The 470,818-nt window shown below is 45.8% G+C and overlaps 2 protein-coding genes across 9 annotated transcripts; one reads left to right on the top strand and one right to left on the bottom strand.

Moving 5' to 3' along the window:
* The first annotated feature begins 16,072 nt into the window (after positions 1-16,072).
* On the top strand, positions 16,073-32,095 carry PPP1R17 (protein phosphatase 1 regulatory subunit 17). Its single transcript, XM_037126456.2, has 5 exons — positions 16,073-16,134; positions 21,324-21,441; positions 24,520-24,672; positions 25,974-26,126; positions 31,980-32,095. Exons 2-5 carry the CDS (start codon positions 21,360-21,362, stop codon positions 32,057-32,059), a joined length of 468 nt encoding a protein of 155 aa, XP_036982351.2. The 5' UTR covers positions 16,073-16,134; positions 21,324-21,359; the 3' UTR covers positions 32,060-32,095.
* Positions 32,096-48,149: 16,054 nt separating this feature from the next.
* PDE1C (phosphodiesterase 1C) lies at positions 48,150-430,162 on the bottom strand. Of its 8 annotated transcripts, XM_053661810.1 has the most exons (20): positions 419,562-420,196; positions 357,513-357,563; positions 348,222-348,393; positions 140,871-140,984; positions 138,245-138,427; positions 137,235-137,301; positions 131,100-131,216; positions 128,979-129,119; positions 119,959-120,059; positions 117,140-117,268; positions 115,869-115,970; positions 114,982-115,102; positions 109,369-109,450; positions 105,697-105,817; positions 105,018-105,193; positions 98,750-98,980; positions 92,035-92,112; positions 66,210-66,269; positions 61,380-61,440; positions 50,990-51,077 (listed from the first exon to the last, which is right to left on the bottom strand). In XM_053661810.1, the coding sequence occupies exons 1-19, from the start codon at positions 419,644-419,646 to the stop codon at positions 61,427-61,429; spliced, it is 2,145 nt and encodes a 714-aa protein (XP_053517785.1). In that variant the 5' UTR covers positions 419,647-420,196; the 3' UTR covers positions 50,990-51,077; positions 61,380-61,426. The 8 variants fall into 8 exon arrangements, with proteins under 8 accessions (XP_053517808.1, XP_036982402.2, XP_036982396.2 ...); XM_053661833.1 differs by lacking the exons at positions 61,380-61,440; positions 419,562-420,196 and adding an exon at positions 430,145-430,162 and having other exon boundaries at positions 48,150-51,077; XM_037126507.2 differs by lacking the exon at positions 61,380-61,440 and having other exon boundaries at positions 48,150-51,077; positions 419,562-420,197.
* Between the last annotated feature and the right edge of the window lie 40,656 nt (positions 430,163-470,818).

The raw sequence follows: 470,818 nt of genomic DNA, 5'->3' as shown, positions 1-470,818 counted from the left end.
ACAAAACGCCCCTTCTTTTCTCCAGCCCCTACCCTTTGGAGCGTGTCAGTTTATCTCATAGAGGAAGGAAGTTTGCTCAGCAAAGTCCTGTGTTCAGCCCGACTCTTATCTGGGACTCCTTCATCCCTCCTCCCATCCCGTGTCAGGTCCCAAGTGCTCTCTCCAGCTGACACAGATATTTCTATGTCAGGAGCCAATCAACCTTGAAAGCAGGAGTGATTTGACACCAGCTCCAAACACTCATATCCCGCATGCCCGCTTCCCCAGAAAATGGAGCCACACCCACGGGTGATGGTTGTGGCCCTTTGAGAGCCTGTTTAGGAGTTAATGCCTGCTCCTGCTTCGGGGTGGTTCTCTTCCAGGTTCTCTCCTTTGTGCTCCCACACACCCGTTCTCTCTCTAACTGGTAACCGTCGACCAATACAGCTTGGAAATCATGCTGTGCTTTACAGCAGGTCACAGGGAGCTCGAACTTCAGGCCCAAGACTGCTAAGGCTGCTGCTATGAGACTCCTCACCGCCTCTGTTACTAAGGCCACTGTGTCTCTCTGGTCCCTGGTTGCCTTGCCCCCTGGTGACAGCCTCACTGGTCACTGGCTCTCAACTGTCAACCACCTGCTGTGCATTTCCCACTCCACACCACACCCCACACCCCCAACCTGGGCACACTGGAGTGTCCGAGTCTCTTCAACATCGGCATGTGGGGAATTGGGGACCGTGTCTCAGACCCTCTCTCTGCCTACATCCGTCATGCTGGCATTTCCACTGTGCCTGACAGCCATGGACACAGAAACGTGCAGCTACGGGCCAGCCCAAGGGGGTCAACCAGAAGCTCAGACGGGAAGCAAGCTGTGAGTCCCTGAGCCTTGGGGGTCCCCAAACCTTTGTTGGGGAATCCCAGGGGTCTAACGAGGATCTAGCAGGACACCAGAAGAAAAACGCCCGCACTAACACCAAACCATTTCCCCCTCTTGTCTCCCTCCTCACTTCCCTGACTCCTGTCCCCACCAGAACATTTATACTTGTGAGGCCAGAGTGTTTGTCTCCTTTATTGCAACCTGTATTCTTTCATGCTCAAAAGACTGACTCTCGATTTGTGAAAACCCACTTTGGGAATTTTCTAGAAAGTATCTTTCTTTTCTAAATTCCTTTTTTGAATGATGTGTGTCTGGATAGGAACTTCCAAATGCTTCAAGCTGGACTGTGACTCCTTTGTTCTAAGTATCATCAGTTCTTCCCTCCTTCCCTGGGGAAAGAAGTCAGAGACTCCTGACCGAGTGTTAATGTTAGAGAAGAGAACTCTGCTTGGCCAAAGGGAGGGAAAACACACTATGTGATCTTTCAGAATGAAATGGTACGTGACCGCAGACACGAACGTGGGCTCACAGCTGTGCCGCAGCCTGTCACCAACTGGTCTTCAGCACTGCGGCCTCGCGGCGTGCATGCGCAGATGGTTCCTCCCGTCTCCTTCTTTATTCACAGTGAGAGCGATATCTTTGTGCCTAGGTCGGACGGGATTGGTAGATTAAATGAATAAAAGTGGAGTTTCAAGGTCGAGATGTGAACATTTGTAAAGCTTGACTGTGATACATGTTGGCAAAGTAACACGCATCTCAACACGCGCTCACCAGCGATGACCCTTGGTCCCTGTTACTCGTATAGGCCTTTCTGCTTCCGATAGGTGAGTTTGGTCTGCACTTCTCTGGGTGTCAGTGAGATCAAACGCAGGAGCACAGGCGCGTATTTTTGAGCCTGTCTCCTTTTGTGGTTTCTAATTGCCTGTCCACGTTTCCTGCGCGTGTGGGAGTGTGGAAATAAATGACGAGCACGCCGAGAGAGCAGGCAGAGACTGCTCATCTCAGGGCTCGCTGTGACGAGGGAGTCAGCCATCGTCACTTGTGTTTGGCAGTGACCCAGGGGCAGACGGGCAGTGCGACAGCTTTCCAGTGAGACAAAGGGAGGGTTTCAAGTGTGCTCCGGCCGGAAGTTGTTGCCTCCGGGAAGCTGGAAACGAGCTCACTGGAGGCAGGCCAGCCCCTGGGTTGTTTGGGGAGCAGAGCCGACTGCCTCTGGCAGGTCCTAAGCTGGAGCTAGGGAGAACGTGAGAGGAGGGGGTCATCACCAGGCCGGCCCTGCCCGTCTGGGCTGCAGAGGCTGTGGGTCAGAGCTGGGGTTTAGGGTGTGAGCGCGCACTCACATGTGGTCTAGCTGTTGTCGGTATCTTCAGTCTCTTAGGAGGCAAAGATGTCTTTTTCTTTAATGTGTAAGAGCTCTTTATGTGGTAACGAGGTTAGCTATGTAACATATATGTTGCAAATTGATCCTGAGTTTTGAGTTTGCTTCAATGTTTATATTGTAGCAGTTTTTCAATTTTGTGTAAACTATTAATCTTCATAGCCTCTGCTTTAGTTAACTTGAAAAGATTTTTCACATTCACAGATTATAAAATTTTCTCCTGTATTTTCTTCTAATATATATGGTACTTTTTAAAACTTTTAATATATTTGACATTTATGTGGTGTAAGGTGGTGGTAAAAGGCTAGTTTTCTTTTTATCCAAACTGAGATGCAGGTGCCTCAACATCACTGATTAACAAAGTAGGGACTTCTGCCAAGAAGGAGGTGTAGGTGGAAGCACTGTGCCTTTTCGCACAACCAGGTTTAAAAACAACAAAGTTTTAGCAACAAAAACATAGCCAAACCACAGAAAATTGAACTATACGAAAGTTTGACAACAACGAACCCTTCAGCCAAACTGGTAAGAGGGGCAGAGCCAGCAGCAGAGTGGGGTCGGGCAGGAAAGATCCACTGGACCTACCTGGGCACGCAACCCAGGCACAACGGCAGCTGTGGGCAGATCCCAGGTGTGGAGAAGCGGGTGGACCCACTGAGGGCACAAGGCAGTGGACCCACTGAGGGCTGACCATGGTCACACATTTGCGTGCAGATAAACCAGGGAAGGAGCAAGCAGTGAGACAGCTGTGCAGGCTCCAGTGGCGAGAAGCGGCAAAAGGGACTGCCATTGTCCCTCTCTGACCCCACCCCCACATACAGCTTCACAAACCAGCGACCTGGGTGGCCCTGCCCTGGTGAACACTTAAGGCTTCACCAGTCATATGTAACAGGTACAAACAGATCAAAACATGGCTCAAGAACAACTCAGAGCCCCAGAGCCCATAAATCTAAGCGATGAAGAAATAGCCAAACTTTCAGATGCACAGTTCAAAACACTGGTTATCAGGATGCTCACAGAACTGGTTGATTTTAGTCACAAATTAGAGGAACATATGAAGGCTAAACTAATTGAAATGAAGGGAAATACACAGGAAACCAATAGTAATGGAAAGGAAATTGGGACTCAGACCAAAGGAGTGGACTAGAAGGAGAAAAAAAATGACCAAACAGAAAAGGATGAAGAAAGAAGAATTCAAAAAAATGAGGAGAGGCTTAGGAACCTCCAGGACATCTTTAAACATTCCAACATCTGAATTATAGGGGTACCAGAAGGGGAAGAGGAACAGACATGAGTGGAAAACTTATTTGAACAAATAATAAAGGAGAACTTCCCCAATCTGGCAAAGGAAATAGACTTCCAGGAAGTACAGGAAGCTCAGAGAGTCCCAAAGAAGTTGGACCCAAGAAGGAACACACCAAGGCACATTATAATTGCATTAGCCAAGATTAAAATGAAGGAGAGAATTCTAGAAGCAGCAAGAGATAAGGGGACAGTCACCTACAAAGGAGTTCCAATCAGACTGTCAGCAGATTTCTCAAAAGAGACCTTACAGGCAAGAAGGGGCTGGAAAGAAGTATTTCAAGTCATGAAATCCAAAGACCTACATCCAAGATTGATCTGTCCAGCAAAGCTTTCATTTAGAATGGAAGAGCAGATAAAGTGCTTCTCAGATAAGATCAAATTCAAGGAGTTCATCATCATCAAGCCCTTATTATGTGAAATGTTAAAGGGACTTATCTAAGAAAAAGAAGATTAAAAAGATGACCAGTGAAAGGACAGCAAACTCACAGTTATTAAGAACCACGCCTAAAACAAAAGCAAACTAAGAGGACAGCTATATCAGGAGCAAAACCATAGAAATGAAGATCACATGGAGGGTTAGCAACAGGGGAGTGGGAAAAGGAGAAGGGAGGAGAAGGTACAGAAAATAAGTAGCATAGGCAGTAGGTAGAAAATAGATAGGGGGGCAAGATTAGTATGGGAAATATAGAATCTAAAGAACTTGAGACATGTGGTCATAAACTAAAGGGGGGAATAGTAGGGGTGGGGGTGCAGGGTGGAGGGGAATGAAGGGGGGAATAGAACAACTGTAATGGCATAATCAATGAAATATATTTAAAAAAATAAATAAAAACTAAAAAAAAAAACAAAGTCACCCATTGTCTATCAATATTTTCCTACAAGTAGTTTTAGCTTTAATGAGGTTTTAAGATCAACATGTGAATTTTTAATTAAACTCTGTGTGACGTGCCTCATAGAGCTTCCAATGGTAAGAGTCCAAGGTGGAGGAAGGACAGGAAGTAAACATTATTTGAGGCAGTTAAAAGAAGATCTACTGCTAATTGTTGGTGTAGGAGCAAGAATCTGATTCATAAGAGTTTATCATGTGTGTATGTTATTTTCCTTTAAATGTATAAGGAAATACACAAATCTTAAATATACCATTCAATGACTATTGACAATACCAGGATTCTAAAAAAACCACTAAGAAGAATATATTCTGCTGCTGCCACTTTGAAGAAGAGTCTGGAATTACCTAGAAAAGGTCAACATGGGGGCACTCTACCATGTAGACATTCCACCACCAGGAGTATTTATCTGAAAAAACCCTTCATGTATGAATAAAAAGATAAGAATATTTCTGAGTATGTCACTTCTATTGAGAAAAATCAGAAACAATCCAAATGTTCATCAGTAGTAGAACAGATAAATGAGCCATGGAATAGTCATTCAGTGGAATACTATACAGCGCTGAAAATGAATGAACCATAGCTAGTTTTTTCCCGAAACATTTAAACACTGGTCCCCATCTCCTTGGGTTTCCCCCAGAAGATATTAATGCCTTGTTAATACCGCGATGCTTTCAAGTTTGCACAGTGGTTGGAGTGGCTGATCAGGCTCCTGTGGGTACCCCCCAGGGCCAGGCCAGAGAAGCCCAGCAAAAAGCAAGGCACGCCCATGCCACTAAGCCAAGCATTGCCCTCTTCCTTTCCCATATTTCCTTATTCCAGATCCTAGGGGAGGAAGTTCAGGTTGTTACTAATCAGCATTTTGTTAGCAGTAGGTTATATCCTATATATTTTTTCACACTCGTGAAAATTCCTATCTTAATGAGAGATTTTGCCATGAATACAATTTGAATTTTATTAAATGCTATGTCTGCATCTAATGAGAGAATAACACACATTTGCTCTTTTATTCGGGTAATGTAGGAAATGACATTGACTGATTTTTGCATGTGAAACTTGAATTGCTGACATAAACTTTAGTTATGATATATCTTAACTTTTAAGTACTTCTGGATTTGATTTTTATATATTCTTCGGGGTTTTGTTTTGAATAGTTTTACATTCATGAGGGATATTGGTTGATAGTTTTCTTGTAATGTCCCTGCCTGCTTTGGGCATGAAAATTATGCTGGCTCTGTAAAATGTTTTGGGAAGTGTTCCCGTCTTTCCATTTTCTGAAAGGTTTTATGTAAACTTGGTATTGTTTCCGTCTTCAATGTTGGTAAATTTAGCAGTGAAGCCATCTGGACTGGCAGTTTTCTTTGTGTGAGATTTTAATTGTACATTAAATTTCCGTGTAGACGAAGGGCTCTTCAGGTTTTCTCTTTTTTCTTGCATTCACTTTGGTAATTCGTGTCCTGTAGGCATTTCTTTAATGACACCAAATTTGATATGCTGTATTTCTTACAGTCATTCAGTTCTAAGTAGTTATCCTTGATTTTTATTTCTAAAGCAATGGGAAGTTTTGAAGTGTGTCTTAATTATCAAATATTGGAGGATTCCCTCAAACATTTTATTTATTCCTAATTTTATTCCACTGTGGTCAGAAAATGTATTCTGTATTATTTCAATCTTTAGAAATTGAGGTGGTGTGTGCGTGTGTGTGTGTGTGTGTGTATCGTGTGTAATCCACACATTCTATATTAGTAGTGTTCTATATGCTCTTGAAAGGAACATAGTGTTCAGTGGAGTGTTCTAAAATGTCAGCTCATTTAATTCGGTAATTGTGTTATTCAGATCTTTTATATTGCTCTTGGTTGTTTTTCTACATGTGTTAAAATCTCTAACTAAAATTGTGAATTTCTCTATTTTTTCCTTTAGTCCTGTCAGTTATTGTTTCATTAAATCCTGTTATTAGGTACCTGCAGAGTTATGATTGATATGTATTCTTGATTAACTGACCCTTTAGTTATTGTGAACACCCCTCTTAATTTCTGGAATTGCTACTTGAGCTGATGTCTCGTTTGTCTGTTCTTAATATTCTACCTTGAGCTTTCTTACTTAAGCTTGCTGTTTGCTTATGGAATATGAGACAAGTCTTCCTGGGAACATTGGCAGAACCGAGGGCTGGTCAACTTATTTCCCCCACAGTGTGAACCTCAGTTTAACCCCAGATGAACGTATAATCTAGTCCTAACTGTGTGCTCGCTGTGCAAATACAGCTCAGAGGCAGACCCGCTGACCACCCCGTGCAGCCAGAGCGCAGCCCACAGCAGCTCCCAGGTGAGACTGCGCCACTGCGACTGGATGGGAGGAGAGGCCAGAGCTGCGCAGAGAGGCCGTTGCCGGACACTGGGCAAGAGAGCTTCCCACCGGGCTTTACGAGTGCAGCAATATGAGGCTGCATATCATTTCCTTGAAATCAAGTGCAGAAATTATAGCTGGTATTTTAAATGCACACTCGGTTTAAAATTTGCTTTCACATATTCCTAAATTGTGTGTCATTTTTCATGTAGTTGAAACCAAAGAGACAAAGTCCTAAAACTTTAAAAGATTTTGTTCCCACACCATAAAAATCTTGGTCAATACTTTTCCTTATGCTCATGCAGAGTTAATGAAGTTACTTACTAATATTTTTGCAGCACAATTTAAACATGAGAGCCCCTCATTTAACTGCCTCTGAGCAACAAAAGCTGTCGCCGACATTGCGTGTACTTTAAAGTTCTATGTGCCCTGTGGGAAAATAGAGGCGCTTGCCCCCTCTGTGTGTAGAAGCCCCATAAACAGTGTGCAGAGTCTGCTTGTGTTACCATCTGGTCACTGGTTACCAGCAGTCCCCTCACCGGCTTCCTCCAACAAGGCAGCTTTATATGATGTTTGCAGTAACATTCGACACGCTCTGGTGATGCAGAGGGGATTACACTCAGTTCCTTGATTGTCCTGCCTTTCTGGGGGAGATTTCTCAGAATCCAAGCAAGTCTCAGACTTAAACAATTGTAGTAGCTTAGCTAGAAGGAAGCAAGCATGGGAAAGAGCAGTGAATTCCATCTCCACAAGGCCTGTTTATTCTCATGTGCTGTGAGAGGCAACCAGTGACCAGGATGCATTCGGGTGCCCTTCCAGACGTAGAGCTGCCTGAGTCAGCATAATGTCGGCACGTTTCTCATCTTCACCACAACTGCTTCACTGATCATCAGAGAAGCCATGATAGAATTAATATGCAAGCAAAGCTTTGGATTAGTAACTGGATGAAAGCCACATGACTCCCTTGCTCTTCTGCTGAGGGGTGATCACAGTTTTATACAATAGCCAGGTGTCCAGCTCTGGAAGCACGTTATGCAAAAAGAATGAGCTGGGCTTGGTTTTCACAGGGGAGCAAATGACAGGTCGGATCTGTCCGTTTCATTGACGCTGGAGACTAGAAGAGCAGGATGCAGAGACCAGCAGCATGGAGACCAGCAGTGCAGCCAGGGGAGAGTCCCACTCACTACAGAGCAAAGCAGAGGGGAGAACACTGGTTCTGGAGAAGACAGACCTGAAGCTATGTTGCTCCCGTGCCCTTCAGTAGCTCTTTGGCAGTAACAAGTGACCAAGTTCTCCAAAAATCAGACTCTTAACATAACATAATATACACCTCATGGGGTTTTGATGAGAATTAATCAGAATATAGTTAAGCGATTTGAAGTGGGAACTTGGTAAAATTTGGTAGCCAGGTCAGAGTGACCATTGCCGTTTGGATCAGAATGGCACGCAAGGCCAGTAGGTGTAATTATGACCTGCTGGGGCAAAATGTCCTTCAAAGTCATTGGAACTGACTTTGGTCCGAATGCTGCTCAAGGACCTTCTCACTCCAGATCATCATTGGATAAAACAAACCACTATAGGCCAAGACCTGGAGAATAAATACAAATGCACCTCCATGGGGCAAGGCTTGAAACTGAATCAGTTCAAAAAATGAGAGACAATCACAGGTGGGATGAAAGATGGGCATGTGTGGAAAATGAGGATGTATCACAGACCAAACTCCCAGTCAAGCATCAGAAAGTTCTAGCGTCAGGTCCTGACAGGTAAGTAGTGTGTTCTCAGATGTATTGAAGCAGATCAACTGACATCTCAGAGTAGGAACCAGCCAAACCCAAGCCATTTAAAGGCAATTCACCCACATTTCTGGAAGGAAATATCATTGAGGCCAAAATATCACTTTACCTCACAACAGCAGAATTTTTATTTTGAGCAATCATAGAACATTCACCAACCATAGAACCTGTCTTGACCCATGAAACAAACCTCAGCAAAATTTTAAAAGTTAGAGTTAAACAAACTGAGTTCTCCAACCACAATAGAATCAAATGAGAAATCAATAACAGAAAAACAACAGAAAAATCTGCAAACGTGGAAATTAAACAACACACTTCTAAATCTGTAAGTCAAAAAAGGAAGTCTCAAAGGAAAATTTTAAATACCTAGAAATAAGGAAAAACAAAAAACAGCACATTAAAATATGTGCACTACAGACAAAGCAATGCTGAGATAGAAGCTTATATCATTAATGCTTACATTAGAAATGAATAAAAGTATCAAATCAATACCCTAAGTTCCTTCCTCAAGATACTAGTAAATGAAGGACATAATAAATTCAAAGCAAGCAGAGAAAAGAAAACAATATAAATAAGAGGCAGAAATCAATGAAACACAAAATGTGAAAACAATAGAGAAAAATCAGTGAAACAAAAATATGGTTATTTGGAAAAATATCAAAATTCATGTACCTCTAGCAAAACCAACAAAAATTACCAATGTCAAGAATAAATTAGGAGCCACCACTACCTAATCAGCAGCCATTGAAAAGATAATAATGGAATAACTTTGTGCTCATAAATGCAATAACTTAGAAGAAATGGACTAACCCTCCAAAACCATTAACTACCAAAATTTAACTAATGTTAAATAAGCCATCTGAAGAGCCCTAGAACCAATAAATTCCAGTCAGAATTTATATTTTGAAAACTCTCAAAAGAAATTTCTAAGCCCAGATGGTTTCAATGGAGAATCTACCAAACATTTAAACACTAGTTTACCATGGTTTCTTCCAGAAACTGAAAGAGAAAGGACTACTTCCCAACTCATTTTAGGAGGCCAGTATTAACTTGTCTATGTTCACTACCCCCCCAAAAAACCTTGTTACCACCCCCCCAAAAAAGAACAAAAAAATTACAGACCAATATCTCCCATGAATTTAGATGCAAAAAATCTCAATAAAATATTACCAAACAAAATTTAACAAAGTATAAAAAGACTTCTACACTATGATCAACTGGGATTTATTCCAAGTATGCAAGGCTGGCTCAACATTTGAAAGTCAAGCTATGTAACCCGCCTTAACAAGTTTGAGAAGTAAAATCATGTGATTATACCAAGTGATGCAGAAAAGCATTTGAAAAAATCCAATACCAATTTTTGACTTAAAAAATTCTCAGCAACTTAGAAATAGACAGCAATTATCTCAACTCAATAAGAAAAAGGATCTACAAAGAACCCACGGCTAACATCATACATGAGGTGAGAGAGTGAACACTTTCCCTCTAACATCTGGAACAAGGGTGGCTGCTCTCACTACTCAGCATGGTGCTGAGAGTTCTAGCCAACACAACAAGGCAAGAAAAATAAATAAAAGACATACATATTGAAAAAGAAATAAAATGACCTCTACTTGTATATGGCACAATTGTTTTTGTAGAAAATCCCCCCAAACTACAAAAACCTAGAACTAATTAATAAGCAAGTGTGATAAAGTCATAGGATAAAAGAACAACCCAAAGTCAATTACCTCTTTATATACTAAAACATACAGAACCCAAATTTTAAAACATGGTGTCATTTACAGTCTCTCCAAAGAAAATAAAGTGCTTATGTACTTATTTGATAAAGCATGAATAGAATCTCTACATGGAAAACTATGAAATGTTGATGGAGAAATGAAAGAATGCCTAAATAAGTAGAGATACATACCATGTTCATAGATGTAGGTTCTTCTTTAAAATAATGTATAGGCTTAAATGAAATTCTTATCTAAACCCAAGCAAGGTTTTTTATAAACATAAACAAGCTTATTCTAAAAGTCCTATGAAAAGGTACAGCTCCCAGATAAAACAATCTTATCAAAGATGGAATAAAGTGGAATTAGTCTACTGGATATTAAGGCTTACTCTGTAGCTGTGTAATTAATATTGTGGTATTGGCAGAGACATAGAAGCACACTCACAAATGGAGCTGAAGAGAAAACCCAGGGACAGATCCACACAATTATGCCCAACAGAGTTTCAGCAAAAAGCAAAGTAATTCAGTGGAGGAAGTTTAGCCTTTTAACAAATGGTGCTGAAAAAATATATAATTAACCTTGACCTAAACCTCAATCTTATGTAAAAATTAACTCAAAATGGATCACAGACTTAAATGTAAAATATAAAACTGTAAACTTTAAGAAAATAGGAGAAAATTTCAGGATCTAGGGCTAGGCAAAGAAGTCTTCCACTTGTCATCAAAAGCAAGACCCATAAAAGACAAAATTGATAAATCGGACCTAATCAAAATGTAAAACTTCTGCTCTGTGAGGCCCATATGAAGAGGATGAAAAAATAAGCCACAGATGAGGAAAATATCTTTTAAATTCACATATTTAACAAAAACTAGTATCTAGAATATATAAGTAACTTTCAATATTTAACACTAAAAATAAAACTGATTAGATGATGGGCAAAAGACATAAAGAGATATTTCATGGAAAAAATATGCCGATAGCAAATTAAGTACATGAAAATTGAAAATATGTTCAATAATCATTAGTTATCAGTGAAGTGCAAATTAAGACTTCAGTCAAATACCACTGCATACCTTTCAGAATGGAGAAAACAAGAAATAGTGACAACATCAAATGCTGGTGATGATGCAGATAAATTCATATATTACTGGTAGGAATATAGAATAATACAGCCACTCTAGAAAATAGTTGGGTGGTTATTAAACAATTAAACAACACATGGGCTCGTTCCCATATGCATTTGTCCTCTTAGTTATCACCATATCAAAATCTGTTTTGAGGGGTAATTGGAGTAAAAGTAAAAATAAATAAATATGCATACAGCTGCCATACAGGACAGTAATTGAACTCCTTGGTATTTATCCCAGAAAAATGAAAACTTACATTCATACCAAGCCTGTCCACAAACATACAGACAAACTCTATTTGTCACAGATGACAGCTGGAATCAACCCAAATGTTCCTCACAGGTAGATGGCTACACAAACTGTGGTATAGCCATATAATAGAGTTCTTCTCAACAATTAAAAAAAAAATTAACTCTTGATACAATGAACAACTTGGATGACTGTCCAGAGAATTCAGCTGAGTGAAACAAGCCAACAGCAAAGGTTATATGCTATATAATTTCATTTATATAACAGTAATTGCAGGAGTAGCGAAGAGATTTGCGGTTACAGGGGCAGAGAAAAGAGGCGTGGAAGGTGGGTGCACCTTTAAGAGAATAACGTGAGGCATCCCCATGGAGGTGGAGGAGATCAGTATCTGGACTGCGGTGGTGGGTACATGAACCTACACAGGGGCTAGAATTCAGTGGGACCAAATACACACACAACTGGATAGATTGGAAGAGGACAAGTGAATTGTGTCGAGGTCAATATCCGGATGCCATGTCTGACTGTTATTTTACAGACATCTTATCTCACTGGGGGAGACCGGGCATAAAATAGGAGGGACCTATCTCTGTGCCATTTCCTATCATTGTGTGTGAATCTACACTTACCTCAAATAAATGAGTAATATTACCTTTCATTTAAATAAGCACTTATTAAGTATTTGGCAATTGATTTCTGAAATATTAAATGTATTCTAGATTTTTGTTTCAATTGGATGAGAATAAATGACATCAGAATTTGATACTGATTAACTCAAAGTCTTCTGTCATGAAGAACTAAAACGTGGTTAAAACTGCCCAAAGCAGAGAGACAGACACTTGCTTCCCAAAAGTTACCAGTCTGAAGCCGTTACTTTCTAAGGGCTGAAGGAGACGGCCAGAGATCCAGCAAGGTGTCTGGGATTAAACCAACCTGCAAATGCTCAGTTTCTCTCTGTTCTTCCCCCCAACTTCTCTCTCTTTCTCCTCATGAACCCCTGGAAGCTGGAGCCCATCACCCATCAATACAGAAATGGCCCTGGACCAACCTCAGAAGGCAAATATTTGAATGTACATTTTATAGGCTACTGGCTAAAATAAATTGTCTGGACATGTATATCACTGTGATCATTCTACTTTATTAAGATTGAATATTTGAGATTAAAAGAAAAGCATATTCATTTAAAGCTAGTTACCATCAGGCATCCATCAGCAGTGAAGCCAGAAGCCATCAGCCGCCTATCTGAGGCTCCTGGACTTACCCACCCATCACGTTGTGGACACAGGGCTCCTTGCACTTACACCAGGAACACCATAGGCCAAGGGTCTGACTTCAACGCTGCGCATATGTGGCTGTTATTTAGAACTCTCCACGGTATAGATTTACATTACCATCTGCCATCTAGTTGCTGTTCACATCTGCCTTAAAAGGGAGGTTGGGCGTAATCAATTAAAGTGTGCATAGAAAGCCCTGGAAAAAACCATCCCCAACAACAGCCTGAACTTGGGAGATGCACACATGTCTATTCAAAGGGGGAGTAAGGAATTCATACTCTTCTCCCTCTGAAAACATTCCCTCTGAACTTGGGAAATTAAGTGACAAAAGAATGCTTTAAAATTTCTCACACAGTTCAGCTTCTCTGAGGAGCCTCGGAAGGAATCTCAACTTTATATCCTTTAAAATTAATTTAAGTAATAAGTGGGGTCGATAAAAATTTAAAACTCAAAATAAAAAATAAGTAAATAACCCCCCAAAAGAAAATTAAAACTTGCTCTATGAAAGACTCTTGTTAAGTTTGAAAGTACAAATGATAAACTAGAAGAAAACATTGGCAAAAATATATAACTGACAAAGGACTGGTATCTAGAATATACAAAGAATTTTCAAAAGTCAATAGTAAAACAAAAAAAGTCCACTTAGGAAATGGCTGAAAGGCATGAAGAGATAGTTCACCAAAGAAACAAGCAGATGGCAGACAAACACGTGAAAAGATGTCCAACATTGCTAGTCAGCAGAGGAAGGCAAATTAAAACCACCATGAGATGCCACAATGCACCTGTGAGAATGACTGACAAAATTGTAACAGCACAGAGTGCTGGCAAATGTGTGCAGAAACTGGATCACTCACCAAAAGCTGGTGGAAATCGGACTCATCCTGGACAAGTTTTTGGCAATTTCTTTTAAAATTCAATACACAATTGCCCTAAGGGCCAACAATGGCACTCTGGGGCAGTTATCCAGAGAAATGAATATTTATGTTTACACAAAAGCCTGTACATGAACTTTCATAAGAACTTTATTTGTAAATTGCTAAACACTAGGAATAAGCCAGGTGTCCTATAATCTGTAAATGGCTAAACTTTGGTACTTACTGTGGAATACTACTCAGCGATAAAAAGAAACAAATTGTTGGCACCTGAAAAAAATTGGATAAATCACCAGAAATAATGTGTGTGTGTGGGGGGGAGCCAAACCCAAAAGTATACATACCATATGCTTCTGTTCATAAACACTTTTGAAATGACAAAATGATGGAAATGGAAGACAGATTAGTGGCTGCTGGGGGTTCAGGAGTGGGGAGGGGCAGGAAAAGGAAGGACCAGAATGAACCAGAGGGGAGGGTAATGGCTGTGGCTATACAAGGGTGCCATGAGGAATCCTTATGGTAAGATAATGTTGTGTATCTTGACTGTATTCATATCAATATGCTGTCTGAGATACTGTGCTATAGTTTTGCAAGATGGCACCATTGGGGAAACTGCTTTAAGGGAACAGGAGAGTTCTCTGTATTTACAACCACATACAAATCTACAGTTATCTCACGAAAGGTTTAATTTAAGAAGAATGGAAGAGTTTAGGAAGAAAGTGTGATCTTCCCATGTAAGTTTGGTTATGAGGATGCTGGTAACCCACTGGCTGGCAAAGCTGTTGATAAGCAGTGAGAAGCAGGTGGTTTAGAACAGAGAGCTGATTGCAGGGGCTTCCCCTCAGAGTCCAGGGGTCTCTCCATCCAAGCCAGGAGCATTACCTTTGGGCAGCCTCCATCTCTAGTTAGGAGATTCCAGGAAGGACCCAGAAAAACTGGATCAAATGAGAAAGCCCCCTCCTATGGATTTGTTACCAGGGCCTCTGAAGAAATGGTAGCCCTGGGAGTCAGCCTCAGGATGAGTTTATTAGGGTTCCAGCCCTATTGTTTGGGATGCTGGCAAATGGAAAGGAGGCAGTGACAACTCAGTACCAGGGACCAGAGATAAATGGGTAGTTGAAGCCACAGAGGGTCCTCTCAGGCCCTGCCCTGCTTACAGCCTCAGGGAGGAAAGGAAATAATAATCACACCTGTTCTGTGAGAACCCATCTCTGGGGCATCGTTGGGGGTGGCCTCTTGTCTAAGCTCAGGTGTCTGAAGCCCTTCTATTCTGACCGCCCAGACTCACCTCCCTGTTCTTGACTCCCAGACCAGTGGCTCCAAGCTGCTACTCCTCCAATCAGCACAGGCCATTTGCTCCAGGGAGCTTACAGGGAAACACAGACCCTTCCTCTCCAGCCCCTCTCCCACCACAAGGGCAGGCCCCACCCCCACCCTCGCTTACACATCCATTGGTCCAAAACCTTTCCTGGAATGCAGGCGGATCCCTAATAGTGGGACTTTTGGTTTAATTCCTTTAAGGAAGCACATTATTCCTGGCCTCCTACTCCCACTAACCTTTATGGTGGCTGCTGCTGCCTTTGGTGTGATATTTCTCTCTGAAACGCTCTCTTTGGTGAGTAGTACTGCAAAGTGGTGAAGGGCATGGATTCTAGCACTGGATTGCCCAGGTCAGACCTTCCCATTTCCTAGTGGGGAGACCTCAGGCAGAGGATTGATCAGCTTCGTGGGGATGACAGCACCAGCTTATCTCACAGGGTGTCATAAGGATTAAATGTCAAGACTGCCTGGCAATGGGAAACTATAGAAATGTCAGCGATTGCTATCCTCCTCCTTCCGGTCTCTCAGAGGCGGCAGTGTGTGAGCGAAAGTACTTAAAATTTGAACTCAGTGGATATGAGGGTAAGACTTAGGGTACATTTTGGACAAGCCACTTAACTTCTCTGTGCCTTAATTTCCATATTTGCAAAGTGAGACCCCCAAAAAACCCTGTTGTCATGGGGATTAAAGGGTCTTGGCCACTGTGTCCCTGTTTCCCCAGCCTTGCCATGGAGGTGCTCAAAGCACATCTGTGGGTGTGGGGTCTCATAATGAGCAGTGATTGCAGTTGGGACTGGTAGCTGTGAAACCAGCCCTCTTTCCCGCTCCATCCCCCTTGCCCTGGCGCCTGAGAAGCAGAGCATCCCCATGGCAACAGCGCAGCTGGTCCCTTGATAAGAGGAGCTGGAGCTGGGCAGCAGCAGCTGCTGTAGCCAAAGAGGAGCCAGCCCAGCTTCAGGGAGGAAGCTCACCCTCCCCACCTCTGGACCTCTCACCCCAGCACCTGCTCGGACAGGTAAGTGCTTCGGATTTTTCACTCTGAGAACTTGGTGGGGAGAAAAACAAGTTTTCAATAAGTTTATGGTTGCTGAGCAAAGAAGGTTGCAGAAAGTGGCTGGGATGGGGAGAGGAGAACATGGTTTTCCGGAGCAAGGCTAAGTTGGGGCTGGGAGGGGAGCAGGAGAGGTCACCACTTCCCAGTCACTTTCCAAGGGAGGTGGAGTCCTGAGATGTGTAAGAACCGGGGTCCTTGCAAATTAAATTGGGAGTTTCAGGCAGAACACTGGTGTAGCTGCCTGTTCGCGGAGCAGTGAGAGGAGACTCAGCTGAAGGCTGGGGACAGTGTGCTTCTCAGAACACCTCTCCCTGCCCCATTCCAATGAAGAGTCAGTCACTCCTCCAGAAATACTGCACATTCAGGTCTTCTAAATGAGCAAGACTGATTTCAAAATGTGGTGCTCTTTGACCTGAATTCCATCCTCGGGTTAAGAAGAGATAGGAGAAAGGATATGAATTTTATGTAACCAGAGCGTCCTTTTACCAAGCACTACATTGGGCTGTGGACATAACCTTCTCACTTATTCTTCCACCAAGTAAATCCAGGCCTGATGGCTTTGGGGAAATTCTTTACAAGGCCGCCCGACTAAACTGAGTGTCAGCTCGCTCCTCCCTGAGAACCAGTGTTACCACGTCCCCAAGACCTTGCAGTTGGTCTGGACCTCGTATAGTTCCGACCTCAGCATTAGCTTCAGAAAAGCCAAAGACGGGAGGCAGAGAGGATTCCAGTGGTTCAGTTTGGACACAACTGGTGTAACCACGTGGGGGGACGACAGAGCCCAGAGGGCATCTCCCACTGCTTCGAGCTGGTGTGTGGCGGGGCCGGGGCTGGGAGCTCCATGCACTCTGTGCCGTTCACTCTTTCAGTGACCCTAGAAAGGGGCCAAGATCATCCCATTTTGCAGATGCGGAAACTCAGTTTCCAGGAGGACATATAACGCCCCCAAGGTCACCCAGCTAGGGAATGGCACAAGTAACCCAACATTTGTTGTTACCTCATATTGCCCCTCAACACCAAATGCTTGCAGTCAGTGAGGAATTTTCTGCCTGTGATTAAATTCCATATTCTAACATCCAGCTGAGAAATCTACTCAGTGTGATGAGAAAGGACAAAATGTCCAGACCAGCTTCGGACCTCAAATTGAACTGGGCAGTGTGTTTTTAGGGGCAGAAGTAGCACCACTGTCTTCCGGAAATAGTAACAGGCTCTGAGCCAGTGGAGGCAGGTTTCCCCAAAGGAGCTCCCAGCCTGTCCTTCTGCAACTTAGTGGGTGGGGTTCCCTCCCGGTACCCAGGGCCCTGGACCCTTCAGAACCTGATCTCAAAAGATCAAGTGACATGTGTCCTAGAACCCCTCTGCATGCCACATCACTTAATATAGCTCCTTCCTCAGTGGCATTTGCTTCACAGGTGTCTCTCTGGGCAGCGGAAGTGAGTTTTGGTTTTTTGGTGTTTTTTTTTTTGAAGTGTTAGAGTTAGCAAGAGGAAGTTAATTGTGAGAGTTTAGCATTGGGGGAAAATAACAACAAGAGGTTAGCATTGGGGTCCTGAAAACCTCCTCCAACCCCTGAAAAGATGTCGCTTGGTCTCTAGTATGTGCTACACCAGGATACCCACGTTTCTCTCAAATGGCAGCAATGGAAAAAGTAATACAGACCCAGAATGCTTTATTCTCTCATCAAGGAATCTGAAACACTCTGAAAACCAATGTTTTCTGTTGTTCTGTTCAACATAAGTGCATTTGGTAGCCAGTACGAATTTTTGCAGTCGTTAGTTATGTCCTTTGGTGCAAATATTTCCATGTGTGCTGAAGAGTAATGCACGGATTGTGGTGCTTCCAGCAGCCCCTCTGGAGTGTTCATGGTGCAGATTTCCCGATGCCCACAACATGCGGGCCCTGGCTCTGCAGGCCGATGTTGGCCATCACTGTGGCAGTCCAAGTCCTCACAGTGTGAGTGTTGACATTCAGAGACTGTGCTGAACCATTAAGTCACAAGAGAATGTAACAGGGTCACAAATCTTTGGACTAGAGAGCAGTTATGAAATACCCCCAATCCGAAGGGCCCAGGCCTTTGGTTGGAGCCTGAAGACCCAGGAGAGCAGGCACTCAGGTGCTCGGAATGTTCCCAAAGGGCAGACAGCTGCTGGGGGAGATGATGAAACCCTCTCAGGGCAGCAAGATGACAGCAGTGTCCCCTCCCTGAGGCTGGAAGTGGAGGCTGTTAAGAGAGGAGTCAGGGCAGATCAGGAGTAGGAACTAGAGACACTCCATTTCCTAAGGCAAGAATCAGAGCCGCCCTCCCCTCACAATGGCTCAGACCCACGGAGTCTGATAGACTCTAAGGGGGGAGTTGAGAGGGGGAGAGGTCATCTCAACTAACAATCTCCAGGCAGGTTAAATGACTAGTTATTTATAAGGCGATGCTGAACTCCAAGTATCTCTGCCCTCCCCTTGCTGGTTCTTTCCTTCCTGTGAAGAGTTTTTGTTTTTGTTTTTGTTTTTGTTACTGTTTTTGCCAAAATCATAATGACATCATCCATGATAAAAGTGTCTTCTAATCCCATGGGCAAAACATATCCCTGATCAGCACCGGGTATTTTTGCAATGGAAAATCCCAAATCAGGGCATCACCTCTCAGCCCCCCAGCCCTCAGAGGTGTGCCAGTTCACCACCATCGTCCTTGCAGTCACACTGATTTAAAAGAGGGTTGTCTCCCCACAGACGTCAGGTCTTACTGTGGCAGGAAGCAGGTGTCAGGTTTGGGACGAATCGCTGGACTTCTGGCACTCGTACAAGTCGTCTCCCGAGGGCAGGCTCCTCTGTCTCTCAAGCCCAGCACAGCGATAGTGGCTTCGCTCAAGTGAAGGAAGGCTGGCCGTCCCGTGGTTCGGCATCTAGATGAAAAGAGAAGATTCGATAAGTCTGTAGACATTTTCAGTCATACACCTGGTCTCCATTAACCAGCTGTTCAGTCGGGTATAGACAATGTTACTTAACAAAGGTCTCCTACAATATGCAAAGAGGGAAGCTATCCTATTTAATCTTCAGAGTAACTCTATAAGATAGGCACTGTCATCTCTATGTTACAGATTAGAGAACTGAGGGTAAGAGTGGGGTGGGGGCAGAAGAGGACATGTGTTCCTGGGTGCCAGTTGGCAGTCACAAAGGTGCCAGCCTTTGCAAATTCTACTGCAGCAGCCATAGCTTGTCAGGGGAGAGGCATGGGTCATGGCATTGCCCACGGACTCCATCCCCCTTGCTACATCGTTTCAGTTTAGCTACTTTACCAGAGTCTTGTGGCCTTTTAGTTAAAGATCTGAGGTTTAATCCAGATCTGTTTGACTTAAAAACTCAAGTTTGAATTAAATAGCCATCTACTGAGCACCTAGGAGCAGCCACGTGATCTGAGTACAAAGAACAGCTCAGCTCTGGGGGTGCAGGAGGAGAGGAGTGGTATTGTCGGACAGGACCTAGAGCAGAAGGCAGGGGTCCCGGCTTCCGGTGAGGACTCTGACTCCAAGTGCCCAACCAATGGGAGGTCGTTTGAACCCCTTTGGGCCTCCATTTCTCCTTCTGGACAATGAATCTTTTGACTGGGTTCTCTCCAAGAGGTCATTTTCAGCACAAAGTCTGAAGGGCTAATGTCATTTTGCCCAAAGAAGAGAAGGTTGTGTAAGTAGATGCCCAGGCCACATTTGAGGCTGTCACTTTCCCTCTAGGTCCCAGCACCAAGCCCACTCACCCAGAGAGGTGGCCCACAGCCCTCCTCGCCGCTCAAGCAGGTGGGGGTGGCACCCGAGTTAACAGCCTACTTCTTTATGGTCCCAGGGAGTTGGGAGTCTCTAACAAACACTAAAGGCAACGGTCTAAATTGATTTCTGCTGAGGTCACTCAGCATAATCAGTCTGCTCCAAGTGACACTAAAAGCCACTCAAGTAATCCCTGAATGGCTCCATCTGCTGTGCAATGATGTCAGCCTGCACGGCAGAGGCCCTCCAGGCCTCCCAGAGAAAATTGGCTTGTTCCTCCGAAGACAACTGAGTTGAACTAATTCTTTGAGCTCGATATGGTAACCACAGCTAGTCCCTGTGTTCGTCTGCATACCTAGGGATGTAGGAATCTCAAAAGAAGAGGACCTGAGGCCCATTTTAGTCTTACTCCTCCCCCACGTTCTCACTATGGTAGGACATGAGTAATACATTATCTGAAAGAAATTCAAGAGACAGCATCTAGGTGGACTAATGAAGGTTGCCTATACATCTCAACTAATGCGTTTCTCACTTAGACCTGACACATGTTCATTCTGGATTTCCACTTCTCCTGGGCAATATCGACAACTAATAGCTGGGGAAAGTTTGATGGATTTGTGGTCTGGGAAAGACGGGGGTAAGGAGGGGAGGGGAGCGGGCTCACTCTAATGTCAGGAATCTCTAGGGAGAAAATAATAAAAATCTATTTCAAAACTGGGGTTTTTTTCCTACCACTTCTCTACCACCATCATAGCAGGGACAGGGAGGAAGTCTCATTACTTTACACTTGAGGTTGTAAAGGTCGAAAACCAGAGCCCGGTTCAATTCGCTCAGAAAATTGGCTCTGTTTTTAAGAGACTGGAATGTCTAATGGAAATCTGCAGGAGTGGCTGTGGGTCCAAAAGTGGATATTTAATAGATATTTGATTAAACAAATTAACTAGGTGTTCTGAGCCTTAGTTTCCTCATCTGTGAAGTAGGCGTAATCTTACTTTGTAAAACTCAGCAGAGAAAATATAGGTAAAGTTTAATCAGTGTATTCTGTAACTCCCAGCTAACTCATTTCTAATTCAGACTTGATGAGAGTTCATTCTGACACTCCCACGGTGCATCCGAGAGAGGGCAAATATTGAATATTTGCTATATGACAATTACCCATAAATCTGTGTGCATGTGTCTAGGAGAGACTTACTTGTTTTGTTGATAGCTTAAATTTCACGTTAGAGCTTCTTCTAGTAGCTAAGCAGAAGGGGCAGAGGTGGAAAATGGGATTGAGTTGGGAACATAGTAAGTGCTCAATAAATACACCTGCTTAACAAGTGAATGGATGAACAGAAGCCGCACTAATGGGCTTGTATCTGACACATGCTAGTGGGCTTGTATCTGACACCTCTGTAGTGCTACGGAGGAAATACACAGAGCAGCCCTCCTTCGATGATGTCCACTGAGCAGATGCAGCCACTGGAGCTCTCAGAAGACAGACTGGACCAGCTCGACCCTCGCTGCAGCCACTTGGGTGAGTGCGGCAGCGGGAATGTCGGTGGCAGGAGTCAGAAAAGAGGGTCTCCGCCATTCAGTTTGCAGGCCAGCCAGAGGGAGGCCCCCTAAACCCCAACAGTGCGTGCCTTCTGGTGAGCGCCAAGGCCAGATGGACAAACAAATAGCCATGGGTTCGTGGGGTCTGCCACATAAATATTAGCTGAAGCATTGGGGAGACATTCATTAGAGAAGAAAGGCAGTGTTATCTTTAGGGGGGTCTGAGAGAGTTCCAGGCAGAGCATTTTTGAGGCAATAAATGGAATGTGGCAGCGAAGCGCATTTCCAGTGGTTCCCGGCACACTTACACCCTGCATGCAACGCCAATAAAATATTTCAAATATCTCTCTTTGCCTATCAAGACAGAATTTTAAATAGCCTTTTTCTGCTTTATTGCCAATCTGTTTCCTTTCCAGAACTGACTTTTTGCATAACCTTTGTAATGAAAATACCAGAAACATCTCCGCCTCTACCCATTTCTAAAAATGAGACACTCAGACTTTTGATGGATGGGCCTTTTGCATATTCATAGCCTTTGTTTATGCCTCGCCTGGTTATGCCTCCCCACCCCCCATTTGCCATCAGATATTTTATGTCAAGATTTCTCCAAAAGTGGGGAAATGTGTAATTGAAGTAAAAGTCAAAATTGAAGCAAATGCCTTGGTCTCTGTGCTGGGGACTGACTCACATCCTGGGGTGGAATGGTGACCCCTGGCTAGTCTCTATCCAGCCTGTGCCTCCAGAGACCCCACAGCTGGACAGCGCCGGCTCCAACAACATCCCTTCACACAGCAAATGCCCGTGGTGTGCGTAAAGTGGGGGAAGACCGACGGCGCTGTGTGGTGACGAATCTTGAAAACTGCATTTCAGCCAGGCATGCAGATTCTTAGTCCCAGGGGCCTGGATCTGATGCTGATGCCCTTACCCACCAGAAAGGTAACCCTCAGCCTGTCACCAGGCCTTCTGGTAAACCCAGGCATTGACGAATCAAAAAAGATGTTGGTCCATTGCACACACTAGAATCATTTGAAAGCACCTGCTACATGAATAGTGCTCAATAAAGTTCCCCTGTCATATAGTCTTGTGTCTTACACGGAGTACAATCTGGGTTAATGTCTGTTAAGTTGCAGTAACTGGAGTTGTTTTCTGGTAAAGGGAAACATCTATTACTATTAAATTGGCCGAAGAAAATGATGCTATTTGATTTCTTGGTTATGTATTGTGATCTTTTGATGATGCAGCTGTAGTGATGTAGTGGCTATTAAATATTTCTGATGGTAGGTTCTTCGTGTATATTGAGTTTTCTAAGACAAAGAATCATCGAGCTATAAAGCCCCACAGACCATAAGCAAGTTGAAATCAGGGACCATTTCTTACTTGTCATTTTAGCAGCACTACTTAGCTCAAGGCCTGGCTCAATCAACATTTGTTGAGTAAATAAATGAATAATGATACATGTCTAAATCCACAAAACTGAAGTGAAAAGGTTCGATATATTGAATCTTCAATGTGTGAAAGGAACTGACCTGAATATTTTCCAAAAATAGAAATAAAAAGAGAGAGGAAGGGAAGAAGGGAGAGACAGGGGTTGAAAAGACCCTATTAATCTGAATTTCCCTACATTCATTCCTAGTTGTAGATCTGGCCAGACTGTATCCAGGCAATGGTGAGTTTCCAGAGGAGACAAATAGGTGCATTGCCTTGTAGCTTCTTTGAATCCTAACAGAATAGGTTCTTATACATCGCATGTTTGAGGCCATTTGTTCAAGCATACATTCAACAAATATTTATTTGTTGTTGCTGAGGAGATAAAACACAAGATACCTATCATCAAAGAGGGCAAAGAAGGTGTCACATGAGCAAAGGCTGTGGGTATCCAGAAAATGAGAATGGACACCCGGGACTTGGGTCAGCGTGGAAGGACTTACGAACATCGGGAGTTTTCTCTGCACCTAGTGAAAAGTGTTAGGGGGGAGCAGTGGTCAGAGTGGACATTTTTTGAGCATCTGAAATATATCAAATGTATCAAGTGCCAAAATTGTCAACTTTAGTTCTGTCTCTCTCTCTCTCTCTCTCTCACACACACACATGCACATACCTACTGACAAAATTTTATTTATTTATTTATTTATTTATTTATTTATTTATTTATTTATTTATTTTTAGAGAGAAGGGGAGGGAGGGAGAAAGAGAGGGAGAGAAACGTCAATGTGTGGTTGCCTCTCGCATGCCCCCTACTAGAGGCCTGACCTGGCCTGCAACCCAGGCACATGCCCTGACTGGGAATCAAACCGGCGACCCTTTGGTTGGAAGGCCAGTGCTCAATCCACTGAACCACACCAACCAGGACTATTATCACCACTTAAAAGCTGAGAGAATATTAAAGTGTTTAGAAACTAAGGCCCAGTTCTCAGAACTGCCAAGTGCAGAGCAGGATTTAAACTGAGGTAGGTTCTACTCCACCTCCTTAGCATTCAACATGCATTTATTGGAAGGAGAAGTGATTAGGAATAAAATTTTTAAAAGGGTATAATCCTCAATCTCTAAGAAGACTCTTGGGCAAATAGGAGACTTGCAAAGCCAGGGCAGTGAAAAGACCAACCTGAAGCCCAAGTGCAAGTCAGCAGCGTGACCTGGCTGGCTGGAGAAGTCAAGGTGAGTAGCGTACTGAATACCCTTCTTCAAGACCCAGGAGAGCATAAGGCTCCTACTGGTCTTTGGGGGTCTCCAAAGAAAGCAAGGATTGAGGAAATGAAATCAAGAAGGAGCATTTAGCCCAGAGAACGTGTTCTCCCAAAGTTTCTCTTTGCCTTGATTATCAATCCCATTTCAGTCCATTCATTTGGGGTTTCATGGAATTCTACTGTTCCATTTCATTATATACATTCGTGCAAGGCCACTGAAGTGCTCTGTAGTATAGGCCACAGTAAAGAAATACTTCTTTTTTCAGACCAGTGGCTTCTGTTCCTTCCATCAGGTGGAACTGGAAACCAACCAGCTTTGACCAGGCCCTGATATATGTCGTGTTCATTTTCTCTTTGCCTCCTGTCAAAATCAGATGACCTCTCTGAGCAGTTCATTAAGGACTGTGAGCTCAAAAAGATGCCAAGAAATGGAAAAAATGTACAGGTCACTGTGAACATTGAGTCAGACCAAAAAAAGCCACGGAGGAAAGACACGCCGGCCCTGCACATCCCGCCTTTCATTCCAGGTGAGGACCAGGAGGTTGGTTTGCACGCCTGTGAAGGGGACCTGTTTGCTGCTACCTCAGTCTCCCATTTCTTCCTCAACCATGTGGGTGTTTCTTAATCATTGGTACCGTGTCCCCACCTGTCTTGGTTGTAACTAAGTAACACAGCCAGCTGCTCTAACAGATACATTCCGAAATATGAGTGCATGACGTGATGCAAGTTTATTTCTCACTCACCAACAGTGGAAGTTGGGAGTTGGGGGCAACTTCTGCTCCAACAGTCACTCAGGGACTCGGGCTGTTGGAGGTTGAGGCATCATCAGTGCATGTTCCAAAGTCACGGTGCACATCAGACACGGGGGGACAGAGTGGAACACGGACGGGCCTGCGGGGAGTCACATCGCTTCCTCTGTCACCGGCCTCACCTGACTACAAGGGAGGCTGGGAAATATAACCCAGCTATGTGTCCCAGAGCAAAGCAAAATGGTTTGGTGAGCAGCTATCATGTCCCAATAACAACCTTGCGCGTGACACGTGACATGCTGTTCCCCAATATTTTGTTTTATTTTCCTTTCTCCCTCACTCCAGTCTACTTATTTAAGGTCCTCTCTATTCACAACCCATTTGAAGGGATACAAAGCAAAAGAACATTTTGCTGAACACTCCCAGAGTGTTCTGGGAAGGACCAATGCTACCCCAATAAATTCAATTTTAACAGGCAAACGACAAAGGCACTGACATAGCGGCAATGAGCAGTAAGAAGTAGCGTCATACTGGACGTCCTTAGTTAAGGGCCTGGGAGCTCAGTCTGGGCGGTGGATTGTGGAAGGGTCATAGAGGAGGCTGTTTTCAGAGTGTTTATACCTGATGGAGGAAAACTGCCCGTAGAGAAGAAGAGGTGAGAAGGCAGGTTGGGGAGGCACAGAACTAATGAAGTCACTGAAGAGCTGAGCACGTGGCCTGCACAGCAGCAAACAACTGTCTCTCTGACGAGGAGGCAGCCGAGCGCGGGCTCGTTCCTGGCCTGGCACCTGCGAGCCGCATTCCTGGGGCACGTTCCCGTGCTTCACTCTCTTTCCACGTGTGATGGTGGGAATAATGTTACATGCACATCAGGCACGTACAGCCCTTCACATAGATATTTTCTAGTGTAGCCTCAATGCATACTAGTTCTTAGGAAGAAAACGCTGTTATTGGGATGAATGTGAGCAGAGACAGTGGCAGCCGTCACCAGGTGTAAGTGCAAGATGGGCGTGCAGACCGCAGCTGTGAGGAGGAATGTATTCAACCCTGTTTCTCCCTCCATTCCCCCAACTACACAGGTGTGCTTTCCGAGCATTTAATTCAAGGATACGAGGTCCAAGAGAGACATCCAAAGGGCAACGTGAGTCCAGCCCTTCACAACACTGACCTGGAACAGAAAAAGCCAAGGAGAAAAGACACACCTGCCCTGAACCCGGCCCCCTGGGCAGCAGGTAAAAAGTGCTGGTGCAGGCCATTTGCAGCGGGTGTGGGAACAGGTCAAGAGCCTTACCATCTGGAGGTGGCACGGCCACGGCCTTTGTCCTGCCCCGCAATCTGTATTGCTCAGAAGTGCTCCAGGGAGGGTCCTCATTTGTGGCCGCCTTTCGAGTTCCCCCTCCCTGGCAGCTCCCCTGGGGCTGACGTGGAGATGAGGGCAGGGTGGGAGTGTTGCTCATACTTCAGCAGAACTGGCTAAATTCACTGATCCAAGCAAACAGAAATGTCCGCGGGTCCTCGAGAAGAGTTAAAATGCCCCACCCCCCATCTTTTGTGGATCAAGCGTTCGATAGCCGAGGGCTGATTCTCCCAAGACACTTGGACACATTGACCAAATCCTCAAAATAGGAGGAAGAGAGAGGGAGAGGAAGAGAAAGACAGATGCAGAAGTAATAATAGCTATCTTTATATGTGTCAAATCAAGCCAAGAAATTGTGCTGAACGTTGTTCAAAACCCCAGGCTGGAGGGCAGCCAGTGTGTAAGCTACAGTCTTGTCCCTGACAGTTTTATGTGCGAATTGGGGGATAAGCCATGTGTACGCGTGGTTAGAGCATGACGGTGTGTATGTGTGTGTGTGTTCTATGTAAATAGTGGGGGCAGGGTAGTAGAGGATGCAGTTTTTTAATCAACTGAATAACACAATAAAGTAGCTATTATCTCCCTTTACAGATGAAGAAACTGGTAGATTATTTAAGTAACTTAGCCACTTCGAAGTCTTCTGTGGTTGAAGTTTTGGGAGGAATGGCTGATTTAATGATTGGGTTGATAACAGGATGATTAGATGATAGATGAAGGGATGAAATTATGCTCAGAAACCACACATGGAGGTCCTGACCCAGGGCCCTCCCACCGCGGGCAGGTTCTCAGTGCACCATGTTACTGAAGGCGTCTGAGCGAGCTCTGCTTTACACATGTGCGTGCAAAGATGAGACTGTAGCAGCACAGCAATCCACAGGGGCCACTTGGGGGAGGCAATGAGCTCCAGCTGTTACTGTAAAACCATGTTGCCCCATTATTTCACTTGACAAGGAAAATAAAGAAATATGGACAACACAGGAGAGGACACCATGGAAAGGCTGTCAGGAGCACACGCAAGGTCACTGGCTTCTGAGGAGCAGACCAGGCCAGGAGGCATGGGGCACGAGAGGCTCAGCTCCAGAGAAACGGACCAAGGACCAATGGGGAGGGTCCGAACCTGCCTTGGTTGTTCTCGTCATCAGCTACATGCATTCCTCCCTGCACTGACGTGTGCTCCTCCCTACACGGAGCCTCCAACCCCTCACATGTTGCCCCCTGAGCTCTGCCTCCATCCAGCTTCTAGTCCCCTTTCAAGTCTCAGCCAATGCAAAGTCTCTGCTAACAGACCCATCCAAGTCCACAATGACCCTTTCCTACTCTGCACTAGCTCTGAATCAGACGTAGGCAGGCAGACACCATGACTTTGTCATCTCTTTATTCTTATTGTTCTTGTGGCTATTATTTCAATTGACTTATATCAATGACTTGTGTAATGGGTTCATGAGAACTGGCTATGATTGCCCTTGGCTGCTGGCCTTGACCTGGGTGCCTGGTTCAGTCCCTTCTGCATAGCAATGCTCAATAAGTATTTGGGTTTTTAAAATATATTATCTTTGGAGGTCACAATTTTGCAGTTCCAGGTTCTCCATTAGGAGAATGATTATTTTCTACCCATTCTTGTATTTATGGTGATTGAAGCTCTTCTCGAGACACTAAGTGCAGGGCCCAGGCTTTGTAGTCGGGAAGGTCTCAGTTTGACCTCTGGTTCTGCTCCGTCCTAGCTTCGTGACCCTGGGCAACCGTCACAAACTCTAAGAGCCTCCTTTGCTTCGCCCACCTCAGGAAGGAGGGCCATTAAAACCTGTCTCCTTGGAGTGTTCACACAATTAAAGGAAGCAGAGAGAGCACTTAGCACAGCTCCTGGCTTAGCTGAAAGACCTCAGTAAATGCTAGCTTCCCTGCATTCTCTGCTTAACCTTATTTTCTTTGAGATAAGTCAGGCCATTTCCCAAAGTGAGAATTTTCTTAGCCACCAGGTTTCACCTCTCTGTATAAGTGTGTCATTCGAGGAACTTCCTAAAATGTTGAGCTCTGTTTATCTGGCGATGGAAGCAGCCTGCCTCCTAATAGCTGTATCATAAGACAGCAGCTTCTGATTAAATAAAAAATGTTTCTCAAACAGCGCAAAGTACACCAGGCTGGAGAGGGGGGTTGTATATCCAGGGACTCTGGACACATTAGGAAATTCCCTGACTCAGCAAATCTCTGTGTTGTATTTGCAATTATATATAGTGGTCTGTAATTCTAGCTTTTATTAGCGTATTTGCTGAAGCACTTTATTTTTGAAGAGGCTTTTAGTATCTAAAGATTTGGCAGTAATCGAAATGCTAGTTAAGCTGATAAGGATAGAGCCTTCAGCAGATGTTCAGAGAGACTCACACGGGTTCTGATAGTGTGGAGAGGAGCGAGCAGACAAGTGCACTCCTGAGACGTCTCCTCTCATTAGCCCTTGGCAAGTGAGGACTGGACAAGGGTTTGCTCTGTTCTAAATCTCCAGCTAACTACCTTCCTTCCCCTGGATAATGAGCTTATTTGATGGTTTCCAATTGCCAGACGAGTCCTCAGTGAGAAGTCATCTCGGGCTTCAGCACCAGCCTGAGGTTTTGCTCCCAGCTTGGCCCCTGGCCGCCAGGGTCTCCCCTCTTGCTGACTGTGTCAGGGGCGCCCCTCTGGCTGTGTGGCAGGGGGTATTGGGTTGTGGTTGGTGGAATCAAAGTAGCTGAGGTCTACTTAAGGAAAACTAAGTCTTTCATTCCAATCTCTGGCAAAAGAAACCCAGGAAAGTCAAGAATAATGGGTCCAGAGTCATTGAAAAAAAGCCTCCTGGAAAATTGGATCATGAGCTATGAGCCTTTGGAGATCGAAGCTCAATGCTGCACTTGTAGAAAGAAGACTGGCACACCCTTTGAAAGTGACACCTCTTCTGTCTTGCTGGGAACAGCCTTCTCTCCGGTGTGGCTTACCAGGGGAGGCAGTGTCTGGCCCTGGCTCCCATGAATCAGAGGCACACGTCTGGAACACAGGTGGCCAGCTCTAGAGGGGGCTCTGGGTGGGCTCATGGCCTAAGACAGCTTGCTGTAAGGCTAAGCAACCCTTAGAGACCTTGGACCGGTGGCTTTGGCCTTAAAAACACAGCCAGCTCTAACAAGCATCCAAGTCTCCTAAGCTTTCTAGCACGGAGACCAGAAGGGAGGGAAGTGACATTTTCTAAGTCCTTGCTATATGCCAAGTCCTGTGCTGGCTGCTGAAATACCTTGTGAGGACCTCCCCATCCAGTGGGGGAGGGGGACGTATTGTCCAGTGATTCCTCTGATGTTAAAAGTGCTGTAACAGAGCATCAGGTGAGGTATGGCTGATGCCTAAATCTGTCTGGCTGGTGGCAATACCCCCCACCCCCACTGTGTGAAATACAAACTCTTTCATGGCCAGTTTTACAGACGAAAAAGGCTCAGATCGGTTAAGTGACCTACTCAAAGTTGAATGACCACCGAAGGCAAAGCTTTCTGGCTGTAGGAAATTCCGTCAGTGACATACGTCTGCTTCCCACAGGACAGCACGAGGACTAGGCCTGGGTTAAGCCAGAAAGACAACAGTTGGCAAACCTTGTTCATTTTCAACTGACCAAAACCAACAACAGTAAGCATCGAGAATAAGAACGCAGTGCTTCCCTGCGTATGCTACTGACGGGAAAGCCTCTTTCTAAGCCATGATATTCATAAAAAATCAAGATTCTTATGAACTACCATGCATTTCCCACGATAAGATTAACGCTCAGCTCTACAAACACAAAAGCTAGTTCACTTTTCACTGCGGTTATCTCCCATGTCCCTGTGGAAGGCCTAGCTCACTCTGGCAAGGGCTGACTTTGATGGCTGACCTTGACTTAAACAGGGAGGAGCCTTCCTTGGAATCCAGAGAGGTTCATATGACCAGGAGTCAAAGATACTCAAAATGATCAGCAAGTTGACTGGGACCTGGGGATTTTAAGGCTCTTGACTTTTTTGAGTTAATTCCAGTTTTGACTCCATGTGAAGCGACATGAAGGAAGGTGAGACGGAAAGTTTGCGGGCTCCGCCCAGCCAATTCCGCACGCTCCTAGCAAGACAGCCTTCGTTCCAAATAAAAACCCGAACCTCTACACAGCTGGTGCAAGAGAAAAAGAGCTCCCACTGTGTTTCATAAGTGATTTACGCCAAAGACTTAGTTTCAGCTAGACTCTTGAAATTGTTTTCTTCTCCAATAAATATCAGCTAATTGGTAAAGAACCCACATGAACACACTCGGAACTGAATCAAATGAGAAGTCATTAAGATCAGCACATAGTTTTCATTAATTTGCTGCTGTTGAATGACTTCCAGGGCTTGTGGAAAGGCCTCTTGTGGTGCACCACTCTCCTCCCCGAAGGGTAGCTCTTTATGAAGCTCTTCACGAACAGGAAGGCCTCTAATTATGGGGGGTGGGGGCAATGCAGTGGTGGGCAAAGATGGGAAGTGGAACCGGCTGGCTGGGGACACGGCAGAGTTGGGGAGGGCCAGCCTTGAATCATGGCATCCTTTGTCTTTGTGTTAAAACGACCCCACTTCACAACTCACAGGACGGGCACAACCACCCAGACGTCCTCGGATGGTCTTTTCTGGGCTGATCGGTCCAAATGATTTTTTTCAGGTTTCAGAATTTCACAGATCAGTAAAATTTTCAAACAAAGAAGAAATCCCCCAAAGAAGAAAAAGAGTTAGCTTGAAATAAAGAGTAGCTTTTTTTTTTAACTTTATTTTTTTATTTTTAGAGGGGAAGGGAAGAAGAGAGGGAGAGAAACAATGTATGGTTGTCTTTTGTGTGTCCCCTACTGGGAACTGGCCTGCAGGGAACCGGCCTGCAACCCAGGCATGTGCCCTGACTGGGAATCGAACTGCGATCCTCTGGTTCACAGGTCCACGCTCAATCCACTGAGCTACACTAGCCAGGGCAAGAGTAGCTTTTTTATATACCACAGCCACAGAGCTGTGTGAAAACTCACTATCTGTTCCTTACTTTCTTATTTCACTCTGAACTCTCTAAACTTATTGACTAGCACCGGCATTTCGAAACGGCATGTTCAGACCCCAAACTCAGGATTTTACCCTGGTGTTAGTCAAATGTGTTCAAGTTTGACTCCATGAGGCTCACCGCCTCTTTACAAGAGGAAAATAAACTGGTCAACTGTGAAAGCAGAGGAAAAGCTGACTTGATGTTTAGTTGCTCCTGGGTGTGGCTCTGGGCTGAGCATTGTTACATACTTCTTAGTTAATTGTCACAAGGACCCTTTATAGAAGTGTCCCTGTCCTCATTCTCCACAACAGAAAGTCCAGACGTGAAGGCGTTAGCTGGCCCAACGCCAACCAAGTGGCAGAATGAGAATCCAAATCACCTGGACTCCCACATCCATGTGCTTCCCACCCCACGGTGCCACAAACAAAAACACAGAAGGTAGAGAAGAGGGGGAAGTGACCTCTGACCCCCAGGTCGAGCGTCCCCTCCTAACCAGACTGGTGTCCTCACTGAGCCACAGGTCCCCGGGGAGGCCAAATAAGGCCACCCAGCTCCCCCTCGCTCTCTGCTGCCACCCTTCATTGTGGGGACACAGGAAGCTTTTGGGGTTGCCGTGCTCCTCTGTGCTGTGTCTGTGCTGAATGGCCGTCTAGGGTTTTAATTAGAGGCACCTAATTGCAGATCTGTGCTTGTTTTGCAGGTGCGACTCTGCTCAGAGAGGAGGGACCCAAAGTGATCACGGAAGATGACGAAAAGGATGGTGACAAGCTAGCTATCTAAAGACACCTCCCCTGAGACCACTCGTAAATAGGTTAGATTGGCCCCCTAGGGTGACCTAGAAAAAAATAGACCTGTTTCTGCCCTCGATTTGTCAGTCTGCATTGAAGATCCAGTCGCCTTTCCCCAGGAGACACACCCTGTCAGATTGCCGGTCATCTCTTTGCCTCTCTCTCCTTTCCTGAGTCTGGTTTCTGTTCCCACCCCTTGAATGTTCACTTTCAAGTGCAGCGGAGAGGAAGCAGGTCCTCATCCTAAGTTACGAGATGACAGGGAAAGCTCTAGTGTTTAGCGCCTGCATCCTCCGGATCGAGTCCTGGCAAGAGCATAGAGAACATGGGCATCCTTGGTCTCCCAGCTCTGGCTGCTGGGTGGGACTTGACTGAGTGTCATCCAAAACCAGTTCAAGGAGGGGCTCCCTCCTGGTTGCCAGTTAGGGAGGTGAGAAGGTATGGCTTCTAACTCTCTGTGTGCTTTGGAAAACATGGTCTTTTATCTCTTTCATCCTTCCTCAAGAGTCCAAGTGTCTCTGGTGACATTCTTAAGATCCTTGAGACGGATACCCAAAGGTGACTTGGTGAGCGGGTTTGTCCACCCAGCCAACCCAAGCTTGTCCAAAATAACCGAAGAGAGAGAGTGGTGTCTGGGGAGCTTAGCAATACATCCCCTTCGTCTTTATTTTTAAAACCACCTCTTAACCGCGTCGTTCTGGAATCTGGGAGATGCGTCACAATGAACCGTTTACTAACGATAAGCGAAACTCCAATGCTTGTGATGCATTGCCTTTGAAAACACTAATTAAGTTCAGTGGGAGGCCACTCATATATTTTTAGAATTCTCACTTGTTTAGACCCCAGTGTGCTCTCTGGGACGGGAGGGGAAGGCCAGGTATTTGCTGTGTGGCCCCTGCCTTGACCTGCAGTGTGTGGGTGCCATGGGCAGCTTTGTGCAAGGGCCTCGCCCCCCCCCCCAGGGGAAGGACAGGGGAAAGGCCAAGTCTGTTCAAAGACAGAAAGGTGGGTATTTGGACAGATTCTGCTCAAGAGTGATCATTTGGAATCTGTATACACCCTGGCTCCATCGGTGTAGTAATCCCTTCTGTGTTTCTCACCATTGTGGAGAAGACGTGAGACCCTACTGGTAATAAAGATGCTTCTCCCCCATCTCCACGTTCTGGTACATTTCTGCTAAAAACATTCTACGCCCTTACAATTATAAAGAGAAGAGGTTGCAAAAGAGATTTGCAGAATTATTTTGTTTGTTTTTGACCCACAGAGGTTTAAACGTGTTTGAATAAGCCTTTAACATTTAACAACCTAATAAGGAGAATTTACATAAAATGCCAGATTTTCAGATTCTCCTGAAAAAACATCTCAAGCTCCGGCAACTTGGGGCCTGATGAGTGGGGCATGGCAGCCGTCAGCTGACCCGAGTGCTCTTTGGGAGGAACGGAGTTCTCCGACTCACCGTCTGCCCCACCTGGCACTCTCACCCATGACATCACCCTCCACCCTCATGCTGGAGCCTGGAGCCCTGGGGCAGACTCACCCACACTTTGTGTCCCCAGGGGCCCCTCACCAACCCGACCCCAGGGCTCCACTTCTCTGCGGGTGGCCCGAGTCACAGCTTTGGGAGGAAGGGAATAAGGCTGTGGCCAGGTTGAGGTGTAAGTGGTGAAACAAGCCACCATGACGTCTCTGAGAAGCTGAAAGCGATCACAGGCATGTGGACAATAGGGTTTGATCACCACCAGCAGCAGTTTTTACCCAGGGGCTTTCACTGAGAAAACAGACACCCCCCCCCCCCGGTCCTGGCAGGCTTGCTGGACAAGCACAGGGCACTCTGGCAGCACCCACCCCATTTCTCACTCCGTTGGGTGGGGTGGGAAGTAGACTGGCTGTGGCCAAGACGAAGGCCTTGGGTTCCAGCCCCACCTGTGCCACACTGAGCAAGTCCCTGGGACTCTCCGAGCCTGTCTGTCTGCATTGAAAATGAGGCTACCAATCCCTGCCTGGTCTTCTTCCTGGTTTGAGAATGAAGTGAGACAACATATGGCAAAGAGCTTTGTAAGCTGGGAAGCCTTGTCTATAACGTAGAACAATTTTAAGACACCTTCAGAGGTTGGACGGTACCTTTTCTAATGCCAGGGCCCCATTGCCTGCGTATTAAATGGGTAGATACCATGGGGACTTGAACAACAGCATCTGAGGAAGTAGTTCAGGTGAGGACATCCCACCCTGAAAGACCAGCCCTCCTCTTTCTGGGAAGATGGTCTCGTGTCAGTCCCAGCCTTGGAGGGTCGCTCACGGAGTGGCGAGGAACCCGGCCAGCCGGAACCTCTCCCTAACCCCAGACAACACCGGGGTTACTCAGGTGGCAGCCAGGTCGCCCTCGCTTCCCTTGACCCATGTGGCCCTGTTCCGGGCTGGTAAAGCAGAGGTTCCATCATGAGGATTACACTTAGACAAAAATAGGGCTCAATTCACTGTGAAGGACTTTTCTCCAGCCATATAATAGTCATATTAACAAAGCGAAAGTGCCCCGTGGTAGCCAATTCAGAAAGAAGACACGAATTCAAGGCGCTCCAACGGAACTAGCCAACCAGTAGGCCGTTTGTTCATCTGAAGCGTCTACCCCACCCCAGACCCCCTGAGACGAGCAGACAGTGGACGCTTCCGAAAGCCCCGCGCCGCACAGGATTGGTGCTTCCACTGCCGTCCAGACCCCGCCCCCCTGCCCTTAAAAGCCACTGCCCGAGGTCACGCCGCCGACTGCTGAGGTTGTTATGTCCGGGGGAAGCGGAGGCCGGTGCTGAGGGATCAGAGGAGGCCCTGAAGGACTCGAGCTGTGTTTCCCTTCAGATTCCGTTGAGTGGATTCTTCCCACCACCCGCCCGTGTTGTCCAGGCTGTTTTCTCAGAACACAGACTGAGATAGTGCACAGTTATGAAAATAAATTAGCCCAGTAATTATCTTGCCTAGCTGAGGATACGAGGCTAGTTACATGACGGATGGTGCAGAGTCTCCGTTGTCTGGAGGAAACCAGGCTCCCTTGGCACTTGTAATCTGCAAGTGTGGAGGTGTCACTCACAAACCCCACCTGAGGCAGTGTGCAAATGTACCCAGTGGCTGCACTGAGGACACCTGGTCCAGCTCCTGAACACAGACTGCCTTTGAACTGCTGGAAAACATCACCTGTACAGAGCTTTATGGACTGACTGTAATCTATGGCCACCAACATTAGGGCAAGAAACTCTGCACAGGTAAGTGCATGTAGCAGGGAAACAATATACTATTTGAACCGAGGTCTGCCCTGGAAAATGCAAGCTGTCAGCTGACCTTCCCCCAAGGAAAAGGATAGGTATTTCCTCCCCTTTAGCAGTGGGGCCTTCCTGCAAGGCGAGACTCCTCAAGTTTCAGGGACTTGCTGAGAAGGAGAAATGGAACGTGGAAAACAACCGTGACCATCCTGACCAATGTCATTGAATGGAAACCCGAGGCCAGATGCGAACTTTGAGGGTGAGTGGCAGCAGTAACCTGCAAGCCCTTGCGTTCTTACAGCCCAGCGTTGGAACCCCAGAGAAATAATACACACCTTACTATTTGCCCATTAGGCCACATACAAACTACATGTCACACTGACAACTTAATCATGATTTAAACAGCGCCCTTCCTGAAATACACAGGGTGCTCCGAGGCCTGGCGTTTGTTCGGTCTTTTCCTCCATCATCTCATTCAACCCTCAAGAGCAACTGTAAGGAGGCTGGAGAGCTGGGGAAACCGACTTGGAGAAGCCAAGACAGAAATTGTGTCCCTGGTTCCTAGCCCAGTGCTGTTTCTGTAGCGTGGGACTGTTCGGGAATGGGGGGCGGGGGCGGGGGGGGGCGGGGCGGGAGGGGGCGGGGCGGGAATCCCGTTTAAAGCAGGGTCCAGGGAGAGAGAAGGTTAACAAAGGAGATTGCTCCATGATCCAGAGAGGAGTGAATCCTGTAAGCAGTTCCTTTTAGGTATGGTCTTTGCTCTCTCGGTGGAAATTAACTTTCCAATAAGGATGGAGAAGTGTTCCCCGTCCCCGTGCCTGGAATTTGGTCATTGGCAGCCGACCCTGTGCTCCAGGAAGGCGTTAGGGTGGGCTCTGTGCTCCCGCCCCGCTCCATGCTGTCCCTGCTCAGCAGCTTCGCTGGCCTTTTTCAAGGCACAACTCTGACCATGTCGAACCGTTTCTTGATGTCTGTCTCCCCTGTGCTCCGCCGAGTTCCAGGACGCTGGCCTCCTGACAGTCCCCAGGGTGTGCAGTGTGCCCTCCCACCGCAGCTCCTCTCTCGTCCGCTCCATCTCGCCCCTGCTGGTGACACCAGCCCGTCCTGCTCACGCTGGGGCTCCGCAAAACGCCACCTCCTCCGGGGGCGCTCACCTCTCTGACCAGGCGGACCTTTCTGTTACTTGCACATTCTCTAACCACCAGGTTCTTTCATTTTTAGTTTAATCTCTTGTATTTTTCCCATCCCTCCACCCCCTCACCTCCCCCAACCCCCCGCTGTCATCCCAGGTTCTTTTCTCCACCGTCCTCATGTCTTTTCATGTCGCCCATTTGTGACACCGACTCACACCTGTCTCCTTGCTGTTGTGTGAGGCCCACAGACGCAGGGCTTGTGCCTGGTTTTGAACCCCACATGCCCTGTACCTGGCATAGAGTTTAGCATGATGTAAACGCTCAAGAAATACCAGTGAGGGAGGCAGGGAGGGCGCCCGGGCCCGAGTTGAGTGCGATGATCGTCTGCGATGATCGTCTGCATCGTGAGGGTGATGTATGGGTTTTAATATGCACGTGTGCGATCTCTGTCTCTCACACGCCCCGCGCGTTTCTGAACAGGAGCAGCGTCTCTGGTGATTCCCAGTCTGAGAAGCAGCCAAATCTGCAGTCACCCTCCTAGAGAGCAAAGCAAAAGCCGGCAATACAAAAACGCAATAGCAAGTCGACAGGGTGCAGTTCTTGAGCAAAGGCACATTCACAACATGTAACTGTGTGGTTATAAATCCCCTCCTAGAGCTTTGCTCTAACGACCCGGAACAGAGAGGAAGCTTTTGTTTTCTTTTTTTCTCCTTTTGGGTATTTGGTGAAGGAGCTGTGCCCATTTGCCAACGGCACAAATATTTCTGCTTTTTCATACATGGAAGTGTTACTTCAGAGGTAGTGAAGTTACAGAGAGTTGACGCCTGCTCTTACCGAACCCGCCTCTGCAGTAAAATTTCTACCAGCCACAGACACTCATTTTACAGGGAAAAAGAAAAAGTGTTTTAAATTGTCACAAGAGGTTTCAACACATGGACTCCATCACTGTATCCTCAGTTGCCTGCGTGTACGTGTCCATGAATATGTGCGTATAAATCTCCCCAGAAGGATCATTCCCGCCAACGTCGAGGACACGATGCTCGGCCAAAGGCGGTACACTCCAGCCTCCAGGTCTTTCATCACTGCCGAACCCTCATCGGGAGTAGTGGGCGTGGCTGTTGCTCCCCTACCAATCACAGCTTTAGATTGGACCCAGTCTCCTCCCCGTCTGGGTCAGGTTTATTCAGACACCCAAGGATAGAGTTCTCTTTACTGCCTGACAGCATCCAGTGTAGAGCAAAGCTCTACTTCTAGAAATCTCCCCACAGCATCTACCACAAGCCCAGGGCCTGTACGTCCTTCCTGCACCCCCTCCCAGAGACACCCCGAGTGGAACTGTTCCCCGTGGCCCCTTCAGCTCCACGAGCAACACAGCTCAGGTACTCTGCCACCGGCGTGGTTCTGGGGCCTGCTCCTCCAGGCCATGGATACATTGTGTTACATGCAGTCGACTGTGCTATCAAGTTTTTAGTTCTCCTTTTTAATACCTGCGTCTAGTTTATTCCCCCTAATGACGGATCCTTGGGGTTTTTTTTCCAGGTTCTCCATATTGTAAATAACACTGTGATGGACAGTTAGTTACCTGTATGTTTCTGCTTATTTCCTGGGGCAAGATGCCTGGAACAAAGCTGTGGCTAGTTTCACAGGCCGTGGTGCACTCCGTCCATCTTGTCATCCCCGGGGACAGGAAACTGGGGCACGGAGATGGAAGTGGCTTGTTTAAAATCAGTAAGCACCCACTATCAGATTCAAGTGCAGGCGTTAAAAAGCATTTTGAGAGATACGTGCCATTAGAGATACGTGCACGTCTGTCAGTCAAAGAAAAAGACCACGTTGTGTCCGTTCGGCTTGATTCACAATCGCTGACGTGGTAGGAACCCAGCCCAGGGACCGAGTCCATGGGCAGTCCTCAGTCACGCTGAGGTCCTCTGAATGGTCTCCTGCTTCTGGCTCTTGGGACATGGTTGGTAGGAACGTTTTCTAAGTGGTAGAGTTGCATCGGCCCTTCAGGCCCAATCCTGCAGTCAGTGGGCCCAGGGGAGCCTGGCTCTGCCGTCTGCCCTCTGGGAAAGCAGAGAAGCGGCGGGGGAAGCGGGGACAAGGAGGCCTCCTAAGGCGGGGGTGGAGGGTGCCGGGGGCCACCAGCCTGTTTCCCCCATTGGCTAATAAGGGTCATTCTCTGCCGACCAAATCCCCAAAGCACAAGCAAGCCAGCACTTGTCTTACGGGACTCTGTTTTTGACTGCATGATTTTGGAAGTTATTTCATGGTCTTTGAAGTCAATTTTCTGTCCTGAAGTTCTGGGATTTATAGAATTTCTTTCCTGTATCTATTCCCTTGGGTTTTTATAGATCGGCTGCTGTTTCTGAGCTCTGGGAATTCAGAGATGAAATAAGACAGTGTCCCAGTCTTCCCTGAGCTCACACTACCCGAGGAAGCAGCCAGCAAATACCGATGACCTACTATGTTCAGTGCTTAAAGAGTGTGAGTTTGGGACCCAGACAAGTGGGAGGGGCGGGACATAGGGAGGAATGAGGGGACATCTTAGAAGAATTCACAGAAGAGGAGAAATTTGAGCTTGCTTTGATAAAGAGAGGCTGGAGCCCTGCCAGGGCAGCTCGGTTGGTTGGAATGTGGCCCCATGCACCAAAAGGTTGCAGGTTTGATCCCTGGTCAGGGCACATACCTGGGCTGCAAGTCCCAAGGTTCCATCCCCTGCACAGGCAGGAAGTAGCTGATGGATGTTGCTGTCTCACATAGATGTTTCTCTCCCCTCTCACTCCTACCCTCTCTTTCAAATCAATAAATATATCTCAAGGTGAGGAGAAAAAAGAACACACACACGCACAGGCTGGCAGGGAGAGAGGGCATGTCAGACCTAAGGGCCTCTGAGCACCAGCACGTGTGGACACTGGTCCACCGGAGTCTGACAGGTACCGAGTAATGCTGTGTCTCCCTCAGAGATTCCAAATACCCCGCGGTGCCCCGGGGCTCCTCGCTGTGCAATTTGGGAGCTGCGGCTCTGCGTCCCTCTGACTGGTGTCCGTAAGTGACTGAGGCCCTCAAAACCCACTACAATTAGACATTTATCACCATTCGACGGGTATTGCCAAGTGAGAGCAAAGATTCGGGGCGGGGGGGCTTGCCCAGGTAAATGTCTCGGGAAGATGAAATACTAACGATCCTCCTCCAACACCCGTGTCTGGGCGCCCAGCCCCCGCCCCACGGCGGGAACACCTGAGTGGGTGTGGGAACAGCTGCGTGTGTGGGTGTGGGAACAGCTGCGTGAGTGCGTGCGCTCACAGTGAGGCAATCCATCTTCGGGACCCGGACCCTTTTCATGGACATTTGCTCCTCCGCCAGGGCCAGCCCCTTCTGAGCCGCGCCCCGCCTTCTCAGATTCAGGACTGCGGGAGGTGTAGAGCTCCGGGGAAATGCACGATGCCAGGAGTCACCGGAGAAAGGGAATGTCCTCCCTCCTCACCTCTCCCTGTCTCCCTGGGCAAGAATATGGACGACATCAACCCGATGGCAAGAGGTTAACTTGGCGGAAGGCTGGCACCATGTCTGGGGCATCGTGAAAAAGGTATTCCTGAGGATATTTTGCCTCTTTATTGAAAAGTGCCACCCCCACAACACACACACATGCACAAGCATCGTGCTTAGTTGTACAAGGAGGTGATTTCCAGCTGGTGATTGGTGAGTGCTCCCAAGAAGACCTAACCTAGCCTGCGGTGGATGCTCAGGCTCCTCCCCCTCCTTAGGGGTCCCGTGGGTTCCCGTGGGTTCCCGTGGGCTCCCCCTGCCTGCCTGCCTCAGAGACGGACTCCCCGCCTGCCGGGGAACACAGGCCACATGGAGTCATTCTGCTGCAGATGTGCTGGGAGCGTCCTGGGACCCCAGGATTCGAGACCCACTGCGGTTTCTTGGCTTTGAGCAGGAAAGAATTCAAATGCAAGCCAGCAGACTTTAAAGTGAAAGTGAGTTTGTTAGTGAAGCCATGAGACAGAGAGGGGGCCACTCCACAGACTGAGCTCTGCCCTCCCCTCCCCTGTAGTGAGCTTTGCTTCCTTTATTGAGGTTTACTTAATCAAGGCATTCAATAACAGGGAAGAATATTCAGAATCGTCCCTGGAAAGGAATGGAGAGCACTCGGAGGAGCTGTCAGTTACTTTGTGTCCTTATGTGGGCTTTTTGTTTCCCATCGTGGTCCCTTGAGGTGTGTTGCTTAGCAGGCTAATGTATTACCACGACCACATAATGAGGCTAGGAGTTACCGTTGAGGTGAAATCAGTCACCATGTTGGATTGAGCTTGTCTTTGCCAGGTCAAAGTCATAAATCTGGTAAGGGAGTGGTCTTCCTTTCTTCCTGACAGTTCTGAAGCCGTTTGCAGCTGCTGATCCGTGCGCCCTGTCTTAATGCCTTTCTGTAACTCCACCCAAAGCTGTCCCATCGATGGTACAGTGTGTGTCCTGTACCTGGCCTGCCCACCTGTGACCTGCTCACCTGCAATTTTCCAGTTTCTTTCCCCACTCATCTCCAGTCTGTCTGGTCCTTTGGTCTTCTGACCTAGCAGGTTATATGAGGTCTCCCTTCTTTGTCACTTTCTCCCTCCACAGTGTCACTTCCTTCTTTGCCCACCCTCATAGCCTGGTTCACCTGTCAGTTCCACCTGAAGCTTCTGCTTGTTGTGACCTAGCAACATAAGAAATGGAATTGGGATTCCTTTCACCCTACTGTCCTGAGGAAAAGCAACTGAGACCATGAGAAAGTCTGAGAACATCTGCAGATGAAAAGCCTTGCAGCTCAAAGTGTGCTTTCCCCCAACCAGCACCTTCAGTACCACCTGGGAGCTCATTAGAAATGCAGAATCTCCTGCCAAAGCTGAATCAGAATGTCCCTTTCTACCAGGGCCCCAGGTGATCCTTATTCACTTGACTCATTTGAAAAGCGCTCTATTTACATGTGGTAGGGCAGTAGAAGCAAACCCCAGGGGCTCATCAGACCACACAGAGAGTATTTGCAGAGTCCAAAATCAGACCCTGCCCCTGACACTTTCTAGCTGCAGAACTTGGGGGATGTTGTCAACACAGAGCCTCAGTTTCCTTACCTGTCAAGTGAGATGAGTGGCTGATACCGTCTCTTTGCTGTGGTAATAAAAGGTAAAGAGATAATGCTTAGGAAACAGAATGCCTGTTCCAGAGCAGTCGGTAGACTAACAATTGTTTCCTTTTGCTTCCTGTGGCTCGAGGGCAGGTAATTTGTTTCTTTTTCTGCATCTTGAAAAAGTCATATTGTAGGAGAAATCCAATTTTGTGGACCATCAATGGATTGATGACTTTGTCTGTTGCAGTAGCCAAGTAAATGCAAACTCACACTCTCCAGGTCTTGCAGACAGGCCCGAGAGCAGGAGAAGACTTGATACGGGTTTGTGTGTGTGGTAAAATAGAGATGACAGTGCATTTACCATCTTAACCATTGGTAAGTGTGCCGTGCAGTGGTATTAACACATCCACGGTGTTGTGCAGCCGTCACCGCCATCCGCCTCCTTAACTTTGTGTAACCTTGTGAAACTGAAACTCTGTGCCCCATAAACAGTAACTCCCTTCTCTCCAGCCCCTGGCAACTGAAGTTCTACTTTCTATGAGTTTAACTTCTTTAAGTACCTTGCACAAGTGGAATCAAACTACATTTGTCCCTTTGTGTCTTGCTTATTTTACTTAGCATAATGTCCTCAGGGTTCATCCATGTTATAGCATTTGTCAGGATTTTATTTTCTTTTGAGGCTGTATAAATAGCTTGATGCATGCATACACCACAATGTGCTTATCTGTCTGTTATGGACACCTGGATTCCTTCCACATTTTAGCTATGGTGCCTCAATACTGTTATGAGCATGGTGCACAAATACCTCTTTCAGGCTTTGCTTTCAGTGCTTTTAGATCTGTGCCCAGAATTGGAATTGTGGGATCATATCATAATTCTCTTTTTAATTTTTTGAGGAGCCATCATACTGTTTCCCACAGCAGTTGCACCATTTTACACCCACTGCGGTGCACAGGGTGTGAGGCTTATTTTCCAAGAGCAGCTTGAACGAATGACCCTGCCTGATAGATAAAAACACAGTCCCCACCACCGCCCCCCCCCCGCCCCTGCAACCCCCACCCCAGAAAACTGTGAGGTCCTCAAGCTTGGAAACCCGGCCTCGCTCCTACTGAACCCACTGCACACCTAGGGCGGTGCCTGGAGACAAAAGGGCTCAAGACACATTTGCTGACTTAATGGAAGGTCCCCAGCAAGCCTCCATTCGTTTCCATCCCAAGGACCATTGTCCTGGAGCTTAGCTTTTCTTCCTACACACCACTGCCACCTGCTGGAGACATGGGTACATTGCAGTTGCCAGATTAATGTCTTGCCTTTAACCTTGAGGTTTATTTTTGTTCAGTGAAGTGTTTTCCCAAACATAAACGTGGAATAGTGTTAAGATTATGGGCACACAAAATTTCTGCGTGTGTGTAAGAGAGAACCAGGGCGACGTTCCAAATTATGACAGTAGTTTATGGGGAAGGGGCTCTTCGCAGAAACAGGAGGCGGCAGCGTAGGGCACTGGCGTGAAAGGCTGCCCGGCCGGCCCTGGCCCAGGCCAGACCACGCCCAGGCCAGACCACGCCCAGGCCAGACCACGCCGGCGGGGCGCGGGGCGTTTGGAAGAGGCTGCTGAACGCGGTGTAGGTTGTAATTACAAACTACTCCTCTAACTCTAGCCATAGCTTCAGGGGGAAAAAAAGTCAATGAATGCTACCACCTACGAACCTAGTTTGGTCTTTTTGTCTTCGTAGACAATAAAACTGCTCCTTTGGAAGCCTGGAATTACAAATGTGGCTCCTCCGTCATTCAAACTGACCTCCCCGAAGCCGTAGTCTGAATTCAGTCTGTCACATAGGAACTGCTGTCCCCACTCCAGATACATCATGACATAGCACAGTAACTCTAAAACCCAAACCCTCATCTATTTTTTTCTGCAATAACCATTCGGACTGATCTGGGTTGTTATTAATAAGGAGAGGAATGAACAAATTTAAGCCTTGCTTTGCCTCAGAGGGCTGTTCTGTAGGTTAAATAAGAGAATGGAATGCCTGAAAAGCATGGTAGATGCTCAATAAAAATTTGTTGGCTTTCTCTTTGGGCTGGAGTTTCCTTCCCTGCTCCCCTCTGCACCTCACTGCCTCCCCGCCCCACCCCCAACGCCCTACCAGGTGCCATAGGCCCCAGGGGCTATCACTTCACACTTCCTTCCAGCTAAGCCAAGCCCGCCAAGAGGAGGACCTGCGTGCCTTGAGAAGGAAAAGCGGGAATGAAGGCAGTTTCATTTGAAACATTTGAAACAGGTGTGGTCTGAAAAGAACCAGCTGGGAGAGCAGGCGTTTCTGAGAGACCAGCCTTAGGGGGCGACTGGGAGAAAGGCCTTCAGGCGGGTGAAACCCACAGGCTCCGCCAGCGACGGGGAGCTGGCACAGAAGCCGGAGTCAGGCTGACCTGGGTTCAAGCGCGGGCACTGAGCCTCTGTTTTCTCATGTGTGGAACGAGGCGACCACTCCTACTCGCGGAGTCGGGGAGCTGTGGTGAAAGCCTGTCCCACCGAGACATCCTCACAGAGAGTGCTCCGCGGGAGCCGGCTCCCTTGGGCAGAGGCCCCCTCCTGCCCTCACTGTTCCACCCCCAGCGGTGTAAGTGCACCTCGTCCCACACCCCTGTAGATGCCCCTGCCTGCTGGCCCCATGCTGCAAACTCAGTGGCAAATTTCTGCTCAGGCCACACAGTGTCTGCTGAGGTAGCTCAGGATGCTTGAAGAGTTCCCGTTCTCTAAGACACCGTCGGCTGACGTCACTGATGACGCACACACATCACCAGCTTTCCTAGAGAACTTTTTAATAGTGGTCACACCTGTAACTGAATGGGCTGAGCACGGGTGTCAAACTCATTTTCACTGGGGGCCACACCAGCCTCAAGGTTGCCTTCAAAGAGCCAGATGTAACTTTAGAACTGTATGAATATAACTACCCTTAACAGTTAAGCAAGAGCTCGGCTTTGCGGCTGGGTAGAAACAAGGTGCCCAGGTGATGAAACAAGGTGGAGGCCCAAGGGCCTTGCGTTTGCCACCTATGGAAGCCTCACGGAGGCACCAGCAGGCTCAGGGAAATGTTTCAGATGGCAGTGGGTGAAAGAGCCTTCCTGGGCCCCCAAAATCAATGCCATGGGGGGGGGGGGGATCAGTGCTCCTCTTACTTTAAGAAGCACTCACTGGCCCTGGCTGGGTGGCTCAGATGGTGGGAGCATCGTCCTGTGCACCAAAAGGTTTGCAAGTTTGATTCCCAGTGAGGGCACATGCGTGAGTTGCAGTTTCAACCCCCACAAGGGGGCGCATTTGAGAGGCAAGCAATGGATGTTTATCTTGCTCTCTCTCTCTCTAAAATCAGTAAAGACATCCTCAGGTGAGGATATTTTTTAAATCCCCTGTGGGCTCAGTGGGATTACAACCACTTAATTGGCATCGACCCTGTTCTAGGCAGCGCTGCGAACTTTACGTGCATTTTATCATGTAGCATTCCCGCTACCCTCGTGTGCACTTAATCGGTAAGGAAGTAGTTTCTTGAAGGATTCCATCGCGTGTCCAAAGTCATGCCTCTGGTAAACCATGGAGCTGTGAAGTGGGTCTGCTGATGGTGGTGATGCTGAGAAGCCCAGGGCAGAGGCCGGAGTGCTCCTGGGGACCACCCAGGAGCACATGCCCAGGGCAGGGTGGCTGCTGAGCCCTCTGGCCTTCTCATCTCCCACTTCTCCACCAGCAGCATGGCTGGTCCTCTGGGATGGTGACCTTGAAAGATAGAGTCTGCAAATCTCTGCCCAGGCTGTGACATCCCAACCAACCAGCTCAGCCCACCCAGGACCATACCCCTGACGCTGCGCCTCAGCATTGGGTCCCTGCCCCACCCCCAGTCCTGGTTCAGGGGTGAACTCAGCTGAAGCAGAGCGAACAGGGCACGTGGAGGCTCTGAACTTCAGGACCGCTGGCATTTCCAGCAGCTGGAGCTCATGGAGCCCAGGTGGCGGGGTTGGGAGGCCGGAGGCGGGCAGGCATGGCTCGCAGGCCCTCAGCTTCCCTTGCGCAGAGGCCGTGTTCTGAAAGCCGCGGGAAGCCGCTAGCGTGTTTCAGCCAGGGGGAAGGGCCTCGATGGACGTTGTGATAAAAAGTATCACTCTGGGTAGTTTCCCTGGCTGTGGCTTTGAATTGACCCGTCAGTAGTTAAGTACCAAAAGGTCAGGTGAGGGAATGTGGCGGTTCGGTGATACTCCGGCCCTTTCCAGAATGTGGAGTTTCACTTTCCTGTGCGTTGTGACCCGAAACGGTCGCAGCTGCGGTACAGCCGGGCCGAGCCAGCACTCCAGGCAGGACGGACGGAAGAGGCAACTTTAGGTCTCGTGAGCCCAAACTGTGTCCCCTGGCCGCCCCTAAATCTCCGAACGCTGGGCAACTGAATGTTAACTTTTCCAGTCTCTCTGGAAGGGACAGGAGAAAGAGAAGGGGAAAGGGCTTAGAAGTGGAGGCTGTGCCAGCAGGTTAGCTACGAGGGATACTAAGTGAAAATGAATGATGCTGTAGTTACGTGATGATTAATATAATTAACTGCAGCTTAAATCATTATCTTTTCTCTATATAACATGTCACTGATCATTGACTTTCACTTAGAGTTTTTTATTGTATTTTCCGGGATTTCTATAGTTTGTCTCCCAGCTCATCCCCTGGTTGAATATTCTTTACAGGTATGCTTGATAATGGAATAAACCTGTACAGAAATGCAGCGGCACTATAATCACGAGAATGGTGTTCTCCGCAGCTGCCCCCTCTTTAGAATTCTAGGAAGAGTGCACTTTGATGCAGCCAAAAGCAATCAGCGCCAATGACGCCCTGGAACTCAGCAGAGTCCACACCCCGAAAGGACACCAGGGGGCAGTGCAGCCTGAGAAATGAGTGCGTTCTACCCGCGCTCAGCAGCTTGATTCCCTCAAATTAAACCAACACCAACACATTTTTAAGGGGGTGCCTTGCCCAAGTCCTTGCGCCGCCGGCTCATCCTGATTTCAACCTCGTTTCCGGAAATGAGCCAAGCAGCACGCATTTCATGTGGCTGATTAATATTCAAATTCTTTTCAGATGAGAGGCTGTGGACTGAAGACCCCACGTGTTCATTTCTAGCCCTATTCTAGGAAATGACGAGAACTCACCGGGTGTTTTGTTTTGTTCCCCAAATTCTGGGTCGTATGAAGCCTCCGCGGGTACACGTTCGTGGGTCGGAGTGACTTAGGTAAACGATGACCTTTGAAGGGCGGGGCTGCAAGGTGTAGAGCTGTATTTCCTGCGTTCATTAGTTGAGTCTTGTGTGTGCCCTGGTTGGGGATTGAACCCACAACCTTGGTGAATCCAGACGGCGCTCTAACCCCTGAGCCATCGGCAGGGCCAGCGCTGTATTTCTTTGTTCTCTAGGAATTTTGAGTCTACATTGGAAACAGAGTCACTTATAAACAACAAAGTCTTTTATTTTTCAAGACAAGTATAACGACACTTCAATCTTTACTCATATACTCTTTCTTCTGAGTCGACTGAGATTTTGACTCAGGAAAAGATGCCGAATCAGCAGAGAATTAGAAAGAGGGCGCAGCGAGGGATGCTGCATCGGTGGGACTTGGAATCGAACGTGGGAAACGGGGTGAAGCAGGACAGCGGGGAGGCGGCAGCTGCGGGGAGGCGGCCAGGGACCGGGCGGATGTGGACGCCAGAGCAAGAGCGGCCGAAACTGCTAAGAGAGGGCCCAAGACCTCCCGGGGAGAAGGGGGCATGGCCGGTGGGGCCCGGGGTTCCAGCCGAACGCGGCGCGTCTGCTGCAGATTACAGCCGGACCCCACAGCGCAGAGCTCCTGCGGGGACAGCCGGGAGGACTGATGATGAAGTATCCATGATTAAAGGATGATTACAGTATTAGCTTCTTTTCACTGAGGCTGAAGGATATTAACAACCTACCTGATTCACAGAACTAGTAAGGGGCTTGTGTGGCAAATGCAAAAGCCTTCTTTATTGATGTATATTGTATTTACTGTATTTATTTTTACTGTATTTTCCCCATATACTCCAAGAAATAATAGCTAATATTTGTTGAGTTCTCAGTGTAGGCTTAGCCCTTAGGGCTATGCTGAGTCAGGTCCCGCCATTGTCTCCGTTCGGAGAGATTACAAAACCTGCTTAAGATCACAAAGCAAACAGGAGACAGGAGTCAAGATTTAATTGCAGGGTTTTCTAACCCCACACTCCCGGTTCTTAACTACTAGCTGCACAACTTAACCTTGGAATGAAAACCTCAGCTGATAACATATGTGTTTTACCTTAGACTGGCTGCACTTGTGTTACTCATATTAACAAATTAATGCACCGGGTCTGTGCTGGAGAGGACTTCTCCTCCTCCCCCTCCCCTTCCTTCTTCTTTTTTAAAGCTACTGCCTGTACAATCAGGAAGCCAACTGAAAAGGGCCAGTTATACTACTCATCTGGACAAGCTATTCAGGACCAAGTAGGGCCAAAGGGGAAATCTCTTTTCAGATGCATCCCAGGATTCTGGAGAAGAGAAAAATGACTCACAGACAAGGAAGTCCTTTAAAAGCATCTTTTTATTTGCTGTAAGAATACATAATTTGGCATTTCTATAGAGCCCATCATGCGAATAACATGGTGGGCCTTTTACAAGCAGTGCAGGGTCTCTATTTCTGTGCACCTGATCAGTTAAAACGTTAGCAAGGGCTCAAACAACACGCCGGGACCGAGGAAAACAGAGGGAACCAATTTTCTTCCCCAGGACCACGGCTTCCAGCGCCAAGAAATAGCCAAGAAAGCGCGGCCACGTGAAGTCTCTACGCCCGAGAGGACGGAGCGTCCTGAGGGCGCATGCGCGCCTGGGTGATTCCCGCAGCTGTGAGTACTCTGGAAAATCTTTGCAGGATTGGATGTTCTCCCGTCAACATTGACTTTAAAGCACTTTTGATAAGAGCAGAGTAACATTTTTGTGAGTCAAACAGAGGGTAAGCCTGGAAGCAAGATCTCAACAGAGAAAAATGCTTCCCAGAGGATACTTTGCAGCTGCTTTCATGCGTTTGGGGTTACGGAGGGGACACAGGGAAGACGGCCTGGAGGCGGGTTACCGGGTGGTGAGCGAGGTGGTGGGCCCTCCTGAGGGGGGTCTGAAAAAGAGGCCTTTCAAAGGCGTGTTCACCTGGGTGCCCAGGAACAAGGGACAGCGCTTGCTTAAGGCAGAGATTGACGTTTTATTAAAGAAGTTACATCTCTCTGGCTGGTGTAGCTCAGTGGATTGAGCGCGGGCCTGCGAACCAAAATATCGCAGCTCGATTCCCAGTCAGGGCACAAGCTTGGGTTGCAGGCCAGTTCTCAGCAGGGGATGCGTGAGAGGCAACCACACATTGATATTTCTCTCCCTCGCTCCTTCCCTTCCCCTCTAAAGATAAATAAATAAAATCTTAAAAAAAAAAAAAGAAGAAGTTACATGCCTGGGGTGTGCCTGCCCCCAAGACCTGCCCAGTTACAGAGTTATGATCAGATCACCCTGTGAGTTTACTTATTTCCCTGGAATACCCTCAGAAAGCACATTGTGAATAAATTGCTCAAAAGCGTGATGGGCACTGAACTCTGGAGCTGGCTCAATTGCATAACCGGTTTCCTGGAAATGAACCTCAGAGAATGAAAGGAGAGGACAGGATACCCTTTACCATCAGACGCCAAAGGCCGTGGCATCAGGGCACGGCGCCTTCTCTGTGGGGGTGGGGACCATCCTGGAGAGGTTGCCCCGGAGATGAGTCTTCAGAGTTACCTCTGCTGCGTCTCTGTAACTGCCCAGGCTCGGCTCTAGAGATCGGTACCCACCTTAGCCTTCGTCTTCATCACAGAAGGCACCATGAGTGTGCCGAATCCCACTCATTCTTAAAGATTGTGCCATTAGACCGGGACCTACGACTAGTTATAGACGGGACAGGACTGGAGATCAGACCTGCCTGCCAATGAACCTGAACTTCTTCTCCCTGCCTCAGACCATTTCTGAAGGGATTCAAAGTTATTTCTGACCTTGAACCTTTCCTTGCAACGTCTGTGAATTTAGTCCCAAAGTAAAAACCCTAGGAGAGGCCCAGTGGGCCTACAAAGGCCTCAAGGAAGAGCATCGAGTTTTACACTCTTCACCAGCAGTGGGGGCAGGGCGCTCCCGAGGGCTCCGTGGTCTGTCAGGAAATGGGCTGACGTGTCACTTCAAGGAATCTTCAACCTCGTGGAGAAAAACCTGCAGTTCGGGCATTCTGGTCAGTCCAGCATTTAACGCCTTCCCACCCCAGGACCGAGAGACCAAATGGACATGTGCTGGAGTAAACGTCCAACCTGGTCCCCGGGACACGGGCATCTGACTCGTGGATTTCCGGCGTGGCGGGGAGGGTTAGCCTACATCAGGGTCCCACCTTGTGGTGTCTCTGGGCCACACTGGAAGAAAGAGGGTTTTCTTGGGCCACACATTAAATACAGCGCAACACATAATCACACACAAAACAATCTCATGTTTTAAGTAAATTTACGACTTTGGGTGGGGCTGTGTTCACAGCCATTCTGGGCTGTATGTGGCCCGTGGGCCGCAGGTTGGACACCCCTGGGGAGGAAAGCAGAACCCAGAGCTGCTTCTGCAAATGCTCTCAGCCTGGCGGGGATCTACAAGGCCAGAGGCATGCAGGAAAAACCAACACAAGGGGCCCTTACTTTGAATTTGGCCCTGCTTTGAGAAACCTGAGTCCAGAAGTATCTACGAACACAGTTTTAGTCTCTATTCCCTCTGAGATTGATTTCACTCAGAAGCACACCTTTTGTTTTGTACATTTACCTTGAAAGGTACATGCCTATTTGGATTTTAAATAATTGCATTAAAAATGGGAAAAGATGGCTTCAGAAGTGCATTTCTTGCATACAATGATTGTTAAACCCATAGTCTTATGAAAGCAAGTGAATGTCCGGGATCACAATGGTATCAAGGGGAGGGATTTCACTTTTTTTCTGAACAGGTCGTATTGTTTTAATATTGGTTCAATTTAGACTTTGAAAGATTTACAGCAATAAAAGCCACACGAGACAGGCATCTTACTGGTTTGAGGTTGGAGTCTGCACTGATCCCCAAGTCCAGAGACGGTGAGTCTATGACAGAACAGTAAAGGGGAATATTACTGTGTCCCAGTGACCTCAGCCATGGCTGCACCAGCCCCAGGGCCCCCACTTCGAGGGCTGTCAGGTGGCGGTGGGGGGGGGAACATCTCACTGTGCCTGGTGAGCGCTGATAGCCAGAGACTGGGCCCCTCTCTTCCGCTGGACCTATTTCCTGTTCCAGTTGTGTGAGATGTTCTGAATCTTTTTCATTCTGATCCTCTGATCCAGCATCTTGTACCTTGCAGGATGCTCCTCCGCTTTCTTTGGGGCCGAAGGTGCGTAGGAGCTAGATGCATAAGCAGGGCGTTTAAAGTGACGCAGAGGCGGCTTGATGACTGCAGGCCATGCAAAGAAGACAGACAGCCGTTAGCCCCGAAGTGACACAGCCCGACTACCTCACCCCCCCACCTGCTCGGTTCCTTCAAAACCGGGAAACACACAGAGTTAATCGCTCAAGGGAATCTTAGTGAGACACATGAACCAGAGATGAACAAGCACGTTAACCACTGTGGCCATGCACTTCAAATAAAGGCCAGTTCCTACAGGCAGACAGCGAGGACCCCAGAACGTAGAGGTTTTTCCTAAAGAATGGATGGGGGAAAGGAAGTGAGAGGGAGTGGGGTCGGGGGTCACTCTGGGGAAGAGCGAGGCAAACAGATGTGCACCGAGCCCTGCCCCCAACCGGCAGTTAGCACTGTGGGTAAGCCTTCAGGGTTGTGGAGCAGCACGTGGTCCCGAAGTGCTTCCAACAGAGGACGTCTCGGGGAAAGGTTTGCCCCCCCAAAACATATATATATATACATACAGTTGTCATACCCAAAATAAAAGATGCAAATCGATTCCTCACCAAAGAAGATACACACATGACAAGAAAAAGCATAGAAGAGATGCTCCACAATTTTGTTCACCAGGGATTTGCAGGTTAGAACGACAGCGCTGTGTACTACACACCGATCCGGGCGGGTAAAATAAAAACGGAAACAGCTGTGGCACCCATTGCGGCGAGGGGCTCGCGATCTTGCTGGTGGGAGTGCAAAGTGGATCAGCTGCTGTTTGGAAGACGGTTTGGCAGTTTCTTACGAAGCAGACATAGTCCCGCCGTGTGACCCAGCAGCGGTGCTCCTAGACATCTACCCAGCTGACGTGAGAGCTCACGTCCACAGGGAAGCCTGCATGTGGATGTTATAGAAGTTTATTAGCAATAGCCAAAGGCTGAAAGCAATGAAGATGTCCCTCAAGAGTTAACTGGAGAAACAAACTGCAGAACATTCGCACAGGGGAATGTTATTCAGCCACTGAAAGGAAAGAGAGGTCAAGTCGTGTAAAGACAAAGATACATTTTAAATGTGTCCAGTGCTAAGTGAGAGCAGCCGTCTGAGAAGCCACAGGCCGTGCGATTTCGTTTATATGATTCCCACTCCTTCGGGAAAGCCTGTAGCCAATGAGACGGTGTAAAGATGAATCAAGGTGAACCCAGGTTACTTAATCATCACAAAAAGGTGAGATGCAGTGATTAGGTGAATGGAGCAGGTGCTGAGTCACTGCCTGGAACTCCAGCTCTCTCTGCCTCCCCGAAGGGCGCCCAGAGGAGTGTGAGGCACAGGCCGCGTGCAGAGCTGGGACTGGGGGGCAGCGCTGTTAAACAGGAGGCCACCCCCGTGAAAAACCAGCTGTGCCAGTCCCTTCCAATAAGGGGAAAATGCATGCTGTTTATGATCAAGCCAAAGGCTAGGCACAACCTCAATGTGCAATCCCATGGAATAGGTTAAGTTCCGGTCATTCTTAACAATACACTCCTGTGATACTATGGAAACATAAATTCATGTCTATTGATGAAGACAGGTGTGTGTAATACTGTTAAATGAAAAAAGCAGTAATGATGCTCTAACCTTATACTATAAAAGCACATGACCACATGCACAGGAAACTCGGTAAGAACATACGTTTAAGCCATAGCTGTAATTACATCTCTGAGTGGTATAAACACAGCCATGTTCTTCAGGCTATTCACACTATCTAGTTTTTCTGTTATGATCAGGTTTTAGTGGCACAGCTTTTTGCAAAGAAACGAACTACTAACATGTTTTCTATGGAATCATAGGTCGGAGCCATTCTGTAAAATCACACACAACAGAGTTTGCTCCGGGCTTTCGTATGCGGCATCTCAGAAGGTGCATAGCTGAGCACAACCTATAATGTTCTTTCGTTGGCTCCTTCCAGCACCCACTGTGTCCTGGGGACACAGCCATGAACAAAACAGACAGCACTCCCTGCTTTCCAGGGGCTTCCGTTGTAGGGCCCCCCTCTGAAACTTGTGACTTGCCTACAGAAGAAAAAGTGTTCAGGCATAATGCGTGATACTATTAGTGCAAGCTCCGACTTTGCCTTTTGCGTGAAGATAACTTGTAGTAAAGACTTGCAGCAATTGGTCCTGCAGTGACATCATAATGCGGAAGCAGAAGAACAGCGATTGTAAAGATCTCAGAGTGCGTAAATCTGTTTCTGAGGGTAAAAAAAAGGATTGCGGCACCAGACACTCTGGGAATAAACGTAAAGACAGCCCCGTGACCCTGGAGAGTGGGGTAGAGACAGGAGACGGCTTCAGAGTCAAGGCCGATAGTTGCCAATGTCTGAGGCAGCTGATTTATTGCTCAAGTCGCAGTCCCTCCCGGCATTCATTCTATTTTTGCTACCCAGCGTGAACCCAGCCAAAGTATTATTGAATTTCCCACTTCTCAGCATGGAGAAACACTCACCATTTGCCGGGATTCTGATCGTCAGAACAAAAACTCTCCTTGCCACCGGAGTCACGGCAAATAGAGTTGAACCTGCTGAGAGACGGCAGCTCCCCACTGACACCGTGGAAATGCATATCCTGCCATTGCCCTCCCTCAAAATGTGAGGGGAAATCCAAAGAGGGCTGTTTTGTATGCATCCATTGCCTCTCCTCTGCAGGGACTGCGATTTGATCACAGGGCAAAAGAGCAGAGCCGGAGATGAGGGTGCCATCTTGAGTTTAATGGGGACTTCTCTTTTTGGGGTGCTGGTGTGGGTTCTTGAGGACTCCTTGATTCCAGAGATATTCCTGGGAGGGGGTCTGACCCTTCCACTTCAATGACCAGGCACTTCCCACAGCAGAACCCAAGCAGCACCGTTACAAGCCCATCCCCCCACCTTCTGTCTTCCCCTCTAAAAACCAAACTGGGAGCAGAACCCCTCCCCACCATAGGCTTTGTCTTCAGCAATCAGGACATTTTCTCAGGGAGACACCTTCATAAAGTCTGCTCTCATCTCTCAGAGCAATCTACTTGGAGAATAGGATCTACTCAGCTAATGAAGATTTGACAAAGTCACATGGCTCACACAGAACCTGCACTTGGCAAAGTCGTAATCTACAGGGTCCAGCAGAAGCAAGGCCTGCCTGAGTGCAATTGGTAGGGTGTGTGTGAGTGTCTCGCTCCAGATGGGCAGCAGTTTGAACATTTCACCTGAAATGTCATAGGGTGCGCTCGAGTGTGGTATTGTTATGCTACAGAATTGCATGCTTATGATTTTGTAATAAAACGGGGGTGTTATTTGTGCCCCGCCCTGTATATTACTTTAAAGTGTGCCTAGGAAAAAAAGTTCAAATCAAAAATTGACATATCATTCTTTTTGTTTTACAATTACAATGTTTACTTCTCATAAAAGTGATGTTCTTTTAGGAGTTTTAATCCTCATTTGGTTAAATCTCGCCTTTTTCATAAACACCACAACTCCTCCAAACTTGTCTACGACTTTCTCTCCTCAGCCACCACCAGCCCCCCTTTCTTTTCTCTGTGTCTCTCCCTCCGAGACCACATTGCTTGGTAGCTACTTCTTCTCTTTTTCTGGCATCAGAGACCATGAGATAGAATTATTCTTCTTCAGGCCATGCTTTCTCACACAACCAAGTTTAGAGACAACTAAATATTAGCAACAGAAAACACAGCCAGAACACAGAAAATTCAACTTTTCGGAAGTCTCATAACAACAAATCTTCAGCCTAACCGGTAAGAGGGGCGAAACCAGCAGCTGGCGGAGCGGGGTTGCACAGGAAAATTCGGTCGGACAGACTCAGGTGTGTGGAACCCAGGAGCAGGGTTGGACCTAGTGAGTGAAGGAGCGAGCAACTGCAGGGAAACAGCGAGGGAGCAGGGCCGAGATTTGACTGTGGTCGCGCATTCGTGCACAGATAGACAAGCCAGGGAGTGGGCGATTGGACTAGTCCCAGCAGGCCCCAGTGGCGAGCAGCAGTGGAGGGCGCTGCCATTTTCCCCACTCTGACCCCGCCTCCACTTACAGTGTCATAACCCAGCGACCTGAGTGGCCCCGCCCTGGGGAACCACCTAAGGCTCTGCTCCTCACCCAGCTGCGAGAAACAGCAGAGGGGACCGCCATTTCCCCGCTCTGACCACGCCCCCACATACAGCGTCACAACCCAGCGACCTGGGAATCCAAGGCTCTGCTACTCATACTTAACGGGCGAGAACAGACCAAAAATGGCTCAAGAAGATCTCAAAGCCCCAGAGCCTATAAATCTAAGCAATGAAGAAATAGCAAAACTCTCAGGCGCACAGTTTAAAACACTGGTGATCAGGATCCTCACAGATCTGGTTGATTATAGCCACAAATTAGAGAAACATATGAAGGCGAAACTAATTGAAATGAATGGAATTGCACAGGAAACCAATAGCGATGAAAAGGAAACTGGGACTCAAATCAAGGGAGTGGACCAGAAGAAAGAAAATAATGGCCAAACAGAAAAGAGTGAAGAAGCAAGAATTCGAAAAAATGAGGAGAGGTTTAGGAACCTCCAGGACATCTTTAAACTCTCCAACATCCGAATTATAGGGGTACCAGAAGGGGGAAAGGCACAGCCACCAGTGGAAAACTTATTTGAACAAATAATAAAGGAGAATTTCCCCAATCTGGCAAAGGAAATAGACTTCCAGGAAATCCAGGAAGCTCAGAGAGTACCAAAGAAGTTGGACCCAAGAAGGAACACACCAAGGCACATCATCATTACATTAGCCAAGATTAAAATGAAGGAGAGAATCCTAGAAGCAGCAAGAGATAAGGGGACAGTCACCTACAAAGGAGTTCCCATCAGACTGTCAGCGGACTTCTCAAAAGAGACCTTACAGGCAAGAAGGGGCTGGAAAGAGGTATTCCAAGTCATGAAATCCAAAGACCTACAACCAAGATTCTATCCAGCAAAACTTTCATTTAGAATGGAAGGACAGATAAAGTGCTTCTCAGATAAGATCAAATTCAAGGAGTTCATCATCACCAAGCCCTTATTATATGAAATGTTAAAGGGACTTATCTAAGAAAAAGAAGTTAAAAAAAAACATGAACAGTGAAAGGACAGCAAACTCACAGTTATTAACAACCACACCTAAAACAAAAGCAAACTAAGAGGACAGCTAGATCAGGAGCAGAACCATAGAAATGAAGATCTCATGGAGGGTTAGCAACAGGGGAGTGGGAGGAGGGGAAAGGGGGAGAAGGTACAGAAAATAAGTAGCATAGACAGTAGATAGAAAATAGATGGGGGGGCAAGAATAGTATGGGAAATATAGAATCTAAAGAACTTGAGACACATGGTCATAAACTAAAGGTGGGGATGGGGGATAGGGTGGAGGGGAATGAAGGGGGGAATAGAACAACTGTAACAGCATAATCAATAAAAAATAAATTAATTAAAAAAAAGAATTATTCTTCTTCAGAAAATAGGTAGGAATTTATTCAGATAACAAATCGATGGCTGATCCTTGGATTTGGGTGTTGAAATATGAACAGAGGTTTTAAAACTCCTTGTTTGAAAATGTGTGTAGTCTACTGTTCCTCAAAGCACCTTCAGCAAAGTGGTGAATGGAACAGGCGTCGCTGCCAGAGGGAGGGATTCCTACGTCAGATTAACTGAGTGCAAGTTCAATGAGTGTTCCCGGGACTGCTCCGAGACCTAAATGACGGAGACGTGTGTGATGAATCCCCAAGAGTATGCAAAAGGATGTCGTTTTCTCAGTTTTCTCAGGCTAAGGCACCCCTTGGTCATCAGTGTCTGACAGTGCTCAGCAGAAAACGCTTTCAGAAGGACTGATTGGGAGACTTTGTCACCATGTCGCATCAATGTCATTCACTCACCAGACCTGTTGCTCTGTGCCAAGTGATGGCAGGCTGCAGAGGACGGTCTCGCGTCCTTGTGTGACCTAGTCCGGCCTGATTCCGTGAGTCACACACCAACCCACACTAGCACCTCAGCGCCCCCAGACCCCTGCAGCAGCGGCATGGCCTGCTGAGTCACAGTGCCGCAGCCGTGGCACCTTCCCTCGGGAGTCTCCAAGCCCACTGCACAGCAGGCCCCCCAGGGCGACATGGCTCACGCTGAGCTTCTGAATTAATTCTGATATTGGCACCTTGTTGTTGTTGTTTTTTTAAAGAAGTGTTGGACACGTGTCTTGTTCTATTCCAAAGATAACCCCATAATACAACTTTTGCAAAAGACGTTTCCCACTCCAGCTAGTTTCTATCTGCATTTACACACACACACACACACACACACACACACACACACACACACACACACTCTAAACTAACAAGATACAAGCATCATTCAATGCCTCTCAAGGGCTGTTTTTCCTGAAGAATAAAATCCTCTGCCATGCACCCCACGTCTGCAATCAGTGCCTAATTGTAGTATGGGCCTGAAGTCTGAGGGAGAGTCCCTATAAAAATGCCCCCAAATCACCCATGAGTTTTGAATCACAAGGCACTGGGATGTTACCATCAGCTGCACTGAGGATGGAGAAATGAAACAACTGAGCCTGTGACTTTCATCTCAGGATCTGCCACAGTAAAAAAACATACACACACACAAACTGTGCCTGACACACACTGAATACGAAGCACAACACTGGAAACGCACGTTGGACCAGCCTCTTATCCTCACCACAACCCTAAGAGGCGAGCACTGTTATGCCCCCTTTTGTGGGGAGGAACCTGAGGCTTCAGGAGCTTAAGTAACTCGCCCCAGCTTACACAGCTAATTCACAGGAAGTCTGTCTTTCGGTTTTATTCAACATGCTCTGACGTCGCAGCCTTCCTCCTGTCTTTAAGAAAATAACCTTGGACCAAAGTTCAGAGGAAGTTTAAATAACTACCATAATGAGTTAAAAGCATCAAGGTAAAACCGTACCTTATTTATAGTGTCCATATTACAGTACATATTGATGGAATATACAGGATTCTTGAATAGCCTTGTTAGTAACCATACTCTTACTTCCCCCAAAGCAAAAGCAAACGGCCCTTCCTTAACACCATTCATGTGGCAATGGCTCGGAAAGTAATTACATAACAGCCCCAGCTGACGAGTCTCTAAAATAACTGCTCTTATCTCTTCCCTCACCTATGCAGGTTGGAATCTGAACAGGTATCCTGAAACACTAGGCCACTGGACACTGGCAGCCACACCCAGGGAGCTCCAGGACCTTGGGCGAAGTTTTAACTTGGAAATTTTTAGCCCCGACGGCACATGACAACCACCTGGCACCTCCATTTAAAAGACTCTGGCTCTGCAAGGACTTCAGCTCGAGCAGATAGTCTGCTGGTTCTGTGTTTGAAAGGCCCAAGGACGGGAAGCTGGTGACCTGAGGAGGCCTCCAGAAGGGGCAGAGTGGACACCACCTGAACGGAACCACGACCTGGTGTGGGAAGGTGCCCCGACCAGCACTGCCAGGCCCCCACAGGAACCCACGTCTGCGGGGAAAAGACAGACCGCACAGTTTCGCTGCCCTTCATCCACCTGATGCTGTTTGCTCTCACCGGCACTTCCCAATCTTGGATGCACATCCCATCACCTGGGGAGACTTAAAATTTCCTGATGCCCAAGCCCTGCCCCGAGAGTCTCTGGAATAACCATTGATTTTGAGGGGGAGCCCAAACATCAGTATGTTGGTAATGCCCAGTGATCCTGATGTGTAACTGGGTTCAGAACCACAGGCTGAGGTGTCAAGGTCGTTCTGAAACCCAGTCAGCCTACACTTAGTTTCTGAGGGGTGCCTGGGGCAGCCGATGGGGTCCGCTCCTCCTGCAGGGCAGCCACCAGCCCTTGGCCATGTGCTGAGATCTACGCCCCGAAATGAGCCCGTGAAACCTGCTTCTGAGGGAGGCGGCACGGTTTTCCGAGAGAAGTATGGGCAACACATAACGGGGTTCAGCTACGACTCCTGTGAGACCCTCAGGAGATCATCTGTCCTGGGCTTTTTTTTTTTTTTTTTCAGTGGGAAAAGTACGAACTGCATTGTTTGGTCATCGTGAGGATTTTCAAAGTGACATGAGTGACATGATGTTCACATGGTACCTTGCCACCTTGCACAGTGCCTGTATGTCGCAGGTACTTGGTGAGTGACTGCCATCATTACACAGCCCAGGAGACAAAAGGTCCTTCCCAGGGCCCTTCCTACAGCACCCTCCCTGGTGAGTTTCCTTCGATGGTGCAGAAAAGTCCCCTCACTCCCTGTATGACTGGATTTGACTCCATGCGCAGCCTCACCACAACAAAGAGATCACCTTAATGAATTTATCTGTGACTCCTCGGCAGAGGACATGCCATTCCAATGTATAAAATACTAATTATCCAGGATGTGCATTTGAGGAAAAAAAACGTTTTCCATTCAGCTACCCGAGGCAACCACTTTGTTGAAACCAAGCACCATTCTCAGCAAAGCCAAACCCTGCAGCCCACATTCTAAGCCATTTATACAATGTACAAATACAGGGGGTTATTGGACCTCTTTGGGCAATGCCTGTAACCACGAGTGCAAAAGAAGGGCTGGGAATCCAGGTGGGGAAGTGCGGCTTCGACAACCAGCAAGGCTGAAAGGAGTCTCGGTCCCCGAATTCTAATCATGATATGAGTAGGAAAACGACAAGGCCGCTTTTGATTCATAAGACTCCGTGCATTCTTATGCTGAGCCATAACAAGTCCTTGAGTCAGTGTCATTGGAAACCAGTGAAACCACTGATTCCCTGGTCCGTTGGATGCTTCTTCTTTGTGCTTTGCCCCAGAGATAATTCCTCTTGGCCCTAAACTCCGTGAGGTCAGGTACAGGGTGTTACGCATACTGGCATCCCAAGAACTTCATCACAATGCCGGTACTCCATCACGATGGCGCTGAGAAAAATGTAATGAATACGCTACCCTCCCTCCCACTCAGGAAGCTTCACACATCTCCCATTTACTGAGGAATAAACATACACACCAGCTGGCAAAGGTGGCCGACATCTGCAGAACCGAACTTTTCTCCCCTGGCTCAGCAACATCGTAGGACGTGAATGTGCTGCCCATGCTTGTTCAGGAAGAAGGACAGCAAGTTCCTTTCCTTGGAATTTCGAGTCTGAGGCCTGAGCCTCTTGTTCTGCACAAATGCCACAGTCTCAGCTCATTTCTGCAGGTCTTCCGATGTAGGGAGAAGAACTAAGGCCCAGTTGTCAGGCCTCCTCCCTGCCGTTCCTCCCCACCCCTACCTCCTGACCCCCCCAACCCCACCACAAAGAGGTGCAAGAGGAGGAGGGAGCAATTAAATAAGACTGGAAGCTCGACTCTTCTTATTCAAACAACGGCTGCCTGTTACATGCCCTGCTCCCGCATTAGTTCTAATGACTAATGATTTCATTTAATAAAATTGTTATTTTAATAATGGAAGAATAAGAAAGTCCTCCCTCAAGATGATCATCCTTGATGTGGTTCTTCGTTTTCATTTTCCTTGCTCTGACAAGCACAAAGGATACGAATCATGCTGGTTTGAAAGGGGAAAATATGTTGGAGATTTTACACAAGTGAAGGCCTTTCCTTGATTCTTCTCATCAGCATGGGCATTTTTTCCACGTTTGCACATGAAGATGGGAAGTGTGAGGCAAAATCGGTAGCTCTCTGTCCCTTGCACACACCAACAATGATCCACACCAGGAGAAGTCTGTAACGACACATTTCTTCAGGGGTCTCGGCCGCCGAAGAGCTAAGTAACCGACGAGCTTTGATCTGGTCCCTCAGAAGAATGACGGCTGCCACCCCGCAGAATGAACCCAACATAAAACACAATTGCAAAGACAGTGCCAGCTGGAATCTTTGCTTAAAAGACACGGCAGGGTCCTCCTCACCCCATAGCTGTGCTTGACATTGGTACACAGGTAACTGATCTAACCCCTCAGGCGGAGGACAAGTGTGAAAGAGAGGTGGGCACAGAACGGACAAACGGCTCTGACATCAGTCATTTGCTACTGGCCCTGAGCCTCGGAGCAGGAAGTGCTAAGTTTGGGCAGGCTGTTCATCTGATTGTGCCTCAGTTTCCTGATTCCTGGAATGTGGATCACGGTACCTTCCTTAAGAGTTGCTCTGATGATTGAATGAGATAAGACATGTTGAGAAATATGTTAAGCATTGCCCCTGAGAGCTGATAGATGTCGAAAACATATCAAAGTATTTATTATAAAAAACACCTGTATTAGGGAGATAAGGACTTATCATTTTTGACAATAATTACTCAATAACTTACAATGCACATAATATTTTGTTTTGGTCAAAGAAACATAAGTTTTCTAGAACATCTTCAGACCTCAAAGCTGGTCCCTTGTCTTTGGACGACTCCTCTGGATGGACGTCTTATCCGTAGTCCCCTGGAACAAGACACAGGACAATGTCATTGCCAGCCAGCCGGCATCACTCGCACACACGCTTCTACATCAGGCAGGGTGACTGGAAGCACTGCGCATCTACTGCCAACACTACGGTGCATGCCAGCCGCCGCGCGCACAGCAGGGCAAGGGGCGAGCTATCTGCACCCGCGGGTGACTGGGGTACTGTACCTTTCCATCTAAGCTTCACTGTAGGAGAGTGGCGTGACCCCGGCACCCTGGGGAATCGGCTCAGAAGTAAGCCACTGACTAGTGTCCGTCAATGGGCCGCTGCTCCATCGAGAGCCAGTGATACGTTCTCCATCATTTAAGGCCCGCCCCCGGAGCTTGATCAGGTTCACAGACCTCACAGGTCATAGGTGAAGCTGGCTCTAGAAAAAAACCAGCTGCCGGTGCCATGACTTTCCCACATCAGAGTCACTTTGCTTTTAAAGCTGTGCAAGGGCTTGAGGGGGTGTCCCCAGAATAGTTTTCTGGTGCTGGAGCTTCAGGAGGACCCCTTCCATCATGTCAGAAACCACACTGGCTGTTCTTTAGTGAAGGGCTCTCTGGATGGGCCAGGTTATCTGCAGAATGTCCTTTATATCTGAATTCTCAGCCCCCGTACCTCTCCAGAGGTGCACAAGGGGAAACATTAAATTACTCTGACATACATGTGAAATCATGTCTGCGGAGCCATAACACCAAACAGAGCTTGGCTTGGAATGCAGACATAGATTTTTCACTTAAAAAATTCAATAACTAATATTTTGAGCATGCAGAAAAGTATAAATAATAACATAACAAATACCCATGTATTCTCAATACAGTTTAATCAAATCTTAACATTTTTCATATTCAAAATTTTATTCAAAGAAATTAAATATCACAAATGTAGTTGAAGTACCTACTATATACCCTTCCATGATACTTCTGTCTACCTATCCTCAAAACATCAACCACAATTTGGTATTTATTATTCTTATGCATATATTCATTCAATTATTGCATTTGTGTGCATCCATAAAATATGTAATTTTTTGCTTGTTTTAAAAGATAATATAGTGTTAAATGCTGTGTGTGTGTGTGTGTGTGTGTGTGTAGTGGCAACTCACTTTTCTTCTTCAACATTATGTTAAGCTTTGTCTGTAACAGCCAAAAATAGAAAACAACCATCAATGATTAAATATCCTATCCTATGACTCATCTGTACAATACGCTGCTACACAGATGTTAAAATAGACAATGTTTTCCTAAGAACTAGCTTTATATTTTGTGTAGAATTTCTTTTGCCATATGTCAGCAAACTTTCTCTGTGTGTGTGTGTATGTGTGTGTGTGTTTTAAAGTGTGTCTCTGAAATGCAGGATAGGGCTGGATTTGGGGTTTTTTAATCTAATCACATCATATCTGTTCTTTAATACTGGAGTTTAAGCCCTTTGCAATTATTGTTATCACTGACATTTTGGAATTGATTCTATAATCTAATTTCGTTTTTGTTTTAGACTTGATTCTACTATCTAAATTTGTAATCATTCTTTATTCCTGGCTTCTTTTTCTTCCTTTCTGCCTGTGTTAATGCATTTCTCTGTTCACTTGCTGATTTAGATGCTCCAGGCTATATTTAAATGATTTTATTGATGATCCTTTGTGTAAAAAAGTTACAAAATTACAAGGTCTGTCCAAAGACAAAATAGATGTTCTCATTCTTCAACCCCTACAACAACTCTCCTTCCATCAGCAGCTTCTGTTTCCTGCTTTAACACAAAAACTGCACATTATTTTTATGGTGACCAGTTACTCAAATTTACCAACATGTTTGATTTACTTGCGTGTGCACCATTAACACTTAGAACTTACACCTTGCTTTGAAGTTCACTTTTCTCCTTGTGGAAGTGCGTCCCTGAGCACATGCAAGACTCACCCTCATGCCCCTCACATTTACTGTGACCAAAGCCAGGATTGCTGCCAGCCTGCCGCTCCCCTGCACGTAACCCACTGCGCAGAGCATGCAAGATTTTCTCTTTTCAACCTCGAGTTTTTCTCTTTTGAAATTCCAGCGGTTATACGTTTGTTGCTTAATGTGAGATGTTTCAACTGCTTGTTCGGCCTGTCTCTATTGTTTTCTTTCTGCACAATTTTACTGTGTTGTTTTCAAGGATTATCACTCCTCCTATTTGAGCACCCTGAAACCAGACATTTTTAATTGTTGGGCAGCCGGCACAAAGGGCATCAGGCGGAGGCACCTGAGTCAGAGGGAGGCAACGCGTTGTGGTCCCGGGGTAGGGGATGAAGGAGTGAGCTGGCCATTGTCACACATGAGGTGGAGGGGGTCTGCTAGACAAAGCATGGGCACTACCCACTCCACCTCTGCAGGCTTTGGAGTGGTCAGGACTCAGAACGTGAGACACCCAATCCGGGGCCAGGTTAGACCCCTGCCCACCTAAGGCCAAGGCCAAGGTGGCTGAGACTCTGACTCAGAGGCCTTGGAAACCCAGCAGGCCAACAACAGGCCTCCAGCACAGCAGACGGGAAGCAGGTCAGCTCTGCATATTCTTACGGATGTCCAGGATGACGTCAGAGACCCCGCCTGACCCTCCCTGGAAGGCTATGACCTTCCACAGCAGAGCAGACTCCATCGCTGCACACAGGAGCTGCTTGCTTTAGAGGTGTTTTCCTCCTAGTGTCTGTCATTGCAAGGGCACACGATCCGCAAGCAGGGACAAGATGAAAGGAGCCTCTGGAGACTACGGAGCAGGTGACTCGGTACTAAAAGCAAGTTAGTACAGTTGATGCAAACCCGAACTTCAAAAGGAGCCTTTTTCTGAGGACGACTGCTTTCTATCCGGAAGTAGACAGTGCCCGCTCCCACACCCTCGCGCCCGGCCTCAGCACCACCTGTGAGCACCCGGCGTGTGCTGGTCACCACGCAGGCATCGGGGCAAAAATAGAACAAGACAGTCCCCACCCTCGAAAAAGCCACCTCTCACGGGGTAAAAAGACTCATAAGCAAATTGTTATAAGTAAATATTAATTCTGCCTAGATGATTTGGAGGGGTTGCAAAAAGAAATTAGCCAGAGGGAAGAAAAGGGCAAGCAGTGTTACAGACAGAGTGGCCGCGGCCAGAGAGCTCCAGGCCTCCCCGGTGGACACTGAGTCCAGCTGTGGAACGAGGGTGAGGAAGCCACTGGAGTGGAGGGTGGAAAAGCAGATAGACATAGATTCTGTTTTGTCTAAGCTAAGAGGCCACTGATTATGAAGTCAACTATTATTTCATGTCCAACCAAGAAAAAATGCTAATTAAATTATAACACACCACTGGTTGCAAAAGAGCCCTCACTCCAGAAGCCACAATGCAAGGCACTGTCCCTCTCAGAATGAACCAAATATGGTACTTCCCCAAAAAAGAAATTTAAAAGATAAATTAACATCAGAAAATAAATTTTTAAAAAACCATCAAATCAATGCAAGCCAAATAATGATACAATATTTTTTCTCATCAAATTGGTAAGGTATTAGTGTCAGTGTTAGCAAGAGCAGGCTCAAGTGGCAAACTCATCACTGGAAGTCCAAATAACACACTACCTTCCTGGAAATTGCTATGACTCTAATGTGTTAAGAACCTAGATATATACATATCCCTTGAGTTAATAATCCTATTTAGGAACCTGTCCTCAATCCATTGAAATATTTGTGTACAAGAATGTGAGGTTATTCAAGCTTAATGGCCAGTTGTCAGTGAATGTACTGCTGACCCTCGAACACACCAGGGTCAGGGACACCAACCTAATAGTCAAAAATTCACACATGACTATAGTACAAATTAATCAAACAAAATGTTAGTGAAGCACTAATATATTTTTAAAAATAGTAACACCGGGTAAATCTCATAGTGCAATGGTAAACTTTAAAAGGGATGAAACAAATTTCAGACAGAGTATAATTTTACTCTAGGAACAAAATGTATCTAAGAAAGACCGGATGGGATGGTAACCTTGGTTACCTCTGAGTGGTAGCATGGGCACCATTTTTCCTTCCTATAATCTTTATTACTTTTTAATTTTTCTACCTTGTTTGTTTGCCTCTTAGATCCTCTCTCTCCACCCCCTGCCCAAACGAATGGGTTTTTGCAAGTTCTACCTATAAAAATCAAATCGTGGTAGAGATTGTAAACCTAGGCAGGGAGACAGCATGACCAACAGGAAGGAGCCTCTCACAATAAACGGTGATTCTATGGAATCATCACGAACACCTAGACCTTCCAGCTCAGTGTCAGACGGGACCAGCCCAGACCGTGCAGACATCCATTTCCCAATGGTAGAGACTCGCTGTGGGCGCCCGCTGTGAGTCAGAACTATGCGACACTGATTAGCAAGAAGCTGCGTCCATCTAGTGAGCTCGCACAACTTGAACATGGCAGAGCTGGGGTCTGAACCCAAGTCTCTTTTGCCAAAGGCTCATACTCATTCCCCTGCACCATCTGTCTCTCAGAGAAATACGTCCAAAACATGTCCAGATGAACATTGGGAAGAACAAGGTTCTACTCTTCCCGTCAGCGAGCAGGACAGACCACGAACCAAATTGGCTCTGTCAGGGCCGTTCCTGAAGGAACTTCACCCGTGGGTGACAGAGGCCCTCTAATAACGTGGGGCAGCCTGGATGAACAAGGGCCCAGAGCCTCGGTTTATCAACCGTGAAACTCAGCTCCCTGCGAGAGCGGTTCCCTCTGCTGTCTATGATCACTGACTTCACTGCGCAGCGCTGGTACCCACCTGGCAAGGTGAGGCGGCTGGTGCTCGGGGCGGGGGAGCCGTGAGAACGCTTCTTCGTGCCTGTAAAAGGGGAAAAACAGGGTAAGGAAAAGGATGGTGGACAGACTGCTCAGGCAGGTAAATGCTCATCTAAAATATTATCAAATGATGCAAAAGTTTGGGTCTGGAAACATCCGGAAGAAGGCTGGGTGCAGTGGTAACATGGCGCTTACTCCACGGTCCAGGAAAGCCGGGGGTGCAGCCTTGAGACCCGTGTGGGAGGTCGTTCTCGGGGTCCTGGTTGGCAGGTTGGAATGTCGGGACTACCACACGCCCTGGGCTGGTTGCACTTTGCAATCCCCAGGGAAACTTTCTAAACCTGCAGGAGCTCGAGGGCCTCCCCCAGAAATTCTGATTTCCTTGGACTAGGGTAGAGCAGTCCTGTTAAAGCCCACCCTCCCCCGGCCCCCTGCCTGGGCTGCCAATGTGTATCCTGGGGAAAGAGTCCTGCTGTGGAGGGGAAAGTTCTGGATTCAGGACTGAGGAATCAGGGGGTTGTCCCTGCTTTGTCCCTCCACTCACTATTGGACTTCCCATACATGAACTTGATGTCTTTGAAGCTCAGGTCTTCATCTGCATCATGAGGGGAGTAACAATTACATCAAAGTGTTCTGGGGAGGACTGAAGTGGCCAAGGTGTGTGAGATGCAGGGTCCTGGGGCTGCCCCGCCCACGAAGGAATTCCTACCAGGAAAGGAACACCTGGGTTTGTATGAGCGGTTGATGGGCCCCACGAGGCAGGACTGAAAAGGCAGCCCCCAGTGTGTGGGTCTGTTCTGTAAAAGAATAGTGTGTGTGTGTGTGTGTGTGTGTGTGTGTGAGACATATATATATATACATCTATATTCTATTTACATGTAAATATACACACACAGATATATATAGACACGTGTATGTTATACATATATTCTATATCTAATTACAAATATTACTTATTTGTTCATCCATTTCCCTACTAGGCCGTACAAAAGAGGCCCAGAGACCCGGATGCAGCAGCGTGGCCAATGCCTAGAGTCTGTGCTGGTGGAAATGCAGAGACAATCCCTTTTCTTTGCAGCTTTTTTTCTTAGTGTGTTTTTTTCTTCATTTTAATTTAATTTTGCAGAGATAATTTTTTTATTTTTATTTATTTATTTTTAGAGAGAGGAGAAAGAGAGAGAAACATTGATCGGTTGCCTCTCACACACGCCCTGACCAGGGACTGAACCCACAACCGAGGCCTGTGCCCCGACTGGGAATCGAATGGTGACCTTCTGCTCTGCAAGATGATGCCCAACCAACTGAGCCACACCGGTCAGGATTGCAGAGACCACTCTTGGGCAGAGGAGTTACAAGATTCCGTAGGAAGCGATTTCTGGTACAAGTCCCCAGAACTTAGCCAAACTTTTCGTAAAGTCTGCTTTACGTCCCGAGTGAAGGGAGGTTGTGTCCGTGGGGAAAACCCTGCCTGAGACCACACGGTGGGGGGCGGGGGTCACTAGATGATTCATCGCAGGAAGCGGAACGTGGAATTGGAGGTGAGTGGGTAAGCCCTCCCTCCCCCAGAACCCCTGTGAGATGCAGAGAAACACACTGGGGACGCTGTTTGAGCCTGGTTCATTGTAGACATAAAGAACAGGGTACCACCTCTGACATCACTTAGTTATTATTATTATTAGCAGCAGTAGTAGTACTGTTCATAGTATTAGTAGTAGTAGTAGTAGTAATAGCAAAAATTCAAATAAAATTAATCCAGATACCTCACACCTACAAAGACAGCTAATTTGCCTGAGGTGGGAGAAGCTGGGCGGGACTTGACGTGGCCTTCTTCCAGGTCTCAGAGTTGTTGCAGGTGTCAGAGTTGGCGGGGAGCTCAGAGGGTCCCCACTGGCTGCAGCTGAGTCAGAATCCCCGGGGTGATTCTGCGAATACGGCTTCCACTGCTGGTGCCTGACTCGGAATCTCAGAGGGAGGGAGCCAGAAGTTTACATGTCAACGAGTTCTCCAGGCGAGTCTGATGGTCACCAGTCAAGGGAGGTGTCCCAGACACCCTGAGGTAAAAGATTCACTGAAGTGATACTTTGGGTCAGGGCTTCGTTGCACAACTCCATGAAGGGCAGTGGACCTGAGTAGGTGACAAGTCGGCTCTGACCTTGTCTAGAGCCAGAAGTGCCTCTGTGTCCCACTGGACCCACCTCCACAGTGGGGACACCAACGACTCAAGATTGTTATCCCTCCAGTCACAAGACATTTCACCTGTCCCACTGTCCCTTTGGGGGAGGGTTCCCTCAGTGGTGCAGTGATATTTGGGCCACACAACTCTTCACGGTAAAGGCCATGCTGGGCATCACAGGAGTTTGAGCAGCGTCCCTAACTCTACCTACTAGGTGTCAGTAGCAGCCCCCCGGTCGTCATAAAAAAAACGTCCCCCAGACAATGAGTAGCAAATGTCTCCGGGAACAAAACTGCCCTCGGTTGAGAAGCCTTGCTTCGGCCTGAAGGCAGGGCTTAGCGTTTTGATTCCGAGTGGTGGTTCACAATTCAAGCACTCAGTCTCTGCCACGCACCCAGCAGTCACTGCGTTCCAGGACCCGCGGGCGCCGTGGATGATGACAAGCCCCTTGTTACCTAACGTGCTGATGATAAAGTGACTCCCGTGTTATGGAATTTGGAGACGAAGGCAGTTTATGTCATTTGCACAAAGTTACTGAATGCTGGGGCAAAATTTAAGCCATGATCCCTGAGTGCTCAAACACAGACACTTTCCTAATGGCTCTCCCCGATTCTTGATCAACCCATGACTCAGATTTTCATCAAGTGCTGTCATCCCAAATTTGTACATGGCTAAGAAGAACGTGGAACAACTATTTTAACAAGAAGAAAAACTGCAGCCAGATCCCTGAGCTGACTAAGTGCTGGGGAGCCAGCGATTCTGGGGGATGGGGGTGCAGGTGTGCCCCAGGTGTCCTGGGGGATCCTGACCTTCAGGCAGATTTGGAAGACCTTGTGGGGTCGACATTTCCTTCTTGTCTAACTGTTGGGAGATATGGCCGCCTGCTTCCCACTGGAACTCTCGTGAAGTTGTGATCAGATGCAGTGTTGCCTACGTAAGCACTTGGAGACCCGCAAAGCACTGAATGACAAGCTTTCGGGGTTGCCACCTGCAGGAACATCCACTATTGCAAGGTTATTTGATAGGAATTCTTGGCACATTTAAAAAAATATCACCCACTATAATCTTCCAAAAGTCTTCAGCTCGGTGGCTTTCCAATGGGATAGCTTTTTGTCCCCTTGGTACTTTCTTTGCAGACACTGAGTGAGATAGGAAACTCTGAGGGCGTGGAGTCTGTGGAAACGCAGACCTGCGGGCTCTCTGGAAATGCTGTTATCTTCACTGCACGCTTGACAACATGCCCACTGCATCAGCAGAGGGGAGAACCCATCAGCACCTCTCCTGATGGTGAGTCATGAGCAGGTAGCAGGCGGAGAAGCGCACAATACACCCGTGTGCAATTTCTGCAGACCTCCAGGCTCCCCGGTAATGGAGGTTGTGCTCCTGAAATCATTTTCCACTCCGCAGCCACCGAACTACTCCCCTGTCACTCAAAGTTCCACGTGTGGGGATCACACTCCGCTCTGTTGCAGCTTCTAAAACCCTTGCCCCCTCCTGGCTCCACTCCCTGGGAAAACACCAGCATCGGAGCTGGAGGATGCACATCCCGACCGGCTTCCGCCTGCTCTGCTACTCCAAGCCGGCACTGGCCTTGGGACACGCAGAGGTGGCCCCGGGATTTAGTGCACATCTCGCTCCCTGAGTGACTCCAGAATTCACTGTCGGGGCTTTCCAACCCTGGCCACACAGCGGGAGCTTCTGGGGAGTTGTGAAGAAAATATGCTGAGACCCAGGCCTACCCCCCCAGAGAGACTGTTTTCACTGGTCTGGGTGGGGCCCAAGCCTGGGCATTTTAAAGGTTCCCAGTTGAAAAGCACCACACTCAGAAAAACTGGTGAGTTTTCCTCATGGAATGGTGGGAATCCTGTAAATGGCTTTTCATTTTTACTTGGGTTTCCAAGAGACTCAGGTCTAGTGTGTGACTTAATGCTGGGGACTGGGAGGCCTGTCAGCCGGCACGGCTGCCGTCCCAACGTGGGCCCCAGTCTGCGCTGTCTACCCCACTCAGCTTGCTGCCTCGGGTTTTATTCTGCAACCTTAATGTAAAAAAATTGGGTACATGTTTGTGATTTTAATCTAAAACATGTTACAAATGAAGTTAGTAAAAGGAACACGAATAAACGACGACATGGGTATATCAGCTAACCCCTATTATCCTCCTCTATAAAGATGTAAAAGCATGAATTTCAGGATGTAATTGGGAGGATCAAGTGAGAGCCCACATGTGAAAACGTGTAGTAAACTGGGCAGCACAATGTAGTGTTTATTAGTTTACACTCAAAAGACAGGTGTGGGTGTGCGTGCGTGCGTGTGTGTGTGTGTGTGTGTGTGTGTGTGAAGCAGCTACTATTTCATCTTTGGGAGAAAAGTATTCTAAAGTCATGAATTACATTGTCCTTGACCCACAGCATTTAAATGTCCAAAGAGTAAACAACCTCATCAGTCAGCTCAGGGCCGAAATGCCATCATAGTGGATTGTGGGAATGCAAGTATCTTTTGACAAATGAATAGCTTTCAGATATTTGCAATTAATGTCCTTGGTTGGTCCAACTAAAGGGCAATAAATGCAACTAAACTCATCAGGGGTCTGGAAAAGAGGACAGTGACAGAGATGACAACCAGGCTGACAGCTTCGGGCCAATACACACAACTAACACTCAGGAGGTGGGGTTAGCACTAAATCCCAGTGATTTGCATGCAACTTGACCTCAGACAAATAATTTCCCTTCTGCCAAGTGGGGCTGCACCGCCAAGCCCAAGGCTGCTGGGAGAAGGTGACTTAAGAGCCTGTGGGGGCTTGTCCTCATTAGTAAGAGTCCAGCAATAGCAATGCTGCTGTAACAGGAACCAGTCCTGCAGGCAGAGGGGGCTGCTGAATGGCTGACCCAAGAAAAGTGTCCGTCAACCGACTGGGCATCTTCAGTCCCTCCCTCCTTTAGCATATTGTAACATCTGTCTGAGTGACATCCACCACCTTCAGTCACTATTGCTAAACACATCTACCAATATCTTCTCTGTGTTCTGTTTGGGGTGTGGCAGACGCCAACAAGCCATTACCTGGTGCCACAGAACATAACGCCATGTTTGCCCCTTCCCAGCCTTGATAAAACAGCATCAAGAGAAGTATGCGTTCTGCTTAGGGCTGTGGAACAGCTTAAGTGTAGAGCTTCAAGCCCCGCCTACTTCCCTAAGAGCTGTTTTCCATTAGTATGTAAATTAGAACGCCCAGTCAGAGTCTTTAGTAAAATTTTCTGCTGCAAGGCACCCACTGCCAGTCCCAGGCTTGCTTCTATGCAGTTCGATCTCTGTTCATCACACCGATCAAAACCACAAGAGTTATTCAGACATGCAACATTACATGGGGCTTAAATACGGCTTTTAATATTTAAATGAATTTGGAATTGGGCATGTGAATGAGGAGTTGGAAAACTATTCATAGCCTTTGACCCAGGAATTATATATCTAAGAATTTTTTCAATGGCGATAGAAGCCTTATGTATAAAGAGTGTCATTGCTATGTTAGTTACAACTGTCAAAAAATAAAAGCATGTAACTTAATTGTCCAACAGAAAGGTGGTTAAGTAAACTGTGCTGGAGTCACAAAACAAAATAGTATGTTGCTGTTAAAATTAATGGTTTTTTTTTTTTAATGGGACAATGCTAACAATCCAGTGTCATGTGGGGAAAAATCATAACATGAAATTAAATACACTGTACTCTATGGCATCCAAATGCAGAGCAAAAGACCACACAGAGACGCCGTAAAGCACTGACAGTGAATAATCACTGGATGGGGTGTTACAAGTGATTTTAATTTTATCACACTTCTCGATATTTTTCAAAATAAGTACTTTTTTAGGTAGAAAAATTTTAAAGAACTCATTTTAATGCATGGCAAACACAGCTGCTTTGGAGGAACATCACAGCCTCCTTTGTCAGAGTAAGTCCCATGGACAACAAACCAGGGATCCCCAGGGGAAAAGAAGGATGTTTGTGCAATACCCAACACCTCCATTAGGGGTGCTCTATTAGCGGAGGTCTGAAGGACGCAAGCCTGTGCCACCCAGTCGGCAAACCACTTGCACGCCCACAAACAGGGGAAAAGACCATTCCCTAGTCAGACTCCTAATGCTCACAGCTGGAGAGAAAGAAAATATTGCCAGATAGCCCTTTCGAGAGAAGGAGAAAGAAACAGTGTTTAGAATTCAAGAACTACCATTACAGGACTATAAAACCATAATATCACAGTACCAAGAAAACTGAACATATGGAACCTAGCCTAATTCCATACACGCCAACACTCCTTATATACTTCCAAGGAGCTTCTGATAAGCCCCCTCAAAGAAGATCACATGAGACAGTACATTGTGGCTATCTCCCCATGTACAAGCAAAAAAAGCACTTGATAGCTGGGAGTTATGTGGTGCTGGAAGGAATACAAAAGAGATGGAATGTTGAGTAAGGTTGGATGGCCTCAGGTCTGCGACAGAACAGAACAATGAAAACACTGAAAGAACAAACAGCCTTCTCATTTTTCAAATTCCAATCGAGAGGTTAAGTCATGGTTTTTATTTGGTAGTCAGAAGAACAAATAAGTACTGATTCACTACTGGTTGTGTGGCGGGGGGATTACACATGGAGGAGCTGTCAGCCTGGTCTGCGCAATAAAGATTGACAAGGAACACAAAATTTATGGAGAGCAGTTTGGCATACTCTGTTTTACGCAAATCCCTATGATTTATCTTTGCATTTGGAGATGTAACGCTATGGCATTTGAACACTTTATTTAGAACAAACTGGCACCATAGGGAACCAAAGAGCCGGCTTCAGAATGAACAGCCATTCTCTTGCCCTTTTCCACACAAATGCAAATTGCAACCTGCAGTTTATCTGCTTGAAATATATTTCGCATCACAGAAGTACATGCTGTCGCTGCCGTAAAATAGAGACAAATCCACTTCACCACCTTCCGTTTTAGAAGACCATTCTGAGGACATATCCAGAAATCCCTTCCTTATACTTCCAAAGAACCATTCACTTGGCATGACTGGAACTGAGGTTTGGAGTTTTGTTTCTGCTCACCTCCCTCTTTTGAATCTTGTTCAACATTTTGATATTCATCCAGACATCTGCAAATCCAGCTGGCCAACAGCCAAACCTAAGCCCGAGGACCTGAGCTGAGCCCTCCACTCATATGTGGCCGGAGCCCTTAGCAGGCGAGTGTTCACACCCCTGGTGAGGGCTCAGCGAACTAGGGAGAAAACCCTGTAACAGCAGAAACTGCGTTCTGCATGGAGGAAGAAAACAACAGCATTCATAGGAGCCTCGAAGTGACTCGCCTTGCTGTGAGTAATGAAGTTCCTGCGGGGACTCGGGCTTCCTTTCCCCAGTCTGCTCCCTCTTCCCTGTCCACTCCTACCCAACATTCCTGCATGCGCATCACACCAGGACAGGTGGGTTGGTCTCTCCATCACATTGTGTTTCCATGTGCTAAAACGATGCTGCAAGAAGAAAGGTTTGCCCAGACAGAGGCAAAAGGGGGAGTTTGCACAAGGTACAAAAATGAGAGGAAAAGAAGGGAAAAGTGAAAGAAAGGGTCTGAAAAAGAGAGAGGAGTCAACAGCCAGGTGAGGGGAGGAACCTGGCTATACAGTGGCCACCACAGCTGATAAAAACCTAACCAAGCTCGTAGCTAACATTAAAAAAAACATTTTACAGTATATAAAATTGTAGAAAAATATCATCAAAGCAAAAAAGAAAAGAAAATATATACTCTAAAGTTTTATCTCAAGAATCAGCTATTGGACCATGCCTATGGCCTCTACTATGAATCTGTGTGACTATATTTCTTACCATCACACCCACACCCAAAGACAAGGACACCAGTACACAAATCCCTCCCCCAAGACAGATCATGGCAGAGAAGGCAAGACTGCACAACAATGTGCCATTCTGAAGCTACTGGGTTGCAGTGGGCTTTGTCTAAATGAGCCATCCTGTGCCGTAACATAAATGGGAAAGGCTTCTGCAGGGTCAGAACTCAGCTCCCATGAAGATGCATGGGTGAGGTTCCAGAACCATGGCCAAAGCTGACAAAGCCAAGAGCCTCCCTGATGGCAGCAACTGGCCTGCAACAGCCAGCTTTTACCCACAGGGGTGGGGAGGTGTCCCCCAGGAAGACTAAGTCAGGCGCCCTGAGTGAGTGGAAATGGCCCACGTTCCACCCCTTGCTTCTCCTGGCTCAGTAGTGAGCAGTCTAGGCTGGGTCCAAGTTCATGTGCTAAAGCCAGCCATTGCCAGTGTTCACCCCATTCTCATGTGGGCACAGAAACCAGAATAAACATAAATTCATTTCAAATACATCTGCCAATATTTTAGAGAAAAGGGGTGGGGTGGGGGGCACTAGTTAAAACAATCAGAAATGAATAGTGTTTAAATTGACTTTGAGGAACCTCTCAATCCAGGTTTCCCACAGCCCCCCAGTCTTGTTTACTGTAAAACCAGACTGTTCATTTGATGAAATAGTTCTTGTTTATACAAGACTTTCCCAGAGGAGCATCCGATCTGTACAAATGTTCAGAAAGAACATCCAGAGGACCACTCCCCATTCTTCTAACCTCCCTGGACCCAATTCACTTATCAGAGGGGCTCTGTCTAATGTCCCAGATGGCTGTTTTCATCCTGATTCCAGGGCCGCCTCCGCGCCCATCTGGGTCTTTGGTGGGAGGAAACCGCAACGACTGAAATCTGAACTTGGCAGGTAATGTGTCTCTTGGTTCTCCTGGAATATGCCATAGAAATACTGTGTTGTTCATTACAATTTCTCCATTAAGTTCATTTTCTAAATGATAATGGGGCCTTTAATCATGAGTCAGTGTTGATGAATTACAAGTATTACTTTCCATTTATTCACATGTAAGATCCACTATAACATCGTTATTGCGACATTAGGTTCTTTAACGTACAGTTCTGCAGGGTTCATTGTTACGCCGATCATGATACTGGCAGAGCCACCCCAGGCAACAGCCCCTCACACCGCAGCCTCCTTTTTGTGGGGTTTTAAATGTTTCTACCTAAATCATAAATAAATCCACTGGTATTGCAGAAAGACTGGTGTCATCATGCATTTGGGAAGAACATTTTCAAATAAATCTTGTTTAGTTTTGTGCCTGTTGTTGTTTTTCTTAAATCCAAAGGCCATAGAGAAGTTTTTGTCCTCTCATATACTTGGCTCCGGCAATTCCCCATCCCTTGGGAAAAGCTACTGTGCCCGTGGGGTCCGCCCGCAGATACTTAGAACACGAGCCTTCAGCAACATGCGTGGCACGTGGAGGATGTTGAATAAGCTTCCAGAGGGATCTGGAGTCAATTTGCCCTCACAGGCAGACAGTGAAATTCAATTGGGCAATTCTGTGCGGAAGTCTGGGGCCATGTGCTGGGCCGAGCCCACCGTGGTTCCTGGTAGGATGTATATGATCATGGGATTAGAACCAAGTTTCCAATTGGAAAAAAGATGTTCTTTAGCTTCCCTAAATCTCCTTTATTTGGGGCGTAATACTACATACTCAGGCTTTAATCTCAGAATCTTCTCTATCTTCTAAGGAAAAGATTTTTGTGCTTTTTCTCTTGTTTTCCCCCATACCCCGTGGGGGGTGTGAGGAAGTACTTTCTATCATGTAAATCTGAAATAGAAGGTTAAGAATAGGAGAAAATAGATCCTATATTCTATCTATTTACCTCTCTATCTATCATCTATCTAGCTAAATAAAGGTGACCCATGACAGAAATGATACCAAAATACCAGTATCTTTACTCCCTGAATGTGGGTCACAAAATTAGTTTTTTGGGGTTTTTTTTGTTTGTTTGTAATAAAGATTTTATTTATTTATCTTTAGAGGGGAAGGGAAGGAGAGAGGGGGAGAAACATCAATGTATGGTTGCCTTTCGTGCGTCCCCTGCTGGGAACTGGCCTGCAGGGAATCTGCCTGCAACCCCAGTATGTGCCCTGTCTGGGAATCGAACCGTGCTTGTCTGGTTCACAGGCCCACGCTCAATCCACTGAGCTACACAGCCAGGGCTACTAAATTAGTCTTGATTCCCTTGTCCTGTCTCACACCCTGTAATAGCATTGTTCTTTATTTTTTCTTTCCAGATTTACTAATAAAACTATGGTTCCAGGTAGGGAATATAATACGATGGCTTTAATTCTGCAAATGAAGTGAACAGGTGCACTAGATTATTCTTTGGCTCTGAGATGTTTACATATCATTTTGCTGTTTAACTATACCAACTTCTTAATGGGATCCTGTTAGATGTTTTCAATCGTTTCTTAAAGCTCCAAGGATGAAATGGCAGTGGAAGAAAATCCGCTGGAACTCAGTGGGTTAGAAATGAGTCCCTTGGGTGCTGCCATATGCTATCTGGTAGGGCTCGTAACCCAAGAGAGGTTGGAGCGAGTGAAAGATGGAACGAAGGCCTGCCTAAGGTGGGTCACCACGCGACCAAAACACATCAACAGAACTTGAATGCAGAGCTGTTCAGCAAAATGGGGACCCAAACTCCACTTGTCACTTTCCATCCAGGGACACATATAACTTGGGTTTGTGGGAATGTCCCTACTGCTTTCACCTCAGCCCAGTCAGTTCTTCCAGTCTGGAAGCCCTAGCTTTCCATGTGACAGTGTCGCACTGAGTGAGGTGCCATAATCCAGGCCATGGGAGGGTGTGTGGCTTGTATCACAGCCAGGAAGGTATTTCAAGAGAAGAAAAAGACCATAAAAGTCAGCTCGAATTTTAGAAATACATTATTCCAGTCAACGTGAACTTGGAATCATATTTTAATGTTTTATCAGCTCCAGTATCAATTCACAGCATAATGACACAGCATTGTTTTTGTGCTTTTAGAAAATAGATCAATTTTCATTTTTATCCAATGTCCTTTCAAAACATCTTTTAAATAACATAAAAATAAAAGTTGCTTGGAGCTTTTCTTCTCCACACTGAGAATTCCAAGCAGAGTTCTTTCTATACTGAATGAAATTTTGTTCCCACTCTTTTTTTTTCACCTAATTAATGACTTAAAGCAAATAAAAACCTTTTCATCCCTATTTGTGCTAGAAAAAAAATGGCTATATTCCTGTGTGTATTTTTTACCAAATAGTGTTCAGTCTTACTTGTTAGAATATAAAAGGGAAGCTACAGGCTTTCTATTTTGACTGACTACAAAGCCCAAGGTACAAAAATACAGAACAGAAATGAGGGAAAGGGTTGGGTTCCAAGGTCAAGACATTGGCACATACCAGTTGTACTCTGCCTGCCCCTCCACAAAATCATGCCACCTCTAAGTTTGCCAACTGATGTCCCATGGCCATTGGCAAGTTTGCTTTGACCAGCACAGTGTTTACAAGTTTCTGAATTAGTTGCCAATACTTAGAAATTTGAAGAGGGTTTCAGCCAGATCTCCGATATTTATCTAGGACCCCTGTTCCTATGCAGCGCTGATCCTGGAGCTGACTAGCTGTTGTCCCCTTGGGATAGGACACTTGTTCCTCACTGTCCCTGCAGCTCCCTACTGCCTCACTGGTACCAGGGCCCCTTAAGAGCTGCCCTTTATCAAAATAATTCTGAGACCAGAGGCTTGCTTTACTCATTCCCAGGACCTGCTATGCCCCTGATTTGAATGTGTGGCTACCTTACCTACTGTGATCACTGTTAGGAAAGCAGGGGAAGCTTCCCCTTTCCAGGGGAAGCCTGGAAAAATGTGTGTGATTCCCAGGCTAACCAAAAAGCTGCCCAAAGACCCTCATTCCAAGATCAGTGCATGAGGGGCCTTTAACGGCAGAGTCCTTCTGCTGAGGGGTGTTTCAGCGAGGCAAAGGCATCACAGGTGACAGATACAGTTGCCACATTTCCATCTGAAGAACTACCAACATTCCGCTTTTGTAATGAAAGGATTTTTTAAATGTTTTTTTTTAGTGCTATTCTAAATGTAGAAATTAAATGTACAGTGGGGAACACCCTCGGGCTCTCTTATCTCTGAGCTCTCTTCCTACTGCGAATCCCGCTCCTTCCACATCCACGTGATTCCCCCTTGGAGGGACCCACATGTTCCTTTGTGAACCACAAGTGTGTTTTAAGAATCAGTTTCATCAAATCACACTATTTAGACCCATAAAATCACTTCATGAGCACTCCATGGGACCTCAGTTTTGATCTGGTCTCAAGGGGGCTATATCTTTATTCTCTTCCCAGCCTACATCCACTATTCTATTTTTGATTTGTGCTAAGAAAGTTCTCCTAGCAAGAATTTCTAAGGGCTCACTAAAGTCAAAAGAACTGCCTGGCACACCTCCCTGATACAATTGCCCTCAGCACTTCCCTGAACAGGAAGAAGAGGGATTAAGTCAAAGCACAGACAGCCAAAAGAGGGGGACCGGCCAGTGGCCAAAATTTCAATAACCACTTAGATATGGATGCTGCCCAGTGAAAACACCAGGCTTCCCACCTGAACAATATGGTCGTCGGCGGAAACATTCTGATTCACACGAATGAATGCACAGGTAAAGTAAGTATCACTTAAAGACTGCTAAAGAAAAAAATCTCCTTTTTTATAAAACAAAAAGAATGTCACATTACATAAATGAACAGAAAAACATTAGAACAATTTTATGTCTACAGGGAAGTGGGTGATAAAAGAATATGTATGACTCGGGAGAGGATCAACCAGGGACTGTGACGAAAGCCAGCACGCTGTCTCCACCATCGGCAGCACGTGCAAAAGTCACCACACTCAAAGAAACGCCACGGACAGTAATAACAGAGCAATTACTGTGCTCGCGGCTTTTTCAGGCCTTGCTCAGCACGTCCAGGATGTCCGCTCCCATCAGGCCAGACAGGTGCCTTGAAAGCCAGGGCATTAGCAAAGGATTTAGAGGAAGTCCCTTCGTGATTTGGTTCTGTTTGTGCAAAATCTCGAGTTGTTCTGTTTGCTCTGGGGCTGGGGTGGGGGTGGGGGGTTCCCCCCAAGTTCTAAGACCCCCAAAGCAGCTCCCAGCAAGTCATTTCCTGGGGGCAGGTGGCATGAGAGAAGGCCCAGAACAGGGGGGGGCTCGGTTTTGAAAGTTGCACACCACCCCCAGACATGGGTCTCTGTGCAAGGAGGAGGAGGAGGAAGATGAAGAAGCTCAGCTAAATGACGCAACACACTGGAAGCCTCTTTTACTGTCTGGGACGTGTTTTTTTACTCTTCTGAATCTGAAAAAAAGAAAAAGAAAAAGAAATGTGTCAATGCTGCCTTTCCCCCCTTCTCCACCCTCCAGGTCTGAGGGTGGGGGGGAATCTGAGGGGCAGAAAAAAGGGGGATCTATGACACATTGCAATACTAGTTCTGTCTGTCTCCTTTGGAACAACTGCTCGGTCCACAAGGGGAAAGTCTCAGGGGAGAATTTTACACACTGAGCACATTGGAAGCCTTGACAATTGCTTGAAACTAGATGACCAAACATTTGGCTCATGCAGTATGGATCGTAAGACCCCTTATTCTGTGACCAGGATGACCGTGACAACCAGATCTAGTCCCCTTGCTTCAGAGGTCAGAAATCAGATTCATCCAATCCCAACAATTTCAATACCAAAAACAAGGTTCCTCTATCAGATTCTCATCTCAGCCTCAGAAGAAAGATGGGTCCCCGCGGACTTCACTGCACAGGTGGGTAGACTGACTGAGTTCCCTACTGGACCCGGAGCGCGGTGCGGGAGACAGGGAGGTTCAGAAGAAACAGGACTAAGTGAACGGAGAAGGGTAACACTGGCTTTTCCTCACTGGCCTGCTCTAGCGCATGTAACCTCCGTGGGTCTGGACAGCAAACAAAACCCACTATGATGTTGCTTCCCTAAGCGTCACACGCTGGGCAAGTCACCATGTCTCAGAGTGAGGGTTCTCTCCAGTGCAGGGCTCAGGACCGCAGGGACTTTAAGAAGAATGACATCATCATCTATAGAGATGCTCAGAGTCCTTAGAGAACAAGGACAGTTTGACGTTCAACGTCCAGGAGTAGACACTCTCTTAAATGAGACTTCGTCGAAATTAAGCAGCAAACTAGTTGAGAATCAGTAAAGTCCTTTCTTTTTTAAAAAAAGATTTTATTTATTTTAAAGAAAAGGGAAGCGGGGGAGAAAAAGAGAGAGAGAAACATGGATGTGTAAGAGACCCAGCGATCAGTTGTCTCTCACACGCCCCCAACCGGGGGCCCCCCCGCCCACAACCCAGGCACGTGCCCCCGCTGAGAATGGAACCAGGGACCATTCAGTTCTCAGGCCGGCACTCAGTCCACTGCGCTACACAAGCCAGGGTGAAAAATGAGTTTATAGGTCATGATATTTATTCTTAGATCATAAGTTGAACATCTGCGAGGCAGCCCGCATAAGAATCTGGCACTGGGCTCAAAAATATCTGTAAATACTTTTTCATTTTTCTTCACTTTTTGTTTTGTTTTGTTCTACGGCCTAATTATCGAGCTCAAAGAAGTAAGCAGACTTGGCTGAGTCCCAGAAACTCTACCACGGCTGCCTCCCCCATGGTCAGCTTTCCAGAAAGAACAAAATGGAATGGTGAGCAACAGAAAGAGTGCTAAAAAGATAAATAGAAAAAAAAAAAAAAACCTAGGGAAGAATAAATGTAGTAAAGCCAAACCCAATTTTAGTCTGGTAGAATTTCTGTGGGGCTTACAGGTTTTGTTTTGTTTTTAAAATTGAGAAAATATTAAACACAAAAAAACCATATTATTTTAGGGATAGTTGGTAGGATTTATCCAAGTACAGATTTCACTGTTCTAGGTCATTGACCTAGAACTTCTATTTTAAATGGTTATCACCAAATACCCCAAAGTACGAATGTATGCTTTCCCCGTGCTGTAAGTGATAGAGGATGTGACTAAAGTAGGATTTTTCTAAATTAATTTCATTGCATGTAATACCAATGCAACAGCCCTACTAAGATAGATAGATAGATGGATGGATGGATGGATGGATGGATGGATGGATGGATTAGATAGATAGATAGATAGATAGATAGATAGATAGATAGATAGATAGATACAGATAGAGTAAATTTGTAGGAATATAACTTCCTGCAACCTGCCTATGCCACCTTCTCCTAAAATCTACCACGTGACCCACGCACACAGAATAAGGACAGGGCAAAGGACAGCAGTGCTGAGATTCAACCCTTGTGCTCTTTCTGCATCTTTCCCCTTGACCATAACACGTGTGCCATCCCTGATAATAATGATGATGTCAGACTTTTATTCTCTAATTTTTCTGCCTTCTCCTCCCTTTACATCGTATGGTCTTTCTTTCTAGACATAAAATATGTGAATACCCAGCAATTACATTTCTGGGTATTTTTCTGAAGAAAGCCAAAACACTAAGTCAGAAAGACATACATTCATTGCAGCATTATTTACAATAGCCAAGATATGGAAGCAGCCTAAGTGTCCATCACTTGATGAGTGGATTAAGAAGAAGCGTTGTGTACACACAAGGGAATACAACTCAGCCGTAACAAAGAATGAAATCTTGCATCTGCAATAACATGGATAGACCTAGAGGGTATTGTGCTGAGTAAAATAAGTCAGATAGAGAAAGACAAATGCCAGATGATTTCACTTATATGTGGAATCTGAAAAACAAAATAAACAAACAAGCAGAACAGAAACAGAGTCAGAAATACAGAGAACATTTTGACAGTTGCAAGATGGAAGGGGTTTGGAGGGATCGGCAAAAAAAGTAAAGGGATTAAGAAGTACAAGTTGATAGTTACAGAACAGTCTTAGGGACATAAAGTACAGCACAGGGAATACAGTCAATAATACTGTAATAACTATGCATGGTGTCAGATGGGTACTAGGCTTATTGGGGTGATTGTTTCATAAGTTATATAAATGTCTAATCACTGGGTTGTACACCTGAAGTTTATATAATATTATACGTCAACTGTAATTAAAAAATAAAAAAATATATCTTTAAATATGCAAATTAATTGTCTCTGTTCTTCTGTCCCGCATTGGCCAAGGTATTTCACTGAGACTGCTCTCGGCATTAAACACCTATCACTCTAATGACTGAGGAACCATTAAAACACTCAGCTCTCCAATTACCCCAGGCTGACCCACTCTTCAGAGCTCTGTGAGAGCCAGGCATCAACAGCTCCTGCCCTCCCTCTGGTTCAAGTGACAGTAGAGTTGCCTGCACACAGGAGTTTCGTTTCTGATCAGCCTTTGAATCTGCTCAGCTGGAGAGCCAACAAGAAGCCAGAGATCGTAAAGACTAGGGAAGTCCTTCAGAGAAAGCTAAGTGAAGCTGGAATTTTAGACCTGAGTCATTCTGGCTGTTCATGGTTTTCTCAATTCTCTTCATTCAAGCAAAGCAATAAACTATTTTAAATGAATGAAAATTTATTTTAAAAAACATGTTTTCTCCTGTTTTCCACTGTAGCTCTAGGATACAGAATAAGAAAAATAGATACTATAGAGGACTAATACTTATAAAATACAGATGTCATTACTTGGAGACCAGTCTGCCCTTGGGTGGAGAATGCTAAGAGTAAACACGGTGAGGAATCTTGGACACACGCTCGATACTGCATTTTTAACGGCTCTACTGCCGTGTGCGAGCCTGGGAGAGAAAATGCATGAACCACGGAGACACTGCTGGCTCTGGCTTTGGTGCACTTTTGTTTCAAGGACAGCTGTTATTTTTAAAGACTTTTTCATAACGTTAATAGAGTTTCTTTTGATGAATGTATTGTTACTTGTGTTTTTCCAATCCTTTGCATAGAATCTGACAAAAATATAATTTTTCCTCAGGGGAAAACAGATAAATATTTATTTCTGGAATACTAAGAAGTTATTTTTAATCCTGCATATCAGCATTAAGAAAAAAAATCATGTTTCTCCCCATAGTTCCAAAATTGTAAGCCCCTTCATCAAACCAGTTCCTTTACAAATATGATATTATGCTAAGAGTGTAACAAAATGTCTAGAAGATAGAGTGAAACAACAAAAGCTATCCACCAGTAATCGCAATGGAAAAGTTGTATAAAAAGATTAATTTTGTCATTAAGAAAGAGTACACAATATACTTTTATTTGACATATGTACTATGTAGTTATGGGCTAAGAGACTGGATTCTAAATAGCTCTGTAAAAAGCATTCATTGGCTTTAGAAGTTTTCTTTAGTATAACACAATTTAATTTTTAAAAACTCACCAATCTTATATTATATTATACATACAATTATATGTACTAATATATGTGTGTATGATATATATATATATATATATATATATATATATATCATACACACAATCTCAGCTGCTATTTTGATACCACAAACGTGAATCTCTGTAACACAAAAGTCTACAGGAGAACAACAGCAGTTGCATGTCATCTTGTTTCTTTATAACCCACCATGAGCATATCTATTGTATACCTTCTGTGCAAAGCACTGAGCCTAAAGCTACATGAAGATGCATTGGTTTGAAATAGATGTTTGCAAAAAAAAGGTATCTGCAACTGTTCTGACCCACTGCGACTCAGCAACACTAGAACCATGTGTGAGTAACAGGGTCTGCACTTCCTTGCTCTCGAGAGCATAAGTGCACAGCAAAAGTGAACAAGAAGATTTTTAAATATTTTTTCAAAGATTTCATTTATTTTTATTTTTAGAGAGATGGGGAAGGGAGGGAGAGAGGGAGTGAAACATCAATGTGTAGTTGCCTCTAGCACAGCCCATACTGGGGATATAGCCTGCAACCCAGGCACGTGCCCTGACTGGGGATCAAACCAGTGATGCTTTGGTTTGCAAGCCTGTGCTCAATCCACTGAGCTACACTAGCCAGGGCAAGGAGATTTTTTGAGTTCATCCTATTTGACCACCTACCACCCACATATCATGCATTGGTTAATAGCTTTCCCCCAAATCCACCCCTAAAATGCCACTATGTTGGATTTCAGCATGACTGCACTCAGAGTAACTCTTTTTGCTAGTCAACCAACAGCCCAGCTTCTAAAATTAGCTAGAACGTGACCCTGAAGTCTATCAATCAAAAATTTTAAGCAGCAAAACCTTTTAGAATCTAATGAGTGAGGTCTTATCCAAATGCACAAGAATAACAGACATTGAAAAGTAATACTGCAATTCTTCTCTTGGACAGGGGCATCGAAGTGGGGCATCATTAACATGTGAATTTGTGAAGTAAATGGGCCACAGGCGTGTTCATGGGCAAATGGCTAAGGGAAATGTGATGTCAATCACAGTATATGTGGTTGTGATCACTTATCTTAATGGGGACCCGGGGCACCCCAGATGTTTGGTCCCTGTGAACTCCTAGAAAATAGCCTAAAGGGATGCCAGAGTCTAATGTTGAGGGCAGTTCCTCCATTAAAGAAATAGGCCTACTTTTCGTCAATACACAGAAGGCTGTAATAAGGCATCTTCCCAGAACTAAGAAATAACATTATCCCCTGAGAGGGAAACAAGTCAAAAACCCAAGGCATGGGATTAGCTATTTGTAGAAACTACCCCAAGGCAACAGATGTTGACTTTCATGACAGGAAGAATGGAGAGGTGTACTGCAAATCAATCATTGCTAGAAACACTTAAGCACTGAAGTTTCACAGACTTAACTCTTAAAGTAAATTAGAAATAATTCAAGGTTATTTTTATAGTAGCTCTGTCTTGGGTGTGTGGGGAAAGAACAGGGTGACAGCTGGTGTCCCTGGTGTTCACCATCCTGGACTGTTTTATCCACCACAGTTCACAGTCTAGGCATACCTTCAGGGATGGGGGGTGGAGCTTATGAAAATTAGGTAGGCTATGGTGGGGGGCAGGCAGACAGAAATGAGAAAAGACACAATTTGAGATCATCTGCCTTAAAAACAGATAAGCTTCCTCGGGATTAAAAATCTAGAAATGTAATCAAAGATGACTAAAAGTATGACTAGTCTCATGAAGAATCAAATCACAGGTAATATCCTCTAAGAATGATAATCTGCTCCAAAATGTCAACATATCTGGTGGCTGAATATGTGGTCAAAAAGAGACCGAAGAAGAGGTACCACGAAGGAGCCTCTTAGACTCAGGATATAGGGTGTGCCCCATCCATCCTCCCTGGCAGGTCTACCCCAGTGGTGGAGAAAGACGTATCAGGCTATTCTACCTTGAAGCAACAATTCACCAACCAGCTCCCCTCACAGGCTCAGTTTGCGAAGCAGCCTTCTCATATGATTTGACTTCCCAGGTAGGTTTTCCTTCAGGAGAAAGAAACCCCTGACTGGCCAATTGATGGGAGCATTACTGGGTACATGGAGGATCTCCTTCACATTGTACATCAGTGAATGGGCAGCCCCGCCACACCCTGGTCATCAGGATTCATTTTCATGTCAACAAGTCTTCTGTCACACAACCAACTCTCCATTTACCATCAATATGGAATTCCTTCATCTGCCAACCTTCTTGGCAGGTGTAAAGACCTCCTTGCTAATCTGCAGGCCCCTCTTCCTGTTATCACATATGTTTTGAATGCTCTAGCTGAAGGAATTGCATCGTTTCCCAGATAAGACAGTTTTTACATACAGAATAAAATGAGGAACCACAAAGTGAATTTCACTTCAAAATTCCTGTGTCAAGAATTCTCAAAATTCCACAATCTCTTCTATCACTAAACTGTCTTATGTGTAACTTATACAACACAATTTGGAGTACAAGTATGAACAAAAATGGCAATTAACACCACTCTCCTCTATGACATGTGAACCCAATAGGTTTTGACTAAAATCATATTGGCAGTTGCTTACAAACAAATCAATATTCAAAAAATTGGGAAAAACATAAAAGGAATAAAGAATGCCCTGTAATATTCCTATGTCTGTATTGACTGATTCAAGTATGAGTGAGCTGAAGATGAATGGTTGTGTCCAAGCCTTTCCATGGCTCGGAGTGAACCAATATGCAGCCAACATCAGCTGCAAGTATAACAAGAAGCCCATGGGAAGACACAACATCGATTGGAACAATAAGATGAAAGGAGGCATTAACCATAGGCCAAGGTTTTGATGGGTTTGAAATAAGGCAGTTCTTTACTCTGCCTATATAAAGGCAGCCTAATGCCATTGTCCTGAGTCGTATGCGGAAGCGTAGTTGGAAGAAAGGAGGTGGGTACAATTCCCCGAGACAAGAATACTGGTACCCAGGTGCCCAAGTAGATCCAGATCCTGACAACGGCCTTGACAAACACATGTCTCCTGAGTAATGGTGAGTGCGTTTGTTGCTTCTCAAATCTCTAGACATGAACTTAAGTCTGGGACAGTCTCTACTGTAAGAGTCTCAGTCCTCCCTACACCCTACTTTTTCTCCCTGCACCCTACTTTTTGACTGTTTTCTCTGTATCTGCAGAGCAGGGCATGCCCCCAGGACTGCACAGGCCCATCAACTGCTTACCGCCAATTCCACTGCCAGAAGTCATGATGTTACTTTGGCAAATAAAAATTTTCAACTTTAGTTAAAAATAAGAATGTTATTTTTCACAAATTAGGTGTAGAGGTTCAGACCATATCCTGCCAATTGTTTTTTTAATGACTTGTTACATCACTCTATAGAATGAAAGACATCTAAAAAACTTCAAGTCATTCATTCCATTTACCTATGTACATTTCAAACTAACTTGGTGGGGATCTGCTGGAAGGAAAACAGGAAAAACATGTTCATTTCTTTAGGTGCCTCTGGTGAGCCCTGTGGCAAGTCCAGGTCATGCGATGCCAGTCTCATGAAGAATCAAATCACGGGTAATATCCTCTAATGTATGCAACGGACTTTTAAATCACAAGTAGTTGTTCTATACAAACTAATCAGAATGTTGGCTCTCCTGTCTCTTTCCTTTTTCCTGTACTGAGATTCTGAAGAGGGGAACATAAGCAACGGGAGGAATACTCAGAAGGACTGGACGTAAGGAACACCATTTCCTCACTGAAGAAACGAGCTGACCAAACTGCCCTGAGAGGTTGTTACAAATGCAAAACCCTCTCCCTCTAATGTAAGTTGTGTTTTGATTTCTTTCCACATGGGTTTTCAATTTGACTTTCAATTTGCATTTCCCTAATGATTCCAATGATCTCTTAAGGTGCTTATTCGTTAGCTGAATATCATCTTTGGTGAAATGTTTGTTTAAATCTCTTGCATGTTTTTACTTGAGTTACTTGTTTTTGTATTATTGGATATTGAGATTGACTTATATCCTAAACATAAAAAGAAATATAATATTCTTTTGAAATTATTCTCCTTCCATCTGTGGATTATCTTTTTATTCTCCTAAAGATGGTTTTGATGTTGCAGAGGTTTGTAATTTTTATAAAGTATAATCTATCAGTTTGTTCTTATATGGCTTATACTTTTCTTGTCATACACAGAAAATCTTGGCCTAACCTGAGACCACAAAGAGTTTCTCCTGTATTCTTAACCAGAAGTTTCGTATTTTAAATTTATGTTTATGGTCCTTTTTATGATCATTTTCAGTTAATAATCTGTTTCATGATCTATTTTAATTTAATGTTTGTATCTAATGTGAAGTATAGACAGTTCGTCACTTTGCATATGGATTTTCAGTTGTTCTGTCACCATTTGTTGATGTCTGTCCTTTCCCCACAGAAAGTCCTTTGTCAAAAATGACATGTCCATATGTTATACACACAGATCGAGTTCTGGACTCGCCATCGATCCAGCTGTCTGTCTTGATGCTTGATTACTACAGCTTTGTATGTCTTGAAACCAGGCCCACTTTTCCCTTTTTTTGGCAACTTGCTTTGTCTATTGTGAGTGCTTTGCATTTCCGTATACATTTTAAAATTAGCTTATTAATTTCTACCAAAAAAAGCCTATGAGAATTCCAATTGAGATTACATGGACTCTAGAGATCAATTTAAAGAGAATTTAATCAATCTTTTAGGAGACACAAACAGCGGTTAGTTCATATCTTGGTTAATGCAGTCAGGTAAAGTTAGGAGCAAGTCCTTATTTCAGGGCAACTATAAAAATTAGAATAGGTTCAGGAAGCTAGGGTGTTTCAAGTGTAGCTACAAAAAGAGCCCCCAAAATGATTCATTCATGTGGCACCCCACAGGTCTCTCAATGACACTGTAAAAATTTAGACCCTGTGAGAATCTTGGCTCAGAAGCCCAGATCTTTGTGTGTGAGTGTATTTCTTCCTAAGAGTAAGCAAGGTATTTTCAAAGGATGCTTATCATTTTTAGTTGAATTTATTGGGGTGAGACTGGTTGATAAAACCATAGTGGAATCAAGTGTACAACTCTGTAAAACATTAGCTTCACAGGGATGTTCAACACCTAAGCGAAGTCTCCCATCACCATGTGTTGCTCTTTCGTCCTTTTTCCTGTCTCCCTTCCCTCTTTTCCACCTGGCATTCACCATACTGTTACCTGCATCTGCTTTGTTCTTTTGCTTAATCCCTTCATTTTTTAACCTAGTCCCCTAACCCCTCTTCCTTCTGACAGCTGTCAGTCTGTTCTCTGTATCTGTGCGTCTGTTCTCTATGTTGTTTGTTAATTTATTCTGTTCATTAGATTCCACATATAAGTGAAATCATATGGTTTTTTTTCTTTCTCTAACTGGTTTATTTCACTTAGCATAATACTTTCCAGTTCCATCCAATGCTGTCACAAAGCATGGAGTTCCTTCTTTTTATGGCTGTGTAGTATTCCATTGTGTAAATATACCACAACGTTGTTATCCACTCATTTAGTGCTGGACACTTGGGCAGCATCCAAATCTTGGCTACTGTAAATAATACTGCTATGAACATAGGGGTGCACATATTCTCTTGAATCAGTGTTTTGAGTTTCTCAGATATACTCCCAGAAGTGGAAGTCCTGAATCAAAAGGCAGATCCATTTTTAATTTTCTGCAGTATCTCCATACTGCTTTCCACAGTGGCCACACTAACTTGCATTCCCACCAAGAGTGCACAAGGGCTCCATTTCTCCACATCCTCGCCAGCACTTGTTGTTTGTTGATGTGTTGATGATGGCCATTCTGACAGGTATGAGGTGATATCGCATTATGGTTCTAATTTGCATCTCTCAGATGATTAGTGATGTTGACCATCTTTTCATATGTCTACAGGCCATGTGTCTGTCCTCTTTGGAGAAGTATCTATTCAGGTCTTTTGCCCATTTTTTAATTAAACAAATTCTTTGTTCTCTTGGTGTTGAGTTGTACAAATTCTTTATAGGTTTTGGAAATTAACCCCTTATTGGATGTTTCATTCATTCTTTGCAGTCAGTCAGACAGTTAGTGCTGCAGGCACCTGACAGAGGTGACACACACGTGCTCTGTGCGCACAAAGCCAGGGTGTCCTTTACCCTTCAGCACACGCTCCCCCCCACCCCGCCCCGAGGGCCTCCACTCAGTGGAGTTTGTGAATCACCAGCTCTTGTCCACTTCTACCGAATTTCTTTCTAAATGCATAGAATGTTGAACCTCTGAACCCCAGTGGGTTTGATCACCCTGCGCACTGAACTGTGCTTGGGTACATCCTCTCAAAAATTAGAGCTGGTCACCATCGTTTCCCAGGGGTTGGATCAGGGCTCAGGGCGTAGAGATAGTTAAATTGACCCCCACAGTCATCACATATAATAGGGTCTATTAAAAAGGAATATTCAAAATGTATCTAGTTGTTACTAGATAGGTTTTTTAAAAGTTAATACATATATTAACCTATATACCATTAAAAAAGTTCTGAAGTACTTTGCTTTGATGACCAAAGGGGAAGGGGTAGGTGAGACTGATCAGATTCTTTGCTAGTTCACGCCACCAAGAATTAGCTTTAGTGCTGGTAAAGATTCTGGGCTAAGACCACAGCAACTAAAGCTCAGTGATCCCAGTACTGATGGTAACAAAGCAGTGATAATGACTGATGTCACCTCAGTCCATCAATGAAATTAAAATACAAAGTTGTTCACACCCCAGTTTGGGCACAAACCTGAAAGTGCATGAATATACCAGACCCCATCTGAAGCAGTGGAAGGTTGCAGTTACAAAGGGATACGTGGACAGATGTTAGGAAATGTCTCTTCTTTACTTACTGCATCTGTTCACTGCCCCATGGAATCAAGAATCCAGCTCACTAAACAGTGAAGCCTTATACTTACTTGTATAATGGAACATAACATCAATTTCATCACCCCCACACACACAAAAAAACCTGTGTATTTTATATACTTAGGAGCAAATATTTGGGGTTTAAAAGGGTACAGGTAAAATAAAAGTGCTTAAGGAAGATAATAAAATTCAATCCCAATCCCCACATAACAACATTCTAATGGATATTTATAGCACAATACAAAAATGTAACAAAATTCAAGATTCCATATTAAAGATTTGGGACTTGGTCTGGTGTTTCGGCTTTGTACTGTAGGAATTCAGATGGGTCAAGGTGCTGGGTACAGGATGGGCGAGGTTTTCAGGTGACATGCTCAGAGCTAACACCATTCACTACCATGTACTTTCTGGTTTGTGTTAACCTTGCCTGGGAGCTAACGATATACAGCATAAAGTCTCTGGTACTTGAACAAACTTCACCCCTGACAGAGTCTGGTAAGACGATTCTATATATCTCCACATAATTCACAGCTTAGTACGGTCATGGAAGGATGGCATGTTTAGTAGGTAAGAGGTTTTCGTTCGCACAACTTGGCAAAAAATTACCCACGTCTGTGATAAGACACTGGACTGAATTATTTGAACGATCTTAGAAAACATTTTTGAGACTAATTTCCTGCCTATGAGTGTGAGTGACAAGCTGTGTTCGAATGTCTTCCTATCCCGCAACCTGACTACCAGCACCGGTTCCTCTGTGGCATTATCACCAAACTGGGCAAAGAGGAGGGTGTAGTATTTCCTGCAGGGTCTCCAGGGAGGGAAGATTCAGCAAGTCTGGGTGACAGTTCAAAGTCTGGAGGGTAATATCCTTTGAACTCTCAGGGCTGAGACAGAGTGGGATGTTGGTCAAGTAGCGCATGAAGCCCATCACAAGGCCGGTTCTGACTGGTTCTGGTTCTAACTGGTTTGGGGGCACTGCCCTGTGTTCTATAGCTCTGCCCTTCTTCAGTGTGCGCCCCCCTCACATAAGGAAAACACTGCACACACTCCTACGCTTGTTTCCACCAACAATCATAACTCACTGAAGGTTTAAAAAAATGAAGAAACTGAAAACATGGCACATTGCTCATTTGTATTGCACAATTTACAATCAGCCACTCATGTGCCATTCCATTATAGTGAGCAAGTCCAGAATCAACTTTTCATAAAGTTTGCAGTAAACAGTGGCAGTGGGAAAAGGCAATATGAATGCATTTGTGATGGAGAAAGTGTGGTGGAGGGAAGAGATGCAACAATAATTTGTAAGTTATTGAAAAAGGAATAACAGTGCTCCTTAAATATAGTGTTTTTGCAAGGTATAATATAAGAACATATTAATAACCAGGACTTCAATTTCAGGTACAATTCTAACAAGCTGGCATTAAATGGCACATTTATAGAAAACGAAATGAGAATTATGCCCTTACCATCTGTTTTCTTTGACTCATTCCCGACGTTGGACTGATCCTTCTTGTCTGCCTTATTTTTACCATTTTTCAAGTCACCTGAAAGTAAAAGATGACAAAAACAGAATATGTAGACCCCTAAGGAGGAAGTCATAAACATCCTTAAACCTGTGAAGATAAAAACAAATGGGAAAAAGTACAGCATCGTTTTGGTCACTAGGGGGCACATGTCTGAGTATAAATATCCTCCAAACCACAGACTAGGTCCTGGAAATGAAGGTTGAAAGTTCCTGTTAAACAAGGTTGTAGTTAAGTCAGTGGTGTTTATCCTCAATGAGGCTGGTGTAGAGCGAGGAGAAGCCTGGGTTAAGTGTAAGTTATGGCGGTTAACAGCTTTTTAACTTTCATGTGTCTCACTCTCCACATCTGCAGAAGGGGATGTTAGTGTCTACTTTGGAGGCATAAAGACATACGGAGAAATGCATTTTAAGTGTCGAGCGTGGCATCTGACATCACTCGATGACAGTTGTTATTGTTCTAAACCAGTTATAAATGCCATTCTAATCAAGGAGTTCATTGAAATATAACTTGTAAAAGTTAAAAAAAAACAATGTGTACAAAAACCAAATGAAAATGGCAAAAAAACCACATTTAAATTTATGAGAGAATGAGTCAAATAGTAAGGAGGGTTCCAGAAGTATTTAAGAAACGGAGTACTTATAGGTATTTTAGAATTACATTAAATAAGATTGCTAGCTTAGAGACAAACCTGGTTATATACTATAAGTCAATAAAACCATAACCTTTGAGGTTATCTCCTCTACCAGCCAAAAGTCTATAAGTTAGCATATAGCTTCACCGTACCTGGGCTTGAATCAAATAGTAGTGACAAAGTGAAACAAAGTCACATTGTCCTAGAATAGGGGTCAGCAAATTATGGGCCCCGAGCATATCTGGCCTGCTATCTGTCTTTGGAAATAGAGTTTTATTGGAACATGGCCACACCGATTCACTTATGTATTGCCTACGGCTGCTTTCACACCGCAGTGGCAGAGCTGAACAGCTGCAAAGGAGACACACAAACCCTCGATAAACACTCCCCAAGTGGGTCTGCTCATCAGTATGCCAGTGTGGCACAGAAAAACATGGCACCCCGCTCCCCAGGTTATTCTTTCCAATTTTGGGTGTTTTTCTTACCAAGTACTAATAGCTTTCTTTTTAGCCTAAATAAAACCAAGGCTACATTACCACTAAAATACTTGTACTTATTGAAGCAAAAAGAGCCTAATAATAATTGCAACCAGAAAGGAGCAAGCAGGGCCCAAGATATATCGATCTGTTTTGTTTTCTCTGTGCCAGGCAGTGTGCTGAATGCTTCGCAGACATCACTCCATTAAATCTTGTAACAAGCCCATTATGAAGGTGCTGTTATTGCAAGGAGGCAAAATCATTAATGTTTAATTCACTAAATGATCAGTCTGCTGAATAACAAACTCATCAAATGATGGAGGATGTTTTCCAAGCTGGAGTTTTCCTCCACCGCGGCCACCCTGTCACACACGGGTCAGTCCACGTGCTGAGGGCAGTGACTGCCCGCCTGCCTGTGCTTCACACACTGCCCCGCCTCTGCCCCTGGTCTTGCATGTGGGTCTCCCCCGGCAGTGACGCTGCTCCTCTTGTCTACCGTAGACCTGACATCTGTCTGACACTTTTGGACAAATGGCCAATTCATCTTTCCACAAAGTGATTTTGCTTAAATCAACTTGTAAAGAATTGATGTGCAATTAAAACTACAATGAGATACCACTTCACACCAGTCAGAATGGCCATCATAAACAAATCAACAAACAAGTGTTGGCAAGGATGTAGAGAAAAGGGAACCCTAGTGCACTGTTGGTGGGAATGCAGATTGGTGCAGCCACTGTAGAACAGTATGGAATTTCCTCAGAAAACTAAAAGTTGACCTGCCTTTTGACCCAGCAATTCCACTGCTGGGATTATATCCTAAGAACCCTGAAACACCAATACAAAAGAACCTATGCACCCTAATGTTCAGAGCAGCACAATTTATAATCGCCAAGTGCTAGAAGCAATCTAAGTGCTCATCAGTAACTCAGTGGATAAAAAAAACTATGGTTCATTTACACAATGGAATTCTACGCAGCAGAGAGAAAGAAGGAGCTCCTACCCTTTGCAACAACATGGATGGAACTGGAGAGCATTATGCTGAGTGAAATAAGCCAGGCGGTGAGGGACAAATACCATATGATCTCACCTTTAAATGGAACCTAATCAACAAAAGAAAAAAGCAAGCAAAATATAACACTGAAATTAAGAACAATCTGACAGTAACCAGAGGGGTAGTAGGAGGGGATAATGGGAGGAAGGGTTTTTAGGAACTACTATAAAGGACACATGGACAAAACAAGAGGGGTGGTGGGTGGAATCAAAGGAGGGAGGTGAGTTTGGCTGGGGTACAGGGGAGTAGGGTGCGGGGAAAATGCAAACAATTGTAATTGAACGACAATAAAATAATAATAATAAAAAGTACTGATGTGAAACTCCTATCATCTCCACTTTATGGTGCTGGAAGCCACAGCATAAACAGAGCAATTCACCACAACAGACCCAGATGTGTCTGATTCTAGAGGCCAGGCTCCCAACGGCTATATTCTGCAACTTCCCGATGAAGCTCGAGATTTAGATTTCAAGCTTCTGTTGATGTTGCCATTTCTAAATGCCTTTGGCCTTCAGATTTATAAATGGTTACCTAAGGCAAATTCCAGACCAGTTTGACTGAGGTGTATTCTACAAAATAAGTACTTTTAATGAAATGTGAAAAATCCTAAACTAAGTTAGAGGCCAATAAACCCTCTACTTCCTCTTATTCTTAATTCTGAAATAGGAGGTACTGGCTGGAGGCATGGAGGGGAAGGGCAGGGCACAAGCAGGGGGAGTTTAGGGAAAGGGGGTGGTCATTACCTTCTACCACCACCAGTGATCAGAAGAGATGAATTTCCCCTGAGGTACAATGACATAGGCTTGTCTTGCCTGTGTCTTGTCTGTATACTTGCTTGTCTCTGTTATAAGGGAGGAGGGATGGACGCGAGGATCTTGAGCCTTGTAATCAAACTAAATTCCCTGCAGGAAAATGACCTTTCTGGACGAAATGAGCCTTCAGACCCCTGATGCACCCTGCCTTAAGCCTTCCAGTTGCCCTGGACTGCAGCTTTACCCACAGCTGCGGCAAGGTCAGGATGTCTTCCCGAAGCCAGCAGGAGTGGGTCAACCTGCCAGATGCTAGCCAGCAGCCTGCAGCAGCCTGCCTTCCCCTGGGTCAGGGCTGGGGGGGGGGCTGAGGTGGGGATGGGCCCTGAGGGAGACCAAAGTTTAGAAAATCCCATAATTGCTGCTATAGGACCAAACCCCTAGAACCTCACTCAACCAGTGTCCCTCAGCTCTAACCTGGCAATATCTTGGACAGCCACAAAGAAGGGTGCCAGGAAAGCGACAGACACTTATTTGATAACGTTTCTCGAATGAAACCCATTAGGTAGTTCCCAAAGGGTTGTATATGGAATAATGGCCTATGTGAGCTGCTACCCAATAAGCAGGGCAAACAAAACAGCCTTCCTGTGCCGTTATAAATCATCTTAATTAGGCTGCTGCAACACAGTCCTGCACCACCATCAGCCTTTCTGATTATTGCTCTAAATTGATTGCTTTCCCCACCTCTCATTTTATACTTAATTTTTAAGGGAAATGGTGGACTTTCACTCACTTTGGAACTATACACAGTTGTGAAATTCACCTGGCCCCTGATTTGTCTCTTTCAGGCCCCTCCCCAACCATCTTCAGAATAAATCACTGCCCCCTCTGTCCCTCTGGGTATTTGTTTGTCCCCACCTCATGGAGTCCAGGGCCCTCTTTGTGACCAGGAGGTTCATGTTTACTGGCTTCTCTCCCTGCCTGGACCAGGATTGGCAAACCTTGGCCCGTGGGCCAAACTTGGCCCAGTTTCATGTGGCCCACAAACTAAGAATGGTTTTTACCCTTTTTAAAAGTGCTTATGGGAAAGAAAGAAGAATATGTCACAACATGTGCAAATTATATAGAATTCAAACCTCGATTTCCATAAAGTTTTATGGGAACATTAACTGTTTGTGTATTACTTGTGGCTGCTTTCGCCTGGGGACAGAAGCACTGAGCAGCTGCCATGGAGACCGTGTGGCCTGCGAAGCCTGAAATATTCACCGTTGGTCCTGTGCAGGAAGAGTGCGCTGACCCCTGGAACAGACGGATGAGGAGGCTCCTGGGGACAGCTGCTGAGCCCCGAGAGCTCCCCTGTTTCTCGCTCGCCTCAGCGACACCAAGACATGCAGCTGCAGAGACAGGCTGACTGTGGAATTCAGGCCTGGGGCTCCCACAGACCTGAACTGGACCCGAACGCCCTTCTTACTGGTTGCGTGACCTTATACAAGTGATCTAACCTCTCTGAATCTCAGTTTCCTTGCCTGAAAAAAATAAAAAATAAAAAACCAACTATGGGAAAGACTGTATGTACTGCACAGCGTGGGCAGGATTTTTAAATGATTTACTGCACATGAAATATCCTGAACAATGTCTGGCATGTGGTAAGTATTCACTAAATGGGAGCAATATTATACTGCCTGATTTTACTACAGAAAAGACATATTTAACCCATGCTCCTAAAATAAACAAAGTCAAGAAGGAACACGTCTTGCCTCTCTCACCAGCCTCTCTCTGCTCCTCCTTTGTGAAGGACAGATGCGCCCAGAAGCAGGAGCTGCCTACTCAGCTCAGCCGCGTCACCCATTTGCCCAGCTCCCGGCCCCTTCAAGGTGTGTTTTCCACGAGAGATGCACCATTTCTGCCACTCCAGAAGCAGCCTGCTGGGTGCTGGTGCTGGGTGCTGGGTGAGAGTGGCATGAGGGGCGTGTCCTGAGCTCGCCTGCCCCGCCAAGGTCTGGTTGGCTGAGCCCAGTTCAGGGAGGATGTCGAAGAAGCCTGTATGCTCCACAGACCAAGACCACATTTTCCAATTCAGCTCCAGTTCTAGCGGAACTAATACTGTGAGCACTAGCTTTCTGAGTCTGGTGCTTCTGTCGGCTGGTTCTGACCCTGGGAGGGGAAGAAGAATTCTGCAGAGCTCCCTAAAACTCCAACAGGGGTATCATAAATTCTTATTAAACTGAGCATATTTTCTGGACTATGATGCACCTGAGTACAAAGCAAAGTAGCTACAAGCAGTTTCTGAAACCAGGCTGCCTTCCCTGACACCTGCAGGGGTCATGGGAGCTGCCTGAGGCAATTTATGCAACATCCTTGAACTTGACATGGGATATTATCAGTAATATAGGCATTAAAATACTGTTTTCTGATTTCACATTTATATATATTAATTGGAAAAATAATTGGAGAGAGTTGTGCTAAGCACTTCTACATACTATTGTTTACTCAAGCTGCACTGAACAATAGCTAGAGCACCTGGCCCTAGCAGGCAGGTCAGAGAATGACTATGTAAGGAGAGAACTTAAAACCGCCCCTGGTGTAGAGTTAATGCTATTTATTCTATTGCATTGTTTTGGCTGTCATTGTTATTGAAAGTTGACAAGTGGCCCATGCACAACTTGCAGACAGAGTGGAAGGTGAAGGGGCCCAGCAGAAGCCACCAAGCAGTGAGAGGCACAGCTAGGACTTGAATCCAGGCACGTTTGTTTTCCTGCCAAACTCTGTTGCTGCAACCTGACACCTGAAAGCTTCGGAGACTGAACTTCCTGCCCTTCCCTAGACAAGGTAACCCCTTCACAGTGGGGCTCCCTGTGCCTCATTTGACCAGAAAACTTCAGGACTTCAAAATGCAGCTCAGACATCACCTTCTCTTGAAGCCTTCCCTGACATTCACCCCAATCCCGCAATCCTCTAATCCAACAGCACCACGTCTCTTTGTATGTGTCCCTTGGGCACTCATCAGCGATGCCACCACTGCTCCTGGCTCGCATTGTCCTAGAATTAACCTCTAAGAATGTCTACCTCCCCCTATGAAATCATGGACTTCAGGTGGCTTTTCCATTTCTAAATCCCTAGTGCCAAGCACAGTGGCTGGTGCAGTTGTTACTCAATAAACACTTGTTGCATTAAATAAAAGAACCCAGCAACTGTTTGCACATCCCAGTTTGCCCTCGACTGTTCCAGTTTTAAAACTGAAAGCCCTGCATCCCAGGAAACCCCTCAGTCTCAGGAGAAGTGGGCTGGCTGGTTAGCCCAGTGCGTATCCTAATTCAGCTGCAGATACAGGGACTTTGGTTCCAGGAACTATCGGCAGACTGAGGCCCAGCCCTGCTAGGGGAGGGTGGACATGGGACACTGACCTCCCAGCCACCCTCTTTTGGCTGCAAGCACTCAGGATTGGGCTGGGACCGTTAGTAGTCATTTCCCCAGTGGGCACATAGGCACTGGTCAGTCTCCAGAACAACAGGAAGGGCCTCCCAAAAATAAATCTCCCCCAGCAAGAACGGCCCAGGCTGCTCCTGACCGGGTGATGATGATGGATCCACAGTCCAGGGAGGCGGGGCCAGCAGCAGCTAGACCTGGGGAAGCCCCACCCTGTGAGCTGTCCTCCTTGGCAGGCACAGTGGTCCTCCGGTCTCCACTCACCATTCACCGTGTCATTAACACCCGGAAGAGAGCCCGTCCCCGGGGCAGTGCCACTCACCATTCCGTTGCTTTTCTCCCGACGATTTCTCAGCTTTGGAGTTTTTCCCAGGAGAGCTGTTGCTTTTGTTGGGGCGCGTCCCATTGACCTGACTCGGAGCTGCCCTGGACATCTTCTTCTCCGCCCCGCCAGCTGCACCGTCCTCTGCCTGGTTCCCGGCTTCCGTTTCCTTTTGCTTCTCCTCGGCCGCCAGGCGGGCCTTTTCCTCAGCTTCCTTCTTGGCCTTCTCCTCTGTGTCCAGGCAAGACAGGGACGGCGTGGAGAAGATAAAGACAGGTCACACCATTAGGAGAATTGCGTCTTTGCCCCAAACCTACTATTAGCATTGGCAATAATACACTAAAATGACCTAAGTTGCTACTGGGGTGTTTTGGGTTTATTTTTCACAATGGCATTTATATTCAAGAAAAAAATAAAGTTGGGTCATAGTTATGTTATTTCTGGAATCAGTGGGTTGGAAGAGAAGATGGGGGGAAGTAATAATCCTGATAAGCAATAAAACAATATTGCACCTCTCCTGCCCTTACCTGGGCCTGGCTCAGATGTGCTCCTAATACAGTATGGGATTTTCATTCATCCTGTCCTTCACTCATCCATCCATCCACCCAAACCGATACCCTGGCCTCACCCCAGGCAAAACAAATCAGATTCTGGAGGGAGGAGAGCAAAGCTAGGATATTGTAAATGTTCTCCAGATGATTCCAACACACACACAGGGTCAACAAGCACTGATTTGAATTTAAATGATTGCCATGGGATATTGTGTGACATTCTACTTTCCCAACAGGATGCATTTTTAATTTACAACAAAAAGGTAAAGAAAGATGTCTTTCCCAAATAACATAATTATGTGCATATGTCGTATACTATGTCTTCTGATGTCTACAGAAGGTACAACTAAAGAGTAAGACAATGACTTGCAGGAGAAGGTGGTGAGCTGGCATGCTCTGCAGACTGCCGGCCACAGAAGGCCTGCTAGAACGTTCATCCAGACTTCCTCTTGTCTTTCTGTAGTGCCCCAAGGACAAAGGTCAAATGTCACCTCCACCCTGAATTCCCAGGGCTTGGTATGGCAGCTGACACACAGCGGATGCTCCTGGAGCATTTGTTGACTCCATGAAAGGTACACAGTGGGGATTCACCGTCTCTGCCAAAGAGCCTGTCTTGTACATATTCTAGCGTCGGCCCTCCAGAAGGGTGTAAAGAACAGAGCATACAAACATTAAGTCCTATGCTGACAGGGTTTATCCATCGGATGAACGTTGGTTTCCTTAACCACTCACGTGGTGAGGAAACAAATGACTGTGCTTACTCTGCAGAGAGGGAAACTGAGGCTGGGGGAAGAGAATTTATTCATAAGAGAAAATAATTTATAACCCCCTCACAGAACCTCCACTGAAACTGTGGCAAACTTTCAGCATTCAAAACATCCCCAAGTTAAACATAATTGTGGTTAAAAACTGAAGATGTTAAAGTCTGGTTTGCAGCAAAAGAGCATCAGATATTATCTGAGCAAGAAAAATTCACTTGACAACTGAGTCAGACCAATTTTCTACGGGAAATCTAGCAAAAACATGAAAACTGGGCAGGGGGCACATTTCAGAAACAAATCTGTTCCTGCTCAACGACAGCTGACAGCAGGCAATTAATATTTAAATTAACGAGTGGTAGCTCTCATGACATCATAATCAACTACGTGATTCCCTTCCCTGCAGCAGTCACGCTCCACGAGGGCAGCTCTGCATCACCCTTCACTTTCTCTACCTCCTCCTCTTCCTCTTATTTCTCAAATGTCTAATATTAGTGTGATCAACCATCAGCACTCAAAGTGATATCACTCAAAACAAGTAGACAGAAACAAGTATACACCTCAGTAAGAAAAAAGAAATTAAATCAACAGGAGACGGGTCTGTTCCACCATAATCAGATTCCCTTATATTTCCAGGGTGAAATTATTAATATACATAAATTTTCTCCAATGAGAAAAAGTCAGCGATAGCACAATTTCAACATGCGAACAGATTTCTGCAATGGCATAGGCGCAGAGACTTAAATTTTCAGGTCTTGGATTTGACGTCCTTGGCACCCCCAGGCTTCTAGGCTAGCAGAAAGCAAACGCGTAGGTCAATCCCATTTCAGACTGTCTGGGAGGTGACTCCTTATGAAATGGCCAGACGCAACCAGCTAGTTAACGTGGAACAGAGCCCTCCTCATCCATAAATTACAGTCCCCCGAGTACCACTTCCACGCCACACTGAACGCCTGCACAGTTCGGAGAAATACATTGATTTCTTCATTTAATTTGCCTTTCCGGATAATGATACTATAGGTGCTTGGTTAAAACAGTAGTGGGATAGTCGTTCCTTGGTATAATTTTCTAAAATGACTATTTAAACTATTTACAAACAGAGAGAGAAAGAAAGAGAGAGAAACTACTAACTGAAAAAATAACCAAAATACTATATTGATTTTGAACTCTCAATTACGTACAATGACAACAGAAGGGTACTTCCAGATATCTAAGGACGTGGGAGGTGTCCCCGGCCACCTTCTAAAAGTAGTAGCCAAAGACATGCTCCAGATGACAGAAAAATTCAATATTAAAAACTTAAGAATGAGGAAAATACACTGTTCAATAAAACTAGTAAATCTTAGTGTTTAAAAATAATAGTGGCCCAGCTAGAAATAAAACTTGATGCACATATTAATAACAATATTAAATCACAAGTTAATTATAAGATAACAGTTTACTTACAATCACCTAGATTGAAAATCTCATGCTATTTCAACAAAAATTAGTGGGTATGAAGAAAGTAAGTGAAAATTTACTAAACTTCTCAGCATTTGAAAGGAGTATCACTACACACTATTTGGTATTTACATTGACTGAAACATAATTCCATACAAAATATAATGGTAATATCCAGTAAAATAGAAATAGACTGTATTTAAAAAAACCAGAAACAAAGTTAAAAGGCAGATGGCAAATGGGCAGGCCACAGATTACAAGGCATTTCGTCACCTGAGGAATTACCATCCTTAACATGTAAAGAGCTATTATGGATCAATAATAAAGACATTAAAATCTCAACAGGAAATATGAAGGGGGAAATAGGTATTCTCACTACACTACTCCTGGGAGGGAACATAGGTTTAAAACAACTTTCTGAGAAAAACTTGTTAAGAGATATCAAGCTTAAAAATTTTTTTCATTTACTTGACAAAATAATTCCACATGTAGAAATTTATCCTAGACAAATAATCAGGGGTAGGCTCAGAGATTTTGAACTTGCATCTTCACAATATTAAAGAGCTGAAAACAAGACACGCAGTAGAGGAATGGTTCAGCTGTGGTGTGGAAATGCATGGTAAATCGAATGAAAAAAGAATCACATCAGCATTCCAGCAAGAGTTACATCTGGCTAGAGAGATTATGATTTTTATTTATGTCTCTCTATATTTTTTAATTTATACATCAGCATTATAACCTAAACAAAAATTATTCTTACACCAGAAAAAAAGGTTTACAAGTATTAAATAATGAATGAAAATTTGGCAACATTGATCAGACCTACAATGTTTGGGAATAATGATTTTTCAGCTCTAGGAGCTATAAAGAATACTAATTTAATCTTTCTTAATAACTATGCATTCTGGCCTACCTAGCTATGTAAATCACATTGATTAATAAAACCAAGACTTTAATCCAATCCCATTTTTGATCAGTTTAATAACCATGTGTGTTCAAGTGCTCCCCACAGGGAAGCTTTCCCGATGTCAGGGTTTTCTAAAAAAAAGAACAATGAGCAAAACGGCCTTGGATCAGCGAACCAAACTGATGACTAATGGGAAAACAGTTGTGAACGGGTGTTTCTTAACTCCAGTCACCGGTCGCCAGCATTGCTGGGAGGCTGAGATGTTCTACAGTGGCATTAGTTATACATTCGTATTTCACCACCGTCGTCTTAACTTTGCTTTCAGCCTTCCCTTCCACTCACAGGCACTAGCCATTCTTCACATACACATATGTTATTTCTGCTCTTTGCGTCAGCTTTGTGATGTATATAATCATTTCCCAAGTGGAATTTTCTAAGACTCTACCTGCATTTGCCAAAGAGCAGCAGGTGAGTGGGGACTAAATTCTCCCTTACCCCACTATCTGGAGTTTGCTTTGATAGCCAAAGGATCCTCCCACAAAATACATACAACCTGGGCTCTGCCTATCCACTTTCCCCCTGTTCCCCATTTCTAAACATTGCACACCACCTTCATCCAGGCTGCTGCAAATCCTGGCCACAGGATGCCTTCCTGAACACCCTAAACAGGATTACGGATGAGGCAAAACAGCTTAAGCATTATCTCTATCAGAGTACCTAATAGATTCAAAAAGTATTAGCTGTTGATGTGCCTGTCCTTTTTAAAGGGCCAGTTCTCCCCAGTAAAGACACTGTCTACTGCTCCCCCAGGTGATTAGTTGCAGGAGGTAATTTCAGTAAGCCAGATAATTGCAAACAAATGACTTTGAAGTATCTCTTTCAATTGCGTGTTGTCAGGAAATAGGTTTTCCGGTGTAATGAGTGTAATTGATGACAAGTGAGGGCTTCCTCTGAGTGGCTGCCATTGCCACTGAGCCTGGACTGTGAGATGGACTATGAGAGGCACCTTTGAAAATATGGAAGAGGAATCCGCTCCTCCAGAGTTCAAGGTACAACATTTGTCCTGAAAAAAGGGTCCAATGATGCCTTTAAAGCACCATGAACATAAACTCATTGTCCCACCTGAAAAGAGTGGCCACCCGGACAGGACTTTATGGAAAGTCCCAGTGACTGGCCTTTGAGTCACTCCAACTCCTGGGGGGGGGGGTCTGTTCTCTCCCACACTAGCAGCCGCCCCCGATGTCCAATGTCCGAGGGACTGAGACAGCCAGAACTGCTCTGCCAGCCCCTCCTCCCTTCCGCCCTGTTGTACAGACCCAGGGAGATAAAAGTATGGAACATCGTATTTGGGGACAAAACCCGCCTTGCCTGCAGTGGGTGTCTCAGTGGGTGCAGAGACAAGTGCAAAGCCTTGACTGAACTGCCATTCTTCCTTTGAAAGAGACTCTGTAGCAATGACCCCTCCCCCGCCAGGAGACTATGAGCGTTGATGACAAGGAAGTCTATTCCTCATTGCCTTCACTCTTGGCACTGAACCTGGCACGCAGTGGGCACTCAACAGATGTTAGCACAAGATGACTGCTGTTGCAGGAAATCCACGGGGGTCAGCCCCTTCACTGAGCACCAAGAGCCATCCGTGGCCCTGGAATTGGGCCTCCTGGCTTCATACACCTCATCTCGGGGCTGCATCCTCACCTAGACTACAGTGTGGGTATGCAGCATGTGCCGATCCTGTAGAACATGCTCCCCAAACACAAGCGCACATATGAACACATGATTCTGAGCTTCCAAGAAACACAGAGGACAATCATTGTTCTGAGCATTGTACCGAGAGTCACGACTTTTCTGATCTGAATTTTGATGATGCTTACTTCAGCTAATTACTGTTTACCTGCAAGCTACCTTCATCTCAGAAGATCAGTCTGAGTACTGAGAAGGGAGATTGTGAACATGAAAACAAGATCAAAATACACGTAAGGAAATTACAACTCCTGCTGTCCCAACACAGGGACTGAGGCGGCTACTGGACAGGCTTTGCTTAAATGAAAGGGGGAATAGAGGCCCCATAACTGTGCCGCACAATGTGGAATGAGAAAGACAGGACAGTCACGCCGAAACCAAGAAAGGTCTTCAGAATCTTCAGACCAGGAGGCGTTTAGTCACAGAACACAAAGGTCATGCATGTGGAGGTCTGCACTGTTCTCCGTGCACCGAGTTTTGGATGTACTGAAGCTCAAAAGAGGGTGGAAGCTTTTTCACAAATTGGTAGGTACAGAACAGTCACAGGGTTTTGAAGTTCAGCATAGGGAATATAGTCAATAATATTGTAATAACTATGTGTGGTACCAGGGGGGTACTAGACTTATCCGGGGGACTACTTGGTAAATTACATAATTGTCTAATTGCTATGCTATACCCCCGAAGCTAATATAAAACAATACTTAATGTCAACTGTCATTGAAAAGTAAAAATTTAAAAAGGGCAGATGCTACCAAGTCAGCAATCCGAATCCTGAGATCCCGCTTCATTTGCAGCACCTGTAAGTCAGGGTGGCACTGCTTGTGATATGAGTGGGTGCTCAGAGGTGTGGACAGGTCTACTGGAGAGGTTACCTTTGGGCACCTTGGCCCTCCATCGCTCCCGATTGACGTGCACGACCTCGGTCCAAGTGACTTTAAAGTTCTTACAGTCAACAGGGATGACAGCATTGTTGATCGGGGCGCTTCCTTCCGAGCCAGCACTCTTGACACCTGGCCGCTTTGCCTCTGCCGAGCTGATGCTGTTCAAACTGCAGGACAAGAGAAAAATCACACACACAGAATCAGCCTGGCGAGGTGGGCGGAAGGGGAGGGTTAGTGTTTGAAAAACGCGTGCCCGTGGTTAACACTCATGGAGTCATGGCCCTGAAATCCCCGGGTCCTGACGGCCCACATTTTCTCAGATGAAGAAACTGAGGCAACAAGCCTGAGACTGCAGAGCTAATAAGTAATGGGACTGGGATGTTTAAACCTGCCAGGAGCAGAGACATAATGAGTATGGGAGGGATGCTATCTATCCTAGGTACCTGCCAATCATAATTTAGACCACGGTTGCCCCCTTATGGACCAGCCCGGAGAGTAGCAATGGTATAATTTCAACTCCTCTGAGAAAAGGAAGAGGCAGGCACCTCCCTTATAAGAAGGAGGTAGAGCGAACCTCACTATGAAACACACCCCTGCCCCCTCCAAAAGAAGAATTCTATCTTCATGGTCAGGCCAAACTGCCCCTCAGCCCTCAACCTTCTCCACTGACCTTGAACGCCTCTGCCCTGTCCCACCAGCTTCAGAGGTTTCATCAATTAACGGGTTCACGATCTTTTCAGTCATGTCTGTGAGCACAGTGAAGGTGGGCTCCACGATGAAATCGATGAAGCCTGCAGAGAAATGACATTGCTCCAGAGAAACAACATAGTAACGTGTGCCTTTCTGCACGTCCCCAGGGAAGCTGAGGTGGCCTAGCTTTCACAGTTCCCCTGCACGGGAGCTCCCGATCCAAGCAGGAGAGGGCAAGCTGGTCGTAGTTATTTAATGCAGTCCTTCATCTGAATACCGTGACTCAGTTCCATTTTTCCTACAGAACTTTCCTGACTTTTTTAGTAGATAGCTCAATAAAGTGCTGAAAAATATGGATTCAACATCCTCTATGCAACAAATTGTTGCATACAGTTATATGTAGTTATACATATATAATAGTTATACATAGTTCTGATAGGCACTATGTATGATGTAACCTGCCTGCCCTCAGTTTATAGGAGAGATTAAATGAGTGCAAAAGTGGCCATGACGGTCTATATGGGAAGAAATGAAGGAGAAGCCCAAATAAAGGTCCCTAGAAAGGTAAGGGAGGGAGGGTATTTTCCCTCCTATTGAGAGGGCTGCAAACGGCTTTATGGAGGTTGTGATGTTTGAGCTGAGCACTAAGGCTGAGGGGAGGGGGTGGGACAAACAAAATGACAAGGACCAGAGAAACTGCAGGATGCGTCTGAGGCTTTGGGATCCTTTTGGAGTTGGGTAGGGAGAGCCTGGGAGGGCGGGTCCTGGTCCACTCAGCAGCGTCTGGCTAAGGGTTGGGACTTCAACGGGCAACAGAAGCCCCTTGAAGTGTTCGGGCAGCAGCACAATCAGGTTTTTAAAATGTTCTTTGGGACAATTAATCTGGCAAGACGAATGGGAAGAAAGAGGGCGGGAAGGTCTGAGGCTGGGAAATCATTTTCGAAGCTGCAACAGCTGAAAAGAAAGGTAAGTGGGTGGGATCCAGCCTCGTTGGAAGTGGAAATTCCAGACACACAGATACACGCACACAGCCCCCTGGGGGTGGGCACGGCCCCTGGGTGGGGTCTCCACCCCCAACTGCACAGCAGAGGGAACATGGAGGACCAGGGAATGGGGGGCTGGGGAGAAGGGCAGTGGGCTCGGTTTGAGCTCGGCTGACTTGGAGGTACAGGGGACACATCGGGACGGGAGGGGCAGGGAGAGTTGGAAGAACCAGAGCTGGGCGAGGGCTCAGATCTGGAGCCATACCTTTGGGCGATCACCAAGCCAGGGAGGCAGTTGAGTTGGGCTACCGTGACTGTCTAACAGCCCAAAGATATCCCTGATTCTGTGACACGTCAGGAGAAAATATACAGCCTGGCATTCCTGGTGGTAATTCCTAACGCAGCCACGCAAAATGTGGAAGGACGTGAAATGCCGATCAAAGGGATACAGTGTTTGGAAACATACAAATGCTTATTTGGTTTTCACAATGACGGAGATGGAGGCGATTCTGGCATTGAATGCCCAGCAGTGCAGAGTGCTAAAAGTCCTACAATGTAACTGGCAAAACAAGAATTGTTTCAATCAAATACCCATAGTATCCTGATAGGGAAACACTGGTAGTCAATTTTGAATTGTACTTAATTGCAGTATAATTTTTTACAAGATTTTTAAAATTTATTTTTAGAGAGAGGGGAAGGGAAGGAGAAAGAGAGAAACATCAATGTGTGGTTGCCTCTTGTGTGCCCCCTACTAAGGGCCTGGCCCACAACCCAGACATGTACCCTAACTGGGAATTGAACCTGCAACCGTTTGGTTCACGGGCCAGCACTCAATCCACCGAGCCACATCAGCCAGGGCTAATTGCAGTATAATTTGAAACTGAAACTGAGTATTTGATGACACAATTTCACCATTTTTTTCTTACAAGTTAAACTCCCTGTGTTCAAACCAGAAAGAACTTATCAGCTTTCCCTTCAGCCTTTATAAATGGTACGATGGTCCATCCACTTAATCTGACATGCTGCCTTTACCCTAGCTTTGCGTACAGCCGAACCCTACCTATCATGTCTGCCGCCGCTGTCCTGGAGAGCCCCTGTGCTACCTGAGTTCCAACTCTCCTCTCTTCTCGGTCACCCTACAGGAGGCACCCCACTGGGTTCCCTGACTCTTGTCTCACACAAACCCTCCAACTAATCCTCCACGCTACTGACAGAGAGATCTTTCTAAAAACAGGCAAACTTTCCCTTTAAAGGGCGAGGCAGTAAATATTTCAGGTTTTGTGGGCCATATCTACGATGACTCCTTCTCTCTTCCACTGTCTACAAAAGCAGCCATCAACAACATACAAATGAAAGAGCTTTAGCTGTGTTATAATAAAACTTTATTTACAAGGCGGAGCAGTGGGCCAGAGTGAGCCCATAAATTTATATAATTTATAGCCTTACTTAAAATGCTTTACATATGCCTTCACTTCCTGTGGGGAAGTATAAAGCATATGCTATTCTTCATGTAATCTGTAATCCGGGCCTGATTTTTTTCTTCAAATGTGCCCCTCACTTCATTCTACTCTGCCCACTATTCCAACCACAGGGAACTGTTTGTAATTCCCTGGCCGTAGGAGACTGTTTTAAATTTCCCTGCTTAGCATATGCCCTTGTCTGAAATGTCCTTGCAGCCGCCTAGCGCACTTCTCACGCACGCCTCCATCTGCCTAGTCACTGCCTACTTCTCTCTTGGGACTCAGCTCAAATATTACTCCCCTACAAGTCTTTCTGGGTCTCACAATTTGCACACTCTGTTTTGTACCCAGTTGTACGATGTACAAAACTCTACCCCACCACCAGAACACTCTAACAGCCTTAGTTTCCTAACATCCACACACCACCCAATAAGGGCTCCACGACTTTGAGAGCAGACACCATGTATAATTTGTCTTTGTTTTTAGAACATTTGTTACAGTGCCTAGCCATGCTCTGTAGCCAACAGGAATTCCATATGTTATTATGGAAAAAAATAAAGAAGTATCCAAAAGACAAGTACAAAAAAAAATCAAATCCTTGTTGAATTTTTGAATGATTCCAGACCCCTCTAAGGTGTCACTGGGGCACTCTGTCATACCTGAGGGTTTTTATAATGTACATCTATTATAGTTATTAGCAGTGCAAAAGTTATCCTCACACACAAAAAAAAGGGTGCTGAAAAGTTTTTAAAGGAGGGAAAAAAGGAGGAAGGAAGGGAGGGAAAGAGGAGACATTGAAAAAGAGCTACTCCTGGAAGTGGGGTCCTTCAGGAAATGGGGTTGCCCTGGAAAGGTCAGGGGGCAGCGTCCCTGAGAAGTACACGGAGACTTCCAACACTGCATGGAAAATGAGCTTCCTGCCTCTGATTCTTGCCATTGCCTTGGCAAGTTGAGGCCTCCTTCAATCTTGGCAGAAAATGATGGAGATAGCCATGCCCCTGTCTAGTCTTCCATGAACCAGCCACATTCCAGGGGGAAGGACGGGGAGAGCAGCTCCGGCAACCCCCACCCCCGCCAAGCCAAACTGGGAGCACGGCACAGCAGAACAGAGCTAGGTCCCCAGCCAGAGGACCCCAGGGGAGCCTCTGGCCTTGTGCCTGGATGCCCTCTCTGCTTTCTCCTTCTATCCAAAGCCTGGCAAACACGTACCTACTTGCGATTGAGCAACCATGGTGGACTTCCGGTCACACAGAGGAGAAAAAGGCAGCCCCAACTCTGCTTCTCTGTCACCCTAGAAAAACAGGGGACCACAGTCAAGTAAGAATGGTAGGCTGACCCACCCAGATTTTATATAGCAACTCCAGGTGCCACGAAGGCCAGTGGCCTTTACTTTAATTAGTACAATTACACTCTGTAGTAAGTCCTTATGGGTCCAGCTTCTCTGCACAAAAGACACCAAGAGGCTGAGGACCTCCAGAGAGTGGTCATTCCATCCCACTGCAGAGGCACATGCTGAGGTGCAAAACCCTCACCAGGCAGTGACAGGTGCCCCAAGGAAGGGAACAAAAGCAATGCATTCTGTGGTCTTGAGTCACCAGGCAATCGGAATTGCGGGGTGTTTCCCAGTTGTCTTGTGCTGACACCCATGGCCTTTCTGGAGCAAGTGACTTCCTCCCAGCTGCAGGCAGGGTTCAAGACACAAATTCAAACGGCCTCGTTGAATTTCTTCTCCCTGTGCTTTCTAAAACCAGACACAGCAGGGCAGGTGCTCCTGGGCTCTTACCCACAGGGCTCAGACCACAGTGAAACATGCACCAAAAGAGCAGAGTGGTGAATAATTGCCTGTGTTTATCCCATTAGACAACAATAAAATGTGATCCGCAATCTCACCAGAAAGCATCACTGTAATAAGCAAGGGCTACGGAAAGTCTACATAATGACGGAGATGGTTTTTAAAAATCTTAACCTGAAGCTCAACATTTTGGTCCCACACTGTGAGGAAAAGGCACCTATGTCACTCTTTAAAAGAAGTGGCATTGTGTTGATTCATTTTATTATGAGAGAATCTGCTTAGATTAATGGGTACTAACTTGGGCTGGAATCTGGCCCTCCCCCCACCAGCTGTGTGGTCAAAGGAAGTCGCCTTTCTCTCTCTACATTTCCGTTTTCTGATCTATAAAATGTGGGAGAATAATCCCCACCTCATCAGGTTACAGTGAGGATTAAATGAGGAAATGTATGCAAATAAACAAAAAGAGCTATGGTTATCTCCCAATGAGTATATCTAATGTGTAAGTCAAGACTGAGAAGCATTGAGTGAATTTGTCACGTCGAATACACTCTGATTATATCACCAATAAATTAATAGTAAATAAAGAGTATATTTATTTACAATTGGTTCAAAAACCAGGCCTAGTTGAAAAACAGTGCTGCTTCTTCCTCAGGCAGGTCACCAAAGAGAAAGAATGCCAGTTTACACAGACATCTATTGAAAGGAAGGAAAAGAAATGGGTGCCTGAGGCAGCTGCACAGTGGGGTCACAGTGGGTGCTGGAGACATCCAAGGGTCTTAACAACAGTCCTGAAGGGGCTTGGTTCCTTCTGCACACTCTCTATACAGGCACCCACGGGACACAGTGGTTCCTCTGTTTCCCAGCATGCCCTGCAGAAAGCTGTTCTCTCTCTCTCTCTCTCTCCCCCTGTCTCTGTCCAGTGATGTGAAAAAAATTATTTACTCCCGAGCTATTTCTGCTGCAGCAGTATGAACAGAAAGAAGAATATTTATATTGTGCACTGTGCTTGTGCAGTGGCATAGGTCAGCCCACACTTGCCCCCCACAGAGTGGGGGTGCGAGGTGTTTCCTGGGTGCATTTTCATGGGCAGGGGTGGTGAACACTAGCCACGTGACTATTAAGATATAAGCATTTTCTTAGTGTGAAAAGCTGTGTTCATTTTTTAGAAAAATGTATTGAATTTATCAGGGTGACACTGGTTAATAAAATTATATAGGTTTCAAGTAAACAATTCTATAATACATCATCTATAGATTGGTTGTGTGTTCACCACCCCAAGTCAAGTCTTGTTCCATCACTACTTATCCCCCCTTTACCCTCTTCTACTTTCCCTTCACCCCCTTTCCTTCTAGCATTCATTCGGACTTTATTACTGAAAGATTGCATGTTAAATAGCTTATCCCACAAACTTGCCCATACCCACATCTACCTAACACACACATCTGGGGATTTCATTAAGCCAAGTACATTTGACTATCAAAAGCCTGTTTTAAAGTAGTGGTTATTGGATTCCCTTTGGAGGACATATACATTTATGAATTAGAGAAAATGTGGAAAATAATATGAAAAAATGTATTTCTACAGGTAAATCCAACTTGATTGATACAATATTTTATGACCCTATAACTACCAGCCCTTGTGGAATTATTCATACACTTCCCTCTTTACTAAAGAGGTCAATATTTTTGACCCACGATCAACTTTTAAATGATATAGGAAATATCTAAATGACATAATTAATTAGGTAAATGCTCCTGGTGTTCCTTGAATTCTCTACTCCACAAACAAGAAATAAACCCACTTCTTAAGAGCTGCAAACATTCACAAAAATTGATTGCACAGTCAGTGACAAACCAATCTCATGGAAAAATCCAAACACTGAAAAATGCTATAATCAAATTTCAATAAGCCACAAAGTAACAATAACACTAGGAAACAAAAGAACCTACCACTGGAAAATTATATGAACAAACACCTCTATCAGAAGCAACTCTTGGGTTTAAAAAACCGAAGCCAAAATTAGAGAATATTTACAAGAGTAATTGTGAACATTCTGCATATCAAAATCTCTGAGATTCATGATAAGAAAGAGACAAACTCCTAGCCTTATATTTTCTAATATTAAATAGGTAGAATACAGATAAATGAACTGAGCACCCAGGACTTGGCAAAAGAACAAAATAAACTCAAGCAGAAGAAATGAATACAAATGAAAATATGAATTAAGGCATTATAAAATTTTACAATGATAAAATAATTAGCTAAATTCACAAAGAAAAAATACTAATATACAAAATGTAAAATAAGAGTGGGAAAATAACCACAGAGAAAAAGGAAATTCAAAGAATTATAGGAGATGTTTATATAACATAAAAACATCCAGCAATACAGTGGAAATGAGCCTCAAGACTTTTATAATATGTGTTTACCAAAAAGGCAAACTTGTACTTCTTCAAAGTCATTGAAAAGCACCCTGAGGCAGTGGCTTGGATTTTGTAAAATATGGTTATAAAATTAAAGATGTAACTTACTTTTTTAGTAAAGCCTGAAAGGTCTGGTATCAGCATTGAGGCTATGCCCTTATTTTGAAATATAAGCCAACTTCCAAATGTAATTTTTTCAAAGATTCTAAGGTCCCATTGAGATTTCCCACTTGAACTGTCCGATTTAAAATCTATTGTTAGGAGTGAGGCAACATTTCTCCTACATGGGTTACTTACAATGGCGTCTGACATCTGGGTTCAAATTGTAAGGCAATATAAATAATTTATAGACTCATAATTACTCAAAAATAGTTCCAGTCCAGTGAGCTAACATTCCAATCCCAACAGGCAAGAAACTGAACACAGTTCTTTACATGCTGCCTCTAGCACATTTTCACTCAATTCAAGCATCTGTGAGTACAAACAAGGTTTCCTCTATGGGAAAAAAAATGTTCAGGTATTGAAGAGATTTCTCATATTCACCCTCTCACAATTAAAAAAAAATTCCTTCAGTGCCAAAGAAAGCACGTGACCAGGGAAGCCAATGTTTGGATAAAATGTTCTCAGTAATATCACAAAAAAACTTCTGGAAAAATGGCTCAAGGTGAGGCCCTTGATTAAGGATGAATTTGCAGAGTTGTTCCTGTATCTACGACAGAGCTACACCTGTACTTTTCTAGTGCCTCCCGCACCATGGGGCTCCCCCTGAGGACCACTCTGTGAGGCCAAGTACTGACTGGGCAAGGGGAAACAGCTGCACACCGAACAGGGTGCCTGCTGCTGTATTCACGTAACATTGTAGGGGTGCGTGTGCGTGTGTTCACATGCACCACAGAGAAAATGAAGAAAATGTAGAACATTTAATACCGGAATGACCCGAAGAAAACATCTAATCCAACCTGCCTTTAAGTTCCACCAAACCTACCCCACTCAAAACCGCCCCCCACCACCACAAATTACAAATAAAACATTTCGGAACTAGAGGAATGAATTGGTTAGTTCCAGGCCACAAACCCACTGAAATAAAAACTCCAATAAAAAGCCTTCTGGACTTGAACACGGTGTTATCTGTAGTCCCACCTCATCGCCAGATCCCATGCACAACCTCAGAAGAAAAACATGCAGATGACTTCTACAGTCTTCCGTCAAATCAGTCTTTAGAATAAGAGTAATCCTCTTCAAAAATTCCGAGCAGCCCGTGAACCAGCATATCTCTTGTTAGTTTCAGAGACAAAGTTGAGACCAATGTTAGTCAGTGGTGTTCTATGGAGTCTCAGAGGTCTCTGAATCCATGATGTGAGTCCCCGTTCTAAAATCAATAAGAACTAACCAAATTAACTATATTAACTTAAAGTAACTATAATTTAGGTCCACAATCTACATGATATATTGCCTTTGTGGACCAAAAAAAAAGGGCACTGTAATAAATCTGAAAGTGACCACACAGGTGATCCGATCATAAATTCCTCACCAGTTAGGTCCTGGTGGCAGTCATGCCCCAGGCCTTTACCTCCTTTGGGAAAAGGTCTATCTTTGCCCTCAGCAAGCCCTGTCCACTGTCTCTGTGCATCCGGGTTCACACATCTTTGACATGCCTCTTTTCCAGGACCCTGGGAAGCATAACCATCCTGCAGGGAGCACATAGTCTTACAAACTAGCTGGAACCCAACTCCCCCCTTGCTTCCTCCCACCTACATGTGATCTTCTTTTCCTTCCTTCCTTAATTCCAATTGTACAAAAGAAACTGTAAAACTGTCATTCTCCAGAGCCTTTCAGATCTTCCCCCTGGCATCTGTTATCAGTTTGGCTCAAAGAAACTCTTATCAAAATTCTCTACAGGTTTGGATGTTTCTTGCAGGGACACCTTTAACCTCAGGACCTCACGTCTCAAAGCAGAGGTTTGAATGGCAACTACTCTTGAGAAGACATCCGTCTTAGGGCTACACACTTACTTTACTTTGTATTTCTCTACTTCTTGTGCCTTTAAAAGAATGTTTTAAGGCCATGTGTACCCATAAAAGACTCCAGCCGTTCTCACTGAAAACACGGCCCTGTGTCTTAGGCTGTAATAAACTTAAATATAATGGGAACAGTGGCTTTTGTTGATTTCCTGACCCCAAACTGCCACACCTGGCTTTGGAATTCAACAACATGGCTTGCCAGCTCAAAAGAAAGAAACACACCAATTTTAACAGTTAAAAGATTAACATCTTAATCCCACAGGGTCATGCCAAGCTGGTCATCATTTGGTCAACCCATTAAAAAAATAAAGAAATAAAAGGCTCCTCAGATGACATTCTGACAAAAGACTGCCAAAAGGAAATGTTTTGGTTTTTTTTCCCCAACAGAAAGCATAGGATAGAAATACCATAATGTTCTGAAAATCAGAATTTAAGTAATATCCAAACACACACAAATCTGCAAGCCCTCTCTCCCCAAAGAGTATTACTGGAATCTCAGTAGTCCTTATCACAGCGTTGCTGACATACAGAATCCAGACACCATCCAGTGCTGAAAGCCTTGGGGGACAGCAGCGCCACGAGGTACCTGTCTGAAGAATTCCTCCAGGAGCAGCATGGTCCAGCGGTGGTGGAGCTCCCACGCCTTCGCTGGGTGGCTGATGTCTGCCGTGTGCAGCATCAGGGACAGAGCTTTCGGCTTTTCAATCCTGTAAAACCCAAAGGGACCGAACACACGATGATCACACTCTCAGAACCTCAATAATGGTTTCTTTTAAAAAGCATTAATTTTTAAAGTATCTTTCATTGATTATGCTGCTACGGTTGGCCCAATTTTCCCCTTCTCCTCCTCCACCTGGTACCCCCCTTCCCTCTCACAATTCCCCTTAGTTTATGTCCATGGGTTATACATGTAAGTTCTTTAGCTTTGCCCTTTCCAATACTATTTTTAACATCCCCCGTCTGCTTTGTTCCTAAAAAGCATTAATTTTTTTAATTTCTTCTATTCTTCTGCCTCAAGTCCACTGTCAGCTGAACTGGGGAAAAGATGTCACGTCGTCCTACATGTGGATTAGCCACAGCTAGGTCTCCAGGTTCACGGAGCCGGACGCCTCAAAGTCTGACTCAAAACTATTTCTGGTATAACTGCGTCATTCATCATTCGAACAAATGAAAATCCCAGGTCACTGACTTCTCTGTGTTGCTTCTGCATTGAGTAGACTCTTCAATAATTTACTTTCCTGCAGGGAAATATTTTCAATTCTAATTGGGGCAAATTATTAGCAGCCCTCTTATTCATTTCAACCCTGATGAGAATCTGGGAGACGTACAATTCTCATGCCCTCCCCTCCAAACGTCCCCACCCTGAGGCTATTCAACAAAGCTGTCGGAAGGAGGCACGCCTTAAAGGTCCCAGGGCATGGACACGTTCCCATGCAAACGCCCACAAAAACGCATTGTCACACGCCCACTCACGCTTCCGGCTGCTGCAGCGCCGTCTTCATGGCTTTGATTTGCTGGAAGTGACAGGACATGTCCGTGGCCATCACCATCTCAATGACCAGGGTCCGAAATTCCCTTCCGGGGGCACCCCATGGAGAAAAAGGGATGAAAGTAAAAAACAGAAAGTAAAAATCAGTTCATTTTTTGCCACTTCTAATCAAAATGGTTGATTAGTTGTGACCTTTCTCATCTAACTTGAGCCTGAAGCTGTCTTATGGTTCCCTGAATTGCCCATCTTTTAAAATATTTTTTCTCCTATTTCTTCAAATTGGATAATATTGATTGCTCTTTTCAAGTTCACTAATTCTTTCCTCCATCTTCTGTTAACCTGCTACTGAGCCAGTGTAGTAAAAATTTTTAAATGTAAGTATTGAGTTTTTCAGTTCTAAAATTTCTGTTTGCTCTTGTCTACATTTTCATCCCACCGGTTAAATTTTGCTGCATTTCATTACAAGCATATTGTCCTCAACCTCACTGAGCATAAATATAATAACTACTTTAAAAGCCCTTGTCGGATAATTCCAACAGTAGCTCACCTTGGAGGCTGTATCTATTGGTTGCCTTTTTCCCTGCAAATAAGTCACATTTTCCTGCTGCTTGCATGTTGTCTAGAGTGCCACAGAATTTGAGTTGCCCCTCACCTGGATCTCTTTGGGGTTCTAATGTACTCACCAGCAGCTCCGGTTGTTCCTACCTTGGTCTCTCGAGTCAGAAAAATAGTGAAGATGTTTTTATAAATACAGGATTAGCCAATGACTGTTGTCGCCTTGACTGAGACTGCCTTCGGGGTAAAGTCACCAAAACATCACACTTACTTCCCCCGACATAGTCTCCAAATATTGGCACCCCTTCAAAAATTGCCTGATTTCATTCACTCCCTGGAGTCCTCAAGTCAGTGGGGCTGTGCTTACTGGTTTGTTTGTATCTGTCCGTAGTTCATCGCTGTCATTTGCAGGAGAATTGGTTTATTAGCAGCTAACCTGGCCTGCTGGAAGTGGAATTCTGTTATCCCACTTGGAAGTGCAGTAGATACCTGCTAATATGTTCATTAGCAAAGGTCCTAAAAAGTTGAATGCACATATGTATCCAAACAAATAAATCAGATATTAAAATTGCTTTCCTACCAAGACAGGAGACTAAACAGATGTGAACTCTCAGTTAACTGACTTCTGCAAAGCAGCACACTTCATCTCTCCTCACAGTCCCTTTCCTGGCCCCCAATCTCTCCCGTGTCTCCTCCTCACCTCCAATCATCCTTGGAGAGGTTGATCAAGATATTCATCTCCTCGTCTTCCTGCAGAAGGCGATAAGCTGCGCTCAAGTGGTGATTTTCCAACACAGACCGGTCGTTGTACAGAATAGCTGGGTCAGACCTGAACAGAAAGCCAGGGAAACAATTTAGGACGTTGAACAGCTGTTTCAGGTAACTCTTTTCAGCTCAAATACACCATCTCTTTTTTCCATGTCTAGCAATTACCTTTGCCCTCATGCTATATAAATGAACAAAGAAGCTAAAATGAACACTATACATTATCAATTGGTGTATGTAGGGTATTTTATTTTTTTATTTTTAAAAATATTTTATTTATCCTGAGAGGGGAAAGGAAGGAGAGAGGGAGAGAAATATCAATGTATGGTTGCCTCTTGTGTGTCCCCTGCTGGGAACTGGCCAGCAACCCAGGCATGTGCCCTGACTGGGAATTGAACCACAATCCTTTTTTTTCACAGGTCTGCGCTCAATCCACTGAGCTACACTAGCCAGGGCTGTAGGGTATTTTAATACCAATATGTGGATGTGAAATATGCATATCTAGTCTGAGAACTCTCTGGAAACCGTTCCACAACCAGACTTCAATTATCTTGGCTAGTAGCAGCAAAGGTGATTTTTTTAAAAATGTAGGTCAAGTCAAACTTCCTTATATTTTCTAGAACAATTTTAATGTTTTTATTAAATAAAAGAACTGATTTTACTTAAATTCTCTGAACATATACCACCTTGCCAGGGATGCTTTGCAAGCTCTTCTGGTAGTAGTCTGACCTTAAAATTTCAGCATGCAGAAGCCACACACGGGAAACTGAGAGTGAAGAATATAAGGAAGGGTTGTAGAACACTTGTCAGTCACCCTCTCAAAGACCGTCCCACAGCTGAGTGACAACAAACACAGAGCTGTGTACTCCTTCAATGTCCTCAGTTCAGTGAAGTCTTCGATTACTACAGCTTGTTTGTTTCTCATCAAGGGTGCTGAGTCCCAGGGACGGGAAGTGACTCCCCAGAGTCCCCGGGGGCTAAGTGTCAGGGTTGGGAGGAAGGCATGGTCTCTGACAGCTGGGCCATTGTCCCCCCAACATATTGGCCACCTGTCACTGGCCAAACTTTGAAGTCTATCTAGCACACCTTTGAAGTGTCAAAATTGACATTCCGTCAAAGGACACAGAACCTGGGCACAGACTTGCTGTTCTGAACGGGAAGCACACAGGCTGAGATGTGTTAGATGAAATTCTGTTGGGGAAGGCAATTCTAAATTTCATTCTAAACTGAGCTTAACCGAACCCACTGAATTTTCCCACTCCTGCGAAGAGATGGCGCCAAACATGCAGATCCTGAGGGGAAGGATCTGATCTTCAATCTGTTAAGTAAGTAAGGCACCGACTGATGAGTGTTTTTTTGATGTGAAGCAAGTTTCCAACTCTTGTGTTTCATTTCCCTCCCTGTTGTGACTGCTCTTGACAATGATCTCCAGCCAAGATCCAGGAACAGTTCTCCTACCCCCACCCTCTTCCTTCATTCAGCAGGTGCTATTCTCTGTCCTCCGAGCAAAGTCCCACTAAACAGAGCCACCCTGTAGAATTCCCTGCGTTTAAAGGCCTTGCAGCAGAGCCACAGAAGGCTGTTGTGAGGCAGCCGAGACTGTGCAACGTGAACAGCCCAAGCCCTCTTCTCTACTTCCATTCTATTGAAATTCTCCTTCTGAACACGGATCAGAGGATACTGTTTGTGTACCACACATTAAGCGCTGGGTTCATTAAACTTGTGTGGATTGATTTGTGAACACAAAGCTATCAGAGCTGTACACCTGCTTGTTCCAGTGAGATCAGCAAGTATTTATTTAGGGTTCAGCTCACGCCTCCCTGCTGTTCTTTCTCATCGCCTCGTCATCTCTCCCCAAATTCTAGCTTCCTTTGATTTCTTTGTCAGGGCCCAGTGAGCCCGACTATCAGATTCTCTCTGGTTCCACATCACCATCTTAAGAGAAGGTAAGTTCTGAGTCTAGGAGAAGGCACTTAAGGTTTCATCCCAAATGCAAATGACAATGGACTGATAGGGCTTGCCTGGAACTCTGTGCTGAGGAGAACACTAAGGATAGACTTGCAGCTAGTAAGAAACAAACACCCAAAATGACTAGTGATGTCCATGACAGTGAAGAGGCTCAGAGTGGGGCCTTGGACTGGGATTCAGTGACCCCCAAAGCGGCTTGCATTTACCTGGGCTGTTTGTGAAGAAGGGTACGAAGGTTGCCCATGGTGTATAACCTACTACATGAGACGACCTAGCTCCCCAAGCCCTGTGCCACCAAATAGAGGAGAGATGAAATCAGGGAGACAGGGGAAAGCACCCCTAGAGTCCCAGAGATGAGAGGGTAAGAAGGCTTGGCTATTGTTCACATCAACAAAAACACTCCGATCCTCGCCCGTCCCCACTGAGTTAGTCTCCATGGTATTCATGCCTTTTGTAAATTGTTCTATCTCCTACTAAAAACAGGTAGAGCATGCACAGTGCATCTATAAATAACAAAGAGTTAGCATCACAATAGAGAGGAAAAAGAGGTTCACATTGGATGTGAATAAAATATGAGAATTAGGAGCAGACAGCGTCTTACACTCTGTATAAGAGTATACTCTGTATTGATCAAAGCTGACCAGGCTGATCTTGTTCAAATTTTCATTTTTTAAGAAACTCAAAATAGAGCAACCATGTGAAAGAAAGGTGACTACCCCTGTCTGGCATATAAAACTCTCTCCCTGGCCCCTCTTGCCTCTTCTCCAAACATTTCGAGGTCCTCACCGGGTCTGAATGTGGAAGTTGTTGGTGGTTCCGGTGTGCTCGTAGTCATGGATGGCAGCTGAGAAGATTATAGCAAAAATCTCCAGCTCTGTCAGCCAGTTCTGAAAGGGAGATCACAGAGCAATCAGATCATCTGTCTCTTGTCCTCAGCTTGCTGACAACATACTCACATTCCTGCCTTCCCGCCCCGCAGCTGACGAGCTATCGCCAGACACATGCTTTCAAACAAGAAGAAATAAATTTTTTCTTCAGTAAGGAGACTGGGGGACATGTGATTTGATACAGTATGCTCAGGAGAGTTGAGAAAGCCAAATAGTGGTTTTATCTTTTTCAAGAAAACAAAACACAATGAACATGCAGACATTAAAAGCCCTTTATTGTATCCTCTCTCAAATTCCAACTAAAGTTCCTAGGTAGACACAGAGAAAAATGAAAATGTTCACCATAATACCAAAAGCTAAGTGTAATGAAAAACCTAATGTCTACCCACTAGAACAGGGGTATCAAACTCATTTTCACTGGGAGCTACATCAGCCTCACAGTTGCCTCCAAAGGGCCAAATGGAATTTTGGGGCTGTAAGTGCAACTACTCCTTCACCAGGGGCAAGGAGCTCTACACTTGGCCCTTTGAAGGCAACTGCAAGGCTGATGTGGCCCCCGGTGAAAATGCGTTTGACAACCCTGTTAGAAGATGGACAGGTGGAGAGAGAGATGGAAAGGTAACAGCTTGCCTTCCTCATTACATGTGTGAAAGTGGACTGGTCCCGCCCACATACCAACATTGGCTGTAGCTCGGTGGTCCTCAAAGCATGTTTCCCGGCCAGCAGAGCTAGCCTCGCCTGTGTTTTACAAGGCATCGCGATGATTCTGATGCATGTTAGAGTTCAAGACCACCACTGTGTTTGAAGCTCCCTTGATGACTTCCATCTCAGAGACTCGGTGGGATCACTGATGCTCCCCCAGCCCTTCATAAACCAGGCTGCCCGGTGCCCACATGACAGAGCATCCCTCACTATGATAGCTCAGGGCCTTTGGTACCCTCTACCTGCTGTTGTTACTATTGAATTGATGCTTATGAGTTTCAGTGTGATTTATTCCAATCCCTGTTTGGGCCAAATGCACTGTTATCATAATTATGTCATTAGATATGACATAAGTCAATAAAAATGAATACAAAATTGGAGCTGTTATGTCCATGGAACCTAAGTTTAGTGCTATAGACAGTCACTAAAAAACTGCTGTGAAGAAAGGTACAACTTTGAAAGCGCAGAAAACAATTGTAAAAATTTAGAGAGAGTGCTCAGTTTGTTTCATGGTCTTTAAGTTCCATTTTACTTTGACATAATAAAAGTAGAAATCTTAGGAGCAGGTTGAATGAAAGACAAATCTGAGTACCCAAATTGGCAGAATTCAGAAAACAGCATGGAGTCTGAATTAAAGATTAGTAAATAAAATACTCATTTAATGTATGTTAATGCAAAATGATTTTAAAAGTAAACAGATCAATTTCTCATAATTCTCATAACTTTAACTGGTTTTGTTTTCAATTAACTACTAATGTTGGTGTTTAAGAAACTTTCTGAGAACTATTACCTTTTTTGAGGATGGCTAAGGAAAAATAAATAAACAAACTACCTACAACCTCTGCAAAAAAAAAAAAAGACTTCTCGTAGTTAGGGAAAGAATGAGTGTAGTTTTAACTCAGGGGGAAAAATAAACTGTACTTCTGAGAAATGATTTCTAGCCGAATCCAGCAGGCAATGTCTGGAAACTTTTTAACATCCTCAACAGCATACCTCAAAATTATAAACTGATGTACTAGGAACAGAAAGACATAAAGAGCAAACAGACTACAATGAAAAGTCAACAAAATTCAATGAAAAAAGAGATGGATAAAATAAGTAAAAACTGAAAGAAAACGGAAGCTGTGCCACCTACCCTGAAGGCAGCCAGGCCCCCCGCAACCCCCAGCCTCCCCACTAGAGGGTGCTCTCTCTGTGTTTGGCCTGTTGACCTCAAACTCAGGCAACGCACACAGTGCCATGGAGGTAGGTACTGTTACCCCCTTTTCACAGGTGAGGAAACTGAGGCTGGACAGGCTCAGGAGCGGACCTGAGGGCTCATGACTCGTGCTTTGACAAGCCACACAGTGTCAGTTCAGAGCTTCTGTTCCTTATCTCTACCTCACCTTTCCTTTGGGTTCATGTGTTCACTCAATTTTGCATAAAACTATAGGTTTAATTTTATAGTACACATTTTTCTTGATACTTTATATATATATATGTATATATGTGTGTGTGTGTGTGTGTATAAAATGAAGCCAATAAAAAATTAACACAAAAATTGAATTGTTATGTCCATAGAACTTAAGTTCAATGCTATAAACAGTCACTAAAAAAGTGCTGTGAAAAAATATATATATATATTTATACACACACACACACACACACACACACACACACATATTCATTTTGGCAATGCTTTTCTTTTCTTTCCCAACAACCTGTCCCCATCCACCTGTTCTGACTCTGGTACCCACTCCTTTGTGAAGTTAATTTAACTTTGTAAAATAAGATCATGAGTGGAAGACAGTGTACCATCTAAACAAATCTGAATCACAGGGCGTTAGCCCCACCAGCAGGTATCTAAGTAACTACGTAATTACAGTCCTCACATCACAAATATATGTGTGAATTCCCCCCTCCCCCCCATACCCAAAGAGAGTAACAAGATCCTATCGTAGGGGAAATGACTACAAACAAGCATACAACAGAAAAATAAAACCATAGCCTTTAAATCCCATTTAAATACCCTGGCTTTTCAACAAACCCTGTGGATTCTTAGAATCAGTTTTGCTTTTGGGGGATAAGAGGGATGGTATCTGGAAGAAGAAGAAAAAGGGGGGGAGAGGAAGGATGGAAGAAAGGAAAAAGGGAGGGAAAGAGCTTCACAAACAAGGGGCATTTAAGATAGTTAAGAAACAGAAGTGCAAATTTTCAGAACAGTGAACAAACGAGCAGGTCCAGTAGCAAAAGCTGATTCATCACCAGTAAGGATAAGATTCCCACTGTGGAGTGGGTATTGGGGCTGATTAGGCCCCTGAGAAACCAGGCATTAAAAGGCAGCATGAGGAACATAAAGCAGATTCAATAGGCAATGAAGTTGACTTGCAAGAGACTGGTACACTCAGCCAGCCACCGAGAGGGAGAAGTAAGAGCAGAGTTTTGGAATGGGAAAGCCCTGGTAGGATGTTCAGGCAGTATGAAGCAGAATCCGCGTGGTGTAGCAATTAATGGAATGAGGGGGCAGGAAGAGGCTTCAGTGGAAGAGAACAATGAATTACAGATGCCCCTGACATTTCTAGCTAGGGCGGCAAAAACAATGGTGGGTGATATTAGATGGCATTGTTAATAGAAATAGAGAAGGTGGGAGAAGCTAGTTTGAGGGTAATTTGGCTTCATATTTTAATAAAGCTCAGATTTCCTTGCCTTTTCCAAGTTAATTATTGTGAACCCAGAAGATTTTACGACAACCCATAGGAGTCATAGGTTTAAGTCCCCCATGAATATTATTCCAGATTCATCAAGCTGTGACGAGGTACAAGCCACAGGTTCTACGAGTATTTCACTATCTACGAAACACGAGTGTCATAACTAATGCAATGACAGCAATGCCTTGACAACTGTTGTAATGGTGGCCTTGGAAGTTTGTTGGGTATGACACAGCAGAGCAAGCTACACGTGTACATCTGCAGGGAAGATGGGGGTGGGGCCGTAGAAACCTGCAGGGAAAGGACATGGCAAGTTCCCATTGCTAGTGGAAACGTGATGAGCACACTGTGACTTGGATAGGTGAAGGACAGTTTCTTTAGTGATCTGTTTCCACCCCATATCAGCTTTCCATTGCTACCTTAAATCACCATTAACACGGGGCTTAGAGAACGCCTCCCATGCGCTGGCACACCGTTCTGTGGGCGAGAAGTAGGCCCAGTACGGCTGGCTGGGTGTTCTGGTCGGGATCTCCCGAGGCTGAACTCAAGGTGTGGGCAAGCCTGCGTTGCTCTCTGAAGCTCTGTGGGAAGTCTGCTCCCAGGGGCACTCAAAGCAGTGGCAAACCTCACTTCCTTCTCGTGCTTTCCACTCGGCTCGGTCCCTCTTCAGGCAAGCACACTCCCGCCAAACTTGCTTTCTTTTAAGGACTCACATGATCACGTTGGGCCCACCCAGAGAATCCGGGATACTCTCCCTACTTTAAGGTCCTCTGATTAGTAAGCTTCATGGTAGCTGCCAAGTCCCTTTGGACAGCTAATGTAACAATGACAACTCATAAGAGGTCAGAGGTCACATGGGCCAAAATTCCACTGACCACAAACCCTCACAAAAGTGTGCAGTGCTTTTGAATCACAGTTGCCACTTAGATGAATGTCTTTGATGTTTCCCTTACAAGTACGCTGATGCCATCTATGCTCAAAGGAACAAGATACACAACTTCTCTCCTCTAAAAATACAAGCCAATGAAAATTAATGGCACCTTGGCCAACAAAAGCAATGAAAGAGCCCAAGGGACAGCTTTGGAGTTTGGAATCTTCTGAGCTAAATCAAACGCAGACTGGAGCTTGGAGCTTGATTCCTTATGCATGCAATCAACAACGCTTCAGTCCAATTCTGTTCATGGACTGTCTCCTAGATGTGAGCATGATAAGTCTGTAAGTATTCACACATCTTCTAGGCACCTGAGTTAAGCAGTAATGAGTCACACATACAGATGGCAATGAGTTGATGTGGAGGACTGGGCATCGGTTTATCAATGGGGTGTTTTGATTCCCTAGGTGTCTTACAGTCTATAGAACTGCAGTGATTTGAAGCATTTCTCCCCTCTTGGTTTGTAATGAAAGGTTAGAGTCATGGTACATTCTCCATTCATCAGATTGCTCCCACGGCTTCTGTAAGCTTGCAGTGAAAGAAGTTTGTTTTGAGCTGCATTTCCGAGAGAGAGTGGGTGGGAAGTAGTTTCTATATTTAAGAATTATTCTGAATGAGGCCTGAATTGATCATGAAAATTCAATGGCAAATAAGCTCACTCAAGAACATTATGCAGTACATCACTATCATTGACTGCTACGCTATAACATTTATGTTAATGACAACTTGCATTAGCATAAATGCTTGGGAGTTTTTCTTGAGGGCTAAAAAAAGCTGGGTGCAATTCACCTTCGTATCTCCACAGTATACTACACAGTAGGCACTAACTAAATATATGTTGAATAGATGAGTCCGAGGTATGTTTTCACATTTACTTGGATTCTCACTACAATACTTTCAAGTATCACATGTAGTTACTGAACTGTAGGAATACCGATTTTTTTCTTGTTTCTTTTCTTTTCTTTTTATTGCCACAGGCATTGGAGAAGCATGGCTTAAATATTGAAATGCACAGCCTCAGAAGTCAGACCTGGGACCAAATCCTGGCTCTGCTGCTGTGTTAGTGTCCCGGGGCTGCCGTAACAAATGTTACAGAAGGGACGGCTTACACAACAGAAATGTATTCTCTCACAGTGCTGGAGGCTGGAAGGGCAAGATCAAGGTGCTCCTGGCTTGCAGATGGCCACCTTCTCATTGTTCTCACGTGGTCTTCCTGAGATGGTCCTCACTGTGCTTGTGTATGTATGGCCCAATCTCCTCTTCTTATAAGGACATTGGTCATACTGGATTAGGGCCCACCCATCTGACCTCAATTTTCCTTAATTTCCTCTTTAAAGGCCCTTTCTCCAAATTCTGTCACATTCTGAGGCACTCAGGGGTTAGATTAGGACTTCAACATATGGATTTAGGAGGGGAAAAATTCCTCACGTGAGAGACACTTTATGACAGGGCAATATTAACTCTGAATGAATTTCCTATTTTTCTACTGAATTTGTGTCATTTTCTCATTGGTTAATTTATTTATATAATCTGGGTCTTAATCCTTGTTCTTCTATATTTTCCTCAAGTACTACTTCATCATGATGATGTCTTGTACTTACAGACGGTTTTAATAGATTCAAATTAATCTATATTTTTGTAGATAACTATTGTGTGCTAAGGCTTACTTAAGAAAATTTCCTTTTTCAAGGTTATAAACATATTCTCATATTTTCTCCTCATATCAGCAAATCTTTATTTTTGTACTCAAATTTTTCATTCTTTTCTCTGATATTTGATGAAGGATATGAAGCAGGACACAAATAAGCTGTGTATTTCAAATGAACAACTGTCCCCAAAACATTGTTTGAACTGAGTAGTTTTCCCTAGAATGTAGACTCTAGACATGACCTCCTCTTCTCCCCCACAGTTCTTCCTTTGTTATACTCTCCTCAGTGTTCTGTCCTTACCAAACCATGAGACTGCCCACGTCAAGGGTGCCGATGGCTTCCTTGCTGGCAAAGGCAGTGACCGCTTCTCTGTCCTCATCCTACTTAACTTTTTGTCATGCCCTGCATTACTCACCATCTTCTTTTGAGGCACTTTCTTTCCTTGGTTCCGGTGAATCCACACTCTCCTGGTATTTGTCCCAATGCCCCTGGCCACTCCTTTTTAGTTTGGTTGTTGGCTCTAATTCTTTACCTTCCATTTAAAGTATGGGCTGCTCTAAGACTCCCTCCAGAGCCCCTTCCCCTTCTCTAGTCACATGACTTCTTTCAATAATCTCATCTGGTTCTTTGCCTTCACGTAACATTGAGGTGTCTGTTGTCTAGTCTACATGGCTATTCCTGATCTCTTTCCAGAACTCTAGACTCTCCTGGTTTTCTTCCTGCTTGACATCCCCATATGGATGTCTAGGAGGGATATCAAACTCAATGTGTCTAAAATGAAGCTCTTGAGGTCCCTTCCCCCAAAGGCAGCTTTGCCACCAGGCTCTCTCATCCACCCTGTTTATCAAACCAAAAATCTGAGATGTCCTCTTGATTCCTCTCTTGAATTCTCCAAATCCTGTTCATCACCCAATTCTATTACCTCTACCTCAGACACAGAATCTTTGTCCCCATATCCTAGCAACGTTCTTCCTCATCCACACTGCTATCTCCCCAGTGGACACCCACAGTCCTCCTCAAAAATGCAGTCTCAGTTCCATTCTCCACGGTAGCACTTTCCTAATCTTTGTCAGGTCCCATGACTGCTCTGTCTGCTAACCCCCTTAAGTGGCCTCTCACTGCACTTAGAATAAAGTTGGAATTCATTCCCCTGGGCCACATGGCCAGATCTGGCCTGGCTCCTGCTCTGTTCTCCAGCCTTATCTTGTACCTCTGTCCCCACTGCATGCTGTTCCCACTGCACCTGCCTGATTTCTCTGTTCCCTGAATTCAACAAAGCCGTTCTCTTACGAGGGAACTAATGATACTTATATTTACACTAACCCTGCAGTGCTAACTCTGCTGGCATACCTTTCTCAGGTTCTTCACATAGCCCAACTCTAAAATCACAGTTGTCTCAAAATATTACCTCTGGAGAGAGGATTTTCCTGACTACTTAATAAAACTCCCAGTTTTCCCTACGTGGGCACTCTATTTCAATTTTCCACAGAACGCTAGTGAGATTTTCTTTTCTTTTTTTTTACTGGTCTCCTGTCTGTAACCTCCCACTAGAATACAAATTCTGTAAGATCAACAATGTACCTTCACCCTAGAAAAAGAAACTGGCACGTAGTAAGTGCTCAATAAATATTTGAGCTTCATTTTTGAAACTCTAATCAATTCCATTGATATATTTGTCTAGTTTGGCACAAATGCCACACCCTTTTTATGGCTATAGCTTCGGGAGTTATTTTAATATCTAGTAGAGTAATAACTACCCCACCACACACATTGTCTTTTTCAAAGCTGTTTTTTAAGGTTGTAAAATATCTATTTTACGTCAATTTCAGACTCTGTTTATCATGTTTCCTTTCAAATCTCATTGGAATTTTTATTGATATTGCCTTGAATTTAAGATTAGTTTGAGGAAAATTGATATCTATGTAATACTGAGGCATGAGAAACATGGTGTATTTCTCTACTCAGTTAAATATTATTTTGTGCCTTTTGGTTTTAGTTTCCTTTTTATCAGTTTTAAAGTTCTTCACAGGTAATTTATAGATTTTAAAAAACTGTTGAGAATGAATGTCTTTCTATTCCACGTGTTAATTTCCAGTGTACAGGACAGCTATTTTATTTGATCTACTCATTTGTAGTTGGATTTCTTGATTTTTTAAAAAGAGATAATCAGATTATTTGCACAGGATGCTTCTTTAACCTTTTTAGATGCCACACTGCACTGGCTGAGACCCCCAGAAAGATGCTCAACAGCAATCTCAATGTGGGCAGCCCTGCTTGGCTCTCGGGTTTCATTGAACCACCCTTAACTACAACACTTGCTCTAAGTTTCTGGCAGAAATCCTGTGTCACATCAAACAGGTTCCCTTTGTGCTATTTCTGTAATTAAAACAACAGCTTTTTAAATAGCACTTTAAGAAATCAGCTTTGCAGTAAGGAGGGACTGAAAACTGGTGAGAGGTTTGGGGGAAATCCTGCAAAGTTCTAAGGGCAAACATCCCTAACTGTTGAGTCTCCTTCGGGGGCAGACAGAGCACTTTATATCCTCAACACTTCACTCCTGACTGCCATGGTTCTTCTACAAGACAGACCAACTTTCACCATTTTAGAAGATGAGGAAATCCTGACTCAGAGATTCAAGCAATTTATCACAGATCCCAGGATCTAGTAAGTCATTAAACAAGGATTTCTATCTAACTATACTGAGCTGCAAAGCCCACGCTCCTCCCCTGTGTTCCATTTTTAATTCAGTGAAATATTATACCAAGTCATTCAACATGTCCTCACTGAGAAGATAACAAATGTGTACTGAGTTTATGGGCTAATAAATAACCATACCCAAAGAATATCTATCTTGATGCCAATTTGAAGAAGATTTTATAGTAAAGGTCATAGAGACTGACCATAGAGACCTGGTTGTTTGTGTAATCCTAGAGTTCCCATCTGTACTCACCACGACGCCTGTCTTGTAGAGTAGGTAGTGCACAGTCTGGGTGACATCGGCAGCATGCATTAAATTGTGGTATGGATTTTTATGTTTGCTGTACCCCACTTCCAGGGCCTCCACAAATGAGACAAGTGCAGAAATCGGGATCTGAAAAAGATCGGTAAGGTTAATGGGCTAGTGATTTAGTGTCTTTATGTGAGGAAGGAAATCACACAGAATCATCTCAGAGACGTGCAGGGCAGAAGGGTGCGTGTTCATTTATTTCTTAAGCAAAGGTTCAAGTCTTTTCTATCTTGAGAAATAAACGAACACACACTGTGCAGTATATCTCATTTATTGATGACAAAATATAGCGTACACCAAGATCATGAGTCATTAAATGACTGCAAACTAAACGGGCTGCCACCTCCTGAAAAAGGTGCTCTTCAGGAAAAGCAACTGCATGTGCTGGACACGTTAAAATGAAGCAATGTCATAATCTTCTACAGCAGAGAAGAGAAACAACCTGTGTTCTTGTGTCTGTTCCTCGATGATTTATTACAGGTGCCTTGCAACTTGGAACACATTTCCAATTAGCCCAATTGTCTTTCTGTCTCAGATATGTATAATAAATTTACCTTCTTTTTCTACGTGGCAGAAAGTGAAGGGCAATTACAAAATGCCTGTAGAAAACAGGGGACCCTGAAAACAGTCCCTGTATCAGTTTTCTGGATTGATTCCTTGGCTGAGGGTAAATATGAAGTATGATAAAGGAGGAAAGCACAGAGTGTGTGTCTCAGGAGACTAAAATCGTGTTGGTAAAGTATTGAAAGTGGTAAAGTAATAATAAGGAAAATACTACTGTGATGGTTTGTGAGCATCAGTAACATGTTCTTCCTGGACCACAGTCTTCCTCCCAGTCTTCGACTTTTAAAACTTTAAATACTGCCTCTCAGGTGTCAGAGATCAATTTTCATTTTTGAAAATGAAGATTCGAGAAACCTAGGTTCTTGGGGCTGTTCATGAGGGGTCTGTGGACCACGGAAATGCTGGGTCCAGTGGGAGTATATGTGAGTGGGGCTTTGCTCTGAGGAAAGGGTCTGAGGCAGTCACCAGGCTTCCACACAGGATTCTGGTGCAAAAGAAATCAAGGACCAGGTCCGGCTGATGTGGCTCAGAGGACTGAGCGCTGGTCTGCAAACCAAAAGGTTGCAGGTTCAATTCCTAGTCAGGGCACATGCCTGGGTTGCAGGTCAGATCTCTAGTAGGGGACGTGTGAGAGGCAATCACACAGTGAAGTTTCCCTTGCTTTCTCTCTTCCCCTCTCTCTAAAAATAAGTAAATAAACTCTTTTAAAAAATAAAAGAAATCAAGGACCACTGCCATAAACTATTTATATGGCTGTGAAAGAAATACACCCCCAAATACTCAGTCCTTTAGACAGCGATAAGGTACCAGGCTGTCCAGGGAAGTCAGTAAGTTACAGAGAGAAGGCCTGTATTTTCCACAGGCTCATCCACAGGATGACAGAAATCGGAGGGGCGTAGCGTGACAGATGTCAATGGGTGAATTCTCAGGTCGCCTGAGGAACCTGACGCAGCATCCAGAGTCTGTGAAACAAGAGGCTGAAGGGACTGAACCCTGGAAACGATTCAGGCTCTTTACTTAAAGCTGAAGAATTAATTTGAAGCTTGACTGGCTGGGCAATACCAGTGACCTGTCACAGATGATAAGGTAGAGTATTTGTCTGCATTTGAGTCAAGTGGTGGGAAAAAAAAAAAAAAACATTTGCAGAGACAGCAGACACCATTCTGTCTCCGTGCGGATGGCAGGAGACCATACACGAAAGGAGGCTGAAATGAGATCAGCGGGCAGCACTGCGGGAAGTTCCGCTAGTCCAGGCTTCGGGTGGTGCTTCGAGGAAGACGGGGATTGAAATATGCCCCACCAAGGGGCCCGCCAAGCAGGGGAGGAACGAAAAGTTCCCACTACAGAGTTTAGGACAACCGCAGTACAGGCAATGCGTCCCGAGTCTCCCAGGGCAGTTTGGGGTCTATATTAAAATAATTCTCTTGACCTTAGCCTCAAAGTCATGCAAGGATAGATGTGTGTGTGTGTGTGTGTGTGTGTGTTTAATGAGTCACTGACCTTGAAACGGCTGATCAGATCGTAGCGTGTGAGTAATTCATAGAAAATGAATTTCAGTGCGTGGTCCCCGCTGGCTTCGTTGAGGGAAAAGACATCAAAGGACCACTTGTCCACATCCTGCAGGACCGGGAAGGGAGAAAGAACGCATCAGTCCACAGCTGCAAACAGGCTACGCACTTGTCCTTGGGGACATGGCCTGCGGCCCTCACACAGAGTTTACAGACTAAGACTCTAATGCTCTTCCCACTTCCCAAGATTTTCCAACCAGGCAGACCTATATAGCATCTACTGATCAAATATTAAATAGTCTTAATGCTAATAACAGCCACTGTAATTTATTGAATGCCTACTATATGCTAGGCATTGTGATCAGTGATAAATACCATAACTGATCCTGAAAAACATTCTAAGGGACAGATTTAAGTAGTCACATGTTACAGAAAGCTGAGAAGTTACCTAATTTCCCCAAAGCCCCTTCACGAGGGAGTGTCAGGGGCCCAATGGGCCCAGCCCCCGAGCATGGGTTGACCAGATGCCTAGGCTCAGGCCCTGCCCTTTAAACCCCTTCTACTCTCCACCAGGGCTGAATTTCAAATTCTTAATTTACTGACAACCTTCAGTGCTTCCCTACTCTGACCTTCTCCCCAGTCCCTTGGTATCATCTACAGACTTCCTCGTAGTCTGCAGCTGAGAATATCAACCCACTTCACAGTGTTCAGAACCACGCCTGCTGTAGAATACAAAATAATGTGTCACTTCAATCCAAACTGCTGAGCTGAACCCAAGCAGAAAGCCTTCATTTCACGGGTCAGAAAAATGCTACCACTTTTGGGGTCGCTGACCCTCAAATCTGTAGGTCAGTTTACTGAAAAGGGTAAAACTAAACTGAACACACACCTCATATATTGTTTTTGAAGTTCAAAGCCCTATTTGTTTATTAATAGCTACTCCAAAACTCGAAGTCTGTCCAGAAAAAAAGTCCAGCCATTTTTAATATAATAAGAACAGTTTGCACAACAGCGATGTAACGTGGCAGCCAAGGAGAATGGACTGGAATGCGCATGTGTGTGCAATGACTATTTCACTGTTCTAGTCAGTGGGGGCCGTAGGCACCGTTGAGTGAGTATGGGTACTGTGGCTGTCACTTTCAAAATGACTGAGTGAGTAGAGCAACCAATCTGCATCAGATTTTGCCTGAAGCTTGAACATTCCTCCACAGAAACTATTTGGGTGATTCAGAAGGCTGCAGCCAAGGGCACCGGGTGATGGGCGCTTTCATCACGACAACACGCCCATCCATGCAGCACGTCTCCTGCAGAGTTTTTTGGCAAACCATCAAATCACCCAGGTGACTCAGCCCCCCTACAGCCCAGATTTGGCACCCCGTGACTTCTGCCTTTTCCCAAAACTAAAATCACCTTTGAAAGGGAAGAGATTTCAGACCATCAGTGAGACTCAGGAAAATATGACAGAGCAGCTGATGGTGATTAGGAGAACGGTGTGAGGTCCCAAGGTGCCTACTCTGAAGGGGACTGAGGTGTCATTATCCTATTACAATGTTTCTTATAGCTTTATCTTCTTCAGTAAATGTCTCTATTTTTCACAGTGTATGGCTGGGTACTTTCTGGACACACCTCATCAATGTATACACTATCTGATGTCTCTGACTTACAACCAGCTATGTATAAACAAAGCAGTGTTTAACTGATAGTTAAGCAATAGTCCTTTGGTTTCTTATTGTGACAGAGTCTTATTTTTAGTTAAAAAAAAAAGTACATCTGTGACTCGGACAAGAAGGACCCATGTGAGGCCACAGGGCAGGGGCGTCCAGGCAGGACATCAGATGGTGTCTGGGAAGAGACACTGACTGCCCGGAACCGCTGGCTTGAGTGGCTCTTGCCTCAGCCCTCCCTGCATTCCAACATCACCCATCCGTCCCAAACCTGTCCGTCTCCAAATGTCCCCACTGTCAAGATCATCCCAAGGCCACCTGGGGTCTCTCTCATGGCTGCCAGGGGACAGGATAACTGAATTGTATACAGGGGAAACCAAGCTTTTCCAAAAGGCTCTCAAACCACGTTGTTTCAATTCATGCCTGTGGTAACCTCAGTTAAGTTTGCAGTAGTTTCTCCTCCATTATAATAACTAAAGAAATAACTACAAGTGCTGAGCACATTTTTTTGTGCCAGGCACAGTATAAGGTATTTATACACACTTGCAAATCCTTACAACTCTAGAAGTAGATGTGAGTTTCCCCAGATTTACAGATGGCAACCTCAGAGAGATGAAATGAAGTGTCTGATGACATTCACTAGCAGAACCAGGTAATAACTCCAGTGACATCAATTAGTGATATCACTGCCAGCAAATGACATTGTAAACTCCGTGACTACATGCTGTGACCCAGGCCCCATGCCCTAAATACCCACAGAGGGCCCAGGCCACAGACAGTGGGGCCATTTCTGATGAACCCAAGACTTGAAGCTTCATCTTGATGACAGTAATTGGAATTATCACGACACCCATTCTCCGACCATTACACCTGAGAAAAGCCTTCTGACAACTCAGTAGGGGGAACAACACTTTGTCAAGTCTGACAATTTTTAATCCTGTTCTCCAGAATGAATGAAAAGAGAAAGGCTATTGCTAGAAAGAAAGAGATGATCATAGAAATCAAGACTCATTTGGAATATTAGGAGTTAGGGAAATAAAAGGATGAGTAAATAGAGAGCAAGACAGATGCTCTCTCCAGACTGTCGATTTCAGGAGGCCTCAGCCGTTTAGTTTAGTATTGTTCTCAGGGTTTAGTATTGTTCAGAACCACCTGGGGTGCTCGGGGGAAAATGCTGATTTGTGGGTGAGGGACTCTGCAAAATCCTGGTGTGGGGGCTGGAATCTGCATTTAACAAGCACCTACTTTTACTGTTTTAAACCAACCTCCCTCTCTAAACGGACCTGGCCCAAGGACCATTCCCATGGAGAAACTGAACGACTCCCTATCAGTAAGTATAACGTAAAAGCGGCCCAAACCTCCTCATCTCCTCACACTTCAAACCTGGAGTCTATCCAGGTGTCCCTTCTGAGTCACACAAACAGACACCCTTCCAAAGAACAGAACATTTTGACATTTCTGTCATCCCCACCTCCAAAGGCCAGAGATAAAACACCCCAAATTAGAAGCCGTTATCTATTAAAAGCAAAAAATAAAAAGAACAAAAATGTCACATATTTCCAATCTAGAGATTGGCGGCAGCTAATTATTCTCTTACTTAAACGGTGTTTAATGCCAGGTTCTTACATTAATCACAAAGGTTAACATGATAGTAGTAACCTGATGGCTATTTTAGCGAATGCTATTCTCCCAGGCTTTGGGGAAATTTTCTGTAGTAGAAGAAAACAATAGTAATCCCATATAAAGTGCTGGCTGTGAAGTGAAAATAACCCTTTTCTAACAGCATGGCATTAAAAACAAAGAACAACAAAGTATCTATCAGTGTGACCTCTCCAACTCACCTCCAATCCACTGTAAATAAAACCAGAGTCTAAGGAAGTTGGAAAATATTATGTTGTAAAAGGTCCTGAACTTCCCCAGTGCACAGGGGACAGGACCGAGAGAAAAGGCAGTTTGATCCTCACGCACTTATGAGTGAGCCTGTGGAGAGGGACAGCGATTCAGACAGTACTTACTCTTCGTCTGAACCGCTGAGGTTCAGACAGACACGCGTGCATTTGAGCACCACTTTTCCCTAAGCATAAAGTACCAACTCATTCATGCCTTCACCTTTCCTTCCATTATTCTGCATAGAAAGGATGCTCCCATTTGCAAAACATTTTCATAAATTTCTCAGTGCCTGTATAATCACCTGTAGTTATGATCACAATGAAGGAAGGAATTAAAAATAAAAGATGCTTTTAATGTTCCTAAGTGTTCACTGGAATGTTTCAGGTTCAATTATGAAAAAAAGCAGTGCGACTTCCTAGTGGGTGTCATGAAACATCAAATCTTATGTGAAGTGTCTTCACCAATTAAATGGGAAATGTCACTGTAAATCACTGACATATTGGGCATTAAAGTGGGGGTTGAAGAGGAGTGAGAAAAAAACACGTGTCTTCTCGCTGTATCCTTCTTGAGTATCCTTCCTATTCTTAAGATGAGTTAAGAAGAGACATTAAATTGATAAGGACAGATACTACATTTGATCTTAGCTAAAAGGCCAAGGAGCGTTTCACTTGTTCTAATGACTATTATCAACAAGGCAAGTAACAACAGGTGTTGGGGAGACTAGGAAGAAATGGAATCCCCATACACTGCTGATGGGAATGCAAATCAGTGCAGACACTAGGAAAAACAGTATGAGATTCCTTAAAAAAGAATAGCCTACCATGTGGCCTAACAATCATTCTTCTGGGTATCTACCCCCAACATTTGAAAGCATTTATTCATGAAGATATATGTACTCCTGTGTTCACTGCAGTATTATTCACAGTGGCCAGCACATGGAAACAATCAAAGTGTCCTTCAACAGATGACTGGATAAAGAAGATGTGGTGCATATGCACAATGGGCACTACTCAGCCTTAAGAAAAGATGAGACACTGCCATTTGTGACCACATGGATGGAGCTTAAGAATACCATGCTAAGTGAAGTAAGTCAGGTGGGCAAAGTCAGGAACCATATGATTTCACTCATCTGTGGAATATAAAACTGAATGCAACAAACAAAGAAGACAAAAAAAACCCTGAAAAGTCAGAGACAAAGATAATAGTATGGGGGTTACCAGAGGGAAAGGGGAGGAGATAAAAAAGGGTAAAGGGGGTCAAATAGGTGGTGATGGAAGGAGACTGGGCTTTGGGTGGTGAACATGCATGGGGAACAATATACAGCTGATGTGTCGCAGAATTGTACAATTGAAACCTCTATATTTTATTAACCAATGTCACCCTAGCAAATTCAATAAAATTAAAAAAATAGAAAATGGAGAACTGAGAATCTCAATAACAGGGTCTCACAAATTCAGCTAGTGACTATCTCTGAGACAGGAGAAAGGAACTATGAAATACATAATCAAAATGGCCCTAAAAGACTTTTTCTTGACATTAAATTGATCAAGAAGCACTCCCACCCCCAATTCCATGAATAAGTAATTTAAGTTATGTTCTGAACCTACCATCAGGTTTCAGACAAAGGCAAGGACAGCTTTAACCATAGTCAGAGTGCTGGGACGTCCCTGAGCAGGCGGACGCAGCTCCATGGCTACACCCCACACAACGTCAACTGGCCCAGTGAGCCCAGGCCTCAGAACAGCCCCACCCTCAACTCCAGAAGCCAACATAAGCCAACATAAGCCAACATGGCTGGGGTGCCCTCTGACCAGGGGTATAAATCAACACACACCTAGAGGAATATATCTGCTCTGGGACTCTTAGAAATATTCTGTACAATTCCGGGAGGTTACCGGACAGGGAGAATTTTGCAGGGTTTATATTTTAAACACAACCGTCTGTGTGACTTCAAATGGAACTTTTGGGCTCAGGGAGAGTCTTGGGAGAACAGTAGGGTATGTGGAGAGGATAAGGGCTCTGGGGCTGACGTTTGTACCGTAAAATGTCATTGATAGCTTACTCTGTACCTGCAAACCATAGTCCCATTCCTCATTAACTGTGTCTTTTTCACTCTGTACCTGCAAACCACAGTCCCATTCCTCATTAACTGTGTCTTTTTTTTTTCCTCTCAGAGTCTCTGTTTATAAAATAGACTTCGAGTAGGTGATCACATATTGGTACAATTGTGATCACCAGCAATCCTCCTGATGTTGAATATTTATAACCAGATCAGATCTGATCTTCTTTGGCCTAAGGCAGACTGAGTCTCATAAAACATTTTCACTAAATGACTTCAAGGAAGTAGAGAGAAATGAAACCCACAGAGTTTGATTTAATAAAAAATTAGCAAGATGAAAGCTAGAAAGATAGTGATACTGCTAAAACAGGTGAGTAAAAGATAATAGAAGTGAACAGTCAGAAATGACCAGGACATCTCTAAATGAACTATAAGTGCAGATTTTTTAATGACAATTGTAACTGTACTTTCTACAGAGTCCCAAGTGCACTGGGAAGCTTTTCACTGGTGTTACCTTTAATGCTTCTATAACTGCTGGTGGGTAGCTCAGTCCGACCATGTTTGATGTCCGTCTATACATTCTGGCAAAGTTGGAGAGAAAGAAAAAGCAACATTACACCTTACAAAGAAGAATTAGCAGCCCACAGACTTACGCCAAGTATTGACAAATAATGAGAAGTCATGATATCTGGTGACCCAAGGAATCTAAAATGTCTTTTATAACCTTTTTCCAAGTCGCTCAGTGGCCAAAGTGAGAAACTCAAAAGAAATTAACACAATCCCAAACACATGAACTGTTGAAAACAAAAAAATTAATCTATGTGGCTCAGATTGGAAATTAAATTATTAAAATGGGTCACCGGTTCTCCCAGAAGTGAATTATAGTTCAGCACAGACAGGATTCAATTTAGAACTTTAAACAGGACAAAGAACTCCTATGGGCAACCCATTCAGGAGGGCTCTTCTTTAGAACTGCCAAAAACACGCAGGAAAACATCCGCGGGGAGCTGTGGTGTTTCTAAAACCTGTCACTGCACCACAGGAGGACAGGAAGAACAAATCCACTTGCATAACAAGGATTATAGGAAGAACTGATTGATTTCTAGACTCTATTTCCAGGGAAGAGGGGGACAATTCAATTTCAAAGAACAAAATGGTGAACCAAATTGGGAAGTTTCATGGGGAACTCAACCCCTCTCCACAAGCTGCCCTCCCTGGGTCAACAAGCTGTCCCTGACCGGTTCCCAAAGCAGACATCATCCCCACATGTCAAAGGACAATGGATTAGATGATACCCTTCAAAAATGAGAGAGTGAGCTCCAAGTAAATCTTCTTTAGTTAACAAAGAGAATCTGAGCAAAGGCCAAGTTTATCCCATTGCACTACAGAGATTAAGGTAGCTCTGTGTTTGCTGTGTCTCATTCAGACTGTCTCCGCCCAGAATTCTCAGTGTTTACAAAGACACCAAAACCACATCAAAGCAAACCTTCCAGTTTTGGGTCATCAGATGACAGTTGTCTTTACCTCTCCACAAATATCCCAGCCTGCACTGCGTGCACGATGGTCTTGAACCGCGGCTTCTCCTCGCTCCTCCTGAGCATCATCCCCATCTGCCGCGTGAAGGTGGAGGCCAGCCAGTCTCGGACCTCAGAAGGCACCGCATCCGACTGGATGTCACTGAGCTCGTCCTCTGTATCCAGGAGTCGCCTGAACACAAGAAACACATCCACGACACTGAGATGGGACCTGAAGCTCAAACTCTCTGTTCCAACAGCTGCTCCATCTCTCCAAGAAACCAAATTAAACTGGCCCCCAGAACACAGCCCCTTTTTGGGAAGGCTGTGACAGCTCACCACGTGTCTTTCAGGCATGGCGTTTCCATAATTTATGTTTCAGAATGGCTTCTCTACCAGACCAGACAAAGGAGCAGAGTCAGAGAGTCAAGTACTGGCCACCTCGGTTCTGCGGGTCTCAGAACCAGTGCACTCGGGAGCACCCCGATCTTCATTCCTGGGTTCGTGGAATTTGAATGGAATCTGAAACTTCCATTTAAAAATGCGTTCACAGGGAGGTTTATTTCATAGATGGACCATGTGACATTATTTTGTTTTGTTTTAAATTGACGTTTAAAGACTTGGCTATAGACAGCAATATTGTATTATACACATTAAAGTTGCCAGGGGACTAGATCTTAATTGTTCCCACCATAAAAATATGGGGTCCGGCAGAAGACCTGCTTGAATGTGGTTGGTAGGGTAATGCTATGCGTGTAATACTTTATAGTTTTAATTTGAACATCTCACCTAAAATGTCATATGGTGTGCTTGATGTGATATTGTTATGTTGTAGAATAATATGCTTATGATTTTGTAATCAAAGATTTTGTAATAAAGGAAGGGGTGTTATTTGTGCTGGACCCTGTATAATGATTATTATGTACAGAGGTGTTACCTAATGCTATGGTGTAATCACTCAGTGTGTAAATGTATCAAACCAACATGTGGTCCCCCTTAGCCTTAGACAATGTCACATTCTAATTACCTCCAAAAAAGTAATTTTTTTACAGAAGAATGATAAATAGACCATAAAGTACAATATTACCCACATCACATCAACCCAAACGATATCAAACTGATACTCTCTCTAGTTGTATAGAACATCACAGAAACTTAAATGTCTAAGATCAAACAAAATTTCCAAAACAAACAGTGCTTTCTTTGAGCACAGAGACTGTCATCTGTCAGGTGTGCTGAGCTGATTTTTCAAACTCTTTCAGCATAGGTCAGACCACTAGAGCAGAACGTAAATAGTACTAAGTTACCATAAAACTTAAATTGTGTTTCATACTTATAGTAAACCCCACTAAAAATAAGGAGTAAAAACAAGTGTCAATGAAAAGATTTTTTTTTCCCTTCAGACACATTGGTTGGGGAAAGGGAAGAGAGTGTAACATTTTGGGGAAAAAGCTACGATTTCCATTTCCTTACATTGGGAGCCAACCATGTAACCAGAAAGTAAGTCACACAGTTCTTAGATTACTGGGGAACACATTCCAACTGGAACTGGGCATACGTGTAAGACTGCAAATGCTGACAAAGGGGCCTGTCTGAATTTCAAAAAGGAGGGGAAAAAAAGGCTTTCATATTTATCATTTCAACATTTTTTCAAAGGGAAACCAATTTTGTCATTTTCAAATGCACTTGGTAACTGAACATGCTTTAATGCTTTTGGATAATTCAAGGGCACAGCGTCTGCTAAGAAAATCAATAACACACTGGGGCCGATGGAGGAACACCAGGTGCTGAAGGGAACCCACGCTTCACCACCACCGCCAGACCCTCCACTTGCAGACACACACTGTGAATTAAAGCATGACCCTCGGTATCTAGACAAAGGCTAGCAACAATGCAATATTCATCGTGGAATCCTACATTTGATTTTTTTATTTTTTATTTTTTTATAAGAATTGTGTGTTTATTTATAAGAATTGTGTGTTTAACAGAATTAACAGAATATATTTATAAGAATTGTGTGTTTATTCTTTTTTTTAATTTTATTGATTATGCCATTACAGTTTTTCTATTCCCCCTCTTCATTCCCCTCTACCCTGCACACCCCTCCCCCACCATTCCCCCCTTTAGTTTATGACCACGTGTCTCAAGCTCTTTAGATTCTATATTTTCTCATACTATTCCTGCCCCCTATCTATTTTCTACCTACCATCTATGCTACTTATTTTCTGTACCTTCTCCCCACTTCTCTTCCTCCCACTCCCCTATTGCTAACCCTCCATGAGATCTTTATTTCTATGTTTCTGCTCCTGATCTAGCTGTCCTTTTAGTTTGCTTTTGTTTTAGGTGTGGTTGTTAGTAACTGTTGAGTTTGCTGTCCTTTCACTGTTCATATATTTTTTAAAAACCTAACCAGATTTTTTTACAGCTACCTGTTCCCCTCTTACCTGGTCTCACTGCATCACTATATTGGCCATGCGAGGTAAGTTGTGTTATATGAGCTCCTTTTTGTAGGTGAGGAGGTACAGAGGTCACATGGTGCTCAAATCTACCCCATTCATGCCATGGGACATTTCAGAAGAGCCATGAAACAGGGGAGTCACCATCACTGCACTGACTTCTTGTCGTCTACAGCTTACCTGGTTTCATCAATGTACACAGATTCAAGCACCGTGGCTGCATATTCCAAATTCTTCTTGAGATCTACCACGGAAGCCTCTCCTCTCTCTAACTGTTTGACCAAAGACCGTAACCTGGCAGGGAAAAAGACATAATGCAATTGGAATAAATGAAACAAAGAATAACGCTATCATTACAGTGACACATTTTATAGCCATTAAATATTTTCACTTTTCTACTATACTGAAGAGGAAAATATGAATCTAAAGATGGAGCTGACCAGTATTTCTCAAGGAGCAAGTTATAAAATAAACGCACACATTTAATAAATGACCACCACCAACACTTTCTAGCTACCTTTAATCTTTTAAGAGTTCCCTAAATTATCAGTGGTTTTGCTGCTTCTCTGATTTTAATTGTTGTCCTAATTGGATGTAGTCAAGCGTGACCGGCAGCAACAACATCATCAAGTTGAGATGCTGCCATGTGGATGGTGCTTTGTTTACAGTGACCAGGGACAGCAGCAGCCTTCTGGCCCAAGGGTGTCCCCAGACAGCGAGCAGATCTAAACCGCCAAAATGATCCTACAGGGCTACGGAGGTGTCCATGGAGGCAAACTATTTCTCCGACAGGGAGAATTCCCTAAGAGCAGCTAAGTACCCTAGTTTAAAAAAATAGTGAGGGTGGGGAACACACCAAGGAGGCACTGAGACGAGACCTTCCCCTTTGCTAGTCAGCGGTTCCAGAGAGTCTAAGAGAAATGATAACGCGTGCTACCCCCAGAGAGGGGGACTTAGTACGCAGGCCACAAAATGCCAACGGATGATCAGAGCCCATTCACTGGGGACACTAAAAACCACAGAGACCTAGAGGTAGGACGGCACTTCAGACAGACAGCAGCAAAAAAAGAGCAGGGATGTGAGGGATGCGTCACAGCATATTGGCTATCAATAGCGAGCACGTTATTGAATTTCTCTGAGTGTCAGCTACAAAATGGAGAGCCAGCCACCCTATTTCCTGGGTTGCTATAAATGTTAAATCAAATGGCTATTGATATGGTCTCATCAATCATGTGACCCGCCATTGTTTCCCCCCCCCCACCTTTTTTGAGATATAATTGACACATCACATTGTGTAAGTTTAAGGTGCACAGGGCGATGATCTGATACATGTATATATCGGGAAATGATTGCCACCATGTGGTTAGTTAACACATCTGTCACCTCACCTCGTTACAGTTCTTTGTGGTGCGAATATTTAAGATTTACTCTCTTAGCAACTCTATATACTGTTGAGTATTTGATACTCAAAAGTAATACTTGCTAACTATGGCCACCATACTGTGTATTAGGCCTCCAGAACTTACTCATCTTATAACTGGAAGTCTGTGCTCTCTGACCCACACCTCCTCATTTCCGAGATGTTTCTTTATAAAGGCAATTGTGATTGTTATTGTCATTGTTATTTGGTAACCACAATCATCGTAAGTAACCGGATGAGAAACATTCAGCAGGACACTGAAAATCATTATTAAATCTCCGTGTGCTAAGGCTCGTCCCACCTTCCTGACTTGAAAATACCCTCAGACTTGCAGTTATAAGAGGGAACAGTTTGATTTCCTGGCAAGTTGCACAGTACTCTCTTCCAGATCCACATGAAAATGATCAGCAATAAAAAAGAAGGGAAAACTCTAGATAGACCTTAAAAAGTAGGCAAGAAGGTCAGCCATACAAAAGAAATTCCTAGGTAACATACAGAGGAAGTTCGGTTTGAGTCCTGCCTGATTTGTGACTCTAACAGGCAAAGGGGAATATGTGCAGCGCTTCAGCAGAGGCCCAGGCCCCCTGGAGGTGAGGCTGGCCTCTCCTTAGCAGCGCTAGGGAGGGTTCTGAGTTTCAGAGGGCGTGCAGGACAGGGAGTTGGCATGGAGGGGCTCAGAGACACTCTCTCGTACACGGGAGATGGCCAGCCCGCCAAAGAACAGACACTGCTCCAAAGAAGGAATGGAAGCTCTTCAGCAAAGCACATTCCTGGCTAAGGCTGCCTGTAATGTTTCCTCTCACCTCCAGGGGCCAACTACCCCCCAGCTTGTCTGAAGAACTGTCAACTGGCAAAGCAAAATGGGGGTAAATGGAAACTTTTGTATTTCTCCCTTCATTTGGGCCTTAAAGTTCCTACCAGGAATTGTCATGAATCTCTAATAGGATTCATCTCAGTTCTCAAAACCTAAGAGAAAAGGACAAAACATACAAAATGGTGAGGGAAAATAGAAGATGAATAGAAATAAGAATTCGACAGTCCTGCCTACTTGTGATGGGGCTTCCATAGGAAATAACCATACACAGGCAACTTTAATCAATTTTAAGTCTGTTTTCCTAGACTAAAGAAAAAGCTTTATAAACAGATGAAAAGGGGTCAAATAAAAACAGAAACAAAAAATGAAAGCATCTGATGTATGCTATTGTAATTTTTTATTTCAAAGAATACAGAAAAGACCCTGAAAATCTTTGAGAACATAAAATATATTACTTACAAAAGCAGCAAAAATTCAATCTGGCCATAGACTTCTAGCCTGCCAAATATCAGAAAGCAACTTAACAACAATAGGAAGTTTTGAAAATAAAATGGTATAATTCAAGATATCTATATTTCATATAGTAGCCATGTATATGTGAAGCCAACATATAGATTCTCAGGTGTGGACAAATTCAAAATTTCATCTAAAAATGCTTTTTAAAAACAAAAACTCTAAGGCATATTCTGCAACATTTGTGACCTATTCTGTGAATCTCCTTGAACGGAGGCAGATTCATGGGTCTCGGATTAAAAGGACTGTGGATCCATGACCCAGACTTAACCAAGCCAACTTTTACAAACTAGACAAGGAGTTTATCAGCTGTTTTTAAAAAGTGGTAGATGAAGTATAATGCTAATTATACAAAAACAAGTTAGCATGAAAATGACTGACTTCTTTTCCTAGGACAAGTTCCTCTTCGTAGGAGAAATGTGTCCTATGTCACTGCTTTTTATTAGAAATTAAAACCATTAAGAATATTGTAAATATCACATATCTGAGATAGCAGAACCCAAAGCATCTTCCTTCTAACCCTCACTTCACTTGTATTTCATAGAAGTGCTTTGTAACCTAGATTTCTACCACCCGCATGGAGTGTCTAGACAACAGGAAGAAGCCCTGTGGAACCAAAGGCCTGTGGAGTTCATTGCCAGGGCCAGGGCACGAGCCCAGGCTGACACACCTGCCACGTGCCAAGCACCTCGACATGCCCAGGAGTACTGGGGGGGAAACACACTTGAAGAGGGGGCCAGGCACCACAATACCAATGTGTCACTCATTTCTGAAAGTGCTGCTTCAAATCCTGACTCTTGACTCTAGGTGATAGTCTAAAGGATGCTACTTAAGAACTAACCACAGTCAAAGTACAATCAAAATGATGGAGGCCATTACATGGAGTATCACTTAATATTCATTCTTGTTAATAATACTGGAGATATCAAGTCATGAAGACTCTCCTATCTCTTGTGATATGGCCACCACGACCCCAGGCCAGGGCAAGAGTGGTGCTCCCAGGAAAAGCATCCCACTCAGCACGGCAGATTCGCAGCACTGAAAATCAGCTCCCCCAGGAAGTCCCAGACTTTGTGCCACAATGAGCAGAAAATCAGCAGTGTGACTCCTTCCTCAGACAGGGCCGCCTGGAGCACCACACACCGGGCACAGCCACACGTGTGCATCCAGCGTGTGGGTCTGACCTGACAGAAAGCTGGAAACAAAAGCAGGCACTGCACCAACAGCAAACCCAGAGAAGAAGTGACACAGAATAAAGTACCTTTGGATGCATAACTGGTACCAGAAGTTCAAGTCTACTCCCATCCTTCCAGCTTGTGAGATAAGGAGAAAATTCTACCAACACCCTGGCGACAGTGAAGGGAACCTTGGACAACACCCAGGCAACATTCACCTCTACATTCAAGGACGACTAAACGGGGAAGAAATTTGTGAAAAGATGCAGCAGTAAGGAAGCAGAAACTACAACATTCACAATGCAGAGAAAAACTCACCCTCAAAAAGAAAATCCACTAAAGGAAACAGAAATAAATTTTAGGGAGCATCTGTCTGCTTTGTGTTCAGTGAAATGCAAGAAAACATCTTTGAAACAAAGGTGAAAGCTGAAATCCTAGTGTAATAAAAAGTGAACATATTGAGAAAGAAGAAATTGAAAAGAAAGAAAAGACTATAAGAACTTTAAAAAAAACCTAAATGGTGGCCAACTTCCTACATACCCAGCCCATTTTTGGACTCACACCCATTAAATACCAGCTACAGCCACCCAGTTCCCATACAGCTGCCAGCTTTCTGCTCTCTGCATCTGCCGCACAAACCCTTGGGCATTCCAAACACCCATAGCTTCCAATGCTGTAAAACCTTAGGGTGGCATTCAGGTGGGTGCTGCTCCCATGCCTCGCAGCCCACCCTTTCCCCTAGTCCTTTGTCCTTTTCAGAACATCCCATCCTGCCCTACCCTACCTTACCCTACCTACCACCCACCTCCTGGTGAAATTACCCCTTTGTAGGTAGAAGTTTTAAATGAGCTATTTCACCACTGGTAACCAACTAGTCTCAAAAGTGGAAAAATTTCCTAAAGTTTCAGGGAATAAGAAGATACCTTCCCCATTTCCCATTACAGTACAAGTTGTCCCTAGTTCTGAATCTATCTTAACAATGTTGTCTAACCCTTGTCAGGTGGCTCAGTTGGTTGGGGCATCACCCTGTACCCCAAAAGGTTGTGGGTTGGATCCCTAGTCAGGACATATAACTAGGTTGCGGGTTTGATCCCTGGTCCGGGCATGTACAGGAGGCAACTGATTGATGTCTCTCTCTCACATCAATGTTTCTGTCTCACATTAATGTCTCTCTCTCTCTCTCTCTCTCTCTCTCTCTCTCAAATCAATAAACATATCTTTGGGACAGGATTTTAAAAAATAAATTTTGTCTAAAAATAGCCAAGATCATTCATACCTGTATTATAAGGTATTTTTGTTAAACTTGGAGAAGACAATAAGGGCAGGACAGCCCAGATGTCTGCCTTTGTTTTCCTGGTAAAGTTCGTCTGAATATTTTTCCATGGAAATTCATTTTACCTAAAAGGCCAAAGTCCCCAAGGACAGGTCCCATGGTAAGCTGTGGTCCATGTGTCTAGTTTTAAATACTACATAAAAAGACCCTTTTGTTTGGGCACCTAAAGGAAGGGGGAAATGGAGGAAAGGAAAAAATATATATACATGGATAACAATAAGTTTCTCTTCTGAGTGAATGTTCAGAGTTTCCAGCACTCCATCTATTTCTGTCACTGTGGCTGCCAGATAATAGTGCCAGTACAGAAGGGCAACGCCATTTTAGGAATAGCGTCTGCTTCAAACCCTGGCAGGATGCCTTTCTGTTAATCTAGTGTGTAAGTTCACTGTGGGTGAGCCCCTGCCGCTTTACGCACGTCTTTCATCTCTCCACACTTCCCCTCTGCTTGCCGAGTGTTTCCTTGCTCCGACGAAACATGGCGTCATTTCAGTTCTCTGTGCCCTGAGGCTAGAAGAAGGCCTGGGCCCTGAGTCCCTGCGACGCTGCGCCGGCACTGGGGATGCATGACAGGGCTGGAAGAGCAAAACTGAAGGAGGCAATGTCTGAACAGTGTATTTGAAATTTGAAAGGCTGCTTCTTTTCCCCCCACAAAGATCATTTCTAGGACACGATGGGGTTTTATTGATTGGGAAGCAACTTTTGGACTCAACTTTGTAACTTAGAAAACCCCACAATGGGGCAGGTACTGTTCCTAGTCAAGGGAAGTTCTGAAAACCCTACAACACTGCGCCTTAAGGACACACATACCTTTGTGAGCTTTAGACACTACTAGAACGAAATCATCAGAAAAGCACAGGCACACATGAACTGGAATAAAGAGGCATGGAACTCACTTTCCTACACCTGTCTATGCTGCCCAAGGTCACTCCCTCTGAGAATGGATGAGCAGCTCTGAAGATGTCAGCGTGGCCAAGGGTGGCTATTGTCTCAGACAGGCTGTGTTAGGTTGGAAAGAATGTGAAACAAAACCGGGTCTTTCCCAGCACTTCCTCACATGATCCCATGAATTACGAGTCCTGAATAAAACAACCACTGTTTCTGTTCCTCACATTCATGGATTTGTAAGTCCCTGTGTACTTTTCACGCACCTGTCTCCTCCATGTCTCCCCCAACCCCCGCCACTCACCTAACCGCCATAGAAAGGAAATTAAAACCACTCCACTGAAAGAAATGTCTAACATGACTTTCAGGCTCATGCTTGAATGTCATCCATGACACCACTTGAGTACTTTTCTGGTGATATGTTTGTTTCTGTAATGAATTAAGATGACTGCACTTGAGACACTCATTCAAATTGGGTGTGTTCTGGCTGCAGGCACTGTGATGGGCTCCAGAAATACAAACAAGGGGAATGCAGAGTCTTCCCTCAGTTAGGAGGGGCAGCTCATGCACACCCACCAAGCAGGACAGCAAGCATGATGGCAGAGGTGGGACAAGGGTGCCATGAAAGCACAGAGGAGAAAAACCTCCAAATAACAAGGCCCTTTTTAGAGAAGGTGACGTCGGAGTGGTCTTGAGTCTGGATAGGCATCAGCCAGGCAAGCAAGATGGGATGGAGAAAAGGTGGACTCTGGACTGAGAAAGCAGCCTAAAGATGGTGATCCATCCAGAAAATTCCATGGATGGCTGGGACTCGGGGGTTAGTGAAGAGATAAAACTTCAGAAGGAGGCTATAGCCAGACCCCAGTGGGCTTAGCATTCCAAGCTAAAGATATTTAATTTTTCCCTGGAGATAAGGGGGAGCCCCTGGAAATTTTGTAAATGAGGTAAAGGGGTTACCATAATAAGATCTGCATTTTAGAAAGATCAATCTAGAAGAAAGGTAGAAGAAAGCAGGAACTTAGTGAGGGGGAATATTCTAAATGTTTTTGTTATAAATAGGCTTGTCTGGTACCCCGGGGGTGCAGTACAAATATTCCCCCTTGTACATCTTGGTAGGGTATTGCATGAGTTTGGTGGCAGTGCGGATCACTGCTTTCAATGGTTTCGGGGAAAGAGCTTGTTTTGGGCACACAGTCTCCTGATTAAGAAAAAACCCTACAGTTTTAATTCACATTATCAATGAATTCACCTACACATTCGAGGCAGAAATAACAGTCTTCCAGAGAAAAGCAAAAGACAAAACACCTTCCCACTCACTTCATGTGGCTAGCATAGTCTTAGTTCCTAAACCAAACACAAACATTATTAAGAAGAGAATTATAAGCCCGTCTATCTCAAGAACATAGATGCAAAAATTCTAAACAAAATTTTGACAAATTAAATCCAGCAATAAATAAAAAGGCAAGTAAGCACCAAGCAAAATTACAAAAATGCAAGGTTGGTTAAATGTGTTTAATCAATGAATAAATGTTATTCACTATTTTAACATGAATACAGAAGAAAAAGCATATGATCATAAAAGATATTTTAAAGGCATTTGAGAAAATATCTGTTCATAGTAAGTATCTTAGTGAAGGAGTCAAAGTAAATTTCCTAAATTTGATATTGTGTCTTTAACACAAAAATGCTATAGAAAACATTATTACATAACACCAAAATACAGAAAGTTTTTCTGTTGAACTAGCTAATAATGAGGACGCTTATGACCACTACTTCTCATCGAGATTGTATGGGAAGTTTTCACCAGTTCAGTAAGAAAAAAAGGGGAAATAAAAGATAGGCAAAGACTAGAAAGAAAAAGTAAAACTGTCACCAGAGACAAAATAATACAAAGGCAGGATATCTAAAAGAACTTGCAAATAAATTAGTACATTTCAAAGGCAAATTAGGCAAGGTCATTGGATAAACAACAATAAACAATAAAAAAATGGTACTATCTAAAAAAATCATCCAAATAAAAAGTATCTAGGAATAAATCTTACCAAAGACACAAAAGCACTCTTCATAGAAAAACTGTAAGATATTATTGACAGAATTCTAAATGACTCAAATAAATGAGAGGGTAATCCATGTTCATAAATCTAAACACAATATTTTAGAAATATGAATTCTTCCTAAACTTACCTATAGGTTCCATGTAATCCCAAACAAATTCTCCACAGGTCATTTGGTAGAAATTGGCAGGCTGATTGTAAAATTTCTTTGAAAGTGCGAATAACCAAGCACACCCAATACGGTTTTGATTACACAAAGAACAAAGCTGAAGCACTTACACGCCCAAAGAGCAAAACATTGGTCTACAAAGCATTTAACTCTGGGTCTGTAGCTCTCTACCACCTCGCTCTTCCAGCCCTTTCTTCTCAGCACACAGCTGGCCTTGTGCAAGGATGTGCATACGTACTTCAATATTAATACAGGCACAAGAGAAGTAAGGAAAAACATCTGCCTCAAGAAAAGAAGTAAAACAGCCAAGTATCCACTTCTTTTGAATTATCCCATTCCATGTGTGACTGTTCCACTCCATCAGCATGGGCCCATTCTTTGGATGCCCACGCGAGGGTACCACCACACACCCTCCTGGTTGCTGTGGATTTTTTGGTGAATATGTGCATCCCTTTTGCTTCCATGAAGCTGTGTCATGGAACAGCCCTGCACAGTCGGTCTTCAGCTAGCGGCTGTTCTACTCGGGAAATCTCCTCTCCAGATGCATGTTATGGGTGTGAGTGAGTGTGTGCATGTGCGCATGCTCCCTGACAGTGAACATGAGGCAGAAAGCACTGTTTGGTGCAAAAAAAGCCTTCTATTGTTATAGAATTCTAGAAGGTATTATGGCACAGGGTTAAAGTTTCAATTCACTGTGAGTTTATACTACTGATTCTATTCCTTTGGCATTCTTGCACTAAGATAATGCAGTGACTTACAGAGGCGTTTCTTCTGCACCCCTAATCATTTTTAATCTTATAAAAATATTTTTAAAAACCAATTTATCCCGTACTTATTTTTACCATCACTCAATTCACACATTTTGTGAAAAGGAAATAGTGTCTTAAAAAGTGCAGATCCACAATTATTCTAGGAAAACATTGTCTCCCTACAATATGACTCTAGGTGGGCGGAATTTATGGGGAAAGCATGCTAATAGAAGAACCCACTTTATTGGCCATCATTCTTCAGGAAAAAGGACTAAAAACAGTGAGAAAGGAAACCCAGAGCATCATTCTACCACAGGCCATGCTGGGGACTGTGGAGTGGGGAGGACTTGAAACCCTGCCAGGCTGCCGAAAAGGTAAGTTCCAGAAGCCAGTTTTCATTTGCAGCTATTCATGTGGAAAGAATCATCACCACTTTTCTCTACTGATAAACATGTCACTTCAAAAACATCTGCTTCAACAGACTGGAGAAATGAGAACTAAAAACATCTTTGAATGGTGGTAATGAGAACAGGAAGATGAGCAGAAGCTAGAAGAAAATCTGCAGGAAGATTTAGGAAGGTCAAAGCCATGCACAGGCATGATTCCCTCCATCTTAAGAGCCCACCCCGCCCCAGAGCTCCCTCGATTTTCCTCCCTCGCTTCAGTTCCTTATTTAATCTGAATTGCATTGTGTGGGTAGATTTATCCAGATGCTAAAGCTCACTCACCCAGAAAAATCTCAGGAATTCTACCTTACCAGAAACACAGTATGTTTTAGCAAGACAAATCCAAGATTACCTATTTTCTCCACTTTTTAATTTTATAATAAGAGGTACAATCATTTCATGGATAAAAACCTGCAAAGAATGGCCAACAAGGTGCTGAATTAACACAGCTGCCTTCTTAAAGATCAATTCCTGAAGCATCATGGACTAAAACAACCCGACTCAAAGAAAACTGAGAAACTCCTAAGGTGTCTTGCTTTGAACGTGGGGGACAGTGCTGCGAGCATGCTTGGTCTGGAACAGAGGTGGGGAGGAAATGATAGGACGGGAAGTGGTACAGTCTGCTGTCGTTTCCCTCCCTTGGCCACCTCCAAATGCTCAGAGGCCACCCCACATTTCTGGTGACTCAGGACTGTAAAAGCTCAAAAGACCCTGGAGGGTTCAGTCCCAGTTCTTTGTCCCACCTCATGGCTCCACCAGGTTCAACAGAGGTTTCCAGGAAGGAAAAGAATGTGGGAGAACATGTGTGGGAGGTGTTTGTGAACCTGGCTGGAACTGGGACACATGGCGTCTGGTCACTTCCCACTGTCTGGAGTCCAGTCCACGGCCACCTTTCCCAGAGAGAAGCTGGGAGCTGCAGCCCTGTGGCATGCCCTGGAGGATGAGGAAGGAGGTTTGGTGAAGAGCCCACATATTTCTGCCACACTAGATAATGGAACCCTGTTGAGAGCATCCAATGAATGTTGTATGTTCAAGTGGCTTGTTAATGTTATAGCCTATTAAACTGAGAGACGTGACCATCTGCATGACCAGTTTACCTCGCAAAGCTTGGGATAAAAATGAGATAGTTCTCAAGGGAATTATCCTGAGTGAACAAAACCGATCCCCCAAAATTACCTGCTATGTTATTCTTTTAATGTAACATTTTTGAAATGACAGAATTATGCAATAAAGGACAGATTAGTGGTTGTTAGGGGTTAGAGGGAGAGAAGAGTGGAATGAAGACAAGTGTAAAAAGGGAGCCCATGATGATGACCTTGACTGTGGTAATAGATGCACAAACCTACATATGTAATAAAATTGCGCCCAAACATACATGCACATACATACACATATGTAATAAGACTGGGGAAATCTGAAGGAGCTAGGTGGAATATATTAGCACCAATATTCTGGTTGTCCCAGTTTTGCAAGATATTTGTGTTGGGGAATACTGACTAATGGAAAACTGACTAAGGGTTTCATGGAAATCTCTTTGCATTATTTCTTATTAAATGTGAACCACAATTATTCAAAATACAAGGTTTAATGAAAAAGAAAAGGACACAGCCCTACAGTTAAGTGGAATATTGATGCTAATAGGCTGCACTTAAGTTGTCCTCACCCTGGCTGCTTTTATAAGGGCCTCTCTCTGCATGGGGTCCATTTAGTATTGCTCTCCCAGGTCCTCCTGCTTGGCAGTAGGGAGAAAGAAAGAAATGTTCACAGGTAAACTGTTAGCCATGTCTGATGGCTTTGGAGAGGGTCCAGCAAGGGCTTACCACCAATGACATCGGGAGCTTGGTGAGAACCAGAAAAAGACCGAAGGTTATCACAGGCTGAAGGTTCTCAGGATCCACTGAAGAAACCAAGATGCTAGCAGGTGGTCATCTCACTGACAAAATGAGGGAGGAAGAACCCAGCAACTTTATTAAAGGGTCACCAATTCCACCATCTACCGACTGCCATCCCTAGGGACCTCTAAGGTATGAGGCATTTTCCCTCCGGCACGCTCACCATCCCTTTTTCACTCACGCTCAGCAGTTAGTTTAATTTGGAGGGTAATTCCACTATGGTAGGCTGTCCAGGAAAGGTTTGTAAATAAAGTCAGCATGAGGAGGCATGAGGCTGATGGAGTAGGTAAGTATTGAAAGAGGTTAGGGCTGCAGAAGCGCCTGTCGTGGTGATTGACTTGTACTGTATAGTCCTTCCCACTCAAACAGGAAAACAATTTGCATACTATTAACATTTGAAGTTTGTTTTCAACAGAGTTACTGTGAAATTTTCTTCCCATCACAAAGCCTTTTGTAATAGCTTTGGGGTGGTGGGGGGGCGGGTAGGGATCTTGACTGGTAGTGTGTTATCACTCATGGTCTGTCTGCTCCAGTGCGTTCTAATAACTGAATGTGTCACAAGTCAAAAGCTTCCCCCACTTTATTGCTATATATTAATAGAAAAAGATGGGTTGGGAGACTTGCTATTCATTCAAGTATTACCATTAGAATAGTGCTTCCGCCATCCCTGTGGTTAGAAACACAAGCTTGAAACAGCTCAGGTAGCTAAACAAGGTAAAAGCTAATACAGGACCCAACTCCCATAACTATTTAGGAGCAAAACTCATTCTCTGTTAGCTATTTTCCATCAGAATTTACAAGGATGGTTGACTTACAAAGGAATTATCAGTAATCCTACCAAATACTCATGGATCAAATATAGATAAAGTACTCCACTGGCCCAAATCAATTAGTCCTCATTGCTGACCACGGTAACTTGTGGTTTAAAATCAGTGTCTGGTGCTTTGCAATCGGGCCGCTTGTGAGCATCGTGAACTTCCACTGCACTAAGACTTCCTCAGGTAGTGCCTTTCAAACCTCCTAAATCTCAGCACATCCGCTGTACAATTTTTAAAATGACACTTGAACCTTCATGGTGTCGTAATATGTTCTATTATTGAATACAAAAAGAGGAATTTTTTTTCGGGAGAAATTTATTGAGCTTTAGTTTCTAGCCCCGGTACCGGAAAAAAGAGGAAACAATGCTACTAAATGATTCTCTATTAAAGCAAAAAGAGAAACTAAGGGAATCACAAAACATTCAATACTTGATATTGACTCTTAGGAAGGGCACTTGAGAATTGTAAACTCCAGAGGAGGGGGTGGGGTGTTCACACCTATGCTATCGAGTGTTTCCAGAAGGGAGTTTTCCGTTCTCCCTGCCAGGCCACACACACAGACACCTGGGGCTCGGTGACATCCCTGGCCTAGCACTGCAGCAGAGACACTGCTCTGTCCACAACCTGGCAGAACACAGGCCAGCCAGAGCAGGTGCAACCCCTGGGTGTGGATCTCCCTGCAGCAGAGAACTGGCTGAGCTTGTCCAGCGTGACTGTGAAATAAAAACCGTCATTAAACATGAGCATATTTAATGGCATGGAACTGGTCCTCGAAATCCAGTCAGACATACGGCTCCCTGAACAGCCCACGCCCCTTCTGTGTGTGCCTCTGGCTCTGGGCTACATACCCTGCCTGCTGTGGACAAGGCATGGAGCCTGCCTGCCCTTTCCTCTTAGTCCCAACCTGCTCGCATTTCCCTGAGCAAAAATGCCATGGGAATGAGAAGTGAAAAGCTAAAACCTGTGGCCTAACAACCTACTGAATTTGTGTTCCTTTACCTGAAACACAGCATCTCCTAGTGCAAAGGTTCCTACCACCTGAGTTCCCTGGTATTTCACAGGAAAGAGTATTCTGAGTTTACACTCCATCCCCCTCCCCAATCTGCTGCCAACAGCCATTCCCACCATCACGAGTCCCCAGGGAGCAATGTAAAGAAGAGGCTTGAGAAAGAGAAAGTCTAGGAAGTGGGTAGTATCCTCCTGCAAAGTCCAGAGATAGGAGGATGTGAGATGGGTCAGGGGAAAGCTGAGAGCTGAGGTTTTTTGTGTTCAGCAAGGAGATGACTTCCAAGGTGACTCCCAGGACATCCTCACCACACCCAGGGCTGGGACATTACAGTGCAAGCAGCCACTAGGTGGTGGTTAGACAGAAGGAGGCTATCTTTTAGATCCCTGGAGTCTTACTTGGCTCCTGGGCAGAGAGGAAGGAGGGTGGAAGGAGGAAGGCATCAGAGGTCCCCAGTTCCCTGGAGAAGAATGTGGAAGTGCCTGACAGTGCTGACTGGCGGGATCCCCAGGGTGCCACCTGTGGGCCACAGGGACCAAGGGAGACTTACCGCTTGACCTCAGAAGGATCCCAGTGCCACAGGAACTGAGCAGGGTGACATCAGTGGGGAGGAACAATCACAGAAGTTGGCTAGAGATGGCACTAAGACTTGCAGCGACAAGTGAACAAGAAGCATCACCATGGAGACAAGAGATGCCAGAGGATAATCCAAGAACACCTGGACCGGTGCTGTCTTGGAGAGCAATGGGAGAGGAACAAGGAAATCTAAAAGCCTGGGCACTTAGATTTTTCAAAAAGAGAGTCACCTAAAAATTCAATTGGATGTTTTATGAATTGGATTGTGATTAGTTTCTCTTTCTACCTTAATCTCTCTCTCTGTCTGTCTGTCTGTCTCTCTCTCTCTCTCTCTCTCTCACACACACACACACACACACACACACACACACATTACAGACCCAGACCCAGCAGAGTAGGGCTCATGGCCATCAGGTCGCACACAGGAAGTACTGACACCACAGCATCTTTGCGCATCTTGAGCGCGCTGTGAACAAGTGACTGGCACTGCTACACACACACCAGCAAGTACCTCCTCAGTGGAAGGCACGGTGCACAGGAAGTTGGAGCAGACCCGATGCGACACCTGCTTCCAAGGCACTCACACCAAGCGTTGGAGGCAAATGCAAAAACAACATCTCCAGCAAATCCTGTCGTGGAGCTACAACCAAATATTCAAGCACAGAAAAGAAGAAAAGGACTCCTGGTCGCAGCAGGACAAGACTGTGTCATGCAAGTGGAATTCCACAGCTTGATTACCAAATATTTCATGGGCACCCAGACGAGGTCTGCTCCTACACTGAATCTGCACATCGTGAGGGTGCAGTCTGGTGGGGAAGGCAAAGGTACCTTTGTTGATACATTTAACAACATATCAAGTCCTAAATCAGGGTTTGCACTGAACATTACAGAAGTTATCAAAGAGTTTACAATGTATGAGTCTGTAAATTTCCATTTCTAAAGAACACCATGAAACCCCAAGTTGAAAGCAACCAGTGACTTTCTATGTTCTGCTTGGGAGTAGGGTCCTTTCACAGAGATATCATGAGAAGGGTTTAGGGGAGAGAGATGAGGTTATTTCCAAGCAATGTCCTGAACTGCGTTTCTTCAGATTTGGGACTACAATAGTACCTCCGGTCCCACTGAAGAAGGAGGCAAACACGAGTGCAGTGTGCTGCTTGTGGCTCCCTAGAGAATAAACGGTGCACCTGCCAGCCGGCAGCCCTGCGCACCTCCCAAAGTGGGTGAAGAACAGTGACCATGAACTGAGAGGCGATGGCTGCCTATCGGCACAGTCCTCGATGCCCCAAACAGAGAATGGAAGGGGAGGAGAGAAAGTTAGGATTAGGGAAAAATTCAGGTTTCTCTCTTCAGAAAGTGGTCTGTAAGGAAGGGAAGGAATCCCCAAAAGGACAGAAATGCAAGAAAACAAGGCAGCTCCTGAAGTCATTTTTGGTTTTCTATCCTACGTGAAACTGGAGAGTAGGGGCAAATGTGGGGCAGAAGGACTCTCCCTGCCTTGGAGAGAGGTTCTCCCTGCTGGTCATTTCAGTTTGGGCAAAATGTCCAGATGCTAAATGAGGTGGTGCTCTGGGCAGCCCTGTCACACTGAGGCCTCTGCTCCTGAGCCACAGGGAGGGGGCTGGGGCGGGACGGAAGCAGGGTACCGTGGTGAGGTGGAGGAAGCTGGATCACCAAAGTGCTTGATTTCATCACCAGAAATACAGTTTCCTTATTCTTCGGGGCTGCCCTCCACCTCTGCCAGCTCTTACTAGCTCTTTTGTTCCACTTGGGAAGGATTTGTTTCAACCGCCATCTTTGACCAATGAGGGCAGCTAGCAGGACCTTGTGCAATAGGCTGTCCAGGACGCTCTCCTTCCCCTGTCTGCGGTACACCTGCCTCCGTGGCAGCCAGTCAACCAGCAATGGTCATGAGATAAGAAGGGGAAAAAAGATTTGAAGAGGTAATGGTAATATTGCTATAGAAATAGTAATATTACTGGAGTGATATATTATTACAGTAACATAGCAATAATAATATCATAATATCAATATTAGTATAGTAACAGTAATACTAATATTACTATATAGTAGTATAACATACTACTATATATTACTAATATTACTATAATAGTAACGATACACTACTTTGTCTCTGAATATGACTAGTTTTTTTTTCTTTCTCTTTATGGACACTCTGTGACGACCAGTAAACATAGTTGACAAGCACGAATGGGTCTCTTGTTACGACTGTCAATTCCCAGATGTACTTACCATTCCATGTTTTAAATATTGTCCCTGAATGATGCACCAGACATCACAACCTATTAATTCTTCCATGTTCACGTGCTTTGTTTAGAAGAATTTAGAAAAGTTTCTGGGAAAGAGTACAAATAGCCCAAGTAGTGAAAACAAATATTTCCTTCCTTTCTGCTAGTCAGAAAACCAATGACCCACTGTGCACGCACCCGAGAACACCCGCAACTCAAGTGCTGGTGTGTAGTTTTTCTCGGGTCTTACTGACCGTGTCTCCTAACATTCCTCTAAGTCACAGAGGATGTTTTTTTACTCCAACAACATGTAAAAATGTGAGATGAAAGTAAAGCTTTCTTTGGTTTGTATTCTTTTAAAAATACCAGAGAGGATTCCACATGGAATAAGCATTTCATAAATGATAAACACGGCTGTCATTGGCATTTTCCTTTAAGATCACCCACTAGAGTTTCTGAAATTAAAAAAAAAACCCTTTGTTTTATTTGTATTTCAAAAAGAATAGTTGGTCATTGTAGAAAATTGATAAAATACCTATTAAAAAAGAAAAGAAAAATCACATCAAGTTGTACCACCTTAGAGATAAAAATAATGACCCAGACAGGTTAAATGATTTTTTTATCTTCTCCACATCAATTATTTAGTAGAATACTTTTATACTTAATATATTACCAATATCTTCTAATGTTTTTCCAACATAATTTTGATAACAACATAGTTTTCAACTAATTATATAAGTTATATATTATAACTTATATATATAAGTTAATGTAGGATACTTAGGTTGTTTCTAATTTTTACTATTAGAAACTGCATTTAAATGAAGTTTTTATAATAATATTTTTGTGCACTGTTTTTTTTATTGGGACAAAATTTAGAATTCTAATATAAGAATTAAAAAAAATATTTCTAAACTTTTTGAAGCTAAATTCCCCACCAAAAACTCAATGGTGACTCCTCCTTTGTCACCAGCAGAACAGGAGCATGTCCACGGCTCCAGAGCAGCACAAAAACCCATGCAAACTGTTTGAAAGGTAATGGAAATATATTTGCATAAATATATATTTGTCTAATTTTGGTATGCCTCAGATTTCCAGGGAGAATTTTGAAAGGAGGGCGGTAACTATTTCCAGATATGATGATCACTTTTAACTGGAACAGCTCCCCCCATCTCAACTCCATTTAACTGAAGGAAGTTATTTATGTTTCTAATATAAAGCAATAAAAAGCCATCTTCTCTCCTCCCCACTTCTCTGTCCGGCGACTCTGAGGCCATCATTCATTCAGTCCAGCCTCCTGCCAGACAGCCCTGAGCAAAGCATGGCTCTCAGTTCCAGTCCTTTTCAAGGGCACAGAGGGCACTTTATACCAGTCGGTCCTGACTGTAGATAACAGCGCATCAAAAGTGATGGCGGATATTGCAAGGCCCAGAAGATCCTTAAATGTCCAGTTATTAACAGAGGTGTTTTCTAAAAATCATCACACATTTCACGTGTGATGTATTGGGAGCCGGGTATTGGGGCTAAGTGGAGGTAAAGCAACAGAGTAAAAGAGAAAAGTAAGGAGAGACGGGGGTGGAGGAGAGGACAGGCAGGGAAGAAGGGAGTGATGAAAATAATGCGTCAACCTTTAGAATGAACATGTCTGTATTTCACTCAATAAAGTGAAAGGAAACAGATGAATCTACTACCTATTTCATCGTGCCCAGAGGCTGCCTAGATTAACATGACACATAATGTTCACCGTGACTTCTCATCCTCAGACCCACATGGTTCTCGAACAGAGGTGATTTTGTCCCTCATGGAAAGTTAAGCAATGTCTGAAGGCATTCTGGATTTAGCAGGAAGGTGTTCCTAGAACCTGGAATATTAGAGGCCAGGGATACAGCTAAACATCCATGCACAGGACAGCCCCCCACGACAAAGGATTACCTGGTTCTGAGGAGCTTTAAGCTTTATGAACTAATAACTCTAAGGAAACCCTGATGAAGTCATGCAGATTGTTTGAAGTTCAAACTACTTAAAAGACAACCTTAAGACATCAAAATGGATTAAAATAGATCTCAGTGGGAGACTTAAACACTTCTCGTTGTGGGTAATGGTATTCTGGATTTGCTCTTACAACAGGAAATTTATAAGCAAAATCACTGATGGTGAAAAATCTATATGCAATTAAAGAAATGACAATTGTTAATATTGCAGATTCTTCAGGGTTTCCTGAATGGGAATATCACATCACTCAGTGTTTAAAAAAATCTAAATCCAGGGTGTTCAGACATATAAATACGAAGCAAGCAGGTTTTATGTATAATTATTATCCTACCAGTCACTGCTAAGTACTGCTTCAACTCACTTAGAAATGGCTAAAAATAGGATTTTTTTCCAACATTCACTGACTTGCCATCATTCCTCTGAGAAAGAACCAACTCAATAAAGACCTCATTAAAACTCTCATCTCAATTGAAGTGAGTAAAATTAATATGTTAACAGTAAATTATGCATCCTTGATGCTTCATTCCTGTAACTAATTAACTTCAAATGGCTTATGGAAATGGCTAGGATGCTTTGCCAATTGCCCACATTTGTTGATGACATGATTTTGTCATCATAAACTAGGAGCACCTCAACCAGTAGTTGCCTGTAGGATCTAATTATCGTTCCATTGAAAATCTGGTAAAAACTATGCTAAGACTTTGTTATTCTTTATTTTATATACTGGACAAGCACGCTGACTGTAGGCTAGATGCTATGCTAGACACTGGGTAAAGCAACAGAGGCATCAGACACAGACATTGGTCTCGTATCACTCACCACCTAATGGTACAAGTTCACTACAGATATCAGTTGATTGCTTCCAGTGAATATAATAAACATTTAAAGGCTACCCACATGCTATACATTATTCTGGACCCAAAGAAATAAAAGCAAATAGGTCACAAATTGGCAATATCCTATTTGATTTCAGACAATAAATAAGGGAGAACATCTCTATTCTTACAGATTAACTAAGAATTATCACTATAATATATTATATATTCTGGACTCTGTTGTCTTGAATTCCTGAATAAAAAATTGAATTAGGATAAAATGTTATACCATCTAGTTTTAGAGAAATTTTAGAGATGAAAATGTCTATTTGAAAATATTATGCCTCTTTTTGCAAAATCATGCTATGCAAAGGTTTGTACTAATTTCCTTCTACACTTGAGAGCCAGAACACAATTTGCCACTTCAGCTGGACTGTGGGAACTATAAAACTTAATGTTTACAAATTTTTGTCTTTTTGAAAAGTCCTTGTGGTTGAAATTTCCTTTATAGTGATCAGAATGGACACTAAGTAAATGTGTTGCATGAATAATACATTCCAAGCCAATCTTTTCACTTTAAGTACATTTTTGTGCATAAATTGAATGCAAAATGGGGCATGATTTTTCTAAAATCTTCATATGTTTCAAGTTATTTCCTAACCACAATCCTCTCTTTATGTTAAATATTTCTGACATTTTCTCATAAACACCCACATTTAACAAGTTTAATCATCTCACTCTTTCTCACACAACTTTTCCAGTATCTCCAGATTCTTTGTAAAGTGTTAGCATTGTGGGACTCTAGTTCTTAATCTCTCAAATGTCAGCTTCTCTTAATAATTCTGGAAAGTATGTTAACTTTTTGTATTACAGTAGAAGCTTACACTCAGAGGACAATCTGTGAATCTCATCTTTGCTTTGCTTTAAATAAGTTAGCTGTACAGAGAAGTACATTGTCTTCGAGTTGGTGTCCACATAGGAAGATGTGTAGATGGGAAATCCCCATGCTGCTGGCTAGGTGTACTACTGAGTCCACAGCATTTGATACTGCCAAGTCCCTGGCAGGTGCCCAATGGACTACAGAGGAAAAGATGCAAGAAACTTCCAGTTGAGTAAGGGAGACATTCAGTCATGTGAAAATGAGTGAACAAGAGAAGGGCTAGCCCAGAAGGTCAGCATGTGGCCTTAGGAGTACAACGTTCTGTTCCAAAGCCCGACTTCTTTACTTACTAGTTGTATGACCTTGAACAACTTTGTCAAACTCCCAATATTTCCATTTGCCCTTTAGTATAAAAGGGATGATGAGAGTATCTACTTCATAGGTTTGGTGATGATTATGTTAAATAATGTATATGGAGAGGTTAGCGCAATGCTTCTAAACCCTAGAGCTGTTCTACACGTGTACTCTGTTGCAGGTACTCTACTGGGTATATAAATAACTATAATGCAAGTCAGACTTTTAAAAGAAGAGTTAAATGAATATCAAGAACTGACTGTGAGAATGAGCCAACTACCCCCTTATACATGTGTGTACAGTCAAACTAACCACAGGGGGTGGGAAGTTCTGAGCCCTACAAGTAGAAGCAAAATGAATAATAACTGTGTCCAAAGGAGCAAAAAGCAAGAAAGTGGCATCCATGTTGTATTACATGGGAATCCTCATCCTGTGTTCCCGGGCACAATTCCTTCATTCCCAAAACGTACAAACCTCCATAGGTAGGGTCAACTGTGACTCATAACTCACTCTATATAGAGACTATCACTGAGAAAAATCAGCAAGTATAAAAGGTACTTAATAAATTATAACCTGTACAACTTTATGGGAAGCAGGTGTTTGAGCCCCATTTTATAGAACATGAACCTAACAAGAAGAGTTGTAGGAACTTGTGTGAGGTTTTTCTGCCTGTGAACAATAATGGAAATCCAATCACATGCCCCACAAGGTAGACTGTGATATGTCTCCTATTATTAAGATAGTGCCATTCACACACCTATTTATACTTCTATATTCTTCCCTTTCATTGTATTCTTCACTGAAAGTTAATCTATTGCAACTCATTGACAGACAATTTATTTTAGGGTAAAAAAGTAATGTAATAAAAACCAAAATCTATGAATGTATAAAAATAACTCAAAGCTATAAGCATATTTATTATGCACAACTGGAACATACATCTTTTATATGAAGGCATCTATAAAATGAGTTAACTTCTCTATGCACAAGTTCCTTGGAAATATTCTTGACAGAGTCATTTACTTTCAAAGTCAGAAATCACCTGAGAAAAGGTGAAAATTACTCTGACAAGTCAAGAAGTATTTATTATATAGCCAAATAACCAGAGCAAAATAAAACCTTACGGGAAAAATAGATGAGTCTACTAAAAATGAAGGAGGCAGAGAAGAGAGAAAGATGTAAAACCCTAATTTAAAGCCAAGGTTAAAAAGGGACCCAGTAATTACACAATGACTTACTTGACTTCATTTGACAACTCTCAGTAGGTAAATCTCTAGGAAAGTGATATTCAATCATTTAGCAACATTGCCCTAAAACTAGAAATCTCTTTATGATCTTTAGATTTACTTCTTGAGGTCATGAATCTGAGTTTCCATGCAAAGACTTAATATAGTTTTCTTTCTTTAATCGTTGCTTCTTGATGGAACAATTCCTCTTTTACTGTGTCATCAATCTCAGTGCTGAGGTTCTTTTTTTAAGATTTTATTTATTTTTTGGAAAAAAGTGAAGGGAGGGAGAAAGAGAGGAAGAGAAATATTGATCGGTTGCTTCTCAGAGGCTCCCAGTCGGGGACCTGGCCCTCAGTGCAGGCATGTGCCCTTACTGGGACTTGAACTGGCAACATTTCAGTTTGCAGGTTGTGCTTAATCCACTGAGCCATACCAGCCAAGGCTCAACACCAAATTTTGATGGTGCTACTCGGGTTCACTATCTACGTGGGTAGGGGATGATCTTAACAACCCTCCAGAGTAAAAGTCTACAGGTGGTATCATTCCAGTTTGCTTCCACCGTGCCCTGGACATCCACCATTAATGAGCACATCATGGTACACTGTTGTGGTCATGTTGTACGTCTCTGTCAGTACCTGTGCCAGGCTACACCATACAAAGGCTAAACATCAAGTACATGACCTCAAGAGGTAAATACTCTGATTTCGCAGGATAACCTCATTTAGTACTCAAAACAAATCTGTGAAGTAGTGAATATTACTATTGCTAGTTCACAACAGAAATTGTATAAATTCCTGTAACTTTTCCAGGGTTGCACACCTAGAAAGTGTTGGCATTCACCTCCAGAGCCTGTGTTTTCAACCATCATGCTATCTGACAAATATAGATTGTGCGACTTAGCAAATGATTAAACAAACCAAACACACTACAATGAGCTAAGTACATGAGTCAATGACTGATTGAGAGAATGAATGAGTTGATTTGGTTCTGTTGTGCTTTATTTCTCAGATTTTCCACTGCAATGTTTGGGATTCATTAACATCAGAAAGGGAACTGAGAGGAAGAAAGGAAAGGAAACCTCCCTTCTCTGTTCCCCATTGCCCCTGGCCTTACAGTGCCTGCACATGTGCCAAGAACTGTGAACACACATCCATTTATCTTAACAAAACCCTATTAAAAAGTCCCATCCAGGCCGTTGCAAAGCACAGGAGCTCCTTCTTTCTCTCTGCTGCATAGTATTCCATTGTGTCTTGTTATTCAATTACAGTTGTCTGTATTTTCCCCCAGCACTCCCACCCCACCCCACCCCAGCCAAACCCACTGCTCTCCCTTGCTTCCACCCTGCCCCTAATTGAACAACAAAATATTTTTTTAAACTATTAAACAGGTCAAATAATATGTAATCAATTCTAAGACATTTACTCTTACCAACACAGAAAGAATCAACAAGCTAATGAATGAGTCTTTAATACTGGTGACAGTTCTTCATTCTAACACAGGGTGTGACGAGGCAGCAAAAACTGCCAAGACAGCATGTGAAAATGACCCAGCCTTAAAGCAACTGCGGCTGAACTTGGCTACATCACAGCAGAGCAGCTTGGTGAGTGGGTAGAGCCTGAGGACATGCTGGGCCCAGAGTGATTTCAATAAATTTGTAATAAAAACAATGATGTTGTATGAAATAAAAAAATGAAACAGGCTTCTTACAGTTCTGATACAAAAATGGATAAATGTGAATTTAAAAAGCTGCTCTTAAACTTGACTCTGTGTCGCAGAGCAGCTGGGTCAGCGCATAAAGCTCCAGGATGCACCAGGTCCAAAGTGAATTAAAAAGTATATAACAAAATAATTGAATTGTAGAAAATAATCGATCGATCAATCAATAAAAATTACTCTCTCTGAAATGTCCTTCTATCCAAAGTGCCACAGGAGCTTTTCATCTTTGCTGCCCTGCTTGAGTAGGTGGCATTAAACCCAATGTGTTAGTTTTTCTTTTCATTAAAAGTTAAATCCATTGGTTCCTGGGGAGCAAAGAGTTACTCTACAGAGGCCGGACTATCGTTAACCGACCCAAAGGTACGTATACAAGTCACCGCGGTCAGAAAGAGGATCGAAATCAATGAAATCTACTAAGGCTGAAACAATAGATGAGAAAGAACTCTGTCTCAAATCCAGTTAATCTTAGGGTCTTATGGCCAAGCAGTTATTCCCATAAATATTCAGAATCTTTGACTTGACACACAAATGCTTTCCCATGTAGGTAAATATGTATTTTTAACATGGAATTTACTTTGGGAGAGGAAGTACTATTTTCATTTCATGGTTATTAAAACATACATAATACCATATTGTTCAGACTGTAAGAAACACTTTTTCCCCAACCCCAAATTTGGGAGGAATAATGGTTGTTAATGCTACTGTTGAGTTGTTTACATTTACATTGGTGAGATATTAGGTGATTTATGTTATTAAATATTTTACCACATTTTTTGCTTCAATTTTTTTCCTGTTTTTCTTCTCTAAAGCCTAGGCGTGTCTTATGGTCCAAAAAATACAGTAAGTGTTTTCGCCTTAGTCATGGTGTTTGTTCCCATAAAGCAGCAGGAGGTATCAATCAGTAGGACTGTTAAAAAAAAACAGCTAACTCTGTTTAAAAAACACAACAGAGTTAGCTGGTAGAAAACATGTGGACAACAGATTTGATTTTTTGCATGCAGTAACATGCTTAACAGATAATCACTGGGGATAACTGCATTTCCCAGATTAGTACTCAGATGTTTGCTCACGTAGTTGGGACTTGATTTTTACCTTCTTGACTGCAAGTGCTTGGCTCCACAGAGTGTTTTAAATTTCAATCTGCTGTTTTGGTGGTCAAGAGACCCTAGCGCCCAGGAACTGAGATGTCTTCCCAGCTCTGTTGAATTACCATGTAAATTTATTTGATACAAGTATCCTGGACTTCAGCTTTTCCCCTGAAAAGGGTGGTGGTAAGAATTCATTGCTATTATTTTTCCTTTTTATTGAATTTACTGGGTGACACTGGCTAGCAAAATTATACAGGTTTCAGGTGTACAGTTCTACAGCACATCATCTATACACTGTATTGTGTGCTACCACCCAAGTCAAGTGTCCGCCTGTCACTATTTATCCCCCCACCTTCCTCTATCCCTGCGCCCCTGCAGCCACCACACTGTTGTCCGAGTCCACGAGTTTTCCCCTTTTCCATTTTTTGCCCAATCCCTCCACCTAGGCCCACTCAACCTCCTCCCCCAGAGCTGTCACCTGCTCTCCATCTACGTGTCTGTCTCTACTTTGCTTGCTGGTCCATTTTGTTCCTGAGATCCCACATATGAGTGAGATTCTGTGGTACTTGTCTTCCTCTAACTGGCTTATTTCACTTAACATAATTATTATCACAATTAAAGGATATATACATTTGGGGCTACACTTTGTCCCACACTATTCAGAACTTGGAAACTCTATTTTCTACTTTCAGTTTAGCTCTCTATGTGGTACGCAGCTAATCACATGAATTTTCAATGAAAAATTTTTAATGAAATTTCAATACTGCTTAAAGGAAAAGCAGTCCCCATGGTACAAGCCAGTGCTTTCTAAGAGTTGTGTCGGATTCTATTTTATTAGGAAGTGAACTGGGAGGAGGTAACATGTAAATAAGAAGTGGTGGCCAAGTTGGGTCATGTAGCAGGAGAAGGGCTAATGGTAACAGCCAACTCTGAGCCAAAGAATCAAAGTCAAAACCAGAAAGGCAGGAGTTATGCCAGACATCAAATTATGGATGTGGCTATGGATGAACGTGGGACTAACAGATGAAAGACACAAGAATTGGAATAAGGCTAGCAGTAGGGTAATTTGAAGTATAAAGGCAACCCAAGTGATCAAATCAATCTGGGATTTGTGGTCTGGAATCCAGACAAGAACAGTCTAGAGCAGCGATTTTCAACCTTTTGTTCTCAAGGCACGCATAAACTAATCACTAAAATTCTGTGTCACACCAAAAAAAATTTTTTTGCCAATCTGACAAAACATAGGCATAATTTTGATTCATTCAAACTGGATGGCTATTGTTGTGTTGGCTGTTAGCATTATTTTATTTGACTATCTAAGGGAAAAAGAGGTCAGTGCCCCTGACTAAGTAGTCAGGTGTGGCATGTTTTAAAAGTTCTTGTGGCGCACTGGTTGAAAATCACTGCTCTAGAGTAATTTCATCTAATGGCACCGGCGCCCTTTCTGAAGGTATTTGTCCTTACAAAGAGCTCTGCAACCCTGGCCTCATAAAACCAGTTCAGCGTTTGTATGCTGGTTTGCCATGCCTGCCCATGAGCACAAAGAGCAGAGGTGTTTTCAAAAAAGGCCCTGCACAGTCCAGCTTGCTGCCTTCTGCCTCCATCTCGAGGTTGTACGCCAGATACCTTCATTACAGTTATATTTTTAAACCAGCAATTATTCTCATTCCTTTACAATGACACACCATACAGTTAGCCTGGTTTAGGTCCAAGAAAAAAAGCATGTTCTAGCTAAAATAAATTCACATAAACATAACTTGGATTGGCTCAAAATCACTCAGATGATTTTTAAGTAGTTCCAATCTGTTTACCGGTCAGGGTCAAAGTTGGTTCTACACCAAGTATGAATCAATTACACAGACATTTCCAAAGCAAAACTACAAAAGTCAAAGGCCAAATATTAACTAAAATACAGTTTACCTTAGAGAATGTAGACATTATCATTGGAAAACCCTGTCAGGTTGAGACAAATAAAATAGCTTGGATTATATGTGTAATCCAGACTGGAAGAGAAAGCTTTATGACAAGGAGTTCAGAGAAGAATTTAGGAATTCTATATCCAACTTGATCCATCTACACTCAAATGCCAACATACACCTTGATTTTTGTACTTGTGCAGTAAACAGGGATGCCTACCTTGGCCATGATAATAAGAGGAATTGAGTGAAAGCAAATAGCAGACCTACCATAGTACCTGTCACTTTAACTGTAGTTAAATTGCTCTAAATACATATTTATAAGGCAAGGATAAGCATATTAAGTAAGCTGGTTCTTTTTTTCTCCAGTGTCATCTGTCTTCCTCAATCACCACTAAAGTTAACTCCTAAGCTACCAAGTACATCAGACAACGTTGCCTCGAGAACAACTTTGATCAAAGGTGCTCCTGCCAAAAAGACATATAGAACTTATAGTTTGCACAAGTTTTTTTCTTCTATTTTAAGTGCTGGTATCTATAATAGCAAAAAATGCTGCTCAGGTGAAAAAAGTTTGAAAGACAGACTTCCTTTTGATTCTGAAAGAGTCACTCTTCCTCTGAAGCTATGAGAGAGTTTGCTCCTGAATAAATCCATGATCACAGAACAATCCCTCATGTGGCCATGCTGCCTATCCACCTCTAAACACCTGCGGTTCACTTAACTCTACTTGGAAGAGCTCAGTTCACTTAGTTCACATAGCCTCACAAGATGATTTTCATTGATTCACTGATTCATTCATTCATTCCATTATCCTTCTAGAACCAATCCATTTGCTACCCAGAATGGGATTTAAGATCCCCCAAGAATCTAATCCAAAACCAGGCTTATTGCTGCCAGGGCTCTGATCTGGGGACTCTGAGCCTGTGCCCTTTAATAAGATTCTGCCTTACCCAAAAACCGTTGGGACTTCGTGCCCCAACATCTGTCATCACAGCCCAGCCCACATGGTCCCTGGCAGCCCTAGACCCAGGAGTGGCCTTGTTCTCCAGGGTTCACAATATGGTCCTTCCACCTGGGCTGGATATTGCCCTGGCCTCCTAAAAATCCCTGCCTTCTGCTAACCCTGCTACCTGCTGCCACGAAAATCTATCCAACCTCCCGTTTGACATTCACAGGCTGGCTTACACTAATGCCACTTATGCATTTTCAGAATTAATGATATCCACATATCCTTCAACTTCACTAGATTCAAAGAATTTTTCTTTGGGCTCACTTAGCCTTAAATGTCTATGCTATCTTCTCTGTCTTGGTGTTCTCATCTGTAGAAGGGGAATAATGTTAGTATCTACCACAGAGGGCACCACGAAGATTAAATAATATATAAGCATATAAAACAGATATTTTACAAATTTTATAAGTATATAAAACTTAGAAACTTACAGCAGTACCTGGCAGACAACACACACTCTTTAGGTGAAGTTCCTATTAGCGGTACTGTGACTATTGACTTCCTCCCGTAAGCTACAGGATCCCGAAGGTGGAAACTGTCTCTCTCCTTCCTGAAACCCCTCAGAGCTACAGGGTGATTTGTGTATCTCAGGCAGTAAGTAGTTGTCAAATAAAATTGAGTTACTGATCACTTTACAAAGACATCTGGAAGTCTCATGTCTACTATATAACTGTAGAAAGTAAGAGCACAGAAATGGAATTGCCTACTTAAAGTCAGAAAGTCACTAAAAGAGCCAGGGATGTAAGACAGTCGTAATAAGCCCATGAGCACCAGCTTCATATCACACTGTTTTCCTTATATGAGAACCAATGCATTTACCGCAACCTTGTGTTTTATGTATGTTTACTTCTCCTTGGGCAAGGGCAGGGCATTGGGGAGCATAGACATGGTTTTCTCACTCATATAATTACTGAGTCGCCCTGTATCAGACTCTGTTCTAGGCCTAAGAAGACTATAGTAAACCAAACAGATGAAAAGCATGGCCTCGTGGAGCTTACTTTTAATTTCTTTTGTGGGGTGGAGTCCTAGACAATAAAGGAAACATTAGATTATATTGTGATATATGAAGCATAATATGGAGAGGCTGCTCAATATTACATCACCTCTGGTGACAATATAAGTTCCTATCCCATATATTCATATCGCTTGGAGAGCCACTGGACCAGTCTTCTCCAACACTTGATTGGTGAAGGGAAATGCTTTGTTGATGTGATATGAAAAGGAGTGAGATACAGTTATTTTGCTGCCAGTCCCCATGACAAAATATATACTTCACAGCCTGCCATGGGAGGGCCCCACTGCTGGGTAAGGATGGAGACGTAAGTGGCCCGAGGAAGGCCCAGCGGCGCAAAGTGAGGCAGCTGTCCTGGATGGAAAAGGCATCACTTCTGTTCAGCCACAGGTAGTGAAGGAAATGGCCCCAATCCTGCCCCAGGTTCCAACTCAAGTACAGCCGTAAGATAAACAGAGTTCACTTTGGTGGGGATAATTCTCTTTTTAAAAAGAGAAGGTATGTTGTATTCAGTTACATACTCAAAGAGCCCAGGCATTATTTTTAAGAAAAATAAAATTTTTATAGACACCAATTTTATTTTAAGGTTTGGAGGCACCTTCAAGATTTTATGATCTTTTACCAAGGCAACAATCACAGATGGATATCGCCCTTTCAAGCACATTAACGTCAACCTAAGTATAAATGAGTCAGACCTGTGAGTCTCCAAGCATTATGGCTCATTATACTGCCAAAAACAAATCTTTGTAGAGCAGCTTCAATTCTCTGGCTCTGTGAATAAGTCTGTTGAAGAAATATTTTACTGAATGACATTAATTGTCTTGATATTGGGTTCATATAGCAACTGAATGAAAAAACCCACAAACCTAACAAGAAAGAAAACCATAGAAATCAATCAACATGTTCTTTTCCCCAAAATTATTATATTAAATCTCAGTAAGGATGTGGCAAGCTATTGATCCATTCTTCGTAATTCTCTGTTTGTTCTAAATAACCACACTCTTCAGAAAAATAATACTCTTCAATCATGAGGTTGCCAAAAGACCTGTTACAATCATCTATACCTCTGCTCTGCAGAAGCCTCTGTTAAAACTGATACATTGAATAGTTTAGATTCAAATGTCTGCTCTGATTTAAACCCTGTGGAAATAATAACATTATAGTAAATAATATTGAATGCTACTCACAACCCCATACATCAAAGACTGTCAAAGATGTTTAGTATCGAAACCCTTTCCAATACTAAACCCCAGGAGATTTATAAGAGGTCAGGCGATTAGACCTCTGTAATTAGAATGTAAATTCATATATTGATATATTATATCAAACAGATCCATGAATAGCTACTGATTTTTGTAGCATGTTCATTTTCTATATCAGTGATGAATATCAAACATTAATCAGAATTCCTGACCTTACTTGTTTCTGGGTCCTGGGCTCAAGGTTAGCAGGACAAGGACATTTCATGTCACAATTTTACCCCATTCTGACTTGAGAGTTATGGAAATTGAATATCCCACACTAAAACAAATAAAATGTGCATCGAATTACCAACTCAGAGGCAAAATATTATTCATTTGTATAAAAGTATATAGCATGCATCTATGTCCAGCTCTGTAGACCCATGAAAGCTTGAGTGATTTCTCCCTCATCCCAGAGGGGAGAAAGGCTGGGGGAGAGAAAACAGGGAGGGAGGGAGAGAGGGAGGGGGAGACCGGTGTTTAGCTGTGTGTGCTGCAGAGGGATCTGGGGGTGTAACTGTTCCTCTGAAGACTGTGAACCACTCATTCAGAGCTTCATCATGCCCCCCAGGCCTGAGTCTTTCTGCACCATAAATGAGCTTGTCTCCTTTCCTCTCTGAAGCCTTTCCTTTCCTGCAGTCTTCAGTCTGCTAAGACAGCACTTGTTCATGCAATTTCCAGCTTTCAAATTTTCATTAACATCTTTTTCCTCTGTCACATCCTCTCCCCTTTTGTTCTTGAACACTTGGGCCTTCCTCGTTGTTTTATTGTCACAGGGAAGAGTTTTCAGAAGGAGCAGGGGTAAACCCTCGTGTTTCGTCTGCCACGCTGAGCCAGCAGTCCCCACTGTACCAGAGCACACACTCTAGTCTAAATGTAGTTGACCCGCAGTGGCTCATTTCTAAGGTGGGACAGGCTAACATAAAATAAAGTGAATGCCATTCTTTTCTTCTTTCTTGTTTCCAGGGATCAGGATATATGCCAATAACAATCAGTAGTACTGCTATGAATAAAATCATATTAGGGTGGGGCTTATCAATAAATCCCAAAGTTCTAATTTGAATTATTGGGTCAATTCCCTATCATTTTAAGATATTGAAAATGGGCAATAACACTTAGGACAACAGAAATAGTTGAGTCATGACGTCAGGGCCTAACACGTACACCCTGCACTGACAGTATGGTCGTGTGTGGACAGAAAGAACGAGGTTGACAGAGTACAGATTCCAAGATAAAAGAACAGCACTTCCTTTTCTCTCCTTGACCTAGTCTGCTGTGGAACCCCTCTATTCCATTTTTTTTTCAGTTTAATTATCGTATTCTTCACCTCTTTGATTTCTGTTCAGGACTTTTTTATGTTTTTTATTTGCTGCATTTCTCATTTTGTTTATGCATTGCTTTCCTGACCTTTATCACCATTTTTTTGGAACTCTCTATTATGTAAATCACTGATCTCCACTTCATTAAGCTAGGTTCCTGAATATTTGTCATGTCCTTTTGTTTGGAACATATTCCCTTGTTCCTTCATTTTCCTCAACTCTGTGTTGGTATCTGTGCATCACATCAAACAGCACCTCTGCCAGCCTTGACAGAATCGCCTTGTGTAGGGGGTGAGCCTCATCACTGAGCCCAGCTTGAGCTCCTATTTGCCTCTCAAACCCCTGAGATTGTTTAAGCCATCACTTTGTTCTTAGTGGCTCCCAGGAGGTGAGCGTGTGTCAAGATTCCACAGTGTCCCAAAGGGGAGCATCACAGGCAGCACCTACGTACAGGCTGATCAGAAGTCAGAGCCTCCCTCAGGCAGCAGGTGGGAAATTATACAGTGAAACCGCTCCAGAGAGAGACAAGGGAACCAGCATTCCTGCACTTGATCATTGGAGGGAGCACAGTGGGGAGGTGAAGGAAACAAGTGTCCATCAGGTCTTTCAGGCTCCAGGGAAGATGTCCATCACTACCTAAACGTGTGCTAATTAGAAGCAACCCCCTCAGGTGGCAGTCTGTGATGTGTGCAGTCAAAGCCCTTCCTGAGAAAGCCTGGGGATGGGTATTTTTATCTGTTCCCTCTGCACTGAGCCCTGGGGTGGGGGCTGGGAGGGGCAGTTAACAACTGCTTCTCTGTTTACTCTAGCCCTGTGAGACTCAGCAGTGCCAGCCTTTCTGGCTTTCAGAGCTGGGGGATTTGGGGGCCCCTGGTAGCAGCCTTGAAAGCTCGCATGCTAGAGGCGTGATCTAAACCCTTCCCTCCTCAGAGAAAAGCTGGGATTTGAGTGGGGGTCTCCCTCTTGGCTACATGGTACTGTGCTGGTGGTGGGTTTCTAGTGAGGGCATCTCAGCCTCTACTTGTCAGTCATCTGATGAGTGGAGTGAGCCCGCTGGTTTCTGGATTTCTCTCCGAGGAAACTGCTCCATGTGTAGCTGTGCATTCGCTGCACGTTGGGAGGAGGAACTTCAGGAGCCTCCTATGTCGCCATCTTGGCCCTGCAGCCAAGTTTGACCTTTTTCCTTCGTAAAAGGTTCTTCATTCTTCAATGGAATCAACAGAAGTAATGCTGTTTCTATTAGTAATAATTATAGTATTTAACTATTTAAATAATAACTAGTTGTTGAATATTTCTTCTATATCAGGCACTATGCCAAGCATTTACTTTATATTCACTCATTTAATCCACACACCCATATGAGATACACATTATTAATACCTATCGTATAGGTAAGACAATTGGAAGAGACATTAAGAAATAATTTGCCAAAGTTACACAGCTAAGTGGTAGACCTACAGTCTGAATTCTGCCAGCCTCTAAAATTCACCTCTTGACCTCTTTATTACACGACTGGAATGTTCCCATGAAACCTCATGGCATGAAGAATGAAAAACAAGTCTGTATTGATAATGTTTAACTTTTCTTTGAATTCCTTCTTGTGGGATATCCTTGGCTCCTCCTATACTTCAGATTATTTTAGGTAGACTCCAACAATCTTAGCAAAATGCTCTGGAAACACCACTGAAATTGATCTTTTAATATATAAAATCTCATTGCCCTAAGCAAAAATTCTCTCTGAAATTAGAGCCAGATTTTGCTTATAATGTAACAGTCTCTTCTTCTTTTTTTTTTTTTTGGGGGGGGGGGAGGGCTATCATTTGCATAGTGATACAGCTTTAATAGAGTTTTAATTCCGAATTTATATCCCCAAAATGTCAATCTGGAGGCTGTAACCCTACTAACTCGCCTTTAAGCTTATTTTATTCTAACTACGTCTAAGTGTTTGTTTTCTTTAAGCAGCTTATTTTAGAGGTGAAATGTATTCCAAAGGCTTTAATCTCAGCACAGGCTGTCATCAAACTTCCCCAGCACATCTTTCTCTTACAGTGAACCAAATCCCATGGGGGTATTTGAAACAAAGGAGGAAATAACAAAGTGATCTGGGCGGACAAAATGTATGAACTGCATCCTGTTTATAGGACATTTTCACAATTGTATAGGCTGACAGCTATGCTTAGAGAAACAGTTAAAGAAGCTAAATTATTCACGCATTGGGTTATAACAAAAGGGAAAAAAGGATGTTAACCTTCAAGATAAAAGTGAGGAGTTAAGCCCTGGCAGGGTGGCTCAGTTGGTTGGAGCATCATCCTGTGCACCAGAAGGTTGAGGGTTCAATTCCCAGTTGGTGCATACAGTAGGCAGCTGATCAATGTTTATCTCTCATATCTATGTTTCTCACTCTCTCCCCCCTCCGTTCCTCTCCCTCCAAAATCAATTTTAAAAAATGAAAATTTAAAAAAAGTAAGGAGTCAAAAATGAGTTTTAGTAAAGAATTCATTACAAAGTCCTTGAAAGAATAAAAAAGACAACAATTTATGACTACTGGAAAAGTGGGCCCTCCATTCCCAAACTGGAAGCCTCTGTCTTTCTTTCCGTGTCTCTCTCTCTCAATAAAGATGTTTCTGTCAGCTTGGGTGCATTTTCATCAAATCTGGGAAGCTATGACTAAACATAGACCAATGACATGAGCTGAATTGACCTGGATGGGGAGGTGTTGCTCAGTGCAGCTGACGCTGAAGCACAGGAGGGAGCTCCCTGCAACACTCATCAGGAGTCTCTAAACACAGAACACCTACAGAGAGCTTAACCGCAAACCCCAAATCAATAACTCCAGGGGCAGATGCTCTGAAGAGCCCTTCTGATTTTAGACTGAGCCACTTCTCGCCTGAGCCACACAGCATGATTCAGGCATAATGGCCGGACGTTAACATCATTTGGAGGACTTTCAAAGACTGTGGCTGCCCAAATCCCAGCCAGATGAATTAAATTGGAATTTCCGGGGGTGGAGGACAGAGAGGTGGACAAGTGGCTCCAAGGCACCCGGTGATTCTCCAAGGTACCAGGTGAGCTGACAACCACTGGCTCAGGATGAGGAGCAGCCAGAATTGATTCAATAATGGTCACTGATTCCCTTCTGAATAACATGGAAGAGGTTAGCGGGCATTATAGAATATCAACATGGCGCTTTGCCTATAAATAATTAAAAATATTTTCTGTCAACCATCTATGTTTGTGTCTCACAGTCTATTACAAGAAGCTTAGACACTGAAAAGTTAGAAACCTGCAGGAGGTCAGAAGTGGGACTTGGCCAAGTGAGGTCCACCCTTGGGTGGATCTGTGTTTACACCAAGAGTATCTTACTAGTGTAAGAGCCCTGACCTCTGAAGGTGGACTTTTTCCTGTTATACAGAGGGTCCCTTTACTATGTAGTCCAGTTTTAAGCCAACAGAAACCTGAGTTTTGAAATCTGAGTGTGACAGTTTCTCTCATCCTGGCTAAAACTGTTTGCTCAGGGTGCTTTCAGCAGAGGAAGGTACTATAGAGTTTCCTCCACACAAGTAAAGGGGCTCATTTTAATTGCAGTAAAGCAGAGCAGAAGCTTCCTCTGAGCTGACAAGCATTTCCCATTCCTCCCACTCAAGCAGCTTTGGGTTCCAACCTCGGGAACAGAAGGGAGTTGCCTGTCGCCTGCAGGCATATGACCAGGACAGATAAATCCCTGCCTTGCAGCATTCAGAGCTTTGATCAACAAATCAATGAGAGCCACAGGCACCTGGTCTGTGCACAGAGCCTTCTCACTACCCCTGAAGGCCCAGCAGCTGCTCCTTCCTTTGGGGACCCATGTTTACAGGCAGGCGGAGTTCAGAAGGAGGATGCTGCTGTCATGTAGACCCAGATGCTTCTCCCATTCCTCAAGAAAATGGGCATGGCCCTGGGCTGGGGTGGCTCAGGCAGTTGCAGCATCATCCTGTACAACAAAAGGTTGCAGGTTCAATCCCCAGTCATGGCTCATACGGAGGTTGTGGGTTCAAACCCCAGTTGGGGCACATAGGGGAGGCAACTGATCGACATATCTCTTTCCTATCAATGTTTCTCTCTCTCTACAGTCAATAAGTATATTGGGTGAGGATAAAGAAAGAAATGGGCAGTAGTCCATACTCTGTTCTGCTATTGGAACCAACTAGAAAGTTCAAGCATCATACTTTCCCCAGGGGGAAAATGTTGGCACCTATGAAGATGTGTTCCTATTGTTAAAATAACTTTAGTACCCAAAAGAATAGTTAAAACACAGGATCATCAGCAGGAAATGAGAAGATTCTTAGACTCCTAAAACTATTTCATATCCCAATGGTATATGTTTTAAAGTAAAAGTTGTTCAAATTCTATTTGCCAAGTGAGCTGACATACATCACCTAATGCCACAACATTAAACAGGAGAGAGGAATGGCTGAAATGGCGAAGTGAGTGAGAACCACACCTGTTGGGGATGAAAAAGAAGATGGAACCTCAGTGGTCAATCATCCCCAACCAAACCACGAGCCAAAGAGCTTTCGTAGCAGAGTAGAAAAAGCAGTCCTAATTCAGACATCAGTGTGAAACTCCCCTACAGGCAGCTCCGTGAGCCATATTTACAGAAATGACCTGTAGAAACTATTCTATAGGCTTAAAGCAGCTCTCTTCGAACACACATTTCTGTGTGTATGTGTGTGTGTGAGAGAGAGAGAGATTTATTACTCTCCAGATGTCTACCAGGAGACTCTGTGTCCTTATATCTTCTGGTTGCCATGAGGCTAAGACACCTTCACAAGTGGGACCCCCTGATTTACAAACAGCTTTCAGAGCATGAAAAAAAAAAGATGCCGTATTTGACACCTGTCTCTGCTGGGAGAATTATACCAGTATCAAAAATGATTCAGTTTTTCAAAACATACATGTTAGAGTCAAATGTTTATGCTATAAATCGCTAAGACTGTTAGCCTTAGTACATTAACATCATTTTCTTGTTAAGGATAACATACCAATGAATGTTCCTCTGTCACTTACTCCAGTAGGACCTTTCTCTGTGCAACATGTTCACTTTATGTTCACAGCACAACCTCTTTGCAGTAGATTTGTAACGAAAAAATCTCCAACAAAAACAATGAGCACAACTGATAAAACACCGCCCTACCTAATTCGATTTCACATCAGATGGGTTTTTATGGCAAAAGTGTCTGGACTCTGTCTCACAATCTAAAAATTAACAGTAAAAATATCCCAAAGTTTTCTCACTTGTAGTACAGGGGAGGGCAAGTGATTTTTCCTTAGGTGCCATTCTCTTAAGAGCCAAGGTGTTACCAGAACTTCTACTAAAAGTGACTTACAGGCCTTGGTGCTCCCGGGGGGACAGAGGGCTGGGCTTGCCTTCCACTCTCTATAGGATCTCCGTGGGCCAGAAGACATGGAGGTCTAGTTGTATGAGAAATGAAGCCCTCAAGCACCAGATTCCTTTTCTAATAACACTAACACTTGATTTCAGGGGGGAAAAAGTGAGTAATTATGTCCAATTTCATCTTCTAAATGCAATAATAATACTGCATTTTCACGCTAAAAATATCATTTCTGAAACGTACACTTAAGGATAAAAATGTCAAGGTGATGGATTTGTCTTATCATATAACCTTTCCTTATGACAAAGGAAACACAAGTTCAAATTCCTTCTTTAATAAGAGCCAATGGATAAAGGTCTCGCCTACACACAGGCCTATAAATTCTAAAATGTCAAGACATTGAAATACTGAAGGGAAGGTAACCTGTGGGATAGAAGGGAATTTCACATACTGACACAAACCTCTTTTGTTTAATGAAAATCAATACTTTAAAAACACAGTTGGCTGACAGCCCTGGGCATTCTCCATCCCTTAACAAACCCAGTAAGTCATCTCAGCTCTGCCCCTCGCCCAAAGCCAGGACTTCTTCAGCCACAGACCTTCTCTCCTACCAATCTCAGGGCACCCAGTCTCCTTTGGTTCTTCCTCTTCACACTGCAGCCGATACTGCTGAAAGGAAAACCTACAAATCAGCTCTCAGGACAAATGAAAAGCCAGCAAGGCCAAGGTCAGAGAAAGGTTCCAGTGATAGGAGGGCACATCCAATCATTCATTCATTCATTCATTCATTCATTCATTCATTCATTCACAAGTCCCCACTCTGTGGCAGACCCAGCACTAGGCCCTAGAGACAGACAGAACAACAAATATGACCTAGTTCCCTTGTCTCAAGGTGTTTAAAATTTTGTCGGAATGAATAGAAGAAATTAAAGTTAAGGCATATGTGCTAAGAGCAGTATAAATAAAATGATAGGGTGGTTCCAAGAAGAAGGCACTGGGATTCTTTGTACTGAAGCTTCATTGCCTCTGGGGCCTCCTATGTATCAGGGTTTAACAGGCAACCAGTAGGGAAAAAGGATGATTCTAGCAGTAACAGCAGCTTCTGTAATGCTCATTAAAATGAGCAAGGGTTGGTGGGAGGAGGGGACAGCAAGGCCTATTACCCACACTGCTCACATTTTGATAGAGAGGAGGGGACTTCACCCCACTTCCCACATGGAACAGAGGAGAGAATACCTTCCATGTGATATGGGCAGCAACCTCTGTCTAGCCTTCAAACGTTTCCCCATTCCCTACTTCCATGGTGACCATATGTTGCAAATCAAAAATCAGACATGGCCTGATGAAAAAATGGATATATTTGCATAAAGACTTCTAAAGACTGAAGACAGAATGGCATATGGCTAGATACTTGAAAAATAGTCTTTATTAACTCTGGAACAGCCCAAAACACTCATTGCATTTGTTGGGATGGAGAGAAACAAGTTTCATCACACTCAAATTATGCTGATGCTGGTGCTACTAAAGCCAGTTAGAAGAATTATTTCTGCCAATTGCTGACAAAAACTTAAGTTTTCTTTCCTACAGATTTTAAAGAAAAAGCCTACAGAAAGGAAACTAAATATGCTCTAACAAACCACACCTATGACACCTATTGCCTTCCAAGAGAGAATGGGAAAAACTCTAGAAAGTGGCACCACCTCATTCATCCCAAACTTACAGGCACAGAAACACACATATGTGCAGGCACACAAACAGGACAAGAGAGTCCCCTGCTACATTCAGGCACTAAACTTCATGAAAGTGATGGCAACAAGCAAGACATTTAGAGATTCACAGACACTATTCACTCACACTTTACATACAAGTGTAAAAACTTTGTTTCTTGGGTCTAGCAGCTCATAGCAGATTAGGAACCAGGAATTAGAAAGTAAGAGAAAAACAACTGTGTTATGCACATGACAGTGCTGGTACATAGTATATGCACTGCAGATATTTGTTACCTGGATGAATGAATGAGAAAATGAGTCACATTGAATAGCTGTGTAATATGCAATGTACTAAAAGCTTATCAAAAAGATGTCCATGACCTAGAATGGGAGAAAGTACTTACAATCATGTACCTGATCAGGGGTTAATATCCAGAATATATAAAGAACTCCTACTATTCAACAACAACAAAAGAAAACCCAAAAAACTCAACTTAAAAATGAGCACAAGATTTTGGACTTCTCCAAAGAAGTCACAGAAATGGCCAATAAACATAGTAAAGAATGCTTAACATCACTAATCATAAGAAAAATGGAAACCAAAACCACAATGAGTTATTACCTCACACCTATTAGGATGGCTACTATCAAAAAATAAATAATAATAATAATAAGTGTTGGTGAGGACGTGATCAAACTGTAACCCTTCTGGACTGTTGGGATATTTGCACAACTATGTCAATAGCATCATTCACAATAGCCAAGAATGGAAGCAACTCAGATGTCCACTGAAAATGGAAGAACAAGATGTGGTAATATCTTTACCATAGAGCATTATTAAGCCTTAAAAAGGCCAACAGGGACATGAAAAGATTCTCCACATCACTAGTCATTAGGAAAATGCAAAGTAAACCTACAATGGCACACCACCTACATCTGTTAGAATGGCCATCATCACAATGACAAGAGATTATAAAGGCTGGCAGGGACGTGGAAAGAAGGCGACCCCTGTGCAGGGTTGGTGGGATTGTAAACAGTATGGGGTTGCCTCAAAAAATTAAAAATGTAACTACAATACCATATGATGCAGCAATTCCATGTCTAAGAATATATTCAAAGGAAACAAAAACACTAACTCAAAAGATATTTGCATTCCCCACGATACCAGCAACATTATTTGGCATTGTAGTCAAAACATGGGAACAGCCTATGTGCTCATCAATGAATGAATGGATAAGGAAGCTGTGGTACGTGTATACAATGGAATATTATTCAGCCACAAAAAATCAGGATGTCCTGCCATTTGTGACAACATGGATGCATCTTGAAGGTATTACACCAAGTGAAATAAGTCAGAGAGGAAAAGACAAATGCTCTATGATCTAACTTACATGTTGAATCTAAAATAATAATAAAAAAAAACAAGTCAGAGAAAAAGAGATCAGATGAATTTTGCTTACCAGAGACAGAGGAGATTAGAAGAAGGTGATCAAAAGATACAAACTTCTAGTTGTAAGATGAATAAGGACTAGGGATGCACTGTACATCAGGATGACTGTAGTTAACACTGCCATGTAATATATAAGAAAGGGGTTAAGAGAGTAAATTCTAAGAGTTCTCATCACAATGACAATTTTTTTCTTTTTTTCTCTTTACTGCATCTAAATGAGATGATGGATGTTAGCTAAACCTATTATGGTAATCGTTTCACAATATATGTAAATCAAAACTTTATGCTGTGCTTCTTAAACTTATACAGTGATGTATGTCAATTAACCTCTCAATAAAAATGAGGGTTGGGGGAAGGAGAGGAATCATATCCCATGCTACAACATGGATGAACATCGAGGACATCATACTAATTGAAATAAGCAAGTCACAAAAAGATATATACTGTCTGAGCCTACTTATATAAGATATTTAAAGGAGCTGAATTTGCCCTGGCTAGTGTAGCTCAGTTGGTTGGAGCATCATCCTGTGAACGATTGTGGGTTCAACCTCCAGTCCAGGAGGGTAGGATTCCTAGTCTGGCACTCAGGGGAGGCAGCATTTGATATTTCTCTTTCACATTGATGTTTCTCTCCCTTCCTCTCTCTCTAAAAGCAATGAAAAAAAATGTCCTCAGATGAGGATAAAAAAATAAAATAGTCAAATTCATAGAGGGAGAAAGTAGAATGGTGGTTGCCGAGGCCTACTGGGAAGCTGAAAATGAGGAGTTGGTGTTTAATGGGCCCAGAGTTTCAGTTTTGTGGGGTAAAAGTTTTAGAGATCTGTCCCACAACAATGTGAATGTAATTAATGCTACTGAACTATATAGTTAATAATGGTTAAAATGGTAAACTTTGTTACATGCATTCTTCTATAGTTAAAAATCTTTTTCAAAAGACATCCAGAACCATTTATTGCCATTATAAATTTTTACACATGCCAGTTATGCTCACCACTATTTGCCAATCTTCATGACACCAACTGTTAGGAAAACTCATATTTCATTCAGTGTCTTATACTTCATATGGGACATGAAAGAGTACTTTCAAGATTGTCCAACACAAAAGAGTTTTGGCAAGTGGCATCTGCCATAGCAAATTTCAGTTGTTCATAAAATTCATTAATATGGGGCACTCTGTTCCCAGATAATGCAAAATAAAGGGTTTCTCTGTTTCACCAAAAAAAAAACAAACCTGCTTTATTTATAAGTGTTTTGAACTCAGTTAAAATAAATCCCTTTATGATGAAGAGAAAGCTCTTTTTGGTCCTGAATCATCCAGACTAGAGATCTTTATTGGTTGAGCCCTGTGGCTTATTATTCATCACACATTCCATATTGTGTAGATACAGTCTAACACCTATTAATAGGACTGGTGAACACTTTTGAAATTCTTGCAAGAATGTCATTTTGGAAAATGGATCCATTTTTTTTATTCAACAGCGGTTATTAACCTAGTACCCTAGAAAAAAATCAGTAGGCATTGAACACACTTAAAATTAGTCTATAGAGGTCTAAAACATATAGTTTCCAAAACTATTCACTAACTTTGGTAATCACAAATAGTTACTTTGTGGCTTTGGTCTTGTCAAACATCTCAAAAGAGGGCTGGCCATTTAGATAAAATGAGGATCAACAGACCAAATGACTTAAAGACAGAATCAAGTATAGCGGGTATAATATTTACTCTTAGAACACTTTGTTCTTAACATGTTTCACACTATAATTACCTGCCTCTATCTCATTAATACCAAAACACTGACAAGCACTTACCATAAAGCTTTATAAAAATCTACTTTGGGTCATCTTTATACATCATAATTAGCTCTGGACACAAATAAGTATTCCATAATTTAAAAACAGAGACTGCCTGGCCCATAGAGCCTGCGGTATGTACAATCTGGCCCTCCAGAGAAAACGTGTGCCGACCCCAGCACTAGAGGGTGCTACTGAGGAGTGCTGCCATCAGACACCTACGCTGGCACCTCAGGGGACCCTGTCCCATTGTCCATCACACAGGTTTTTCTGTTCCTCGATACTTGGATGAGCCTCTGGCTCTGAGATTTCTCAATGATGTCACAACATGGGATGGAACCAGTCAAAGAGAAATGTTTACAAGTCTGTTCCTTCCATGCATTAGCCTTTAGGAAACAGAAAAAAATGCGGAGTTGGTGACTGACTGAGCACATAAATATGTCCCACCTTCCACCTAAAATCCTGGGAAATAATTAAAAATGTATTTTTAAATGTGTAAAACATCCTGGCAAACCAAGAAAAGGTTCCAGGGTGAGACAGAGTTTGGAGAAAGATCATAAACAGACAGGATCAGCTTGACTCCCACACAAAGCCAGAAAGAAACCATACCCCAAAACACATGGAGGCAAAAATTGCTTATAAAGTAGAATATCTGGAAAAGCCAAACTCAAGGTCAGCTGAGGCAGGATAGAGGAGAAGCCCTGGGGAATTATGTATGAGGCTGATTCACAAGGGAATGAGATTTGGAGTTCCTTGCCACTTCATTCTTCACCACCCTGCTACTCGGGACAGTGCCCACTGGCTAAAGCCGTGAGTCTGGGGCTGCAGTCAGACAGGCAGGGGGTTCCTGAATGCTAGGAAGTACAGCAGATCTCTGATGCCCAGGGACCTGGGCCAGTAACACAAGTTACCAGCAAACATCTCTCAGAGAATGAACCCCTTCACATCAACTGGAGATGTAGAATGGTAGGCGAAACTGAGAGGAAAACATGTATTTTCAAATACAAAGATGAGCATATAAACAAGAATCACCAAATAGTTCAGAAAACCCAATAGCACATTCAACAGCACTAACGCCAGAGGAACGGGGCAAAGAGAAATTTAGAAGGGCAACATTTACTCTTTTCAAGAGATTGTATTTAGTATTATATCCACAAATAGGACAACTAGAGATCTTTTAAATTAAAAATTTTGAACATTGGATGAAAAACTGAATGGGGGCTAAAAAGTCAATTGCATTCAATTGAACAGGAACTTGGGAAACTGAAAGAACAAGAAACTCTCTTGGAACGCAGAACAGAAATATGTAATTCCGAAATGTGAGAGAAAAGTTAAGAGACATGGAAGACAGACTAGGGTATTTCCATATATGTCCAATAGGTGTTCCAGAAGAGAAACAAAACAAAAACAAAAAAACAGAGAGGAGAAGGTAAATGAAGGAATTTTAGAAATACCCCAGAGCTAAAGACACAAGTCTCAAATTGAAAGGACCCACCAAGTGTCAAGCAGGATAAATTAAAGAGCTGTATTCTGTATATTGTGGTGATATTTCAGAACATCAAAGTTGGCAAGGAAAAGTAATACAAGCTTCAAAAGAGAAGAAACAGATTTCTTACAAAGGTACAAATTGACGTCAGACTTCTCACTGGCAACCCTGAGTGTAAGGAGAGAAGGAAACCACTCTTGCTGAACATGTACAGACAGAATGTTATTTGGAATTGGCAACCCATTAGACCAGCATTAAAGTAGAAAGGAGAAGAAAAGGGATGTTTCAGACACTACAATATTCAAAGACTTTCTCTCCATAGACCATCTCTTCAGGAATTCTCAGATTAGCCCTGACCAGTGTGGCTCAGTGGGTTGGGCGTAGTCCTGCAAACTGAGAGATCACCGAATGGATTCCCAGTCAGGGCACGTGCCTAGTTGCAGGTTTGGTCTCCAGCTGGAGTGTGTATGAGAAGGAACTCATGGATGTTTCTCTCTCACATCAATTTTTCTCTCCCTCTCTTTCTCCTTCTCTTTCCCTCTCTCTAAAGATAAATAAATAAAAGTTTAAAAAAAAGAATTCTCAGATTAGCAAAAATAATGGATCTAAGAAAGATGTGGACTAAAACAAAGCAAAAAAAAGAAAACAGCCGAGAGAAGAGGTATGAGTTTCTGCAAGGAGGGAAGAAAACAGCCCTCGAGGCATGGCTGTGGCCCTGTGGGTGGGGAGCCCGGCTTTTCAAAACAATGTCTTTGCTCTGGCAAAGTGCTTCTCCCAGAATGCACTAGGTGGACTGACCCTGCCAGGGAAGGATATACCTACCCCTGGGGGCACATATATCTGGGAGACTGATACTGGGCTTGAGGAGAACTTAGACATAAGAAGTCAGCAAACCACTGTCCTTTCCTCCTGGTCTATATCTGTTCAGTCCAGTCCTTGAGCTCCTCATGTGTGAAGGGATGAAAAGTGTACCTCCCCTCTTTAAGAACTGACCCACAGCCTCTCCAAATGAGGGCTTTGTAAACCAGCACCCTCTCCAGAGAAAGGGCCGTTAACCATGACTAGTAGGTTTCATCTCTGGGCAACTCCAAGGTCGACAGACAGTCACTGGAGCTCCTGCTCTGCTCCCCACTCTCTGTCTGGCCCGAGAGAAGCACAGAGGACTGACGTGGGATTTCAGTCCACAAGGCACTCCTGGGATAGTGGCTAGCAATGACTTCTGCGGTTCTTCCAGTTTTGGTGCAGTCTTGGCCTGGGTGTTCCGTGCTCTCTGGGGTATCCCCGGCTGTTGGCTCAGCCCTAACCTGTAAGCAGCTGAGGTCCCCATGGTCTGTGTGAGTCCCACATTTCCATGCTCGCTGATGGATCACTGGACATTCTGGGTGGCTTGGCCTGAGGTCACCATCACCCTTCTGTATCTGACCTAAGAGCTGAAATGTGGTTCTGAGTCTCAGTTTCAAAAGATAAATGGAACCCAGGAGAGCCAAGGGCCCTGAAAGAAATGAGGCTTAAAGGAAGGTGACAGGTCACACTGGTCATCATGATCATCCCGGGCACCACTGATTTATCAAACACCCAGTGTCAGGGATAGTACATTTCTATGTTCTGTCACAACCACCTTCTGAGGGAAGTACCATTACACCCATTCACAGGGAACAAAATGGGGGTCTGCTCTGAAATTCTCCCAGGGAAGTGCAGACTTGTTGCCTGAGACAGAAGCAGATGCAGCAGTGGGAGAGGCCTGCTCCGGGATTCCCCTGAGTGGTTTCCTCCTTCTCCCGTGCTCGGTGGGTGTGTTGATGCATCCTCTCTGGACTGGGAGGAAGTGTGTGCAAAGCTGGAAGTGGAGACAAAGGATGGAGCTCTAAGGAACATGCAAATGGTCCCAGGTGGCTGATCCCAAGAGACCAAGGAGAGGGAGGGGAGGGGCCAGGCAGGAGAAACTGCAGGACAAAGTATCTGGGGACCCCACAGAACCCATGGAGTCGGACACCCTGAGACCCTCAGAAGAGGGACCATGACTCAGAGCTTCCCAGAAGGGCAACAAGGCCCATGCCCAGGAACCTGCGCGGGATCGGGTCCCGTGTGCTCCCTCACTGGTCCTCATTTACTGAGCTGACTCCAGTAAGAAACTGGGGATGACAACATGAATGAAACCCAGTCACTCTCTGGCACAGATGAGTCCAGAATGTCCCCCTAACTGGGACTCCTTCCCCCAGCCCCATAGAGCCACCAACTCATTTCCTCATTTGCCCTGTCTCCGGGTCCCTTTGCCCTGGCCATCCCGCCTCTTATTAGAAGATACCGCGCATACATGTGCCACCTCACATGCCCACACACAAGTTCAGGGTTAATCTCAAATAGGAAGTGAATTTCAGTGAAAGCCCCATTAATGCCTATGACAGACAATGAGCAAAATACCAATCATCTAAGTGGAAACGGAGATATTCAAAACACTAAACAGCCACCCCCTCAGCTGTCCACCTAATAAGCACAGAGCAGTGTCCCAAGGCACAAGACTACTAGAATATTCTGCTGTGGAACAGAGGGGATCTGGACTCTGGCTACTTTGAAGTTTGGAAAACTAGGTCTGACATGGCACTGTGAACACACTGGGTATAACACTAAAAAGCAGTGATGGCAGGAAAGCAAAGATGACAGCGGAGAGGAGCCTTGGAGCCACTTACTCTGAGGACCTGAGGGATGGGAAAGACCTGCCCCCCAGCACTGTCTCCATCCTACGGTCAAGTCTATGACCTCTAGCTCCTCTCCCTGCAAAAGACACTGGTACAAATTCCAACAGTACGGAACTCGCAGAGGTGGTGCTTGAGGATGCAAAAAAAGATCTTTTAGCTGAAGCCACAGGGGGCATTTCTTTGGACAGCCCAGAAGAGGAAGCTATCTTTTCCCCCGTACACTCCCCTGTCACCCCACCGACATTCCTTCCTCCCAGAATTGAATTAAAGGGTGCATTTGCTCCTGAGAGCTTTGACAGATCCAGGGAGGAAGCATGGAATGACATCTGCACTTTAAATTAATATGTAAACATCAAGGACTTGGGTACCCTCCCAGCAGCCTCTTTCTGTCATCATTCTTAATCAAAATCCTTCAGATGTTTGTGGGTTGGGGGAAGCATTGGAATAAAACTGTCAGGGAATCTGACTTCAAGTTTTATCTCTACTGCTGTTTAGAGGCCTGGACACATCCCTCACTGTCTTAGGTCAAAGAGTTTGTCCTCTGTAATCTTGTGATGATACATGTGAGCTTCTCAGAGTTCACAGGCTGGTCAAGTAAGATGTTTGTATGAAAGTGCTCCAAAAACTCTTCATCATAGCTTAGTGGTATTTTGAGTGATTTTGTTCGATAGAATCATGCAACAAGTACTGTTGATGCTTATAACATATAAAGCAAAGGTGTACAAAACAAGGAATTAGACTCCAGCAACACTATGAAACAGATACCTGCTCATGTGAATACAGAGAAGGGAGGGAGATTCCTTTCGGGGATTTTCATTGCACACGCCCCTCTGGAAACAGCTGAACTCTTCCAAAGATGGAGGAAAGGACAGGTCATTCTTCCCTTCAAGTGCAGCCCAAAGTCCCCTCCCTAAGAGCCCCGAGTGTGACCAGACTCTAGCTGATGAGTCTTGGATACCTCCTCTGAAACCTCGAGGTGGGGAACATGAGCTGTATCAAGTGTCATGTTTTGTGTCAACCCGAATCCTAACTCCTGCAGACTTTTCTGGGACAGGACCGGTTTCCAGGTTGCTAGCTCCCAACTTATATCCTTAAACTAGCCTTTCGTCAGAGCCCAGTTCCCTTACACTGCCTGGAGTTGCCCCAGAAGAGAGTGCATTTGTTCCAAGTTATGCCTCTCAATAATTCATGAATCCAGCAGAATGATGTCAAAACCACTTGAATTCCCTGAGGAAGTACACCCTAGAAGTGGCCTGAACTGAAACTGATATAAGGGGTGCCCAGATGAGCGTGTGCTGCCCTTTGTCTCCCAGGTAATAAATTGTGACAGCAGGGAGCAATGCAAAATATGAGACAGATTGGAGACAGCAACTCCTGATCATTCTTCTCAGAAGCTGCTCATGCGAAGAGGAGAGGGGTGGTCGCTGTGTGGGGGCGGTAATAAGAAAGCACAGTCTTGCCCAGATTAAATCTATTGTGATGGCCGATTGCTATCCCTGGGTCATGTTCAATGTGGAAAGCACCACATCCTGTGCTGTCCCCATTTAAATTTCATGCAGTTGTGCTGACCCTCACATGTGATCATAAAGATTTCTTTATTCACTCAGGGCAGTTTTCTGCTTATAAGGCTAAGTCTTGTTCCTGTCACACACACACATACAAATGCTGTTTAAAAATACTGTTTTTTGTTATTGTTGTTTATTGTTGACACAGAAAAACTTCATACTTTTAATGTATACACAGTGAGTTTAGACACATGCAAAAACCTATAGAACCCTACCTCAATGAAACTGTTAGACAAAAATAAAGACACATGTATAAAAGCAAAAAACAATACCCTTTGTGCAATTATAGAAACAAAGTATCAATAATGCTCGAACATACACTTGGCCATGACTGGTAAGGAATGAATAGCTGTAGCCATGGAAACAGGCCAGGACCAGGCCCTTATCTAAAGGACATTTCTGATACCTGAAAGCATGCAGCCCCCGACGCTAGGTGTGCAGCCTGCCTAGACCAGCCCTGAAAGAGACCTTGCCCTTCAGCAGTTTGCAAACCTTGGAGCTTCAGAGTACAGGATGCATGTGAAAGAGCTATAAGTGCAGGAAAAAACCTGCCAGATTAGTTCCATATAAGGCAGCCAGTAGGAACTATGTGTGGATGAGCTATCTCCCAGCACCAAAAGGACCTGTGAAGCCTCTGCCAGGGAGGCTCAGAACTCAGGATTTCACCTCTGCCCCGCATCCACTGCTCACCAGACACCGGACGTGAGAAGCCTTTGGGAAATTGTTTCCAAGGAAAGTCTCCTCCAACAAAAAGCTGTATTGATGATTGATTCTATATTTATATACTATGAATGAGATACATAAAGAAAATTCATATATGCAGAGAGAAAATATATAGATAAATCTGTATCTATATCAGTATAGACACATAAATGCATTTACATAGATACTGATAAATCTATACACAAAAAGAGATTGATTGTAAGAAATTGGCTCATTTAATTGTAGACTTTGGCAAGGCCAGAATTTGCATGATAGGGTAGCAGGCTGGACAGCAGGGAGAAGTTAACACTGTAGCTCAAGGTCAAAGGCAGTCTGCTGGCAGGACCCCCTACCCCCAGGGAAGCCAGCATTTTTTTCTGCTAAGGCCTTCAAAACTGATTGGGTCAACTGATTAGATGAAGTCCACCCATAGTATGAAGGGTAATCTGCTTTACTCAAAGTCTACTGATTTAAATTTTTAATCGCATGGAAATAAATAATACTTTCAAGAAAACACCCAGAATAACATTTGACCAAATATCTGGGTTTCATGACCCAGTCAAGTTGACTTATAAAATTAACCATCACATGTGTTCATGTTATATTTGAATGAAAGCCATGATTTACCTCAGTTTTTTTTTTTTTTTAAGGAACTTTTAAGAACTGGCAGAACTTTGAAGCCAAGTTAGCCGGGTCTTTTTCATTTCCAAAGGCGTCACTGCACTGGTCCAAAGTTGGTTGGGCCTTCACCATACTTGATTCACCAAAGGATAAACCCCCAATCACCCCCCACTACTAAGCAGAGTACCCCAAAGATCATTTTACTGAGCTCTGCTGACTATCCATCATGTACATAGGGACACCAACAGTAAGTATTCCCATCAAACCTATCCTGAATGAAATAGCATTCAGGAACTTAATTCAGCATCCTATCAAGGTGCTGACCGAACACCTGTTGCCGTCAAGTCCTTGCAGCGGCTCCACACGACGGGAGTTCCTCCAGGAGCTGCCAGTGTAACCGCAGATGATACATCGCCTCATTCGACATACGTCCTTAAGGGGGACCCAGTCCAGCTACGAGGTGTATCTACCTAAAAAATTGCACCATAGTTCTACCAACAGTCTAGAGAACATGCAGGATGGTGTAGAGGTGCTGTTGGTAAAACGTGATGGGTAATGTTGAGAGAGTCACCTCTATTTCCAGGGTCACATCAGAGACTAAGAGGCTAAACCCAGTACTAGCCAAATCCACCATGAGGTCCCGTCCAGCCCCTGAAACATGGTTGAGCCTCAACCATGACTTTGATCCAGGCCTTTTAACCACCCAGCTCACCAGGCAAGTACGTGACATTGCTTCACATGCTGATGTAAAAACATTCCTATTTCTCTAGAGATGCCAATTTCAGGGACTCATCTGCGAATTCCTCCCTCCTGGAGGAACAATTATGTGTACTTTGGGGCTGACTAATAGGAACTTGCTTATTTGGTAAACACAGATCGGTATCTTAGCTGATTGGCAACCAGGAAAAGGAGCTGTAAATGATAAACTCTGCAGAGACACATTCAGCTTCCCTTCAATCAACAGTTAAATGTTGGCTGAAGAAAAGATCATCTAAAATTTAAAAACAATTATTTAAAGTGACAGTTGAATTTTAATCTATTAATATCACTCAGAAATAATTCATTCCCTTCCATTCACTTAGCTCTAGATATGTCCTCCAATTCAATCCTCCGCTATCATAAGTGAGCAACACTCACCAATATGAGGTCTAGAAGGCTCAAGAAGGTTCCAGTGAAGAAGCCAAGTGGCTTCTCCCCGAGACTCCTGCCCCCTTTTCCACAGTGCACAGGTGTCGCTGGGAGGTAGGTCCCCAGCCAAGGGCTGCATTTCCCAACCTTCTGGCCCCTAGAAGAGGCCACGGCACCAGTTCTTGAGTGTAAGTGACATGTGTCACTTGAGGACCAAGAACCTTAAGGAACCACTGTCCCTTCTTTACTCCCCCCTCCTTCTCCAGTTGAATGCAAAGATTTCAGAGGCTGTACCACAAAACAGAAAGAGTCTGGGCACCCAAATCACCAGCTAGAAGGCCAGCCACCCTCACAACCGGGAACCAGAAAGCGAGAAGTCAGTTTCCATAATGCTAAGCCACTCGGAGGCTGGTGTTTGTCACAGCAGCTCCTGTTTACCTCGATTCATCCAGTTACCACAGAGCTTTTCATCCTGATGTGTCTTTGAATGGACCTACTGCTCTATAATTAACAGTTGCATTCTCTGATCTACTCCTGGCTCTTATGCACTGTGAAGATTGCCAAGAACTTGTCCCTCTGGCTTACAGAAATAGTTATCTATCTGCTCTCTTCTCCATTTATCCACAGCAGCTTGGAAGTACTTAGGATAGAGTTGTAGAGTAGTGAATGGATATATGCGGGATTGTCAATTCCGGGTAACCCTGGGTGAATTCTCGACTTTCACTGAGTCTCAGTTTCCTCCGTTGCAAAAGAACAAAAACATATTTTCCCTCGGCTTTGACATTTCATTCTCTTATCTCCAAATGGGAAAAGCTTTGCACAGCCCCAAACAGTTCACACCTATCATTCTGTACCCTCAGAATTGCTGTCCCAGCAGCCCATGCAGCAGTGCTAGTACTAAGGAGTCTTGTTTTACCTGACAGATTTTTTTACCTAACAGATAAGAAGAACATCTGGCAGCAGCCACAGTATGATCGGATGCAGGACAGTTTGTCTTGACAAGCCTCTCTGCCCCCGGCTTGGATCATGTTATGTGCAATTGGATGTGGCTGCTCATTTGTCAGTTATGATTTATCACATTGCTACTTACTGTGCCCATTTCATTAAATCCTTCCCGCTGAAACAGAACCCATGGGTCCCCAGGGTCCGTGTTTTTTCTCCTCCTTATTCCAGCTGTTAAGGAAATAGGGCTAAAGTTTTACCTTCACTGGGCAAGCTATTCACCCTCAAATCAAAACAAAATGCCAAGACCATTGGTTAAAAAGGAACTCATCTAACAAAGTCAGAAAGCTTGGTCTTCAGTAGGCAATTTCCAGAAAGGGAGGTCAAGGTCACAAATACCCTAGTGCCCAAAATGGGTGGGTCAGTAGGAAGTAATTGATGAATAGTCTTAACATTGAAAAATCCCCCATTCCCTTAAATGTCCACATTGGACATTTAAGCTGTCAAAACACACATTCAGGCACTTGAAGACTATCACCAGATGCCGTCCTGTCCATCTGTCTTACTTTAAAAGTAAAGAAACAAGGCCCCGGGAAGTGCAGTCACTTTCTGTGGTCACTGAAGGGACGCACTCACGTGCCACGCAACAGCCAAGCAGTTCCCGTGGCCTGGCATCCGGTCACTCTGGTGCCAGAAGCTCACTGCAGAGCAGCCTGTCTGCCTTCGCCGTCCTCCTTCGGTGGCAGCACAGCCTGTGCTAGGACTTTTGAGGACATGCAGACCTGACTTGAGTCGAACGACCTCAATCCCGTCACTGTCCCTCTCTGAGGTTCAGTTTCCTTAGCAGTAACAGTGCCCATGCCGAGGGCTGTGGTGGGGAGCTGGCCCTGGACTCGGCCTCCAGAGTGTCCTCGAGGTCTGGGTGCAGAGCAAGAGGACAACAGGAAGTGACTCAGCATTTGGGAACTGTGCCACCATCGGCAAACTTAAATTGGTTTTCTGTAAGATCTAACGAGAGAATTCCTCCTTTACCTAACAGCTCTGTCATTTTTTTCAGATGGGAAATGGTGGCCACGTTAGGACAGTTCTCCCACAGTGTGGCACACTCTGGGCATTCCCTTCCAGCCTAAAAGCCTCTTTCATGTCCCACGTGTGGCTCTCGTTATCGCTGGCGGAGGTAGGGCTGTGGCCCGGCCAGGTAGGAAACACCATCCGGTCAAAACCAGTGAGCAGTAAACTGTGACTTGACATGCTTTATAATCTTGAACAAACTGCCATCCAAGTGCTATACGACTCTGAAGACTTACTGGGTTTTATTAAAAGCACAGCTTCTGATCTCATGTTTGGGCCACATGGAATGCTGAATGTGCCAGTCTGCCCTTGGCCTGCCACTAGCTGCAGAGTTCTTAACCTTGGATGGACGGTGGAGATGAGATTAAATGCCTTTTCAGATTTACGATGGTTTTAAAGTGAACGTTTTCCAAACAACGTTTCTTATTCAACCATCTGCCCAGCAAATCACCTTTCATTTGTGCTAGAGCCAAACAAGCCACGTAACACAGACAAGAAAGGCCTGACCTCAGTTTCCCCATTCAGGATCACGCGTTTTTCCAGGTCTCATTCATTTACCTGCATAAACCTCCAACCAACATCTGTAATTGCTTCCTTTAAAAATTACAGTCACTTTTAAACATATCTTAGCTTTTATGAACATGTTTCAGGCATAGAGGTACATCTGACATATATGGTCAAAATATTGCTGAGGAAATGTCCGTAAACTGATGTTTTTTTTTTCTTTTGGTAAATTGAGCGGTATAAAAGTGCAAAAGAGAGCGCTCATTATTTATTGAAACTCTGTGACTAGTTCTTTTGCAAAGTTCCCTTCTACAATCTAAACACCCATCCCCGACTTATCTCTTCCATAACCGCCAATCTTTGCATGGCGAGCACACAAAGTGCCTGCCACGGCAGCTGGCAGAGGGCAGCCATTCGATGCGTGCTCTCGCCAGTGCGATGATCCTGCTGCAGTTTCAGAAACTCCACGAAGCGTCTCACCATATGCCCTAGGCACGCCCTGTACAACGCGTGTAAGTTTATGGCCTCAGATAATCTGGGCGTTTCGTTCTCAGATCTTAGATGATTCTATGAAATTTTTGAATTCTAGGAAAGCCTTCGGGTTGGGCTGACCAGCACACAGGGGTTCGCCTGGGAAATTGCCTTCCAGATTTCTGTGTGTCGTTTGCCCCAGAGGTAACCTTCCCGCAGCCGAGGCTTCCCGCCACTTTTTCTTCCCATCACCCCTTTCCCCACATAGAAACCTCAGCCGTGGCAAATGCAAACGCAAAGGAGAATAAAGGTCCTCACCACCTAGTTTACCCAAGGCACCAGAACCACCTCCATCTGTTTTATTAAGAGGTACATTGCTAGCTTTCTTATTGATATACAATTGTTTATTTATAAAGCATAATGCATTCAAATAGATTTGATCATTTTTATACTAACAATAATGTAAAGATAACTCAATCCAGAGGGGATAAATGAACACTTAAACACTTATGGTCACAGGAAACTGAAAATAAATACAGTTTAATTAATATTTGTATTGTATTTTTCAGAACACCAAGATCAAGAATAGATGTTGAAACACAGATAATGTTCTCTTGCAGAAGTGGAATAAAAATAAGTTTCCAACTGCTAAAGAAAAACTTCTTCCTGCTATTTTTTTTTTAAATGATATTAGGTATCAAATCAAATGAAATAATTCTGTTGCAGGCACATTAAGGAGTGATGGAAGAGTTTCATTTTAAATTATCCATAATTGTAGTACACCATAATAACATAATTTTCACCCTACTAAAATTAAAATAGTAACTTTACAGCAGAGAAATCTGGAGGGCACTCTTAGTCAAGTGACCGGGTTTTATAGACCAACAGTGGGAGGATGGTGCCCAGGCCCCTCCCCCCACTTCCTGATGCCTCATGTCATCATCTGAAGGACATGGTCTCACTGCTGGGACATTCCTGCCAAAGACACACAACCTGCGTCTAACCATGACAAATTTCTGACAAACCCAAAGTGAGGTTTCTATTATTTTCCCAAAATAACTAGTCTTGACTCTTCAAACTGTGCAGGATGTGAAGGCAAGACAGACGGAGGAACTGTTTGGGATTCGTGCAACAGGAGGTCCTGGACTGGAGGAAAAGGCTCCGCGTGAAGCCAAGTGGTAACATTTGAACACAAAACTGTAGACAGTAACATTTGATCGGTTTAACTTCTTGATGGATGACGGTACTGTAATTATGTTAGAATATATCACCATTCTTTGGAAACGCACACTGAAGTGTGCGAGGGTAAGAGAGTGCCTAACTCCCCGATGGTTCAGAGAAAAAACTGAGAGAAAGCCAGACAGACAGGTAGACAGACAGATCGATAATGAATGATGAAGCAACACAGGCAAAATATTCCTAATATCAACAATTAATGAGTCTGACAAAGGGCATATGCGAGTTCTTTGCACTACTCTTGCAAGGCTCCTTCCACCTGCAATAATTTCCAAATAAAAAGTAAATAAAGGCTACATATCAAATGAAAGCATGGACTGTCCACATAATTTTCCAAAATCATACCAGGTGTATCAGTCAAAATGTTGCAAAATGCTGCGAACTCTGGATTGCTTCTTCCTTTCTCGCCCCCGAGTCCTTGTCAACCACACGATTCCCACCCTCCCAAGCTCCTCCTGTTCAGGCGTCCCAGCAACACAGTCTGTGTGTTCAGTCTTATCCTCTCTTGTCTCAGCTGTGTCTAACAAGTTGACACTGTCTGTCTCCGGCCCTCTTAAGAAATAGTAAAGAAAGTGTCACTTTCTAGTTGAAAGCATAAACTGCTTTGCCTGGCAAAGCAATGAATTAATTAACTTTAAAGATGAATGCTCTACAATTAATCTAGCTGAGTTTAGAGTGTCAGCATATGCAAAAATAAGCCTTCCAGTAGAAAACAAAAGGTATCTAAAACTCTTCACTACCATTAAATCACTTTTATCTACAGCCTATATATATGATATTTCAAGTACATTATATATTATACACAATGCATTCACATTTGCCTATATAACTGAATTTAGATTAGATGAATAAAGTTACTCTGTATATATTCAATATTTGGTAAACTATATAAGAAGTAATATTAAAATTTCTCTTCAAAAGGAATGAAGTGGCTGTAAATGAATATTTCATATTTGTTTCATATGTGGTCTCAGAGTATAAAAGACCAGAGTATAAAAGACTCGGACTCCCTTGTCCCACTCTATTCTTCTGAGGAAAACAGCAAATGATCCCATGTGACAGACAGGAACCCTGGGGAAAACTGGGACAAGGGACCTGTACTGTACAAAAACCGCAGGTAAGGAAACTGGCCGACTAAACTGAGAAATGAGCCCTCCCAGCTGCCCGTCCATAGTTCTCTGTGGGTCATGCTGGGATCTGCTGGAACTTCCCCAGGTATAGACATGTCTACATGTACATGTATGTTATATAATATTGCATATGTAGATGAACATATATATGTACATGAGTATATTAAACATGTACATCACTTCCCCCAAACTCGAGCAAAAATCAACACCAATAAACTTACCTCCAGAAACCCTTTTCTTTCTTTCCACCCTTACCAACATTGGTAATGAATATGTGATGAGAAGAAAGTATTTACAAAAACAACTCCTGCTTCTGATTGCTTTGGCCTAGACTTTAATTTCGAGTCTCAGGAACAGAGCCAGTGACCCTGGGAAAACCTGGAGGAAATGCCTGAAGAAGAGTCCATCTGCCGATAATGTCCAGAGCTGCATAATCAGAAATCAAACTCTGGATTCTAAATGTTCAAAAAAACCCCAGCACTTTTTCATCAAAATAAAGAAGTACTTTGTTCCTGCTGACCTCCTGGGCCTTTTCCTGAAAGCAAACCAGTTCTAACTAGAGAAGCCTAGATAAGACTTCAAAAGTGTTGCCACTCCTAAAACTCTTCAACTTGGAAGCACCTAGGTGCTTTCAGAGCGAGTTCGTCTCAGCCTGCACATGCCAATGACCCCAAGAGTCTGCACAGAACAGTGAGTCCTTTGGGGCAATTTGCAACAGTTGAAAACTAAAGCATTCTAGTTTGAAACAGTTCTTTCGGAAAATAGATAAATAAAGCCTGCAGTGGGTGGGCTTCACGGGCACATTTTCTACTCAACAAGAAGTGACTCGCTTTGGCTTCAACTACTGTTCCCAAAGGGCTAGAGAGGGGCTGGGCTGAGCAGGAGGGGGTCAGAGAAAGGTGGAGGCAGCCTGCAATTAGAACGAGAGCAATGTGGCCTCCAAATCCTCTGACCGGAGGACCTAGGGAAGGCTTCAGTGCGAGACAGAAGAAAGGGCTGACACTGTGGTTTCCCTCCCTATAGAGGGGAAGACAGCTGACAAAAAATGAACTTGGCCTGGGTGGGGGGAATACATGAGCTAACATGGGGGTTCCAGATGCCCAGTGGGTCTCCTAGTATCAATCTTCGCCAGATGACTCAGTTCCCCCACATCTGAGTTTCACATCCAATCCCCTCCATTTTTATTTCAGTCAGACCCACCCACAGAGGTCAGAAGCTGGCTAGGTAAGGGGTTCGCAGGAACAACTGGAAAACCAAGACAGGCCACATGTTGAAGATGAACACATCAAAGGTCTTCTGAAAAGACAGAAGACCTCTTGCCCTGTGACCCAGGCCTATTACCAGGTCAACTCCCTTGTGAAGGTTGGACCCTTAAAGAACATCATGCTTAAGGTGTCTTTGGGTGTACTCTTTGCCTTCTGATTAAAAGCAACGTTTATTAACTGCTCACTATAAAAGCAATGCTTTAACTTTAAAAAGAAATTTTATTTATTTTCAGAGAGAGGGGAAGGGAGGGAGAAAGAAGGAGAGAAACATTAAAGGTTGCCTCTCACACACTCCCCTACTGGGGATCTGGCTTGCAACCCAGGCATGTGCCCTGACTGGGAATTGAACTAGCGACCCTCTGGTTTGCAGGCCCACACTCGATTCACTGAGCTATACCAGCCAGGGCTTAAAAGCAATGCTTTAAATAAATTAAAAACTACAGACCCTGGCTGGGTTGCTCCACTGGTTACAGCATCCTTCAGATATACCAAGGCTTTGATCCCCCAGACAGGACATACAGAAGAAGCAACCAATGAATGCATACATAAGTGGAACCACAAATCTCTCCCCCTCCCCCACTCTCCTTTCCTCCACCTCTCTCTAAAATCAATAAATAAAAAAACAAAAATTTAAAATACAAACTTTAAAAAGCCAGATGCTCACCATTTTTAACCTCTAGATAAAGGTAATAATAAAAATAAAATAACTGCTTATACTTAATGAATAATAATTACATGCCAGACACCTATCAAGTGTTTTACAGATATTACCTTCTTGAACATCACTGCCCAACTTATGTTTAAAGAAGTAAAAAAAGGTGTGAGCCCCATTTTAGGTTGAAGACCCAGTTCATGCGGAGTCACTGGGTTATATTGCTCAGCATGTATTTGCTCGTTTGCTTATTTGCTACATGCGCAATGCATTTACTTAGTGGTGACAAATTTCATCTTAAAATCCAAAGTCTCCCCGTTCAGAAACATGGAGCATTTCCTAATTTATTGAGATTCTCTCTCAGTAAAAACTACAGTGTTCTTCATACAATTTCTGCTCATACTTTGTTGAGCTGATTCTTTAGTTTCAATGCAATTATGACTAGGATCCTTTTCTCCCAATTATGTTACTGCTTGTATATTTATTCTGGATTCTCTGTGATTTTGAGAGTAATCTGTCACACTTGAAAAGACCAAAGGAGCGGGGCGGGGAAGTTTTCTCCCTCTCTCCTTCCCTTCCCCTCTGATAAATAATTAATGGACTGTTTAATAAAAATTAAATGGGGGAGGGACGGGAGACTGAGGGGGGGCAGAAGTGACAGAAAATTAATTTGAATTGGTTGCCTTGCAGAAGACAGAAACAAATGCCGAATATAGTAAACATCAATCAGCACCTATTAATTGACTTGGCCTGGCATTGAATTAGCACTAGAGAGTTATGAGAGAATTCTATAACCACTGACCTTGACATGAAAGAAATTATAAAATGGCCGGAAGGGTGGAAGTTCACATACGAAAAATCTGTTAGCACCTACAGAGACAGTAAATACCAAATCATGCTAGGTGTTAAGAAAGGAAGTTTGTAGAGGGCCATGCTGGTGGGAAAAGGTCCCATCGAAATAAACAAAATAAACAAGCTTATAGTATCATTGAGTCAGGGGACTGGGCAGATAAGGAGCCAATATAAATACAGAGACTCTTTTAAACACAAAACCGGAATAGCGTTTGTGAGGAGCCTGCATTGCCCACTAAACTCTAACACTGCAGCTCCTCAAGCAGTAAGAATGACCGACAATAATCTTACTGAAAAACCTTGGAAGAAGAAAGGAGACACAGACCTGGGAAGTTGCTTCTCACCCTGGAACCATGTTGGTAAGGTGCAGGAAAAGTCAAAAAGTGTGGGGCTGTCTTCTTCCTGGAGTCTTTATTTATTCCATTGTTTTGGACACAAACCTCCTTTCTTTGACTAAGAATTTAGTGCAGTTTTACTTCTCCTAAGGAATGAAAATTGCATCATGGAATAAACAACTTGTAAAGTGATCTATTCTGCTTCCTGCACTAAATTTCTACTCACTCACTTCCCTCAACACATCACTAGCTCTAAACTGATGTCGAGGAGAGCCCTTGAAGGAATAAGGGGGAAAGCCCATGTGAAGCCCTCCTCCTCCACTGGGGAGGCCAGCATCCTAGCCACATGGGGAAAGAGGATGTGGAAAGAGGATGACTAAAGAGGGGGTCAGAAGGGCACGCATCGCTGCTGAGTGTACGTTACGGCCTTGGGAACAGAGGGCCAGGGTCCAGCAGCTCTGCTGCTTACTAGTGCTGTGATTTTTTTCCCCACAGCTTTTCCTGTGTTTGCTGTCTCTTTTCTTTTCTTTTTACTGGGTAGACACTGCTTAATAAAATTGCATAGGTTTCAGGTATGTAGCTCTATAACACATCAACTGCATATTGTATATTATGTGTTCGCCACAAGCTGTGTGATCGTGAGTTAATAAAGTCGAGGCTTAGTTTTCTCATCAATAAAATAGAAAGAAAAAAATTTTTTTGCTAGTGAACAGAAGAGCTGGCACTGGAACCCAGCTCTCCGTTCCCGCACCCATGTGGACATGCCTCAGTTCTGCCCTGACGACCCGGAGCCTCGGAGTCACTGTGAGGGTTATTTATAGAGCCCATTATGAGGGTCCGGGCTCACCAAGGATCACGTGTGCAGAGCACTTAGCACAGGGCCTGGCCTGTGTCGAGAGTGAAAGATGACCGCTGTTTATGGTGACCCAGGCGGGTCCCCTGTTCACATCCACCCCTGCTCCAGATGATCCTCCTGCCCTCTCTGCCCTGCTCGAGACCTGAGACTTCCTGCTAAAGATGCATCACCAGAGCCCCACCCACCCACCCGCCACACTGGCAGGCAGCCATCTGGTCAGATCAGATCAATGGGGGCCTGTAACAAGTCAAAGGTCAGGAGGAGAGAAGTTGAGGTGTTCCTGCCCACTCTCTTCTTTCTCCGAGTTCTGTTTTCTGGCAACAACTGCGTCCCTCAGTGACTCTCACTCCTGTGAGGACACCCATCATCTCCTCCTGCTCTCGTTGGCTTCCTGTAAAGTGCATCCCGCCCCCTCATGCTGTCAGAGCTAAGGGTGGTGAAGACTTGGCCAGTGCTTGACAAGGCACTCACTTGCCAATGGTGACTGAAACTAGAGCAGCAGTTAGGACCCATCGTCATTAAATAACCATTCTCAGACAGGACAGAAGTGTTGCTCGAATGTACTCAGCAGTTACTGAAAAGCACATCTGGGGATTTATTGGGCAATACTGAAAATGTTCTCCATCTCACCCCAGAAGCCCCAGCCCAGGTGGACAGCTTGGTCCACCTGACCCTGCACGTCATACCAGCTATGACCCAACTTGCTTTCTGAGAAAGGTTGACCTGCCTTTATTCCCAGAAAAAAGGAAGACCAAGACTCTTCATCAAATCTTGTTGAAAACTCTCCAAATCAGCTAGCACCATCTTTCTCAGTCTTCCTAAAAATGGTGTAACACAAACTCAAACTCTGCAAACCACCATTATCAAAATACCACCAGAACCATTTTTATAAACCAACATTTTCAACCATGTTCAGCTAGAACTTGACAGGAGCCACTTTGCCAGGCCTCATTTTTAGCCCTAGCAATTTCCTGTGCGATTGCCAACCAGTCCACCGGGCACGAATGAACGTGTAATTACTCAGTTAAAGAGTAACTATATGGGCGTTCATTCGTGCCCTCCAACCTCCAGGGATGTTGGATACAATTTCCAAGAGAGACGCACTGTATGTTGTCAAAGACTCAAATTTGTTTGCTTCAGTGTTTCCTTTCTGCTGCTTCTGTGGATCTTTTTATAGCTTTTGTTTTGGTGCACAGTTTTGCTGTGGGACGCTGAGGCACATTAGAGGAAACGTTCAAAGTAATGCACCACAGCGGTTCACATGACTGTAATCAGTTTTGATGATTTGAGGCAATTTCATCCGTGGCCCCACATTATTAGTGAATCATTGCAAATTTCCTATTTTGCAGCAAAGCACTAAAACAGTGGTCTTAATTGCTGGGCATCAACCAGCTTCAAGCTGGCAAGGCTGGCACAGAGCAGGAGCTCCGCGAACCTGGCGGCTTGCCACTTCCCATAATTATATTCTGCCCATCTTAGTTCTCAGCTGCAATGTCAGCTGGATACAGAACTTCTACCCACTCCCGCCCCGGACACCACACCATGCAGCCACACGGCTGCTGGGTGTTGCCCCACATGCTAGGGCATTCCACTGTGGATTAAGTGGGGGCTTACAAAAGTGTGTCCTGTTAGAGAGAAGGGCCGTGAGAATATTCTGGAGTGAAATGGGTCCAAGGGGAAAGAGGCAGCCTCAGCCGCAGTTCCTTGTCCCCTGGGCCTCCTCGCACGCACACTCCATTCATCCAGACCTAGTTCTCCTTTTTGTCGGGATTACTCTGTATTTACATCCATCCTTTCAGCTGTCAATCCCTGTTTTGCTCTAGGGCTACTGCCTAGCACAGAGTAGACAAAAGTCAATAACCAATAAATGGGTAGGTAAATAGGTGAAAGGATGAATGAATGAACGAGTCCACCTGGATGTCTCAAAACATAGCTCTCCCTCAACATTCCATGCCAAAGGTTCTGAGCATCCTGTACCCATCATAGCCCACCTGGTTTGTGGCCACTCAGTGAACTCAGCCTGAGGCTCCACCTGGCATCTGTGCCACCTCGACTACAGCAACAAGCTTGGCCCCTGCCTGTCCCTTCTCCAACTGCTCTGTCAGTTTTCTATTGAGTCATCCAAAAAGGCACACCGTGGGACTCTCCCCTGTCCTCACGGAGCTCCCCAGCCACGCCAGACTGACGGCAATCAGCCATACAAGAGGGACTACACCTGGCATACAGCAATTGCTCAATGAATGCCTTCTATTGTCAGTATGAACAATTTAATAATTGCTGTACCCTCACCTGAGTGCTGCATTAGTGACTTAACATGCACTTGTCAACTTTCACCCATATCTTTTTCACAGAAGTCACTGACATTTTGGAAGGATCAGCCAATAAATTTAAGCCACGGTATCATGCCAAACCTCGGGGAGAAAAATGGCAGATATGGCAGGGCCATGCCAACAAAATCAGGCAACTGTGTCCCTTTGGAAGGAACACAGAGGGTGTGGTGTTCAGACTGCCCCTTCCTCTCTAAAGCTACGTGGTCCCACGGGGATGACACTCCTAGGCAAAATCACAGCACTATTTAACAGCACAGTCCCAGCCTCTCATTCCAGCTCCCTGGACTAGGAAAGAGGGTGGCAGAGACGGACAGATGATGGCAAGACCAAAGTGAAGTTTGGTTGAATCACCTCACGGCAAAAGGGGGAAAAGGGAAAGTACTGGAACTTTGAAACTGATGTTCCCTCCTATTAGTCCCCACTGCTGATCAGACCCCACTGACGAGTGTGCAGTGGCCAGTAGTTCAGAGTTTGTCAAAGTGAACATGATACCCTTCTGTCACGGGCTCCACTGGATCCCCCCGAAATTCACAGGCCGAAGTCCCACCCCCAGGATCTCGGAATGTGACTGTATATAAAGATAAGGTCTTTAAAGAGGTGATCAAATTAAAATGAGGCAGGTAGGGTGGGCCATCCCATCTGACTAGAGTCCACATAGAAAGAGATTAGTGACAGAGAGAGACCAGGGCACCCCACACAGGTGTGACAAGGAGAAGCAGCAGCAAAAGGGCGGTCCCCAATAAGCCAAGGGAAGAGGCCTTCGAGGCTACTAATCTTGCTGACACCTTGATCTTGAACTTCCAACCTCAAGAACTATAAGAAAATAATTTTCTACTCTGTCAGCCACCCAGTCTGCATAGTATTTTGTTATGGTGGCCTGGCCTGACTAATCCACCCTCAGACCCTGCACTTCGAAAGGTTTCACTACTACGGAACTACAGAGATGAAGAGGGGGGCACTCCAAAGAAACCCAAGGTGCACCCAACGCCCCGGCTCTGGCCAGCAGCCCCTCGCCTAGGCGGGTAACTGAACAAAATGCCTTTTCTTTCCCTGGATCTAAGTTTCATCCTCTACTATATGGGGGAGGGGTGGTCCGGAGACAATGCCAGCCTTTGCTACCTCACAGACCCACTTCGGGGACCGAAAGAAATACGATGTCAAGAAATCTCTACAGAACAAACACATCAGGCATTGGAGTGGTTTTTACTGCTGTTGCCGTGTGCAGGAGAAGTCTGCCTGTGATCCCGAGGTCTCAGTCCCAGGGTGTCTGGAAAAAGTAATGGGGTTGCCTAGTTTTAGACAAGATAGCATAGACCCTAGTGCCTTCTCCTCCCTGCTAAGTAAGACTGGAAACCCTATCAGTAACAGAACAGGCCATCATAAAAGGACTCCAAAAAATGGGAAGACAAAGGCAGCCGGTTAGAACCTCAAAACGTTAAGGAACAGCACCACAGCCGTCATCTCTGGAACATAGACCCAGAGGCAACGCATGGCTGAGGCAGGTGCTCTCCTCATGTGCAGGCAGCACCGGCAAAGGCCAAGTGGGAGCCAGCCAGCCCTGTGCAGCCTGGGGCTGCACTCGGACCCCACCGGTCCCACCTCTCCCACTCCCCAGTGAGGCAGAGCCAGGAAGACCCAGGGAAGTACCTTCTGCCCTCAGGGGCAGCACAGGCAAGGACCACAGGGGACCTCTCAAGCACTGGGCAGGCCAATCTCAAGGAAAAGGTTTCTGCTCCTGCAGGTCTGGCATTCCCCATCCCCTCCCCTGTGGGCCCCAGGAAGTGCCTCCCGCCTCCTTAGGTGACAGTAGCAGGAATTGATAGAAGCCCAGCAGCACCAGGCTGACAAGGCTAACCAAAAGAGCATTGCAAAGGCTCTGAGAACTAAATTACTGAGACCACAGCCCCCAAAAGTAGGCTAGAACCTGTGTGCTAAGTCCGGGTGGGACCGCTGCCTGCTGAAATAGAAGATGAGATAGGACCCAGGGTCTCCTGTCTTACTGTCCGAGGGTCCAGGACACCCCTTTAACCTCACAGATCATCCCAAGAAGCAGAAAAATCACAACTTGGATGAGAGGAGATAATCAGCAGAGGCCAACGGTGCAATGAATCCAATGTCAGAATTACCTAACAAGGATTTTAAAGTAGTCATCATAGAAATGTGCCCTTCGTTTTTCATTGTTAACATAGGAATTACAGATGCCTTTGAACAAATGAAACATAGGAAATCTCAGGAAATAAGACATGAAAAAGGACGAAATGGAAATTACAGAACTTAAAATTGCAAGGACTGCAGTTAAAAACCCACTGGAAGGGTTCATTAGCAGAATGAACAAGTTAGAGGAAAAAAATAAGTGATGCTGAAGACAGGACGACAGGAAGGGACACCTGTGAGACGAGCTCCAGCAGTCACGTCACGGGACCCCGGATGGGGACAGAGGGACTGACACATACTCAAAGGAGTAATTAGCGAAAACGTCCCAAATTTGGTGAGTGACAAACTTACAGATTCGAGAAGCTGAGAGAACCCCAAAGAGGAAAAACTTAAAGAAATCCACACTAAGACTCATCATAAGGAAACTTCCGAAAACTAATGACAAAAACAGGCGTAGGGTTAATATAAGAAAAGTCGAGGTTTGATGATATTATGCACTGGGAAGGCTTTGCCTGCTAAAAATGCAAATAGATATATAAATATAGACAGATACTGACTGGTATTAATATAATGCACTGTTTACAGTATTCAGGGAGTTACGAGCACTCTGACAAATAATGACTCATCTCAAAACCATCTTATTAGGTAAGTGTCATTATTGTCACTAACTTGCCCAGGGCCACACAGCCAGTGAGTGGCACAGCCCAGGACTGAAACTCAAGCAGTCTAGCTCTTGAGTTTGGACTCTTAACTACTGTGCATGTGCATGTGAGCATATCATCATCAATAGCCAAACAGGACAAGGTCTTTGTCAACTAGACAACAAGATGGTGGGATAGTGTAGGACAGGTTTTCTTTAAAATGGGTTAGGGTTGGACATGATGGCTTGTATAGGCCTGAATGTCAAGGTCTTTCATTGTTCAGAACTGATTCAAAACTGAAGCCGTCCTCGGTGAGAACAATATGCTTTTCCACCAGAATCATATAGTAAAAGATATCTGGGATCTGTTTGTTTAAAGTTGCAATTAAGCAGTAGTCTTCTTGGCTTAATGCTTTAATTGAACATCAAAGCTCATGTCTTTTCCCACATACGCTCATCCTAAACGGCTTCTATTAAGATGGATGTACTTTTAAATATGAAAAACAGATCTCTTCACTATCCTGCTAATTAAAAGGGGAATACAAAAGCAACCAAGGGGGAGGATATCTGACAGCTAAACAGTGCAGGCACAGAGGACAATGAGGATCTACTGTCAAATGGAGACCTGCCCGGGTCTCAGCGTGAAAGTTTCCTTTTCAGGATCGCCCAGTCAATACTGTCTTTCTGTTCTACTATGTAACAATGTCCAGAAATGTGGTTTCCTGTCAGTTGAGAGGAAAGTGAAGTGTGTTGTCGCACTGAACCACACCAACGCTCACTGTGGATGACAGCACTGTGTATGAGTGACAGTTACTCTGAGGCTGGAGGAAGCCACTTGGGACGCACTAGGACATACAAAGGACTCAGTAAATATAAGCTTGATGGATTTGAGGGAGGACGGGAGGGAGGGAGACCTAGACTCTGGGCGTATCTCCCTCCAATCCCCCTGTCACTCCCAGGACCCTTGAATAAAAGGTAAAAGCAATGCCTTGGAAAATCTGCAGAGCGGGAATTAACGGCAAATGGAAAGATCTCTGTGGGGTGATGGAAATTTCCTAAAACTGTTGGGGTGATGGTTGCACCAACTCAGGACATTTACAAAAAATCTAAAAATCACTGAATTGTTCACTTAGGCAAGTTTTATGATATGGAAATTACACCTCAATAAAGCTGTTTTTAAAAAATCTCCCCCTTGCGTCATGAAGCCCAAGTTCATGAAAGCACGTAAGATCCTTGATGACAAGGCTCCTGCTTACCTCACACCTATCTCGTTTATCACCGTGTTCCCCAACCCTCTGACCCCCCCGCTCCACTTGTCTTCTGTTTACTGAACCGCTCGCAGTTTGCAGAAACTCGGAGGTGGTTTTACACCCGTGGATCTGCTCCTTCAGCTTCTACCTTCGAGGGTCCCTCCCTGTGGCTGCCTGACAAACACCCATGGGGGCAGAGGACCCAGCTCAACCTACTCCCTATTCTAGGGAGCTTTTGGGACCCCCTGAAAAGAACTGGCCATTTCTTCTTGTATACCCTTCAGGGGTTCCCTGTCTATGATTTCTCCTTAAAGGTGACAAGGACATCTGCCCTGGCCAGGTAGCTTGGTTGGTTGGATCATCATCCTGTAAACCAAAAGGTCATAGGTTCAATTCCCAGTCAGGACACATGCCCAGGTTACGGGTTCCAGGGTGCATAAGGGAGGCAGCTGATCCATGTCTCTCTCTCACTCTCTCTCCCTTCCTCCCTAGCTAAAATCAATAAAGATATCCTCAGATGAGAATTTAAAAAAAGATGACAGAGACATCTGCAATGCTACCAAAATGTCCATGCAGTACCAATCCTTTCCTCCTATAAAAATAATGTGCAAGACGTGCTGAAGGTGATCCACTGCGGAAGGAACCCCCCCAAAATAGTCTATTCGGCCTGCAGCACCCAAGTCAAAGAACTACACTAACAGCAATGAAAGAACAGGTTTAAAAAAGAAGAGCAGCCAGATGTAGTACAAAAACATAAGTTTTGGTGTCAGAAATCAAAATTTAAACCCTTAGTTTAACCCCAAAAAAAGCTTCCCAGATGAGACTGATTCAGTCTCATGTCCCAGAGCATCTCCATCTGCTGATAAAATCATGCATCAGGTGATGTTCATAGGCCATAAGCCATCAAGAAAATACTGAATGCTTAGAACACTGTATAGGAAGGCAGAGACATATATATGGAGTATAAGCAAATTTTCTTCAAAGGAAAAATGAACATTTTACATATAATGAATTAACATGCAATCTGGGAAATTAAATAATACATAACTGCATGCTCCCACAGTAGAAGAATTCTTATGGAGGGACTCTGTTTGCAGTCCATTATAGGGAGGAGAAATTTATTCACTCAACAACCATTCAAGCATTTGTTGAACAAATGATGAATGAAAAGATGCAAGAACCAGTCGAGAAGGTGGCCAGTCACCCATGATCTGTAGGTGAAACACATGTTACAAAGGAGCCTGTTGGGCCTTAATTTCAGAATGGTAACAAAGATTCAGGACCAGTGATGATTAAATCCATACCAAGTATGTGAAAGAATGACCAATTCCAAGGTGAAAGAAGAGGAACATCTCCTAGCAGATACAACGTTTCCATTAAATGTCTATTACTAGTCAAATCATCCTTGACTGCAGCCCTCCCCTAGCCGTATCCAAACCATCAGCAAGCATGAAAGGTCTGCGTCCGAAATGCCGGTTGAATCTGTGCACCATGCCACTGGCCCATGCCAGGGCACTGACCCATGCCACTCTGGTCCCTCATGGGGACAATTCTAGTGGCCTCGTAACTACAGGTCTCTGCACAGCAGTAAGAGTGAGCCTTTGAAAATGTACATCAAATTATATCAACCCCAGATTAACAGTGACGAAAGGCCTCCCATTGTACCTAGAACAAGGAAGCAAATCTTTCCTTACAAACCCCATGACTGTCCCACCCTGGGCCCCGCCTGCCTCTTTAACCTCCTCATCTGCCACTCATCAGCTCACTGCACGCAAGCCAATGGTTCTGAGTGTGGTGCCAAAACCAGGAACATCAGCATTACCTGGGACCTTCCTCAGAAATGCAGATTTTCAGACCCCATCTCAGACCTGCCGAATCAGAGACTCAGGACTGGAGACCCGGCAAGCTGTGGCTTAACAGGCTCTGCGATGACTCGGAAACACCAGGGAAATAAGAACCACTATTCTAGCTACGTTAGCCTCCTATGGCTAGAACGTGCCAACTCTTTCCCACCTCAGCGCCTGGGCATTTACTGTAGCTCTGCCTGGAATGTGCCCACTGGCCCCGCTGCCTGGGTTCCTCTTCTCCATCAACAACAAGATGACTACATCCGACCTCAGTGACTCTCCGACCCACAACAGCTCCATCTGATTGCCTCTTGTTTACTGGCTGTGTGTGTTGATTTCCTGTCTGTGCCTTCAAACATAAGCTCCTTAAAAGCAAGGATCTTGCCTGTCTTATTAACCACAGGGGCCCCAGGGAGCCGCTCACAGTAGTTGCTCAACAACTACTAAATAAATGATTGAATAAACCCAATGAACACAAGGTTAGAATAACAGCGATAAAGACGAAATACTGATTTATAACAAGTACCCAAATTGCCTGCTTCTTATGAGCCAGTCCCTGGGTGAAGTCTTTCCTGGGGTTTTCTCCTTTAATTCTCCCTAGAGCTTCTCCGTAAAGGAAGGAGACCCTTTCTGGGGGTTTTGAAACACACTGTGCTTTTATTCTCATTCAGTGATTTCATTACGTTCAGAAAGACTGGGTCTAGTTCCTCATCATAAAATCTCATCCTCGAAGTGCCTTTTGGAATGTAGGTGTCGGTCTCTAAATGACCTACATGCCCAACCACACGGGCTTAGAAGAAAGGCTCGGTGAGAACAATACCCTCGCAGGTGTGAGCGTTCACCTCCGACTCCAGGACTCAGGGCAGACATCAGCAGGCAGCCACAGCCTTCCAATCCTCCTGAATCCATCGGTCAGCACTGACCCTCAGCACAACCCGCCTCCCCTGTCGCTGGCAACCATATGGAAAAAGGAAGCAGGTGAGGCAGTGGGGACGGGAGGCTGGGAGCTCCACTGCGGAGTTCGCAGACACAGGCTCCTGCCTCGGCTTTTCCACTCCCCCACTGTGTGCCGCCATTTCCATCTCTAAAATGAAATTAAACTGGTCCCTAACGCATCACGTGGGGGTTATCAAGATTAAATAATTCAAGTCAGTATACAGTCACTATTTTATTAGTAAAGTACTAAACACCACTTGAAGCATCATTCGCATATTAACTCATCTAATCCTCAAATAACCATATGAGATGGAAAGTATCATGATCCCCTTTTAAGGAAATAGGTACAAGGAGAGATAAATTAAGTTGCTCAAGGTCAGACCCACCCAGGAAATGTGGTGACAAGTCAGTCACACTGCCTCGGACAAGGGTCACACTGAGGTCCCTGCCTCGCGATGACCTAATTAATGGTCCTCTCTCAACAAGCACATCAGTATGAATTCCAAAGAATAAACAAGAGTTTCATATGACAGGCATCTGATTGGTTTGCGTGGGAGCAGCTACGGTAAGTTACAAACCAGGAATTCAATGTCAAAACCCTGCGTTCAGTGAAGCATCAGAGTCAACTCTCGGTATTTTATTTACAAAACTGAGAGGGTAGAGATAAACAGAATTCACGGAAAACAGGAGTACTTCATTGGAACCAGCAGGTGTAACACTTTCCTAACTTTGAAGATACTTTTATGTAAGTTTCTACACTTTCTTTCTTTTTTCTTGCACATAGGGCAAAGTCAGTGGGTCCCTCATAGTTTGGAAAATTCTAAGTGAGAAGCCAAAGCCACAAGATTTTGAAGGGGGTCTGTGAACAGCACACACCACCACTGCCTGACCGGAGTGAAGAACCAGTTCACCCGAGCAGTTACTAGATCCAGGTAACGATTGTCAGACAGACCTGATACAAATCCTTTAATTTTCCTCCATGTCTGAAAATGTTCAAAATCAAAAGTGAGGAACTAAAAAAAGTAAAAATACTAATTCATAAGATATTTTAAAACATTTGGACTTTGAGACATTTGCATAAATGTAGGGGACATTCAAACAAGGCAGTTAGTTCATCTCTCCATATACAGCCCCACCCCCAAAAAAATGATATAAAATCAACCACCTGAGTAAGTGGAAATCAAGGCTGCTTCATCCCTCTTCTGAATGAACAAATGTGAATGGGGCAGAGTTAACTCCTTTAGAGAGTATACCCCCCCATTCCAGCGTCTCTTCCTCATTTTCATTTTTTCTTTTACCTGATCCTTTTCGGCAACCTTCAGACCCCAGCATGGAGCCATTCCAGCTGGCTGTGGTCAGCTCTAACAAAATAATGCTGGCAAGAACTTGTGACTCAACCACACAGAAACTTGTTTCAGAAATTACTGACCAAACAGTACAGAAAAGTCCTTAGAGAAAAGTCCTTCCACAAATTGTGTCATACTGCCATGTAGTAGAACAATTAAAATATTCCAAACTCATCACCCTCTTCATGGGCTGTCCTTGGTACCCTGGCCTGAAGTCAGAGTACAACCTGCCCAGGGGCTCAGCAATGACAGAAACGACTGCCAACTGCACCCAGGTACACACTCAACGGTGGGTACAAGGGACATGGTAATGCCTACACATTCCTGGTGAATTTAAATTTCCCCAAATGACCCATGATCAAAAAGAGTGTCATGGAAGTGTCCACACCAAGGAAAGAAAATGAGGGCCAGGGTGGGGGTGCCCAGGGCCAGGCAGACCTGGGGAGAGCCTTTACTGCAGCCTAGTTCTCTAGTGACCCCCTGGCCCACCACAGGCCAATGCATTGAAACACAAATCCCATCTAGTATCACAGCTGTAACCCCCAAACCTTTTATCGTTACTAGAGAGTGAAACCGGTGCTCCTGGAAGAGAGAAGTGAAAGTCAAAACACACCATTGCTTCCAGAGAGGAACGCTGTTGTGCCTCACAAGACGAGAACGTTCCAAAGCTTAAGTGCCTCGTATGCCTTCCACTCAACGTGAGTTAATGTACATACTGCAAGGTACCCTGACTGATCATTCCAGCACCTTAGTTATTTTGCATGTAAAACCAACTGAGAAAAATAAAAGGGGCCACCTCTGTTTTCCTGAACTTGGCAGAGGTGCAAATAACTTCTCTGAGCTAGTATGGGTGACAAAATTCACTCTCCACACACCTCCCGTCTGTCCTCCTCCTTCTTCTCTCCCGCCCCCCCTCTCGGGGGCACCACCTGCTCTGCTGGCTGCTTCAGCACCCCCCTTCCAGCGTTTCTTCCTCATTTTCATCTTTTTCTTTTACCTGATCCTTTTCGGCAACCTTCAGACCCCAGCACGGAGCCATTCCAGCTGGCTGTGGTCAGCTCTAACAAAATAACGCTGGCAAGAACTTGTGACTCAACCACACAGAAACTTGTTTCAGAAATTACTGACCAAACAGTACAGAATGGGTAACCCAACTACGTGGACAGTTGTAAAGGAAAAATGAGGTGAGGCTTGCTTATCTGTGTAAACACACCTTCCAAAAGCACACAAATCATCGTTAGTGGCTAACCCAACCAAGGTTAATTGAAGAGGGTACTTAGTGCACATACAGGCTCTAAAAACTAAGTTACCTGAAACCCTCTGTAAAAACACTTATTGAGAATTGCCAGCTTTAGAACTGCAGTAGGTAGAGAAAGACCAGTGCCATGGAGCAGACAGATCTGGGTCACTGCCCAGCTGGAAAACCTTTCTGGACTTTGTTGTTTTATCTGTAGCGAGGAGATAACACCTGTCTGCCAGGGGAAGAGGAAATGTGAGGGTGTACATAAAAGGGCCCACAGTATACTTTTAGTAAAGAAGAAAATAATATGCAGGTGAGTTATTGAATGCCCAGCATTTCGGAAAGCGGCTTGCCAATGTTATCTCACGCAACCCTTCAGAGAAGGTAATGAGAGGAAGCCGCAGCCTGTTCCTCCCCGGGGGTGAGTCATCGTCGACAGCAGTGGTTCCCAACTTACACTTCATGTTTCAATCTCCTGGGGAGTCTTACAAAGTCCTGAGTCCTGTGATTCCTACTGAAGAATTCTTGGATGTGGCCTGGGCACTGGGGTTCTTAAAAACTCCCCAAGTGACTCCAGTGTGTCGCCAAGGTTGAGAATCACTGTTCCAGAATCACCTTTGCCCTCTGTACCTTTGGCCTCGAGAAATGTCTTGGACAGGCAGATGCAATTCTTCCCTGCAGCTGGACTGTTTCCCTCCCTCATCCTGCTGGCCCTTATCAATTAACCAATCAGCCATTCATTCATTCACTGGGAATTTGGAGAGAAATAAGATATAGCTACTGCTGCAGGACAAAACTCAAAGTTGAGAGTATAAATATGCGAGTAAACCAACGATAACAACTTGGAGTGCTCACTCACACATTAAACTGGTTTTTACTTGAATGCCTACTCCACACCCAGCGCAGTGCTAGACACTGGTGAGAGAGCATCCTGAAGAGGGTAGACGTGGCCTGACCTGCTGGGACTTGCAGCCCATGGATAAGGACGATACCCAAGGTAAGTCCTGGTTGCTATGGGGAAATGGAATGATGCCCCCGCAGAGTCTGTTTTCCAGGACTGTCCTTCCAAGCTGGAGAAGGCCCAAGCTGTCCAGCAGACAAGTGCTCAGGACGCCACACAATGTGAGGGCAGGAGGGTGGAGAAGAGGAGACATCTGGCTAAGAACAGGCATAGATGAAGGTGAAGATGCACAGACTAAATTATCTGCCATGCCTTGAAAACACACAAGCCGGGGAACTCGGGCAAGGTTTCATGAGGAGGGGAGCGCTGCCCTGACTCTGCAGGAAGAGACAGTGGCACTCCAGCCAGCACGTGGGAGGAGGGTCCCAGGGAAAGAGGAAACGTGGGCAATGATGCTGAGGCAACATGGGAGCAAGCTGCACCCAGAAGATCCAGCCCCTTTTCTCTCCTTCTCTCCCATACTAGCTCTCCACGTCCCTTCCTTCACCTTCTCTTTTGACTGTCTACCCCCACCCCTTTATTTTCCTGCCTGTTTTTTTTTTGGGGGGGGGGAGCCTTATTCTTTGATTGTTCTTTCTAGACAGCCTTCAGCATCTGTGACCTGCCCTAACCCGCCTGTGCCCTGCACTGTACCCTTCTATCCTGGGTCATCTCATTGTCTCAAAGCAGGGCCAGGTTAATGGGCACATGCTCAGAAGGTCCCATCACTTGACTGAATCCTCTGATGTCACCGTCTTACTATTCTTAATAATTTTTGAGCCAAGGGAGCCATGTTGTCCTTTTGCACTGCGTCCCAAAGAAGATGTAGCTGGTCCTGCCTAGAAGATTTAGGGATTCGCCAGCCTACATGGAGAATTCTGAAAAAATAATTCCTGAAGAAGGCCATCTCTGTGCAATGACCTTTTAAGAATTAATTCAGTCTGTGCGGCCTCTCTAACCTCAGTTTATGAAAACACTGACTGTTAAATTAAATGTTGACCTAAGTGGGTCTTGCCATAAGGGAGTATAAACTCTTTGTCTCTCCAAGAAATTCCAGTAAATGGACAAATTGCAATATGGAAGCCTCAGATAGGTATGGGGACTGTTGTTCTTCAGAGCAGCTGTTCATCACACTTCTTTCTCCAGATCCCCCACTCAGCTCCTGGAAAGAAAGAGGACGCTTACACCAAAACACCACAGGGGAAATGCAGGGAAGTGATCTAAAGACAATGCATGAAGAAAAACACCAGTAGGAGGCTGCTGCTGAGACACCGTGGAACCTTGAACCCTGAATTTCTCTTCTGAGGACGGGTGCACCCGCCCAGGCCTGGGGCAGAGGGCAAACTGGGCAAATGGGCAGCAGGAGTACAGAGTAATGCCGCACACCCACGGGGGAGCAATGAGCATCCGAGGCTCTCCTCTGCTCCACCAACGCACGGAGGGGTCTTAGGTCACATTTTAAAAACAGCAGGGCTGTTTATGTCATTGGATAAATTAAATTTATGACTGACCCCAAAGAAATGGTTTCTCGGAAACCTTCAGAATTCTTCTTGCCTCCAAGAGAACAGACTTCTGAACTTCAATTCACAAAATGAAATAAAATGCAGTCCGTGCCACCTCTCCTGAGCAGCGCCGGACAACTCCTCACAGGGAGGCTGCTGTCAGGGTCCCATAAGAAGCTCACATACGTAAAAGTGCTTTTGAGGCTGCGTAAAGCAACCACTGACATAAAGTGCTGCTATTACATGGGACAGCGCCCTGTCTTCACCTTAACTCAAGATGTCCTAAGGCTCCCTGTCAGTCTGTGCCCACCCCGGCCCAATAATCTCTGAAATTGGCATAGGGAGGGTATGACCCCAGCCAACCCTGAACTGTCTTCTGTCAGTTGCTCTCTCTGAACCCCCACAATTCCAAAAGAGAAAGAGAATGAATGAGAAAGAGAGAATGAGAGCAGGCACAGGGGGAGGGAGGAGAAAAGGGAGGAAGGAAAAGAGAGCAAGCAAGGTGGGAGGAAAGAAAGAAAAACAAGGAAAGAAGAATAGAAACTAGATAGGAAGAAAGGCATCCATTTCAAGATGAAGTCTAAACTTATATTATTTAATATCAATACTGATTAACTTAAAGGATCGTAAGAGTCAGTACAATTTAAAATTTATTGAATCTGTGCATTAAGTTGCTGTGTGAAGGAAAACAGTCTTGGAGAGACTGGGATTAAGCTACTAAATATTTCCTTTATTTATTTGTGCATTTATTTTCTAATTTATTCATGTATTCATTTATTTAGTGGAGTTTTTTTCAAAAGAGGAACCTTTAAATTGTTTATCAGGAAATCCCTGCTAAAGAAGCAACCAGCTCTTGATCAGCCAAGGATTCCCCAGAGATTAAAAAAATAAACAGAGGGATGCAAATGAGATGCACGAGTGGAAGCTTTTATTCCCAGGGGCACTGAGGAACCAGGACAGGGTGGGCCCCTCCAGCTGGGCTCATCTTGCCTCCACTTCACTCCCCCAGATTGTCTCTAAATACAGTCTTTCTTTTGCCTCTTCTCAGGAGCAGAGTGAGACACTAGTACAGAGATCTGGAACTTCTAAAGTTGCCTAAAGAGAAAAACCATACCCAAGACTAAAGGGCAAAAATGAGCTTTGAAACTAAGAAGATGTCTCCAGTCACAATCTCCCCACAGAGCCCCAACTTTGCAAAGTACCCAGATGAAATAAAGGAGCAGAACCTTGGATACTAAAACATCCCCTTTCCTAGTAACACTAACTTATTGTAGCATCATTACATTTTTTTTTCCTACAGAACCATGTTATAGCTTCATTAGCATACAAGGTAGACTTTAAAAGGGTATTCTGACACCTTCAGTAATAAAACCCCTTTTGAATGATATCCCATAAGGTGCCATCTTCTGCTGAATTCTTCTCGGGTATGAACAGGACTATAATGAGCTTTCAGCACACAGTAGGCATCGCTTGAAAAACCTATGTATCTATGCTGGTGGTCCTCTGCCAACTCAGACCCATGCTCCAGCCTTCTCTGTGCCCAAGGTAACACCCATGGGCTGCACACCTCTCTGGCCCTCAGAGACTGTCAGGAAAAGGAAGCTGGGGTAGACAGGGGACTCATGACATGACCCATGCCAAAATCACTACTGTTCTGACAAGGACAGGAGGGGCAGTTCCTTCCATGCAGGTCTGAGCTGTCTCCAGCCCCCAGTTAAGAGTAACTGCCCCTCCCCTGCCCCATCAGGCCCAGGCAATGAAAGCTTCCTGCTACTGCCATTCCTTTTGGTTCTGTTAACTCCACCAGCCTGTCTGTGACAAGCACCTTCATCAAATGCCCTAAGTTAAACTTTAGGGTCTGCCATTGGCTTCTAGCTGGAACCATGACTACTAAGTAATAATGCCAACATCTGTAAGTCAATGTCAAATAGTTCATGTAATTCTATATGTAATCAGCACAACTCATAAGATGACTTCACCTTGCCTACCTTCCCTCCATTCCATCTTTACCAGTTGAAATTCTGCCCATCCTTGAAGAATCATCTTTAACATATTTTCTAATTGCTTACAGTTTCTTCTATACTTGGGCCCCTCTATGTATATATTTTTAATTTTTTAATATGTTTATTGATTTGAGAGAGAGAAGGAGCAAGACAGAGAGAAAAAGAAATACCAGTGTGAGAGAGAAACATCAGTTGGTTGCCTCCTATATGTGCCCTGACTGGGAATCAAACCTCCAGACTTAGGGTGAATGGGATGATGCTCCAACCAACCGAGCCACACCAGCCAGGGGAGCCTCTATATATTTTTTTAACTTTTACTATTTTGTACTTTACTTGTGGTATTTTTCTCACTCAGTCCTGTGTTCGGGTCATATCCTCCTTCTGTGGTAATCACTCCTCAATAGCAGAATGGCACTAATTTTCTATTTCTTCCCCACCCAGTAGCTACTTCAGTGGCAGTACCCATAATACATGTGCACTGCTGCTGTAAGCTGTAGCCGAGTGGGTGTTTTCAAGTGTGTCCCCACCCTAAAACCAAGAACATTGTCCTAAGCATGCATATCAGGTTTTTGTATATGATATACACATATATTATACATCTGTATACACACCCTACACTGAAATTTTCTTGACAAACCAACTTTTCTCTTTCATTTTGGTATTGATAGATCAACAGACACAGAAAGAGCTAAATATAGAGAGGGACAAATATGGATACAAATACAGGCATAGGTATAGATGCAAAAATAAAATTAGGTTTCGCCTTTGGTCAAGTTAGTTTTCCAAACACTTCATTCATTCTTTTACTTCAGTGTCTCTGCTAACCCAGAGAAAATTTACTTCCTCCTTTGCTACCTTTCCCTCCAATGAGACCCCATGATGTCACTCACGACAGCTACAGCCAGCCCCTGATGGGTAGACTGTCTGCAGCCTTCCCTGGCTGTGACAACTCCAGAGACCAGCTGGGTCTCTGTTGTCCACCTTCTTCCAGGTGGACACTTTCTCCCGTCTGCAGCAACTCTGATCACATATCATTACATTCCATGATCTATCCTGTCTGAGCTTCTCTTCCCTCAACTGGAGAAAGCAAGAATAATCTGGTCATTCATTGATTCGATAATTCAGTTACCATTATGGAGGATTAGGCACTGTGCTAGGCACAGGGGAGGGGTCCATCTGAAGCAACTGCTCCCACAAGCTTGGAGTCTGGTGGGGGAGAGGCATAGAAGACTAGAAAGGCAACTAGGGTGCCATACATGTGGTGTGGGAAGATGATGGGTGTTAGTGCAGGGCCTTGTGGGAGCACAGTAGGGTGTCTATTCCAATTGGTTGCTGGGAAAGGAAGAGGGTAGACTTCTCATTAGAAGAAAACACTAAACCAAGCCCCCAGTTCTAAGTTGGAGTGAGACAGATAAAGAAACACCCTCAATATCTGCCTGATTTTGAGAATTATGGGAATAATATCAATCAAAGCTGCATCAGCAGAAACATGCTTTCACAACTAAAACTGATATCAATTTACTTACATCCTACCGTGTGTAAAGAAGCATCACCTGTTCTGGTGAGCCTGACTACTGAACATAATTCAGCTTTAAAATTAAATTATTCCTCTGCTGGAGATTCACTTAGAGCAGCAAGAGAGAGGTCAGAAAAAAATTATTTAAATTAAAATTACACTTCAAACATCATTGATTAACATCATTGTAATCTTACTATGAAATTTATGTCATGTTTAAACCACTACGATTTTTCTTCTTGCATCAAGGAATCTCTTGCACGGTTTTTACCAGCAGCTCTGAGCTGCCTCCAGCTCTCAAGTGAGGCTCCTGGTCCTCTCACAGGACCAAAGAAGGACATGGACCTTGGTGAAACATTTTCATTCTTTAATAAGTTTAACTTTATTGATGCTATGAAGGCCCAACTTACACATTTTCAGAGGTTGCGTATTTGAGTATGTGCACATAGTCAAAGTGTATTTGTTGGCCATTTCACTGGAATGGGACATGCATTTTCCTACAGAAATGATATGGAATAGGGCTTAGCTTCCCAGGCTATCCCACAGACATCTGACACTGTGGCCTCTGGTCACCACGCTGGACAACATCTCTGTGCAGAAAACAGGGGCAGTGGGAAAATTCAGAGGCCTTCAGTCCTGATTCCGATGAAGTAAATGCAGGCAGGGCCTCTGAGGCAAAGGCTGGAAGTGGGGCGGTGCGTCCGGAGTAAGGTGGGATCTCTGGGGCTCTTGTGTGCTACAAAAAGAAGAGCCAAGGGTTCGAACCCCAACAGACCAGGGTCACTGTTCGTATTATCTCTGAAACCACTTAAATATTCACCACCACCGATCAGCAAGTATTGGAAGACAACAGAAGAAAAGCCCCTATTAGGATGTTCCCGAAGCAACTGCCACTCAGTAAATACTGACTGGTTCCCTTCCACTCCTCCCTTTGCTTTATGCACCTCTTACTCATCCTACTCTCTGGAGAAAAGCCCTCCCCTATAGGATTGGAAAAAAGAATGGAATGAAATGCATGTATTTGTGTGTATGCATGTGTACATATATGTATGTTTATGTAGTATGTGTATATGCATGCATGTGTATAAAATAACTAAATACTAAATACACGGTTCAGTAAATAGTAAAAACTCAATATGTGATGGTCTCTTTCCACCAGCTCCAAGCACTCTACTGAACAGCCTGCTCCCTTGTCCTGGACATGGCCTGTAAATTCTTGATCACTGTCCTGTCTCTGGGCCGTAGAAGTCGCAGCCCCGAAGCCTTTCCCCCCACAGCTGGTGATACACTGCATGGTTTCCAGTGGGCTCCAGACCTCTCAGTTAGTCTGGAAAAGGGGCTGGGAGGAAGCCTGGGGACATCTATTTCCATGAGTTGATCTGCATGGCCGGAAAAAGACCCTGGGGTCAGGGGTAAGTGTAAAGAGAATGACCTGAAGGAGTGTCTGTCTGCAAAATGGGACCCCAGGCCTGAGGAGAAGAGGGCTGTGGTCAGAGGCAGAGGGGCACTTCATAGCATATGAGCAAATAGAAGAGAAGCCCCTCTGGTACAGGCACAGACACACGTGGCTGCAGCTCAGTGATGCTCCACGACTGCAAAGCCACTGGGACTGCAGCAGAGCTTGTGCTTTCAGGCAGGTCAGGAACCTCCCGCCTCCAGGGGAGCCACCTTCCTGAAGAGAACACCAGCCACAGGAGCGAGGACAGAGGAGACACTCACACCTGTCTCCCAAGCCCCTTGGGCATCAGGGAAGGAGGGGTTTGGACAGGACGACCACGAGCAAACTGTCTCAGAACCACACAAGGCACCTAGGACCTCCCAAACAACTGGGGGAGACTTTGCTGGGGTGGCGGGGAGGCGGTGCTGAGACTTTGGTGTTGATGCTAGTCGGGAAAACTTTAATTCCTTTGATGTGATTCGTTCTGCAGCCACAGTCTGGGCAGGTGTGAGGAGAGGTGCAGAGTGGGGAACAAGGAGTCACCCCAGCACCCTTGAGTCAGGTGCACCTGCAGTCCTCGGGGGTGCAAAGCATCAACAGTGTGATAATGGGACATAATAACTGGCTGCATTATAGCAGCATAAATACTACAGTTTCTGAGTATCATGGAACCAGTATCCACAAGCTGACTCTTTTGTAAACAGACATATGCTGAACCCTACCGTTCATAGCCACAGATAACAATGGCTTGCTGGCACTTGTTAGGATCTGGGAGAAAGACGCTGTCTAACTATCAATTATAAGTCATTGAAGTCTTCTTGTTTTCCATTCTACAGTGTCATTTTATATGTAATGAAGTTTTAATCTCTAATCCTCACACCATACAATCGGCCCCTATTTAGTGTATTGTCCATAATAATTACACTCCGATCGGTTTATGTCCACTGCTCCAGGAACACCTTTATGTGAGTTTTTCTTATCTAATAATTAATGCCTTTGGTGTCTTCCAATATCTGACAGTCTGAGGAGGTCAGTATTTAAGGGGTTTCACACTGAGAAAGAGACAAGGTTGTGACTGTGTCTCAGCGACATCTGAGTCCAAGAATAGCCATGACCTCACTCTGTTTGGACTATAACCTGATCCTTTCTGATCATTCAACATGAAGACCTTTTTAAAAAGACTTTATTTATTTATTTTTAAAGAGAGTGAAAGGGAGAGAGAAAGAGAAAAAGAGAAAATCAATGTGTGGTTGCCTCTAGTGCCCTCTACTGGGGACCTAGCCCAGAACCCTGGCATGTGCCCTGACTGGGAATCAAACTGGTGACCCTTTGGTTCACTGGCTGGCGCTCAATCCACTGAGCCACACCAGCCAGGGCTCAACATGAATGTTTAACCCAATATATAATTGCTGTTTCCTGGGCTAATACCTGAGTTGGCTGATTGAAGGATATTAGAGGGTATCAAAGCATTCTGGGATATGCAAAGAAGCACTGTCTGAGCTTCACTGGGTGGGGGGTGGGGGGGCAGCATCATAAAAGATGTAACAGAGTAAAAGGTCTGTTACAGACCCAAAAGAAAATGAGAAGGCCTGAGATCTGGTCCTGTAGCTCACACTCACTCACTTCATGACCTTGACAAATCTTCGCATCTCTCTTAGTGTCTTTGCTCATAAGTAACTGAAAATGATGGACCAAAGTGATTGCTTGTAAAAAATAAAAATAATTAAAAAAATAACCTTTATAACTGGCTAGATGCAACTGTCCTGAGTTTTCTCTTTTTGGACAATACTGATGCTACGAAGCATATGACCCACTTATCAGCAGGTCTCTGGCTTACTCTGTGGAATACAGGATAGAGCACTAACCCCAAGGAAGAGGCACGGGCAAGGGGACATTCTACAATGGCACAGAACCACTGCTGTTGTCTGAGAGCCAAGGCCCACTTCCTGTACTTCTGCAGCATCATAAGCAGTAGCAAGTGCTCTGAGCCAGAGGAAGCTGGAGACAAAGGCAGGCAAGGATAGCAATGCCTGGTAGAAAGAGCCCCAAATCTTTGAATGCTCTGCTTCTAATCTTACTTCATGTTCTTGAGTAAGCCCCCTAATTTCCTTATGCCTCCGTTTTGTCATCTGGATAGGTAATTACTATTATCTAAATTATCTTTACCATGTAAAACAAAAATTCTTTAAATAGTCAAATGAGATGATCAAATAAATGCAGGGCCTTCCTTTAACTCTAGAGTGGGTTCTTGGGAGCCTTGTCACACTCAGAAGTCACCGTGACCATTTTCCCCACTTGCCCTTAGCCGTTAGGTTTCACAGGTCGGGCCTCTGTGAATTGAGGACCCCTGGGATCCCTAGAATATGCAAGAACATCTACAGAGGACGTGAATTCAACCTAAGGTTCAATGCTTTATGCAAACCCGGGGAGAGTAACTCATAATTACTGGAACCTGTTTAGTTCTCATTCTTCACTGGTTTTTCAAAACAATAGCAGGGGAATAGCAAATCCTTATAGTCCCTAATTCAAATGCAGCAAGAGCCAGTCTGGGATGATTGGGGTCTTCGCCCATGAAACAAAACCCACATCATCAGGACTGCCGGGCCATGGTAATGCTTTTTAGAAATGTTTTCTGTCCTAAATCCCTAACAAGACCATCCTAGGGAGAAGCCCAAATAACCCCAGATGACCTTTGCTCATTTCATGGCTATGCTTGTTTCTAGATTCTGTTTGGGGTATTTTTTCTTATTCAGAAAGGCATTTTATACCTTTCCCTGTGTAACCCATATACTGTCTTTAGTTACAGAAATAGCTACAGCCCAGGGCCTCCTAAAATCATAGTGAGAAGGAAAGGGAAATAAAAAGAGCCAGTGAGGCCCCTCTTGGTAAAAGGTCTAGTTTGTGAACTCCTTACTGGACAAGACAGTCCATTCTGCAATTTTTTAGGGCCACCAGAAATGCACACTGACACACCCATCCACAACAACTCACTCCCCACCACCCCGCCCAATGCCCGGGAGCCCCATTCTACAGATTCATGTGTTTCTCCAACTTTTTCCCAGTTTTCCAACTTTGTTCCTAAATCTACTTAATAGTAAACCATTTTTTAAATGTTTAAAGTTATAACATATATATCATATTATAGTCCCAATTTTTCAAAAACTCTAATTTCCTGTGAATTTTGGCATTGCAAAAATTGATTGGATCATCAGTCTCTTATCAGCAACAACAGATTTTCTACGCAGCTTCAAAACTCCCCAAAGAACCTCATAGAGGTTGATATCTATCTATGCAGAGTTAGAGCTGTTTATAGCTGATGGGCCAACTGATCTCCTTGCAAAAGGCACTAAATCTAAGGACTAAAGCAAGCAAAGAAAAACCATCAATTCTGAACTGCCACCAGCATCCAGGCCAAACAAATGCCTTTGCATCTGTTTATGGTTTCTAGTTGGCCCATGTTCCTTGTCTACTTGAGGTGTAAGCTGCCTGTTGAGAGGGTGGAAGGACCCTTGGCAATGGGTGCAGGTGCCAGAAAACACAGGTTTATCAGGCAGCAGGCTTTACCCCTAGAGGGGCATCTGTTCTGCAGGAAGTTCCCGCTCTATGCCAGCCTTCAGAACCATCCTCCTCTTTGTGCTTTGGGACACGCACACACACACACACACACATGCAGGCATTGACTGGCTGCGACACCCAAGCGGCACAGAGAAGCCAGCCAGCTAAAATGTCCACCTCACATCAGAGGCTGAACAACCACACAGTGAAGAACCCTCGTGACTTCTCCAGGCTCCTGACCCTGTCTAGGAGGAGAACAGCTTCCCACACTGCCCAGGCCTCACTTCAGTCAGTCCCAGCCCTCATGCTAGAAGAGGAATTTATAGGCTGAAAGGCTTAACGGAGATCATCCAAGGTGATGTCCAAAACTAAGTCGCAAGGCAGTAGACCTATTGTAAAGTCTCAAACTCTCATAAAGTACCTCTTTTAGAACAGCTCTCAACTGGGAGAGTTAGAGGAGTGATAGGGAAAGTGTCCTTTGGATGGAGGACCTTTAACGGCACTCTGTGACTAGAACATAGGGTCAGTGAGGCTAATGTCCCACGAGACAGAGACACAGGCCACGGGGAGGAGAGTCACAGGCATTTCCTGCTAATATCTGTGTGTGCATGCTCATGCAAACACTTGTATACGTGCTGCATGGATGGGGAAGAGCAAGACATAAAGCTATTGCTTCAAGGGGCCCAGTATCTCCCTCCTGCCGCATCTTGCTAAGCAGATGTCTAAGGTGAGAAAAGCTGTTTAACTGCTGAAAAAAATATTGTGATGATTTTACTATCTAAACCTTACTTAAATAACTTGGAAGCTGAAGAGGCAGTTAAAATAAGAGTAAAGGGAGTGATGAAATGCTAGGTAGAAAGGGGGAGAGAATAGCACCAAAAATAGGAGCTAAGAATTATTGTGAAGGAGCATCCCATCTGGCTCTCTGGTCAGGCAAAAAGGAAATTGTGAGAAGTGAAATAACCCTCATAATGTGATAAAAGGGAGTGTTATCTGCTGGCAGAAAGTTAGGTCTTCCAGGCACTGAATTTCAAAGAAATTCATTGCATGAGAGCGTACAGAGATAGAGTGATACTTCCACAAATACTAACCAAACGTTAAATAACAACAAACAGTGCTGCATGAGTCACATCAGCACTGAAACTCTGACTGTGAGTTTTGCTATAGACAGTCCTGGGTTCAAATTAGTGACAAGGACATTGGCCAAGCTCTCCTTAAGCACAGGAAGCTTCTTATTCCTCGTCTCTCTAAAGTGAAGGCGATGTTACCTTCCTCTTAAGGCTGTTAGGAGGATTAAATGAGGTGACACTAGTAAAGGACCTGGCACAGTGCCGAGCTAGTAGGTGCACAAGGAATGTTGGTTCTGTCTCCCATCCCGCACCCCCACTCACAATGGCTGGACGCAGGTCTTCATGTGGATGGAACAGAAGTCAGAGACTTAATGCCCTCAAAGGCATTTCCATGGAGGGTATAGATAATACAATGGTCCAAATAAATAGCCAGATACAACAACAGAGCTCGGGAAGCCAAAGGATGGTGGCTGGCCCGGCCTTTAGAATGTCAATGGTCTCGACCACAATCAGGGAATTGCACAAATACAGGGAGGGGCCCAAGGAGGTTTGTAGTTGTTCATATGGAAAATAATGCAATAATTAATAGATAATAATACGAGAATAAACTCTGTGTTTTACATACTCACAACTGTACACCTAACCCATGCAGTATTGGATGTTATTGGCAGGAGAACTTGATATTCTCATTGCCAAGGGGTGGGATGAACATCTTTCTGACTGCCTCACGCAGGAATGATTATAAAGACAGTTCTCTGTCTCAGAGAAAACACACACTGGGAACCTCCGCAGTGCTCTAACAGGAGTGAATTGGGACTCCAGAACTCCGAGTCAGAGAGCTCTGGAGCAACAGTTTGAACTTGGAATATATGAGAATACGTGTCGCTTCTTACTTAACAAAGACCAAAACGTGAAATACCTCTGTATGGTTGCTAAAAAAATTTTCACTTTAATAGCAGTATAACCAGATGGGAAAACGGATGTTTGCATATTGGATGGATGACTAAATGCTTAGCAATCCTTTTACCATATGTCTGATTCTGTGCTAGGCCTTTGCACACATATTATTCCAATTAATTCCAGCAACAGGAAACAAAGGTAACACATTGGATTACCATCCTCAGTTATGCTTGTACACATCTAGGTACAACTATAAATTTAGACTAGTGATTCATGAAAGGACTGTTAAATGAAAGAAAGCTGCATGATTGTGCATTGTATATGGTTCCTAATACAATTAAAGAAACTGAAGCAGAAAATAACCCTTAGTAGCAAGATTATGGTAATTTAGTCATCATATACACTGCTTTGAGCATAATTAACAATTTGGCTAACACACACAAATTCTGACACTAGAATTACTTTAGCTAAAGGTGGGATTAACCAAAATTCATTTCTATGGCCAAATTCTGGCCCCTGGCAAATTTTCTAATGTCTGCACATTTTCCCAAGTGACGAAAGCGGGTCAAACAGCACTAAGCCAAAGCAACGGTTTAATTTTAGCAACTCCCTGTGCAAAAGCCACTGCAACCAAGGTCACAGCCAAGGTTACTGTGCCACCTTCTCAGGGCCATGCTATCAGAAACACCACAAATCATTTGCAAGAACTACAACGTGAAGGAAATACCAGGTTTCAGTATCCAAGGATCCGATATCCTTGGAGCATTTTCAGAAGCTCTTTCCCACCCAGAAGCTTTCTCACCTCCCTGAAGACACACCATTCACTCTCTCAACTTTCAGGGCTGGCTCACTGTGGCCAGGCACTGTGCCAGAAACTGGGGGTGGGGTGGGGGGGGGGTGGGGTGACAGAATGACATCAGAGACTGTCAGAACTTACAGACACTCTCAGACCGAAGCAGAGCCTTCAGGAGCACAGTCCTGTAAGGAAAGGGCTTAGATTCAAAATGCACACACATTAATATGCAACTATGCTCTGCACCTACTCATTGCACTCAAACTGCACTCGGGAAAGCGATCCCACGGAACTGATACAGCAGCGGAGGCATCATGAGGGGAGCTTTCACATGCCAGGTCCTCTTCTGTCAGGATGGAGATAATCACGCCTCAAGGTCATCGTGAGGGCAACATAGCAGCATTTATGGTTATTACAGACCATTAGCTCAGACTGCCGTACTTTGCCACTGGGCTTCACTCACTAAAGGCGTGAACCTCCTGTGCCTCAGGCTACCTCGTGGGTAAAAGGAAGATAAGCACAGCCTCTAGCAGAGTGGTACTGAGGATTCAGCGAGTAAACCCATGCAAAGAATTTGCAGGTCTCCAGTTTGTGCCTATCACTGCTACCCTCCTGACACTTGAGGAAGCGTGGTGAGGGTGCTGGGGAAGGTTTTGAAGGAAGAGTAGGGTTTTGCCAGGGAAGGTTGGTAGGTACATGGGTGAGGGAGGGGGACAGAAATGTGGGAAGGGGGGAAAAATACAGACTATGCAAGAGCAGGTCACTATCACAGACGGACGGAACCACCACACACAGACACAGGCGTCCTGCCTAATGACGTCACAGGTGAGGGAGCAAATGCATTCCTATCTCCATGTTGCAGATATGGAAACTGAGGTCCAGGAGAGTCATGTGTGTGGCCAAAAGTCAAAAGGTGAGGTGAGCAGCTCAAGCAGGCCTCCCCATCAGAACTTTCCATCAGCAGTAGCGGGTGCCTCAAAACCCAAGCAGTCAGACTCGGCACTAGAGACCAATACCGGGAGAGCAACAGCTGGGCCTACTAAGAAGGGAAATACTCCCCTGTGCACAGGCACACACACAGGCACACCGATTTATTATGAGGACATTCATTATCATGCACTTGGAGGCTGCAGGGCCCCAGGCTGCGCCTGCCGTCTAGAGACCCGGGAAAGTCAGTGGTGTAAGTCAGACCAAATTCAAAGGCCTGACAACCAGGGGAGCCAATGGTGTAAACCCCAGTCCTCGGGCTGGAGGAGATGAGATGAGGTGCCCCAGGCCAAGTGGTGAGGCATGAGTTAGGGCAAGTTCCCCTTTCCTCAACCTTTGTTCCATCCAGGCCCTCGTGGACTAGGGGATGCCCACCCATCCTGGGAAAGCGACCTACTTTACTGAGCCCACCAGTCCCAGGGCTGATCTCATCAGGAAGCACCTTCGCAGACATGCCTGGAAACGTTTCTGCTCAGGCACCCCGGACCAGTCAAGTTGACACATACAATTAGCACACACTAGTGAGATCACCCCAGAGCCACGCATGTGAACATGGAAGAGAACAACCCATAGAAAATGACCCCAAGACCCATGGGGAGCACTTCCGGGGCAGTCCGGCCACCAGCAAGAAGCAGGGAGCCCCCAGGAGCTGGGCAGCCGCAGCTGACAAGTCACCCCACTGAATACAGGCTTGGCCACATGACCTGGGGCAAGTTACTGATATTCTGTGAGTCTGTTTCCTCATTTATAAAATGAGGAAGATCCAGGTACCCATCCCACAGGATAACTACAAGGACCACATAAAATAATAAATATAAAGTAATCACAACAGTGCCTGACACGGAAAGGTCTGTTTAATTTCCATTGTTATTAGAGATAAAAAGCCACAGCCAGAATAAACCCCCCCCCATACACACACACACAACACCACAAGAAGAATTACTTTCACCACCTAAGGTGAGGGAGAAACACTGATTTGTTGTTCCGCTTCTTTATACATTCATTGGTTGGTTCTTGCACATGCCCTGTCTAGGGATTGAACCTACAACCTTGATGCATCAGGACGATGCACTAACCAATTGAGCTATCTGGCAGGGCTGCCTCTTAAGGTATTCTGCACAGACTTCTACTGTACTACTTATCATAGATACTAATTATTTGGGGGCAGATTTGTACTCTTCCTTCTAGACTGGATGTTTTCTGAAATCCAAACAGCTTTCATCTTTCTCAATTTTATATCCCCAATGCTTGGAAAGTGTCCATATATTTTTGTTTAAAATGTCAAAATGGAATGAAAATTTTTGAATCATTTAGACTCATGGAGTGATAACTGCAAGCAATAGTCTGAAAACTGAAAGTCAGTTTCTTTTCATTTTGTTGATGTCTTTTTAGATAGTTCACCATAAAAGCAACATCCATAAATAAAGCTAGCTTGTACGCCTAGGCCCACTAATGGGCTAAACCATCGGCCCTGAAGCTTCTCTTGGTGTTCATTCAACTTCACTTCTGCAAAATGTAAGACAACACATTTGACCAAATGAATCCAATTCGTCAAGGAGCCCAGCCTGTCACAGACCTACAGAGCCCCAGTCACCAGGTTGTCCCAGGAACGGGAAACTCAGGCTGCCTTCCCCTGGCACCGTCCCTGCAGTCAGCTGTCTCTCTCATGGCTCGGGGGAAAGGCAGGAGGCTTGTGTCCAGGAATTGACATCATTGATGGTGGAAGCTCTAAGTCACTTCTAGGCACTACCTTAAGAGTCTGTGAATGGGGTAAGTTCTTCTATCTCTCTGCAGAGTAGCCTGGGAGACTGTGAGCTCCAAGGGGCCATTCACAACGAATGCTACGCCATTTTCATGTTGCACAGTCATGTTTGTCCTCAGACACAAACGAGGTGAAACACTATCATGCGATGCTTATTGTCTTGAAGTGTAAGCCTCAGCAATCATTCCTTGCCCACTGCGAATAATGTGTCTTTCAGATAAATACAAACTTTGGGATTGATAACGTCATTAACCTACGTGGTCTGTCCATTGTAACAACATGGCTATGGCTGGATCCAGCCACCGCAGTTACTCAAGCCGACCTCATCCACAAAAGGCAGTCTGTGCCTCAAGAGGCAGCAGGAGCACGGTTCCAGGAGCACTTCATTCACGCCCCAGGGACTGCTGAGGACCCACGATGTGCACACACTGTTCCGCCTGCTGTGGCTGCTGTGGGCAACGAGACAGGGAAAAGAAATCACTCCTCTGGAGTTTTATGTTAAGGAGAGAAGAGTGACAAAGAGTCAAGCAAAGCCAATTCCAGATAATGATGCATTGTTAAAAAGAATCAGCAAGGCCTTTCTAGTGAGGTGAAATATGGATGATGATAAAGAGGCAGCCAGGGAAAGATTACACTTGGCACAGAATGTGTCATGGCTGTTCTGTTCATATTCCTTTGGGACTTTCTGGATGGACCATATTGGTCAGTTTGCCAGAAAGCCACAGCTAAGATAGATGACAAGAACTTGAACTCAACTCCATGATCCCCAAATCACAAGATCCCCAGATCCCCAGAGAGATTTTGACAGACCCTCGAGTACAGTTTAGGCTTTCGAAAAAAGCCTCGCTTCCTTCACTGCCTGTGAGCACAAAACAGGCCCCCAGACACCTGAAAACAGATAGGAGCCATGTAAAATAAAATAGGCTACTTAGAAATTTCATGACCTCAGTAAGAATACTATCCTTCTCTAAACTCTGCCCAAGGAGGAGTGAGTGACAGAGGCCTGAAGAAGACATCCACGGGGCCCACAGACGGAGGAGACGCACTATCTCTCAGCCACCTGGTGCTCTCGTCTGTTGTCAGCGGCACATTCGTTCCACCCTCTGTTCTCTGGTGACCTGCTTTGAGGAAGCCCTACTTCCAGCACCAAGAGGGATAATGGAGGGAGGCACTGGGCCTAGAAGCTTCACTGGAACACCTGGGTCAAGTCACACCTAAGTTCAAAACACTCCCAGATTCTCAAATGCATCAGTTAATCGAGTATCTTCTTCCCCTTATGCTAGTTTATATGGGTTTTCTAGCACATGCCCAGAAAAAATCCAACCACATACCACAGTAAAGTCTCCCAACCCCAAATTACTGAGAATAAAATGTACTTCTCAGTACATTCAAAGAGCCATTTGTAGAGAATTCTAAATTGTTATAAAAGAAAAATGAGGTCTCTTCTGATTTTCATTAATCAACAATGCTTTGTTTGGCACCTATTATGTGGTCATATTGGTGTCAGCTCCACTGGAGGGTGAAAATATATAAAAGACAGTTTCTCTGGCTTCAAAGTCCATATGCTACAATCTATCACCATTACTAATGCTTTACACCTCATCCATGGAGCTTTCTAGGTTATAAAGCATTTTCGAAACACAGCTTAGATACACACAATCAGACTGGATTCATCTAAAGCCTTGGTTTACAAAGTCCCCCATCACCCCATGCATGGCCCTTTTGTATCTAGCGCTCACAGCATCCCATGGGGCCTTCACAGCCAGGCCAGGAAACTGAGGCTCTGATAAATTACCCACGCCTCACAATGAGCAAGCGCCAGATCCAGAACTGTAACTGTGCTGTCCCCACATCCCTCCACTGGCCTGTTCATACAACTATAGATGGAGGAGTCCTTCCAATCACACCCGGGAAGAGCCGCAGGGAGCTGGCTGGTGTATTTGAAAGTGTGATCCAGGACAGACACTGCACCGCTAAGCACAGAGCCAGCGTCTGGGGGCCGATTTGGCACCTTTCGATGTGGTCGATCTAAAGAGATTTTGCACAAATTCAGTTGGTACCTACAGGCACACTGATATATTCAAGCTAGACTTCAATCATTTTTTCAATGCAACAGTAAGAGATGGCTTAACACATCCATGAAAAAAAAAACTGAAGTCACTTCTTCAAAATGTCATTACTGCTTTTCTCTAGTGACATTTTTCCTTTTGCAGATCACTAGTAAGTCAATTGTCTCTTTCTTGGTCCCATTGGCTCTGACCAAAGCAAATCAGGCTTTAAAAAAAAAAAAGGGCACAGGGGTTTCATTCATTTAGTCTAGAAATAAAATCACCCACAATTTTTTTAAAAAATTTTACAGGTAATTGGTTTCTACCTCTTTGCCTGAAATAACTCCCCTCTTATTCACCTGACATGTTAAATGGGTAAAGGAGTGTCGTTTTGTAGGAACAATGCTCTCAGAAGAATTAACATTTTCTACACCAGCTGATCAATTTAGAGAAAATCTGTCTTATTCACCTTAAAATACAAACTTCTTTCCCACACTAAACAATGCAAGGAGATGGAGGACATAAAAGAAAAGAAGTGCGTGTGCCCGGGTGTTTGTTCACACGGGAACACTCTCTGGCTGAGGTCCTAGACCCTTCGGCCTCCCCCAGTAGACAGATGCATGTGCTGGACCGGAAGCCCAGCGTCCAGGAGGCGGCCACCGCCAGGCCCACCACTTACAGCTGGTGCTGGAACAAGACAGATGGGTGCCACTTTCCGTGGGAGGATGACAGCTCAATGTTGAAGTGTTGTCCTTCCACTCACAGGCTCAGCAGGAAACGACAACATGATAACCTTCCACAAGCGGGTAAACTGGGTGTGGAAGAGAAACGTGGCTGACGGTGGCAACGAGGTGCACTTAGGGCCAACAGGTGTGAGAAAGAGGAAGATGCAGTGGCCCTCGCAGCCACACAGCAGTCCCATGCACGGGCCACTGTGACACAAAGTGCTCCATCTACGTCATCGGCCAGGGCAGGGCTGAATCCCAGCTCTGCTCCTCCAGCTTCGCTGCCATAGAACAAGACACAAACAGTAAAGGGTCCCAGTGCCTGGCACAGCAGTGGCACCGGCCTCCCTTCCTCCCTCCTCACTCACTTCCTCTGATGGTCCCTAGTGTGATCGAAGCCCCCTGCCTCCCAAGGTTTACCTTATTTTTGATGACATTCAACTGTATGCACCAAGACTAAAATAGTGAGTACAGAATTTAGAATCCCACAAGCAGCCTATTTTTCATTAAATTGGCCTAATTAACTAAATTAAGACCCAGAGAGGTCTTAAAAATAGAACTTACCTAACTGTGTCAGTATTAATTGTGTGCTGTTGTCTGTTCAATACATCTGCCTGCACAGAGGCTCTCTGTCCTAAGAAGTAGGAGTTACCTTCATAAATTCCCCATGAACTCCTGTTCCCCAAAGAGCCACCTCAACACATTTACCCTACCGGACTCCAAACTCTACTTAGTTTCTAACACAACCTCAGCCCACCAGCTTGTAGGATATTTTACATCCAATCGGTCATGTTACCAGTCCCCTTGGCTGAGCTCAGAAATATGAGTAAGGGAAGCCACTGAAAGGAACTGAACTGGTAAAGTGGCTTTAATTGGTATTTTCTATGTATCACAGAGGCTTACCAGAAGAGAATCAAAATAGCTGATTATATAAATAACGATCCCCTACCTCAGAACTCTGACTTCTCTCTACTCATTGTTTTTATTTACATACCAACACCACTAACATTTCTAACACTACCATCACCACCAGGCCCAACTAGCTTTATTTTTACCGGTAGAATGGGTGGGTCCCTATATTTTACTTACTTACTTTCTCTAAATAAATTATCAATTTGTTTGTACTTCTATACACTAATACCTAAAACAGTACGGGCACAGAGCATATTCTCAGAACTATTCATCGAATGAATGGTGGGGTCTAAGAGCTCTCTGAGATCTTCTTTTTGAAAGAATGCCAGGACAACAGTGAGGTGACAGCCAGCGGGAAAGGGACTAGGGGAGACGGAAGAGGGCAAACGGAGGCAGAGAGACTTGACTTTGGGTGTGGGCGTATGACGCAGGGTGCACAGGATGTTCTGTTGAATGGTGTGCTTGAAACCTGGACGGTCTTGTTATCCACTGTAACTCCAATAAACTCAGTACGTCAGTGAATACATAATAAAAAGAATGTCATGAGAAATAACAGCTAATATAAAAGTATGAAATTACGGGTTTCAGAGAAACACCCAAGACAAATGATAGAAACCTTCTTTACAAAAATCTTCTGATAGCAATTCAAGGATACTTTTTCCCAAACGACTAGTCTTGCTTCCCAATATTTCTTCAATAGATATTTAGTATAAAAAACGCCCTTTTCAGATGTCTACTACAACTCTAGGGCTACTCAGGCCACGAACAACCTGTCGGACACATGGAAAATGGCAGCTATGGACATTCCAGCACCATTGGGATTAACAGCCCAACTCCACTCGCTCAGCTGCCTGCCGACTGGCTGCTCTTTGATCCCGTGGCTGCAGACCCCTCCAAGTTGAATAATCCTGAGCAGACGCTTCGCAGAGACGTGGTACAAGATAAAGTTACAGGAACAAATCTGGAGAGTGACACCTGTGACAGAGCTGAAGGGTCAGTGACCAGATTCACTCTCCCACAGGAAACCACCTCAAAACCGGCCAAAACAGAAAACAACGGTTTCCAAGACACTGACCATCGAGGGAACGCAGCAGCCACAGATGGGCGTAGCTGAGAGGCGGGATGCGAACGAGGGGGCTCTGGGAGGGCTGTGACTGCCTTCCTGGAGGAACTGACGGGTGACTCAGATGTGGCCCCATGGACTCCCTGAGTTAGAAGGTTCCAGAGAGAACAAGGCAGCTGGAATTGGCAGGACAGGCTACCCAAGGGAGCAGAACCGCACAGACAGGAAACACCAGACAGAGATCTGCAGCGAATCCCACCTGAGTGCATGGCTGAGCAGTATCAGTGCGTGGGTGCGGGCCAGCCTTTGCTGCTTCAGCACCGCAGCACAGAATCAAGCAGTTGTGGCAGAGACCACGTGGCTCTCGAAGCCCAGAAGGGCTCTCTACAGAAAGAAATGCCCAGCTTCCGCCTAACATCGGACTTCGTGGTGAAGAACAGAACGTTTTCCTCCTGAGACCAGGAACCAGGCAAGGGTGTGCCCTCTCACTACCGCTAGTCAACATTATTCTGTAGGTTGTATTCAGTGCATGAAGGCAAGAGAAAGAAGCAAAAGGCATACAAATTGGAAGGGAAGAAGTAAAACTCTTTCTATACAGACAAGATGATCTTTTATGCAGGAAACTCAGTGGAATCTACCAGAAGCTGCTCGCAGGCTGCAAAATCACAATACAGGTCTGGGGAGCCCCCTCAGAATACATGGGGGGCAGAGCAGGACTGAGAATGTGTCCTTCTGCACCACGATAATTAGCAGAAAGGCAAGATACCCAAGTGCCTTGCTGAGACTTCAGAAAGTGAAATAAGGAAAATTCACATGCAAGAGGCATAAAATGTCAAGTCAGTAAGAAGACAGTGTGAACACATTTAAAACCTATATAGTCAATGAAACCTAAAACTTCCCCTGTTGTCCAACTTGAGAGACCACACCTTCACGATCATGGTAATGACTGCAGACCGGGTTTATTTAGAGGAGCGAAATCCAAGAACTTTTATTTGTTGTATCTTAAAAAAAATTAAAGTCTGTTTATAGCTCTGAGATTGAAAAACACTCGTTTATTCTGAGCGCATATTTTCCAAATTCAGAGAAAGAGACAAAGTCTGCAGGTCTGCACAGAAACTTTACATGTGCTGCCAAAACTCAAGTTTTCAGGTGTACATTTAAAACTTTCAGAGGCCAAACAGACACCACTGAACAAATGAACAAAAACTGAGGAACCAAATGCTTAGTTGACAAGATTGATGGTGGCCCTCCAGTTTTGGGGTCTTTTACCAATCCATTAACACTTACAATAATAATGGTCTCCCATACGCACAGGCACCAGGCTGTGTGTAAGGTTTCAACTGTACCAAAGTCAATGAAGCTATTTCCTCTCCCCACTTTTTCCCCAGCAACGGCTTACACAGCCTGAGAGCCGGATTTGAATACATCCAACTATTCATTACATCTTCGATCTTGGGCAATTAAACTTACTCAGTCTCAGTTTCCTCCTATACAAAACAGACATAAAAAGACCACATTTTATTGTGAGGATTAAATGGATAAAGCACATGAAGTATTTAGCACAGTATTTTTCAAAAGAAAGTACTTAGTATTAGCTTATAATTAAGGCAGGCATAGTTCAAGTCCTCTGTCTAAACTCTTAGAGAATAAATTTGAAAAGGAGCTGGAGCCAAAATTAAACATGTATTTCATACATATGGGAAAACCCAGATTAAAAATGAAAAGAAAATCTATTTTCTAAATCCACAGCGTGAAATCAGTCTGGCTGCCACCATCCTGTTAACCCCAAATCAGATTAGGAGGTCAGAGAATTGTTCCTCTGCTCAAGAAATAACCAGCGTACTCAGGCAAAAAATCCCGATTCTCTGAAGTTCATGATTGGATAGTATGTGAGTTTTCTAACCATTGTTTCTCCAAAAGTTTACACCATCTCATATAAATCAAGTCACTTGGATTCTGAGTACAGAACATGGGGAGGAAAACGCTGCTGAAAATCACCCGACGTCCAGGAGACCCTACTCTGCATCCCAGCTCCTCTTACTGCATACATTTTAATGCCAAATGGTTACAGTGTCGCTTTATTTCTCTGTGAGCTAAAGAAATACAGATAACCAGTGCTTAAGATCAAACAAGCTGGGGAACCAGAAAGAAAAATTACCGAGATTCCTCATACCTTCCTCCCGGCACTGGAGGCCAGGGGAAGCCAGGCAACAGAAATAGTCATTTTGACCTTTTATTTTAGAATGCAAGATGTTAAACATATCCCAACTGGGCTTACTACAGAAGGTGCTCTGAGACTTCCAAGTGAGGGTGTCTGGCTGGACACGTGCGTCTGAAGATCAGGGATGAGAGCTGGCTGAGGAATGCAGACTTGGGAATGGGGACTGGCGGGCGTGCAGGGAGCAGCTGAGTTGTCAGGGAAGAGAAGGAAGAGGGCAGACCCCAGGGAGCACTGAACTCCTGGGCCATGAGGGCCCCCAGCCAGACCCCCTCGACCTCCCAGGAGTCTCCCTTTTGCCCTCAGGGACAGCTTGACTGGCCTGGGTCACTTCGGGCCTAACCACTGAAGACCTTGATCTTCCTTCCTTAACCCCAGACACCCTGGCCCTTCATGCCCCTCCAGTGATCATTTATCCCAGGGATATTAAGGGAATGCTAAGTGCCCAGAGCTAACCTGCATGTTAGGGAATAAAGAAGCCAACAAAACCCTTGCCTTAAAAAGCCTGGTTGGGCAAAGAGACAAAGAGAATACTTGTGACCTCAGGACCCTGTGGTAAGTGACTCTAGCAAGGGCTCCACCCTCGGGAAGGGCACACTTCTACTCAGGAAGTACGGCAGGCGCCAGCAGAGAGAGCTCCCAGGGCGGGGTTTTCCAGGAAGAGGAGAAATCAAACACACAGACGTGAATTGTGCCCAGGAAGGTGGGCAGGGGAGGGGGACGAGTATTTCAGAGTGTCTATAGCTCAAAGTGCAAATGAGGAAATCCTTTTATCTCAAGAGAGGAGGAATCACTGAAGGATTTTGAGTTGGAAAGTGCTTTAAGGAAGTTTGCATTTTAAAAAGCAAGCAGCAGAAAGAAAATTCTAAGCCATGACCCAGATCCCAGAACCTATGCACGAGGGTACCTTTCAAAAGCATAAGACAGGTGTTGGTTTATAATAATATGCTAAGATAATCAGAGCAAATAACTACTGAGGGGCAGGTGCATGGCCAAAGGGACCAACATCTGTCTCCCGTGTAGTTTTTACACCAGTGGACTTATGATTTCTGAATCTCTTTATTATGACTGAAAATTAAATAACAATAAACATACAGAAATTCTCTGTATTTTTTCCCTTTTTTTTGGTGGACAACATATAAAGGAAGGCAATTAATTCTATAAATTCTAAATTTAGTCTTCTGAAATAGGAAGCACATAAAATGATACAAAGACTTGCAAATTACCAAGATGTCATTAGGTCTGTTTCTCCACATTGGGCACTGCAGCCAAATCCCACAGATTTGAAGCACAGAAATGTGTAGGTACTTCAAAAACAGGACATAAAAATACACACACATTCTTGGTTTTCAGAGTAGAAACATTCAGTGCAAAACGGCAGTTCTATTTTCCGGAAGGAGCACTAGCGCCTCGGATCCAGGCAGTTAGTACAGGGATAAACGCATTCAAACAAGGCCCTGAAGAGCTCAGCCCATGTCAGCCAAATTCCACACAGCTCCCAAGTCTTCCTCTGGAGGGCAAATCAAGAACATCCTGACAAAGCACAGATCCTATGTTTGTTTTCATTGTGATCGCCAGGAACGTAAAATGTAAAACCACATTTTGCATTGCCGTAATTTCTAGACCCTTCTGGGAAAAGTCTCCCATGAGCGGCACTGCTGGGGCTGCCAAAGGCTTTGTTCCAGCCAGAAATGAGCGCCACGCAGGAGAGAAAAGGCACAGAACCAATGTCTGGGGATGTATGCGAGTTTTGGGAAGAGCTCCTCAGTTCGTCCCTCTACTACCTTTTCCTGATTTGTGCTACGATCTGGCTTCACTGGTGCCAATGCTGTGGATTTTATCCAAGACGAAGCCAGTATTCAAGGCTGCCCTGACTGTGCTTCCTTGGCCCACCTCCTGGACATCCCCACCTTCAGAGTTCATAGGCCTCCCTCACATTTCATTAAAAAAAAAAAATTTCCCAGAGATTTTTGCGGTTTGGAAATGGACTCCGCAGTGTCTTACATTGTTTTCTTAAAAATCCAGGACACTGAACTTCTGATGACTTTACACACCTGTCCCTACAAACCCCTTCTTCACTGACTTCTCTTTAAACAAATCATGCTCAATGGAGGTTCCCAGCTCTGAGTATGTTCTTTCCACTGTAACTTTTCTCGAGAAGGGAGAATGCCGGGTGAGAGTTAGAGACTGACATGGGAAAAATGCAGCCTGCCTTTCGTGCACACAAGTCCTGTTTTCCATGGATCAAGCACCTCAATCATTGGACAAGTCACAAAACTAGACACCATACGGGTAAGGAATAAGCAAACCAAAACCTTATTTTCTACTTCTGCTTATTGTTTTTATATGTTCAGAGCTTCAAAAATGCTTGGCTGAAACATTCTGGGTACCAGTAAGTTATTTTAACACATAATTTGAATTCCAATCATGTCTTATTTGACATTTGCTGTTTATTGCATCAGCTCGCATCCAAAATCCTGGATCTGGGAAGGAAATAGGTCCCATTCAGCCTACGGGCATGAAGGAAGACTTCATTTATATACCCTTGTCTCTAGAAAAGAGCAGTTTACCTTCCTTTAAGATTTCCAAAGAGATGAGTACTTAATACTCTGTCGTGCTAAGGATGTCCCAGTGTCCCACTCTAGCAATAAGAGAGGTTTTTGTGTTTTTTAAATTCCTAATATTTAACTTAAATAATCAAGTTACTCCAAAAGCCTAATATATGTTTTAATACTCTCTACCCAAAGCTCCTACTATAATGCATGGCACATCATGGGTGATTAGCAAATACTTAATGAATACACACAAGAGAGAAAAATAAAGATTGTAGAGAAAGACGGAAGAAAAGAGAGGGAGAGGGACTTCCGCCAAGATGGAGACGTAGGTGGAGGAACGACCTCGCCTCTGTGCACAACCAAATCTAAGAACAACTATTTTTAACAGCAGTCACAACCAAGCCACACAAAAAATCGACAATACGGAGTCCAAAGGACAACTAGATACTCAGCTGGACCGGTACGAGGAGCGAGGCCAGCAGCGGAGCAGGTTAGCAAGAAAAAATTCCCGGGGCGGTGCGCGCAGGTGGCAACCGAGGGCGCTGATCACCAGCTCGCTGGCTGCTGGAGCGCACAGGGAAGAGGCGCGGCGGTCCGTCGGTCCATCGGTCGCGCGCATTTACTTGCGGAGAAGCCAGTGAGAAGGGAAGCGGGCGCGGGGCAGCAGGCTCGCACAATTCCGATCGGATAAACCCCAGGCGTGCGGAGTGACTGGATGCGCTGGGCTAGCGGAGGGGACCGCCATTGCTCCCTCTCTGACCACGCCCCCCACACACAGCGTCACAAACCAGCGACCTGGGTCGCCCCGTCCTGGTAAACAACTAAGGCTTCGCTCCGCTCACTTAACAGCACGAATAGACCAAAAATGGCTCTAGGACAACTCAGAGCCCCAGAACCGATAGACCTAAGTGATGAAGAAATAGCCAGTCTTTCAGATGCAGAGTTCAAAACATTGGTTATCAGGATCCTTACAGAACTGGTGGATTTTAGTCACAAATTAGAGAAACATATGGAAGCTAAACTAATTGAAATGAATGGTAATACAAAGAATACCAATAGTAATGGAAAGAAAATTGGGACTCAAATCAAGGGAGTGGACCAGAAGGAAGAAAAAAATGATCAAACAGAAAAGAATGAAGAAATAAGAATTCAGAAAAATGAGGAGAAGCTTAGGAACCTCCAGGATATCTTTAAACGTTCCAACATCCGAATTATAGGGGTACCAGAAGGGGGAAAGGCACAGCCACCAGTGGAAAACTTATTTGAACAAATAATAAAGGAAAATTTCCCCAATCTGGCAAAGGCAATAGACTTCCAGGAAATCCAGGAAGCTCAGAGAGTCCCAAAGAAGTTGGACCCAAGAAGGAACACACCAAGGCACATCATAATTACATTAGCCAAGATTAAAATGAAGGAGAGAATCCTAGAGGCAGCAAGAGCTAAGGGGACAGTCACCTACAAAGGAGTTCCCATCAGACTGTCAGCTGATTTCTCAAAAGAGACCTTACAGGCAAGAAGGGGCTGGAAAGAAGTATTCCAAGTCATGAAAACCAAAGATCTACAACCAAGATTGCTCTACCCAGCAAAACTTTCATTTAGAATGGAAGGACAGATAAAGTGCTTCTCAGATAAGACCAAATTCAAGGAGTTCATCATCACCAAGCCCTTATTATATGAAATGTTAAAGGGACTTACCTAAGAAAAAGAAGATAAAAAAGATGAACAGTGAAAGGACAGCAAACTCACAGTTATTAAGAACCACACCTAAAACAAAAGCAAACTAAGAGGACAGCTAGATCAGGAGCAGAACCATAGAAATGAAGATCTCATGGAGGGTTAGCAACAGGGGGAGTGGGAGGAGGGGAAGGGGGGGAGAAGGTACCGAAAATAAGTAGCATAGACAGTAGATAGAAAATAGATAGGGGGGAGGGTAAGAATAGCAGGGGAAATACAGAATCTAAAGAATTTGAGACACGTGTTCATGAACTAAAGGGGGAAATGGTGGGGGAGGGGTATGCAGGGTGGAGGGGAATGGAGGGGGGAATAGAGCACATGTAATGGCATAATCAATAAAAAAAAGTTAAAAAAAAAAAGAAAAGAGAGGGAGAAAAGAAAAAAGTGAGCAAGAAAAAGGAGACAGACAGAACAAATAGATACTAAGAAAGGTCAAACATGAATTCAAAACTTGAGAAATTAACAACAGAGTAGCAAAGAGGTGAAGTGTAATATAAAGTAGATATAAAGAAAATATTAAAGGGCCACAGATAAAATGTGGGAGAAATTCAGATGAAAGTTATGTAACTTCTAGGTAGGAGAGATCAGGAGCATGGGGCAATGGGAAATCAAGTCATTTAAGGGGAGAACTGACTACAGGATGGGGAACCCTGAGTATCCGGGCTTGTATAATGATACCGCAGAAGTATTACTAATGATTTAGGAGAGTATTTAAATGAGTAAGTGCTTAAATGAATGAACAAGTGAATGAACAAACAAATAAATTAGGTTAGACCTGGCATTTTCAAGATAAAGAATATGACTATGGTTTCTATAATCCATCTGCTGATGTCAAATGCAAATTACATATCCCTCCCCCCAGCCCTCTCTGACTGTGAAGGATGTTATGAGAAATCCTTCCCCCACCAAATTAGATCTATTTGAATAAAAAATGAATGACAAAATTTTAATTAGTTTACAGTGTACGCATGTCATTTTATTTTAATCCCAGGGATATGGGATATAAATATGAGGTAACTTGCTATTTTTACTATTACCAGCAAAGCTACCCAGTATGTTTGCCTTTCTTTTTATTTCTAATATTTTTTAACATTTAAAAGCCTATTTGCTCAATACACATACACATTAAAGACCGGCCAACTGATATGTCAATGAGGCACTCTCCCGCTGGCTTTTATGGCTGAGTTATTTCTATTAAAGAACCAAGAAATAGGACACACAGCTGCACCACTGGTTCTGGCAGAAATGTTAACTCTGGAACAAGATGGATAAAACAAAATCGGAACAAAAGCCAGTGGGATTACGAAAGTGTTAGTGTATGCTTGGCGATGGTGGAACTCTCTTCTGACCCATGAGTTTATTGAAAGTTATATTTGCTAGGAAACAACCTCACCGCTGTCATTAAGTTCTGAGTTTTTACTCAATGGCTGTCAAACTTCCTATACCACATAATAACCTTTCTCATACCGAAGTTCAAATGATTTTCAAACACACTTCGGAGAAACTTAATCTCTCTCAGGGCAACTGGGATCTCCCATTGGATCTCAACTGGATCACAAATAGGCACAACAGCTGTATTTGTAACAGCCCGGAACTGGGAACTATCCAAATATCCTTCGATGAGCCAGTGTTTAAACACTGTGGTACATCCATACCATGAATGACTACTCAGCAGTAAAACAAAAGTATAGATATGCGCAACAACTCGGATGAACCTGGAGGCAATTATGTTGAAGGAGGAAAAAGTCAGTCTTAAAGGGATACACACTATACAATTCCATTTATGTAACATCTACAAAATAACAACATGATAGACGTGGAACAAGTTAGTATAACAGTTGCCAGGGATCAGGGCTGGAGGAGAGGGGATGGGAGTGGCTGTAGCGTGATGACATGAAGAAGGCTCTTAGTAATGGTACAGTAGTCTTCTGATTGGGGGGGGGGGAGCATGACACAAGGTCCACCTGTGGCAAAATCACACAGAGCTACACACATGCAAATGAGCGTGTGCATAACTGGTGAACTCGGCACAAGCACTATGATCACACCAATGCTAACTGACTGGTTTTGATATCAGACTAGAGTCATGTAAGATGGTTATTACCACTGAGGGAGGCTGCAGGGTAGGGGCACAGGAGTTCCCTGTACACAACCTCCCATGAATCTACCACTGTTTAAAACTAAAAAGTTTTAAAAATATGTGGTCCATTCATATCAGGATGTGGCATGAGATTTATCCCTACTAAGTTGAAGAGTGTTCAGTCCTGAGTGCAGAATACAGTACAAAATGAATGCTTTTTTTTTTTTTTTAAAGAAAAGAAGAGAAGGATGGAAAAGGAAGGGGTACAATCATCCCTAGTAGATCTAAAATTGATGAGAAACCCAATTTGGGGAACAAAGTTGTCTTAAGTTTTGATATACCATTACACAATGGGTGTATTGTAAAGTAGTTGTGTAAATTAAAGAAATATATATGGCATTTAGCAAGAGGCTCAATAAATTATCATTCTTTTCTAATAATTAAAAAGAAAATTCTCAATCATTTTCTTTTCCTTTCCTTACCCCCTTTTTGCATGACTTTACTTCTTGATAAAATTATCAGTCCCCCTTCACAGCAAGAGGAAACATACAGTCAGAGCTTATCTCCATGGGCACGTCTGTTATCTTCAGGTATCAGTTTACTCCCTGAAACCCTGAGTCACCGTGCTGCAAGCTCCCGGAAGCACAGGGTCCCACACACAGCTCGAGGCTCAGCCATGGGGCCAAAACGTTGCAGTACGTTCCTAAGAGCCATGCTTTGGACATTTAACTCCCAAACTCTCTACCTCTGCCTCCTTCCCAAAGTAATTGCAATTTCACTTCTCTCAGTGAATATAATCCCCCTGGTTTTTCCCTTGTGGTGAATTGTAATTACCTGGACAGATGGCACACAGAACACTAGCAAAGTGGTGTCTTCAAGTACCAGCCCAATGAGGGAATCCATCCAGGAGGCTTAACAAGGAACAGTCATACAGGTCAAGGACCAGCAAAGCAGAAAATGGTCCCAGAATCAGCCGACAGAGAGGCAATGGGTCCTTGCTGACCTCAAGAGTCAAAGAGGCAGGGCAGCAGGCTAAAAGTCATCTTCGCAGCCCTAACGAGCATGGCTCGGTGGGTTGGGCTTTGTCCCACAAGGTGAAAGGTCGAGATTCGGTTCCCGTCAGGGCACGTGCCTGGGTTGTGGGCCAGGTCTCTGGTTGGGGACATGCAAGAGGCAGCTAGCTGATCAGATGTTCCTCTTGCACAGTGATGCTTCTCTCCCTCCCTTTCTCCCCACTTTCCTCTCTCTCCAAAAATAAATAAAATCTTTTTTATAAAAAAAGTCATCTTCAGAATGAGTTACCATCTTTGGAGAGAACACTTTCCCATCTCTAAAAGCACCTACTCATCTACACTAATTTGTATGCCAGACATCAAAAAGATGGTATAAGAGAGAGGTCAGGCACAAGGTCAACCCAAAACCCAAGGTCAGGGTCCAGGTGGGGGTGGAACAGAAGGGATAGTGGGGGACAATGGGAGCTGGGAAGAATCAGCAGGACCCAATGGGCAGTGGGGCATCAAGACGGTAATTGGGAGCCTGTATGTACTCAGTACCTTAGCACATCACTGGAACAGCTGCCTGCTATACTCAGAACAGGCAGAGCTAATGCTAGCAAGGCTGGCCGAGGCTTCCAAAGCAGGACAGACAACCAGAGGAGACTGGCAGAAGTGGGCAGTGCCAGGGAGAGCCAATTCCAACAGTGTCAGGAAGGAGGCAAAGCCACACCGCCACAGGTTCACCGTGGGAAGGATCCCACGACAGTGCAAAGAGGCTGGTTCAGGACAATCATTGGCTGACTCAGATGAGCTCGCCCATAATTACTTATTCAGCACCCACTTTACGATGTGCTTCCCAGCTCGTACTTTTACGGCCAGAGGTCACCCAGTCAGGATGCACACCCTCTTGCCCCTGCTCTGTTCATGGGGATTCTCTTTTAGAGAGCATAAGGAGGAGAATCAGCACCTAGCTAGCTGTGTCTTTCTGGGCCAGCCAAGTTCTGGCAGCTTCTGTTTCCTTACTTTCCGAGGAATTTGCTGCGCTAATGAGAACCCATCTGACAGCTGGTTACACAAGCTGCTCGTGGAAAACAAAATCTGCATGTTGAGGAAACCAGTCCGACACACACACACTCTTTTTCACTCTTCCCCGTACAATTCAGAAACCATGGTGAGCATGAATCCAGCCCCAAGCGGAACCAAGCTTAGACTCAGCATTCCCACTTTTTCTTTTGCCAGGTGCACAGCCTACACTTCCGTTCACCCATAGAGCAGAGCTGGCCACAGCCTGCAGCTTTAGTGAAATGCTGATGCCCCATCATATGGCCTGCTATTTTCCCATATCCCTGTGCAGCCACCCCAGAAGGGACTTGCTGTCATCTCAGACAATCAAGGAAAGACCTCAGTCCTCTAAGAATAGCACTCTGCTGGTCCAAGAGAATTCCAGCTGAACCACTCACTGGTCTGGTCGTATTAAAGGGATCATCACCACTGTGTACATATTAGAAAGAATGGCCAACACCCAGAACACTGAAACACCCAGTGCTGGTGAGGATGTGGAGAAACAGGGCCGCCCCTTCCTGGCTTGTAGGAATGCGAAAAGGCACAAGCCGCCTTGGAAGACAGTTTGAAGGTTTCTTACAAAATGAAACAGACCCTTACCTTGTGACCCGGCAATCACACCCCTTGGTATTTACCCAAATGGACTGAGAACTTATGTCCATGTAAACCTGCACACGGATGCTGACAGTACCTTTATTCATGTTTGCCAGACTCAGAAGCTACCAACGTGGTGATGGATAAATAAACCATGGCCCATGTAGATAATGAAAGACTACTCAGTGCTAAAAAGCAATTAGCTATTAAGCCATAAAAAAGCTTGGAGGAAACTTAAACAGATATTTTTAAGTGAAAGATGCCTACTTGAAAAGACTATACGTACTGAATAATTCCAACTATAGGCCATTCTGGAAAAGACAGCACTGTAGAGATGATAATAAAATCAGTAGCTGCCAGAGGCTGAGAGAGGAAGGGATGAGTAGAAGAGGCACAAAGGATTTTACACAGAGCAGTAAAATGATTCTACGTGACACCATACTAACAGATATCTGTCACTATGCATTTATCCAACCTAAGAGTGAACCTCAATGTTAACTAGGACTTTGGGTGATAACGATGTGTCACGGGAGGTTCATTGCCGTAACCAATGCACTTCTCAGGTGTAAGAGGCTGGTGGTGGGGGCGACGGCGTGGCGCACGCCGAACGAGGCGGAACTCCCGATGCTTTCCACTCAATCGCTCTGCGACCTTAGAACCACTCTGAAAAATAAAGCCCGTTGGTTTGAACAAAGAAATCCTCCGAGGCTAACGAAAGCCAGACCAGAAATACTGGCACGCAACATTAGTAGTGGATTGTGTGTTTGTGGGTGCCAAAATAGACACCGAGTCACAGTGAGGCGGAAGAACGCTGTCATCACCAGCGTTCGGACTCCGAATACACCAAATGGAGATGCCTGCATGGAAAGGCCAATGAAAATGGTAAAGAGGCCAAAGGGAGGGATTTTTAGACATCAAGAATCACAGCTCTGACCCTCTGCCTAGATGAGCCCTGGGCTGCATTAGGAGTGCTCTGGAAAAAACTTGTAAAATTGAGAAACTTTTTTTATCTGTTAGGCTAATGTAGTGATTATCATTTCCTCAAATTCTTCGTGTTTCCAGAGCAGCAAAAATCTAATAGCATATGTCTCACATCGAAACCATATTAAATATTCAAAAAACCAATCGGGAACAAAACCCAGCGTTAGGCAAGTCTTCTTGGATCCGACTGAATCGCTTTGAGGGACTAAAGGTGGGATCAGAACTGAAGGGTGTCCTTAACCCAGAAGGGGCTTCAGGAGCAGCCCTGGCTCAGAGCCAGCCTGCCTCACGGTTCCCAGCCGGAGCAGTGCCGGCTGATAGAAAGATGCCTCAGGGAGAAGGAAGGGAAGTTAAGGGGAAAAAGGGGGAGGGATTTGGAGGAACAAATAGGAAGGACACAGGGACGAGAACTAAGGGGGGTGGAAAAGGGAGGGAGGTGGGGAGCAAGGGGCGGGGGAGGCTGGGATGGGAAAAATAGACAAAAAAGTGTACTTGAAAAATAACTAAATAAAATTTTAAAAAAAGAAAGAAAGATGCCTCAGGACTCGTGTGGCACTTGAAATTTTCTAGTAGCGACATTTTAAACAAGGCAGTTGACATTTATAGCAGTGATCCATTTATTTAACTCAATGTACCCAAATGCTTACCGTTTAACAACAGCACAGATCTGAACTTTTGGTGCACATCTAAAGGGATCCAGGCTCTCCCCTCTCGAATACTTATCCCTTTGAACGCCCTTATTGAATCTCTAGACACATATCATTATTCTTACTGCAAGTTCACCAGAGGAAGCAGGAACAGCACTTGAGTGACCGTTTCAATCTATTCAAACCATAAATAAAGATGTAGGCTAATGTGACAACCAGCTCAACTTCAGCTTATTGTTTTTATTATTATTTTACTTCCAGTTTTTATCCACCCCATATTGTTTGGAAAAGCAAAGAGTTTCTCATCTCGAGTTTACCTTCGTGATTCAAAGTGATGCTGTACGTGGAACTACTTTAACAGTAACCGTGGTACTACTTTAACAGTAACCTACAGATTGGAAAGAAAGAAAGAAACAAACAAAATAACCCCAAGAGGTAGTATGTGCTGTGCCACCTGGGGCCTGCAAAAAAAGTGGGGTGAGTGTGGAGAGGGGTAGAGGAGAGAGAAATGGGGCAGGGATCACACAATAGCATCGAAATAAACGGGAGGAATCGAGACTTTCAGGAGCAGAATTTTCATACCTAATGACTTTCACCCAAACAGGTAATGCAACCCAGGTTTAAAAAGTCGAGTAAATGTTACAGAAGGGATTTTCAAAGCAATGAATATCAAGCACATGCACGATACACCTGAAGAGCGAGGCTTTGCAGAGCACGGCGACGGCATTTGTGCATTTTAAACACTGCCCTTAGAAGGCACAGTAATGGGCCTTCCTACTTTCATTGACACCTAACTTAAAACGTAAAACATAACACAAAATAAGTAAATAAAATATTATTTTAAAAAAACGAATGCAAACCGCAAACCGTAGTAGGTGCTATTAACACTTCCGCAATGTGGAAGTGTTAATAGCAATGCTTCTAGGTTGCTAAAAGCGTTGCTATTAACACTTAATAGCACCTACAACGCTCTCTCTCCCTCAGTGTAAGGACAACACTCCTCCCTCCCCCTGATGTTGGACTTGGTCAGGAGATTCCATTGACCCAAAGGAAGGCGAGTCCTAATATATGCTTCAACCAAGCAAAAGCTTTAAAGGTGACCAGCAATTTATTTTTCTCTTGCTTCTGCCCTCTTCACAGGAGGCCAACCTATTTAGCTTCTGAGCCATTTACAGTTATGTAAATTGTGGATGACTGATACCACAAAATAATTCCTTTCTATGGACATGCAAACCCATTGTCTGGTGGAGTGTCAACTGACTTCAGTGCCCCAACGTGGAAAAAGCCCCCCCACCCTCACCATAGATTCCTCATCCATAAATGCATCTATTACCATCCATTTACACGGATTGCAACATCTTGCCAGTTACCTCATTAAAAAGAAGTTAAAGAGAATATTTAACACATATTCATGTTATATGAGTAATGACTTAACCTTCTTTTGAAAATCACCCTAACGATGCTTAATATGTATTAGATAATTTTACTGTATATTTAGTCCTCCTAACAACCTTATCTTTCACTAATGAGAAAATGGAGGCCCAGGGAGATTAAATAATGTGTTTCAGGCCCCAAACTGATGCACAGCAGAGCTGGAAATTGAAATACCTTCCTTCTAGTCAACAGCTTCTCCACAGTATCTCTAGGGCAACCACTCCGAGAAAGGAGACATTAGTGTGGAATTGGAATATCATGAAATGATAGAAATATCAAGGGCAGGTTCCTTTGCCATATGAGGGAACTGAGGCATAAAGGCATAAAGATCTTGCCCATACAGTGTAGCTTATTTGTGGGGGACTAGAACTCAGGGCCCCTTACACCCAGCTTAGTAATCTTGGATTCAAGGAAGAAGCTGAATCTGACCAAGGTCTTGGTGAATAAGTAGAGTCAACAGAGTTGGCAGGATGCAGGGAACAGGAAAGAACAGTGTGGACATATGGTATGAAGAACAGGAGGAGGTCCCCAAACCACAGGGTCCTAGGGCATGCACACAGGAGGGGGTGTGGCAATGGGAGGAGACAGGGCAAAGAAACTCTGTAAGGAGACATGCTCAGAGGGTCACTGGAGAGTGGAAGCCATAGGCTTGCATCCCAGGAGCATCCCTGCTTGGTGGAGAAATACCAAGAGGTTGTGAAATGAGTTCCCTACTCTCCTAGAAGTAAGAATCGTTGCAAGGCTGTCTGACCTGGGGCACCACCCTTCACCATGAGCTTGCTGCTTCACCTGAGGCTGAATGAGATGACAGCTGAGGTTTCTGCCAGGGCCAAAGCTCAGTCAAAAGAGCAGATACACTTCTGCTTAAACAAATCAAGGCAGTGTGTCAAGTTATAATCACACGTTTGCAGCAATCCAGGATGCTGCCACTGCTTAGAAAAGCCACATGCTGTCCTGGAGAGAAGGGGCTACCTCCGGATAGGTGTTTTTGTTTGTTTTATTGATGTTTTGTTTTTTTGGAAGAGGAATGGAGACCCCATGGAATAAAAGAAAACAAAGCCACTTGCTGTCACTTGACTGACTGTCAGGCTGTGTCCCAGATCAGCAGGAACTTCACAGCAAGCCCAGGCTGCTTTTGTTTGGTTAGAAGTGTCACTATTAAGAATTTCTCACCCGCTTCAAGTTTTCCCATCTCTCTGCCACCTGGGCATACCTCGCTCTTCACAACTCCAAGGCAAGAGTCAAGTTCACTGTGAATCCATTCACGGTTGAGGGTGTGGGAGACGGTGGGTGACAACACAACAGGACCTCCAATCCCCAAAGGCACGTGTACAATACAAGAGGCATGCGTAACAAAGACAAGTGATCAGACTGGAGGGTACAGATAACTCTGGAAGGAACAATGAGTCTTTGTTGTTGTAGATTAAAATCCACCATCCTTAATCACATTATAAAAATGAGAAATAGACAGTGCCTCTCAGCCCCCTGCGCACCACCCTGTAAAGCTTTACTATTCAAAGAAGGGTCACAGACCAGGGGCATCAGCACCCCCCATCAGAAAGCAGGAAGACGAAGGAATCAAGGGTCTGTGACCTGACAGGCAACTGGAGCTTCTGGGTCGTCCCCTTCCCCCTCCCGCTCCTTCCCAATGATGGTTCGATCAGATGCCACATCTTGTGGTCACAAGCAGGAAGAAAAGCTGATTTGTATCAGCACAGATTTGTGCCTTGCACAGAGATGCCTGCCTGGTGTGTGGACCCCCGCCCCCAGCACCCTGCAGCTGGGAAAGAGGAGGCTGAGCAATTTGATCCTTTTCCTGGGCATGGTTTCCACTGAAGCCTTCACTCTCTACAGAGATTATCTTCATTTTTTCCCTCAGGCATGTATGTTCACAGTAGCCCCTGGTCATGCTCAGCTCCAAGGGCACAGGAGAAATGAAACAGAGGCGTTAGCAGATGTCCAAGTCATGCACAGAGAATGATTACAATCAGTCCTGAGGATGAATGTAATGGAAACGCCAAGCCATAACCCACTCCAACCACCGGATCCCAAGGTCCCCAAAGCCAAATAGAGAGGCTGGAGAACATGGAAGTTAAGAGCTAGGGGTCAAGAGCCAAAATGACCTCAACTGAAACCAAGCCCTACTATTTCTCACCCATAAAATTAGAATAATCATAGCACCTACCTCAGAGGATGTAGTAAAATTAAAAGAGATAAATGTAGAAAGCACTTATATCCAATTGCCAGGAATATAGTAATTACCATGTGTTATTTGCTATTATTATTTTTACTATCAGTCATTATTATTTCAAAGCAAAGTTTAATTTCTCCTAGGCCTAGCTTGTTTGTTCATTTATTTCTTTTGAGATCTGTGCCACTGGTATATATTTAAAAGTAGGAGAATAAAGAAGTAATATTTTAGCCCTGGCTGGTGTAGCTCAGTGGATTGAGCACGGGCCTGCGAACCAGACAATTGCAGTTCGATTCCCAGTCAGGGCACATGCCTGGGTTGCAGACCAGTTCCCTACAGGCCAATTCCCAGCAGGGGATGCATGAAAGGCAACCATACATTGATGTTTCTCTCCCTCTCTCCTTCCCTTCCCCTCTAAAGATAAGTAAATAAAATCTTTTAAATAAATAAATAAATAAATAAGTAATATTTTATTATAAATGTTTATTATAAATGATGTACATAATGATGAGCCCCCAAACTAAATCCCCCAGGGAAGTTTCCATTTCCCCTGGGGGAATAAGTATCACAATTCTTCTCCCTTTAGATGAATTATCAAAAGCCAAAAAATCCATACCTTTGAGTTTTCATTGCGAAAGACCCAAAAGTTGGGCATTCCAACCAGAAGAAACTGCATGCAATACATGAATAGAGGCCGTTCTTGCCTCTGACAGCGACAGGCACCAGAGGCCAATGAGGAAATGGAACTTCAGCTACAATGCACCGAGTCTGTTGTGAAATCTGACATGAAAAGAAAGATACTTCAACCTCACCCCATTTGGTAATGAGCTCCAAGGACAGCCTGGCCCCCTGAAGGAGCCCCTGGGTGGGGGAGCAGCTCAGAGAAAACTCAACAGGTTTAGGCAGCGGCTCACATTCTCTGAGCCTCGGCCAGCCTCACTGCTGCCACTGATCACAGCTTTTCAAAACAAGGACTTCTCCACTCTTACAGAATTTCTTCAGAAATGACTTTTCTTCTTATAAATGCTGTTCCTTTGTCTGAGAACCACATATGTAAGAAATAAGGACCAAGAAGGAGGCATCTAAGCCACTAGTCAGCCCTATTTACTCATCCATCTGGTCCAACATACTTTTCCTATGGGTTTACTTGGGAAGCAAAAATGCGTAAGTGGAGCTTTCCTATGAGGTTGCTTATGGGATGGTTGAGAGACAAACAAATATGGGTCAAATGTGATAAGTGTAACACTACAGGTATGGATGAGCCACCAGGGAGATAGAGAGGAGGAAAAGTACTTAGAGGTAAGTATATCACTTACATAGTTACATTGGAAAAGATGAAAGCTGTAAAATCAATCTCTAAGTTTCACCTTAACAAGTTAGAAACTGTGCTAGCCAGGTGGTTAGTAGGTTGGAAGCACCATCCCATACACCAAAAGGTTGTGGGCTCAATTCCAGGTCAGGGCCCATACCTGGGGTGCAGGTCCCATCCCCAGCAGAGGCACCAGCAGGAGACAACCCATCAATGTTTCTCTCTCACCACAATGTTTCTCTCCCCCTTCTTCTCTCTCTAAAAATCAACAATTAAAAAAAAATCCTCAAGTGAGGATTGAAAACATTTTAAAAAAAAGAAGTTAGAAACTTAAACCCAAAGCAAACAGAAGAAAGAATCAACAGAAAGCAATAAAATATAAAACAATGAATACAAAAAGTTACCAAAGACAAATGTTAGGTTTTTTAAAACATTAATAAAATTGATAACCAAGTAGCAAGACTGGTCAATAATGAGAGAAACCACAAATTACCAGTATCAGGAATAGAAGAAGAGATATCACTGCAGATTTGCAAACCTTAAAAATGTGGTAGCATTATACCAATGAACATTACAACACCAATGAAATGAACAAATTTCTGGATAAACACATCTTACCAAGAATGACCCAGGAAGAAAAAGAAAGTCAGAATAGTCCTATACCTATATAAGGTAGTAGTGAGCCAAGCGTCAGCAGCATCTGGGAACTTATGAAATGTAAAGCATCCCAGACTTAGAGAATCAGAATTGGAGAGTCTCGGAAAGTTGTACACTTGGCCCTTGAACAACATGAATTTAAATCGCATGGATCCACTTATACAAAGATTTTTTTTTCAATAAATGCTGTAAGTGTATTTTATCTTTCTTATGATTTTCTTAATAACATTTTCATTTCTCTAGCTTACTTTATTATAAGTACAGTATATAAGATACATATTAATCAACTGTTTATGTTTTCAATAAGCCCTCGGGTGAATGGTAAGCTACTAGTAGTTAAGTTTGGGGGGAGTCAAACTTATACGTGGATTCTCAACTGTGCAGGGACTGACATCCTTCACTTCCATGTTGTTCAAGGGTCAACTGTAGGAACTTCCTAGTGATTCTGATATCATTTAAGAATTCTTTGAATAACATCTTCCCACAAGAAACCCAGGCCTAGATGGTCTCACTGATGAATTCTATCAAATATATAAGGAAGAAATCACTTCAGCCTATAAAATCTCTTTGAGAAAATAGAAGAGGAGGGAACATTTCTCACCATTACTTTTAGACTCTACTCCCTTTACTGAAGATGTAAGAGATTTCTTTTACCTGTCCTTTGATTCTTATTTTGAAGTGACTCCTAGTCTCTTTGGAATGAACTGCTCTGACACATCAACATCCAGGTGGCCACACTGCATGCCCTCAAGTAGGGAAACGTCTCTATTAACTGCCGTCTTTCTTGGCTTGCAGCCCTGAGAGGAGTGATTACCCACTTCTCCGTGAGGTAGCTAGCTAAGGCTCTCAGCTCCCTGTGAGGGCACCCACAGCACCATGATTCTGCCCTGCCCTTCACCCCCAAAATGTCCCTCTGACCACATCAGAGACTGGGACTCAGATACCAAAAGTGCTGATAAAAATCAATTGCCTGTTCATGTTACTCCCTCTAAATAAATGCCAATACCACCTTTCTACATCTAGCTATTTTTCCTTACTCATTCCTAAGTCTCAGCTCAGGTGTCATCTCCAGCAACCTTTTCCGAACCCCAAACTGAGCAGAGCACCCCTCCTCTTTGCCTTTGCACCTCCATCAAAAACTTCCACTGAAATTGCCTGCCTGGGTTGCTGTCCCTCTATCATATGCCTTTAGCTCCTGGAAGGTAGAAACCACATCTTGTTTGTTTTTTTTTAACATTACATAGTTTTAGTAAATGTATAGTAAAATGAAGAGTCAGACAAGCCAAAATCTATACCCATAAATAAAATATGCTTAACTTTATTTTACTCAATATTTTTGGTAGAACTCCGCCCTTTAAATCACTGGTGGTTTAAATCACCGTGTTGGGTCCCTGCCCATTGACCTGTGCACTTCTTAGAGGGACCAACACAGCAGCAGTGAACAGATGACACTGCCCCTGAACCTTTGGCTACAACAGTTAGATTCCTTTTTTAAGGCTCATTCTGCAGACCTGTACTTTGTCTTCACAGCTTTGTGGATCAATCTAAAGCACAAGACGGCAGCCCCTCCGCCTCTGCCCATAATTTGCTGGCTCCATTGCAACCACCCCCCTGATGTGAGACCCTGAAGAATTCATCTCCTGTACAGGCAGAGGAAGTCCTTGAAAAAAGCCAAGTTTTACAGAGAGTTTTCAAGCAATCGCTCTTAAAAATATTTATTTTTAGAACAAGGTGAAGGGAGGGAGAAGAGAGGGAGAGAAACACCGATGTGAGAGAGAAACATGGATCGGTTGCCTCTTATCTGTGTCCTGACCAGGACATGGCCTGACCAGGTATCTATCTAACTGGCAACCTTTGCTTTGTGGCTTTGTAGGACAACACCCAACCAACTGAGCCACACACTGGTCAGGGCCAAGCTCTCACCCTTAATTATGATGAAAAATGGCATTCTGCGGTCATTAATTTTTGCTGGGAGGAAGGGCATTATATTAACAGTTAATATTTATTAAGTACTTACTATATACGAAGAACTGGGTCATATGCCACACATCCATCATCTCATTTAATCCTTATCAACCACCCTATGAGTTAGGTACTATATTAATAGCACCCTGAGAGTAGGTATGTTTATCGGGCTGAAAAATCACAAGGTTAAGGAGGACAGGAAGTGAGATTTAAATTTGGGCCTCTCAGGTCCCCAAATCCACGCTCAGAGTGCCAAGGCCATTACTGCCTTGTGTGCGGTCTTCCGGTACAATTATGCCCCACCAATGTCCCATGCAAACCAATAGCAGTAGTAAGTCACCTATATCAAAAAGGGGGAACCATCCACCCCACCAATCTAAAGATCAAAAGTAACCTTTAAATATGATTCATTTTCCAACAAGAGACTAATTTAGGGGAAATTTCTTTCTTTTCAAAATAATGATGCTAAATGGGAAGCAATTTAAGCTTTACAATGGCTTCATCAGAGCCTCATCTGTCAAATCCCCAAACTGTGCTCCCAGAACACATTTCTCAACACAGAGAAATCAGCAGTGGGGGTGGGGGGAATGCAGATATAAAGCAAACAGGTGAAAGTATGGAGTTAGTGTGATCTAATGAGCACAAGCCATAGTCTTAATGGACAGCTGTGCGCATGCCCACCACCAACACCCTAACCACCAACATCATTATCATCAGCATCATCACCACCATAATCATCATCATTACCATCACTACCATCATCATCATCATCCTCATCACCATCACCATCGTTGGTGTTGTTACTACTAAGAAACTGTGTTATTATGTCCTCTGTAGGAACAAGGCTTCTGCTTATCCATGTAACAGGCACAGTTCACATTATCAAAAGCATTCTTTTTTCTATCTTTCTCTCTTGATAACGAGTAGGCAGTGGTGACTAGCAACTATATTAATATTACTAATAACATAGTACACTGGAATTAGTAAAATTACCACAAAATAATGGCAAATTTTTTTGAAATTATGGGTTTGGCATAACAGCAGAAGGATGGTATGTACCTCACAGTCCATACTGTACACATCAGGTTCTGAAGCTATTTCATTGCTGTCATAATGCTAAGGAACACTCGACTTATGGTCTGAGAGATCAAATACAAATTAATGATTAAGGGACTGACCACAGAAAGGCCAACCCACAAGTCCTCCATCTGTATTTACACAAGAGGGCCAATGACACAACGGGCAGTCCTATCCCTGGGGGGCAGAGCACTGCAGTCGCAGACGCACAGCAGGGGGTCTTGCCCTTGACTCCAGACAGAGCCACACAGGTCAGAGGCACTGCCCTGGCTCCCAGGCCTGCATCATTTCAAGGGCCATTTTTGTTGTCTGAGGTATAAGCAGAAATCCATTCTGATCTATATTGGGGCTCACTCTGTAGCTACTCTAAAATAACTAAAATAACTATGATAATTTACTTTCTGCACTCCCACATGGATGGGATGGGACTTCATGTACCAGGAAATTCGTTTTGTCCTACTGCTTCCTGTGTAACAATATGTAATAACATTGAAGTGTTTCTTTTAATATCTGTGACTTTGTGCTTTTTCGGGGATAATACAATATACCAGCACAGAGACTTACGATTTTTGACTTGATTAAGGATAGAGCATACTGTATTTACATAAACCAAACAATATTACCCCTTCCAGACAATGTCAAAAGCTCTTTCAATGCATGAGTAAAAGAATTTTTAACTTTTTTCCTTATAAAATATAAATGCATCTAATATACCTGTCAAATCGTATATGTTAGCTACAAAAACTAGGAAACAAAATTCATAAATCTGCCACATAAACAATGAATCATAGGTCAAAATTTTTAACATGATACTCTATACATTTACTAAAAAATACCCTATACAGCTACTAAAAAATACTCTGTACATTTACTAAAAGCCAGGAAGTGCACTTAATACTTTCAAACGTCCCCTCATTTAACCGTTCCGCCAACCCTCCGTGGTAAGCACTGGCAGCATCCCCTTTTGTGCAGATGAAGAAAGTGAGGTTGAGAGCAAGTCTTCTCAGCCTTGACACTATTGACGTTTTGGACCAGATAATTCTTTGTTATGGTGGAGATGTTCTGTGCCTTGTAGGATGTTCGGCAGCATCCCTGACCTTTATCTATATAGAGGACACCCCAGTCCCAGATGTGACAATCAAAAATGCCTCTAGATGCTGCCAATATCCCCTTGCATCAAAATCGCTCCCACTTGAAAACCCCTGACTTAGAGAAAGCAAGCCATTTACTGAAAGTCACACACTTAGCAAATGGTAGGGCAGAAATTAAAAGCCAGGCATGCTGATTGTAAAGTGCATGCTATCCACCACTGATATATAGTGCTGGTCACCCTGTGACAGATTAAAGAACATAAATTTTTCTCTCAAAATAGGAGACTAAAAATGAAGATGAATAATGAGTGCCTTCCTGTGGAAAGATCTTCCATGACCACACTGGACTGGACCCTTCCACTTTGGGTTCTTAATGAAGGCCCATGGCCCAATGGCTATTGTCCTTGCATAGCCTGCTCCCCTGCCCCACCTGCCCCAACCTTCTTTCCATCCTGTTACATGTGTCCCAAAAGACAATCACGGATCACTTAAGGCTGATTCCACCCTTCAGTAAATAAGACAGAGTTCCTAGCCTCAAGGAGCCTCTAAAGAACAGGGCCTATCTGCTTCCTGCCAGCTCCCTTGGCTGGCCCTGGACCATCCCAAAGTCCGGGGCCCTCTGCACAGTGGCCAGTGAACTCTGGTTCTGCTCTGAGGGATTTCCCAAGCCCTCGGAACTGAGCACTTTGCACATGCCAAAGACTTCCTCTGTGCTTCACATAGACTGTCATCCTGGGCTCCCAAGAATCCTAGGAAGCAAGTATCATTATTTCCACTTGACCAAGAGAAAACTAAGGGTCTGTTAAGTAGGGGAACCTACCCAAGCATTGCACAGGATTGTGCCAGGACACAGATGGCAACCCAAGTGTTGGCAACTACAGTCCACTGCTCCTGAGCCAACCCTATGCCATTCTCATGTCGTGGATGAACAAAGACTACAGACATGCCTCTTCCAAAGTGCATTCCAGCTTAGTCTACTCTCTACAGCTCGTTTAGAAATCTTCTTTTGGATTCCCCTCCCCCGTGATCCCCAAATTATGGGAATAGACAATCTGGAGCTGAGCATGACTCTCCTTGTGAAGACAGAAAAAAATTCAGGCGGTGATCCCGTGAACTTTGAAAAGGCTTTTTATTGCATGAAATCAGAGGACAGAAAAATACAGGACAGGTTTCCTTTTAACGGATTCAATTCCTGCTATTTACTTTTTATGCATAAAGAGTTTCCTATTCATGTATGACTGATTATATTGCTTCGCAGCACTTTCAGCTGTAAAGTACTAGACTGGGCAACTTTGAAAAAAGGAAACTGGTGGAGGAGGTGAAGGATTTTCACCCCTTCAGTCATATTATTTGAACATAGCTTGGTTTTTGGAGGGTTGTTTTTTTTAATCTTCCTTAAACTTTCCTGAAAGCTTTAACTTTGGGATTGAGGCCAAATTTGAAAATTTTCAAGCATAAAATATGCTGATGAGAAAACTAAAACAATTGATGGAGTAGGGAAGAGAAGTCCAAAGGGCAGCCTGGGGAGGGGGAGCGGGCAGAGGGGAGGTTCCATAGCTGTAGAAAATTATTGAACCACGAGGGTGGAAAGGGCTCAAGAAGCTTTTGGTGTCTCCAAGACCCGCCTTGAAGGCCTGACCCAACCACTTCTCTGCTTTGAAACCGCAGTCAAGTCACTCACTTGCCCTGAGACCCTCACCTGTAAAACAGGATCACTGCCAAGATTAAATAAGACAACGCATGTGGCGCACATGGCGCACAGTAGATGCACGATGAACGTAATCAACAGGGTGTCCCTGAGACACGTCTGTGTTTTTGTCAGTGTTTGTGATCAGGCAACCGTCCCTTTAATGGCCTTCTTACTATTAGCTCACATTATTTAGGTGGCATTAGGAGCGTCTAAACTGAGAGTGATCTAGTTGGTGGCCAAAGGACCATCGTTACAGGGCCAGACGTTGTCACCCACCCAGAGGCATCATGTTCATCAGCACCGTTGCTCCGTGCCTATGATTCGGTCACAGGGCACAGAGCATTTGCCATCACAACAAAAGCCGTTTAGTGACTGGGCTTCCTTGTGCAAGGGAGGGCCTCAGGAATTCCAGTCAGAGAACATCACTATGGAGATGAGAGGAATCAGAGAAGTCCTCATGTTGAACCTCATCTCCTTGCAGATGAGGACACTGGGACCACAGAGTAGAATTTTGGCACGAAGTCCTAATCTGGTTCTTAATCTTTCCCCTACACAAGTGGTTCTCAAACAGAAAGGATTTTACCCTCCGGGGGCCATTTTTGGTCATCATAACTAGGGGACGAGGGTCTGCTACTGGCATCCAAAGAGTAAAGCCAGGGATGTTACTAAACATCCTACTATGCACAGAAAAGTCCCCAAATGAAAAATATCAACAGTGCCAAGGTTAACAAGCTCTGACTATACCATTGGACCCAGTGCCTCCATGGACTCCAAAAGCTGCTGGAAGTCAGACTTGGTCCCAATTCAGAAGCTCTCAAAAATGACTAAATCAACCAAGTCAATTCTGCCTCTGGAGTGTTGCAGGGCACTGGGATTAGGAGGGATTTAGAGATTTGCCTACTGGGGCATCTTACAGTCAGCTTAACTTCTGAAGCACAGTCATATGCCCAGCATGAGTGCCACTGAGGTCTTAAATAGACAGGTCAGTCTTACTGGAGATTCTTACCTTACTGAACAATCTAAGAAAATGATTCCCAGAACTATTTTAGCAAAACACTACAGAACAAATGATGTACACCACACAGTTATCAAATATTCAGACTAACGCGCCAAATACATTTGACACTGCACTTAATATCTCCAGGATTCATGGTTCAAATGGAGGAAAGACAAAAATTGAAGCATTGATATAGAACAAAACAACTCTCAGAGTTTCCCCCAGAGCTAGAGTTCCATATGGGAAGAACTTAAACAGAAAAGAAACTCAGAGTCAAGGATCCAGGCAATTATGTACTTCCTGATCCTCGCCCCGGCTGCATGCCATCTGGCTCTCTGACCTCACAGGACTCCACCCTGGCCAGTAGGAGGGACAAATTGAGCCTGGACATGGGAGTATATGCTGATCAGCAAAATACTGATGAGTCACTTATCAATCTCAGTTTATTTACCCACAGTTCCACCTGGTAATTCTGACTGTACTTCTAACCCATGTTAGAAATACATGGAGCATCTCAATCTGATTCACTATAAATTCAACCCGCATTTAATAATTATGTCCAGGGCACTGTGCTTTCAGAGAACATATTCCCTCCTCAATAAAATCACAGTAATGCCAAGAAGAATAACATGCACCCAAATAACTCTCGTAAAGAGAATCAGTACAGCAGTAACTGGAAGAACAAGACCTCGTTTAGGTGGAAGATCAAGAGGGCTCAATGGAACAAACTACAACATTTGAATTGGATCTTGAAGAAGAGATGGGATTTCAGCAGGTGAAAATGAGAACATCCACAATACCAGAAGACTATTAATGAATAAAGGGTAATAGAAAACACAGGGCAAATCTGATAGGAGAGTCTGGGAGGCCTGGACTGGAACCGAGCAGGAATGGAAGGCAGTCACAGAGGCAAGGCAGGAGCACTGAGCTGCCATGGAGACAGACGCAGATACCTGTAAAATCCTAGACATGAAGATGGTCTTCATTAGCCAAAAGAAAGCCAGTGGAGGTTGGCTTGGTGGTGGTGGTCTTATTTTGTAAACACACATAGCACAACCAGAGACACTGTGGACAAAGTAATCAGATATGGGTGGGCGGAATGAGAAGATAAAGAAGCACAGTAAAGGAAGTGGGTAGGCCCCGCTTGGAGCATTGTCCTGTACACGGAAGGACTGCGGGTCAATTCCCCATCAGGGCACAGACCTAGGTTGTGGGTCTGATCCCCAGTTGGAGCACATGTGAGAGGCAATCAATCAATGTTTCTCTCTCTCATCAATGTTTCTTTCTCTGTCTCTCTCTTTCCCTTTCTCTCTCCCACCTTCCTCTCTCTCTAAAAGCAATTAAAAATGTCCTCAGGTGAAGATAAAAAACTAAAAAATAAGAAAAAACAAATGGTTAAGAGGCTATTCAGCACTCTGAGAGATGGGTAATGAGACTGGACCAAGATCATGGGGATGAAAACAATGAGAAGTGAAAGCCCACGACCTGTACAAGAGACTCATTTACCATGGCTGAGGGCAGAGAAGAAAAAGTTAAAGTTAAAGAAACATACAGGGTGGAAAAACAAATAAAGTGACTCAAAAGTCTGGATTCTAACTGAGTGGGAGAGTAGTAGTGATTATCAGACTTGACAGTGGAAGAGAAGAGAAGACTGAATTGTGCCCAGATGATCCTCTGACTCAGAAAACGACAGCTCCATGCCAAGGTCATTCTTGCTACTAATTTCTAAATATACTACACAGACTCGGTTCTTGAACTGCTTCCTACATCTCTCACCCTATCTAATTCCTAACTCCTGCAATGCAGTCTCTCTGGGTCTACCTCCCTGTGCCTGCTGCCTACAGCAGGAGAGTGACTCAAGGCATGTGTAAGTGGCAGTCACCTGATACTCTGAACTCTGACCAAACTACCTGTATGGACTCTCTCGCCCTCCTTTACCCCCTGGCTATGTTTCACCTGAAATCACAGTTTTCATAGGTCCTTTCCCACGTTAACTTCCTTGGGCATCATCCTTTGTGGGATGACACGTCTACCTGTGAGCTGTGTTCTAGCCGGACCACTTTGCTGCTCTTTCAGGTCCGCCCTTCGTTGCAAAATTGCCCTGATGTACTTGGCAATCTTGGAATGTAAATGGGACATATTCTCATAGCTGATGCATGCGTTCTTACTACTTTGAGAAATTATCAGTTATTGCAAGTATAGGAAAATACTTTTCAAAGGACTTGCTTGTTTAGAAGATCTTTGGCTCTAAATACCAGCACCACAGAGGAAGTAGTGGTATGCAGGACTGGTTATCCATCGTATGTCAAAATGTGTGCCTTGGTTTATCTGATCGCCACTTTAACTTTTGCAACAAGTTATTTAGCTGTCATCTTTCAGTACAAAGGTAGAGGAAGGACAACAGTCCTCTGGATTCTATACCAATGATACTAAAACAGCTTCAGAATTAACCTGTCTTAGTATGTCCTAGGAATGAAACAGGGGCACAATTCAGCAGAAGATACACCTGCTAACACAATGATGCAACTGCTTAGAACGCAACCTTCCCAAAGGGTGACAGCCACTCACCTTCCAACCCTGACACAGACAATCTATTATTAACAGCAAAGGTGGCGGTGCTGTTGGTGAGTCATAAGTGTACTGAGTCGTGAAGGCTGAGCATGGGCAGTCTTGATTGAGGGAATCATTTGCTGGATTTAATCAATTACTGGGCTCATCGAATGTGATTACTGAGCCACATAAAAGCCTGAGTGAAAGAAGGCATCAGACACTCGGGGAAAAAATGACTCCTTGTTTGCCTTGAAACAGAGAGCGGTCACTCTATTATCTACATGTGGGATATCCACTTAATGGATTATCTCACATCTGCTTGTGTTCTGAGTTGTCTTCTTCTTAATACCCAGGATATTTTTGAGTCACTGGTCCCTTTAAGAAAGAAAAGCCTAGCCCTGGCTGGTGTAGCTCAGTGGATTGAGCGTGGGCCTGTGAAGCAAAGGGTCGCCGGTTCAATTCTCAGTCAGGGCACATGCCTGGGTTGCAGGCCAGATCCCCAGTGGGGGCCACGTGAGAGGCAACCACACATTGATGTTTCTCTCCCATTCTTTCTCCTTCCCTTCCCCTCTCTCTAAAAACAAATAAATAAAATATTTTTAAAAAAGAAAGAAAAGCCTAAAGAATCAGCAAGAAGCAGGCTGACAGCTCTGTGTGAGGGAGGGAGAGGGGAGGTGTTAGAGGGATGGAGCAAAAAGGTAAAAGTACTCATGGACATGGACAACATTGTGGTGACTACAGGGGAAGGGGGCATAAGGGGATAAATGGTAATGGTAAAAATGCAATTAATAAAACTTGGAAAAAAGAATCAGCAAGATATTAGTGGGGAATGCCTGAGGGAGGGGAGAGGGCTGGGTAGAGATGGACAAAGGGAGAAAAACAGGGACAACTGTAATAGCATAAACAACAAAATACAATAAATAAGGAAATAATAAAACTAAACAAGGAGAATCAGCAGGGCATATATTTTTTAAAGAATTAAAACACGAAGAGAACAAAGAGAAAAGATTCTGGAGCACCCCTCTAGACTTGAATAAGCCCACATGTTCAAGCACTTTGCAGAATAAGCAATATTACGGGCCACCTCTGTGATCTAGTGAGAGAGGGGAGCATATACTGTTAGCTCCTCCTGACAGGCCCAGTTGTTCCCAATGCCCTTCAACGCTGACAGCTGTTACAGCCCTTGCCATCTTCCTTTGTAACTGTTTTGTTCACCCGCATCTAACCTACAAGCCTGTGTACCCCTTCACAGAGGCTGTCTTACAGGCCTCATGTCCAGTATTTACTTAAGCACATGGCAAAATAGTAAGTACTAAGTCAACTTTTGTTCAACTGAAAGATTTTTTAAAGCATTATGCAGGTGACTATCAGTATAATATTATCAAAAAGATGAGAGATGCCTTTGGCTAAATTGAACTGCTCACAGAAATATTTATAGATTTATAGAGTATGTAAATCAGATAGAGTCAGAACCAGAACTTGTACTTAAGCTATCTTAATTAACAGAGATAGGATTCATCACAAACAAATCAACAGAAACCTCCACAGTCTAAAGAAGGTTGCGATATCTAGAGTGGCTTAAAACCCCAACTCCTGATCATCCTGACCGAATGTGTGTATAGTCCAGACATGTGAAAACTAGACCTGTGTCTGCAGAGGTCCCTCAGGTTTGTGGATGTGTCTTTATTTTTACCTCTGCCTCTGGAGGAATGCTGACCAGTCAGCATTCCAGAGCATAATGAAATGTGTGTGTGTGTGTGTGTGTGTGTGTGTGTGTGAGAAGAACACTTCTAACATAGCTTCAGCTTACAATACCACATCTGATAGCAATTCCTTTCCTTGGGGGCAGCCCAGTACTATTAGATTAGTTCTAGTTAGTGGTTATTATTTTGTACATGGTCTGATAGGCTTTCTCCAAGATATAAACTTCTCAAAGGCAAACCTGACAACTCGAAGCTGCAGCGGCGTGAAAACAATCTGATGAGACTTTTGCGAAGAAGCAGGGTTCCTGCATAACCCTCTCTGAGCTGTCAAACTTCCATTTCACCACTTCAGCAAATCTCCTGGAATGATTGGCCCTTATGGACAAGACTCATTCATGGGGCAAAAGGATGGTTCCTCTTCCTCGTGTTGATTTAAAGCCCACCCCAGTAAGGTCTTCTGCAGCAGGGTAAAGCTCCCGGTGCCCAGGCAAACCCAGTCAAAAGTACTTATCATCCTTCTGGATGAAATTCTGGTGTTGGAAGAGATGCATGCATTTCCCTTAACGCAAAAAGGGAGACTCACTGTCATCAAAACATCCTCTTGGACTATGAGGATCTGCCTGGTACTTCATGAAATATTTAAAAGATCTCAACCTTGGTTAAGTTGTAATAGGCTGATGATGACTTTGAAAGTTTGTGGATTTTTTTTTCAACATGACTTTGAAAGGTGAATAAGTACCTATGTCAAATTAAATCAGACAGCAAAACAAACAAACAAAAAAACAGTTTAAACAAAGGTAGATTACTTTTGTATCCTGGCCTGTCTCTGACCTGATATTCAAAGCAAACTTACAATATCTCAAGTTTTTAATAATGTAACATTCATGTTATTTAGTCTTCTTTCATGAAGCCACCAGCTTTTTTTGACTAATTACTAACTGAAGACTAATTATATAACTACATTTAGAATTCAATTAAACGGTTGAGCCCATACTAGTATGCTTGTCCCTAATGTGTAAAATGAAACAAAACACAACCATTCCCAGTCCAAATAAAACATCAAACAGACAAGCATACATTCAAACAGACCAGCATCTGACAGTGGGACCAAGATAGACTTAAAAGTATCTACCGTTCACCAAACGAGGTGTCCACATACTCCAAATTTATAGATCCCTGGAAAAGGCCTCAAGCAAGGTCATTCTGAAAAAGGCTGAAGGTTTAGTACATGAAGGACACCTCAGATTCTGTAATATTCTTCTGTTAAGAGACATAGTTGTGCCTCTGCCTCTCAAATCTGGGCGGGTTCTGTGACACCTTGACCTGTAAGATACAGGAGTGGCACTGCCAGGTAAGAAACCAGCAGCTCCCACTCCTTGTCTCTGGGAACATGTGGCCTAGAAAGCCAGCTTCCCTGTGCACTACCCTGAAACCACCACTCTGTAGGGAACCGTTTCGCATGTCATGGAAATGTAGCTCAGCCCTCACATGGAAAACCAGTGGGGAGCAAGGGGCACATAGGACCATGCCCACCAGATAGGTTTTCCCATGGAGAATTGGGCTGTACCCAGCCTGTATTATACTCAGACTGCTATGAGACTTGCTTTTCCTAAAACTCCCTCACCCTGAATTGAGGCAGAAAGGGCTTACTGCAACTTCCTAAAAATCTGAGCTAAACCTTCCAAGTATGGAGTGTGACTGTTCAACAACTTTTCCCCTTGGTCTGCAACATCCTTCTCTTTGAAGTAATTAGCAACATTCTTTCCTTTACTATCTGTAAAAGGTAATCAATCCCCTGCAGCAAACCTGTACATAGTAAATAAGGACTACCCTCCATTTAATGTACCCAGAGAAGCAATAAAAGCCTGTCCAGGCAGGGAATGAGCACTCTGGCTCTCTTGCTCGCTCTCTCTCCCCCTCGAGAGTGCCCATGCCATCCCTTTTTCTCCACAGGACTTCTGTTGTCTATGTGTATTTGTTCACAAACAGCCACAATATACGTGGATCCTGCCAGCCAGGATCCGCCACACCACTCAGTAGGAAGCCCAAGCTCCATGAAGACCCCCTGGAAGATGTTAGCCATGTGGAGAGAGAGGAAGAAGCAAGGAGCATCAGGCCCCCCACTTGTGAGTGAAGAAGCAATCTTGAAAGTGGACCCCCATTCCCAGCAGCCCCAGCTAACACCAGGGGCGCAGATTCAAATCGCTCAGCACAGTCCTTCCTGAATTCCTGACCCACGAAATTGTGAGCAAACAAAATCAGTTGTTTTAAGCCCTAAGTTTAAGGACAGTTTGATAGATTAGTAGAGATGGATCTACCTCATACGAAAATATGTGAGTGATTAAAAATAGAGTTCAAACCAATCCTCTTTTAATTTGCACTTTACATGACTTCAGTGAAGTGGGTGCAAGACAGTCTGGTTTGGTTTTTTTTTTTACATCAACATAATAAAAAATGCAACAGCATTCATGTCAGATGTGCAAAAATATGCCTTCAAAAATAATCGACACAGTCATTCGAAACTTGATGGGTTTGAGCAGCTCTCTTGTAAGATTCCCTCTTGCTGACCTTTCATCTCCCCTTAAAGTCAAACTGAGGCAACGTGGAACCATCTCATGGTCCAGGGTCGCTACATGTGAAAGTGATAAATTACCTTTTACTCTTGAAGACTATTATGCCCTCTAATTTGAGTGATTAATTTACATCCTGCTCAGTGGTTCATATCCAATTACTACCATGAACCCAATGAACCTAAGATAAAATTATTTAGCCATCTGTATAAGTTCACTGTATTTTTAAAAGAATAGCAACCTCTAGGAAGCTTTAGAGTGTAGTCCATGTTCTCTCAAAGGTTGTGCATCTCTATAATGCGTATCAAATGGATACATCACCACTTTGGACTACTGACTTTATTTGGGAGCCATAGGATATAGGAGTCTCTGCTATGAAATGATCATCAAAAATAGGCTTTCTAAAATAACTGACATAGTAACTTCAAACTTGATGCCTTAGAAAAGGTATCATTAAAGTGGTCATCTGAAAGGCACCACTGTTGATACTTGTTGGCGTTCTCACCGCACCAGTGATTCTTGATCTGAATGTGACCTGTTTAAAGCTATAACACCAAAATCAAATGCAGTACAATCAATAAAAAGCAGACACAAGCCTTTAGACTGGAGTGCAGGCTTTGAATGCATAGATCTTCTGGTGAGCAGAAGGTCTATGCAATTCTATCTGTTTGCCAAATGCTTTCCAAACTCTTCCCAATGAAACAGTGATGGAGAGTGATGATGGATGATAGTCTTCTTTATTTGTTTAAAGATTTTATGTATTTATTTTTAGAGGGGGGGGGAGAAAGAGAGGGAGAGAAACATCAACTAGTTGCCTTTCGCACACCCCCAACACAAGCACGTGCCCTGACCAGGAATTGAACCAACAACCTTTCAGTTTGCAGGGTGATACCCAACCAACTGAGCCACATGAGTCAGGGCAAATGATACTCTTCTTTAAATCACCCTTTCCATGGTGAAATCCAAAAGACCATCACTGCCCTTCAAGAAATTTGAACCTATGCTTTGAGCTCAACAGCACTTTGTCAGCGAACCAGGCAAAGGAGAACTCAAACACTAAAAGGTACAGTCAATAACCCTTCTGTGCTCCCACCCATAAATCTTCAGCACCCACCGCCACCCCGGCCCAGCCCAGCCACTCTCTGGCCAAGGTTTTAGTAAAATCACTGGACAGGTCATCAGTAACAAGCTTTTTAGTCCACCAGAGCCACTCTCATGGGAAGGGAGACACTTACTGTGCCACACTAAATGCCTACAATCAATTTTTAATCACAACAGCAGTAGTGATCCAAAGAGAAAGCAGGCAACTCGCTGAGAAGGAACAAGGAGACTGTTTATTACAAATGAACTTCCACCAGGAGCCAAATCTGCAAAGAGTTGTGCCCCAAGTGACTCGACCAACCAGCTGCCCTTTCTCAGAAAGGCTCAGAGGTAAAGGCTCTTACCTCTGGGACGTTTTCTTATATTTTCTCCTGTAGGAAAAGAAGCATAAACACATATCAGCAAAGGGTTGGTGGTAGGCAGTGGGTTAGAAAAAGCTTCGGCAGGGATGGGTGCAAGGGAACACTTTGCAGAAGGACCTCTCTGTGAGGCTTGGGGGTCTCATAGGACAGCTCAAAGTCTGGGATAATTGTGTTATTCTGTGGCCAGGTGCATAAAACCATAGCCTTGGCAGTGACAAACAGCAGCCCAAGAGCTCAATGGCTCTGCCCCCTATGTTTTTCCCTTTCCCCTCAGAAGGCGCTGTAGCATCTTGGCTGAGGTCAAGCTTTAAAGACAGCAAGATCCAGGTTCAAATCTCAGCCCTTCCATTTATCAGACTCACGGAGTTGAGGAGTAAATGACCAGCAGCTTATAAAGCATTTCTTTCGCTGGCATGTATTAGCTGTTTAATACAATAGCTATTAGCTGTTTGTACTGTCACTATTGTTACTATTACCCACATGGTATAGCACTGAAGTCCCTTTAAAATTGTGCCTTTTCAAATGTAAATACATAATCATGCAGCTAAGCCATGCAATCAGACATATGGGCTACAAAAAAGGAAGGGAGGAAGGGGACAATGAGAAAGTCTAGAAGGGGGAGCCAGAAGTCATGAGAGGAGCATTAGCACCGAGATGTGGGCTCAGTATGGAAGGTCACCCCCCTCCCAACCCAGGAAGCAGGAGTAACTGAGCCCTGTGCACCTCTGCTATTTCCAGCGCTCCCTTAGCCTCCAGCAAGGGTGTCTGCATCTGTCAAATGGGATAACACATACCCTGGCTAGCTCACCCAGGTAACAGTGGCTAGCCCACCCAAGGGGGAAGTGGGTATACAAGTTCATTTTCCCAGTATCCCAATATGGTTCATGTCCAAGTCAGGTTTTATAGACTCTGAAGACTCACTCTCAGGAGAGTTTTAATAGGCTCTTTACTGAGGAGGATTAGAGGAAAAGCATCTTCAGGAAGTACCATGCTTCACAAGGGGTCTCAGTTCCACACCTACTGCCCATTACAGTCACTGCACCCAGGAAGCCAAGCCACTGATTTGTTAACAGAGCGGTGTGTTCAACACTTCTAAATAAGAAAAACAAGTGCAGCTGTTTCAAACCCAGGCTCCCTCTAACCTGTTGCACCTTTGTCCACGTGAAAACATCCACAGCAGGGCCAGGTGTTAAGTGAAGAAGCAGCACAGCACACGAGGCCCCCAGGGCGACCCCGCTGGATGGGCAGAGGTCTCTGCTGATCTGAAGGAAGTACGCTGATGACAACCATGACCCCAGGGTAACTCGTTAATAGGCCACTTCTTTTCTTTTCGCTTGTAAGAACCCTCCACATTTTCTTTTTAAAATGAGCATTTCGAATAGAATTAGAAAAAAACATGAACTGTCCGTACACCCGTATATACCTAGTCCCATACACATACAGCACTGTATAAATATACAGAGATATTTACATGTGTGAATCATATAAATAGGGAGGGGTCAGCTAACTGCATCAGCTATGAAGTGGGAATAATCAGAGCACCTCTCAGGAGCTTGTGGTGAGAAATCAATGAGACAACCCCACCCCCTGAATGTCAGCTCCCCAAGGGCAGGTTGTTCTTGGTAAGCTTCCCTGCTGCACCCACAGTGTCTGAAACAGCACCTTGCATTTCCTGCAAAAGCTGTGATGCATGTGTGCTGACCCTCTGCTCCCTGACACATGGACCCTATCGCCAGTGACAACGCACACTCTCCAGGCAGTAGCCAAGGGCAGCAATGGTTTCATTGACAGGCTCCAAGCACAGCAGCGAGCCGTGGGCGTGCCCACATTCTTGGTCCTCGTGATAACTGCTGTCAAATGAACTGGGCTAAGGAGTCTCAGCAGGACCAGAAAATAGCCAATTGAGAGTGCAAGGACCAGAGGTAAGAGGGAAGGAGCACCAGCCAGATGTATGCTCTGGCTTCTACCCAGAATCCCAACTCATTCTATCAGCAGAGGGTGTCTTCAGAGGCTAGAAGAAGACAATGGTTGCTCTTGGCTTTCACACAACTCTCCGAGCATTTGCTCAGGACTATACAAAGGCACTTCTGGGAGTGCCAAGAAAACTCAGAGATGAACAAATACAAGCATGGGCTTCCATTTTCAGCACCTACTAGTAATGAGGCACTTAATATACATTGCTACTTCACACGATAACTCTAAGATCCACTCTCTGAAAATCTGAATTCTAAAAGTGGAAGTTAAGACATGTACCTAAAGTGTTAGTTTATCATAATAACCAATGCAAGGGATGGGTAAAGAAGCTTTTTGAAAGAGGTAATCTTGATTTAGGTGGGCTCCAACAAGGAGAAATATGTGAGGAGGAGGCAAGCAGGTAGGGAAGGCATGCCCAGTAGCCTCGCCCAGTAGCCCAGCCCAGCCCAGCCCAATCCAATATGGGCGCAGAGCGCAGGTAATAAGGCTGTAGACAAAGTTTTCCAAAGTAATAATATTCAAACTTATGTTTTTTAAAGATCATACCTGGGAAAAGGGGTAACCTCTTACATTGCCTTGTCTTATCTTTGATTATGTGGAAATAGGGTTCTGAGCTAGGGCAGACCTGGTTCCAAAGCCAGCTTCCCCTCCTTTCTAGCTATGAGACCTCAGGCAGGCTGTATGCAAAATCAAACTTTAGTTTCCACATCTGTAGTGTGGAAAGAATTAACTCAGAGGACATAATGTATTGAATTTGCCCGGTACTGTGCATGCCATATAAGGGCATTCTAAACATTTTAGGTCCCTTGACCCCTTATTTTGAGCTTCTTGAGGTCAGAGTTCTTATCAGATGGATCTCTGTATCTATCCCGAGGGCTTGCATACAACCAATGCTTATTGGCCAAATCAATGAATCATTTGCACCTGCCACTCACACCTACCGAAATATGGGTTGTGCATTTAGCAGACCCAAAGAGAGACCGAACATCTGGCTTTTCAGTCCATCTCACCTTCCTGACACTCAATCCCCACCTTCACAGATGCATTCTTGGCTTCACAAGTCCTTTAGTCCTCCCTCCCCATCTTGTCCCACTGAAACACAGAGAGCCCCCAAATCTAGTGTCACTATGCTGGAGTTGGAAGGTCAGCATTTAAATCACAAGGGAAAATGCAGATCATGGAAACTACCCTACTGCAGGCCCTACTCATCTTTCAGTTCTCCGTGGACACATTGCTTCCTCCTGAAAACTTCCATGGGCCTCCCAAACCCAGCAACGCCCTGTCTGTGTGTCATTTCATCTGTCACTACCAAAAGTTAGGATCTGTTATGCTCGTGCAAAAATGTTGGCTTGTCCAGTGCCTGCTAGTGTTTCTCCCTCGCCTAACGTAGTGCTTGGCAAATGCCAGCTGCTCATTTATGGTCATGGAATGAATGGATTTTAAAGAATGAATCCCCAAAATGCTTTCTTTCTACTCATGTCCCCTGTTTGCTGATGATTTGCGACAAGCAGCAAAGACACCTCCCACTGACCTGCGCTTCACTTTGTACGTGAGGGAAGGGAGGCTCAGAGAGGTTAAGTAACCTTCCTAATGATACAGAACCTTCAAGTGGTTGAGAAGGAAAACAAACTCAAGCCTTCGAAGAAAACTGGAAAAATTAGGCAAAGAAGTCAAAGGATGCCAGAAGGAAACGTAGACACTAGGCAGAAACAAATAAAACCACCAACAACAGAGCATACTGGGTTCTTTCCATCTAAACACAGGAAATGAGCTGAAAAAGAACCCAGTTTATTTCTGGCCTTTTGTTTTTTAAAAAAGTCAACAGAATGTACCCCTGATCCATATCCTGAAAGACCAAGGAAATGTTTTTAAATGGTCTAGCTTGGTGTTTCAAACTTACTTTCACTGCGTAAATTTTTTTTAAACTTGAAACAGCACATCACTCATTCCAAGATTCGTGGCGCTAGTTGGAGCTGATGGAGACAGGAGGGAATGACCTGGAGTGGCTGTGTTCTGGGATCTAGCAAAACCCTTGGCATCATGGCAGGTCGTGCTCGCGGGGCCAGGCTGAGAATCCAATGTTGGTGGGGACCTAGAGCAGGGCCTCTCCAACTGTCCCCCAGAAGGATCTCTGCCCTTTACACATACAGGCACACACACACACACACACACACACACACACACACACACAGAGTACTGGTCTGTTCGTCCACTTCAGGAGAAGCATTACAACACAACGCTTAGATCACTTGTCTAATCCCAATTCCTTCTCCAATGTACTGTGTCCTATAAGCCATGCGAACTGCAGCAACTTGCATCTCGTTCCCAACCCCAGCCCCCTCATCTATAAAATATGGGTAACAATAATGCCTGCTCTCAAGGTGAGGTGAGAGCTGAATGGAAAAATGGATCTAGTTATTCACGTTTAGCTAGATTAATGGGGTGCTGGGTATCCAGTTCATGTCCAAAAGAGAGCCAGTGACTGCGTTAATAAAAACAGCATGGATAAACAATAATGGTATTGTAATTCCATAGGTTTCCAAATTTTGTTCTGGAAAAAAGTCTTTCACTAATTTTTTTTTTTTAAGTAAAGAGAAAAGGCTGAAGATTGGTTTCTAAAGTGGAACACTGAATAGCCCCAATTCTCCCTGTCTTAAATACTTGAGCCACACAGAAAGTGGGTGCTAATCTCAGTGCTGCTAAGAGAAGGAGCTGAAACCCTGCCCAGCCCCCACCACCCCTCCATGCCCAAGGGACCCCACAGGCTGTACACCAAGACCCCCGCATGCCAGCGGTCCCAGTAGCTTAGCAGAGCCATGCACTTCCCTCCGATTTGACAACATGGGCCACTTGCAACGGGGAAAAAAAAAAGTAAAACTGGGTATATAAAAACCAGAATAATCCCTAGAAATATCTAAAATGATCTTTCAACAAAGATCCTGTTTATCACTAAATCCCTGAAAACTGAAACCCCATGAGCTGCTCACACAGAATCCCTAAGCATCCTCCGAAAGTCCGAACTCCATGCCGAGATAACAGGCACTACAACAAGAATTAGTGATTGACCCATATCCACTTACCTCGTAAGCAAATTAAAAGATTCCTGGGTCTTCATTGAAAAATCAATGTCTGTTTAAGTCCAGAATGTTTGCAGGGAACTGTGGATTGCCCAAAAAGTGCCAGACGGGGTGTGCATGTGTGTGTGTGTGAGAGACACTTTTGTACAGAACAGGGAAGGTGATGAGCTCGAAAATCGACCCTCAAAGGCTTCAGTCCATGTGCATCCTGCTGATCACACTCTGACAAGTGGGTACTGAGACCAGAACATCACCGGAGGGCAAAAAACACTAACCTGCAATATTTTAAAAGGTTCCCCAAAGCTCTCCATGGCTGCATCATCCAGCAAAAGCTTCTGGACCCTAACCTTCATTTTACTTCTCCTGGCCCCAGTCAGGGAGAGAAGGATGAAACTAAACCAGCAAAAGGGATGATTGATTCTGTCCACAGTGAACTCAAACCTACCTGCCTGGAGGCAGAGTAGAGACAGCAAGGAAATAGCAAAAAGAAAAAAGAAAAAAAACAGTGGGGTGGGAGCCAGGATGCTGCTGAGGTGCTTTACTAGCTTTTCAATGGCTAGGAGTTCTCCAAGTAGTGGGCACACCCACAATCAAATGTAAGTTTCCCATACTCCCCAGTCAAACAGATGATTGGGGAATCATTCCTGATAGATAGCCTGGACTGCTGGGATTCAATTAAGCACCGGCGTGACATTACAAAGTGCCTGGCAGTCTCTCACTTTCTAAAAGGGGGTATCTTTGAGTAAGAGCCATATGGGCGCTGCGATCATGAGGTTTATAAATAGGCTAAATATTCAAAAAAGCTGGCTTAGAAAAACCAAAACTTGTGTTCAGTTTCTAAGTTGACAGCAAGCTACCTCCCATTTGGGGGCACAAGAAGGTTTCCTGGTTTGGGAAGCTGAGTATGTTAACTATGACACACATGCACCATGAGAAACCCAATTCTGCCTGGAGTGTTCTTCAGGGTTTCTGCCTAAGGATGACTCACTCTGTTCCAGATCCCAGCAGATCCCATCTCCATCCTTCCTTCCTGAGCTCACTACTGCTGCAGATGCACCGACAGCTTCGGAAATTTTGGTTCTCAGCCCCGAGTCTCCTCAAGGGAAAGGAAATTGGAGGACAGACTCAGAAAAACAAAGACCACAGCAAAACTCATGGAGTTAACTACATGTTCACAGAAGTTCAGGTCACGTGGGACTCACTCATGGGAAAGTAGACCGAGATAAAATGCCACAAATACCCAGGAAATGAGAGAGGGTCTGAACAACCATCTGATCCTCTGGTTTTGTTTTTCATTGGCAAGTGGGATGCAGACTGATCAGAACTGGGTATCTCTAGAAACATGTACTGAATTTGTCTTAAGTCATTTGTCTGTCCTACATGTTGCTGAGAATGAAAGGTCCTTGTATGTTTCTTTCATTTCTACCGTGACTTCATTTCCCTGACATGTACATTAAAACCTAGATTTGCGAAGCTGTGTATGTTAATTGCTTGATGGCCAGTCCCATATTTTGAACAAGTAAATGCCATGAGAAAGTATATATAAATTGTGGTTTTCTGGTGCTGTCCAGCAACTATAGGGGGGAAAAAAGAAGATATTGGAAAAAGTGAGAGCCTCTCTTCTCTTACTAGTTTGCATATTTCTTAACTGATGAGCTACAGATAAGAGAATCCATGCAAACAATGATTATATATATTCCTGCTTGGCCAAAGATCTAAGGCAAGACAAGAGACAAAACAGTGAAATAACAGAAACTCCCTTCCACGTGGAATAACCCAGCAGTTAGGAAAGGGATGTGTTTGTTTACAATTTCTAAAGAATCTTCTGCTAGGTTTTCTGTTGGGGGAAATCACTGTAGAGATGCACATCCTTTCATCCAGCCACTTATAAAAGGAAGATCGTATTCAGGAACAGCGACTCCCAAAGTACAAAACTCTAACACGTTTAAGGGATGAGACAATGTAGAAATGAAGGAAGCCTTTGACGGTGTGGTTTGGGGGTGACGATTGTGAAGCTGAAGAATGAGAGGAGGCTAATGTGAAACAGAGCTGTCAGTAAGACAATCAAGTTTTGATTCGCTCCTGGAAGCAAACGTGCTTCTATCCGGTGCAGGTGAGGCAGTGGAAGAAGGAGAAACCTTTAAGGAGTAGGTTCAATCAAAACTAAGCAAACCCCCAGGAAGCCCCACCAGAACAGACAATCTGTACCTTTTGCACAAGCCTGTCCCTTCCCTGCTCTCCCAAGCCAGCCCCCTGGTCTGTCTGCAGACAGCTGGCCAGACCCAGAAATCAAATCTCCCGGTCATGCCTGGATCTTTCCTGGGCTTGGGTTAAACATTCCAGCACTCGGGTTACTGTCTAGCAGGCCCCTCGTTGGGACCCTGCCCCGAAGAGCTGAAATATTCCTCTGGCAAGCAAGGCTTGTAAAGCAGACCAAGCAAGCACGGTAACAATCTATCACTTAAGGCTGGAAAATGAGCTAATCAGCAGCACCAGTGAGATATTGTGGGAAGGTTTTTAGAGAAAGAAAATAGGAAGTAAACTTCATGCTTCTAGAAGTCCAAGTAGCACTTCTTTGCATAAATGATTTATCCCTCGATTCACATGTTTACAACCACTTGCTGTGTTATAAGTACCGCAGAACTGCGTGGGTGGAAGTGGAAGAGACTCTTTGTGACCTCTCTCCTGGGAGCCTGGCTCCTAGTTCGATAAACATCAATGACAAAAGGCTGAAAACAAAAATATCTCTCTGTCTCTGTGACAACGCTGCCAAAGTGGAGAAAAACCTGGAGGATGAAGACAAAAATCTCCCTCTCTGCAGATTTATCCTTGGAGTTAGGGAATGGGGAGGCTTTTTAAATTGAATTATCCTGAGTGTTGCTTCAATGCATTCTCTACGTTGTTTTTCCTCAAGAAGATGTAGCCAGAACAAAAACCGTGACTTATTCCCCGTGAAACTTCAGCAAACAGCCTCATTTTCTAAGCCTTTTCTATCTATTCCAGGAGTGCCTCATTCTCACTCTCCTTTCGGAAGCCCTTCCTCCCAACCATGTCATTTCACTCAAATGTGGTATCTAAAACAAGCAGCAGCCAATAAATACACAAACTCATAGACACAAACAACAGGAGGAGGGAGGGTGGGGAATGAAGAAGGGGAAGAAGGTAAAGAAGGTCGGATGTACGGGGACAGAGGGAGACTAGGCTTTGGGTGGCGCGCACACACGGAGTACACAGATGTTGGGTTGTAAAGTTGTACACCTGAACCCATGTAATGTTATTAAACAATGTTACCCCCATAACTGTATTTAAAAGGAAACCTACTCCTTGCAGAAAGCAGCTCTTGGCAATGTACCATTTCGGGTGAATTGAAGTCGCTAGAACAGCTGCTTGGGGATAGAAGTCCTTCCTCATCCCTCTGAAGCCTTTCCTCCCAGGAACAGCATCTGGACATAGATGCTGTAAATGTTACCAATTTAAGTACAGCAAAAACGAGGCCAAAGTCCACAGTAGAGACCAACAACAACAACGTCCCATCAGCAGACACAGTCCTTGGGGCCATGTGGAGCCCTCTGCTGTCACCCAAGCTTGGCCGAGCACTGCAACTGCACTCTCGTGAGCTACAGTGCCGGGCTCTGAATGCACACCAAGACGCCCCGGGAGGGGGTACGAACAATTCTTTCATTGTTTTAACTACGCCCAATTTCAGTCCATGGTTTTATAGACAAAATGGCAGTTTTAAACAACATGTATAAAGCTTGATTTATAATCATTAATCCTTAACATTTCCCAAAGGCATCACATAGGCTCCTATTCATGAAAGCTTCTAGTTCACAATTCCTAATAGTTAGCAAATAGGGTTTGCAAGTAACCACCTGGAACAAGATACCATACTTTGGGGGCCAGGTTAACTGATAGGTAATGTAAGACCCCTCAGAGTCCTCCTGAGACAAGAGTCAAAGCGGCAGAGACAGAAAAGTGAAGGAGGGGGAGTTCAGTCTGAACTTGAACTCTCCATAAAGCACACCTGGAATTAGCTTTCAAGGATTACTCTCTCACTTCGACCTTTTTCATCCCGTGGCACACACACAGCAGTCACTAGAACTCCGCGGCACACCGAAAAATGCATTTTTTGCCAATCTGGCAAAAAATAGGTATAATTTGATTCATTCACACCAGACAGCTGTTGGTGTATTGGCTTCTGTCATTTTTTTTTTAATTTGACAATCTCAGGGAAAAGAGGTCAGTGCCCCTGACTAAATAGTCAGACATTGCATGTTTTAGAAATTCTTGAGGCACACCTGTTGAAACTGCTGCTCTACAGTGTGGGAAAAGTCTTGGTTATTTAAGCACTGTGGTTGTTTGGACTCTGGATAAACAGAATTTTAAGGTCTTTGGATAGCCAACAGTGACTTTCAGCTGAGCACTCAACACAGTCTCATGGTGACTGCCTAACAGGGGTGTCCAATCTGTGGCCGGTGGGCCACGTGCAGCTCAGGGTGGCTGTGAATGCGGTCCAACACAAAATCATAAATTTACTTAAAACATTATGAGATTTACTTGTGATTATGTGTTGCAACGTATTTAATGTGTGGCCCAAAACAATTCTTCTTCTTCCAATGTGGCCAAAAGGTTGGACAGCCCTGAGCGGAGGGAGAAGTGAGCTAAGGTTTATTTGGCATCATTCAGACCTAAACACACACATACACCCACATACACACATACACATTATATATATATACATTTTTCCTTTGCACTTCATCAGTGCATGAGAGGCTGTACCTCACACCTCTCATCCAGACCTTTCCTCTAACCTCCAGGCCCACTTTTCAACAGCTCCTGCTGTCCCCACATCTCCTCCAGGACCTCATCCAGACCGCGCGTATTCCATTTGTCCAAACCTGAGTCCTGATCTCTGCTTCCCACTCCTCCTGCTCCCACCCACAACCAGATCTACCAACCTGGGCCACACCCCCACCCCAATGATCCTGAGTAAATAAGAGCCCCCAAAGACTCAAGATAACAACCTGGGAGTTACCCTAGATTCCACTGTCCTTCTCATCCCCCACATCCAAGTCTTATTGCATCTACCCCCTGGAAAGCTCTCAAACCCATCCCTGCAGACTGACCACAGCTCCCCATTACTATGGCTCCTGGGTGAAAAGGTGAGGCAAGATCTGTCCCTACCTGGCTGCATCTTGTGCCTCCTGTCTCCACACTGTCAAGGCCACAGCCATTTGACCCTCTTTTGTTTTCTCAGAGGCGCCATGTTTCTTTGACTCCATGCACATGCTGTTTTCCCACGCTTCAAATACCTTTGAACACACTTCTTCAACTCTTTAGTTACGTGATACCTATGTATTCTTCATATTTCAGCTTAAATTTCACTGCTTTGGAGAAGCCTTTCCTGATTCATGGGCCAGGTTTGGGCCTCCTTTTGTATGTCTGCACAGCACTCATTGCAAGGAATAATTATTTGCGGAATTATGTGTTTAATATCTGTCACTACCTGTAAGCTGAATGCTCCGTAGGGAGGGAACCCCTGTCTTGTTTCCCACGGTATCCTGGTGCCTAGCACAGTGCCCGGCATGTGGTAAGTGCTGGAGAAATGTCTGCTGAGTGAATGAGTGATGAATGCATTTATGTAAACATATAAATAAAACTCATTACCTATCATCATAAGTTAGGTCTTTTTTATTGAATTATCCTCTTAAGCCTTTTCATAATTTCACAGCCTAGGAACATCTAGAGGTTTTTTTCCCACTCATGAAGACTCATTTATTTTGGTTAATAAGCGTTGTCAAAAGATCTCTAAATAAAGAGCACACGCTGATACACCTGAAGACCACCAACACTTCACATGGATTCAGTATACTTCCTTCAGAAAGAGTGTTTCATTCATTGTAGAATTCATTTTTCATCACTAATGGGCAATGGTGATGGTCATTCTTAAGGCTGTTACAGACCATTTAACATGCCTCATAATTTTATAATTATTTTTCTTAGTCGTCTCTCCACAAGCCAGGAGGTAGGGAGGTCATGCCAGCACCTCCCCCCAGGTAGAGAGACTGGAACCAGGGAAAGTAGTTTTCTAGGAGCCAGAGAAAATTAAAGATAGAAACTGAGCCAGAAATGCAGAAAGCTCTCTGCCCAGAGTTGCTTCCCAGCCAACAGAGGCTGGAAAGCTTGGTCAAAATAATAAATACTCAGCTGCTAACACTGAGTTATAATTAGCTAAGTTAGCATAACCAAATTATGAGAAGCAATTAATGATGTATTAATAGACTGTATTCAAGTAAGGAAAATTTCATTCTACACATAGGGACCTACTTACCCTTTTGTGATATTCACCTCTAACTCCCCTTTAATATACATTAAGAAAATATTTAATGGAGACTTAATGGACCTTTATTAGGAAAAGCAGAGTCATAAGAAATCCCTCAAACAAAACTGTCTGCCGTCTCTGAACCCTCAGATGTAGTGTCAAATGTCATTAACTGAGCAATTAACCATTACCCAGCCTTTTATTGGTATTTTTAATTTTTCACATATATATAAAATTATCTTGTCCCCCTACCTAGTCTCAAAGTTTCCTGAAAGTAGGGCTTTTTTTCCTGATATTTCATATCTCTTCTGAAACTCCTAGTATCTAATACATAATAGGAGCCCAATAAAAATATGCTGAGCTATCTGATGTTTCCAATTAAATGGGAAGGTGGAAGGACCAGTTAATATACTAATATATGTAACCTGTGGGAAACAAACCATAATTTTTTAAGTTATTCTTTTGGAATTGCTTTATTAGTGAGAATCAGGTTGAGCCCCTCTCCCCTACATCATCTGTTCACAGCTGCATGGACATGCTGGGGGCCACACCAGTGTGACTAAACCCACATTTTCTGATCTGCTTTTCCTGAGCCTGCTCTTCCCTCCATGGTCCCTAGCAAGGCAAGTGGCACCAGACACACTAAGACATCCAAGCCAAAGCCAACTTGGGGGACAACTCTCCTCGCTCTCTGCTCCAAAACTCCTTCTGTCAATTCTCGTGTCAAATGTGCCCACCACGCTCTCCTCATCAGGGGCATGGCCCCAGTTCTGGCCATTTCTCCAACGGGTCTCCAGGCTTCCGGTGTCACCTCCCATCTCTGCGCCCTGCACTTCTCCCAGAATAGCCATCCTCATTCTGTCACTCTCCAACTGAATGTCTTTTGACAATCCCTTATAAATTAAGAAATAAAATGTAAACTCCTTGAAATCTCATGTATTTAAAAAAAAGACCTTGGAAGAATGTGAATGGGGAGTGCTGCAAGCATAACACGTCTTTGTGTAATGTAGTAAAATGTGTTCAGATACTTTGCCTCCTTAAACTATAGGAATACAAAACAGAGAATAAGTGTTGTAAACATTCCGTGTATCGCTTGCTGGCCCGTGCCTTCCTTTCCAACATTCTCTCTCGCTCCTCCTGGCTATGCCAAGGCGCCCCAGGCCTCCGAGCCTTCGCACACACTGTTCCCTCCATTCATGAATGCCTATTTGTCCCTCGGTGTTGTACTAGATGAGCTGCGGAGGGTACCACACCTTTTGAGGAAAGTCCCTACCGTTCTTGGGGAATGACTTCTAAGGGAAGTGACCCTGTTACCTGGACAGCTAACAGACCAAGGACCAGTCTGGGGTCCAACGCCTCCTGAGGTGACCCAGGAGATTTCTGTCCAGCAGCTCCATGCTAAGTGACAGCAAACAGACCCAACCACACCCTGTTCTTTGGGAATTACCGAGAGGTAAGCATAGAGAAGGGCACTAGGACTCTTTCAGGGAGACCAAACACAAAGCAGCCCCCCGACTGGCTGGAGCAGCTGGGACAGCAGACAAGAGCCACGGAAACCACGGCAGCCACTGGCGCCTCAGGGGCCCGAGATTTCCACTCCATAGTCTCCCCGCTGCTTCTCCTTGAAGGATGGCCTCACTGTGTCCTCTCACAGGAAGTTTCTCCATAAAGTGGGACATGGAGTCAGGGCAGCCACCAGAAAAGCCCAGAAGACGGGAAAGTAGGCCCCTCCCACGGCCAACACAGAACCCTCCAGGAAGTACTCTTGTTCCCACTCAGGTTCTGTGCCCCTGAAACTGACCACTGGTACCAGCAGAATGGAATCATCCGATTGGCCAGTCCTGGGTCTTGGGCCCACCCCTATGGCAGGGAGCAGGGGGTGGAGTTGGGGGGCAGGGTCTGTCAACATAACAAAGGAGTAGGAAAGCTTGCCAGTTAGAGAAAATATATGGCCCCTATTTGTTACCCTAATAACTAACACCTCCCTCTACATCCATTACACCACTTCAGATACTGGGGGGAAGGGGGGGAGTGCCGCATAAACATAAACTGTGTTCACTGACTCCCTCGGAGCTGCTCAGAAAGAACATATGATAGCTCAACTACAATCGTGATGGTAAATGCCAAGGAATGAGTGAAACCTGTTCTCTGCTTTCAATTTTATTTTTCAGCACAGAAATAACTTTTTGTTGTCCCAGAGCAGGCAGGCAAAAGAAAAACTCTTGGTCAGGACCCAAGGTACAAGTCATGACTGAAACCTATGCAGCCGTGAGGCTCCCCCACGTCAGGAGAGGAAGAAAGTACAACCATTTTCTGGTCCAGATGGAGGCATAGGTAAACACGCCTTGCCTCCATGCATACAACTATAGCAAAAACTACTGCTACACTACAAAACAAACGTCACCCAGAATAGCCAGAAAATTGAGCTGTGTGCAAGTCTGACAACCAAGGATTTAAAGCAGGCACATTATTCCAGACAGAGAGGAGCGATGGAAATACGGAGAAGCATGGAGACAGAAATGGGTGGCCCACATCCACATGCGGTGGACAGGAATCAGGAGGGACACCTCAGGAGCAAAAGGTCCCAGCCCCAGTCCAGACCACCCAGCCCAGGTCCCAGTGCCCAAAAGATAAGACCCCATAACTTCTGACTATAAAAAGCAGTGGGGCTGGAGTGGCGGAAGAAACTGCATCCCCTTAGAAGACCCACAATGGACCTAGAACTCACACAGACCCAGCCCTATGGGACTCAGCACCAGGGCAACAGCTGGAAGGGCACCAGTGGCATAGGCGGAGAAGGTGAAGTATGAGTAGAAGGCTGCTTCCTCCCAGGCAGAACTCCAGAGGCCAGGCAGAGGCATTGTACCCCTCCCCACCACACAGCAACAGCAGTGTCACAGGTTGCCCCACCCTGGCGATTACCTAAGGCTCTGTCCCATACAACTTAACAGATACACTAGGACAGGGAGTCAAAGCAGCTCTACCTAATGCACAGAAACAAACACAGGGAGGCTGCCATAGTGAGGAGACAAAGAAATATGGCCCAAATGAAAGAACAGAACAAAACTCCAGAAAAAGACCTAAATGAAATGAAAATAAGCAACCTATCAGATGCACAGTTCAAAACACTGGTTATCAGGATGCTCCAGGAACTCACTGGGTACTTCAAGAGCATAAAAAAGACTCAGGCAGAAATAAAGGATGCATTAAGTGAAATAAAGAAAAATCTATGGGGGACTAACAGTAGGAAGGATAAAGCCAAGAATCACGTCAACAATTTGGAACACAAAGAAGGAAAAGGTATTCAATCAGAAAAAGCAGAAAGAAAAAGGAATTTAAAAGGACAAGAATAGAGTAAGGAACTTCTGGGACATCTTTAAACATACCAACATCCAAATAATAGGGGTGCCAGAAGAAGAGGAAGAGCAAGCAATTTAACTATTTTTTCATTTGAAAAAAAGATGAAGGAAAATGTCCCTAATTTGATGCAGGAAATAGACTTCCAGGAAGTTCATAAAGCTCAGAGCATCCCAAACAAGACAGACCCAAAGAGGACCACACCAAGACACATCATAATTAAAATGCCAAAGGTTAAAAGTAAAGAAAGAATCTTGAAAGCAACAAGAGAAAATAAGTTACTTACCTACAGGGGAGTTCCCATAAGACTGTCAGCTGATTTCTGAAAAGAAACTTTGCAGGCTGGAAGGGACTGGCAAGAAGTATTCAAAGTGATGAAAAGCAAGGGGCTACATTACTCTATCCAACAGAGCTATCATTTAGAATTGAAGGGCAGAGAAAGTGCTTCCCAGACAAGATAAAACTAAAGGACTTCATCATTATCAAGTCATTATTACATGAAATGCTAAAGGGAATTATATAAGAAAAAGAAGATCAAAATGATGAACATTCAATTGGCAATAAATTCACACAATTATCAATAATTGAATCCAAACAACAAACTAAACACACAAGCAGAACAGGAACAGAATCATAGACATGGAGGTCATTTGGAGGGTTATCATTTGGGACAGGGAAGGGGGGAAATGGGGGGAAGATGCATGGGTAAGAAGCACAGATTGGTAGGTACAGAACAGACAGCGGGTTGTTAAGAACAGCGTGGGTAGTGGAGTAGCCAAGGACCTTATTTATATGCATGACCCATGGACATGAACTAAGGGAGGAGACTGCTGGGGGGAATGGGGGTACCAGGTGGTGGGAGGCAAAGAGAAAAAAACAGGACGACTATAATAGCACAAACAATAAAATAAAAAAAGAAAGTACAGCCAGATCATATTTTTCCTTGAGTGGAAGATTCCTGAACAAGACAGCCATTAGGAGGGGCTCTTAAAACTCCTGCCCACGCCTACCACTGAGGTTTACAGAAAAATGACAAAAAAACCACTCCTCCCAGGAATGTCAGAGAATAGCATCCCCCTGAGAGATGTAATTAAGAAAGCTCAGGTGTGTGTGGGGGAGTCGTTGCTTAGAGACCTGTGAACTTGTGTATGACAGGGGGTCAGGGATGCAGAGGCAGCTGAGGGACACCTGGAATTGAAGCCACCTCTGAGCTTGGTGTGCAGGGGAATGACCATCGTCATCTGAGTAAACACCCAAGTTTGCAGGGTTTTGTGATCTCTGCTAGAGCAGATAGTATATTTAAAATTCCCATTTCCGAGACCCAATGCACTATTAGGAAGCTGATGATGCTACCAGGCTGGATGAAAAGTTTTTCCTAACACTTCCCTAGGGAAACATGTGAAACAGCCCCAGGGATCCAAATACTTATTGATAATTTACGGCATATCAGGTATTATTGTAGGCACTGGGGATGCGCCAGTGACCAAAGCAGACCGAAAACAAAACAAACCTCTGTCCTCAGGGAGCTTGTATTCTAGGCAGAAAAAAAGACAAGAAATGTAATAAATAAAAATATATATTTCTCTATATATTTAATATATAATATATTGATCGTAACATATTAATAATATAGTATAATTAATAATTATACTGATATATAATTAATTATATACCACAATATTATATATAAAATAATTGTGTATAATATAATAAATACATCATTGTATAGATCATTAATATATTATAACATTGATTTTAATATATTAATATAATACAAATATGTGTTTAATATATAACATATATATTTATATGATACATATAAAATATATATTGTGTGTATATATTTATATATATATATATATAGTATTCAGATGGTGAGAAGAGAACAGAGAGAAATAAAGGAGGTGTGGAAGAGGGTGGGGCTGTAACACATGGGGGTTCATCTGCATTCTCCTGCACTACCTTCCTGGTGACGGACACCCCAGCAACCTGCTGGTAAAGAGCACTCTGGAGAGATAAGGGGCACAAAGACAGGACCTGGGCACACACAAGAGTGGGACTCAGCCCTGGGTCATGGCTTTGCCATACCTTGCAAAGTGCGGGTACATCCCACCCCAACATCTTGGGGACAGAAACCTGACAGACATGAAACAGAGAAAGGTATAAGTGAACTGTGACCACTAAATGCTTTATCGCACAAGGTGTGCCCCCAGCCTTGGAGTAGCTGTGTGGAGTTGGTTTAAACTACAAAGCAGCCAGAGCAAGCAGTTCCTGAGTGTGCGCGCACAAGTCCCTCTGGCCAGGATGGCAAAGAGACCCAGCTTGACAACACTCGGATATTGTACACCTCAGACCCAGGCTTTGTGGATACAAAGAAGTTTCTGTGTGCACCGAAATATGATCAAATGTCATGTTCATTTCACGGGACATGAGCTTTCTGTAAACACCGCTCAGAACGAGGCACTGGTGCCTGAGCCTCCACCACGAGACAGCCTGCTAGCCACAAAGACAAGATCTCCAAATAAGTTACAGCCTCTGCTCACAGGAGCCAGGTACTCCAAATGGGCTGCTCTTTGGCCTGGTTTGCCATTTCGATCAACAGCAGTGTGAGCCCAGTAAGACTACTGATGGAAGGGCTGTATATATTGCACTTTAAATAGGGACCCCTTTAAAAAAATCACAGATGGCCTTGGCTTCCCTTTAGCACATCCCAGCTGGGATGGGGAGTCCCCCAAGATGGAACTCGCTGAGATCAGTGCCTTTCTGATGTGTTCCATTATGAGTTTTGTTGGTGCTTTCAAAACCAATGAACTGCAGCAGAACAAACTGACTGCTAGAGTCCTGCCCTTGGTAGGAACAGAACGCTGAGAGAATACCCTCAGAGAAAAACTTTTTCCCTTAAACCACACTGGATTTGACACCAAATACATGATGGAATGTAATTCTGGGCATTATAGAAGGTTTCTCTGGGACCTGCCTGGGCACCTGGGAAGCAAATTGGAGACAGACACCGCTCCGGCAAAGGAAGTGAATGAAATGCAGAGATCTTTATCCATCAGTCCATCTAGAATTCTGGCCACAGGATTGAAAGCAAACTCCCTATTTCACTGTTCAGAGATTACTAGGAAATCCAATATTGCTGCTGGCCCCCACTTCCTCCAAAATAGTTCTTTCTTCCAGTAACCCATTCCCTGCTACAAAGAAGCCTAAGAAAACACCAGAAGTTGAACTAGGCTGGGAATGGGGAGGAGAGAATTTGGCAGCCAGAATGTATGTTGAATGTGAACTATTGGTAAGTTCTTGGAACACCTGCCAGGATGCTTGCAAGCAGAAAAGACTCTTCCTATAATTTAAAGTCTGGGACCTGAATCCCTCAGCTTCTCTCCCTGAGCAAAAAGGACAAGAAACATCTCTGTGGCATTAAGCTACTACAACTGCAAATAAAGACTTGTTTCCTTCCCCCCAAAGAAAGCGTGACTTGAAAACAGCAAGGCATTCTAAGTCAGGAAGACAGGTCCCTCTGTGGAAAGGAAGGTAGCAGTGACTATAATTAACAGAGAAGCAGTTGTGGAACTTCTGGGCTGGATTTAAAGGGCCATGCCGGATTGAGGTGAGCCCACATGACCCGGGCTGTGTAGTAAAATATCGATGGGAGAGGGAAAGGGAGCAAGAGAAGTAAGCAGATTTACTTACAGCCCTCGGAGCCGAAGCCAGATTTTCTCGATCTGTTCGGGCTGCAAGTATTTCAGAGAGTTGCTCTCAAATTCTTCGATCTCCTTGGTCGGCGACTCCATAGCTGCAGGTTATCACTGAGAGTGGGGCTGAGAGAGTTTGGGCTGTCCCCTCCCGGCCTCCTGGGCTGGAGCCCCTGCTGGCTGCAGAGCCTGAGTTTGCCAGTCACTTTCTCTGACCTCCCCCCTCAACTCCCCCCAAATCCGGACTCAAAGCTGGCTCAGATTGCGGGCCACCCCCTGCCAGGGCGCCTCTGGGAGGCGGCTGTAACCAGCCATGGCCCCAGGCTAATGTCCAGGGATAGCAATTGTACTCCTACTCACACGGCACCTTGGATCTATTTGGAGATATCTCCAAAAAGAGATAAATATAATTATATAATTATATATATACAATTATTGTGTATATATATAATTTTTTTAACAAAGCCACAGAAGTGATCAGTGTGGCAGCTGAAAAGATTTGGGGGAGAAAGGGGGGACCAGGTTGGGAGGGGAGGGAGTCAGGAGGGAGAAAGTGAGAAGGTTAGAGAGGGGCGGGCAATGAGCCTGGGGGGAAGCTGGCACCAGGGCTGCCGGGTGGTCTGACCAGAGCCCGAGCACCCCAACACCCCGTGCACTGGGCTCCGCCCCGCACTCCCAGCCTCGGGGCGCCCTTGGCTCCCCGGCTCCGCGCTCTTGCTCCCCTGCCTGGCTGCTTTCGCGCCCCTCTGTTTTCTTTCACTTACCAGCAGCAGCTCTGCTGACAAGCGAGAAAACTGACAACTGAGAAAAGTCGTCTGTCAGCGCACCGGGACTGGCGTCTGGTCTGGCCCCCGTGGACGCAGAGGGAGGGGTGCACCCGGCACCGCTGTCTGCAGGGCACAGGCTTGGGGGCTGCAGCCTTACACCCCGGGGACACGCGCCAGGGCCCCCCCGCCCAGGAGGGTCCAGGGCTCCTGAAGCCCGCACGGAATGAGGAACACGGCACCGGGCGCGGACAACCCAGGGAAAAGGGATCTGCGTCCTCCCTGGGGCTGTGGGGGCAAACAGGGCGGTGGCGGCGAGGTTCAGAGTTGGAGCCCAAGCTTTCTTCACTGTTCACTGCGCTGGGGCGCACTCCCCCGCTGCTGGAGAGCCGGTTCCATTTTGAAATATGAAAGCAACTGATGAGGACTAAAGTAACCACACATCCACACATCACACTTACAAAGTTCTCTCTCTCTCCCCCCGGGCCCCCCGCCAGGAGTGTTGGGGGGCAGGCGGCAGATAAACAACAGTCCACAGTGAGGAGCGGGCATGTCTGCGGATTGCTGCCGCACACTCCTCAAGGGGCTCCTGCCTGGTGACAAGGGCAGGGGCTGACACTAGGAAGAGTTTCGGCTCCACAAAGCGGCAACTCGCTGCCCACGTCCCCCGGGGTCATTCACGATTCAGTGGACTGCTCTGGCAGCGTGGGGCCAGGTGTGAAGCTGGGGTGGGGGGGTTAACAGGGTGACCAGAGACAGGGAGAGAACGGTGCTCGAGCCAATGGCAGCCCTGCTGTCCTCGACCTGGTGTCACAGCCCCTGGTAAGTGAGGTCACCACCACCTCCCAGGGGCCCTTTCCAGTGGGGGACTCAGGGCTCCTGAGATTGGGGTGCCGCTTGCTCTGTCACTGTATTTTTCCTCACTAGCAGGTAATGATTCTTGGGAAATTTCTATCAGATATTTGCCTGCGTCTGGAAAGTAAAACAAACTGAAGGGCAAGAACTCAAGTCAAGTCCCATCCACGGGACCTGGATGAAGGAATGAAACCCCAGTGTCTGAAAAACCCTACCTGCTCGCCCATGTGGTGGTTGCCGTTTACTTTCCAGAAATTACAGGGGAGGGTGATGAGGATGGCAGGGCCAGCCTGTCCCTTCCTGCCTCGAGGGGACACGCCAGGGCAAAGTGCTTGCACACTCACCGGCCACACAATCTGAAGTCACCTCATCAAAGTCAGTCCTTAAAGGTTTTCTGGAACCACACACACTTTCATTGAGTTTAGACACTCCTTCCAGGCATTGAGCAGCAAATATATTTAATATTAAATTCATTTGTCTCAGTAAAACCAATTTCGCACCCAGTGTCACCCAGCAGGGTACAGTCACCTGGGGGTGGGGCTGAATAAGATGTTAAAAGAAGGGATCTTTCACTGCAGTTAAGCTGGTCGGAAAGGGGGGACGATTATAATTTTCTTTAGAAAAGTTTCTGAAACATTGTGTTTCATTTTAGAAAATGTTTACAAATTAAATAAACATGTATTAGAAAGTCCATAAGGATATAACTTTGCTTTATTTTAGAGACATAATAGTTATGGGAGCTACAGGGCCCTTTGAAGATAATCCAGACTGGGAATTTTTGAATTTTTTTAAGCAATGGAGTAGTATATTTCAAATGACATCTTCTAAGGAATTCCCAAAAGAAAGAGCAGCCCTGGTTGAATGGGGGAGGGGAGTAGGAAGTTCTTAGCGACAAAGACCCCCTCTGCCTTCCCAGCTCATCTCTGGGCAACAGTGCCCCCACTGCCCAGATGAGAACTCAGGCCAAAGCTGGACAAAATGCCCTAGGACACTCGCTCCTAACCCAGGCTCCTCCCTACACCACACTGGGAAAAGCTCGTCTTCTCTCTGCCAACAAGACATCGCTACTTGTAGATATGCCGTGTTATTATGTCACTTGGGTGTTGTTCTCTCTTTATCTGCCACAGACAGGGAATGCCTGATTATTGCAGCAACGTGACAGACCCTGATCTCTCCTGGAGCTCTGCTCAGAGGTGAGCAAATAACAGATGGAAGCCCGCGGGGAAGCACAAGGTCTACGCCACTCTCGACTTTGCTTTAGAGTTAACTTCCACTGTGCCAACCTAGCTTTTTGAGTTAGACTTTTGGGGAAATCTCATGTGGGCAAACAACACTAAGTATATAAGAACGTGTTTGCATACATGCACGCGTACATACATACAAGTGCCAGTTTAAATAGTCCCCCAAGTAGACATAAGTAACTAGCCAACCTCTGCATCATCAGCATCAAGTATCATAAAATCAGAAAGAAAGTGAGCTCCCTGTCCCTGGCAGAGTTCAAGGAGAAGCTGGGTGACTGACCAGAAATCAGGTTTTGTAGGCATGAGAATGACCTGACCGCTGAGATCCCTTTTGCCCCTAAGACTTCATGATTCAATAATAATCACAATCACAGCAACTAGTTAGTACTCTCACCAGTTATTGAGAACTACTGCGTGCCAAATGCTAAGCACATCACAGGTTTGTGTGTTGCATTCACAAAAGGCTTTGGAATAGTTCATTATGCCTGCTTGTAAGTCAAGATGGAAGAGGCTCCCGAAGGTCAGATCACTTTTGCAAAGACATGCAGCTAATAAATGGCAGAGCCAGGTTTTAAAACCAGACCATAGCACAAACTCGTGTCTTTTGCCTTTGCCATAGCACCTCCCTACAGATATAGGGCATGTGACCGAGAGGGTCTGACTTCAGGGGCACTAACACTGGTGGGGAAATTAGGAAGGCTTCATAGTGGAGGTGATGTTTGAACTGAGTCTCGCAGATGGATGAATAGAAGTTACCTACATAAAGATGAGTGGAGGCAGATGGTTCCAGAAAGAGGGCACTGCACAAAAAGCAGCATGCAGGCATGGGAAGGGATGGGGTGTCCAGCGACCCATAAGCAGAAGAATATGGCTAGGGAGAGCCAGAGAAAATGCTACAAGGGTCAGCCAGATCCTTGTGGTCATGAAAGAAGCCTGGGCTCTCTCCCCCCAATAACAGGGAGCCATGGGTGGCTCTCAGCAGTGCAAAGCACAGCCACATGCGGAGGGCATTGCTGTCCTGAATATACGTCACACACTCTGGGCAGTTCCCTGGGAACCTGTTATGGGAGGGTTCAACAACCATGGGCAAAGGGTAACCAGGGCTCCAGAAGACGAATCCAGCTACCAAAGACAGACAAGCTCTTCAGGCTACGAAGAGGGAAGAATCGAACTAAGAAAAGAGACCAAATCAACAAAGGCAGAGCATCATCTCCCATGAGCACCTATCTCCCATGAGTACCTATCTCCCAGCTACAGGATTATGACTGCTGGCTTTGACCACCAGGAAGCCAGCCAATGCCCTGGACACACTCTTCAGGGCTTAGACCTGGTGTCACCGAGAGGGTCTGTGGAGGGGGAAATTACAGAGAAGTATTTGGGACATTGGAACTCACACCATTGGGCCCAGCAGCCCATCCTCCTCGCCCACACCAGATACTGCCCATAACACGCTGCCAAAGAGGCTCTTCTCTCCACTGGTGTCCCTTTCCAGCAAGAGGTCTCTTTGGTGAGAGTCATGCTGCTGGTCTCTTTGACGTCTTCTCTGTTCAGTTTTAGGATTTGGGGCAGACTCTATCCCAGGAACTGCCCCCACTAGAGAAAAGAGGTGCAGCAAGAAGAGGTGAATTGGCCAAACCCAGGGGACCCCCATTCTCAGCCCCACCTGAAACGGGGCTCTGAGTAGCCAGAGAGTGGCCCAGAGAGGCAGGAGGGGAGATGGGAGGAGAGACAGGATGAAGTCCCAACTCAGAGATGGTCCGACACAACCTACCTGTGGCCCACAGTTTTTACTCCTCTCTCTGGCAGGACCCCTCAGTTGCTCTGACAAAAGGAGCTCATGGAACCCTTCCAACAGGGGTGGCACAGGCAAAGGAAAGGGCCTGGAGTGGCACCAAATCCCATGGACCCAGAATAAGACCCTCCTCTTCTCCAGCCATGGCTCACTTGGGCTCACTGACCTCTGGATCCCTTTCAAGCCTTCATATACCCTTGTTTGAAACCCACAACCTGGCCTGGGCCAACCAAGCTTTCCACAGGCACCAAAAAGCTGTAGGAAAACCCGGAGTCCAGATCTGACTCAGCTAGATTTGTCTGTAACAGACAGAACCCAGGCTGGCCAATGAGAGACCTCTACTCTGTAGCTCAGAACAAAGGGATTGGTCTGACAGTGGTGACATGTGACTCAAGCTGATCCAATTCTGCTTCCTTATGGGAGATTTGATGTGGCCGATGGGAAAAAAGAGAAGGTCTAGTTCTCTTTTCTTTGAGATAACAAGCTATAAGCCTTGAGTTTATCTTGGTCCTGAGGTTCTGGTACAGTGTACCAGAAAGATGATACCACCACAGAAAAGCAGAGAGAAGTAGAGGGACAAAGCAAAAAGTGTGAAATAATCTTTTGAGCCCCTTGATCCTGCTATGCCTGAAGCCAGCAAGATACCCACAGACTTTTCAGTTATATAACCCAAATAAATGCTCCCTCACCCCATTTTTCTCACTTACATTAGGCTGAAATCAGATTTACATTCCTGACAACTAAAAAGAATCCTAATACAACTTCACTCTTAGAGGACTGTTATAAGGAGTTTTAAAAAACAATGGATGGCCAGTGCCTTAAATATAATAGTGGTACTTCTCCCACCTTACCCATGCAATAGGAAATGAAGGGAAAGAAGCTGGACAATGGTATAGGAACCATGGAGTGGGCAGAGCACCCAAGGTAAATATGAAGAGGCTTCGTTGTCTTGATAAACAGATACATTAACAATTTTGATTCAATAACTTTTTGATAATGACCTGTCAGTGTATGCTCTATCACCCACGTTAGCCCCTCGAAACAGGCCTGGAGTGAGTGAAACGCGCATTCTCGTCCCAGTTTAGGAATGAAGAGGATGAGGTCCAAGAAGCCCGCTGGCCTCCCTCTGCCAGGTCTACCCTCCCGCCAGCAGCTGGGCAGCACAACAGCACAAGGCTTCCTGACTCCCAGCCACAGGGGGTCAACCTGCCTCTCCGAACACACTGCCAACCCAGCAGAAGTAACTTGGCTGTACTGATGAAACTGAAATTTTTGTTCATGGGAAACTGCTGACGTGACAGTCAGCCACATTCAGACCCAAATGCACATAAATCAGCAGGTTGCCCTTCCTGGGGCTGGAGAGCAAGTTTACATGTGGAAACCCTGGGCTTTGAAAGGACCTGGGCAATGCCACTGTCCAAGCTCCTAATGACCTGGACAGGAAGGAGCAGGCAGAGTTAAACAACTGTGCACAGTGCCCTGCTCTCGGTGGCAGAGCTGGGACCAGAAGTGATGCCCCCAGACAACCAGCCCAGGGCTCTGTTACCTCTGAACTTACTTCCTGGGTCTCGAAAATGACTCCCGCTTCCACCAGAGGATTTGGTTCAGTGGCTTGTGTACAGATAAGAAGAAGAAATGCCCATGAAAAAGCACAGGCTGTTGACTAAGGCTTCCTGAAGGAAAGGGAAATGGAGAGGACTAGCGAAGACAGACTCCAGGAAAGTGGAAGTGTGCCTGAGGGCGCAGGTAGCAACAGGGGACTAGGTGTGACGGGTGTCAGAGGGTGAAGAAAGGGACAATGGCAAGGTTGGCTACCCTCCGAAAGCCCCTTCCAACTGGGAACCGCGAAATCTGTTGAGCGGGCGTGTAGTAGATGCAGAGTGGAACTGTGACTTAACAAGCACGATTTAGAAAGAAGGACAAACTTTTTTTTTTTCAAGCATGGTTTCTGAACTGCCACTACAGAAAATTTACAGATTCATATCTCTGTTATCTGGGTTCGGGGAGGGGGAGAATCTGCCAAAAAAAATACATACTGGAGTCTTTTAAACTCATTCATTCATGCGACAAACATTTGCTGAGCACTTAACATGGGCCAGGCATTCATGTGTGATAGTAGATGTGCAGCGATCAGTAAAAAATCTGGCGCCTGCACCACGGAGTGCCGGTCTGACTGGGGAACAATCCTAAACAGATTATCAAACAAAAAACACATCATTGTGAAAGTGAAATGAAACTGGACAGAGTCCAGTTAAGAGAGAAAAGGGGCTGAGACTTATTTATAAATAGGTTGGCATTTCACCTGGGTAACAAACCACCCCTCAAAACTGAGTGGCTCCAAACCACAGTAATCATTCCTTACTCTCATGATTCCAGGGCCTTCATTTCCTCTGCCGGTCTTGTTTCGGGGTCTCCTATGCAGCTGCAGTCAGAAGACCACCAGGGATAGAAGATCCACTCACAGTTCCACTCATTGTCCCTGCAGGGCCCCCCCAGGGACAGCCAGGAGGCTGGGCCCCTCCCTCATGCTCTCCACATGGTCTCTCTGTGTGGCTAGCTTAGACTTTCTTACATTGAGCTAGATTGTGACAGGAAGTATTTGAAGAAGGACAAGCCCAGGACTGTTTGGTTACAGCAATCCCAGGGCTAGCCCTGATTCAAGGGCAGAGGAAATAAATCCCACCTCCCAAGGGGAAAGTAGTGACAGATTTTACAGATGTCTTGAAACCACCCAGGTGGCCAGGGATGGCCTCTGTGAGGAGGTGACATCTGAGCCAAGAAGCGAAGAAGGAAAAGGAGTCATCCAAGTAGCAAGGAGGAGGAAAAACATTTCTGACATGAAGGAAGAGCATGTGCAAAGACTCTGAGGCAGGAAGGATGTGGCCAAGGAATCCGAAACAGGTCAGTTGTGTCTGGAATGCGGAGGCCAGAGAAGAGGGGGAGGAGGCGGGCGGGTGGGGGCCCTGGAGGAGCCCTGCGGGCACATTGGGGCCTGGCTTTCATTTGAAGTGCAGTGGGGAATCTAGGAGGGATTTCCACAGGAATGCAGGTTTATCCACAGTTACTCTGGTTGCTGTGCGAAGAACAGTTGAAAAGGAGCGAGGATGTCCCCTGGCTTGATCAGAGATGCTGAATGATCTCAAAAAGCAACTGAGACTGGGGAGAGATTCTAGACACACACTCTCTGACATTCGAATCTGTGACAATACCGAACTCATTCATCAGTGACCATGAAGTGAGTTCCCTGATGGTAGTATTAGGCTTCAGTACCATGGGCTCCAGCAGAGCAGTGTCCTGGAGGGCGGGGAATCACAAACACTTGTCCATTACTGTCCCCCCCCACCCCCCAGGTGCATCACAGACTGATGTACCAACTGAGCTTCCCTGAGAAGCACTGTGAAACGTATTTCATTTATGGCCCACAGTGTTTTCTGCCAAATAAATGATGTCCAAAGAACAAATCTGGGACAAGGGAACAAAGGAATCTTCAACTAAACCAAAAGCTAATGTGGGGTTACTCAGGGAAGACAGTAAGGCAGTGCCTAGGTTCCGTCCTGGTGCATGAAGGGTTACCTTTTGTCATCTGGCAGCTGAGCCTCCCCTCCCTGCACCCACCAGATAAGTGAAATGTTACTTTTGGAGTGATTCCAGCACACAAGGGGGATGAGGGAGCCGAACCACGCCTGACAGTACTTACAAAATTGTCCTTAGGGACTTCACAATGATCCATTCTAGCCCCTGTGATTCTCAGAAGTGAAAGAGATTTTAAGACCCCAGATAATAAGAGAATAAAGTCTCTATGAATGTCTTCTACCCACATGCTGACAGATTCCCTGCTAATAAAAAAGACCCTGAAGGCACCTTGATTTGGCCCATAATCCTTCACATGTCCAGACTGACAGACCCATCAGAAGTTGATATATGCTTATATTTCTCCTCCTCCAATATAAATAGACTCCTGTAAGCAAAGAGTGGGACTTGATTTATGGAGAGGAAGGGAAACTTAGAGACACGATTTAAAAGTAATTAGCACACAAAGCAAATCTTAGCGAGAGACTGGAAGAGTGCCCCGTGCTGCCCGCATCGCCATGGAGCCAGGTGAGCCCTGACACACACCAGGTAGTTCTGCGGCTTCCCCTCCGTCCGGGCTAAATGCAAATGCAGAAATGACAATTGTTCTCCTCGGTAGCATTCAGGAAGCACTGGAGGACTTTAACCAAAGCACAGAAGGGAAAGAGTGCTGGGTCCTTGAAAATAGCTCCAATCAACTCAATTAAGGCCCTGTTAGAAGTTATGCAGCTCTCACTGCCGGCCAATCAAGCAGAGCCTTCTGAATCAGTTCATTTCTACAAAAGAAAGCTGTCACTTAATACCTCCCTTCCCCCGCCCCAGCTCGAAGAACTTTTACGAAAACCAGTACCAACTCACCATCCGTATAACAAAGTCGAAGCACCCTCTGTACCCTATACAAAAACTAGTCTCACTGGTCTGGATTCAAATCTTCATTATCAGATCATTAATTGTCCACACACTCCTATTCTACCAATGATTCGGTCTTCCCGAAACCAACCGTTTCTGCCAAGATTAATTCCAAGCCATTCCTAAAGATACAGCTCTGATTTGGAACGCCTGACCGCTTTTCCTATTTATTTATCACAGGGTTTATGTGTCTCTCACTATGTGCTGGAACTGGCTGGTCAGAGAGGAAATTTCAATGTATGACCTTTTCAAAGTCGAACTCAGTCGAGTATTTATTGGTCATTTACTCCTGGTGACCTTGGAACTTTATTTGATAACTGCAGCTTTTAGAAACAACATTCTCATCAAAGGAAATGTGTTTATGGGAAAATATTGGCAGGGAGACTGACATCATTCAATTTGATTGCAAATGTGATTAGAATTCAACAATAGCCTACCTCCCATGGTTATTGTTTAGCCCTGCAAACCACCATGAGTAAGTATGGCATTTAAAATAAAATAAAAGGGGAGTGGGGGGGAGACAAGGAAAGAACACTATTCCTAAAAAGACTGCAGCATATTTCAAGGCCAAAAAACTTCTGAAAATGTCAGGATTAGACTTCTCTTTGTCTCTCTTCTTCTAAACCAATTAAGCAGGTGCTTAAATTTGAGCACTCTGAGTCTGCTCTGCAAAAGTATGTGCCAACACATTATTCCGGGCCTCTTGGAAGCAGCCTGGCGCCACGTCCTTTCATGCCCTCGCTAGCCCATGTCGCCTGGCATTTGTAAACATTTGGTCACGCTTGTCTTGTGGGCGGGTCACTCAGGAGGCCAGAGCCTCCACAGTGGTGAGGAGGCCCCATTTGTCCCAGCTGCTGCTAACCATTGGCTAGATTGATATCTCCTCAGAGGTGCTTTCAGAGCCGAAATTGACAGCGCCACCAAGGCTCTGTGACGTCCCTGGTTGTTTGCAAAGCAGAGGAAAATCCCTCTGTGCACCACCCGGTGGCTCTGACCTCACTCCTGCCCAGCGTGCTTGCCCATCTTCAATCACCCAAGAAATGGCGCAGAGGCAAAGCCGTGCAGAGGAGCAGCTGTGTGGAAATAACCCGCAGGGATGGCCAGATGTGACTCATGCTTTTCACCTTCGAAGGGAAAACATTTAGGAGCAGGATTCCACTCTGGCCTGCCTCCAAGAGATAAGACGGAGACAGAGACAGAGACAGAGACAGAGACAGAGACAGAGGGAGAGACAGAGGGAGAGGGAGAGGGAATTTCCTTCCCCGCTGGGCGAATAAGGACTATGGGATGCAGCTGGAAGAAAAGGGCCAAGTCCATATGCATGGGGACCCAGGGCTGACATATTTCCAGCTCCCTGGGTGACTGAGCAGGTGTCAGAATGTGTGCGCAGAGCCATCCCTGCCTACTGAAGGGCAGCGGGTTTGACTCTGGGTCATATCCAGGGTCACTGCCAATCTCTCTCCTTATCCCAAACATAAATATTACTACCCACCTGAGCAGTAGCAGTAATAGCTTTGGTACAGTGATTGTCATAAGAGCTTCTATGTACCATATGTTATATGTACTTCTCTCCGTAAGCATGATATCCCACAAAACCCTCCCACTGAAACTTAATTCGCCCAAGGTCATGCAGTTAAGAGCCAAGGCTGCACTTGAACTGAAGCCTGTCCTTGACTTATGATGGCGTTTCTCAGAAGTAGGTATTTTTTGTGCAAGTCGGAGGCTGACTCTATGCATCTGGCCAACACACGGCCCTCAGACCCAAAGCCCTCTGATGAGGACACTACTACTTTGCAATTCCTGAGCACCCTCTTGAAGCAGCTGTATAAACAGGGTCAAGGAGACAAAGCAGAGAGGAGACCACTAGCCCAAGGCCACACTTGCAGACATGGGAAGTACTAAAATAAAAGCAGTTTTAGCAAATTTCAAGTATATGCTACAGTATTATTAGCTATAGTCACAAGCCGTACGTTAAATCTGGAGAATGTGTTCCCCCTGCATAAAGAAACCTGGCAACGTTTGATCAGATTCTACACCACAGCACCTCCACACTGGTGCCCGAGGCCTCCGTGGGCGTGTCCTGCACAGGTTTCACGGGGAGGCGGGCTCTGTTCCCCAGGGTTGTAAAGACCACAGGGGAGTAAACACCCGCACTGAGCACGGTGGAAGGGAGGCATTAGGGACTCCAGGTAAGAAACTCAGCATGTCCTCGCATCCCCAGGAAGCTCCTCCATTGCCCGCTCCACGTCCCTGCTTGTTACCCTCGCAGCATTTTCCTCCCCAGGGAGGAGGGGAGAGGAGGCCGCAGTGAGAAGCGCACTTGCTCCGCCTCATGAAGGCAGGACAGGGCAGTTTCTTGGCGCCATTTTCCTGGCTCAAACTCCTCTCATTCCGTTCATCTGATTTTTCCCTCGCAAGAAGCAATCAGAGGAAAATGTTCTCCTGGAATGATGCATGAACGTGAAGACAGAATGCCGGGAGCTGAAATGCTGCAGCCCTGAAACTAATGCGCGGAGCTCCGAGTGCCGGCAGCCTGTCGTAATAGCACCGTCCTATTACTGCTACTAATGAAATCACAGCACTTCGGCACGCATCGCCCTCAGGGACAGTCCTTTTCTCAGGCTCCCCAAATCAGAGCAGGGAATTAGGCTGGCGTCTGCCCTCTGTGACGGGCACTGAACCCAGATTAACAAAGCAGTTAGAACAACTGTGCTTCCACTTCCTACGCTGCCGCCCCAGCCATGACAGGGTGCTTGCATCTGCGTGGGAGCTCGCCTCCGACTTCCGGTGGCCCCAGGGACTCAGAAGGCGATGACCTTGACAGATGCAGGCTTCCTTCTCGCCACCCAGGAAACTGGGGGCTAAGCCACCTTCTATCCTGGGATCAGTCACCATTGCAGAGTGTCCATGACAAATACTTATTTAAAGAAGCCTGGCACGGTAGACTGTTCGTGGGATTCGGGGAAAGTTTTAAGCTTTTATGGATCAAGAGCACCCTTTGAAAATCTGATAAAAGCTGCAGAGTTTCTCTCCACCTATTTTAATTGAATGTGTACACTGTGAGTAGCATATATTTTCAGGAGGCTCTGCAATTCTCCGGAGGCTCATCCAGCCCCCTTTCCCAAAAATTCTGCTGCGGCTCAAAGACATGTATGTGTTTAGTCTGCTTTTCTCAGAACTAAAAGAAAAAGGCGTGAACTAAAAGAAGATAACTCCTCCTAAAAGAAGAATAAAAGGTATATTGAAGTTCTTCAAAATGGGGACTGCATTTAATGAGCACCATACATATACCAAGTTCTCCACTAGGTATAAGATACACATATGTGCATTTAATCTCCTTTATAATCTCAGAACAACAACGACTGAGTCTTTCCTGCCCTCCCCCCCCCCCATCCTCAGGGCCTTTCCCAGGGCCTGCACTTACTGAATACTTGTCAAGCGAATTATTATTGGGTTGGCCAAAAAGTCTGTTACGTTTTTCTGTAAAATAAAAGACACATTTTTCATTTTCACCAGTAATTTCATTGATTTGGATATTTGAGTATGTCAGCTCTCTCCCACTATTGGCTTCTCGTGGGTGGAGGCCACAGGAGCTGTTACACATCTTCCACAGCAAAGAATGATTTGGCCAAAATGTCGGTAGTACCGAGAAACTTCGCAAACCACTCACGACACATTCGCTCAGTCACAGCACCTTCTCTATACACTGCACAAGTCTTCCTTTGCATTTCACTTGTGCTTTTACCTTTCTTGAAATAATAAAGCATAATATACTGAAAATATTGCCTATTTTTTCCATCTTCAATATTAAAATGGCTACACAAAAATTCACCAACTTTGATCAGTTTTTTTAATGCACACTGATTGACAGCTGTCACAATGCAATCTAAAAAAAATTGTTCCCGGTGAAGTTAACGGCAGCTAAGCACTATTAGAGCCATCTCACAGAAAGAAACAAATGAACTTTTTGGCCAAGACAATGAGGAGAGTGAGCCTCCAAGAGGTTAAGCAACTTACACAAGTCAGACAGGCAATAAATGGTGCAGGTGGGATTTGAACTCAGATCTGCCTGTCCCCTTTCCCCTGCATCTTCAAGAACATTTGATATGATCCTCTCTGAGACTAAAGCAAAGACATAAAACATTATAAACAAACTATATGCTACATCAGTGGCAATAGCTGTGAGAAGCAGTAAAAGTCGAGGAGGGGGACTAGGTGTTTTTGGAGAGGGGGAGAGCAGGGTACAGAACTGACAGAGGGGCGGGGCGGGGGGCGGGGCTGGGGGGCGGGCTGCGTCTGTGCGGACCTCTCCGGGAGGTGGGATTTGAGCAAAGCCTTAAAGGGGAGGAGAGGGCGGGCTATGCGAGGACTGGGGAGGAGGGGAGCCAGAGCCCGGGGGCAGGCCCCCTGCGGAAGTGCTCCTGTGGCTCAAAGAAGGAGGAGCCAGTGTGGCTGGGGCTGGGAGAGCCAGGGACTGAGTCAGAGGAGGTGGGGTTGGAGAGGTGACCAGGGGCTGCAGAAACATGACCGTGGGACAGTCATCGCAAACACTTTGGCTTTTCCTCAGACTGAAGTGGGAACTCATCACAAGCTTTGGAGTGGGTCCCTGACTGGTGTGGCTCAGTTGGTTGGAACTTGGTCCCATAACCGAAAGGTTATGGGTTCAGTCTCCGGTCCAGACACGTCCAGGAGGCAACCAATTGATGTTTCTCTCTTACATTAATGTTTCTCTCTCTCCCTTCCTCTCTCTCTAAAAGCAATCAAAAATATGCCCTCAGAGAGAAGATTAAAAAAAAAAGATTTGGAGTAGGACAGCCATCTCGTGATGTGACTTCCATCTTCAAAGGCCACTTTGGCTGCTGGCTAGGGTATGACAGGGTGGGACTCCGCACCCAGTCACTCAGGTAAAAGACGATGGCAGCTTGACCTCGGCGGCAGTGGTGGAGGTGGAGCGAAGTGGACACGTGAGGGGAGGGCGGAGTCTGGGAGGCTCCGAGGTGCTTGGCCCAGGGAACAAACCTGACTCCTGGTCAGGCTCACCCTACCTTCTAAGGAGGCAAACCTGCTGTCTTACTCTCGGGCCTCAAAACCAATCTAAGAGAAATAATACAGTGTTTACAGTTTCTAAAGACGTTTCCTTTTTTCATGAGGGAGGCGTTACTCTCTGTGGCCTTGTGAAAAAAGAAAAAGGAAGGCATTACTTAAAAAGTGCATGTTGATTTAAAGTTTTGGAAAGCAAGCTTTGGAAAGTGTTTTCTTTTTCTTAGTCCCCACCTTCATAGCTAAGGCAGCATGACCTTCTCGCCCGCTCTGCTGGACACCAGGTCAGCCCTGGACACACCCCTGCCGGCCACTACACGGTGCTGTTAAACAGCTTTCTGCTACCAGGAGCTCTAGGCAGACACTGACTTGGTGACCCAATCTGACACCAACAGTAAGAAGCCAGGGCTGCCCCCTCTCCCCGCAGAAAAGCACGGGCATTCCTGGTTAGCCTAGGCTGCCAGGCAAATGTCGAGGCACTGGCTCTGGACAAAGTCAAGAGTGAGTCTGGAGCTCACGTCCGAATCTCACGGCAATCAGAGAATGCCAGAGGGTTGGCAGAAGCTAAGTCTCCCACTTGCTTCCTTTGAGGGTTTGCTTTTTAAAAATGCTACGACGGCAAAGTCGGGATGATAGAAAACCTATATTTTGGTAAGGAAAGAGTTATTGCACATCTAATATGTGCCTAGCGCTATAGTCTTACAGAATTTACATGACATCCTTGAAAGTCAGCTTTGTTTTCTCCATTGTCCTGAGAGGGAAGGTGGACAGAGGTGAAACAACTCGCCTGAAGTGACCCAGTGAGTCAGCACAGATGTCTGACTGCAGACGCCAGCTCCCCCCACAGCCGCCTCTAGGATGCCCCACAAAGCCGGTGGGCCTGGCACTGAGAGGGTCCCTGGGATGCAGGGCGTTCCATTTTAAATCCAGGAAAGTCTCGGGCACACTGGGACCCCTTAGTCATACTAGCTGCCTCTGGAAATTAAAATATGCACTGAGAAAAATGTAATTGTTTCGAGAATACCTAGGAATTCAGTAGAATAACTGAAGTCTATTAAAACATCATTAAGAAAATCAAAAGGGAAGGTAAGTAAGGGCTCCTCAAGGGTTCACCTTAAAGAAGAGCAGGTTTCTTTCCCACCCAATTAACAGCCAGTCTTCTGCAACCACAAGAGCGGGGCCTTGGTGGGAATTTGCTGCAGAGCGTGAATCCTCAATTCCCTGCACACTCAGCCCCATGCCAGTATCGGTTCCTCCGGCTGAGTCCCAAAGCAGGTTGACCAGTTGAGAGTGCTCCCGAATCCAGTTGCCTTCTGTACCATTTACTGCACAAAGTCAATTGTACTTCTTGTTCTGATCTCATTATAATTTATGCCTGATTAATTTACCCCAGGAGTCGGACCAGTATCTCGCTGAGAGGACATCAGTGAATTCAGCTGCTCACAAGGTGATGCTGCTTCTCCAGAGCCTGGGTCACACCATTCACTGCTACTGTTCGCTCATTCATTCTACAAATGGTTATGCTAATGTCAGGCCACACCTAGTCCACTGACCGTGACTGGTCAACTAACTAGCAAAGAACTCCCTCCTCAAGGAGTCTCACTGCTGCTGTGATGTCCTCAGTTCTAGACTATGACAGGTGACATAGAAGACATCACTCTTCTCTTTATCATCCAGTAACTTGATCAAAGACACTGGAGAGCGGGAAATAAGCCAAAACTAATGAACTGTTGCCCTGGGCGCCTTGGACTTTGAACAAGCAGCCCAGAGGTGCCCGGAGGGAGAGGCCTCTGACACAAGCTCTGGACACAGCTGGCAGGGTGAACCCAAGAGACAGGTGAGTCCTTCCAAACACCTCTGTCCATGGGCTAGGACCACAGCAAGGCACAGTCTCCTGGCTCGCCTCCTCATCTCGGGATGATGCCCAAATGGAACGAAAGGTGAGTGTATCACTCTGACCCGGAAACAGACGGAAAGGAACCCCTGCTGCTCTAGCAGAAGTGCATGCTCCCCCTACCCACCCCCCGTCTGGCTCTCTCTTGCTCATGCAAGTGCCCCCAATGCAAAGGTGTACTGGTAAATGTTTAACGGCTGGCTCTCTGCAGGAAGGGGTGGGGGGCCACTCTTAGTATTTGCTCATTTCTCGGATATAAATAGTCCTACAGTTTCAAGCTACCAACATGACGTACTGAACACAGAGTGGGGAAGAGATGCTAACCATCATTCTCACAAGGCACCTCCAGCACACCACCACTCAAATCCCCCACCAAGAACTCAACCCCTTTTCCTTCCTTAGTCTCCCCTCTTCTCATTCTTGAATGAGGGAGGAGGGGGATGGCGTTGCAGGAATGACCAAAGTGGAGGCAGGCAGCACAGGACATTTTGCTAGACTGCCAAGGAGGGTATGTGGATTTTTACTACTTAAAGTCGAGTAAACTTAAAAATTGCTATGAAAGAGGGGAAGTAGGTGTTACTATACAGATAAGGAGACCGCCTCAGAGTAGGTAGGACTGCCAACCAAAAACCCAATCTGAGTCCCAAGTCCTGTTTATTATTCATTCGTTTGCTCACACCTCCCCAGAGAGGAGTCTAGGTCCCATCTACAGTGGAGTCAGGACGATGAGGTTCCTGGATTTAGGCCTTTCAGTGGCTCCCTATTACTCACAGGACAAAGTCCCAGATCAGTGGTGTGCCCTGGAGGTCACCTTGGCCTGGATCCCACCTCCTCTCCAGCTTTAATTTTGTTTGTTGCCTCTCTTCACTGGCCCTGCAACCTGGTCTCTACCCCAGCCACGCTGCTGGGAGTTTCCTTACAACAACTGGCTGTTTCCCAGCTCTGGCAGGGGGCCATACCTTCCCTCACCCCCCACTATTTGTGGAGCTCCTCCTTTCTGCCCACCCCCATCCCCTGCTAAGCTCTGCATTTCTTTTTACTTATTGTCCTCATTTCTTTACACTCTGCCCCTTTATCCTAAATAAACTCTTTGAAAGCAAGGACTGGGCTAATTTGTCCTCTAGAACCTACAGGAAATGTTGAATAAATGCTTGCTGAAATCGTCTTGTTATTTCATTAAGAAAAATGGTCCCACTGCCCAAAAAGAGTCTTGCATGCTCAGACTGCCTGAAGACTGGAAATTTCCTTGGGAAAGAAACCCGACAGCGGCAGCTTTTCTGATGAGTTTGTAAGTCAGACAGTAAATCAGACAACAATCAAAAACTGTTCCCCCCCCGACAGGCGCTCCTGGCGCGCCTGCAGTCCCTCCACGGTTTCTTCCACCCAGACAATGGCGTCTGAGATGTGTCACTGCCGACAGCCTTCCCCCATGACAGCAAGGTCTGCCCTGTGCCGCTGTCACTGTGAGCAGCTGTGGAGGTTCTGTGGTCTGGCCAGAATCACACTGGCCTTGACCAGGGTCAGGGAATACCAAGTGAGACACGAACATTAATTATCATAGTTCCACAGCCCGCTTTGGGCCTTTAACAATGTGGGGCTTTGCTTCATCCTAACATATCCGATATGCTGCCTCCAGCACAGATGTCGCTCATCAACTCAGTTCACAGAATTAGATTGCTGCTTCTGGGGAAGTTGCTCTTCTCACTTCTTGCACCTCTAGAAACAGGGTGCATCAGACACTGACTACCCTTATGCATTGTGGGTATTTCCTCCAGGCCTTCACCTGAAATGAGATCTAAACAAACTAGGCTGTAAGGCAAGTGCCTAAACAACAGCTCAATACAAAGCCCCTGACACCAAGCCCCTCTCCAGCTTCAACAGGTACCAAGTCCAAACACCTATTCCATGCCTATTCAAGTATTTCCCATAGCATTATGTTGCATAGGATTATAAATTGGTATCATAAAAATTATCTTTGGTCAAGTAAGTTATAAAAATACTGGGTGACAAGATATCAAGAGTGATCCTTTCCTGGAGGACATCTGAGAACTTTGTCAGGCTAAGGTGATTTATAAACCCCCAAAACGGGGTACGGAGTACAGGGATCCCCAGACATAATGGAGCATCGAAACCCCACCCACATCCTTCTTTGATGGGCCATCTGTAGACACTGATGTTTTCCCAATGCACTGTGGGAGCCCAGCTCCAGCCTCCTGAACTCATTCACTTACTGAGCCAGCCCAGGCACTTTAATGGCAGGGAAAGGAAGCATTATGGTTTTGGAAGATTTTTTTAAAAACCCTCATGAGAAGGAAATACAGGATGAAGTCATACAACAGAATGCTAAAAATAGAACATTAAAATATCTCCAAAACTAGACTTTTTAATCCTCAATACAGAGCCACAGGGAACATCACCTACTGCCAGGAGAGTGAACTGGTCATGCCCCCAACACCTTATGATGGTCCTCATGGTGGCACTAGCAGAGGCTCGGACACCTGATCCACCTGCATTCAGTTGACCTTGGCTCTGCTCCTGTTCCCTGGCTCTCAGCCTGCTGTGTGGGGCTGTTGTGAGAATTAAACAAGACAAAGCGCACCATTGCATAATAAAAAGCAATTAATATGTGCCAGAAATTATTTTTTTCTATGATGTGGAAAACATCTCACTATGTCTCATGCAAATAACCTCTGTTCTGTCTATACAGAAGCTATGGTTCTATTCCAAGCTCTGGTATATGTCCCGGTGCAGGAAAAGTCTCTGTTAGTTAAGGCTCTCCAAAGATCCGAAACAACAGGACATATATACATGATTGTGCAGACAGATAGATAGACAGACAGATAGACGGAATTATGATTGTATATGTGTGTACAGAGATAGATGTGATTAATTATAAAGCATTAACTCTCACAATGACTTATTGGCTGAGAAGTCCCAAGATACAGAGTTAGCTAATGGAGAACTGGGAGAATCAATGGTATCAGGTCCAATCTGAAATCAGCAGGCTTGAGAACCAATACAGCAGTTGTTTGTCTGAGACCGAAGGCCAGAAAAGACCAATGTCCCAGCTCACGCAGTCAAGCAGGAGCAGTTTCCTCTTCCTCTTTTTGGTTCTCCTCAGTCTTCAACTGACTGGGTGAAGACCACTCACACTGGGGAGGGCCACCTGCTTTACTCATGCGCTGACTGAAATGCTGATTTCACCCAGAAGCACCCTTACAGACACACCCAGAATAATATTTGGCCAAATGTCTGGCCACGTCATAGTCCAATCAAGTTGACACAGAAAATTAACTATCACATCATCTAACTCAATACAGCCACTGTTAACTAGGATGAGGAAATCTGGGACTTGGGGCTGTCATACAACCCATGTGTCAAGCAGCAAGGCCAAATGACAACCCAACTCTAGTGCCAAGATGCCTAAATAACTGAAGAAATCATTTAACAATCTAGATAAAATGACTATTCTACAATCTTGTCTGCTGCCCAATGAACAACCCCCAAGATCAGCAGATCATGGCTCCAACATCAATGCCAACTTTTGGAGAACTGTAAATAAAAGAAAAATGCTTTAAGCCATCAGCAAAGCATCCCACGCTGAGGACAATGCTTTTCACTGTGGTTTTATTTTTTGTTTTTCTTAGTCCTATACCCCTATGCTATGAGTGCACAGTAGAAGAAAAAAACCATGAAGCACCCCTCAAACTTCCTTCAGCACCAAAAAAAAAATGAACCATTAAAGAATATAACTGAAATTACCACTGGGAAGTGGGTAGGTAAATAGGAAGAGCAGTCTCTACAAGCACTAAGACATCAATTAATGAGCCTAACTAAAACCTTCATTCTGCTGGGCTCTTCAGACTCCACTTTCAGCAGCAACACAAGTCACAAGGTAGCGTGGCATGAAAAGAAGGAAAAACTAATAACTGCTGAGCACGGATGTACCAGGCACTGTGCCAAGCCCTTTAAAGACATCAACCCACTGAATTCCCACCACACTCCCGAGGAAGGGAAGTATTTATTTTCCCCATGTGATAGCTGAGCAAGCTGGGATTCACAGAAGTTAAGTGATTTACCCAAGGTTTTACAATCTTGAAGAGCCTTTCTCCTCATGGACAATGAGAATTATATAAATGACTCTATTTGCCCCTTCGTTAAAGATGCCACGAAACTCAAATTCTGGTGATGATGACATCATCCCTGCTCATTGAGTGTATTTAATTTCTATTTGTTCATGTGCTCTGGTAGGCCAAGTCAGATCCCTTATGAGGCAAAGTAGAAGCAGATGGTAGAAAGACGGCTGCAGAGGACGTCTGGGATGAGTCTGGATCTGTCCACTTCCAGAGATGTTACTCCTTTAACCCCATTCAGTGGAGGGATTTAGTTGAACTAGGCTGTGTTTTGTTCTGTCTATGTATCCTTCAGGACTCCCTGGAGTCCCTAGAGCTGCATGTCTTAGGTTGGCAGTAGACCCTAAGTAATTTCCTCTAAGATCATCGCCATTGTGTCTCTCCTACTGAATGGGCCCAGGGTCCCTTTTCTAAAGCACTGAACCACCTGAACAAGTCAGTCGCCTGTAGTTGAGATTAAAAGCAGCTACTTAGTGCCACAAGCAAATGCTGAACCCTCAGTAAAACATGCAGGCCACCGTGTCAGAGGAAAGGATACGGGTGTCTGCAGCGTACTTTGAAATGAATCAAAAGATAACCCAGGGAAGGGGATGGCATGGATTCATCACTGACAGAGTGATGGATAGATAGGTCTGTGGAAAAGCAAATATAGCAATTGTTCATTGTAGAGTTGAAATGATAGATACATGATGTTCCCTGTACCATTCTATCACCTTAGCTATAATTTTGAAATTTTTCATTAAAAGTGATATGGATTCATAGAGAAATTAAATGTAATGGTGGCTGCCAGGGACTTGAGGAGTTTCCATTGAAGATGATGAAAAATCTGATCCAGGTGAAAATCTACCTGGAGACAGACAGTAGTGATGGTCACACAACAATGTGAGTGGACCTAACGCCACTCAATTATATGCCCTAAAAATGTTACAATGCTAAATTTTATATTATGTGTACCTCAACACTACATAAATATTTAAATAAATGAATGAATGAATGAATAAATGGGGGAGAAGCACTGAACTATCCTTAAAATTGCTATAGTAGTAATAATTGCTCTTGATAATACACAGAAGGGTCAGGAAAAAAGATTTATAGATATTCCAGATAAATATCAAAATTGAGGTAAAATTATTAAACCCAAACATAGCTTTAAGTCTTTCAAAAGGAAGTTATTCAGATACTTTGGTTTCCAGAGAAGGAAGCCCCTGGAGAAAGGAAATGTCCCCTCTGGCCTTGTAAAGAATCCTGGACCTAATCAAGAACCTGATTTTGCTTCCCAACATTTCCACCAGGCAGCTGTGTGCTGCTCTGCAAACCCCCGTGTTCCTGGGTCTCCCCTCCCCGGTGTGCATGCTGTCCTCTGGAAAAAGCTGCTGCATTTTGTGATACTTCAGGTTCTTTGCAACACTAACATCTTGTGAATCATGGTATCTTTTGCATGTTTGATATGTCTTTGTACATGATATGATTAAATAACTTTTAAAAATCAAAAAAATGCCTGCTAGATCCCCCTTATCTGCAAAATCGAGACTGAGCTTCTGAACATGACATATCAGGCCCTGCAAGCCTGCTGCCCCAGCTTCTGCATCGCCCATCACGCAGACCTTTACCATGGGCGGTAGTCACTGGTCTCTTTTCCAGTGCACCATCCACAGTGCCTTTCTGCTGGCTAGAGGTCCTTGCTCTGCCCACACCCTCCCCTCATTCCCACCCTCACCTGGGTTCCCCTCCTCCATTTATTCTGAGTCTTCCTGTAACCCCACGCAGCTATCACCTGTCAGTGACCTGTTCTCAGACCTTCCCCTCCCCCGCCCCCAGCCTCATCAGCAATGCCGCCCCCACCACCACCACAGATGCACTTGCTCCATTTGCTGCATCATTATTGTCTTTGTTGGTCTGTTTGTTTTGGAGTTTGCTGTTGTTGGCTTTGTTAATGTTGCTTTGTTGTTTTAACTAAAATATAACTGGTACCCAGTTTTAGGTTGTATCATAATGATTTGATAGACATCTATGTTGTGAGATGATTACCACAATATATTCAGTTAACATCGAACACCCTCATTTTCTACAACCCACGCTGCACCCACAATGAGCTTTTTTTTTAGATATGCCGCCTTGGTGAGTCAGTCTGTGCCAGGGAGCATCCCCTTAGACTCCCTTCCACTCCTAGCAGGGCAGGTGGCACGTGGCTACCCCTCAGTTTTCGTGGACGTAATGAAAGGAAGGAAGGAAGAAGGAAAGAGAAGGGGAGGCAGAGGGAGGAGGAGGAAGGGAGGGAGCCAACATTCTGTATGTCAAACTTCAGGGTGTTTTACTAGGACACTTCTAGGGAAGAATTTCTTATTTGAGAAAATAAGTGGTATAAATTCCACTATGTTTGATGGGAAAATAAATCCATAGTTGTGCTTGTTCACATTAGTCATCCAGTGCCATAAATTAAATTCCTGCTAGTGGCACATTAATCTACTTTCCCTTAAATTACACACTCATGCCATATGCTTTGAGCTGCCAATCTCTACTAAATTAAAGAAAAAGTAAAGATAATGTTTCACTTGAATCTCTCAGAAAACCACACGAAGACTTCAGCCTTGGCACAGGCAGTACATAAAGCCTTACAGAGCCAGACACTGATCTTCCCCTTTCATCGAGACTGATCCATCCATGATCCACCTGCTTGCCAGAATAAGGTGACCCTGAAATACCCAACAGTTTCTGAAGCTGTGCCTGAGATGACCACACACGCATGCACACACACACACATACACACCACCTAGAGCCAGATTTGGTCTTTCTAGGTTCTCCCCAGTTCTGGAAAAAAGCAAGAATTGGATAAACGTGCCCTGAAGAGCTAGCTGACTGACTGGCTCCACCATCACCTCATTCTAACTCTAATGGAACTGTTTCTAACGGAATCTCCACATGGCACAGTAGATAGGCCCAGCTGAATGTTCCAGTCACATTTGATGTCACTTCCCACACTGGGTTCCCTGGCTAAACATAGGACCATCATGCTGGGAATTAAGAAATAATACCCAGATCCAAATTCTTTTGCCCCTGAATACAAGTTGTTTTTCCCTTGGTACTTTTTTTAAAGATTTTATTTATTTATTTTTAGAGAGAGGGGAAGAGAAGGAGAAAGAGAGGGAAACATCAGTATGTGGTTGCCTCTCCTACGCCCCCTACTGGAACGCTGGCCCAGAACCCAGGCATGTGCTCTGACTGGGAATCAAACCAGTGACCCTTTGGTTCACAGGCCAGCTCTCAATCCACTAAGTCACACCAGACGGAGCACCCCTTGGTATCTTTTTAAACACTGTTTTAAAAAATACCACAAAAAGATGTCAACCTGCTTCTCCAACATACAGATGTGACATCAACCAACAAAGTTCCCAATCAAGTCCCACAGAGGGAATTACTTAAAAGTAATGATAAAAATTTGGTTTGGGGACACCCAAAATATAATTCTTGGTCAAGGACAAATCAAGGTTGGTTGTGTATTTAGATTTCTGGATTCTTCTAAATAATGATCTATAATTCCAAATGTTCAGGTTTTTGAGGAAATCAGAAAAGAGGAGTCCTTCCTACGTATTTGTTCACTCAGACCAGATTTATTGATCGTGTCTGGATACGGACCTAACACAGGGCACGGTTCCTTTGAGGATCCTTGAGAACAGAGGCCCACTTTTTCATCCATGGTGGTGTGTTGGAGGTCTGCTAGTGCTTGAGCCTGACCCACTGGGGTTCAAATCTCCATTCAGTCACTTAGCAACCATGCCGCTGGGCAAAGTTACTTAACCTCCCTGAGTCTCAGCTTCCTCCTCTACAATATGAGGGTAATAATGCTATTCCTGAAGGGTCGTTGCAGGAATAAGGGCAGTGACCTATAGAAAGCACCTGGTGCGATGCCTACCTAAGCAATGTCAACTCCTCTCCCTCCTTCCTTTCCTACCTGGCAGGAGGCAACTGTCCAGGAAAAAATCTGCACTCATTCCTGAAGGGCCAAGAGTGACAACTGCTCACACAGCACGGCACATTGCCAAAGGAAGACAGAGGGCCAAAGGGTGGCTTTGGGGGTGACTGCCGTTTAGTCCTTGTGTTTCTGGTGTGGTCTCCTAGATATTGTTGCCAGAGGAACACACTGCTCAGCTGCTGGCCACGCAGAAACTGGTTCCTTATGTCAGATGTGCACTTAGCACATGAGCTGCCAGGCCTCCCTTGGTCTTGGCCGGTCTGCTTCACATAGAGAAGCTCAATTGAGGCATTTCCCCAGGGGGCTGAGGAGCATATGACAAGCTGCATAAAACTATATCCCACTCACTGAGGAGAGAGGTTCCTGCGTAGGCCAGCTGGGACTCAGCTGCCTCTTACAAGTGATGGAGAGTTGCTTGGGCCAAAAGCACGAGTCCAGGACATGCTGCTTAAACACAGTCAATTAAGTTCAGGGGTTTATCACCTCGCCTCTCCCACACGATACTCCACAAAAATAAAAATGAACGAAAAGAATATGGAGAAGACATCAGAGGGAGAACAATTCCAACAGATATTTGGAAGCAGAAAAGAAAGGGCAGAAGGTAAAGTTTGGCTATGCTATCGAAGCAGAGGGTACTAAAATTAAACTGCTTACACTATACTCTAAATGAGAAGTTGATTCATCCTGCAGAACGCTGGGAAAACCTGACTTGAGGAGTCAAGTTCAGTGGAAGGCAGGGATGATGATGGAACTGAGGACAACGGTCTAAGCCTACTTCCTATTCCTAGGATACCAGTGGCCAGACTGATGTCTCCCAACTACTCCTGCCCAGGCAGGAGACTGGAAGATTCTTTCTCGAGAAATGCAAGAGCTCCAGGGAAAATACCACTAGACACTAACATATGATTCCCCCAGGAGAGACCAGCTAGAGGGCTGGCCAACTACCCTACAGCAAAGCCCTGCAGTTGGCAAGGCCAGTCACATAGACAGGACTTGCAGTTAACTCTGCTGCCTTTAAATATGAATGCACAGGCAATGACTGTCATGTATTTAAGAAAATCTTTAAACATGATCAGCATCCAAAACAAAGAACAAAAAGAAACCTAGAATAAATAAAAGCAATGCACAGAAGAGAAGAAACTTTTCAAGAAAAATAATAATGCCTACAAAGATAGGAGAAAATATTGCAGGTAAGAAACAAGAGTAGGGTGCTATTCAAATAAAAGAAATAACAAGAAAGCTACTAAAAATATATTAGAAAAAATTAAAAGTCTCAGCACAAGGAGTAGAAGATAAGGTTAAAACATCTACTAAAAGTAAAACAAAAAAAAGACATTTTAAAAATCACAGAAAATATCTTTCAAAATGAGAGAACGTTCCAGATTATCCAACATCTGACTGAGAAGAGCTCCAGATATGAGAAAGAGAAAATGGAATAGAAAAATCATCAGAGAAATAATATCATAACACATCCCACAATTGGACATGAGTTTCCAGATTAAAAAAGGTCCTCATAATGCCCAGCATAATGAGAAATAGAACACATTCGAATGTACATATCATAAAATGTCATAACACCAGAGCTATAAAGAATAAGTATCTTGAAAAGCTTCAGGGCAGGGTGTAAAGAGAAGGAAGCCTGCAGTTCACATAAAAAAAAGAACTAGAACCAGAGAACAGCCTGGTTCTCAATTATTCTACAAGAACCTAAAGGACAATAGAACAATGACTTCACTGTTTTGAGAAAAATATCTTCCTCAACCTAAAACTCTATGCCTAGATAAAATTTCAAACAAGTGTAAGGGTAGTGTAAACACATTTTCAGACATGCAACTTTTCAGGGGGAAAAAAATATATTCCTTTCCTCCTTGGGCAGCTATGAAGGACACGAGGCTCAATCGACCTGTCTTCTGAGTCAGATTTCCTGTTTCCTGAGTTGGATTTCTTGCTTCTTAGGTCCTATGTCAACATAATATAAACACTGAATATTGAGCTGGAGCTAAAAAGAATAATGCAAATCTGAGAAGACAGAGGAGAAATGGGAATGCTAGTCTAAGAAAACTGAGTTTTGTCTATCAAGACAGGAGGTTAATGGATCTCATCTAAACCAAAGAAAGAAAGGATAGTACTATATGTATGTATTATTTTTATTAAAAAATAAATAGTAATTTAAAATAAAAAGAAATAAAAGTACCCATGAGTCACCAAGGAATTTAGACTGGTAACTTCAAAAGTATAATTGACTAGCAACCCAGTTCAAATGCAAAGCTGGAAGACTTCTTCAAATACCTTTTCTTTGAAATCTGAACTCAATTTGTTTTCTCTCTTCAAGTCTCCACGGGAAAAAACAACAACAACAGCAACTCACTCCAGAAACCCACCTAAGTGTTCCCTTATAAATTATGGTGGAAAACCCCATGTCCCCTAAGCTAGTGAAAGTGAAAAAGGAGATCCCTGTACACCTGTCCAAAAGTCCCCACGGTGCTGTGATCGACTGGATGGCAGGAAACAGAGAAGGGAGACATGTTTATAGCTAAAGGTGGAGAACAAAACTTACATGCTTATTCCATCTCTATGTCCAGTTTCCACTAAAAGGGACATGCGAGTTTTTCTTTGAATGAATAGCACACAAAGATAAAGAAAATGAAAGAATAGAGAAATGAGCAACAACGTGAGCGGTCACTGAGTCAGGAGACCCAGCAAGAATACCCTGAAAGGCTTTGTCATTGGCATCACCATTGTCCTCAAGCAGAGGAAAGGCTGAAACTAAAAGGATTGTTTGAAAATCTGATTAAGAATCAGATGTCAAGAATCCCACCCATGCTCTCTCTAGAGAGAAAATTATTTTATCCCAACAAGCCTGAAGGTTGAACCCTTGGGAGGGCAAAGAAAAACATCTCTGGAGGGAGAGAAGATACCCAGCCCTCCTCCTCCCATTTAGCTTCTAGCATGTTGGCAGATGAGCAGTAACCTCCCAGGTAAGCCATTGGAAGATTCTTCTCTGAGCAATCTGAAGCAGCCGCCCCCCTAAAAAAATACCAAATATACTGATATCAGACATTCTTCCCCCAAATCGCTCATGGTAAAAAGGCCACAGGCTACAGGCACCATCCCTCTTCTCCCTCCCACCCACATATAGAGTTTAGCATTACCTCCCACACCTTCTGTTTAACAAAAGAGATTAAAGCTAATGTAAGTGTAAGCCTCAGACTCCATTTAAGAAATCTCTGGGAAACCCAGACAATAGGGAAGACCAAAACAAGGACATGGGAGACAAGTTTAGCTTCTGACACCACAGCTACAGCAAACACAACCTAACTCCTAAAGAATTAAGCTTATCTGGCTCAGTCCCTTTTTCCTGATACATAATATGTGGCTTTCAACCAAAATGACAAGCCATGCTAAAAGGCAAAACAAAAAGTCTGAAAGAGATAAATTAAGCATTAGAACCAGACTCAGATTTGGCAGAGATTTCAGAATTATGAGACGGGAATTTTTTTTTTGCCTGTGACATATTTTTATTATAGAAAAGAAAGTAATATAACAACATATATGGTATGTCTCTACGTAAAAGTGTTTTGTGTATGATGTGTGGAGAGATGTCTCTGTTGTACCTCAGAGAGGAAATTTTAAGTAGCTACCATTAATATGCTAGGGGCTCTAATGGAAAAAGCAGACAGTATAAAAGAACAAACAGACAATGTAACAGACAGAAACTCTAAGAAAGAATCAAAAGGAAACACTAGAAATTAAAAACACTACAACAGAAATAAAGAATGCCTTTCATGGGTTTATAGAGTGGGCGTGGTGGCTGAGGAGTGAACAAATGAGCCTGAATATACATCTGTCAATAGAAACTTCCAAAACTGAAATGTAAAAAGAAAAAAAAAAGCATGAAAAAGACAGAACACAATGTCCAAGAACTGCGGGACAATTACAAAAGATGTAACATGCACAGGAGAGGTGTGTTGAAAGCAAAATAGAGAAAGCAACAGAAAAATGTTTGAAACAATAATGTGGGGGATTTTCCAAGATGAATGGCAAACCACAGGTCCCAGAAGCCCAGAGAGCACCACTTAGTATAAATACCAAAAATCCACACCTAAGTACATCACATACAAAATGCAGAAAATCAAATACAGAGAAAACCTTGAAAGAACCCAAAGGAGGGGGGAGTCCTGCCTTAACTATAGAGGAACAATGATGCCAATTACCATGGGCTTCTCTTCAGAAACCACATTAGCAAAAAGATGGTGAAGTGAAATATTTAAAGCATTAAATAAAAAAAACATCAATCTAAAATTCTGTATCCAGGGTGGGCTGGAATGGAAGTAAAAGGCAGACAACTGTACTTGAACAATAATTTAAATAAATAAATAGATAGATAATAGATAAAGATTCTATATCTAAAAACTTTCTCCTTATTATAGAAAAGAAAGTAATATAACAACATATGTGGTATGTCTCTACGTAAAAGTGTTTTGTGTATGATGTGTGGAAAGATGTCTCTGTTGTACCTCAGAGAGGAAATTTTAAGTAGATAGATAAAGGAGAAATAGGCTTTTAAGTAGATAGTAAAGGAGAAATAGGCTTTCTGAGACAAACCATAACTTGAGGACTCTTGTCACCAGTAGATGACAAGAGTCCTCATCTTCTCTAGTAAGAAATGTTAAGAGAAATTCTTTAAAGTGAAGGAAAATGACACAGTTCAAAAACTCACAAAGAAGGGAAGAACACATTGAAGAAGAAATAAATGAAACATTTTTTTCTTGTTCTTAATTGATCTAACAGATAATGGTTTGTACAAAATGTTGTAACAGCAATCACATATTCAATAACTATAGCTTATAGGTAAGTGAAAATGATTGACAGCAATTTTGTAAAGGATGGGAGGGAGAAATCGGGAATTCTTTGTTATAAGTTACCCATGCTATCTGTGAAGCAGTGTAGTGTTATTTGAAAGTGGAGTTAAATTAATTATAAATGGGTTTTGCAAACTCTAGAGCCATCACTAAGAAAATTTTTGAAATATTGATAGACTAAGACAAAAAAGAAAATGGAAACACATAACATGCTCAGTTAAAATTGGAGAAGGTAGAAAAAGAGTAGAAGGCCAAAGAAACAAACAATAAGGACAATAAATGGAAAGCACTTATAAGTATGGTAGATATTAATCAGGCTATAGTAATAATTACTTTATAGCAATAATTATAGCAATAATTACTTTAAGTATGAATGGTCTAAATATATCAAATAAAAGACAGAGACTGTAAGAGTGAAATTTTAAAAAGACTCAGTAACAAGAACTACAACAAAAACTATCATATTTACATTCAGCAAGAAAATAAGAAATAACTCATACAAATTACATATATGAGAAAAGCAATGAAAATTTCAATCGATGCATCACAATATAGGTTTAGTTAAGTCCTTCACAAAGTAGAGAAAAAAGGAAAAAAGAAAGAACAAAAAAACAACACAGGAACAGTCCTGACCAGTGTGGGTCAGTTGGTTGGGTGTCAGAGCAATGCCAAAGGTCGCCGGGTCACTTCCTGTCAGGGCACATGCCTGGGTTTCGGGTTTGGTCCCTGGTAGGGGCACATAAGAGAAACAACTGATCGACGTTTCTCTCTCACACTGCCGTTTCTTCTCTCTCTTTAATAAATTAATAAAATCTCTTTTAAAAAAACACAGAAACAGAAACAGAAAACATTTTTAAAAAGTTAGAGGATCAATCTAAGAGACAGTGAAGGGTCAAAGGTTTGTCTGGGCCACAGTTCCAGAAGAAAATGACAGACATGCAAGCTATACAACCTCACTCCTTCCCTACATATTTATTGAACATTTATTATGTTCCCAGTACCATGTCAAACATCATATTAGGCTCGAAGCCTGTATCAAATTGCTCCCTCCTTATTCTAATAAGTGTCTAGGCTGTGGAGCATAAATGTTCATGATTTACAAAATCTGGCCATGGTTTCTTCCTCCATGCCACATTTCTGAGACCAACCCTGGCCCCCTCTGGGCTGGTTCATCCCTGCAGCACCAGCCCTTCAGGCTGTGCCAGAGCACAGAGATTTTAAATGGAATCTGAGTCACTCGGCGCAATCTGCCGGCCTACACATGCTTCTGTGCCAACATTCGTGCCCTCCCTCCAGGTCAGCCTTACTCCTGGCACACGTATATTCTGATGCATCTGCTCCTCGCTCCTGGACCTGAGGTCAAATAAGGCCCCTGGGCCGAAGGAACAGACAGGGAATTGGCCACAAATACTGCAGGGGCAGAGGCATGAGAGCGAAATGGAAGCTCAGCCTTGGGGAGTATGTATGCAGTACCCACTTTAACCCGAGCACAGCGTGCGTCGTGGGGGTACACATTTAACAAATGCGGGAATATGTATGTACAAGAAATCTCTTCACGGTGTTGTTTATGGCAGCCAAAAAAAAAAAAGAAAGAAGAATTACAAACCTGGAAATAACCTACAGCCTGAAAATAGGGTTATCAAATCACAGTACATCCACACAGGCTTTAATAATGACAGAGATGGGTTCACTCACATGAATAGATGTTGGTCACTACGGGGGGCAGAACAGTATCCACCTTTGATTCCATTTGTTTAAGCGCATGGAGCACATCTAATGGTCTAAGTCAGGGTTTCCCAGCCTCGGCGCTATTGACAAGGACAAAGCTGGAGGGCACTGTTGGGAGATCGAAAATTGAACTCGGAGCGGTGCCTTTCACACACACCACCGCAGGGAAAAGGGCTGGAACCAGATGGCAGAACAAGGCTTTGAATGAGGCCTAAAAGGACACAATCTCTTAAAAGTCTGAAAAAATGCAAGCCAATGAAATCAGAAAGTAGAAAAATCACACATCACTAGTCCCAAGTCCCTAGGTTTTCCGGCTCGGAGCAGAGGAGCAGGTGTGAAGTGAGGATAAGGATGTTCCTGAGACATTAAAGACAGTAGGTTTGTTATCGACCCTGAAATCTTCTGAATATTATCACCATGTCCACAGCCTTTTAGAGACATACGATTGTGTGAGTGTGGCGTGTCAGTTATATTAAACGTGTTGGAACCCCTCCCCCATCATGGAAAATGGTGCGGGGAGTAGAAGTGGAGTGAGGTGGCAGGCAAGGATGGCTTCTTCTTTGTCCCCAGCTCCCTGAGGACAGAGAGGACGAACTCTGTATAAACAGATTCCAAAAGGAACAGCCAACAGGGAGAACTACATCTCCCAGAAGGCTTTGCACAGGGGAAAGCTGTCACTTGTCAGAAGTCAATCAGGCTTCTGCACAACACTAAGGGACCAAGGAGGCATGACCAAATGGCGTGGATGAGAGAGGTCAAGTAGAAGTGTGAGAAAATCCCAAGAGACTAGGGTCCTTAAAAAGAGAGAGAATGAGGAGGGGTTTAAAGGAGTTTCCTTAGACCCCTTAAAATCCCGAAAACATCAGAGAAGTGTGAGCAGAGAAATTTTGTCCTTAAATGTGACATTTCCCTGGGATGAAATTACAGGGTGCTTTGGAACTTCCCCTTAGTCTCCCCATTTTCCCTTTTGTTTCTACACCCAGGCCTGCTGCAGGCACTCACACGCTACTCGGTGTGTGGACGACTTCACAAGCTTCTCTTCCTCCACACACAGACCTGGATGCTCCCAAAGTGCTCAGCCCCCCCCATCAGATAATACACCTGCTATCCTCAGGGGACAGGAGGGGCGTGTCCTTGCTGCTTCTGATTAAAGCTGACGCATCATCACAACCAAGAAGCAGGCAGGGGTTTGTCAGATTTATTCCAAGTAAACACTTTAATGACCTGTCCAAATGGCAGGGGGCTGCTCATAATAGGCACATACATATGTAAAACAGTATCGGGGAAGGTGCCAGGCTTTTTCTGCCACCTGTACCTTCCTTTCCTGATGCCACCACCTGCGGTGAGAGAGGGCTGATGAGCTGTTGGAAGCACAGAAGGTGCCGTATGTAACCTTGGAAAGCTGGGAGCTGAGTGAGGGAGCAGTGAGCTAGAGAGACGGAGCCGGATGAGAGAGGTTGTTCTGAACGCCTTTTCAGTCCACAAGCCCCATCCGGCGATCTGTGTCCTCTTTCACTGTTGCTTCGAACAACAAAACTATAGCATTACAAAATTAGGCCCTGTTATAACCACAGTTATTTCTTCCAGGAGCTTCAGTCACACCTCTGGTCAAGTTCACCAACTGCACCGTACCGCCCCTTTCATGGCAATGAATGAAGCCTCGGAATGGATGCCAACAATGCCTCTCAGTGTAGCTTTCTGGACCACATGGGGAGAGCATTTTTATTTGCAAGTTATCACTCAACTATGCAAATAAAAATTCTCCATTTCTTTGCTCCTGGGAGCACACAGATGCAAAATACAGACATCAAAGCCTGGGGTGCATCTGGGAGCCTATCGGAGGAAAAGCATCCTTGAAAGTTCTACCTCCCTTGACATCATCAACTTTTCTTTCTATCCAATCCCTTGGAGAGATTTTGTTTTAAAGCTGAAGAGAAAAACATTGATCTGGAGCAGTGTGACTAGGCTTTCAAAACAATTTGACCAAGAGCTATTTGACCAAACTCTGCTAATGATATTAACAACTATGAGAAAACTATGTCTTACGTAAGTGGACTTTATATAGTCTGTGTGGTAATTTCATACACATGACTCCTTTTGGGCCTCAGGGTCTATAGGTGCAGCTTTATTACACTCTTTTATAAATAACAAAACTGTGGCCCATAGAAGTGGAAAGACTTGCTCAAAATTATTATTTTGAGCTGGTGTAGCTTAGTGGATTGAGCACGGGCCTGCAAACCAGAGGATCGAGGTTCGATTTCCAGTCAGGGCACATGCCTGGGTTGCGGGCTGGTTCCCTGCAGGCCAGTTCCCAGCAGGGGATGCACTAGAGGTAACCATACATTGATGTTTCTCTCCCTCTCTCCTTCCCCTCTAAAGATAAATAAAATCTATTAAAAATTTATTATTAGAACTATAACTGCAACTGAAGCCTTCTAAGTCCAGTATTGCACTCTTCCGCCTCTTTGTGTCTTCTCTTCAAGTCTTTCAAGCTTATTGTAACGATTGGTCAGTTTACCACATTTGTGGACACACATGGGTACATACATACACATGCATGTACCAAAATCTATAGCGATGTCCTGTCCTTCACTCCTAATATTGGTCCTTTGTCTTCTCTCTTATTTCCTCGATCAGTCTGGATAGAGGTATATTTCTTACAGCAGGCTGTGGTCAAAAAATGACCCCCAAAACTCTGGAATAGAGTTACTGAAAAATTAAATTAGTACCATGTTTTTAATATAGGGGGTGGGATGTTTTCATAAACCCATTAATCAAGGAATTACAGCTATCCTCACTTTTCTCTTTCAGGAAGGAGCTGGACTCTATGTCCTTAAGGGTTAGCTTCTATTACCCTCAAGGGAGAGTTAACAGGATGATCCCGCAGGAGAGGCTGTCCAAAGGTCGGGTAGGATGGACACTGGTGCAACAAGAGGAAGAGAGATTTCTCTCTTCCTTAAGGACTGGACTCCCAGAGCCTGGGAAGTCATGTGAGCATATTTTGGAAAGTGAGAGGCAGGGAGGAGGAAGTGGAGGGTTGCAGAGCATCACCATGGCTAAGCCTGTAACCACTGAGAAGGGATCCTATAGACATCAACAGACAAGTGCAGAAGCAATGCCAGACAGACATGGAGAACCGGTTTCAACTGGAACACCAAGAAGAGATGGAAGGACAGCAACAATGGTGACCACCGTGGACTTAAAGTCAGGTCCTTCCTCTACCTCCACACACAACTGCTAAGGTCCTTGTGCAATTCCCGAGCGAAAAAAGGGAGTCCAACAAAAACAGATGTCAGAATTCATCCCCAACCATAGCTAGTGGAGTTCAAAGCCAGGTTTGATTTCATTTAGGAAAATAAAAATAAAACATGACATTACTTACACCTCTAAGTCAACATTTTGCAGGTGCTCTATGTCATTTGTTGTACTACAGTGATATGGCTGACTTCTGTTCCTATCCAGAACTCCCAGAGGGACTCCTCCAGGATGCGGAGCAGTACCAAATGCCAAGCCAGATGTGTCAGAGGGCATCCCAGGCACAGGGTCCGGAGAACTGAAAGGTGCCAGCTTCAGTGGCAAGCCGAAAATGAGTTTTTATTTTCCCTGCTCTCCCCACCCCGCCACCAATCCCTGCCTTTTACATTGATCATGGATGTACTTGGACATCCTCTGTTTATGCTAAAATTCCAAGTGTACAAACAGCTTAAGAGGATTCTCGGGAAACTGAAAGAAATAAAAGGAAACTGCAAACACTCAAGCTACTATGCCAAAACTGCCAGCTAGAAACACACAGAATGACATTGAAAAGCCCCAGGTTAATCCAAAGTCTTAAATACAACTCGAGGTTTGCCTCATTTAAGGGACCTACTGCAAAATACCAGCGGGTTCCCAGAAAAGCAACAGCTTAATGAGAAATGTTCAAATCTCCATAATAACCTAAAACAGACCCACCTGCTAGAGAGGGAACTCTCCTGCCTGACTACCTTGAGCTGGGACACTGGTCCTTTTCTGCCTCCAGGCATAAATTGCTTCTTCTGGGTCTGAAACTTGCAGGCATTTCAACTGGAACAACATCTTTGACTCCTGGGGATCACTGACTTAACAACTGCAGATCTTGGGACTTGTCAACCTTCATAACCACATAAGCCAATTCCTTATCATAAATCTCTGTCTATACATATGTTTTATTGGTTCTGCATCTCAGGAGAACCCTAATAATATAGAGATTAATGTGGAAGACCAACTTGAGAGCTCCCCAGAATGCAAAGAAAAAGAGAGTACTATAACATAATAGGCACTCCTAATGAAAGTGCAGAACCAATGAAGTAAGAGTAATAATCAAAGACATAAAAGAACATTTTCCTGGGTTGATCTGCGAATGCTATGATCATCTACCAGAGAAACTCAGAAAGAAAAGTAACAAAATATAAAAAATAATAACATTCCTATATACCAACATTAATCAAGACAATATAATTTGGAAGGTGAGAGTCTTATAATAGTAAAAATTAATGTAAAATATCTAGAAATAAGCATAACAAGGACCATATCAAAAAATTGATAAAACCTTCTTAAAGAACCTAAAACAGGACTACAGTAAGTAGAGGGCATACCAATTTCTAAACTGAAAGAGTCAATATTGTAAAGATGTAAATTATCCCCCAAATAACCTATACATTTAATGCCATTTCATTGGGATTTGGGGGGGATGTATGGCAAAAATAGTCTAAACTGTTCCTAGAAGATTAAATATATACAATGATTCAGTTGTGTCTGGGGGGGAAAAGAACAATAACCAAGGGAAGCTTACCCAACCAGATACTAATAGACATTTGACAAAGCTACAGTAGATAAAACAATATAAAGCTAATGCAGAAAAAAGGCAAATTACTAGACAAAAATTGAAAGTCAAAGAACTGCAGCAAACTTCAAAAGTTGTCATATGAAAATGAACCACTTAATATTAGTAAAGTAAGAATTTTATGAATTGGCATTATATTAAATATATAGCAATTTGGTTAAAAAAATTAATTGGTGTCTATCTTATGCAAGACACCAAAACAAACAATGTATTAAAGATATAAATGAAAAAAGATGGAGCCACAAGAATACTAAATTGCAGCTCAAGGAACTATTTACATGCCATGAAAGAGGAAAATTGATTTAGAAATTTTATTCAGAAAATGTATTTTTCTAAGTGTGAAAATTTTTTTTAAAAGATTGAAAAATTTTACTTTGTAAGAATTCCTATATACCAACATACACCATTAAATTAAAAGTAAACAACATATGAGGGAGAAATTGCAACATGTGATGACATACAAACAGTATAATGAATTCAAATTCAATAAAATAAATACAATATATATTAGCAAGAAAAGAAATACATATAAAAAAGAAATTCAAATGGTTTGTAAGATTATAAAAATTTCCAACTTTATTATCAACTTTTAAAATGTAAATAAAACTCTTTGCAGGGTCACTTGTTCAATTCCCAGTCAGGGCACATGCCTACATTGCAGGCCAGGTCCCCAGTTGGGGGTTCGAGGGAGGCAACCACACACTGATGTTTTTCTCCCTCACTTTCTCCCTCCCTTCCCCTCCCTCTAAAAGTAAATAAATAAAATTAAAAAAAAAAAAACCTTTGCAACAGCATGGATGGAACTGGAGACTTATGCTGAGTGAAATAAGCCAGCCAGTGAAACACAAATACCATATGATCTCACTTATAAGAGGAATCTAATAAATAAAATAAACTAACAAGTAAGACAGAACCAGAGACATGGAAATAGGGAAAAGCAACAGGCTGACAGGGGCCAGAGGAAAGAGGGAAGGGGGAAAGGTGGAAAGAAAAGGAAGGGGCTAGTCGAAGAACATGCACAAATAACCCACGGACCTGGACAACGGTGTGGGGATGGACTACAGGAGTGGGACTCGGGGAGTAGCCTGGACAGAGGAGGGCAAAGGGGGAAAGTTGGAACAACTATAACAGAATACACAAGAATTTTAAAAATGGGGGAAAAAACAATGATAATGTTTCTTGTTCATCAAATTGCCATCGATTTTTTAAATGATGGTATGGGTTCCCAGAAAATAAGATCATCCCTAAATGGTAGACCAGGGACGATCTCATAAACTTCCTGCAAGGGTGTCAGCTGGTACGACACTTCTGGGAACACTCTGGCAACAGCCTCTGATTCACATGCTGCTGGTGCAGGACAGCTCTTCCACAGAGTGATTCATTGTGAGAAAATAATCGGACCTGGGGGCCAGGGACCTGCTCTAAGCTCATCTTTGTCACAACATTGCACGTTACGATTACAAATGAGAACCTAAATGACCAACATTAGAACTTTTTTAGAAAAACGTTGCAATTTATCCTATCATTAAAAGTGATGTCACAGATGACTATCTGCCACATGGATTTTTTTGTTTTCTACATAAACTGACCATCTTTCCTCCCTCCTCTCTGCCCATCTCCTTACTGGTAAAGAAAAAAGAAGAAATGACATAGAATACCACTCTCAAGACTGTTTAATCCCTCAGTGACACTGATGTAAATAAAATGGTTAACATCACTGCACTGAAGATGCACACTTACTTACACAGAAGAACATAGTGTTTGTGCAAAGAGCAAATTAGAATTTGCTTTATAACTCTAATTTAAATTTTAATTAATAATTTAATTTCACATTCTAATTTTAAATTATAAAATTGTCTTCAGAAACATACATAAATAGTAAAAAGATATAAAAGATATTGCAATGGTTATATATCAGGGTACTGAAATTACATTTCTAAATTTTTCTTCTTTTCCTTTTTTTAGACTAATATATTTACATATACTTATTTGCTTACCAAACTTAGGATATTAATGAACATCTCATTTAATACTTTTGGAAAAGGCAAACGAATGTTTTTAATTCATACAATATTATAGATAGTAGCTCTCACATTTCCCCTTATTGAGGTATAATGTCAGTAGTAATCTATGGAAAGGAAAAACCATGCTATGCCTTCACTCATGCTGTTTCAATCACCTTGAAGTTAACCAGTTTTTCTCAGCTTCAAAATTTTTTGTTACTCTCTTGAGTTACTCCACATGAACTTGAAATAATACAAAAACAGTGTAGTAATAGTTTAACTGCTTTATTGATTTCATTCAAAGATCCTAGATTGTTTTAATGAGCTTAAAGGGGTTTTTTTTCCCCCTTCCCCTGAATTAAGAGAGAAATAATCTTCCAAATGGCTCTGTTGTCTGAGGTATGGATTAAAACAAAGCGTGCATCATTCCAGTACCACTAGTCCTAAAGTTCTTTCAGATGGTACTTGACAATGAGCATGATGAAACGGTGATTCTGAGCCTCCAAGCTTTTTCTTCACCATTACCTGGAAACAACATACCTCACGCAACAATAAGAAAAACCTATTTGCAACACCCAAGTCCAACAACTAAGTTAACCGTTCACTTAGATTAATTTATTTTATAATGCCGATTTATTTTATAATGAAAATCTTTTTCTGGTTGCTGTTTGTTTTTATTTCCAGAAAATAGTGCCAATGTGTGCAAATAGAAAAGTCAGGCCAAGGGGAAAGGTATGTCTTTCACAGTCAAAGCAACCGCTACCTTCCTCTCTCTTCCCACAGAAGCTACCCATCCACTTTCTGAGGGGAAAATACCATCAATTTTTTTCCCCCTGAAAGAAACAGAAAGTAGCATTTCTCCATTATAAAATAAAAATGGTAAGTAACGAAGACAAGGAAAATTCATTACACAGATGTTGAAAAGGTGAATGTCGTTAATTAAAGATCTCCTCCTCCCCTCCATTCCCCACGGTCCCCTTCCTTCTCTCCCCCTTTCCCTTTTACACTAGGAATATCTTGACTCCTACTACCTGACTAGGAGTTAAGGTATTCAGGAACAGCTGTCCTGGTGCGGCCAGTATTTGTATGTGTAACTTCAGCATAATGAATTCCTGTCCTTAGAACCCTTGGTTCTCAACCACGAAATGATCTCCAAAGTACTTTATTTCCCTAGCTACACACACTCCCTACCCCCAGCCCTGAAGCATCTAACAATCTGAACCTGTACCTCTCCTCTCTACAACCACCTCTAAAACACAGGAGATGGTGAGGCACTTGAATAGCATCACCATGCGTATTATATTGAAGAAGAGGAGAGAAGCAAAGACCCTAAAAATGGTGGCCTCTCAGCCTGTTGCCTGACTGCCTCACAACTGAGCAAGTGATGACAAGGACTGGAGACTCTCCTGAGCTTGCTGTCTTGCCTGTCCCCATTACACCAATCATGGGGATAAGCACCATTGTTGTTGTTAACTTTTGTTGGGCATCTGTGTGTCTCAAACCCTGTTTCACTGTCTTAGTCTCTTCAAGTTGAGGAGGTCAGAATAAACCTACATGAATCAAGACTGCCACATCCCACCACAGGGCTGGAATTTTCCCACAGGTTGATGGGCCTCTTCATGGTTTCTCTACTTGGACCTGCACACGAGCCTTTCCTTTGGTGTCTGAGGAGCTCGTACCCTTCAAACATCACGTCCCAAGCACATCCTTTCAAAGCGCTCCCTCAACCTTTTAGGCTCATTCTCGAGAGAGAGAGCCCCTGGCAAATACCTCTATTTTAGGGCCTTTTATCATACCATATGGCACCAGGTTTTGAATGTCTGACTAGTCTCACAACACAGTACAGGAGTCAAATCACCACTGTATCTGCAGGGTCTGGCCCAGGACCCAGTTTATGGCAAATTCTCATCTCGGTAAGGGTAATATTTGTCAGTAGGTGATTAGTTCATTGGATAAGTGAATGGGAAACTTTAAATCCTTAAATGCTTTGAAGAAAGCAATTGCTTTGTCAGTAGTACATCAGAGCTGAGCATTAGGCTCCCATTAATGACTCCATGGCTCTTAGGGGCCCTAATGAAGCCTTCTCATTAGCATAAGTGAGGCTTTTGAACCTCCTTCAGGCACTCTCTACCTTAGGATAATTTACTTGAATTGAATTTCAAACTGATCTGGTGATATGATTCCTGATGAGAAATCTAACTGAGTCTCTCTTTTCTACCTCCAGCTTGCCATGGCCCCAGTCAGCCGCTCCCTGCCTTCTTCCGGACCAAAGGCACTGCCCTCCCGGTGGGCTCCCTTTCTTTCATTTATACAACAATTCTTTACTGAGCACTGCCAGGCATTGTCCCAGATGGAGGAGACACAGGCATCAACTCTAACTTCGAGGAGCTTCAAGTTAGAGAGACAGACAAAGAAGATTCAGTAAATTTCAAGAGATATATGATGGGGAAAAATCATCTCATCTGAAGAAGAGAGGGATAAAATATTGGAGAAAACTGCGAGAGCCTCAGGGACTTGTGGGAAATTTCAAAAAGTCTACCATAAAGGTAGCTGGAGTCTAAGAAGGAGAAGAGAAAGAAATTGGGTCCAAAAAAAAATGCCTAAACTTCCCAAACTCAGTAAAAGCCAAATATTTATAGATTCAGAGAAAGTACATTCACAAAAACCACACCTATGCGCAAAATAGCCTAAGTGTTGAAACAAAGATCTGGAACAGATAAAATCATCCAAGGTAAGAACAGAGGAGAGGCTGAAGACTAAGCCCCAGGACCCTCTAAAATGGAGAGGTCAAGTAAAAGATGAAGAGTCAAGGAGACTGAGAAAAAATGTCCAGTGTGGTATCACAAAACCAGGACAATGTGGTAGTCACACCAGACAAGAGAAAAGGTATTTTAGGAAGGAAATGGTTATGCTGCATGGAGTAGAGTGGACCAAATGAGATCCAGGCAAAGAAGTTACCATCGGATTTGGCAATACGGGAAGAAGTTCCAGGGGTGGGGAAATAAGTTCAACAGAAAGAGCATGAGGAAAGAAAGGAAGGCTATGAAGAGAGACAAGGACTTCCATCCTGCACTCTGATGACAGAGCTTCTTCGAACACTGCAAAACTCCTTCTGCCTTGCTCCTAAGAAAAGCCATTCAGTGAACTCTGCGATGTCAATACAGATACATAAATTCTTCACAAAAGAGTTCACAGCAGTTAAGGGTCTTGGCTGTTGCTTACCAAAATGCCAATCAAGAAGGACCACTAAAACATCGAGGGAAGAATAATCCAATGGAGACACCTGCATTACCAGAATCCCTCTCATGCAGATCCTGTCAGAGGGTCGGAAAGAACACTTTGGGAAACCGCCTGGGGCAGTGATGGTGAGAAGGGAGGCCTCTGAAGAGCCATTCTGAAGGAAGGACCGGTAGCCCTCCGCAGTCAACCCTGCTAACTTCACCCTGATTCATTCCTCCCTCTCTTTTCTTCCTCAGTGCCTAGAAATGCCTAGGACACAGTAAATGTCCAATAAAAAGAGTTGTTGAAAAATTAATTTGCCCAAAATGGCTTGGACTCTTGCTGATTTTAAAAACAAATGCATATTTAGCTACAAAGAGAGAGGAGTAAAAACAAGCATCTGGCAATAACAGCAATGTCCAAGTTGCTGGGAAAAAATCGGTTGGTGTTGATGTAGCTTTGGCTCAGGTCTCTGCTCCCAGGACAAATCTATTCTGCATCGTAAACAGAAGAAGTGTCTGGGCCTAACAGAATCTAAAAATGTCTGCTTCCTTGTCCAAAAAGGTGTCCTCATGTGAAGACATGCCGAGTTCACTTATTTAATTGGAGGTAGTTTGACATTGTTTATTTAGCAGTTCATAATAGAATAGAAGGAACTAATTACACCCAAAAGACTCTTTTAAAACCTAGAATTTATAAAACATTGTATTTTCTTCATGAGTGTACCCTTACTCACAGTCATGTATTCATTCATTTATTCGTTCATTTTATTCCTATATATAATAATCCAGGATGGGGCATACTGTATCATAGTGCTTTAACAAAGTAATAGTCTGATTCAAGAACAACCCTGTAAGCTACTATATACAGTGTATATTGTGGAGTGAAGTTTGCTTCCAAAAACCAGCTTTCATGCTGCAAGCAAAGCTGCACAGCAAGCAACCACAGCAATCTAAAAATAGACCAAGGTCCACCTCCAAGCCCAGCAGTTTCCATCCTCACTCTCCATTAGGAAAAGCATCGGCATCACCTGGCTCATCAAGGGCTGTGCAGTTGCGGCACCCTTTGAGCCCACGCTCCACTTTCTGGACAGCACAATCAAATTAATCCTTGTCATATGCTTTGTGTGGGTGTCACCATTATTAAAAAGTAACGTGAAGACCACTTGCAAAAGTTAAAGAAAGACCCTAAAATTGAACAATCAACCAGGTGAGGGGTGGACTCACTGCCAGAGAATGAACTCCTATGTCCCCCGGAGAAGATGCAGAAGGGGGTTCACCAAGGCTATTCATTGTCAAATTAAATCATGAAAACAGCCAAAAATCATTTTGCACTTCCATATTTGTTGTCTGACTCACTTGATCTATTATCCAAGGTTTGTCCACGTCAGTTGAAAGAGTGCTTCCTTTCTGGATACAATATTAACAGAGACACATGAGGGGAAAGAGACGTGCCTCTCCATTCGACTCACCATCTCCTACTCCCACCCTCCACTTTCTCTGACATCTTCCCAGCACGTGCGTGGAAATGGTCACTTGTAGTAAATAAGAAGTTTGCATCAATGCATGTGTTTACATCTCTAGTTGAAGAAGAAAATCCTATTATAACTCATATACCTTTATATAATTTAGCATACCTTTAATGTCAAGATCTCAAGCTCTTCCATGATTACTTATTAATTGAGTCCATTTATTTAGTATTTCACAATTTCCTATGAGAGTTTAGTGTGGCCATCTGCTAAATATCTCTGGCAAACAGAAAGATAAAGTAAAAAACAAAGAATGGCAGCCAGGGATGCTATGAATAGCACTGAATTTTGAACCCAGAGTTCTGGATTCAAATCCTAGTTTTATCATCTTTTGAAACACGTGCTGTATGTTCAGTGATACAACCAAATTCTTATTTTATTCAAAAGCACGACCTCCAATTAATGTACTCCATTATATAGTAGTAATCTAGTCTCTCTTCTCGTCTGAAAATGAGAATGATAGGATAACTCACAGGTCTGCTGTGAAGATTAAATGAAATAACACATGTGAAAGGGATATTGCAAAGTAAGGTACAATCATTAATAATACCAGCAGATAATTCAATCAACAGATGAGCCAAATTCCTTAGTTGAACCAATGTTCTCCCAGGAAAGCTTCACCTGAGATGCTGACAAGCTGTCATTTTTCACTATTTCAATTTAATAAGTTCCCCTTTCCCTATTACCTGGTTGGTAAAGGCATTAACAACCAGGAGATGCAGACACTAGGCAGACCAAGAGAAGAGAGAAAAACGTCAGAGACTATCATTTCTGGGGTACCCAGGAGTTGAGGTTTATGGGCATAAGTGAGTAGGCACAAAATAAATTAAATACTAATTAATTAAAACTCATGTTGCAAATGTAGGCACATGGAGAATAATTAATACTAGTTTATATGCAGCTCAACTGACAAATAACTTCTGGAAAGAATTTCTAAATGTTGACCCATAAATCATTTTTATTTGTTACTTTTTCAACCAATCAAATTATTAAATCCATACATGGAAACTTGTTTTCCCAAGTCTCTTGCTTCCTCAGAATTTTAAAACTGGGAGGGTCTGGGCGGTAATCAGTGACAGCAGTGCCCAGTAGAACATCCTGCAGTGACAGAATTATTCCATGATGTGTGTGGTCCAGTATGGTCCCTACCAGCCACATGTGGCCATTGAACACCCAGAATATGCCCAGAGCAATGAGAAGCTGAATTTGTGATTTTGTTTTATTTCGATTAATTTTGGTGTAAATAATCACCCCAAGCCACAACCCCAGGGTTGGTTTGCCAGAAGTCTTTTGGGTGTGCTTCACAGAGAGACTCCTGTGTTCTGCTGGGAATCCAAGAAGAGAAAATAATCCTCCTTTAGACTTGCTTCAGAGAGATTCCTTCAAACTCTGAGGTTCTACAATATTAAAGAATGAACTGAATAACCAATTTAAAGAGAGGAAGAAGTATCTACACTTTAATCCATCAGGCCAAAGACCAGCCTCATGAATTATCTCAGTAACCTTATATGCTGCATCTGCAAAAGTTTTGACATATTCTGAGGTTCCTCCTTTTTAACAGAACCCAGACATTTTTCCAGGTAAAAGTGTGGCCCTTGCACCAGGGATGCTGGACCAACCTTTGCTTCAGGAGTGGACCCTGATTGGTCTAAACTAATTATAGTGATCCAGGAGTGGACCCTGATTGGTCTAGATCAATCATGGCAACCCATAATTTAGACACAAATCTGTGATGTAATTCCAGTCAGTGAGGCATGAAGTGTAGTCAACTAGGGAAGGAAGACTGAGGGTGAGGCTGCTTTTAAACATGTTTTCTCATTCTCAAGACCTCATCTGCTTCTGGAGCTTGTTATCCCTATAAACTTGATGTCTGGAGCTCCAGCAGCCATACTACAACTGTGAAGAACACTACTCTGAGGACTAGCCCGTTTTGCTGAGGAAGACAGAGCAGAAAGATGGAAAGAATCTAGGCTTTTGATGACAATGTTGAGCCTCTGAACCAACCAATCCCAGAGTAATCCTACTACTGCTTTTCTATTTATGTGAAGTAACATAAATATTCTTTTGATTTTTTTTTTGGGGGGGGCACTTAGGGTTGCATTTTCTGTTCCTTGCACCAAAAGCATTCTGATGCAACACTCAAGTACCAAGTAGGCATTCTAATCCTTATAACAACCATCCAAAGAAAGTCTCATCAACTCTATCTTGCAGCTGAGAAATCTGAGACTCAAGAAAGATGAACCTGCAAAGGTCATTTGACTATAAATGGCTGGGTCAAGATTGAAACTCAGGTGTGCCTGGTGCCAAAACCCACCTACTTTTTGTCCAGCTCCTGCCTCTCAGAACAGATGACCCAATGAGCATGGGAATTACCAGACAGGCCCTCCTGTGTCCTGATTCTTGCACTCAGCTGCTTTCCCCTCCACATCATCCATAGATCCTCATGTGTACCTAAACTGATCTGCCTAGGTGATCTCACCCAAGGAGATTATAAATGGAAAACAATCAGAGCTGCGATTCATTTTGATTTCAATTTCAAAAGCATTCCCTTCACGCTTTTCCCTCGAGAGCTGAGACCACGGGCTTTGATGCCAGAGTCTCCACACCCTCCCCATCAGACACTGTGCAGGCTCCTCCCTAGCATGCCTGATGCTCTCAGCTGGCTAGGTGGGGAGCAACTGTGGCTGTTACAGCAGCAAAATGCACCCTCCTGCCCTCTTTCCTTACCAACCAACAGAGCCCCTCAGCACGCCAGCCTGCCACAGATGCTGGGAGTACCTGGTAAAAGCCTTGGAGCTTCACTACCCTTCCCCTGAGCGATGGTGTGCATTTGTGAATAATGGAGGCAGTGAGGGACTCAGGCAGCAGTAGGCTATTGGCCAACTCCATGGTGAGCTGCTTTAAAGAATGATTATATGCTAATAGGTTCATTTGCTCACTTTGTTTTGATTCCTCAGAATGGACTTTTTCTCCTACCCGTGGAATAAAATTTCCAAGGCTTTTCATTTAGTTGTCAGGGAGATAGCTTTGGAGGCCATGATTTATGCCTATCATCAAGGCTCAAATCCGTCTAGAGACTTTGAAAGCACTTAAGTGGGGAAGCATAAAGAACAGAATGCTTTAAATAACATTAAATAGAGAGTGTACCTTCCAGGAAGTGGAGCTTAATCCCATCCCCCTTGAGTGTGGGCTGGACTTAGCGTCTGTTATCAATGAATTAAGAGATTGGAGGGGAGAAAAATAGTAACTCTACAGTGGAGAAATTGGGAAAATACTGTCTTAACCACATGATCAGGTTTAGCATAATGAGTGGTACCATGGGGATGTGTACCCCCTGATATAATGTGATGAGGAAAGAGCTTCATCTTAGTGGTCTTCCTCCCAAAAACCTGTAACCCCAGACTAATCATAAGAAAAATATTAAACAAACCCAATTTGAGAGACATTGCACACACCTGACCAGTACCTCTCAGAACCGTCAAGGTCATACAAGTCAGAGAAAATGTTACAGACCATGGGAGACTTAATGAGACCACAAAGATCACATGCATTCTGGTGTCCTGGATGGACCCAGGGACAGAAAACGGACACCAGTAGAAAAAATGGGCAAAATCCTAATGAAGTTTGCAGTTCAGTTACTAGCACCATCCCAAGGTCAAATGTACCCAGTTTCTTCATTCTGACAAATGTATGATGTTAATATTAGGGCAAACCAGGTTAGTAGTAATATGGAGATGATCTATATCATTTTTGCCACTTTTCTGTAAATCTAAAATTATTCACAAACAAAAAGTTTATTAAACATCTTTCGCCCACCTCCAAAAACAAATAGAAAGAAGTGGAATAACTGCCCTCTTTTCCACCTTCTCCAAAATATACACACACCCATCCTTAGGCCTTTGCAACTGGGGTTTGAGAGAATAATAAGTAGGTTAAGAGAAGGCACAGGGAATAGCAAAAATTAGATGATAAGGAGGAAACATGTAGAGAGAAAAAAAGGAGGATGCAGAGAAGGAGGAGGAAGTGGAGTAGTGGGCAGAGAAGAGTAGGGAGGCGAAGGCACTCAAGGTCTTGTCCCTGCTGAGGAGCAAGGAAACAAAATTAAAGTTGCAAAAGATAGTGTGAGCAATGCTGCCCATGCACAGGTCCTGGGGAGCATCAATTTCACTGCTGCTGACACAGGTAGGGGAGGTACTTCGTTCAGAAATGTCCAAGGGTGCAGAAATGACAAGACCAACTTCTCCAGTACCCAGGGGGAAGGGACCAGCCAGAGGCTCACCAATCCCCTTCCCTCTGCCAGGGCCCACATGAAAACTGAACTTCCCAGCTATCCTTGCTTTCAGGCTGGTGCCATATGACTAAGTTCTGACCGGTGGTGTGTAGGTAGAAAAAACAGGCACCACCTCCCAGTCCAGCCTCTCCAACACCTCACACCATCCACCATCCTCTCCCTTTCTCTCCTATTCACAAGACAGGCAATGGGAAGGCAAGACCTTTGAACAATAAAGCCACACATGGAAGATGCCCAGATTCTGGGGTCTCTACTTCCAGACAGAAGAGATGCTCCAGCTGCAAAGGATGGTGGCCAAGTGAGAAAAAAAGTTTCGCCATGATCAACCATTGAGCTTTGAGGCTTGCCTGTTAGAGCAGCTAGCCTATCCTAATACAAGCTATATACAAAATGACTAATGAGCAAAACATTCTAGAGCAATTCTGAGTGTGGAAAACAGAGGAGGTGGTGTCAGTGTGCAGCCTCAAGGGATGAAGCTTCAGGTCTGGTGGAGTTAAGGACTGACTATTCCAGGTGGCAAGACTTACATAAGAGAACCACCAAAAGAGTGTGGTCATCAGCAAGGAATGGCATATGGTTCAGCTTAGCTGAAACACTACAGGGAAGAATGGGAATACTAGGGAATGAGGCTGTGGAAGAAAGCTCAGGCCACAGCATAGCAAGTCTTAAGGGATGCTTCACAGCGATATCTTATGAAGTTTATAATCAAGACTGTGACCGGAGCAGATCTGCTGCATCACTCTGACCCAACATCCAGGATGAAGCACGTGTGTGAGAGAAGGCAGGCAGCGAGCCTTGTGAGAGGACCACTGCAGGAGTCCAGTGGGGACAGCCTGCACTAGGGACTGGTGACAAGGGGAGAGTCCCGAGAGACGTTGCCAGAGTTGACATCCCATCAGCTGGCAGGAGTTTTTCAGCAGTGCAGGACACAGCGTCACTGACCATGACTTGGTGTGACCAAGCATTGCCTCAGCCTCTCTTCCTGCCAGTCCCATGTGCTGTGCTAAACTCCTCCCCTCTGGGGGCCACCATATATCCCAGCTGTCAAGCACAAACAGTTCCCAGAGAAAGGAACTTTCTAGGTTTCCTGTGTTATCCAACAAGTTGTTCCCAGCTCCCCCTACCCCCATCGCGAGTCCAAGACTCCCACTGTAGAGAACTAAGTGTCCTTTCTCTCTTTCCTTCTGTATGTCTGCCTTTCATTATTTCTCTTTTTATGCTAAATGCCAGTCAACAAATACTTACTGCCACCTCATAGCAGCTGTGCAAATGGTTAGGGATATAAATTTCAATAAGAAAGTGTGTGAAGTTAAGGATCTCATGAGTAAGGTGTCAGAAATCCCAACACCCACATAGCTAACAGTAAGACAAAGTGCAATGACTGGTGTGACCCTGGGCTACAGGGACACAGAGGTGAGACTCAGTCTACCTAGGTCAGATGGAGAGGCAGGGGGAAGTCTAACCTGGGCCTGGGCAGACACATAGCATTGAGAGATGGGGGAGGCATTCCAGGCTGGCAGCAAGAACTCATCGGGACAAAGGGCTTGCCAAGGTTTAGAATGCTAGAGTCCAGTATCCTGGTCGGGACACTGAGTTGGAGGTGACAGAAACTGACTTCAACAAGAAAGACAGATACATAGACAGTATATCGGCTCATAAAACCAAGCTTTATCTAACCTCAAATGCACCAGGGACTCCCAGGACGCCACCATGACTTTGTGGCCACCTGTCCCTCGACCCTTCCTTCTTCCTCAGTTCATACTCACCTGGGCTCCTCCCCTCAGGGGCGACCTGGACCCTGGCAGGCCCAGACATACACCCTTACCAGCTTGGCACCACTTTCGACTAATTCCTGCAAAAGCACAGGTTGGTTCTTATTGGCCCAGCTAGAGGCACCCACCCTTCTCCACACAATCGCAACGGTTGAAGGAATCTTGTACTTCCGCAGGCCAGGCAAGGTACAGGGCACAGCATGGAGGTTGGAGGTGGGGTCAGCCCCGCCCAAACCATTGATGTCATTACAATTCGTGTAGCACCAGGACAGGGAGGAGTGTGTGTTGAGGGGCGGGGGGGCAGAGATGGCAGGAGAGGGTTGGTGGTCGGAGGGAAGGATTAAGATGAAATAACGACCATATCATGAATCCCTTTTAGGATGTGCAAAGGAACGTGGACTTTATTCTTCAGGCTATGGGTTCTCAACTACTTCCTCCCACAACATAACCGATGAATGACAGCATCTGCGGGCACATCCGGGTGTTATTCACGGCATTATTCACAATTTTTCCGTGCATTAGCTCTAATTCCACCCTTCTTCTCCCACCCTAGACAGCAATGATACAGTGAACCTTGCTCTAATTGGTTTCTAAAGAGTAAAACAAAAAGAGAATAAATTATTCACAGACTTCTGCTCTCTAATTACCAGTAGTAGCAAATTACTTTGATTCAACAGCATCTCCCACCACCTCAGCAGAGCAGATGTTGTAGGCAAGGGGGAGACGCTGGGGGTTTTAAAATGCAGAATGGATGGAGGAGGGGAGTCTGAAGTCAGAGAGGCCAGTTGGGAGGCTATTAAGGTAGAAAGGTGAGAGGTGCCAAGGACTTGAGCCAAACGAGGCGGAGGAGCTAATTGCAGAGATATTGTGTAGGGTGTAACTGCTTTTATTGACTGGAGAACAACAGAACAATGCTTCTGTTTTCACTGCCGACTCCCAAGCCCTCCCTTTTCACCCCTCCCCCATTATTAACTCTTCCCCTTGCCGGGCAGTGGCAACGCACACACTGGAAAAAAGCAAATGACCGCAGCCAGGTGTGGGGGGATCTGGGCCTCAGTAACTCCCCACTCCCAGGTTCAAAGGAACGAACTGCTTCCTGAATGCTTATTATTCATACTTTAAAATATAATCAAATAATAATGTACAACAATGATTTGGGTGGGTTTTCTGTGATTTTCATGCTTACGTGAGCACTGTTGATGATGCCTATAGTTGTATGCTTAATTATTGTCAAATTACTATCACTGGTAACTGTTCAAAATAATGCCTTATGTTTTATAGTACTTCACCATTTATTTTATTTTCACGATAATTCTGAAACAGTATTATTGTCCTTTCTCACAAACTATCAGACTGAGGGACTCACCCAAAAGCGCAGCAATTAGGTTGGGGGCAGAGGCCAGGTGGGAAGGAACCCCAGATTTCCGACTCCTAGGACCGCGATTTTCCCAGTTCATTTTGGTGCTCGTGCAGTAAAAAATAACAAAAAATACTGTGTTCCCAATCTGAGAACTGCATTATCCTCTAGCTTTTAGATTTTCAGCTACTTGCATTTCCCCAAGGGGAAATTTTAAACAGGGAGGAAGGAGAAAGGGTGGGTAGTTTGGGGGAGGTAGGAAAAACTCCCAAAGCAATCCGGCAGCTCATATCAGGGGTTCCTCAATGGGGTTGCTATTAGCATCTGGGCAGAACAACTTCTCCTTGTGTTCGAGGGTCTTTTGTATTTTAGGATGTTAAAATCTTCCCCCAGCCCCACCTCGGGCATTGGGACAACCAAAATGCTTACCTGTGTTTTCTATCGCCCCCTGGGGGCCTGGGGAGATACTGCAGGACACCCGGGCAGAGTTGGGGCAGGAGAGGACTTTGAATCCCTGAGACTTCAGCTAAAGCAGAGCTAAAGCTGATGGCATTTTTTATTTTTATTTTTCTTTTTTCAAGATTTTATTTATTTTTAGAGAGAGGGGAGGAGGGGAGAAAGGGAAAAAAACATCAATGTGTGAGAGAAACATCAGTCTGTTGTTGCCTCTCCCACACCACCCAACCTAGGACCTGGCTGGCAACCCAGATATGTGCCCTGACCAGGGATCAAACTGGAGACCTTTCAGTTTGCAGGTTGGTACTCAACCCCCTGAGCCACACCAGTCAGGGCTGATGGCATTTCTTAAAAATTTTAAGCCACTATACTTCCTAACAACAGGCCCCAAACTTTCTGACTCTCTGGAACTTGCTCTCCGCTTGCAAAACCTAACCATAAAAGTAACCACCTGCCTTGCCTTCAAGGCTCAGCCAAACGACATTGTTCTGAGAAGCCTGGCTGAACCCCAACCCCAAATTCCTCGGGCACTGCACCCCACTGTGGCGTGCACAAGGAATGCTGAGTCTAGCTGGGCAAGGATCCTCCCAGAGGCCCTACACCAATAGGTAATGTGAAAATCAAAATTCTATAGATTCTATGTATCAGTTAGGGGATGGGTAGAGGCAAAACATTCTAAGACCAAAGAGAGTGAAGTTAACACCTGTTGGATCAGAAAATGTCAAGTAGAGCAGGGCTGGACAGTGGCTAAGGAAGGATGACAAAGGCGTCATTGGTGTCATTGGTTGGAGGATCTCTAATCCCAGAGCACACCGCTCACCTAAGGACTTCCCCCAACTCCGCCTGGGACCTGAGATTCCACCCCCAGTGAGTATCCCACACCCACCAAAGTCTGTTTATGCAAAGACGTCCATCCTGGCGCTGCTTATGTTACTTCTGCCAAAACACTGGAAACATTTCAGCTTGCAAACATCAACAAAGGCTTGACTGAGGCAGGATACATCAGCTAAGTGACATTTAAGATGTTCAATACTCACAAAAATTCAAACGTGGGGGAATATTATAATGTTAGATTTTAGAACATGATATTGTGTAATTAAAGAGTTCAATCTATTCATAGAGGAAATCACTCGAATTTTAACACCAGGGGAAGAAAGAACCGCGGGTGGCCCTCTCCCCGTTCCCTTCTCTGTGTGCATGTGCCCCCTTTACAACAGAAACCTCTTTGTAAAAACTCTCTTTAAACAAACACACACACAGACACAGCTCATGTCCCCCGAGCCACCCCCTACGATGGAGAATGAAACCCAAGGAAGGCGAGAGCTTCTCTTTCCAGCTAGAAAGTGGGCTTCCACTTGTAACCAAGGAAATAACCCTTATCTCCGAGTTGCCGCTTAAACTACTGGGTGGGACAAGAATTGTCCTCACCCTCTGGAAGGATGTGGCAACTGCCCGATGACAATCGACTAGCTGGCCAAGGTCACACGGCTCTGCAGAACTGAGTCCACATGAAAGATACTGCTGGACAGCCAGAGCGGAACTGCTCATATTCCACCAGTACTCGGGCTGGCTCCCCGCAGAGCCCCTCCGGTGGCACCACCAGGGCGGGTTGCCTCCACACGGAATGGACAAACAGCTGAATGGACAAACAAGCCACGGGGCAGCCACACGATAGAATACTGCTCAACGATGAGAAGAAATACTTTCCTGATACATGCCAGGACATGGGTGACCCTTAAAATAATTGTACTAAGTATGGTGCTGGGTTTTTTAAAGGATATGTACTGTACGATTCCATATATAAATATCTAAAAATTGCAAGCTAATCTATATAACCTATAGTGACAGAGTACAGATCAGTGGTCACCAGGGAGAAGGACTAGAGGAGGAATTACAAAAGGGCACAAGGGAATTTTGAGAGAGGTGGGTATGGTCAGTACTGTGATCACAGTGATGGTTTTGCAGGTGTCCATTCAAATGGACGTCTGACATTCGTATTTGAATATGTGCACTCTCTTCTAGGTCAATTATATCTTAATAAAGCCGTTTGTAAAAATGCTCTTCTCTGTTTATTCCTCTAATAGCATTTATTTTAGTTATATTCACTAGTATATAAAGTAACTAATACTTTAAGAAGTAAAACAAATGCTACTACACCTTACAGTACCGGTGGATTTCCTTTCACATTCCCTCCAAGTTCCCCCAGGGCAAGAACCTTCACGAAGTCTTCCCGGGGCACAGGTTTCCGCCTCTCCTTCGCCCCCACCTCCTCGCCCCAGGAATGGTGTGAGACTCCATCCTCCGTGCTCCTGTTTCCAGGCAGGGAGTCCAGGAAGCAGAAAGCACACAGGCTTTGGAGCCAAGAGGACACAAAGTTACTCTTGCTTCTGCTGTTTGTCAGTTGTGGGCCTTTGGGCAAGTCGCTTAATATTTATGAAACTTTCTTTGCAAATATGTGAAAGAAGGATGACAGTGACACCTACCAGAAGCAGAACAAAACGGGACTAGATCAGTCCCATGAGGAGTCTATGAGCAAAGGACACAGAAACCATCGGCATGGGCGACCTTGAAAATGTAATGAGTCCATTCAAAGCTGTGAAAACAAGCACCACCACCCTCAGTCGAAGGGGCTCCACATGGACTGGAATTGCTGGGAGGGGCCCCACGGAAAGCGGCTACTCCGGGCTCTGCTTGCAACATAGTTTGTCAAGAGTAAACATGTCATTTGAACCGGTGTATCCTGTTCTAGTTATCCACCCATAAGATGCAGCTGGAAATATGGCAACATCTAGGCTGATGAAGACCTTTATCATCGCATTCCTTTAAGGAGTGAAAAGAGCCTTAGTGCGGTAGCTGTGTTGGTTAGAGCATTTTCCTGATACACTAAGGTTCCAGGTTCGATCCCCAGTCAAGGCACACACAAGAAGCAACCAATGAACGTATCAATAAGTGGAACAACAAATTGATGTTTCTCTCTCTCTGTTTCTCTTTCTATCTCTACCTCCACCTTCCTCTCTCTCTCTCTAAAATCAATAAATAAAAAGAAATTTTAATTAGGTAAGAAAGAATAAAAAGCCAGGAACAACCTAAATGCCCAACATACATTCACACACACACACACACACACACACATTATGTGGGAACATAAAAAACGCTCAAGATAAAATGTTCAGTAAAAAAAAAGGATACAGAATTGTATCCATGCCATAATTACAACTATAAATATAAGGCAGAGATACAAAGACTTCTTCTGGAAGGATGCCCAAATCATAGTAATGGATTATATTCAGGATTTTTAAAATTTGATCATTTATCAAATATCCTGCAAGGTAATATATTATTTTCAGGGCAAAATTTCATTTTGGAAAAGCAGGCCGGTGAGTAAGAATCCGAAGCGACGTGTCAAAGTCAGGGTGTACGGAGGTGGTGACACCATGTCAGCCACCAACACAGTAAGTAGAAACAGCCAGTGCCTCGCAGGCTCCTGAGAACCTGCACCCAGCACGTCCCCAGTGGAAAACATGCAACTCGCTTACATTCTGTTGAATTGGCTCTCGGAGAAAGACAGCATAAGGGACATTTGGTGCCACTTCAGCTATCGTAAATGGCGTGGACATATGGCATCCCCTGGGGTGGGAGAGTGCATTCTGTGATCACTGCAGAACTGTAGATGCCCAGTCCGGTAAGTGCTGGGAGGGAGCAAAGTCTGCATCGGGTAATGTGGTCCAGACGGGCCGTTAATGGCCATTAGGGAAAAGGCCCCTGGGGCGGCAGCAGGCCCCTCCGAGGGAACAGGGACCAGAAGTGGCAGGATGGAGGGGAGGAAGGGGGCACAGAGGGGAGGCTGCAGTGTGGGCAGAGCCCCAGTTCTCAGGGCAGCCTGGACGAAGAACCCCTAAACAGAAGGGTGACAACGAATCGGAAGAGAATAGAGACCACTAAGTGTCGTAAAACACAAGGCTTTCAGCGGAGAGAAGATGAAATTACAGTGCGGAAGGAATTCACTCATATTGCTGGTGACTCCACTGGCGTTGCTCAATGTGTTAGAGAAAGAAATAATTTTAGAACTCATTGATCTCTCTCTCTCTCTCTGGCTCTACCTCAGTTAGACATAATCAAGGATATAATAACCAGCCGAGCATGGGAAAAACGCATAACTTACTAAATACAATTCCGCCCCTTCCCACACCTCTTTCTAATTCTAAATCTGGGCCATTTTGGGGGAATGAACATGAAGAACAGACCCAAGGTTGGATCCACAGTCCGAGTCTTCCATTTGATCAGCATCTCTCCGTTCCTGACTCCCCAGGGTGCCTGCGCCCCGCCCCCGGACAGTCCACAAAGCGCCACCGCCTCCAAGGACCTGAGCGCCCTCGCCTGGGCCTGGGCCTGGGCTTGGGCCTGAACCATCGCCTCTTCCAAACTGGGGGCCAGAGTGTCTGCAGTGCCCCCTCAGACGTCCCTCCCTCCCCAAGCAAACTCACCTCCGGACCTGCAGGGGACTCATCCTAGCGAACTTACTTCTGCTGCATTCAACAGTAACCAATAAATGGGGGACAGCCAGGTTACAGGTGAGGCGCTATCTATTCAATAACCTTAGCTACTACTGCGTTTAGGAGTTTGGGTTTTTTTTTTTTTTTAATGGCCTCTCCATGTGGGAAAACATAGTTTTTGCAAGTCTTTTCCCCAAATTGCCCTTGCCCTTCTCTGGGCCCCACAGGTGTCCGGAGCCTGTGCTGTCCCCCAGCCCCATCGGTCCCTCTCTGCGAGGCCCAGGAAACCTGTATTTTGATGCTCTGTGTGTTGGGGACTGAGGCATGAAAATGTAAGTCCTAACCCTGTAACTGATGGGAAAAAATACAGGCAGTCTCCTTTCCACTCCCCCTGAGATTTCCAAGAGTGCCAACAACCGCAGCCTGTGGAACAAAACCAAAGCATCTTCCCGTGGTAAACAAGGTCCCAGCGTATTTGGTCCTGACTTCCCTCTTCCAGCACTGCCTCCTTCTACACAACCTAGACGCAAATCCAGCAGTGCGTTCAACGTGCGTCCTGACTTCCTGCCCCCGACCCCGGCCCACGCTCTGTGATGTGGGGTGGTCTGCTGCGCAGTTACGCCACATGCCATGCAATGTATCCCCCTGGATTTCCGTGAGGCCCCTGGGTGGGGGGGGCGGGGGAGGCTGGGAGGAGACGTGAGCTGGTCCAGTTCACTACATGCAGCACCAGGCACAGGATGTGGCTGTTGAACGTGCACTTGAGTAGGGTAGGAAGAAAGATCTGATAGTTAAAAGATTCTAATAAGAAGGAAGCCACTCCTTTCCTGCTAGAAAGGGTGGAACCCCTGCCCTAAGGCTGTAAGTGGGAACAACAATTTGTACAGAGTAAGACACAGGGTCACGGTACCATGGAATTAACAGCGCACCAGGACCCCCATCCCACCGCAGAGGACAGGGGCCAATCCCCAATCAAGCGAGGTCCAGATTCACATTATCATGAGGCACAGTCTTAAAGGGTTTTACTTTATTTTTAGTGAGGGTACCTTAATTTTACTGCAAAAACCACAAATGCAGTAGAGTCATTCATCACCAAAAGCTTGAGAGGGATAACATATGGTGCTTTTGAGCTACTTCCCAGTGTAGGGGCCCATATCACTAGGCCAATCTGTCTCTCTGCCTCCCCCACCATCATGCCTGAGCCCAAGGCCTGGTCCTGGGGAGAAGGGGGCGATGATGCAGGAGAGGGGGAAAGAGAGGGCCAGCTTTTCTGGCTTGGGGGATTCCACTGAGAAGGGAAACTGGGGCAAAGGAGGGGCAGGGGTGAGACCTGTGTGTCCTCTCTCTGTAGAGGGACATCTGCCCACACACCGGACAGTCTACATCCCAGTAAACTCAGCGGCCAGCGGAGTTAGGCAGAGAAAAGCTGGGTTTTAGCTTCCTCGGGTTGGTGTTCAGCTTCTGTGTGGTTTGGATGGGCCTCAGATGTTCCCACAAGCTCCTGAGGCTGGACCTCAGAAATGCCCTGGGACTGTGGTTTGGGAGATGGCCGTGAGGTTGACAAGGAGACCAAGTGGCCAAGGGCAAAAGGCTGGACCACTGGATCCAGAACTCTGAGAATCACAAGGGACCTCAGTGGGACCCAAAGCACTGCAGAGGGGATGGGCAACTCTTCCTCGGAAACCTCAGGGACTTGCTGTGCACTTTAGGTCTCTGCCTGGCCTGGGGCATGAATTCCTGTGGCTAATCAGAAGAGAGGGTTCGGGATTCAGATGGAGGCTCCCAGCCCTCTGCCCCACCCCCACCCCCAGGCAGTGCTGAAGCTCTGGCTCCTCCCTGGGGGTGAATCTACTAACCTCTGTTAAATGCACTGCTAGGAGTCATTCTGAGGGGTGTGTCCTGAGGGGTGGAGGGCGCCACAGACCAGCCCCACTCCTGTGCGTGCAAACTGGCTGCAGGTATAAAACAGTCAGAGGGGCTGGCCCAGGGTATCTATGTCACAGCACGGAGCTGGCAGTGGAGGGCCAGCCAGGGATCACAGCCTCGCGGGAAAGCAGATGCAAGAAACGTATCAGGGGCAACAACATATGTGGGAGAAAATGGAAGAGGCGCTGGGGAGGCCGGGAGAGCTGGGATGCAGGTCTGACTCCGGTGAAGGAGAGAAGACAGGAGGTTGGGGACCAGTGCCGCAGACCACGGTGCCACTCTAAAGAAAGCTCAGCAAGGCCACTGGGGAGTCCCTGAGCCAATGTCACTACCCCAGGAGACCCATGTCTCTTGGGGACAGCTAGCCTTGGCATCCCTAATACTGTCCAATGAGAAACACAGCACTGGCCACCACAGAGACAAATTTCCTTGCACAGGAGCTGGGGCTGTGAGTCAAAGACACTCCCTGCGGGCACAGGTGGAAAAGGTGCATCCACGGGGCTGCTGCAGAAACAAAACCCCTCTTTCCCAAAATTTCGTGCAATGCATGAGGAATGGTGTCTGCGTGATACATGCTTTGTCAACTCCCAGCAGCGAAAAATCCACCCATGGAAACGGACTTACACAGAGAAACCTGAATGCCTCCCTTATGGGAAGCCAACACGACAACAGAAACTTTTTGGAACTTTATTCTTCCATATTTCCCTTAGCAAATCTGAGGAAGACTCAACTGAAGTGGATGAGTGAAGACCAGAGCAGGGAAATGTCAGCTGCAGGAGGCTGCACTGAGTCAGGAAGGCAGGTGTCCCCAAAGTTCCCAGGGGGTGACCGACATACAGTGATAGAGGCAGGCGTGTGACCAGACTTCCCATGAGCTAATTAGGAATTTTAACCTATGACTCATGCCGGGGTGGGGTCCGAAGCTGCAGGAGACGCCGCCCCACGCCACGCCATGTCATCAGCCAGATTGCACATTTCCTGAAAGTAATCAAGTCAGAAACCGGCTTCTTGGCAGCGGCCCCTGCTGGAAAAGTGACTGCCAGAGCCAAAATGAGGATGAGTTCAATGATTTAATTCTGCATGGAAAACACAATCCATTAAATGGGATCTGACAAGGCCTTAATCTCATCCTCAGCCGAGGGTGTTGGCTCAGTGCAGCTCTGCTCTCTGCAACGTATTCTTAGCAAGCTATGTATAGAAGAACCAGGCCTGCTTTTGCCAAAGCCCAAATAAGTCCACTTGGCATGGGCAGAGAAGCTCACTGAGCCCCCAGTGATTCTCTAGGGAGTGAGTGTGCTCCCCTTCCAAATGCAAAAGTGTCAAAACCTGGCAACTCAACCTGCGTTGGGAGTCGCACAATTCAGGGGAAGTAACCGAGATGGCCGATGCCCTGATGGCTTCAGAATTTCCGCCACTGTCCAAGGAGGTCAGGCCAGAGGCCAGCCTTGCTCACAAAGCCCCCGCAGGGCTCATATGCGCAGCCTGGGGCTCACTGCACAACCCAGGCACAGAAGAAGGGGGTGGGGGGTCAGGTGTCAAGGCACGGAGGATCACTTCACTCCTAAATACGGTTTTGAAAACTGGGGGAGAAGAATTACGGGCCATCATATCCATCAGCCCCCCCCCCCCCAATTCTGGCAACAGTCCCCAAGGCCTGTGTTGCTATTTCACCAGCTTTCTTTGTAAAACAAGGAAACTGAGACTCAAAACCAGGACTCCAATCACATAGCTTAGAGGAGTGTTTGCAAACTCACGCCTGTGGTATTCCAAAGCCCAGGCCTCTCTTCTCAGAGGGTGGTTTCCAGACCATCATATCACGTGGGAGCTTGTTACGAATGTGGAGTCGCAGGCTGCCAGCCAGACTTAGTGAATCTGAGTGAGTAGGAGCCTCCAAGGAATTTGTTAGACATGAAGTTTGAGGAGCACTGCCTTAAAGGGGTCTTATCCAAAAGGGGTGGGTGCACTAAACACGTTAAGTGTAGACTAGAAAAGGGATTTAATGTAACAGACCCTGGTCGGTCTCATAGGAGAAGCATCAGACTGCACATATCCAAGCTGCACATCCAAACTGGTAGCAGCAATCACACTATCTTATCCCACTAACAACAAACCCAGAAGCACAGAAGCCAGGGTAAACATGGTGGAGAAGCCACAGCTTTGGAGCCAGGTCAACTAGGTTAAAATTTCCACCTCTGCCCCTGGTGAGTGACTTTGAGTAAGTCGCTTTATCTCTCTGAGCCTCAGTTTCCTAACCTGTACAAGTGGGATAACATTACTTTGGCAGGGTCTGGGAGACTGAACAAGCAAAGGAAGGTGGAGTTCCTGGGCATAGTAGATGCTCAGTAAACAACTGCTGTCCTTGACATTCAGTGCAATCTGTCCCACGTCTCACCTTTGCAAAGGCACACACTGGAGGCTGTCAGCAGCCAGCTCTTTCTCTTCTCTCAGGTCCTCTAGTGGCCGGTACTGAGATTCCCATCACAAATCAGATTGGCTGGACTTGTCTGTCTTCCTTAAGCTCCAGGTTTAGTTCACGTTCATCTTTCTTAAGAAAAACCTGAGCCAAGCGGCGGGTTCAAAGGGACAGGTCAGGAGGAAGAAGGAGGACAGGCAGCTGGAGAGCTGAGTGCCTGCTCTCCAGACACACAAGCCCTTATTCAGTCACTGTTCCCACTTTCTCCTCCTCCAAGGCTCAGGTTTGGAAAGCAGACTTTTCACGCCAGAGGCTCGGTGAGCTTTCAGAGCCCAGGGGGCCTGCGCCCGGAGCCACAACACCCAAGTCTGATCCAACTTCCTCTGCCGCCCACGATCAAAGGCAGGCGAGGCTTGAGTGAATGCTGAGCAGGAATAGGCAATTAGCTCTCAGTGTCAAACACTGAGCCTGTCTCTTCCACATGTACAATAATCTGCTTTAAATCCTCCCACAACCCTGAGAGATGGGCATCTTTATCCCTGTTTGACAGATGAAAGAACCAAGGCCGAGTTAGATACCCTGTTTTGTCATGTTTAATGCTCACTTTGTTGCCAAAATTTTTGAGAGGAAAATAAGGATGCACACTATACATGGGTATAATGATTACATACCATGGGTAGAATAGTCCTGTGTATAAAGTGCACAAATGTGGTGTGCAGTATACACAGCAAAGTACGGGTAAGTGACCTGCTCAAAATAACACAGCAAAATATTTTAGCTCGAAAGGATGTTAAATATCACCTAGTCCAGTGGTTCTCCAGGTGTGGTCCTGGACCAGCAGCATCAGCACCACTTGAAGCTTCTTCAAAAGGCACATCCTGGGACACCCCCGCCAAGACCTGGAAGGGAGCCCAACAATGTGACAGCCCTCCGGCAACTGCGATGCTCACAAGTCTGAGAACCACTGTTCCGGGTCAGTGCTCACACGTGACAGTGAAGGAAACAGAGATTCAAGAGAGGAAGCGATCTGCCTTGGTAACAGAGCAACTGTCAAGTCCAGGACAGCCACTTTCGGCATCACGTTCTCCTACCTGGGCAGCTCACTACGTGCCTTTCACGGGCAGTAAAGGGGAAAGCGTACAGCACAGCAGAGCACACACCTGCCACACTTTCTGGGGACACTCGCTGGCTGGGGTCTGAAACAGGACGGAGATGAGAACACCCTTCCCTTCACACACTAGTGTCTTTCTCCCAAGAGTCTGCTGAACTGTCTGCTTCCTGCCTCAGCCCCCCTGCCCAGCAAAGAGGCCTGGAGGGACAGTGTCAGGGACCAGGTTAGACCTGGGAGGGCATCTGCACACCCCTCAGCTATCAACTTATAAGCTTTGACGGGAAAAAGATCGTGCCTCTCATCTTCTGAAATCCTCATTTCTAAGGCCGTATGCTGGATTCTCACTTCTGCCCCACCCCCTGGCATTACACATCATAGCTAACTGACCTAGACACACCTGCCGGCCCCCAACGGCAGTCTGCTTGGAAGAGGACTTCTCTTGAAGCTGCATTTGCATTGAAAGCATATGTTTTGGGCAAGTTGAGAGATGACATGTTCGTGAGGGGTGGGATTCCAGGGGCTGATACAGATTAAGGAGCTCAAGTCTACACAAGCCACCCCTTTCTTCTGCTATTGCTGGCCACCAACTCCCCACTGTCCTTATAAACTTGTGTTTGAATTGAATCTAAAGTATAGGCTACACTTTTAAGGGCCAGTTTCTTCACCTCTAAAAAGGATGTGCCTGGCAATACAAGAACACAGAACAAGGTTATTGTTACAACAGGGAACGTGGGGGAGGCTGAAACGTACAAACTTTTTAAATGTTTTGAAAAACACCTACCTTTTGTACATGTATCAATATAAACACTGCACACATTTGGGGATAGAGAACAGAATTTACCTTTAGGGCAGACGGTCCCTTTGACCTTGAAAGAACTATGTGAATGAAGGTAGTATGCAAACAGAAAACGCGTACACGTGCTTGGTCCTGGAAGTGGCTTGCCTATCATTGTCTCCACATACTTGCAATAGAAGCAATTTCTGGGGAAAGCGAAATGAAGCGTCTAACTCCTTCCCTTGGAGGATCAGTGTTGTCAGAATGTGTCTGGGACGGGGCGGGGCCCTCTGAGGCCAGGTGTCGGGAAAGAACCTCAGGCTCCCACAGGAGGAGACGCCGCAGGAAGCTGGGGGGTGTGGCGTGGCGCTGTAGTCTTGTAACTTCACCGAGGCCAGAAAGTCCACCTTGCACATAAGACCCCTTCACCCTGGCGGGGAAGGAGCAGGGGGCAGAGCAGGGTAAGGGCTGACTCTTAACCCACTGTCGGAAAGCTTAGGGCGGTCCTTGGGAACAGATAGGGAGAAGAACCCCAAGAAAAAACTGGACTTCCTGATATTTTGGCACATTGGGGCTTACTGTCATTGCAGTGTGGATCTTATTTAATAATAAAAGCTGAAGACCCTCTTTTGTGGCCCCCGGTTCCCAACGCCCTCTGAGTATGAACAAGAAGAAAGAAAAGGGAGTAGCCGATGCCATCACGCATCTCCTGCTGCTCAGTGGCAACGACCCCGCAGGGGGCGAGGGACAGACAGCGACAACCCAGGAGAGCCTTGTGCTCCTCCTCCTCGGCAAACCGGACTCTCCAAAGCTGAGAAAGGCGGATGCTGACAATCACACGCCCAGGTCTCTTAATCTTAATAGTATGTGGGAATGTGTATAAACGTGTTTTTTTAGGATTTTATTTATTTATTTTTAGAGAGAGGGGAAAGAGGGAGAAAGAGAGGGAGAGGAACATCAATGTGTGGTTGCCTCTCATGCACCCCTACCCAGGCCTGTGCCCTGACTGGGAATCAAACCCGAGACCCTTTGGTTGTCAGGCTGACACTTAATCCACTGAGCCACACCAGCCATGGCTATTAATGTGTTTTACACACACACGCACCGCTCTTCCTGGATTTCCCAGAGTCACTCACACGGGGAGTCATCAACTCTCAGGTTTTTTCACTCCTTGAGTGAAGTGAGGAGAGAACACTGAGTGATACATTCCTATCAGCATTATTTAAAATCCAGCTGAAGCTCCCTCCTCCCCTCTGCCCTCCAAAGGCAAACAGAAAACCAGCAGCCTGACAACAAGGGTAACCTGATTCTGCTCTACTGTACTTCTTGAGAAGTCAACTTTTCCCACACTTTAGTACTTTACCTATAATAATTTACATATGACAAATCTCGCCGCTGAGGTGACTACCACAGTCGAGGACATTCACCCTCTAACACTGCCTTTGAAATCGGCTCTCCTCTTTGGAAGAAAGAACGTTCCAGAGTAGCACGCACCATCTTAAGGACTCGTAGATGAGTAACTGATACCCATGGGCTTCTAGCTTCAGGTGCCGAAGGGCTGGCGTATTTATACAGGTTGTGTTTGTCCTGCCACACAAGGAACCGGACTAAGTCCTGACCTTAATGCTTACAACTGAATTTATCATATTTCTGAAACTAAGACACCAACACATCATACGACTAGTAGATTAAATGAAGTTCATGGTCATCGATCCTTTTTCTCTATTAAAGAGCACTGAGCAAATGCCAAGAGAAGGGATTATGGTAATGGGTTTGGGCTAGTGGACAGGATGTCCTTTTCATGAGAGCAACTCTTTAGCTGTGCATTGATGAAAAAAGTGAACCTGGTGTGAGGTGGAAAGAGTAGCAGCAAGAAGACTGTACGCGAAGGGGTCAACTCCACCAGAGACAAGAGCCGAGAAGGGACACACGGACCCAGACCGCCATTCACCCTCCCCTCCGCTGCAGTGACTTGCAGAGAATCGCAGGTTCATAGACTGTACTTTCCTCTACTCGAGTGGGTTTTATTTTATTTGCGACCTCACAATGTAGTAACCAAACCCAAACTAGGAATAATAAAAGCATTTGCCTTGCAATTCCTGTTCCGCCACTGCATCAGCCACATTATATAAGAAACCCAAACCTCTGTTCATCACTTCTTTCAGAACCCATCTATAATTCAACCTCCGCTAAGAACCTTCACACAATGAAACAGCTTTTACTGAGCGATTATACACATCACTTGGACACAAAAGAGCACATTTTTCAAACCTATTTCATGGACTCCAAGGGTTGTCTGCATTGCTTATGAGGGGAGAAAAATGAGCTTTATATGTTGTCCTAGCCACGTTCAGAGTGTGAATGTATTCCCTAATGGAAAGAAAAATGAGTCAGGGCAACAGGGCGAGAGGAGGGGAGGAAGGCAGGCAGGCAAAACCACTGACTCTGACTTCTCGTATGGTACTACTGTGCATTTCAAACGTGATTTTGAGAGACCCGTTCGGAAAAAAGGAGTCGCTTAGAACACCTCCTGCATACCCAGATTGGTTTTCATTTAATGCAGTAAGAAGGTAAGGGCCACAGTCACAATGAAAGAAAACACACACAGGAAGATGCAAACTAAATGAAGAACAGGAAGACGGTGAACAGCCACTTGGCAACCACAAGGGAAGACCCTCGATTCTGCTCCGGAGGCAGCCGCTCTCACATCTCTTGTGACTTCGTAACCTTCCCTCCCACCCCCAGAAGACTACAAGCATAGGGCTGGATTCATCTCTACCACCTGCTTTTTCTTATCTCCCCATGCCAACCTCCTTTGAAGCAAAAGACTCATTAATCCAATTCAAATTGCCAGCATCAGTAAATCCTTTGCCTCGGCATTTAAATGCCAATGCCAATTAAATACCAACAGCAACTTAACTCCTGATAGGATCTTCTCTACATTCAGGAAATCCAGCCTTAAGTCCAGCTAACATTAATTCCCAACACTCCTTCATCAACTCTAGTTTTACTCCATGCCAAGAAATGAGGTCATTTGCTGGCCACGCTGATGACGCATCCAACTGGCAAAGTAACTCCACAAGCAAATAAGAAAGGGCAAACAGATCTACGAGCCACCAAACCTGAAGGATGTCTTCACAAAGGCTTCTGGGCTGTCAAGCTGGGGCAATTCCTCCGCTAGGATTTCTTCCGGTGGTCGGGGGTCATGGACAATCGTTGGCCGCGGCTTCTCCTTGACATTGCCCGTGAGCCCATCGATGAGGGAATTCCACACACAGTTCTGCGACTTTGACCCTAAGTGTGAGGGAAGGAAAGGGGCACCAGTGAATTACCAACTGACGCCAAGCCCTGCTCTGCCCAACTTAAGATTTTCAAAAGCAGAGCAAGGAAATGTGCGTATTTCTCATGACTACCACCAACCTCAGAGGACGCCAAACGATACTGGTCAGGCAACTCATGGAGTAAAAAGCAACCTTTTTAATTCATATGCAAACATAGGCTAACCCTCTGAATATTTTGACTCATAGCAAAGTAAAAGGGATATTATATATTCTGTCTTATTTCAGTCGGCGATCAACTCCAAGTCCTGATAGAGCTATGGGTATTTACTTATGTACTTATTCAGCAATTGGAAAGTACACAAAGGACGACTATTTTAGAGAACAGTAGGGATGTTCCAACACAAATCTCCCCCCTGAGCTCAGCAGGCCTAAGGCCCCGGGTTCTAGACTCTGTTCGGTGGAAACGCCCAACCTGAAGAGGGCGCCACCTTGGAGCCTGCGACTCACTGCAGGCAGGTCCCTTCTGCAAGAGCAAGACCCCTGGCAACTTACACTGGGAAACTGATGTTTTAATAAATCTTCCAATTAGCCTGTGAAAGGCAGAACTACATTGCCTACTTCTCTCATGTTAAAAATACCAATTTGTTAAATGTGAACCATTGAAACACACCACAATTTTCATAAGCTATTTTGGCATTTCTTCATATTTTTTTAATTTTCTGGGAAACTCAAGAAATGGAAATAGCCTGTGTTTCTCTTGACCTTTGAGAGTCCATAGAAGAATTACTCTCATGGGATGATCCATGGTTTGGTTTTTTTGTTTGTTTTGTTCTGTTTTGTTTAGTTTTGTTTTTTAACTCAAAGTTGGCAGAGGTAGATCTTTGCTCAAGGAAATGTTGGGAACCACCAATACAGTTCCCCATGTTCCAGCTGGGAGGCCTGCATGAGCCTGGGACTGGGGCGCTCGGCAAGAAGGCAAACCAGCCGTGAGAAAGGAGGGGGGGGGGGTGTCTGGAAAAGCCTGGTGACAGCGAAGACACAGAGGAAAGGGTGGTGTTGGGAGAGAAGCAAGCAGCATCAGTCTGCGTGGGCAGCTGATGTGTGGAGGATAAAGAAGAGCAAGGCAGCAGGGTGGATTCAGGTTGCTCTTCCACAGCCCAGAAGACCGCGATGCCATCAGAAAACGCTGGGGGCAGAGAGCAGCCTGCGGGCCGCGAGCTGAACCAGGCTCCGAAGAGGAGCTGCTTTTCCAGTAGAAACTATAGACAGAGACCCTCTCCATATTCATGAAGAGGAAGCTGCTGGTGACACAGTGACTCAAATGAGAAAACCGTCTTCCGGCAAACACTCTGTATCATGCCCAAGGTAACAATCTCCACAGCGTGAGAAGGTGAGAAAACTACCCTTCTCACCAACCCAAATGATAAGAAAACTAAAGTACTAATAAATGCTTTAGTACATTATGATTTTAATTTCTAAAAAGAAAGGGAACAGAAAAGGATGTCCGGATTTCACAACGCAAGCAAATCCCTGGCCACACCCAGGAGGTTTCCGCTGACACAGGCAGACGGACGGCGCCTCTTCCTGAGTGTGGACAGGGTCTCACACACTCTCTTACACACACTCCGAGGGGCGCCCAGACGGAATGTTCCGTGCTGTCCCACAGGTGTCTGAGTGTCTGCTCGTCGGTCCCCAACATTTTTCTCTGATGATGTGTATTTGAAAGAGGGGCTTTGATAGCCCCTGTCCCGAAGTGTTCCAGCTGATTTTAGCTGATAAAAGCTGTCATTAAGGAGAACGTGGGCTGTAATTGTAACAAGGATCTAATTGTAACTGCTCCTCACTACAATCTCACCAATAGCCGGGCCCTAAGGCACCCACACCAGACAGAGCCAGGAAGCTGGTATGACACAGGGCATCAAGAGGAGAATTTTACTGATTTCTGTTTTTACCTCTTTCAGAAAGTAAATGATCAAAAACAGTCTGCTTTAGGTGAACGACCCACACAAAATGGGAAAAGCTTAAGAACACTGGAGATGCCCTGGCTGGTGTGGCTCAGTGGATTAAGTGCCAGCCTGCAAACCAAAGGGTTGCCGGTTCAATTCCCAGTCAGGGCACATACCTGGATTGCAGGCCAGGTCCCCAGTAGGGGGTGTGTAAGAAGCAACCACGCATTGATGTTTCTCTCCCTTTCTTTCTCCCTCCTTTACTCACTTTCTAAAAAAGTAAATAAATAAAACCTTTTAAAAAAAAAAAAGAAGAAGAACACTGGAGAAGCCTGGGGGATGAGTTCCCGGATACATTCCAGCCGCCCACAGACTCTGGCACAGTGCTGAGCCCTTCAGAGCCCCATGGTGCGTGTGCAAACCTCACATCCTCCTGCCCGCCAGAAGCTTTGGAGAGGCAGAGAAATGCCAGGCAGCTACTGACTGGTCCAGACTAGAGCCAGTCTTTGGAAAAATAACCTGTCTCCCTTAACCCCTCTTCCCCAACCCCTCCACCAACATGATCAAGGAAAACGGTTAAAGACTTTGCAACGGGCCACAGAGTTCCGTGGGTGTCCTGTGTCTTGGTCGTCTCCATCTTCCGTTGTCTGGGAGCCATTCTGCTGTTCTGTAAGTTGGAGAACACTGACGGGGATGCAAATGATCCCTGTTTCTAGAATGTGGATTGAGTTCCACGGAGAGAGGTCCACTGCTGCCCTGTCCACACTGATGCTACCCGTGCACGGCCGCTCGGCGAAGTGGCCTCAGCCTTCCCGACAGACTCACCAGTGGGCTCTGCGGATTCTCCTTCCTGCCATTCGTGAAGCTGAGCTGCTTTCTTCATCGATTCATGAGTTCAATGAGACCTTTGACACGTGTCCCCTTTGGATTTGTATGGGTTTAAAAAAATGGTCCCTTAGCAGAATCAGTCTTCAGCCGCCCACAGCCAACATTGGCTGTGTCCCCCTGAGAAATCCTCCCGTAATTAGACCAACCCAGTGGTGCTTTTTACATAATGCTCTTCTTTACCCCTGAAACCTTCCCTCGCTCTGAAGTTGGCTCTGTTTGGAATTAACACAGCTTCTCCCGCTTTCTTTTGATTAGTGTTCGAGTGGTATATTCCTCTCCATCAATGTAACTTTAATCTGTATGAGTCTTTTTCTTTAAAGTTTCTTACAGATAACTACAGGTGGGTCTGGTTTTCCAATCCACTCTCATAATCTGTCTTTTAATTGGTGCGTTTAAGCCATTAACATTCAAATAAGTATTGATATAGCTGGATTGATGCCCACCACATTTGTTACTGTTCTCTATTTGCTGTCCTTGTTTTTGTTTTTGTTTTTGTGTTCTACTGGGTTTTGTTGAAGGTTTTTTGTTGGTTTGGGGTTTTTTTTGTTTTTTGCCTTTTGTGGTTTTAACTAGCAACTTACATGATTCTATTTTCTCTTTTTCTTAGCACACTGGTTATAATTCTCTTATTTTTTAAGCGGTTCTTTAGAGCTCACAATGGATACTTCCAGCTAATCCAAGGCCACTTTTGTCCCAAACATGTTGTCATGTTAGGGTGTTGGGATAAAAAATAAAAGCATTTGGAAGCAATTGCTTGGAAATTTGGAGTTTTATCAAGAGTTCCAGAAAAGCAGAGGCTTTGGGGTCACACGTTAGTCACTGAGTTAGTCACTGAGAAGAACTCTTCCTAATCTGGGCCCAAACTACCCATGTCTGGTAATAAAGACCATGGATTGTCTGTTGGTGGCAAACTCCTTTAGGGCAAGAACTGGGATTGGCTGGTGTTCATTCCCCCACATCCAAACTGTCCTTCTGAAGTGAGCCCTTTGTCTATTTCGGAGGTGTCTGCCTCTGAGCCACACGGGCAGAGTGGCCTTTAAGGAAAGGGCTGGTGTTGGGGGGGGAGGCAGGACTGCTGAGAACAGAGCTGTGAGTTTAAAGGGTCTGCCTGCATTTGAGTACCGGGGCCTCTCTTGTGGACCCTCAGCTTCCATCAGGTCTGCTTTGATGGACAGCCTCTGTTTACCCATGGAGAGGAGGAGGAGGGGCCTTGTCCCCACTGTGGTCCATGTCAGAGCAGATGTGAGGACAGTCAGAAGCAGACAGAGGGGAGCAATGAGCAGGGGTAGGAAATCAGGGCAAGAAGAACATTAGGTTGTCCAAGGTCTCCCCAGAAATCCCGGAGGACTGCTGCCCTAGGCCCCCAGAGTGCTCACAGAAGCAACATGAGCCCGTGTACCCAGGTCCCGATGGACCAGGGGCCTCCTGATATCAGGGCGGCACCTCGTCCCCACGCCACAGAGGCTACTCACAGCATCATTGGACAGTCCCCTGGTGAGCCCGCGGCTAACACACAGGGGACAAGTAACAGAGTGGACACAGTCAAACACTCAGTCATGTGTCTTTGAAAAGGGAAAAGCAGAGTGGGTTTCAGTCCACACACACACACATACACACACACACACACACACACACACACGCACTCTTCAGTCCTTCCCTATGACCACAACTACCAACACTTCTCCAGGCCCAGCTCTCCTGAGGCAGTGAGCTTTGAACTGGATTGTTCTGAAGTCCCCATCCGACTAGAAATTTCTCAGGTCTGCGCTAATGGGCTGATACAAGTCTGTCCGTTTACTGGACCAAGCAGACCTCCTTGGCTGCTATCGGCCATGTTGGATGAAAGGGATGGGGAGAGGAGGAAGGCAGAGCCGTGGGGCCTCTGTGGTCCAGAAGATGGGCGAACACAGCTGGGGGGTGACTGGGTTTCTGAAGCACAGGTGTGTCGTGACAAAAACTAGAGTTTGAAGGTGATGGCGCCTGCTGGGGGCAGGGGGAGTGCAAGCAGGAAGCTAGTGGGCCAGCGATAGAGCTATTACCATAAAACCCTGTTGTGAAGGAAAGGCCAGGACCGGTAGAAGCTGGCCTTAGAAGGAGAAAGGGTTAGACTCAAGGAATGATGCAGAGCACCGCCAGTTCTGAGAGCGGCGTAGGGAGACCCTGGGACCATCTTCCATCAGCACCCCTGAAGCCCCTCCAGTAAAAATAAAATAATAGCATACCCTTCTTTGACAATGACAATTAACATTTGCTCTGACTTCTGTACATGTAATTACAAACAGCTATGAAAAAATGCTAGCTGCATCCTTCTGCGGTACAGAAAGTAAGTAGAAACACCACCCTGCTCTGCTGCACCCACCGCCACCTCCACCAGGACACTGGTTCTCTGACTGGGGCCCACATCAGAGCCCCCCCCCCCCGAGAGTTTGCTAAAACACGGGCTGTAGGGACCCACCCCCAGAGCTCCTGCTTTGGCAGAGCTGGCAAGGGATCCGAGGCCTTGTATTTCTAACAGCTTCCCAGGGACAACCCCCCACCCCGCCCCGCTGAGGACCACTGAGCCAGCTTGCTGCCCCTCAGCCTGTGGAAATTCTAGAGCTGCCACACTGCAAGACAACTTCCTGCTGGCACAAGTGGAAGCGAAGATGCTCGGTCCCTGAATGCTGCCGAGATGGGATCCAGAGCAGCACGCTCATCTGAACTGTTTAGGAGTCGCTGCAGCTGCTGAAGACAAATTGGAAAAACTGCTCTGCAGCCCCGGCCCTGTCCCGGGCCCTCTATGGGGGCATCCACCGGACATGCCCCTGAGGACTGTCGATGCCCAGCCACCAGCCACAGCCACTGCCACCCATTGTTCCTTCTCCTTGTTCTCGTCACCCTGGCGCCATAACCCATCTACCTCCTGGCTGTGACAGGTCACTTAGGGAAGGTCCAGCTCTTGAGCTCTGTCAGAGGCGAACTTGAGTTTGTCCTGCACATCACCATCCGGCCCGGCCGTGGGGTTCCCCCTCCCTACACTTCTCTCTGCCCCTGCCCAGCTGTTAGGTAGGTACCCCCTTTGCTTTACCCCCCATGCACCCACATCACCCCTCTTCAGTGGGATCATCTGTTTCTAACACTGTCTGCATTATTACCTCCCAAAATAAAAGAGGCCAGATTTTGGCTGTTTTCTTACTCCTTTTGATACATTATTTTCTTTTCAATGGGGGAGAAATTACTCTCCTCTCAGTCAGGGAAGCAATCGAAACTCCAGAATGGAGTTGCCCGGCTCACAAGCTTCGGGGCCAATGCCTCCCTCCCCTGCCACCTCTTCCACTGCCCTGGGCTCTCCCCACAAAAACTGGGTCCATTGCACGGAGTAGAGCCTCTTTCAAGGCTCCTGGAGCAGAGATGCACAGCAAATTCTGGGCTTTTCCTGCCACCCGGTGGCCATGTCTGGACACTACAAGTAACCTCTGTTCCTTGAAAAGTTACATTGCTTTGTTTTTTTAGTTTGGGGTTTTTTGTTTGTTTGGGGGAGTTTTGTAGGGTGAGATATAATTAACATATAAAATTCTATTAGTGTCAGGTGTACAACATAATGGTTTGATATTTGTATACATTTCAAAGTAATTCCCGGTAAGAACACCACAACCATAGTTACCATCCGTCACTTCACACAGTTACAATCTTTTTTCTTGGGCACTTTAAGATCCACTTGCCTTGGCCACTTTCAAACACACAATGTGTTATTAACTATGGTGAGTAGGCTGTGCTTATGTTACCCTCCACAGCTGTTGTTTGTATTCTGTTTGTCTGGCGTGTCTCACTCAGAGTAGCAAACAGGGGTGGTCTTTGAGGGCTTTGGGTTTGGTCAGCGTGAGACGTTTCCTCCTCTGCTCCTCAGACCCCAGCTGGTTTGTGCTCGACTCCTCTTGGGCTCTCCCCCCCCCCGCCCCCCGTCAGATGAAGCCTGCGCTGGTCGGCTGCACAGCCCCCGCGTTGCCCTGCACACACTACATCACAGCCATTCGCGTGTCCACCTCCCTGGTCAGACTGTGAGCTTCAGACCCTGGTCAGTCTGAAGACAAGGCAACTCCTCTGTGGCCAGGCACAGGAAGGTCTCCAAAATACATGAGCAAGGAAGGGAAGGAAGTGCGGGCCTGGGGAGAAGTGCGATGGCGATTCGAGGCAACCACCCGCACCTGCTGCGCATCCCGGGCTGCAGGCTCCGTGATCTACGGAATTTACCCTGGGGCATCAGGGCCAACGTCCACCCCCGGCCCCGGCCTTATCCAACAACTGAGAGGTTAATGCCTGGCCTATCAGGGGTCCCCGGGACCCTGGGCCCTCACATCGCCCAGGGCCAACACCAGTGCTTCATCTCCCATCTCCACACAAAAGTCCATCACCCAAATCCTTCCAATCTCCCTGAATTGAGTATTTCAGTCCCACCGCACCACCCGATCAAGGCCGCTTCCCGTGGGGTGAAGTGTCAATAAGAACTATTTTTCCCTTCCTAAAAGCCACCGATGTTTTCCCTCTAGTGTTTGCTCCAAAAAGATCTAGTAGCTAACGTGTTGTCTGACTTGTTGCAGAATGTTGCATTGAGTCACAGTTTTTTGCCCTTTTTTTCCCCAGAATCAAAGCAGCTTCATTGGCTTGCCACTAATTCCTTCCTCCCCCTGTGGCTATTTTCCCCTCGCGGCTTCACTTACCTCCCACCACTAAGCTTTGCAGCGTCAGGCTGCCCCCCCAGCCCAGTCGCATGAAGGTGCAGGCTCCACTCACACGAGAAGCCCGCCTCTGCACCCGGGGAAGGGACCAACTGCTCCGGGTTTCGTTCTGGCTTCCCGGTTCACGGGCGCCCTCCCGCCCTGCATCTGGTGATGACCACGGGGACACCGGCGTGGCCGGTGGCCTTCCAGCATGTCGCTGCGTCTGACTTTTGCTCAGGGGATGAAGAAAGATGAGGCCTAGAAGCACCCTCATCACCCTCGTGGAGCTGTGGGTGAAATATTCGCTTATTTTGGAAATGCTGATCCCAGGCAGCAGGGCGGCAGCGACAGGCCCTGCGGGAAGCAAGGGTTTCACGACCCATCTCTGTCTAACCTGTGGGCACACAAGGCTCTCTCATCATCATGTGTTACTCCAGTTCCATAGAAATCATTTCTAGGGGTCAATCCCAATGTGTGGAAGCCCCCAAAAGGCAGAGCTTGGAAGAAGCCCTGTAAACACGGAAGTTACACTTTCAAGCCTGCACGTGAAGTTGGACTACAGTGGGATCCGCACCCAGGACTCGATGGACCCAACGTGAATAAGGCTGCGACCGGGGGGGGGCTGGGCAGCTCTCTCCTGCAGGGACTCCAGAAGAAAGCAGCTTTTCATAAAGGAGAGAAGATGGGTGTGAGTTTCCTGTTTCAGATGGGAAAGCGGAGGCCCGGAGAGGGTAAGGAAAACCACCTGAAGGGAAGGCTGGCTCGGAGGGAGGGGCTGGAAGTGAAAAGCCATCTCTTCTGACTGACGATTCCACCGTCTCTCCACTGGCGCCCACACAGTCACAGGAGTATCTCCACTGCACCCCCATCTCCAGTATGTCCGCTTCCTTCCTGGGACCCGGTTTTCATTAATGTGATGTGTGATTCACCGACCACACCGGCCCAGCAAACCCTGAGAGGCTTTTGACTCCTGCTCTCCCATTTGGATCAAGAACCCAAGGCAAAGGGGCCAGTGACACTGAGGGGCGCTCCATGGCCCTCACAAGTGTCCCTGTGCTGACAGAAACCTGTTCCATGTGTTGGAGCTTCCACATGTCCCCTAACTCAGGGGAAGCCAGCAGAAATCTACTCTAGGTGTCGAGGACACCGTCACAGTGCAGGGACCGTGACGACTACAAGCATTTCACACGCTCTTCTCAGTCTTCATAATAAGCCCACCCACCATGGGGCACTCGGGACCCCCAGCCCAGGGGTCCTCCAATTCCCCACGGATGTTACCGGGCAGAGTCTGGCTTGGCAGGCCTGCGGGGGTGGGCCTGGGGCTCTGCCTCACTCACAAGCCCGCAGGTCATGTCTTCCCTGCTCCCAGAACCACACGAGAATAGCAAAGCCTAGAACAGTCCGGGAAACCAGCAGTTCTAAGGATTGAACCAGCAACAGCAAGGACTAGCCCGCCCGTGATGGGGCTTGCATGGGAAGAATATGAACCCACCAGACGTTTCTTACAGCACTCCCTCACCGGCAGGGTTTTACTGACACTCAGCGGAACTCAGGGGTGAACGCGGCTCAGAAGGGGCCCAGGAAAGGAAAGAGTTACTCACGGGAGAAGCGGGCCAGTGGTCTGGCGGCCTTGTCTCCGGCTTCATTTGCAACTGGAAAAAGAGGAAAGGGAGACGTGGTGAGAACGAGGCACGTGTGCAAACAAAACCCAAAAGCCCGAGCTCTGGGTGGGTCGACAGGCAGCTGTGTGTGAGAGTCTTCGTAAGGAATACAAGCAACCTTACCTCTGCTCTCCCTGAATAAAGCTGGAGAGGACCTACGATATCGAGCTAACTGAGCCTGAAGCAATTAACTAGCTTGTGTCCACTTAGTAAGAGGTGTGCAGCCTGGCTTCTGAGCCACGGCACGTCTGTCCTTCCATCTCGAGCCTCCTGTCACTGGGCCGCCCCTCGGCACACCAGGTGCACCCCAACCAACGGCCAGAAGCCTGATTTGCTCAGGTGAGTAGGGGCAAAGCCAAGGCAGGGGTGTCAGAAGATATCAAGGCTGGTTTTTACTAAAGGGTATTTAAATTTAGATGCTAACAAACAAGGGGCTTCAACATGGGGGGGCCGAGGAAGCACTCGGTCCCTGAGAACAGCCTCAGAGAGCCGCGTGAGGTCACCTCCCCCTCAGGCTTCCCGTCAGGACGGTGGCCTCCTCTGAAGAGGCCCTACATGATGAATCAGGTCCACGGGGTCGTTAACAATATCCCTGTGTTTATAAACACCATCTTTGTGATTAAACAGAGGTCAGTGATGGCCCTGGCTGGTGTGGCTCATTTGGTGTGGCTGTCCCGTTAGGCCAAAGGGTTGTGGGTTCAATTTACGCTCAGGGCACATGCCCAGGTTGTGGGTTCCCCAGTGGGGGACTCACATAGATATTTCTCTCCCTTTGTCTATCTGTCTGTCTATCTCTCTCTCTCTCTCTCTCTCCCTGCTCCCATCTACAGGCAACGAAAAACGTCCTCGGGTTAGGATAAAAAAGAGGTCAATTATCAAGTAGAAAGACAAAATTCCCTCACGTTAAATATCACTGTTCATGCCCACAAGGACTGTACTTTGGTTGTTCTCTATACACAGTCAAAAAGCACATAGATGTCTATGGTCCACCTGAATGCAAACCCAAAGCACTCGACTGGAAAAGTCTGGTCATCTGAGTCTAGAAAAAACACTCAGTACAGACACAGGATACAGATCGCGGATGCATCACTGGTCCCAGCAGCAGGACAAGAGAAATAACTACTTCATAAATGCAAGTCATCATTGCACAAAGAATGGAAGGAGTCAAAAAAGTCCTTTCACCCTCTCACAAAGGGTGAACGTTTTTTTAACTTTCTACACGTGGACGATTTTTTAAACTAAGGATTCCATATTTTTAATTAAAGGAAGTCCACTTCCGCGTTTCTGTGGTTTACGATGCCCCCTCCGCTCTATTACAAGCAAGACATTACACCAAGTGAGCAGCAGGGGAAAGTGACATTGCGTCCTGCTCGCCTGACCCCCCCCACCCACAGCCCAGCAATTCAAAAGGAAAGAGGGACAGACAGACAGACAGAGAGTGCGAAGGAAGGGGCAGAAAGTGCGAGCCCAAGCCAGGCGTAGACACGAGCTTCCCTGGCCTTGAGTCCCAAGCACCTCCTCTTTAGACACCGCAGATCTCTGAAGGAGGAAATACGGCAAGGGTCTTCCCAAAATATTTGCTGCAGAAATGGGCAGGCTACTTTTACAGAAGGATTACAGAGCCCACGGGAGTCCCTGAGAACGCCAGCCACCCCTAAAGCCTTCCGCTTGGAGAGTCAGGCTCCCGGGAGCAAGAGGTGCGGTGATATCACTGTCACTGTTAGACATGCAGGGATGGCGGCTGACAGCTCCACTCCCACCCAAGGGTGGGAGTTGCTGACCCAGATCCCAGTCACACCAGGAGGGGCTGGCATCGAGGTCCAGGCCAGTGGAGCACCGGGAGAGTCGTCCCAGCCCAGGAGGGACTTGACCCCTGCTACCAGCTTTGTTCTAGACGCAGGCCCACCACGCTCCCTGTTATAAGATACAGCTGCCTTGGCCAGGTATTAAAACCTGGCCCTACCTATACCCCCTAGCTCACTAGATTGCCCAGAGCATCCTTATCACATGCTCTAAACTGAGAATTCCCAAACACGCCCTTCACACTCTGCTCCTACTGCGTGCTCCTCCCCTGGCCACTGGTCACGCCTCCCTCTGCGTCACTGGCCAGCTCCCCCTCATCCTTCAAGGTCCGAGTGGAGCCATTCATTTCTAAAAGCCACCCCCACATGCCCACCACACCTCACAGACCTGCGCCCCTCGGTCCAACTCCCCTGCCCGGCCAGTGGTTCTCGAGCTGCCGCAGGCACCAGAACCACCAGGAGGCTGTGTGAACGCAGATTGCAGGACTCCCTAAAGTGAAGATCCCGACTCAGTGGGTCTGGGGTGAGGCCTGGGTTCCTTGGTGATCAACTGAGGATGCTGCTCTGGGGGACTTCAAAAGTGCTGGCACCTAGACCACAGCCCAGACCAATCAAACAGGGGCTGGGGCTGGGAGTGGGACTGAAGCACGGGTCCCTGTCAGACTCCTGGTGACTCCAAAGAGCAGCCAGGACTCAGAAGCACGGATAAATGGTGTGACTTCATACATCTTTACCAAAGCAACATTCAGGGAGGAAGATGAGACTTGGGTTCCTTCAAACACAATTCTTCTCAGGCTGCTACTGTTTTGTCATTAAAATCCTGACCAAAAAAACAAAAACAAAAAACCAACAGAGCACTGGCCAGTGTGGCTCGGTTGGTTGGGCATCATTGCCCCAAAGCAAAAGGCCACTGGTTCCTTTCCTGTTCAGGGCACAGGCCTAGGTTACAGGTTCAGTCCCCAGTCTGGGCACATGATAGAGGCAACCAATCAACGTTTCTCTTACATACCAATGTTTCTCTCCCTCTCTTTCTATCTCCTTCCCCCTCTTTCTACAAATAAATAAATAAAATGTTTTCCAAAAAAATTCCTGAACAAAAACATGACTCTGAGAAAAGTCAACCACTGAGACCACAAACAGCGCTGGCCGGTGGCTCCACTGGCTGGAGTGTCACCCCATTCTCCCCAGAAGGTTGGGGGTCTGGCTCCCAGTCGGGGCACGTACCTGGGTGGAGGCTTTGACCCCTGGTTGGGGAGCGTATGGGAGGCAACTGACCGATGGTTCTCTCTCTCTCAAGTCAATGAACATACCCTCAGGTGAGGATTAAAAAAAGAGGCAAACACAGCTACGGGGATCAACTAGTGGGCAGCTGTCGCGCTGGGAGTGAAGGGCTCTCTATGCAAGATCCGCCTCACACAGCCTCTGCCTGCAGTGCGTGTCCCGAGGGCCCCCTGGGAGCTCAGAGCCGGGCAAGACTCTGCTGGGGTGAAAACAGCAGATTCCACTCGGCCTCAACAGGTGAGCAAGTGAGGGAGGGAAGCCATGGGATTCAAGTTTCCTCAAGTGTGGTCAGCTATGGAGCTGACGTTAAGATGATGACGATATGATGGTGATGATGATGATGACAACAGTGATGATGCTCATGCAGATTCCTTGGTCCTAGCCCCAATCCACTAAATCAGAATCCCTGCACGTGGAGACAGGACCCTAGCAGTTTTAAAATCAACTGCCTCAGAAGCTACACTCATATTTCAGAAGCAGCTTTTGAAATGAAGTGTTCCCCTGGTGTGTGTGCTGTATGTTCCCCACCCCAACCCCAAATGGCCAGAAACAAATCTTGAAGTAAGGCTTGCCTTACTTCGAGATTTGGAGGGGGGTGGGTGGGAGGAAGGCAGGGGAGACAGCAGGTGAACTAAAGCCATGGCGTCCTGACCCCAGGCAAAGAGGGCAGCTCTGATGTCCCAGCTAAGCCACAAACACCACAGACCACCAGAACAGGGCAGGGCAGAGTGGCCCAAACAGTCAGGGTGGTGGCCCGAGCAGGTGCTCACTGCTTTGTAACCAAAAGGAGCACCCAAAACACTGCCGCCTTGTTTTGAAAGCCCTGGCACCTGGGCGAGTGTAAACGCAGCTGGGGTGCAGGGTGCCAGGGCAGAGTGAGCCAACTGGGGCGGGGCAGCCTGGCTTCCTGTGAGGGGCCATGGCGCCCACTGCTCTCGCTCAAGCTCCGGGACCCCTAGGTGAGGTCCTCTGGCGGCCTGGGGCTGAAAGGCTAGGCGCAAGGGATGCCCAGCGAAGAAAAACGCCCTGGAAGGAGCTGGCAGCGTCTTCCTGGTTCCTGTGGAGGGTGCAGCTTAGAATGGCTCACGGGCATTGGGCCTCACCTCACCCTGCCTTTACCTGGCAAAGACCTGGGCCAAGGCTGCAGGGAGAGAGGCTTGGTCCAAGGTCATCATCAACTACCTGGGCTGAGCGGTCACCTCCCCAGTAAGGCCCTCCATGACCATCATACTAAGATCACAGCCCCCGACTCCCCTCTTCCTCTGCCCCAGCCCCTGCCCCGCTCTCCCCGCACCCCAGCACACAGCACTTTTCACCTTCAGCCCCTGGGGGGGTTTCCTTTCTCCTCCCACTACAGTATGAGCCCCATACAAGCGTGGACTCTCTGCCCATGAAAAACCTACTATACCCCCAGGGCCTAACGGCCCAGGACACAATATTCATTGTACAAATCAAGGACCAACCTTCTTCTGACGCACCATGCAGTGCGTGATGGGGCCAGGACCTGGGAAAGCTGGAGGAACACGACGGTGCCAGAACATCAACACGCACCAAGCATTTATGTGTGCTGCGAGTGTTCATCCCGCCCTGCAGAATAGTTTTCTAAACCCAACTGAAATGCAGACACCAGATGAAGGCTCAGACAACCAGTCACAGCCCCAGCCTTCACACTGAATGTGACTGTCATTCCCATTTGATAGGCAGACAAGACACGGGAGCTCAGAAAGGTCAGGTCGCTTTTCCAAGACCACACAGTTGTGGGTGTGGCAGAATTCCAACCCAAACCCAGGTATACCTGTCTCCAAAGCCCAGGCCCTTCCCATTTCGGCTCTTTGCCTTCCACAAAGGGTCAGCAGATAGCAGCTGTGACCCCTAGGGAGGGCCACATTTAGGGAAAAGTCTCACCAAGGCCTGACCCAACCCCCCCTCCCCATGCCTCTAGCCCTGGTGAGGGCCATGTACCAGCCTACAGAGAACAGGGGAGGTCACCTGCCTGAGAGCTGGTACCTGGCAGAAGCCCAGGAGATGGTCAGTAGAGGGAGGCCCTTTGGGCACAGGGGACCAGCACCCAGAACAACGGGACCCCAAAGAGGGAGACACTAATTACAAAGGAAAGAGCTTCATTGCCATGGTCATGTAAGAGCCCCAGCAACCAGGCATCTCCCTAACTCCATTAAACCTTCCCTAGACAGAAAAGAGTAACAAGGGAACAGAAACAAGGATCAAATTCATCTTAGTGTGATAAGCAGTGCAACTCATAAATATGGCCTCTGGGAGACAAGACCTATTCCGTGTAACAGGTGGGGAAACCGACATTCCGAGAGATCAAACAGTGTGTCCCAGAGCAGACGGAAGCCAGGCAATGGGGCCGGAAACACGGCCCCTTTCCTCCAGCCCCGAGGCCAGCGTTCTCGGAGAAGAGGATACAGTCCATCTCTGACTCTCACGTAGTGACTGGTCCAGGGCAAAAGAGTCTGGCTTCCTTTGCCCCCATTGGGTTTGAAAAATACTGATGCTCGACAACCCCAGGACTGGTTTTAAGCATAACAACGTAAAACTCTGGTGATGGCCAAATCAAGTGTTGTGTTGAGTGGGCTTCTGATGCTGAGTCTGAGCTTCCAAAGATGTGTCGGTGACTCATCCCCAAAACCTGCATGGGCTGGGGTGGGGTGGGAGAGGAGGATGCATGGGCCAGGAGGGTGGGTAAACAGGAATTGCTTAAAATGAGAGGTGCCATGTACTACCTAAGGACCAGCCTAAGCACTCCCCGTTCATTCCCTAATTTTATCTTCACTGAAACTCTCTGAGGATATTGCTATCATCTCCCTGTTTTCCAGACGCAGACACTGAGTCCCTGCGAACATAACCAAATTGCCTGAAACATCTCACCCAAATGTCTGTCCTGCTTGATGGGCCCCACTGCCCACAGCCGGCTGGGGCCCGGCCTCCCCTCCACTGGGCCGCAGCCCAGAAGCTCCGCAGACAGAGCTCCGCGATCCAGCTGGAGTTCTGGACACCACCAGTGACACAGAAGGCACCACCAGCCCTCAGCCTGTGTCCTTCCCTCGTCCTTCATCCAGAAATGCTCACATTGCCTCCTTCTACCTTCCGGGCCAATCTGGCTGTCACGTCGACTCTGAATCAGGCTCTTGCACAGAAGAAAATAAAACCATTTTGTTATCACAAACTGTCATCAGAACCTGATGGTTGTGATGACTCACCAGAACTGATCATTTGAGGGTGGCAGGGACAGCTCCCCTTTGGGGCCCCTCTCTCCTCAGTAATGGGCAAGCCTTTCCGAGGGTGAGGCTGGCCCACCAGGGGCGGTGTGGCCCCTGCTCACCGAGCGCAGGGCGCCACGAAGCACAGGTGGAAGGAGAAATCAAAACAGCCTTGCCAACCAAGAGGGCGGCTGTGCAAACATGTTTCCTTTACCCTTTTTTTTTTTTAATCTAGAGGAATATGGGTCATATGTAAAGGCTCAGGTAATAAATCTCCCTCTTCTCTGGTCCCGATTTTATACAGTTGTTCACTTATCTGTATCCTACTTCACTCCACAATATATTTTACTCATTTGGCTCTATGCACCAGTCCTTTAGGGAACAGAGCAGGGTGTTAGAGCTGAAACAAACTTACTTCACTCACTCCCTCGCTCCCTTTCCCTGACCCCTTTTTGGGAGCCCCTGGGGTTTCAGACTGACCTCCCACCTCTTACTCAGATCAAACAATCGATTTGCCCCTACTGAGTGCCCCCGAGCCCCTCCCCCATCACTGAGCTGGATTACAGGTCCGATATAACTGGTCCTTGGGTGGCCAGAGCCCACCCGAGACCCGGAGGCCTGGCATGGAGCTTCCTGACGTGGATTACTAGGGTTGCTGCGTTTGAATTCACCAGGCACCTGGCATTTCCATGGGAACCGCCCGGCCAAGCTACTGGGCCTGACCTCAGGGAACCTGAGAGGGGAAACCTAATGCTAACATGTGCCCTGGCCCGAAATCTATTGGTTGCTGAATGAAGGGTCTTTGTTCACAGAACAGAGAGCTCGTGGTGGCCTGGGGTGAGGAGTACCAGGACCAGGAGGCTTCTAGGAGACCCGGGACAGGTGGGGGGCAGTGAGGTAGGGAGGGTGATGGAGGCCATTCCAAGGGAGGAGGAAGGGGTGCGTGGCGACCTCTAGCTCCAGGGAGCAGACAGAGATGGACCAACTCTACTGCAAATCTCTCCCTTTCTCAGGCAAGAAAAGCTTCTCACCAAGAAAGGCGGCAATGAAAAGCCGTGAAAGGACAACACTAGCACCTTGATACGCTCTAAAAACACATCTGGCTGCAACCCCCCTTCTTTCCCAGTCCCGTCTATGCACAGGTCGTGTTAGCAAATGGTAACGTGAACCCACCCAAGAGCAGATGTCTAACCACACACTGAATTCAGGGGCTGAAACCCCAGGCCAGGTCAGCAGTCACGCCCAAGCACGGCCACCTCAGCCACGGTACAACTCGGCACGGACCAGAGTTCCAGAGTTCTTCCGGACGGTGACGGCCTGTGAGGCTCTGTCCAGCTGGTTGATACCCTGGCAGCCACCACGGCCATCGGCCATGCAGGACTGCAGGCACCGCCTGGGAGACCATACAAGGCCCCCTACTGTCCTGGCCCCATTAAGACATCCCAGTTGAGCAAACGAGCCCAAGACCAACCACCAGCAGTTAAAAGTCTGAGACAAATGAGAGGAAAGTCCAGCATCCAGCCGGCTGCTCACACGGTGAACTAACAACAGCCCACCCCACACAAGGCAAAGAGAAGACATAGCTGGGAGAGGGGGCGGGACACCAAAATGTGCTGGAACATTGCACTCGTGCATTGCTGGAACATTGCACTCGTGACTTTTAATTAATGTTCCCGCCATCCCATGAGGCGAGTACTACCCTTCCCATCTGCAGATGAGGAAACTGAGGCCCAGAAAAGTTAGGTAACTTGCCCAAATCGGGGCTCGTGAAAGAGAAGCCAGGATCGGAGCCCAGTTTTGTGAGCCCTTCCCCTTTCTCAGCAGTTTGCTGGGCGGGAGAGCACAGTAGAAGCCGAGTGGTCCCACGAACTGAAGGATGCCAGACAGAAGAGGGTGGGAACCGGGTGAAAAAGGCAAAGGGATTGGGAAGCACAAATCGCCAGTTACACAGTCGGTCACAGGGACGTACAGTGCAGCATGGGGAATAGAGCCAATAACATTGGAAGAGCGATGATGGTGTCGAATGGGTGCTGGGCTTATTGGGGTGATCACTTTGCAAGTTACAGAAATGTCTCATCGCTATGCTGTACACCTGAAACTCAGATAATATTGTAGGTCAACTCTAATTACATTTTTTTTAAAGATGAAACAGAAGTCACTGGTTCAACTGCACGTATCCTGCCTGGATGCCCTACAGCATCTCTGATGAGGGGATGCCCAGCCCATGCCCAGTGGGCCCACCATAGGGAGCCCTTCTGAGGGTGGAGCCTCCCTGCAGGTCTCCCCCGCCACCACCGGCTTCTCCCAGAACAGGTCCGGCCCCATCCAGGCAAGCGGTGTGTGCCTCTCTTCCTTCCCGGCCCTGGCTCCTGTGAGCCTCCCCTGCCTCGCAACAGTGACGCCACTCTGCCCCACAGATCCCCAGCCCCCAGGGGGCTCCCCTTCCCTCCTGAGGGGTGAACAGAGGCAGCATTCCAAGGCATGTTGGAATGAACTCCCAGACGGCAGCAGAAGCTAAGGTCAGCTGACACGCTGTGACTCCCAGCTCCAAGTCCATCTCGGAAACCCTGGGCCACCACCGGCTGCTCTGCTAGAAATAGGAGGTGCTTTGGGCCCTGAAGAAGCCATCTCGGGAAGATGGTTCCCTGAAAAAGGAAAGGGACATTCACGTTTCCAGAGCCACGACTCTGTCCACGGCCTGGGCTTTTTACCCACATGTCCTTTCTCACCACTACCGGGGGCACACATGCCACTGTTCTCTTTTCCCAGATGAGTCAACAGAGGTCCACGGGGGTTGAGTGCCTTGCCCAGGGCTCAGACAGCTGTTGGGCACGGCTGGGCAGGTTGTACTTGGCACAATTCTGGGAAGCACACGTCACATGGTCAGAGCACAGATTTGTCATGAGAATTTTCCAGTGGAAAGGAACTTCAGAAAGGGGCATCGTTTTCCAATCCACACAAAGACACACACGAGTCAGCAACGGGTCTCCTAGGGAGCCACCGCCCTGCTGGTCAGTGGGGTCTGGACCCTGGGTCTGCCTGACTCCACAGTCCCCGCCCTTTCCACCTGGCCATTCTACCTTCCTCAGGATAACTTCAAGCAGTTCTCTGCCAAGTTCCCCACAGTTCAATGGGTGGAGATGGGGTCCCAGACCTCTGGACCATCCTAGCTGGAAACAACATTGGCCATTGACAAGCTACCTTCCGTCTGGGTTGGGAGAATGCAAGGTCCAGAGAGGGGCAGCAAGTGGCCCAGGTCACACAGCTGCACGCCGAGTAACTGCAGACAGGTCTGGCCCCGATACAAAGTCACTGTCACACAGCATAGATGATCAGAGCTGGGTTATGCAGGCTAGTCTCAACCTGCTTTTGCATCAGAATCACATCTTCACCAGCAGGTGGAGGCAGTGAGTGAAGGGTCTCCAGGGAGAGTCCCTCGAGGACAACTCCCTGAAGTTCAAGCTCAAAGACAAAGGTGGTGGGGAGGGAAGAGGGAGCCGAAGGGGCCACAGCTCAGAAGCCTCTCCAGAAGAGGCGAGAAGTGTGTTCCTCCGTGGGCCTGCCAGACCCAGGGAGGGAAACCGTCGCTAAGTGGAAGTCTCTCGGCTCTCCCTGGTGGCTCTCTAGGCAGTTGTCAACCACCTTGAAGGGAGGACTCAGACTCTGCATAGGCCTCCCTGGGAGCCCCTGACAACCACGGCGACAGCCCCCAAGGGGCAGCTCAGGTCTGTCTGGGCTCCAGCCAGGGCGATGGGAGCCTAAGGGAAAAGAACGCAGGGAGGAAATCCGAGCACTTAGTGTGCTGTTCCGTCCAGGATGCCAATTAAAACACCTCCCTGCTCCCTCATTAACAGCTCCTTCCAGACCCCCAAGGGCCACCCAGCTTCCTGCCCAGACAATGGAGCCCAAATGTGCCCAAGTTAGGCCAAAACGCATGACAGCCCCGAAGACCCCTAGACCCACACAGGCTTCTCCTGGACACCAAAGTTCAGAGAGGCAATGCCTCCTGCCCCAGATCGCTCAGCTGGTCCTTCCTGGCTCCACAACATAACAGTGTAGACGTCCCTGGGGACAATCACCCCACCTCAGGTGAACCCGGCCTACCCACTTCTGCCTGAGCCCCTGGCCCTGCCCCTGCACAGATCTCATTAGGGGCCAGGCAGGGAGAGGAGGCAGAACTCTGGACTCCCGGGGGTCACACTCTGCACAGCCCCGGAGAGAACAGGCCACTGAGTTCCCTGCAAGTTGATGCTGGAAGAAGCTCACGTACCTCCTGGAAGAGGCCTCTAGCGCCCCCTAAGGTCCCTGTGCACAGCAATGTGCTAGTTTGGTGTTCTTCCATTACACCCAGAGCCCAATTTTTATCAGGTAGGGACACCCACTGATTGATTCACAGGAGTGAATCTTCAAACCAGCCTGCGGGAACGGCTATTTAAAAAAGAAACACATTGAAAGAGAGCGTGAAAAACTGTAATTATGTTATGATGATGTTACCAACATGAAGGTGAACATACTATGTAGGTGAAATAATAGCAAATAAACACCAGAGCCAGCAAACTGAAAGCAAGAATATATGTTTATTCTGCTTGTCACAGAAGTGGAACAATATTAGAGAATCTACTGATTTCATAATTTCAGAGAAGAAAACAAAAATATTACCTGAAGATACATAGAGTCTTTGAAAAAAATCAAGACTTACTCTTGATTAAAAGAAAACAAACAAAAGCCAAACAAAAACATGAGGTACAGTTCCAAGTACAATGGAGTGAACACACTCCACCCTACAGCTCCCACCAAATGCAGCCACACAAAACCTGGGTGGGACGCACACAGCACCTGTTTGAGGACCTGAAACTAATCAGTAGCTGACAGATGAAGAGCCAAGACAAGAATCCAAAGTACCACCAAATCAATGGTGAGTTTTCTGTTTCTTCCTTTAGGGTCCCCTGGCCTTGCCTCAAGATAGTCCAAGCAGGTGCCAGTGTGAATGACAGACCACCCAGGGACTCCTTCAGGTTTGGACACAAGAGCCGGAAATGGATCTCTGAATTCTCTGAGTAGGGAAAATTCACATTTTTTCCACTGTGTATTCTCTTATACCCCAGCCCCTAGAAACCCAGACACCCTGAGGGAGGACTACCTTCCTCTCTGATCAAAGGAGCTATGGTCCCAAGAGCATGGAGTAAACCCCCCTACTACTATATCCCCCCCACTTCTCTCCACCTGCCCCTTGACCTGGAATTCAGGTACAATCATGGGAGGTGAGAAGCAGAGAAATTTAAATAAAGCAATTCCACTCCTAGGGATACACCCAAAAGAATGGAAGGCAGGGATGCAAACAGATACTTGGACACCAATATTCAGAGTAGCATTAGTCACAGTAGCCACAAGGTGGACACAACCCAAGTGCCCACCAAGAGATAAATAAACAAAAGGTGCTGCATCCACAAGGTGGAGTGTTAGTCCCTCATAAAAACCAATGAGACTGAAGGGGAAGATGGCAGTGGAGTAGGACAAAGGATTTTGCTCCCCCCCCCCCCCACGCACCAGAGAAAACCAGGCTGATCTGTGGAGGAGTGCAGCGGACAGCCAACAGGGACCCAGCATATAGGAAGGTAGGACTCCAGAAACTGGAGCAGACTCTGAATGACCACACGGTGAGGAGAGATGGCTGTAGGTCAATAAGGTCCGAGGGAACAGCGCAGAGGCCGCAGGCCCTCCGCTAGGCTCCTCCAAGGCCCAGGCCGGGCCAGGGCCTGGGCTGGTCCACCTCAGTCTCTGGGAGCAGCCTCAGTCTCTGGGAGCCGAGGGCTGGCTCAAGAACCTTGGGAGAGAGCCAGTCACCAGCTCCCTCCCTACCCAGCCAGGCACAGTTTGAAAAATGCCAAGAGAGATCTGTTTGCTTGGAGTATCAGGGAGAGGAGGGGGTATGAAGAAGCAAAACACAGAGCTTTGATCACACGTGGGGTCTGTGGATGCTGGCTTGGGAGAATTGAGAGTTACCCTTGCGTCCCCGTTGCACTGGGCCTGGACCGGGTCTGCTGGGTCTGCCGCGGACTCTGGGAGCCGAGGACTGGCTGCAAGGCCGCTGGGAGAGAGCCAGTCATCAGCTCCCTCCCTATCCAGCCAGGCGCAGTTTGAAAAACACCAGGAGAGATCTGTTTGCTTGGATTGTCAGAGAGAGCAGTGGGTATGAAGAAGCAAATCAGAGAGCATTGATCACACGTGGAGTCCGTGGTCACTGGCTTGGGAGAATCCAGAGTCGCCTTTGTGATCCCACATAATACTGGGAAAGGTTTGCGCCCAGGCCGGCAGGACCAGAGAAGCCTGGCCGGAATCATGTCCACACCCCAGGCCAGGACTGTGAATCCTGGAAAAAGTCTGCTCTCAGTGGGGCGCTGAGGAGAGGATCTTGGGAGAGCAATCATGAGACCGGCTGAGTTCACCAAGAAGGGAGAAAGACAGCACTAATCGACCCTCAGACTGCTGCAGCTAGTGTGACCACAAGAAAAGGCTTGACCAGCTGGAAACCAACAAGAGGGTTTTTTATTTGTTTGTTTTTAATAATCTTTTATTTTTTAACTTTATTATTGTTTTATCTTTCAATACTTTTACCCTCTCTTCTTGTTTTATTCCTTCTTCCTTTCTTCCCAAAGCTACCATTTTTTCCTCCCTTCTGCCGCCATTTTTTTTCTTTTTGCCCCCTCCCCCCCATGTGAGACAAAAGACTTGGAACGGCGTAAAGACCAGAGTTGGACTCAAAGAGGGGGCATCCCAACAGCAGAGACAGAGAGACAAAATTCACTTTGCTATAACAGAAAAACTACAAGTTACTGCATATTTGAATTTTTTCATTATTTTTTCATTATTATTACATCTTTTATTTTAATAGTATCTCTGTATTTCTCCTCTTTCTGTATAGTCTTCTTTACCTTAGCTGGGTATATTATATCACTTTACAGGTTTCCTCTGTCCCCTCAACCATAGTGGGACAGTAAATTGCTAATTTACTGTCCTTTACTTCCCCTTGCCCACTTAGCACACTATTGAAAGCCCAATACTCCCTAATCTTGGTATATCATAGATTCTGTCATATGATTGTTGCTTTAATATTATTGTAAATGATAGTTGTTGCATGCTCTTGTAAATACTACACAACACCCCCCCGTGATCTTAGCCCACTACATTGTTGCCCAAACTATAATACTGCAGTGGCTGACTCTGTTCCTTCTCATACTACACCTATTTACCATCCCTTATTCTTACCTTACCTCAGAATCTGACCTCCCTCAACCTCACTCCTTTCTGGATCCAAATCACAAGACTTCCCTCCCCAACAAGAGCCTTATCTTCCTTCCACCCTTCCTGAAAAGTGGCTAAGGGGGTTGAAGATTACGGTTGTTGCTGTACATAGTCAGGGGAAGCACCTATCTCTTCTCTACCAGCTGCTACTGTAAATATCATAGAATACTCTCCTGCTGTCATAAACCAGTTTGCCTTCCCCTCCAACTGATCACCAAAAAAAAAAATAGGTGAAAGTGGTGAACACCAGGATACCCACTGGAAGAGGAAACCCAACAACAAAGGAACCACCAACAGATAACAACAGAAGAAGGTGAAGGAGGGAGTAGAAAGAACACAAACCTCAGCCTAAGACCTACCTGGAAATACAACTAAACAGCGGAGAAACTTCCCAGGGCAAACAACTGAACAAGAGCAAAACAGAATCTTCAAAACCCTGTATATGTAGAAGAACTAGCTTCAATGCAACCCACCCTCACCAGCACAGCAAATTAAAACAGGTAGGAGGCAGAGGGACCATCAGTTCACCAGCCGGTGGGAAGAACCCACAAGAAAAAAAAAGACCCAGAAACAACAAAAACCCAAAGACAAATTCAGAGCAAACATTAAAGACAGCCCAAGACCACCAATTTGGGGAGATCAAGGAGACTACACCACTGAATCTCACAGGTATTATACCACAGAAGTGCACACCATAAATCCAGGAAGCCAGAAGAAATCAATTTAAGAAGCTAAAGCTAACAAGAAGAGTCTCACAAACAATGGGAAGACAAAGAAACAACCCCCCAATGAAAGGAAAGGAGGAAGCCTCAGAAAGAATGTTAGATGAAATAGAGGCAAGTCAGCTATCAGATACTGAATTCAAAGAGGAGAGATACTGAATGAAAGAGGAGAGATTACAACTGACCCCACAAAAATACAAAGGATTGTAAGAAATTATTATGATCTGTATGCCAAGAAATTTGAAAACTTAGGTGAAATGGACAAATTTCTAGAAAAATATAATCTTCCAAAACTCAACGAAGAAGAAGCAGAAAGCCTGAATAGACCAGTAACAACAAATGAAATTGAAGCAGTAATCAAAAATCTCCCAAACCGCAAAAGCCCTGGACAAGATGGTTTCACAGGAGAATTCTACAAAGCATTTAAGGAAGTGCTAACTCCTATTCTTCACAGGCTATTCCAAAAAATCCAAAATGATGGAAGCATCCCAAACTCTTTTTATGAAGCCAGCATCATTCTAATCCCCAAACCAGATAAAGATACAACAAAGAAAGAAAACTTCAGGCCAATATCGCTGATGAACATAGATGCTAAAATCCTCAACAAAATATTGGCAAACCGCATCCAACAATATATTAAAAAGATCATTCACCACGACCAAGTGGGATTCATCCCAGGGATGCAAGGATGGTTCAATATTCACAAATCAGCAAATGTAATACATCATATAAACAAAAGCAAAGACAAAAACCACATGATCATATCAATAGATGAGGAAAAAGCTTTGGATAAGGTACAACACCCATTTATGATAAAAACACTCAGCAAAGTGGGAATAGAGGGAGCATTCCTCAACATAATAAAAGCTATATATGAGAGACCTGTAGCGAACATCATACTCAATGGGCAAAAACTAAAATCTTTTCCTCTAAGATCAGGAAGAAGACAAGGTTGTCCACTTTCGCCACTTCTATTCAACATAGTATTGGACGTTTTAGCCACAGCGATCAGACAAGAAAAGGAAATAAAAGGCATCCAAATCAGAAAGGAGGAAACAAAACTGTCACTGTTTGCAGATGACATGATAGTGTACATGGAAAATCCTATAGACTCTACCCAAAAAAGGCTCAACCTAATAAATGAATTTGGCAAAACAGCAGGTTACAAAGTCAATATCCAGAAATCAAAAGCATTTTTGTATACCAACAGTGAAACAGCAGAAGCAGAAATCAAGAAAAAAATCCCATTCGTTACAGCAAAAAGAAAAATAAAATACCTAGGAATAAACCTAACCAAGGAGGTAAAAGACCTATATGCAGAAAACAACACAACACTGAAGAAAGAAATCAAGGAAGACACAAACAAATGGAAATATATACCATGTTAATGGATAGGAAGAATTAACGTCATCAAAATGTCCATACTACCCAAAGCAATTTACAGATTCAATGCAATACCTATTAAAGTACCAATGACATACTTCACAGACATAGAACAAACACTTCAACAATTTATATGGAACCATAAATGACATCAGGGATCACAATACCTGATACCAAACTGTATTCAAGGCCACTGTAATCAAAATAGCCTGATACAGGTATAAAAACAGGCACATAGACCAATGGAACAGAACAGAGAGCCCAGAAATAAGCCCAAATCTGTATGGCCAATTAATATTTGACAAAGGGGGCAGCAACATAAAATGGACTAATAATAGCCTCTTCAACAAATGGTGTTGGGAGAACTGAACAGCTATGTGCAAAAAAATGAAACTTGAGCACCAATTTATGCCATACACCAAAATAAATTCAAGATGGATAAAAGACTGAAATATAAGGCGTGACACCATTAAAGTCCTAGAGGAGAAAATTGGCAAGAAAAATCTCAGATATTTCACACAGCAACTTTTTTACTGATATGTCCCCCAGAGCAAGGGACATAAAGGAAAGAATAAACAAATGGGATCTCATCAAAATTAAAAAGATTCTGCATGGCTAAAGAAAACAGTATTAAAATAAAAAGAGATCCAACTGTATGGGAAAACATATTTGCCAATGATACCTCAGACAAGGGTTTAATCTCCAAAATATACAAAGAACTTACATGACTCCACTCTAAGAAGACAAGCAACCCAATTAAAAAGTGGGCAAAGGACCTGAACAGACATTTCTCCAAGGAGGACATACAGAAGATCCAGGGACACATGAAAAGATGCTCAATATCACTAGCTATCAGAGAGATGCAAATTAAACCACAATGAGATACCACTTTACACCAGTCAGAATGGCCATCATAAACAAAGTAACAAACAACAAGTTTTGGAGAGGTTGTGGAGAAGAGGGGACCCTAATCCATTGTTGGTGGGATTGCAGACTGGTACAACCACTGTGGAAAACAGTATGGAATTTTCTAAAAAAACTAAAAATGAACCTGCCTTTTGATCCAGCAATTCCACTGCTGGGATTATATCCTAAGAACTCTAAAACAGCAGTCCAAAAGAACCTATGCACCCCAATGTTCATAGCAGCACGATTTACAATAGCCAAGAGATGGAAGCAACCTGGGCGCCCATCAATAAACAAATGAATCAAAAAATTATGGTACATATACACAATGGAATTCTATGCAGCAGAAAGAAAGAAGGAGCTCCTACCCTTTGCAACAGCATGGATGGAACTGGAAAGCATTATGCTGAGTGAAATAAGCCAGGTGTTGAAAGACAAATACCATATGATCTCACCTTTAACAGGAAACTAAACAACAAAACAAACAAGCAAGCAAAATAAAAACAAAGACACTGAAATAGAGAATAAGGGGACAGTGACCAGAGGGGAGAGGAGAGAGAATTTCAGGGGAAAAAGGGGAAGGATTTACAGGAACTAGTATAAAGGACACATGGACAACAGCTAAGGATGGTGGAAATGGGAGGGAGGTGGGGAGCACTGGGGGAGTGGGCTGGGATGGGAGTAAAAAACAGAAAACTGTACTTGAACAATAATTAAATAATTTTTAATAATATATATTATAATAACTTTAAAAATTAAAAAAAAAACAATGAAACTGAACATGTGCCCCAACATGTGTGCACCTTCAACCTCACAGGGCAGTTGGTCCAGTCCAAAACAGAGACATCTGGCCCACAATTTCTTTCAGAATACAAACACTGAACCTTGTTCAAAGTGTATGGATGTTATTCTTCTTATAATTCATGAGAAATCTGGGGTTTCATGCTGATCCTTGTTCTTCCTCATCGTAAAGTATGGCATGGTTACTCTGAAGTTGGCGAACAGCTGCTCTCGTGTATCAACCTGGCTGATAATCATTTTACCTGTGAACAGTCTCAGTGACACAGATATGATGCTGTCGGCATTGCCGTAAGGCTGGTGGCCATATTTGGGTGTGACCACCAAGAACCCGGGTGATAGCTCATCCACAGCTCTGTCAGTCATCTTTCACACTTCAAGGACCCTTCAGCATGAACCCAAGTAAAAAAGCCAGACGCAAAAGGACAAATGTTGTATAATTCCACTTACATAAGTACCTAGACTAGGCAAATTTCACCTAGATAGGAACAGAGTAAAGGCTATGAGCAGCTGGAGAGAGCAGGGAATGGGCAGCTCTTGTTTAATGGACACAGGTTCTATCTGAGATCATGAAAATTTTCTGGACATGGATAATGGTGGTGGTTGCACAACACTGTGAATGTGCTTCATGCCACTGAGTTATAAACTTAAAGATGGTTAAACTGGTAAATTTTATGTTGTATGAATTTTACCACAGTTTTTAAAACTCAATAGTATAAAAAGAAACAACACAATTAAAAACTGGGCAAAAGACTCAGACAGCTCAGCTAGAAGGATATATTAATACCACAGCCTATAGAAGCACATCAAAAGATGGTCAACATCATTCCCCATTAGAAAAATGCATATTAAAACCACTAGGAGATACCACTACACACCTCTCAGGATGAGTAAGATGCTAAAATAAAAAATTTCAACAATAACAAGTGCAAGAGGATGCAGAGCCACTGAAACTCTCCAACAGTGCTGGTGAGAATGCAAGTCATACAGCGACTCTGGGGGAAACTTTGCAGATCCTTATAAAGTTACACATACACCTCCCATAAGTATTTACCCTACAGAAATGGAAATTATGTCACACAAAAAAACTGCGTATACATGTTTATGGCAGCTCTCTTCATCATCAACAAAAAATGCCCTTCAGTGAGTGAATGGATAAGCAGACTGTGGTATATCCATACAGTGAGTGAATGGATAAATACATGGTGGTACATCCATACAGTGAGTAAATGGATACACTGTGCTACATCCATACAACAGGATGCTCCTCAGCCATAGGGGGAGTAAGCTACAGATAATGTGCAACTTGCATAAGTCTCAGAGGCATTAGGCCGAGTGAGAAAAAGGCAGTCTCAAAAGGTTATATACTGTCTGACTTCATTCATGTAGCATTCTTGAAAAGAATGAAATTATAATGATGGAGAAGAAATCAGTAGTTCAGAGGTTTGGGGTGGGGAGAGGGTATGACTATAGAACGAGAACACAAGGTTTCCTGAAGTGATGGACTATTCTATACCTTCACTATGGTAGTGCTTACACAAAGCTAAGCATGTGTTCAAATCTATAGAACAGTACACCAGAAAAAAAAATTCTATGTTAATTTAAAAAATAAAATTTACAACAACCCCCCCCAAAATTGCTCAGAAATCTAGAAGAAATTTCCTTAATCTGATCAAGAAAATCTAGTGGACACCTACAGCAAGCATTCTTTTTAGTGGTCAAAAATGAGAAGGCTCTCTATAAAGTCAGCAATAGTGTAAGGATACCCACCATTACCACTTCTGTTCAATCAGGAACTAAACAAGAGGGGCTATCATTGTCACTCAGAAAATCCAAGAGGATTCACAGATGAATGATTAGAATGAATAAGACAGTTAAGTACAGTTGTCAGATTGAAGGTTAACAATAAAAATCTATGCTGAGTTCCTTTACACCAGCAATATACAAGTAGGAACTGTCATTTGTCAAATAATATATCTTCTACAACAGAAAGAAAATTTTACAAGGTGCCACAGAACAAATCTATCTAAAATTCAAGACTGTTATGAAGAAAATTATGAAATTTTATTAAAAGACATCAAAGAAGGCCAAATCTTCACCTGTTCATGAATGGGGAGACTCAACAGCAAGAAGATGTCACTGTCTCCTAATAAAAGTATGTGTTTTAACTGAATAAATATTTGCAAAGCATTTAGAACAGTGCTTGGCATCTAGTAAGTGATATATAACTGTTGTTGAAGAAATCAATCAAAATCCCAATGAAGTTTTTCATGGAGCCTAACAAGCTTGTTCTAAAATTTTTAGGGTAGAACAATGGTTCGAAAATAGCCAAAGCAATCTTGAAGCACAGAAGTGGGAAGAAGCATGACTCTCATTCTACCCAACATTGGCATTTAATTATAAAACCATTAAGAAAATGTTTTTTCTGGCCCAGAAATAGACACACAGAATAATGGAACAGAATAGAGAGTCCTGGAATATTTTCTATGTGGAAACTTGACCCAAAGAACTGCAAGCATGGAGATGCCATCAACTGAGTAGGTTAGGGAGGAGGACTTGACTGGTTTGGATTATGTTCTTTCTAAGATACCTATTAGAACCCAAGTGGTAGTATCAAAAAGGCAACTAGATACATGCATCCAGAATTGAAGGGACAATTTCAGACTCCAGTGGCCAGCATATAGCTGGCATTTAAAGTCATGGACTGACTTAGATCACTTACAAGGTGGGTGGAGATAGAGAAGAAACCCAGAGACTCAACCTTGGGGCAGCACAGCAAACTCAGAAGAAGCCTCCACTGAAGAAAAGCCGAGGCTGGTACCTCAAAGCCAAAGGAAGGAAGGTTTTACAAAGGAGGAAGTGGGCAACTGTATGATCACTGCTGGGGGTCCAATACAATGGCTGCTGAACTTGGCCAATGTGGACACCACAGCTGATCTTGCCAAAAGCACTGCCTGTGGGCTTGCGGTGGGACTGGCACAGGCTGGAGAGGGGCAGCTATGTCGGCCTGCACAAAAACTACGCTGAGAACTTTTTCTTTGAAGGAGATCTAAGAAGTGGGACAATTGCTGGAGGAGAACTGTATGTCCATACAGGATTTCTTTCTTTCTTTCTTTTTTTTAAGATAGGAGATCTTAGAGCATGTCCACATGCTGGCAAGAACGATGCAGCTGTGGAGGGAGAAGAGTTGTAAGAGAAGTTCAGGGAATGGTGAGTCCTCAGCACAAGGGGAGGTGCCGGCCTCAGACACGGCCCACCCACTGTGCCAGGAGACAGTGTGTGGGCAGAAGCAGCAAGTGCTGGGCACCAGTGCAGAGTCTGTGAGCTTGGATGCAGGAAAGGTGGACATTCTCTTCTGATTTCTTCTATTTTCTCAGGGAAATAAAGAAGGGTCGTGGAGTCTTGTGGAAGGTTGAGGGGAATAGAGACACTGAGTCGGATTAAAGGTTGCACAGACGAAGAGTTATATAGAAGTAAGTGCGAGAGCAAGGGCGATGGATGACCCGACCAAGGCCTTGACTTCCTGGAGGGCTTGCCACAGATCAGTTTCTCCTGGCGGACAACTTGAGACAGTCTCTTAGGTGCATCTGGGGGGGGGGGGGCAGTTAGGAGGAGGGGGAGCAACTCATGCGTGGATCACACAAGCACTGCCCTCTGGCACAAGGAGCATTCGCAGGGCATCTTTTTTAGACAAATGGGTCTAAGACAGAGCTTCTTACAAATGAGCACTGTGGAAGGAGACCCCCCACACAGGCAGCACCTGCCTTCCTGGGCTGGTGCACACACACTGTCAGCAGGGCAGGGAAAAGGGGCGCGCTCAGTCAGTTCTCTGAGCCCTCAGAGATCAGCAGCCTGGAGTGATGTTTCCGACGGGAGGAAGCTGACGGCACCAGTTTAAAATGGGATGTGGAAATTTTCTGTGGTTTTCAATGATTCACACTTTCCTTGACCTGTCATGGGAACAGGCTCTGGGTGGACTTGAAATGGTCCCGACTGCACACCAGAAATAGCAAACCAAAGTCCCCCCTCCAGCATGCAGACCTAAAGGAAAGTCAGGTCTTCAAGAACACTGCAGTAGGGCTTCTGTTGCCACCTTGGCACCTGGGGAGGCTGCGGGGAACAGACTTCTATAAGGACAAATATGTGTGCGAGGTTGTGGTCCAAGGCCACCTTTGCTGGCTATACTGGGGTCTGTGGAACCAGAGGGAGCTCACAGCTCTCCTTACAATGGAAGGTGTTTATGCTCGAGATGAAACTGAACTCTATCCAGGCAAGAGGTGTGCTTATGTGTACAAAGCGAAGAGCAACACAGTGACTCCTGGTGGCAAAGGAAACAAAACCAGAGTCATCAGGGGAAAGGCAGGTAGAAATAGCAGATGGTTTGTACCAAATTCCAAAGTAACCTTCCTGCTAAGGCCATTGGACCTAGAATCCATGTAACGCTGTACCCCTCAAGGATGCACATTTATTGAAAAGGAAGTAAATAAAAGTGGATTTAATCTCTTGCTAAAAAAAAAACCAACAAACATTGTGGTTTGGGGGCAGGTGGTAAGAGTGGAGCCTGGAAGAGTCCTTCAAAGATCAGTTGGAAGTAAGAGTCTGTAGACCCGGGTTCAAATCCTGTCTCCAGGATGCCTGGAAAGTCATGCATCCAGGTCTTAGTTCCTCTGCCTTTAAACGTAGTGCCAGGGGCAGGGTGACAATGCCTGCATTTGAGAGCAGGTGTGAAGAGCAAAGTCTATCGAGCTGCCAGCACTAAATCAGCGCTAGTTTTCTCTATCACCTTCATTCCCAGCAGGGAACACTGAGATCTGGGACACACCAGGATGAGGGAGAGGACGAGGAGGTATCGGTGTCCGGATCAGGAAAGCATCGAGACACACCAGTCTCTGAACTGGCTGTAAAATGAAGCTCATTTGCGGTGAGGATGTATGTGTCGGGGTTTCCAAGGAGACAGATTTTACCAAAGCTACTATGAGCTCCACGCCCTCTGCAAAGACAAGACCACATCACGCTCCCGCTTTCAGCCAGCTCCTTCTGCACTCTGACGAAGGAGGGAAACATAGCAGGCAGACGCCAAAACGCAGGATACAGAGGCAGCAGCACCCCACACCTCAGATTTGTGGAATGAATGAATGGACGAATGCTGGGTTTTATCTTCACACAGAGATAGAAAAGAGAAAGGAGACAGACAGGTAAAAGTGGACACAGGAGGCCCAAGGACAGAGCCCAGAGGCAGTCAGGAACCTGGTCACTGGGCCGGGGACAGGGAGTGACACTAGGCAACGAGAAACAAGGCAGGAGCCCAGGTTGGTTCTTAAAGCTTTTGGCGCACCCAAGGCAGGGCAGCCGAAATTGCACGTGAAGAAAGCTGGCCTCCCGGCCCCGCCCCCCAGTATTCCAGAACCAACTGCCCTGGTCCTGCCGATCCTGCGCTGAAGCAGCATGCTGACGGCAGCTGTCCATAAGCCCTGACACCGAACGTGGGAAATGGAATCCACAATAGTTCTTTCCCTTGTGGGTGTTTACTCTCTGCACCTAACCACCAGCTCCCAGAGTTCACAGAGGGCTTCTGGGAAAGACAAGACTTGAAGCAACTACGAGCAGAAATCGATGGCACTGAGTTCATGGTGACTAACAAAACAGGAATCCCAAGAACAGGAATGTGTCAGTGACATGCCAGAACATTCCCCCCGTTCTGCAGCTGCCCAGGACTTGCTCGGTCCAGGTGACAGGGGCTGCTCCTCACCAGGGTGAGCTGCCTCGGCCCCTCCCAACCCGACAACAGGAGCGATTAAAAGCATCATCTTTCAATGCTGGCTCTTATCTCCCCAAGCACACTGCTGAGGGCCAGGCGGCTTTTTCCATAAACCATCCAGCTGAAGAGCCGACCCCCTGAGCACAGCATCCTGTTGGCACGGCACTGGGGTTCCGACAGTGTGACAGCGGGATCTGGACAAGGTCTGCAGGGCCCCAAAGGCTGAGGGCTCTCCTTTGCCAAGGGCCCCTCGGAAGTGGGAAAATACCCTGGGCATGGCATGTATCCAAGTCCCCTTGGACGTTAAATTCCTCACTGCAGATGAACCAGGCAGTGGGAGCCACGGTAACGTGCCCTGGTGCTGCCAGGTGGTCTGGCCCAAGCAAACAGACAAGTTCCTCTCTCTCCTTATCTTCGCCTGAGACAACAAAACTTCTAAGATACCTCCCAGTCCTGACATGCCTCACATTTAGAGAATTATGCCACCTAACACACTCCTCGACTGCCCAAAGCAGGTCCTAAGTCCTTTTATAAAGAAAGCAGAATTCGTTTCCATGGGCACTGCTGCCTTGTGTCATATTCTGCCCCAGCCCAGCCGACCTCCCCCTTCCCCAGCATCCCTCCCACCCTGCCTTCTGCTCCCTGGAGACGGCCTTCCTCCAGCCTGGGACAACCTACTAAGCATCCTGTGATCCGTGTTGTCTTCCAAGTGTATCCGGCGTTGACTTTTCTACTCATAATGGAAGAAGGGCTTTGCCCCTTGGAGGCAGGTCCTGGGAGGGGGGAGGGGTACTCTCCCCAGTCCCAAGGCCAACTAGATACTGCAAAAGAAAACCCACATGCTCAGATGCTCCCACAGGGAACACAACTCCAAACAGTTACTGGCCAGGCTACACAATGTTTGTGTGTTTGGAATCTTCTCAGAACAGAGATCTCCCGAGAGCACTTAGCAGAAGTGAGCTTGCACAGAGGCGTAGAAACAGGGAACCCTGTAACTCCTAGGAAGTCCTGCCACTGACACATTCAAGAAACAGCTACTGTTAGAGGCGGGAAGCACATTTGTGAAGAACAGGAGATGAGCGTTCATACCCCGGCTCTCCTGATTACCAGCTGCATGACCTTGGGCATGTTCACTTCTCAGAGCCTTGGCTTCCTCGGGTGTAAATGGGTTTTATAACAGTGCCTCCCTTGTAAGGCGATTATGAGAACAAAATGAGACACCTCAGGTTAATAACTTCTCATCACAATGCACAGCACGTAAGATGCCAGCCAACAGATGATGGCTATAATCTATATTAAATGTATTGGGTGCCAGCCATGTGCCGACCACAGTACTACGCACTGAGGCTGAGGAGATCAATAAAACACAGTGTCTGCCTTTAAGAAGCACTCAGTGGGTTTATAGATTTTCCACCAAATCCATACAAAAAAGGTTTCATTTTCTCAGTGAATATCTAGTTGAGCGAGAGAGTTCCCTAGGAAGCACTCAGGGGAGAGAGTCATGTAAACAGATAATCAAACCTTGCAGGTTCAATAATAGAAGTACAGAAGCGAGTTCTACAGTGGTCTAGAAGGAAAGTCAAGGCTCCACAGAAGAGGGGACTGTTGAACCTACAAAGGAGGAGGAGGTTTTAACAGGTGAAGAAGGGTATCAGCACCTGCCAAGACCCAGAGGAGTTTATGAGTGTGGAGTGTTTGGGAACTACTAGCAGAGATACTGTACAAGATTGTGCAGGACACAAAGACCAGGACTTGAGAGTCCAGGGCCCTGCTGGTCTAGCTCAGGATTGTTTATTTACTGCCTATCTCCCCAACCACAGTGTCGACTCTGTACGGACAGGACTCTGGCCTGGTGCATCACTGTGTCTCCAATGCTTACAACAGGGCTCACACCTGCTGCACTCTCAAGAACATTATGTCAATGGAATGACTTGACTGAAGGTGACAGGTGAAGCTGTCACCTACTAGGTCCACTGGGGCAATGGCGGGAGACTTGGCCTGGAGGAAGGACAGGTGACACAGGGAATACCACGAAACATTGGTCATAGCGGGGGCCTCCAGGGAGGCATGACAGTGGGACAGAGAGGAGGGGATGCATTTCATGGACAGTTCCAAGGTTGAATTGACTCAGCTGAACAAATAACTGAATCCACCATGCGGGCACAGGCCAGCACTGGCTGTTAAAGTGAGACATGTTAAAGTGAGACATTTGCAAGAGGCTTGGGTGGACCAGATGAAGCTACACAAAATAATTAGTATATACTATACATGTTGTATTCCAGGTCCCCGTAGAATGTATAAACAGAGAGATCTAGGGGCAATGGGACAAAAAGGGTCTGGAATTTGGTATGGACAACAGAGGACTCTGTATAGAAACCCCTACAGTGGTTGAGGTGCCCAAGGGCTAGAATTTAGAATTGAAGAGAAGACCAAATCCTCTTCAAATCAATATCATAGTCACTGAACACCAAGAACCGTGAAAATCGCTGGACTAGAAATACTTACACGCACAAGCTGCAGTCCTGGCCTTAAGTGGGCTTGTAATGAGCAGGTGGGACAAGAGATTAGCATATGGAGAATGAAAAAACATGCAAAATTGAAATAACAGCTTGATCCAGCCCCAGAAGGGATCTCCCAGAACCTGGAGGAAACGCGACCCGGTGAATTACACAGGAACGGAGCCTGAGAACACGGCAGAGCGACAGAGCCCTCCAGGGACGGTGAGCTCGGCAGCAGACAGCTGAGCTCCACGAAAGGAAAACTGCAACCTCGGCAAGTAACAGCACCGCCTCTCGTCCAACGGACGTGCTGGGACCCTCCGCTGCAGCGAACACTCTCGCCCAGATGCTGCACCATAATTCACTTCTGACCACACCGACGGGCAAAACGACACCAGCACTTGGAAGACAAAACATTGGGAGACAAGATTTTGTGGCAAGCTTCCTTTTGTTTTGTGCAGCGCACACAAATGCTGCTGCCCGTGGGCAGAACAGGCATGAGACATGTTGGGTGGGCGACTCAGCAGAACTGTTCACGGCAAGGAAGAGGTGTATCCAGTGTCTTCAAATACACAAAGAGCTGTCACCCAGAAGAGGGACTGGGCGTGGGTTGTAAGGTGCCAATGGACACAAGTTCCTGGGAGTCCAACGTTCCACATAACATTACGAAGACGATGTCCGATAGTCAAAGGTGCCCAGAAGGGAGTGGGTCACTTAGAGATAACAAGTTCCCCTTCATCACCGGAATTGTCCCAACAGGGTCTGGACAACCTCTTGTCCGGGATGCTATGGGAAGATTCAAATACAGCACAGAAAATGCCTGCTAGAGCCTCAGGTTCTACGGTTTTCAGGCAAAGAGTCTGGTCCTTTCACGAAAGGTGGTGCTTCCAAACCCTAGGAAGTGTGGCTGGGAGAACCTCTGTGGGTGACAGTCTCCCTCCCCGAGGAGGGTGAATGCCCACCCACACAAACAGGCACCGAACTGCATGTTAGAAGACCCATTCAGCAACAAAGTCTGGGCTGTGGGAAACACCAGCTGCAAGGTAAGTGAGGGTGTCCGTCAGTGGCTACAGGTGATGTTGGGGAAAAGGGGAGGGGCCCCACCCCACCAGCCGAATGAGATGCCCAGACCTGTTTTGGGGAACTGGTCGTCAAGGGCTGCCCCGCTGCACTGGTAACTAAGGTCGGTCCTGCTTTGGGCCACTTTACAAGTCTGTCTTTCTAAGAACTAAGTGCCTTTCACAGCTGCCATCTCATTGTATCCGCCCAACAGCCCATGAGATTATTTCAATTTTTCTGATTAAAAAAATCAGGGCACACAAGTAAGTCAATCATCGTGTCTTGAGCGTGGTAGAGTCCCACCCTTGGTGGAGGTCAGGCTCCAAAGACAGTCCCAACGGCAAACATCACACGTGCCCACAACCCCCTGCAAATTAGAGCCACTGTGTCCTCACCCCACTTCTGCCAGGCCAGCCGATCTGGGCAGCTCAGGGGTCTTAACACAGAGCTATGGAGGTGACATGCTGTGCGTGCAGCCGGGCGGCAGCATATGTGCCCTTGGCTTATAAAGACCTAACTGCACACCCTCATTTTCCTCCTCTATGTAATTAAAAATCCTCCAAATTTATATTTTGCACGTGTGCTCTTTATTAAACACTCTACCTTACTGCATGTATTTATCTTGGGCTCTGAGCAGGATTGTATACATAAGACCAGGGAGACCACGATTTAGAGTTGGCTGAAGGGATTTTCAAAGGCAGTTTGACGGCTGCCAAGCTCTGGGTGAGCACTTTATTGAATCCTCTCCACCACCCACCGACGGGGCAGACGCTGCTACTCTCTCCATTTTATAGACAACACACCTGAGACCAGGAGGGAGTGGGGACCCTGGGCCACATGCATCCAGTAAGTGGCAGAGCCGGAGCCATAGGTGGGTCTGACTCCAAAACATAGGCTTGTAGGAGCCATTCTCAAATGAGGTGTGCCAAGTGGGCCGTTTCTGTTCTGACCAGTGTGGCTCAGTGGGTTGGGCACCGTCCAGCAAAGAGAAAGATCACAGGTCCAATGCCCCAGTCAGGGTGCACGCCTGGGTTGCAGGTTCAGTCCCTGGTCAGGGTATGTACAAGAGGCACCAGATCAGTTTTCTCTCTTCCTCATGGATGTCTCTCTCCCTCTCTTTCTCCTGCTCTCCCCTTCTCTCTAAAACTAAATAAAGAGAATTTTTTTAAGTGGACCATTTCTTAGATCCCTCTCCGACCAGCTAACAGAGAATCCTGGCTCCCCGTCCAGTTGGTGCTGATGTGAAGGTCCACAGACCCTGCTTGGAGCGGCCCAGCTGCAGGCTCCCTGCTTGTGCATTCTCTATGAAACCGCACGTCCGCGTGGTCAGCCGGCACCGCAAGGGCTATTAATAAAACGCCTCCTGACAATGACTAATAACGCTACGGCCACATCCTCTCACCCCTCGTCTCTGAAGCCACAGGTCCAAGTGCCCCAACAGCCCCTGGGGTTTTTGTTTTAATGATTCAGGGCACAGTAAAGCCCCCGGAACTGTGGGGCCTTTTCCTGCACGAAATCTGTTTCCTAGTTAATCCAAATAAGGTTTTTACTTTTAAAAAAGCAATGCAAAGGCTAATTACAAATTTGGGTCTGGCTGCAGCACCCCACGAAGGCACGCAGCCATGGGCTCACACTGCTAAATGGAGTCATTCCACTCCTTTCGATTGAAAAGGCACAGGATCGAGTGCCAGATGGTGACATTTGTACAAGTCAAGCTGGATTAAGTCAAGAGCTTTAGTGAAGCATGGTGCAGACAAAGAAAATGACGGATTATCCACACAGACACACACACTCATAGCTTATGCGAACTTCTGCAGACTGGCAGCAGGTTCCCCATCAGCCTTTTTCTGAGCCCTGGCCCCAGCAGTCCCCAGCCCCTCACAGCTGGACAGACCTGTGCATTCAGCCACACGTAGCTGGCATGTCCACAGTCCTCGGCCTCAGTCTGGCAGCCCAGGACAAGGCCCCTCGGAACCTCCTCCAGCACTGCCCCCCTGCCGCTGCCTGCACTCAGGGAGCTGGTCAGCCCAATCTAAACATGCATGGGCAGCCTGAAACCTCCCCCACCACCCACCCAGGTTTCCAGACCGGGTGCCTGGGCATCCATCACCAGCTCCTGGCAACTCTACCTATAGTCTGTCTGCCTCTCTGCAGCCCCCCAGGGCCAGGACCACCCCAGGTGCCTGTCCTAGCCGTCCTGCTCCCCCTGGGTCACTGTGGCAGGCTCCGACGGCTGTCCTGCCTCCAGATTCTCCCACAGGTGTGGACTGCTCTCTCCAGCCCACACACAGAGCAGGTGCCTGGCTCCCAGGAGGGGAATACACACACCCAACTATCCATCCATGAATAATAAAAACCTAATTAAAATATTCATAACTTCTTGCCCTGTCCCCATTCTCCATTCTATACCCCACAGCCCTGAAACTTCTGTGGCTCCTCCTAGCTAGTGAAACAAAGCCCGAACTCTTCGTAAAGGGTGGTCATGGTCATCGCTCCAAATCTGTCATTTACTGTTCCCCTCATCCCACTCTGCCCCCCCCCCAGGGCAGGCCTTTCAGCTGAGATCCTGTCTGAGAGACGGTATCCATCACAGCTCAGCCCCACAGGGTCAGAAAGACAACCCCATCAATGGCTGAGGTCTCCAGGAAGGATACCATTTGGTATCTCCCTAGAGACCAGAATATTTCAGGCAAACCCAATTATTCAGGGTGATGATCTAATTGTACGCCATACAGATCACCTGTGTGCCCTTTTCTTCACCTTACCCACTTACTCCCAGGCAACTGCTCCCTTGTTTTAAAAACACAACTCCAATAATCATATAAGCAAGGTACCAAGCCCATTTTTCAATTGATTCTTTATTCAGCCATTCATTAACTGTTTGCCAAGCAGCTCCTCTGTACCTGGCCCTGTGCAAAACCCAAGCACCAAGCAGACACAGTATAGATGCTCACAGAACATATATCCTAGTGGGGAAATGGGCTTTCAACCACCAATTAGTTTTTTGATGATGGTTTTATAAAGTACTACAAAGAGCCAGAGGCAGAGAGAATATATCAGTAGCTAGTGTGGAGGGGAAAGGAAGAAGAAGGCTTCTTTGGGAAACGTGTGTGTGAGCTGGGAGCTGAAGGGTAAGCAGGAATTGGGTCCATGGCGAGGACAGGCAGGGAGGAAGCATTCCCGGCAGAGGGAACGGTGTCTGCAAAGCTCCAGGCGCGAGGAGGATGAATGGGAAGAAGCCAGTGTGGCTGCGGCGCAGAGGAGGGCTGAGGGGACCGAGAAACAAGCCAGGGAGGCAGGCAGGGCCACGGCCTCGGGCCCTACGGCCCAGTGCTGCCCAATTATTGATTCCCACTGTGTCACGCACTGATACATTTGTAAAATACAATAAAAATGGATTACTGGAAAGTTAAAAGGCATACAAAATACAAAGCCAAATTTTTTTACTATTAGAAATAACAGACATTTAGTTATCCTGCCAGTTCCTACAAAAGTTTGAGTACCTGCTCTCGATCTGTGTCCTTACTAATGACAAAAACTGGTTCGGCTCCACGGCCCACACTGTGGGCAGCGGGGTGGATGCTCGGGCAAGGTGAACTGGGAACTGTGTTTTCCAAAGGCCATTCCGGCCACTGTGCGGGAATGGGTTTAGGGTTGAAGGGTCACCTGGGCTGTTGCAGGCACATTGGTGAGAAGTGACACGGCCTCGAGGGAATGATACCTAATGTTTGCAGCAACCAATGAAGTAGTCATCACATCCACGGTTAAGTGAGATTTAAGGTCATCCCAGAAAGAGAATCCACATTTCCAAAAACCTACTAAATCCAGCCTCTTCAAAGCTTTATTTCAACCCAGCCCTTAGGGCCACCTTATTGGCGACCTCATCATCACAAGGCCCCGGTTGTGGCCTCTGCAAACAGCTGCTCCACGCCACCTACACCCAGCTGGCCTTCCCGAAGCCCCACCGTGACCCCTCGGCCTGCCCAGCCTCCCAGGGAGCACAGCTGCCGCGCTTCACACAAACGTCTCGCAGTGAATGAAATCCCAGAGCTGGAAGGAGAATTTGCTTATAACGGGCTGTTCTCGTCACTATTTTTCTCACCTCTCTCACACTGATGAATTTCCAGAAACTTTAAAGAGACACTTGAGCTCATGCAGCCGGGGGAGGGTGGGGCTCAGGGAAGGCCAGGCAGCAGGCAGCTCCACTCGGGAGCAAGAGCAGAGGCCTCTGCCTTTGGAGACAGAAGGCACCTGTCACTTGCCTCCATCACGCCTCTGCGGGAAGTCTCCTGGCCTCTCACACTTCCTCTCTGAGCCTCGGTCTCCTCCTCTACAAAAGGCAGCCCATGGCCTCTGCTCTGGCTCACCTGCACGGCTGATGCAAGGATGGCTTCTGTGTGACTCACACAAACATCTCTAGGAAGAAGCAATGTGGCCGGCACTGAGCTGGACACCCAGGTCACAGACGTGGGGAGATGAGGTGCAAAAATAAAGAGCAATGCTGCTCAGTGAACGTAACACAAAGAGACACACGCAGGAGCTCCCAGGAGAGGGAGTGTCCCCTCTGAGGGGAGGGACAGTAGGTCAGGGAAAAGCTCCTGGATGAGGTGGAGGCTGATCTTTTAAAGCAGACGAAGAAATGTCCCCACTGGACAAGCCTCAGACCACCATCCTAGGGAGGGGGATTCGGATCAGCACGAGGCATCTGGTTGCCACTGGTAGCTCACTCTTGGGAAAATGGGTGGGGTCAAGGGAAGGGGGAAGGAAAGACAGGGCCAGGGGGATCCCAGGGGCCTGGGCACCAGTGAAACAATGAAATGAGACAATATGGAACACGTGTGAGGACCCACGAGGGACCAGACTCCAAGAGCATGTTTGAGCGTGGATGTGCAGAGAGAATGCCAAAGAGGTGGTGTCCACCTGACAGCCCCTAGTGGACACCTCCAGAAAGAACAGTGAGACTCTGAGGGGCTGGCAGTCTGGAGGGATGCAGGTGAGGACAAACGCCGTGACTTGCTACCGTGACCTCACTCGCACTGGCAGGTCCAGGTCCTCTGCACACTCGTGAGAAGGTACAAAAGTCTGGGTGTTGGCCCAAGGGAGAAAAGAACAATTTGTCTCAACCGGTCCTCCTGAGAGAACCCGGGGAAGCCCTCTCCCTTACCCAGCTTCAAAAAGAAACCAGAAAACCTAAGGCTTCCTTCGCTGGTATCACTATATTCTGAAAGCAGTAAGTCAATTTTCTTGGCAGCTGAACAAGGAAAAAAAGATTCTGACTTACTCTCTACAGTTCATGAGAGACAGCTCCAACTTAGGGAAACCCATCGCAGTGGGTGGATGTGTGTTGTGTGTGCATGTGTATATGTGTGTGTTTGTGCATATGTGTGCAGGTGAGCAAGCGGAAGGCAGTAAGGATCTGAGAGACCCCGGCTAGGAGTCATCTCCTTCCAAGGAGGGCTGCCCGAGAGCGGGGTCTAAGACCCTAAAATCAGCTCTGTGCTTCCAACAAGCCCTTCCGTGCTGATGGAAGTCTCCCAGGAGATACTGGCTGTCCCAGAAAGACAAATGCACATTCTTAAATCAAAAAATGGAGGAAAAATACACATCTCTGCAATCGTTTTAGGAGTCTATTGAAAGCAGCCACTGAAACACTGGACCTTCCCTCACTGCCAAACTTTTCCCAGAAGAGCCACGAAGCCCACCCCCGGCAGCTCTGTGTTTCTAATCACCCATGTGGAGAGCTCAGGGAGCCACCCAGGATGGTTGACGTCACCTTGCAAAGCTGTTAAAGAGGTTAATGAATTCCTGGGATTCAGGCCACTCAGAGGGAAGACACCAGGATCAGCTGCTGAGATTTATTTCTGCGCCAAAGCTGTCCTCCCCAACCTCCTTCCCTATTGTCACCAGGAGGGCAGACACCGGGGTGGGGGTGGGGGCGGGGGCAGGAGAGTGAACATGGGCTTCGGGAGGCACAGACCTCAGTGTGAATGTGGCTAGATCACACTCAAACTCAGATGGAGCCACCCGCCACTGGCGCTGGGCACTGGGGACTGAGCTGGACAGGCCCGGAGAAAATCATGAAGCCAGACACGGGCAAAGGACTCAAATGTATTATTTGGAGTATTAACACTGAAAACATGAAATGCTATGGAAACCAAACAGGAACGCGTATTCGTCCTGCCTGCAGGGAAGCAGGGAACCTGAAAAGCGTCGCCCAGGTGGGTGCACTTGCAGCGGGCCTCCAAGGGCCACAGGAGGTGGGGGCAGGTGCTGTGGGTGGAACCAGGAGCACAGAGGCGGGACAACAGACAGCAGGAAGTGGCGTGTACTGACCTGTGCATGGACACACTGCATGGGCAGCAAGGACACGCTGACTGCTGAAGCCGAGTAGTGACACAATCGCACCTGTGTTTGGGACAGAGCACTGTGGCAAAGGGGGGGGGGGCCTGCAGGGCCAAGATTCGAAGGAGGGGAGCCGTCCAGGAGGCAAAAGTTGTTACACGTCTGACCCAGAATGACCACACGGGTAAGGAGACGAGGGAAAGAAATCGAAAAACGTTTCACAAGACTTGCCCAAACTAGTTTCCAGTCCACTTCGCCACCTCGCTCAAGGCTAGACCCACACAAGGCATTAACCCTCAGAGACCCGAGCGCCTGGCCTTAGACAGACAGCAGCTCTCAGAGGGGCTGTGCTGTGGCCAAGGAGACAGGGACAGAGGTTTCCCGCTCTCCTTCCCGCCCACCACCTCGGGCCAGTGGGGTGATCGCTAAGAAGTCAGATGAGCCCCCAAAGGGACAGGGCAGACGCCTCTGGATTTGCATTTGGGCTCTGCCTCCCTCCAGCTGCAGGGCCTTGGGCACGTTCCCTGGACTCTTGGAATCTGGAATGAGTGTGTCCTCATCTATGCAGTGGAAATAGCGAAACCTGCTTCTAGGAATTCAATCGTGCCCCAGCACGAGGTCCGGTCAGGACAGCGAAGGGAACCGGAGCCTGTGTCGGAGCTGGTGTTCCTGCCGCCCTTTACCTGTGAAGCCACCGCTTCAGAGCACAGTCGCCTGACAAGGATGCTCAGCCCTGCTCACCCAGCAGAGTGGGGCCCCTGCACCTGGCATGACCTGGGGGTGGCTGGTGTGCTGGGGGTCAAGGACAAGGGCAAGCCACCTGCAAATTCCCAGCAACGGGCCGTAGGTGTGCCCAGTACACCCGTGCCAGCCAAGGGAATTCAAAACTTTGGAGTCCTAGAGGAATCACTGTGCTTAAAAAAAAATAGCCTTGCTGGTGGGGGAAGAAAAAAAGTAGAGCCTGCTGGTAACAGGAAAAACTAGCCAGGCCAGTGAACCTAAGTGTCTCAATTTAGGTCCTGGCTCATGCTTGGGAGCTCCGGGAAACCCAGTGGGCAAGGCGGCCAACTTCCTGAACCGTTATTTTGGACAAGCTCGCAGCCTTCTGTGATGTGTCATTCAAGCCAAAAGCAGCGCTCTTCCACCCTCGGAGAAGCCTCCAAACGGCTCCGCTCCTTCAGCAGGCAGCGCGGGCTCTCCAGAGGCTCAAGTCAGCTACTCTTGGGTTCGACAGGGGCCCGCCCGCCTGCGGTGCAACCGGAAGAGGGGAGGTGGAGGTGGGGGTCCTCGCAGGTCTCCCTCTCACTCTGTGATGTGCACCTCATAGCACTGCACAAGGCGTGCAGTCACGAAAGACTTACCGAACAGCAAAGATATCTTTACAACATTTCGGATGGGGTGTGTTTCCCAGCTCCCAAACCCAGAGATGCTGGCAGGATTTTGTCTCCTGCCAAAGGGCAGTGGTGATCGATTGCTTTTCCATATTCTCAAAGGGGAGGAAGAGAGAGCCGAGGCTGGCGAGGGGCAGTACCAAGACCCCGACTCTGCGCTTGCCCTCTCCTGCCTTTCTTCTCCCTTCTCCCTCCATCAGCACGTCTTACACTCCACCGGGGCGTAGCACAGGCAGGCACGGAGGGACAAGTACGTCAGGACAAGTGCCTCGCGTGTGCAGGGCCTGAGAGAAGTCTCTGCTCCAGACAGGACACTGCCTTGGACTCAGGACAACAAGGTTCAGTTTGGGCTCTGCCCCTCAGCAGCTGGGGGACCTCAGGCAAGTTCCCAAGCCTCTGTGTGTCCTCGTGGACATGATGACATATTGCCGGGACTCAAATCTGGATCGGACTTAAAGTTTCATGGTTTTCTCACTACACTGAGCTGAAATTTTAAAAAGCAAACCACACAAAAACAAATAAAGCACTGCCCTTAAGGAAGGGTTTGATGTGCTCTCTCATCCACACACGTGGGGAGATTCCTGGAGGAACCTCGCCAGATTTCCACCCCATGTGATCACTGGGGAAGCTGACTGGGGCCCAATCAATCATTCGAGAACACTCTCAACAGAAGCCACCTGTCACCCGAACAGGCTCCCCAGGCCTGCAAACAGAGGATGAGTCGATTTATTCTGCACACTCACGTCTCAACAACTTCCACCGCACCCGCCCATCAGTCTCGCTGGACACGGCACAAACTTGCCTCCTGTCCTTGCCTTGAAATTCATTGATGGGCGCCCAGAAATTCTTTGTCCCACCTAAACAAAGACGTGTCATCAGACCTTGAGGCCTGGGCCTAACCGTTCTCCAGAGAGCTGCGAGGTGGATCTCCCTGTATCTGGGCTGCTGACGAGGCTCATCTCTTTACAGGAGACCTAGCTGGTGGGCACTTTGGCTTTTGGTCTGACCCAGAGCAGGAAGATTGAAAAAATTAGAGTCAAGGTCAGGAAGGGAGGCAGTGAAGGGAAGAGCAGTGACTGAACACAGTCCAGCCAAACATAAAGGAACAAGCCGGCCAGCCACAGAGAGGTCGGGAAGCCTGGCTCCATCCCTCATCAGCTACGTGACCTTGGAACAGTTACGCAACCTTTCTGGGCCTCAGTTTTTCCACTTGCAAAATGAGGATGCGTGATTATCTCTGTGTGTCAGCACCGCCCTGAGTACTATGGGACGATGCACACGTAAAACATCTGGCACGAAGAAGGTCCCAGGGAAACGTGAGTCGCCTTTCCCTCAAGCTTCGTCCACCCCTACTCTGCATTTCCTGAGCCGAGTGGTCAGTCTGTGCAGGGCAGCCCTCTCTGGGCTTCTCTGTGGAAAGATCTCATCCTCCTTGACCCGAGGGGACCGGAAGAAGCCAGAAAGTTCCCATCCTTGCTCTGCGAGCTCACTGTTGGCCTCTTAGATCAGAAGCCAGGAATTAAGTCAACTTTGACTTTGACATTGAAGCTGCCCTTAACTGCCTATTAATGTGACAGCTCAACAGTGAAAATCAGAAAAGCTAAAGAGACATTTTGGTGGGTACAGATCACTCACTATTTTGAAATCATTTATTCCTTGGGCATCAGCTCAATATCACTACTTTGTATTTTTCTTTTAACACGCCGCCAGTTTTAAAGTATTGTCCTCAATAAAATTAGAAGAAACACTGATGGATTAAAATCATCCTGAGCGTCCATTCTGAAAACTGCAGGCTTTGTACAGCCTGAGGGCCGGCCCTCAGATCGATGGCTCCCACCTTGGGTGCTCTGGGACTTCCAGATGGGACATCAAATGGTTGGCAAGGAAACCACTACCCAAGACCAGGTAGAACCTCCCCTGATGGGCCCATGTTCATGGTAGCGATAAAAAGTTACTTATCAGAATACTTCTTGACATCAATTTGTAATTTTTGACGTTCATTTGCATTTTCTGTGGTTCCTACCTCCGCCTTGCATCCAATCCAAGCAACTAACCAGGGAGTTAGTTCTGTGGTCCCCTCTTATCTTTTTGTAACATCCTAAAGTCACTGAAAAATGTCGATTGGTGAACAGGTGGGCTGGGAGGATGGCACCAATGGCCCTAAGTGACTTTAAAGGCTCTGAAGGAGGAAAGGAAGACAATGGCTTAGACAGTAAGAGATCCAGACCAGGATGGGTCCTGTGAGCAGCAGAGGCCCTACTATGTGCCAGGGCACCTGGACGGTAGCACAGAGGTGACTGCAAGAAGGCCCCAGCATAGCAGCACCCTGACACACAGGTTCCCAGACTGACAAAAGGCCCCTGTGTGCTGAACATGGTGGGGGATTAGCAAAGCCACCAGCCAGACCTGCAGAAAACCCTGCTGGGACTAGGCAGCCCCATGGTCACCAGAGCAAACGAGGGATGCTCTGTTCCCAGGACCTGGGAAAAGGGAGGCCCAGGAATAACTCTTTGAACTTCCTGACAACCAAATGGGATGGGAGCTTAGAATAAAGTTTAAACTGATGTTTAGAAAGATAGCAAGTCTTGCACACCTAGGTGTGGGGGTGAAAATTTCTACCTACAGGCTCTCCTTGCCCCATAAGGCCTCAGTTCCCACTCTCCTTCCTGGATCCTTTAGTCTTCAGTCACAAATACCGTTTCACTCAAGTCTCTGCAAAATTACAACTCTTGGTTCTACCACCTTAGAGTTGTCATTAAAGAACTGAGATGTCAAAACACGATTCCCACCAGAGACCAGCCTCCCCTTTCAACCAGGCGTGGTTGGGAAGATAGCAGAACCGCCCTGAATGGCTTTCAGGGCCCACCTGTTCATCAATACCACCCAACACCTCTGGTGACCCAGGTCTCTGGGGGCAAGGGAAATGGGAAGAGCAGGACGTAATAACTTCAAATTTACAGAAAGATGCAAAAATACCCATAGACATATTACCCAGATTCATCCACTATTAACATTAGTCCATTTGCTATATTCATTCTCATTCATATTCTTGCTCTCTCCCTCTCTCTCTCCATAAACTTATTTTTCTAAACCATTTTGGAGTCAGTTACACATGTTCTGACCTTTCACCCCTAAATAGGTTCAGGGTGCATTTCCTAAGCATAGGGATAACCACGACACAGTTATCACCTTCATCACTTCACAGGACGGTACTTCCATCCGTTCCACCATCCGCATCCCGGCTGTGTGAGTTGATACAACAGCATCCTTCAGGGTGTGCCCCCCCCAGAACAGGACCCATCTAAGGTCAGGCAGGTCATTCCACGGTCACACCTCTCAGCCTTCTTTACCCTCAACCTTCGTTCCCCACACCTTTCCCTTTCTTCTCGGGGCCACAGGTGTGGAGGCACACAACGTCCATCTGTCCTTCAGAAGTCACTGTCACTTTGACCATCTGATCAAAGGTGACGTCGGGTTTTTCCCTGACATCCCTACTGTTTTCTCCCCTCCCTTTCAACAGGCTTTCAGACCATGCAATACCCGGCTCTTCACCAGAATCCCACCTACCCCCTTAGAGTGAGTACCCACTGATGATTCTCTCCTAAACCAGGTCTTTGCTGTGAAGTTTACAAAACGAGGACTGTAAATCCCCCCGGGTCCTAGGGCACCTCTGCATTTCGAATGATAGAGAACCACTAGATAGAGAACCCCCAAATCACTGGTGGGTGTGGGCAATGTAATGGGCAAATGACGTGGCTCACACAGGATACTATTTGTGTTTAACAAAGAAGGGACTAAAGTCAATGTTTATCAAGCACCTACTATATTCAAGCCCCTTCTACACATGATCTCAGGGACCCTTCATGACCCCCGAGGAGGGAGGTGTTTATTCTTTCACCGATGAGCACACTGAGGCTCAGAAGGACTAGCCCACACGCCCCGAGTGACCAGCTGCCAAGGGGCTGCACTGACACTTGAACGCAGGTCTGTCCAACTCAGAAGCCCATGCCTTTCCCACTCCGCTCCCTGTGGTTAGTTTCTGATTCCCTGCAAGGCGGATCTCAGCTGTTAGAGGTCTGTCATCACACTGTGTCCGCCGGTGTGGGGGACCTCATGCAGGAACATCTGTGCCATCCAGGACTTTGGTTGGGCGCAGCCCCAGTGCAGTGCTGAAGGAACCGGCTGAGAAAGTCGCCCAGTCATTACTCAGATGGATCCACTGACTCAGCGCCCACCCTGATCTGTCTTTTTTCTAGCTGTCGGAAAGTCGGTGAATCAGAGCATCCGTGCCCCGAATTCTCTGGGTCTATCATGAGGCTAGAACACAACCAACTGTATGGCCCTAACCGAAGTTCTACTTAGAAGCTTTTTGCTCTTCCCCCTTCCCTTTCAAGCAGGCTTTCCCAAAACATCCAGCAATTGCTTTTTGGTCCCTCCAGTTTCACCCTACAGCGTCCCCTATTGTTCTTTAATCCAAATGACATTGCCCTTGGGAATCCAGACTGGTTTGCCAAGAAGCGAGGGCAGTAGTCCAGTTTGTGATGAGACTCATGCACATATGTAAGTCATGAATGCTGTATATCAGAAATGAATGTTACGTCATTTTTTAAATGTTTTAGTACTGATGAGGCTAAGCAGTTACCAAGACAGAAAAGGTACACCACTCCAAAGAGGGCAAGATTAGCGAGAAAGAAGTAAGAGTGGCGAGAATCCATTTCATCAGCCCCTTGTTCTGTCTCCCCACCCTTCAGCCAGACAATGACTCTGCCACTGACAGTTAGTGAGCAACGCCAGGCAGGGCACACTCAAGCCCCTCACTAACGCGACAAGGTTTGAGAGAGGCGGGCCCCATCCTCCAGCTCTGGGCTTGGCCGCCTGATGCAAGCCTGTCCAATCAGTGCATCCGACTGTCCCCAGACAAAGTGGTACGTTCAGGGATGGGCACACGATCCGACCCAGGCCAGTGAGATGCTATCACAGATGTTATGCTGAACTAACAGGGAAAGGGAAGAATGTTGGTCCTCTTTCATCTGAAGGATGACGTTACTGGAAGCCAGAGCGCTCCACTGAGAGCGAAGCCGACACACAGGGAAGTAGAGATGGAAAGGGAGACCCAGAGGCAGAGACTGACCCTGAGGACATCATGTGAGCCGCCCACTAACTCCGGGGATGCCCTACGCTGGGTGACTCTTCATTGTTTTTTCCTGTTTTGTGAGTCAACATGTGAGGTTTTCACTGATGTCGACTGAGTCGAGTCTTTGTCACTTACAACCAAGGGAATCCTGACTAACAGAGATAGAAACACATCCAAATAACGGTAGCATGACCAGAACGGTACTGTCGGGAATGAAGGACACATGGTGTTGTGCCCATTCACAGGAGGAAGTATCAATTCCAACGGAGCAATCAGGGAAGGCTGCATGGAAGAGGTAGTACACAAGTAAATTGCTAGTGGCTATATAGGACCATTTGGGGGGACTCGTCTTCAGGGGAACGGTGTAGTAAGAGAGAAGGGGCCAGTGCCGAGCCGAAGTGCAAGAGAAACAAAGGCATACGGTATTTATTTTTAAGCAAATTCGAGACATCATTCCACCTATGAGATCTTCAGCATTTATCTCTAAGTCAGTAATGGCATGCCCCTTCTACAAAGCCAGTGACTGGTCTAAGAAGGTGCATGTTATTCAGTCCTAGCCAATGAGATTTAAGGGGCTAACCACCGAGGCAGCCCTGTGGCCACCATTGAATGGTGAGCTGGAGAAGAGAAGCTGGGATTTACAACACACAGCTAGTTTGTTTGGGCGTACACGTCAGCGGCGACAGCATAAGAGAAGGCATTGAGGGGGCAGGCCCGTGCTGAAGCTTTGACAAGTGCATGTTAGGCATATGCTTAGTTGGAATAATTCGTCAGTCACCTATGCAGCATGTTTCAAAAGGGAAGGGACTGGGGCTGTTTCAGGTTATTAAACAGGAACTGCCCCACCACTCAGCAATGGAGAAATCCACTTCAGCGTGGCGCACACCAGGGAAGTGATTCCTCCAGCACAGCACACAAATAATATTAGTTGTGAAAAAGAACAGTAGTTGCAAGAGCAGCGGCGATGGACGCGGGGCCGAGGGTGCCCAGTGGGAGGCTGCCAGGCGCAGCCTGTGGCAGCGAGCCCCACGAACCAGGGAAGCGGGCAGCCAGCATCGTGCAACACACATCGGAGGCAAGCAAAGCCGTCTGCAGAAATTAATTGGTAAAGTCTTGGTCCTGTGCTCTGGGCCAATGTATAAACATAAACCAGAACTTCCTGTAATTACGGTGCTCCTGAAAGCAAGCTGGGGTTACACCAAAGGACACAGATCACCCCATAACTACTTCCTTACTCACAGACTTATCACTGGGAGAGCTGGAACTCAACTGCAGCCCCACTGCAGCCCCACTGGATTGTGGGTCCTTGAACTTGTTTGTGACTAAGACAACATTCACCTCAGGGCTCTGTCAGCAGGACAGATGAGCACAGTGATGAGGGTCACAAGGGGACATCCTTGAGGAATCGAGGGTGAAGTCTGAAGTTAAAAGACTAACACAACTGGCCCTGGCTGGTGTGGCTCAGTGGACTGAGCACCAGCCTGAAAACCAGAGGGTCGCCAGTTCAATTCCCAGTCAGGGCACATACCTGGGTTGCGGGCCAGGTCCCCAGTTAGGGGGCACACGAGAGGCAACCACACACTTATGTTTCTCTCCCTCTCTTTCTCCCTCCCTTCCCTTCTAAATATAAATAAATAAAATGTTTTGTTTTTTTTTTAAAGACTAGTACAGCCAACAAAGGGCGGGCATTGCAGTTACAGTTGTGTCTATAGTGAGCATGAAGCTAGTTGATTTGTGAACCAAAATAATCATGGAGGTGGCCTAGTCTATAGAAGTGAAATCTAACACCACCAACTCCTGTGGCACCCCCTTGTTGGGCTCTGGGGGGAGTTACTGTACTTAGAAGCTGGGCTCACAACGCGGCCTCTTTTCCGCAGATCCCAAAGCGTGGCCCAAGCACCGCGCTTGCTCCAGCAGTGGGACAGAGGGTTGTGGGGCCACAGGATGGCTTCAGGGACGGCCACGTCTCAACAGGGCTTTACTGCAGAGCAGGAGGATACTTGGAAACATCTAGGACAACGCCTCAAACATTTTTAGAGTAAACCTCTACCGAAATGGGATTATACACAGAACCCCAATGTGGAGATAATGGTATGTGATAGTCATAATCTTATTTAAGAGTGAAACTTTTATATTTGTTATAAAGGGAGTCAATTGATCAATTACATGCTGTTTTGTTAGCTGTGAAAATCTCAGACTGGGGGTTAAGGATGACTGTTGTACATTGTAGCAGCTTCGGCATCCAGTGTATTTCTCTGGCACGTGTTGGTTACACAGGCTCAAACAGAATTCAGTGTGGTTCTTACAAGTAGGGACAAGCTGGATGAGTTTTGCTACTCACCCTACAACCTCGGGATATTTTGAAATAAGTTGAAATAACAGAAGCAGCTTTATTCCAACTTCCACTAGAAAAATAGCTAATCTTGCAACATAAATTAACATGTTTACAATGGTTGATGTGTTTGAGAAAAGAGTATATTTGATTTTTTAAAAAACTGAACACATACATTTGCTTTTTTAAAGTTAAAAATAGTGGATAAAAGCGGTGCTACATACATACAATGAAATACCACTCGGCCACAAAAAGAATAAAGTTTTACCATTGGTGACGGCATGGATGGACCTAGAAGGTATCACTCTAAGTGAAATAGACCAGTCAGAGGAAGACACGTACCATCTGATTTCACTTATATGTGGAATGAAGAACAGAATAAACAAAACAGAAACAGACTCATAGACACAGAGAACAGACTGATAGTAGCCAGAGGGCGGAGGGACTGGGTGAAAAGGTGAGGGGACTAAGAAGTACAAACTGGTAGTTACAAAATAGTCACAGGGGTGTGCAGTACAGCAGAGGAAACACAATCAGTAACATTGTAACATAATCTTACACGGTCTGCCTAATAAGTCCAATATGATGCTTCTGGCACAAAATGGTATAAAGCTGCAAGTCTCCAATGCGAACATACCTGAGCTCTTGTTAGTAGCAAAGAAAACTCAGAAAAAGAAAAAAAGTCATAAGAAAACTGAAACTGGCCACAGCCCAATACCAGAACCTGGGAGCAACTGATGAGGATTGCAGAATAAATGGCCCTGGGTTAAAACAACAGCTGCTGAGGCTCCAGCCTGGCTTTGATAAATAAGGCATGGACCGAGACAGGGAGGGGGAGGGAGGGGGAGAGAGAGGGAGGGTGAGAGAGGGAGAGGGGGAGAGAGGGAGAGGGGGGAGGGAGGGGAGGGGAAGGGAGGGATGGGGAGAGAGAGAGACGCTTCAAACTTCCCCTTGTACCTCTCAAACACAGGTTCTGTGACCCCATCCTCATCCCCAGCTCCACCCCCTCCCTCTTTCAAACCTGAACAGAAACCACAAATTCTAGAAAGCACAACATTAATGTGGGTGAGAAGAGACTTAATGGGTAGCCCGGTATGGCCCTCTTAAATAAAGGCACGAGTGCATCAGGATGAACCCTGACAGCACTGCGTGCTGGCCACTGGCTCATTCAGGGTCAGCGGGCAGTGGGGGCAGAAGACAGACATCAGTCTAGAAGAGCAGGACTCAACGGGAAATGAACGGCCTAAGTGAACAGGAAATTGGACTGGGAGAAAAGCACACAATGAGGGAACTGGACTTATGGCAAAAAAAAAAAAGTAGAAACACAGGCAGATGGAAGTTAAAATGCAATTGAATTTGCAAAGAAAGCAAATGCAAGAGAGAAAGGATTCCAAGAAAATAAGTGCACAGCACGAGTAACGTGAACGTTGTAAATAGTAAAAGAACTGGACGGATGGCACAGGGAATCCACCTGGTGCCCACACCAGAGGAAATCAGAGAGAAAGAGCAGGGACAGTAAGTGATTCCACTGGTGGAAAACAGAGAATGAGCAGTCAATATGGCGCTAGTGGGAGTTTATGAAGGAGAAGGCAGAATAGCAGTGGAAATCAGAAATAATAGAAGAACTCATTCCTACCCTAAAGAACAACTACATAAGCAGATTAAATGGGCTTCTGGCTTTCTTTAAAAGTCAGTTAAAAGAGACCCACATCTACTCATATGCTTGCAGAATGTTTCACTACAACAATACATTCTCTTTAATTAAAAAAAATACACATATAAGTACCCAGGCAGCTTAACCAGGTTGCCTGGAAACTATGAAACATCTGTCAGGCCTCAGATTTCTCCAAAGGGAGGCTAAAATCCAGTGAGGTGCTAAATCGATGTGTTTAGAATTTCAAAGAAGAAAATGTTACCATCCAGCTATTTTCTGCCACCAATTTATCTGCCATGTTAGAAAGCAATTTTCAGATGTGTGAGCTCTTAAATGCATAGGAGATTCAAGAAATTTTCTTGCATTAGTAATCCAATGATCTAAAGGTTAAAATAAGAGTTCCAGGAAGGCACAAAGTGACCAGCAGTGAAAAACTATGTAGTTAAAACAGATAAACACTGGGCAGAAACTTGGATGTGAAACTGTATTCACAGGCAGTGAAGGGGCATAGCGTCGTGGAGGGATGGAAATGTTTAAAGACAGTAGCACAATTCTGGCACAGATAAACCAGTGAAGGAGCAAGCAGTGAGACAGACCTCGCAGGCCCCAGTGTCAGGAAGCAGCAGAGGGGACCGCTATTGCCCCTCTCTGACCCCACCCCCACATACAGCGTCACAACCCAGTGACCTGGGTGGCCCCGCCCTGGTGAACACCTAGGGCTCCACTCCTCATGTGTAACAGGCGGGAACAGACAAAAACATGGCTCAAGAACTCAAAGCCCAAGAGCCGATAACTCTAAGCGACCAAGAAATAGTCAACCTATCAGATGCACAGTTCAAAACACTGGTGATCAGGATGCTCACAGAACTGGCTGATTTTACTCACAAATTAGAGGAACAAAAGGAAGACTAAATTGAAATGAAGGGAAGTGCACAGGAAACCAATAGTAATGGAAACGAAACTGAGACTCAAATCAATTGAATGAAGCAGAAGAAAGAAAAAAATGACCAAACAGAAAAATATGAAGAAACAAGAATTCAAAAAAATGAGGAGAGACTTAGGAACCTCCAGGACATCTTTAAACACTCCAACATCTGAATTATAGGGGTACCAGAAGGGGAAGAGGAACAGCCACGAGTGGAAAACTTTTTTGAACAAATAATAAAGGAGAATTTCCCCAATCTGGCAAAGGCAATAGACTTCCAGGAAATTCAGGAAGCTCAGAGAGTCCCAAAGAAGGTGGACCCAAGAAGGAACACACCAAGGCACATCATAATTATATTAGCCAAGATTAAAATGAAGGAGAGAATCCTAGAAGCAGCAAGAGATAAGGGGACAGTCACCTACAAAGGAGGTGTAGACCTTACTGCTTTCCCATCAGACAGTCAGCGGATTTCTCAAAAGAGACCTTACAGGCAAGAAGGGGATGGAAAGAAGTATTCCAAGTCATGAAATCCAAAGACCTACATCCAAGATTGATCTATCCAGAAAAGCTTTCATTTAGAATGGAAGGGCAGATAAAATGCTTCTCAGATATGAAGGAGTTCATCATCACCAAGCCCTTATTATATAAAATGTTAAAGGGACTTATCTAAGAAAAAGAAGATAAAAAAGATGAATAGTGAAAGGACAGCAAACTCACAGTTATTAACAACCACACCTAAAACAAAAGCAAACTAAGAGGACAGCTAGATCAGGAGCAGAACCATAGAAATGAAGATCTCATGGAGGATTGGCAACAGGGGAGTGGGAGGAGGAGAAGGGGGGAGAAGGTACAGAAAATAAGTCGCATAGACAGTAGGTAGAAAATAGGGGGAGGGCAAGAATAGTATGGGAAATATAGAATCTAAAGAACTTGAGACACGTGGTCATAAACTAAAGGGGGGATGGTGGAGGAGGAGGTGTGCAGGGTGGAGGGGAATGAAGGGGGGAAATAGAACAACTGTAATGGCATAATCAATAAAATATATTTTTAAAAAAAGACAGTGTCACAATTTTGTAAAAATACTACATATTGTTCAATCGTGTACTTAACATAAGTTACCTGTGTGGTGAATTATGCCTCCAGAAGCTCCTTGTATTAGTCAGAGTTTTCTAGAGAAATGGAACTGTTAGGATATGTGTAGAAAGAGATAAGAGAAGATTACAGAAACTGGCTCACACAATGATGGAGGCGAGAGTCTCATGATCTTTTTTTTTTAATTTTTCAGTTACAGTTGACATTCAATGTTATATTCATTTCAGACGAAGAGCAGACTGGTTCGACATTTAAATAACTTGCAAAGTGCTCCCCCTGATAAGTCTAGTACCCACCTGGCACCGTACATAGTTATCACGATATTATTGACTGTGTTCCCTACACTGTACTTTCCTTCTTTGCAACCATTCCGCAGCTACTGATTTGTTCCTCACAATCTTCCCACACACTAGGGGGTGCCCACTGGTGGCCCTGGTAAGAGTGACTCCACTCAGGACCCCAATTAACATGCTAGTTTCTTCCACGAACACCCTCACAAACACCCCCAGAAATAATGCGTTCCCAGCTATCTGAGCAGCCCTTAGCCTAGTCAAGTTGCCACATAAAATTAACCGACCCATGGCTTTAGAAACAAAAATCAACTCATCCAGAGAGGAAAATCTGTCACGCTAAATATAGTTATATACAAGTTATCTGGATTTTTAAACCCAAGACTGTATCAACAGGGCCTAAGAAGTAGGCAAGGCAAGTGAAAGTGAGCTCAGTACCTCATCCCCACAAGGTGCCGTTCTCTCACCCTTGACTCTGACCATCTGAAAAAGCAGATTCAAGAAGCTTTTGAAAAATGAAAGTCATATGACATATGCCTTCCAAACACTGGGAAAGGTCAAAGGTAAAAAAATATAGTTCACGTACAAAAAAAAGGAAAGAAAAATAGGGTATTTTTTTCAGTAGAAAACACTTATGTCAGAAAGAAGAGCCAATATAACTATTATAATGCTAATTATATCAGTCTCCCTAATTAAAAAAAAATTTAAACTATCAAATTGGAGCAAAAGACCAAGTATTATACCTAAAGCAGAGTGAAACAAATAGGATAAGGGCAAAAAAATGAGAAACCCCATTTCTTGATTTGATGAAAAATATAAATATTGCAAACCAAGAAGCTTCATTTTAAATGGTTATTTTTTCAGGTTTATTGCAACAGAAGGACAACCATGATACATACATTTTTAAGTCGGAAAAAATGTATCTTTTTTTTTTTACACCTATACAAGATGATCCCCTGGCAAATTGTGACGAGGTATGTTCACGTGTGCACACACCCCAAAAATAAATAAAGGGGACTCACCAAGATGTTAGAAGTCGATTTAAGGCATGTGTATGGTTTTGAACATTTTCAACAGTGAAAATGTAATATATTCAAGCACACATACACAAAGGACATTGTCAATTTGAAAAGAGAAAATGGTAAATGCCACTTAGTGACATGTATCCAGAGAATCGCTGGCATCAAAAAACAGTAAAATTGACAGTGAATATATAAATTCTCATAAATTTTACAAAACGAGTTGCAGTGTGCCAAAATATATACAAGTATAAAGCTAAAATTAAAAAATGAAGAAAACTTTAGAGGCTTATAATATAATGATGAGACAATTTAATAAACAAGTCCTCACCAGATCAAGCAGCCAGAAAACCATGGGAGGATCTGAATAATGGTGTCAATATGCTTGCTCACCTGGCTAATTAGTCTGGATCACATAATTACAACACAATTAAATTAATACATGCATTGAATGGTGGTATACACAGAAACAGGGAATGTTCTCTATTTTTCATGCCCGTGGAATATTTTTAAAGTTTATTTAGAATTAGACCACCTAAGAAGTTGCTAAGCCATGCCCTTAACTGCCACTCTGTCAAAAATTGTAACGACTTTTGAATGCCAACTAGCAAATTTAAAGTCTGTCAAGAAAAAAACTGAGCCCCAGCCAAGAACGTTTTGAAAAGATGAATGAGTATAAGCGCCATGTGGGATACAAAATGTATCACAAAGCTACGACTAAATAGCATCACCGTAGCATAGGAAAAGACTGAGAGGAGAATAAAATAGAAATTCCAAAATAAGACCCCGATGTGCATGTGTGCATGTGTCTAGTATTATTACATTGTCAAATGAATGTGTTAAATCAGTGCAGAGAAAAATGGCTACATTTAGAGAGACAACAAAATTAAATCTCCATCTCATCATAAAACAAATTTTAGATGAATTCAAAATTTTCTTCTTTTTTTTTTTTAAGATTTTATTTATTCGCTTTTGGAGAGGGAGGAAGGGAGGGAGGAAGAGGGAAAGAAACATCGATGTGTGGTTGCCTCTCACATGCCCCCTACTGGGGACCTGGCCTGCAATGCAGGCATGTGTCCTGACTGGGAATTGAACCAGCAACCCTTTGGTTCGCAGGCAGGCATTCAATCCACTGAGCTGCACCAGCCAGGACTCAAAATTTTCAATGAAGTGTTTTATAAAAATAAAACTATAAAGTGCTAGAAGAAAACAGTGATGCAGTTTTCATAATCTCTACCATGTAGGTTTTTCTAAATATAAACCATAAATGAAAAAATGGTTTATTTTAAAATATAAACAGAGTTAAAGAGCATATTTACTATATGGCAAAAATTATTTGCTGCAAATATCACCAAAGTTTAATGGTCTTCATGCAATGGGGGCCCCACCCCCAGAAGTGGGGCAGGGGTTAAGCTGCACATGCTAAGGCCTCACCCTGCCAACGAGGGTCACATGTGCTGGGCAATGCAAAGGATTCTGGGGGAGATCATTTAAAAAGGAGCGTAGGGAAACATCACTTCCTTTTTTAGTCTTCCTTCCTGCACAGCTCGGGACAGGAGGCCCTGGGCCCCAGGCACTGGGGATGGTGAGAGGGGAGGGAAGGAGGCATCTCAGTGGCAGGCCTGCGCCGCTCTCCCGTGTGCACCTGTCACTGGCCACCCGGCCTGCTTCCAGCATGGGCCTGTGGGAGTAAAATATCAGTTTGGCGGGGTTAATAGAAAAAAAGTACTGAACAGGACCAAAGTTCATGTGCCTTCAGTTCTTGAATCTATGTAGTAGTTGTAATGACAAATATTTTAAAAGCTATGATGTCATATTCCAGATATTTCAGGCAGAAACATGTCATTATTTCTAATTATATCATTGTTAAATAAAAGATTCCTTTCTTTTCCATCAAACTCTGTCTTTGGAGTTTTGCCTGGCAGGCAGCAGCAGTAGAACTGGTGGCCCCCCTCCACCCCCACTAGCGGGGTTCGGTAACATTAATATAAAAAGTTTGTATAAATTAGAGAACACCCCATTAGAAAAATGTATATGCTATTTATAAAAGAATAACACATGACAAAAATGTTTCAAACTCACAAATAATCAAATAAATTAACAGAAGAGAAATATGCTATATTTGACCTATAAAATTATAACTTTTTTAAAGGTTGATATGCAATATAACTAAGGGTCAACAGGCAAACTCATACTTTTTGTGAGAAATTATAACTTGGTTCAACATGGGAGAGTTAAAATATATATTTCAAATGCTTTACAAATATTCAACTCTTTCTACCCAAACATTACTTCCAAGAAGTTAGTTACCTCAAGGCAAAAGGGACTTACAAAGAAACAGTGAGAGTCACTGAGTGGTACTTAGGACATCAATAAGGCAGAAAGAACTTGAACACCCAACAACGAAGACCAGCTGAATAAACCATGGTACCTTAAAAACTACCGATATGAAATGATATCAATTAAACATTTGTGGGTAGGCAGAAAAAGTAAACAACCATACAGTAATGGTCCCATATTTGAAAAAAAAAATAATGAATGCATTGATACATATGTGTTAAAACTCAAGCAGATAAACATATGTATCAAAATGTTAATAGTGATTCTCTGTACATGTTGTTATTTTTTACAAGTAGGGTTTTGTGTTCTTTTCCAAACTTTAGCTTATAAATTTTCCACAATCAACATGTGCAACTTGCAGAATAATTGTTAAAATCATAATGACTGTAGTAATGGTATCATGCTGATAATTGTTCATCTTTTTCTCCTTTCAAAAGCATTAATGAACTAATTTTTCCCCTTAGCATGAAAAGACCGTGGATTCCCATTAATGGAAAAAGACGTGGCTTGCCATCCCCAAGGGACACTTTCGGGGGGATGATTACAGCAGCTATGGCAACAAGGGCAGGATGTGATGTCACATAACGATCCAGGGCCTGCGATGCGCCCAGCCCAGCCCAGAGCTTGCCATGCCAGCTGGGAACCCAGCAGAGACCTCATTAAGGGCATCTGTTCGGTAATTACTACAAGTTTCCCTTCATCATGCATCCAACTCTGAAAACAGCCCGGCCACAGGACTCCGGCTCCCAATCTACGGAAGGCCCTCATCCCCCACTTGTGCAGAGCTCAGAGGGACAGCCCCAGAGACCCAGGGTCAAGTGTCGGCACAGTCTGTCAACGCAGCCTCGATCACAGGGGACCAGGAGGGAAGAAGCCGCCAGAGGACTCTCACTGTCACAGACAAGCCTCAAGGCGTGTAACTTAGGGATCTGAGACTGCCTCTCCCTGGCACGTTTAAATATTGTCATTTCCGTTAGAGAAAGCCTAACACGCCTCTAACCCATGGCCAGAAGAGCAAAGAGCCGCAAGTCCACAGAAGGCCAGGGGATCCAGTGCAACATTAGAACGCAGGATGAATTCCCCCATGGTGACGATGAAGTCCCAAGCCTGTTCACACAGTGCTCTGTCTGCTTAGAGGAGGGGCAGTCTGCTCTACTGCAAAGAGCCAGACAGACCTGGTTTCAAGTCCCAGCCCCCATATTCAATCTCCCGAGCCTCAGGTTCCTCACCTGTAAACTCGGAATGATAATGAGTAAACAGGGTTGTCAACAATTAAATGTAAAGCTCTGGTGCTCAAAAAAAGTTTCCCCTAAAAAAAATGTTCACAGAAAACCGGACGGATGGGTCAGTGAATCAAGCGGTCCCTCCTTTGGTCTCCATGGGACCAGTGCGAAGCTGCCTCTCTCTCCAGCCATTTCTCCTGCCAATCATAACAAGAACATGTGCTGGTGTTCTTCTACAGGCTGTTTATCTGCCTAGAATGTTCCCAGAATCTCTCCCCTGCCCATCCCATCCTCAGCCTTGTGCAGTTCAGCAACCCCCAAACAAAGCCACACGTCAGAGACTTTCTATAACTGCGCGTGCTCGGCCCATCCTCTAGCTACAGGATCAAAGCACGGAGCTCAGAAATCTTTAACAAGTTCCCCCTTCGGTTCTTACACAGCCAGCCCTGCCCTGAAAGTACTTGAAACCCGCTGACCTAAGTAATCCTTTACAACTCAGTTCAAGGACTCTCACACGCTGCTGGTGGGATTACAAAATGGTGCAGCCACTTCGGAAAATCATGTGGCAGTTCCCTAAAAATTAAACACGAATTCACCATACAACCCAGCAATTCCACTCCTGTGTATCTACCCAAGAGAATGAGAATGTACGTGCATGCAAAGACTTGTACATGAATGTCTATAGCAGCATCACTCATAGTAGCCAAAAAATGGAAACAACCTGTGTCCATCGATGGTTGAATGGATAAACACACGTATCATATATACCGACATAATGGACACTATTCAAAATAAAACAAGGAAGTGGTTACCCATGGCAACTAGACAACTCTGAAACTTTACTAAAAATCATGAACTGTACTCTTAAAGTGAGTGGATTTTATGGTATATAAAGTACACCTCCATAAAACTGAGTGAGGAGAATGGAAGTGAGGAGGGAAGAGAAGGCAGGAGAAGCTGAGCCCACGCCTTCGCCGACTTCTGCAGGCAGTGAGCCCGTTCCCCCTCGATCCTTTATAAGTCCTCCAAACACTGAGCCCAGGGGTGTCATTTTTAATATCAGTCTCCCCCGTAAGACCGCACACTTTCTGAGAAAGAAAAAACTGCCTAGCATCCCTGGGTTTGCAGGGCGGTCAGTGGGCGCCCAGCAAACGTCTGTACGAGAGCACATGAAGGAGTGAGTGGCCCACCAAGCTCTCCGTCGAAACGAACTGTAAGAGGCGTGTGGTCCTCAGAGCTTCACACCCAGCCTGCCTCCCTCGTACGTGGTCACCAACCCTGTCATTGGGATGCTAAGAGGAGATGTTGGCCGTCCCACAAGTGCTTCACATTTTCACCAAAGGCATGTCGCTCAGGTGTTCAGAAGAGCCCTTCCTGCCCTCACCAATGTGGGTCAGCTGGTTGGAGCGTCACCCTGTAAACCAAAGGTCACGGGTTCGAGTCAGGGCACACACTGAGGCTGCTAGTTTGGTCCCCTGTAGGAGCACGTGTGAAGTGACTGATGGATGTTTCTCTCCCTCTCTCTCGCCCCCTTACCCTCTCGCTCTAAAACCAGTAACGCTTGTCCTCAGGAGGGAAGGAGGGAGGGAAGGAGGAACCCTTCCCTGATGGCTCCCGTGCACAGGTAGGCTCGCAAGTAAGCATTTTAATGACTGAGGGGTGGGGACAGAGGAGGGGAGAGAGAGAGAGAGAGAGAGAGAGAGAGTGTGTGTGTGTGTGTGTGTGTGTGTGTGTAACTGGAGAGGCTATGCTGCGCAGACAGACCATGCTGTGAAATGCTCAGGTGAGCTGCACCTGGTTCGTGGGCTACCAGGAATCGGAAGCTGAGATGAGCCCAAGAGAGGGCCTGGGCACTGAGTCAGAGAACGCGCAGGCTGGGAACCTGTAAATGTCCATTCCTGCAACTGCAGTTTAAAAAGCAGGTAGAACAACATGTGCGGATCCCACCTAAACACCAAACGGCAACAAACCACTATGGGAACCTGAGAGAAAGAAAACGGTGGAAACAGAGTCACCTAACCACTAACGGAGGTCATCCCTGAAGAATGTGGTTTCCTTTCCCGAGTTCCTAAGATGAACATGAATCATTTTTACAGGCAAGTAAAGTTAATAATCCTGTCCTGATTTTCCTACAGAACTGAAGTGATTAGGAAGAGGAAGCAAGCCTGCAGCCCCCACAGACCACCTGCCTCTCCGGCGCTCTCACGGACAGTCTGGTTTGTCCCAGGGCAGAAGGCACACCCGGGAGGATGCAGGAAGGCCCAGGGACAAAGGAGGGATGCCATGCACGTGGTAGCAGCTTGTCACCCGCAACAGCAGGAGCGGCCAACGCACACCCGCCGACTGACTCCCCCAGTCTAACCAGAACATACACAGGGGACACACCTCTGATGGTGTCCCTTCTGCTTAAGTGGTTTGCTGCCTTCCATTACTCTTAAGAAAAAAAAAAATGCTTCAGCTGGCCTATAAGAACTCCTGCCCACTTCTCCAGTCTCTTCTAGATCCATATCCCTCCCCCACCCACCTTCTAGCCACAGGACCTTTGCACAGGCTGGCTGCTCTACCTGGGTGCTCTCTCAACCCCTTCACCAGGGAAGCTCCCCGCCCAACCCCACAGACTTGGTCCCTCACACAGCACCCCGGCCTTCCCTCGAGGGTGCAGTGCGGCCATGCCATGCTGCCCGTGGGCTCTGCTGGGCAAGTCGGTTTCACTCACACTGGACCCCCAGTGCTAACGTGGTAGCTGTCATGCGGCAGGCCCTCCATGAAGAAAGGCTAAGTGACTGATGACAACTGTGGGCCAGTGAGGATGCTACAAAGTCTGAGCCAGGAGAACAGCAAAGGCCAGACCACAAAAGGCCTGTGAGCCCAATTTGGCGGTGCAGGCTCCATCCTGCCAGCAGTGGGAAGCTCCTGGATGGTTTTAAAGTGGAAGGGAGCAGGGTCAACCGTGTGTTCCAAAAGAACATTCTAGCTGCCATGTTGAGAGGAGTTAGGAGGGGAGGCGAGTTGAGAGGGAGTTCGCCAGACCACTGGGAACTCCTGCGACAGACTCAGTGAGAGACGAGGAGGGCTTGAACTAAGGCAGATGAGAGGGAAGGGAAAGTTGGAACAGGAAAGGGTTTGGAACAGAAAATGCAGAGCACCTGCTGGCTAATGAAATGAGGCGGGGCGGGGGGGAGGCGGGAAGAAAGAATCAAAGGTGGTTCCCTGACCTCTGGTTCCCACGCCTTCTGTAATGCAGAAGTTGGCCACGAGTCGTGGTTCTGAAACTGGGCACTATGACCCCTTGAAGCCTCAGTTTCTACACCTGTAAAATGGAGCTGCTCGTGGGTCTCTTGTAGGGCTATTGATAGAATCAAATGAGTGGATGTTGGGGAAAGTGCTTTGCAAATGGCAAAGCCTTATTCTCACCATCATTAACATGGGGGAGCAGCCTGTGTGGGAGCTGCCTGGTAGGAACGCCCTCCCGAAACGGTCACTGAGGCCAGACTCCAGTCCTGCCCCATTGACCTGACTTCCACCCCGTTCACAAGTTTCACCAGCTTACACAGTTGGCCTCACAAATGACCCAGAACCTCGTTAGAGAGCTGGGTGTCCCCTAGGCCCGGCGGGGGCTTGGGATCTGGTGCCGCTCAGAGAGAGGCTGGCTTCCCCTTCAATACTCACCGACTTCACAAAATGTGAAAACTTAACGTAGCTTCCAACTGTTAAAGGAAGACAAGTCACTAGACACAATGAGCCTTTCTTGGAAATTGTGAGCAAACGACTTTGAAATAAAAATCCACCCACTTTCCCACCTGCTGCCTAAATCCCTGTGTTAATTAGGGGTCAGACAACACCAGCCTTCTCCTGGGGCCTCGCGGAGAGACGGGGCTTCCCAAGGGCTGGAGGCTTCCCCTCCTTTGTGATTCCAGGGCCTAAGCCAGCTGGGACACCTTCAGGTTTTTCGGGAGGGAAGGAAAGAGAAAGGGAGAAAGGGGAGAGGAGGGGAGGGGAGGGAAATTGGGAGGGAAAGGAATTAAGTTTATGAGTGCCTGGGGTGGTCTCATTACTGGACCAGCACTTAACATGTCATATCAGGTACCGACAGTATTGATCCTACTTTGCAAGAGTCCAAAAGGAGATTCCGAAAGGTAAAGAGAGCAATTCGATGCTTCATAAATGACGTGCAGCAGAGCTTAGCAACCCAACTTCTGGTCTTTTCACCACACACACTACCCTAATTCTTCGAGACGATCTCCAAAAGTCAAGATGTCTGATGACTAAGACATACAAGTCAGCAGGCCCAACACTGCATCCCCCAGTAAAAAATAAATAAAGAGTAAACAGGGGACTAGCACTCACCTGAACTCTGAGGACCTCCTTTGAAACACTCACTCATCAGTCACTGCTCCAGCGGTAACCTCACTTGAAAAAGCTGAATTAGGCCGTCTGTGAAAAGCTCTTTCTTTAAGGCTAAACCAGTCCTTGGAGTCCTTCATGCATGATAACTGATCCTTCTCCTATGTCCTTTCCCAAACCCACCGGACCACATGGGAGCTACTCTGGGCTGTTATCCAGTAGAGAGCAAGCCCAGCTCTCACCATCAGAAGCAAGAAAAGGCGGGAGTCATCAAATCAGTTCGTGGGGATCCCCCTCAGAGAAACGCGGACCAGCACTCACCAGGTGGTCTCGGGTGCCTGGGGCCGACCAGCAGACGCTGCCCTCCCGCTAGTGAAAACCAGCTGCCAGCCACTCGCCTCCAAGCCTCCCCAGGGCTCCTTGGGGAAGGCCAAGGCCAAGCTCCTGCCACAGGAGCCCGCCTGCCAAGCAGCACAGGAAGTGCCAACCGGCTCTTCCCAGAGCAGCTGGCACCAATTACCCAGACCCAGCTGGAAGCCCTCGGCGGGGGTGAGGCAAGAGCTCCAGAAGCCTGGCCTGGTCGGAAATCCTGCACTAAATCAAAAACATCCTGGCAGCCGAGCAGGCCCTTGACATAGTGACTGGCTGGCCACCCCCTGACATAGTGGCTGGTGGGTGGGGGGGTGGCTATGAGAGTCAGGCTGGGGGGGCACGCTCCAGGGCAGCAGCTGTGGGCTGGGACCCTTGCCCGCTCCCTTGATTTCCGAGCCTCACAGCCAACCAGAGGTTGGACACCTGGAGCGTGCCAGGTTCCTACCTTCCTCACCCTGCCGAACTCGCCAACAGCACAACAGAAGAAAGTGCTATCCCTGCTGGCAAATGAGGGACCTGTGGCTCAAGGAGATTAACGATCTTTCCTCAAGCTCGGGACAGAAACTGCCAGGATGGGGTCTAGAGCCCAGGTCTTCTGTGTCACTTTCCTTTTGAAACCCTAGCATCCTGGAGCAGGAGAGCTGAGCATCTGAAAAGGGATGCCCTTTGCAAAGCCACTGCAAGGCATGAACCAAATCCTGAAGGACCATTAACTGGTTGTGGAGAGGGGAGCATTTGGAGGTCCACCACGGCTTCATCAAGAACAGCATCAGACACTGATGCCCAAGGACACAGGAGGGCGTCCGTGCCTCTTCGCAGGAAGGGCCGATCTTGAACAACTGATAATTAAGGCCAAGGTCATCCTTACAGTTTTCGAGGACAAATACATATGGGTGTTTGATCCAGAAAGACTCAGAGCTGGTTATTATTATTACTATCATGTTAATAATAAGGAAATATATTATAATGAGTATATACTATGGATATATAATAACACTATTAAGGAAATAATAATAAGCCTATATCTAGAACTATATATCAGGTGTTGTTTCAAATGCTTAGTGTACTTTAACCCATTTCACCATCCAAAACCCTAGGAGACAGACAATACAATTATCTTCTTTTAACAGATGAACAGAGGGAAATACAGAGAGGTTCAGCAACTTGCCCAAGACCACACAGCAAATGAACTGTGAAGCCAAAATTCAAAGGAACTCAAGCTGCTGAATTCACGCTCTTCCCCTCTGCACGTACTGTCTCTCCAATCCAGCGGGCCTCACGCAAGGGCCTTCCATACTGTTACACAATATACAGCCCCATTTACTGTTTGTGATGAACAGGTCCACTAACATGAATCAAAGCGATAAGGGCTTCGCACCACATCGGAACGGAAGGAGAGCTAGCCCTGCAGCAAGCAGAAACACTAAGATGCCCCTCACCCCCCTATTTCCCACCGGAATTTGATGTCACAAAGGAAAATGGCAGCTACACACCGACACTTTGGGTCCTTCCTTGGGTCTCGTTCAGTGATTATCCCTATACCAGGAAGAGACCCCAGTCTTCTCCCCCTTATTCCTCATACGGGACACTTCCCTTCTGACACTTCTGGTCCCCAAATCTGTGGGGTCTTCTCTCCTCCAAGAAACTCTGTGACACCAGCTGGGTGTCCTCCAACTGACCTCCACCCTGACGCGACCCACCAGGAGCCAGCGTCGGACCCCACAGGTTAAGGGTTCAGTCACATGAGAGACTGCCCCCCACTGCCAATGCCAATTGCAAGTAGCAGGACCCCAGGTTGCCACAACATCTGTCTGACTGGGCTACAAATCAGAGGTGCCCGTGACCCCCCCACCCTGGATTCGATTATTTCCTAGAACAGCTCACAGAACTCAGGGGATGCTGCGTTTACCAGTTCACTAGGGGACTTGATGACGGATGCGGATGAACAGCCAGAGAGCACAGGGCGAGATCAGGGAGGGTTCCGAGGACAGGAGCTTCTGTCCCCAGAGGGTTGGGGTGGTGGCCCTCCTGTACACAGATGTGGTCACCGACCTGAAAGCTCCCCAGGCCTCATACTTTTGGGGTTCTTACAGAGGCTTCATTTCCAGCCCTTCTCCCTCTCTGGAGAAGGTGGGGGAGGAGGGCTGACTGAAAATGCCAAGCTTCTAACCATGGCTTGCTCTTTCCGGTGACCAGCCCCCCAACCACAAGGAGCCACCCAGAGCCCTGCCCAGCACTGGGTCCCCACCACAGCTCCAAATCTATGGAGCACGCTCCCCACTTCACATGTCAGGAAACTGGGGCTCAGAGAAGGGAAGTGACTTACTCGCTCAAGATGCAGAATGGGGACTAGGGGGCAGAGGTGAGTGCCAGAGCAGGGGCTGTGGGCTGTGGTTCGACGACCTGTCCTTCCACAGGCTGCTCCACCCGGCTCTGCCCGAGTCTTGGGAGAGTTGTGCAGAGTCAGGGAGAGTCTGAGCAACTGGTTCTGATGGATGACAGCCGTGGGATATTTCACCTTAGATCCTTATGCACTTCTTTGCTCCCCACTGTCACCCCAACCAGGCGTACAATGCCCGAAGGTCTTGCCCCACCCCCATCTGCCCAGACAAGACACTTGGCCGAGAGCACCGATTAGTCTGGGCTGAGAAAGTCCTCAACCATGTGCCCCAAGGGAGGCCAGGCCTCAGTGCCTGGGCTGGAGGGTGGGCCACACCCCCAGTGCACACACCCCCAGTCATCCCAGCCTGGACCACCCACGGAGCCCTGCCCACCCAGGAACTCCTTGAGGAGGAGTATGGGCCAGCAGGCCTGCCCACTCAGCACAGTTCCCAGCTCCTGGCAGTCCGAGGGCGGGACAGGGAACCCTCTCCCCAGCCCCTTGGGCCTCTGCTTGTTGTCTAGGGGCCCCTTATTTTTCCTCCTCTGGGACAACCTCACAGAGAGAAACATGGGGACAGGGGAGCTGGTGGCAGTTGCTACAGGAAACGCATCCCTCTGTTAGCAACACCTCTTCCAGTACAGGGCTAGAATTTTCCACAACACTGCCAGGTCCGTTGTTGAGGGAAGCAGCGTCTCTGCTCTACACCGCCTCCATTTTACACCCTCCCACCGGTCATGGCTTCTCCCATGTCCCTCTGCACCCCGGAGGCCATCACCGTGGGAAGAAGGGAAGTGGGGCCCTCCAGAGCCCCACTTTCTCATCTGCAAAATGAGAACCAAAAGAGAGCGAAGGAGGCCCTCTCGGGTGGTTAAGAAAAGCGCTTCGTGTTTTGCAGAAATGCTTCCCTTTTGGGGGAGAATGTGTGTGTTTTCGGCAGCCTCTGAGAGAAAGTAAGAATCTATGAATCAACTCAGCACAAACCCAAACAGGCACCCAAGCCCCAGAAGACAGGGAAACAGTGACAGACAACCGTCCTCCCCACCCTCAGCAGTTCACTCCCTGATCAGCACAAGCGCAACCCGAGGGTTTCCTGGGGAGGGAGCTGTCGAACCGGAGAGGCCCCGTGACACCCAGCACCTTCTGGATGTGGCACAGGCGCAACCTCAGAGTCGTGCGTCCAAGATCTCTTCACCATGTACTTGACTCCACCACCTGAGAAAATGATGTAAAGAGGTCAAAAGGCCATTGGCCCTGGGACACAGGAGCCCAGGGCTGAACAGGCAGCGGCGGTGGGAGGCAGGTTAACAAACCTGGTTTCTTCCACCTCATCCTCCTGGAGTGAGCCCCACCCACCTGTGGCAAAGATGGACTCTTTCTGGTTTCGCCCCAGCCTGCACTGGCTTAGCAGAAACTCTGTGATCCCTCCTCATGGAGATGAGGGGCTGGTCCCCAAGCCCAGGCCAAGGTCAAGTCCACTGTGGGAGGCAGTGTGGTGCAGACAAACCCTGGCCTGAGGGGTCAAGAAAGCAGTGTTTTGAACCTAACTCTGCCACTAGCCAGCTTGTGACTTTCGGCAAATTGCCTGCTCTCGGGGTCTTAGGAGTTCCTTCCCCTAACGTGGCTGCTAACGGCCACTGTCAGGGTTGTGGTGAGTGAAGCACCCGCTCAGTGTCCACACCCCACAGCTGCCTCTTCTAAGAGTAGCCTTGGCCACAGCATCCCAGAGTCCCTGCAGGCAGGGCAGAGGCTGGGGCTGGAGCCTTAGGCTTGCATATCAGAGGGACCCCCCCCCAGTGTTTCTCTATGGGGGTGCTACCGATGTTCAGGGCAATTCCTCACTGTGAGGGGTCATCCCCACACGCTGCAGGACGTTTAACTCCTCCGACCTCTGCTCTCTGCCACCCAGCCACCCAGCATGGTGCTTCCGAGAACAGACCCCTGGGAAGTACCACCCCTGCTAGAGAACCACAGCTGAGGCCTTCTCCCTGCCCAGTCTGCACCAGAAGTGACACCTCCTCCTAGCCCAGGAGTGCCCATTCTCAGAGACAGATTCTGTCTGGAGCCCCCCAAGGAAAGTTTCTTCTTGATCCACCTTCTAAGGTGGGTCACCCCTCCCTCCTACAGGGTCCCCGAGACCCCCATTGTCCTCATAGGCCTCCCCTGGTAATATTCTCTGAACATGCCAGTACCTAACATAACATGAGTTCCTTCAATGACATGCTCTGACCCAGAGAGTTGTTTGCATAATTAACAGGCCGCGAGAGGCAGTGATTCCCAACAGCAAAGGATCAGACATCTGAGAAGAGGAGAGGCCTGGGGACCACTGGGATCGCATCAGGCTCCTCTTCCACCTGGAGGAGGGGAATGCCCACCTACTCCTTCCTGCTGGAGCCGTGTGACAAAGCTGGCAGCCACAGGGGTGGGCTACAAGACATCTGCCTGTTCTCAGAGCAAGTCCTGAGCGCCAGTGCCCCACACAAACATCGCAGGAATGTGAGTCCTCAACCTTGGAAGAAATATCTGTAATACCCATGACAGACAGCACTTGAAAAGTATATACACACACACACAAAGATAAGTGCATGTGTGTGTGCATAAGGTATATATCACTGTTATATAGTTATTATGTGATTAATATGTAGTAGTTATATAATACATAGTACACTAGTTAATATCTAGTAATTATCATTATATATTATATAGTTAATACATTGATTACATACATAATTAATATCAACTCTATCCATTATGAATACTTGCAAATTAATAAATGATAAACTTCCCCTGAGGAAAAATATACAGGCCAAGGGCATAAAAAGGCAATTTCACAAAAGAAGTGAAACGCTGGTGGCGTTGAGATGCTACCTTCCGGCTCTCAAACTCTTCCTAAATTAAAGTGTCTGGGGCTCATGAGAGCATCTGAGTAACTTGACAGATAGCTGGTAGGAGTGTGAACTGTTATTTCCAGAGGCGAGTTGAGCGATATGTTCTAGAGTCCCCCAAAACATACATACTCTGGGACCAAGCAATTGGACTTCTAGAAACCTATCCTGAAAGAGTATTCATGGATGTGCTCAAAGATGTTGTCTTGTTCCGTTGTTTATTAGGGCAAAACTTAAAAGCAACCTAAGTAGCCAACACGAGGAGATGGATGAACTATTCTATACACAGCAGAAACAAATCTAATAAGAAATATTTGATTACCAAACCTTATGATTGCATTTTGTTTAAGAAAATTAGACTTAATTTTGAGCTTAGACTTAATTCTGGAAGTAACGTGTGCATCCCTTGGCCCACTGGGGCCACCTGGTTAGAAAGACCCAAAGCGGTCCAGAGGTGAGCCCCCGTCCCTTGGTCTCTTCCAGCCCTGAGCAATTTCCTGCGCCACCTCCAAGCTTGCACCACCCCCAAAAGCAAATTAACACACCCCTCATTTTCAAAGGCTTGGGGGCCTGGCTTGGCCCTGCTGCTTCGCCCACCTCCTGGAAAGGTGAGAGGCAAGCCCTGACCATTGTTTGAAAACAGCACCCAGCGCTGGACCACGAGCGTCAAGAAGCGACCTCTTGCAGTTCAGCTTGCAGAGGGTCAGCCCGGCCCGTGGTCCTGCTCCCTCTAATAGCCGGGGTGATACTTCCCACCCCCTCCTGTGCCCCTCCTGGTAAAGGGTTTGAAGAAAGCAGTGCACCACTGGGAGATCAGAGGACAAGAGCAGTTTTTTCACAAATATTTTGGTGATACAGTACATCCCTCCCTGCCTGCACATTCTCTCTAACTTCTGCAGAAACTATCGCCCAGTCTCTCTCTCTCTCTCTGAACCTATTTCTATGCCCGTCTGTCTCACCCTCGGCACCTCTCTAGTTCCTGTCACTGTCCTCCCTCTGTCATTCCGTCTGGTGGTCTCAGTGTTGGCATCTGTCTGTCTCTATTTCTGACCTGGTGTCTTGGTGTTTCCATTGGTGTCTCTGTGTCTAGCTGTCTCGGTCACTGTCTCTCTGTGGGTCCCTCTGGGTGTCTCTGTCTCGGTGTCTATCGTGTCCACGTCCTTCGGTCGCTGACACCCCTCTCGCTATTTCGATCTCCATCTTTCTGCCCCCATCCCTGTCCCTCTCTCTCCCGAGTTGAGTTACTAAAATCACAGCAAGGAAACCTAGCCCTTCAGGGACGCAGCTTCCCCGGAATGTGGGGTTAGAGCGGAGGGGGGAGGACGGGGTGCCGCGGGGAGCCCCAGTCGCAGCGACCGGCCACACGCAGGATTTCCCCAGCCCTGTCACCGCTCCCCAGGCTCCTGGCGAGCGCCTCACGGCCCTGCCTCACCTCTGGCCACCCCCAAATCCCTCAGCTAGAAAGCGCCCTCACCGCCACCACCAGAAAGAGCGCTTGCCCAAGCCTCAAGTCGGACGGGGGAGGAAAGTTCTCACCGATGGTGAAGCTGTAGCCATCGATGCTGAAAGTGGCGCTCCTGCACTTTTTGAAGCCCTCTTTCCTGCTGCTGGCGTCCGTCATGGCTCGGCTCCACCGGCCCTCAGCGTCCGCGGTCCCCGGGCAGCAAAGCAGCAGCCCACGCCCACGCCCCGCGCTTGGCCGCTGCGCGCTGCGCGCTGTGCGCTGTGCGCTGAGCCGGCAGGTCCGCAGTCCGCCGCTGGTGGCGAGCTGGGCGCAGGGACCGCAAAGTCAGCTAACGCACTAGGCGTGCGGCAGAGTCAGCCAGCATGGCAACTGCCCCAGCTCCAGTGCCAACTTCAGATGCGACAGACAGCAGAGCCGAGGAAGTCAGGCGGCACCGGCGGAGCGTGCGTCTGCGGGCGGGGCGGGCGGCGGGCGGGAGCCCCAATCCCTGTCTGTTCCACCCGAGTCTCTGGGAGCCTCTGAAACGCGCGCGCTACACACACGTCTGTTTTCTGTCTCAGCTTCGCCCGCCCCTCTCTGGAGGCTGGTGGGGTTTGGGGACCCAAGGGAATGGCCAGATTCAGCGTCGTGCTTCTAGATGTTTTCTCTGGCAGGCAGGAGAGCTCGCAAAAAGCACATCAACAGATGGAAAAGCAAACATTGAAGCCGGGCAGATGCTGCCAAAGTTTACTCCAAACAAGGAAGCCGGGAAATCGCCACGCCCACTTCCTCCCAGCAGCCGGCCCCCGAACCGGCCTGGAGCCGGGAGATCATCACTTCTCAGCAGTACTCCCCCCACCCCGCCCGCCAAGGGACGGTTATCAAAGTAACCCATATCTGCGGCCGAGCACTTTCACACGGAGGCCGGCCGTTGTGCAATTCACGACCAAGCTCTAGCCCACTCCCAACGGCTCATCTCAGCAGCGCTTTCCAATGTGGTTGTGCCAAATAGGATGCTCCTGAAACTTGCGGAGGTGGGAGAGATATTAGAAATCCTATAGCCAACCCTGTGGTTACAAAAGAGGAAACTGAGGCCGAGAGAGACTGGACTACGGTCCTACAGCTAGAAAGTGGCAGCGTTTGGACACAGGCGTTTCGTTTTATGACGTCCATCACTGGTCCTCCCGGGACCTGAAATGGCTGAGTTAGGCCAGGTCTACACAGGGGAAGGCCTTCCCTCCGACCAGCAAGCAGCCACCACACATTAATGATCAGTGTTCTGTGTCAGGGGCAGGGGGCTCGTGTGCAGAAACCAGCGCCCAGTCAGTCCCTTAGAGTCCCCCCTGGTGTCACAGGTCAATGACAGGGCTGTCTGTGCCCAAGCTTTTGTGGGACTACAAGTAACTCTCACTGGTTGTGATGGCATGAGACACAATGAGCAAATGCTTGTCAATATTAAAAGAGTCAATTCGCTACATTCCTAACTGGTTCTGCAATGAGTTTAGGGAGCAGAGAATCCTGAATCTAACTGAAATTAGAAACCTTCTCCCCTGCCCCCACAAAAGGGCCCATGTACACACATGTGCAGTATCCTACATAAAATTTCAGGGGGCCCATGAAACCCTCCAGCCCACTGGAATGCAGGTTGATGAACGTCTCAGGAATTGAATCTTCTTCTTCAATTGACCACATATGTTCAGAGTAGTAAGAATTCCTAAATGCTGGCTGTCCTTGGAACTTTAGTTACAAATGCTCCCGGAACACCTGGACCCCCACTCACATCGAGCGTGTCCTTAGGGCAATGGTAAGATTCATCGATCCACAGGCAGAGGGTGTCTCGGACCCCGTGGCACCTCTCAGCGGGGGAGTCCGGGGTGCTCTGACCCCGAGGTGCCCCTAGAGACTGGCCATGGGCACGGCGGGGAAGCACAAACCGGGCTCTGTGGACAGGCAGGCCGGACCTCCGGCTCCACCGCTCATCAGCTGTGGGGCCTTGGGCAAGGGCTGGGCACCCCTGGGTCCTGCTTTCCTCCTCTCACAGAGAGGACGGGGAAGATGCGGGGAAAACCGGGGCTCGCGCTGGGCATCCGGCGCCTGCAGGCATTAGGTGGCTCCCAACTCCAGGATGTGGACCCTGTGGGAGATCCTTCTCCGTGACAACAACGTACAGCATCCGGCACAAATAAGGCTCCCCTTTTATTACAAAATATTTTACTACAAAATCATAAGCATGTCATTCTGTAACATGACAACATCACCCTCAAGCATACCCTATGACATTCTAGGTGAAATGTTCAAATTAAAACTATAAATTATCACACCCATATTATCACCCGACCAACCACACCCCAGCAAGCCTTACTTCTGCTTGGACCCTGCATTTCAGTTACTGTGATCGCCATTGATTTTATAAGAAAATTTTATGTAGACTATATTACTCACCATATTATATATTTTAATATAGCTCTCATTTTCCTGTATTTCTCCTTCTTTTCTAAACCTGTAGCAGAAGCACTTGCCATGTCTTCTTCAATGAGGCGCCAGAGCCCTGAGTTCCCATTGCCTCCAGTAGATTCTCAAGAGAACAGTATCCTGACGCAGTGGCCATCTGGCCTTGAGTTAGTAAAATCAAAACTTGGTATTTCACTGCTCTTGGCAGAACAGCTTTTTTGCAATATCATATGTAAAAATAATAACAATGTGATCATTTCTCGGTCCTCTCAAGGCAGGTAAAAATAACCTGCCTGAACAATTGGAACTGTTTTTAAACGGCTTCTCCCCCGAACCATTATCCCTCCCCGTGGTGTTCGAGACGGCACACCTACAGGCCTCCGCACGGCTCCGAGCTGGGTCCCACGGCGGCCTTCCCGGTGTGGGCCCCCACAGCAAACCGAGGGAAGTGCAGCGCCAACGTTACATAAGCAGAGAGAGCGCGAGCTCCAGACCGAGCTCAGGAGAAGCGTCTCGCTTTCAGAATTCTCCTCCAAGCACGCCTGGGAAGTAAGGAAACTAAACCAAGACAGCCACGCAGGTGTGCGGACCCTCTGCTCACGCGGGCCGGGCAGGGTCAGCACACTCATGCCCGCAGGTCAAATCCGGCCCATCACCTGTTTCCGTAGAGTCTTTGAGCTAAGAAGGAGTTTCACATCTTTAAGTGTTTGAATAAAAATTTGAAAGAAGAACATGCCACGGGACGTGTTGAAACCATATGAAGGTCAAAGTTCAGTGTCCACAAAAAAAGGTTCATTGGAACATGGCTATGCTCGTTTGTTTACATGTGGTCTGTGCCTGCTTTTAAACCGAAAAGCGAAGCTGAGTAGTTGTTTCAAAACCGTACGGCCTGCAGAGCCAAAAATATTTACTGCCTGACCCTCTACAGACAATGTTTGCTGACTCCTACATTAGAGCAAATACCTCACACCTGTCCAGACTTGGCTAAAAGCTCCAGCTTTATTATATTTCCTTTAAAATAAGTCTGAAAAATGAACTGATCTTTAACTACTGGAATGGACTCCCACAAGAAGGCATACTACAAATGTCTGTTGCAGGAAGGAAGGCAGGGAAGAAACAATACACATTTTACTAGTTTAATCCAGTCATTAGCCAAGACGAATTAGGCGGAGATTAATTTATCCCCAAATGTCATGCTTGACCCTGGCTTCCTGCCAAGGAACTTGAGTAGGAACTGAATTCAGAACCCAAAGCAGTTCAGAGCGCACGGATCAAAGAGTGCCCTCAAAATACGACAACCGTCCGTGGAAAAGTCCAAATGTGCAGCAGACCCCTCCGCGTCCGGTGCTAATACCGAGTCCTTGGATGCCACCTGTGTCAGGGCTGCTACCTAAAGTGTCAAAGTCAGGTACTTATTGTTCATTGGGTTTTAAACCTCCAGAAAAATAATAACACATTATAAGTAGGACATATTATCAGAAAGTCAGGTTCTAAGAAAATAACTTTCATTTGTCATACTAAAGAGAAGACGGCCCCTCCGTACCTCATGGACGCATTTCAACCGCTCTCACACAAGACGCAGTCTACCACGGGGAGTTTTCCCTACAGCCAGCGGCCCCAGAATTGCTCCCCCAAGTCCCCCAGTGAGAGCGCTGCGCACATTCCTCATGGACACCCACTGGGCTACCTGACAACCCCTCCAGATTGAGGAAAGGCCCCCTCACAGAACCTGGGCCACAGCAATGGCTGCAGGCAGTGAAGCTTCTGACCTGCAAGCCTGCTCCTTGGGCTGTAGCCGGTAGGATCCAGAGAGAGCTAGTGAGTATCTTTACTGGGACTAGGAATTACGGGAGGTGACAGAAAGTTCCGGTACAGGCCCACGCCCAGTTCCCAGCCAGTCTACGAAAATCAGCCCCTCCCAGACCCCATGAGATGACACACTTATTCCACATGCCCTTTCTGTGTACGACCCAGCGGAAGGGGGTCTCAACACACTCCCTGCAAGGAGGGACGTAGAAGCGAACAGAGAAACGAAGAATTAAACTAGCACCAGTGCGTGCCAACTGTGTGTTAGGCACTGTGCTAACCAGGGGGCTGTCCTCGTCTGTGGGGGCTTCACCACCAGAGAGAGCCCCCGAACAACCCGGCTGTCCAGACACTCTGCTTTTTACCCTCCCTGTCTGCGCAGATGGTCTCCGCCACCCCAAAAGGGAGTTAGTGAGGGCTGCAGGGGGACTGCCTCCACAGACACGGGCTTGCCGGGACCGCTCTCTCCTGCCGACCCGGCAGGTCTGAAAGGGACTGTGAGCCTCCCCTGCTCCCTGCCCGCCTTCCTCTCGGGGCTCCGCTCAGACGTTCCCTGCCCGCTCTTCTCATTCAGGCGCCCTGAGGATTCTCGCACTCTGTGCTTCCTGGGGAAGAACAGAAGGGGAAAAGCCCCACACTAGTATTTATTGAACACCTACTATGTGCCAAGTCCTTATCAATGGGCACGGCTAGCCTCTGTAACAAACATCCACAGTCCTGGTGGGCTGACACCACAGTCAGGGCTTGTTTCTCGCCCATCACAAACCCTACTATAAATTGAAGGGTGGGTTTTGTTCTGTGGGGTTACTGGAGCTTCCTGGTGCCCACCCCTGGACGCTCAACATCTGGCCGGGGCAGGAAGAAAGAGTGAAAAGGTGGAAGGCCATGAAAAAGGAGTTCTGGGACCAGGACTAAAGAAACACACATTCCTTTTTCCAATTCTAGCCAAAGGTTAGCCACAGAGATCCACCAACTGCAAGACGGGGTCTGGGCAGCGAAATCAGGAAAGAAAAGAGGGTCTGGTCAACATGGACCCTTGGAAACCCTGTCCTCTTCACCGTTCTGAGCAAGTCTGACCACCAGGTCACCAGGTGCAGGCACAGTTTATACCTGTGTGCCAAGAGCCAAGGAAAGAATCTGCCTTGATCCCGAGTCCAGGCTGAGTCAGTCGAAGCCCCCACGCCCACCCCGATAGACATCACAGCTTTGCCCCAGAAAAGACCCCTCTTCTTCCTGTGATCCAATGTCAGTGTGCTCGCTTACAGAAGGTTAAAGGGTGGAAACGATTTCAATAGCGTGTTATACTATTAAGGCTTTTCTAAAGCTCTGGCTTTAGAAACCAAACCAAAAGAATAATTCATTTAGTCATTGAAAATTACATTGTCTTGTGACAGATGGGTTTTTTTCTTTTTGTAACTGAAAAACATAAATATATAGAAAAACAAAAACCCCAGTTTGTTCAGAGGCAAGGGGAATCGCAGGGAGAAATTGGGTGAATACTCTTTTCTCGCCAGCAAAAGGTGCCACATCAGACTTGCTTGATGGGGACCTGGGGGACACGGGACCAGGGTAAATACAGAGCATCCAAGGTTACCATCTGCAAGGCAACAGGTCCCCGGTGGATAACCTGTCACAGGGAGAGTCAGCAGGCACCTGCGCTGGGACGTGGGAGAGGGAGCCTGAGGGGCCAGGCACTAGCCACTTACTTTGCACGTGCGCCTGTCTGGTCTCCGGTCCTCCACTGGATAACAAAGACTGGAATGATGGAGTTCAGATTTCTTCCTGTGGATCTGAAACCCCTGGGGAAGGGGGCTGCTCTCCGTGGCAACCGTGGCAACAGAATTAGCAAGAGCGCCGAGAACACTGGAACCAAGAACAGACAGGCAGCCCAAAGGGGGAACTTCTGACACCAGAGGGGATCCCAGCGCCTGGCAAAATGACTTGTAATAGAAAGATCCTCCTCCATCTGTTGTCCACGGGCAGCTCCTTTCATCTGGGATGTCCTTCCACTTAGTGACTCAGCACAAACAAAGGAGGCCAACATGTTTCTCACCACCAGCGCACACACACGTATGCACACAGCTAGGTACACACACACCCCACCCTTGTGTCCTGGCTGTGGCCCCTGCTGTTGATGGCCATGACAAGGATGCTGGTGTTGTGGAGTAAAGGTAAACTATGTTTCAGGGAGAGGCAGCCTGCAGAGCAGGATACAACGTGGCTGCATCTACATAAAAAAAAAATGCACATCTGAAAGACAGGGAGGAGACACACTGAATAGTGACTGTGACCACACTTTGGGACTAGGACTGGGGGGGAGCTCCAGAGCCTCATGGTTTTAGTTTCAGGCAATGGTTAATGACCTCAGTAGTGCATGCATGCGGAAGCTACTGTTTCAGGAACTGCAGGTACGGTCCCTCCTGGCTCCAGGAGACCACAAGCAGTTCAACCTCTGTGCTGCAGGAGAGACCATAGTAATCAAGGTGGTATCGGAGCCATTGCGTCCCAGGGAGAGACATTCCGCCACCCAGGACGCAGATGAAGAAAATCACCCAAGACACAGGATGCAGGACCCAGATAGAAAAATCACCAGTCAGCAGATGAAAGGATGTCAGGGGAGTTGCTGGACTGCAGCTTTGATTAACATCTTTCCTGAATTCCAAATCCCTTATGTACACTCTCTATTCCCTTGAATTCCAAACCCGTCACTTACACTTCTCTTCTGCTTATAAAAATGGGCAGTTTGAATTTCAGATGGTCTGTTGGGGTACATACCTGCCATCTTCTCAGATCACGGGCCACCTGAATAAAGCGCCCATAAAGATTCAATCCCTGTCTCTGTTTATTGGTTCTGGAGGTGACAGGAAGCATGAAAGTTTCAGGATCAGAGGTGACTCGGGTTCCCCAGGGACAGCGACACCAGGCTTGTCCTCATTCCTGTGGACACAGACTGGCTGCACCCAGTGAGACCCCCACCCAGGAACCTTAGGAGAATTTAGTTTCTTTTTTTATCTGTCCTCCAAATGTTCTACTATGCCCATAATTTTTAAAAACAAAAAATAAGTATTTTAAAAGTCAGTCATCCATACAGACACAGATATCTAAATTACTTCCTCTGTTTGTCATGTTGCCTCTGTTTGACATTTTCTAATTTAAGATATACATCAAAATAAATGAACCAGATCAATGACCCACCCCAGGGCCGGAAGCTTCACGATCTAGAAGCTTCCCAATACCTAGACCAGTGCTGAGTACCGAGCAGGCGGTGGCTGAAGGAACACATGAATAGTCCGGTTCTGACGGGGACACTAAGCAGAAGTACGGAAATGGACACACCAGCCCCCTGAGGCTGGGATGTGCGCTAAGCCTCCTCCAAGATCACGGCAACATGCCCGCCCTGACCGCTGATTGAGTGAAAGAGAACTCCTATCTGTTGCCTGCAAACTCCTGGCTCCTCTTCTCAGAAGGGACCTCATCCCTCCATCATCCAGGACCCCTGGGGACACCCTGCTCCCACATCACCAGTAATGTGGCACCTTCTCTGTTGGCGCTTTAGAAAACCCTGGGCGTGCTCACCGTACAAGGTGTGCAGGTGCCCAAACAGATGGCCGCGGGACCGTGAGGCTGGAGCCCTGGTCATGAGTTATGAAGTCTCCATGGTGGGAAAAGCAGAGTCTCCACATGGATGGGTTGACTGAAATCTCAAAGTCACAGGCAAATTTTCCCAGGTGTTGATTACACGCTGCTGCCCAAAAAACTCTGCCAGAGAATCAGACAGTCTGTATTATCATAATAAAGAAAAGCAGTTATAGTTGGCAGCAGGTGGGAGGATTAATGATTTAATGCTGAAATGCTTCTGTCAGGTATTTAAGTTACTGAAAGGTTTTTGGGGTTTTTTTCCCATTGTGATAAATTCTGGCGCATACATTTGGCAACCAAGTTTCTAACAAAATGCCTCTCCAAATCACAAAGGGCACTGGGGAGGATGGAGGCGATTTGGTTTTCCCTCTTTCCACACGAGTTGCCCCCGGGCTCAATGAATCCTCCCTGGCTTTGAAGTTGTCCTTCAGACCACGAGGCGTCATCATCAGTACCGGCCTGCCCTCAGTGACACGGCCTTGACTCAAAATGTGTGACAACCAAAGCAAATCCCCAGGGAAACTGAACGGCTACGATGTGGAAACAGCAAGTGGGGAAGAGTAAAATGGGGTCCTGATTCACTGATTCAACCGAAAGAAGTAAGAGAAGGATCAATGGGTCCTTCCGGGAGTTTTCCTCATTTCTAACCCATAGTGGTCGAGTTCCCCACTGTGGGGAACCTGCCGGACCCTTTCTGCTACAGAGTCACCTTTCACCCTCCCAGCAATTCCCATTTCCCGCACAGAGACGCTGAGGCTGGCTACCGCAAGGGGCCGTCCGAGTCCCGTCCAGGCCTCCGTCCACCGTGCGTGAGGCTGCCTCTCCTCACCTTCTGAAAGGGGTGAAGTCTCAGGCACCTCCTCTCACTGCTCCAACCTCTTCCTTCTTAAATAAAGCCCACAGAAAGCAGTGAGCAAGAGCGAGACGGGCGCTTCCCATCCTCGCACCTGGAATACAGACCGTGCCCCTGACATTTACTGCCCTTGACCTGCCCTTGAGGTTTCTGTCCCTGGGGAGGGTGGGTTTGGTTCCCACCCACAGCACTGTCCCAGGTCCCCCCTCCCCCGTCCCCACATGACCACCTTCAGCTTCCTCCCAGGCAAAGGGAAATGAGAAAACCCAACTGTAGTGAAGGTGACTCACTCTAGTCAACGGCCCCTTGGAGGACCACAGACCTGCCTCTCGGACGTTCAGATGGACCTCGAAACCTCCCCACAGAGACTCTCCCGGGAAGACGGGAAGAGACCCAGCCACCTCGAAGGAATAGGAGGGAGGAGAGGAAGGAGAAAACGCCCAGAGTTCCCACAGGCCCAGCAGCCGAGCTCCGCAGCCAAGCCGCTGGGGCCAGGCTCTGGGTCACTGCCCCTGCCTACAAACAGCTCACAGTGAGTAGATGACCATCTGACAGGGTGGTGACAAACAGGAGGTGGGGGGAGCCCGGCAGGGGGGGCCATTACTGCAGCCCACATTTCCTGCAGGAGATAACATTAACTCTAGTCTCGTTTTTGACATAAGAGTGATAAAAAGGCACGAGCAAAAGTCATAGTTGTTTTTTCCTTTCCAGTGTCATTTTCATCCTGACCACGCTCACACCGTTTTCATCCTATGCACGCTCATGTCCACTGCAGCCGGGGTCCAATCCTGGGACTGCTCGTACTGGCTGCCTGGCCCCGGGCTCTGCCTCGGTTTCCTCACGGGGCTGTGTGAGGACTTAATGACTTAGCACGTGAACCGTGTTCAGAGCCATGTCCGGCATGTAGTAGCCACTCAATAAACACCAGCCTGCTATTGCTGTGGGTATTGTTGTTTCTGCACCTTGTGCATTTCCGTGTGCCTTTGATACACCTGTGAAGGGTGGGAAGCCACAGGTAAGGGGCAGAGGGTCAGAGAGGGGGACAGGTTGCCCCAACAGCGAGTTCGTGCCGTTCTGGCACCAGAACTTCCGACTGCCCGCTATTTCCAACACTTCGTGATATTTTACAAAGTTGTCCAAAAACCCGGAACTCTTGGAAGGAAGTTCACATAAACAAGGAGGGAAATGACCCTGAGAGGCAATGAGACAGAGTCAACGACCTGGGGGTGCCGGGATCCTTCGAACCCCAGAATCTCCCCCCAAGCATGGTAAAAACCCTCCACATTCCCACGACTCACAGGGCCCCTCTGTCCCACAGTCCCCAAACTGCCACAGCCCATGGCACCAGGAACCTCCTTCAGAAAACAGGCTCTTTCTTCCCTTCCAGGGCCCCAGGGTGCTGCCCCCCCAGCTGCACTTTACTGTCAGCACCGTTAGGCGGCGCCAGTGTGCTGGCAGAACCCCGGTGGTGTCTTCGCACCAGGGCCCACCCCTTGGTCTGGCAGAAGTGACCGGGATGAAGGACACTGAGCCCACTAGGAGAAGTTAAGGCAAGAAATCATGAAATGATTAGCCACGAGGACGTTAAGACGGACGGCCTTTGCCCGGGTATTTTCCCACCCAGCGCAATGTGCTGCAGCCAGGCCTTTCCGGAGGCCCAGAGACCTCTGCGAAGTGCTGGCTGCTGCTGCTTTGGAACGGAGCCGCTTAGGAAAGTCCCAAACCGCGAGGCCAGTCCAGGGCAAAGGGCTCGGACCGAGGCTCAGAAGAGCGTGATTCACACCCCCCTCCACGAGGTGGAGGGGGAAGCACTGCGCTCCGAGTTTCCATCGCTTCAGTGGGACTCCCGGGCCTGCCTGCGCTTCCCTGAGCCCAGGTGGGAGCAGAGGAAAGAAGGGTGCTGGGAGGGTTTCAGACTGTGTTTACCTTGCTCTCCTGCGCCCTTGAGGGTCTCCCCGGTCTCCCCTGTCTCGCCTGGGCTGTCTAGTTCTTCCGCAGCCTCTGTCCTCCTGGCTCCTGCCTCTGAGAGCGGAGAAAGGAAACATGGTCCGTCAGGCACCTGAAGGTCACCAGAGGAGCACGTGCAGCTGACCACTTCCTGCCTGGACTTTTCCCTTGGCCCCGCCCCCGCATGCTCAGCTCACTCCTGGCTGGCTCTCTGCCTCCCCCAGACCCCGAAACACTGGTGTTCCCAAGAGTTCCGTGGCAGGCCCCTGTTCTCACCCAATGGTATCCATCCCCTTGGATACTGTTGGGTTTTTTCTTTTTTGTTATTTGGTTTTTGGTTTTTGGTTCAAGCACAATTATCTCCACTTTTCCCCCCACCGACCTCCCCTACCCCACCCACCCCCAGCTCCCACTTTTAATCAAGATTTTTATTTATTTATGTACATATTTAGAGGGGAGGGAGGTGGAAAGAGAAAGAGAAGAAGAGAAATATCCACAGGTTGCCTCTCCTACAAGCCTTGACCAGGGACCAGATCTGCCAAGCAGGCATGTGCCCCGACCAGGATGGAGCCAGCAACCTTCCGCCCTGTGAGAGGACGCCCAGCCCTCTGAGCCGCACAGGTCAGGGCATGTGCTCTCGACTCCAGCCTCTCCTGCCAGCACGGGAAGGGGCTGGTCCATCTGGGCAAATGGCGAGCCACCACTGGCAAGGGGACAACCGGGAGAGTGCAAGGAGCTCCCTGCGGGCCCCGGGAATGAGCCCCAGGTGGCAAACCTTCCGGGTCCAGAGGAAGCAGGAATAGAAAATGGGCCAAACTTTGCTATAGAATGTCATCGGCCACAACTCGGTACGTGTTTATAATGCCTCCCACTTTCCAAGTGGAAAAATGAACCAGAGAGGTTAAGTCGTTTGCCGAGGCCCCTGGGCTCCTCAGTGGCAGAGTCAAAGTTGGAACGTGGGTCCTTAGCAGCCAGAGCTCCAGGTGTGAAGGCTGAAAAGTTAAGTCCATTCGAAAGTGAAAACACTCCAACGTAAATTTTTCTTAAGGCAGTGTTTAATTGCACCTATTTTATAACAACCAGAAGTGTTTTCTCTCAGTTTTCTGTAGTTTTTATGCCTCCTGAGCACAGGTAAATGAAACGCAAATACACACTTTGCTACCCCCAAACCCAGAGTGAACAGGGTGGATGAAAGACCCACCAGGATGCCCAGGCACTGGACACAGAGAAGGCGTCCCCGCCCAGGGTCCGCTGTGCTGGGGGAGGGCAGTCGGAACGATTTTAGGCCGATTTGAAGAGTGTTGATTTGCAAACAGCGGTTCTTCAACCTCCTAACTGACAGGTTACTGTCTCACCAAACCCCAGTTCGTAGTAACATTTTATAAAGTTCACAAAGGTTTGGTTTCACTGAGACCACCCAGTGTATGAAATCTTTTGAGAATGACAACTGCTTATGAATTCTGTGAATTTCAAGCATCATGGTCATCATAAATATTAAGGATTTGTAAGAATAGAATGGGTTTTTCTTGTCCGATGCACTTTCAGACCAGCCAGCTTCTTTTTGCTATTCCTGGACGAAGGGATCTGCTTTCTTGATGGAAGAGCAGAAAGGGTTGTGGGGGGTGGGGTGAGGGTAGTCTGCACAGAATTGTCGCGGGGGGGGGGGGCGGTTGTCCATGAGTCCCTGCAAGCCCCTCCCCCCAGGAGCATGCACGCACACACAGCTCCACTCCAACTCCTGCACATGTTCATAAAATGAAAGTTCCGTCTGGGCGTTATCGTTCACGTATCCGGGTCAATGGAAAGAAAACCCCACCGTTCATGCAGCGGACACAGCACTGGGGGGAAGAAAGGCACTTTGAAAAGCAGGAGCATTTTCCGAGCACGCAGGGAGCCTCTGGCGCTCTGCCCCAGGTCGCCGCGTATGGTCGCCCAGAGCCCCGGGCCCTGAAACCCACACGCTGCCGGGGACCTGTCCTGGTCCTGCTCTCAGAAGAGGGAGAGTGAGGCTCAAAGTGAAAGTGCACCAGGGGCCCTAAGTCTCCGCTACAAAGCTCAGACCTGCCCTGCCCCGGAGGCTCTTACTTACAGGAGATGGGGGAGGACGAAGAATAAATTCCACGGCAGCCCCGACCCATCGGATTCACCAGGCCTCACCTCTCGCTCCCATCTACAGCTGTCCACTCGGGAACAAGGGCTCACTGACCAGACACCTCAGTCACTGTGCGGGTCCTAAACAAGATGAACCAATGCCCCCCCCCCCGCCCGCTTCCGGGAAGCGGCCTTTCTTCCCGCACAACCACAGGGCAGAGCGAGAGGAGCGTGTCTTTAATTGGGACGCCGACGCACCGCGGGAGCAGCGGCGCTGCCTGCGGGCAAGGGAGGAATCCGGGCTGGCGGTCTCTGTCGCGCACAAGTAATTTTCAGAATACCGTGTGACCTTCTCCGGGACGCATTACACAGCTGCTCCAGAGTTACAGAACATTCCAGGCTTTTTCCTGCTTTCTCTTCAAGTGCCTCATTCAATAATTTAAATCTATTCCGTTCCTAAAGCAAACACTTACTTAGTAAACACTTCAGCAGACACCGGGGAGGGGAGAAAAAGAGTTTTGGTCTTCCACTAACTTGAGATGAAATCAGCTTAATGATAATTATTTTTCACATTTAGTTTCTATATTTGCTAAATGGCCTGACCTTTGGAGAGCAGGGTTCATCCAACGAACCCCTGCCGAAGTGACAATTAACCTTCCCCACCTGTCCGCTCCGGCAACCCTTCCCGCCCATCTGTTTCCAGTCTCACCTGTTGTCCAATCCACAAGGATCCGTCCCTTCTCTGTCTCCGTCGGTGCTTCTGCTCCTATACTTGGCATTTCATACACATATTAAACATGTTAAATATGTACCACGTTACATGTGCCAGACAATATGATGGCAACTGAGGACAAAATAAATACTTACAATAGATGGATTCACTGTGTGCTCACTAAGGGCAGGTGTTGTTGCAAGTGCTTTTGTGTATGTTATTTCATCCTGGTGATCTGCGAGAAATGTTCTACTATTTCCCCAATTCTACAGATGAAGTCAGCGGAGTCACTTAGTAATTGCTCGGGGCTACTCAGATCCTAAGTGATGGAATCAGAATTGAGACCCAGACAGCCAGGCTGAGAGTCCTGGCAAGTCACCACTACTCTACAGCTGCCCCTCCTCGCTCACATTCAAGAAGCTCATCGCTGAATAAGAGACAGACATGGGACGAGAAGAGGACGCTAAAGGGGGACATGCCTGAGTGCCCCGAGGAAGGGTAACCAGCACAGACTGGGAGAGTTTAGCAGGAATTTGTCAGGAAGGTACAGGAGTCAGGAGAGGGACATGCCTGAGTGCCCCGAGGAAGGGTAACCAGCACAGACTGGGAGAGTTTAGCAGGAATTTGTCAGGAAGGTACAGGAGTCAGGAGAGGGACATGCCTGAGTGCCCCGAGGAAGGGTAACCAGCACAGACTGGGAGAGTTTAGCAGGAATTTGTCAGGAAGGTACAGGAGTCAGGAGATATTCCGGGCATTTTTGACATTTCCTAATCGACCCTGCACCTAACTCCAAATTTCTCCTAGCCTACCATTCTGTAAACCAATGAGTAGGGTTGTGTTATACTCTAAAAAAAGACTTTGCCAGGGCTCGTACAGGGTGTCGTGCTGGTAAACCAGTTCTCCAGGGAAGAAATAGCCATGGCGCGGGGGTGGGGGAGCCTGGGTTTATATGTGCAGATTTCCTCTGCCTATTTCTGTGGTGTAAACACTCCCACCACAGCAGACCTCAGGTACCAGCAAGACATCACTTAAGGAGTCTATAAAGAGAATCCAATGAGGAGTCAAGAGAACGTGGGGCCCTGGAAACCAAGTGGAGAAGGAAAGAGTGGTCAGCCGAGTCCACACCTGCAACAGGTAAGTGAAGGGAAGGACTAACTGCAATCGACTATGGTTTAGGAAAGTTCAGGTCACTGGGTACTGTAGCGAGAGCAGTTTCAGGAGTCAGAGGCAAAGCCCTTCATCAGAGTGGGTTTAAGGGGGAATGGGGGAGAGCAGTGGGAGACAGAAGTACACAGCTGTTCGGAGGTCTTTTGCTGGGTGCTAGGTGGTGCCTGCGGCGCACAAGGCACTGAGGGAACATTCCTTTGAGGTGGCAGAACAACAGCATGTGTGGGTCCGATGGGGACAACACGGTCCCGAGGGGGAAGTGAGTGACGCAGAAAGTGGAAATGGGAAGTCACCGGAGACGTGGCCCTGACCTCAGGGACTGGGCTCTAGTGCAGACATACATGCCCCGCAAGTGGCCCCGTAACCTACCTAGTGACGTGGGCGGAACGCCCAAGTGTCATCCTTCTTCCCTATTTACCTCACATCTCCCACCCTCCACACACACACACACACACACACACACACACACACGCAATCCCTCAGTAACCTCCCTTGGCCACACCGCCAACATCTCACCAGCCCTGCCTGCCTCCACTACTAGTGTCCTGACCTGAGTTGGGTGTTTCTCTGTGGGCTACACAACTGTCTCTCGTCCTTCCTTCGTTAAGGGACACTTCTGAGTGAAAATAACACGCATATAGAAAAGAACCCAAATCTTAATTACACAGCTTGATCAATTTCCACAAAATGAACACACCCATATCCAGGGTGACCACCACCCGGATCAAGAAGCAGGACCCTTTCGGGGTCCCAGAAACCTTCCCCACGCTCCTTGCTCCCCTCTCAGCACCATGCCAAAGTCCGAACTTTGTCCACATTGATTAGTTTTGTCTGTTTTTAAATGTATACAGATGGAATCACATAGTGTAACTTTTTTTGTTTCTTCTTTATTTTACTCAAAATTATATTCATGAGATTCATCCATGTTGTTTGCATATAGAAATAGTTCATTCTTTCCCTTTGCTGTATTATATTCCTTTGGACAAATATACTACAAAGTATTTATGCATTCTATGGTTAATGAATATTTGGATGGTTTCCAGGTTGAGGCAGTCAGGAACAGTCTGGCATGAACATCTCCCTTTGTATGTCTTGGTGCACCTGTGTAGGCGTTCCTGTCCAGCGTGTCCTCTGGAGTGGAACTGCTGGCTCCTGAGTGATGTGCCACATCCAGCTTTGGTAGAAGCTGCCGGACAGCTTTGCCACACAGTTACATCCTTTCACACTCTCATCAAGGTAGAGAGGAGTCAGCAGTTCCATTGCTCACATCCTTGTCAACACTTATGTTATGCTTCTTTTCCTGTTAGCCATTCCAGTGGTATATGGTTCTGGTTAAATAGCCTTTTAATTCTTCTCCCTGCTTCCACTTCTGCCTCCCTCCAATCCTTTCTCCAGAATGTCAAACCGGAAAAATATTCCTCAGATACAAGTCAGAGCACTCCATTCCCCTTCTTATCACATTCCAGTGGCTCCCACTGCACATGGAATGAACTCACACCACAGCCATAGCCTCCGAGTCCCTGCACAACCTGGCTTCCACCCACCTGTCCGACTTCAGCTCACACAGAGCACACTGCCCGCCTTTCCCTAGGCCCCAGGCACACCAGCCTCCTTCTCTCCCTTGAACAAGCCAAGCTCCCTCTTGCTTAGGGGTCTCTGCCTGGACACAACCCCACCCCCACTCCCCACCGCAACTTCTTGCATACCTAACTGTTATTAATCCTTCTCTACTTACAAGGCACCTCCTCAGGTGAGAACTTCACCTGTGCTCTCTATCACAAGTTTATTTCCTCTGGAGCACCTGCCCTTCTACACATATCTTATTTCTTCATTTATTCGTTCACATCCTATTGTCCCCGCTAGCTTAGAAGACCTTTGAGGGTAAGGACATGACTCTCCTGGTCTCTCCGGCATACCCAGACCTGGCACTTCATAGGAGCTCAATCAGTTGTTATCAGCTGCTTGACTTAATAAATAGTATCCCTGTCAGGGGAGATGTGGGCTAAGCAGCCCTTTCTCACTGAGGAAAATACAGCAACATGTTCTGAGACGTGCAGAGGAGAAGCATCCTTTATGGATCATTTGTTAGCCATTGTTCACTGCACACCTACTGCAAAGGGGACAAGCCCCCCGTACCTGCGTCAGAAACCACGTGTCGTTACTTCAGGGGCGCAGCAGCATGTAAATAAATGTGCATATTTAATTCAGGAGGTTGAGGGGGGCCTGATAACAACACTGGTAAGTCAGCACTTACAAAATGTGGGAACCAAGAAGGGGGAAACAATGGCGACCCCCAATTCTACTTCCCAGGAAAGCCGAGGTGTCTCCTCCAAGTGTCGGCTCTTTCCTTTTCCGTTATTGTCAGTGTCATTCTAGAGGCTGGGGAGAAGGCGTGTCTGGAACTGCAGAGCAGGGCGTTCGTTCGGGAGACTCTAGTTATTCAGCCATCACTGGTAGCTATGGATTGGAAAGGAACTGGAGATAAGAGTATTAAAAGCTTCAGGGTTTGGACGTGTTTCTGGCTCACTTGCTCAAATTGCCTTCCACGTCTGGCCTTTGTCTGCCCACAGGGGCTGCCAGGAGCCTGGTGGTACACCAGCAATTCGGCAAATGCTGCCCTGGAGTCAAGAGTGCATCTAGTACCTCCCATGACAACCAGATAAATCCAGCCGTCTTTCTCGGGAGGTGGGGGGCTGGAGAAGGAACCATCCCCGTGCCAGGCACCAGTGCCAGCACCTTCCACACCTTCCACACCTTTCCCAAATCTTCACAGCGGCCTGAGAGGTAAGTGCTGTCGCATTTTTGCACCTGAGGTCGTTGAGGCTCAGTGAGGTTAGTGAACCGTCCAGGGTCCCACTTAGTAAGCAGCTGGATCGTGCCTGAACCCAGATCTCTCTGGCTCCAAGGCCTGTTTCAGCTGCACTGAGAGAGGTCGCCTCGGCCGCGAACAGTGGCCAGACAAAGACGAAGACGAGGAACAGAGGAGGACCACTGCTGGGAGGACTGAAAACTGCTCGTGCACCCATAGGGCTGGGCGCAGACCACCTGAAGGGGGCTGGGGAAACAAGGAATTAATCCAGATCTTCACAGGCTGAGATTACCACTTAATAGACTAGCTAAGCCCTAGGAACACAGCCTCGATACCATCAGAATTGCAAACCAGAGTCTTGTCTCTTCCCGGGGATGCATTTGGGATGTCAAGCTGCCTGTCACCCCCTTGGATGCAGGTATGTTAAATAATCCCCATTTGGGGAAAAAGCTGGGCCATTGAGGGATGGGAGAGGCCACTTTGGGAGCCCCAGGCCAAGACATGGTCCACCGCAGACCTCAGTGCCAGAGGGCAGGGTCAGAGGCAGGGTGTGGGAACAGGAGTGACGCCCAAGGTCGCTCTGGCTCCGGGAACAGGAGCGCACGGTGTTCCCTAGAAGTGCTGTGGGTGGGAGGAAAGTTAAGGCCAGAGAGCCAAGAACTGCCTCTGCTCACAAGGGGAGTTTTCCCACCGAAACAGCTAACCAGGACCTCGGCGCCTTGGGAAGACGTTGCTGTCCTCAGTCTTGCCAAGAACCCCGCTTCCTGCAGCTCACACATGTTGCCTCCTCCTCCAGCCCTGCAGTTGCCTGTGCTGCTCTCCTTTCAAATGCAGGCTCCGTGGCTTCAGGGCTCCGTCCCTTGAAATATCCCGAAGAGGCTGGGTGACCTCTGCAAGGGGTGTCAGGGACTTGATTCAGACTGACAGGAGGTGTTCATTCAGTCACTCAAATTCTACACCTGTTTATTGCACTGCGCGGGTACACAGCAGAGGTGTAACCCCTTTGTGACAATAACGGGTCCGTGTTGGAGACGAGGCATGAAGTGGAGGCAGAAAGAGACAGGTAATGGCCCACTGTGATAAGCACAATGAAGGAAAGACAGGGGCTGTGAGGGATGACAATGGGGGAAACGGAGAACTTTAAGTTGGCGTCCAGATTTACATTGAAACAGTTTACAGTGGCGATTGGAGGTCCGTTTAGAAACCGTCTCATTGGCTTGAAAAGAGCTGATGGGCCTTGAGCCAGGGGCTGGTGGCGGAGGTGGGGCGGGGTGACCGGACTGGATGCATCTTTTGGACAAGGAATGGGCAGGGCTTGGTGGGACTGGAGAGGTGAGGGCTTGGAGGTGAGGCGAGGAAGAGGAGACAACTCCCAAGTTTGGAACAGGGCATTTGGAATCGTGAGTTACTACACTGTAGAGCTCTGACCATGGGGCTCCCAACCCAGATGAGCAGGCCCGCCCACCCTTTGGCGAAGCGCAATGCCTAAAGCCATTGCTTCCTAAATCCTTCCCATGTCGGGGCTAGAAGGATTGGAAAGTGAAGTTTTACTCTGACACCCCAACCCCCTTTCTGTTCTTCCTGCCTCTGCACCACACCTGGCAGGACCCCAAGTCTCTCCTGCCTCTGCCATGACATTGTCTGGGATATCCGTCTATGAAAAGAACTCCACAGTCGGGAAGAAAAACATAGATGGCCCAACAGAAAATTGGCAAAAGATCTGAACAGACAGTTCACCAAATAGGATTTCCAAGTTGCCAGTAAACCTATGAAGAGGTGCTCATTCCACTTCATCGGTCATTAGGGAAACATGACCTCAAACCATCATTGGCTACCACTGCACTGCCTCCCAGTGGCCACAGTGAGAAAGACAGATAAAACCAAGTGTGGACAAAGATTCAGAGCAACTAAATCTCTCAAATAATATGTATGGGAACTTCAACTGAAACAACTACTTTGAAAAAAAGTATTTGGCAGTTATCTGCTAAAGGTGAACATACTCATACCCAATGACCCAAGAATCCACTCCTAGGCATTTATACAACAGAAATATCTGCACATTTGTGCCAGAAACTATGTGTGAGAATCACTATTCACAACAATCAAAACTGTGTGCAATGCACATGTCCGTCCACACAAGAATGGATAAAATAATCACGACATACTTGTACAAAGGAAGGCTGTATGGAGAGTGACTACATTGGAACCACTGCAAGGACATAGGTGACTCGCAAGAATAGTGTTAAAAAATGAATGAAACCAAATGCAGAATAGTACATTTCTGATTCAACTGATATGAAGTTCAAAAATCGGCAAAGCTGATCTATGGTGATAGAAGTCGGGGCCGTGGACACCTTTGGGGAAGGGTGGTGGGGACTCAGGCCGGGTCCGAGGAGGTGTCTCCTGTGCTGGCAGCGTTCCTGTCCTTCACCTGGCTGCCAGCTGCACAGGTGAGCCCATTTCATGAACATACATCGACCTGTACCTTGTAACCTGTCTACACTTAAACATATCTGTCATACATGGATACAAACATACTCTAAAAGCATCTCAAAGTACTTGCCTGTGGCAGCTGGAGGCAAAACAGCTACAATAAATAACCAAAATCATACTCAAGGTAAACCAACGCCATAGCCAATCGGTGCCCAAGCATCAGGTTAAAAGAATGAGGACTCAAGAAAATAATAACTAGTGCCTCAGATGATGTGGCCCAACTGGCTGGGTGACATCCTGTGAACCAAAAGTTCACTGGTTTGATTCCCAGTCAGGGTACATGCCTGGGTTATACCGGTTTGGTCCCTGGTCAGGGCACATACAGAAGGCAACCCTTTCTCCCTCCCTTCCTTCTCTCTAAAATCAAAAATAAAATAAAATAATTTTAAAAAACAATAATGAATAGTAAACTCATATTTTCAAAGACTAATTTTCTTAGCATTTTTTTCAAGGTTTTGGCCTTGATATATTATTATTAGAACATTTGGCTTCCAGTTTTTGTTATAGGTCTAGGATCTGGATGTATTTTAGAGATTTACAAAGGCATAATCATACCCCTTTCACTGTAGTCTTTAAGATTTTATTCATTTACTTTTAGAGAGAAGGAAATGAAGAGAGACAGAGAGGGAGAGACACATCAGTGTACAAGATCGAGAGATCGTGAGCCCCCAACCGGGGGACCTGGCCCGCAACCCAGGCATGCACCCTGACCGGAATCAAACTGGTGACCCTTCGGTTCACAGGCCAGCACTCAATCCACTGAGCCACGCCAGCCAGGGTTCACTGTAGTCTTTTTACCTGTATATATGGACACAGCCCTCTGCCCACAAGGATATATACTGTACATAATACAAGCATGTGACTACAAAACAATGAGAATGATTCCCGCCACCACCTACCAAGTCAGTCTGATTATGTCACCATCACACTTGGTCTCTGTGTGCTCCTGGCCACCAAACATTTGAAAAACCCAGGAACTGTCAGACAGCCGCCCTGGTTATCGGAAACTCTCACTGTGTAATGGACACACACCTGCCTTGGAGGCCACTTCTCATCCATCTCTGTGCCCCTGGACGAGCGAGTCGACCATTTTCACTCAGTTTCTGCTCATGTCCAAGGGAGGAAATGCTTCTTATTAAACTGCGGGACTGGAGTGAAAGTTTAATTACATGGTTTATGGGAAAGTCCCTGGCACATGCTAAGCCCTTAAGAAGTGGCGCACTGTCGCAGTAACATGTGACAGATGTTACATCTTGTGACTCTACCCTTTTAAAGCAGACACATTGACCTCCTCCACTTCCTCCGTGATTTAAGGACGAAAGGTCAGTTCTTTGCAACTTGCTTCATACACTGGGCATTTTCAGAAGGTGTCTAAAAATATGCCAGGCCCTGTCTTCTCAGAAAGGAAAAAAAAAGATAAGGAGGTAAAGCAACGGGACCTTAAATTTGAATTTGTGGAACAAGTACCTTCTCAGGTACACACACTAAAAGTAAAAGTAAAATGGACTGGAAATTAACGATTCAAGAAAAGAAGGTCCAAAAGGAGTCATAAAAATATTTTGCTTTATTGCGTTTCACATGTTAATCAAATTAATCAAATTTCTTTTGGTAAAGCGAGACCCCCTGCAGTGACGATGATGAGTAAGTAGTAAAAAAGGATAATGTCAGTTGCAATTGTCTAAAGATCCTTGATATTTTGGTAACTGAATATGTTCTTTAAAAAACGTTTTTCCTGAACTACATTTTAACACAATTCTACTAACATTTATCCACTTCTTATTAGAAAATAAGCTTGGATATTAATTAAATAAAATATGGCACATTTCTGTAAAGGACTCTAAAATTTTCAAAGGATATTTGATGATTTGGGAAAATGTCCAAGAAAAATTTCGAAGAGGCCAAAAACAGAGGCTGTGAAATACTGCCAGTACAGCGTGATTAGTCTTGTGTGATGCGTACGTTTTTACAGCACCAATATCTGTCACTGTTACAACGAGACAAGAAAATCGTCTTTTGGAAAACGACCTGCAGCCGACGTTCACTGTGTCTGTCCGTAAAGCCTTCCCGCCCTGTGTCCTCACATGGTCTCCCCTCTGCCTTTGTCCGAGGCCTGATCTCCTCTCTGTAGAAGTCGTCCAGGGTTGGGACCCACCCATTTACTTCAGTTAGCCCTCTGAAGGCCTCGTCTCCAAGTACGTTCACGTGGCCAGGAACGAGGGGTTAGGACTCAACATTTGAAGTCTGGGGTGGGGAGTGACACAGTCAGCCGCTGACAAGTTCCCAATCAGAGAAAGGAGCACAGTGAGCAAGAGGAATGGGTCCGACAGAACCAGGAACGTCCAACTGAAGAGACCACGCGGATCTGCCCACAAAGTTCCCAAACCAGCAGTCAAGTTCCATTCCATTGTGTTCACAGGTGCCCTTGGCGTGGGAGACGTCGGTACATCGCCCAACAGGGAAACAAACCGTCCCAGTGACCACGCCCGCTGCCAGCTCATGGCTCGGGGTTCGCAGCTCCCCTACCCACGTTCCATTAGAGAGAGATTGTTTATGCACTGATTTGAATAGTTCACTGCATTTCACCCTTGTTATGTCAAAAATGTGTAGAAAATGGGGAAAATGACAGGCTCAGGAGTGAGTGATTCGCAACATAAGTCTCATAACCTTACTACAATTGACATGAAAATGGGAGTTACTGTGTGGGCTTGAATCAGAGGCTCTCCCACCCGGGAGCTCACGGAGCTGCAGCTGCTGTATGCACATTTGTGAAACAAAAATGAACAGAAAAAAAAAGACTAAGTTCTAAAAGCAGAGGAGAGATGGGGCCTAAAAGATGAGATGTAATTTGTGATCTGCATTGTGTTTCAGCTCACGGAGAGGATTTTCCCCTGCAACCTCCACGCATCTTATCCAGCCTCCCTACAGTGGACAGCTGTGTGCTTTTTCCAGACCTGCCAGTGAGAAACTTCCCAGAGGAGAGAGAGGATTCTTACAAGAAAGCAAGAAACTGCCTCACACAGTTCTTTGCTGCCCACTAAATTCCACTAAATTATATCAAACAAAGAACGCCAGCGAGCATGATGTGACGACTCCCCGGCCCAACATGGAACCATCCTTTCTGCACGAGTCCCGTTAAACCCCTCCTTCCCCACCCCCCAATATTCATATTCCATGGACTTGGCTTTCACGGTTCTTAAATATATATCTCTTTCCCCCCTTCCTTTGCCATCTCTTACCCTAAAAGTGTGAGCTACTATTACAACACAGAAATGTTCCACCAAGAGTTTCTGTACTTATTTACGTTGTGCTTATTTATTTTTAAGCCAAACTTAGCATTCAAGTAATTTTGTGAAACTCTGGAATATGCACCTCGAGCAAAGGGGAATGCTGTATTTTCCGTCAGACTCGTTGGTACAGGCATAATCTCATTCCGCAGGGACGTTACCTCCAGGGTGTGGTCTGTTGCTGGGCAGCTGCTCAAACCTGCCACCAGAGGGCGCCCGCAAGAGATTTCCCCACAAAGTGGCACAGAGGTGAACATCGTGAAAGACAGGAACAAGCTCAATTTATGCCAGAAGTACATCTGGATCTACCCCAATATGACTGAAGCAGGATTTTTTTTTACGTGTGAAGGTTCAGTTTCACCAGTGTAGGACTCCCTGACTTGGAGAACTTTCTGATTTAAATGACTGATAATCTTTGAGTTTGAAGCTGCATACCCCACACCTTTTTGGAAGGGTCATATTGCCCCTTGACCTGGAGAGCTTGTTGCAAGCCTATTGCTTCCTCATAGACGCCTGAGGTGGGTTCACAAATGACCAACAGTGGGCCCAGCCCATCCCCTAAGGAAAGGGAGTGGGTTCAGTTGGCATCTCCCTTCCCCCAGCGCAAGCAGACAGACTCTGAATACTGTCCATAGTACTCCATATTACTCAGGTACATGCAAAAACATTATGTGGACACCTTACTTGTATCTAGTAATTGCATACTCTGGTGAGTCGCCTTTTAAGTCTATTCACGTTCGCTGTAATATTGTAGTCCCCCGTGTATCCTTGCTCGCCCTAGCCTGACCCCCACACCCGCCCTGGAACACCCCCGGCGCAACATGGTCCACGGGCCTCTGTACTGGCCGGGGCTCCTTCTTTTGCTGGTCCTTCCCCAAATACGAGACATCAGAGAGCTCCGGCATCCCCAAGCCCCCAGCCCCTGATGGGTTTTCCCCATGTATCATAGCTTCTATCCCATGGCATCATTTTCCTTTCTTTTTACATATTGTCTGTCTCCCTGCCACCCCTGGAGTACAAGCCCCATGCAACAAGGATTGTTGTCTGCTCTGCACTGTTTAGGCATCTGTGGGGTCTAGAGCAGTGCCTGGCACATAATAGGCATTCAATAAATATTCTTAAATTAGCATAAAGATGTTCATAACATAAAGATGCCCTGAGTCATCTCTTTGTCATTTATATTAGGAGGACTGTGTCTTTCATATCCCATTTGCAGTTTTAGCTAAAACTGAGGTTGGTACCCATCATTAACCTCGAGTGGTGCTTAGATTTTAAACCAAAGAATAACTAGGGCTTCAGCTCTAGTCCATCCCCCTTCTAGCATGATCTAGCACAGATATTCTAGAAAACCCCTCATCCAGGGCCTGAGGACCCCTGATCCCTGATGTGACTTTTTCCCTTTTGCATGTAGAGCAGAGCTGCCTGGCTTCGCTCTTCTCCATCGTCCTCGAGCCTGCACGTGAGTCTCTCCACAAACACATCCCCTGCAAGTCTGCAGTGCAGAGGGAGCACGGAGAGACTGCAAAGCCCGTTAATAGAAAAACTCGTGTTTATTTTCTCTGTGTGTGTCTGTAAGACAATCAAGAGAAATCTGCCCCTCGATGTGCCCAAATCAAGTCAAAGAGTGGCTATTGTCACCATGGCCCCTGGTGTCTTTCCTGAGGAAAGTAACAAAAAGAATCAGATTACATCAAAAGTCGGAACCATTGCGAATAATGAATTAGACCTGATGAAATCAAAAACATTCACTCTTTAAAAGACACCATTAAGAAACAGAAAAGATGGAGTAAAGATAGCCTCTTCAACAAATGGTGTTGGGAGAACTGGACAGCTACGTGCAAAAAAATGAAACTTGAGCACAGACTTACACCATACACCAAAATAAATTCAAGGTGGATAAAAGACTTAAATGTGAGCCATGACACCATTAAAGTCCTAGAGGAGAACATTGGCAAGAAAATCTCAGATATTTCACGCAGCAACTTCTTTACTGATATGTCCCCTAGAGCAAGGAATGTAAAGGAAAGAATAAACAAATGGGATCTCATCAAAATAAAAAGCTTCTGTGTGGCTAAAGAAAACAGTATTAAATTAGCAAGACAACCAACTGTATGGTAAAACATATTTGCCAATGATACCTCAAAAAGGTTTAATCTCCAAAATATACAAAGAACTTACACGACTCCACTCTAAGAAGACACCCAACCCAATTAAAAAATGGGAAAAGGACTTGAACAAACACTTCTCCAAGGAGGACATACAGAACATTCAGAGACACATGAAGAGATGCTCAATATCGTTAGCTATCAGAGAGATGCAAATTAAAACCACAATGAGATACCACTTTACACCAGTCAGGATGGCTATCATAAACAAAGCAACAAACAACAAATGTTGGAGAGGGTGTGGGGAAAAGGGGTCCTTAGTTCACTGTTGGTGGGATAGCAGACTGGTACAACCATTATGGAAAACAGTATGGAATTTTCTCAGAAAAATAAAAATCGACCTGCCTTTTGACCCAGCAATTCCACTGCTGGGATTATATCCTAAGAATCCTAAAACATCAATATCAAAGAACCTATGCACCACAATGTTCATAGCAGCACAATTTACAATAGCCAAGAGTTGGAAGCAACCTAGGTGCCCATCAGTAAATGAATGGATCAAAAAATTGTGGTACATATACACAATGGAATTCTATGCTGCAGAGAGAAGGAAGGAGCTACTACCATTTGCAACAACATGGATGGAACTGGAAAGCATTATGCTGAGTGAAATAGGCCAGGTGCTGAAAGACAAATACCATATGATCTCACCTTTAACAGGAAGCTAAACAACAAAACAAACAAGCAAGCAGAAAAAAAAACAAAGACACTGAAATAGAGAACAAGGGGATAGTGACCAGAGGGGAGAAGGAAGGGAAGTTAAGGGGGAAAGAGGGGGGAGGGATTTGTAGGAACAAATAGGAAGGACACAGGGATGAGAACTAAGAGGGGTGGAAATGGGAGGGAGGTGGGGAGCAAGGGGCAGGGGAGGCTGGGATGGGAAAAATAGACAAAAAACTGTACTTGAAAAATAACTAAATAAAATTAATTATTAAAAAAAGGAATAAAAATCTATGCAGTTAAAAAAAAAAGAAACAGAAAAGAAACAGAAAATTAACAACCACACCTAAAACAACAGCAAACTAAGAGGACAGCTAGATCAGGAGCAGAACCATAGAAATGAAGATCACATGGAGTGTTAGCAACAGGGGAGTGGGAGGAGGAGAAGGGGAGAGAAGGTATAGAGAATAAGTAGCATAGACAGTAGGTAGAAAATAAACAGGGGGAGGGCAAGAATAGTATGGGAAATATAGAACCTAAAGAATTTGAGATACGTGGGCATAAACTAAAGGGGGGATGGTGGGGGAGGGGTGTGCAGGGTGGAGGGGAATGAAGGAGGGGAAATAGAACAACTGTAATGGCATAATCCATAAAATATATTAAAAATAAAAGAAAAAACTTAAAAGACAAGTTCCAGCACAGAAGAAAATATTTGCAGATCATGTAACTGAATTGACCAGTAGGCATAATGTCTTTTTAAATCTTCCAACTCAATAATAAGACAAACAGCCCAATTTATATAAACAAGTGAGCCAGAGATTTAAATAGATACTTCACCAAAGAAAATATATGGATAGCAAATAAACACAGGAAAAGATATTGAGTATTACTGATCATTAAGAAAATGCAGATGAAAAGCATAATGTGATACCACCACAGCCCCCAGCAGAGAGGCCAAAATCAAAAAGGCAGATGACCAGAGCCTTTGAGGATGTGAAGAAACCCTTAGACACACTAGTGGAAATGTAAAATGGTACAGCCACCTCGGAAAACAACTTGATAGTTTCTTAAAAAGTTAAACACACACTTCCCCATGGGACCCAAAAATTACACTTCCAGGCATCCATCCAAGAGGAAGGAAAACACATGCCCCCATGAAACCTCTACAAGCTAATAACAAAAACCAGGAACAATCCATTTATGGCGACTCCCTGAAGCTCCTATTACAGAGCATCTGTACACCACCACGCCATTTGCACTATCCAGTGTGCCCTGTCACTTGCAGGTGAGCTCACCCATTCTGGCCACACCTGTGTTAAAGAGCAGTAAGTGACCAAAAGCTGCCAGGTGCAGTTTAAACTTAGGACATGTAAAGATTCTGAAGCCTCTTCTCCCACCCAATCCAAGCTGTGGGTAAGACAGCTCCTTGAAGAAGCTATTTTAACAGAGAACCACCAGGGGGCGTCATGCTACAAAAGAAAAGCTCAGTGAACTGTGTTCTCCAAGGGGATCACTTCAAGTCATTACCGAATGTTACAGACAAACTCTTTCCAAGTCCCGCCACAGAGGTGGCTCTCAAAATGACCTGTGACCCCCAGGAGTTCTCTAGATGTGGCAGAAAGTGCACAGACTGGACCAAATGTTACTCAATGCAATTGGCTTCATCTCTATTGAGCCCCATCCTGCTCCAGGCCCTGGGCTGTGGTTGAGAACAGGGAGCAGGACCAGGCATGTCTGGTTCTCAAAAACCTCAGGCCAGTGGGGCAGACCATGCACAGGACACTTCTGGCCATCCCTCTGCTACTGGAACTGAAATCCTGTGGGGCAGGGCCTTTTGCCTGCTTTGTTGCCCTTCTATCTTCAATGCTTGTAACAGTTCCTAGTACATAGTAAGTGCTTAGTTAATAGTATTGAATGAATGAGTGAACATAGCTCCACAGCTTGCGTTCTTAATCACTGTGTTATACTACCTCTCTGTGAATGGTGGTTCTATATAACTGTAAACTATAAATGTAAGGGATTATTATTAAATGCTTTATTTCTGACCCACATCATTGGGTTCTGTTCTGCTCCCTTTGGCTCCATCTCCTCACTGTCCCCACCACAACTATTATTTCCACGGCGGCCTTGGCTCACGCAGTCCCCTCTCCCTGAAATGCCTTCCTTCCTTCCCAGCACCCACCAAACCCTACCCATCCTTTAAAGTCAGCTCAGACCTCACCTGCTCCGGGAAGGGTCCTCCAGCCCTCCAGCCCACACACATCCCTCTCCTACCAATTCTCCTAGAATTCCCCAGAGGCTTGGTTTGGCTTGTGATTGTTTCAAACCGAGTTCCCTGACTTGATGGCAGATTCAGGTGCAGGAAAAGGGAGGACAAGGACAATGTCTTCCCTGGCTCTGAAGCCCATTCTAGGGCCCCAGGGACCACTGCTTGTAGGAGAGAGAGTGACTGTTCGGCTCACCCAGTGGGTCTGGCAGCACCAGAGCGTGGGGCAGACCTACCTGGAATGAAAAGAAGGAACTAACGGGCCATCCATGGCTACCGCCAAGTGTTCATTTTAGTTGTGATCAGTAGAGTGTCCAGGCATGGAATACGATTAGTAAGGTGAGAGACCCGTAGCAAACTATTCGTCCCATGTGTTGCTATGGTGACCATTGACAAAGGCAGTCAAGAACACGTGTCCAGGACTTCCGCCAAGATGGAGGCATAGGTGGCAGCACTGTGCCTCCTCTCACAACCAAGTTTAAAAACAACAAAGTTTTAGCAACAAAAACGCAGACAAACCACAGAAAATTGAACTATCTGGAAGTCTGACAACAACGAACCCTTCAGCCAAACTGGTAAGAGGGGCAGAGCCAGTAGCAGAGCGGGGTCAGGCAGAAAAGATCCACTGGACTGACCCAGGCACGTGACCCAGGCACACTGGCAGCCATAGGCAGATCCCAGGTGTGGAGTAGCTGGCGGACCCACTGAGGGCACAAGGCAGTGGACTCACTGAGGGCTGACCACGGTCACACATTCTCGCGCAGATAAACCAGTGAAGGAGCGAGCAGTGAGACAGACCATGCAGGGCCCAGTGGCAGGAAGCGGTAGAGGGGACCGCCATTGTCCCTCTCTGACCCCACCTCCACATACAGCATCACAAACCAGCGACCTGGGTAGCCCCGCCCTGATGAACACTTAAGGCTCCGCTCCTTATACGTAACAGGCACGAACAGATCAAAACATGGCTAAAGAATAACTCAGAGCCCCAGAGCCAATAAATCTAAGCAACCAAGAAATAGCCAAACTTTCAGATGCACAGTTCAAAACACTGGTGATCAGGATGCTCACAGAACTGGTTGATTTTAGTCACAAATTAGAGGAACATATGAAAGCTAAACTAATTGAAATGAATGGAAATGCACAGGAAACCAATAGTAATGGAAAGGAAATTGGGACTCAGATCAAAGAAGTGGACCAGAAAGAGGAAAAAAAAATGACCAAACAGAAAAGGATGAAGAAACAAGAATTCAAAAAAAATGAAGAGAGGCTTAGGAACCTTTAGGACATCTTTAAACATTCCAACATTCGAATTAGAGAGGTACCAGAAGGGGAAGAGGAACAGCCACCAGTGGAAAACTTATCTGAAACAAATAATTAAGGAGAACTTCCCCAATCTGGCAGAGACAATAGACTTCCAGGAAATCCAGGAAGCTCAGAGAGTCCCAAAGAAGTTGGACCCAAGAAGGAACACACCAAGGCACATCATCATTACATTAGCCAAGATTCAAATGAAGGAGAGAATCCTAGAAGCAGCAAGAGATAAGGGGACAGTCACCTACAAAGAAGTTCCCATCAGACTGTCAGCGGATTTCTCAAAAGAGACCTTACAGGCAAGAAGGGGATGGAAAGAAGTATTCCAAGTCATGAAATCCAAAGACCTACATCCAAGATTGCTCTATCCAGCAAAGCTTTCATTTAGAATGGAAGGGCAGATAAAGTGCTTCTCAGATATGAAGGAGTTCATCATCACCAAGCCCTTATTACATAAAATGTTAAAGGGACTTATCTAAGAAAAATAAGATAAAAAAGATGAACAGTGAAAGGACAGCAAACTCACAGTTATTAAGAACCACACCTAAAACAAAAGCAAACTAAGAGGACAGCTAGATCAGGAGCAGAACCATAGAAATGAAGATCACATGGAGAGTTAACAACAGGGGAGTGGGAGGAGGAAAAGGGGGGAGAAGGTACAGAAAATAAGTAGCATAGATGGTAGGTAGAAAATAGACAAGGGAGAGGGCAAGATTAGTATGGGAAATAGAGAATCTAAAGAACTTGAGCCACGTGGCCATAAACTAAAAGGGGGAATGGTGGGGGAGGGGTGTGCAGGGTGGAGGGGAATGAAGGGGGGAAATAGAACAACTGTAATGGCATAATCAATAAAATATATTTTTTAAAAAAAGAACACTTGTCCATTGGTTTGAGAGGATGAAACCCGGTGTTGAATGCGGTATCGCTTTTCCCGAGTCTTCCTCAGATGGGCGGGTTCGACTTGAAAAGGCAGGGTCATCTGACTTGGCTCCAGGGGGAAGCAGTGAGAGAGCCCGCAGCCGTGTCCGGGAGCCCAGCTCCCTGCAGGCCCATGGCCAGACTGGGAGTCACACGCCGTAACTGCACAGAAGCTTCACTCTTTCATGTGACCTTTCCTCCTCCTTTCCTTGGGTTCCAACTGGCCTTGTCCAAGCCAGGAGCACCCTGACTCTCGCCCTCCTCCCTTGCACATCCACTCCCTTAAGCATGAAGCCCTCGGGGCAATGAGGTTCTAAGCCACATCAGACAATCTCAGGAGCAAAGCCTCAGTCAGGTGTGCTCACCACAGAGTGAGAGTTTCGGTCAAACCAGAGATGACATCTAGGCCTCACGTGTGTTTCAGCTCCAGGCCCAGAGACACAGAATGACCCCAGGGACCACTGCCTTGCAAAACTGGACAGGACTCCAGACACACTGACCAGCGCCCCCCCACCCTAGAGCCAACCAGCCAACAGAGGCCACGACCCCGACTCCACCATGAGCAATAACTGTCTCCCTCTATTTCCCGCCCCCCAGAGGCGGTCTGGGAGCCAGGTCCTACAGCTCACCTGCGACTCTGGGTCTGACACCAACTCCTTAAACACAAACCTTTGCTTTCTCTGCCGCAAACCCCTACTTGCACTTGTTTCACTGGACGTTAATGTGCTCAGGTCCTAACGTCACCCCGGGGGCCAGATGAGCACCCCAGGGTCCCAGGAACCAGGTCGCCCTGACTCCTTCCATCTCCTTAACCTTGTCAGGAAACAGACCATAAAAATGGTAATTTGAGGACAGATACCTCGAAGGGGCTGGAAGCTGGGGTCACATAGCGCTATGAGCACCCAGTGGGTGGAGGCCAGAAATGTCACCTGACTTCCTGCGGGGCCCAGGGAAGCTCCCACAACAAAGCACCCAGCCCAGAACATCCACAGCACCAGGCTGGGGAGGTCCTGGTGAGGGGACAATGCAGCCTGGCCTGTGCCCTGCTCTGCTGCTCACAGCTTACAGCCTGGGCTGGAGACACAATTTCGCTGGGTCTCTTTCCCACTGCCCAGTGAGTCCATGATAATACAGAGCCTTTGCTCTCTGGGGGAAGACTGCATTCTTGAAGACTTAGTATGACATGCACCTGGAAGGAGTCAAAACCAATCCTTAGAAGTAGCGTGGCAGTTCTGTCTACCTGCTGGATCCGTGTGGCCACGTGGCGTGAGCGTACATACTGTTAGATTCCATCTACCGACCAGCTTGGAAATTACATGACTCCTGACAGATTTTTACACTTGGAAGAATCGCATTAATGGCATGCACAAAGTACAGTTTTGTGCATACTTTACATTATGCTTTTCCAAATTCTCATAAAATGCAATGCCTCTGCATCTGCCCTCCCCTGCCCCCTGGGGCTGTTGGGAACATCAGGCGAGGTCTCTAGCCACAGGGCCCTGCAGCCCCAGGAGGGGCGGTTGCTGGTCCTGGTGGGTCCACCACGCCAGGGACTATTTATCCCTCCCTGACTGCGGGCCAGCTCTTTCCTGTGGGGCATCCTCCCAGCAGCAAACCTATCGAACTAAATTAGCACTTGTTCAAGCTTCCTAAGCCCGTGCTTCTTTGAATTAACACAAAAACATGATGACTCCACCATTTCTAAGACCCTGTAAGCCAGGGATGTCCAACACATCCAGGGATGTGTTGGACATCCAGCCCAACACAAAATCATAAATTTACTTTAAAAGATTTTGAGGTATTTTGTGTGTGTGTGATTACATGTTGCAGTGTATTTCATGTGTGGCCCAAGACAACTCTCATTCTTCCAGTGTGGCCCAGAGACGCCAAAAGTTTGGACACCCCTGGGAGCCCTTCACCTGGTGTGGGCACATCCTCCTCGTGGACCCAGACAAAAAAATCCCTGTGTCTGATACAGGTCCTGCCCCCCTCCCTTCCCGCTCTCCAGTCAATTTAGAGAATGAAACCGAACAGGTTAGACAATGACCAAAGGACATTGGATAGCTCAGCAAAGTGGGGGCTGCCCAGAGGTGGTCCGACAAGTCAGGAGGATGCAAGGCGGGTCCCTAGAAAGGAGCTGGGAGCCTGACGAACCCCCTCCCCCAGCCCCATGGCTCCCACCAAAAGCAGCATTGACGCCGTCCAGTTCTCCCAAAGCACTGTGTTCGCACCATCCTTATAACCACAGTGCATTGCAACACAGCCTGAGATGCTTGCCTTAAATTAACGTGCACTTTCCACACACTATCCTAAAATAGCCCGTGGGCCTCTTTGGCACCCCTGCTGGGAAGGACTATTTGGGTGGGTCTCTTTACCATTGCTTTGCCACTGAAAAGCATTCCCTCCTGGCCCTCCCCTCCTCGGATGTCCCAAGTCACAACTAGTAGTGGCCAAGATATATTAGATCCTCCTGTTAGCCAAGGCCTGCTCTAAGTACTCTAGAAAAACACCATGGTGTAGGTTATGATGATTGGCCTCGTTTCACAGATGGAGAAACTGAGGCACAGGGAGGCGAGGGAACTTGCCCAGAGTCTGTAGTAAATGGTGGAGCCGGGACTCGGATCCAGGGAAGTCTAGATACCAAATGCTCGCCCTCCGACGTCCTCAAGCCTCTCACCAACCCAACCAAACAGCCACACAGGCAGCAAAACTGAAAACCGCGTGTGTTTCCTCTTCCGTTTTGTCCAGTGGCCCAGGGAGTGGGGCTGTGGTTTCCGTGGCACACGAATCTGCAAAGACAGACAGCCCCTGCCCCCAATCTCCATAAACAGATCACGTTTCTGGGAGGGGTGGCAGCATTTAAAGCCCCATCACTGCTAACCCCACGAGTGTGGGAGAGTGAAGGGTTTGTGTGAAGACTGAAAGAAACTGAATTTGTACGCATTGTTTCCGGGGCTTCCTGCCTTCCAGCAGAGCTGGGGGTCCTGCTGACTGAGTACATTTATTTCCTCTGACAGACGACTGCCCCCCCCATTCCCTCGGCCACCCACCCCCACTGGCCCAGGCAGGTGCAATGAGGAACGAGGCCTCCTTACCAGTCTTCCTGGCGCCCCCCACCCCCAATCCATATTCCTCCAAGCAGTAGCAAAAACCAGAGAGGTGTTTGCATGCAAATCCCAAGTGCAAATAAGACGTGTCACTCACCCTCTTAAACCTTCAGTGTCTTCCCACTGCCCTCAGGATGAAGTTCAAACCCGGGCCTGCCTACCCCCCAGCTCCAGCTCCATCTGTCTCAGCATCAACCCCACAGAAGGACTAGATGGAACATGCTCTCCGACTCCTCCCTGTGACTGTCACCCCACTGCACCATCAGCCCCTTGAGGGCACGTCCCACTCATCTCTTCGGGCCCACTGCCAAGCATAGAGGTCTGGCCCAGCACACAGCATCAGCACAGATACGAGACTGGCCCAGACAGCCAGGCGGCTCTCATTCCAATGGGGCCCGGAGCACCACCCTCTGCTGACTAGGTCAGGGGGAAGAAACTCAGAAGCCGTACCAGGCAAGACGTGTAGGTGGGACAGACAGAGGTCCAAGTCGAGACAGCAGGACACAGCTTAGAACCGCACCCCCCCCCAGATGGAGACCGTTTGAGCCAAGGACTCAAGCAAGGATCAGAGACACCAAGGCAATCACTGGGGCGACAACCCAGAGGGACACAGAGGGAAGGTGGGGGCTTCCAACAGGAAAGAAACACAGGACCAATGTCAGTAACAGAGAAGGGGATCCTCTCAGCCACCGTGTGCACCCCCCCACCAAAGGTCCTGTTAGAGGGCAACACTGCAACTATCTCTGCTGGCTTGCAAGGTTACAAACCACGCTGAGGGCTGCCCATCCGGGACTTCCTACAACTCTAGGGTCTAGAAAAAGGAAGCCGGGCCTTGGCAGAAAGCAAGACTGTCATCCATGAGATGCAGGAAGTTGTCTGTTATCTGATGGGTCATCCTCTGAGTATGTCATTTCCCAGCAGCGCTGAAATAAAGCAGCCCCAGAGTCCACCCTTTCCAGCGTGGCCTGGGGTAGCTAGAAAGAAGCCCCACCTCTCATCCACCTTCCCGAGGGCTTCTCTGACCCTGTTCAATGAGGACTCAGCTGACGCGCTGCAGCCCAGGAGCTCTCACTGAGCTGTTGACGGACAGCAGCAGGGCTTGGAAGCGAAGATTTCCCGCAGCTGTTTTCAGTGGCTGCCCTGCAGGGGGCCAGGCAGCCAGGCCTGCAATCTCCTAACCAGAGAGGCTTTCCCTGACCACTCCATCCAAAACGGCTCCCCATCCTGTCCTGATGAGCCTGCCCTGTTACCCCTTAACAGTGTGTATTTATTTGGGTGTCATTATCTGTCTCCCTGCCCACCCGAAGGTCAGCTCCATGGGAGAAGGGCCTTTGGTCTCCCACCGTGTGCTGGGAGCCTGGCACAGTGCCTGGCACACAGAGACCCTCTTGGTCTTTACCGAGCACCGCCGTGTGCCGAGCGCCAGTGGAGTGTTTTACAAAAATGAACTCGTCTGAGCCTCCGAAGAGACTTAGGAGGAGTGATGTCACATCATGCCCGTCTCACAGCAGTGGGAGCACAGAGAAGTGCCCGGGATCACCGAGCTCCGAGATGGCAGAGCCAGGGTTCAAACCCACGTGGTCACCTGTCTCCAGCCACCATGATGCATTTCCCGTAAGAAGCTCAGTGTCTAATCTGCAGGAGTTTATGAGGCTCCATCCTGCCTGGACTCACCATTCAGCACCTGGGCTCTGACCCTGGGCCCAGAGAGCTGGGCTGCCATCCTGGCACCTTCAGCTCCGTTCCACTCCTCGGTAAAGGCGTCCTAAGTCTCCGTCTTGGCCCACCTGCCCGGAGCCCCTGTCCCCAGAACCGGCTTCCGCCAGAGCCCTCCCCCAGACGGGAAGGCTAAGGCATCTCAGGTGCTGGCCACGTTACTGTCTGGACGGAGCCCTTCCTGGGAGCACCCTGCTCGGCTGCAGTCTGCCTGCCCCTCTGGAGAGACGCAGCTTGCAGCCCAATACCTGCCTCCAAGCCTGGCCCAGGGGAGCAGCCCGTCCACCAGCCCCTCACAGGGAACCTCGAGGGTTCCTGGTCTCCAACTCACGCATCGTTCCCGGGGCACGTACAATGTTCCAGGTGCTGTGAACAGCACTTCCCACATATTACCTTACATAATCCTATAAGAGTTATTATTAAACCTGCTTGACAAATCCAAAAACTTTATTTTTCATTGTATTTTTTCATTACCATTTATCCCCCTTATACTCCTCCCCCCAGCAGTCACCACACTGTTGTCCATGCCCATGAGTCCTTTTTCCTTTTTCCTTGATCTCCCCACCCCCTCACCTTCCCCCTCCACTGGCTGTCAGCCTGCTCTCCATCTATGAGTCTGTCTCCATTTTGCTTGTTAGTTCAGTTTGTTCATTAGATTCCACATACGAGTGAGATCATGTGGCATTTGTCTTTCTCTGACTGGCTTATGTCATTCAGCATAATATTCTCCAGGTCCATCCATGCTGTTGTGAAGGGTAAAATTTTCTGTTTAGAAACTTGCCAAAGGTCAAGGAGGGAACATGAACTCAGTCCGTCTGACTCCAGGGCCCAAGCTCCCTTCCTCTCCCTCCTTCTCCTCCTCTCCTTCCTCCTCACCCTTCTTCCCTTGTTCCTCCTCCTCACTGTCACCAGGAAGACCTCACGCAGTCTGCAGGCACGTCTGCTTGCTTCTCGCACATCTCCAAGACAACCGGGCATAGAAAGTTCTGAGACACATCGCTCTGGCTGTGTTAGTGTTACAGCCACACACACAGAGAGAGAAAATCATGAGACAAGGCTGCAGCCAGCAGATGTCTCTGTTCAAAACTAACAGACAGCTGCACCAGGGCATCTCAGGACTACCCCCATTTACACTTAATAATAACCATCATGTTATTATCGCTGACACTAATTGCAGGGGTTTGAACAGATAATCACAGCTCAAGCCACGAACGTCTCCTCTGCTTACTAAAAGTCCCAAAGGCCCAGCCTGTGACTGGGGCCTGACTCATTCTATGCACTGCAAGAGCTCCCAGCAGGGGGCAGCAGCCTCAGGACCAGCACCAAGGTTTCTGGAATACCCCCTGGTGGCGTTGGAGGTGGCAAAGGCAGTGTCTGGGCTGACCACTCAGAGCTCCAGGTCTGAGCCCCAGCTTTGCCCTCGCTTGCTGTGTGACCTTGGATAAGTCACTCTGTGTCTCTGAGCCATGGTGAAGAGAGAATGGAGCCCGCTGGCCTTTCATGAGGTCTCTTCTGGACTTGGCATCCTGTTCAAAGGCAGAGCAGCAGCCAAAGGAACATCTCCCTTGGGAGTCTGCTGTCTTTGGAAAGACCAGGAAGGACCGGTCTGTGTTAGAGACAGTTGTCCTTTTGAATGGGAAGTGCCTGATACATTAAAATAATCATCAGAATGATGGTCAGATGCTGCATGTGCTCACTTATTCAGGTCAGAAAAAAAGCGCCAACTTGACCTTGATTCGGGCCCTGACTCTGGACCAGTCCCCCACTCTGGGGTCAGGCACCCGTGGGGTGAAGTCCTGGCTCCAGCTCTTCACTGTGGGTGTCACTGAGGGTGACTTGCATAACGTCTCTGAACCTCGATTTCTGCGTCTCAAACGAGATCATAGCTCCCTCCGCCATCCTTCCCCAGTCTCCAGAACACTGAGAATAGAGCTGCCGGAGCACACTTGGGTGAAAGGAAGCGAAATGTTACCTGTCACCCGCCCACCTGACGAGCGCGGGCACACACCAGACTGCTCAGGAGCCCAGAGGCACCCGCGTTCATCAAGCAGGTCCTTCACACTCTAACCTCACCATCGGTGCGGCGGGAGCTCCCCATCCACCCGACAAGCTTTCACTGAGCCCGTTTTGTGCCAAGTGTTGAGCCAGGCTTGGTCTAAGGGCTCACAGTGAATAAATACATGTGGCTTTCTTCCCCAAAGAGACCAGTGTCATGTAAATATCATTTGAGAAAATTGAAAAAAAAAGATTTCACTAGCGAGAGAAGGAAAATCCAGAGCACTGCGGGAACCCGCGATCAGACATGGAAGGCCACCGGGGCTGCCTCGAAGACAAAATGCCCAGAGAAGGAATGTTCCGGCCAGCGGGGAAATCACACACGAATCCCTGGGAGGGCGGGGGGGGGGGACACAAAGCTGAGCCCATCTTGGGACGGAGAGCAGTGCAGTGTCTCTCGCTCGGAGGTCAGTCACAGGCACTGACAAATCTGCATAAGGACACGTGGACTAGACCCTAAAGGGCATCCGGGGTCATTTACAGACGGCTGACTTTCCTGAAGCAGCAAAAAGCCTGTAAGCTTTTAAATGGTAGCGGCATCATTAGACATTTATCTTAGAGCTATGTTTACCGACTCTTAATGTACAGAGATATTACCTGAGAGTTTTTTGTTTGAGAATGTTTTTAAAGATTTTATTTATTTATTTTCAGAGACAGGGGAGGGGAGGGAGAAAGAGGAGCGAAATATTGATCAGTTGCCTCTCACACACTCCCCACCAGGGACCTACCCTGAAACCCAGGGGTATGTGCCCTGACAGGAAATCAAACCCACGACCCTTTGGTTCGCAGGCCGGTGCCCAATCCACTGAGCCACGCCAGCCAGGGCAGGGGTTTTTTTTGGTTAAATGAGGATTCTGATTCAGTAGGTCCCTGGTGGGGCCTAGGATTCTGCATTTCTAATGAGCTCCCCGGTGACGTCAGTGCTGCTGGTCTGGGGACCACACCTGGAGCACTGAGGGCTTAGAGTGGTCACTCCAGCTCGTCTGGGGAAATGGACGGGGAGAGAGCAGGACCCCAGAGGCAGGGACTATGAGGCACGGTAAGAAAAGGAGCTGGGGAGGGGTAAACAGACAGGGGCATAGGGCAGAGGTGGAATATTCAGGATTTGCTGGGTGGGAAGAAAGCCAGGGTGGTGGCCTGGATCTAGGCTCAGGGTTTTTGCTCGAGCCGAGCCGAGGTGGCATCAACAGGACAGGACCTGGGAGGAGGGGCCAGGCTGGGGAGAGAAGATGCACTGGTCTGTGTGCAAACCGAGGAATCTACGTGGAAACACCCGTGGACAGCGAGGGTGCAGCTCTGCAGCGCAGGGGAGAGCTGGGGATTAAAGGCATACACCTGGAGCTGCCCACAGGTGGGGTTTTATTTTTCCTTCTCTGTGATGCCCAAGAGGGTAAAGCCACCATTTCCTCCCTCCGACAGCCTCTGAAGTACTTCCAATGGGGTGTGGGACAGGGGGTGGGGGCTCCACAGCCCTCCCCTCCCCGGGCCTGTCTACTGCTCCCCCAGGGCCCCCACACAGTGGGGATCTGCAGGGGGAGCAGAGGGGAGGGCCAAGCTCAGTCTCCTTGGAGAGTAACTAAGAAGAGAGATTGAGAGAAGCTTCTGAAGGTTCTGGGAGTCAAGAGCGCAATTCCTGACGGGGTGGAGAGGAAGAACAGGAGATGCTCACCAGCAGCACCATGGCCAGGGGACCAGCGAGGACTCACAGGACTCAAGTCCCAGAAGGTCAGATAAGCCCCACATGGGAGTGGGCATGGGAAACAAGAAACACAGAAATCCCCGAATATTCAGTCACCTAGTGTTTGACGAGGGAGCCAAGAACACTCAGTGGGGAAAGGAGAGTCGCTTCAACAATGGTGTTGGGGAAACTGGATAACCACATGCAGAAAAATGAAAGGGGACCCGTACCTCAACCGCTCACAAAGATTAACTTGAAGTGGATTTGAGGACTTAAATGTAAGACTTGATACCGTAACATTCCTAAAAGAAAACTTAGGGAAGAAGCTCCTGGACACTGGCCTTGACAATGATTTTTTAAAACAGGACAATGAGAGCAGAGCAGCAAAGCCACAGCTCGTCCCAGCAAAAAGCCTCTCTGTACAGCAAAAGGAGCATCCAACAGAGGAAAAGGCAACCTGCAGAACCGAAGGGAAATTTTGCAAACCTGTGTCCAATAAGGGGTTCAAATCCAAAATATATGACCTTACACAACTCAACAACAACAGTCCAATTAAAAATGGGCCAAGGAACTAAATAGGCATTTATCCAAATAGCCGACAGGTATCTGAAAAGGTGTTCGACATCATTAATCATCAGGGAAATGCAAGTCAGAACCACAACGAGATACCACCTCCCACCTATCAGAATGGCTGTCATCAAAAAGACAAGACAGAGGGGCTGGCAAGGGGAGGAAACCCTTGTGTACCATTGGTGGGAGTGTGAACTGGCCCAACCACTGTGGAAAACGGGGTGGAGGTTCCTCAAAAAACTAAAAGTAGACTTACCATACAATCCAGCAATCCCACTTTTAGTCATATATATCCAAAGGAAATAAAAACAGGACACCACAAAGATGTCTACCCTCCCGTGTTTACTGCAGCACTATTCACAATAGCCAGGACATGGAAGCAACTGAGTCTCGATCAACAGGTGAGTGGGTAAAGAAGATGTGGTACGCACACCTCCAGTGAAAAGCCACGAGAAAAGGAAATCCTGCCACTCGGGACAGGGTGGCAGGACAACAGGGGTGGAATTTCAGGGCATTATGCTACGGAGGGCAAGTCAGACAGAAAGACAAATACTATATGACATCATTGTATGTGGAATCTTAAAAAAACCAAATTCTTAAAAATGGTGGAGTGATGGTTACCAGGGGCTGGGGTTGGGGGAACTGGGAACTAATAAGGAAATCAGTCAAGGAGAGCTAATGCACAGCAGAGCAATGACAGTCGATGGTGTTGTGTTATAAACTGCAAAGTTGCTAAGAAACTAGACTTTAATTGTTCTCACTACCAAAAAAAGACAAAATTAAGTGACTTAACACCACGACGGCCACCATGTTGCAATGTGATCAAACCAACACCTTGTACACCTTAAAGTTATTTATCAACTATATCTCAATTTTAAAATAAAATAAAAAATAAAGGAGAAAACTGGCCTTCTGCATCAGACTAGTTATGGAAATGAAGCAGGAGGTTGCTGCCTTCTGGCTCACCAAGCCCCTAGCCGGGGGCTCCTCGATCCCCAAGACCAGGACAGGGACCTGCCCCAGAGCCTGAGGCGGCCAGGTGACTGGCTGTGGGGTTGGAAGGCGCCGGTTCACACTTTCCCGCCTCCACCAGCTCCGACCCTCCACTGTTCCCTTTGTGTCTCCCACCCTCTCCTTTCAACACCCACCCAAGTCAGCTTTTGCCAGAAGACTTCCCTGGACCCTCCGCTCCACCTTCCTGTCCCGTCTACCCGTACAGATGACCACCATATCCAGTACTTCAGTTCATTGTGTGTGATGGTTTCATGTCCGCCTCCTTCAGTAAAGGGCGGTCCACGTGGCTACTGCGCTGGCTGGCATGAGGTCAAGGTAACATGGTAATGTCGTAGCCAGACTAATCTGCTGAGTGAACAGACTTCCATCGTCAGCAGTTTGACCGACGAGGTTGCCAGGAAAAAGTCTCCTGGCACAGAACACCTAAAATCCGAGTGAAACATCCGTTAAATCCCCTTTCACTCACGTGGCTAAGCTGGCCTAAGAGTAAAAGAAATACTCAGGAGTTAGAAACCACGAGAAACCATAAATCCAGAGAGAGAAGCAAGTGCTGAAACTGGCATTCTCTCTGGAGGCCTCTGGCCACCCCTGGGGTGTAGGGACCGATTTTAATGAGCCTCGTGAGCATGGCAGGACAGGAAATAAAGTCTGGAGCTGAATGAGAGATCTCGCCAAAACACAGAACTTCCCAAACTGCACCATCCTCAATGGCATGACCAGGGTTATTTTTTAAACTCCCCGCAATGTGGGCAAACAGTAGAGATCTTGAGTGTAGTGCCTTTGACTCTGGGTAGAGTATGAAAAGGGGGGGGGGGGGGGGGGGGATCTCCCCAGAGACTGCTTAATCACAAAGCTTTACTCAACCGGATCCAGAGCCAGCATCTACACTTCTTTGGGGGACAGAAAGCCCCAAGTCAAACATTTAGTTGAAAGTGGTCCCAGGTTGACCAGGAAATTCCAAGTAGAACGAACAAAAGGGAAGCCCTACTCAATGCACTGTACTCAAACTACACAACATTAAATATAAAGAGAAAATAATACAAAGCAAATAAAATAAAGAGGCAGTCAGACAACCACGAGAGTGAGAGCTGACTTCTCTCCTAACAGTGGAAGTTGAGCATGATGGCGCTGCACGGGCAGGCGCATCAGTCGCCGGCCCACCGGGACCCACCAGGTGGTCGTAAACACACCCCCCTTTCACGTGGCATCAAGTTCTTCCTGGGGAGGAATGGGGACACGCCCCCTTGAAGCCAGCTCTTCTCTCATCCTGTGGGCAATGTCTCCGTTTTCCCCCCAGTACTATTCTATTCAGCACAAAAGCAAACCTGAGAAACATCGGTAAGGATTCCTAGTTTGGCTGTTCTCTCTGCAGCCTAGGGGCCCAATTAATCCAATCACATTACATTCTGGGTTAGGAGAGAAAAGCATTATATTTTGAGAATGAAGGAGCATTATCCTGGTACCATTATTTATGAGCTCTGAAATTTTGTGTAAAGACCTTCTCCTCACTGAGCCATAATTTAAAAAAAAAAATTGAATTGGAAGAGCTCTGAGTCCCTTCCATGCCCTTGGCTTTCATAGCTCCTTCTGGATGCTTTCTCTCAGAAATATAATAACAGGGAAAGAAGAGCACTGTGTCTTCCTCAAAGGCTACAGTGTTCTCTCTTACAGCACAATGGCAGGTTCCAGGATGCTCGGGGGGAGAAGCAAAGTGTAAGCACCTGGGTGGAGGGATGGAGCAAAAAAGAACTCCCGGACACAGGAATGTCCTGGACATGGACACAGCGTGGTGATTGTGGGGGGCGGAGGGGTGGAGGTGGAAGAGGGTATAGGGGAGATAAATGGTAATGGAAAAAATACAATAAAAAATAAACCAAAATATTCTTTTTGAAAAACTTAAGTATCATTTATATAGATCTAGCAAATTAATTTTAAAACTTCCCAGTAAAAAAAAAAAAATCATAACCACCCAAAGTGCAAAAGAGCTGAGAACACAACAGGGACATGCAATCGCTGCATAAATTACAGAACGTGCCGAGGTTCAGGCTGTTCTATGATGGCACCAAAGGCCATCATAGATGGCCTTGATTTTCCGTACGGAAAATGAAAAGCGGTACCCATGGTGTCCTTCCCAGGAAATACCGGTCAGCTGCAGATCAGAGTAGGCCCTCCGGCTGTAATTCTGGAGCAAGGAGGAAATAAGTGAAGTGAACCTTCAAGGAATTCTATTTGAAAAATCAGGGCTTATGAATCAGGGCGTATGAAGGCAGCGAGTGTGAAGGTACTGTAGTTAGGATGATGGAAGGACAGGATGTTCTAAACTGGGAACCACCCAGAAAATTGAGGAGGCAGTCGTCTGACCGAAGGGTCAACATGGGATTCACCCAGAGAAAACGTGAGCCCCCAAGTCAGACGGCCCAGCCGACCGCCTAGTTGGTGTCCCTGGACCAGACTGTGCAGCCCTTTTTTTTTTAATCCTCACCCAAGGACATTTTTCATTACTTTAGGGAGAGAGAGAAGAGAGAGAAACATCAATGGGAGGGAGAAACATCAATTGGTTGCCTCCCAGAGATGCCCGGACTGGGGATCACTGTACCCAGGCAGGGAATCGCACCTGGACGGGGGAGCGAACCTGCAACCTAAGTATGTGCCCTGACTGCGAATCAAACCCACAACCTTTCGGTTACAGAATGCTCCAACCAGCCAGGGCTGGGATTCGAGACCTTTAACCAGGCGGCTCTGCTCAGGGCACCAGGCCCCTCATCGGCTGGGTGGGGATACTCACAGCCTCCATACAGGGCATCTGTGAGGATTAAATGGGACCCTACGTGGAAAGCGCTGGCGCAGTGCCTGGTGCTCAGTACGTTGCCAATAATCATTACTTCTTTCCCACATCCCCACTTTTCCCCAGTGGGAAGCAAGAGGTGAACAAGCAGAAGGACAAACCAATCGGAAGCAAAGTTTTACCTTGTCTGAGTTCATAGAAAGGAAGAAAAGCGACCCCCACCCCTGCCCCAGAAGCCCAGCTGTCTCCCTTTCTTCTCGCTCCATCTCCAGCACCAACCTAGGAGGTGCCCGCAGACTCCACTGCTGGGCTCTCAGGGAGGGCTTCCTGGGACAGCCCTGGTCAGCTCCCTAGAGTCGGGGCCTGTCTCCTTGACCCCTGTCTCGAAGTCCTGGCCACAGCATTGCTTCTGATTGAGTATCTGTAGTTGTTTCAGGGGAAGAACTGAAAGGAACAGCATGAGCCCTCATTCCAACCGAACGTCATTGCCGTCTTCCTAGGATAGATCAGCCGTTCCGGTCAGTCATCATTTCCCGAGTAATTCCAAGAAACATGCTTGCTGCAGCCCCCAGGAGCCTGCAATGCCCAGCAGGTTTGGAAAGCCCGGGCCTGGCCTTCATGTGGTTTAAAAACATAACCTGATGCCACTTAAATTTGGAGACCTCTTCAGATTCCGTGTCAGGTTTTTTGCCTGAATTTCTGCCAACACTCAAATCATATATTTTGTCTTATTGTTGCGAGATCATTAACACCCACCCCATTTTGAATCACCCCTTAACCACGTTTTATGAGACGTCTTCCCAATGCCACACCATTTGTGGGAAGTGTATACCTGGTATGCTGTACTTACGAATGATAAAAAAACAAAAACACAGGCAGGTGACTGATGACTCAGAAATAAGTCAGCTAGAGCTGTCACGGTACAAGCCTGTCCGTGGAAAAATTAACTGTTGAGAAGGAAGTACACGTAAAGCTTCACAGCTATCTGACCCTCCAGGGAGACCCCTGAGGTGTGCTAATTAAGATGCCTGGCACAAAGGTTATGGAAAACTATGAAAAGTCTCTCTGGGCAAGTGCTCCTTCCAACAGTAGGGGGTTATCTAGAGAGCACATCCTAGCGGGAACTGTCAGGACAGCTGTGGAGGAGCTGAGGCAACAGGGATCCCCAGTTACTTGGAGACCCGGTGCTTCACAGCAGAGGTGACACTCAGGTGACCCGCCTAAAGGAGGAGGAAGTGAAGGCTCTGCCAGGCTTCACGCTGAGCTCGATGAGCAGGGACTAGCCTTTCTGGAAGGTTCTGCAGCATTTCAGCAGACTGCAGGAGAATATGGACTCCAACTGGAGCTGAGCCTGGGCTCAAGTTCTGATTTTATCGACTTGCAACCGCGTGACTTTGACCCCATATTATTAGGTACGTATGGTATCTCCCACTTAACGGGGATTCACTAGATGCCGGGCTGCCTGCTGAACACTTTGACACACATGATCTACTCATTGCTACATCTGTTGTGCAATGAGGATCGCATTGTCCCCGTTCCATGACTCGGGGAAACTGAGACACCAAGAGGCTCCACAGTGGGCCCAAAGCAAAAGCCAGGCCTGCCTGACTCCCAGCTCCCGCCTCCCGACCCCCACACTGTGCTACCCCGCACTCTCCCTCTCTGAGCCTCTGTTGTTCTGCCTGCGAAATGGAGAGAAACTGGACCCAGGCGAGGTGAGCACAGCACCTGGGCTCAGTAAACATTAACAGGTATTGTGGGAACCCCGGTAAGTCCCCAAAAAGGCACTGGAGGTGAGTCATCAGGGTCAGACTACAAAGAAGGTTCATCGTGTTGGGCCCTGACAAAAGAAGGTACCGAGAGAAGGGGGCTTCAGGGAGCCCCGCGGAGGGCAAGAATGGGTGCGGATGTGCCCTGCCCTGCCCTCTCACCCTGACCTTGGCACAGCCTCACCGGCAATGCAGGTGGCAGCCTGGGTCCTCCCAACGTCCTGAACCCCGGCCTTCACATGTCAGCCACCTTCTCTTTGACTCTCCGGTCACCACGCAAATTTCTGGGAGCAGTCCAGCCCTCTCTGGAGGAAAGGATTCACTGACCATTCATGTTCTGTGCCAGGGCCACTAAATTCATAACTGGCATGTTTAAAACTCCTGTGTGTAGGAACCTAGAGCCCTGCCAGTGCTCCCTGATGTCACTCACCCCTCCTCTCTCCTGGGTAGACTTCTGCCTCCCACAACGTCTGACCTCCCTCTGCCCTCTTCTGAGTTCCAAGCCCTCAAATTTTTAACTCCACCTCTCCCGTGAAATGATCTACATTGTCTCCCTGGCAGTAAGAGCTAGCAGGCGTATGCTACAGCTTGAAGCCCCTCAGAAGGAAGAAGCTATATCATAAATATAAACTAGCCCTGAAATCACTCGTCACTTTTATCACAAAAGGCGACCTGAGGTGTGGAAACGCAAAGGGTACAGCAGTCACATTCTTGTCCTCTCTAAATCAGTGAAAGTATTGTTTCAGTCCGCCCCTCTCAGTTTGCTATTGATTCATTGACAATCAACACGAAAGCACTCTGGGATTCCATTTGATTCTGTTCAATAAACACTTCCCACACCCCGACTCCTTGGCAGGGAGCTCCCTCAATCACATTTTGTGCTGACAGATTCAGCAGTGCCTGCGCTGACCATTCTACCGTGGCAGTAGCACCAGCCACGGTGTCAGCTCCTGGGGGTGCGGTTGGGGGCTGCGGGACTGACAGCTGCCCTTCTGTCCACTTCTTCTCGCATTTTAATTTTAAGGGTAGCAAGGCAAAGGAAAGACAAAATTACAATAATAATTCAAAACTCACCCCCAACACAAAAATGGTTGCTATGGCATCAAACCCTCCATGCACCTGCATCCACGTTAGCCCAGTGACTAAGCAAGCACCTGGGCTGGGGATGGAACTGCAGGTCTGAATCCCAGCGCCCCCAGGTGAGGGGTGGAGGGACCGGAGACCTTGGACATGGGCTCTGGGCTCTCTGTGCCTCCCTTTTCTCACAGGTAAAGTGGGAATCACGATGACAGTCCCTGCCTCATAGGGTTGGCATAAGGGCTAAAGGAATTATTGTAAAGCCCTCAGAAAGGGTCTGCCACATAACAGGCAATAAATAAGCAGGGGCTGTTAATTGCGGCACCCACACTGGTATTTAACTTAATTTGCAATAGCTGCTGTGTATTTGTTCGCTGCCATTGACGACACCAGTGTTCTTTGTGCCCCTGCACTGCCTGTGGGGGGGGCGGGGCAGGGTGCTCCTTGGAGCTGCATGGCTGAGACGGAGGCAGCGGGGCACAGCCTCGGTGGGGACCCAACACAGGGCCCTGCGGTGCGGGTGGGCTGCAGAAGGCACACTCCAGGACTGGAGTCTGCTCTTTCTCAGTTTTGCTTGCCCCCCGTCCCTCTTTCTGCTATATTCCCCACCCCCAGATCACCCATGGTAACAACTGGTGTGTAACAACTGGTGTGTACTTTACGCTCATCCGATCCGATGCACACTCAGAGAGAATGAGTGTGTGTGAGTACACGTACACGTGTGTGAGACAAGTGCTTTCTCTTAGAGATGGGATCATACTATATAGCACATTTCCATACATCTTACTTTTTGCATTTAAAATGCCTCATCTTAGAGTGGCTTGTTTCTACATAAGTTTGTGCTTGCAGTGTTTATTTCAGCAAGACTCTCCCTGAGGGCTCGTGGGGGCCAGTGGGGCCAGGGTTGAGGGTCTATTTCTCCAGCAAATGCCCACATTTCCTTTGCCTGGAACCCAGTGCACTACCAACAAGTCTGTTCTCTGTTGTGCATCACTGTATATTACACAGATGTATATTTATATACTACACATATGGAATATCTGCAGAGATAAAGCCTAAAAACACTCTTTTCCTCCACCCACACTCAGGACAAAACAGATAAATAACATACTGTTACTTTTTTTGCATTGTTGGTATAGGCAAAATGTCTTTTAGTTCATTCATTCACAAGGGTCCTAGTGTATGCAGGGGTTTCAGTTCCAGTTCCCAAGAGGTTCCTTTAATTTCCTGCAAGCTCAGCTCTGCATTTTAAAAGAGGTCTGCTGTGCTCTACCAGTTACTCCAGGAATCTGTGGGAAGAGCATTTTGGGATGCCTGCTCCTCTGTAAAGACCCTATGGAAGTCAGAAGCCCATCAGTGTGTCCGAATACCCACTCGACACACACATGTCCCCCCTGCACCAGGTCAATGCCATCACACTGCGTAGCTCTGACTACTTTCCAAAGTGTCCGTTATATTCTTTGGTAAATGCATCAACCCCATGAGGTGCAGGTATGGTTATCTTCATTTTATCACAAAGGAATAGATGCCCAGAGAAATTCGGCATCGTACCCCACAGAGGCCAAAATGCAAATTGGTGTCCGGGCCTCCACCGCAGCCCCCACCCCCTCTCCCTGCCCCCCACCCCCCACACCTGCACCATCAGGCTTCTGTCACAGCAGTTCTCTGGTTTCTCCCCTGGTCTCTCATCCGACTTCCCCCACACTTCAGCTGCCATGAGCCAGAGTCAGGCACCAGGATTCAAAACACAAAGAAGAGAAAGCTCTTCCCCGGGGTTCCTAGGTTGGCAAGGAAAACTAGTAAATCTCTCCAGTACAATACACTCAGACACAGCTGCCGAGAACCAGAGGAGGAGGACGCTGCACGTGCCCGGATGCCTCCGGGGCCTGAGTTTCCAGCAGAGGAGGGAGAGGAAGCGCTTCCCAGAGCCGGCCACGGACTTCCTCCCCACGCCCCTCCTTCAGCACAATGATCCATGTTCACAATAAACCCATCCATAATGCAAAAAGTGGACTCCAGATGACCCAACCTCATGAAGTGCCAGCGCTGCAGAAGTCAGAGTCCACAACCTTTGAAAAAGCAGGTACTTCTGATGGTATTTAAACTTGTCTAGAACACAGTAAGAAAAACCTCTAAGTTATTTTTGTGAAGTATTACCTCAATGTCAAAACCTGATAAATTTTTCACACACAGTAAAGACTAAAGACAAATCTCACTTCATGTCAATGTGAAAATTCTAAATAAAATATTAATCAACAGAATGCAACTGCACATTGATTCTAGTAAAGTTGATTCTAAGGAAACAGAGCTGGTTCAATATTAGTAAATCTACTGATTATTACTGTTTATTGGTCTAAGGAGAAAAACCACACTGATATCTTACAGGCCAAAAGGGCATCTAGCAAACCTCAATTTTTATTCTTGATCTTTTTTCAGCTAAATAAAATAGGAATTTTTAAATAATTCCATGTGTAGATATACATGTATATATATATATATATATTTATCCTTAACATGACATTGTGTTCCTAACATGTATTCTCTTCCACATATATGTATATGTAATGTACATTTGTGTGTATATGTGTGTATGTATATATATATATACATACATATGTGTGTGTGTATATATATATATATATATGCACACACTCACTCTAAAGACAGCTTTCTAATAAAGACAGAAACAAGAAGGCTGGTCCTGGAGGTGATATGAAGTAATCAGTGAAGACAACTAAACAATATGAAGAAATAAGAAGCATAAATTGGACTTCTGGCCAAGATGGAGGTGTAGTGGACACACTGTGCCTCCTCACACAACCAAAGTGGGGACAACAACAATTTAGAAACAAAATAACAACCAGAACTGACAGAAAATTGAACTGTATGGAAGTCCAACAACCAAGTAGTTAAAATAGATAAATTCATCCAGACCGGTAGGAGGGGACGGAGTCGATCTGCGGGGCGGAGAGGAGCCCTGCAAGAAAGGGCAGTGGCACCAGGCACAGGGCAGCAGCTGGCAAACCCCAGGCACACAGGACGGCGGCAGGCAGATCCTGGCCACGGGGTGGCAGCCAGTGGACCCAGGGAGGTGGCGATTGTGAAGTGGGGTACAGTACATGGAGCAGCTGACTGGCCGGGCAGCCCTACATTTGTACACAGATAGGCCAGGTGAAACTGGGGAACGAGACAGACCACACAACCCAGGGCCCCAGAGCCAGGAAATAAAGCCTCAAACACTGATTGAAAACACTTGTGGGGGTTGAGGTGCCAGGAGAGACTCCCAGCCTCACAAGAGAGTTTGTTGGAGAGACCTACAGGGTCCTAGAACGTACACGAGCAAACCTACCTGGGAACCAGCACCAGAAGGGCCTAACTGAAGTCCTACAGAAAGCAAGGAAAGCTCCCTTGTTCCCTCTCAGACCCCATCCCCACATACAGTGTCACAACCCAGCAACTGGATTGCCCCACCCTGGTCAAAACCTAAGGCTCCACCCCTTATATGCAACACGTGCAACCAGACCAAAAAAAAAAAAAAAAAAAAAGACCCAAATGAAGAACAGATCAAAGCTGCTGAGCAAATATAACTAAGCGATGAAGAGATAGCCAACTTACCAGATGCACAGTTCAAAGCACTGGTGATCAGGATGCTCAAAGAAATAGTTGAATCTGGTCGCAAATGAGATTAAAAAACGAAGGCTACACTAAGTGAAATGAAGGAAAATGCACAGGGAACCAATAGTGATGGAAAGAAAACTGGGACTCAAATCAATGGAATGGACCAGAAGGAAGAAACAACCAAACAGAAAAGAATAAAGAAACAAGAATTCAAAAAAATGAGGAGAGGCTTAGGAACCTTCAGGACATCTTTAAATGTTCCAACATCCAAATTAGAGGGGTACCAGAAGGGGAAGAGGAAGAGCAACAAGTGGAAAATTTATTTGAGCAAATAATAAAGGAGAACTTTCCCAATCTGGCAAAGGAAATAGACTTCCTGGAAGTCCGGGAAGCCCAGAGAGTCCCAAAGAAGTTGGACCTAAGGAGGAACATACCAAGGCACATTATAATTACATTAGCCAAGATTAAAATGAAGGAGAGAATCCTAGAAGTAGCAAGAGATAAGGAGACAGTTACCTACAAAGGAGTTCCCATCTGACTGTCAGCTGATTTCTCAAAAGAGACCTTGCAGGCAAGAAGGGGCTGGAAAGAGGTATTCCAAGTCATAAAATCCAAAGACCTACATCCAAGACTGCTCTATCCAGCAAAGCTTTCATTTAGAATGGAAGGGCAGATAAAGTGCTTCTCAGATAAGGTCAAGTTAAAGGAGTTCATCGTCACCAACCACTTATTATATGATATGTTAAAGAGACTTATCTAAGAAAAAGATAAAAAACTATGAATAGTAAAATGACAACAAACACAATTATTAACAACCACACCTAAAACAAAAACAAACTAAGCAAACAACTAGAATAGGAACAGAACCATAGAAATGGAGATCACATGGAGGGTTAGCAATGGGGGTGGGAGGAGGAGGGGGGGAAGGTACAGAGAATAAGTAGCATAGATGGTAGGCAGAAAATAAACAGGGGGAAGGTAAGAATAGTACGAAAAATGTAGAAGCTAAAGAACTTATAACGCATGAACATGAACTAAAAGAGGGTAATGTGGGTGGGAGAGGGTATGCAGGGTGGAGGGGAATGAAGGGGGGGGAAATGGGACAACTGTAATAGCATAATCAATAAAATTTCTTTTTAAAAAGAAGCATAAATTCTAGAAGAAATAGAACTATGATTATGATATGATTATATATCTGGAAACTCCAAGAGAATTTACCAATAAACTATTACAAACAATAGGAAAATGTAGTGAGATATAGAAGTATAAATTCTATATAAAGTAGTTTTTACAAACCAACGGCTTTTTTTTTATGCCGACTAAAACTGGTTGTATGATATATGAGAAGGAAAAGATCCCTTTAAAGAGCAACCTTAACAAATGCCAAA

This window comes from Artibeus jamaicensis, unplaced genomic scaffold (genome assembly GCF_021234435.1).
Source record: "Artibeus jamaicensis isolate MK-2021 breed Jamaican fruit bat unplaced genomic scaffold, CSHL_Jam_final contig_1016, whole genome shotgun sequence".
Classification (NCBI taxonomy): domain Eukaryota; kingdom Metazoa; phylum Chordata; class Mammalia; order Chiroptera; family Phyllostomidae; genus Artibeus; species Artibeus jamaicensis.
Note: the sequence above shows the minus strand (reverse complement) of the source record. Positions and strands in the feature narration are given on the sequence as shown.

Excerpts from the sequence above, each read along its gene's own strand:
- PPP1R17 (XM_037126456.2), top strand. The coding sequence starts at position 21,360 with ATGATGTCCACTGAGCAGATGCAGCCACTGGAGCTCTCAGAAGACAGA. Across the intron at positions 21,442-24,519 it reads CCCTCGCTGCAGCCACTTGG|ATGACCTCTCTGAGCAGTTC; the intron begins GTGAGTGCGGCA and ends TGTCAAAATCAG. Across the intron at positions 26,127-31,979 it reads CCCGGCCCCCTGGGCAGCAG|GTGCGACTCTGCTCAGAGAG; the intron begins GTAAAAAGTGCT and ends CTTGTTTTGCAG.
- PDE1C (XM_037126507.2), bottom strand. The coding sequence starts at position 419,646 with ATGACGGACGCCAGCAGCAGGAAAGAGGGCTTCAAAAAGTGCAGGAGC. Across the intron at positions 129,120-131,099 it reads ATCTGATCAGCCGTTTCAAG|ATCCCGATTTCTGCACTTGT; the intron begins GTCAGTGACTCA and ends GATCTTTTTCAG. Across the intron at positions 109,451-114,981 it reads TGGAGGAATTCTTCAGACAG|GGTGACAGAGAAGCAGAGTT; the intron begins GTACCTCGTGGC and ends CTGTTTTTCTAG.